The sequence below is a fragment of the Nothobranchius furzeri genome, chromosome 3, assembly GCF_043380555.1.
Source record: "Nothobranchius furzeri strain GRZ-AD chromosome 3, NfurGRZ-RIMD1, whole genome shotgun sequence".
Lineage (NCBI taxonomy): Eukaryota > Metazoa > Chordata > Actinopteri > Cyprinodontiformes > Nothobranchiidae > Nothobranchius > Nothobranchius furzeri.
In genome coordinates, this window is record NC_091743.1 from 73,350,979 (window position 1) to 73,920,978 (window position 570,000).

Consider the following 570,000-nt stretch of genomic DNA (forward strand, 5'->3'; position numbering starts at 1 on the left):
ACCTTCACACCAACTCACTTCATGTCCTCATTCACCATGTCCATAAATCTCCTTTTGTGGTCTTCCTCTTAGCCTCCTTGTCTGGTGGCCCCAACCTCAATCAATCAATGAAATGTTATTTGTGAAAGTTTGAGTTTTATGTTTACAACAACCAAAGATTGCATAAGTCGCTGAACAACATTAAATTCAGAGTTTGGAAAAAAATAAATGCAAAAACATAAAAGCGGCAAGTAAAACATCAAATTATCGCAAGACTCTTGACTGCTTGCCTCAACAACCTCTGCATCCTTCTACCTATGTCATCACTGTTTCTCCTCTGGACATGCCCAAACCATGCAGTCCGTCCTGTGTGTGCAGGTGAACGTGAACATCCTTGAGGCTCAGAAGCTTGTTGGTGTGAACATCAACCCTGCAGTTTTTGTCAGGGTTGGCGGTCAGAAAAAGAACACTGCGACGCAGAAATCCACCAACTGTCCGTTCTACAACGAGGTAAATCTGACATTTAGCAGTGTTATAACAGCGTTATAACATAATCTTAATAAGTCTGGAAGAGGAGTCAGAATCTGTCGGTTTCCAGGTGAAAAATGAAACCGAGTGCAATGAAACAAAAGAGTGTTAGACCTCAGCGCAGAACATCTGGAGTAAAGGTGCTTCATTCTCCCTGACATCAAACTCTTCCACAGAAAACAAGTTGTTTCTTTTCTCTTTTTCTGCTTCAGAATTTCCAGTTTGAGTTTCAGGAAGCTCCACAGATCTTCTTGGATAAAGTCATAGAAATAAAGGTTTGTTTGTTATTTTAACTCTTCCTATTGCTGTTGCCATGGTGAGTGTGTGTGTGTAGTCATCATCATCACCTGTGGTGTTTCACCACCACTCAGGTGTTCCACAGACGGACTCTGGCCTTCCTGATGACCCACATCGGGACCTTTAAAATCGACATCTCCACTGTCTATAATCAGCCAGGTAAGAGAGCTGCCCGTGCTGTCTGTACTCTGGTTCTCGCCGACTCAACGGCCTCTTTGCTGCTCCAGATCAGCGCTTTTACCAGAGGTGGGCTCCTCTCACCGACCCAGCAGACACCAGGTCGGGGGTAAAGGGTTACGTCAAGGCTAGCCTGAGTGTCCTGATGAAGGGAGAAGCTCTACGGATGCCCAGTCTGCCTCCGACCACCTCGTCAGTGGACAGCGAGGACATAGAAAAGTCAGTCATATTAACTGTTTGAGTTTAGTTTCGTTCACTCGATTCAACAAAGCCATCATTAAGTTACAAACATATACTTATGTTGACCCATAGATATACAATAAGTCAAATATGGAGTGAATGGATGAATAATATAAAATCTGGAGCATCGGCTGTTCTAAAACAGTTTTCACTTTATTTAAGAGTCTTTTACGTTAAATTCAAACATCTCACTAACCACATCTCCCTGTTTTGATGTCATTCCCTGTACAAAACATATCAACAAATAAAATAAATTAACATTTTAGAAACCTTTGGGCCCAGCACTTAACCCTGGGGGACATCATATTTATTCAGTAGAAGATCTCAGGTTATACTTTTAATAACAGAAGCAGACAAACACTTCTAACTCTGCATCATTTAACAAATGGTGACGGGTGAATGTTAGCTGAACTGAACTCTGGTTTACGTGGGAAAATAACTGGTCTGTGTTTTGTGGACTGAACACTTTTTATTTAATTTATGCTTTTTGTAGCAGCCTGAGAATTTGCGTGCATCAAAATATCTCTAAACTTTTAATGAAATATATGCAGTTCATGAGTTTTTGCATAAAGTCTAAATAAAAGAAATATAAAATCACACATCAGTGCATGGACATGTTACAGGCGTTTCTTCTGCTTCTGCTCTTAAATGTTGTTTTTCTAAGGCATTTGCTGCTTCCTCGCGGTATGCCTTCTGAGCGCCCGTGGGCTCGGTTTCGTATCCGTATTTACCGGGCCGAGGGTCTGCCAACGATGGAGGCGGGGCTAATGGCCAAGATGTCCGTCACTGATCGGGCAGTTTTCATTGACCCCTATGTACAGGTGACCTTCGCAGGACAACAGGTATGTACTAACGTGTGTCTTTGGTCTCAGAACTTCAGGGGTCTTTGGTTTTAGGTGAAAGTCTATTTTCTGACTGGTTTTAGGGTGAGACGTGTGTCGCCAGCTCCACCAACTGCCCAGTTTGGAATGAAGAGATCTCCTTCATTGAGCAGTTTCCTCCTCTGGCTCAGCGAATCAAAGTGCAGGTTCTTGATGATGCACGGATGGGCGACATAGCCTTGGCAACCCATTTCCTAGACCTTCAGCAGATTTCTGACCCGACGAGGAACGGTGAGTGTTGGGTAAAAAACTGATTTTCCCCTTCTCTTGTTAATAATGTTGTTCTTTCAAACAGAGTTCATTAGCCTTATTCACATTTAAAGCGGTAAATAGAGTATTAGATGCATGGAAGATGATTTTGTCTGGGTACCATCTGGTGTTATTATTCTGCTCCTGCTGCAGGGAAATTCGACCTTGTAAGTCTGCAGTTCTGTTATCACAAAAAGCTCCCTAGTGAAGTCCAGACGGAGCATTTCTCTGAACCTGGGAAAGTTTTGCTTTCTGTGAAGGGGATGGGTGTGGTCATCTTTAATGTGTGTGTGCTATGTCATTTTTGAATAAAACCTTTTGATGAGCTTCTGCTTGTTGAGAGAGTTAGCAGACCTCCCATTTGGTGTGCATCTTTTTTCTCTCCGGTTTTGCAAAATCTGATTGTTGATTATTGGTGTTTATTGGTAAATGATATAGATAAACCTAATATCTCTAAGCCCCCTTGTGTGTGTTGGACTTTCTTTGAGGTACGCCTGGATTGAATTAAATAAAATACCCAACATTGAGTCTCTGAATCGACATTTTCTCAAATATTATTTGTAAAAAATAAAAGATTGGACATAAACTTTAACCTGACTACAGAATTTTACGAGTGAAAATTTCCTGTCTGTTTTCTGCAGGATTCAATCCAACTTTTGGTCCAGGCTGGGTGAATCTTTATGGTTCTCCACAGAACTCCACCCTTGGAGACGTCCACCAAGTAAATCACACAACACCAAACAAAGCATTTGAAGCCTTCCTGCAGTGGTTTGCGATCACTTATCTCCATGTTAAACCAACTTTAGTTTTGTTGCCTTTGACTTTAAGATATCCAAAATAATCCCAGGTACCAAACCCACAGACCGTTTTATTGACTAAAACGAGATTCACTAAATAATCAGTTTTACAAACATTCAGTTAAAAAAAACTGTAAATTTGCAGAGTAATCACAAAAATGCTTATTTAAAAAAAATCATTTTTCTGCATAACTAGACTATAGTTACTCATATATTTATCTTCAGGCTTTGAACGAGGGATTGGGTGAAGGGATCTTCTATCGAGGGCGAATCCTCCTGGCTCTCTGCATGGATGTGTACTCTTCCCCCTCAGCCATCTCCACAGAGCCCCGGTCTGCAGCTGCAGCAAAGGTGACAGCTGCTCTGCTTTTTACCTGATAAACGCACCGGTAAGGAAGGAGCCACACCCATTTATCATTAAATGGCCTGAATTTGTAAAACACCTTCTTGGGGATCTAATACCCCCCCCAAAGCGCGGCACAACACAGTCATTCACACACACATTCACACTCTGATGGTGATGATGAGCTACGGTGTAGCCACAGCTGCCCTGGGGCGCACTGACAGAGGCGAGGCTGCCGAGCACTGGCGCCACCGGTCCCTCAGACCACCATTAGCAGGCAAGGATGGTTAGGTGTCTTGTCCAAGGACACAACAGCAGCATTCTCTGGTGGGAGCCAGGATTGAACCTGCAACCTTCTAATTACTGGACAACCTGCTCAACCTCCTGAGCTGCTGCTGTCCCATTTAGTTACTATCTGTGTGCATTCAGTATCCTTATCACTTCTCGTGTGGACTTTGTTGTCCCCGAAGGTCAAAGGAGCTCTGGGGAAATTTGGACTGAAGAAGAAAAAGAGCAGCAAGACAGAGAAGATGGAAGGTTTGTTTGTTATGAGGGTTCTGGTGTTGTTCATTAAAAGTCTCTGGGAATCTTCAATTCTTCACTCTTCAAACTCTTTAATCAAAATGCTGGTTTGCTGACTTGTTGCTGCAGCAGCATCTCCATCTGAGAGTGGATTGGCTGATGAGTCTGGAGAGGCTGGAGTTGAGGTGCCAGAGTCTGTTACCGTGGAAATCGAGGAGCTCCATCCTCTGCCTGAGGTCAGTGCCACTATAGCCTCTCAGTTCAGCCAGGCTACAGTAAACTTCATCTCATGGGACAATACAGCTCAATGTAAAAGCGCGTTGGCTGTATAGGGGACTTCTGCTTGTTCTCAATTCCTTCTTCCCCTCTCCCTTTTCCCAGGGTTACCTGGGTCAGAAGGAGGAGTTTCTGCTGTTTTCATCTCTGTTTGAAGTCACAATGATTGACCCATCCGTAGCAACAAAACCACTGACCTTTGAACTCTCAATAGGTAGCATCTTATATTGTGATTATGACACAAATCAAACACTCACAACACTTATTTTTTTACCTGTAGATCTTTTTTTTTGGAGATTAAATCAGATTTTATAAAATAACTAAAACCTGGGCTCGGGTTTTCATTTTCTACTCATTTACAGATATGGAGTGTAATTTTCCTCCTGAACAAAACCATCTGATGTTTCACATTTCATTTCTAACATCTGACCTAAAAATTCTTGTTTTTTCATGTATTTGATAGGAAATTATGGGAAGGCTGTGGGAGTTGGAAAATTCAAGAAAAGCCAGAACAGAGAGGAGCTGAGGAGGAGCAGGGAAGACCTGACAGAGGAGACTCATGGTCTGCTGGAGTCGGAGGATGAGCTAGACAGAGAGGAGATGGAGAACTCTGAACCTGAGAATAAGTCTGTGTCTGCCGCCATGCGACCTCAGTCCACTGACTACGACAGGGGAGTACCAGATTTTTGAAGTGCTCATTGATTTAGTTTCACCTGTTCTGCAAGAATAATCCTCTGCCAGGTAAATTCCTAAAGCTGTCCCTAAAATCCTCATGGACATTCCTTAGTTTTGCAAATCAAACAAATCTCCAGATGCAGGGATCACTGGGATTAGCCTGCTGGGTGACGTCTTCTCTAACTGGGAGAAGCTTCTTCTGATCTCACCTGTGGGGTGCCACAAGGTTCCCTCCTCGGCGCCTTATTGTTCTCCTTCCACCTGCTACCCCAGGGTGCGATAATTTAGAACCAAAAGCTAAGTTTTTATTTATATGCTGATGATTGTTAAATCTGACTGTTCCCTCATGAAAGAGGGTTGAAATGGTGCTTTTAAGAGTCCCCTGGTACACGTCTAGCTGGCTAACAGCTTCTTGAAACACAACAAAGAGAAAACAAAGGTCATTGTCTTTTTCTAAGTGCTTCAGGCCCAAATAAATGTTTCTGGCTTTGAGCAGCTGGCTCTATTCTAGGAGGACTGGTGGTTGACTTGGAGGTTAAACTTGACGGGTCTTGAGCTACAGAACCACACAAACGAAGTGGTATGCTTGTGTTTCTTTCATCTCTGTCGTCTGGCTAAAATTAAGCGGTTGGTATCACGAGCCTGCGTAGTGCTCTGTGCGTTTATCACTTCGTGCTTGGACTACTCCCCGTGCAGAGGTGCTAACCAGTCAGCAGGCCAGTGATTTTGATGAGCACCAAATGCCGTGAACATATTACAGCTGATCTGGTCTCCCTTCACGAGCCCCCCATCCTCTACAGAATTCAGCTTAAGCTCCTCGCCTTGGTCTTTAGTTGCCTACAGGTCAGTGTTCTTGACTGACTTTCCGGTTTGCCATGCTCCCTCTGGTGAGCTACGCCCACCACATCATGACCTGTCCATGGTCCTGAGGATTGGGGGGGTCGCATGTTTTCATACTTGGCCCCCAGTCTCTGGGACGAGCTTCCTCTCTTTGCACCAACGTCAGATTTTTACAGCCGTCTGGAGAATTACAGTTATACCTTTGCCAGCACTTGACCTGACTGTTTTCTTTTTAAGTTGCGTGCTTTTAGTTTTCACTCTCACCTTCTTGTGACTTTGTTTCTTATGAATGTTTTATCTACTGTGCTTGTTATTTCATGCAATGTTCAGCGGATGCCTTTTGATGCTGATGATGCTGATGTGAGAGTTGTGGACCGCCCAGTCACTGTGTTCCTTTAGGGCAGAGCTACACCTTTATTGTGAGATGTTGTTAAAGGATGATGCCTACATTACTACACACGTTGTTCCCATTTGTTATTGTTCTCATTGTTTATTTTCAGGTCTTTCCAGTGTCTTCAGCTCCAGCCTCCTTCAGTCAGACTCAAACCTTGTCTGTTTGTTTGGAGCCAGTTTGAAGATCACTGCTTTCGTCTCTATCAGGCTAACTGGCTTAGCAAGATGGCTGACAGGCTGGTAAGAGTCGGCTCCATTTATTTATTTAAGAAATGCCCCAAACCACTTGCTGGATGATCGTGTGTTGTTTAGGAGATCGGTCTGGACGAGGTGGAAATGCTGCTGAGGAGGCCCAAGAGTCGAGCAAAGGAGCGCTTGGTTCAGGTGCTACTGGAGCTGCTGGCAAGCTGCAAGTAAGAGCCCTCATGAAATGATTCTTGAGAGAGTGTTTAGCTGGATTTGACCTTGATTTTTCTTCACGACCTCTTCTTTTATTTTGCAGACAGTTCAGTGCTTTTTCAGATAGAAGATCTCAGTCTCGCCCCAACAGCCTGGACAAGTGCAGAAGAGGCTTCATCAAAAAGAATCTGGTGAGTTTGTTCTCAGCTGCGTTTTAAAACCTGCCTGTTTGTGTCTGTCTGTCTGTCTGTCTGTCTGTCTGACTGACTGTCTGTCTGACTGACTGACTGACTGATTGTCTACAGGTCCTGTTGGCCAGACAGGCAATCAGAGCCAGGCGGAGGATCAGCAGGAAAACAGCCAAACAGCGCTTGGTGGATAGCAGGAAAATCCTAAAGAAACTCCGCCTACTGGCTGTAGAGGTCAGAGGTCGTAGAGTAAATCACCCTGAAGGTCGTCAGAACAGTCCATGTTGAGTAAAATCTGATGTATTTCCCTCCAGCCTCAGAGCACCCTCCCAGATGCTTTTCTTTGGTTGCTTAGTGGAAGCAAGCGACTGGCCTACGTCAGGATTCCGGCTCACTCCATCCTCTTCTCATTGGTTGAGGAGCAGAAGGGGCGGGACTGCGGTCGCCTCACCACCCTCTACATGAAGGTGAGTCATCCACATCCTTGTAATAAACTCCACAAGCTTCTCAACGTTAAACGTTCTCTTTTCAATAAAGCTCTGTGTTTTTAGTCTCCAGGATGTGCAGCAAGTGAGATCTTTGCAAAGGTGGAGGTCTACCTGTGGCTTGGTTCAGTCAAGTACAGTAAAGAGGCCATTAACGGCCTGCCAGAGGAGTTCACACCTGTATACGAGGAAGAGGAGGAGGCGCAGAGGAGGCTGGTCCCAGTGGAGGCGCAAAGGATGTTACCTGTTAGCCTGTCCTGCGAGGGTGAGTCCACTGACGTCTTTAACAGGAGGACATCCAAATCGGAGGGTTTTCAGATGACCCGTTTAGGTTTTGGTGAATTCTGTATCTTCTGGCTGCAGACAGCAGATACTTCCAGCTACGATGTCACCTGTATCAGGGGCGTGGCCTGATGGCTGCAGATGATGATGGCCTATCAGATCCTTTTGCAAAGGTGGTCTTCTCCACACAGTGCCAGGTCACCAGGGTACGTCGTTTTACCGTTCCTTCAGTAAGTCGCCATGGTAACCTAAACTAATGGTGTGTGTGTGTGTGCGTGTGTGCGTGCGTGTGTGTGTGTGTGCGCGCGCAGGTGTTGTCGGACACCCTGTCCCCCTCCTGGTGTGAGTGCTTGTTGTTTGACAGAGTTCTGCTGGAAGGAACAAAGGAGCAGCTTCAACAGGACCCGCCCCTCATCATCATCAACATCTACGACCATGACGCCATGGTAACGCCTTTTTTAGGTTTGGTTCCCTTCTCAGCAGTGGTGGAAGAAGTGCTTGATTTCTTTTACTTAGGGTAAAGTACTTAATTTGAAGTGGAATTGTCCAAGTAGTTTAATACTTATGTAAAAGTATTAAAGTATGCATTTTTAAATGTACTTAAAAGTAGTTTAGTTTAGATTGTTGAAAGTAAAAGTAAACATTTAAAAATGCCTTCAGTGGTTGTAGAAGTGTGGTGGTGTGGGGCACAAATGATAGTACTAGTACCTTTGGAGTTGCAGTACGACACGGACAAAGGAGTATGCAGCTTGTCCCCATTGGACAGGGGGTGGGGCAGGGGTTGGACTAAACACAGAATACAGAAAGGTTGTACTCAAGTACGCAACTACGTATTTGTATTTGATTACACTCCGTCACTGCCTCTCAGCACATCTAAGAATCGACTTTAGTCATTTTGTGCATGTTTGTGTTTGTTCAGGGTCCTCCGAAGCCTTTGGGTCGAGCTTTTGCTGAGCCGGAGTTTAAAACTGTGGAGCAGCTCTACGAAAAGCCCCGCCTTCAATTTTATGACATCATCAGAGGACGAGTTCCTGCAGGAGAGCTGCTGGCCGCCTTTGAGCTCATTGAGCTCGACTACTCTGGGTTTGGAGAGGTGGAATATATCAATCCATATTTGCACCGTCTCTGTTTAGGTGGTGACCGTGGGGTTGGATGCTAATTCATCAGTAGATTCATGTTTACCTGCAAGTTTGCTGCTACTGTGAAGTTTTGGGTGTCTGACAACCTCAGTCCTAATAATATCTTAATAAAAAACAAAAACTTTATTTTTAAGTCATCGCTACGAGTAAAGCTAAACCAAATTCAAGCAGTTAAACGGAAGATGCTCTCTTCCCTTCTCAGCCCCACCTCCCCATCAGCGTGGACCCTCAGGAGCTGACATTCGATGAGGAGCAGAGATCCTACGTCATCCCAGAGGGAGTCCGGCCTGTTCTGAAAACCTTCAGAATCGAGGTGACGCTCACGCTCACCCTTTCAGGTTGTTAGGACAACGGCCCTTCAGTGCGTTTCTGTTGTGTCTGCAGGTGCTGTTCTGGGGTCTACGGGAGCTGAAGAGGGTCCATCTGTTCGAGGTAGAGCGTCCTCTCGTCAGGGTGGAGTGTGCGGGACAAACGCTGGAGTCTGAGGAGATCCAGAGCTTCAAGGCCAACCCAAACTTTAAAGAGGTGGTCCGGTACATCGACGTGGTCAGTTTGTATCATCAGTGAGCTAAATGCTTCAGGAACAGAGAAAAGCAGGGATAAAATGCACTGTTCTGTTTTGGTCGTCCTACATCTGACCAGGAGCTGCCGGAGCAGTCCTACCTCCACCCTCCTCTGACCGTGTTTGTGGTGGAGCATCGGGCATTTGGTCACCTGGCTTTGGTTGGCTCTCATGTGGTTCAGAACCTCATGGACTATGCCCCACATGATCTTGAGGGGGAAGAGGAGGAGGAGGAGGAAGAAGAGCTAAAACCTAAAGGTGAGATAATTAAAACAGAAGAAATTAGAAGACAACAACCAAAAAAATAGCTGGGGCTTCATCAAGAAAGCGATTAAAGTAAAACATGATATTTGAATCACAGATGTTTGAAACCAGATGTGGAAGCAAACTATAGCCCCTAGTACAGTCTGTTAGCAGTTCCCAGATGTTTCTGATCCCAAACGGTCTTGCAGACAGTATTCATGTGCTTCTCTCCAGTGAGGCAGAATTCAATGAAGATCAACCCGCTGGCGACGGTAAAGAGCATCGGACTCAGCGGCCTGTCAGTCACACAGTCAAAGATTCCCATAAAACCCATCAAGATGATGAACGTGAGTCCATTTAACCTCCTTCTGCAGACATCAAAACAAATCACAGTGCACTGCCATCACTGACTCTTTGTGGTGGGTCTGCATAAAGGCGCCCCTGAAGAAGCTGAATAAAATTAGAGGAGAGGAGCTGGAGGAGGAGGAGCCTGAGAAGGAGGAGTTGGACTGGTGGTCCAAGTACTACGCCTCCCTGGAGGAGCTGGAAAAAAAGGTGGGACACAGAAGAGCTGATTCAGGACAAGCGTCTTCACATGACTACGCTTATCTAAGACATTTTATAAAGATGTATTTTGAAAAGGCCGCCTTTTTGATTTTCATCCAGTCTTACACCAGACTTTATGCACAAATGTTGTTTTTATCTTATATGTATATTTTTTAAGTTTGTTTTCATTTATTCACAATTAAAAACAAAACACATAACAGGTTTGCGAAAACAAAAAATGAAAGAAGGAACAGAAAGAAGCAAAACTTATGTTACCTGTTCCCCTTAACCAAAATAAATACAAATGACAACAAAGTTATTATAGTTAAAAAATTCATGAGTGAGGTGCATCTGTACCCTGTCACAAAAACAGTGTGTTTTTGTTTCTTTGACCTCTTCTAAACCATGAAAGTGAAATTATTTTAGTGAAGTCATGTGTCAGCACAGTGCCTCAGAGTTCAATGAGACGCGACGACTGGAGGAGGAAAGAGAAAAACCAGCCCCAAACTCTCTCAAACAGCATCTTAAATGTACCCGTTGTAACATGCATGTCTACCTTCATGAGTTCATCACGTTAATGAGGTCACGACGTCAGGTGGTTTGTGCTTGACCACCATGTCGTCGCGAAAGGGGGGAATGTAACGTGAGGAAATATGGGTTTTCTGTGCCAAAGGTCATTTGACTCGGCTGGGTCGCTGAGAACTTTCACCCACAGATTAAGACCTGAACGCCAGCGAGTCTGGGAGAAACCATAACATCTGAACACCTGCAAAGCCAGAAGATGTGTTCCCATGGAAAAGCTAGTCATAATAGAGTCTTACGCTTCCGTTGTTTATTAATGTTAAAATAATCATTTTACCATTTTACTCATTATAAATGTGTTTTAATCAAATGAATGATTATTATGCTTTGGGTAATCATAATAACTAATGAATCAATGCTAAATTAAATAATGTTCTGAGGATGTTTAGTGGTGACCTTCACACACTCAAACATCCACACACACACACATTCTCACAGTAAACTCCAAAACACATCTGCTGACGCACACGTTTTGCTTTGAGAAGAGAAAGGTTTTTGGTCATTTTTTCAGTTCATGATTCAGTTCGTGCTTGACAACAAAAGAGAGAAGACCTGAATAAACGCTAAAGGGGTTCACGGAGCCTATCGGCTCACCCCCCCCCCCCAACCCCCCCCCCCGTTATTCCTGTCAGCCAGACAGGAATAGCAGAATTGCAACAACTAACGCGGACTCGCCTCGAGTCCTTTGATTTCTGAGTAAACTAAACTTAAGAAAGCGCATCTGAAAACGCTTTACCATCAACGTGTACCGAGGACAACTCTGGACCAGTTCGTGGCGCATCTTTGTCTTCTTTGCCAGCCAAGGTGACGTCCCGGGTCCAACAGAGGGTCCGAATACGGTGAGGCATTCCACGACAGATAGCGTTTTGATGCATCTTTTGCAACAAAACCTAAGTTTATTCAAACCATCACTTTTCACTCAGACACCTGTTTCTTCTTGAAGCAAAATCAGATGCACACACGCACTCAGCTCACCTCATGTTCAATCTTCACACATTCACCACAAGGTCTATTTGAGCAAGCATATCAACTGTTAAAGATTGTCCCACAAAGTTGCCAATGTTGATTGTCATTTCCATGTTTGTCATTTCAAAAATCATTAGTTTAGTTTGAAGAATTAAAACTTTTAACTTTCAAACTTGCTTCTTCATTGAACTGAAACACAGACACACGGATATTATCGTCAGTTTATCGATGAAAACAACCTTTGAGTCTTCTTAAAACTATACAATTTGGTTATTAATTTAATAAAATTGATATCACAAATTAATATGTAGAATGGTTCCTCTTTCATAAAAGAGCATAAACCATAACGCTACACCGTCTAAGAAAAGAGCAGACATAAAACTGTTAATAGTTTTAGATTGTGTTATTTTCTTCATGAAACACCTCAATGGTTCGCTGGGTTTGTTTGATGTGTTCATGTCTGCAGGCTGCTGAGGTAGAACAGATGGAGGAACAAGCAGAAACAGGTACAGTTCCACTCAGAACTGGAGTAAAAGCTAGTTTTCATTTATAATTTATATCTGAGTGTCAAAACTCTTCTGATTAAGATGTCGTTAGATGATGGGGTCAGACAAAGGATTGTTTCACATCTTGTTTAATTGACCCAAAAGCCACTGATGTGGTTGTCAAGGGTTCAAATGTGAGTTTAAAGGTCGATATTAAGTGTATATATATTTTTACCTTGAACAGACGGAGTGCATCTGACCATGGCGAACATCGAAGAGGAGGAGGAGGAAGCTGTGGTGGTGGAGATCGAGCCTCCAAAGAGGAAGAAGATCGCCACACTGAAGGTTTCAAAATCTCGTGAAGTTGTTAATTCAATTCAATTCAATTATTCAAATTCAATTATTTATATAGCGCCAAATCACGACAAGAGTCGTCTCAAGGCACTTCACATCATAAACATTCCAATCCAGGTCAGTTCATTAAGCCAATCAGAAAAAAATGTTTCCTATATAAGGAACCCAGCAAGTTGCATCAAGTCACTGACTAGTGTCAGTGACTTTACAGCAATCCTCATACTAAGCAAGCATAAAGTGACCGTGGAGAAGAAAACTCCCTTTTAGCAGGAAGAAACCTCCAGAGGATCCTGGCTCAGTATAAGCAGCCATCCTCCACGACTCACTGGGGATCGAGAAGACAGAGCAGACACACACACACTCACACACACACGCGCACACACACACACACACACACACACACACACACACACACACACACACACACACACACACACACACACACACACACACACACACACACACGCACGCACGCACACACCAAGCAATGTGTCCATGGTTACACAGTGATTGCTTAGTAAATATTCTATTTGGCGAGAGATAAACTTTATTGTATTTATCCTAGTGAATCTATTGTTAAATGGGTAAACTAGTAGTAGCAGCACATCCAACGTCAAGGAAACAAAAAGTTATTATCAGGAGAGGGAGAAAGTTTAAGTGGTTAGCAGCAGTGTGCTAGACGATGGCCCCCTCCATGAGGCCACCACAGCTCAGCAGAACATCATTGTAGCTTCTTCTGGGGAGAAAAACACTTACAGAAAAATAAAGCTAATAGCTGAAGTAGGAGGAAATAATACAGTTAAAGAGCAGATTGTAGAAGAAAGTAGTAGAGTGTGAAAAGTGGTCAGTGTATCCTCCAGCAGTCTAAGCCTATAGCAGCATAACTACAGAGATAATTCAGGATAATCTATCCTATTTAGATGGAGGCATGTTGGAGGCAGGGCAAGGGAGAGCCGTCTTTACCGACTGTACACTCCACCTCCCTGTAATCCCCCACTTGTCCAGATCTAAGCTAACATCAGATTTTAACCATAGGCCCTATCAAATAAAAAATGTTTTGAGCCTATTCTTAAAAGTAGACAGTCTGCCTCACGGACTAAGACTGGGAGTTGGTTCCACAGGAGAGGAGCCTGATAACTAAAAGATCTGCCTCCCATCCTAATTTTAGGTATTCTGGGAACCACCAGTAGACCTGCAGTCTGAGAGCGAAGTGCTCAGTTAGGAACGTATGGAACAGTCAGATCACTGATGTATGATGGAGCTTGATTATTAAGAGCTTTATATGTGAGAAGAAGGATCTTAAAATCTATTCAGAATTTAACAGGTAGCCAATGTAGGGAAGCTAAGACAGGAGAGATATGATCTCTCTTTTTAATTCTCATCAGAACTCTAGCTGCAGCATTTTGGACAAGCTGAAGACTTTTAACTACATTCTGTGAACTTCCTGAGAATAATGAATTACAGTAATCCAGTCTATATGCAATAAATGCATGAACTAGTTTTTCAGCATCACTCCTGGAAAGGATGCTTCTAATCTTAGCAATATTCCGAAGGTGGAAAAAGGAAATCCTACAAACCTGATTAACCTGGGATTTGAATGACATGTCCTGGTCAAAGATAACACCAAGGTTCCTTACTTTGTTCTCGGAGACTAATTTAATGCCATTCAGGTCAGGCGATTGACTAAGCAATTTCCTTTTCTGGATTTCTGGTCCAAAGATGAGAATTAATTTTTGCAAGGCAGCTATCTTTGTGTAACACATTTCATAAACAGAGGCTGTTTAATGTGCTTTCCATTAGCCAGAATAGCATGAACATTAAAATCAACGAGGCAGCACAATTAAAATGCACAAATAAATGTGGATCAAATTAACGTTTTCAATGTTGATGTAAAAGTTACCAGAGTTGAGCCAAGCTAGTAAAATACTGAAGATAAAAATGTTAGAAAGCATCACCTGTTGGAGAGTTCATCCCTCTAGAGAGGACAGAAAATGACCTCCGGGATGCACGTTGGAAATGCCTGGTCTAAGATGCTGACAGACTGATGAGCAAATATCCTACAGAGTAATTATGAGATAAAAACGAAGAGCGCTCTCTGTGTTTGTGCTCAGCTCTGTGACGGAGATCTGGAGTCGGAGTTCAGCCAGTTCCAGGACTGGCTGCGGATCTTTCCTCTGTTTAAAGGCAGATCCACCACTGAGGATGAAGATGAGGGTGACCAGGAGAGGCTGATGGGAAAATACAAGGTACAGGTGGCAGAGCTCGCTGTGTGTTTGTTAGAATGCATTCATCGTTTCCTGTTTTCCATTTCCAGGGTTCGTTCTTGGTCTATCCTATTGATCCAGAAGACAGGGAAGACACGACGTGTCAGATCACCAACGGAATTCCCAAAAACTCTCCAATCAAAGTCTTAGTCAGAGTTTACATCGTCAAGGTTTGTGCGTCCTTTACAATGTTCATTATGTCCTCTTTTTAAATATTAAACAAGGTTCTTTTTGCTTCGGACATGAAGGTGTTTCTAGTTACCTTTTTACATGTTTTGACCGTCGTCTGCGGTCTTCATCAGAAATGTCAAAGGTGTTTGTGTGACGCGTCTTTATCAGCTGTTCTTCTGGTGGGCGCGACCAACCCAGATCTGTCAGATCCGCCGGGTCGGTCACGCCCACCTCCGCTGGCTGGTCTTTGGAGAAGGGAATCCCAGGTGCGAGACAGCTGATAGGCCCCCTCGTCTCTGTTCCTGTTCCAATGTTCACGTTTCCTTATTTCTATTGCCTCCCTGACCCAACATTTGAACCGGTCGTTCTCCATGTTGATAATTTTCCCTTGATCCCAGTCCATGAAGACCACAGACGACAGTCAAAACATGTAAAAAGGTAACTAGAAACACCATGTCCGAAGCAAAAAGAACCTTGTTTAATAATAATAAAAGGTTTGTGCGTCCCTTAGATTGGCAGTTATGACTCTTAAACTTTTGGGCTAAAATGAACAAAGTCACAGCCTGCGTGTAGTGGTTTTATTTTATTTTAGTTTCCGCTGGGTCAGAGGTCAACAGCTGTTTGCTTGTGTCCTGCAGGCTACCAGCCTGTCTCCCACGGACCCAAATGGAAAGGCTGATCCATACCTAATTGTCAAAGTGGGAGATCAAAGTCTGGACTCCAAAGAGCGATACATCCCCAAACAGCTGAACCCAACGTTTGGAGAGTTAGTACCTGTCTGTCTCTCTCATCCACTTCTCTGTTTGTCTCTCATAGAGTCTGACTGCTTTTCAGGGTGTTCGAACTGACAGTGTCCTTCCCTCTGGAGACAGAGTTGGTCATCACAGTCATGGACCACGATCTCATTGGAGCTGATGATGTCATTGGAGAGACTCGAGTGGATCTAGAAAATCGGTTCTACAGTCGACATCGGGCCTCCTGTGGGCTCGCTCTTTACTACGACACGTTAGTAACACAACTTCAGCTGAAATGCTCAAAAAACTAAAAATGTCGCAAATCTTCTATTTTTTAAACCAAAACCACAAATCGGTCAAGTTTACTTCATCTGAGATGCGTTGGGACCGGTGACACGTACATCAGTTAGACAGTCAAAGTAACAAAGTGCCCTCTAGAGGCTGGCTGCAGAACAACGTTTAAGTCCCACGCCTTTCATGTAAACGAAACGAGACACTTTCCTGACTCAACTCTGAAAACAACCCAGAAATATTTCTCCAGGCCTTTTTTTATTCTTGCAGCTCCTATTTTCTTACTGCGTGTTTATGTGAAGCAAAAACAGATAAAAGCCATTTTTAATCAAAATCACTAAACTTGATTTTGACTTAAGTAAATTATTAAAAGATGCATTTTTGGAAAACCTGATCAGATTTAGCAAATTACAACTCTTCAAATATTAGTTTTATTTTGCATCTAGTTGTAATTAGCTATGTGATGCTTGTGTGTGTGTGTGTGTGTGTGTGTGTGGGGGGGGGGGGGGGGGTCTACATATTCATTCATCTCAATAATTCATACAATGTTTTATTACAAGACAATTTTTATTTTCTACAACTTGTTAATTGCCAAAATGCATGTTAATAATTAATTTGTAGTACTTTAAAGGCAATCAAGGTATAGTAATTGTATACTACCAGTATGAAAATGTGTTAGCATCACTATTTTATCACTATCACCATGTATCACTATGTTAGTGTCACTATTTAGCACCAATGCAATTACAGATGAGTAAAAATGCAAATATTTGGACCAAACTGACTGTGACTAATTAAAATAGATTTGATTGAGTGGCTGGAGGCGTCAGTGTTGGACAGCCTTGCTTCCATCAGGGCAGCTGTGGCTATACAGCTCATCACCACCAGTGTGTGAATGGGTGAATGACTGTTTGTGTTGTAAAGTGTCTTGGGGGGTAATAGAAACCTAGAAGGCTCTATATCAAATACAGGCCATTTACCACATAGATGCTAGAATGATTTATTGATGTCTGTTTCTTTAATAACTGTGTTTTTGAAGTGATGGTTACAATAAGTGGCGTGATGCGAAGAAGCCGTCAACCATCTTGGCTGAGCTCTGCAGGAAGAACGGCATACCGTCTCCAGAGTACAGAACATCTGAAGTGAAAGTCCTCAACAAGATCTTCAAAATACCTCCAGATGCTGTTCCAGAAGGTACGGAGGAAAACAAATGTTTTCTGTGTTAGATGTTCTCTAGTCATAAGTAAGGAGTTTTTCTCAGGGAAATCATTTAGTAATCACACTTGTTTGGGAAAAGGGTTGTTTCTTTACTCCAGTGATCTCCAGCTTTAGTTGTTGCTGTTCTTGCAGGTTTGTTGAAGAAGAACCAGCGGTCTCCTGAGGAGGAAGCAGAGATGGAGGAGCATGCAGCCCTGAGTGTGCTGCAGCGCTGGAGGGAGATGAGAGAGTTCCTCCCTGGAGCTGTTTCTCTGGTTCCGGAACACGTGGAGATCCGATCACTGCAGAACCAGGACAATCCCGGACTTCCACAGGTTCATTAATAATCAGTAGGAACAAACACGCCTTTCTTCCTTGTCTGCATCAATGTTTGTTTTTAGGGTTACCTTCATATGTGGGTGGACATGTTTCCCACTGACGTCCCTGCCCCGCCCGCTGTTGACATAAAGCCCCGCCTACCTGAACAGTACGTAGACACACAGCTGAGGATCAAACAGCTAAATAATTCTAAAAACAACAAAAGTTCTTCCTTGCTGATGTTTTATTGTGACAGATACGAGCTGCGCGTGATCATCTGGAACACCGACGACGTGTTTCTGGACGACATCAACCCGTTCACTGGCGACCCTTCCTCCGACATCTACGTCAAAGGGTTAGTTTCACAATTAATCCTGTCATCGTGTCCCATGTTCCCAGCTGTGAGAGCTAGTGGTTGTGTGGTGTTCTCCTGACAGCTGGATTAAAGGACTGGATGGAGAGAAGCAGGAGACAGATGTCCACTTCAACTCTCTGACAGGAGAAGGAAACTTTAACTGGAGATTTGTTTTCCGATTTGACTACCTTCCCACTGAGGTATGCTCACGTGCTGCTGACCCCAGCTCTGCTCTGGAGGTGTCAGAAAGCCTTTCGCTGCAAACGTGGGAACAATCATCTGAATTTAATCTAATCAAAATCCCAGATGTTTCCAGAACAACTGGTGTTTCCAGCAGCAAAACGAACAAGCAAATATGAGATCGTGTAGACGACGACTGATGAATATTTTCTCCTCTTGTACAGAAAGAGGTTGTGTATAAAAAGAAAGAGTCGATCTTTTCTCTGGAAGAGTCCGAGTTTCGCCAACCGGCAGTTCTGGCCCTCCAGGTCTGGGATTATGACCGCATTGCAGCCAACGACTTCCTGGGTGACGCGCGCACGCACACACACACACACACACACACACACACACACACACACACACACACACACACACACACGCTTACAAATGTATTAATGTCCCACTGGTTTTAGTGGTTCTGGACATGAGAAAAGACATCTGATGTCTGTGTGACCAAACGGCCTCTCTCTTTACACCATGATGTCCTTTAGGCTCCATAGAGCTTTATCTCAGCAACATGGTCCGACCAGCAAAAACATCCAGTAAGTGCACTGTTGACATGGCCAAGGACCTCGCTGGTCCTCGGTTCTCCATCTTTCGTGCCAAAAAGATGAAGGGCTGGTGGCCGCTAGTCCGCTTGAAGAGCACAGAGGACTTTGAAAGGGAGGAGAAGGAGAGAGAGGAGGCCAAGAAGAAGGGACGCAATAAAAAGAAGAGCAAAGACAAGAGAAGCAAACTGAGACAGGAGGACATCCAGTACACAGACAGCTTGGGCAACACTTTCTTGTTGATGGTATGAAACATTTCACTGTAAAAATGATGATCACATTGTATTAATTCAGATTTACTTGAGAACATTTGCTGAACTTGTTCATGAAGTTCCTGATATATCAGGCTGAACACGCCTAACGCTGACACTGTTCATGTGAAGGGGAAGGTGGAGGCGGAGCTTCAGCTGGTGGCTTTAGAGCAGGCAGAGGCCAACCCTGTCGGGCGAGGACGCAAAGAGCCGGAGCCTCTGGACAAACCAAAGTAACACACGCATGTGCACACACACACACACACACACACACACGCACTCACACATGCACACACATGCATTCACACACACACACAAACACGCGTATTCACACACATATTCACACACATGCACTCGCACGTGCACACACACACACACGCACTCACTCACACACACATGCCTACACATTCACACATGCACACACACACACACACACACACACACACACATACACACGTGTTCACATGCACGTTAACTCACACACATATTCACACACAAAAGCACTCGCACGTGCACACACACACACACGCCTACACATTCACGCACGCATTCACACATGCATTCACACACACATGCACACACACACACGTGTTCACATGCACGTTAACTCACACACAAGCACACGCACGTGCACACACACACAGACATCAGTGACTACCTGCTTCTTGTATGATTTTTTTTTTCACCAAAATGAAAAACGATTTTGTGAAAACCTGTTGGTGATTAAACAATTTCCCTCTCCAGTCGTCCCACCACCAGCTTCAACTGGTTTGTCAATCCCATGAAAACCTTCATCTTTCTCATATGGAAGAACTACAAGAAGTACATCATAGCTTTGTTCATCCTCGCCATCCTGACCCTGTTCCTGGTCCTCATCTTCTACACCTTACCGGGACAAATCAGCTCCCTCATCGTCAACGGATGAAACAACCCACAGAGAATCTGGTTTCAGGTTTCTGGGCCTTTTCCATCAGCTCCACCATTACGTCGAACAAAACAAAGTTTGTCTGGATTACATCCTGGTGGGTGTGGTTCAGTCCATCCTCTGTGGAGATGACTGACCTCAGATTTAAGATTAACAATTGATTCATGTTATTTGACACGAGGAAACAAATCATGATCTTATTTTAAATTGAAACACGATTATTTTCATATTAAGTTGTGCTTTTGTTCATATTTTTGTTATAAAAGTAGACTAAGTAAACATTATGGTGTTTAAAATACATTTTTGTTTGTTCGTTGCACTGATTCAGAACTCTGATCTGCACCAGAATCAAGTGGAGGGATCGGAACAACAAGTCTAACGAATAAATATTAATATCAGACACTTGTAATTATTTCACTCACTTTGCAGCTAATTTAAAACATTAATTACACAGTTACACAGATGATTGAGCTAAATAATAAGGCAGATAGTCTAGATTATTTTTTGTTTTTAGGGTTTTAAATGAAACGGACATAAAAAAGGTGAGAGGAGCTCAGTTATAAGCAGAACAGGCTTTGCCGCTGCCTCAGGAAGCTACAAATAGTTTGTTTACATGTTTGTTCTGATTGTTTCCTCTGGTGACGTTGAGACGAACTTCACCTCACATGCAGAAGAAATGATGAATGGAGTCTTTATTTATGGAAACCACTTAATTTATTGAACATTTCCAGTCTTTGGGTTTGTGCGGAACTTCATCTATAATAAAATGAATGATCAAAGACTATCGTATTCAAACAGATGTTTCTCTTAGGGTCTCCAAAGTTGAGGCTGGAATCCTTCTGTTGCTTGTTAGTCATTCAGTTTGGGAGGGGAAAGCTGTGCACTGTTTGGGGATGGTGTGCTGCTGACCTCGACTCACGACTCTGGACGCTGTGGATCGGTGGGTGGAGTACGTCAAAGTTCTTCTCAATCCCATCGGCATCTCTGAGGAAGCAGAGTCTGGGGACTTTGGGTTGGACTCTCTGGTGCCGAGGTCACTAAGGTGGTCAAAGAGGTCAATAGACGGATTGATGCTGCGTCTGCAGTGATGCGGGAGTTGTACCGGTCTGTCGTGGTGAAGCGAGAGAGCTGAGCTAGAAGCAAAGCTTTCGATTTACCGGTCGATCTACGTTCTATGGTCACAAGCTTTGGGTAGTGACCAAAAGAACGAGATCGTGGATAAAGATGGTTGAAATGAGTTTTCTCCGCAGGGCGGCTGGGCTCTCCCTTAGAGATAGGGTGACAAGCCTACATTTGGGAGGGGCTCAGAGTAGACCCGCTGCTCCTCCACACCTTCTCAGTGGTAGAGTGTCTGCTGGGACTGGGAGATCATACCAAGACTTTAACAATGGGACCCAATGCCTCCCTACTTGACACTCAGCTTTAAGGGGTTGGATTGTGGGTTAAACCACCAAATCCCAAGTGCATCCACCGCTCCTCACGGGGATGGGTCAAACAGAGAGAGAGAAGTCTGGGATCCCTGCTTAGGCCGCTGCCCCCGCAACCCCACCCCAGATGGATGGACATGAAACATTCACATTTTCTTACATTTTTTGCTATAAATAAAATCTGAGTATCAAATGATTTTTAACTTAAATTATTATGATGACGACATGTTTGCATTTAAAAAGAGGAGCTCTGAGGAACAGGTGAAAACGTTAAGTGTCATAAATGGTAAAAACACACATCTGTATCAGGTAAAAGTTTTATAAGCACGTCCCTGGTGTAACAATGGGACCGGAGACTCCCAGTTCTCCCAGTCTGCCCGCTAAGAGCTCGGTCAGTAGTGCGCGCTCCCGCGGCAGAGGGCTCCGCTCCGCCGCTGTTCCCCGTGAGCGCGCGTCTCCATGCGGGTTAATAAAGACGCTTTAAAGCAGCAAAAGCAGAATAAGCCTCCGGTGAAGCGTTATGACGCTGAGGCTGGACCGGAAAAAAAGAACTCGGTTTGATCCTCCAGCGTGATCCCGGTCCCGGTGTCGGAGGGGTTCCGAGCAGAACCTCCGCTCTTTGTCAGCCGGTTCCTCTCGCGGAGACCGGAACGCTTTGTGTTTTTTTTTTCTGAATGAAGACGCTCACCGTTAGTTCGTCACACCGGGGATCCGTAGTCCATCTTAGTTATTTTAGGGGTTCTGTGAAGTTTTTGCTGTTTGGGTTTTTATTCCCGTCCGGACCGAGTCACCTTTTGTTCAGAGGACAGAAAAAAAGAGGCGTCTGATGCTGCGGTTCATTCACACTGAGCAGCTCTTATTATCCGTTCATCCACCCCCTCTGGGTAAGTGTGCTGCTCCTCACCTGAATAACATTTTATTTTAGTGACTCGGTTCGGTGCTGCTGCGGTGTGTGGCTCTGATCCGTCAGTCCCCGAACTGCGCTTGGCGGTCCCGGTTCACCACTCTCCCATTCCCGGTCCCATTGAGCGCACCATGCCGGAGAACGTGTCGGTGTCGGAGTTCGTGCAGGAGGTTCGGGATGACTGGAGCTCCCCTACCACCTCCTCCTTCACCTCCAAGATGATCAGTTGCAGAAACACCGTCTACCTGCTGGAAGAGGTGAGTCCTGCAGAGGGAGGTGGTCCAGGAGGTATCAGAGCACCAGATCCTGGTGGTCCACCTCCACGGCTGTCCGGCTTCTCTGGTCTCTGCAGTTTGGTTCGGATGGATTAACTGCTACTTTAAACCATTTCCCTCCTCATGAATTATTTTCGTCTGCTGCACCTTCAAGGTCCAACCTGATGTCACACAACTGGTGTGTTTTATTCCATCAGTGCAGTTCAGGACTAATAAATCCCTGCACTGCTGTCATGAAGTCTGGTGGTGACATCATGTACCAGCTCAGCTCAGCAGCATGAATCTGAACTCAAACCCAATCAGTTCCTGCTGATAACATCTGTAGGAGCGCTGAGCTACTGAGAAACATCTGGAAATCAAAAGAAAACATTCACAGCCGCACACATTTTATAGAATCAGGAGCAAGCATCTCAGCATCACCATCAGAACTTCAGTTTATGCAGGTTTAAAGGACAATGTCTGGATTTTCAGAGCATTAATTGTGAAATCCACCAAAAACATTTTTCTGTTCATAATGAAATCATTGAAAAAATTAAAAAGAATTACTTTTAAATAGTAGGGTATTTTAATAATCCCCTTGTTTTTTAATTCTCAACTAAAACTGATTTTAGATCAAAATCTATGTATTTATTTTTAACCACACAACCTTTTGGGGCATTTCAGATGAAAACAGGTCATTCGTTTTCTAACACCCTGCCTACACTAACCTGGAGCACAACTCATAATTACATTTTTTAATTGAAAGAGTACATTTTTGAATAACTGAACCAGAAACTTGATAAGATTCTTGGTTTTTCTACTAAAGAAACTTGACTTTATTGTTTTTGGCCAGTAGAACAAAATTCCTTCCTCAATTTTCTGCCAGTTAACTAATTAATTACCGTAAACAATGTGTGGAGCTGCACTGCTGCTGTGAGGTCTGTGTGTGTTTGGATGTACTTTAAGGCAGCATGACCGACACCCCCCCCCCCCTCCCAACACACACACACACACACACACACACACACACCAGCTATTGACCTGGAGAGCAGCCTGAAAAACAGACCCAAGTCATCACCCCCACCCCCCCTTCAAATACCCCCAGCAGAATTGGCATATGTTGCCACGGCAACAGATTACTCCCCTCCATGACTTTTGTTGTTGTTATTTTATGGTCCTGAAGAGAAGCTGGGGGGATTAATTTTAATAAAGATGTTAGTTAATCTGCAAGCGGCTGTTTAAATTACAGCTTTAATGGAAACATTAGTTTAATGTGAGATCTGGAGTTTCTGCTGCAGGATGAACCAGTAAATATGTTTATTATGTGGAGGAGAGAAAAGAAATATTTTTCTGATCATTTATATACAAACAAAAGGCTGAAGCAGGATGTTACATGACCCAATGAGTTTGTTGTTTTATCTTTTAAACATTCGAACTGTAACAAACACCAGTCTTTGTGTTAGATGTAATAAAACATTCATTGGGACCTGGAATGTAATTTTCAACATGAATGCAGAAGTCTGTTTTATTATAAAATATTTAAAACCTTAAATATTCAATCACAAGTTTGAATTTGAGGCAGAGAAAAAACATGATTTATCTGTAAGAACATGAATCAAATACCATGGAGATGATGAAGATGAAGGTTTGAGATAAGCATCCGCAAAGACTCCAACTGAGTTATTTCATCATTATTTACGATAAAACACAAAGAAAAGCTTCAGTTTAGCACAGCAACATCCAAACACGGGGATGTAGCAGCATTGTCACGTGTGTGTGTGTGTGTGTGTGTGTGTGTGTGTGTGTGTGTGTGTGTGTGTGTGTGTGTGTGTGTGTGTGTGTTCAGGCTCTGGACAGCGACCGGTTGGTGCTGCAGAAGATGAAGAAAGCTGCTAAAGCCAAGTACACATCAGGACATGGTAGAGAAGCACACACATGTGGAACAGCACACGCGTGATTTCCCTAACTAACACGGTTTATTTGACCAGACCACGTGTCTCACGTGGAGCAGTACATCAACTCCATGGAGAAGCTCGCGGTGAACTGTCACTCAAATGGAGAGAACGAGGTCGGCTCGGCCTTCTGCCGCCTGGCGGACTTTTCCAAAGATCTCCTGTCTCCCATGAAAAACCTGGTGAGCACAGGACCTCAGAGGTCAAGGGTCACATCAGCTGTTCCTGATAAGATGTTTCACCTCTAAGTAGTCTAGAGTAGTTTACATTATGTAAACACACAATCTGTGCTAATATGAATCATTTAAAACTGAAAACAGGTCTGTGACAATGCCATTTGAGACAAACAAGATTTCAAACGGGACCTTTTGCAACATTTGTGCTGCCATGTGGTTCTCTATTGCCTCTATAAACGCTCCAAATGTGAACAAACCTGCCCACTCATTTTCTGTCAGTGTTGCTTTTAGGATTTATGTGCCTAAAATAGGCCGTTTCAAAAAGTCACAGTTTGTGACATCACAAAACTAGCATAGGACCACTTCTTAGGTAGAGAAAGCTGAAGGTGGGTAAGGGTTAGGAGGAGCAACAGCTCTATTCTGAGCCCCTCAGAGCTTCTCAGCTAATAGCATTAGCGTGAATGGGTGGGCGTGGCTAGCTTCAGCTTGTTTTCTTAAAGTGACAGAGCCCTGAAACGGCTCATTCTGGAAGGTACTGAAAATGGTAAGGATGAAACAGCTAATTTGCTTATGTGGGAGGGGTTTAGTGCAAAGAAGTTCATGAAAACATTTTGTATAGACCATATAACTATTGTAACTTAGGCATAATATGACTTTTTCTTCCTAACCACAAAGGAAAGTCTGTTTGAAATCTACTTGAGTCTTTGTGTTCAGCTTTGCTAATTTCATCCTTGATTGTATATTTTTGGTAAATGCAGAAGACAAATGAATATTTGTCTTTTGAATCCAAACCACATTGCTTTTAATGACCAGTGTTCTTGTGTTTGTGTGAAGTTAAAGAGCATGCTGCACAACATCAACTTCTTCCTGGACTCTCTGGTCAAAGGAGATCTGAGGGAGGTGAAGGGGGTGAGAACTTTTCTTATGTGCAAATAGGCCTAGTTTGAGTCATGCATGATGATTTTTAGGTATTTTCACACCTGATAAACTGGGAAAACAAACACCGACATATGCTGAGTAAAGAGTGGATTCTGAAGTCCTGTTTCCACCTCTGCCTCTTCGTAGGATCTGAAGAAGCCATTTGACCGAGCGTGGAGGGACTATGAAAGCAGATTGTGAGTTTCTACCACATTTTAAGATCAGAGAGTTTACATACACACCCGTTTCTGCAATTTTTAGGCTCTCCTTGTTACGTGGTAATGCATGTAAAAATCACACCCTGCATAATTCAGGAACACAGAAGCTCTCGACAGCAGACGTGAGCTGGTAAAACAGTCAGCAGTCATTTTAATAATTGACACTGTGTGTGTGTGTGTGTGTGTGTGTGTGTGTGTGTGTGTGTGTGTGTGTGTGTGTGTGTGTGTGTGTGTGTGTGTGTGTGTTTAGCAAGCAGGTGGAAAAGGAGAAGAGGGAGTTAGCACGACAGTACGGAATGGTGAGGAGTGAGGTGAGTGGAGGAGAAATCGCTGAGGAGCTTGAGAAGGAGAGGCGCTCCTTCCAACTGAGCATGTGCGAGGTAAGTGACTCACACCCTTTAGAGACTCCTTCTCCTGCTGAGCACATCTTTCTGGTCATCTCTGTCCACTGAATAGACCCCGCCCCTTCTCCTGTCTCAGTATCTCATTAAGGTAAACGAGATAAAGACAAAGAGAGGTGTGGACCTGCTGCAGAACCTCATCAAACACTACCACAGCCAAAACAAGTAGGACACACACACACAACAGCAAATCTCTAGCGGGCAGCCTCATATTTACTGTATGTGTGTGTGTGTGTGTGTGTGTGTGTGTGTGTGCGTGCGTGCGTGCGTGCGTGTGCATGTGTGTGTGTGTAGTTTTCTGCAGGAGTGTGCCTCGACCACTCAGAGGCTTAAACAGTACATGGAGGAGCTGAACGGCGTTCTGAACACGGTACAAAAAGCCAACACTGCTGTGGACTTGAGTTTTCATCGATTTTAGCCTGAAATGCAGAAACGCTGACTGTCATTTAAAAAAAAATCATTACTTGACTCCATGCTGCATTAGTCCAAAACTGCAAGGTCATGAAAATCTTGCAAAAACCTGAATTTCTAAAGATTTCTTGCCACAAGCTTTTAAATTGATTTAAGTGAAATGTCAGCAGGATTTGATTCTTTTAACAAACCTATTTGCTATGAAATCACATTAATGTTATGTAAACATATTTAGTTTGAATTGAAGCTTCCATAATCGTGCCTAATTTAGGCCAGGGATTTTTAATTTTCCTAAATAAAACAAAAACAGTCGTGCCCAACAGAAGATTTTGCTCGTTTCCTCATGTTCAAATACTTTGTCTTCCCCGGTGGAACCTTGGGTTATTTGTGATCAATATCCTAACCCCAACCCGTTTTATACACACAGAAAAGTAGTTTTTGACTCCATTACTCTGTCATGTCAGTCCCAAAGAGAGATGGACTTTTTTAGAGCAAGGGAATTGTAGCTGTATGTTTTTTACCCTTTAGTTTTCCATTTTAAAAACTTTTTATATTTTATTATGTGTGATTTGTGTTCCTTGAACCGTCACCTTATCGTGGTGGAGGAGTTTGAGTGCCCTAATGATCCTAGGAGCTATGTTGTCTGGGGCACTTAGTGCCCCTGGTAGGGTCTCCCATGACAAATTGGTCTTAGGTGAAGGGTGAGACAAAGAACGGTTCGAAGGATCTTTCATGGCGGTGAAAACGAAGAGTCGGAGTACCCGGCCCGGAGGGTTACCGGGGTCCCACCCTGGAGCCAGGCCTGGGGTTGGGGCCCGTGAGCGAGCGCCTGGTGGCCGGGCTTTCGCCCATGGGGCCCGGCCGGGCCCAGCCCGAACCGGATACATGGGCTCGTCCAACTGTGGACCCACCACCCGCAGGAGGAACATGAAGGGTCCGGTGCAATGTGAATCGGGTGGCAGACCAAGGCGGGAGCCTTGGCGGTCCAATCCCCGGACAAGAAAACTAGTTTTTGGGACATGGAACGTCACCTCGCTGGTGGGGAAGGAGCCGGAGCTTGTGGCAGAGGTTGAGCGGTACCGGCTAGATATAGTCGGACTCACCTCGACACATTGCATTGGCTCTGGAACCCGAGACCTGGAGAGGGGTTGGACACTCTACTTTGCTGGAGTTGCTCCGGGTGAGAGGCGGAGGGCTGGGGTTGGCTTTTTGTTAGCCCCGAGACTAACTGCCTGTGTGTTGGGGTTTACCCCGGGGGACAAGAGGGTAGCTTCCTTGCGCCTTCGGGTCGGGGAACGGGTCCTGACTGTTGTTTGTGCTTATGGGCCAAATATCAGTTCAGAGTACCCACCCTTTTTGGAGTCCCTGGGACGAGTGCTAGATAGTGCTCCATCAGGGGACTCCATTGTCCTGCTGGGGGACTTCAATGCTCACGTGGGCAATGACAGCTTGACCTGGAGGGGTGTGATTGGGAGGAACGGCCCACCTGATCAGAACTCGAGCGGTGCTTTGTTATTGGACTTCTGTGCAAGCCGCAGTTTGGCCATAACGAACACCATGTTCGAACATAAGGATGCCCACCGGTACACTTGGTACCAGGGCAGCCTAGGTCACAGGTCGATGATAGATTTTGTAGTCGTATCATCTGACCTGCGGCCGTATGTTTTGGACACCCGAGTGAAGAGAGGGGCGGAGCTGTCAACTGATCACCACCTGGTGGTGAGTTGGATCAGATGGCAAGGGAACATGCCGCGTAGACCTGGCAGACCCAAACGCATAGTGAGGGTCTGCTGGGAACGCCTGGCAGAAGAACCTGTCAAGACGGTCTTCAACTCCCACCTCCGGCAGAGCTTTGACCACGTCCCGAGAGCAGTGGGGGACATTGAGTCCGAGTGGGCCTTGTTCCACTCTGCGATTGTCGAGGCGGCTGTTGCTAGCTGTGGTCGTAAGGTGGCCGGTGCCAGTCGTGGTGGCAACCCCCGTACCCGCTGGTGGACACCAGAGGTTCGGGGAGCCGTCAGGCTGAAGAAGGAGGCCTACAGGGCGTGGCTGGTCTGTGGGTCTCCGGAGGCAGCAGACAGGTACCGGATAGCCAAGCGGGGTGCAGCAGTGGCAGTTGCCGAGGCAAAATCTCGGGCGTGGGAGGAGTTTGGTGAGGCCATGGAGAAAGACTATCGATCGGCTCCAAAGAGGTTCTGGCAAACTGTCCGGCGCCTCAGGAGAGGAAGGCAGCAACTCGCTCACACTGTTTACAGTGGGGAGGGGGAGCTGCTGACGTCAACTGAGGCTATAGTCGGACGGTGGAAGGAATACTTTGAGGAGCTCCTCAATCCCACCAATGCGCATTCCGAGGAGGAACCAGAGCTGGGAGGCCTGGGGATGGACTGTCCGATCTCGGGGGCAGAAGTTGCTGAGGTAGTCAAACAACTACACAGCGGCGGAGCCCCGGGGGCGGATGAGGTTCGTCCTGGGTATCTCAAGGCTATGGATGTTGTAGGGCTGTCATGGTTGACACGTCTCTACAACATTGCGTGGTCATCGGGGGCAGTTCCTAGGGAGTGGCAGACCGGGGTGGTGGTCCCCATCTTTAAGAAGGGTGACCTGAGGGTGTGTTCCAACTATAGGGGGATCACACTCCTCAGCCTCCCTGGAAAGGTCTACGCCAAGGTACTGGAGAGGAGGGTCCGATCGATAGTTGAATCTCAGATAGAGGAGGAGCAATGTGGTTTTCGTCCTGGCCGTGGAACTGTGGACCAGCTCTATACCCTTGCAAGGGTGATGGAGGGGGCATGGGAGTTTGCCCAACCAATCCACATGTGCTTTGTGGATTTGGAGAAGGCTTATGACCGTGTCCCCAGGGGCACCCTGTGGGGGACGCTCCAGGAGTATGGGGTGGGTGGCTTTCTGTTGAGGGCCATTCAGTCCCTTTACCAGAGGAGCGTGAGTTTGGTCCGCATAGCCGGTAGTAAGTCGGACCTGTTCCCAGTGAGGGTTGGACTCCGCCAGGGCTGCCCTTTGTCACCGGTTCTGTTCATCACTTTTATGGACAGAATTTCTAGACGCAGCCGTGGTGTGGAGTGTGTCGAGTTTGGTGGCAGGAGAATCTCGTCTCTGCTTTTTGCGGATGATGTGGTCCTCCTAGCTTCATCCAGCTCTGACCTTCAGCTCTTGCTGGGTAGGTTCGCGGCCGAATGTGAAGCGGCTGGGATGAGGATCAGCACCTCCAAATCTGAGACCATGGTTCTCGACCGGAAAAGGGTGGCTTGCCACCTCCGGGTCGGGGGAGAGGTCCTACCTCAAGTGGAGGAGTTTAAGTATCTCGGGGTCTTGTTCACGAGTGAGGGTAGGAGGGATCGGGAGATCGACAGGCGGATTGGTTCGGCGTCTGCAGTGATGCGGACGCTGAGCCGATCTGTCGTGGGGAAGAGGGAGCTGAGCCAGAAAGCCAGGCTCTCGATTTACCGGTCGATCTACGTCCCAATCCTCACCTATGGTCATGAGCTTTGGGTAATGACCGAAAGAACGAGATCGCGGATACAAGCGGCCGAAATGAGTTTCCTCCGTAGGGTGGCCGGGCTCAGCCTTAGAGATAGGGTGAGGAGCTCGGACATTCGGGAGGGACTCGGAGTAGAACCGCTGCTCCTCCGGATCGAAAGGAGCCAGTTGAGGTGGTTTGGGCATCTGGTCAGGATGCCTCCTGGACGCCTCCCCGGGGAGGTGTTTCGGGCATGTCCTGCCGGCAGAAGGCCCCCGGGTCGACCCAGGACACGTTGGAGAAGTTACATCTCCAATCTGGTCCGGGAACGCCTTGGGGTCCTGCCGGAGGAGCTGGTGGACAAGGCCGGGGAGAGGACGGCCTGGAGCTCCCTAGTTGGGATGCTGCCCCCGCGACCCGGACCCGGATAAGCGGAGGAAGACGACGACGACGACGACGACGTGATTTGTGTTTGTTCAGGCCTGCAGGGCAGCAGGTCCATGAACAAAGTTCCTGTTAAACCTGAACCAGGTTGGCTGTTGTGTGCAGGTGAAGCAGCGCCAGGAGGAGGAGAAGCGCCAGTTGAGTGCCCTGAGAGATCAGCTGAGGCCAGTCGTCTACACAGAGCAGGTCACACACACACACACACACACACACACACACACACACACACACACACACACACACACACACACACACACACACACACACACACACACACACACACACACACACACACACACACACACACACCGTGTTATGGTCCAGAGCTGAATTACGTGTTTTTGTGTTTGTTCAGGAGTCTTTGCCGAAGCAGGTTTACAGCATGCATCAGCTTCTGGGAGACAAACAGTACGGAACAGAGCGATCCGGATTTCTCTACAAGAAGAGTGACGGGTGCAGTTTACAAATGAATCTGTGCTGTCAGAGTTTATTTACACATCTGTGTCATGGGAAAGACTAAAAGTTAAAAGATGAGAATAAAAGAATAAAGAGATAGAGGAGAAAAAAAACACAAAATAAAAGCATGGGTTTGTATTTGTATTCAGTACTAACACCATGTAAGACTGTGTGTGTTTCAGGTTGAGGAAAATGTGGCAGAAGAGGAAATGTTCTGTGCACAACTGTTACCTGACCATCGCTCATGCCACTGTGAGTCTGAGCTGGAATTTCCTTTAGCCTCTGAACTACCAAGTAACACAGATTGACATATGTGGGATTACAGCTGTCCCATGTTGCATTTCTGCATCCACATTGCACTGTATGTGTGTGAGTGATAGCCATGTCACAGGTCCCGCTGTGTTCTCAGCCAGTAGTAAAGCAACACCAGTTTCCTGCTCCTCCATCCAACTGGTTGAAAGTGGAATTACAGCTGTTGTAAACAACCCTGCAGCAGCCTGCTATAGCTAGCGCTAACAACGAGCTAACATCAACATGAGCCAACTAATACTAAAATAAACCACAAAGTAAAAAGATCCACACAGAAGTAAAGTATCATTACTTACAAGTCCAGTAGCAACAAAGCCAGGTCACAATCAGTCTGTGATTTTGTAGACTCTTTTAGCTCCCTCAAACTGGGGTGGGCTATGTTGATGTTTCTTCTGGTTTTAGCTCTTTGCTTCACCTCCAAAGACATTACTCTCTTACTTTTACTTTCAGGCTTCACCATGATGCCAACAGAAAAAACAAACGTCTTCTTTTTCTACTTGTGCGACAAACTGGAAATGCTCACTGCTAGCATTATAGCTCACAGCTGTAAAGCAGTTAAAGAGCTCCCCCTATAGGACACCTACCTGCTCTACAAAACTATCTAGTGTAGTCTGTGGCCAGCAGAGGGCTGCAGAATGGTTTCAAATATGAAACTAGCCAAGTTTCTAACCCAAAAATCACCCAGATCAATGTTAAAGCTCTAGCTTAAAGCTTAAAAACTATCTGTTGTTACTTTAATATTTGCACAGCCAAGTTTTTCTATCTGGAATGATGCAAATGTTTTAGATGATAAAATGTCTAACAGTGAACTGAGGCAGTAGCATAATTAATGCATCTCTAAATAAACACATTAATCAGAAAATGCTTAATATCAGATAAATGATTTTATTTAAAAATTCTCCACATGATAAAAAACTGCTTCTGCTAAACAAGCCAGGGCTCTAATGTGTTTTTATTTATGGTTTCCTGTGTGTTTATCAGCCGAACAAACCTCCGACCAGACTGAACCTGCTCACCTGTCAGGTTAAACCCAACGTAGAGGACAAGAAGTGCTTTGACCTCATCTCACGTGAGACACGTTCACACACCTAAACGTGAACATGTTACCTGCTAGCACTCCAGACTAATGTGCATGAAGAACCTGTAAGAACAAGTTTCCATTTGAAATAAATTGCTGTCAAACACTTTTTCTTCCAGACAACCGAACGTACCATTTCCTGGCTGAGGATGAAGCTGAGTGTGTGGCGTAAGTCAGGAATCGACTTATTTGGACTGATTGTTAGAAAGAGCAACTCCTCAGAGAGTCGGTGTGAGTTTGGGTTTGCCAGACTTCTTCAGCTGCTCCTCATCGCGGCATCGGGCTGTTGGTCTGAAGCAACTTTAGCAGCTAATTGATTAACACTTCTGAGTTTTTGACATCTACTTATCATCAAATCTGCTCAAAACCATTTTCAGAATGGCTGAAATGTGATATTTTCCAGAAAAACAACTTTTATTTCAGAACTTTAAGAGTAAGAACTCCATGTTTAACGCAGAGGTGGAAAATATGCTCAATATTCCAGTCAAACATAAACCAGAGTTGTATGAAGGGGACAGGCACATCTGTCTGGGGTTCAGGTGGATTGTGGGTAATTGAGGCTCCTGATTTAGGACCGTGAATTTGTGCTTTTGTTGTTCAGGTGGATCTCAGTGCTCAGTAACAGCAAACAAGAGGCTCTGAGCATGGCTCTGGATGGTACCCAGAGACGGGGTGGAGGGGGTGAGAGCAGCGTGGATGATCTGACCCGCGCCATCACCGATGACATCCGGCGGATGCCAGGAAACAACAACTGCTGTGACTGCGGTGCTCCAGGTAATCTTCATCTATTCGTTCGTCCTGGTGGCTTTCTCACACATTCAGCTTCACCAGGATTTCGTGACTCATTTACAGAATGTTATATTTCATCCAGTAGGTCATTCCTTGTCAGGCTTTTAATTTGAAATTCTACAGAAAGTTTGCATCGCATTTCTTTCTCGCCAGATCCTGGATGGCTTTCAACAAACCTTGGCATCCTGACCTGTATCGAGTGCTCAGGGATCCACAGGGAGATGGGCGTCCACGTCTCCCGGATCAAGTCTTTGAGCCTGGACAGCCTGGGGACCTCCGACCTGCTGGTGAGTAAACTCTGTTGTTTAGTTTTTGTCTGACCTGAATCACGTCAATAAAAAAGTGAAGAGGAAAGAAAGAAATTGGTTCTGACTTGGAAAATGTGACAACCTATTATCTTCTTCTTGAAGAAGTCAAGTCATGTCAGCTTGAAAGATGGCAGACTACCAACAATCTTAATAACCTTCTACAACTCAAAGATTTACTGGCTAATGTTGATTCAACATCTATTTAATAAAGGTTTTTATTATCTAATGTGATTATGTAACAATACATTTGTGATTGAGAAAGATTGGCCCTGGCTACATGCAGACCCTCCACCAGGGGGCAGTAGACATGTGTAGTAGCCTACTGTATTTGGCAGGTTTCTGATGTAGGAACAAATCCCGATGCTCCATTTGGAAGCTTTAAGGCCAAAATAGTTTGATGAAAATTTGAGACAATGATATACACCAAAATGGGCTGACCTTTTAAAAATTAGGTCCTCCTACTATAAACTGTTGTTAAATCTTGGGATTAACCCGACCAGAAATAAACATTATTATTATTGTCTTTGTAATTTATATCTTGCAAGACCACAAAACTATGTCATTGTAAACTGTTGCTGCCTATTTCATTCAGCTGGCCAGGAATGTTGGGAACTCTGGTTTTAACGAAATATTGGAGGGGAATCTGCTGAGTCCATCGCAGAAGCCCTCCCAGCACAGCCACATGTAAGACACTCACTCACCTGTGACTTATCAAAGAGGAAAATGTCAATTTTAATATGTTTGATGGTAGTTTATCCAATGTCAATCCTTGCAGGACAGAGCGCAAGGACTTCATCCTGTCAAAGTACCAGGATGTTAACTTTGTGAGGCGGAGCAGCAATTCTGCCTCAACACTACGACTCGGCCTTCAGGAGGCAACCAAGAGCTGTGACATCTACTTGCTAATCCAGCTGTACGCTCAGAGGGCGGAGCTTAGCCAGTCACTGCACACACACATACAGGTATACACACACAGAGACACAAATACAGGCAAGTATACGTACAAATATATGTAAAGGTGTTTTATAAAAGTACACGTCTGTAACAAGCCAACACGCAGGATGTGTTCTCACCAACAGGAGAAGGGTGAGACGGCGCTCCATTTAGCCGTTCTATTGGCTGATAGAACGTCGCTGCACATCTTGGACTTCCTGGCTCAGAACTGGTGAGTCTGCTGCGATGGATGCATGTGTTAGTATTATTATTATTATTATTATTATTACAAATCAGAGTTTTATTATTAGTTTGAATGATGATGTTTTTCCAGCTCCAACGTAGATGCACAAACATCATCAGGAAACACGGCGCTGCACTATAGCTGCCTGCACAACAAGAGCGACTGTGTGAAGCTGCTGCTGAGAGCCCGGGCCAACACACACATAAGTATTACGCACGCACGCACGCACGCACGCACGCACGCACGCACACACACACACACACACACACACACACACACACAGTCATTTCCACCTTGGTGATGATGATGTTCTAATTGCAGAGAACGAGCTGGGGGAAACTCCTCTGGATGTGAGCCGTCGGCTGAAGCATAGCGACTGTGAGGCATTGGTGAGATTGTTGATCTGAATTGACATATTTTTATTTCATCAGTAAATAATAAATAAAACTCTAAACATGCCCGTTTCTAATAAATACAGCTAATGATGTGTTTGCAGCTGCAACAGATCCAGTCTGACCAGTTTGACCATCACGTCCATGTGGAATACGAGTGGAGGCTTCGCCAAGACGATCTGTATGACAGCGATGATGACTTCGATGACAAGGTAACCATGGTAACTAAGGGTCAGCGGTCCTTAGCCATCCTTTTCATGACTTGAGATTATTTTAACCTTTCTCTGTTAAAGTATAGAGATATGAATAAATATATTTTATTGTCATTAGAGACGTTCGGTATTTTCTTGCCTCCTTGGTGAATCTGAATCTCTTCTTGGTGTCATTGTTTTAGAACGGTCCCGTCAAGAAGGAGCGGTCTTCCTCTTCCTCATCGTCTTCTGTCTTCACCCCCTCGTTCTCTTTCTCCTCCCGTCCTTTCAGCTTTAGTCAGTCCTCCACCTCCTCCACCACCTCCCCCCCTGTCATTCTATCCTCCTCTGGAGGACCAGGTGGAGGTCTGCTCAGTGTGGGGAGGAGACTCGCCATGGCCATGGACCTTCACAGCCGCCCAGCTGGCTCCAACCCCAGCCCTCCCCCTCCTCCTCCATCCTCTCCCGCCCCCCCACTGCCACCACGGGTCAAAGGTGAGTGCATATCCATAATGATTATTTATAACATAAAAAAAAACATTTCTTATTCTAATGAAACACCTGAGACAGCTGGAGTTGCTCCACTCTGATGTACATTGGAATAAATCCACTAGCTGTAATTATTCATGTCAGATAAAATGAGGGCTGTTTTTATTCGCTCGTGAACTAAAATCACGCTTCACTCTTCACGCTGAGCTCTCCGTGTGATCGCAGGCGCTGAAGCATCTAAAGATAACTGTTAAAGGGTGGGAAAACCCACAGGAGGTGAAAAAGACTTTAATGGTGTTATCTCAGGATTACAAGTCAATTATTGTTTCATAGTCCTTTTCTTGTCATAAGTGTATTCACGCTAACACAGAACACACATAAATGACAGGTGGAATCTTAGAAACACAGTAAATCCATTATACTAACTTATGAATTGAAAGTAAAGCCGATTTTATCTATTAGCTCCCACTGTTCCCCCTCCTCCACCTCCTCCTGGAGGCGATGGAGTGAGGGAAGATGAGGAGGAAGAGGGTGAGGTTTTCTTAACCACCACAGGAAGCAGAAAGACTCCTCCTCCTATCACTGTCCGACACAAGAGGACCTGCTCTGAGTCTAATAAGCACGGTAACACCCGAGAGACGCACTGCATTTAATCTGTCAGAGTAACTCTGTTATTAACTCTCTCTCTCTGTGTGTGTTATTAACTCTCTCTCTCTCTCTCTCTGTGTGTGTGTGTGTGTGTGTGTGTGTGTGTGTGTGTGTGTACATAGATTATGGGTTGTCAACCAGTCCTAGGATCTACAGCGGTCCAGACTCCTCCTTCAAAAGGTGTGTGTGAGTATTTTAGACCTGATCACACACTCTTTTTATGCCTTAGCAGGATCTATGGTTGTGTTTTAAACTCTGCATGCTATTAGACGATTAACAACCTGATATTCTCACTACTACGGATGTGAGTCAACAGTCCAGTTCGCCATTCACTGTTGAAAAAAAAGCAAATACGTCCTTCTTATAAATAAAGGACTCAAGTACCTCAATCTGTTCTTTACTCAAATAAAACATTGATGTCAAAGCCATTTCAAACAAACTGTGACCATCGTAGTTTTGCTCAGTTGCAGTAACATCCCGCCCAACAAACATAGTGCACTGTGGTTCGCCCACCAAACCATACAAGTTTATTTATCAAGTGCTTTTAAAAACAGCATGTGAGCTGACATAAGCACCTCACAGGTTACAGTAATTATACTAGAACAACAAGCCATTACAACAAAGAAATAAGCATTAAAGATAAAACAAAGGACAGCCGATAGAAACCAGGTAAAATACTAAAAAGCAATAAAAAAGGCTAAAATATTGCATAGTGGAGATGCATGAGTCGATAAAACAGATAAAAACCCTAAAACTTTAAATGTTCATGATTTAAAAGTGAGATCATAAAAGTGGGCTTTAAACCTGGATTTAAAAACCGCAACTGTAGGTGATTGGCAGATTGTGATGGGCTGAACATGCCACAGTTCAGGGGCAGCATGCACAAAAGCCCGTTCCCCTGTAGATCATTGTGGGTTTAAAGAGCAGCAGGCGGTCAACCAACCGCAGCGGGTGCATTGGCACGTATGGCTTAAGCAACTCAGACAGATATCTGGGTGCCAGATCATTCAGTGCTTTAACCCACCAAACCAACAGGGTGCTGTGATTGGCCCACCAAACCGACAGAGCACTCTGATTGGCCCACCAAACCAACAGAGCACTGTGATTGGCCCACCAAACTGACAGAGCGCTGTGATTGGCCCACCAAACTGGCAGAGAGCTGTGATTGGCCCGCCAAACCAATAGAGTGCTGTGATTGGCCCATCAAAAAAACAGAGCACTGTGATTGGCCCACCAAACCAACAGAGTGCTGTGATTGGCCCACCAAACCGACAGAGCACTGTGATTGGCCCACCAAACCGACAGAGCACTGTGATTGGCCCACCATACCAACAGAGCACTGTGATTGGCCCACCAAACCGACAGAATGCTGTCATGGGCCCACCAAACCAATAGAGTGCTGTGATGGGCCCACCAAACCGACAGAGCACTGTGATTGGCCCACCAAACCGACAGAGCACTGTGATTGGCCCACCAAACCAATAGAGTGCTGTGATGGGCCCACCAAACCAATAGAGTGCTGTGATTGGCCCACCAAACCGACAGAGCACTGTGATTGGCCCACCAAACCGACAGAGCACTGTGACTGGCCCACCAAACCAATAGAGTGCTGTGATGGGCCCACCAAACCGACAGAGCACTGTGACTGGCCCACCAAACCAATAGAGTGCTGTGATTGGCCCACCAAACCGACAGAGCACTGTGATTGGCCCACCAAACCAATAGAGTGCTGTGATGGGCCCACCAAACCAATAGAGTGCTGTGATTGGCCCACCAAACCGACAGAGCACTGTGATTGGCCCACCAAACCAACAGAGCACTGTGACTGGCCCACCAAACCAATAGAGTGCTGTGATTGGCCCACCAAACCAACAGAGCACTGTGATTGGCCCACCAAACCGACAGAGCACTGTGATTGGCCCACCAAACTGACAGAATGCTGTCATGGGCCCACCAAACCGACAGAGCACTGTGACTGGCCCACCAAACCAATAGAGTGCTGTGATGGGCCCACCAAACCGACAGAGCACTGTGATTGGCCCACCAAACCGACAGAGCACTGTGATTGGCCCACCAAACCGACAGAGCACTGTGATTGGCCCACCATACCAACAGAGCACTGTGATTGGCCCACCAAACCGACAGAATGCTGTCATGGGCCCACCAAACCGACAGAGCACTGTGACTGGCCCACCAAACCAATAGAGTGCTGTGATGGGCCCACCAAACCGACAGAGCACTGTGATTGGCCCACCAAACCGACAGAGCACTGTGATTGGCCCACCAAACCAATAGAGTGCTGTGATGGGCCCACCAAACCAATAGAGTGCTGTGATTGGCCCACCAAACCGACAGAGCACTGTGATTGGCCCACCAAACCGACAGAGCACTGTGACTGGCCCACCAAACCAATAGAGTGCTGTGATAGGCCCACCAAACCGACAGAGCACTGTGACTGGCCCACCAAACCAATAGAGTGCTGTGATTGGCCCACCAAACTGACAGAGCACTGTGATTGGCCCACCAAACCAATAGAGTGCTGTGATGGGCCCACCAAACCAATAGAGTGCTGTGATTGGCCCACCAAACCGACAGAGCACTGTGATTGGCCCACCAAACCAACAGAGCACTGTGACTGGCCCACCAAACCAATAGAGTGCTGTGATTGGCCCACCAAACCAACAGAGCACTGTGATTGGCCCACCAAACCGACAGAGCACTGTGATTGGCCCACCAAACCGACAGAATGCTGTCATGGGCCCACCAAACCGACAGAGCACTGTGACTGGCCCACCAAACCAATAGAGTGCTGTGATGGGCCCACCAAACCGACAGAGCACTGTGATTGGCCCACCAAACCGACAGAGCACTGTGATTGGCCCACCAAACCAATAGAGTGCTGTGATGGGCCCACCAAACCAATAGAGTGCTGTGATTGGCCCACCAAACCGACAGAGCACTGTGATTGGCCCACCAAACCAACAGAGCACTGTGACTGGCCCACCAAACCAATAGAGTGCTGTGATTGGCCCACCAAACCAACAGAGCACTGTGATTGGCCCACCAAACCGACAGAGCACTGTGATTGGCCCACCAAACCAATAGAGTGCTGTGATGGGCCCACCAAACCAATAGAGTGCTGTGATTGGCCCACCAAACCGACAGAGCACTGTGATTGGCCCACCAAACCGACAGAGCACTGTGACTGGCCCACCAAACCAATAGAGTGCTGTGATGGGCCCACCAAACCAATAGAGTGCTGTGATGGGCCCACCAAACCAATAGAGTGCTGTGATTGGCCCACCAAACCGATAGAGCACTGTGATTGGCCCACCAAACCGACAGAGCTCTGTGATTGGCCCACCAAACCAATAGAGTGCTGTGATGGGCCCACCAAACCAATAGAGTGCTGTGATTGGCCCACCAAACCGATAGAGCACTGTGATTGGCCCACCAAACCGACAGAGCTCTGTGATTGGCCCACCAAACTGACAGAGCACTGTCATGGGCCCACCAAACTGATAGAGTGCTGTGATTAGGGTTAGGGTTAGTGCGGGGGTTCCAATGGAATGTGTCTAGACTGACATGCAGAGCAAAATCCGTTTGCTTCAGTAGCTGATGTTCTAGATTTGTAGGCTGAATCTGATTAGGACTAAAGGTTGAATATGGAACACGAATACCAAAGGGACATCTAGTGTGTGGAGGTTGTAGCTGCTTCCATCCGTCGGGATGCCAGGTTCGCTGCCTATTCGTGAACTTGTTTGAGTCCATCTGTTGCAGGCTTCACCTAAACCCAGCCTGGTTTTAGATCTTTTATGGTCACTCCTCTTCTGAGAAGGAACGACATTTTCTGGGCTCAGAAGCAGCTGCTTGACTTGTCGAGTCCTCCATTTTCCACAGGGACAGCCTCCCACTGTCGAGCGGACTGTTTGGCAAACCTCAATGATGTCCTCTAGTAGCTGGTAGATAACCCAGTGTTGAGCCCGTCAAAATAAACATTTGATTGTTTTGTAATTAAAACATAGCTTTTAAAGGAAATACTGTAGCTTCATTCTGAACAAACACCCTGTGGAATTATTCAACTAAAAATATAGCTTTTTATCTAATTGTTTCATATTCAAACTTTAACGTCACCTTTTAGCCTCCAAACACATCAAGGGAGATTGCACTGCCCTCTAGTGTTCAGATAGTAAATTGAACTCTTTCCTGTTCACTGCAGACCATCTTCTCCTCTGAGTTTGCTGCCTGAACGACCTGACAGAGGTACTTCTTGTCTGTTATCTTCTTACTGTCTGTGTTTTCATCGTCGTCTGGATGCTCACTTTATTCTACAATCAAGGAATAAGACCCAAGTCCACACTGCTGTGAATTTTCTAAGAAAACAATAACAAGTTTGAGTGCCTAAAATAAGGTTTTAGTTGTAGGATTCAGCTGTTTATCGTTTGAATGAGCAGCAGACGTTGCAGTAAAATGAAACAATCTTACGTGTCTGTGGTCTCCACACCTGTTTTAGTGCATTGAATATGTTTTTCCTGCTCTGAGGTTTTCGACGGACGGAAAGCGAAAATAGCTCCTCACACTTTCTCCATCCGGCCAGCAAAGCTCCGCAGAACGGATCTCCTATCAATCAGCGGTCTCAGAGCTTTGAGAGTGATAGCAGAGGCCCCGCCCCTCAGCCGCTTCCTCGCAGATCATTGGTGAGATCACAAACAAACAAACAAACAAAACAAACCAAGAGTTCGTCACAATTTTTCTCACAAATACCTCGTGGATTTGACCTTATTTAAATGTGTAAAATACATTTTTCTACAGTTTCCTTGTTTAAAGTTTGTTCGTTTAACAATAATTTATGTCAAATTTAAGCCTCGGGGGGCAGCCAGCTGCCGGGCTCAGGCGCTGTATGACTGCCAGGCGGACCACCATGATGAGCTGAGCTTCTCTGAGGGTCAGGTCCTGGTGGTCCTGGGACAGGAGGACAGTGATTGGTGGGTACGTATCACCATCCTCTCCTCTGATTGGTCCTCTCTGACAGTGAAGATGCCATGAACATGTTTGTTTTTGTGCTCTGGTGCTTTTTCAGCATGGTTACGTAGAAGATGAACCCGACCAGAAAGGTCTGTTCCCATCCTCCTTCGTCCAGCTGCTCTCTGATTGATGTCAACCAGGTCCAGATCTTCAGGTCAGCACAAACCCAGATCAGGTCAGAGGTTCCAGAAACAGAACCTGGTGCTAATGAGAACCAGACCAGATCACCACACCTGATAGGTGCTGCACCAGGGCTGCGAGGATCATCCAGCCACTGTTGTCACAACCACCACAGGTCTTTCTTTTTTGTTTGTTTGTTTGTTTTGGGTAACCATGGAGACGTAAAAGCCAGAGGACAGCATTGACTTGAAGCCTGCAGTTCGTCCCTGATGTCCTTATTTATCTATATCTATCTTATTTAACATAAAAAGTTAGTTTAAAATCTCTGAAGCAGCTGGCTTTTATTTTCAGGTTGAGATGACAACCTTTCTCCATTCAAGCTTATTTATTTTTCCTTATGTGTTGATTCTGTGAAAAAGTCGTAGAACCAGCAAACACTGTCAGATGTCAGACTCATTTTCCAAAGGAAACTTCAGACCAAAGGTCTAAATTCCTGTAAAATCTGTCTTTAGAACAGAATAAGTTAAAAAAGAAACCTGATGAGTTGAAGCCTGGAATTAAAATTCATCTGATGCCTCCAGCTGCCTTTGAGTCGCCATCACACCTCAGAGGAAACAGTTTTGCTGCAGAATTAGTTTAGAAATGGTCTTGTTAACATATGAATATTTGTCTCATAAGAAAACTGTCAAACAGTTCTACAGAAATGCTGGCATATCAGCCAGTGACAAGACAAGAACTGCATAAATCCTGGAGTACAAGTCCGTCTGAGCCAATGGAAATGTACTTCATGTAAAAACCATTGTATTTTTTGAACGAGGGAATGTGATTCGTGTTTAAGAGCACAAGTAAAGTGAAAATGATTCCTTTTGTTCAGCTATACATTAATTCATGGCAGTTTCTGTTTTCCCAAGTTATAAATGATTTGCAACATTTGGAATAAAACATCAACCAGATCATTCGGAACAAGAACTACGATGTTTGAAATGTGACAAACAGCAGACATGGTGCCCGTCTGATTGTATGTTTTGTAAGCCGAAGATTTTAGCGTATTTTGTTGTATTATTTATATTTTGTAAAAAAAAACAACAACCACATTTCTCTAATTATTAATTCTGTATAGCACTTACATGTTTGAAACAAATGAATTCAGCGAATGACACTGAGCATACGGTACGTGTTGAGATGCATAGATGTGTGTGCAGAAAAAAAAACCCTACAAGCAGTTTTCTCTAAATGAATGCAGCTCAACAACATGATGAAAGATCTGCTGTCAAATCATCTTTCTTACCTTCAGACAGAAAAAAGATTAAACTTGACTGAATATTATTCTGTACGTTTCTTCTGATTTTGTATTTGAACGTGTCACATCTCACCTTGTGTACATCGCCCGTCCTCTTTAGAGAAACTGAGATTAGATCAAAGGTAATTTCATTTACTTTTACATGAAATTCTTTGAGTTTGTAAAAAAGTAATCTCATAATAATTCATGAAATATGAAATTTATGGACAACTAAAGGTTACAAGAGTTTTTTGAGACTAGAATTGTTGAAAGACATTTTGAAACTGGGACCAGTTATTTGTTTTTCTGCTCGGTGGGGTCAACTCTCTGTTTCTCCACACTGAGGCCATTCACAGAGCTACCTATAATAGTTATTTAATCATATTTTTCTACTAAACCCCAGTCCCAAACATGTGAACTCTTACTTTAAACAAATTTAGCAAAAATCTAACACTCAACATTCAAGTTTTAATCTTTTATTCTACCCATCTACCTTCGGCCGCTTATCTGGGTTCGGGTCGCGGGGCAGCAGCCTAAGCAGGGAGGCCCAGACCACCCTCTCCCCAGCCACTTGGGCCAGTTCTTCCGAGGGAATTCCAAGGTGGCCATCCGAGATACATAGTCCCTCCAACGTGTCCTCCTTTAGGTCTCCTCCCAGTTGGACGTGCCCGGAAAACCTGACCAGGCGGCGTCTACGAGGTATCCTGACTAGATGCCAGAGCCACCTCAGCTGGCTCCTTTCGATGTGGAGGAGCAGCGAATCTACTCCAAACCCCTCCCGGATGACCGAACTTCTCACCCTATCTCTAAGGGAGAGCCCAGCCACTGTGGAGAAAATTCATTTCTGCTGCTTATATCCGCAATCTCGTTCTTTCGGTCACTACCTAAAGCTCGTGAACGTAGATTGACCGGTATATCGAGAGCTTCACTTTCTGGCTCAGCTCTCTCTTTACCACAACAGATCGGTACAATGCCCGCATCACTGCAGATGCAGTGCCAATCCGCCTGTCGATCTCTCGCTCCATCTTTCCCTCACTCAGGAACAAGACCTTGAGATGTTTAAACTCCTCCACTTGGGGCAGGACCTCATCCCTGACCCGGAGAAGGCATTCTACCCTTTTCCGACTCAAGACCATGGTCTCAGACTTAGAGGAACTGATTCTCATCCCAGCTGCTTCACACTCGGCTGCGAACCGCTCCCGTGAGAGCCGGAGATCTCGTTCCGATGAAGCCAACAGAACCACATCATCTGCAAAAAGCAGAGACCTGATCCTCAGGCCACCAAAACAGATGCCGTCCACACCTTGGCTGTATCTAGAAATCCTATCCATAAAAGTTATGAACAGAATTGGTGATACAGGGCAGCCTTGGCGGTGTCCAATTCGCACAGGGAACAAGCTCGACTTACTGCCGGCAATACGGACCAAGCTTTCATAAAAGTCATACAGGGACCTAACAGCCTGTATCAGAGGGCCTGGTACCCCATAATCCTAAAGTACCCCCTACAGGACGCGGTCAAACGCCTTCTCCAAATCCACAAAACACATGTAGACTGGTTGGGCAAACTCCCACGCACCCTCCAGGATCCCCTTAAGGGTATTGAGCTAGTCTAGTGTTCCACGGCCAGGACGAAAACCACATTGCTCCTCCTGAATCTGAGGTTCGACAATCTGCCAGACCCTTCTCTCCAGAACCCCTGGATAGACCTTACCTGGGAGGCTCAGAAGTGTGATCTCTCTGTAGTTGGAACACACCCTGCGATCCCCCATTTTTAATAGGGCACTGATCTGCCAATCCAGTGGATGTTCATGTGATATTGCCGCTTCAGCCAACACAACCCAACAACATACAGAGCCTTAAGGAGCTCCAGACGGATCTCATCCACCCCCGGAGCTTTGCCACGAGGAGCTTTTTGACCACCTCGGTGACCTCAGCACCAGACATAGGACAGCCCAACTCAAAGTCCTTGGACTCTTCTTTGTCACTGGAAGACGTGCCGGTGCGATTGAGAAGGTCTCCGAATATTCCGCCCACCGATCCACATCCTGAATCACAGTCAGCAGCACACCGTCCCCACTGCAAACAGTGTTGGCACACTTATTTTCCCACCTGAGACGCCAGATGTTGGACCTGAATCTCCTCGAAGCCGTACGGAAGTCTTGCTCCACGGTTTCACCAAACCACTCCTATGCCTGGGTTTTTGCCTCTATGACCACCTGGGCTGCATTCCGTTTACCCGCTGCCTCTAGAGTCCCAGAGGCCAGAAAAACCTGATAGGAATTTTTCTTCAGCTTGACAGCATTCCTAACAGTCGGTGTCCACTAGCGGGTTCAGGGATTGCTGCTACGACAGGCACCGACGACCCTGTGGCCACACCGCCTCCACAATGGAAGCACAGAACAGGGCCCACTCGGTCTCATTGTCTCCCGTCTCCCCCGAAACATTTAGGAAGCTCTGTCAGAGGTAGGAAATGAAACTTCTTCCGACAGGAATCTCCGTCAAACATTCGCAAACCCTCACAATACGTATCTTGACTGGCTTCCTCCCCCACTACCGAAGCCAACTCACCACCAGGCAGTGGTCAGGTGACAGCTCCTCCTCTTCAGGCTGTGCCCGGCCGGGCTCCATGGGTAAAAGGCCTGCCAGCAGGTGCTCACCACATGCCCCACCTCCAGGCCTGCCTCCAGAGGTGTGAAGTCTCAGATAACTTAGCTCTTAGGATCATTGGGACACTGAAACCCCTCCACCGCAGTCAGGTGGCAGCCCATGGAGGGGAACTTTTAATCTAATAAATAATTTAATCTCTCACTTTAATTAGTTAACTTCTTGTAAAGGTTCATCACCTTTAATAGTTTTACGACCTAAAACAAAATAAATGTTTCATGATTTGATTCACAAGCCAATGAATACATTTTAAACAGACTTTTATGCTGCTTAAACTGGAGCTTCTCAAACATCCCTTTTACAAGCCTGACTTATTTTACAGCAACAGCAGAGCAGCTCCGTTCTGACACGGAGCTGCTCTTTATTTGAAGATTTGTCTTTTCTTAATCGTTGGAAATAAAAAATGAATTTCACACACAAACAACTTGGTCTAAACGTGGCTTCCACTCCTGGTTTCAGTAGCATTTTGTCTTTTCCGTAAGAACAACATACATTTGTTTTGTTTCAATGTGGTTTTTATTTTATTCAAAGTAAGTGTTAAATACATGTTTTTGTTCTGGTAAAAGGTCACAGTGCTCTTCTCTGTTTGGCATCAACATTTTGTGAGTTGGTGTGTAAAAGGGCTAAGAGCTGAATTAAAGCTGAACACGTTGTCTGGGCAGCAGCTGTTGCTTCATACAGATGTTCACTAAGGGATTTCTGCACATCTGCTGATTATTTCCACCTGCACTCTCATGCATCCCTGATTCTCATACAATCTACTGCATGAAATTTGATGTAAAATCTGAAGAAACCACGTTTCAGCGAAAATGTGAAAAGCAAAGGGTTAAAGCAACAAAAAAAAAACCATATTAAACTTGTTCCTGCTCAGGTGAAGCGAGGTGATGACACAGCGGCAGCCTCCAGCAGGTAATCCAGCATTATGATCATTTATTAGTTTTTTTCTGGCAGGTCTAGCAGTATTTTGGAATATTATTAATCGCCATCTAATATTTATCAGGGACATCAACTGAACAGGGATGAGACAGTCGTGGGAAGCAGTAAATTCAATCATCTAAACCTGATTCTGCAAACAGATTTGTTGGATGTTGAAACCAAGAAAAGTGGAGCTTTTTACTCACATATTAGACTCCATCTGAATTGCTTTGATTTTTTTCTTCTGTGAAACAAATATCCTCATTGTTCTAACAAAATGCTGAAATACCACCATCCCGCCACTAGAGGGCACACATGTCCACAACAGTGATTTTAAATTCAAAGAACGGACATTTTTTTGAATGATATTTATGATTTCTGCTCCGCATCATTAGAATTTAATGTTGACCGGATTGGGATGAAGAGGGAAATGTTGGTTTTGTTTTTAAGGCACAAAGGAACAGTCGGTGTGAGTGAAGAAGGCTGTAGGTCAAACATCTTCTGAAAAAGGTACCTCCTGTTCACACACAGGTGTCAAACAGTTTGAAAAAGTTTGTTTTCCTCAATAAAACTCAAGTTTGTTAGACTAGAGGTGCAATCGCAGTGAGAAAGGGGTTAGGGTAAACCGGTCGTCCAAATTCACTAAATGCACGTTAAGTGATCTTTTACTAACCTGAGTAAGACTCTCAGCTCAGGATGTTCTAATATCTTCTTTCTTAATGGTAAAACAATCTAATCAAACCAACTTGATAGGTTTTCTGTTAGAAGAACAAAAAAAGGCACAACATTTCCAAATGAACACATTTAAATCTAAATAACTTATTCCCAATGGTCCCACAGTTAACCACCTTGTTCACATGCATTCATAAAAGGCACATTCCAACAGCTGAAAGCAGTCAGGCACTAAAGATTTCTTCAAAGAAAGCTGAAAACTCAAAAGTTTAAACTGTGACACAAACATAAAAGTGTGTTAGTCAGCAGAAATACATTCACGGTGCAGCAGCTGGCCTCCAGGCCTGCTCCTCTCGCTGGTGTCTCTGCATGCATGTTTTTCCTTTTGGTTGAACTGAAACTGCACTTTAGTTTTGTTACGACATGCTGAACACCGATGTGTCATGATCGTTACGCTCGTAGCTGAATAAATCTTTAAACTTGTGGTTGTCTCCTTCGTGTTTGTCGTTACGGACTGGGTTCATCATGTCCAGCCATCTTGAGCTTCCAGCTTTGGTCTAAAACTCTCTGAGCTCAGAACTTTTTCTCATTATGATGCTCATGTTGCTTATCACGACTGTTTATCGGTAAACAGAACTGCCCTGTGGCTCTGTCCCACTCAGCCCCTCACCTCCAGGCACAAACGTACAAACAGCATTTTCCTAAAAACCAGCAGACTCGGACGTCCTCACCATCTCTCTCTATGGAGAAGCATCAGGGTTGTGGATTTCTGGGCTTCATTTGTGCTCTAAAATAGAAAAACGGTGAACCGATCTTCCTAGGGTGCATGCTAAAGCAAGACGTGGCCGTCCAAGAGAATAATCAATGAAGTTTAGTTTATCCTGTTTCCTAAACTGAAGCAAAATATGAATAAATGTCTCTGTTGACTAAAGCTTGTGGCAGACCACAGTCACCAAGAATAGAGGCCGACTGATATTGGTTTCTATTGCTGATGCCGATGCAGATGTGTAAGAGACACGATCAGCCGATGTGTACTGCTGACTTTTATGGGCCCATCTCCATGGCTTATATGCAGACAATGTCGACCTTATTTCATGCTAAAATATCACTAATAACATCAGTTGATGCACAAAATTTCTGAATCAGAATCAGTTTTTTACTCTGAATTTAACAAACTGTTAAATCCTAACTTTGTGCACTGCTCAGTGTTAAAGTCAGACACCTAGAAAAAGTTAATTTAGAGTATTTATTATACAGATGTTATTAGTGAATGTAAAATTACATTTAAATTAAATTCTGCATCAGCACCGGGCTGCCCGAGGACATGCCTGACTTTAGATCAGCTTTACTGAGGACAAATATCATCTGATGCTGTTGCATAAAAACAGCAAATATCGGTCTACCCCTAACTGTGACATAATAATAAACACGGATGTCTGATTGTTCCAAGGAAAGATAAAAGTTTTGTATCACATAAAACCAAGAAACAATGAGCTTCCTGAAGCTAGCCACCTAGCAGGCTGTTGTTCAGCTAGCATTGTTGCAAGTTCCCACATGCCAAAACAGTGGCAAGAAACGGAGTCAACAGGTGGGCCACAGAGATAAGATTGGACCCACACTGTGGCACACTGAACTTGCTCATGCGAGTAAAATCAGCCAAAAGACAAGAAGGAGGGGCCCAACTGAACAACACGCACCCAAGCTGGGACAGAAGAAGACCAACTGAAGATAAAGCATCTCAGAAGAGGACAAGCCCTCCATGGAAAGTTCTGGACTTTGGGGGGAGCTGAAGACCAGTTTACAAATGTGACATCATATGGGTTTGGCTGTCTTGTGTTGAGCTAAGGTAAGAAACTGACAAATGATCACACTGTTTTGCTGTCTCATGACTGTTTGAGATATTGCTTGGCAGTTGTTTAGAATAGTATAAAAAGAGCAGCTAGAAGCAGAGCTGGAACAGTTGGGGCAGTCGACAGTGGAGAGACAAGTCGTTGGGGAGAGAAGGAGAGAGTCGTACCTAGAGTTAGAGAGTGACAGGTTGGTGTTGACACAAGTCAACCATTTATTCTCAGGAAGATTTTAGCATTAACATCCTCCACAGGGGATAGGTTAGTTTTATATTTACTTATTTTTTGTATTTTGCAATTTTTTAAATAAATTTTTGGAAAAAGAAACCTCATTCTTGATTCTTAAAGGTCCTTTTTATAGGTTTGAGTGGGGGGCCCTGACCATCATCTCCTCTTTTGGAGGTAAGCTACCTTGAATAGCTTGTTCCTGTACGGCAGGACTTGTTTACAGGTTGTGACAGATTAAGAAAAGAAAACCTTAACTGAGGGAGAAATCCCCCCCCCCCCCCCTTCTCGGTAGCGGGACATCCTAAGGACTATAGTTCATGACGGTTCGTTGGTTCAAACAGGCTATTTTTGCACTAAAAGTCTTTGTTTAGTGGGAAGGGTGGATTAATTAGATTAATTGATAAATGTATGTTAGTCTGGCCAACTAATAAGAATCATTTTCTAGTTACCACCGCCCACAAATGCTGACAGAGGCGCAAATTAATCCTGATAGGACCCAAATAATAATCACAAAGATGGCCTCATTGTGAACTTTGCCCTAGTATTTAAAACCAATAAATAACGGGAGAAACTAAAAAAAAAGTGGTGTTATCACGGAAGAACAAGTAGGACAAATTTCATTTCACCTTAAACTAGAAGGTGAGTCCTAATTAAAGGTGCGTGGTCCAAACCAGGGTCTAGTACAATAATACTCACCTGCGGCCCCAACTTCCCTGAGAAAGCAGCGTATTCTAAGGTTCTAACGGAACCAGGTTTTAAAGGAACCAACAAATAGGACACGCTCGCTACAGCATACCAGTGAATTTAACACATTAAGCTGATGAGCATCAACGATCTGGTCTTCAGTGATTTTCTCCATCAGACATGAGTGACATTTGATGAGTCTTCTCCTTTGTGATCTGAAGTTCCATGCCTCCTAGTCTGGCATTAGGTACATCTACGAGGCGTGGCCTCTGACAGTTCTGATGGCTCCTCAAAGACACCAGCTGTTGGAGCCTCCAAAGGTTTTCAACAGCTTCCCAAGGAATTGCTTCAGCACTGACTGCTCTCTGTTTAAACGTGCAGTTAGCGGTGGCGGCTTATCCGAATTAGCAACGGGAACTAAAGAGGGTGGGGCTTAGTGGGAACTGAGCCACGCATCATTTGTTATTGATTCAGGACTTCTTCTAAACACATCGTGCATAACGGAGTAAAGGTGAGATGAATATTTGCAGACAGATGAATCATGTAAACGGTGAACCACGGGACGAACCCAACACGGGCCTCTTCCACAGCTTATCAAGAAGAAATTATTGTCTCGCATTTCAAATACTTCGGTTCTGATCCCAGATCCAGTCCTTCTGGCACATGATGGGTTTAACAATTAAACACACTGGATGGAATAAACTGATCTTATGCAGTTGGTGGGCGAAACAACCGTATGGCCTCCTCCCACATCTCCTCATCAAATCAAAGTGCTTCAATAAAAAAGAAAAGTAACATAATGTCTATGAAACAGGATAAAAAACATTTTAAAACACCTGTGGTTGTTTCCAGCTCAGAGCAAAACTTGTGGTCAATCCCATTAATCACAGACTGCAGGACAGTCCGTCAAGCGCCCCCCTAACAAAGCCTTGGTAAACCTTCTTCATGACCCAAAAGGAGTCTCCACAGGACATCTGTATCTGATCTTGGATCAGCAGGTGTGTGAAGCTGCTCCACATTCACGCCTGTGTTCACAGATGATTAAGCTCAACAGCATGCTGAACCAAGCCTGGCTTCACCCAGCTCAAGGCAAGTGTGGTTTTAAAAGTTAAAAATAGAGTTTTTATTTCTGTGTGAAAACACCCAAAGACTGGCTCAGATTTGGTTGTTTGGGCTCTCCAGTCACCAGCTGAGTGGTCATGTTAAAGGTGGAGGCTAATCTTGCCTTCCTTGGCGAGCCGGTGGATGATTTCTGTCTCATAGTCGGCACTGTGGACTCCGGTCTTCCTGAAGGCTCCGGCGTAGCGGTTTTCCTCCCAGTAGTGATGCCAGTTCCCCTGCTGGTCAGCACCGTAACCAAACACCGACACCTGGAGGAAAAAAAAGTTGTGTAAAGGCCAGAGACGTGTTCGACATTAAAACAAACCAAACCGTCTCCTACCTGGTCACAGGTGTGCAGAGCAAAGATGATGGTCAGCATGCCAGTAGACGGGTAACGACCGTGATGCTCAGTCCAATTATCATGAACATACTTAAAAAACACAGGATTCACCACCAGAACCTACACACACACACACACACACACACACACACACACACACACACACACACACACACACACACACACACACACACACACACACACACACACACACACACACACACACACACACACACCATCTTAGTTGCTACGCTCCGTCGCATCATCCCATCCACCAAACCCACAGAGGGCTGTGATTGGCCTGACACAAGACTGTTCAGGCTAATGGAAGACCTGCTGAGGCTGCAGACCAAATACCATTGAGGCTTTATTTGTTCTTGACTGGAAAAATCTTTTTGTGGTTGTTTGACAGGATCCATTACATCCGGTGTTCTACTGTGGTTTCAGGGAAGGAGCCTGAACAAAGGGTGTTGGACATTGTGGCCATTCCTCAATATGCATACTTGTCTGTACTTATGTACTGCAGTCCTTGTGAAACGTCATAAACGATGGTCCAAGGACTGTTCCAATGCTAAGTATGCATCATGGTAGCTCAAAGTTCCCAGGTGTGTTCTTGCTCCTCCCACTGTATCGAGGATGCATCAATGCATCCTTCTGCGGACTTGGAACAGCAAAGTTTCCCATAATGCATTGTGTTGCAACCATTAAACTCTGAGTCGGAAGAGAAATCTAATAACTGTACAGTTTTATATCAGAAATACTATTAAAGAAATATTCAGTTGTCTGTTATTGTAAATAATTGTGAGCAACCTGTAAATTTTGCTGTTGCCGGGTTTTACTTTTCATACTTTTAAGCACTGACAAAAGACCCATGTCTTTAAAAATGTAGCTTGTTTAAAAAGCAGTTTCCAGGAAGTTTGACCCTACACTCTGCACCTGGCAGGAATCCGACCAAATTATTTAGAGCAATTTTCACTGAATGGAATGGAACGGTTGGTCAGTCGGTTGGTCATCACACTGGTGAAATGACATCTCCCATGGGGAGTGGTGAGCTAAAGCAGTGGCCACGCTCAGGAACTGTTTGGTTTAACCCACCAATCCAGCACCTTAAGGCTGAGCGTCAGGCGGGGAGGCATTGGGTCCCATTCCTAAAGTCTTTGGTATGACCCAACTGGATTTGAACCACAGTCACCCTGCACCATTTCAGACACTCTACTACTAGGCCACTGAGAAGGTGTTGCAGTGGTCCCTCGTAGGAATGAATGCCAAGTCAGCTGAAGGAGAAAGCAGCTTCAGATGACAGGATCTGGTCTCTTATTTCCTGAAATGTGGACATCTCTCTTCTGATTGGCTAACAGCAACACAACTCTACCGCTGACTCGGTTTGCTCTGCAACGTTGATGTTTTATCTCCTCCAATAACAACCCTGGAGGAGTTCTGCTGTGTGGTGGGGTTGATAATGCTAACGGTTAGCTTCTACTAACTGAAACGCTCTCTGCTGTTTCCTGGACGCTAAACCAACAACAGCCTTCCCCGTCTTGAGTGGAGATGGGTGAGTCCATGAAGCTTTTATATCGTGAAAATTCAACATTTCTGAGCTTTTAAATAATGCGATATTGTCGTTTCCTCATGAGAAATACCCTCAAACCCTTTTTTGGCTGCATTCCTGTATTTTCCTGCCTCAGCTTCAATTTGTTTTAATTTAATTTCAGGCCTGCATCCAGGAGAAAATAGCTCAAGTGTGTCAACAGGCATTGCTCATCCCCCTGAAGCTTGTGTTGGACCAGGAACCCACCTTCCCTGGAAGCAGGTCACTAATGCCAACTTTCTCCTAGTTTCTATCAGAAGCTAAAGCAGGAGATAGGTGTAGGAGACTATTTTCATGTTCAGCCTGCTTGAAAATGTCAGAGTGACCCATTAGAATCAGAAATACTCATTAAAAATCTTTTTTCAGTGAACCACCTCTTTAAGATTGTCAGGTTGAAGGTTTTGTCCATCTAAATAAATCAAAATAAATTAAATCATACAGGAAAAAAAGGTTTAAATGAAATGCTGTGAAATGTGCATTTCATAGGAAAAGAATAAAGGGTTTATTTACCTTGTCTTTATCGGCCTTCACTCTGTCTTTAACCCTCATGTAGGTCCTGTAAACACAATTATTCACTTTCAGAATTATTTTATGCAAACAGATCAACACTCCTATACTCCAATAGGTTCATATTCATGTTTTTCTACACCCAAAATATCAAACTGATGGATACCTCCTCATCTATGGATAACACTTAAAAATCTGTTTAGTTCAGGTTGATGCAGAATTTTAGTGATGTCTGTCATTATATGAAGCATTTATTTATTTACATATCTGGCAGATTGATTATTTTTGTACATTTTGACTTCGCCGGTGGACAGCGCACTGGTCAGCCACTCCAGGTCTCTCAGTTTGAACGGCAGCAGGATGAGGCTGACACCTGGAGCCACATCCACCGCGCTCTCCGGGTACAGAATGTGATGTGTGGTCCGATTCCCCACGTCTTTCTCAAAGCCTTGCGTCACTGCTTTGTTCATTCTGGAAGAAGAGAAAGATGAGAGTTTCTGGGCTTTTATGCATCTGCGTACATTAATGTGGACATACGCACCGGATCACAAAGCTGTGTGAGTCTATCAGTTTGCCGTGGCCAGACCTCCGCAGGTTGCCAGAGTTGCCGACCACGGCACATCTACGGCAGCGGGAGGGGTGGGGCGTGGTGTCCAGAGTGGGCGGGGGAATGATCTGGAACATTTTCGACACCACGCCCTCTAAAGTCTTATCTTTACCTGACTGCTGAAGACTCTGGAGCACAAGACAGGATTTAGTTAGAAGGACACCAGCTGACTTTAGAGACATCCTCTGATATGTTACAGATGATCACGTAAGCTCAATTCCTAACGGAAAGGATCCAGTAAAACAAAAACAAACACTCAGCCCTGCAGAGAAGCTCCTACAGTTTCTGCAAACCTTGAATCAGTGAAGATGTTTGCAGCATTTCCCCCTCCCCCTCTGTTTAATCTACTAATGGTTTCTACAGCCAGACACGATCCATAAATGCAGGAAAGAGACTAGAGATCATTTTCTCCTCGCGTAGACTGCTGGCAGCTTCCAAAGGAGAAAAATCAGACGTGTTTCCACGACACGTTGAGACCGCAGGCTGAATGTAGGACATTACACCAAATCCTCCTTAACCCTCTCAGGCTCAAAATAAGTTTTGATAAAAGGACGGACAACTAAGTCCTTCAGGGGTACTTCTGAGTTTAAAAAGTGCTCATGGAATACGTATGCGGAGTAACCAGGTAGGTAGGTTTTAACTGTTGCAAGTCTGCAGGGCCTGCCTCCAGAGGGTTAAGTCTGTCAAAGTAATTTCTGTTTGAGCGTTTGAACGCAGACCAGGAATCGGTTTTCAGTGATCTGCTTGAAACGATTTCCTGTAAGAGGACTCAGACTCTTGATGCTCTCCGTTTAATTTAAAATACTTAAAAAAAAAATAAATGTTTATTTGTGATTTACTTAACTGGTAAAAAATGAAACAGAAAGGCTGTTCTCTAATGTTTTACAAAATAAAATGATTTTTGATAAATCAGAGTTCACACTCATAACAATCCAATCAATCCAATCCAGTTTTTCATTAATTTATTTGATTAATTACAAAAAAAAAAGATTTATGGTGAAGCGAGTCGTTTTGGATATCAAACCCTGAGCTAACGGCTGAGTAAATAAAGATGCTTATGTTTCTCCTCACCAGCCACCACGCGAGTGCATCTGGGTCAAAGTTGTTGGTGGCACGGAGGATGGGTTGCTGTTTTAGGTCGTAGCGTTTGGTGAACCAGTCAGACCAGTCCAGGTCCGAAACACAGGACTCGGAGCAACCACATGACCTGGTGGAGGATGACGTGGGAGGAGTTAAGATAAGAACCACAGAGAAAATGATAGGATATGAATCCTAGAGCATTACCGTGGGTTGTTCTCCTCGTCAGCATCGATGGTGTTGACAGGAGGTGGGGTCGAAGCGGGAGGAGCCACCGTGGGTTCCACAGCTGCAGGAAAATGCATTTAAAAATCCCTGACTAGGGATGTAATGGTAAATGGTAAAAGGCCTGTACTTGTATAGCCCCTTCTTAGGGTTCTACAACCCCCCAAGGCACTTCACAACACAATCTGCTGCCTCTTGGCCAGATCGTCGTTGTAAATGAGAGTGAGTTCTCAATCCACTCATCTGGGTAAAACAGGGTTAAATAAATTAATCAGTCATTCACCCATTCACATGCTGGTGGTGATGAGCTACATTGTAGCTACAGCTGCCCTGGGGCACACTGACAGATGTGAGGCCGCCGGGCCCTCTGACCACCACCAGCAGGCAAGGCAGATTAAGTGTCTTGCCCAAGGACACAACAGAAGCATTCTCTGGTCGGAGCCGGCATCGAAGCTGCAAGATTCCGATTACGGGATAACCTGCTCTCCCTCCAGCTGCTGCTGTCCTGGTCAAATTTAGGGCAAACCTTCAGGTTTTATAATCCACCTCGCAGTCCATAATCCTGGTCCTCAAGACAAGGGCCAAAATCACCTTTATGGGCCACAAACATGCGTTTTCATTTATAACATGGAATGATTATGTTATAGCAATTTTTGTATTTGTCCTGTTAAAAAGAGCCTAAATTAGAACAGAACAGACTACAGATCCCACAGCGGGGAAATTCCCTCCGTGTCTGTTTTGGTTGTTCCCACAAACCCGGCTCTTTATCCGGTCTGAGTTCTTTAGTGCACCCCCTAGGAGAACACTACAGTACTGCACACAGTGCAGTGTCATGTAGCAGCAAGTATGTGAACAATAACACAGCCTGCTGCCAGCGCCAACGCGAGGTTAATCAGCAAGTGTATCATGGCTCTTAACGAGAGACCAACCAACTGCTTTAGAGTTTGAAACCAGCTTTAAAAGTGAAGTCCCGTTCAGTAAAAGTCACAATAGTCTTCCCCTCCAGCTGATCCGTTTGGTTTGTTACTAGTTAGGAGTTTTGTAAACATAATAATCATAATATTACCTCTATTTTTGTTCTTTTTCACATTTCTGCTCCTTACCTGCCTCCTTGCTGGTGGGCGCGGCCCGGCTGTTGAGCTGAGCCAATGACAGTGGCTGGAAGTGCTTCCTATGGATGCTTTGGCTGGCCAGCATGAGAAGGAAGACTGCAGCGATCCCCAAGATGACATACAGCTTCCTCTTAAACAACATGACTGAGATTGGCGACAGGAGGGGGGGCAGAAGGAGACAGGAAGTGAAGTCGATGAACTGAGGGTTTATCAGTTATATGGGCATAGCTGTTGTCATCTAGCCATTTTCCTCTGCTCTTCTGTAGCGCCTTTCAGATTTATCATCATCAAGCAGGAGTTCAGCACTGCTTTCTAACTGGCGGAGGCAGGATCTATGGTCAAAGGCAGAAGAGCAGCATCGTTAGGTCTATTAGGATTATGACACCCCACATCCGTTTTTAAACCAGCTGTGGAAGAAGAGTGAATGATGACATCATCAACAACAAATGCACACTTCCTTTAGCTTGTACAACACAGATTAAGTAGCAGAGCCAAGTTCCTGATCTTTAGTGAAGAATGGAGGCCCCCTGTTCCTTCTGCCCCCTCCTCCTCCTCTACATCACCTCCCTCTGCTCCTGCAGGAATGCCCAACAGCAGACAAACTCTGTCTTTGAATACCAATCAGATCTGGAATAGTTTCAGATTCTCACATTTCAGCTTTTGGCTCACTTCTGTCTACTGTGCTGTGTGCACATTCTTATGGTGTGTGAAGTGTGTTTTGTCTTTAGGATTGTGTGACATGAAGGTTCACCACATAACATGAGGTCTAGATGGCCAAGATGGTAAAAAGTTGGTTAAAAGCATCAAGTCGCTGACTAGTGTCAGAGTCTTTACAGCAATCCTCATACTAAGCAAGCATGCAGCGACAGTGGAGAGGAAAACTCCCTTTGAACAGGAAGAAACCTCCAACAGAACCTGGATCAGTATGAGCAGCCATCCGCCATCACTCACCGATGGCACTAACATGCGCGTTATTGTTTGTAGAGAGCTTTAGGAAGGACAATCCTGAACTCTTTAGTTGTTTGAACAATTTCACAAAAGATCAGCTAATGTTCCTTCCTCTGCGAGATCAAATTAAACCATCTCAAGTGACGAGAAACTCATCTTATCCATCAAGGAAATGCCAGAAAAACATGTTTTATAGAAACTCCTGAAATAAGAAGAACCAATAATTATTGTCTTCTGAGCAAAACAAAAAATCTAGCTCCATCACATAGTTTTGTTAAAAAAGGAACAACGCCCAAGCTAAAACCTAATGAGGCAAACGAGTACCAGATTTATAGTCGTACAGACGGAGTTATGAGCCCTAAAATCATCCAGTCACAGAGCTTCATGTTCTACATGTACATTGCTTATAAAAGGTTAAAGGTCAGGCTTTATCAAGCCTGCAGACACATCCAGGTCACTTTTTGATGTTAAAATATATCCAGAGTCAACCAGTCGGTGGAAAACCGAACTCGAAGATCGACAAGAAAACAGTCTGAAGAGCCGGAATAAAAAAGCAGCAGTAGAAACAAATTCTAAAAGCATAATAACAATAACAAATACTTTATTCTTCTTATTTTGCAGATCGTTTCACTGCAGTCTTAAAGCTTCTGAGGTGATATACGACCCCTCTTTATTGTGTGCTGTAAACATCACTGGTAAGTGAAAAAAACAAAAAACAATCCCTGTTCCTAAAAGTCTCTTTCTTTAACAGTAGCCTTGTGTTTACCATAATGAGCAAAAACAGGTGTAATGAGCTGAAAGTATTTGTTAATGATGGATTAGTGGATTTAAAGGTCCCATAGTAGCAGTAGAAACGTCCTCGTTGTAAATCAGCCACAAAATTAAACCTTAAAACTAAAACTAAGTAACTTGCATCATTCACACAAAGCAGGTTAGACAAAACACCTGCAGAAGCACCGCCACCCCAGAGGAGCTGAAAGGACGGTGGAAGTGTCCTGACTGTCGGCTGAGTCAGAGGCTGCATGTTGTTTTAAAATTAGGAGGGTCGGGGGTGGGGTGGGGTGGGGGTGACAGAGGCCACGTGGTTTCCTTGTATCAGCACTCCTTCCTCTGGTTCTCATGGCCTTTGCCTCCTGGGTAGAAACCAGAATAGAAAGCAGCTGCTCTGCTGATGGAGGACAAGGACCAGATGGTTACCAGCAGCATCACTGAGGTGGAGATGTTTACAGCAAACGACTTTTATCTAGGAGTTATATGACAAGAGAGGAAAACAACTAATTTATGATCAAGTATTCCAGAAAATCCTCATCATGTACCTTTTACTGCTGGGTTGACCCCAGTATGTACTTTTTTAAAGTATATTTTATTCTCCATTTATCCCGCTTCAGAGAAATCAGACTCATTTCTTTTGTTATCCAAGAAGCTTCAAAGACTAAGAACCAGGAAACAAGGACGAAGATCCGGCTCCAATTCTGGTTTTGGGGCCTGGTGCAGAATATTTGTGTTTATCTGTTTGAATTTGCAGTTTTAGCTATGGTTTTAGTGTTTTTTTTTTATCTTTGTTTGGTTTTTAGTTTGTTGTAATTGCCTGTGCAGCACTTTGGACAGCTCTCATGCTGTATTTTAAATGTGCTATACAAATAAAACAGTATAGTATGTAATGTCTGGTTCTTGCAAGGCTCTGGCCCGCAGAAGCAGATTTTATTAGGTAGTTTTGGCCATTTTTCCATGCACTGACAAAAATATTCAGATTTTATCTACCATTGGATGAAATTACAAACTGACTGAGCTCTAGTTAAGGCGCTTGCAATAGTTTGTGTATGTGTACGTGTGTGTGCGCGCGTGTGTGTGTGGTGCGTGTGTGTGTGTGTGTGTGTGTGTGTGTGTGTGTGTGTGTGTGTGTGTGTGTGTGTGCGCGTGTGTGTGTGTGTGTGTGTGTGTGTGTGTGTGTGTGTGTGTGTGTGTGTGTGTGTGTGTGTGTGTGTGTGTGTGTGTGTGGTGTGTGTGTGTGTGTGTGTGTTTGGGGGAGGGTACATTGGAACTTTGTGTCCCCCAGTTTGAAAATCCTATCTGCGCCCCTGCCTATGGGTAAAAATAAATAAATGAAAAAAGGAAAGATAAGGAGAGAAAGGGCTGGGGAAGTGCAGAACAAAAAGAACTGGCAGGCCTAAAACATATCTACAAAAAAATAACCAGTATCTGAAACGGACTTCCTGAAGAATGTTTGGAAAAACAAATCCAGCCAAAACCTGATGCAGAAGCCAAATAAAGTCTAAAAAAGATTTAAGTGGACCTCACTGGGTTTAAGTGGATCAGTGTGATGGTCGTCAGGCTATCATCAATTCAAAAGAGCATCCTCTTGTATTGTCTCCCAGCAGAGGCAGACTGGCCATGTATGCAGAAAGCGAGGCCTTAAGGTTGGTTTATGCTTGACGCGTCCGCGAGGTCCGCACGGCTCTGCGCGGAAAAGTTGCGTCATTTTGCGTCATTTTAACAACCCCGCCCCTCCACCGCGTCTCCGCACGGCCCAAGATTTCCGCAACGCGCACCTCGGAAAATTTCTAACCACGCGGACGGTCGGACGCGGAAAAACATGGCGGACCAGCACGGCAGAGGTTCGTAAATACAGACATTTGTATGATTCAGCTCTCAGAGATCACCGTGATCAACATGTTGTTAATAATTCTTGGAGAGAAATAGCTCGCACTGTCGGAAAAGACGAGAACGCTGTTAAAAATGCTGAAATACCATGTTGTAAACAGTGATTTCTACTTCTACTATGGTGTAGTGTTGGGTGCATGCCGTAGAGCTCCATGCTGCCCCGTTCAGTTTGGGAGAACATTGGCTCACCGCAGAGACGAGCCGCACAAACCATAAACGCTGCGAGTTGTGAAGCGCGTTCCAGCCGCGAGCCGCATCACCGTGCGGAAAGTGAATGCGTCAAGCATAAACCAAGCTTTACGCAGAACTTCTTGATTTGTTGAAGTTTGACCAACCGAAGCAGAATGTTCAGCATCACTACAATGTCGACTGTTGTTGTTTCTGTGTCACATACAGACCACCTTACTCTGTGTACTAATAACCCCCATGCCCTCACCCGCTATGATGAGCACACCCACCAGAGTGGAATAAAGTCAAGCTGCGCCAAGTAGGTACTGATGGAAATGCAGCTTCAGTGTCCGTGAAACAGACGTGGACCGGCCATCTGGTGTACCGGCTTATGCCTGGTTAGCTTTCATCTGATTCAAAAGCTGAAGGGTTACCCTTCAGCTGAGGCAAAACCTTCAACTATTGGCCCATAGGTCCCTCTACCACCACGTGTAGCTCAAACTCACTGTGGAGACAACAAAATCTCACATAACTAACCTCTCGTGGGTGCCTCGGTGGATCGCTGTGTCAGATAGCCTCAACACTGGCTGAGATCACTTTGAGTCCGACATCAAAGCAGGACCTGCGACGCGGCTATCTCACACACACACACACACACACACACACACACACACACACACACACACACACACACACACACACACACACACACACACACACACACACACACACACACACACACACACACACACACACACACACACACACACACACACACACACACACACACACACACACACACACACACACACACACACACACTGGATAATTGATGCAGAAATGTCACATTGGGCAGCTCTAATCCCACATTTGTCCAAGTATCCTTGGGCAACACATTGAACCTCATGGGAAGTTACCCTCCAGGTACTGTAAAAACTGCTACTCAGGGATGGGTTAAAAGCAGATATCAGTTTTTCCCAGGGGGTTAAGAAAGCATCCATTTTTATTATTATTATTATTATTATTATTATTATTATTATTATTATTATTATTATTATTAAAAGGCCTGTCAAACTGTGTTTATGCAAAAAGCTGCTGGTAGGAAAAGGCCAAATGACTGAATATAAAAGCTCATAACTGAGATATTTGTTGTTGGGTCCCAAAACACTAAAGAACCAAAAAAAAAAAAATATCCTAAATGATCAGGACCAAAATCTAAAGTGTTTAAAACAACGCTCACTGTTAAAGGAAAAACCCTTCTGAACGTATGGAAGTTGAATTTTAAAGACCATAGTAGCTAATCAGCCCAGAGAAAAACAGATAATTAAACTTTAGAGACTGATTAGAGACTTATTTACAGGAAAACCTTCCAGTCCCATTAGTGATTTAATTAAAAGAGCTAAAGATTGGTCATGTCAATGTGAGCTGAAATTTGACTCACAGAGCTGTAGGCCATTAGTAAAGTTAGCTGATAGCAATGACCTTTAATGGATGAGAGAGTCAGAGTCCAAAAATGCACAAATGGATTAGCTTAGCTGTGTGGCACCATCCTGTTTACATTAACCTGCTGTGTCAGGACAGAAACGGCTCCACCAGAAACATGCACGGCAATCTGAAGCAAGTGTGCAAAGTTCAGAATGGAGACCCTGAACATTTACCCCTAACAGCAAAATGTTTGAGTTGTATTCATCAGTTCACACAACTCCTCAGAAAGTTAAAAAAGGAATACAATAAAAATCTAAAAGGTATTTGTCCCACAGCGCTTCTTAAAGGCTAAATCAAGCAGACGTTTGGAAGTCGCTTGTGCTATTACGCTCTATTGATGACGTAAAGATCAAAAATTGCTTTAATCAGTAAAAATTGAAAAATGAGTAGAAAATCTTTGATAGTGTTGAGAGGAGACTCAGGGCAGACTCGCTGATAACAGGGTGCGAGCCTGAGCTGAGCTCCTCTCTGTGTGGAAACCTCTGACCTCCAGCCCTACCGACACCCCCTCTCATGCACCCAGTTCTGTGGAAGAGAGCAAGCTGACTGGGTTTGTCAGAACCAAGACTCTGAAAGTGTGCATGCCTGACTTCTCAGAAACAAGAGCATGGAATGTAAAAACAAGGTCAATTGGAGGGAACTGCATGTGTGAAAAAGGAAAGAAGAGGGGGGCCTCGACTGCTGCCTGGGCGAGGAGGCGTTAAGCTTGGTTTATGCTTGACGCATTCACTTTCACATCACTTTGGTGATGCGGCTCGCGGATGGAACACGCTTCACAAATCGCAGTGTTTATGGTTCATGCGGCTTGTCTCTGCGGTGAGCCAATATTCTCCCAAACTGAACGGGGCAGCATGGAGCTCTACGGCATGCATCCAACACTACACCATAGTAGAAGTAAAAATTACTGTTGTTTACAACATGGCATTCCAGCATTTTTTTACAGCATCCTCGTCTTTTCCGACAACGCGAGCTATTTCTCTCCAAGAATTATTAACAACATGTTGATCACGGCGATCTCTGACAGCTGAATCATACAAATGTCTGTATTTATGAACCTCTGCCATACTAGTTCTTGTCAGTGCGCCATGTTTTTCCGCGTCCGACCGTCCGTGTGGTTAGAAAATTTCCTAGGTGCGCGGTGCGGAAATTTTGGGCCGTGCGGAGGCGCAATGGAGGGGCGTGGTTGTTAAAATGACGCAATTTCGCCGCGCGGAGCCATGCGAACCTCGCGGACGCGTCAAGCATAAACCATCCTTAAAAGCACAAAGATTAAGGATGGGCCTGCAGAGGTGGAAGGGGGAGTTTTGTGCTGCAAAAATAAAATATGACTCTTCCTGTTAAGGCCCTGTCCACACGTAGCCGGGGATCTGCCAAAACGTAGATATTTTTCTACGTTTTGGCCTGTCATCCACACGAAAACTGATCTTTTTAAAAACTCCGGCCAAAGTGAAGATCTGCGTTTTCTCCGTTTTGGGTGTCTGCGTGTGGATGGACAAAACCGGAGTTTTAAGGTCCGCAACGTCACATTCCGTGACAAAAAAATGCTGACATCACGTGTGCGACCTGTGTTTACACTAGCCGACAGCATGGATGCCCTCAGAGCTGCGCTCACTTTATCAATTGTCCAAGCGCTTTTTGCTTGTTTGTTTTTGCAAGCGGAATTATTGCTCCTTGCGGAAGACCACAGACGAAGGACGAGGTTAAGAACGGGGGAAGTACTGCCGCCTACAGGTCTGGCATGTCCTTAACAACGTATTTATCCGGGTACGTGTGGACAGAGTTTGTTTTTAAACGAGGTGGTGTGGATGCAAGTTTTTGGAGGGGCGGATATTCGTTTTTACAAAACCCCGGCTACGTGTGGACTAGGCCTAAGAAGTTGATCTTTGATTTGAGACAGTAATAAACAAAAAAGAAATAGCCGGGAAGAATGAGAAAAAATTATGATGCATGAAGGTGGGAGGGGTGGAATAAAAAGTGATTGTTGGTTCTGGTCGGGGTAGTGGTTGCTGCTGGGTCTGAAAAGTGTATGTGTAAACACAGAGAGCTTGTTCTCCTCGGATCAGCTAGAATCTAGGTTTTTTGATAAGAACTTTTCCTATTTAGCCTAAGCTGTTCTTCCATGTGTTGGATTACCTTTTTTCCTTTTTGTGTGTGGAATAAACTTTTCCCTCCTTTGGGAAGGAATTAGAAGTAATTCGTGGGGGCGTCCCTTCCTTCTCTGGCACAGCAAAAGGTGAGTTTGCTGGTTGCTTCATTCCATCCCAGGTTGTTTACATCAGAGTTCACCTGATCAGAGGAGAAGCTGACGAGGGTCTGTTCTGAGCGTGATGAGCTCATGCAGTTTGTTCTGATACAGCACGAGTCTTCCTACATCAAAATAAAGGTGATTTTACCAGTAATAAAAGTCTAGGTTGCACAAGGTAAAATACCTCTCCACAGAGGAAGGGTGTTCGTCAGGAGGGGTCTGGGGTCAAGCCCACCATATTGTACTGTGAGCCAAGGAGATTTAACACCTAGAGTTAGCCCAGTGGCTTGGCTTGCAACAGATAGTAACTGAAACCAAAAGCGATCACAGTTCTGCTTAAAGTGTGAGAATGACAAGTGAATAAACACGCCTGTACCAAACCCCCAACGTGACTTCAGATTGTGACCTCAGCAACTTCTTACAATAAAAACAAACACTACACCACCCACTCACTTCCAGTTACACATGGACCAAAACACTCATTTTAAGACATCATTATTTTAAAGTCATGCTGACACACACAAAAAAAGGCCACAATTTCAATGAATATAATGATTATTCTCAAGGTTGTGCTGTCAAAACTAAATCTAATGCCTGTCCAGCTGGACCTCCTGTTGTCTCTCCTGAATCAGATCTTTGGTTGTGAGTCACGTAAACCACACTAAATTGATGCTGACTGAGTTATAACAATCTATTTCTGTAGTTTAGATCTGGCGTAAGGCCTCTATAATTTCATCTGCCTAAACAGTGACTCAGACCACACAACCTGCCTCTGTCTATAATTACGTTAAGCGTTTCAGTGTCCTGTTTCAATCACTCACTTTAAATGCAGAACCTTAAAACACGTGGAGAAGTTACAAAAGAGCACTGGAGACTCGCATCTAAAACTAAACACTGGAGAATAAAACATCATTCCCTCAATTCAAGATTCAAAGCTTTAATTGTTATTGGAGCAATGCCTGCAACAGAGTTTGAGTGCTGCGTCTTTGTCTGACGCATAAAAACATAAATAATCACAACTGTTTATGAAAAAATAACAAAGGGCACAAGATCTGACACATAACCTGTTAGGTTATAGGTACAAAACAATGTTACTTCTATGAGGGCCATCGATCTTGGCTTTAAGACACTTAAAGGGACTTTACGTAGTTTTGAATTTTTATGCTCGCAATTGCCCCCTCAGGCCAAAAGCGTAACGGCAGCTTCAATAGTAGTCTCGTGTACGAGGCGCGCATGCTGTACATGCACACTCCTTAATGAAAATAACAGCTGAGACGTGTGTGTGTGTGTGTGTGTGTGTGTGTGTGTGTGTGTGTGTGTGTGTGTGTGTGTGTGTGTGTGTGTGTGTGTGTGTGTGTGTGTGTGTGTGTGTGTGTGTGTGTGTGTGTGTGTGTGTGTGTGTGTGTGTGTGTGTGTGTGTGTGTGTGTGTCCCGGAGGACAGAGGACAGGAGAACGCGCAGCTAATTAAAGGTTTATGATGGGTCAGTCCTCCTGCATGCTCAGATCATGTCCTTCCCTTGCTTGAAAAATTGCTCCAAAATGAAAGTTGAACCCACATCTTTATCTGTGAATTCAATGCCATTCGGCGAGTCTGAAATAAAAATTTGGGCATCTTACTGTAAAAAAATATACCACTAATGTAAAAAAGAAACTCTAAATAAACTATGTTTACACCCAGAATCGATCCCAGGTCTCCTGCACGAGAGTCCGACGCCTAACTAGATAAGCTAATGCACCAATGACATCTTTTGTATCTGTAATATTTATATCCTTGATTACATCATTGGGCAGCAGTAGCTGAGCGGGTTGTCCAGTAATCGGAAGGTTGCAGGTTCGATCCCGGCTCTGACAGAGAATTCTGCTGTTGTGTCCTTGGGCAAGACACTTAACCCACGTTGCCTGCTGGTGGTGGTCGGAGGGACCGGTGGTGCCTGTGCTCGGCAGCCTCGCCTCTGTCAGTGCGCCCCAGGGCAGCTGTGGCTACATCGTAGCTCATCACCATCAGTGTGTGAATGTGTGTGTGAATGGATGAATGATACACTGTAGTGTAAAGCGCTTTGGAGTCCTTACTCTGAGAGGCGCTATACAAGTGCGGGTCATTTTTCATTTACAGCTAAAACAACGTTCAAAGAACGGTTCAGAGCGAAAATGGCTATTTTGTTGCTAATTTGCAGGAAATATCTAGAAGAAAGTAGCTAAGGGTCCTCAGAAATGTAGCTAGGTTCATCACTAGGCGTTAGGAACAGCGACAAAGTCGCTGAGTTGGCACTACCTCACTCTCTGCTGCTAAAGCTACTGATAGCAAATGCTACGGGCTATGCCTGAGCGTCAACGCGCATGAAGCAGCCTGCTCGACCCGAGCATCTCTCTTTTTCTGTGATTTTACAGCAAAACAGGCAATCACAGTAAAAATGCCAGGGCTCATTCTACAGGACCAGGACATTGCAGGAGAATGTATGAAGAAGAAATGTATTATTTCTATACATGTTTTGGCTGTCAAACTTCCATAATGCCCCTTTAAAGACAGTTTAGACAGACCAATTAACCTGACAGTCATGTTTTTGGACCTTGGAAAGAAGCCGGAGTACCCAGAGAGAACCCACGCATGCACAGGGAGAACATGCAAACTCCCTGCTGAGAAACCCCAGGTCGAGATGCGAACCCAGGACCTTCTTGCTGCAAGGCAACAACGCCACTGTTGGTTTCAAACATATAACCATAAAAATCAGGTCTAAAACACACGGGAGCCAGTCTAAGTCTCTGGGCGACGCCTACAGGAGCCCATGAGGACAAAACACATTTACTTATTTGTAACAAACAGTTACAAAACTTTCACCATTAATAAACATTGTTTTACACACTTAACTCTTCACTTGTTGCCAGTGATGAAAGGAAGTCAGATGCAATTGTCATTTTGCTGGAGGTTACACTCCCAGGGAAGTTTTGACCCTAATGGGCATCCGTTGGTAAGGTCTTCCTTGAACACAAAAATACTGCTTGCTTGTAATGATTTAGGTATCTACTGCTTTCTATTGCCAGGGAAAACACACAGTGTTCCTTCCGATGTCCACAAAAAGGCCAGGTGACCCAGTCAAAGGCAAGATGGCCATGGTCAAGGCCAGGTTAACCAGTTAAAGACCAGGTGACCAAGGACAGGGCTAGGTGAACATGTTAAAGGTCAGGTGACCCAGCAAAAGGACAGCTGATCTAATCCTTGAACCATATACTGTATATGTAAAACATTTTCTTTCCTCAAAGCAAAGCACCAATAGTTAGTTTGAGAAAAATCATTAAACAAGAAGAAAATATTTAAATAAATACATGACTCTGACATTATGGTGGCACTCTTACATCTGTTTATAACATAAATAACTCCCTCACCATTCCACCTCCAGGATGTGAAGTAGATGCCTTGTTTCAGCCTAATCAGACCATGAAGTCATTTTAGATGTCACTTAATCCAATGAGTTTCTCACTTAAAGAAACAATGTGTATTTTCCCTGTTGATAGGGGGCAGTACATACCTAAATCACTGCTTGCATGCAATATTTTTGTGTTCGAGTAAGATCTTACCAACAAATGGCCATTAGGGTCAAAAATCCTTGGGAGCGAAACCTCCAGCAAACTGACAAGTACATAAGACTCTCATTCATCACTGGCCATGAGCAAAGAGGTAAATGTACAAAATAACATTTATGAATAGTGAACGTTTTGTAACCGTTTCAACAACATTTTGGTAAAAACTAAACATTGTCACTTTAATAGTTTAATTGCAAAATAAAGTCAAAAACAAATATTTAATTATCTCAAAATTACATAAAAAGTATTGATTCTGGGACTCTTCTGTCTTTGATCAGTAATAAACTTTTATTTTGTGCTGCAGTGTTAAATTATGCACACAAAATCTTATTAGCTTGATCTCTTCTAAAGAGTTTCTGTGCCCATTAGAGAGTGAGTTTCTGAAGGATGATAAATAACTTTTATTCAGAAGAACATAAAAACCACAGGCTACTAATGGGGTATTATTACAAGAATAAAATACATAATGTGTGCTTTATAAACACAATCCTATCATTAAATCCTGCTGTAAACAATCTCTGAATATGAAAAATAGCATAGATAAAGGTGTCTATTAGATAGCAACGCTGTGGAACTCAAATTTTATGGGAGAAAATAATACAGTATGGCGCAAAAGGAGCAACAATATACAGAGTTAATTTTATTGAAGGTGGAGTGGATGACGATGTTTCTCTGGGGCCCTTTTTGCCATATTGCTAGAAATGCTCTTGCCATACTGAAGGTAACCAATAAATTAAATGTTTTGTCGAAATATTAATAATTGTAATGCCTTTTGAAACGTACAATCCTAGAAAAAAAACCATCCGATCATTGTGAACATCTTGTTCTTATTAATTGGATCCCGATCATCCATTATTCATCTGTTCCCCGACCCCCCCTACATACCCCTCTATGCTAGGCTAGTTACGCCAGCTAGCATTCTAAATTGTTATGATTACGTAGTCTTAGCAGAAGTCAAGGAGATTTCCAGTTTAATAAGCCCGATCCAACTTGGTCAAAAAGTTAAAAGAACTATGTTTGTATATATGTTTGATAGTATCGGTTACATCTGGCATTCTCCTGTACTCTGGGGGCGTGTCCAGTGGGCGGAGCAAAAAGAAGGGGGGGGGGGTCTTATAATTTGGTGTTTTCACAAATGTAGCTTACTGGAATGACTTCTTCCAGGATCATCGACCCTATCTTCTTTGAATATGTAATTAATGTAACGTGAAAACGCATCTTAATACTTAAAATGGTCTTTAGATTACCTCCAAGAAATGTGTTGTTTTAAATCAGATGTTTTGGAGTATTTCCAGAGTGCAGCTATGTCCTCTTAGCTCCAGATCTTAAACTTTAAACACGTGTCATCATCTTATTTTGAGCGACCAGATACACATCTATGTCACTTAGTGATTTTATTTGATGTAACAGTTAAACACAACAAATCTCGGCTTGTGTTTGGGCACCATGTAGTAAAACAAAGCTGCTGGCCAACGGGGGAGGATACCGGCTAAAGGATGTCACAATAAGTTGCTGAAGAAAGTGGAAACAAAAAGTCTGAACATGTCTTCCCTCTGAACAGAACACCCCTCCACCCTCCTGAACTTTCACATCGAGTTCTCCTTTTAGTCACACAGATACAAAACACACACACACACACCGACAGAGAACAGTCGCAGTGAACTAAAGTTTTGTTTAAACTTTTTCGAGAGGTTTTCTCGTTCGAGTTTTTTTTTTAACACGCTTCGACAGATTCACTCGGCTTCAGAAGCCCCAGAGCCGACAGAGACGCGGAGGGAGGAGACAAGCACAACGGCTAGCTGGACGGATAACTTACATGTGAGGAGGGCAGCAGGAGGAGCGGAAAGGGCAGATCTTTGTTGTCTTCTCTCTGGAAAACCGCTGAGCCGCAGCTATTACGGTGCCGAATTATAGGCTCCGCCCCAGGGGGGCGTGGCCAAAGATCAGTGCGGCCGTCTGCGTGAGCTGGTCTGTTTCAGGCACACAGCCATGCAAAAACAGTGAAATTGTTAACAGCATCACTTCCTGAACACTCGGTATGGGAGAGAAAAAGTTAAACCCATAAACATGTTGAACATTTCCGGGGGAGCGGGCTGCTGCCTGAACCTCCAACATCCACTGTGCAATATTCAAAGCATTGTGATGCACAAAATGTTAAATACTATGAAAGGAAATGATGATTACAAGGCAAAGCAAAGCAGCTGTCAGTGGCTCATTAAGCTCACCACAGTGACCACCCAGCATAAGACAGACAGGAATGTTAACCTAACAGTCAGCTTCCTGTGGAAAACTTATGACTCCCAACTACAAACTCCTGCTGTTTGCTATTTGAGGGGGAGCTGAAGAGGGAAAAAAGAAAAGATCTGAAAAGAAGTAGACTTTATCGTGGTACTTTATCCTGTTATGTAAAATAATGTTTTTGTAAATGTATGGCCATTTCTTCCTTTGTTAAATAGTGTCTAATGGGCTGGGCACGTGTTGTGCATGACACTTAAATAAAATCCATTCATTCATGAAGACCGTCTAAAAAATAGTGAATTGCCAATTTTATATTTTGTACAAAAGTTGTAAAAATGAACAAATGAGTCTAATGATCTCAGAAATTTCTGTGACAGCTTAAAACTGAATCCTGTGACCTTCAGAATAAGAAAACAGTTTCATTCTCACTTATGTTTCTAAAATTCCCACTGGTTTTACAAGTGCTTGGGATTTGAGGATTGTAATTTAAATTTGGTGCAATGGCTGCAGTGCAGCCCATCAGAATTTAGTCAGTTTTAGTTTTAGACTGTGAGTTCAAATGTAAGATTGGCCACACTTTAGTTTGAAGGATTCAGGAGTCAGTATGATCTTAAATCAAATCAAATATGATATTTAATGTGAAAGTATCTCTGTCCAGGTGATTAAAATCATCCATTTCCAGACGCTCATCTGGAGTCTGGTCGCGGGGGCAGCAGCCTGTAGAGGCCCAGACTCCCTTCTCCCCAGCCACTTGGGCCATCTCTTTCGGGGGAATCCCAAGGCATTCCCTGGCCAGCTGAGAGACATAGCCCCTCCAACATGTCCTGGGTCTTCCTGTTGGTCTCTTCCTGGCTGGACTTTTGCGGAAAACCTCACCAGAGAGGAGTTCAGGAGGCATCCTAACCAGACGCCCGAGCCACCTCAACTGGCTCCTCTCGATGTGGAGGAGCAGCGGGTCTACTGTCAGTCCCTCCCAGATGACTTCTCACCCTCTCTCTAAAGGAGAGCCCAGCCACCCTGCAGAAAAACCTTAATTCAGCTGCTTGCATTGGTGATCTCGTTCTTTGGGTCACTACCCAAAGCTCATGACCATATAGATCAACCAGTAAGTCAAGAGCTTCACCTTCCTGGCTCATCTCTCTTGTCACCATGACACATCGGTACAACGCCCACATCACTGCAGATGCAGCACCAATCCGCCTGTCGATCTCACGCTCCATCTTTCCCTCACTTGTGAACAAGACCCCGAGATACTTAAACTCCTCCGCTTGGGGCAGGACCTCATCTGGAGAAGGCATTCTACCCTTTTCCAATGAATATCAGCTAAAATTAATAATTATTTACAGACAACATCAATAGAAGTTCAGTTTTTTATTTCTATTTTCCTATTGTGTTTCAAGTTCTATAAAAGCAATTTTCTTGAAATGGCTCAAAAACAGGAGGCAGGCAAGGCGTTGGCAAACTTGACAAGACACACATAAACAAATCTGAATCAGGAAAAGAACCGTAGAAACAAGAACCACAAGGAGGATGACGAAGAACGATACAGAGAAGGTAGAAGAGGAACCAGGAGAACTGAACACAACAGGGAGCTACAAGAAATGACATGAAAGAATGCCAGGATGCTGAATTATAACGCAGTAAATCCAAATAAATTGCATTTATAATCAATTCCAAAACCCAAACAGAACTAGAAAGGCAAATCAAGTTTACAAATAACCTCATTTTATTCTACAGATATCAAAGCAGATGTGAGTCCTAGTGAGAAAGTTTCTGGTGAACACCAGTTCTAACAAGTTGCCCTTTCTTTATTTAGTGTTATTTTACAGAAACCTTCAGCCTGAGGGCTAACAGCAGCATGTCTGTAAATATTCTCAGGGATCCTGCATTTGTGGGAGTGCAGACTCCCAGAACTCAGTTGTGCTGAACTGAAAGTTGATGACTTGTCCAGGTTCGCTGGAACTTCTTAACCGAGATGGAAAACATGAATCAATTTAGCAGGTCTCTTCCTGCTTCCTCTTCTTCTGTGACTCAGTTTCCTTTCCAAAGCAGCTCTGTGCAGTTGGGTGTTTGCAACCTTACTACAGTCACTGGTTTGCAGAGGTGTCTCCATAACAACGGCAGAGCTGGCATCAGTTAAAACGTCCTCCTGAAGCTTCTGGACCAGATTTATGCAGTGTCGCAAGTTAATGGTTTAAACTCCTTTTCTGCACTGAATCAGGATGAAGTACCAAACGTCTTGCTACTTAAACCCAGATGACAGGAACTCTGGGTAAAGCTGGACTGTTTGTTTAATCTTTACGTTTCCTAATGTTTTCCTCTGTCCCAGATGTCCAGTTAACAAGTGAAATGAGGTCATGGAGATAACGAATCTGTCTTTGTTCACTGTGAAGTTTGATGTACGGAGTGTGCATGGTGATTAGTTAACCAGCTGATACGGGGCCAGTGTTTTTGTAACGGCACGAGGAAATGAGAAAACGCTGAAGCTGATTGGTCCGACTCACTTCCTTTTAGTGCATGGGCAAGCTTCTCCACAGGGTGTGATGATCAGTTAGGTTTTTTTCTAGGTAAACAGGCCTTGCTTATCTCAAAAACATCAACTCCTTTTTAAAAAGCTAATTTTTGCACAAACCTTTGTTGAAGCCGTTAAAACGAGACTGCTGTTCTTGCATGCAACTTCTCTTGATAATCTTCAGAAAATGAAATTAAAGTGTGCTTAAATGCCACATTTGCTTGTTTTTTAATGCTGGTATGACAGAAAACACGAACACACGAGTCTGATAGAGAATGTTGTCAAACATAGAAAGGATGAACAAGTGAACTGAACACTCACATACATTTAACTAAGCAAACAGGTATATTATATATTGGATAATTACTGCAGGGCGATTATCCTTTAGCTGCAACAAGCTATTTAACCCAACTGGTGCAACGAGCTGCTTCTCATTTCCTAAACAACCATGTGGAAAGACACCTCTGGTGGTCATGGAGAAGATGTTAGTCTGTGTGAGAAGGGTCAGATCATTGGCATCAAGCAGAGAAAACATCTGCATCTGCAGAAACTACTAAAACTGGGTTCTGAACTGTCCAACGCTTTATTAGAACTGGTCTGATGAGTCCAGATGGACCCTGTTCCAGAGTGATGGTGCATCAGGGTAAGAAGAGAGGCAGCAAAACAGAGACAGAGAAAGAGGAAATTCAAACCATCTCTTCCATCGATCATAATGGGCAATGTGAGATCACTGGCCAACAAGATGGAGGAACTTTAAGCCCTTTCAAGGACTCAGCCAGAGTTTCGTCAGTTTCTGAACCGCTGGAGGAGATGATGCAAAGAAGGATTCTCCAGAGAATCAAGAAAATTATGGACAACCCTGAGCTTTCTCTTCACAAGACTGTCCGACAACAGAAGAGTGTCTTCAGTCAGAGGCTTCTTCAGTTTTGCTGCAACACTGACCGCTACTGGAGATCTTTCCTGCCAACAGCCATTGTAATATACAACAACTCTTTGATGACTTGATTATTATTCTGAGCTACTACAGCAATCAATTTCCCTCTGGGATTAATAAAGTATTTTTGAATTGAATTGAATTGAGATGAAGTGATGTACCCATCATGCCTAGTGCCTACTGTACAAACCTGTGGGGGCAGTGCTATGATCTGGGCTTGCTGCAGTTGGTCAGGTCTAGGTTCAGCAACAGGATGTGCTCCAAGAATGAAGTCAGCTGACCACCTGAATATCCTGAATGACCAAGTTATTCCATCTCCCATATTCCAAGATGACAAAACCAGGATTTATCAGGCTCAGATAGTGAAAGAGTGGTTCAGAGTCCAGACCTTAACCCCACTGAGGATCACTGGGATGTGCTGGAGAAGGCTCTGTGCAGCGGTCAGACTCTACCATCATCAGTGCAAGATCTTGGTGAGACATTAATGCCACACTGGATGGAGATAAATCTGGTGACGTTGCAGAAGCTTATCGAAACAATGCCATGGCGAATGCGTGTCATGGTCAAAGATAAAGGCAGTCCAATGGAACAGTAGTGTGAGACTTATTTTTGGGTGTAGACTTTTTTTTTGGATGGGCGGTGTAAATCCCGTTCATGACAACAAATGACAGTCGATGAAAATAAGTTTGTCTTTCATCTTGTTTTCTTCTACGACTTAAAACTGTTCAATTCAAGTTTATTTATATAGCGCCAAATCAGGACAAGAGTCGTCTCAAGGACCTTCACACAGTAAACATTCCAATATAGGTCAGTTCATTAAGCCAGTCAGTAAAAAGTTTCCTATATAAGGAACCCAGCAGGTTGCATCGAGTCACTGACTAGTGTCAGAGCCTTAAATCCTCAAACTAAGCAAGCATGCAGTGACAGTGGAGAAGAAAACTCCCTTTTAACAGGAAGAAACCTCCAGAGGATCCTGGCTCAGTATAAGCAGCCATCTGCCATGACTCACTGGGGATGGAGGAGAGCGAGCAGACACACACACATGTTCTACAATGACTGAAGAGTTTCTCTCTTTCCTAATCTGCTAATAAACACATTTTTCTTTCTTAATAATCACCTCACATCATTTTCAATAAGAAACCTGCGTTCCACTTGCTAACTGACTGATTATGATGCAATTAATGTTCAGATGTTACTTTTTATTCCTACAGACAACATCTCAAAAGTTAGTAGGTGGGCAGGGCGTTTAGTCACAGTATACGGCTGCTAAAGGTACATTCTGCTATAAAATGGCTTCACACTTCAGCACTATTGCTTTAGTGTGAGATACTACCCGTAATTACACTCAAAGCTGCATTCAAGAACACTTCTGAGTATAAGGTGTTGCACAGGGAAGGTCAGGTAAAAGGCACACTTAGCGACAAATATATGGCAAACGACATGAGGTTGTCTCTTTTCTGTAGCATGCACATGAGATTTACTAAATCTAGACATGTCCAGATGTGGTTAAACATGAAAAAAAAATAATGGTTTAACAATAATAATAAAAAACTGAAGTGGCTTTGTCCTACAGAGATACACAGGTTTTAGTAAAATCGCCAAACTTCTGTGTAAGATCCATTTAACAGCTTGCTCTACTGTTGCATCTGTTTATTAGAATAAAAAGCTCTGAACTCTTGATAAAAACAACATGAAATATGAAATACGGTATTCAAAAAGCAAAGATACTTGAGGTTAACATTTCTAATAATGACAAATGATGATAGTGCCTTAAGTGACACCGTAATAACAGAACAGCCGTGGTTTTATCTGAGCTCAAAGGGTGGTCTGGACGGCTGATGTCATCTTACTTTTGAAATCGTTTGATGGAGAACACAAGGTTAAAGTAGGACACTAAAACACAATGAGATTGTGTGTGTGTGTGTGTGTGTGTGTGTGCGTGTGTGTGTGTCTCTGTCTGTCTGTCTGTCTACAGGATCACACAGCAGCAGGTGGCAGGGTAGTCTTCAGCGCTGACTTTGTTTTCATTCCCGTAGACGTAGAAGACATGCATGTTGGTTTTCCACTTGTAGTTGACCTTGGTGATGGGGACCAGGTCGACCACATGCCTCTGAGGGATACACACACCAGGTCAGATTAGTGAATTAGGCAAAAACCTTTCTGGAACTGCTCGTGTCTGAATTTAAATGAAAACAAACCCCAATATGTAACCCTGTGGGTAGAAGGAAAGTTTAAAAATAACGATCCCCAAAAATCAATGCTTCCACCAAATCCTGCTTGCATTTATTTATGCAGCATGAATACTTAATGCATAACCATGAAGAACTAATGCACAAGTGTTTAATGTGCAAAACCATCTAGCTCATTAGATGACCCAGATTGGTGCTGAACTTGGTCATCTAAAGTGAAAAAAAGATAGTAAATAAAACAGTATTAAGCAAGTTTTCAACAGAAGAACAAAAATGATTTTAGCATATTTGGTCACATTTCAGTCCAAAAATAAGATGTGAAATTTGATTTTTTTGTTTTGTTTTCTAAACTGAAATAAAAACTTTAGGAGATTTAAATTTAATCTTTTTCTCTTACCTGCTGCAGGATCCTGGAGGTCTGAGCGAACTTGGTCTGATGCTCTTTGATCAGACGGTCAGAGGCCTCGAAGATGGATGCATTAGGGAACCCATGCAGCGGGTACACCTGTGAGAACACACACCTGAAGATATAACAGCAGAGTCCTTTTATCATTCTCAGTCTCATAGCTGTGTGTGTGTGCGCGCGCGTGCGCGCGTGCGTGCGTGCGTGCGCGCGTGAGTGCGTGAGTGCGTGCGTGCGTGCGTGCGTGCGTGCGTGCGTGCGTGTGTGTGTGTGTGTGTGTACCAGGCATTGGCTGTACTTGAACAGCTCCTTGCCGCTCACAGAACTCAGATCATCAACCTTTAGACCAGAGTTCTGCTCCGCAAAAAAAGTATCCGTCTGAGTTTTCCTAAAAAGACAAAACATTCATGAAGCTGCCTCATCAACGTGCATGCGTGTATCCGACAATAGCAGAGAGCACCGAGCTCATATTAGATGTTTGGAGATGCAGAGAGGAGGGATACGTTGGTAGAAGGATGCTTAGAACTGTCAGGAAGAAGACCAAAAAAAGGCCAAAGAGGAGATTTATGGATGCAGTGAAAGAAAGCTGATTGGTGGGAGAGAGGTTTAGATGGAGCCAGATGATTCATTGTGACCACTCCTGAGGGGTAAAGCCAAAAACAAAAAGACAAAGAAAGTCATGCACCAACTACCAACTAGATCCATGATTGATTCTTCATCTATGGAGGTGTGTGTGAGCTCCTGCGCCTTTTGCTCAGGCAACAGGTGAAAATCCCACAACTTATTTCTGGTAGCAAGAGGCATTTAGTGAGGCTCTAGTCTGTGTATGTCTAGATAGTCTGACCAGTACAGTCAGGGAGGCCTTGGGATGTAATGCAAACACACATGGCTAGGGGCCAAAGGTCAGCATGCACAGAAGGCCAGAAATAAATCAGTAATACTGAGCAGCAGATAGACGGAGGTGATGACAGAAGTCACTTGGCTGTGTCTGGTTCAACCTAAACGCAGTGCTGTAAAAGCACCGGGGACGACAGCAGTGGTGAAAACACTCAAACGGGAATTAAATCACATCTTGATCCATTTTTATTTTGGGAATTAAAATTCTTCCCACATTCCTGAAACATCATAAATGAGCTATTTTTTTCTGGGTGTAGTCTAAACGATTCCATAATCTTCTCTTCAGTTGTGTCATCTGACTTCTGTAAAAATCATTTAAAAGACAACAACAACTTCTAGAATGCCCCAGTGACCTGTTAACCTTTATACGCCCCTTTAACATGGAGAGCATGTCTCCTCCTGGTGCACAAAATCAGACGAGGAGGATCAGACGGTTAAAGGTTTTTAAAGGCCTTTTTGTTGAAGCTAAAACAAATAAAGACTTCTTCATGATTCCCTTGGCAAACAAATACATACAAATAAAGTTCTTTTATACAATAATCTTGTAAAATAGTCATTTAAAATATTTCCTTAACCAAATTAAACCCCTTTTCACTTAAAAAAATCATCTAGAATAATATAGCTTTTCAAATGTCAGTATCAGTTTGTAAATTACTTCAAACACCCATCCCAAAAAGCACCTGCTGGATCTTGATCATCTCTCTGAGGGTTTCTACATCCTGAACTCTCTGGATCTCTAAATAATGAAAGTCTGTGCAGACATGTAAAAACCTGTTTAAGGGTTAGGGTCCCTGACACAAAACCCCGGTGCTCTTTATGAACACTCACCACTCCACTTTGAGTTTGACGTAGGTCAGTAGCTGTTTCTTTCCTTTACAGGTGTTACACTGAATCGTCCCACGGCCAGAACACGTAGAGCATCTAAACACACAAATGCAGACGTGCTCAGGTGTGACATGTCTTTGTATTCTGGTCTTGCAAACATAAAGGAGCAATAAAAGAGGTTTGTCATCAGTTATTTTTCCTAAAGTAGGAATCGTCATGGTATTATTTTTTCTACTTAAAGAGCAAGTCACCCCCTACCAACTTGCTGTTGCCTGGCAGACCAAGAGGGAGGAGCCGCAATCATATACACACACACACACTCACAATGACATTGTGACATCATAATGTACCAGCTAACATCATAGTGTACTTATTAGCCAACAGCGATGGCAGATTTAAATTCAAATGCAGTGCCGAGTTTTTACCTGATGAGGGCACAACACTGACATTTACATTTTAACAAAGATGCACTTAAGTGCCACATTATTGACTACACGTGTCTACAGCACGATAGTTTATCAGCAAAACTTGATTTGGAGAGGTCTTGCTCTTTAAGGTAAACATTTGAACACTTTATTTTGTTTTAGTACCTAAATGATTAAAGTTAACAGGCTTTAAACTAATTATTTAAATAGTTTAAAGGTTAAAAAAGCATTTCTGACCATTAGAAAAGCTTCTACACCAGTCTGCCTAGACGACACATTTGTGTCCACTGGGTGGCGAGAAATCTCCACTTTGATTTTTCAGCATTCTATGTATCTATTTTCTATCCAACGCAGCAGATTGGTGCTTTTTGAGTCTCCCTATCCCAGGCAATCGCTGATCGGCTGCCATTCCTCGTGACTCAAAGACACAACCCCTCAGCAAACCCAGATATAACAGTTTGCTGCCAGGGAACAGGAGCCTTTAGCTCTGCACTCGGATTGATCCAGTCCACAGGTGAAGACAACTTTACGATGAAGAAACTGGCATTTTTGACCAGTTGTACACTGCAAGAACTACAAAAAGACTTACAACCATCTGATTGAGCAAGCCTTTGGCACCAGGTCAGCATTACCTGTCTTTTCCAGTTGCATTGCAGGCACTGCAGTTTTGCTCCCCCTCCTTCCCTGAGCCGTTACACTTCAGACACGAATTCTGAAGACATAATATAAGCAACAACATCCTTTTAAATGCAGAAAGTACACCAGGGCTGATGGGTTTGTACGTTTAATAGTCCATGACAACAATGAACTTCACACACTCAAAAAACAAGTTGTCAATGTTTCCTTACATGTCCACTTCCAGTGCACTTTTCACAAGCCTTAGTCCCTTTGCTGTGACAGGAGTCGCATTCCTACACACACACACACGCACACACGCACGCACAAAGATTAAAAATAACATTACTCCCTGTCAGCATCTTAACCAGGTCCTGACTGATGGTTTTGAGTAAAAAAAAAAAACAGATAAAACTTGTTTATTATTAACTTCCAGAACATAATGGAGAGATTTTATAATTATGACACAATTTTAACCAAACTACGTGTTCCCTGACTCAGACAGCAGCTATCACCTTAATGGAGGAGGTGTAAGGCACTCTTTTCTCCTCGGTGTGGTTAGTGAAGAGTGCAGGGGCCTGGACCTCGACCTCCCAGGGTCGGGGGGCGGGCTGGGTGTAGAAGTCAGCCGTCTCCCCTGTTAAAAACATAAACAACCAACAAGTCCAGTAATACCATTGGCTTTGTTAAAAGATGAATTAAAAAAGTTCAAATGAAACTTTTTCACTTTTATTTCTTTATGTGATGCGTAATCAAGTGTCGGACGGTTTAACTCAACCACCTTGTCACAATGTTCAGCTCAGAAATCCATCGTAAATTCTGAATTTCACCGATTTTCTCTTCAACTCTTAGGGGAGGTGTTTACCTTCATGAGGTTTTTGAGCCATTTCAGTTGATCTGGACTCTGTGAAAGTCTCCAAACGATACTACCAAACAGAAAACACACTTCAGCCAAGCATTCAGTGTTAATCACATTATAGTATTAACATGTGAGCTCACAGAGAAATCTGACTTGAGAACGCGACGGTTGGTGAATAGACTTTGTAAGAAAAAGGCCAGAGTATTGCATAAAAAGTAAAGAAAAAATGCATCCTAAATAAGATGTTTAAGGTCACATAAACAGCAGATCTTAACAGGAAGAATATCAGTAAATCATGAATCATCATGGCGTGAATTCTAGAAAAAATTAAATGCGAGATATGGTGCTACATGAGTCCTGAGGTGAAAAGTTCATAGCCGTCAAGCCGTTAGCCTCCAACAGGTAATCTCGCTACATAGTTCATGATTTTGACCCAATGTTTTTATAGTTCATGATCTTTTTTTTTACCTTCATCTGAGAATGTTCTAGAACTTTTAAATGTTTTATTCTGACATTTTATGACTTATCCTTTTACGTTGTTTATGTGGTGTTCAGTAGAAAGTTTGAAATGAATAAAATTTGGTTTTGATTGAGTTAACAGAGCAAGAACGCAGGGCCAAGTGAGCGTAGATTCGGAGATGAAGAGGATTTTCTGGTCCATGATGAAACTGGCTAATGTCTCCAAGGAAGCTAAATAATTCCAGTTGCCTTTCATCTGGAACACCAAGGATTTAGCACGGCCTTGATGACTGAGAGCCTTCACCAGAATAGTAGATGCTAGGAGCTGTGCCGGGAGCTGTGTAACATGAACAGACATGTGTCTGACATCACAACCATTTGTTGAGTCTAATCCGTTCTGTTAACATGAAGCCATTCTCACAGCGTGGTTCCCAATGCATACCCAACACCTTCACACGCGATGCTTTAAAGCTTTGCTCTGATGAAAGAGAAAAAGCTATAAAACACGTTTTTACGTGCAGCTATCTTATTTTCTTTTCCACTTCTCTTAAAGTTTCTCTTCTTACCTGCGGTTTAGGCATGAATTCTGACCATGTAGAATCTGATCTCACAAATGACAATAAAATGAATAAAAGTGGTAAGTCGGATCACCCTGAAGGTGTTAAACGGCTCCATGTTTGTGATGACACCCTCCTCAGCTGGACCTGAACCATAGCAACACTTAGAGTTTGCAAAGTCCTTGAACGCTGCTCGAGCGACATCCTCCTGCAGAGCAGGGATGCTGAAAGACAAAAAGAAAGATAAAATAGAACATATCGGAGTGAGCAGCAGACGAGCCTTAAAGATATCAGGCCTTACACCCAGCTGTCAGGTGCAGCTCCAGGTTGGGGTGGAGCAACAGGCTCTGCAGGCATGGGAGGAGGCAGGAAACCTCCTGCAAGAATTGATGCAGATTTTTTTAATCAGCAGCAAAGCGCAGATGTTTAGAAAGAGCTGGACTGTTGTTACCTGCTGCTCCAATTCCCTCGTAACCTGGCATGTTGCCAAACATGTTCGCTGTTGGGGCAGAGAGAGGAGGATACACACCTACAAAAAAAACATACGACACAGTTCTGACACCGATTTAAGACCTCTTATAGTGATAGGTCTCGGGGCTGGACCGGACTTACCTGCTCCGACCCCACCAGGCATGTTACCGAGCATCATGGGTGGGGGGGCGGGTCCTGGGGGATACATGGCTGAAAGGAAAAACAAACTGCTCTGAAACCGGATCAAAGGGAAATGTTCACAAACTGCTGATGCTTAATTGGTTTCATTTTTTACTTTAAGCTGATCAGGAGTCAAAAGGAGAATTTTATTTATTTGTTTTATTATATGTATCAGTACACAGTCTTTATATACCCAGTAAATGTATAAAGTGCCCTTGCATACATACTACATAACCCACCCTCCCCACATCAATTCAAATGTACATATTAAATGTAAAATTTCAATTTCAACTTAATAATTTTAAGATAATAAAAAAAAGTAAAAATAAAGGCAAAAACATAAAAAAAACATAAAAACGATACAAAAATAATTAAATACATGCATACCAGTGCCTCCACACAGATGACTGGTAACGCACTGCACTAAAACTGGGATCCACCAGCATCCGGACAAGTCTGTTCTCAGAACTCTTCAACCGGAGGATAAACTTGTACATGTAATTTCCCATGATAGCCTGGAGGGTCCGGACATGAGCATTACAAATTAAAAGACTTGCACAACAGGACCGATGCTTCCCTAGCAGAGTCCTAAATGCATCATTATACACTACTTTAAGCTCCTTATACTTATGGATCGGATTGTTCCATACGTTCCTAACCGAGCACTTCACTCTCAGACTGCAGGTCTACTGGTGGTTCCCAGAATATCTAAAATTAGGATGGGAGGCAGATCTTTTAGTTATCAGGCTCTCCTCCTGTGGAACCAGCTCCCAGCCTTAGTCCGTGAGGCAGACACTTTGTCTACTTTTAAGACTAGGCTTAAAACATTTTTATTTGATAGGGCCTATGGTTAAAATCTGATGTTAGCCTAAATCTGGACAAGTGGGGGAGTAGAGGGAGGTGGAGTGTCCAGTCAGTAAAGACGGCTCTCCCTTGCCCTGCCTCCAACATGCCTCCATCTAAAAAGGCTAGGTTATCTAGAGTCATCTCTGTAGTTATGCTGCTATAGGCTTAGACTGCTGGAGGACACACTGACCACTTTTCACACTCTACTACTTTCTTCTACAATCTGCTCTTTAACTGTATTATTTTCTGCAATTTCAGCTGTTAACTTTATTTTCTCTCTAAGTGTTTTTCTCCCCAGAAGAAGCTACAATGATGTTCTGCTGAGCTGTGGTGGCCTCATGGAGGGGACCATCGTCTAGCACACTGCTGCTAACCACTTAAACATTCTCCCTCTCCTGATAATGGCTTTTTGCTTTCCTTGACGTTGGATGTGCAACTACTAGTTTATCCGTTTAATTATAGATCAACTAGGACAAATACAATAAAGTTTATTTCTCACCAAATTGAATATTTACCAAGACATCACAATATAACTATAGACACATTACTTGTCTTTGTGTGTGTGTGTGTGTGTGTGTGTGTGCCTGCTCTGTCTTCTCGATCCCCAGTGAGTCGTGGTGGATGGCTGCTTATACTGAGCCAGGATTCTCTGGAGGTTTCTTCCTGTTAAAAGGGAGTTTTCCTCTCCACTGTCGCTTTATGCTTGCTTAGTATGAGGATTGCTGTAAAGTCACTGACACTAGTCAGTGACTTGATGCAATTTGCTGGGTTCCTTATATAGGAAACATTATTTCTGATTGGCTTAATGAACTGACCTGAATTGGAATGTTTATTATGTGAAGTGCCTTGAGACGACTCTTGTCGTGATTTGGCGCTTTATAAATAAACTTGAATTGACTTGAACTTACACCACAAAGGTGCAGTATACAAAGGTGTGCAGTAGGTTCTAAAAAGGTGGATTTTTACATTATCAGAACACTTTCCTGGAATTTCCTGACCAAAATATTGGTCTGGGCAGACAAAGTGCAACATTGATGTCATCCTCATCACATCGCCAATCTGTGAGGAAGTGACCCAAATTTTTAGATTTGTCACAGACTCTTTATCTTCTTGTCAGCCAAGTAGAAGTCTGAGAAACGAAGATCTTTATCCCCTTTGGTACGCCAAATCAGCACAACACTATTTTTACATGAAATCACACTTCAGCGCATAATCAGAGCACGTGTTTAGCAGCTGCTGAAAGCTAGCACTGCTGGGCGACAGGATGGCCATTCAAACGTAATGTTGAACTGTAACAAACACCAATGGAAAAAACAATAACAGGAGAAGTTTTCAGGTAATTCTGGGATCTTTACAACAAGGAAATAATGAATTGTTTTTTGGGTGTATTGAGTTAAGAGTTTGCTGATATCGGTTTAAGCAGCCATAGATGGGTAACGCAGCTTAGAGTCAGAATCCATTAAGAAATTACAGAAATGCACCACCACAGTTTTCTAAGTGTCTGCATCAGGAAGTTAAACGAAGCAGAAGATGCTGCATCCTCATTCATCAGGCTGCTGAGGTTTCTGTCATCTTCACAAAACATTTTTGTTTATTTCAAATATCAAAAAGGATGACTTGACGCTAACGAATGTGCTGAAGCATTTCTGTAAAGTGCTTTTTTTTCTTAAAAATAACATTTCTAAGCTAGGCCACACCCCCATATGTGTTTACACACCCTGGCACTGCCTCAGTGAGAAAAAGACACGATGAATGAAATCCTAAAGGTTAGCGCCTCCGTGCACGCTCCCATTCAGCTCTCACAGGAAGTGTCAGGTGATCTCTGACATTATAGAGACACAAAAAAAGCCTAATTTCACAAGAAACATCACAATAAAGGTCAGTCTTCAGCAAGTGTTGTCACGGTGTGCTTCCAAATTCTTCCTGAATACAAAAAAACATGAATTTCCACTTTGACCTCATCATTTTTGCCTTCTAGTTTTTATGATCCAGACAACTTTCATTGTCACAGAACAGCAGCGAGAGAGCCATGTGAAGATAACCAAAGATCATTTTAACCCAAAGATGTCACGCATCTAGCTTCTGATTATTGGCTAACAGTACATGTTCAGTTGCAAAGTCACCATCACCAAGATGCTCTCCGCATTCGCTGCAATAAAAAAAGCTTTCCTGTGGGAGGGCGTGAGCCAAGCTGGGTGAAGCTGAGAATGCAGTTTCACAGTGTGACGTAGATCTGTGAAGATTTTCAAATCCTCGCATTTCACCGTCTACTTTCTACCAGATGCTAACGCAAGAGATCAGTGTAGGAGACTCTGCAGATTCAGTCTGCATGAAAAACTCAGAATGACCCATTTTAATCAGAAATAATCATTAAAACATTATTTTTCCATCAACCGCAACTTTAATAGAAACATTGAAATCTTAAATAAATTAAATAAAATCTTAAATAATTAAACCCTTTATTAACAAGCTCTTTTGTATTTGAGTAAAACAATAACATTAAATTAGACACGAGCAACTAGCACTGGGCCAAATCATTATTATCCATAAGAATTATAATGTGAGATAGAAATAAAGTAAATAAAATATCACAATGTTTTATTAGGGCAGGTAACATGCTTTAGCGCACATTCGATTGTAGAAGTGATAAAGATGTCGCTGTTTCCTTATTTGAACCATTAAATGATTAAATCTGTGAGCTGCAGCCACAGATTTGTTTGCTACATCATTACAAATATTGCAAATGTCTCGTTTTGATGTTAAATTGCTCACTTCGTCCAGAAACGTGCTCCGACTAATGCATTTAATCTCATTTTAGGGGTGTGAAGTCCAGACTGGAAACTAATTAACTATTAATGAACAATCTGGAGAATCAGTATTAAAGGCTGGAAAAGTTTGGGAATCTTTGCAGAACATGCTCTGACAAAATGTGTTTTAAAATGTTAAAATTGCAGAAAAATAGAGGAAACCCCATTCATAATGTTTGCATACAGCTGAGCATCCCTGAAGGGTTGGGCCCAGCAGATCCAATCATGCTGCTGATTAAAAAGACTGACTTTATTGATCAGTTCCCAACATCAGGCCTTTAGTTCCTGCTGAGTGAATCACTCTCAGGTAAGACATTAATACTGGCCAAAAGCTGTTTGATTAATTAATCGTTTTTAATAGTTCTCTACAAATAAACGAATAAAAAACTCTTACCTTCATTAAACGAGTCACTCTAACATAAGGTCACCGTGTAAAACAACAAATCATCACTAATGAGACAAACCCTAAAACACATGTTCAAGTTCATGTTTATGACACGCTTTGAATGACGTCATCGTCGCAGCTGTCTGTTTTTGCCCATTTTACGGTCTAAATTAAAGCATTTATTAATCCAGCTCAAACTGGATGGAAAGTGTTTTAACTTTAATCTGTCTTGAAAAAAATACATTTTAACACTTAAAAGGAATAAATTGCCTGGGGCACGTTCTGTTCCGTCTGTGGTTTGGTGGACTTAATTATTCTTCAAAAATCTGGATTAAAACGAGTCTCGTCATCGTCAAAGATTTCTTACCTGCGCTGTTCATCTTGTTGCCACTCAAAAACAAGGGATTTTTTCCAGTTTTGAGAAAACTATAATCTCCCGTGGACGCCGCTAGACGTCCTGTCCAACATCACCAATCAAACTATCTATTATCACCAAACTATCTATTTCCGGAATAAAAACTACAAAATAAAATCCCTCCTTCATAATGATAATGTAAAATTCAAAATCAAGGCTAAATAGCTGAACTGCAAGTCAAAGTTTATATTAGCCAAGTTAATTGTGTGTTTTTCATTTTAATTCAAACAGAAGCTATTCTCAATTATTAAAAGAAACTTGTTTCAAAATTTGATTAATGATAATTTCAGTATTGCAGTATTTGAAATAAGATTATTCAAGCAAAATGAACTCAATTTTTGAATAAACAAATTATGAGACTCTGGTGTTCTGTATGGAAGAATAAACAAACCACAAAATTTATTGTTCACAGATAACAGACAAATACACACATTATGATGGTCAAGTTTGAAAACTGGGTTTTACTTACTGTTTGCTTTTGAGCTTTGGAAATTTTCTTCCAAAAGGTGTGTCAACACGTGACCTTACTTGCTTTTATTTTGAAAAAACACGGAAGAAAACCATCACTCCCATCAGGAACTTTACTCTAAAATTTAGTAACATGATCTCTTGGAATGTCGGCCACGCCTGGGCTTTATAAAACACACACAAGAAGAAGAAGAAAATATCATTTCTATAGCGCCTCTCAAGATAAAAATCACGAGGCGCTTAAAACACACACACACACACACACACACACACACACACACACACACACACACACACACATTAACCCTCTGTCAGTATCCAAAATGGGCCATAGAAAAAGGAAAACAACAAGTCAAAAAAAATCAAAGAAACAGAGAGACCAAAAAAGTAAACAAAAACAAAGACCAGACCACACGCACACAGACACCACCACAATGCCATATATCCGGGGAGTCACAGAACTTATGCAAAGGGCCATGACAAAACATCAAATCAACACGACCGTCAAACCTCACATGAAACTCAGACAGCTACTAGTACACCTCAAGGACAAACCAGACAAGAAATGCAATGTAATCTACAAAATACCATGCATGTCGTGCAATAAAACATATATACGTAGGGGAAACCAGCAGAACATATGACACAAGAAGAAAAGAGCATTCGAAGGAATGTGAGAAGGAAACAACAGAAAGACTCACAAGAACAACAAAGCAAAAAAGCAGAGGAGCAAACCCTCTGTCAGCCATCTCAGACCATTGCAAACGAAATAATCCCATCATGGACTGGGATCAAGGGAAAATTATCAACACGGAGAACAACCGGTTCCAGTACAAATCAGAGACCTGTCATCTACAGAAATACTCAGATGACTCTGCAGTTGTCGGGTGTATCAGAGATGGACAGGAAGCTGAGTACAGAGAGCTGGTGCAGCACTTTGTGGCATGGTGTGGAAACAATCATCTGACCTTGAACGTGAACAAAACAAAGGAGATGATTTCAGACTTCAGAAGAAACAGGGTGGAGTCAAACACTGTTTCCATCATGGGAGAAGAAGTGGAGGTAGTTGAGGAATACAAATACCTTGGAGTTCACCTGGACAACAGACTGGACTGGAGAATGAACAGCGAAGCCGTTTACAAGAAGCGACACAGCAGACTGTACTTCTTGAGGATGCTTAGGTCCTTCAATGTCTGTAGCAAGATGCTGCAGATCTTCTACAAGTCTGTTGTTGAGAGTGTAATCTCTTCTGCCATCGTCTATTGGGGTAGTAGCATCAGAAGCAGGGACCTGAAAAGGCTCAACAGCCTAATAAAAAAGGCTGGTTCTGTTCTGGGGACGACTGTGGAACCACTGGAGGAGATAATGCAAAGAAGGATTCTCCAGAGAATCAAGAAAATTATGGACAACCCTGAGCATTCTCTTCACAAGACTGTCCGGCAACGGAAGAGTGTCTTCAGTCAGAGGCTTCTTCAGTTTCGCTGCAACACTGACCGCTACTGGAGATCCTTCCTGCCAACAGCCATTGTAATATACAATAACTCTTTGATGACTTGATTATTATTATTCTGAGCTACTGCAGCTATCAATTTCCCTCTGGGATTAATAAAGTATTTTTGAATTGAATTGAATTTAACTGAATGCTTCTGTGATGGCCTGGATGAAGAGGAGATGAATGATTGCAGGGAACCGTTCCTGTTCATGTTTAGTTTTCAATCAGACTATGAGGAGTTCTGCAAAGAAATTGTGGACAAAAGGAAGATGAAGGTGTTTTCTGGCTTTGAAATGCTATAGTACAGCGGTGTCAAACTCAGTTGTTGCATTCTGTTTCCTCATTACATTGTTTTTTTGGAGGTTCTCTTGTTTTTTGTGTGCATTTTGGTTCATTTGTTTGTACTTTTTTTATTCCTGTGTTGGCTGTTGTTTGCTCTATTAAATTTACCTTTTTGAAAAATTTTGTCTGCATTCTTGGGTGTCTCACACAATGTCTCACAACCCCTCCTCAAACCCTGGCGTGTTTTAAGAAGTATCAGCACAATTTAAGTCTCTGGTCCTCTTAATGTAGCTGATATAACTGAGTGTACAACAAATTTACCCGCGTCTGTCTATACAGTTTTACACTCACTTGGAAAATGACTATTAAAATAAAGGCAGCATTGATAAAATAAACTATTAAAATGGTTTTGACAGGTTCAAAGAATAGTCTATTAAATGCTTGAACCTTTTATATAGGTACCAAAAGTATAGCTAAAAGACACAAATACCTATGTGCTATAAATACACATACCATACACAAAAGTAGGAAAAAGAATAAAAATATCAGAACACATTGGATCAAAAATGGCGCCTGTTTCATTTAACTTAATTATCTGCTCTTTCTTTAAAATTATCATGGCATCCAGCAAACAAGTAATTTGATTACCAATGTTATGCTTTACATGGGTTTTGTGGGTTTTTAGGGCTTTTTAATCCTTAACTCAGGGGCTACTCGCGGTTTCCTGGTTCCATTGAAGAGGAGTCAAATAGTTGTCTCCGCCCACCTATAAACGTTTGATCCCGCCCACTTTTAGCCCCGCCCCGATCTCCGGGAGGCAGCCAGGGGCTACGGGCTAGAGCCCTGCACAGGCCTCAAATCTGAGCCCGTGTCTGGCCCGGCCCGAGGGGGTGGAGCCCCAGCCCGACCCGGCCCGAAAAGGTTTTCAGGATTCTCTGGCCCAACCCGAGCCCGACTTTTTTTTAACCAACTAAACGAAAACAAAGTGCGTCAATCCTGACCAATGTGTCAAAAGACGTGCAGGATCCGATCAATTTGTTTTTCCCTCATTTACCGTCACGGAGATGATGGCGCACTGGCTCTGGTGGTAATCAAGTTAAATTTATCTCTTTCCAACAATTTTCACAAGAAAACAGAACAGTTTAAAGCAGGGCTTGTGTTGACCGGACAGTTTCCGTATTTGACCGTTTATTTTGACAGAGAAATAATAGAAAGAATTACCCCGACGCATGCAGACGAACTGACATTTTATTCTACGCACATCGCAGATGCAGCTAAATCACCCAAGAAAAGATTCCCATCTGAACATCTGAGCTGGACACTGCTCAGCGCAGATGGGTTATGCTCAGCGCAGCTGGGTTATGCGCACAGCAGATCTGTTCCGTAACATAAGGAGCCATATGATTGGCTGAAAGCAAACAGCCCTGGCAGAATCATATATTTGATTGACAGATTCATTAGCCAATGGTGACGTTTGTTGATCTGCGATGTTAGGAGAGTCTCAAAATTCAGCGCACAGATTTCACTCACAAATGCAGAAAGGTTCACAAATGAGAAGCTGTTCGTAAATGCACGTTCAGCAATTCGTATGATCTGTGAGTTTATATTACAAGTGTTCTTACAAATAATATTTGTGAACCACAGAGTATGAACTTCAGAATTAGCATGTGCATTTGTGGAAAATGTTGCGTGACTTATTTTTTCACATTATATTTATGAGTCAAAGAGTGTGAATTTCCCAATGAGCGTGTGCATTTGTGTTCCCCCGAATTATATTTGTGAAACACAGAGTGTGGATTTCCGAATGAACGTGTGCATTTGTGGAAAACGTTGTGAGACTTAATTCTTATGTCACTGCTTCCGCTCCAGTCGGGGTTCTTCACCCCCCCCCCCCCTCTCTCTCTCTCCTCTTCCTGAGGAGGATCCACTCCCTCTTTCCTTTTCACTCTCTCTCTCTTTCTTTACATTTTTAATCACAATTGTCTATTTTTTGCTCATTTTAATTTAATCATTTTCTAAATTCTTTTTTCTATTTTACATGTTTTGTTTTTGTGAAGCGCCCTGTGATTTTTATCTTGAGAGACGCTATAGAAAAGATCTTTTCTTCTCTCTCTCTCTTAATTCATGCACTTAAATATTAATGTTCTGATTTTATTGAAAAACTTGTTCTGTAATAGTTCCTTTACTATTGTGATCAAAAACATTTAATCTCAACTCTGAGGCTGCTCTGTAAATAGTTTTCAAATAAACAATACACATAGCAACTTTTGATCAAACTTAAAATAACGTTTTTTATGTAAACCACACCCACTTCCGGTTAAATTACACCCACTTCTGGGTTAGGCCACGCCCACTCTGAGTACAGATACAGATAATTTAGATGGTTGAACAGATACAGATACAGATAGTGGTGTACTCGCTCATCCCTAATAGCCCCCCAAGGTGCTTCACATAACTATCTTTCGTTCATCCATTCACACGCTGGTGGTGATGATTAGCCACAGCTGGCCTGGGGCGCGCTGGCAGGCACCACCACCACCACCACTAGTAGGCAAGGTGGGTTTAGTGTCTTGCCCAAAGACATAACAGCAGTCTCTGGAGGGAACCGGTATTGAACCTGCAACCTTCTGATTACTGGACAACCCGCTCTACCTCCTGCTGCCGTCCACAAACCCTTCAGATTATTTTGGGTTCAAATCCCAGTAAACCAGCAGGTTCTGAAATACTCAACCAGTACTAAGTTACTGAAGTGTCACGTTTTTCTCCATCTGATGTTCAGTTTGGAGTCCAGTAAAGCACCTACCTAGACGACTAAGGGCATTGACTCGCTGCCCTGTGATTGGCTGAGCAGACATGCTCACCTGATCAGTATATTTAGACCTTTAACTAAAACTCTTGTTTTGTGTCTGTGTCTCTAAGCCAAGCAGTGGTGGTTGATCGGAGCGTGTATGTATCAGGACAGCTGGGGATGGATCCGGTTAGCTGCCAGCTGGTGGGAGGCGGTGTTCAGGCCCAAACCAGACAGGTGTCATCGTCCATCTGCTGATTTCACACCCGCACACCTGAGATGTGGCTATAGTTACTTTAGTATTCTGGAAAGTAGCTTTTTTAGCATGACTTTACTTTAATAATCAGTGTTAACCAGCAGCTGTGTGGGAAAACATTCTTTACAGTAAACCAATGAATGATGAGTGAATGAATGATCTAAAACAACACAACAGCTGCTCTGCACAGATGTAAAACTATCCAAACATTCAGCCGTATTAACAAAATAATCCGCTAAGTACGTAGCAGCTGCTCTGACTGTGCTTTGGCTTTAAAGTGTCACCAGGATCATGTTAGCTCTTCATGGGACAACGTTCAGGTCCATGTGTTGCAACAGTCTGTTGTGTTTTATTCCTAGGCTCTCGTGAACATGGGGGAGATCCTCCGAATGGCTGGATGCAGTTATAAGAACGGTGAGGCGATCCTCTGTGTAGAAGCCATTGTTCTGCAGATGTTCTTCATGCAGTTTACTTTTATTTCTGGCAGTTGTTAAAACCACCGTGCTTCTCGCTGACATCAATGATTTCTCAAATGTCAATGAAGTTTACAAGCAGTGTGAGTATGTTGGCTTCCCCTCTATAGATAAGAGCTGTTGTACAACCCTGACCGCTGGGTGTCAGCACAAACTAGCTATACCACAAGTCCCATTTATTTAGCATAAGGAGCCTTTAGATCTGCCCGCTTTGCCCATCTTTCCTTAGTTTACTCCATATATGTTTTTATATTCCCTACTTCTAAATAAAGTGATGTTCTGTCTGGAAGAGTTTTTATGGCTCCATGCTGATGTGAGGAGAGATCACCACGTGTTGCATAAGCCAGTTAAACACCGAAACCAGAGATGATTCAATGTTACTGTAGGGTTAATGACCTAAACATAGGAATTAAAGGCTGTTGCTATCAGCTTATATTTTAATTCCTAAGATCAAACAAATTGACAAATGAGATTATATATGGATATATAAATATAATAGATATAAATTCATACACCAACTTGCTTGGTCTATGTTTAATCAAAAGATTATAATATTTATTTTTAAAGATTTAATTTAATAGCAAAGATTATTTGTTAATTCAGAAGATCTAAAGATCTTTGCCTGTTCAGTGATCAATGTACACCCACTCTGTGTTTATTTCAAGAAAGAGTCAAGTTTAAGAAGGTTAAGAAATTTATTACTAAACAATTATAAAACATGACAATTTATAAAAGACTTTGATATTAATAATACTTTGGTATTAAAAAAGCAACCCTGTGTTTGGATGAATCTAATATGAAGTGTTTGTTTGCGGGTGAATGCAATGTCTCAGAACGTGTCTGGCGCAGGTGTGTTCTCTGGAGGGCCCTCGGTCAATGCTGTAGCGTAATGGTTTATTGCTCGTTACAACTCGCAGGTGCAGTCAGAGATCAGGGTCAGCCAGTGTGGTCACAGGGTGGCATTCAACCATCCCCCTGTGGTAGGCGAGTCACCAACGTCAGGTCTAGAGGTCACTAGCACCAGCTGTAGGAGTAGGGTCAGTGATGTTGTCAGCCCCCCCCCCCCCCCCCCCCCCCTTTGGCAGGTGGCATCCCCACCGCAAGGTACTGGGCTTCAGCTGGAGTCTCGGCGCCACCATCAACTCCCCCTTCGGCAGGTGGTGTTCCCACTCCAGTGTGCGGAGTCTCAGGTGCAGTGCCACTGCAAACTCCCCTAGGTTAATGTTGGTTTATGCTTGACGCATCCGCGAGGTTGCATCATTTTAACAACCACGCCCCTCCACAGCGCCTCCGCACGGCCCAAAATTTCCGCACCGCGCACCTAGGAAATTTTCTAACCACGCGGACGGTCGGACGCGGAAAAACATGGCGGACTGGCAAGAACTAGTATGGCAGAGGTTCGTAAATACAGACATTTGTATGATTCAGCTCTCAAAGATCACCGCGATCAACACGTTGTTAATAATTCTTGGAGAGAAATAGCTCGCACTGTCGGAAAAGATGAGGGCGCTGTTAAAACATGCTGGAATGACATGTTGTAAACAACAGTAATTTTTACTTCTACTATGGTGTAGTGTTGGATGCATGCCGTAGAGCTCTATGCTGCCCCCTACAGTTTGGGAGAATATTAGCTCACCGCAGAGACAAGCTGCATGAACCTATAAACGCTGCAAGTTGTGAAGCGCGTTCCATCCGCGAGCCGCATCACCAAGCGGAAAGTGAATGCGTCAAGCATAAACCAAGCTTTAGGTGGTTTTCCCACCCCCGAGTGAAGCAATCTTGCTGCAGAGATGACACAGACTCTGTGGGTGTCACTGACCTTGGAGGCTGTGGATCGACTGGTCACTCTAACAGCGCCGTTGTAGTTAACAACACCTAGAGAGGGAATGACACGAACACGAAAGAGAGCCCATAGCTCAGGAACGGAGTCAAGCTTGACAGGAGAAGGCAGATGAGCTGTCGGATCAGAAAGGTACAGGATCATCCTGCTAATATCAGAGTCCTGGGACTGAAGACTGACAAGGTTGTTTTCAGAAAAGACAGGAAGAACAGACTCAAAACCATCCGACGGTCGAGAGGTGGACGCGTTAACGGCCTGAGCTCAAGTCACGACACACACACGGGGTGGGTTTGCCCGAGAAGACACACTGTCAGGGAGCCACAAGGGGTTAAAGGACCATGGGGTACCAACAGCTGCACCTTGTTTGGCAAGAGAGTCTGCAATCAGATCCTTATCAGTTCCGGGTACACGAGAAAGACCTTTAACTTCACGCCAATAAATCTGCATGTCATGTGATGTCGCTAGGGTTATCACAAGCCATGAAGAGGTCTTGATGTTTAACGGGCTTCCGGTTAGAGGTTAAGAACCCGTTAATTTTCCAAGAAGGTAAGGGAGGTGGTGGAGGACCTAAACTTGGAGATGGCCACAGAAAAGGAACGCTCAGAAAGATAGGAGAACCACTCCAGAGCAGTTCCTGATAGAACTGCCCAGTCTCTCAGCCTCTCCAGTAGCAGATGATGGTCAGCAGTGTCAAAAGCTGCAGTCAGGTCCAGCAGGACCAGAACAGAACAGTCCCCTGCATCACTGAGTCAGAAGGTCAGTAGAGACCCTAAGAAGAGCTGTTTCAGTAGAATGAGCTCTACAAAAACCTGACTGGAAGCAATCATAGATGTTATGTTCATCAAGAGCAGCTGTGAATTGTTTAGCCACAACCTTTTCTAAGATCTTGGAGATGAACAGAAGTTTAGAGATGGGTCTGAAGCTGCTATGGAGAGAGGGGTCGAGACTCGTTTTTTTAAGAAGCGGGTGGATTACAGCGTTCTTAAAGTAAGCAGGAACCTGACCAGAAACCAGAGAAGCATTAATAATGGAGAGCACGCTGGGACTGATGGACTGAAAAGCATTTTTAAACAAAGATGAGGGTAAGATGTCAAGGGGGAATGCAGAGGTCTTCATAGAGTTAACTAGTTTGGTTAACTCTGGCAAAGAAACAGGAGCAACGCTATCTAGGATGATGGGACTGGTTGGAGTCGGGAGAGGCAGCGATAAGGCTGAAGGAGAGATGCTAGATCTAACCTTATTGACTTTGTCCACAAAGAAAGACAGAAAGTTCTCACAGTTTGCAACAGAGTGGATGGAGGCTGTAGGAGAGGCAGGAGAGACGATGCTGCTGATGGTGTTAAACAGCACCTTGGGGTTCCCTTTGCTCTGGGACATCAGGTTGGAAAAATAGGAAACCCTTGTGCCTCTGACTGCAGAGTTAAAGGATGACAGAAGATCCTTTAGGTGCAGCAGATGGACGTGGAGACGGGTTTTCTTCCACAAACGCTCAGTTTTTCTGCATTGGCGCTTCAGGCTGTCATGAAACCAGGGAGTAGGGCTCACTGCAGGAACTGATCTGGTTCTGACAAGACAGATATTGTCCAGAATGGAGAGGCAGTGATCGTTAGACTGAGAAGGTAAGGAATCTGGGTCGTTATCAGAAGAACAGGGTGGATCAAAAGCAGCAGAAAAATTTCTAGCTGTGCTTTCATTAAGAAAACGAGAACTAACCATACGGCGAGCAGGAGGTGGGGACGCAGAAACTGACAAGTTAAAGAAAATGCAGTGGTGATCAGAAGTAAAAACAAGGTCCAGAGTGTGCCCCCTGGTGTGTGTGGGGCCAGAAACATGATGGGTAAAGCTGAAGGAGTCCATAATACTGGAGAAATTCATGGCAAAGTGATGGGAGGGATCATCAACGTGGATGTTAAAGTCACCAACAATCACCAGCCTGGACAGCTTCACAGTGGATGATAGAAAGTTACTAAACTCCTGAAGGAAAGAACTGTTTGGACCAGGTGGACGATAGACCACAGCACAGTAGAACGGGTCCTTACGCCCGACTTTAATCAGCTGCAGTTCAAAGGAAGCAAAGTGACCAGAGGTTGTAGAACTACGTGGAAGATGGTCTCTGAAAACAACAGCTAGGCCTCCACCACGACCAGAACCCCGGGGCTGGCTAAGAAAAGAATAACCACTCGGGCAGAGTTCAATCAGACCAGAATATCGTGGGAGATCGTGAACAAACGGAAGGACAAAAGAGTCTGGCGATCATAGGAGATGGTAGCAGGGACACTACTGAAGCGTATCGCAGACAGGAGCAAGGTGGAAAAGAGGAGGTTAGTGACACCCACAGAGTCTGTGTCGTCTCTGCAGCAGGATTATTTCACCCAGGGGTGGGAAACCCACCTGCCCTAGGGGAGGGAGGTTGACAGTTGCAGTGGCACTGCACCTGAAGCCTGATTCATGCTTCTCCGTCTGCATCAGTGCGGAGACACGCAACGTCCTTGCGGGCCTGCCGGAGAGCTCCGCAAGGACGGACGGAGTCGAGCTCTCTTTTCTAAACATCCGTCAGTCGAGACGGACAACGCAAGCTTGTGATTGGTCAGGATGCCGCAGTTGTCTACACCGCTGCCATTGCACCCTCAAAAGCATAAACAGAGCCGAGGATAACTTGCGGCAGACACGGAAAAGCTTGAAGAATACATTGCGACTTAACTCTAAAACATGAACGTTTAATTCCCCCGTGACTGGAGGAGTGAAAAGATGCGCAGCAAGCGTATTATTTGTGGACGGAAATGACAGGAAACGTGGGTTTAGAGGTGGTGAGCGCATGAAGAGGTGGAGGAGGATGAGAGACAAATTTGTCTGTGTTAAAAAGTCTCTTATATACAAAAAAACACAATATAAACGCACTATCTTGGACCGGATACATGACAGGATACCACAGAACAGCGCTACGCCCTCTGTTGTCCTGCCGGGCAATTGCTTTGCAACACTCCCCAGGAGACGGAGAAGTATGAGGGCAAAACGCTTCCATCAATCCGTGCGCATCTGTCCCTTGCGGAGCTGACGGAGAAGCATGAATCAGGCTTGAGACTCCGCACCCTGGAGTGGGAACACCACCTGCCGAAGGGGAAGTTGATGGTGGCGCTGAGACTCCAGCCGAAGCCCAGTACCTTGCGGCGGGGACGCCACCCGCCGAAAGGGGGAGCCGACAACATCACCTACCCCACTCCACTACAGCCGGCGCCCGTGACCCCCAGCCGAGCCGGCGAGTCACCCACCGACGGGGTGGCCGAACGTCCCCCGCACCACCACCGGCCTACCCCGATCTCTATGACTGCACCTGCGCGTCGACTGAGGGCCCTCTGGAGCGCACATGTCGCCCTGAATCAGTTCTTCCTCTAAAAAAGCAGATGTGTCACTGTCTATTTCCTCTAATTCTTCATCAGTAGGAGACATTTCCTCCTTTTCTTCTAAAGAAAGTGATATTTCATCATTCTCCCCAAAGTTCTCCTCCATAATTGTGGAAAGACCAGCCTGATTCTCCCAAATATCCCTCTCTGTAGTCAGAGACAGGCCAGCGTCCTCCCCCCATTGAGTCAAACACATCCAAATCTGACGTAGTTACTTCATCTGATGAAAAACCAGAAAGATGCTCCACCTGAGACTAAATCTGTAAGGCTTGTTACCAGCATTCAGACATCAATTCTGTTTGCTTCACAGCCAGACAGGACATGGTAAATAAAATAAAATAAAAAGAAAGAAAAGAAAAAGAAAGATTTTTCAGTCAGTGGTTCTGCGTCTTCATGGGCCACAGAGAGACTTGTTTGGGATCCAGAATCCTCTTCATGGAAAACCGATTGTTCGACGTCTCTGAGTAGACTAGTTTCTATCTCCAGGCCAATCTTCCGCTGAAACCGGAGATGTTTTTGCTTCTCCTTCCATAAAGCCTCTAATTCTTTCAGCTCACTGGGAGCTTTAGAGCCAGAGTCTCTTAAGTGAAACACATCCAAATCTGACGTAGTTACTTCATCTGACGTAAAATCAGAAAGATGCTCCACCTGAGAGTAAATCTGTAAGGCTTGTTACCAGCATTCAGACATCAATTCTGTTTGCTTCACAGCCAGACAGGACACGGTAAAAAGAAAAAAGAAAAAAAGAAAAAGAAATATTTTTCAGTCAGTGGTTCTGCATCTTCATGGGCCACAGAGAGACTTGTTTGGGATCCAGAATCCTCTTCATAGAAAACCGATTGTTTGACATCTCTGAGTAGACTAGTTGCTATCTCCAGGCCAAAACCATCGCTGTTTTCATATTCTGGTTTTTGCAAAGTGGATAAACTGTCTTCTGTTTCTCCGTAAGAATGTTCAACATCAGTTCTGTCAGCTTTCAGAGAGAGACGATTCGTCCCTTCATCGTCTGTAACCGATGGGTCGATGTCTCTGTAAAGAAGAAGAAAGTATCATTTCTATAGTGCCTCTCAAGATAAAAATCATGAGGCGCTTCTCAAAAGCACAAAATGTAAAAATATAAAAAAGCATTTAGAAAATGTTTAAAATACATATTAAAAATGAGCAAAAATTGGCAATTGTGATTTAAAAATGTCAAGAAAGAGTGAACAGGAAAGAGGTAAATCAGCAGTGTTGGGCAAGTTACTTCAAAACTGTAATGCATTATTTATTACTTGTTACCCTCATTGTAATGTAATTGATTACATTACAATATTACTGATTTTAAAATGTAAGGCATTACACTACTTTGGCATTACTTTAAGTTACTTTCACCAAAACAACTTCAATATGAATCTGGTAATGTGACGCTCAGTGCTTTAAAATGATTGTTTATTAAATAAAAGCAACAACAATCTGTACTCTCAGCACGCTGCCATCTTAGATTAACTGAGCAGGGAGTGAGGTGGTGGGGGCTCCAAGCCTATTTTGCTTTGGTCCCCAAATGCCTTGATACGGCCCTGGATGTGGGACTGACTTCTGGGGTGATCTGATTCTATCACATGTATAAATATGAAATGCTTATATATTTTTGCTTTTCACTGGTAAAAATGTGTATTGGGGCTACATCTACCTTCTTTTTTTCTTTTCAAGCTCTTTGTTTTGTTTTCTTGACTTTATTTGAATAATTTCCGGCCCTTTCTCTCTCTAACCTTCCTGCATGCTGCATGTTTTCACCGTCTTCCAGAAAAAGTTTCCTAGATTTCTAATCAGCCAAAGGGATCTACCGAACACAAAACAAAAAGCTTAATATGCGCTGCGCTCCCGCAGCAATGAGTCGAAATCACTGAGCGAGGGCACAGATTATGAACTCAGCTGAAGCAAAGCACGTCAGAAATGTACAGAAAGTACAGAGAATATGAACGATCGCAAGTGAATGACTTTGTTTTGGTGGAGCGATTTTGTGAATATAACAGCGGCCGCGCGCAGGACACAGCTGGAGTATTTGAGCCATTACCGCTGCGTCCTCTCTGCTCATAGAATGCCCACAAAGCTGAGTCCATAAATGACGTAATATATGTAGATACCGGATCTTTATTTGGGCTTTCCGCAATTTTAATTTTTAAGAAACCCACATCTTGATTCTGGGTTTAAAAATGCATTGTAATTACTGCGTTACTGACAATTGTACTAAGTAAATATTACCATTTTCTTTCCCTGTAATGCCTTACATTACCACATTACAGCAAAAAGCAATGCATTACAGTAATTAATTACTTTTGTACCGCGTTACTCCCAACACTGGAAATCAGTGGATCAAGATAAAGACGTGTTGATTTTCCGGGTCCAAGGCTATTAAAATCAGACTCCGGTTGTTCTAAAGAGGATAAATCCTCTTTTTCTGCATCTCCATAAAAGTATTTATAAGCGTTTCTAACCGCTTTAATAATCAAAGCACCTGCTACCAACCCAGTAACGGCAAACATGGCCGTATTTCTTTGAGTTTTTGATTGTTTTATGCTCTGACATGTACTGTCAAGGATCGTCATGTCCAATCTGTCACACCCTGTCCTGTCTCCCCTTATGGTTTAGTCATGTGTCTCTGTTAATTGCTCCCACCTGCCTCTCATTTTCCAATCACTGTGTTTCGTATTAAAGCCTTTAAACCATTCCTGCTTGTCTGCCTGCCTGCCTTTGCACCCGCGTGTGGATCCTGCCTCAGCTTCACTCACCGGCACGCGTCTGACAGAAACAATGATCCAACACGAGACAAAGAACTGAAGGGGTTTAAATACAAGAGGTTGGGAACTTGGGTGACTGGAAAATGAGAGGCAGGTGGGAGCAATTAACAGAGACACATGACTAAACCATAAGGGGAGACAGGACAGGGTGTGACACAACCAACTGAATTTACCACAGGATGACTCCCGTTGAAGGAACACTTGGCAGTTTAGGCTTGTTTTAGCACCCCCTAGTGTCCGTTAGTGAAACCAAACGTAAAACTTATCTCCTCGCTGTGCGTTCGTATTTTTATTTTAACACCTTAATCTAACAGCTGAATTGTATTTTCATTAGTGTCTACAGGAGTGATTCATCACTAAATAAAACAAATCAGCTGTGTTCATGATCTACACCATGCAAGAAGCTGGAAGCAGACTGCAGCGCCAGGTATGTCAGCTCCTTTTTCTAAGTCCAGCAGGGAGTGGCCCAACACTCTAAAGTTGCAAGTGCTGTATTTTGGCCACAGAGGGCAATGGGAGTCTGAGTGGCATTTCATTAAACCTGTAAAGGGTCATTTTAGCACATACTGGGTCAAGAAAATGATTTAAAAATATGAAAAATTGGCAAAGTATGGCTTTAAACTTCAGAAACATCTGAAGGAGGATCAGTGGAAACAGGATGCAACAAGACAACATTTAGAGCTTGATGGCAAAGGCTGTGAATATTAATGTACACGATATTTCTCAGTGATCTTTATTTTAATAAATAAAAATATATTCAAATCATCATTATGGGTGTTGTGTGTGGAATTTAGACTATTTTGGTATAAGGCTGTAATATAACAAAATGAGAGAAAAGTGATGTTCTCTGAATATTTTCTGAATGTACTGTATTTTGGAGAAATTATCATGCTTTTAAAAGGGATATTCCACCCCTAAGTGAAGTTTGGTCTACTTTCATTTTCCCCACAGTTAGAAAAGTGAGAAAAAGCATTTAGTAACCAGCACAGAAATTCTCCTGATATGGCAGCAGTAGGTCTGCTTTTTAGCTTAGCATCAACAGTGAATGACAGATACTAGCATTTTGTGTGCAAAAGTGATTAAAAATAGTCAATGCAAATTGTTCTTGGTGAGCTCAATAATCGTGTCGACGGAAAATATAAAGTAAAAAGTAACACGAAGGATTTGCAGGAGCCGATATAGACTTGGAACTACATTACGACAAAGCACCACTGTAACCTGCCGCTGCATGGCGTATGGATACAACACAGCGGTCCAAAAAACCTCCGGCTTCTGTAAACAAACATCTGTGGGAATAACGTGAAATACGCTGCAGCTGTATGTCTTTGGCTCGTTTTCACATCCCTTTGCTACATAAGTAAGGCTTTTTCTTGTATTACACCTGTATAATAAACTACAAAAAGAAATACTGTACAAATCACACGTAATTTTTGACCGCTGTGTTATATCCATGCGCCATTCAACAGTGGTTACAGTGGTGCTTTGTCGAAAAGTAGTCCCAAGTCTAATTTGGCTCCTGCAAGTCCTTTGTGTTATTGCCTAGTTTTTATTTGCAGTCAACATGATTATTGAGGTCACCAAGAATAATTGGTATCATTATTGAGTAATTTTAATCTCATTTGCACACAAAATGCTAACTTTTGCTATTCACTTCCATTGTTTATGCTAAGCTAAAACAAATGGACTGCTTCCAGATCAGGAGAATTACTGCGTTGGTTACTAACTACTTTTTTCTTACTTATTCAACTGTGGGGAATATGGAAATAGACCAAATTTCACTTAGGGGTGGAACATCCCTTTAAATATATTGAAACCCCATCAACAAATTTGCCAACTTTTGATTATGACCAGATTGATAGTTTTGAAATCTTGGCATTGCTGTTTTTTTCTACAGCGCCGTGTTTTCAAAATAAATAATTTCACAGGATCATTTTACCGTTGCACAAACTCCAAAGTCTTTGCTGCCTCATCTTGATATTGCAGGTTGAAGATGTAAAATGTGGCAAACACCGCTGCAAGCCCTGTTGAAAATGTTGGCAGGACCCCCTCAAAGATGACATGGCCTTCAGCACTGACCATCCATCCACTCAGTTTTTGCTCATTGCCACCTGTGGTGGACAAAGATGAACGTTTTTGTTACATTTTCTCTCAAATTTTTATCCACACAATATTTTAAAACATCAGAACTTCATTTAAGGTCAGCAAGACAATTCTATTCTAGTAAAGGCTTTTTAACAATGTTAGGCAAGTACCTTTGGATCCCCTTTTTTACAAGTGTTTATATTCTTTTTACATACCGTAAGTCCTCTAATACAAGCCGGTATTCAATTAAAGGCCGGGTCTCCAATTTTGGCCGGTGCCGGAGTCAGCGGAGGTAAATAATGGCCGGTCTCTTATTGTGGCCGGATGGAATGTGGTAACAAGCAAGTACGAGCGTGCTAGCGGCAAGGTTGTAGTTCACAAATCAACCAGCAGGAGGCAGTAGGGGTTCACATAGACCTTTATTAGGCTTTTTCTTCAACGCTTTGTAACGCTACAGACACGATCCTCTATCACGCTCCTACCACACAGAGTCACGGTGTCAGTTAAGCATGCTAATTCAACCCACTCCATAGAACACACATCACCTTCCCTGTGGCTTACATAACACTCACACAACACGCAAATCAGCACATAGGAACTAGTAGAACGATAGGAAACACATATAACACAATACCCAGAATGCACCTGGCTTACAACCCCAGCCAGGTCATTACACTATCAAGTTCAAAGAGAACGTGCTGATTATGCTGCAGAACACTCTGGAGAGCAGCAGTAGGGGGTGTATGAACTACAGTAATCCCTCGTTTATCGCGGTAGATGCGTTCCAGACCTGGCCGCGATAGGTGAAAATCCGCGAAGTAGGGACTCCCAGCATGCCCCTCGCAAGGATTCCCTCCACGTCGCACCTACGTCACAAACCACGGCTATAAACGGAAGTCGCCTTTCCAGCTCACCACTCAGTCATCGTTTCTTCAGATTCATGATCAGAGTTTCCAACCTACCAATCAATCCAACGAACTATCAGCTCATAGTAAGTTATCTTACTTACTTCTGGAAAGCCCGGCATTTCCGTGTCACTTCGTTGACGCTCGAACGCTCGGGGGTTTCCTAGAGCAGCCGGCGTTTCACCGACGCTATCACTTCCGCGTCTGTGCTCCCTATTGAATTATCGTATGATCACATTCTCTGTGATCAGCAATGCGCTGTGCCAGACCGTAGGTACTGACACGCGATCGTTCATGTCGGTTCATTTCCTTTAATGTTTTCTGTCTTTTATTTGCGCCTGATGTGTATCGCTGCTGTGGAGCGGGGCGCATCAACTTGTCCACCGACGCACAGATCACTGATGCGGCCGGCAAGCAGGGAGCGCTCCGCTGTTTTCGCGGTCGGTAGATCTGCCTCCTGAGCACGGCCACAGTCACAATCAGGTGTCGCCTCCTCAAAAACTAATTTAACACGCGATCGTTCAGTGTCAGTTCATTTCCTTTAATGTTTTCTGTCTTTTATTTGCGCCTGATGCGTTTCGCTGCAGGCTGTGGAGCGGGGCGCTGCGGGCATCACCTTGTCCTCCGACGCACTGATCACTGATACGGCCGCCAAACAGCGAGCGCTCCGCTGTTTTTGCGGTCGGTAGATCTTTTAGAACTGCAGTTCAAAGGTAACTCATAAGGTGAATATATATGAACCCAGGCAGCAGTTTTTCTTTAGGATTGAGAGGAGATGCAGGAAGATAATAAACAGACAGAAAAATAGTCAAATAAAAACAAGTTAGTTTTTGTACCTGCTGTTGCAACAAACAGACACTATTGAAGGTCATCAGAAGTGAGGAACAGAAAATGAAATAATTATTTTAATGTTTAGAGCAGCAGGAACTCCGAGAGGCTGCAGGCGCATCAGTGAGTTTGCGGCCGCTGTGCAGGGGGAGGGGGGAGAGGGCTGAAGAAGGAACTACCGTTGTTAAAAGAAATGTGTTTAACTTTAAAAATGTGGGCGCAATTTTAATTGTCAAAAACTCCAGCGAACCATTAGTTCATTTTGCTCAAATAGAAATAGAGGCCTGCCTCTAATACTGGCCCTCCTTCCAATAAAGGCCTGGAGCTTGATGAGCTTGGGTCAAATACAGGCCCGGGCCTGTATTAGAGGATTTACGGTATATACATATTAAGCAACTTTAAGCGAAACATGTGAATAGTGCTAATCAGTTCTGAACTCACTCAAAATCAGATGAGGGCTGGCTGGCAAACTTAGGCTGGTTTCGACATCCGCTGCCGTTGCAAACTCCTGTAAATCATGGACAAGTGTACATTAGCAAGACAGTATGCATATACATACAAAAACGGACGAAGTTCATAATATTTATGTGCAATAAGCCTACATCAGTAGTCAGAATCAGCCCATCAGGGGACTCCTTGAAGTGAGCCATCAAAAGCTGGACAACAAGGAATGTTAGATCATCAGTTTCTTCTTGTGCCAGGATTGTCTGGACATTAGCAGTCTTGACTTTAGTGCGGAAGTACTCCACAATGGCATTAACAAACTCCTCAATTGACAGTTCCAAGGCACGGAGGATGGCAACATCAGTCAGCAACTCAAAGTGAGAAAAAAATTCCACATTGTGTAAACAGGTATGGCCAGCTGGTTTGCAGATCAGTTAAGGAGGGAGCAGGGATCCTGTTTATATGTTTGCGCTGAAGGCTAAATGCTAAAGGCTAAAACTCCTAAAATTACTATAGTGCAAGTGATGTTTCATTTCGTGTCATGTTTTGTAAGTATGCTAAACTTTGACAAGTGGGTTTCTGGTGATCTATATATTGACTTAATACTAACCAAAACCATGATTTACATTCTTAAGAGTGATAAACTCACCTTTCAGAAGCTTTCAAGTTGGAGGATGAAGAGTGATTGTCTTCTTTTTCTTCTTCTTCAACGTAACTGGCTGTTCAAGTTGACAACTTCAAAAATGTGCTTCAAAGGAAATACTGTATTAGACCAGACCGTTTTTTTGCCGTAATTTTCCAGCTGTCGTTATTCAACAGAAAAAACATCAGATTTAACATTATCCTACCATAATTTGGAAAAACGGTATGTTACTGTTGGAATTCTGCAGTAAATATACAGAAATCTCTGAGTGTACGAGTTGACAAGAGATCCCCGAATGCACTCATCCTTCCAGCTAAGCTTAGCTGACTGACTGACAAAGGGGTTTTAGCGCCCTATTTATAGGCTGGCAGGATGACGTCACAAAGCGACGTAATATAGCGTAAACAGGCAGCGTCACGTGCAGCGCCACGTGCGTTTTCAGCGTTTGTGAGATCATAATAAAGGTGTGTGTGTGTGCGCGCGCGCACACTCTTTGACTCATAAATATAATGTGAAAAAACAAGTCACGCAACATTTTCCACAAATGCACACGCTAATTCTGAAGTTCACACTCTGTGGTTCACAAATATAATTTGTAAGAACACTTGTAATATAAACTCACAGATCATACGAATTGCTGAACGTGCATTTACGAACAGCTTCTCATTTGTGAACCTTCCTGCGTTTGTGAGTGAAATCTGTGTGGTGCATTCACGAACAGCTTCTCATTTGTGAACCTTCCTGCATTCGTGAGAGAGCCAGATGCTCTTGGAATTTTGAGACACTCCTAACGTCGCAGATCAACAAACGTCACCATTGGCTAATGAATCTGTCAATCAAATATATGATTCTGCCAGGGCTGTTCGCTTTCAGCCAATCATATGGCTTCTTATATTACGGAACAGATCTGCTGTGCGCATGCGTATTGCAGTTCACACGGCAGAGCGGGATGGACCGGTCACAATCTGTGAGTAACAGTTTTATCTTATTCCCTCGTTGTAATTGATGCAATGTTATAGAATTATGAGTAGAAGCGTTCTTCATTGTCAAGTAAAATGTTTTATGTTCAATTCAGTCCAGACGTTACGTGAAGTCTGGTCCATTTTTCATCTAGTTTAACATCAAGCTAAACTCAAGCGAACATTTGTTTAGTTAGCGTGTCTAGGTACCATTTTTTTTAGGCCACAGTTGTCAAACTCAAGCCCTTGGTCTATTTTTATTTGCCCCGCGAAATCAAATATCAAATATATAATATTAAAACTGGCCCGCCGGGCGATTTTGCTGATAAGACTACTAATCCCACAGTGCTTTGCGGCGTCAGCGCGCGAGACGGACGAAGCAAGCCCTCTTTTATGTTTACGATCATTAGCATCCATGCTAGTAGAATCAGCGTGTGCAGCGTTACCCTCAGTCTTAAACAACTGAAGATACTCCTCTAAGCGCCCAGTTTACTCAGCGAGTTTCCGACTTTGAACGCCTAGAAAGAAGGTATCTGGCTGGAACAGGTGACCATCAGAGTGGAGAGAACTGAGCTTGAAACATTTAATTGTCCTGAACTTTTTCTGCTCCAAAGCATGAAAGTTAATAACTGAGATATTTTCATAGAAGATAATTGCTATTTTTGGTTTTTGTTGCCTGTAAAAAAAAGATTCAACTTACTCTAAAATGGGAACTGGACAGACTACAAACTGAAGAATAGAATAGAAAATACCTTTATTGTCCCTCAGTGGGGAAACTGTGATGTCACAGCAGCAATAACGTTCATTACAGAAGCCAAACAGGAGAGTAAAACATAATAATAAAGAGTAAACTAAAAGAAAACATAAAACCGACAAACTTAAAATATCCAAAAGGTAAAACAATCTAAATACTGAATATGTACACATTGTAAGGAGTAAAAAGAGTAAATAAAAATTGAGACATAAGTAACGAGTGATGTGTTTTATTTAAAATGTACTTGCTCGTGTGTAATTTGGTCATATCAGATTCTGTGTTCAGATGCAAAAATAAGTTTCTTTCCAATTGAATAACAAGACATCTGTAAATAAACTTTTCAACAAATATTGAGTTTGGCCCGCAATTTTGTCCCAGTTTTTAATTTTGTCCCATTGTGAATTTGAGTTTGAAACCCCTGCTTTAGGCTGTGCGTGCAGTAATAAGGAGACAGACACTGGCTGAGCCGGTGCATAAATGTTAGATTTTCTGGTGGTGTGCGATAGTTAAAGAAATATAATTTTTTTAAAAATAAAATACATCTTTAAATTTTGGCCAATGAGCTCTGGCACATAATAAACAGAAATACTGCTTCATCATTTCATGTACCTTTGAATCTACAGTTGGTCTTATTTTAAAATGTTTTTTTATTAAAACTATCATAGCTGGAGTGTTAAAAAAATAAAAGTGCCATAAGATATTTGGAAGTTGTTATTTTATTTCTATTACCCAACAGTTATCCAATTCATGTTTGTTCTGTTTTTGTTTTTTTTTTCCTCTAGGAATCATTGAGGCGTGACATCCTTCAGAGGTTTTACGATCGACTGTCAAGCATCTTGGAGAGGCAACCTGTTGATTGGGAAGGGCTATAGTTTGCTTGTCACCATTATTTAGTTTTATTAGGTGCTCTAGGTGACATTGATGTGGGAGGGAGAGGATATACTTTCTGCTCTTTCCGATCTGAATACTATTATCCAGCAGGAAAGAGATAATCAAAAGACATTAATAACAGTACACGTTGAAAGAGGTTCTCGTGGCCGTCAACGATTGGCGGTGTCGCGAGAGGCTCTCGAACACCTTGTGGAAATGGGTCTGCCAACAAGTGTCATTACCAAACTCCTTGGTGTATCCAGAGCAACTCTATTTAGACGGATGTCTGAAAATAATATATTTATTTATATATTTGTATCTGCCACATGCAGTAAATGCAGTGATGAGGAACTAGATTATTTTATCACAGTAATTAAGAGCAACATGCCAGATGCTGGGTACAGGGTAGTCCGAGGTGCTCTACTTGCCCAGGGACATAGAGTACAGTGGGACCGACTGTATGCATCCATGCATCGTGTGGACAGTGCGGGTGTACTTGCTCGAATGACACATCTCGGATGTGTAGTGAGAAGGACGTACACAGTTCCTTGCCCAAAGTATATGGTGCACATTGACACCAATCACAAGCTCATCAGGTAATGTCTGTGTGTAATTGGAGATGTTATTTTTTGTTTTGGGAGTTACATTTTTAATTGTCTGTGTTTTAACCGAGACACAGCCATAAAAACACCGTCCGCCACGTTCTTTCCACTGCTGGTGTCTGACATCATCTCACGTCGCCATTTGTAGTTCTCAAATGGACTACAAAACACATACGTACGCACAAGCAATAATACATTTTGTTTTTGAAAGTAAATGAGTACAATCTTAGTCATTACATTTTGAAATCTATTGCTAAAGGTATTTTTTCATTCATTCACTTTTTTCACTGTGAAAATGAGGAAAACAAAAAAAGGTCGATTAAGAACAAAATTGTGTTTAATATTTCAAGAGTGCAATTTAAAACTATAAAACACTGGAACCCCAGGAAACTGCAGGCTTGTTTAAAATAAATAAATAAATACAAAGTACAGCTCACCACTTAAACCAAAAAATTTAACATTTTTGATGCTTTTTATTATTATACTCACCTTGATGATATATTTTTAAAGCATTAAAGATGTTTATTATACATGAGGTTTAGTTAAACTCGTATCTAATGTATTTCAAATTTCTATATTTTGACCACAAACACTTGGTGCATCAAACTATAGCACTTAAAGGTTTTGACATTCAGCAGTTTCTTTTTGATTGAGAGAAAATTGGTAGTGTCATTAAGATAGTATAGAAACATATTTATCATTTCAGTAAATATGTATTTTAATGGTAATGGAACAAAACATTTCTGCATTTTAAATGACTTAAGTAGTTTCTTTGTATTGTTTAATCTTGACAAAGCAGAATGTTTTTGTTCTCTTCGATGATGGTTTATTTTATTTTCATTTCCATGATGTGACTTGAGTTGAAGTAGAAAAAATTTAGTATTTTACTTTATAATATATTATGAAAATTGAATTTGAAGAAGACATGTAGTAATAAAGTGACCCATTAGTATTACAGTAAGTTGAGGAATAGCGTTCGAACAAAGTGAAAGATTCATGTTGAATTAAAATGTTTGAAGAGCTCAAATTACTTAATGACAACATGTTTCTATCAATTTGTATTAACACAGAATATACATGTTTGTTTAAAGTGAAAAACTTGTTCATTCCACTCAAACGTTTTACTTGCAATTAAAGCAAAACAATTGTGTGCAACCACTTTCCATAATTGAATTAAGTAAATCATACAAGTAATTTTTTTTTTCAGTGTAGCTCCTTCGAGTCTCTGGGAGTAAAAGCAGAGCTATGGATGAAGACATTGGTCAACAGCCCATATCCTTTCCTTACTGAGAGAAGTAACTTTGGCTGTGAAGATCAGCTGGGGTTGCTTTTTGTTGTTTTTTTGTTTCTCATTCACAAACTTCCTCAATTGACAACTGGAAGCTTTAGAATTCATGCTTCCAGGAAACCGGTATTGGACGAGCGTGAAACTTTTCATCTTTTAGAGTAGAACTGAGGAAGCTTCTTAAATGAGACAGGACATGTATGTCTTTGTGACAGAACTGAATGTTTAGGTACCTCTGGTGGGTTGTAATCTGTTTGATCTGTGTCTTTAATCTGTATTTGGATCATCTGAACATGTTTTGGCCTTAACCTTTTCCACGTTTTGGGACCTGCTCAAGGTGCTTGTAATCCTTACCAGCATTGTGAGCGTGAGCCCCGGTGAGGAGCCCCTGCACCTGAAGGTACGTGCGAGCCCTGACATATTCCCCACATCTGTTTAAGCTGTTTTATTATAATCCTGCTGTTTTTAACCACGTCTCCTCAGGTCATCAACATCAGCTGCTTCACCTTCGTTTCTGACACGGTCCTGAAGGTGGCGTCGCTGGGCATCTGCAGGGAGCGGGGTCACCTTTGTAGCATCTGGAACCGGGTGGAGTTATCTGTCTTGATTATTGAGTGAGTTTACTTATTTACTATTTGCAGATGAAAAACATTGTTTAATTTTAGCTGAAGTGACAGATTTAAAACGTTTAATTTTTTTTTCCCTGTCAGGATCGTGGACTGCTTCCTGTTTCGGTTCCGGATGCACGTGAGGATCAGCTACCCGCTGAAGGGGGTCAGGCTGATAATCAGAGTGAGGGGTAAGTTGATGACGGAGCACAGAAGGACCTTTGCCACCATTCAAACACCAGCCTTCACTTTTATTACTAACAAATCTATTCATAATAAATGGATTTGTGTTTAGATCCATCCCTGGAAGTCTGGCATTTAATAAATTATTTATTAAATGCCAGACTTCCAGGAATGGATTTAAACACATGTAGATTCATGAAAACGTATTCCTAGTGACTCGTAAATAACACGACGTTTGTGAGGAGCCACAAGGCCAAGGTTTTTGTCAAACATCTACATCTGGTTGTTTATGCTATTATGTTTATTTATTTAGCAGACGCTTTTATCCAAAGCGACTTACAATTTATAACCTATAGGGCATGTTGTGATCTGTGGGGGAAACCGGAGTGCCCGGAGGAAACCCACGCATGCATGGGGAGAACACACAACTCCACGCAGAAAGGCCACAGCCGAGCTGAGTTTCGAACCTGCAACCTTCGTGCTGCGAGGCAACAGTGCTAGCCACTGCGCCACCATGCAGCACCATGGTTGTTTGTGTCTACATTCCTGTAGAACTGCGAAGGTGGATGAAGAAAATCATACCCATCATAGGACGGTACATTCTGGTGTACCTGTTTATGGTGTACACCTTCGGCACCATGGGGGCCCAGCTGTGGGCCGGCGACCTCCGCCATTGATGCTACACGAGCGACCTGGACCTTGTGTAAGGCGATGATTTTGTCTGCTCCTCTCATCTCTCTGTAGGACCACTTCATGTGTGTTAATGTTGCTGCTTTTCAAACACTCATCCTTCAGCCCAGCTCATTTGCTTCACCCTGAAGATTTTGTGCCTTAGCGACTTTGGGGCTTCTTTGTGGACGGCTTGGGCCTGCTGTACAGGATGAAGCTGTACTTGTGGGAGCATCGCTGCTGCAGGTACAGATGTTCACACAAACACTCATTTAGTCGAGTCTCTGGGAGCTGCTTTGGTCTCCAGCCGTCACCCTGGACTGGTCGCCACGTAGAGACAAAGATGACACAAAAGCAGTCACACATTCACTCACACCACAGCAAATCCCATCACTGCTGAAGCTGAACGTGCACGGATGCAGTGGGATCCACTCATTCTCTGTCTCTTGTGTCTCAGATTGTCCACGGTGAGCGACCGCTGGTGGAGCAGCCGGCGCCGCTCACGTTTGGTGAGACTAAAACACGTTCAGCTAATAAATTTTTTTTTGCTCATCCTCCAGCAACTCTGAACCCATGACCTGAAGGCAGCTGAGTGATCTCATGTTCATGATGTTCTTGACTCTGGATCTTTTCCTGAAGCCCGAGGCTCTGACTACAGCCCTGAACACATGCGTGTTCGTCGGGACGTACTCATCGGAGTTGGTGGTGGATCTCCTCCTGTACAGGGTACTTCACTGATTGGGGCAATCTCCAGGACTTCGCCATCATCATCATCATCGGGTAGAACAATCTCAGTCAACCTTTGCTTTTGAGAACTGATGGTTTATTTTTTTGCTGTTATAACTATTTTTGTTGTTTTCTCTCAGCATTGTGGAAATGGTGTGGCAAACAGAGACCAGACTCTACGTCCTCCGCATCACTCAGATCAGCATGCTGTACTTCTCGCCTGAGCCGAAGAGGCAGTTCGAGATCCTGAAGCGATCCATCAAGCAGTCGCTGCATCTCTTCAGGTTTTTTTTGCGCAGCTTCAGGCACGTACACACACATGCGCGCATACACACACGCACAGAATTTCCTCTAATAAGGATCTGGCTGACTCTCGCTGCAGCATGTGGGGCATGACGTTGTTCAGCCGTGAGAGCTTTCCACCGCCGGAGGTCAAGGGACTCTTTCATCCCCAGGCCAGCTTTGACTCGCTGTGGTGGTCCATGCTAACCGTCTTTCAGGTATTACTTCCTTCCATATATTCAGTCGTGACTCGACTCCGGTTTTTATAAACGTTTATTTTCATTTCAGATCATCACCGGGGACGGCTGGAATCTAATAATGTACAGTGCGATGCTCTACCACTCCCCATACATCGCACTGTCATAATCGTTGGGAAAGACCTCCTAAGCTTCCTGGTGTGCATGGTCGTGGTAGGCTTTGACCGTACGGTATGAATCTGCTTCTGCACACCACCACAGAGCGTTTTCTTAATTGTAGCACAAGGAGCCTGAAACGTTTTTGTTTTCCCCAGACATCACCTCTAGAAACCGACTCCTCCAGGTCAGTGTCCCAATCGGACCCTTAGTCGGCCTCTTCAGGGCCACCAACCAGCTCGCTGTCTGGACCTGTAAGTTACTCTGAAGCAACCTGTCCTTGAAATCCACTATTTGAGCAGCAACACCACTTTGAGACGGGTGCGTTCAAGTGCTGCTTTTTGAAATGTGTCACTTTTGTCACACACACTTTTGTTTATGTAGACACCCGAGTCCAGCGGAAGTAGCAGCAGCTAGCCCAGCGAGTTGAGGGTCAACAGAAGCCCAAGCAATGTAAGTCTGAGACGAGACTTTTGTCAAAGTTCAGATTTTTCACTTGTGTTTTGGTGACAGAGTTTGTCTTGTTTCTGTCCATGAGTACGAACAAAGTGTGGTTACTGGAAGTCTCTAAGATGATTTCAAGATCCTGTTAGTAAAGTGTGGTTACTTGTGTTTTTCTGCACAGGCACGGAGATGCTCCAGCCAGAGGAGTAGCGCCGGGTTCCAGAGCAGCTCAGAGGTTTAATGGAGTGCTGGGACCGTTTAGCTCATTTTCAAGTTTTAATTTTCAGGTTAACAAAATTTTAATGTTTTAATTTTGGTTATGAAGCAAAACTGTGCTTTAGTGCTTTTGCTCTTGGTGTCAAACTAAAAACTGTTTTTGTTTTTGACAAAGTTGTTGTGTTGTTTAGCAACAGTTTGGTATTTCTGGTTTTGTTTACCCAAAAACAGCAAATGTGAAGTCAAAGTAAACATGAGCTTTTGTTTACGTGGAACTAAGACCAAAGTGCATTTGTAATTTTCTGTCTTTATTTTAATGAAACATGATATTTTTTTTAATGGCTGACAGGTAAATATCATCACTTAAATGATAGAATTGTCAAATAATTTAAAACCAAGATAAAAAGACAAGCTACACGATTCATTATCTTGGATGTATTTGAACAACCATTCCTTTTTCTTCACTTGTTTAGTTTTGTGTCGAGTTAAAAAACAGAGTTAAATGATGCAAGTTTGTGATTTTGTTCAAAAGGAAAGTCATAATTTCAGAGATTTAATTAAAGGTTTGTAAGTGGCTCAAACATCAGGGTGTAAGCATCCTCCAGTCCAGAGGCTTGGAGTTATGCACCGTGTTTCAACAAGGCTGCAGCGTCACCACGGAAGATGAAGAGTCGTGTTTTTGGCCAGAATCATGCAGAGAGGACTGGCTGATCCCTTTAGGGCCCCTGAAGAAAAAGCTGCAGACACACTCGGATCTCCCAGCCTGTGGTCCTTCCAGCAGCAGAGGCATCTACTTCAGCTTGTCTTCTCAGCAGAGTGAAGATCTGAAGTTTAAAAATTTTGCCATAAAATGCGGAGACATTGAATTATGACTTAATAACTTTATTATGTTTAAGTGATGAGTAATTAAGACACGTAAAAACAGTATTTTAAGCTTTAAAATACATAATAGGTGCTACTTGGTGTGCCCTCTGGTGGAGGGCCTGTGTACTACAGGTTGCCAGTCACCTGTTATGCATTCCTTTGCCTCAGCTTTGATGGTCTTGCTCAGGGAAAAAGGCTAATTAAAGATGTGAAGAACGGTGAGCCCGACGTTCTTCACACAAACATCCACTCAACATTTGCCTCTAAAGCTAGTTAGGCGTAATATGTCCCTTTTAAATTAGATGACTGGTTTTAAAGAATGAAAATTACGTTTACAAAAAGTTTATATGCCAAGTTATTTAACTGCCTTCGTTCCTATAATTTAATAAAATCACATCTATTATATAAAGTGGAAACATACTGTAGTGAGAATATTTGTTTCTTGCAAAAATGGGGCCTGTAACTAGCTGAGATTAGGATTCTCATGTTTAGTTTGCTTTTGGGAAGCTTTCCGATTGTTTTCATAATTTATTTAATAAACACATTTGAGACATCTGGTGAGCATTGTTTTCTTATGAAAGCTACCAAGATGAAGTTTGTGCAAAATCTCAAGATTAAACACCTTCACGTGCAAGTTCAGAAACTTGTACTAAATAATTTTCTTACTGCTGGTGAAAAAGGACTTGAATTCTTAAAGATGCACAACAGGACCTGTTTTACAAAGAATTGATATTATTGATGAGCATTTGTTAGCCAACCCCATAATTTCTTGTTTCCTGATAAATGGATCATTAATCTTCATTTACAAGATACAGATACAATAAAAACCCAAAGTACGACTCATCTGGACCAAAGTGCATCTGGGTTGTTTCGTTGTTGCCCTCCAAAAATTCTGCACAAAGGCATGTTTAAGATATTTAATCAAATTTGAGTTGCTACATTTAATTACTTTGCTTCACGACTCAAACATCTGATAGATTTTTTTAAAGCGAAACAGGGATTAAATCATAATCTGTCAGTCCTATCAAAAATAAAGGTTTTCAGGTTTTTATGGTCCAAATTATTTCCAATGAGCCAAATTTCGTTTCAGAGGGCTAACTGTTGCTAATTATTATATCTTTAGAGCCAAGGTATTCACAGAGGCATTACTGGATTGTGTTATCTTTTAATGACCGTTTAAGCTCACATTATTTATGAGTACTTGTCAAAAGAATGTGGTGTGTGAAATTTCCTATCAGATAAATAATGAAAATAGGTGTTTTTCCCCACACTTAAATGGTACAAAATGAAGAAAAGAACCCAATTCAATGTTATTGCACCTAGCTTTAGATTAAAAGAGTACCACTTTTATCTTAAAACAGACTTTTACCAGCATCACAAACAGACTGATGGCAGAGAGACTGTGGCTTAATCCTCAGATTCTTCAAGATGCGCTGCTGTTTAAATCTTCCTTGCAGACCAAACTCCCACTCCTCCAGCTTGGGCCGTGTCTCTTCCTGCAGAGCAGCTGGGAGGGTGAAGGAATACAGGCAGCATCTGTGATGGGGGCCATGTGCCTGCCATGACGCTGAAGCCGTTCTCACCATCAGAGGAGTCATGGACAGACAATTTTCAAAGCTCTCGGTCTGATCGAACCAGTAAGTGACGGGGAAACCCAGTAAGACTCCAAACACTGTGCACAGGTTCCACTCCTCAGATTTCTTCTCAACATAAAGAGGTTTCTCAGCCTCTTCATGTTGTTTCAGAAGCAGGAGCAAATCCTCCATCACACCCTTCATTTCTCCTCTGTGTGAGTTAGAGACAGCAGGTTGGTCCAGCGAGTGGCAAACATCAATAAAAGCCACGCTGTCATCACAGAGCACCCGCCCTAGATTTGATCTGACCGCTCCTGTGTTGACGATGAGTTTCCATTTGAATCCAGAGTGAAAAGGGATTCATTTCAGACACGTGTCTCCTCAGCCGGTGACCTAATGTGTCAGAATTACGCTAGGACGATGGTGATAAAGCTTCCGCTTCCCCGTCACCACTGTGGACTCCTTCCGCTTCCTCGGAACCACCATCACACATGACCTTAGGTGGGAGCCATCCATCAGCTCCCTGATCAAAAAGGCCCAGCAGAGGATGTACTTTCTGCGGCAGTTGAAAAAGGCCAAGCTGCTGACCCAGATGATGGTGCAGTTTTACACGGCCATCATTGAGTCCATCCTCACCTCCTCCATCACTGTGTGGTACGCTGGAGCCACGGTGAGGGACAAAAATAGACTGCAGCGCATTGTGCGCTCCGCGGAGAAGGTGATTGGCTGCAGCCTTCCATCTCTCCAGGACCTGTACGTCTCCAGAACTCGGGGGCGTGCAGGCCGGATTGCAGCTGACCCTTCTCACCCGGGACACAGACTTTTCGAGCCGCTTCCCTCAGGCAGGAGGTTACGGTCCATCCAGACCAGAACCTCCCGCCATAAGAACAGCTTCTTTCCATCTGCCGTTAGACTTGTGAATAGCTTATAAACACACAACCATGCTCGTCTGCTGTACTTGACATAACGTCACGTTACCGGCCATATTACCATTACCTGCCTTTTTTATAGCTGAATGTTTTATGCTAGTTTTATTATATTTTATTCTACTTATTCTATTTCTGAAATTTATTATTCATGTTATATGTAGCACATTAGTACCGAAACAAGTTCCTAGTTTGTGAACTGCTTGTTCACTGACAATGGCAATAAACCTTTTCTGATTCTTATTCTGATAAAACAATCCAGTTACTGTAAAAGTCAAAAGCTGTATTTCTAACTGACATGTTTCTTGTCTTTTAGGCATCTTAAACCAACAAAGAAGAAACAAACAACTCCAGTAAATACAGAAATATTTCTTGTGCTACTTTGGAAACAAATCATCTTTACTTGTTTAGTTTTTATAAATGTCACCTCTGATTAAATGAAAATAATTACATTTAAATAGCATCTTTGTGATTGTGATCTTTTAGTCAGACTGACTGCTAGATGTTCAGCCATTAAGGACTTTAAACTTGTGATTTTATGCAGCCATGTCAGTTCAGGACCTTTATGTTGACGTAGCTCACAAATATCTGTCTGCTGGTAGAAAGTCCGTCTGTTCCTCAGAGTCTCGACCTTGCTGCGCATGTCTCGGCTGTGGAGGTGGGGTTGAAACCTGCTCTTCTTTATGACAGTAATGGCTTGTGCAGCATGGTCCAGCAGTATCTGAGCTCCTTGCAATCCCTCCAGCTTAATTATTAATTATCAGATTATAATCTGAGAGATTTCTTGCAACCCAAACGCCTGAAGCAAACAAGCCTACGTTGACCAGAAGATTCCTAAAAATGTAAACAAGACATTCAAAGATTGCACAGTAATTTAAAATAACCAACAACAATCAGTCCTTATTACACATTTAGGACAGCTAAAACTGCCTGAAGCTTGAGCAATTATTTTCTGGAACCGAAACTACAATTCAATGAGGTTTAAGAATGTTTTAAAACAGATGTTAGTTTTGTCTTAAATTATAACATAAAAAACTAAAAATATAACATGTTAGTTGATTTTAAAAATCCCTAATGACAAATAAACCCAGAGTAACAAATACGTATAGTTTACTTTTAGATTTTCATTTAAAACAGTAAACTCTTTGTACAAAGAATAAAAAAACATCATTAATAATTTAATTTAAAATCAAACTGTTATTTCTGAATGTTTTAGCTGAGGAGTTATATTAGTTTTTCTCAGTTGCTTTGGTGCATTTCTCACAACAGAATTGATCTCTGCACGCTCTTCTCAAAACAATTAGTGCAAACTGCAAAACATGGTGGATAACTTGCAAAGGTGAGTCATTTCATCAAAAAGAAAAGTCAGTTGTTCAAAAGCTCAGAATAAGTAGTCAATGCTTCAAAAGCAAGTCCCTTAATCAAAACAGGTAATATATTCATCAAAAGCAAGTACTTATATCAAAGTGTCAGGGCTGTCACAATTACAAGTCATTACACCGGCACCTTTGGTCACAAAATCAAATGGTTTGAACATGTTCTCATTGTGACGGATTTCTTTGTAGGTGCTTCCCAATGACATGTCAAGTCTGGACAGCCTGCATGGCATGTTGAAAAACATAAATTGTAAAGGAAAATCAAGACACTTCATATGCACTCTTGATAATATTTAATTGAAACTGTTCACGGCATTGTGCAACTGGGGAAATACAGTAAAACAAACATTTTACAGCAAACATAAACTAATTTAAGACCGTAAGCCTTACTGCAGTAGTTATGAAACAAAAACAGAAAATTGAACAGACACTGCTGCATATCAATCACTGACTGATTTTGAAGGAAAGGAACACACGCGAGATCCCAGCAGAAATTAAAGGGGGAACAGTTTAGATGTGACACAAGTTACGGTGTCCGAAAAGGCTCAAGCCGTGAACGTACTCGTTCGCGTAAATATTACATGACCAAAGATGTCTGCGACACGATATCGTCGGTTTTTAAAGCTATGCGAGGAATGGCCCCGAGACGAGACCAAAAAGGGCCGCGATTTGGGAACATTTCTGCGGCAGAGGGTCGCTTCTGCGTTCCGCGAGGGCGAAAACACGCAGGTAGGAGGTCACGCGGCGGCTGTTGAAGCTTTGGACAAACGCTTCCTGTCGACCTTGCAGCGTTTGTTGATGTGGAAAAGACGCAGCTGCAGAAATAACACCGCGCTAATATACTTTACTAAATTAATACAAAACTATATTATGATGTTGTATTATTTTAATAAATTGTATAATACGACAGTTAAAAATTAACAACTGAAAAGTGTTATTTTAGTTATTTTTCGCAAACATTTAACATTTACACGACTGAATTTTATACTCATGACTGAAAAATATTAAGGTTATTATTCTTTTATGACAGTTAAAATAGATAATGCATTGGCTAATATGAATATAAATTATGCTTTATATATGACTTACTGTGCTATTTTTATATATTCAGAGAATTTGTTTTAATCATTTGCAGTCAAATATGTTGCTTAAGTAATTTGTAAACCACTTCCTTCAGCTTTCATTTGCATCCAAACAAAATTAAAAGCTATTCTATTAACAGTTCCATCTTTTGTCACCTTTTCAGATTGCAGATCCAGAGAAATGTGACCAAATGTATGAAAGTTTGGCTCGTATAAATGGAAACGTGTACAGACAAAGAGTAAGTTGATTTTCACCATTGCTTTTTTATTTGTTGTGTGCTGCATTCAAGAACTGACAAAAATATACTTTTTTTTTGTGAAAATGACAGTAAAACATCTTACTTGATGTTAGTAAACCACGTTGGGTTAATTTGTAAAAAGTATGTGTTTGTAATTTGTAACCAAACATTCTCATGAAACTCAAATAATCTCCTTTTAATGCTGGAATTAAAAAGTGTAATGATAGACTTTATTATACTGAATCGTACAAATAATGTGTGTTTTGTCCAGTTTCCTCGTGTGAGAGACACAAGTTTTACCGGTGTTACAGCAGAGGAGTGCAGAGTCCTTCTGTCAGGTAGGAAACCTAAAGCATCTCATCTGTCGTATGTTTTTGACTCTTTTTCATCCGTCATGTAGAGCTGCCACAGATCCGCTGTTAGTTACACCACGTTTGTTTACAGGGAGTATTCAACAGAGCATGGATGAGGAAAAGAAGGGTTTGTGGAAATCTTTAATGAAGAAATTCTCCTCCAAATCACCGGAAGACGTTCCAGAAAAAGCTCCTGAAAAATAGCCCTTTTTTGCTTTTCATTTTGCTTGTATAGAAATAAAGCTCATTATTGTCATCTATGCATATAATGGTTTTTAATTAGGTTTGTTTCTTGAGACGCTCTAATATTCTAAGATGTTTTGTAAAAGTCAACTGAGAATCGAGAAAAGACAAAATCCGATCATTTTTTTTACTGCAAAAGTCTTCTGATTTTCTCTTTAGTTTCACTTCATGTTCGCTCTTCCTTCTTCTATCTCAGGAACATTGCTAAGCTGAGTCCCATTCTGTCCTGCTCTGAACTTGAGACTGTTCTCCACACCTTCATCTCCTCACGCTTAGACTACTGTAACTCTCTTTTCACGTGTCTGAGCAGAACCTCCCTGAACCGTCTGCAGGTGGTTCAGAATGCCTGTGCTCGGCTTCTGACCAAGTCCTCCAAATACACCCACATCACCCCGCTTCTCCTCCAGCTTCACTGGCTGCCAGTCAACTTCAGGGTTCATTTCAAGATCCTGGTTCTGGTCTTTAGCGCCTTACATGGACAAGCACCATCTTACATTGGTGATCTTCTCAGTCCCTACACCCCCAGCAGGTCCCTGAGGTCCAGTGATCAAAGCCTACTGGTTGTGCAGCGCCAGGCTAAAGACTAAAGGTGACAGATCATCTGCTGCTGTGGTCCCCAGACTCTGGAGCTCTCTACTCCTGAGATCAGTGGACTCCTTTAAAAGCAGAAAACTCACCTGTTCAAGCTGGTTTTGGTGTGACCTTCATCACCCTCTCCTTGTTCCCCACCTATTCCACCTTCCTCAGCATCCACTGATTTCCCTCTTTCCTATTCTTTCTCTTTCTTTACATTTTTTAATCACAATTGTCTATTTGTGCTAATTTTAAATATATTTTTAATGATTTTCTAAATTATTTATGTTTTTACATTTCTTGTTTTTGTGAAGCGCCTCGTGATTTTTATCTTGAGAGGCGCTTTAGAAAAGATCTTTTCTTCTTCTAAAGGTTTCAACAGGAAACCAAAACTGGAACAGTCAGACCAGCAATAAAGACCTCAGTGTTGATGAAAAACTGGTGACTTCCATTTTACAGAAAGTCAACCCGTACAAGTTTCCTGGCCCAGACAGACTCGGGGCCAGGGCGCTGCACAGCTGGGTGCAGTCATCACCAGACTTTCAGCTTCTTTTGAACTTTAGTTTTGTTCCCAGTCTGTGGAAGGAATCCTGCATCATTTCAGTTCCTAAAAAGGCTAATTCAAAAGACCCCAATGACTTCAGACCCTTTCATCGGTGCTGTTCAAATGCATGGAGAGAGTTGTGTGTGATTTCATGTCACACAATGTCTGGGAACCTGGATCCTCTAATTTGCCTACAGGGCAAAAGGAGGTGTTGAGGATGCAAGTCTGACTCTTAACTACCGCTGCTATACACAGTTTTCTCCATTTACGCTGATGACATCACCTGTAGCAGGGCAGGATTTCAGCTTTTAAAATATGCAGACGACATGGCGCTGGTGGACAGTGGGTCCTGACCACAACTTGTAAGGAACAATCCCTGGAACTCAACATCTCACAAACAAAGGAGTTGTGCTGTGCATGCGGAGACAGAGCCACTGCATCTCAGCTTTTTAAACCGGTGATCATTCAGGGAGAGCAGGTTGAACAGGTGGAGAGTTTAAAATATTTGGGCACACAGACAGATGTTCATCTGTCCTTTCAACGACACTCAGATTCCATTTACAATAAAGCACTCCAGCGCCTCCATCTCATCAGGACATGAAGGGATTTTAATGTCAGGAAAAACATCTTAACTACGGTCTACCGGTCAATCGTGGAATCCATTTTAACGTTTAACATTACATCCTGGTACAACTTTCTCACTTATAGGCACAAAAATAAACTCCAACGGATCACATATCAAGCCGGCAAAATAATGGGTTCATTACACCCCCCAGATCCTAGAGATAGGATCAGAAGCTCGGTCATCTGGGGAGGGGCTCAGACTTGCTCCTCCACATCCATAGGAGCCAGTTGGAGTGGCTCGGACATCTGGTCAGGATGCCTCCCTGGTGAGGTTTCCTGGGCACGTCCAACCTGGGAGACCTAAAGGGAGACTTAGGATATGCTGGAGGGACTATGTCTCTCAGCTGGCCAGGCACCGCCTTAGGATTTGGCTGGAGGAGCTGGTCCAAATGGCTGTGGAGAGGGAAGTCTGGGCTGACTCTGGATAAGCAGTGAAAATGGATAGATAGATAGATAGATAGATAGATAGATAGATAGATAGATAGATAGATAGATAGATAGATAGATAGATAGATGGATAGATGGATGGATGGATGGATTGAGGGACAGTCTATAAGTATGTAGACCAAATGCTACACCGTTCTTTTGACTAGTGTGCAGGTATACATTGAGCTCCTTAAGGCTGAAAAGTAAAACCAGTGGATGAAAAACTTGTTGGATTAAATGAAGAATGTGTTTGCTGAGTTGCACGATTTACAAAACTGGTTTGTGATGTTAAATCTGAAATTGAGTCGCGAGTGAGCTGACTGGAGGGAATCCAGGTCTACATCCCTCCCTTAAAGCTGATTCTTTTGGGTCAAACTTTCACTTGAGAAAGTGGTGACATGTTCTTCAGATAGCGTTTGGAGAATCTACATCTTCTGTTTTCAAACATGAAGTTATTTTTCTGTGAACTTGATGCATTTTGGAAGAAAAGTAACACAAAATGACACATTTATGATTCAAATCTGGAAATTTGTCCAAAAACGTGAAACCACTTTTATCCTGTTTCCACTTTGTTCTACCTCCGGTCCACTACCTGTTTGGGTTTGAGTGCTGCACAGATACTATTCATGCTGCTGGGGTCCAGCTGCCACTGGAGCAGAAACAGACCAAGAACACATTTCTAAATATTCTCCATTATCTTTTCATCACAAAGACACGTTTATTAAGACAATGAGCAAAAAATCACATCCAGGTCTGAAAATGGGTTCCAACAGAGAAATAAACCAACATCCAAAGATTAAATCTCAGTGATCTGAAATGTTGGTTTGATTGCAAGGAAAAACTTAAATAAAATAAAACATGTTTTAAATGGAACAAGTGTGTTAGAAACCAGAAACTCTGCCCAATAAAACAGAATAAAATCAGTAGAACAGCTTTTACTGTTAGACTCACTTATCTCCACATCTCTCTTTGAGGTATTTGTTTCCCTCTAGTGGCAGAGTACTGCAGAACATGTAAAGGAAACATCTGTCTCCCTCTGGACCAAATCACTAAAGTCATTGTTGTTCAATTTTATTCATATAAAAGCAAATTTGACACATAAATAGCAGATAACTAATCCCATCTGCAGTGCACTTGTGATTCCTTCTGCTGGTAAAGAAGCTCGAGTGAAATTTTGGTGTATATATCAGGAATAAAACTGAGCAAGGGAAAGGAAAGGAAGGAGAGAGCTGGATGTTCTAACCCACATGACCTGGTCTATTTCATCATTCTCATAAAAGTGCACGTGAACCCTCAGATCCTCGAGTAAAAAAACCTGAACTCAGATGACCTTTTAGCCACGAAGCTCTGCAACAACTGAAGCATCTGATCTGCTGCTTCTGCAGCCTTCTGCTGCTGAGAAGGTAGACGGTGTCTCAGCGGGTTGAATGATTACAGGAACGAGCACAACTAGACCAGAGATAATGGTTTAATCAGATAACGTGAGACAGAAATAACTGAGCAGCAGGTCTGAGCTGCTTCTAAAACCACCTTTTTGTTCCACTGCTTGTTGGTTTGATCAGATTTTGACAAGAGAGGAAGGCAACAAGAGTTGGGGACGAGGTGAGTGTTGGTGGACCAGTGAGACGAGAATAAAGGACAAACATTTACAATTCAAACTCAAGACAAAATCCAGCAGGCAGGATTTTTTATAACGCCTGCTGGTGGTCGGAGGGACCAGTGGCGCCTGTGCTCGGCTGCCCCGCCTCTGTCAGTGCGCACCAGGGCAGCTGTGGCTACATCGTAGCTCATCACCATCAGTGTGTGAATGTGTGTGTGAATGGATGAATGATACACTGTAGTGTAAAGCGCTTTGGAGTCCTTACTCTGAGAGGCGCTAAAATAAAATGGAAGCAGCAATGATGCTCTGCTGGTCACAGTAACAAACTGGTATGAGGTTACCCTCCACACAGGCACCTCCTTGCAGCCCCCCCCCCCCCCCTCCTCCTCCTCCTCCTCCACATCCTGGACAACAGCAGAAAGTGTTTCAGTGTCTCAGACGTCAGATCATCAGTGATTCTGTGTCGATAACCTTATAGTCTATGGTGAGTTGTACCCTTTTAATCCCAACATGGTAATGATTTATACAGAATAATATAAGATCCTTCTAAATGCTGCATGTTTGGTCGGCCAGATGTTTGACACAGAGGTGAGGAATATTTGATTCCCAAAGATAAGTGAAAATAAAACACTGATTTGACCTCTGAAACTGATGTTTGAACAGAAACATTTCAGCGAGTGACGCTGTCTCACCCCAGGAGCTGTTAGACAATAAAACATAACTATGGGCTGTAATAAGCTACGAGAACAACTGGTGATGTGTTGTTTATGAGACACAAGTCAAGTTAGAACACATGTAAACATCTGTAGAACAAAACAACCTGCAGCTGCTGAAGAAAGAAGGGAGAGGGAGAGAGAGATGGACTGATGCGCTGAAGGAGACAAAGGTGCGTGTTGAACAGGTCACGTGTAAAAGACGTGTAAATGTTTATGTGTGTGTGTGTGCGTACATGCGTGTGCGTGTTTAAACTAAGGTGGTTGCATTAAAAATTTATTCAACCAGAAATTTTGGGTGAAATAAGAATAGAATCTTTATTTTGTGCAGGTTGTACATTTCTGATCCGATCTTAAAAGTGTGGGTCACAGAAAAAAGATTTCTGATTATTATTTCTGATTCTAATGGGTCACTCTGAGTTTTTCATGCGGACTGAACATGAAAATAGTCTCCTACACCTATCTCCTGTATTATCTTCTGATAGAAAACAGACGGTGAAACTCTAGGATGAGAAAATCCTGACAGATCTACGTCACACTTCATGGACTCACCCATCTTGACTCACGACAGGGAAGGCTGTTGTTGGTTTAGGTCAAGGAAACAGCAGAGAACGTCACAGCTAGTAGAAGCTAACGTTAGCATTAGCTCCTCCACCACACAGCAGAACTCCTCAAGGCTTGTGTTATTTGTGGAGATAAAACATCAACAATGCAGAGCAAACAGAGTCGGTGGTAGAGTTGTGTTGCTGTTAGCCAGTCAGAGGTGAGATGTCCAAGTATCAGGAAACAAGATTTTAAATCCTGCAGTCTGATGCCAATGCAGAAGTGACAAAAATTGTTTTCCTCCCTCCAGCAGGGGCTGACTCCAGAAAGGAGAAAGCTCCCATAGACTCATGTTAAAAATGCCCATTTCACAGCAGAAATGAACATGTTAACATCCTGGTTCAAAAACCATTTTAGGTTAATTAGATCTAGTTTAGAGTCATGACCACTCTGAGGGGTTGACTTTTGTTGTATCTCATTCTGGCACGTGCAGAGGGGGCTGCGGAGGGTGCTTGAGACCCTGCCCCTTTTGTCTGAAGTGCCCAAAGTGCCCTTTTTCCGGTCGTTCGTCAGATTTTACGAGTAGGACCTGGCTGCAGACATCAGCTGGTGTGTCGAGAGCAAGATGGCGCGTCATTACTTTTACCGGAAAATCGACGAGCGAAAGACCTCGGCAGGAAGTTGGTCTTTTTTTTGGCGGCCGCTACTTTGTTTTTGTTTCAACCATACTCGGCGGGTTTCAATTGAGGAAAGGTAAGGATAAGCATGATAGATAAAGAAAGAAAGATAAGGATGAAATTAACTAATTGTTGCAACCGTTCTTAGTTCTTAAATGTAGGCACTGTAGCGTTTAAAGCTTTACCAGAGAATTATTGCAAAGGCACCGTGTTTCATAGCTAATTGTATCAATATTAACACGCAGTCTTAAAACGAAGGGAGATCACAAGCTAGCTAACACAAAAGCTACATAAATAAAGCTATCAGCAATTGTAGCTTAGCTTTAACTTAGCTATTTGATTTTTCTGGTCTCCCTGTTTGTTAAAACTGTTAAAGTAATAATATTAACTTTATATATAATTTAGATATGATATAAAGACCACGATTTCTAATACTGACTTGACTGAAACGTTATTAATACCCTTTTTTAATTAAAAAGCGTAGATTTTCAGAGATTTGTAAGTGGTTTCAATCACTAGTTTTCATATGAGGCTAAAGTTAGCTTCCGATTCGGGAAATGGCTAAAGGGCTAATACACCCAATTTTTCTCTACTCTGACCATTTTTATTCTGCTCTAGCTCAAAACCTACAATACATACACTCTTCAAACCTGTTTTAGATTATTCTGGGCTCGTAGGAATGCATAAAACATAGTTTGTGATTTGTGAAACCTTCCTCTGATTTGTGAAACTTCAAAAAGACAGATTTATGAATTTATTTTTCAGCATCTGGCCCACACTGGAACTGGTCCTGTGCACCCAGAAATAAAATGTATTTTCTGGACAAGCTTAGCTTTCAATATCTCTAAATATTTTTCAGTTATTGTGTGTGGTGTGCTTGGTCATTCTACTGTGGTTGCACAAATCAGGTGTCCTGCAACAGGTACAATAACTTTGAAATAGTAGCCGCTTCTCTAATTAATGCCGCCCTCCTTCTGATTCTGTTTCAGAATAATCCTATCCTTATAAAAAATAGATATTTTTGTCGACTGACTGCTTTGATCGGGTTTGGTTTATATTAATATTACCGGATTTAAGCACATGTAGCTGCAAATCATTCAGGAGTTACAGGCCTTAAATATAGATCTAAAATGAATATCGGACTTCTTCAAGTGACACTGACAAAACTCCTTACATGTGCTTGTATTCTTCATTTGCTAATAAGATGTATTTTTATCTAAATTACAGGACAATCGAGGCTTTGAAAAATGGAACCCAGGCAGTAATTTCAGATGGTGAAATCAAGGTAATGTTTAATTATAATAAATTAAGACTCTAAAATTGGACATAGGATAATGCAATCTCTTGTTATCTGTGGTAATGTTGCTTATTTTTAACTCTTGTCTCAGACTTTGTATAAGGATCTCTGCAGCGGTGGAGTGAAGTCTGGCCGCATGTATCTGTGGCACAATCCAGGTGTCTCGCTTAAATTAAAGCAAAGACTAAAGCCACTGATGTTCCACTTTGCTGATGCACAGGTAAATGTATACTGACTTACAATAAGCTGCATCACATTTATTTATGTGGATGCGTGGTCAGTGGGCCACCTGGGTCCGTTGTCTAATGCTGAGAGGAATGTTTTGTTCATTTTTATGTTAACGTGTTTTATAGGTTGACGAGCTGACAGAGCGGATTGGTTCATGCTCAGGAATATATAAACTAATAAAGAAGAGAGAGTTCCAGTTTCTGGACTTGGTGTTTGATGTCCTTGTTCCAGAGGTACAACGCAGTCTTCAGCAGTGATTGGTATAAAAGTTACTTTTCCAAAACATTTGACAGTGTATGAAGTAATCCTTAACAGAGTTTGGTGGCAGGAGAATCTCGTCTCTGCTTTTTGCGGATGATGTGGTCCTCCTAGCTTCACCCAGCTCTGACCTTCAGCTCTTGCTGGATAGGTTCGCGGCCGAGTGTGAAGCGGCTGGGATGAGGGTCAGCACCTCGAAATCCATGGTCCTCGACCGGAAAAGGGTGGCTTGCCAACTCCGGGTCGGGGGAGAGGTCCTACCTCAAGTGGAGGAGTTTAAGTATCTCGGGGTCTTGTTCACGAGTGACGGTAGGAGGGATCGGGAGATCGACAGGTGGATTGGTTCGGCGTCTGCAGTGATGCGGACGCTGAACCAATCTGTCGTGGTGAAGGGGGAGCTGATCCAGAAAGCCAGGCTCTCGATTTACCGGTCGATCTACGTCCCAATCCTCACCTATGGTCATGAGCTTTGGGTAATGACCGAAAGAACGAGATCGCGGATACAAGCGGCCAAAATGAGTTTCCTCCCTAGGGTGGCCGGGCTCAGCCTTAGAGATAGGGTGAGGAGCTCGGACATCCGGAAGGGACTCGGAGTAGAACCGCTGCTCCTCTGGATCGATAGGAGCCAGTTGAGGTGGCTTGGGCATCTGGTCAGGATGCCTCCTGGACGCCTCCCCGGGGAGGTGTTTCGGGCATGTCCTGCCGGCAGGAGGCCCCCGGGTCGACCCAGGACACGTTGGAGAGGTTACATCTCCAATCTGGTCCGGGAACGCCTTGGGGTCCTGCCGGAGGATCTGGTGGAGGTGGCCGGGGAGAGGACGGTCTGGAGCTCCCTAGTTGGGATGCTGCCCCCGCGACCTGGACCCGGACATGCGGAGGAAGACGACAACGTTGAAGTAATCCTGCATGTTTTTCAGGTAACAATAAAAGTGTTGGAAAAATGGGAGGGGATGAATCGATATGCAGCTGAGAAAGCCATGCTTCAGCAAATTCATTTGTACCGAAAATAAAATGGTTGTGAAATCAAGTGTTTCTTTGGTTTTATTGTCTTTCACTCAAAATAAATACCAACTAGCTAAATAGTTATCAGCTGTAGTAGTTAAATTCTGTTGCAATGAGCTGCTGTGATACACAGTAGGACAGTGTTGTGGATATTTAATAACTAATTTTTGTTGCTGGTGAGAGAGGAGTGTTGCTGAAATGTTTTTCACTGCTTCTGGGAGTCCTGTACTTTAGCAATTGGTGTAGGTCAAAAGTTCATCTTGGGCTTAACAATAAAACTGAATATTTAGCCAGTACTATTTTGTTTGCACATTTTGAAAAGTCTTAGTTTAACGTGTTCTCATTTTATCCATATGTTTTTTTAATTCACTTTACAGCCTTTTATTGTGTGTGTGTATATATACATATATGTGTGTGTGTGTGTGTATATATATATATATATATATATAATTTATATGTATGTATGTATGTGCTACTGTCATAAAAATTCCCTGTCTGAAGAACAAAGGGATTTAATATTCAATTTTCATGCAACGCAGGTAACAACATTACTTAAGTTTGCCAGTCCAGATCTGAAGAGAAAAAAAAATCCGAAATAAAAAGCTTTTTCCGGTAAGTTTTGTTTTTTAAAAAACTACTTCCAGTGAAAGTAATGACTTCTGGTTAAGGTAATGACCCACCGTGTAATTTTTCTCTTAAATGTGTACAAATCGAAGAGAAAAACGACACGGTATGGTTTTGACAAATCCAAACTACTTTTGTGCTTTGTCAATAAAGCGTATTCAAGAAAAAAAAACTACTTCCGGCAAAGGTAATGACCCGAAAAAACTACTTCCGGCAAAGGTAATGACTTCCGGCGAAGGTAATGACACTTGTTTTTCCGGATACGTCATTTCCTGTCACGGCAAAGACGCCAGCTGATGTCTGCAGCCAGATGCTCTTGGATTTTACCGTACAAAACTGTTATACTGTGATACAAATCGGGCACTAGGACCATGCGGAGGCAGCCGCCTCAAGCTGAAGGCTATTTTCCCTTAGACATGCCTACAAGCTCACTGATTGGCTCTGCCGCATCATACTAACGTGTGATTGGTTGTCCTTGCTGTCACTCTACCTTGTAGCCATGGAGACGACAGACCGGCGTTTTCCCTGCGGACAGGACTCTGCGTTCATCTACCTGTACAAGTTTTTTTTTCTGCCTGCTTCAAGTCAGCTGGATAGATTTTAATATTTGAGCTTTTGTTTACGTGCGTTTGAGTCCATGGTTAGTGTGTGTGGAGCAGAGTCAGGTAGCTGCATGTCTGGGACAGAAAATGAGACACGAGAGAGACTTCTCCTGAAGAGTTGCAGAAACTCAAAGAATCACGGATGTGTCTCACTCTAGATTCTCCGGGTCATAACTTCTGAATTACTAAACGAATAAAAATACTTCAAACGGGGTCTAAAAGTACATAAAACGAGCTTTCCAACGAGGTATTACATGATGTTATTCTTGTTACTCCAAAAATCGCTATTAGAAGGAAACCAGCTTTGCAGCATCACAGAAAGAAACGGAGGAACCGCGACGGGAGAGCGAGAACCGAAAAGAGATGATCTGATCATCTTCATCAGCAGCTTTTATAAAGTTATGGAAACGTCACAAATAAAATCCACCTGGTTGGTCAGGTGTCCCAGAAGGCTGTTTCTGTAGATGGTGACATGAGGAGGGACAGATTAAAGTCACACTGGTTTTTATTTGAACACTCAGCTGTTTACTAAATGATTCAGCTTCATTCCAGCATTATTTATACGTACAATAAATATCTATTTAGTTGAAAATATAATGTTATCAGTGCAGAATTTTATTAGTTTACTTTTTGTAATGAAATGTTTAGATTTAACCTTTTATCTGGCATATTGATCTTCGTAATGCTGGTAGAAATGCAGCTACAGTTGTGAAGTAGCCCATGAGTGTTATTTTATGATACCTAGTATTTATTTTACTGTATCCCGTTCTCTGGACCAGAGCGTAGACCTGTGGTCACAGACAGGCTGCAGTCATTAAACTGGTTAACGTGAGGTCAGGGGTCACACTTTTTTCTGAGTGTTTGCAGTTCTGAGTTTAAATACCAGTAGTTCTTTTGACATAGTTTGCTCAAGTCATTTTGAAGTTCCTGTTTAGTAATAAATGTAAAGAAAATTCAAATCAGTTTTTTTTCATTTAAGTTGCAGTTTTACAGACTTTAATAAACATAAACACTAAATACAAACCAGACACTGAAAGCTGAGGTTGTTCTGAAAAAAGGAGCGGTTACAAACATTTTACACTTTTATTACAATTTTAAAGCCATAAAACAAAAAAAAATACTTGTTATATTTATGCTCATAAGAGGGTTAAATGTGATAAATTTTCCACCTCCCACAAAGAGATGGTAAAAGTGAATGTGAGCATAATTATATACGTTTTATTACTTTATTAAGTATTTTTTATTATTGAATATTACTCCATAGAGTTCAGATGAAGGCAACTGGACTTCTTTGGTTTCTTTAAAACATTTCACTTCTCCTCTGAGGAGCTTTGTCAGTTCTAACTGGAATATGGGAGAGTCAAGCTCATAAGCTGTAGCTGTCTGTTGTTATTTAAAGAGCAGAAACTACTCTGAGTACCCCACCTCTCCATCTCCTGATGAGTCGTTAGCCTCTATTGATGGTGAGTCATCGTGTTGATTAGATGCAGGAAGATGTGACCTAGACTGAAACTGAATGAGATTAAAAAAAAAGTTCTAATCTTTTAAACAACGCTGTTGGTCCTCTTGGTCCTTGTTCTGGTTTTCTTAAAGCCTGTGTTAAAAACCTTGGTGTGTTTTTAGATGGTTCTTTTAATCTTTACAGACAGGTGAGTGCAGTGGTCCAATCAGGTTTTTATCATCTAAGGCAGATAGCAAAGGTGAAGCCATACCTTCCTGCTGTCCTCGAACATGTCATCCACCTGTTCGGTCTTGCCGATTGGACTACTGCAACTCCCTGTATTCTGGCCTGGACCAGTCCTCCCCACACCGACTTCAGCTGGTCCAAAATGCAGCGGCTCGCTTGCTGACTGGAACCAGCAAGTGGGATCACATAACCCCGGTTCTGGCCTCTCTCCATTGGCTTCCTGTCTCTTACAGGATCCGCTTCAAAATTATACTTTTTGTTTTTAAATCCCTTCATGGCCTGGCCCCAGTTTACATCTCTGAGCTGCTGTCCGCTTACGTCCCTGCCAGAACCATGAGGTCCAGCTCTCAAGCTCTTTTAACAGTTCCAAAAACCCGCCACAAGACTCGCAGCGACAGAGCGTTCTCTGTGGTTGGTCCCAAACTGTGGAAAAAGCTACCTCTCAACATCAGGACCACACAGAATCTAGAGCATTTTAAATCCCTTCTTAAGACGCAATTTTTTGATTTGGCTTTTAATGCAGGTTGACTTGAGCATCTTAATAGTTTTTAACAGTTTTTATCATAGATTGTGACTGTTGTGTGCTCATCTTATTTTAGGTTTTTATTGTTGATTTGTTGTATCTTGATTTGTTTTACCTTGTACAGCGCTGTGGTGGAGCTTTGCTGCTATAAATGCACTCTGTAAGTAAAAATTGACCTTGACCTTGACCTTGACCAAAGCTGCATTATTTGTTCTGGAAAGGTGAAATCTAAGCCCCGCCCCTATTTAAAGTGGGGTTTTCACGTTTTGACATAGATAGCTTATTTTACTCCTCTCTCAAATCATCTATCTTCTCTGTTCAGAATGTGGACTTTGTCATCGTCAAAGGTGTGTCCCTTGTCCTTCAGGTGAAGGTGGACTGCAGAGTTCTGACCTGAAGAGGCGGCTCTCCTGTGTTGTGTTATGTTCTTGTGTACTTGTTGTTTAGTTTCTCTAATGTAAACATCTGGACAGTGCTCCTACACTGGACTGCATAAACGACCCCACTGAGCTTCTGTTTGGGTATTTTGTCTTCTGGATGGACCAGGTTCTGTCTGAGGGTGCTGTTGGGTTAAAGTTTACCGGGATGTTGTGTTTGGAGAAGATTCTTCTAAGTTTCTCTGAGACTCCTGCCACGTATGTGATGATGGTGCCTTTGTGTAAAGGGTGTTGTTGTTAGGTTGGTAGCAGAGCTCTCATGTTTAGTGTTAAGTTCAGTGAGAACATGGAATGGGATCAAGAATTTTCTACTGACAGGAAAAAGATCTCAGCTAACGTAGCTGTAGATCACACTGGATAAGTATCTGTGGTTGCATTTATTTTACATTTATTTTACTACCTCTTACTAGAGCTGTCTTTAGTAAGCACAAAATATGTTTGGTTGTACACCTGTGCAATAGCAATAAAGTATCTTGATTCCTGTTAAATGTACTTCCTGAATGAGTGACCTTTACAGGCTAAAATAACAAAATACAAATACAGACAGAAGGACAACTTCTTTCTTTTTTTATAATGCGTTGCATCACCACCTGGTATCAGAACAGGACTCAGTATTGGAAGATAATCAAAAATCAAACAACTTGGACTCGGATCAGGGGCAGAAATGTGGTTGTAACATCTCTAGATATAAGTCAGCTTTAAAAACTAAAACTATTATTTATGAACTAACATTAACACTAATGACACTAATTTATATATTTTTATTATGTTGTTTGAACCCAAGGGTCTCGTTATCTGAATTTTCTAACTTATTGGATTGCTCTATAAGTGCCCCTTTTTTTACTTTGAGCACACGCCCCGTCAAAGGTCCCTGCACGGCCCTGATCTCATTCATTTAGATTTAATTATGAATTATCGACAGGTAGCAGAAGAGCCGTCAGAGCTAGTGGTTTGTCCCTCTGCTTGCTCCAGGGAAGGCCTCAGCCTCTGCTTCATTCTAAAAATGTTACAGCCTAGAAGGCAGGGAGTAGCAGAGTCGCTCAACCACAGTTTTCTGGCCAAAAGCTCCTGCTAACCTCCGTTAGCTTCAATTAGCTCAGTTAGCTCATAGCTGCATTGGCTCAGAGTTGGATGGGTGTGAATAATCTGCCCCCACCCTCACAGCCCCATTTTTATATTTTCAGAAAGTAATGAGATGTGTGATGCGGCCAAGATGGCGGTGGTGGGACCCGCAGACTGGACTTCTTCAGAAACCTCCAGGTGATGGCGCAGAGGGTTTGTCCATCTTTTATAAACAGTCGATGTTGTGAACCAGGGCTGTTGCTAGCTATTTTGGTGCCCTAAGCACAAAGGCTTCGTGGTGCCCCCCCCCCCACACACACACACACACACATACACATACAGAAAAAACAACACAATAACACAGTATGTGCAAGCGCTTCGCCTTAAATTTTCTTTAATTTTCTTGTATGCACAAACTGCTTATTATTTTCCAAAAAATAGGATTGATATTTAGTGTGTGTGTGTGTGTGTGTGTGGGGGGGGGGGGGGGGGGGGGGGGGGGTCATTTTGCCTTGGCCCCCAAAATGTCTTGAAACGGCCCTGGGTGTGTGACTGAGTTTTGAAGGTGATCTGAATTGTATCAGATGTATAAATATTGCATGTGTAAAACTTATTACTGTATACAGGTAAAAACGTGTAGTGGAGATAAATCTACCTAAATTTTACTTTTCAACACTTTGTTTTGCTTTCTTGCTTTTATTGAACTATTTTCCTGTCCTGTCTCTCATCTTCCTGCGTCTCCTCTAAACTCTCCAGAAAAACTGCTGCCTGGATTCTTACTTTTTCACCTCATCAGTTACTTTTGAGCAGATCAAAGGGATTTCCTGACCGCAAAGTGGAGTGCGCGATTCGATACTGCGTCAGTGAGGTGAAATCACCGCAGTGCAGGCGATGAGCTCTGCAGTAGCAGAGCGCCAGGCACAAATAAGACAGAAAGTAGAGAACATGTGCGGACATGAACGATCGTGTGTTAATTATAGTTTTTTGGTTGCGCCACTTTGAGAATGGACCGCGCGCTGGACGCAGCAGCCTGGAGCGCTGCGCAACAACGCAGCGCTGTGTCGCTCTCTGTGCTCTCTGCTCAAAAGAGTCCATAAATGAAGTAATATGGGTAGAAAACATTTTTCCGGCTCCCCTGGATGTGTAGGATATACAGCTCCCCCATAATTCGATCCCTGCTTCTGGATGAAAAGCCGGACATTTTCATCAATATAAGAACCCCCAGTCCGGACGCCCGGACAGAGTGAAAAGTGGACACGGTCCATCTCCTTTCCTTTTTGTATTGTTTTCTCTCGTATTCATGCTGTTAACTTGCTTTGCACATCTTCTAATTGAAATCTGTCTTTATCATATATATTGTCAGGGTGCGCTGGTGAGTGGAGCGGAGGTGAGGATCCAAATGCAGGGGAGAAAGCAGGCAGGCAGACAAACTGGACAACTGAAAGAGTTTTAATGATTCACGCACGCAGGACATGGAAACAATGAAGCAACAAGAGACAAAGGACTGGAGGGGTTTAAATACAGGAGGGCTGTGAGCTTGGGTGATTGGGAAACAAGAGGCAGGTGGGAGCAATCAACAGGGACACAGGCTGAACCAAATGGAGGGACAGGACAGGGTGTGACAGTACCCCCCCCTCAAAGGGCGGCTTCCAGAAGCCCACAGGAACACCGAACAGGGCCAGAGGAGGGGGACCCGGATGGAGGGCCGAGAGGGACAGAGGGCCCGATGATCAGGAGGCAGGGACCAGCAGAGTCCGGGGGCCTGCACCCAGGGCAGAGGAGGCAATAACGATGACGGGCTCTTGGGGGCCTGCGCCTGGGGCAGAGGAGGAGGCGACGACGGGCTCTTGGGGGCCTGCGCCCGGGGCAGAGGAGGAGGCGACGACGGGCTCTTGGGGGCCGGCGTCTATGGCAGAGGAGCTCTGTAGACTGGGCCGGGGACAGAGTCTCTGCAGGCTGGGCCGGGGACAGAGTCTCTGCAGGCTGGGCCGGGGACAGAGTCTCTGCAGGCTGGGCCGGGGACAGAGTCTCTGCAGGCTGGGCCGGGGACAGAGTCTCTGCAGGCTGGGCCGGGGACATAGTCTCTGCAGGCTGGGCCGGGGACATAGTCTCTGCAGGCTGGGCCGGGGACATAGTCTCTGCAGGCTGGGCCGGGGCCAAAGCCCCTTGGACGGGCTGGACCGGAGACTCGTAGAAGAGCTGGACCGGATACGGTATGACCTCCAGAACCACCGTTGGCACTGGAGACGGTGGAGACGTCGGACTAGAGGGAGCGCCGACCTCTGGACAGGAGAGAGCGCCGACCTCTGGACAGGAGAGAGGACCGACCTCTGGACAGGAGAGAGTAGGGTTGTCACGGTAACCGGTATAGCAGTAAAACCCGGTAAAAAAGTTGACAATAAAAATAACCGTCCAGTTTTTAAAAAACTAAATTATCTCGGTGGGTTTACCGTGGCCGCGGTTTCAGCGCGGTGACCCTTACCAGCCACCGTCGCTTCAGCTGAAGTTCCCGCGGCGCGCACACGCACTTTTTAGTTTGCAACGGCACCAAAACTTTGAAGCTGAAATAATGGCCGAAGGAGGAGACGGCAGCGCCCAGGACATCCATCAGCCCTCAAAGAAGACTAAATCGGAAGTATGGGCATATTTTGGATTTCTGAAAAACGCTGAGGGACAGTTAAAAGAAGACTGCTATCCCGTTTGCAGAACGTGCAGGAAACAAGTGTCTGCAAAAAGCAGCAACACTTCGAATCTAATGGCACATCTGCGTGACCATCACCCACGTCTCCACAGCCAGTGCAAGGTAAGTTAACATTAACATTTTAGCTTAAATGCATGACGTGAGGACTTTTGGTTGAGGGAGAATGCAACGAGTCACTATATACTGCAGCCGCAGCGTCCTCTGCCAGCATTTAAACCGTGTCACGGACACCCCGTTGCTGGATGAAGCATCTTATTTGTTGATGATTAAGAGAAATATACAATTAGTTCCTTGTCATTGATTTGTTTACTTATTCAATGCCATTTATACTTGAACATTTGGATTTGATTACATAGTGTAGTAGTTATTTTAGTAATTTGTTTAAAGTGGCTGTTTGTTTTAAATACATATTTTTTTAAGGTTGACTTGTACAGTGCTCAAGTCAAGTGTGGACTGGAGTTTTAGATTTTCATTTTGATAAAGAAGAAAACAAGTATATGAGAAAACAAGTGGTGTTTCTTTGATTTGTTTACATATTGTTTATGTTTTGAATGTTTGGATTTGTATAATTTAAACCTGCACTGACTACTGTAACATGTTCCAGAAAAATAAGCTATTTGTTCCTTTACTTGTGAAAAGTTGCACTTTTGCTAAGGCTTTGTGTTATTTTAGGTTTAATAAACACTGTTAAACCTTTTCAAAACTATTTCAGTTTGTGTAGAACAGGACTTTCAATGCTTTCTGAACATATGCAACACCGTTTAAAAAAATACCGCGATAATACCGAAAACCGTGATAATTTTGGTCACAATAACCGTGAGGTTAAATTTTCATACCGTGACAACCCTAGGAGAGAGCGCCGACCTCTGGACAGGAGAGAGCGCCGACCTCTGGACAGGAGAGAGCGCAGACCTCTGGACAGGAGAGAGCGTCGACCTCTGGACAGGAGAGAGCGTCGACCTCTGGACTGGAGAGAGCATCCTCAGACGAGGCAACTTCAGACGAGCCGACTTCGGAGGAGGAGGTGACGTTATCGGACGAGCCGACGTCAGAGGCGGCGACTTCAGAGGCGACGTCGTCAGACGAGCCGACTTCAGACGAGCCGACTTGGGAGGCGACGTCGTCAGACGAGCCGACTTCAGACGAGTCGACTTGGGAGGCGACGTCGTCAGACGAGCCGACTTCAGACGAGCCGACTTGGGAGGCGACGTCGTCAGACGAGCCGACTTCAGACGAGCCGACTTGGGAGGCGACGTCGTCAGACGAGCCGACTTCAGACGAGCCGACTTGGGAGGCGACGTCGTCAGGGGAGGCGACGTCAGACGAGCCGACTTGGGAGGCGACGTCGTCAGGGGAGGCGACGTCAGACGAGCCGACTTGGGAGGCGACGTCGTCAGGGGAGGCGACGTCGTCAGACGAGCCGACTTGGGAGGCGACGTCGTCAGACGAGCCGACTTGGGAGGCGACGTCGTCAGACGAGCAGACTTGGGAGGCGACATCGTCAGACGAGCAGACTTGGGAGGCGACGTCGTCAGACGAGCAGACTTGGGAGGCGACGTCGTCAGACGAGCAGACTTGGGAGGCGACGTCGTCAGACGAGCAGACTTGGGAGGCGGCGACGTCATCAGACGAGCCGACTTCAGAGGAGACGTCATCAGACGAGCCGACTTCAGAGGAGACGTCATCAGACGAGCCGACTTCAGAGGAGACGTCATCAGACGAGCCGACTTCAGAGGAGACGTCATCAGACGAGCCGACTTCAGAGGAGACGTCATCATCAGGACAGGAACGGGCGTCGACTTCAGGACAGGAACGGGCGTCGACTTCTGGACAGGAACGGGCGTCGACTTCTGGACAGGAACGGGCGTCGACTTCTGGCCCGGGGGCGTCGACCCTTGAACTGGAGGAGGCGTTGACCCCCATCGACTTCTGGTCCGGGGGCGTCGATTCCTGGTCTGGAGGCGTCGACTTCTGGTCCATCGACTTCCGAACCGTCAACCCCTGGACCGTTGACCCCTGGACCGTCAACCTCTGGTCCGGAACCGGAACCATCTGCTTCGGGGTCAGAACCGTCTGCTTCTGGGCCGGAACCGGAACCGTCTGCTTCTGGGCCAGAACCGGAACCATCTGCTTCTGGGCCCGAACCTTCTGCTTCTGGGCCGGGACCGCCTGCTTCTGGACCGGTATCATCAGCTTCTGGGCTGGAGGCAGAGCTGCTGCAGGAGGAGCTGCCTGGCCAGGCTGGACCAGAGGCGGTGCGACCTCCGGGACCACCGCTGGAGCTGGCTGCGACAGAGCAGGTGGTGCTGAGAACTGTGAAAGCAGGGAGGACAGACCGTCCAGCTGATGCTCCTTAAGGCTGAGGGTCCAATGGAGCTGGGCCAGCTTAGCCCGGAGATCGGCGAGCTCCGCTGGGTGAACACCGGGCTCGCTAGTCTGGTCCTGAGATGAGGAGGATAGAGCGTCCAGGCGGGATTCCTGGAAGCTGATGAGCTGGCGGAACTGGCCAAGCTCCGCCTGGAGACTGACGAGCTCAGTCAGCTGGGCTGCGGCCAACGCTCCTCCCTCAGCAGATGACGGAGGCGCTGATTGGGTCGGAGCCGGAACTGCTGGTCTGGCCGGGGGCTTGTCCAAACTGCTGCGCAGAGCAGGGGCAGCGGCGGGCACACAGCTCCGTCCCGGAACACAGGACTGCGGGGGAGCCCGGCGTCTCTCCCCATGCCGTGGACCAACGCCGGGGGAGCACACAGCCAGACGGGTGCCCACGTAACTGGAGTGATCCGAACGCGTCTCTCGATCCGGTCTCTCATCAGGCGCTGGGAGGGTGGAGAGGAAGGCCGAGGGTGCACGCCGGCGCCATTGTCCGCGGCGAGGCGGAGCTGGAGCTGGAGAAGCCGGGTGGTGGCTTGGAGCGTGCCACTGGAGCAGGTACTCCCTCGGGAGAATCTCCCCGCTGGTTCCTTCAATTGGTTGCTTCATTCTGTCAGGGTGCGCTGGTGAGTGGAGCGGAGGTGAGGATCCAAATGCAGGGGAGAAAGCAGGCAGGCAGACAAACTGGACAACTGAAAGGGTTTTAATGATTCACGCACGCAGGACATGGAAACAATGAAGCAACAAGAGACAAAGGACTGGAGGGGTTTAAATACAGGAGGGCTGTGAGCTTGGGTGATTGGGAAACAAGAGGCAGGTGGGAGCAATCAACAGGGACACAGGCTGAACCAAATGGAGGGACAGGACAGGGTGTGACATATATATTATTTTTCATAAGCTTGCATTTGGTGCCCCTTCCCCGGCGGGGTGCCCTACGCGCTGTGCGTGGTGTGCGTGTGCGGAGCGCCGGCGCTGTTGTGAACTTCCTGAATGGTGTTAGTGTTTTCTCCAGCTGCTGCTCAAACCTAAATCCTGCATTCCAGGTTAAAGCTGCAACACCAAATTTGCCTCTTAACAATTTTCTAACATAGAAAAGCAATAAATATTTAGCAATAAACATTATCTCACATGTGTCTAAAAACCTCAACCAACAACACGTTTTGGACTGAAAACCGTTGGACCATTCAATTGTTGGTCTCACAGAACCGCTGGACTTCCCTGGGTCCTCCACTCATCACACACTCATGTATTTAGCAACAGAACACCACTGGTGTGAGAGATTCTCCGCTCAATAATACCAGAGAAGGAGAAACTGCCAGCTGCTACCACTCCAACTTTAGGACAAACTACCAGAGTCCTAAAAAGAAAAACACTGTTTGAAGTCACGGACAACAAAAGACGTTTGGTCCTTGAAAATGGTGTTTAGCGCGTTCCCGTTTACTCTGCAGGTTTCCAGTTCTGGCAGAAGTGTCTCAGGTAAGATACCTGAGGGGAGGGGTGAGCGTTCCATGACCATGTTTGTGTTACAAACCTAGCTTGTTCTGCAGATTTGCTACAGCAGCTTTAAATGGAGACTCTAAATTGTCCCCAGGTGTGAGTCAACGGTCTGTCTCTTTGTGTCCAAGCAACAGACTGAAGACTTGTTGGGACAGCAGTAGCTCAGGAGGTTGAGCGGGTTGTCCAATAATCAGAAGGTTGCAGGTTCGATCCCGGCTCCAGACAGAGAATTCTGCTGTTGTGTCCTTGGGCAAGACACTTAACCCACCTTGCCTGCTGGTGGTGGTCGGCAGCCTCGCCTCTGTCAATGCGCCCCAGGGCAGCTGTGGCTACATCGTAGCTCATCACCATCAGTGTGTGAATGTGTGTGACTAGATGAATGATACATTGTAGTGTAAAGCGCTTTAGTCCTTACTCTGAGAGGCGCTATACAAGTGCAGGGCATTTATCATTTGTTCAGGGTGTCCCCCAGCTCTAAGCCATGTGGCTGCTGGAGTCAGACACCATCTCTCAGATACCCTACTCAGGAATAAGCTGCATGAAAAAAAAATCAATTATAAAACTTTTAATGACGTAAAAGTATTGATGTTATTCTTTTCTAGAATTCAAACTTCTTGAAGCTCAGTTTAGGTACTTAGGAACAACCTTCAACCCCTGTGTGTGTGTGTGTGTGTGTGTGTGTGTGTGTGTGTGTGTGTGTGTGTGTGTGTGTGTGTGTGTGTGTGTGTGTGTGTGTGTGTGTGTGTGTGTTTGTTTCGGGGGGGGGGGGGTGTGTTTGTGTGCATGTGTCGGGTGGTGTGTGTGTTGGCGTGTCCCATCATGTATGTGCTCTCTGTGTGTGTGTGTGTGTGTGTGTGTGTGTGTGTGTGTGTGTGTGTGTGTGTGTGTGTGTGTGTGTGTGTGTGTGTGTGTGTGTGTGTGTGTGTGTGTGTGTGTGTGTTGGCATGTCCCATCATGTATGTGCTCTAATCAGTAGTCAGGTTGGGATTGTGGTCCCAGCACAATAGACCCTGCTGCGCCTCAAGAGAGACAGCAGCGAGTCATGAATGAATGAAAACCACCAATGTTTACCGGAGGCGTGTTCATGAAAGAAGCGCACCTCCAGGGTCATCGACACTCAGTTGGAGCCGCGCGTAAAATCTAGAGAAAGAAAATGTTGTCAAGCGTGGTGGCTCCGATTGCGCTCCTCCAGATGTGGGTTTTGTGCGCGTTGGCCTTCTCCAACGTCTCACTGGACAACGAGGTGCGCTCCAGCTTCCTTCAGAGGCGACTGAGGAACCTGGAGCGCAGGGAGATCCAGCGGGAAATCCTCTCCATCCTGGGGTTGCCGCAGCGCCCGCGACCGCTCACCAAGCAGCCCGCTGCTCCGGTGTTCATGCTGGATCTGTACCACACCGTCTCCACGGACGCGGAGCCGCCCGGACACTCCTATTACAAGCCGGTGTTACAGACCCCGGTCTCGGCTGTGGTGTCCCTGCAGGACAGCCACTTCCTGGAAGACGCGGACACCGTGATGAGCTTTGCCAACCTCAGTAAGTTTCGTCTTGCTCATGTTCTGCAAATGAAAAAGAAACTCATCAAATGATGATGAGCGGGAGAAAGCATGAAAGTGGGAATTTTTTGGAGATAACTGAGGAACTAGAGATCTTAAGGAGAACTTTACTAATGCAGATGGTGGGCAGAAGCAGCAGTTAGTGTGAAAACCCCTAATTAAATGCAAACATCGGTTGTGCACTTCCAGAAATCTAATTCAACTCCAAAGTCAGATACGCAGAGAGGTGTTCTCAATTCCACCAGCAAATTATCCAATCAGGTGGAGTTTATCAGATAACCCAGAGTAAAGCCTACATCTTCAATCAAACAGAATAGCCAAGCAAAACAGGAACCAGGATAAAAACCTCAGAGGGACAAATACAGAGACAGGTGAGATGATCAGGTAATGATGTCCTCAGAGCTGCAGGAGACTTTGAAAGAGTGCTAATCTTTCAGATTTGACTGAATTAAAAATTGCCATTCTGTCTTTGTGAAAAGTCACAAAGTCAGATTATTGTGACTTTTCGGGTCCCTTTGGTCACAACAGGTCATGCATTATGCATTTGCAGTGGAGCTGTAAATGTTATGACAACATGCTTGTATCTGATTTCCTTGACATTCATTTAAAGCTCCTGGGAGGGGGGCTTTGTTTGGTAAAACCAGGAACTGAAAAGGCCCTTCTGGACCCCCCGGGGAGGCAGAGACATGACCAGGACAGACATGTTGTTGCTGCAGTGACATTTGCAGGTGCATTCTTATTTGTCTTCATGGCTGCAGCATGATGATGGTTGGGGACAACAGAGGCTCTAACACCAGGTGATATTTTGTTTTCGTTGCGTTCAGAGCCTTGCTGCGTGAGTTTGTTTCCTGTCTTTTATTTTAACTCGCTGGGATTTATCTGAAATCTGCAGCATTTCTGAGCATTTGGACTTTTTCCCTTCCAGTCAGCACGTAAACCTGCTGTTAATATGAAACATTTGGACTCTGTCAGAACATCTCATGTCACGTTGCCGCTCGTGAACTTTTCACCAACAGCCTTAATGAGAACTGGAAGCACGTTTTTAAAAATCAGAGGCAGATTTATGTGGTTTCATATTTGAGAAGTTTGAATACACAGAGGAGGAGAAAAAAGACCCAGAGTGTGTGCGCTCTTCCTCTTTCATCCCCACAATGGCTCACTGTGACTGGCAGAATTTTTCTGTTTTTATTTTTTCAGGGGTGTTGCTTCCACTTTTTGCCAGAGCGACTTTTTCTTGGTGGTCTTCTAACAATCGTGTCAAGACCAAACCGGACTGTAGCCTTTCCCTTCCGAGGACCACAGCTTCCACACTTGTTGGGTTTCATTTGACTGTTTTACTGAAAATAACTCTTGAGAAGCTTGAAGTCTGGCATCAAAGTGACTCTGAGACCTTGGACAGGAAGAGGAGTTACCTGCACCATCAGTTGCCAGTGTCTCATTAGGGTCCCCATCGTGGTGACCGTGGCAACTATCAAACTGATAACTGTGCACCTGTGAAACACAAACACACTTTTGTATCATATCTAAAATAAAAGCATCTAAAACATTTAAAAGCATTTAAGAAATTAATCAGAAACCTATTAAAATGTAGGCGGGACCAGCAGACAAGCAGCAACCGCCCCTTACCGCCTGTCAGTGTGAATAAAAGCCAGTGAATAAAAGTGTGTCTTCAGCTGGCTCTTAAAGGTCTTGGCCCCAACACTGAAACAGCACAACTCCGTGTTGATCTGTGTCTGTGCTTGGGCACCACCAACAATCCCTGCTCCGACGCCTGAAGGGACCTCGATGGGATGTAAAGGTGAATCATTCAGGTGAAAATGTTACTGAAAAGGTTTCCAAAAATCATAAAACTTACATTGCAAATGTGTAAAAGTCACAAAAGATCTGAAAATGTCAACTCAGTCATGCAAATGTCCAGATCAAACTCTGAATACTGCTAAGTCCGTGTGAGGCGTACAACTCCAAATGACCATCATTTCTGTTTGGTGTGGAAATTGAATTTCTTCTTCACCAAAAGTCACGGCGTACTATTCCAGATCAAACTGCATATTTATTTTTATGAGATTTTTTTTTAAAGCTGCAGGAGGAAATCTGCCTCAATGATCTTACGGTAGAGGGAGGGGCGATGTCATTGAAGAACAGAGGAATTTTTACATTTTGTGCCAAAGAAGAAAGAAAAGGGCTCTTCTTTTCTAAACCGATGATGCTGGAAAATCTCATTATCCCGCTTCTTTAGCCGCGCTTTCACGTGCAAAATAATTGCTGCTTTTGCCCTCTTCCATTTTATTTGTTTTGCTTTATTATTGTCGAGCTTGCCAGAACATTCAGATCGTCTCAGAGTTGTACTGACCTTAACAGAAACCAATCAGTTACGTTTTCACAATGACACAATTCAACAGCGGTGGCGTTTTGTGTTTTTAGTAACACAGCTTCTGACCCCCCACGTAGACCTTCTGGAAAAGAAACATTTACTATAAAACTGCTATAGGTTAATGAAAGCTGTGTGGTTGTGTGGCCCTGCAGCATCAGGAGCAGTCCTGAGTGTTGAAACTTCTCCCAGAGGGAAGTTTGCATATCTGAGGTCTGATCTCTGCAGCTAATGGTCCCTAACATAAACACTCCAAGTCCTTACAAGCAATTATTGCTTTCATAAAATCAGCCCTCGCTCTCTTCCAGCATTTAATTGCGGTCAAACAAATGACTTGCAGGGTCCAGAATGCAATGCTCTCAATGCTAGGGGCATGTGTGTGTGTTTATGTCGTTAAAAGTGTTTTTAGAGAACTGTGAGTCATTGTGCTTAAAGCTCCGTGGTGCCATAAAAACTTTCTGCATGTTAGCGTCAGGGCCCGTGAAGATGGGTGGCTATGCTCTGAAACATTTGTGATCTGTCGGGGTGATGTGGTGTGTGTGTGTGTGTGTGTGTGTGTGTGTGTGTGTGTGTGTGTGTGTGTGTGTGTGTGTGTGCACGCTAACAGGTTGGGTTTAAGGTGGCTAGTCAATGCACCTCTATGGGGTGCCGATTGTAACAGTATTATACTGAAAATGTATCTGTAACATTTTGCCACACACAGCATTCAATCTAAATATAGTTAAACCTAAATGTTAAACATCAATTAGAAATATTTAAACGTCTGTCTGAGTCGTTAAAATCATAGCTAAATATATCAGATTACATCAACATTTTGAAATCTTAACACGGAAGTTTTAAACCCAACTTTATGCTGAAACGTTTTTCAAATTATGATTTATTTTTATTGTGCTTGTGGAACACATTATTTTGATCTTGAAAGGTGCCATACAAAACAAAAAAATTTACTTTTACATGTGAATTCAGATTAAAAGTATGATACAGAGATCTCCCGTCCAAGGTCTCAGAGTCACTTTGATGGCATTTGTGTATAGAGCTCTGGACGTCACGTGACTCTCAGAGAGTAGACGCCATGTTGGCAGGCAAAAGTAAACAAAATTAACGGGATCGGCTTGGATTTTACTCCATCAGAGTTTACTTCACACTTTAGAACCAAAGAAATCATTTTATGTAGTCAGAAATTAAATAGACTAAACATCTCCGACCCTTACCACGCCCCTAAGATACTTTTTAAAACGCCAGAAGCTGTCGGAGCGGACCTCTTACTGAATTTGAGATATCCTGACATTTATAATTTCCTTGTTTATTTTCCTTCGTCCTACCCCGGAGCATCGCTAAGAGCATATAAAAGCCTGGAGGGATACAAATGGACTCAATCAGGGTTTGTTGTCAGTATCCAGATCTGGATTCTTCCTGCAAAGGACAACGCTGTTGTCACTGGGAGGGTAAGTGGAGATTTTTGTAACAAAAACAGCCTTGCAACACCGTCTGTGTGATCTGACAATTGATCAACCATTGCTTAAAAATGAAATACAGCTTAGCCGGTTAATTGCTGTCATCATAAAACACGTAAACGGCAGCACGCAGAACTCACGAGGCAACGTTTTACGTGATATTTACTTGTTGATAGGAGTAATAAGACAGAAAAAGCCACGCCAAAATAAGTTTAGGAAGCCCACCAAGAATCGTAATAAAAGCATTTAAAATAAACACCATACACAGTTGAGGAAACGTTGGTTTAAGTACCTGATATGAAGTGGTTGCTGTGTAAGCGAAAACCTTTACTCTCGGGATCCCACAGTTTCATTTCAGCCCGATCACTAGCACGTTTCATTGCGATGATCCAACGTTTGCGGCACTCCGGATCTTGGGGAATTCTGCAACAGACTCTACCCTTATCTCGTTCGCGTCTGTTCTGGCATCCTGGGGCACAACAGGAATCTACCATATTTCCCGTTTGATTGAGTTTTCTGACAATAACAAATAGCCTAGCAGTGGGCTTCTGCCTGCCAAGATGGCGCCGTTCGATTTGAACTGTTGCATGCCGGGAGAAGTGACGTCAACTCCAGGAGCTCTATTCCTATACAGTAATCATGAGTTATTTATTGACGTGCCATGAAAATCTAGACAAAAACATTGATAAATGTTTTTACGAATTCCTAATCTTCCCATTAAAATGACTTTGTTAGGGAATCTTTTAATCATGGATTTATTCAGGTGGATATGTCACTTCTACAGAAGTCTAAATTTACAAAGTAGCAAATTATTTATTTAGAAAATGACACATTCATATTTGGATTTCAACATTTTAGTGTAAGTTGAAATATTTAATTTTGATTTTAAATAGTTAGGATTATATTTAATACTATTGCTTTTTGAATATTCATTTCTAAAATTATTTGAACTTTAAACATTTCTAAAACAAATAAAGTGAAATAGTGACTTAAAAAAAGTTCTAGTCCATTTTTATTGCCACATAAACTTTTGCAGCTGTTCTTTTTTATCACAATTTTTTTATGTCTTACTTTACAATCAGCTCCTCGTATGATGCTTCTTCTTGGAGCGAGCAAGTTGAGCAGCGCCACAAAAATGGACATCTGGACAGAAATATTTGAAGTTTTTTCAACCAAAAATTTTCTGAAAATTCTGAGCTCCCGGTGTCACCACCAGTTTCATGTTGGAGATCACAGGATGGTGATGCATTGCAACATTATCATGGAGCTGTTGTGGATGCAGACTCATAAAGACACTCATAAATGTGTGTATTTTTTATACTCTGTGTGTTTGCTTAAGTGCACTTGCTGCTGTGGTTTTGCAGGCTGTGCCCCTTACTGGCATTTTTTGTGGTCATCACATGTGTGCAGTTTGAAACAGTAGCCAATGTAAACCAGCCAGGAGCGTTTAAACTTTCATACGTTGCAGACTTGACTTAAATAATAAATAGATTTTTTTTTCTATTTCTAACAAAGTTATTAATCTGGGTGGCGGAACACACTTCTGATAAAAGCTACAGCTACTACAGTATTCTCAGATAATGCAGCAAGTTTGATAGATTTTTGTCATCTGAATTATCTTAGAAATGGTCTCTAAAAACGTCTCCTATTTCTGGGGTTGGATCAGTAACATCTTATCATCTTCCTTCTAGTTGATCGGGATCAGGATTTTCTGTTCCAGCCGCACTCACAAGAGTTTCAGTTTGATATTTCCCGTATTCCAGAGGGGGGAGCTATCACAGCAGCAGAGTTCAGGATCTACAAGGTTTTCATTCAGGAGCGGATCCAGAATGAAACCTTCAGAGTCTGCGTCTGTCAGGTCCTTCAGAAGACCTCAAACAGGTAAACATATCTTCCATACTGTGTCTTGTTTATTTTGATGCTCACCAAGTTTTTCTTTTGTTGATCTGACCCCTAATAATTTTCCAAGTCACTATCCAAGTCATGTGAATCCCTGCTTGTTTCCCTGCTTAGTGTGATTACTATCTAGACTGGTGTGGTTGAGCTGCGCACATTTTCCCCCATATGACATTTTATGTTTCGTGACTGTCAGCCCTGGTGCTGTTTTCACAGACGTTTGAGTTAATTGCAGAAACACCAACGTCTCGCTGAGCTGTTGACTCTGACACATTCAGAACCGATCTGTTCTCAGGAGACCTGCAATTTTATCGCACAGCCCACAGCTCACATACCCCAGACCCCCCGCTATGTCACGCTAACATTTACACATGTGGTTTTACGTCTGTGGGGTTTTCAGATCGTCTCAAGCTGTGTTTTGTTTGCCAACTTTGATTTTCCTTTCTCGCTGTTTTTGTATAATTACAACTTAACTGAGACTTCTTTTGTTTTGGGGTTGTTGCTTCATTTCCCACAAACAGACAAAGTCAACCGAAGTTAAAGTTTTCGTTGTTCAGATTTGTGTTGACATGGATGTAAAAGGAAATGTTTCTAACAAAGCTTCCATCTTTATCCTCTTAGCTGAAGGAATCAGTAAAAGCTAATGTAATAAAAAGGTGTTTGCTTCAGTAAACAAACAAAAATTACTGCTGACGAAAGGCAAAGATTGAGCTGTGGAAATTAACAATTAATATCTGCTGCAGAAAGCACTTTGGAAAAGCTCCATTTGGAGAAACAGATATGAGTGACAGGCTAATGGCTAGTTACACTGGAAACACCCAAAGGTGAATTTCTGCTGTCTTACCTGGGCTTTCAACCAGATACATAAGTGGCACAAAATGTTGTAGATACATTTTCCTTGCAAGCTCAAAGGTGCTTCCCTCTCCACCGGAAGCCTTTCAGACACAAATCACCAGCTGGTCCCATGAGGTCACAAAATCACCCGTGAGGTCGTGAGGTCAGAAAATCACCCATGAGATCACAAAATCACCCGTGAGGTCAGTTCATTAAGCCAATCAGTAAAAAGTTTCTTATATAAGGAACCCAGCAGGTTGCATCGAGTCACTGACTAGTGTCAAGAGTCTTTACAGCAATCTTCATACTAAGCAAGCATGCAGCGACAGTGGAGAGGAAAACTCCCTTTTAACAGGAAGAAGAAACCTGCAGAGGTTCCTGGCTCAGTATAAGCAGCCTTCTGCCATGACTCACACACACACACACACACACACACACACACACACACACACACACACACACACACACACACACACACACACACACACACACACACACACACACACACACACACACACACTGTTCCCATAGTTACATTGTGATTTCTCAGTAAATATTCTATTTGGCGAGAGATAAACTTTATTGTATTTATCCTGGTGAATCTATAATTAAACGGGTAAACTAGTAGTAGCACATTCAATGTTACAGAGTGTAAAATGTTATTATCAGGAGAGGGAGAATGTTTAAGTGGTTAGCAGCGGTGTGCTAGCCAATCAATGATGTGTTATGGGTAATGGTGTATTTTTTTTAGTTAAGAAGTGTTTTTTATATCACTTTTTACAGACACAAGTCATAAAGTGCTTCATAAACCAAGTTAATTTAAGCAACTGGAAAACTGCATGTGTCTTTTATTTTGAAAGTTACCAAATATTTACACTGCTCTAGTACTGGGCTTCCTGTCTGTTCCAATCTGAAGTGGTGAGCTTGATGCGTTCTGGAAGCGTGCATATAAATAGACCTGAAACATACATTTAGTGGAGCAACGCAAACAGCAGCCACTTATCTGAGCATCATTAGTAAACCTTTAGTAACACGTCACATTTGCAAATCTGCACGTGTGGCTAAAAATGCAGTCAGGGCAGAACTAACCTTCTCTAGGGTTGCAAATGGCCTTCGGGCCACAGTTTGGACACCCTTGGAATGTCTCTTCTGTTTGGGAAAAGAGAGCTCTAACCAGATTAGGGAGCTACCAGCATGTCACAGCAGGATCTGAGACTAAGTAGAATACTGCTTCTTTGCTCCTAAACTGTTCGTAGCAGCTTAATTTCACGCTATTAATGAAATTAAAATAGTTAACCAGGTATAAACCTCATGAAACTCCGAACATGCACTCAGAACTGCAGGTGGTACAGAACGCTAGCTCAGATGCTAATTTTAAACTGAAACCACGTTATTTAGGATTAAACCGATTAATGCAATAAATGTTTTACTGGATAACTTTAGGAACATTTTACTATTAAGAATTTATTTGTTTCTGTTTTTGTTTAATGGTAATTTGTACAAAGCTCCATTGGTCCTAACCCACTGCTGTTGCTGATTTTTGAGCATTATCCAATAAACTTAACAAAGCACAGCAAACAAACAAGTTAGTGTGTCAATTTTAGCAAAGATTCAAAGATTCTTTTCTACTAAAAATAGTTACTTTCATTAATTTGTTGTGCTTCGTGTATTACTGAGTAGGTAAAATAATAAAAGAAAATTCACAGCAAAATCATTTTAACCCTCTCAGGCTCAAAATGAGTTTTGATAAAAGGACGAACAACTAAGTCCTTCAGGGGTACTTCTGAGTTAAAAGATCCTCATGAAACATGGATGTGGTGTAACCAGGTAGGTAGGTTTTAACGTTGCAAATCTGCAACGCCTGCCTCCAGAGGGTTAAGAAGTATTTAAAAGTCTTTTGTCTCTTTACTAATTTCAAAGTCAAAACAACTGATTTAACCTTAATTTTTTACATCGTAAATAAAGTTTAGAAAAGACACGTATTAGGTTCCGATGGTTCAGGGGCTCTGATTTCTGGTTTAAACTCTCAGCGTGAATCTTGAAAAGATTCATTTGCACACTAAAAGGAACCGTGTGGTGCCAGCAGCTCTGGATGCTGGTGTCTGATGTGGAGCAGCGAGGCTGACGACGGCGGTAAAGATAAGACCATTGTAATGCACAGGCCATAGACGATCAGGCAGCAGGGCCAGACGCAGAGGCCTTGGATGTCTAATGGGGCCATTGTTTTTAAATTCAGCTGCAAAAGGCAATGGGTGCTTCTTCAGAACTTCACAGCAGCATGAAGGGTCAGAGGATTAACCATCAGATAGAAAATACCTTTAGCAGAGATTTTTAAATTAATAAAAATGTGGTTTAATCAGCGTTAAACCTTTCAAATATGAGTCAGTTGTCCCACAAAACCTCTAATCTGTAATAAACTCAATGCTCAGAGAGGACTCAGTTTCATCTTCATTCCCACATTTGCTCAGTATTTCTCTTTCTGCTTATTGAAATTATTTTATAATTTTAAAATGGATCAAACATCGATCTAGAGTTCCCTGGAGCCCCAGACAGAAGTGGTGCAAAGATCCAAAGCAAGATAAAACAATCTGCTGTAATAATACTTTATCAAGACCACGCATTTGGAGCTGACCAAACGTTTCATCCATTTACCCACCAGACAAATATTTCCCTGAACATTCCTCATTCATTTTTATTCTGCTCAGACTTTTCAAAGTGACATTTACGTTCCCTCTTCACAAACACAAGTAACCCATCACGGTGGAGACTTGGTTGGTGTGTAAAACTGCTTTAGTGATCAGTCCAACATGCATATATCCCTAAATGCTGCTTTGACACGCCTTGAAATTCACTGTGCCTGTTAACATTTGGTCCTCTCCAGTGAAGTGGGGATGTTGCTGCTGGACCAGCGAGACGTTTGGGCTTCAGAAGAAGGATGGCTGGTTTTTGACCTGACCGCTACCAGCACCCTCTGGCTGGTTCGGCCTGAGCAGAACCTGGGTCTGCGCCTGATCCTGGAGGACAGCCACGGTTAGCATCAACCACATGTTGAGCCCAGTTTTATGGTCTCTTCCTTGAGTTATTACTTATCATCCATCAGCTCTTGTAACATAAGTGATGAAAAAAAGCACATCTTAGCCTAATATCTGCTAAACAGATTTAGTTACAGCGGCTATGAATCTGAAGGCTCATCAACTGTAGAACTTTTAAGGACTTTGTGAGAGCTTCAGAGGTTTCTGTTTCTCTGGCTCCCTCTGCAGGCCAGAGGAGGAACCCCCGACTGGCTGGCCTGGTGACAGGCAGAGAACCAAATGACAAGCAGCCCTTTCTTGTCATCTTCTTCAAATCCAAAGAGGTGCGATTTAGAAGCACCCGATCAGCCCACGGCCAAAAGGGGCGCCAGTCGAATCGCTCCAAAGCGCAGAGGTCATCCCAGGATGCTCTGAGGTCAGCGGAGGCTGCAGCAGGTACCTAAAACTGTCGGCATCATCTCGACAAGTCCGGTAGGCTTACCAACTAATCTGCTGTGTGTGAATGATCTGTTTCAGATAACCTTCGGTTCTCTAAAGAGGGCTGCAATAAGCATGAGCTGTATGTCAGTTTTAGAGATTTGGGATGGCAGGTAAAATAAATTTCATTTAGTTGAATGTTTGTTCCAAAGTGACTTTTAACTGTTTTGTTCCTGGTTTTCCTCTGAAAAGGACTGGATTATTGCACCAGAAGGCTACGCTGCATATTACTGCGAGGGAGAGTGTGCGTTCCCTTTAAACTCGTACATGAATGCTACCAATCATGCTATCGTGCAAACTCTGGTAAGCCCCAAACAGTCCCTGGCACTTTCACTGCAGCCCCCACATTTCTTTGAAGAGTTCTCTGTACTTCCTTCTTCCTCCAGGTGCACTTTATCAACCCAGAGACGGTCCCTAAGCCCTGCTGCGCCCCCACGCAGCTCCATGGCATCTCGGTTCTGTACTTCGATGACAGTTCCAACGTCATCCTCAAAAAGTACCGGAACATGGTGGTCCGAGCCTGTGGCTGTCACTAGCTGCTCACTCTTTTGTTGTTACAGGAGTCATGCAAATCTGAAGAGACACTCTAAAGAAAAAGAAGAGAAGAAAATGTGCTTTAACCTGGGGTTGTGTTTTATGATCAGGAGCTAAACGGACCTAAACCACTACTGCAGCCCTGTACGGACTGGGGAAATCTGAGAAGATTTAGCATGGAGGTTAATCCACATGAATGTGTGGGATTATTCCTGGAATTAGCTGCTGGACTCAGATTTGTTTAGACTGATCTCGCTACAAGTGAGATCTTCAGGAGCACCGACACCTCCACAGCAGGGTCCCTACGCTGCAAACCCTCATTTGAGTTACTTTGTTCGATTTTTTAAACACGGATAAAGGTTAAATGGAACATGTGAGGCTTCAGCAGTGGATCATAGATGTGTGTTTTAGATATGTTTATTTTGTAGATGTAACGAGCTGAAGGCAGTATTTACAGTCACTCTTTATTCCTTACATGGTTGCATTTCAGACTAAAAAGTGAATTTATACTTGCATTCACCCACTTGTTATATAATATATTATGTGTTTCATTCAGGGGTTGATTTATTAAATTAATGCTGTGAAGCAAAAGAATCGTTGCATATAGGAACTGAATGAAGATCATGTTAATGGAGCTCACATATGACATTGGAAGCAGCTTGTATTGTAGACCTTTACGTCCAACGTCTCTAAACATGTTCACACAGTCATAGAGCCGCGGGGAAAGTATATCAAATTGTGAGATTTTTTTCCTTCCCATTATTTTTATTCTTTTTTCAATTTTTGAAAAATGTGGGAAATTTTTGAATTTGAGGAGAAAAAGAATGTTTTGAAGAAAGATTTCAAATTGAAAGTTTTCTTTAAGCCCAAAGTGTTCTCGTGTGTGTGTGTGTGTGTGTGTGTGTGTGTGTGTGTGTATGTGTGTGTGTGTGTGTGTGTGTGTGTGTGTGTGTGCGTGCGTGCGTGCGTGTGTGTGTGTGTGTTTGGGGGGTGCTGTGTGGTAGTTGGTGGCTTATCGCCTTCACCAGCCTTCCTTCCTGCTCATAGTCCTTTGCACCAAGACACCCCTCTCTTATCAATTAGCTGCCCGCTGCACTGGTATCAGATTTATATTCTGCTACAAAAATGCCATAAACTGAATTTCCTACTTTATTATGACTTGTTTTTCAACAATATTAGCTAAAAATGACAAAAAGGATAACAAAACTTTGTTTTGACTTTTGGTTTTGGTGCCACCTCAGAGCTATCAGTGACCCCGATCTGGACGCCTCCAGTGTAGAAAGAAAATATGAAAAAAATCAAGCTTGTGTGGTTTGAAGTGAGAAAACAAATTAACATGAAAACAATGCATCACTGAGTAAAGTACGCTGTGCATTTGGGCCAAGAAATTATGTACAAATTCTGTCACAACCACAAAATTGTCTAACGTCTGTCATGTTGGAAGGAAGGTTACATTGAAACAGGTTCTCAGCCTGTTTTTGGGTTTTTCAGATTTTCTCCTTTCAAAAAGGCAGAAGAGGGACTGAGTCTTCGTTTACGATCTGTGAGGTTGCCAGGTCTGCACCAGCTAATGCTGCACTTGTAATTTGGCAACAGCCGGCAAAACGCTGCAGGATTTTCTTAAGAACCGAAGCCACGCTTGGGGCATCAGCGGCATGGAACAGCAGCAGTACGGGTTTTCGATGCGCGCCATTCCACACTGCGAGACGCGCGGCATCTCTGCAGTCCTCCTTGCCGGACTCGCAAAATCACCAAATTCTTTGAGACTTCATCCACCCACAAAAAGAAGAAAAAAGATCACGTCAGTGAAGAAAAACACATGGTTGCACTTCTCTAAAGATACTGGTAGTAAAAAAAAAGCCTTGAGGTCACATGAATAGATGATATCTAAATAGACTAGACCTTTGCAATAGACTTTTATTTTGAAAATTACTGGATGTTTTAAACTGATATCTGGTTTGATTATCTGTCTGGGCCTGTGGTGATTGCAGAAATTGACACATCCCAGTAGCGACTTGTGGCAAAAATAGAACTCAACCCTTTCTTTGGCGGCGCGGCCAGTTTGGATCAACCCAATAGATTATAATGGATTCTATTTGAAGCAGCAATGTTCCGTGCTGCTGACCTGGACATGTGGACCTGGGGTCAGAAGCCTTGCCATCCTTTTGTTTAACTCAGTCTCAGGTAAGATTCAACATAGAGGCTAACATTGAGCTAACAATGCTAATAGTGAATTGGAAATGGAGTTGGCTCAAAAAATTTCTCAAGCTTCTTTTTTACTCACCCACAACTGGACTGAAATGTATTTATCTACTCAGTGTGTATGGCTCGCCTTTGCTTGTCACCTGGCGTTTCTCCATGGCAACAGAAACTGATGGAACAGGAGAGAGAGAGTCCCTCAATTGTTTTGAAAACAGACTGCAGTACCTAAATATGACCACAGGATGTCATTCTTGTTTCATTCTCACATAATGCACCTTTAATTATGAAGCTTCTATGTTTGTTGCTGCGTGACACAATCTGCTGCAAGGTATTTTGCCTGACAAGCTAAGGCCTGGTTAGCTGTTGTTTGCTGAACTTTTTGCTAAATTCAAATTTCTGTTTTGGAATGTAGATTGTAAAACTGTTAACATCACAAATGCTTGAGGTAGAAGAGAAACTCACCTTAGAACCCCCTCTCACTAAAAGATTCATCTTCCATCATGAAAACCTTGTATACAGCAAAAGAGCACTAATGTTTAAATGCAGTGAGAAGACCTGAGGCAGGATTTTAATGTGCTTTTTAAGAAACATAAACCGATACAATCACAACTGCTAGAAGCCACAAGAGCGTTTTCAAGCTACAATGCAAATGTAAATCGCTAAAGCTAAAATATTTCCTTTGAATATCAACTGAGCAGCTCCCTTTTGCAACACGAGTTTACACTTTGGTTCTCTACTCTCTCACTAAACGGTTTTACCATCAGTGACCCTGAGGAGGAAGCTTGGAGCTTTTCTCTTAATGTTTTAAAAGTACAAATCAAGACAACAGTGTAGCACATAGAGCATGATTCAAGAGGTAGAATAACAGCATTCATAAGGTGATTACAGCACAGTTTTAAACTACAGGGGCTGTGCGAAGACTTCTCAGCTTAGGGGGCCGAGTAGTGCCTCCTGCGGACTTCCCCTGACCCCAGTGTCTGTCCCTGGGTGTTCTTCTGGGCCTCATGTTCTCCCTGTGACTTCTTGGGCCAGGTTTTAAGTTCCCGGGAGACCAAAAGTGGACATTGTGGAGCTGAGAATGGCGTTAGGGCCAAGCAAATGTCTCCCACTGTAAGCTGACGGCACTGCAGACCACAGAGACGAGCTGTCCTCTGAGGGCTGCAGGAGGACCAGCCCTGTCCACGAACGAAGAATGGGTACTCCGCATAGACGTCCACCAACTCCTGGAGGATAGAAACACACCACACAGGCATGACGACCAAGGTAATCACTGTAGTTGCATTTTTTTTTACAGTTTTGAGTGAAAAGGATTTAAAATAGTTTGGTTTTGTAAACACTATGAGTACATAAATATGATTTTCAACTTTTTGTCATATTTAAAATGGCTCATCTTTGAATAAAAAAACCCCGAAGCATCTGAAGGCAGCAAGCACTCACGGCTGTCGCTGACTCACTCTGTAAAAAGGATCATTAACAGCTACTTGTGTGAGGGCTGCTGTGAAAAATAGTGGCACAGAGTGATTTCCCTTCACCTGCAACTGCTGATCGTGGAGCAGGATGAGGAGGCGGGAGACAGCGGAGGAGGAGGAGGAGGAGGAGGGTGAGATGTTCTGCACTGTGCAGCAGCTCAGGCGCAGGTCTGGACAGGCCAGTGTGCCCAGCAGAAAGTCCTCTGTCTGCAGGTGCTCTACCCGCCTGAGCCGCCCATCTCCGAGCTCGATCAGAGAGCCTGCCACAAAGTGGGGAAGCAACCAGGGGAAGGAGTTAGGAGGAGTAGAAGGAGAAACTTTTTCAGAGGAAAGGAGTGAAGGGCATCTTGAAGAGCTGCTCAGGTTATCAGGGGAAGCTTTGATGAGGGAATGTCCAGACACAGAGACAGCTTTTATTGATTTGGGTAAATGCTGTGCTGTATGAGGTAGGTATGTGTGTCCATTCTCAGCCCTGTCTCCTCTTCTCGCATATGGACCGTTATGCATGCTAAAAACATGCCTGTCTGGATTCAAACTCTTTTCTTTTAGCATCATAGGCCTCTCCAAACTTCCGCTCCCTCTGTGGAAAGCGCCTGGGACCGAGTAGCCTGCGCTGAATCTGGAGGGGTTGTGGCCTGAGTGGAGCGTCTCAGATAAGTGGGTTAGACGTTGGTAGGGGTGAGGAAAGTCCCATCCTGGTGGCAGGGCATCGAATTCTCTCCACTCTGTCCAACCAGGATGCTCCCTGAAAGCCGAGGCGATGTGCTGTTTGGGTCTGGAGGGCGTTTGTGTCTGCATCCAGGGCTGGTACAGTGCAGGGACCCGTCTTGGTACAGGCCGGAACAAACCTGTGTGTTTGGGCCTGAAATCGCCATGGCTCTTGTAGGGGAATGGAGCCTTGAAATTTGCAGCATCACACAGCTGCTGCTGCTGCTTCTGGTACTGGTGCTGATGCTGGTTCTGCCTTGGTGAGCTCCCTCGTTGGTCTCTCTTTTTAAATGGGAGGTTGTCCCTGTCAAGGACGAGAGCTGGGTTTGCCGTGAAGCTCATTGCCTCACACTGACGGTCATTCACGCTTGCACCGCATGATCTCCCACAGAAGTTGAGCTGGTTTTGAGATCATGTGTCACAGACTCCCTTAGTCTCTTGGCAACCGTAGCAGGTCCAAGGTCATCCTGATCTGAGCAGCAGACAGAAAAAACAACAACAAATTATAATTCCTTTCACCATAATGTCCCTGCAGAGGTTCATCGTAAAACTGTTCTGATTTCTAAGGGTTAACATTTCAGGGTCTCGTTACCGTCATATTCTTTTCAGCAAATGCACAACATATTAAATCTGTGGCACCCCATTTCTGTCCTGCTTTTTTCGGTTATTTCTCTGCTTCAACACAACTGAGTCAGTGGTTGAACGATCTCGTCAGCATGTCTTCATTCTGCAGAGGTCTGATTCAGATCAACCGTGTTGGAGCAGAAAAACTTTAAAAACACAGAGACTAGTTGCCCTTGACAGCCAGGATTGGACTGCACTAAACTGTTAGTCAGCATTTCAGTCCAAAATGCAAAAGGAAACAGGAAAATTAAAATGCAACCTTGCTAGGACATAAAAGAGTGAGCAGCATCCAGGTGCTACTGATCAAATATGAGGATTAAAGCTGGGGTTTTGGTATTTTGTGTGTCTGGAGCCTGTCAATTTGGGAGGGGTTAAATGTTCTTTTGTACATTTATTCCATGTTTATCTTCATTATCCATTTGCTAGTTCTAATTTTTAGAGGATGATCCTCTGCTGCCCGCTGATTAAAGGAAGTGATGCCACCAACACCGGCAATCTCTGATGATGGCTAGATTGACTAGCTGAAATATGTCAGGTAAAAAAAGTCTTTTTACTAAACTGTGTAAAGAAAATGGGCTTAAATGTTGTTTCCCAAGAAGCAGGAGAGAAAGATCATTTACAGTAGACATTGCAACAAGTTCAGCCCAAGTTCAGACGGTAAAATGTTGAGAGAAACCGTTAAAATCCTCCAGATCTGAGGCTCTTTGTGCTTCAGGAAGCAGGTTAAAGGTTAAAAACAGGAGTAACCTGTGAGGAATGCAGGAGGAAACTATTATCAGAAATATAAAGGGCAGCAAAATTTCTTCTGAACGAACCACAAAACTTCTGGAAAAATGTCCTTTGGACACACCAAACCAAAGGGTAGAGGTTTGCATGGCGGTGGAAGGCTGATGGTTGGGGCACGTTGCAGCGATAGAGCTGAAGGATTTTCTGGTCAAACGCGAGTCCATCTGTCTGAACGCTGAAGCTTAGCCTTAACCAGGTCACAAACCCAGAACCAGATCTACCACAGGTCCTGTCTAGACCTCCACTTGAATGAAACAGTATCACTGGACTTTCAAAAAGACGTGCACAATGCAAGCATTAATGAACTGAAGCAACATTAAGATGAGATGATAAAACGTTTAGAAAAGAATTAACTAAAAGTGACATTCATAAATTATTCTGTGCATTACATAAACACAATGCTAAATAATCTGTGGTTTTTCTGAGGCTTGTAGAGCCGATGAAGACCAAATCATCGTAGAACTCATTGAACTCATGAATCAATTTCCCTCTGGGATTAATAAAGTATTTTTGAACTGAATTGGATTGAACTAGGATTCACAGCAGACTATTAGCTGTATTTTCCCTCTCATCAGAGTTTTTGAAGATTTTTCTGTTCCCGTCACAAAGTGCCACATGGTTAGATCGCTGCCTTCGTATCCCCCCGACATCTGAACAATAACTTCACCATCAGCACCAAATTACTGCTTTCCGACCACCGTTCGTTGTACTGACTTTTTTTTTGATGGGCATCTACTAACTCCTTTGTAAGTTGCCATGGTAACAAAGTGCTACGCAGTGTGGTTGTTGAAGGAATGAGTGTGGTGAGAACAAGGCAGAGTAATATGTTGGTGGTGGGTGTGAAGTTAGAGGTCAGATTTGAACATTTTTCGCATCTCTTGAGGTCAGTGAGGACTTTCAGTGAAGTTTTTGTAGCAACAGTTTCCATTAGGGAAGCACAAAAAAGGTGTGTTGCATGAACACACGTCAGTAAACACACACACACACACACACACACACACACACACACACACACACACACACACACACACACACACACACACACACACACACACACACACACACACACATACACACACACACACTGAAACCCCCATCATCTCTCTGCTCGGAGCTGGATGCACGTTGCCACCTTGTGGCTGGATCCACGGCAGCGGCTGAATACTGAGTTATGTAAAGCTGATGGACCCTCTGACTGGACCTCTTTCACTACCAGGACTCAGATATGAGCTCCTCCAGAGATATTTCACATACGAGTGTTTGTCAGCGTCCAGTTTGGATGTAAATGCATTCAAATGATGCAGCTGTACAGAGACCTGCTCAGGAATGGTCAGGTCAGAACTTGGACTTGTGATGTCACACGCTCCCTCAGCCTTGGTGACCATAAGAGGTGTTCTCAGCCACAACAGGTTACTTATCTAAGGAAATGACGAGAACACAGCAGTGTTTGGTGTGTTTGATGCAGTGATATTAATATAATCTGGATTATTTGCATATGTTTCCTGTTTTAGCATGTAGGGATAAAAACCATTGAAGTTTAAGATCTAGGTCTGAATAGCAGAACAGAAAGTATGACGAGCGTTTGTTAAAGGTAAAAAGAAATAAAACAAAAATTAATTTGATTTTACTCACACAGTCCTCCTGTCATACATCGGCTCCTCTGTTCACATCCATCTTTAGTCAGTGTATCCATCAGCATGAAGCCAGATGCCGCACACACACGCACACACACACCTGAGTGGCTTGTTTCATCCTCTCAGGCTGCAGGTGAAAAAGCAGAGCAGCCAGGCTCAGCACACTGCCTATCACACACACACACACACACACACAGACACATACTCCTTCTCCTCTCTCCTCTCCTCACTCTCTTTTCCTCCCACTCACTTTTACATTTTAACACTCCCACTCTTCTTCAGTCAGTCCTGTTAACCTTTCTCAGACAGATTCTCCTCCTCTACATCTTTTTTTTTTTTTTTGCTCTCTCTCTACGTCAGATCTGAACTTGTTCACCTTGCATTTGCGGCCGAGAGCCACTCTCAAGCCTCTCTTGGATTTGTAATCAACCTCCTGTTCCTCAGCCTGTGCTCCACACTCCACGGCTCTCTGCTGCTGGGTGTACAATTAGAGATGAGAGCGCTGTGCAACTCCTCAGCTGATGGTAGGCGTATGACTGCCTGATGGCTTGGCATTGTGCCCTGTTCACACAACTCGGACACACACACACACGCACACACACACACACACACACACACGCACGCACGCACGCACACACACACACACACACACTAGCTAACTAAAATAGAGACAATTCAATGCTTCTACAATCTAACAGCATGCTGTCTTAATCTGCTGTTTCCTGCTTCTCTGGCCCTCGTGGGCAGGTGAATTAATAATGTCATGATGCTGATTGAGAGAGAAGCTGAACTCAAAGTCTGCTTTGAACAAGAATACTCAAAGGTCAGCACCAAGCAGCCCAACCTGCTGCAGAGTAAATAAAACCGGGTGGTTGTGTAAGACACGTCCTTTGTCGTTTTATCTCACAGAAGAAAGAGGACAAATCTTTTGCTCCAGCACAGCATCCTTGGTCTCAGCTATTGATTTTGCAGGGCCTCAGCAGGTGAACCCCCAGTCATGAGAAAGCCTACGCATGATTTATTATATGGTGAAGAGGATCTCTCACTTTGACTCACATCATGCTTCCCCAGCCCACTCTCTCTTTCTGCGTAACTCGTGAATTCTCTGTTTTCTCTCCCTCTCTCACCCTCTGTCTGTCTGCTGATAAACACATGCTGGTGAGGGTTCACGGCTTGGTACGGCAAAAGGCTGAGTTGCATGCCTTTGCTACGATTAGCATATTCGGGCTAAACCACAGCAACCAGTGACATTTACAAAGAAAGGTTGTTTTAATTGATAGAAATTGCCGGTCACTCCCACCACTTTCCAACTGCTGCTGCACTGTTTGTATTTTCAGTTTCACTTCATGGCTTTTTGGCACAGATGCCACCTGAGAGTTTCACTGGTGATTCTTTTCCCATGCACATGTTTTAAAGGTTTACCGTTCTCCCTTTGCTTTGAGAAATTTGCTCTCGTGTAAAAAAAAACTAAAAGAAAGACAAAGAAAAGAAACAGATTCTTGTTTCCACCTCTGTCCTCCTCTGCTTGTAACAGACGTGATCGTTTAGAAACCCTCTTTGAGGATTTGTTTGTTTGGGGCAATTACTTTTTCACACAGGGCAATGTAGGTTTGGATTTTGTTCTCTCCCTGAATAATAAAAACCATCATTTCAAAACTGCATTTTGTGTTTACTTGTGTTATCTTTGACTAATGGTTAAATGTGTTTAATGATCAGAAACATTTTGTGTGACAAACATGCAAAAGAATAAGAAATCAGGAAGGGGGCAAATAGATTTTGACACCACTGTAGATGTCGAAGACAAGGTTTCAGTTTGATCTATTGAGGTTTCATTTCCTGATTGATTTAAGTTTGACTTTTCATCATGAAAAATAATAAGTAGCTCTGAGAACAAACAAGATAAACAGTTAGGCATAAAATACATAAAATGTCCTCGTATACAATATGTGTAAGGAATCAAAAGACTTAAAACAATCAGAAGCAGGCACGTTGATCAGAAACCATTGACCGTAATGAGTTATTGAAGGTAGATAATGGAAGGTAGGTAGTGAGCTTCAGTGCACCCCCCCCCCCCCCCATTCGAGTCCTGTTTTTAAAAATCTGCATAATTTAACCTTTGTTTCTGCTACACCTGGCGTACCTAGTTTCATCATCAATCGAATATTCAAGGCTCAATAATACTGATAATACACATTTTTACAGAATATTACATTTTATTGAATACCTTTATTTTCACTATAATGGGGACGGTGTGCTGCTGACCTCTACTCGGGACGTTGTGGATCGGTGGGCAGAATACTTCAAAGACCTCCTCAATCCCATCAGCACGTCTTCCAGAGAGGAAGAAGAGTCTGGGGACTTTAGGTTGGGCTCTCAAATCTCTGGTGCTGAGGTCACTGAGGTGATCAAAAGCTCCTCTATGGCAAGGCTCTGGAGGTGGATGAGATCCGCCTGGAGTTTCTTAAGGCTCTGGATGTTGTGGGGCTGTGTTGGCTGATGCGACTCTGCAATATTGCATGGAAATTAGGGGCAGTTCCACCAGACTGGCAGACCGGGGTGGTGGTCCCCCTATTTAAAAAGGGGGCCCGCAGGGTGTGTTCCAACTACAGGGGGATCACACTCCTGAGCCTTCCTGGTAAGGTATTCTCAGGGGTTCTGGAGAGGAGGGTCCGTCTGATTGTTGAACCTCAGATTCAGGAGGAGCAATGTGGTTTTCGTCCTGGCCGTGGAACACTGGACCCTTTAGAATTGGTGGAGTGTTGTTTCCACCAGGATCACCGCTTTTCCGTTTGTTCCCCTTCCTTGCCTTCATATATCGGTCCCTCATGTTTTACCAGTATTTTTAACAGCATCCTCGTCTTTTCTGACTGTGCGAGCTATTTCTCTCCAAGAATTATTAACCACATGTTGATCACGGTGATCTTTGAGAGCTGAATCATACAAATGTCTGTATTTACGAACTCTGCCATAACAAGTTCTTCCGCCATGTTTTTCCGTGTTCGACCATCCACAGGGTTAGAAAATTTCCTAGGTGTGCGGTGCGGAAAGTTTGGGCCATGCGGAGGCCAGGTGGAGGTGCATGGTTATTAAAATGACGCAATTTTGCTGCGCAGAGCTGTGCGAACCTCGCGGACGCGTCAAGCATAAACCAACCTTTAGGGGGGTCCTGGAGGGTGTGTGGGAGTTCACCCAACCAATTTACATGTGTTCAGTGGATTTGGAGAAGGCGTTTGACCGCATCCCTTGGGGGGTACTTCAGGAGTATGGGCTACCAGGCCCTCTGATAGGGCTGTTAGGTCCTTGTATGACCGGTATCAGAGCTTGGTCCGCATTGCTGGAAGTAAGTCGGGCTCTTTCCCAGTGAGAGTTGGACTCTGCCAAGACTGCCCTTTCTAGGTGCAGCCCAGGTGTTGAGGGCATCCGTTTTGGTGGCCTGAGGATCAGGTCTCTGCTTTTTGCAGATGATGTGGTCCTGTTTGCTTCATCAGACCGTGATCTCCGGCTCTAACAGGAGCGGTTGGCAGCCGAGTGTGAAGCAGCTGGGATGAGAATCAGTTCCTCTAAATCTGAGACCATGGTCTTGAGTTGGAAAAGGGAATAATGCCTTCTCTGGGTCAGGGATGAGGTCCTGCCCCAAGTGGAGGAGTTTAAATATCTCAGGGTCTTGTTCCTGAGTGAGGGAAAGCTGGAGCGTGAGATCAATAGGTGGATTGGTGCTGCATCTGCCGTGATGCGGGTGTTGTACCGGCCTGTCGTGGTCAAGAGAGAGCTGAGCCAGAAGGCAAAAATCTTGATTTAATGGACGATCTACGTTCCTATCCTCACCTATGGTCACGAGCTTTGGGTAGTGACCGAAAGAACGAGATTGCGAATATAAGCTGCCGAAATGAGTTTTCTCCGCAGGGTGGCTGGGCTCTTTTAGAGATAGGGTGAGAAGCGTGGTCATGCGGGAGGGGTTTGGAGTGGATTTGCTGCTCCTCCACATCGAAAGGAGCCAGCTGAGGTGGCTCGGGTATCTGGTCAGGACGACTCCCTGGTGAGGTTTTCCGGGCATGTCCAACCGGGAGGAGACCTAAAGGGAGACCCAGGACACGCTGGAGGGACTATGTCTCTCAGCTGACCAGGGAACACCTTGGGATTCCCCCAGAAGAGCTGGCTCAAGTGGCTGGTGAGAGGGAAGTCTAGGCCTCTCGACTTAGGCTGCTGCCCCCGCGACCTGACTCGGGATAACCGGAAGAAAATGTTGGTTGGACGTCATCGGAGTAAAAACGCAGCAGTCTGTAAAACGTTAAGTAATCTGCAGTCTCTGCAGCATGTTTGTGAGGGTGTCCACTGTTCTACGGTGAGCAGGTGTAAGGTCATGAGGTCAGGCTCATCAGCATAACGACACAAAAACACACGAGGATATAGAGGTAGGTATCTGTAGAGGTGGCCCAGGTTGTGTTTAGTTTGATGGGATATGAAAGTACATTGATCAGGATAGAAACAGATTTTAGATCAGTGGCCATAGTTATACAGATGGATGTTGTAGATGGTGGTGGATCTGATGGTGTTCAGCCAGTCAAGAGGGCTTCTGCTTGTTCCCAGGGATGAGGGTTTGGTGGGACTCTGCAGAGTGAACATCCCAAGACGAATGTTTGAGCCTAGAGGAAACTTTCATATCAGCTGGAAATTGTGGAAATGGTTGAGCCGTTTTTTCTTCAGGAGCAGAACACTTCTGCACTCATTTATAAATCAATTTATTTCTGTGACAAACACATTTCATTAACACTTTAGGAAGTCACTATAACTCTCCATTAATACTGTTAAATTCACGTTTTTTAAATAGTTATGAAAGCACATCTTCACTGCTTTTTTCATCCTTCATATTTCAGAAAGGTTCTGAGATTGTGGGCCTGTTCCTGCTGAACAAGAATCGGGTTGTGTGTGTTCACATCCTGCACTTTGGCACCTGTCAGAAAATCTGGAGCTCATCAGAGTCTCAGAAATTTTTTACACTGTAAACATTCATCCTGATTCTGGTAGAAACGGGAAACACTTTGGGTCCGCCTGTGTCAGGAAGGTTCCTGCTGAGAGCTGAGGAGTCTGTCTGCTGATGAAGAAGAGTATCGTCCTTCATCTTCTTCTTTCTCCTCGCCCTCCTCTCTGTCTATCTGGCTGGGTTCTTCCAACAGGAGTTTCAGACGGTTCAGGTGATGCAGAGCTCTGAGAAAGAAATGTTTCAACATCATTAAGTAACATCGGTTTGAGATGAAGTCACAACAGAATGATGGGATTTTTCAGCATTCAACAACAGAACTTTTGAACCCGTTCAGGAATTCAGGCTGTTGATTCACAACAACGCTTAGAAAAAAGGCCCAAATGTTGTTTTACTGGAAAAATATTTCACCATTATTTTTGGCCCAATGTTCATAAATTTGGACTGAGAGTATGACCCGGCTGTGGTCTGATTGGCAGTTATGTAGCTGCCCAGTGGAATGGTGCTGCCTACTGGAGCTGCCGTACTGGCCGGCCGCCATTTTAGATGGGTCTCCATTCGCCCCCAGTGTATTCATTTTTACTGGGGAGGTGTTTAGCCAACTAAAAACACATTTTATCAAGCTTTCTCACAAAATCACTTATGGTATGGTGTGATAATTAAAATATAAATATAACAAAATAAACAAAAATAAATAAAAAATCCTATCAGGTAGGCTAGAAAAGTCACCAATAATCTCACGTGACCTGTTTTAAATTGCTGTTGTAACCGTAGGCTGCACAAATAACAGACATATTTGCTTGCTCTGCATTGACTTTGGAGAATGAAGAGACCCATCCAATATGGCGGAGATGCTGTTACACTCTCCAGCACCCAATGGGGCGTCTACCTTTTTTATGTCTATTCGTGCATTCCAGTTGTCCTCAGAACTCAGAGTTTGCGAGCAGGAAATGACGGGCTCGTTTTGCGTTCCAGCTTCCAACTCAGAAAAAATGGATGCCACTAGTGTTGTTGAGTACTAAACCAAAACAATTATACTGTATAACCAAGTATTCTCTGCATCTAAATAATAGTGACAACAGTTGCCACACACAACCAGAAAAACATTACAAATCAAATGTAAATATAAATGCCAGGAAAAGTAAAAAACATAAACACCGCTCAATTTTGGTGGCAATGTTAAAAATTTCTACAACGTAACTAGTGATAACAACAATAAACAACTTACCGGTGCTGTTAAATAGCAAAGAGAAAGAAAACAGAACATTTAAATGAGAATAAAAATAAAGAAGATAACTACTTCCTGGTAGCACTGGTAGCCATTTTTAAACTTGGGATCTCGGGGTCCTGTTGAACCTACGAGTTTGCAGCTTGAAATTTCGAGTTCCGAGGACAACTGGAACACACCATATGGACTGAAGCCCCAGGCTGTGATCTGATTGGCTGAAGCCCAAGGCTTTGTCCTGATTGTTTTTTTTAAAATAAATCCTGAGGTGTTCAGAGCGAGTTACCTCTGTAGGGATGGTGGCCCATGAAAACTCTGAAACTCGGAGTCATGATGAAGCAACTGCAACACAAATAATTTCATGTTTTATTAACAAAACGTACAAAAGAAAAGTCTGTTTAAAATCTCAACTAAATGTTGATTTTTAAGTTTTATCCCATTGATGGAATTTTATCTATTATATGTGATAAGAATCCAAACATATTTAGGCCAGAATGTTGTCTGTCATGTGTCCAGTCTGAGCGACTCTACCTGTTTCTCAGGTGTCTTCAGACTATCAGTGAATGGTGGCGGATCTGCTGGCTCTTTTTGTCTCTGAAGCTCCGCCTCCACCGACTGGAGTCTGAACAACATCTGTTTCATGGCCTCCACTGGTCCAGGTTGCTTGCAGATGTTGTTTCTGTGGAAACCACAGCCCCGAACCTGGAAGAGGAACCAGACAGAGGTGTGGATCAGCTCATTTGGAAACTCAGTAATAACATGAACGTTTTTCCCTCTTCAGGATGTTCGGAACACCTACCTCCACATCTCCGTCAGCTGGAGCAGCTTCCAACCCTCCAGCTGCTGAGTCTCTGCAGGTTCAACACAAGTCAGTGAGGGACGCAGCATCAGAGCGAAATACAAGATTAAATGAGACTTACAGGAGTAATGGAGGGAAGCGTGGGGGAGGCGAGGGCAGCAAGTCCTCAGTGTGAATTGAACTGGCTGGGAACATCAAACAGCAACTGTTTAGTGACTCAGCCTTACTGCGGGAACCAAAAGTTCAATTCAATAGTTTTCAGGTATTTCACAGTAAGAGCCTTCCTTTTTCTTAGTTTTTTAAAACTAAACAGTGAATGTGTACAAATCCTTCAGCTGTTTCACAGTAAGTCTTCCTGTCACATCACAACAAAAGCTCACAGGAAATGTTTTAGTAAAATGCTCCTTTCCATTAAAGAAAGACTTTTTAAAGCTTCTAACTTCATTCTGTTCCTTCAGAAAAAAAAAAACACTTCTAGCCAAAAAGCATATCCAGCTACTTCATTGTTTATATAAAACATCACAGACCTGATTTTTGACATAACAGGAAATAAACCCAGTTATGTAATTACTGCTTTATCGATGCAACAACGGAAGAAAAACCAACTAAACAATTATTCCAGTTTCTTTATGTGTCTGACGCTCCGCTGAACAGTTTGTTTTGGGGACAGAAAGACCTAAAATCATTTGTGCTTTCGGACGTGTGATTCAAGCTGTTGCTTCTTCTGGTTTTCTCCGAAGCCTTGACTCACTTGGATCAGCAGGACACTCAGTTCTTCCAGAAAGCGAGTTCAGCACCTGATCCGCCTTCTGGATCAGAGATTCGATCCTGTTCTCTAGCAGAAGGAAAATCACATGAAATGTCGTCAGGGGTCACATGAAAATCGTGATGAATTAGTGATTTTACCTCTGAACAGAGCTGCCAGGGAGTCGGAACCTGTTCTTTCTGCTGCGAGAACAGAAATCTGTTCGGCCAGCTGAAGCCTCAGAAATCTGAGTGTCTGCTGGTTTTCAGCCTGAAAGCAGCTTATTTCAGACTTCTGTCCCACCTGTGCAGGTTTATCATTAGGATCATTGTCTTTTTCCAGGTCAGATATCCAGGATGAAGCTACGGTTCTGGGCGCTCCAGTCGGAGGAGAAACTAGAAAACAAACAGCTACAGCTGTTGACGCTATTTTATTTAAGACACCATTCTTTAACAGGAAGTGATGAAAACAGGCTTTTCACTGGGAACCAAACTAGAAACTAGCAGTCTCTCTATCTGACAGCAGTTATCTGTAAAACGTCTGGTACTCTGCATCTGTCTCATTTCTTTAAATGACAAGTTGTAAAATAAAGCTTTAATCAAAATGGGTTTAAAAAGTGAACAATTATGACAAATTTGATCCCAAACCCTAAATTTACAGCTAATAGTTTCCAAACAAAATGGTAGCATCCTTACCAGCTGAGCATATCCATCAAAAACAAAATCACAAACAGCGTTTTGAGACATTTTAAAATATCAGAGATGCAATAATGTTTTCATCAGACTGTTAGTTATTCAGTCACATTGTTCTTCGAGCTTCCTCCGATCACCAGTGAGAAGTGAGTGGTGTCGTACCGCGCTCGTCCCACAGGTCCGGTTCGCTGACATCACAGCGTCGGATCCAGGCCGGGTACTTCAAATCAGGCAGGCTGCTGATCTCAGAACAGTTCAGCTCAGCTTTGTTACTGGTGAGCCAGTGAGGGATGTGGAGGTCTGCAGCTCTGTGTGCAGACTGACAGAAAGAGGAGCTAATGAGGTTTATTACATTAACTAATCATGAGCCCAGCTGATAACAACAACATACAGATGAGGCAACAGCAGCTGGGTTCAACATGGCTGCTCTCCCTCTGCACCTGAAGAGGAGAAAAGTTCATTTTAAATACTAAACATAGGATTCCACCACATGAGAATATAAGAAAACTACAGAAACATAAACTCCATTTTAATGTCTACAGAAACAATTCGGAGACTTTCTGTTTGCTAAGTTAAAGGTGGAACTACTATTAGATGGTACATATCAGTCATAAAGCAATTTAGAGTGTGGTAAAACTTTCTTAAACGAGTCATCTGATCAACTAAATAAATCTATTACTCAGTCTTTTCTCTCTTTATTCCTTAAAATGAACACTCGCCAGTTCTACAGCTCTTAATTCATGTGGAAACATGAGTGAATAAGTAGACATAATAAATACACCTTACTCATAACAGAGGAATCATGTTTCATCAACAGAAAAAACAAACCTGGAGCTGCTGGGAGGTCTGATGGGATCAGAGGTCTGGTTCAGGTGGAAGGGAGCAGCCCGGTTATCGAGTCCTGCGCTGGTTCTGTGTGCAGGTCTGAAGGTAGGGGAGAAGGACCGAGGGGCTTCAGACCAAGATGGGAGGCCTGAAATTAGAGAAACAAAGATGCACAAACAGAAATTAAGGCTTTTACTGCTTTCATTAGCTTTTTGTCTTTTGTTTCAAGTAACATCAAATATTTATAGAAAAAAAGGTTCATAAATCAAACTGATGTGGTTCACCATTTAATCAATACATCTGCAGTGGTCTCTAGTAGGAATGAATGCCTTGTAAGTTTTACTCTGGGGAAACAAAGCTCCAGTGCGCCTGTTTGAGGAAGTAGATATCAGCCACATCAGAGCTGTGCTTCAGATGACAGGATTTAGAGTGTTATTTCCTGAAATCTCTCCTCTGATTGGCTAACAGCAACGCAACTCTACCACTGACTCTGTTTGCTCTGCAGCGTTGATGTTTTATCTCCACAAACACAAGACTGGAGGAGTTCTGCTGAGTGGTAGAGTTGCTAATGCTAACGGTAAAAAAATAATAAAATGTCCTGTATAGCACCTTCTTGGGGTTCTACAACCCCCAAGGCGCCTCACAACACAATCAGTCATTCATCGATTCACACACACACTCACACACTGGTGGGGATGAGCTACGTTGTAGCTAAAGATGCCCTGGAGCACACTGACAGGGGTGAGGCTGCTGAACACAGGCGCCACCGGTCCCTCCGACCACCACCAGCAGGCAAGGAGGGTTAAGTGTCTTGCCCAAGGACACAGCAGCAGCAGTCTCTGGTCGGAGCCGGGATCGAACCTGCAACTTTCTGATTACTGGACAACACACTCTACCTCCTGAGCTACAGCTGTCCCCGTTAGCTTCTACTAGCTGAGACGTTCTCTGTTGTTTCCTGGACGCTAAACCAAAAACAGCCTTCCCCTTCGTAAGTCAAGATGGGTGAGTCCATGAATGTTAGGTGACAGTGTGACGTAGATCTGTCAGGATTTTCTAATCCTAGAGTTTCACAGTCTGTTTTCTATCAGAAGCTAATGCAGGAGATAAGTGTAGGAGACTATTTTCATGTTCAGCCTGCATGAAAAACTGTTAGAATCAGAAATAATCACTAAAACATTTTTTTCAGTGTTCCCCACCTTTAAGATTTAGATGAATAACAAGAATAAAGAACCACAATTTATTTTAAATAAAAACTATAAAGTTTAACCATCAGCATTTATTTATGTGTCAAAGATGAATGTAAGAAAATGTTAAAGATACGTTTTTCATTCCTCAGACAGAAAAAATGAAGAGGATGTTATCACCTTGTACGAAGGCAGATGTGTGAGTAACAGGCATGGACCCATCGTAAGGGATGGACAACAGTTCGTTAGTTGTCATGGAGTATCTGTCACGGTTACTACGGTGATGGAGGGAGCTCACAGGGAGGTTCAGGAAGTCCAGCTCCCTGTCTGTCAAACGCTCTCTGAGAACTGCAGATAAAAACAAAAACTTTATCCAAATTTAACAACAAAACAAGAAGAACATGAATTCTGTGTGGCACAAGCTACTACGAGGACCTCACTTTGTATAAAGTGATCTGTGACCTTAAATAAGACATTGTGCATTTTTATTATTTAATATCAAACCGCTTAGAATGGCTCTAAGCTGTGTCCTACCGTCTCGGTTTCTGAGTGAACCCACTCTGGGTTTGGTTGGTGTGTAGGGCCCATTGTGAAGAACCAGACTTCCTGTTAGCGACCTGCATTTCTGACAACTCCTGTCAAAGTCTGAGATGTAGGCGTCCAGTGCTGCTGAGGCTGAGTCATAGTCCTGCCAACAATCGATCAATAATTATCAATGTTAAGGTTTCCCTTTTCCCAACAACATCAGAATACTTGCATATATTACAAAACTAGAGTGAATACAATGTTACTAACATGACAAGAATTACTTTAAAAAAATCAAGAAGAAAAAATAATTCCTGCTTTTATTTAAGTTAAGTGAAATAGAATTCCAAATGGGCTGAATATAACAATTAGTAATGAATTGTGATTTTATCAGAATTTAATTTTCCACATGGAAAGGAGCCAGCTAAGATGGCTCGGGTTAGCCTTGCCTAACCCTAACCCTGGATGCCTCACTGGTGAGGTCCAACCAAGAGGAGACCTAAAGAGAGATCCAGGACATGCTAGAGGGACTAAGTTTCTCAGATGGCCAGGGAACGCCTTGGGATTTCCTCAAAGGAGCAGGCCAAAGTGGCTGGAAAGAGGGAAGTCTGTGCCTCTCTGCTTAAGCTGCTGCCCCGTGACCCAATCCTGGATATGTGGACAAAAATAGATGGATGGATGGATTTTCAAACTTGTATAAAGAATAAAGTCATTGTTTATTAGAATACCAGCTTGGCTGCTGCAACAAAACCAACACAGAAGACTCTGTGAGAGGCAATAAGAGCAGAACATGAACCTTGTCTCGATATCTGATGGTTGTGTCGTGTTCAGGAGGCCTCAGGCTGCTCCTCAGGTGACCTGAGCTCGACAGAAGGGAGGTCACGGTTGACTCAGGAGATAAACAGTCATCTACCAAGCTGCTCAACTCCATGCTGGTGAAAATAAAAACATTTCAAGGTTACAGTTTTGGTAAAAACAACATTTTTTTTCTAAGATAAGTTTTAACATCAGAACAAAAGGTTTTGAAAAAGCCTTTGATCCTCAGCAGATCTTAAAAATAAATCCAAGATGGGTCTAAGCTTCAGCTTTCAGACAGATTGATATTCATAGCTACAGAATGAGCCCAAACCATCAACCCTCCACCACCGTGCTGACAGCTGGTATGTGGCTTTCTCCCACCGGCTCCTGTGACAGGTTTTTATACTATTTATAAGTTGGTCTTGTCTGTTCCACTGTGATTTTGTTCAGATGAAACTAAAAACTTCGTCATCCTGCAACCATTCCAAACAAGTTATATTCTATCAAAAGTTATTTAGCTTTAAACTGCAAATTAAGATGTCTTTTTTTTGCTGAATATTATCCATCTGTTAACTTTACTCATCGCCTAATGTCATTATATCAACACAACTGACACATATGGTGGCTAGCAAATAACTAGGCGGTTTCAACACGATTATACAGACAAAAAAGCTTGTTAGCTGTGATTTAGTAAGAGGAAAAGAGCTAACAAACTTAATTTCAAAAGTTAGCTAAACTTACGACTAAATAGCACCGGCTAAACGGAAGTTTCAAAACAAGCTAACCATCAAACGGAGCTACGAGACGATTTACTGTCCTAAATGTCTTCGTGTGTGTTCATGTAAAACGAAGAGCGTTTAAGAGACATTCAAGGATCCCGGGTGAAGGTAAACGGTTAGCTGGTCCGAAATCAGTTCATCATGTACAGTCTATGGTTCATCCTGATGGAACTGGCACGATGACGTCACTAGCATCCAGGCGGAAGTTCATAAGAATTTCTTATCTTTGTTTTGTTTTGTCAGCATTTTTATGTAATGGATTTTAGTAAAACAAAATCTTAAAGAACAAACAAGCTTCCGTTTTATTTTCTTGTTTTTAACCTGGCTGGACACGTTTGGACTGCCCCCTTCCCTTTCCTAAGTAATGGTACAATCCACCGCAGGATTTTTTTTTAATGAGAACTTTATTGAAACACAATTGTAGAGTTCAGAAGATAAGACGATCGCTCTTACAGATTTCTAGAAAATCATACATAATTCCTGAAGGGGGAAAACTCCATATTAAAGCTTTAATAGTCTGGGTGGGTAAATGAGGGACAACAACTCTTTGAACAGTTGATATTTACATTTTATTTTACAAAACTGAACAGTTTATAGAAACACCTTGATGTTCAAGTTCTGAGAAGATTCAGACATTAGTACACGCTTTTGATTCAATTTCAGTTTACACAAAAGTGTGTTTTAACCTACTTTACAAGGTACCAAAGCTGATAATCAAGTGTTCAAATGGTTCGTTTTCACCAGCGATGTTATTACAAGAATCAGAAAAGCCTCAACAGTGATTCTGTTAATCAGAACAAATGCTGTAAAATTTTTGATTTGTTATAAAATGTGTGTAGATACCACACACACACACACACACACACACACACACAGTAAATTTATAGTTAGCATTAAGAATATTTTCTGACAGCATTCCACAACATTTATGGTTTAAAACCGCGTTTAGAACATATAAAACACAATAACACTGAACTATTTAACAAACTAAATAACAAAAGTAAAACTCCATAAAACACTTCACATGTTTGTGGACCTTTCAAATAAACCTGATATCGTTCATTCCTTTTAATAAACCAAGAGGTGAATATTCTCTTTGACACCGTTCTTTGTTTTTAACAAACACATCAGAAATGCTGCAGAAAAATCAGGAAGGTTCAAAAGCATGTGGAGTTTTACTGTTCTGGGCTGCGAGGAGATTAAAAAAACATAAAACTGTATTAAAAAAACAATAAAAGAGTAAAAATGAGCATATATCAGTTTTTAGGATGGATTAAATGTTCTGGTGACTGCTCTGACTTGTGGTTTCTGTGATCATGCTCCTGGTAACAGTCAGAACTTTGAAGTCATGGTTAAATTAAAATCTGCTTTGTGTTATATAGAAACCTAAACCACACCACCTGGTCTCTAAGGACCTGCAGGTTGCAGCAGAAAGTCGTGTCAGGATTAGATCGGCTCGCGGCTTCCCTCTGAGTATTTCAGTTTGTTGGTTTCATCAGTGACTCTGCCGCTCGGACACGACGTCCTGCAGACGCTTCAGCAGAACGTCTGGACTGCTGCCGTTCTCCGGACACGCCCGCTTACTGGGCGAGTCGCACATTGGTGACATCATCACATCCCCTTCCATGTTGAACGCCCTTTTCCTGTTCACACATCCCTGTCGGATCATCCGGTTAATGTCTGACAGGTCCTACAGAGGAGACAACAGTTAGGCTTTCCCAGTTTTTCTAAAATTTATGAAATAAGTGTTTTTTTTTTAATGCCTTAATCTTACTGGGCTGCAAATGTCGGCAACAATCTTTGGTTTTCTTGCTCGAGTTACAGAACCTCACAGTCATGCTGCTGGGATTTTCTAAATATTAAAAATAAATCATTTACTAAATTTCCCCTTAAAATAGTTCAGAATTGTTGCAAGGATTGGAAAACTCCAACGCTTTTCAGTTCAGTCACGTCAGAAACTGGGCCATAAATGGGATTTACTGTTTAGTATTATTACCGATTCAGCGCGAGTCCAACTAAAATAAGCTTCCAGTTTTTTCCCCTAATTTGTGTCTCCAGCTGGTTGTTGACAGAGGTTTATAGCAGAAATAATCTTAATTTCTTTCAATTTAAAGGAGTGGTTCACTCATTTAATCAATACATTTACAGATTATGTTTATGTTTATTCATTTAGCAGATGCTTTTATCCAAAGCGACTTACAATTTCAAACCTATAGGGCATGTTGTGATCTGTGGGGGAAACCGGAGTACCCGGAGGAAACCCACGCATGCATGGGGAGAACACGCAACTCCACGCAGAAAGGCCGCAGCGGAGTTTCGAACCTGCAACCTTCGTGCTGCGAGGCAACAGTGCTAACCACTGCGTCACCATGCAGCCCACAATGGTCTCTGGTAGGAATTAATGCCTTGCAAGCCGTACTCCGGGCAAAAAAAGCCCAGAAATGCTTGGATCAGCACCAAGTCTGCTGCAGCAGAGAGTTGCTAATGCTAACGAAATGGCAGAAATGCGTCTACCAGCCAAGATGCGCTCTGCTGATTCCTGGACGTTAAACCAACAACAGCCTTTCCCGTTATGAGTCAAGATCATCGACATAAATATACGGTCAAGATGGGTGAGTCCACGAAGGTTAGTGACAGTGTGGCGTAGATCTGTCAGGATTTTCTAATCCTAGAGTTTCACCGTCTGTTTTCCATCAGAAGCTAATGCAGGAGATAGGTGTAGGAGACTATTTTCATGTTCAGCCTGCATGAAAAACTCAGAGTGACCCATTAGAATCAGAGATAATTATTAAAAATGGTTTTTCAGAGTTCCACACCTTTAAGGAATTTAACTTTTTTCTTCAAATGAACTGAAATTCTAGATTTTATTTTAATAATGTGCTGTTTAAAAAAATCATTAATCAGCTTGAAACAAGACGTAAGCTTTAAGTAGCTCACAGTGTGTGTGTGTGTGTGTGTGTTTATACTTGCCTTGGAGGGGCTGCTGTTGATCCTGTAGGTGAAGGAGCTCGGTGTGAGACAACCAGAGGAATTCTTGTGAGGGGACACGTACAGCGAGTGTCTCTGACTGACTCGGCGAGGAGACAGAGGCTGAGCTCGGACCGACGGGAACGGAGACAGAGGAGGAGCGTCTGCCTGGAGGATCCAACAAAGTCACACCAAGAATGAATTAGAGACACCGCAGCCTCAGCCCAGAGGCACATTGTTAGAGCAGAACGAACGCTGTGACGATGTTGTACCCGATTATCGTTGGTGGCGTATCTCAGAGCGAAGCTCTTCATCTTCAGGATGAAAGTGGTGTTATAAAACTGAATGAGGTCACCGCGTTCCTCCTCTTGTGATTGGCTGGAGTTGGTGTCACCTCCAGCCTGACTGGTTTTCTCTGCAGCTGAAAAAACAAATAAACTCATTTAGGGAAAATAAAACTTTAACTTTGATGGTGGTTCTTATAAATGCTGGAATTAACTTTATACTCAAAAATGTATTTTTTAAATGCATTTTTATTTATTTAATTTTCATCTTACTCAAACTAAAGTGAATACATAATATACAGCCACAGTCTAAGCCAGGGGTCGGCAACCCGCGGCTCTTCCATCCATCTGATGCGGCTCTCTGTGCTTGTAAAATAATGAATGGATATTTAAATAAAAAGCTTTATATTTTACTGCATTAATTTTACATCTGTATGCCAATTATAAATGTAAAGATTGTCTGCGTAAACCTGAACAGGTCCAACCCGGTCTTACTGTGAGACCGGGTTGACGGGTCACGCTTGTGCGTAATCATATAGGCGCATTCTGAGCTGAAGACAATGTGAGATTCTGGGCTTCTCCTCAGACGGCCCCTGGATGTGTCGCCACACTGGAGACAGGAACAAACGCTATTCAGCCAAAGTTTCATCATCAGGGAACATTTTCTAAGAGTCCAGCTCAGATGTTCAGATGGGAATCTTTTCTTGAGTGATTTAGCTACATCTGTGATGTGCCTAACGAATAAAATGTCAGTTCGTCTGCATGCGTTGGGGTAATTCTTTCTATTCTTTCTCCGTCAAACAAACGGCCAAATACGGAAACTGTCCGGTCAACACAACACAAGCCCTGCTTTTAACTGTTCTGTTTTCTGGTGAAAATTGTTACAAATTTAACTTGATTAACACCAGAGCCAGGCGCACTGCGCCGTTATCTCCGTCACTGTAAATGAGGGGAAAACAAATTGATCGGATCCTTTTCTGACCTTCCCCACCTACAAAGTTTAATTACAACAATCAAACGTGACAGAGCCTGGATTTGTATTCTGAACAGTCTAAACATGTTTTAAAAAGAAACGTACAACAAAAGTGGCACCTGCTCAGTAAAACCACCAACAGGGTGAAAAATATCAAAATACTGTAGGCAGAGACGGGCTACAACTTCTGGATCCATTTTATATAAATCATTTTATTGATTATCTTCTTATGAAAGACAGCTTTTATGTACACGAGCGACCGGTACTGGCTGCTGTCACCTGTTGTGATTGGTTAAAGCAGCTCTCTGCTGTCTGAGGGTAGGCCCCGCCCACAACGTCGCGGCTGCTGTGGCTCCGTGTTTTCTTTACTGTGGGAAACGGGTAATAATGGCTCTTTGATGGGAACAGGTTGCCGACCCCTGGTCTAATCAGTCATCTATGTATTATTTTATGCGACGTTCATGATGAACCCTGATGAACTTTGCTGGCCAAACCTGGAAAATCATTTGTTAATGTTTATGTATTTAGTCTGAAGAGGCAAACATCAGTTTTCTAGCTAAATAAAAAAAAAAAAAAAATTGACCTATATTTTTGGCTAAAATGCCTTTAGAGGAGATCTAAATGTGTTTGTATGGAAGCGTGTGTCTGATCTTACATTCTCCACCCGACACAGCATCCACCTCCATGTTCTCGTCAGCTGGCTGCGCTTTGGGAGTCCGCCGTAACAAGACGCTGCGGTAAACCTGATCACACAGACAGCGTAAGCCTCCAGCAGATGCGAGGTGTAACTTAGATTTCAGCGGTTTTTGTGTTTCTCACATGGCTGCTGGCTTGGGGCTGGCTGCGGTAACACTTCATGATGTCCTGGAAGGTGTGAGTCTCTTTGGTGATCTGAGAGGAGAGCATTAAAGCCGTGCTTAAAGGAACATAAGTTACACCAGCTGATCCAATAACCGACCTGCCAGGATTTTTAGCATAACCACAGAGAGCAGAATCCTTTTAATTCATAAAATCTATAAAACGAGCAGCTTTTCTATGTTTGATAACAGGAAGTTGCACCCAGGGCATCAAGGACAGCTCGCTTTTATTAACCAATACACATTTTTGGTCTGTAATATTTTAGTGGAGGCTTTTAAACTGACAGCAGAAACTCACTGGCAAAAAGGAGCCCAGACTGGCTGATGTTGTTCGTCATATAACCACTGTTTGGATCTCCTCATCATTAAAGTGAATCCCAGAGTCCTCAGTCTGACTAGTTGTGTGTTCGGCTGACTTCATTCAGCCTGAGAAGACGTTTGGTTCTTGGTTCGTTAACGTGTTGCAAATAGTTTCTCTACGATCGCGCAGAAGCTGCTGTTCAGTGAAACACTCTGCTGGCTGGCATTTTCCTACACAGCTGCTTCGTTAACTCTTAGTTATCGTTCTTACTTTGGATATTATATAAATGCTGCACAGCAGCAGCTGGTCGAGATGTCGATCCTTCATCAGCTCAGTGCAGTGAACCAGCGCGTGCTCAAAACATGTCCAGATTTTTCCTCGCAGCTCTGAGGAGATTTCCAACTTCAGGCACAAATCCCTCAGGCGTACACTGGCCAGGTGATACACCTGGAGGGAGGGGGAGACAGAGAGAGAGAGTTAGTCAGAGGAAAGACAAATGTCCAGCAGAAGATAAACAATCATCGTTTATTTTTTTAAATAAACAAGTGAAAATCTTTCTCACCTTCCTGAAGAACAGAGCGATTGACCCGGTGCATCGAGGCCGCCCGTTCCCCATCTGAGGGTCAGAGGTCGAGGCAGCAGTGAAGTTCCGGCTCGGAGAGGCGGTCAGCAGAAACTGAGCTGTGACGACGCCAGAAGAGTCACACGGCTGGACTGGGATCAGTGTAATGGTACGGTCGCTGCTCACGCCTGAAAATATTCACACAAGAACAGATGCTGCAATCAAATTCACATTTTATTAACCTCCCAGGAGCTTAGCTGTTGTAACCTTTGATTTATATATACTGTATATATATATTAGGGGTGGTACTTTAACGTTAATTATGATCAATTAATTAGAAAACAATTATGTGTTAAAAAAATTCACACATTTAATCACAACTTGTATTTCAAGCAAGGCGGAACCTTTGTCCTTGCATGATTTCCTCGTAGAGCGAATATCACTGACACACAACACAGTGCTCTGATATAACGGGTACTAAAACAGAAAGAAATCGTCTCGCTTGGACCAATGCAGTATTTGGGAAACACGTCACCCTCTTCTCTTAACTTGTTAAAAACAAAACCTTCCTGACAACTACGGAGTCCGTGTCGCGGGCAGAGATCGTCTCTGCTGCTGCTGCTGCTGCCCGGTGGCACCGGAAACTTTACAAAAGGTGAGATAAGCTATATTTTTAACATTTATGTAACATTTGTGCAGCTTTGAGGGCACTTTTTCCCGAACGATTAAAATGCGACTAATTAGAAAGCCTCTAATTAACTAGATTAATTATATATATATTATATATATTATTATTATATTATATTTTTATATATATATATTTTTTTACTGAGAAGCAAAACATTTTTTGTGAAGATAATCAAGTTTTGAATCAATAATCCTAAAAATAGCAAAAAGAATGATTAAAAATAACAAATCCTAAGTCAGATGTTCAGAGCTTTATGCTGAGGGTCAGTTACTATCATTTAATTACAATAAAACAAAATTCAGGAGTTTCATTATATGTTAAACACATTTCTGCAAAGAAAAAAGACTCATTTAGGTGAAATTAGTAACTTGATCCGTCTGCTGGTTAGGGTTCTCAGTCATCCAGGTTATGGTAATTCAAAGGATTCAAATGAAGGCGACTGGACTGGAGTTGCCTGTCCTGAAACAGAGAACTGTACTGTAAGATGGACAGGTGTGCTCACCTTGCAGTGGGATGCTCAGGATGGTGGTCGGGGCTCCCTGACCTCCGCTCTTCAGGGTGCTGCTCGACCCGAAGGTCAGCCTTTTTGCCGGAGAAGGCAGAGGGCTCATTCTGGTGTTCAGGCTGACTGAAGGTCCTGGAGCGTCATCGCCAAAAAGTCGCCGCTTGGCACTGCCGGCTGCAGGAGAGCTGTACCGGTCATGGACTGACAGTGGAGAAGGAGGGACTTCTGTAGGAGAAGAGGAGACAGCCCTGTTGGCTTGAGGCTGAACTTCTGGGTGCGACATACTAGTAGAAATGTGAGATTGCCCATTCACCTTTACGTGCACTCCCCAGGCCTGATCTGAACTCCCTGATGCGTGGGTGGATGATGGGGGAGTGAGCCACCAGAGGTAGGTGAGACTGACCATTGGTGGAACCAGAACCCGAGTCGAGACAGGAGGAAAAGTTCACCTGAACAGGGACGTACAGATCCCTGTGAGGTGTCTCCTCCAGACAGAAAACTTGTGTTTCCTTCTTGTCATAAAAGAAGTTTTTCTAACAAAAGTCTGGTTTTATAAATCTGCAGAGAGCTCGTGCTTCAGACTTGTGTATAAAAGCTGATTATACCTTCAGACACCACAGAAAGTCTCTGTAAATAATATTTTTGTGTGTTCCTGTGTTGGATGTAGGGCTGGGCGATATGACGATTTTAGACCGTTTTACGTTCTACACATCTGACGGTCTGTCATTTTTGAGAGACCTTTTTATCACGATTCACAGCTCTGCTGTTGAATTTCTGCCTCTGAATGAAAAGGGAACTTACCTCAGGCGAATGACACGCCTTTGTTTGACCCTTAACCAATCAGAGTGAGTCATAGTAATATATTAGTGCCCCGCTTTTTTTCACCTCTGTGTGAACAAACATGGCTTCGGCCGCGGCTGAGAGCGACAACGAGGTTTTTGTTCCGAAGAGGAACGCCTCGTCCATTATATGGAACTGGTTTGGTTTTTCACCAGATGACAAAGAGCAGCGGAACGTCATTTGCAAGGAGAGCGTCAAGGCAAGTGATGGCAACACCACAAACTTGTTTAATCACTTGAAAAGAAGGCATCCCAAACAATACAATGAGAGCCAGCTGGCAGCTAAAGCTAAAAAGCCTGCGGCTACAGAGGCTAGTGCTTCTTCCAGGCAACAAACGCTAACAAAACTCACTCCCTACGGCAGAGACAGCAGACGATGGAACAGCGTGACAGATGCAGTGACGTACCACTTGGTTAAAGATTTGCGTCCCGTGCGAACAGTAGGAACATGATAAAAACATTGGATCCACGCTACGAGTTTTCCAGCCGCAAGTATTTTTCGAACACCACCATTCCACACATGTACGCTGAATGCAAAGTGAGCGTTGCAGAAAATATTCAGAATGCGCAGTTTTTTGCTACCACAAGCGATCTCTGATCCAGCCGCACATCAGAGCCGTATTTGAGCTTAACTATCCACTACATGAGCAACTGGGAGCTACATAGTATTTTGAACAAGTTAATGTTTGCACAATACGTTTGCAATTGATATGTTTGCACTTTAATTATGTTTACGATTTTAATTTATGTTAAGTTACTTGAAAAACGAGGAAAACTGATTTTTGTAATTGTTTCTCTCAGGGCTTTTATCATCTCTGGTGTGAGTTTAAAATATAAGTGTGTTAGCACTGTGCTGATTATCCCTAATATGAATAAATGTTTGTTTATTCAATGTTTCTCTTCTTTAATACGCAATTGAAGTTATGCTATTCATGGATAAAAAAATCGTGATAAAATCGAAATCGTGATAAAATATTGGAAAAATCGTGATATTCTATTTTTGCCATATCGCCCAGCCCTAGTTGGTTGCGTCACTGACCTCCTCCACGGTGGGGACTTTGTTCCCAGCAGCCTCCAGGGCACTCCATAGAGCAGAATCTGACACCCACGCTCTGCTTTCCAGAACCTGCTCCTCAATGGAGTTCAGATGCTTGACCATGTCTCTGGATAGGCCCTCCTCTGAGCGAATAAACACCTCAATCACCTGAACACACAACCATCACAGACAACTTAGATCTGAACAGGTCAGGGAGTTTCATCGTCACTAATCACCTGAATGTTTCATTGTGAATAATAAACTGAGTTTGTTGAGTTTAGTTACCTTAAAAAAGTAAAATGGGGCCAGTTTGAAGATGTTGATGATCCAGGGGAACGTCCTTTGGGAGCTGTAGGAGAACAGCACCACCTCCAAACAACATGCCATCATGGAGCAGTGGAAGATGTCCTGTTCCAGCAAAACCTGACAGCAAACACACATTTAAATGAATACAAACGCAGAGTTACCCCTACATATGCTCAGGCACGGCACTGCGCCTGAAATTCTAGCACCACGGCTATGAAATCAAACCCCCCCCCCCCCCCCACGTCCCGACGCACGGCACCGAAACGTTCCGTGCGCTATCACCCCCCTTCCTCGCTCTCATGGCAGCAAAACTGTCCGCGAATGCATCAGAAGATTTCACTGTAGTCGGTGTTCAAAATGGATTAAAGACAGGACAGAATATATAATCAATCAAATATAATATTATAATGCTGTGTACATGTATAGATACTTTATCGTACATTCTCACCGGCATGTAACTCTACTTTTTTCTCTAAATGCACCAGACTGAAAATGACCTAAATTTTCTAGGGGAAACACTGAAACGAGCACTAAAACACATTTTAATCAGACTCAGAATCAGACAGTCCTTGAGATAATTTTAGTTTTGCTTAAGATCTTCAAAAGAAAACTAAGTGTTTTAGCTAAATAATAACTTGTGATGCTCACATTTGTTCAGGAAGTCTCCCAAAATAAAAACACAGAAAGAACGTTTGTTTGAAACTGGCCGCCTGCAGCTAAAAGGCCAAAGCACCTTTTTCTGAACAAAGAGTGCTGCTTACGCTCATGTCTCTGCCCTGCAGCCGTTTGGTCTCCTGAACCAGAACGTTCTCCAGAACCTTGTAGTACAGGATTTTTGCCAGCTTCAAACGGTTTTCTGCAAAGTCTGAAACAACACAACAAACATGTCAGACAAGCCGACAGGCTTACCACTCCTAAAGGGTGTGTGTGTGTGTGTGCTGTACCTATATGAGAGCCCGGTGTGTCCTCAGAATCTTTGGTATAATGCTCTTTAAAGGTTTGTCCGAGAGTTTTCACCTGAGCCAGTAAGGACTCAGTGGGATCTCTGGAGCAGGACCTGCAACACGAACAGAAAATAAACAATAAACAAAACTTTCAAAACAATCTTTATGAATTTATTTATTTTATCCATTACTTGATAATCTTCTAACCTCCTGCTATAAAACACCTCCACGCTCTCTTGTTTAGTTTATGTTCCTCTGATTTGTTCAACAGAAACATACAAACAAAAAAAGGTTAAATAAGGAGACTGACTTGAAGATCTGGACCAGGTTCTCACTGGGGGACGTTCTTAAACCGGCCACCATGCTCTGCAGCCGGCTGACGCTCTGCGTGGCCAAGGAGACAGGAGTTACGAGCAGGTCCTTCTCCTTCAGGTAGACCCGCCCGGTCAGAGGGGTGGACGGGGCCAGAGAGCTGGACTGCACACAAGGGAGGAGATATTATTTAGTCTTTGGTCCTGTAAGAGCTCCTTAAACCACAACATTCACGCCGTTTCTTGTTCGTTAGCTGAAGAAAGCTACAGAACAAAATGCTGAAAACCATTCCTAGAGATTAGGCTCCAAACGGGTGTGATTTAAACATCAGTCCTGCAGATCTGGAACAGCAACTCACCCCCTGTTCTACACATGCTAAAGGCAGCTAAACATGCTAATTTGGACTCCATAACCCGTAACAGAAGTCCACAAAGTCAAAGAGCCTTTCAGCAACAAGAACTTTTAGCTTGTAGCATAAAGAGAAGATTAACGGAAAACAGATGTGACTGTTTTTGTCCCACTCATCAACGACTTTCCTTTCAGAATGTTAAACAGCTGCAGTCGGCTGATTTGTTTCATCCAAGCTTTTAGCATTAAGAGAGAAAAATTTTAAAGTTTCTAAAGTGCCGGCGATATATAAAGAGAGATCTTCGGAAAGCGAACAGAACTTCAACTCAACACCACCTAACAATAAAGGAAGTATAATAAACGAGGGCCGAACATCTCCATCAGGTGATGGTGGGACCTCAGGGATCAGCAGTTCCATGTTAGTGTCTGCACCTTCTCCACGTGTTGTTGCAGCTGGTTCTGAGCAACCGTTTGGCTTGCAGTGCATTCCTGAACAATCTTCCTCGGCGTTCCGATTTCCTCATCAGCATCCGCTCCCAGGAACACACGCTCATCAAAATCTCCCACCGTCAGCACATACTCCTCGTACTCCCTGTTCAGGGCCTTGCTGCAGACGACAGCACACAGACAAAACAATCATTCACTAAAATAATTTATTTACTGCAGAAAAAACAAACACCAGAAGAAACTTCACAAGGAGACGGAACAATACGTATCTTGTTGCTTACTTGTTGTCTATGAAGTTCTGAGGATCTAACATTTCAGTCAGAAGGTCCTTGTTTCCTTTCAAAATCTGATTTACGCACAAAGAAAACAAAAAAAAAAATTTTAAACTATTTTTCAAAAACAACACAAATCCTGAGTATCAGCCGATATTTTAAAGTGAGGAAGATGTGCACCTGTTTCTGGAACAGTTTCTGCACGAACGGTTTGAAGTAGTGCTGCTTGATGCCTTTGGCCTCCACCACCAGCCCATCATGCAGCTCACACAACTTCTCCAACACACAAGGAGGAGGCTCGCCTCGAGAAACGTGGCTCTCGGCACGAAAAGAGGGGGGCAAACCTGCAGGAAGTCATGTGATCATGCCAACACTCATCAAGCAGTGTAACTGTTCTGCTGTAGCGAAAGGAAACAGCTTCTGCAAGAGGAGGAGCTTCATCCAACACAAATACTAAATCTGGCATCAAGAGTTGAAAGAGTTTAGAAGCTTCATCTGTGGCTTCATGCACAAAGATCTGGATGCATTTTAAAGATCTCCTAATGTGGAAAAGGTGGAAACTGAAAGAGGAGCTCAAAGTTTTACCTCTGAACACGGGGTTGATGAGATCCTTTCTGTTTGCACACAGAAGAGTGTTACCAAACACCAAGTCCAGGCAGCACAGCAGCAGGTGGTACGAGTTCACCAGGTCGTCTCCGATCATACGAAAGTTACCTTCAGAGACGCAAAACGCATAAATCAAACAACAGCAAAAATAAAATCCCACCTTTCTACAACAAGCTGATTCATTGATGTTTAGATATAACAAATTAGCTGTTTGTGAAGTTAAAGTGTCAAACTCAGCAGTAAGATTCTATAAACATGAGATATTTTGCAGATACATCAGCTGATTTGCTGACTCCAAGCAGAAAAGTTAAAGCTACGACTCTAAACGTGCAGCCCGAGTCAGTCAGCTGTTAGGTTTTATTCTTGGTACCTTTAGTGTAGACAAACAGGGTCCAGCAGAACTTGAACACATCACTGATGTGGCAGGGCAGTCGCCTGCAGTCAGAGGTAGGAGACAAATATGCCGTTGTTTAGTGACTCTGTGTTCCACTTTTAAAATTAAGGCACTGTTTGTGATTTCAGTCTGACCGGTGTGTGAAATATAATCCCCAGTTTAAGCTCATCCTTGTTCAGAATCAGAAAAGTTTCATTCAATGTTTAAAAATAGAATAAAGTTGAAAGAAAAGGCTTAGGCAGGGAGTAGCTAGGGGAACTTTCCACGTGAAGAAAATACATAGTTCTTGGGAATGTAGGGTCTAAAAAACCGTGCGTGCGCGTGTGTCATGCCTGTGCTTCCTGCTGCGCGGCTGACGTGGCGGATCACATCCCTGTGGATTCTGAAACAAGTCCATGAAGATGGGCTCAAACTTGCGAAAGATCACAGTGGAAACCTCAAAGTTTCGCTCCAGTCGGTCCATTCGCAGCCTGAAGTCCTGCGAGAGGTTGGACATGTCGGTCCACTTCCTCATCTTTGAGAAGAACTGGATCAGACTGTAAACAAGACAGAAAAAAGAAACATTAGGGAGCCTTTCAATGTATTTTACTAAGTGTAAAATGAGGGCTGTTCCGATCACCCCCCCAATCCAAGTCCGAGATTTTGAGTATCTGTCGATTCCGAGTCCCGATCTAATTCTTCGGCAATGCATTAGAAAGGAGAAAGAAAGAGAACACATCCAAGTTGTCTAATGTGTGGCTGTAATAAGCAATGCATGTTCCTGTGACTGGGCAGTTACGTCCCAATGGCAGGTTTGGTCTTTTCTGCAAAACACCAGAGAGATGCGTTTGTAATGATGAGAAGGAAACATACCGCACCTCCAGGAGACGCTAAAACCAGACGTTCGCAACTACAGACTGCTTTTTTATGTTTTGCTGAGACCTTTTACTCTTCATAAACAATTCTCTTTGCTTTTTACTACACACTTTGATGTTTGCTGGCTTCGTGTTTTGTCCGACGCATTGCTGTGAACTCCGAGTAATGAGCTCCATTTGGGGTGTTTGTCTTTAAGCTGGCAGAATAGAACTAAATGCAGACAGGTGATTAACTGCTGGGAACCCTGAAGAAAAAGACGGTTGTTTTTTTAAGAAGCTGTATCAGATTCACAGTGTTGAATGCAGTTCTGTCACTGTCTGAGCTGCACACACAACTCTTATGTTCCTGTCACGCTTTGCAGCTGATTTTCAGAATTTATTTATGATTGTTTTTGAACGCTGACAAATCGATATTGAATTGGCATGTGTCGTGTCGCGATGCATCGATTAAATGGTGAGTCAGCACATCACTACTTTTCCACCACATGAAATACCTGGTTTGCACATGTTACAAGTGTCTGTTGCATTGCCTCCACTGTCCGGTAGAAAAAAAATGTCCAAACTGCAGACGCTTTCACTCTCCTGAGGCGACACGTTAGCTTGGACCGGATAAGAGCATCCCTATTTAAAACTGCATTTGTTTTCTAGAAACCCCTAAGAACAAACCAGAACACAGAGATACCAGAATAAGGATCGTAGAGACAAAACATGTGTTTATAGCGCTGAACCTGAGTTTGGAGCAGCGAAGGATCCTGGTGAGCGAGACACAGTTTCCCTCCATCAGCCCTTTTCCCACAGTGGGAATGGACCCCTTCCTGCAGGCAGCGTACAGCGAGCAGGCCAGCCAGTGGACCACATCCCCCTGCAGACAAACAGCAAATCACTTTAATTGTCTTCACTCAGCATAAACAGCAAACTGGGAAACTAATACTCCACTATTTCCAGTACACAGAGCGACTCAGCAGATACAAGAATAGCTGCAGAAACAGCAAACAGAACTACACGGAACATGACTGAAAACCTATGTGCACATTTTAATTACTATGTTTGATTTTTGCACGCAAAATTCTGCCATCTTTAATTAATGAGACAGCTGAATGGTCCAATTATTTATAATTCAGAAGAGTTTAACGACTAGCATTTTATCATCTATTGGAGATATGTTTTTATAATACAGACAGACTATTAGTATTTTTGAAGGTCAATTTCTCAAACAAATATTTTTCATTAATAAATCAGAGAAGCAACCATTTCTGAATGACAGATAAACTCAAAGATAAACGGAGCATCTGTTTGGTTAGAGGCCTTATGTTTAAAAGCATAACTGAATCATTTGAGGTTAATTCAGTTTCCCCCTCTCCCCAGGTCAAGAGTCTGGGTGTCATCCTAGACAGCACACTATCCTTCCAATCTCATATCAATAGCATCACACGGTCAGCTTATTTCCATCTTCGTAACATTAATCGTCTTCGCCCCTCCCTTGATGTCCACTCTACTTCTATTCTTGTCCATAGTCTGGTTACATCGCGTATCGATTATTGCAACTCTCTTCTCTCAGGCCTCCCTCAGAAAATCCTCCGTAAGCTCCAGTTGGTCCAGAACGCAGCAGCACGCATCGTCACTAAAACTCCCATCTCTCATCACATCACCCCCATCCTCAAACAACTCCATTGGCTACCAGTGCACACCAGGATTAACTACAAGATTCTCCTTCTCACCTTCAAGGCCATCCAAAACCTCGCCCCTCACTACCTCACAGATCTCGTTCACATCGTCACCTCGTCCCGTTCCCTCAGGTCCTCCTCCTCCATTCATCTCTCTGTGCCCTCCTTCCGTATCAGCACCATGGGGAGTAGAGCCTTCAGCGGCACCACTCCCAAACTCTGGAACTCCCTTCCCCCTCTCATCAAGAACATTAACTCATTCACAGAATTCAAAAAACAACTCAAAACCCACCTCTTCATTACCACATATCAACTTTGAATTTTAGAGAGCCTTGTTTGTTGATGTTTACGTATGTTTACTTATTGAATGATTTGTGTTTTTATTCTGTACAGTGTCCTTGAGTGACCAGAAAGGCGCTTTTAAATAAAATGCATTATTATTAATAGGTAACGATGTAAACAAAGCCAACTAGCATCATTAGCTGTAGGAGGTTAAATTGTCAGGTACAAACTAATCTTTCATAATCTGTACCTAGATTAGGATTAGAATCGTTTTGAATAAAATAACCTTGTAACACCTCTCTGTGTGAACGTTTCTTTCCGTGAATCACCTTTGACCCCTGAGGATATAATCAGTGTTTACACCCATCCCTCAGACAGAAGTCTTCTAACAAACACTGCACAACTTTTGTTGATGTCCCGTCATTTTAGACGATGCTTCAAACTGACTGCACTACAGTTGTCTATGTTCCTGTCACACGGATTCAAAGGCAAAAACAAACAAACAAACAATTCTGATACTAATCAGGGTGAACAACAAAAATCAGGATTATATAGTGATTTCTGATACGATGTTAAAAGGAAACTGCTTTTAATTAAGATGTCAATAGTATGTATGAACAATAAAACTGATATTAATTGAAAAAGAACATCTGCTGCTTTGTTATCAGACTAAAGAAATCTTAAACATTGTTATTATTGGTCAGACCTTAAATAAAGCCGATCCATTTAAATAAAACGGATTTATTATTCACTCAGATGTCACTACCATGTTCTACCCATGGTTTTACCACAAATAAAAGACAGTCATAGTTGTTTTACGGTAAAATATATTTTACCTGGAAAAAATATTTCAATTTGATTATTTTTTATTATTCTTATGTAATTTCAGGAGGATTTTAATATTTGTTAATAATCAGTCAGTCATAAACTAAAAATAATTGTTTTGTTTTGTCCGGTTTTGTCTGACGTTTGCAAATGCCGTCGATCGACTGCTCGACAATATGTTTCTGTTCCTGGATGGAAGATTAAAAACAGGTCAGTTGTTGAATCCCTTTAATCTCAGTGTGTGTCAGCACTGAAATCCAGTTCTATGTAGGATGAAAGTTGTGGCTGATTAATTCGACAGTAACTTGTTATTAAAGAACATTATTCACCTCCAGAGTGTATGTGTTCCATATGGCTGTGAAGTTGTCCATAGCTTCAGTAGCGGTCTGTTCGTCCATGTTCAGCTCCTGACACAATGTCTCCAAACTCCTTCGGACTGAACTTTCCTCCATCCTGCCCGACTCGGAGTCCGACGACTCGTCACCCCGCATTCGTTCCAATGTACAGCTACAGCATCAAGTTTTAAACAACCCCCAGAGCCAGACGTTAACCAGCAAAACGCTGCCCTCTCCCAAACACCAACAAACAGGCTCCACGAGCATCCCACTTCCGCCTACAGTTCCCACAATGCAGTGCGTTGGCGCGAAAACCCTGCTGCTCTGACCAATCAAAGTCAAGACATGCGAAGCCCTCTCGCCCTCTTGCCCTACCCCTCTCGGTCTCCTTCAGGAGGTCGCTCCTAATTAAAACCACCTTTTTATGGAGTTACAGCTGTCTGAAATAATTAACTTTAAAAAGTAAAATTACAAAATATGCCGAGAAGTCGAGAAAAGAAGTATGCAATAACAATTTGGTAGCAATTCGTTAACTAACGTGCAGAGGGCAGTGTTCTGTTATTATAGAATTCCTGCTCATCTAATCAAAGGTTTAAAAAAGTGATTTTTTTTTTACAAAATACAATCCACAAAATCGGATTGAGTCTTAGAATAAAACGAATGTTACAAGGTGACCTTTTAAGTGTTCTTATTCCTATTGTTGTCTACAAAGGGAATGAGTTAACATATTATGTAGTATACCCTATAAAATACAATTTTTAGAACGATGCAGACTGCAGAGCCTGCCAAGAATTATTGTCTTTAATACTCTAAAATGTTAATGAAATAGCTGTTTAATAAAAAAAAAACAGCAATGCTCAAAACACTGTTAAAAAAACTTTGTTAAAAACACCAACAACATATCTATTTTTCTCTCCATGTCCAATTTGCAGGTTGGGGGCTATTTGTAGCTCTTGAAGTGCTTTTGTTTGGCCCCCACTTGCATTTCTAGAATCATGTGGCTCCAGATCCACCGGTTGCAAAACCTCTAAAAACCCATAAATATAACACAAGCTATCTTAATTTAAAGTAAAATAATTATTTATATAAGACATGTTTGGTTGTTTTATAGTAAATGGAACATTGTCCATTTAAAAGAATGAATGAACACAAACTCAAAACATTTTTGCTCAGATTCAGTTTATTGATGAATTAAGAGACAATAAAGTCAAACCCATAACCACATCTTTTTAAAAATATAGTGTAATAACAGCATAAAGGATGTTCACAGCAACACCACCAAATTTGTGATAGTCTTCATTATAAAAACAAACCTCTAACCGATGGTCTAAAGTAGCATTCTGCTAAACCCAACATACGTAGAAAGTTACCAGACTTGATTATTACAAGACTAAACACACCCTTAAAACCAGCTTTAAACTATTTTATTTCTAACTTCAAATGATTTATTGTTTAAATATTACAGTTAGTTTAAAGAGAAAGTCACCCCCAAATCAACTTTTTTTCTGATAAACTATATAAATGTGTGTCTAATCATGCTGTAGACACGTGTAGTCAGTAATTTTGCACTTTAGTGCATTTTAGTAAAAATTTAAATTTTCTGCCTAAAACTGTCAGTGTTGTGCCGTTGTCAGGTAAAAACTGTGCAGTGCAGTTAAACTTAAATCTGCCATCGCTATTGATTAAGAGGTACCCTAGAATGTTAGCTGGTACCATATGATGTCACAATGTCGTTGTGAGTCTGTGTGTGTGTGTATTTGTTAGCGGCTCTGCCCTCTCGGTCTGCTAGGCAACAGCATTTGTTGCAATTTTCAAACAGGAAGTGGGAGTGGAGTGATGCTCTGGTAGGGGGTGACTTGCTCTTTAAAGCTCTTCATGCAGCATGAATCACTAAGAGACAAACAAACCAAAAGACCAACATAGAACATGTGTTTGCATTTAGAGAGTGCTGTATCTGGAGTTATCTCTGGTCTCGATGGTCTTTATCAGCAGTTTGGGGGCAGGAGAGCTGCTGCTGCTGCTGTTGCTGTGGTAACCATTAGTACTCTTAGGACCTGGAGAGAAACAAGAACAAAAACTTGGACGAAGAAAAACAATTAACCAATTTACGAAAACAAACCAACAATATGATCTTTAAATGGACAGTTCTGGTCATAGGATAGTACAGTTTTAGGTTACTTACTGTAGTTGGAGATGGCCTGAATGTTGAGGATGGACTGTTGTCCAATTCTGAATAGGAAGAGAAATAAAAGACAAGGTAGCTATTTTTATTGGCTCCTACAAAAAATTAAATTAAATTAAATTAAATTAAATTTGGAACCAGAGTCAGTAAACAAAGTAATAACACATCTATTCTGTTTGGAATAAACTCCAACGCAAAAGTAAAGACCTTTAAAAAATATTTTCAAAGTTTTCCTCTAAAAGCTCATCACCAATCAAATGTACAATGTCCAATCAGGTTTTTATTGTACTGGTCTTTCTGCATCATTTTGTGTTCCAGTCTGTTTTCTACGTCCTCATTTCCTGTCCTACCTGTCCTCTTCTCCCTCCAGCAGTTTCCTGTAGGTGGCGATCTCAATGTCCAGAGCCAGTTTGAGATTCATCAGGTCCTTTAGTAGAAGAGAAGGTCCTTTATCTGTTACAAATCACTGTATGTTAATATTTCCACCCATAACCTTTCCTTCCTGACCTGATACTCTCTCAGCTGTCTGGCCATGTCCTGCTTGGCTCTCTGCAGAGCATCCTCCAGGTCTCTGGTCCGTGCTTTGGCTTCTTTCACAGCCATCTCTCCTCGTTCCTCAGCCTCAGCCAGCTGGTTCTCCAGACCGGCGCGCTAACGAGACAAGAAACAGTCAGTGCTGGATCTGAACAACGTTCCACCTGGACACATGTTTGCATGTGACTGCACCTGTGCTTTCACAGCCTCAATCTCGCTCTGCAGGCGGCTGATAAGCCGGTTGACCTCGGCCACCTCTCCCTTTACAATACGAAGCTCGTCTCCAAACTGGCTGGCTTGCACCGACATTTGGTCAAACTAGCAAATAAATGACAACAGAAATGTGCATAGCTTCAGATAAATGATATATCATCATCAAGCGCTTGCATTTTGTTAGAAGAGTGTCATTGCTGAGCATCTTTGGCCTTAGTTTGGACACTCTTTTGTACCTTGTTCTTGTACCAGGCCTCTGCCTCCTCCCGGCTGCGAGCTGCGATCTCCTCATACTGAGCTTTGACTTCAGCTACAATCTGCTCCATGTTGAGGCTGCGACTGTTGTCCATCTGCACCACTACTGAGGTGTCCTTGATGCTGGCCGCCAGCTCGCGCAGCTCCTGGTGCAGAAAAGAGGACACAAAAGGTTCTGCAACAAATGTGCGGTAAATTATGTCAGAAGCCCATCTGAGTCCACCTTGGACAGGCCAGAAGTCTGTCGCAGATGAACAACCATGCAGACAAAGGCTGTTTAGAATCTCCAGTTCATGCAACATACATGCTTTTGGACCACAGGAGGTGTTTCCATTACTCTGACCTGATGAAGCTTAAATGAACCATAGAAAACATTAACCAACATGTTGTTAGTTCATTTTCTCTACAGCTGTTTGATGGTTGAAATAAACTCTTTGATGAGTCACAAAATGAAAACGGAATAATGATGAAAAACAAACCCCAAAACCTCCGTAAGAAACAGAAAGAGTGGGATACCTCCTCATAGATGTTGCGCAGGAAGTTGATTTCATCAGTCAAAGCACCAACCTTGTCCTCAAGGTCCGCTTTGACCAGGTAGGCCGAGTCTACATCCTGGAAACACACAGACCCAGAGTCACAGCTTCTTAAAAGCTGTCTGTTTAATTGGATGCAATTAGCTGGAGAGTTTTGGTAGATGACAAAGTGTTTTAGTGCAATTTGTAGAAGTTAATCTGAAAATATTTTTACTACTTGATTCACAGTAAGGGTGAGAATTAATGAGGAAACAGATGCTCATCCGTTGTTTTCTGTGGGAAAACAACGGATGATTAATTCCTCAAGTGCTTCCAGATTAGAGGAAATGTTCCTGGTTGACTCATCGTGAAAAACAATAAACAGGATTCAGTTCCTCATTAGAAAGACGATAAAATGTTTGATGTTTTCAACACAGCAGCAGCTTCTATAAAACAATAATGTTTTAAGAATTTGCACCACTGCAAGAAAAACTGTTTATTCTATTAAAACGCACAGCCTGGCCAAAATAAAAGGTCACACACTCTACTATTCTATTGGACGCCTTTAGCTTTGATTACGACACACATTCGCTGTGGCGCTGTTTCGATAAGCTTCTGCAATGTCACCAGATTTATCTTCATCCAGTGTTGCATTAATGTTCCACCAAGATCTTGCACTGATGATGGTAGAGTCTGACCGCAGCACAAAGCCTTCTCCAGCACATCCCAAAGATTCACCATGGGGTTAAGGTCTGGACTCTGAACCACTCTTTCACTATCTGAGCCCAATAAATCCTGGCTTTGTTATCTTGGAACATGGCCGTGTCATCAGCGAGATGGAACAACCTGGTCATTCAGGATATTCAGGTGGTCAGCTGACCTCATTCTTGGAGCACATCCTGTTGCTGAACCTAGACCTGACCACCTGCAGCAAGCCCAGATCATAGCCCTGCCCCCACAGGCTTGTAGAGTAAGCACTAGGCATGATGGGTGCATCACTTCATCTGCCTCTCTTCTTACCCTGATGCACCATCACTCTGGAACAGGGTCCATCTGGACTCATCAGACCAGTTCTGATTAAGCGTTGGACAGTTCTTGACCCAGTTTTAGTCGTTTCTGCATCTCCATAGATGTTTTCTCTGCTTGATGCCAATGATCTGACCCTTCTCACACAGACTAACATCTTCTCCACGACCACCAGAGGTGTCTTTCCACATGGTTGTTTAAAAAATGAGAAGCAGCTCGTTGCACCAGTTGGGTTAAATAAATTGTTGCAGCTGAAGGATAATCGCCCTGCAGTAATTATCCAATAGGAGGCTCCTACCTGTTTGCTTAGTTAGATCCAGGTGGAGACTTTTTTGGCCAGGCGGTGCATATTAACAGTAAAAAACAGCGATTTCTGAACAGTTAATCGTTTCTATTTAATATAACATGAGAAATTCCCAAGTGTCTATTGGTTTTGTTGTTTTGGGAATGAGGGCGCAGTAAGGACAATGAGATGGGACAATAGAGCGGTTCATTTTACCCGCCATATCCATAGGGCGGAATATGAAAGGATGTGTTTGTGTCCTGACCTTCTTCAGGATAACAAAGTCGTTCTCCAGGTTGTTTCTTTTGTTAATCTCCTCCTCATATCTGTGACAGAAAGAGGTCAGAGAGGAGGGTTTAACGACAGAAATGCTACAGAACTCATCATCATCATCATTTACTTGTGTTTGTAGTCCTCCACCAGGCCCTGCATGTTCCTCAGCTCCCCGTCCAGTTTGGTCTTGTCGTTGTTCACCAGGTCCATCTGACGCCTCAGGCCCGCCATGTAAGCCTCGAACAAAGGCTCCACGTTTGATCGGGTCACACCCTGACCCTGAAGCAGCTCCAGCTTTGTCTCAAGCATTTTGTTCTGCTGTTCCAGAAAACGTACCTGAGGCAAGAAAGGATGAAAGAAAACCACAAGTTTAAACTTTTTGGACATTTTGACAACTTGTGTTTCATAAATAACTAAATACACAAAGACAAACCTAAATGTATGTTAAAATTAGGATTCACACAGAGATATTCAACTTTTTTTATTTCATAAACCCTATTTTCCTGCATAAATTTGTCTGTGCTGCAATTTAAACTTCTTTGTTTATGACAAATCAACCCAAGTAGCTTTCAATAACTTCATAGTAGATCAAAATATTGGCGCTATTTAGTGAAATTAAGTCTTGTCTTGGAGAAAGACGTGTCTGCATTAGGACAAAAGTAGTGAGTTTGTGTTTAAAACACTATAATATTAGTTTCTGATTAAATTTGAACAGTTCCCTGATAATTTATCTATTAATTCTGTTTAAACAGAAGTGAAAGGTGCATCATTCCAGCAGATAGGCCTCACTGTCAGCAGCGGATAGCAACCCATTTCTGCACAGCTCATGTTTCCTGCCTGCAGCCAAGGTTACAAAGCATGCATTCTGTTCCGAGCAGAATAAAGTCCCTCTGAGGCACCTGCACCCCATTCCTAACCGGATTCATCAGGTTACAGTCCAACTCAATGGGATGGAAATGGAACAGATAGCTTGAATATCCAGCACCATCGACTCAGGATGTAGGATGGTGTTTAAATCCCAGAGGAATTCTCTACTTTCAAGGGTTTAAATTATTTTTTTCTTTTAAAAAGTCAGACTGGGGATTGCATTTGTAATAAGAAGAGTTAATAAATGCCGCTACACTCGCTAATGGTGTTTACTTTCACCCAGATCAAATCCGGGTCCTCATCCTGTGTCAAGTAAAACTCTGTCCTCCTCTAACTGAGGACTAATTGCTTCTCTGCATGAGAGAGTCTGGTCTTTAAAGTTTCATTAGGACGGACTGAGTGGCGTCGAGTTACTCCAGCAGGTCGAGTTATATGTTGTGCAACCAACTTTGTGCATGATAATCATAATAAAATAATAAAAAAATAACTTGCTACTGATCATTTTTAAAGGTTTAACAATATGAACACATTCACCAAAAGCATTAAAAGCAGAACAAAATTGGCTTTATATAATTTGACAAACTGTCTCTTTTCCAGCTTATCCTGGTTTTTGTGTCCAACGTGAATCTCTGCCGGTGTGACACGTCAACAAAGCTGTTATTGTCAGCGTGTCACCCACTCCGTGAGAAAGCAGACGTGTTCCCTGAGAAGGGTATCGATGTCAAGCGATATCACTGAGCTGCTTCCTCCATCTGTGGAAATCTGGTCCAATCTGCATTCCTCAGGAACCTCAACAAGCCAACATTTACCGCTTCATAACCAGGAAGAACAGTCAGACTAATATTTATGTTAAATAAGTTTAGAGTTTACACATTCGCGGTATGACCAGTACAGTTACAGGTGACACTGGATAGGTAGCGCAAAAGCCCGTTTATGTCAAAAATCCGGCTCAGACTGAGAGACCATCTAAAGGCTCAGATACCCTCTGCAGATGTTCTGGATTCATTAGTTGATTAGAATGGGACATGTTGAGTCTAGAATGTTGAAACTTTGACTGTCTGAGATTTTGAATGCAGGGATTTATCAGCTGTAAGCCATAATCATCACAATCATAACAAATAAAGGCAGAAATTTCTGGCTTTGCGTGGAATGTCTTATGTGTTAGTTTAACCTTTGAAGTTAATTTACTGAAATAAATCAACTTTTGCACCATATTCTAAGATTTTCACCTTTAGAGTTGATTTAAATCTTCTCCACAGATTCTGAATATAATACCTGAAACTTTTACTTTTGTGATGTGATACAACACAAGTATTTAATGTTTGCTGTTTTCTCTGATTGCTAACTAATCTCCCTCCAACTGGAAAGCACACGTTTGCTGCGATCAGCATGAGCACCTGTAAAAGAACCGCCTCCACCGACCTGCTCCATACTCCAAACTTTAAAGGATTCAAAACTTGCATTTTTGTAACCGACTGTGGTCTGGTCACAACGCTCAAAATGAGAAATATGATCAAACATATAAAATCCAAAAAGACCTGGAATTTTTTTGAACAAGGAGTAAACATTTAACTTTTGCTTGAATAAAAAGTGTGAGAAAACAGTAAATTCTGACTTTATTTATCTTTAGTCATTGTCACTGTGTATTAGATAGATAGATAGATAGATAGATAGATAGATAGATAGATGATAGATAGATAGATAGATAGATAGATAGATAGATAGATAGATAGATAGATAGATAGATGATAGATAGATAGATAGATAGATAGATAGATAGATAGATAGATAGATAGATAGATAGATAGATAGATAGATAGATAGATAGATAGATAGATAGATAGATGATAGATAGATGATAGATGATAGATAGATAGATAGATAGATAGATAGATAGATAGATAGATAGATAGATAGATAGATAGATGATAGATAGATGATAGATGATAGATAGATAGATAGATAGATAGATAGATAGATAGATAGATAGATAGATAGATAGATAGATAGATAGATAGATAGATAGATAGATAGATAGATAGATAGATAGATAGATGATAGATAGATGATAGATAGATAGATAGATAGATAGATAGATAGATAGATAGATAGATAGATAGATAGATAGATAGATGATAGATAGATAGATAGATAGATAGATAGATAGATAGATAGATAGATAGATAGATAGATAGATAGATAGATAGATAGATAGATAGATAGATAGATAGATAGATAGATAGATAGATAGATAGATAGATTGTGTGATCGGTCTCAGCTCCAGGTTCTCTACCTTATCGATGAAGCTTGCAAAGCGGTTGTTGAGGCTCTTGATCTGCTCCTTCTCATGGGCTCGGCTCATGGACAGGTTGGGGTCGATCTCCAGGTTCAGAGGGGCCAGCAGGCTCTTGTTGACAGACAGAGAGGTCAGTGAGGCCCCCAGACCCTGATGGTGCCCGTTGGTGCCAGCGTACAAGGAGCTGCTGCTCAGGGAGACCCCACTGAACCCCCCCTGTGCCGGAATGAAGCTGCTCAGCCTCCTGGAGCCGCCACTGCTCCGGACCGTGCTGCTGGAGCTGATTCGTTTGTTACGACTCAGACTCATGGTGAAGGAGGAGGCAGGAAAGAAGGGTTGAAATGAAAGGATGAAATAATGCCGTAAAATACTGAAAATAAGTAACTGAATGACAATATTTTTTAAAAAGAAGCTGAGGCGAAAATTTGGAGGCTGACAGAGAAGCAAAGAGTGAAACAGGTGAGTGCAGGATGTCCTCCCACAATGGAACTTCTCAGGTGTCTTCTGACCCTATAAAGCTTCCCCAGGGGGAGTCACGAGAGGAGGGAAGAAAGTGGATCACCACAGAACCTCAGAGGTTGTTTCTGATGTTCTAGGTCTGATGTAAAATCGAACATCTTGATGGTAGTTGTTGACATTTTTGTCACCATTTCCTGTAAAATTCATAAACTCTAATTGGAAAATAAAACCTCTGATGCACTTGTGTTGATATTCTGTCTTTACTTTCCTTGAATGTCTTCAGGCGGTTGAACCGGATCTGTCAGGCCAAACAGATGTTTGTCTTTTTGCATTTAGGAACTCAATATCCTTGATTTTTCATGGAGATCGGCGGAGGAATCCTCTTCTGGTCGGCATACGAGGAGGAATCGAAATAAAAAACTTCGAACGATTCTGGGAAAAACATTAGAACGGTTGGTCCCGGTTCCAATCGATGCTCGATGCCCAACCCTATTCTGGAATTGGGCTGAAACGTAAAATGTGGGGAAAGTGATGCACTGTGCACTTTCTGGATGCACTTTAGTTTCCCTTCAACATTATAATGTTCCTCACATTTTGATGTGACTTATAAAAGAGAAGAAGCAGCTGCATCAATCCAACCACACCTCTTTTATTTAAAGTCCATCGAGAGCATCTGGGTCCTGTTTGAAATGGAAAAATAAAGTAATGAGGTGAATTAAAAAAAAAATTATATCCATCCACTCATTCCTCACTAGTGTCACGGGAGCTGGTGCATTACCAGCAGACAGGCTGAGAGGTGGGGGACACCTGGGACAGGTCTCCAGTCCATCACAGAGACAACCACTGAATCACACCAGGAGAAGTTCAGCAATTAACCTAACATGCATGTTTTTAATTCCATGTTGTCGTTCTTTTTTAAAACACAGAAACGGTTTTGTTACCTGTTATTGACGCTACAGTTTCGCCGTCGGCCCGTTTCTGTGTTTTAAAAAAGAACGACAACATGGAATTAGAAATAACTCACAGCAAGAACACTCCTAAGATGCATGTTTTTGGTCTGTGGGAGGAAACCAGAGAACCAGGAGAAACCCCACAAGAGGAGAACACACAACACAAGGAAGTCATAGTCTGAGAAATAATGAACTATGAAACATCATTATGACTAAACTTCAGCGATGTGTATTTTCAATTTGTGGAATAATGCTAAGATGTGTCTGGACATGTCCATGGAGGTCTGTGCTCTTGTGTGCTGCTCTGGAACAGCTGGACTCCAGTGAAGGATGTGAATTTAACTGTCTGGTTTACATACATAACATGTTTTGGTATAAATTTTATTATTGATTTTAAAAATATGCTTGTGTTTTTCTTATATTTGTTTTGTCTACTTTGTTGTAAATCAATCTAATTTGTGTTCATAATGAATTGAAAAAATACCCATGCCAACTCGATGCAGAAAAACCACAGGCAGGATTTGAGCCTGCAACCCTCTTGCTGCAAAGACACTGCTACCAGCTGGTGCCATACAGCCCTACACGTAATCTTCCAACCGGTATTTATTTTTTAGAGTTTGTTAGGGGGCCCACTCAGATCCACTCAGGTAAACTTTTACCTGAATCAGTTAAACTAAGACAAGATTTAGTAGGAAGAACAGAAATACTGAAACAGTTTCCTTTTATTCTCCAACAAATAGTTGTTTTTTACAGTACGTGGTCAGAGGCAAACAAGATAAATATCAAATATGTATCATGTCATTTAGGTCACTGGTTGTTTTTGTATTTAAAAATAATTCAGTTAAAAACAAATGCATTTTGAGAGCGTTTACTGCTTCTTTATAAAATCACAAGTTGATGTGAAATTAAAAAATGAGATGTGATCGTTAAACCTAACGTTTCTTCTTCGCTGGTACTTTGGTTTCGGCCGGTTGTCCGTCCTTCTTAGCTCCTTTAGTCTGCTTTACTTCTTCTGGCTTCTTCTGTGGTCCTGTTGGTTTAAGAACACAAACCGATATGTGAACTCAGCCTCCTGTAAAACATTTATGTTCAGAAAATTGTTCATTTCTGTTCTTAGGGTTTTTCAGCATTTATTTTACCAGATAAAGTGAATTTCTCAAACTTCATCTGGTTAAAAGGGCCAGATAAAGGTACATGGGCTTTATTCTGTTAAATGACTTCACATTGGGGAAATTAAGGGAACCTTTCTTTGGAGTGGAATCAGCCTGCAGCTCCACCTCCACAGGATAATGGTCACTGATGCTGAGAGCCTTGCAGAGCAAAGAATGTCACAGAATGAATCTCAACACCGGTTCTGTTCTTTAAAATGTCACTAATGTTTAAAATGAATGGATGTTATAACTAAATAAATAAATCTTACTTCTTCATCCGTCAGTCCGAACTCTTTTTGAAAGTTGAAGGGTGCGGCTGAGTCGGGGACGATGGCGTCCAGCATGGCCTGTCCATACACCACAATCCTGTTTATAAAAGTTTCACAAAAATCAAACAGGTTGGTCCTAAATCCTTATTTAAATTTATTTAACTTTACTCATATTTTAATACAATTGCAGTAGTCTCTGGTTAGAATGAATGCCTTGTACGTGATTTGGGGGGGCGTCTGTTTCAGGGAACTAGAAGTGAGCCAGATCAGGGTTGAGCTTCAGATGACAAGAGTCTTATTTCCTGATATAAGGACATCTGTCTTCTCATTGGCTAACAGCAACATGACCTTACTGCTGACTGTTTGCTCTGCAGCGTTGATGTTTTATCTCCACAAATAACACAAGCCTGGAGGAGTTCTGCCGTGTGGTGGAGTTGCTAATGGTTAGCTTCTATTAGCCAAGATATTCTCTGCTGTTTCTTGGATACCAAACCAACAACAGCCTTCCCCGTTGTGGGCCAAGATGGGTGAGTCCATGAATGTTAAGTGACAGTGTGACATAGATCTGTCAGGATTTTCTAATCCTCGAGTTTCACCATCTGTTTTCCATCAGAAGCTAATGCAGGAGATAGGTGTAGGAGACTATTTTGATGTTCATACTGCATGAAACACTCAGAGTGACCCATCATAATCAGAAATAATCATTAAAAAACGTTTTTCATTAAAGTTGACCTTTCAAATCTTCCAGTGCGGAAAAAAATGGAGCAGATGCCTTCAGTCACCAGGTCAAGAACATTACAATTCCAGTCCTAACTGGTCTGTGGAAAAATTGTCTTGCAGGAAAAGTGGTCCTAGCATCAAGACATACCCGGTAAACGTCTAGTCTGAACCAGGAGCCGATACCATCAAGCAATGTCCCACAGAGTCTTCCTTCTTGTGTCAAAGATGAGGACGACAGCTCTCACCTGTCGTAGGTGTTGTCGTTCTTGTTACTGGCTGTGGTGTCGACGCTGTCGTCTATCAGCCAGTGAAAGGGCTCAGAGGAGATACGAATGGACTTTTTCTTCTTCTGGGACAGATATCGACCGTCTGCGTTGAAGTCTCCTAACAGCATAATGTTCTGGAAATTAAAATGAGAACAGTGAAATAGATGCATGACCAAAGCAAGCTAATTTTACACGAATACTAAACAAGTGACTGTTGTTTACCTTACTTTAAAAAGCTAAATCACGTTTTTCAATCTACAAAACTTACATCAGTGTTCCACTTCTCCCTGACAGCCATGACAACATCATAGAGCTCGTCCAGTTCCTTTGTGGAGTCTTCTGGTTTGGTGTGGACTGGGATCAGAACCAGGTCTTTCACAACTGGAGAAAAAGGCAGGAACAGAGACAGTCACAATAAAAAGAGGTGCTCTCGTCCATGCACCGACACAGATCCTTTCTGCTATCTATTATTTTTCAGGACTGGAGTTTTGATACACTGTAAAAACAGATTTTTATAGCCTGGGGCACTCCAGAGGTGGACACGCCCGTGCCGCGCCATCAATTTAAATAGAAGCCATAATAGTTAATGAGAGTGGGCACACGGGGGGCGCCGCGCCGAAGCGATGAAGATGGACGCCAGTCCTTTCTCAGGTGCCACGGCTGTTTACAACATTGTGGAGTACTTTACAACAGTCATTACAACGTAGAACGGCTTTACGGCACAAACCCAGCCGCAGTTTTAATAAAGTACTACTGATCTTAAAAATGGGTAAGTACACTATTTATTAGAATATTTTAACAAATTAGAGTCTCACAAAACAAGACAAGGCAAGTCTGATCACGTATAAACAATAGAGTCACTTCTTGCTTCCTGTTCAAGTCCCGTGTGATGTTGTGACTATCGCGCGACATTCCAAGAAGTGCTCAGTGGCGCGGCACGTCCTGTGTGACTACTTCACCTCTCAAAATCGTGGGCGCGGCACTGCGCATCTGCCTCCGGTGTGCCCCAGGCTTAAGAATATATAAAAATAAATAAATAAATAAATAAATAAAGCCAATTTTTAGACTTATTAATCAGATTTTTAGTCAAAACACAAAAGAAAACACTTTTCTCTAGAAAATAGCATTGCATAAAATAAGGTCAATATTCTTAAAAATTATCCAATTTTTCCCCCCCCCCCGAGTTAAAAAAAAACCTGCCAATGGGGAAGGCAACATTAGTTTATTTTGCTAGTTTTAAGAAGTCTAGCCAAGCAAGTTTGTTTACCCAACTGGCAGAATGTTTTCACTCTAAGAATTAGATCAGATTGCATCATATTTAAGAATATTTACCTTAATTTAGGTGATGCAATATTTTTTTGTTTTTGACTAAAAATAGGATTAAAGGTCTACAAATTAGGCTTAAAAATTTATTTCATAGAAATCAGTTTTTACAGGGTACAAGTGTATTTTAAGTGTTATTGGCTTGTTCTCAGGTGCATCAACTCTTGTATGGCTCGCAAAACAGTCACCTGCCATGAATAATGCTTAGAGTTTGTAGAAGGACCCAAATTCAAGCACTCAGAAAATATCTTGCAGGATTCATTAAGCAAGAATCAAAATATTAAAAAAAAAAACAGAGACCCAAAAGACCCAGAGAAAATCCGAAGATCTGGGAGAACTGAGACCTGAATGACTATGAGAGATTATAGATGGAGCCAGATGAGCTCAAAGCAAGGACAACTGAGGACATCTGGTGGCTGTGATGAAAACAAAATAGTAAAAAAAATGCTGTGGAGTTTTATTTGGAGACTTTAATAAAGCAATGAGAAGAACTCTCTAAGCAGGAAGTCTCTTTGCTGGCCCCCTTTAAGAAGGAGCTAGTCACAGATCTGGGTGTGAAGTTGGATGTGTCACTAAGCCAGAGACTCATATTAATGGAGTGGTGCGCTCTTGCCTTTTCCATCTTTGTCACCTATCCAGGATTAAGCGGCTAGTGTCGTGGGCTCACCTGGAGACTGTAGTCCACGCTTTTATTACTTCTTGGATAGACTACTGTGCAGGGTGAGAGCTGGGTCAAAGCACACCAAGATTCCTGACAGGTTTGGTGTGAGAAGCAAGCTGACCAAGAGAGTCTCTGGGAACCAGCTTGTCTGGGGCACAGATGAGGATCTCAGTCTTATCTTCATTCAGCTGAAGAAAGCTCCCAGCCATCCAGGTTTTGATAGTCTAAGCAGGTGTGTAACAGCTGCAGCTTAGACATCTCATGGGGCTTAAAGGAGATGTACAGTTGGATGTCATCTGCATAAAGATGGTAGGAGATTCCTTTGAAGGAGCTCAGGATGTGCTGAAGAGGAAGCAGATAGAGGAGGAAGAGCAGAGGCCCCAGCACAGAACCTTGTGGGACACCATGGGTAAGGGAGGTGGTGGAGGACCTAAACTTGGAGACACACAAGACACACAAGTCTCCAGGTGCTCTCCATGTCCAAAATGTGCGTAAGCAAGGTCCTTAGTCAACTTAAAGTTGTGTACATTTGTCCACTACTTTTTCTTTCATGAATCCCAAAGTTTGCGTGGACAGTTGCTTACGCAGTTTTCCGACCCTGTTTCGTGCATAAGCAAGCTTGATAAATGAGGCCCCTGGTTATTCCATCTCCCTGATGGCACGGCCATGTTCCAAGATGACAAAGGCAGGATTCATCGGCTCAGATAGTGAAAGAATGGTTCAGAGTCGAGACCTTAACCCCATGGTGAATCTTTGGGATGTGCTGGAGAAGGCTTTGTGCAGCGGTCAGACTCTACCATCATCAGTGCAAGATCTTGGTGGAACATTAATGCAACACTGGATGGAGATAAATCTGGTGACATTGCAGAAGCTTATCGAAACAACGCCTCAGCGAATGTGTGTCGTAATCAAAGCTTAAGGAAGTATTAGGGTGTGTGTGACTTTTTTTGGTGGCGACTTTCTTTGGCCAGGCAATATTACGCATTAAAAAAAAAAAGAATGAAACAAACAATACCAGGACAATACTAAAAATGTCCATCATTTTTATGACTAGGCCATATGTGCATCTTTATGACCGAGGGCCCCTTTTCTCCTTTACAGCCTCATAAGTCAGAGTTTTTGTGGATTTGCTTCAGGAATAATTGTAATCATCTTAATTGGGTTAAATGCAGGTGTTTTTATTCTATATGAGGATGATTTGTTTCTGGAAACAAACTTCCAGTGGTGCTGCAGAAGATTTATGCTCAGAAATGAATCTTTCTTTTCTCATCCAGTCATTTTCAGTATTTCCCCATCAAGAGTCGGCCACTCAACACCTCAGACAGACATCTAACCTGCAGATCCTGGTTGCATCTCAAAATTCATGATTGTACAAAAAACCACCTGCCTCTTATCTAAGTCACAGTGGAGTACTGGAACTTCCCCTGATTCCATATCTCGACTCTGGCCTTGAAATAATCAGAATCCACCATGTGAGCGAGTGAACATGGATCCAATTAAAGAAAATACATTAATCACCCATTCCACCACAACTCTGGGATCTGGTTTATAATGTGTCGCTGAAGCAGCAAACCTGTGTTGGGACAGCTGAAGCGCAGGACGAAGGGCTCTCTGGCAAACGCATCTTCATCTCCGGCTTGGTTGTCTTCATACTGATACTTGTCCTCCAGGGTCACCTCGTCCGGTCTGAGACACATGACAGTGAGAGACGTTTGTTTGTGACGCTGCAGGAGAACAGCAGCTGTAAAGGTGTCAGAATCAGCTGATTTACGTGATGCTGAATTAGCTCCCACCTGTAGAAGCACACAAACTGCTCCTTGTAGGTGCTTCTGCCCAGACTGTGGCTGAAGACCATCTCATATTTATGTTCTCTAATGAAGGGAGAAAAGAAAAGCACAACAAACATCAAAATCTGAATTTTAATGATTGGTAATAAGAATGATCCTAATGAATAATTTGAACTTTTCACCCACGTGGACTTGTTGAGCTTTTGAAGCAACAGATCTTTGGCTTTTCCACTTTTATCCACCACCTCCAGGATCACCACCACGCTGTACTGAGACATAATCTGAGAGAAACACGACCTTATATCACCTCTGTCATATTTCTGATTTTCCTATTTGTTTGGTGAACAAGTACTGAAGCATGTTGCATTCACTGGAATAAAACAAAAAGACTCTGTCTGTCTGAAGTAACATTAAAAAATGAAACCTTTAGGATTTTTCTTCAAGTGAATGCAATAAGCTTCTATAAATATGCTGCTGTTAAAAAACAATCATCACCTTGGTGAGATGGCTGGAGACAGTGCTGTTTGAGACTTTTTGATATCCCAGGTTCTTTCCATTGAAGGATGCGACTTTCATTTTAACTTAATTGAAAAAAGATAATAAAAACAGCATTTAGAAGGATGTAATTAAAGATAACATGACCAACACTACCACACAGGTTGACCTTCAACAGCATGAGAGGGTATAGATCTGACACACACTAAAAATTATTACTGAAATGATGAATAACATTTTGAAAATTGTGTTTTTGTTCCTGATTACTGAGAGCTCAGTCATTCAGTCCAACCCAAAACAAGAGTGAGGAGCAACATGAGAACCTTGAGGGGGTTGCCTCCTTACTGGTTAATGAAGGTGACGACAGAAAATAAGACACAAGGGAAGAAATGATCGACCAAAACGTTTTGTTTTCTTAAACTGAGTCTGAAATGTCTGAAAAACTTGTTTTTTCCCCAGAAGGAGCCGTTTTTAAGGGATAGTGAAAGCTGACAGGTTGGGGCAGGTGTTGGGTGTGTGTTTAGGTGTGACAAGAGGAGGCTTGCCCAGGGTGGCATTTATGCAGAAACTTAAAATATTTACAAATATATGTAAAATATAACTTTTCTCCTCTTTTTTTTAAAGCACCAAGCTGTGATTTTGTGCTTTTTGATATTATTCTGATTTTTCAGGTTAAAGACCAAAGCCAGAGCCACATCCTAGACCAGAGCCCAGGGCAGCTACTTTTCCTTACGTCTGTCAGCATGCATTCCCAGAAAAAGGAATGGGTGAATATTCCTAGAAAGGAAAGAAGAAAGGAAAACAAAAACATTCCTAGAAACTCTAGGCTGGTTGTGTGTGGCATGAAGAACCTCGTGTGGAATCGTTGCACAACCTTAGAAAAACATTTTAAGTTCTTGATTTTCATTAACTTTAAAATAAAGTGTGATCAAAGCTTCATTTGGATGAAGGGTGCTGTTGATGGTGTGTGTGTGTGAAATGACTCATTGTTCAACTGTCAAACTTGTTTTGCAACAAAAGATGTTATCTGTTACAAGTATTTGTTTCACTTGGCAAAATTTAAGGTGGTATGACACAAAAGCCTTAAATTGCATCAAAACTGTACAAAAATACAAAGTAAAACCCAAAATTCAAACTAAATGATATTTCTGGCTCCAATATAGAGTCATGAACAAAGAAAAGTACTGGAATGTAATAGAGCTGGAGTAAAATATTACTTACTGGTGCAGTTGGAGCTTTGCTCTTGGCTCGGTTCAACAACTAGTGACTACAACAGCTGTCAAACATTAGGAAGTGTTTCTGTTGGCCACGACCACACAGAGATGCAAACACGCCCAGCAGCATGTTATCAGCTAGAGACCCTACTTCCTGTCTCTAAACGCAGCCATAGCTTTCCGGATCTGAGAATCTTCCCGCGACACATCAAGTTCCTCTCATCATCTTAGGAATGTTTTTATTCATTCATTATGTCGTTTTATCAAATAGACTTCAAACCTTTGAACAACAATCTCTGATTTTCATGTTAGTAAAGAAATGATGAGGCAGCAGAGAGGGCAAGAGGAAGTGAAGCAAATTAATAAACACATCCAAACGTACTTTCATTTTTACCGAGGAGATTCATGCATTTGTTTAAATTTTCGCAGAACATACACTTTAATCTGCTGCAGACTCTTGATGGGGAAATACTGAAAATGACTGGATGAGAAAAGAATGATTCATTTCTGAACATAAATCTTCTGCAGCACCACTGGAAGTTTTTGTTTCCAGAAACAAATCATCCTCAAACATATAGAATAAAAACACCTGCATTTAATCCAATTAAGATAATTACAATTATTCCTGAAGCAAATCCACAAAAACTCTGACTTATGAGGCTGTAAAGGAGAAAAGACGCCCTCGGTCATAAAGATGCACATATGGCATTCCTTTGTTAACTTCCTGCAAATGCACCCCCAGCATCATATTACACTTCCTGTCTGAGATGAACAGAAAAACAACAACAAAGCAGCTAAACTCCCACCAAACCTCTCACCGTGTGGCTGGAGATCAAACAGCTTTAACTGCTGCAAATAAAAATATCAAACATAAAAATACTGACTGGGAATGTCTGTGCCAGCTCACCAATGATTCATTATTAGATGAATAACAAACAGAACAACAGCATAACATTTAATCATTAACAATTTAATTTAATCAAGAAAAATGCTTTCCTGCTTAGTTAAGTTCAGTGTGAAGCTGATTAAAGCAGGTTTTTGCTTTACACTTAGAAACGTGACAATAAATCACTTTTAAAGTTTAACCTGGCAGCCAAGTGTTTTCTCCTCTGATTTACGTCACTCACAGATTGAAGGCTTCAGCTGGATCTAATGTGCAGAAATACTAAATAAAATGTAAAATTAGGACACTGCTTTGTATGATTCAGGCCAGCGTTGTTTTCCACTGGTGGAGGCAGAATGTTTACAGAGCACCACAGAGAGGAAAAGCAGGTGTGTGTGTGTGTGTGAGAGACCATTTGGACCAGTAATAATAAGGAAGTGAATACTTTCAAATGTGTAGAACAAAAGCAGAAACACAGGACTGGACTTTACAAAATCTAATACTAATTATGTTTCTAAACAGCAAAATGAGCATAAAGTTTATTTTTCATGTGGGATTAAGCAGACGTCCAACTCAGACTACAGATTACAGACTGAGCTCCATCACTCTGGACAACATGCTCTCATCAGTCCAAATGTCTAGCATGTTTGTTATTATTAAGGCTGTGGTCATTGTTTTAGGGTCAAGGGTCACTGACAGGTGGGTGCATCCGTCCAGGTCACTGCTCATTCTGCTGTGTGTCTGCGATGGTGGAGACGGCGCTCTGGCCTTTGCTGACATCACTAATACACGCCCACTGACCGTCCATCGATTCCTTCCACAGCGTCACCTACAGGTAAGGCGATAAAATAAAAAAAAACTTCAAATAATTAACAAAACACACCTGGAAGTTTTAATTTACTAATTTTAGAAGGTCAAACATGGAAGGTTGTGATAGGTTGCACCTTGTTGTCTCCACCAGAAACAGCCAGTATATTTCCAGTGATGGACCAGCTGACGTGCCAGACCACGTCGTTAAACTTGTGCAGCAGTTTGGCCGTCCATGTGTTACCTGCGGGGTCGTCGCACGTCCATATAAACACACGCCCGTCCTGAAAGAGATGCAGAGACAAATAGTTTAGTTTTCTAAGAGAAACTTTAATTCGTACTAAAACCTAATCTGACATTTTATAAAGCAGAGACAAGCTTCTAAACAAACGTTTAACTTAAAGGTGGCATATGGAACAGTTTAAATAAAAAGCTATATTTACAAAAACAATACCGCCACAGGTCGTTGAGAGGTGTGCAGAATGAATGTAGTTTCTCCTTTAAAAGCTATATTTAAAAAAAATATGTATCACATTTTTATTCTGTCGGGCACAACGCCGGGTTTATGTTTACATCTACCAGCCACTGGGCACCATTAAGCTAAAGCACCCGCTGAGCAAGGCGAGGCTGGGACTGTGTAAAATGGCTGACTTGACAAGTCAAGCAGCTGATTCTGAGTCCAGAAGATGTTCTAATGATGAATAATAAACTCATTAGTAGAAATTAGTCTATATTCTGTACGATTTGTCTCTAAACACGGTGCTGGAACATGTCAGCAGTGAACCAACATCCCAACGGCTGGAAAATTAGTCCTGTTGTTGCAATACCACCAGAGTGTCCCTATTCCATATTTAACATTTAATTTCTCTAAATATTTTCTGAAACATGTCATCTATGGCTCCACCTGGTGATGAGGTGAAAAATTCAACATGAGATTTCTTTAGAAATACAACCTGCCCCCCCTCTCTTCCTTTTGTATCTTTCTTTCTCTTTCACCTCTGACTCCGTGTCTGGTCGGAATTACAAAGCATTCAAAAACAATAACAATAAAGTTTTAAGTACCAGGTGTGACATTAAAAGCAGACGCTTTGATGCTCCACCTGAGAGTAAATCTGTAAGGCTTGTCACCAGCATTCAGACATCAATTCTGTTTGCTTCACAGCCAGACAGGACACGGGGGGGAAAAAAAAGAAAAAAAAAGAAATCGGACCTGGGAGCAGCTGGCGATGGTGCTGGTGGGAAGACCAATAGAAGGAGCCCAGCCGACGTCTCTGACCCAATCACTGTGCGCCTCCAACTTCTGGTCCTCTTTCCACTGACCGTCTTCCTCTCTGCAGGCAGAACATTATTCAGGCCACAGAATATTAGCTACATCTGACGTTCACTGTTGAAAGTGTTCTTTTTTTTATCCATACAGGATGACAGATTTTCAACAGCAACTTACTTCCAGAGTTTCACCAGGTTGTCACATCCGCCAGAGACGAAGCGTTTGACGTAGTTTGGTTTCTGACCTGATGGCTGATTGATCAGGCTGCCTGGAACTACAGCAGGAGCCCAGCTCACTGCATTACAGCCAATCTGAAGCAAAAAATAAAGCTTTTAATTATTCTAAAGATACACTTCACGCCCCAAAAGACACAGAAACACTAAATTAGAAAAGGTGAGACAGAATAAAGTTTAAAAGATTGGTGACAACTTAGGAAAACCATTTCATTTTTAACTCACGGTGTGTGCGTTGCTGATCTTCTTGACGTCCCACTGCTGATCACCAGTAAATGTGAGGAGGGAAATTGCTCCATCTGAACTGCCACAGGCTAGGATTAGACCAAATTCATACGGACCCCAGCAGACTGAATTCACTGCAAACACAGAGACAGAGTTAAGGACGAGATCAAGTTGTGTGGAAAACTATTCAGTCAAACTGATCTCTCAGCCCCAATATATGAACATGAATTTCTTTGTAATTTCTTAAAAAGGAAGGATCAATTAGAAAGGGAAAAAGAAATGTACTCAAACAAAAGAGAATGTTGTAGAAACAGAACTTAATCTGAATATTTCATTTTTCTAAAGGTGTTGGCAAAAAAAAAGAGAACATATCTGAAACAAGACGTGTACTTTGGTGCATTACACTGACCTGTCGGGCAGAAGAAGAAATAAAATTACAACATTAAGATCAAAACATTTGTTATCTGTAAGAAAAACGGAACTTCTTCCAGCATTACTAGCACCTGAACTTCTTTCAAGAAGGCCACATGGATTAGCAGAATGAGGAGGAGGAGCACATTTAAACCACTAGAGGGATATTCAATTCCGGTCCTGGAGGGCCGGTATCCAGCACATTTTAGTAGTTTCTCTGCTCTAACACACCTGATTCAATGGTTGAATCACCTGTGCAGCAGCTCATCTGGCTCTGCAGAAGCCTGTTAATCACCTGCTGATTGAAATCAGGTGTGTTGAAACAGTTAAAACTAAAACATAATGGATACTGGCCCTCCAGGCTTGGAAATGAACACCCCGGCACTAGAATAATGGAGAACTCTACCTGATGACTCGTGTCCAGTGTACTCATACATCTTGTCCCAGGTGCCGTTCTCCTCCTTCCAGATGACGACTTTGCGGTCGTATGAACAGGATGCTAGAATGTTGCCGAACATTGGATGAGCCCACGCCACCTGCCACACAGGGCCCTCGTGGCTACATGATGCAGGACACACACACACACAAATAAATAAATAAAAATACATTACAGAACAGGTGAAGATTAAATCTTTAGGAAATAAATGGAAGTGTATTGACATTCACTTGACAACTCTACTTACGTAAATTTCTGTGCATATTCCAAAGCTTAGATCTCTTACCCTCTGAGGTCTGCCACCAGGATCTGTCCACCATTGCGGACGTCAAAGATCTTAACGGTGCGGTCAGAAGAACACGTGGCGAGTCGAGTCCCGTAATAGTCCATTTGGGCATCATGCTGAAACAGACAACAAAGCAACACCAGGAATGTTGGTGGGGATTTCTATGGGGCAGCAAAAGCACCAAACAATGGAAGCATGACACCTGGTTTATTCATAAATGAACTGATGGTGCTAAACTGAAACCCATTCCTTAAATCTTTCACCATCACATAACAAATGTGCGGCATAAACTGCATCATTTGAATGTTTGTTTTGGTTTTGATTTCCTTAAATTGAAACATTGAGAACATGATTAATCTTATCTTTTTAGGGAGAATGTGAATACGTGAATGATTTCGGCTAGATTTTCCCTACAACTAAAACGAAAATGCAAAACACGCCGATTAAGTGAAGTTTAAAGACTATTTAACAAATTTTCACAGTCAACACTACAGAATAATCCACATAGCACTGTTTCTGTAATTATTACACTATAGCATCTGGTACAGTTAAGACAAACATTTTGACTGAACGATCTAAAAGCACTAAACTAATTAAAACAATGTGCTACTCCTTTCTCAAAACACACATCCCAACAGTATTACATATTTAAATTAAAAACTGCTGCTTTACACAGAACACTTACACTTGTGGTACTGAATGAAGATAAAAGCTACAGCCGCTAACTGTTAGCTTTTAGCATCAGAGATAAAAATAAAACTGGATAAAACATAAACACTTACGATCATATCCTCGTGTGAAGTGTCCACCGTGTTTATAACGGAAACCTGCAATTGACAAACAAATAAGAACAAAATCAAGCAAATATAAAACTATATCCAGACAGATTAGCCTCCTGCCGTTAGCGATCGTGCTAATGGATTGACAGCTACCAAGACTAGCCAGCAAAATGTAAACATAAAATCAACATCCTAGAATATTTTGAGCTGAAACTAAAACAAAAAGTGACGAAATTCACCATGGCTGTGGCTAAACCGTGTAAACAAGAAGCCCCTGTTCTCTATCGACTAACTTCACAAGGTTCACAATTCCGACGTGGCAACAAGTACAGAAGCCGTTTCCTCCACCGAGTCCCACCTCACTTCCTACCGGGTAAAACAAAACGCCAAATGATAGTTCTGCGTGAATTAAAAAAGAAGAATAATAAAAACTTTAAAAACGCTTCATTTAACAAACAAACAAACAAAAAATAATCAAACAATAAAAAGGAAACAGTTTATTTGAGCTAAAAGCTAAAATTATTGATGGAAACTTAAATGTACAAAGACCCTCTATACATAGAATAGAATAGAATAGAATACCTTTATTGTCACCATACAGGTGTAAAGTGAGATACAGAGCATCTCCTACTCAGTGTAAAACAAACATACTTGGGACACACACACACACACACACACACACACACACACACACACACACACACACACACACACACACACACACACACACACACACACACACACACACACACACACACACACGCACACACACACAGTACATTTACACCTGTCTGTAATCATATTATAATTACTAATAAAATAGTAACATGAATTCACGTAAACAAATAGAAAAAGACAGAAAACAGAACACATCGATACATTACATTCCCTTTATCATTTCAATACAACATTAAAACAAAAAAAAAACATTATTTTAAGAGGAACAAGTGCTTCTTTTTCAGGTCTCCTAAATATCAACTGGTAATAATAGTCAATTTTTGAAGATGTCTCTCAGATTGTGATTTTTGGACAGCAAATTATCACGTCGTTACCCCAGATGACCACAAGGTGACGCCATAAACCCACAATAGTCTGACCTGACAGCTGTTTTTATCCTAACCCACCAAGGACCAGGTTCGGCCTTTTACTGAGGTCCTTGCTGCTGCAGATGAGGGCTCAAGCAATTCTGTATGACCCTCGCTACATAGCTGCAATAAACACGTTCGTCTTCCTTAGCGAGGCGCTGATGGGTGTGGATATGAGGCACCAGACCACGGTAACACACACACACACACACACACACACACACACACACACACACACACACACACACACACACACACACACACACACACACACACACACACACACACACACACACACACACACACACACACACACACACACACACACACACACAAATTATTCCATATAAATATGAAATATCAACCTGACTGATCTTTGAATGTTTAATCAGAAGAATATAGTTACTTTTACTTGTTCAGGGACCATAAACACACTTTGTATTACTGTAATTCAGACAGAGTCAGGTATATAGTTTATGAAATTAATTTAATTCTTTTACAAAATTAATATTTATACATGACAAGATATGAATAACGAGATGCGATATTGTGGATGTGAGGTGATGTAATGTGATGTGTGAGGTGGTAGGATGGAAGCTAGATGTTTTATCAAGCCCACTGATAAAACATCTTATAGCCCCAAATTGCAATTTTATATGAAATAAATGGTTTATTGACAAGCAGCACACTTACATATTTATCTAGTTAAAAAAAAGTAAATAAATTCCCACTTGCAGCACTTGGATCCTCCACCAGAGAGTAGAAGATAAACAAGATGTTCTTTTTGGGTTATTTACATGAATCACATTTTTGGTTTATGTTTTTTCTCCTCACAGTAAAACATCATTTTTTTCTTTTCCTTCAGCTGTTTTATTTTCCCATTTCCTTATTTTCCCTTCATCTTTCTTCCTCTTCATCCCTCACCCTTTCCTCTAGGCATCATCTTCTCCCTGACAGACAAGTCCACCTCCTCCACCATGAGGATCGATGCTCTCTCCTTTAACGTCCTCCTCCTCTCACACCCTCCATGAACCTTTTAGCCACACATGCAGGTTCTTCTATGTGGTTCCCTTCAGAACACGTTGAAGCTGAATCTACGTAAAATAAAAGCCTGGCTAGTGTCACGGTCTGCTTCTGCGTCTCCCCTCATGTGTCTCCTTGTGTTCTCCCCCATCTCTAGGTTCTCCTATTGTGTCTCCTAGCGCCCTCATGTTGTCCTTGTCTGCATCTTCCTCACGTGTCTTCTTGTGTTCCTCATTTGTCCCCAGATCTGCAGCCCTCTAGGTTTCCCTCCCCAGGTATCCCCCTCCCAGGTCCAGTGCTCCCGTGGTCCCCCTTAGTCACGCCCCTGTAGTTTTTCTTTCTGTAGTGTTTTCCTTTAGTTTCAGCTGTTCATTTTATTAGTCTCTTTAATGCGTTTTTCCCACAGGTGTTTGTGGTTTTCCTCCCCATTAGAATATTAGTTATGTTTGCTGCTCTTCTTGTCTTTAGGTTTTACTCTTAGGTTATGTTAGTTTCCTCCCTGATTAGTTAATTGCTTTCACTTGGTTTCTCTCCCCACACACCTGCAGCTCATCTCCCTCTCATCCTCCCCAGTGTATAAAACTCTGTCCTTGTCTCATAGTTTTGTCGGTCCATTGTTTGTTTCAGCGTTGTTTTGTCCCCCTCCACTTGGTCTCTAGGTTTGTGCTCTTTAAGTGAGCTTTGGTCTCCAGGATTTTAGCACAATGGTTTTTTGGCTTCCTTGCCCCTTTGGATTTTGAGCTTTGGTCTCCAGGATTTTAGGACATTGGTTTGTTTTTGGCTTCCTGTCCTTTTGGATGTTTTGTTCCCATCCAAATAAAGGGATTTTACTTTACAAATCGCTCCTGCCTCGTGTCGTCTAGTGTTTCTGCATTTTGGGTCCTACTCCTCCTGCACTCATTGTGACAGTTAGAGGCCACTGAAGACCAAACTTCTGATTGGGTGTCATCTGGTTACGTCTCCTGCAGGTTCTGCTTCCTTCTGTCCTTGCGTGTGTGGAGGACAGCTTTTATAAGATAAGGCCCCAGGCAAGTTTTCATCAGGAGTTTAAAACAAATTCCCTTTGACAATTCTTGATTTAATTTGTTTCCAGGAAACTACTTTGCTTCACCTTATTTTAATGTGTGTTGGTTTCATAAACAGGTTTGGCAGAACCTGTGAGTCGAGAAGGAGTCGGGCTCCTTCAGAAAATCAATTAAAGCAAAGAAAAAAAGTTTTATTCTTGCAGACTTTGTTTTGTCTTTTGTTGACTTCATTTTATTTGTTCCTGTTTTCATCCTTCTGTGTATTTGCTTTGGATCAGCTGTTGCTTGAGTCCAGATGTGTTTTATTTGGTCACCTGTTCTCCATAAAACTCTTACTGAAGGTGTTTTCGGGAATGGTGAAGTGGTTCAAAGCAGCAGACATTGACCAGGAAGTGAAGGAAAGAGCCATTTCCTGCATGGGTCACCTGGTGTGTCACCTTGGAGACCACCTGGGATCGGAGCTTCAGGGAGTCCTGGCCATCTTTCTGGAGAGATTAAAGAATGAGGTAACAAGGCTAACTACCGTTTGAACCATCACCCTCATTTCTGCTTCCCCGTTAAAGGTTCAGCACACAGATTACTCAACAAAAGACAAACTAGAGACCTGAAAATAACTTCCCATCCTCTTCAGGTTGACCTGTCCCCCATCCTGCCAGGGGCTCTTTCTCTGTTGGGCTCCTTCCTGAGGAAGAACCAGCCACCTCTGAACCTCGCCATCAGTCTGCCAGCATCAAACTGGCAGCTCTGGAGCCTGTCCTGAATGAGATTTCCCCTCTGGTGGATGAGTGACATGAACGTATCACAGGTACTCGCTCTTAAATCACAGTTTGTTTTGAATGTGGAGTACCTGTGAGTAGTCAAATATCTGCACATGTGACAATGAAAGTGATGCAGCCAGTGTTTCCAGCTCAGCAACTTTGTTTTTATATAGCAAGATTTTAGACCCAATTTTCATTGAAGCAAATAGCAACAAATCTAGCCATTTTTTTGTTTTGATTGGAGAATTATACTGAATGCTATGAAGGCAAGTCTCACCATCATTGCCCTGACTGCAGTACGATCTGCTGGTGGCGGCTTAGCGCTGGCGCAATTTACCTGTAAGCATCTCCTCTGACAGCAGATGGGCTGCAGCACGATACATGCTTCATGTCAGAGTCAAAGCTAAATTCTCCTCATTTTGGCCCATTAGGTTAATGTAGATTTTATCCAAATAAACATGTTTAAAGGAGTTCACTGTTTATGGGACCTTTAGCTGGGCGTACACTGAGCGACTTTTTCACTTTTTTGAGCCGATTTTCACCGTGCGAGAATCCACAAGATCGGGGCGAGCTTTGTGCTGAGCATTGTGTAGTTTACAGGGGGTAACGAGAGACGATTAACTCCAATCAGCAATCCTGAGCTCGCACGGACTTCTGGCGTGTTTGATATTTTTCTCATCCCTCATGGGGTTGGAGTGGCGCTGTGAGCGTCTGTGACCCAAAAAGTACTACAATATGGTGTCAGATGGGGGCCAAAACCCACGACGCATGCGCAATCGTGTCAACAGAGCACGCCAGTGTTTTCTCAATAGAGCTCCAGCAGTTGACGTCACTTCTCCCGGCATGCAACAGTTCAAATTGAAACGGCGCCATATTGGCAGGCAGAAGCCCACAGCTGGACTATGTGTTGTTGTCAGAAAACTCAAATCAAACGGGAAATTTGGTAGATTCCTAATGTGCCCCAGGATGCAGAACAGACACGGACGACATAAGGAATGAGCCATCTACAGGATTCCCCAAGATCCGGAATGCCGCAAACGTTGGATCATTGTAATAAAACGCGCTAGTGACCGGGCTAAAATGAAACTGTGGGATCCCGAGAGTAAAGGTTTTTGCTTATGCAGCGACCACTTCATATCAGGTACTTAAACCAACGTTTCCTCAACTGTGTATGGTATTTATTTTAAATGCTTTTATTACGATTCTTAGTGGGCTTCTTAAACTTATTTTGGCGTGGCTTTTTCTGTCTTATTACTCATAGCAGCAAGTAAACATCACGTAAAACGTTGCCTCGTGATTTCTGCATGCTGCTGTTTACGTGTCTCATGATCACAGCAATTAACCGGCTAAGCTGTATTTAATTTTTAAGCAATGGTTGATCAATTGTCAGATCACACATAAAAAGCACTTTGGATTGCTATTATCTGTCTCACCAAGACAGATCCTGAGACGCTCCTGCCTGACATTATTATTTTATTCATGGAAAAAAATCAAACTAGTGATTTCTCTTGGCGTTCAGTTTGTACATTCAAATAGCACAGCACTCTATTTAAACTACTTACATGTAAATCTATGTTATTTGTCCATCCATTTTCATCCACTTATCCAGAGTCGGGTTGCGGGGGCAGTAGCCTAAGTCAAGAGGCCCAGACTTCCCTCTCCCCAGCCACTTGGGCCAGCTCCTCCGGGGGAATCCCAAGGCGTTCCCTGGCCAGGTCCGGTAAGACGTCTGCTCCGACAGCTTCTGGTGCTTTTCAAAAGTATCCCAGGGGCACGGTAAGGGTCGGAGATGTTTAGTATATTTAATTTCTGACTATATAAAACAATTTCTTTGGTTTTAAAGTGTGAAGTAAACTCAGACGAAGTAAAATCCAAGCCGATCCCATTCATTTTGTTTACCTTTGTTTCCTGCCAACATGGCGTCTACTCTCTGAGAGTCACGTGACGTCCGGAGCTCTATTAACGCATGTCGTTTGTTTTTATTTCTACATTATTTTTACGCAGACAATGACGAGGGTTGTCAAGAAAGCATGCTTGCTTGTTTGTCAAATAAAACTTATCATAAAACATTGATTTACATTCCATTTGTTTTCCTCCTCCAACCCCCATAAATCCCTGTGTGTCCTCCTACAGCACTCCCGATGGACAGCAGACATTAACAATACAAACAGTCTGACGTGTTGCTACCAGACGTACAGTGTGAGCACGTGACTCGTGAGACTTTAACTGCGAGGAAGTTGTACAGTTTGAGCTGTGGCTGAATGCTACAAGTGAAAAAGTTGCACAGTGTACACCCAGCTTTAGGCAAAGTAACAAACAAATTCCCATTTCCAAGCCCAGATAAAGGACAAGGGCTGGAACTGTAAAAAACAAAACAAAACAAAAAAAACAAAACAAAGCATAATGCAGGAATCATCAGAAGAAAGCTCATTTGTTGTTATTAATGCAGTAGCTCAGGAGGTAGAGCCAGAGGTTTTCCAGTAATTGGATGGTTGCCGGTTCAATCCCAGCTCCGGACAGAGAATGCTGCTGTTGTGTTCTTGGGCAAGACACTTAACCCACCTTGCCTGTTGGTGGTGGTCGGAGGGACTGGTGGTGCCTGTGCTCGACAGGCCTCACCTCTGTCAGTGAACCCCAGGGCAGCTGTAGCTACATTGTAGCTCATCTCCACCAGCGTGTGAATGTGTGAATGACTGTGTTGTGCACCTTGAGGGTTGTAGTTACCAATGTATTTAAGGTGTTTTAAACCACATTTTGTTCCTCCCATGATAGTATTCCCACCTCCTAAAGCCTCCATTTCAATTGCATGTTATGTAAATGAGGCAATGACATCATTCAGTGACTTGTGGTAACAGCCAATGGATAAATGCCCTAACCTATAATTTAAAAAATAATTTAATTAATCTGAGGCTTTGTAATTAATTCATTTTCATTAATTGCATTTTAGTAATTCTAGACAATTTACACGCAAGCATTGCTTTATAAAAAATGTTAGTGAGGCACAGATGACACACCCATATTTTAATAAGTATATTTTTGTCACCATAAGGTCTACTTGATTACTTTTATTTATTTTTTTGATTATTTCCTTTCAGTCATTTAGATTTATACACATGTACATGCATCTGCATAGATATGAAAAATAACTGATTTGCTAATGAACATGTATATTGTTGCCTGAAAGGGAGTGGGAAGAAGAAAACCTATCTTATCCCACCCCCATTTACTCATAACACTTTCGATATGCTTCTTTGCTGTTTTCCATAAATGAGCGATGCTAAAAATTCACCTTTTATATTAACTCACATTGTGTTCCATCTATCACCGTAACGATACATATTGTAAAGATTAACCATTGGTGACATAATTATTGTAAGTTTATTATTAAATGCCAACAATGGTAACAAAAAACAATACCAACAATATAAAAAGTAAAGTATCAACATGTAAAACGACCATACTGAGCACGACTATGGGTGCACATTTAAGACCCTTTCTCCACATATGGTGACCAGACCTTATGTTTATATAACTGTTTAAATTGTTGGACATTTTGGGATTGCTTGTGGTGTGCAGAGCACTGCTAATATATATAGAGGTGTAGCGTAAAGTTCAGGGGAAGTTCTGCTGAGGGTTAAAGGATGAATGCTGTGTGTGTGCTTGTTCCTTCTGCTGTAATAAAGTTCATATGGATAAAGTTACTGCTTGCCTGCTTTCTACCAATTATTGAAGATAACAGTAAAAGTAGATTTTTCTTTTCATTTCTTTCCTTTGTGAAGAGCGATTTGTCACGATTCATTTAATTGTAGTTTTAGTCATGTTTGGAGCATGTAAAAAGGTTTCTATGCTCTTGTAGCCCATGCTCTGTGGTTTTTGCTGCTTGATATTTAGGATATGTAGGGCATAAATTGCGATGCTAGACTTTTCTGCCCCCAATTGGGGGGTTCGGGCTCAAGTAGAAAAATTTTTATGCATTGTTTTCTGATTAATCGTAATAAACACATAAAATTCCCACCCCTAGCATTAATATCAGACATCATTATTGTCCCACATTTTCATTTGGGTGCATCCCTATTTGAGTTGTAACTCTGTCTAGGTGTCCATAACCATGCTGTCATGCATGGCCAAAGCCTGCCCCTCCTCTCTGGCTAAGATGAGCTCATCTGTGCTGCCAGGAGTCTTCTGAGTCATCCACTTGTCGCTGCTGTTAGCGGCCATCCTGGACTTCCTTCAGGCTCTGGTTCTCTCCAAAGCCACTAACCTGGGTTTCAGGTGAGATGGTGTGAGGCGGTGACCTCAGCTGTTCTCTGGTCAGCAGATATCTGATGGGAAAAATAGTTTCTGAGGCTGATCGTCTTTTTGTTGACCCACGTACTGCTGATAATAACAGTGCTGTTTTAAAGCTGACGTTGCAAATAATAACCCCGTCTCTTTGCCAACACTTTACATAAACAATCTTTTACAAATGTGGTGTTTCCCTCAGGCTCCTAAACAGTTGTTATTTCATCAGGAGATGTGAAAACCTGCCAAAACTCACAATGCTGGAGTCTCTTTAGGTCATTAAAGTTATTATATAATCTCAGAGAACATAAAAACAGCATAGTGAGACCTGATCAGAGCTCCCCTCGCATCACGTTCCAGATTAAATCACGTCCCCAGTGTCTGTGAACGTCACGTCAGCGTGGCCTTGTTATTTTAAGAAATCAATAATGACATGATTGCAGTTCTTAGGGGGAACTCCACAAACTATTGATAAAAATTAGTTCTCTAATCAGAGGCTGCTATACTCAGTCTGGTAAAGCCGCTGTAATGTCTGCCGCCCTTCTCCAGGAGTTAAGTCAAGAAGTAATTAGTTTCCAGCTGATGTGTGGAGAATTAAACCAAAGCTGGTGTTTGAGATGGGATCTCCCCAAACAACTAACATTACTTCTTGGCCTCATATGGTGGCATGAAAGCTGGTTCTAACCTTTCCTGTGGAACGTTCTCTGTGACATGTAGATGATATTGTCAGATGACATCAGACTTTTTGGGCCTCTGTAGGACATTTATCTGTGCTTGAGTCAGGACAAGACGGCAACCATTTCTGTTTTTAAAACACCAAAAATAGAACCCATCCGATCAAGTCTGAATGAAATCATCCCATCTAGACCTGTGATGCAAATGAAAACCGATGGTTTGGACTCTGTGTAAACACTGTTTCATCGGTTTAGGAAACATTTGTGATCAGATCTTTCATCTAAACCAGATGACGTGTCAGAATGATGTTCAGGTGCATCATTCCTTCAGCTTTATATAGCTAATAGTCACATGAGGATCAGAGGAAGATCCTACTAAAGCACAAACAGCTGTTGCAGAAAAACCTTCAACAGCTTAAAGATTTGTGTTTTTATTCTTAATAAGATGAAGTTTTTAGTTAGATTTTATTCTTTTAGCATCTTTTCTGAAGATGTAGAACACTTGTTTAATCAAAACATTAGCAGTGGTCTCCAGCAGGAATGAATGCCTTATAAGTCTTACTCTGGGGAAAATAAGCTCTGGTGCACCAGTTTCAGAAACTAGAAGTGAGCCAGATCTGAGCTGAGCTTCAGACGACACAATTTGGAGTGTTACTTCCTGATATTTGGACATCTCTCCTCTCACTGGCTAACAGCAACACGACTCTACCCCTGACTGGGTTTGTTCTGCAACACTGATGTTTTATCTCCACCAATAACACAAGCCTGGAGGAGTTCTGCTGTATGGTGGAGTTGCTAATGTTAACGGTTAGCTTTTACTAGCTGAGGCGTTCTCTGCTGTTTCCTGGACACTAAACCAACAACAGCCTTCCCCATTGTGAGTTAAGATGGGTGAGTTTATGAATGTTAAGTGACAGTGTGACGTAGATCTGTCAGGATTTTCTAATCCTAGAGTTTCACCGTCTATTTTCTATCAGAAGCTAATGCAGGAGATAGGTGTAGGAGACTATTTTCATGTTCAGCTTGCACTCAGAGTGACCCGTTAGAATCATTTCAATCATTTCAGTGGTCTCCTCCTTCAAAATATTTTAAGAAGGACTATTTGAGGTCTGGGACGTCCTTTACCTACAGCAGTGCCTTTGTGCTCCAGTCAGTTGCTGAAGTCTCTCATGGAGCCGTTTCAAAGCAGACTGCAGCATCCTGCACAGATAGTCCTACCACTCCGTTGCTTGCTATGTAGCAGCTTTGTCCCCAGCTTCACCCGAAGATGGACCTGGAACCATGTCTGGACCAGGGGCGGCGTGAGGCCCGGCTACTTGGGCTGAAGCCCCGGATGTTTCTTGGAAAGCCCCGGATCTAAAACGTGGAAGTAACATGCAGTACCAAAGTCCAACGGAGAGGGAGCAGCTGGCAGTAGTTTGTATACAGCCTGCCTGAGCCTCCACCACTGAAGAAGAAGCCCTTCAGCAGCCGGCTTCTTCTACAGTCTCTGCATGAGTGAAGATTGACATAAGGACGTTTTTAGACCAAAAGTACGGTGACAGAACCCCAGCTTTGATGAGACTGGTGTTGACTCAGGTTTGTGAGTCTTATTTGAAAATATTTGTTATGCTGCTGGTTTGCCTAAAGTTAGCTTACTATCAGGTAACGTTGTTGGAGAAAGAAAGGGAATATTTACTATCATCTCACACTAAACACTAACAGGAACAATACTCTGCCCTGAAAATGCTTAATATCACAGCAGTGGGAGTGATGAGGAGTACTTTGAATGGACCTCTGGCTGCCCCATCCGTTTCACTTTAGCACCTTCATCAAAACCCAGTTTCCTGGTTTCACAACCTGTGGCGAAAAAGCACAAGGAAATTCTGGGAGATCACCATTGATTTTGAATTGTTTTCAGCAACAATTCTTATCTAATATTTAAAGTAATTCTATCCAGGCAGTGTAATACTGTGAGGAAATAGTTATCAGCCTTCCCTCCTCTTGAGGCATGAGGCAACTCAGGGCTACAGAAACGAAGCATAAACAAAAACGGGTCCGATACCGGCAAGCATTGCACCAGCACGACGTTAAAATTGGACCTCACATAACATGTGAAAAAACACCTGTTGGGTAAAAACAGTATTGGATAAAAACAGTATTGAAATGATTTTGATTGGGTAACATCTGGTGTTTTTAATTTAAACAAAGGTTCATCCTCGTTATATTTTTTATTATTACTCTGTAAGTTCCAACAGGGAGGTTTTTGACCAGGGCCTTGCTGCCAGGACTGGTGCAACTTTTGTTATCAGTAGAATTCCCTTGAGAAGTCCAGACTACAGCCTCTCTGTTATACCAAGCACCTGGGAATGTTTTCTCCCTGGGTGAGAGTCTGAGAACGATGTGTGTGCGTTTATCTTTTAATGTGTGTGTGCTGTGTAATTTCAATAAAACCTTTCTGAAGGCATCTGCCAGACGAGAGAGCGAACCGACTACCGACTGGTGTGTATCTTCATTCTCTCCGACTTTGCAAAGTCTGATTGTTGATTGGTGTTTGATTATTAGTATTTAGTATTGATAATCTAAAACCTGGGAACTCTAACCCCCTTGTGTGTGTTGGATTTTCTTTGAGGTAATCCTGGATTGAATAATAAAAATTATCCAACAACACCCACCCCCAGGAACTTGCAATTACTAGTTCACGTCAGCAAGGGGCAGAGTTGTGCAACACAGTGTGCATAAAACAAACAAACAAACAAACAAACAAAAAAAAAAACAAAACAAAAAAGAAAGGAAGAAAAAGCCATAATCAGTGTAAAGAAAATTGAAAATAAACACAAAGTGATTCACATAACCTGAGGGTAACAGTAGAAATTGTAGTAAAAGAGCTATAGCAAAAACTGTAATCCAAAGAAATCAAAAAGAATCAACCCATCTGGGAAAAAGGGTAAAAAATTAAAATATCATAGACTCTACATGTTTGCTCACATTATGCCGGAAACTTTCACCTCTAGTGACTTCTTAATTTAATCTCTTTGCTTCTAACACTGGAGTTAACTAACAATGAAACCAGTCCTAGTTATAGAAATAATATTTCAACTCCACATAGTAGATAACCTTTGATTTTTTTATAACTGAGTTCTCGAGACATGAAAGTAAATTTCACTATAGTTGGTCTTTATCTGTCAACGCTGTTGCATCTTTTAAATTAACTGTTCCATCTTTACTGTCCTCAGCATCTCAGAGGCATGTAGCATAGGGCAATATTTTCATTTCTAGCCCCTCACAAATTGATGCCTTAGTTCATAATGTTACTTCCTCTTTACGTGTGGCATTACATGATGTTGCCCCTTTAAAAAAGAAGGTAATTAGAGGCAAGAAGTTGGCTCCCTGGTTTAATTCTCATTTACAAGCTTTAAAACAAAACTCTAGAAAATTGGAGAGAACATGGCGCTCTATGTACCATGAGGAGGCCTACTTATCCTGGAAAAATAGTCTTGTGCTTTATAAAAATAAGCTTAGACAAACTAGAACTGCTTGTTTCTCAGCATTAATTGAGGAGAATAAGCATAATCCTAAATTTCTCTTCAGTACAGTTGCTAAACTTACACAGAATCATAGCTCTGAGCCATCTATTCCCTTAGCCCTCAGCAGCAACGCCTTTATGGGATTTCTTACAAGTAAAAGTAATTATATTAGAAACAAAATCTTTAGCATCCTCCTTAATGCGATTTCTTCTTCCTCAGTAAGTGAGGCATCATAACAAACCAGCTCTTGTAGAACCTCATCTGTGTTTGAACCGTTTTGATCCAGTTGAGCTTTCAGATTTATCAAAAATATTAGCTTCATCTAAACCTTCAACTTGCATTTTGGATCCAATCCCAACCAAATTATTTAAAGATGCATTTCCTTTGGTTACTGCCCCCATTCTAAATATAATCAATCTATCCTTAGTAAATGGGTATGTACCACAGGATTTTAAGGTTGATGTAGTCAAAGCTTCACTTAAGAAACCTCCTCTGGATCCAGATGACCCAATGAATTATAGACCAATATCTAACCTTCCATTTTTATCCAAAGTCCTGGAGAAAATAGTGGCCATCCAAGTATGTGAGCATTTAAACACTAATGATCTGTTTGAGGAATTTCAGTCTGGTTTTAGAGAGTATCACAGCACTGAAACTGCGTTAGTGAGAGTTACAAATGATATTCTCATGGCCTCAGATAAGAATCTTGTCTGTTCTAGTCTTGTTAGATCTCAGTGCTGCCTTTGACACAGTTGATCACAATGTTCTTTTAGAAAGACTTGAACATGTTGTAGGGATCAAAGAAACAGAGCTAGGCTGGTTTAGATCCTACCTGTCTGACAGATTTAATTTAGTAAATGTACATGACAAATCTTCATACACCAGAGTTACTTGCGGAGTACCACAGGGTTCAGTGCTTGGACCAATTCTTTTTACTATATATATATATATATGTTCCCAATTGGTAAAATCATTAGACAGCATGGGATAAACTTTCACTGTTGTGCTGATGATACTCAGTTATATTTATCCATTAACCCTGATGAACCTAATCGGTTGGGTAGATTACAGGCTGTCTTGAGGGCATAAAAAATTGGATGACTCTAAACCTTTTTGCTTTTAAATCAAGACAAGACGGAAGTTCTCATCTTTGGACCAGAAATCAAGAAAAGGAAATTGCTTAGTCAATCACCTGACCTGAATGGCATTACATTAATCTCCGAGAACAAAGTAAGGAACCTTGGTGTTATCTTCGACCAGGACATGTCATTCAAATCCCAGGTTAAACAGGTTTGTAGGATTTCCTTTTTCCACCATCAAAATATTGCTAAGATTAGAAGCATCCTTTCCAGAAGTGATGCTGAAAAACTAGTTCATGCACTTATTACATCAAGACTGGATTACTGTAATTCATTACTCTCAGGAAGTCCACAGAATGTAGTTAAAAGTCTTTTGCTTGTCCAAAATGCTGCAGCTAGAGTTCTGATGAGAATTAAAAAGAGAGATCATATCTCTCCTGTCTTAGCTTCCCTACAATGGCTACCTGTGAAATTCAGAATAGATTTTAAGATCCTTCTTCTCACATATAAAACGCTTAATAATCAAGCTCCATCATACATCTGATTGTTCCATACGTTCCTAACCGAGCACTTCACTCTCAGACTGCAGGTCTACTGGTGGTTCCCAGAATATCTAAAATTAGGATGGGAGGCAGATCTTTTAGTTATCAGGCTCCTCTCCTGTGGAACCAACTCCCAGCTTTAGTCCGTGAGGCAGACACTTTGTCTACTTTTAAGACTAGGCTTAAAACATTTTTATTTGATAGGGCCTATGATTAAAATCTGATGTTAGCCTAGATCTGGACAAGTGGGGGAGTAGAGGTAGGTGGAGTGTACAGTCGGTAAAGACGGCTCTCCCTTGCCCTGCCTCCAACATGCCTCTATCTGAAAAGGCTAGGTTATCCAGAGTTATCTCTGTAGTTATGCTGCTATAGGCTTAGACTGCTGGAGGATACACTGGCCACTTTTCACACTCTACTACTTTCTTGTACAATCTGCTCTTTAACTGTATTATTTTCTGCAATTTCAGCTGCTGACTTTATTTGTTCTCTTAAGTGTTTTTCTCCCCAGAAGAAGCTACAATGATGTTCTGCTGAGCTGTGGTGTTACTTTACCTTACCTAAGGTAAAGAAACATCTAATTACTTCACTGTGTTCAGTAAGAAAAAAGATGATCATCAGAATCCTCTGATTGTGTTATGAACCACAGTTTTTACCTCTCGGGGTATTTTGGCTCTTTAAACTGGAAAGGACACCCGCTTTATTTCACAGAGCGCTAACGACTTTGGCTGATGTTAACATACACAGTCTGCTCCAAATGAAACATGGAACAATGGTTTCATGCTGTGATTATTCTTTATGGCTGTGTTTGCCATCAGCAGGACTGCCAGCTAAGATTTACTAAGAAAACACAGATAAGAGAAATATTTCACTCAGTTTGGGGTTTATAGCGCAAATCCAAACGCTGATTCGTGTTTATAAGACTAAGGCTGGGATTTATTAGTTATTTTACAACCTGCTGGTGAGAAGAACTTCTATGAAACACGGTCTGTAAAGACTTAAGATTCTGGTAAAGTCAAGTTGGTCTTTTAAAGACACACTCCTGAACTTTACGGATATGTGCTCTCTGTCTGGACTCATTGGAGAATGAGACCCATCCAATATGGAGGCAACACTGTTATGCTGTCCAGCACCCGATAATGCATCTATGTATTTTTGTCTATGGGTTCTACATGATACTGCCATAAAGCAACACCCAGTCAGTACTTCTGGTGGCGGACCGCGGGTCAAAAACTGTATAGTGTGGTATACAGACAAGGGACCCCGTAACACTATCACATCTATCATAATAGATGATAATGTGGCATCAAAATGTATATATATATATATATATATATATATATATATATATATATATATATATATATACACACATTTTTGCACCACATTATCATCTATTATGATGTCTGATCATTATCCAATCATTAGGAAACGGACGTGCACAGTGATTGGAAGATAGCTCTTCAGGATTGTATGGTTCAGTGGTGATTACAATTATTATAAATTTTTTAAACATCTGATTTATTTGTTGCCATCAGAATGTGAAAAGTATTTCAAGCAATATGGCAACAACCTCTCCAGAATCACACCTGAACCTCCACCTTTACAGGCATGTTTGTGAAGTTATTTTTCTTTTGAATGTGCCGCTCTAACAGAGCAGTTGGCCCCAGCCTGGCTCCCTCTACCACTGCCCTGATCTGTTCTCCGTCTGATCTAGTAAATCAGAAAACATCTCTCTTTCTCTTTTTGCTCACATCAAGTGAATCTTATTTAATATTTCCAGTAACTTTTTTGAACCGAAATGTGTTTTAAACTTTAACATCTGGCAGGAGTACTAATGGACCAACAGGATTTCTTTAACAGTTGAGTTTGACTCCTGTTGAATTTGAAGCCGGCTGCATTTGTGTGACGTGTCACAGTGGTGAGCTTTGATTGATGAGGGTTAATGTTAGCCTGCAGTTAGGGGAGCTGTAGCATGTTTACTCTGGGATTTAAAAGCCTGTCAGATTCTGACGGCTGCAGGTTGACCTCCGACAAACTTCCATCTGTAACTGTCAAACACCCACAGATCTAAATCCTGATTGGTTCATAACAAACCTACAACTAAACTAAGTCTCATATAACTGAAAGAGGATGTCATGCATCATTTATAAATAACCATGTGTATCAATATTTCTGTGTGTTTCATCCACTTTGTCCTGTTATCAGGTGGAAGATTTTATGATGCATGAAGCATAATTTAGAATACACAGAACTAACTTACTTTGCTGCTGAAACCCTTAAAAAGTCTTATGAACAAGTGGGGACTTTACAGGGAAAATACTTAATATTAAAATAAAATAAATTAAACACAGCTGATGGAAATGACATTTAATATTTATATTATTTAAATGGAAGAATATTCTTTGTTTTATGCCTGTAACATTAAATTTCCAACAGATAAAAGTGGAATCAGTAAATAATTAATTAAAAGTCACTGAATCACTTGTTCCTGTCAACAAAAGGTGGATTTGTTTTTCGTCGTCGTCGTTGTCTTCCTCCGCTTATCCGGGTCCGGGTCGCGGGGGCAGCATCCCAACTAGGCAGCTCCAGATCGTCCTCTCCCCGGCATTCTCCACCAGCTCCTCTGGCAGGAACCCAAGGCGTTCCCGGACCAGATTGGAGGTGTAACCTCTGTTTTAAAACTAATTTATGACTTTGTGTGGTGGCAAAAGTACCGATGAGACTCTGTTTATAATATGAAACCAAATGGACCATTTTAAAACCATAATAGAGCAAACTGTTGTTACTGGCATGAGGTCATGCAGACGTTTACTGCTTTTTATTACTTAATTGGGTTGAACTGGAAGAAGTGTTCAACAGAACTGATCCATCTACTAAATGCTGCCCTCCAGTGGCTAAACGTGTCATATGCAGAGGAGTTAACTCCTAGTTTCATCTGCTTTTTAATTTCAAATAACCTTCAGCGGATTAAAAAAAGAACAACAATGTTTGAAAATAGAAGTTTTTTTTAAAGTCTTGTTTTTAAATGAGTTATGGTCATTTGCTCAGAGCTATTCAATCTGTTTCAGGCACTCAGTTCATTTTTGAAATGTCTTAAAAACCACTCAGTCGTGTCTTTGATCTTTTTTAAAATAAGGATCTTCTTCCTTGAGTTGAGAAACTTCCACAACAAAACACAGATGTTAGTTTTTTGTAATGAGCTACCACCCATCCAGTCAGAAGTCACAAAGAATTATTTTATCCCCAAACATCATTTAGACACATCACAGATCACAGTAAGGTGTAAGGAAATCAGAAATACCTAAGGTTGTAGCGGCTGCATGAGACACATTTTAATGGCTTTATGCTCATTTTAAAGAGAACAATGTAAAGTTATATTTCCAGGAAGTGAAAACAACTCTGAAGGAAAACAACATAGTACTGTTTTTCTTCTAACAACAGTTCAGTTACTCAGTCACCGTTTCTACTGCGTTTTTATTTGTTGACAATTAAAATCTAGTGAAAATGAATCTTCAACCTGGGATGCCAGGAGGAGGAGATGTTGAAATAAAAACACAACAGCTGTATCAATCCCAGTAGAGATGACACATCCTGCAACATCTGGTGTGACGATGCCACCAAAAGCTGCAGAAACAACTGGCTGAATAAATAAAAGACCAGCATGTTTTAGATTTTATTTGATGTGTTGGGGTTTTGGTGGCTAACTGCCACTTCTCTACAAGAAAGCGAAAAAAGCTCCTTTTGTTGTTTGGAGTTTGCCTGATCTGTAATCCTCTTTCCCGAAAATTCCCACCAGCTTTCCCCTTCAAGGTGAGAGTCAGGATTATTTGCTGCACAGTAGTCTATGAAGTGGTGACACGTCGAACCTGTTCACTCTTTTCTTTCCATCTTCAGAATTTATTTTTTTGTAAATCTTAAAATTTGCAGCAAGAAAAAAGCTCCACAGCTGTGCTTAAGTGACTTGTCTCAGCTAATAATAAAGTAATGTTTAGTTTTATTCTGAAATATCTTTGCTCAACAGGCCTGAAATAGCCATTAATCCTGTCATCTCCTCACTTGTTCATCCATTTATTCAGTGTGTGTAAATAAAAGCCTCTCGGGTTTCATGTGTTTTTGCAGGTGTTGAGTATTAAAACGTGGAAGAAAGGTCGTGACCTCGTCCATCAGGACTGCGCCACAACGTCAGATTTGAGTTTTGTTTACATAAAGTGTTTATGATCCTCCATCTGCGCAACACACACACACACACACACACACACACACACACACACACACACCCTAATTTAGCACAGCACCTAAATTAGCACACAGCTATCATATCTAATAAAAACCCAGAATAAAGGCCCTTTTAGACGCGACACAAACAAGTGCAGGATTTGAAATACAGAAAGAGCCAAACAGGCGACCTTTAATCAGAATAAACAGCTCTTTACAGACGCTGTTCACTGGGACCCCGTCCAGCCCCATTTTGTTTTAATTTTCACGCATGTATGGTCTGTAGATATTTCAGAGCACTCAGCACAATGCCTGTGTGTGTGTGTTTGCGTGTGTGTGTGTGTGTGTGTGGTAAATCTCCCCATTAGCATGCTATTATTAGTTAAGATTCTATTCAAAGAGCCTGGCTCAGACAGAAAGTTGCTGGTTGCTAGAGGCCTCGTTTGCTTTCATTCAGTGTGTCGTGTTTGCGCAGCGCCCTAACAACCGAAGCCATCTGGACCGTTTTTATTTTGTGAAACTTAGAGACTTTGGATGTGCACCATTTGGTCACGCCATCCAACTTACATAACATTTAACTAAAGACACTTCTACGGGCTGCAGGCGGCGTGAGGTGGCGGATCCTCCATCCGCAGGTCGTCAGAGAGCTGACTCAGTGAGCTGGAGCCGAGGTTTCCTCAGATTTAAACATTCTGATGCAGGTAAGAGAATGAATGGTGTGATTTACGATCATGTGAAATCAGGTCAACATGAGCAGCTCATGCCCTTTTCTCTGCTGGCTGCTCTAGTTTTGCACAGTGCTCTACAGATAATACAGTGTAGGTTCAAACTTGTGTTTTTTGGCTTTTATGAATATTAGTTGAGATTAAAAAATGCAAACATGAACAACGAAACCACTCAAATGTCTTTTTTTCCCCATCTACAGGGATTAGATTATTTCTGCAGACTCATTTCAAACAAAGGGCCAAATGGCTTTTTTTCTGCTTCAGGCTTGAGACAGGAAATCCTCCTGTGTCTTTTTTATTTCTTTGTTTTGATTGGTTTTTTATTTAATCTATTTTGTCTCCATAATAATTTTAATAAGAGTTTTAATTTGTCTCTCTAATCTCATTCTGCTTCTTTATCTGAAGTAATCATTTCAGGAAGGAAACCAACATACATGGATCCTTTTACATTTAAATGTTGGAAAAACACCAACATCAAATTCATCATGTGAACGAGTTTATTGTGAGGAAATCAAACTAAAAACACTCGTCAGTTTATCTTTTCTCACATGCAAACATCATAATAACTTCCCAGTATGGATTAAAGATATAAACCCTCAGTTTAGTCTGAAAAACAAAAGTCCTAAATGAATTCACCAAACACTGATGTGATAAACGAGCCACCAAGATAGAGAGCGATAGTGAGAGCAAGAGCGAGAGAGGGACAGAGAGAGAGAGAGAGAGAGAGAGAGAGAGAGAGGGAGAGAGGGAGAGAGAGAGAGGGAGAGAGAGAGAGAGCAAGAGAGAGAGAGAAAGAGAGAGAGAGAGAAAGAGAGAGAGACGGAGTGAGAGGGTGGGGGAGAGAGAACAGAAAAAAGGCGAGAATTAAGTTTAGAAAAGGGACAACAAAAAGAAACATGGCTGAAATTAAATCCTGGAATAAAAAAAACACATCCTCATCCGTTCCCACAGAGATGGGGGGTGAAAGGTCTGGTTCATGACTCACATACCCTCCGTTTCTCCTGGTGTCAGCCTGAATTACAGACATAAAAAACAAAACTCACAACTGATGAGGACAGACTTCAGGTCAGTCTGAACTTATTGGGCTTCCTGGGCTCCATGAAGTTACCTTTTAGCAAAAAAAAAAAAAAAAAAAAACAGAAATAAATATATTTATAAAATCTAAATTTGAAGCTTTTATAGTGAATCTGCAAACAAGCTAAGCTTGGAATGGTCCCTACGACCTTCCCTGAATCCACGTCCACTGGAACTGGAAACCCACATTTCCAGAGGAAACCGGATAGCACTAAACACCAGTCGCAGTTTTCTAGGTCCAAACATATTCTGTTGTCCGTGACTTCAGATGGTGTTTTTCTTTTCTGGACTCTGATTTGTCCTAAAGTTGAAGTGGTAGCAGCCGGCTGTTTCTCCTTCTCTGATATTTGAGTTAATTGAGGCTTAAAATGTTTGTTTTAGGGCTGAGAAAGTTTGAGCAGCTGGATGATTTATGAGGGAAGGTCTGTCCATCTTTTCACTAAATCCGTGGTGTTTTCACCCTCATCCTGACCTGGAAAGCAAGCAGGCCGATCTGACAGATGGAAATGACTTTAACACAACTTCTTTATGCCTCAAGCCGAGTATTTTACAGTCACTTTAACGTCCAGCATTAAAGAGTTGGGCCTATTTCATTCTTTTTGCAGCGGTCTGGTTTGGAAACCACTAATCGTTGTAGGAATTACCTACATGCCTCATCCAGGCAGCCTGCTGCCTCATCATGTTTTTACGTTTATGAGGAACACGCTGTATTTTACACCACACTCAGATTGTTTCCATTTTCTAATAAAGTTCTGAGTGTGTGATGCTGTGAGGAAGCCTTGGTTCAGATTAAAGGTGGAGATAAGGAAGGGTCCAAGATGGTTAACGTTTCTGGTTCATGAGGTGTCATTGCTGACGGAGACGAGGACTGATGCATCTCTTCTCCAGTCGTTACATGAATTCAACATTTTAATAACTTCCAGTTCTCTGGTTTTCTGTTTTTAAATCATCATCCTTATTAAGTGTAAACTTTAAGTTTCACTAAAGCATCCTCTTACATGAAAATCTCTTCCAGTTGGATCTCATGTTGATCGCTTTCCCCTCTCATTGTCCTGGAGACCCACTGCCCTGCATGGCTCAGACTTCTGATTAGAAGAAACGGGTCATTAACAGGCTTCTGTTAGATGTGATAACAAGGCCATTCATTTGTTTCAATCAGGGAAAAGGCAGCAGAAAGCATCTAAAACACATCGTCTATTGATTACGCTTCAGTTTTAAGATGATTGACATAAACAAGATCATTGCCAACAATCACTACCTGAGAGGTATCAACAAGATGTTTCCTATTGATTCTTTCATAATTTTATATTTCCTCATTTCTCTAAATAATACATTCAATTTAACGATGCACTGGTATGAAATATTTTGGGCGATATTGACCTCCGATAGTAATATCACTGTTATGTCCCATAACCGATATACTGACTTGCTTCTAAAATCTGCAGATTTTCTGTAGAGTGAAAACGATTAAAGCTGAATTGACATTATTGTGTACCTGCACCACACACATTTACGCTTCTGAGATGATTACATCACTAAACAAACACACCGCCCCTTTCACACTCTGAAACAGATAAACAAATAGAAACAAGATGGAAAAAATATCGGTTGTTAACATCGGCCCAGTTTATTTATCAAACCGATTCCGACATTGATGACGACATGTTGTGCATCCCTGATCCAGTTGCATTATTTGGTTCTTTTTTAACACAGGAACGGTTGTTTTACCTTTTTGCAGATAGTTTTGACCTCTCCTGAGGTCTTTTACAGAGCTAGCCACTAATGGTGCCACCATTAGTGGCTAGCTCTGTAGAAGACCTCACCTCAGTGGTGGTGTGCGACTTCACAGGAGTTAGGTGACCAAGTGTGCGTTGTCCTGAAGTAGTCCCAAATCTAAAATGGTGCCTCTGATTCCTTTATATTACTAATTATTTTCACTTGCAGTCAGTTGGATTATTTAGGTCACCAAGCAGAATTTGGATCACATCTGAGTGATTTTAAGGACGTTTTTACTCACAATGTTGGATCCATTCACTGACTGTGTTTTATGCTAGGCTAAAGCAAAAAGAGTACATCTGGGTCAGGAGAATGACTGGGCTGATTAAAATGGATTTTTCTTACTTAACACTGGGAAATATGTCAATAGACAAATGTTCTATTTTTGGTGGAATATCCCTTTAAGTGCTGCATCGCCTTGATGAAAAAAGTCAGGAAAGTCTCACTCTTCCTTCCAGTGATAAGAGTCAGACTTTATTAAACTACAAATAAACAATCCAAACACAGCATTCTGTTTTGTATACTTCCATTAAAACAAATGATCATGTGGGACAATATCTCTCTCTCTCTCTCTCTCTCTCTCTCTCTCTCTCTCTCTCTCTCTCTCTCTCTCTCTCTCAGCTGCTCAGAGATGCAGAGCTAGCAGGAACATCAGCTCTCTGTTCATCCTGTTCCCATGAGAATGATTCTGGTTGGGGCAGAAGCCACTCGCTGTGTAACCTCTCTGCTTTCTCCCAAAGGTCCAATTGGCTAACATTAAGAGAGTGACCCGGCCTGGCAGAAAAGAAGATGTATGCAGCAGCAGTAACAGTAGATGGAGGCCAGGCCAGACCAAAAATAAAAAATAAAAATAAAAAAACGCTTTTTGTCACAATGAATAAAAGGAGATGACAAGAGCAGCTTTTTATCTGTGAGTCATGTGACTGATGGATGATGGTGAAGCAACAGCATCCTTTAAAAATGAAACACAAAACTTGCTTTGACTTAATCTAAAATGTCATTTTAGACACGTTTTGGGATTCGATCTTCTCGTGCAGATCTGATCCCTTCACTCGTGGCTTTTATCTAACGTTTTTATTTCTGTGTTTGTGTCGGTTAACATTTGCAGAATAGTTTATCACTGTGCAAACAAACTATCTCTCCACGTGTAAAGCTTACATTTCACAAGGCTGGGCCAGAGCCATCTATCTGGAACTAATCTCTGTATGTATTTTCATGTAGAGTGAAGCACAGCAGGATGGAGGACAAGCAGCGAGGACGCTGCATCCAGAGTCGGCCCGTTTTCATCTTGAAATATGTGGTCTGCCTCGACCGCTGATGCCCCGCGAAGCCCCAGAGCAAGGCTGTGTTTAGAGGACAGAATCTCCAGATTCGGCTCAGTGTGAATGACCATACAAGGAGTTGGCATTTACTTCAGATGTGAAAGATCAGTCAGAAAGAAGATTACAGCAACTACAGGACCTCTCACTCTCTGTCTGTCTTTCCTCTGTGTCCGAAGTTAAAGCTCTTTCTCTCTTTCTGTTATCAGCCCGCTGCTCTGTACTTCTCTCTCTCTCATCTCTTTTCTGTCCTTTAATCTCCCACTTTTCCTTTTTCTGGCTCCGTCCTTTTTTTCCTCTCAGCTCACATTTAGAGAGGGCACTCTAATAGACCTCCCTCATGTCTCCCATCGCTCCACTCCTCCCTTTTCGTCTTTTGGGTCTTTCCTCCCTCCTCCCCTTACCTCCCCTCTTCTGTCCCTCGCTCCTTCCCTCTTTTCTCAGCCGGTCCCAGATAAGAAAGAGGCAGAAGTGATTCTCTACAGCCATTTCTGAAGCTGGAGCCACCAGAGAAGGGTGGGAGGACTAATTAACTTTTCTCTTTGTTTAAATTTTTGAATATTTACTGGCAAAATAATGAATCTTGTTTCATTTTATCTAAGTTTATCTTTTATTATCTAACCTTGCATTACGCAGATTTGTATGTTTCTCCTCACATTCGCTGCCTTTCTTTGGCTCATTTGGTGTTTTCCCATCTCTGTTTTATCCTGGGTGGATCTGAACTGAATTTAACATGAGACATTTCAACAAAGACATGAAGAACCTGCTTTATGTCAAACCAGTGGACTTGTCTGTTTGAGAGAAAGCGGACCACAAGATTCAAGATCCAGGTTGGAGAAGTGAGGAGACACTTCTTGCCACTAGTGAGTGGATCAGGAGGCAGCTTGCATAAACGGGTGTTGCTCTTTAAAAGTGTAATTCGCAAGAGAATAGAAGAGGACATCGGAGCAGGATCGGACCTCATGGGTTGCTTGCTGAGACTTGTGCATGAATCCTGCACACAGATGTTTTCTTAAGGTGAACTGAGGTCAAAGTGCAAACAGTCTTCTCTTGACCTTCTCAACGCTGGGGCTTTATTACAGGTAAAGTACTGTCATGAAAGGCTTGAATCTCACCTGGGGGTTTCTGCTGCTGCTGCTGCTTTGGACCTGGTCAGCTGTTGCTGATGCAGCTGGCGTTGGAAGCACGGAGCGAGCCGGAGCTGGAAGAGCCCAGAGGAAAGGAGGAAGTGGCGGCAGTGGAGGAGGAGGCGCAGAAAAACGAAAGAGGTTTCACCGCATCCAGCACGGTCAGTGCAGCTACACCTTCATCCTGCCAGAGGCGGATGGGTGTCAGGGTGGAGGACCGCCATCACAGACGGAACAACACGGAGGCTCTCACAGCGGGGCAAGCGTTGTTCAGAGGGACTCTCCTCCCATGGATGGAGAATGGTCGGCGCAGAAACTGCAGCACCTGGAGAGCATAATGGAGAACAACACGCTGTGGCTGCAGAAGGTAAGAGATAAATGAGCTTTTCTCACACGCACGGCTTTAACGTGATGTTTAAACAACTTGGTCAATAGTTGCTTTCTACTTTTCACACATGTTCATGTTCACCCAGAGAAGGTAAAGAGTGGTTCAGGTAGAGGGGGCCGTCCAATAATGGGAGGGTTGAAGGTTCAAATCCAGCTCTTCTGTGGTGGTCCAAGGGCCAAAACTGCACCATCACTTCTGTGAGACCGCCCCTTCAATACTCACTAGAGCGATTAGTGATGCCTTGAAGAGTGGCATTTATAAATCTGTAGAAAATCTGGTTCCAGATTTGCTCTTAAGCCTTTAAAAATTGATGTCCCCACTAAAGGACAAGCATGGCGACCGCGTGTGTGAAACACCACATGCTGCTGAGGTTCGCCTCATTCTGTTTAACTCTTGGATGGACACAAATGCAGACATGGGAAATGTGTTTCTGCAGCTGCACACACTGTCTGCATCAGGTTCTCTGTGTGTGTTGGTGCGAAAAACCGGCTCTGCTCTGATAGCACTCTCTATTTCACTGATTCATAGGATGAGGATCACGGTTTCAGGTTCAGGTTCTGGTGCTGGTTGAGTGGCAGCTGGTTTCAATCAGGAGAAAAGTCCTGTGCGTTCCCTGCTGTTGTCCTAACAAACTGTTATTCTTTCTAAAGTCATCTGTCATCTGACTGAAGCAGTGACTGTGTGGTGTGTAATGAAATCCAGCATGAAACCTCCTTTTCACACATGTACGCTTGAAACAGTCCTGCTGAACAAAGTAATACATGTTTGACTCTGTTACTGTGAGGGCCCACTTTACATGTTTCCAAGTCTCCCTGCAGTTTAAAATGCTGAGGTCTTCCTACCTGGCATGAAGCACGGCTTCAACAGCCAGTTCTTTTCACCTGCCAGACATGAGGTTTTGGGGGAGTTAACAGGGAGGTCCCCACCATCAGGAGCTGGAGAGCAACTATTGTAGAACAGATTTATTGGGTTTGCCTGCGAGGTGTAGAAGTGGTGGGTTTTTTGTAAGTTTTTTTCTTTATGAGAAGTGTTTGATGAAACCTGCACAGTTTATGTAACACCCCACCACCTTTCTGTAATGTCTTCCACACATATAAAGTCAAAGGCATTAAACTCTTCATCAATGCACCACTGATTCCTCCACAGTCACACAGCAAGTAGCTCATCAGCAGCCAAGTCATTGGCGTAAAGGGTCATTCCCTTTGGTTCTTTATAGGCACCTTTCTAATTAATGATCACTGGAACAAACTGAAATGCAAACCCCAAGTGCTGAGAGCTTCCCACTCACCCTGAAGGTTCCAGATCATTTCCAAAATTACTTTTCTGGGGTTTCTTTCTACCCTGGAAATCTGTTCTGGCTCTTGTTGCTGTACTGGAAACACTTGTAGGTAAATAATGACTCCAACACACACACACACACACACACACACACACACACACACACACACACACACACACACACACACACACACACTCTCTCTCTCTCTCTCTCTCTCTCTCTCTCTCTCTCTCTCTCTCTCTCTCTCTCTCTCTCTCTCTCTCTCTCTCTCTCTCTCTCTCTCTCTCTCTCTCTCTCTCTCTCTCTCTCTCTCTCTCTCTCTCTCTCTCTCTCTCTCTCTCTCTCTCTCTCTCTCTCTCTCTCTCTCTCTCTCTCTCTAGGACTGTGACTGTCACCAAATACTCAAATTCATCAAATAGAACCATAATAAATTTGTTACTTGAAGGTTTGGAACACTGAGAAACCATGTTTTATAGATTATTTCTGATTCTAATGGGTTTTTCATGCAGGCTGAACATGAAAAATAGTCTCCTACACCTATCTCCTGCATTAGCTTCTGATAGAAAACAGACGGTGAAACTCTAGGATTAGCAAATCCTGACAGATCTATGTCACACTGTCACTTAACATTCATGGACCCACCCATCTGGACTCACGGCAGGGAAGGCTGTTGTTGGTTTAGCGTCCAGGAAACAGCAGAGAATGTCTCTGCTAGCAGAAGCTAACCGTTAACATTAGCAACTCCACCACACAGCAGAACTCCTCCAGGCTTGTGTTATTTGTGGAGATAAAACATCAATGCTGCAGAGCAAACAGAGTCAGTGGTAGAGTCGTGATGCTGTTAGCCAATCAGAGGAGAGATGTCCAAGGATCAGGAAATAAGACTTCACATCCTGCCGTGTTCTGCCGCTCCCTCCTCCTGCTGAATTCTCCGTGTTGATACAGATGCACAGTTCTAATCAGTCATCACTTTATTTTTTAGATCAGCATTTGTTGATTTTTGACTGACTGAAACTAAACTGAATTGATCTCCAGATGTGTTCCAGCAGTGGCAGATTTAGCAATTTGGGGGCCCAAGGCAAACACAGACATGGGGCCCCTTACACAAAATTTTCGACAATCTTACCTTTAACTGGATTTGCAAAATTCTCCCCTCTTCTGACATGAGTTACTTTCCCTTTTTATTAGTCCTCCTCTTTTTTCCTGTATTTGCCTCCTTTTGAGCGCTTTCAATATTTGCTCTGCTTTCTTTTTCCTGACAGTGCTCCTGTGCTTTTGCCTTTGTTTTTTTTCTATTTTCCATTTTGTTCTGTTTTCCTCCCTTTAAACATTTTCCAATGTCTTTCCTTTTCTGCTTCCTGTTTACATCGAAAAACGACGTCACTTTCAGAAGTGAAAATGAAAGCTTTTTTAAAGCAAGCTGCTGCTTTCTCTTATTGGAGCCACAAGGATAACTCCATTTCATGCTTCATGTTTTGACTATCGCTTTGAGTTTTTTACGAACGCTCCCACCTCTCTTCTTCTTATTATTTCTGGTCTTATGACACTTGGCAAACAATAATTTGGTGCATTACCACCACCAACTGGATTGGAGTGGAATGACTACCAATCACTTCCTGTTTGTGCATCGCCGTCTTAATAACCCTCTTATGACCATAATTATAACAGGGCCGGCTTGTATTTTTTTATATGGCTGTAAAATTGTACTAAAAAGTGCAACGTGTGTGTAACTCTTCTCCTTTTTTCAGAACAACCTCAGCTTTCAGTGTATGGTTTGTATTTAGAATTTATTTCTATGAAAGCCTTTAAAAAATCCGCCTAAAAGTGAAAAAAGCAAAAAATGGATTTTTGTTTTTTACATTTATTACTGAACAGGAACTTCAAAATCATATGGGCAAACAGTTTGGAATGAACAATTTAAGCTTTGAACTGCAATGCATCTATTCTTGAAAAAGTTTGAACCTTGGTATCTTTTTTTAGCAGTTTTAAGACCATTTATTTTTGTAAACTTTCAGACATTTTTATTTGATGTGGTAGGCCTTGAAGCAGTTTCTCTCCATCTGCAGGCAGAGTCTCACTCTGCACACCTCACACTGCCATGGGGTGTTTCTCTTGCACACCGTGCACTGCTATACCAAAAACTTTTGTTTTAGCAAAAATAATTATTTATTGTAAAAAGATAAATAATGCTGGAATGAAGCTGAATCTTACAATTAGCAAATAGTTGAGGGTTGTTCAAATAAAAAAATAAAGACTGAACAAACAGTCATACCCTGGTTCACTGGAGATCTGTCCTTCTTCGTGGTCACTGTCTTCAGATATAACCCTTCTGGGACACCTAATAGATCGTGTTGATTTTCTTTGAGGCATTTCCATAATTTTATGCTGGCTTTTTGTGCTAATTAGCTTCCCGTTCCGTTATCCGCTTTCACCGCAGCGCTGTGCTCCGCTGTGCTCTGTTTCAATTAGGCTGTACAGCAGGATTTCCATAACTCTGATTGCTTCATGCTATAGATCGTTGGAAAGCTGCTTTTATGTACTTTTATGAACCGTTGGGATTTTTGAATCTGATCAGCCATTCAAAAGTTATAAAACGGAGCATTTTGAATGACAAACTCAGCACGTCTCTGAATCTGTGTTGTGATTCGTTGCGCTCTTGACAGGAAATCCTGGAGGCTACCGTAATGTATTGTATATGCACGACAAGACCCATTTTTAACCTTTTCAGCACTGTTGGAATTTTACAGATATCTTGAACGTTTCAGGAATTATGGTAATGAGAAGTGCGCGTGTCCAATCCCGTCGGTGGTGACGGGATTGGACATAAGAATATTGTGGCATTAACAGAGGGGTGCTGGCGGTCAGGGCTAGGGGGCTCCCCAACACAAGGGGGCCCCAGGTGGCCGCCGACCTATGCCTAATGGTAAAACCGCCACTGTGTTCCAGACTGCTTTGAGAGAGAATCGGTTTGTGTGTCGTGTGTAGTGGTTGCCATGTTGCTGCACTCCTCACAACCTAGTACAAAAACCATTACAACTTCTATGTCTTTTAAAATGTTATGCATGGGAAGTCGCATGTCGTTAAAACCTTCTGACAATGCAAAAGCTGCTTTGTAAACAGGCCCATGTTCTCATGCTGATAGCCGCTAATTAGCATCTCACCGCTTGTGACCACGCTGATTCAGATTAAACTTCTACGAGCAACTTTCTGTCCGTCTAGACACTGAAACGTTGTTGTGGTACGGCAGTGGAGTGTAAACACGGCTTCATAAATGGCTGTCAGTTTGGGTTAGGGTTAGAAAAACAAGAAACACAACAAGAGGCAAACTTTTCTGTTGTGGTTTCAGTGGCCAAACCTTTGATCCCGATTCTGTGTAACATTTATAACATTATTTTGTATTTTAAAGAAATCGCTTCAAAACTGTTCTAAATCCAAAACAGAAACCTCCTCTTTGGTCGGCTCGCGCTGCAGGGGGCAGTGATGCGTTCAAACACTTTCATGTGGAAAGGAGTTGCAAAATCCAACTGGAAAACGATAAAACGTGTGTTTGACTCCAAACATGTTCTAAAATGGAATCAGCTCCAAGTAAACATGCTATCCATGCAGCAGAGAGCCGTGCGCATGTGTGGAGCCGTTTTAGTGTAACAATAGTGAACACACATAATGTCGTCTGCACAGTAGGGATGCTCCTGTAAAAGAATCTCAGACCACATGAATAAAACCTCTCGAGTGTGTAGTCATAACTCTGACATGCCTGACTACATTTCCATCTCACAAACTCTGAGCAGCTGAGTTTGGTGAATTTACAGCAGGACCTTTTTACAGCTTCACTCTGAGGTTACAGCAAACATCTGCTGGGGTGATTGCCGTACTAATACTAACAATTTACAGGAAAAATACTACATCCCTATATACCCTACCCAGAGCCGTGGAGTAGGAGCCCAGGGTTTCAGATTAGGTGCCAGTGATTAAAGCTTGCTCAAAGAGTGACAGGTAGACCCGGTCCTATCTGAACTTCTGACATCAAGGTTCTACCTTTATCTCTGCTTCCAAGGGCCGTGGCACAGTAAGACCAGGATCTGAAGACGGTATCAAAGTGGAATGTAAATGCCTACAACTGTAGGCCGGCTCAGGAGATTGCAGAGAGAAAATCTTTAGGAAGTCTTTAAATAACAAAATAAAAGAGTAAAAACAAAATGTTTTCTCTTGCAACAGAAATCAAAGTCCAAACCAGAATTTAAACACAGAAATCTGAGAAAATGAGCAGAGATTTAGAAACAATCACTAACAGGTTTTTGCTGGGAGAAGTGAGATTTTTTATCTTGGCTGTGACTGTTAGTTAGCCTGGCAAGCCATGCTATGTGAATAAATAGTCTGGCCACGACCCACTGACAGCTCTCAGTCAAGGGGCAAGATCTACGATTGTCTTTCAAACTGTCTCCTGCATGCTATTGGATAGCAAACAACATGATAGTCTCATCGCTATGGATGTCCTTCAACAAGGCAGTCTGTAATGCACCATCAGAGAACATGCAAATGCATCCCTTTTCTAAATAAACGTAAATACCTCTATCTGCTCTTGAGTCAAAGTAAAGCCCAAGTCTAAATAGTCCAAGTCTGCCATTGTGTTGTTGAAGAAGACACAAACCAAGCTGATAGAGTGCTGTGATTGGCCAGCCATCAGACTGGCTGAAGTATAGCTAGACCATCAATTTGCTCCAGCAAACTGACAGGCTAGATTACTTGGCTAACTGTTAGAAAATGAGCAAAACTTGGACCAATACTGACAACCAAAGTTTATAGTTACAATAACAACCGGTGCAAGGATGCTCTTTTTTTGTTGTATTTGCATTGTTTTTGTCTCCAATCAGTCACAACTTGGCTTCCTACATCACTAGTCCCTCCCACCACGGACGTAGTTTTGGGTTGGTTGTGTGTCTCCCACTTCTAAAGTCAAATCTACGTCCATGCCTCCCACAGTTGTTTTATGTTTATTTCCCTCTCTGACTCATGGAATTCCGGTGGCATTCCAAACACCTGCGACGTCAACTCTTGTGACCAATTTTGAGACAAACGCTCTCTCACAAATTAAAAATCCTGAGACACTAGAGCAAGGACCTGCAGTTCATGCAAAGAAATTGATAACCTCTGTTAATGTTTCAAAACACTTTGTGAACCCCCTCGGGAATGCCATTAACAAGTTGTCTCCAACAGTTTGCAGCTCGGCGAGAGACGGAATGTAGATGAAACTTCAGCCCCCCAAAAAGCTTTGGTCCACCAGGTCCCTCAGCATAAGTGTGAGCAGCCATGATGTTTGACTCAACTGTGCATGCTGCTTTACAGTGAATTCGAGGACACAAACATAGAGTTGACTTAACCCTCTCAGGCTCTAAATAAGTTTTGATAAAAGGACGAACAACTAAGTCTTTCAGGGGTACTTCTGAGTTAAAAAATGCTCATGAAATATGTATGTGGAGTAACCAGGTAGGTAGGTTTTAACATTGCAAATCTGCAACGCCTGCATACAGAGGGTTAATGATGAAAATTACACAAATGTTCTTTTTGCATTTTACCTTCATGATGTTTTGGTGAAAACTGCGTAACCTACTGAAGAGCATCTGATGCAGAAAAAGGCACATGGGAACCAACACAGAGCTAAAATGCTACCAGCAGGGCTAAATCAATTTCAATAGAAATTTTAATCAAACTCTAAACCAGTTCTAGGATATTTTTTATATGTTTCTAAGCCTGAGAATCTGGCAGTCATTTCTTGATTTATAGCATTATTTCATCCATTATGAAGAAAAATATCCACTAAAAAAACACATTTCTAATAATCCACTCAACTAAATTTACAATAATCGCCAAAATATTTCAACAAATTCTCCAGGTTAAGATCTGCGCAGCAAATCAGTTTAAGGTCTTCCATCAGAGATGAACTTTTTAGAGTAGCGACCCCGAGCAAACAAATCAGCGAGAGCTGGCTCGGTATCCCGTAATGAAAGATTGTGCGGAATTCTCCATAAAGCCCAGAACTGAATATTTTTGAAATGTCAAGGGCGAGTAAACCAAGCATATAATGAAAATCTCTCAAATAAAGAAGGATTAATGCTGCGGATGGTTATGTCCAATAAAAACAGGAATTTATTTCTGCTGAGAGGGAAGGATTTAGCTTCTGAGATCAGTTTCCCCAGAAAAATCAGACTCCTGTTTTAAACACTCTGGTGTTGTTTAACTACATCATGAAGGCTCCGTTAAAGTTTTAGCATCTCCGTGAGCACCAACACCAGTGGTACTGAACCAGACTTTAACAGACCACACAACATCTTTATAGGGCCCGTTCCTCCACCGGCAGTAAAAACTTCCCCGAGTCGCCTGCTGGTTTACAGATTGAACTGATTTGTGTGCAGCAGGTGATGTTGATCCAATAAACGAGATTATCTACAGAAAGCATTTAGAAAAGGAATCTGTACAGGTGGGGGTCCTCGTTTGTCATCATTAGAGTCGTTTAGGTGTTGCAGATAAGAGGTGCAGCATGAATGATGCTTCTGCTTCAGAATCGTAACTCATCTGAGTCAACAGCAGATTTATTCAGCTGCCTGGGGGTGCGGGCTGCACCTGCTACCACTGGTGTTCTGTGGTAATTCTGTGAAGAGAGAAAACAGCAACTTCCTAAAGTCATCGCTAGTTAAATCACTTTCAGTTAGCTTAATTACCTGACTCTTTGGGAAGAAAATTAAATTTTGAGATTAAAAATTGTTTCTCTTTATTGAACATAGAACTAAAGAAAGCTTGCTGGCTCCAGAAAGCTAATTGAAGTCACTTATGACTTCTGGGTCTGCCCCCTGTTATCTAAATTGAGCTCCAGGAATGCTATCTCCTACCATAATCCCAACATACCAGGGAATCTCACCCCAGATTGTTCTCATTGGTTTCAGTCCTCCGTTTCTACCTCTAAAACTCATCACTCACCCCAACTCTTTTTTTATTCTACCATTTTCTTCCTGCAGATGTTATCACCAAAAGGTGTGTGTGCATGTGTGTGTTCACTGGGAAAATATCTCTTGAAGCACTGTAGAAATGTTTTATAGAAGTCCTACATAATTATTAGACAATATTCCAAAAGCCAAGGCAGTTACCGCACATTTTATACACAGAATAAATTTAATGTGCTTTTCCGGAGAAAGAACGTCAAGAATATAAAACATTAAAATTAACAGGACTACATAAAACAGCAGATTTTAAAATCAAATTTTAAAATATATAAATTCAATTTAATGTCAGAATCAGATTAAAAAGGCAAAGTTTAAGAGTGAGTAGTTACAGTGCAGAAGGTGCAGCATAGGAAAAATCCATTCAAAGGCTCTTCAAGACAAGATTTGAGGTCAGGAGAAAGCTGATTCCATCTGTGTGCAGCATGGTAGCTAAAAACAGTTTCACCCTGTTTGGTTCTGACCTGGTTCTACCAGCTGGCCTCTTTCTAAGGACCTCAGAGCCCTGCTGGGTGTAGATACTGCAAGGAGGTCCGACATGAATTTTGCCCCCATGTCAGTGAGTGATTTATAAACTAGTAGAAGCATTTCATCCCAGTACAGATAGCTGCCAAATGACAACATTACCAAACACACAAACAGGCTAGTTTATCAGCTAATCATGTAGAGACTGAGCCCAGGTGTGGTGTCATGGTAACTGAGAGCTCAGATTATTTACAAGTAAACCCATTATGGTTGCTGCTGATATAATGTCATTTCTTCATGTAAAGCAGTTTCTTAAATACCATTGTTTGTTTTGTCTCTAATTTTGGGACACAGATCTCCTACTTCACAATTTTAAATACTGCATAAAGGATCAAAGGTCCTAACCTGCAAAATCTCTAAAAACATTAAACTAGATCTGTGTTTGATTCAGATTTCTTTCTTGCTACAGCTTTGATGAGGATCAATGGAGAGCGACGCTGGTTTAGATACATTCCAGAGTAAATGGAGTGTGCACGATTCTCATTATTTCTGCTGCCACCACGGCTGATTCCTTTATTGTAGAGGCTGAAGGACTCAGCTACTCTCTGGAAAGATGTTAATCTGTCAGAGTGCTTCTTTGGATTAACCCACTGAGATTTTACTGGCAGTTTTAACAATCCATGTGGGAGTGTGTGTGTGTGTGTGTGTGTGTGTGTGTGTGTGTGTGTGTTGGGCTGACGTGTGTATGAATGTTTGTGCGTTTGAGAGTCAGGGTGTTGTTACCACCCACACAGTTAAATCTCAGAGGAGATGTGGATCAGATCCAGAGCTGGAGTCTGGAGCATCCAGACAGGAGACAGAGGATGACCTTTCACCTTTGGCATTTAGCCAGGGTCATTTATGACTAGATAATTGTCTTTCTTCAGAGCATCAGTTCATGTTAAAAGCTAAAATTCACTTTAGATCAAAGTTAAATCTTTTTATTTTCTTTGTCTTGTTGAGTTAGACGTAATTTATTTTCTCATAAACAGTTATTGTGTTTATTTATGCAATGAAATGTTTCCTTTCCTCTTTAGGGGAAGCCAGGCCACAAACGCATCATAAAAACAGAATTACAACAATAAATGTGAGAAACAGAAACAGGTCAACTGTCACTGACCATTAAAAACAAACACATCAGGATGGGAGTCAGGGATGTAATCAGTTAACTGGATACAAAGGCTTTCAGTGCTTTTGTTTGTTAGGTGAGGGCAAACGTAAAACAGAACCAACAGAATGACCAAAGCACCACAACGGGCCGGACGACGGTCGTAGGAGTGGGAATTTACTGCATTAAAAATGAAGAATTAACTATAAAAATATAATAAGTTTAAAAAATTCATGCTTGAGCCCAAGCACACATTCCCATTCACTATTTATGTCCTATAAATGAGTAAATATCAGGAAGTGGTAGCTCTAACTGCAGTGCCTGAACTGCAAGACCTTGTGGTTATAGAAAAATACTCATTAATGTGTGGTTATGTCATCTGTGCCTCTCTAACATTACCTTTAACAACAATAACAGCTTGGGGCAAATTGTTTTGAAGGATTAAAATGTGATTAATCAAAATTAATTGACTACAAAGCCTCTGATTATTTTGATTATTTTTTAATTGAGTCCCACCACTAGAAGGTAGATAAACTTTATTTAAATTAGGATTGAAGTCACTGTAGGGATACGTAACCCAGGAAATAAATATAAAACCTGGATTCAGACGGAGGAAAGGAGCCAGGATTACTTCCTGGTTTTTGAATTTCAAACAGTCATTGAAAGCAGCACAGCTTCGTAATCATGCTCAATGATTTTGTGATAGTAAATTTAAATAATATTTTGATAATGACAGACCTAATAGTTTCCAATAAGAGAGGAATGACTTTTACAAGGTTTTAACATCCTGGTTCTCAATGGCCACCATCTGCATGTTTTCTTTGCTTTTCTGTTTCATCACACCTGGTTTTATTCAGCAGGTGCTTCTGCGGAGCTTGATGACCACTGATTAAGGTGTGTTGGAGCAGGAAAATAACTTAAACATGCTGGATTGGGGTTCTTGAGGACAAGGGTTGGACACCCCTGGGTTAATGAGTCAGTATGAGGTCATTAGTAAACTCAGCTCAGGTGTGTGAGGAGAGAAGGATGCATTCTAAGCCTGGCTACATTAGTTTTACCGAACCAATGCTTCGTTTACACAGAGTAGAAAGCAGATGTGTTCCTGACTCCATACAGCTTCCACAGCGATCAATAATCAGTCAGTCCAATCAGAACATTCTTACCAGCTGTGGTGCGGTAGGGTATGGATCCAGATGTGGAGCTCCAGAAAGTCTCCTCATGGAATGCTCAAGTAATTTTTATGAAGTGAAAAAAATAAAATAAAATTACATGAGCCAGACAGGAAGTGAGACATTGGCTAGCATGGTGGATCTGGTATTTTTCAAAATAAAACATGGGTTGCATTTTTATTCCCAGCTTTATTTATTATTATTGAGGGCTGACATCAGTTCACAGTGTATGTCTTTATAATATGTCAAATATGGTGCTCTAGTTGGAGCAAATTTCTATAGACGTTCTACACAAACCGCAGTCGACGTGAATGGCAGTCCCTCTGGAAGTAGCACGGATACCGGACCACATCAGATGTGTAAATGAGGATTAATCAAGAATCAAAAAATTAAAGAGGGAGAAGAAAGGAGAAAAAACAAGAAAACGAAAAATCTGTGATTAATAGTCAGAGTTCATGTGACTGAGACTCAAAAATAATCAGACTTAAGCTGAAAATGTATAACTCATAACGTTTTATTCTGCTAACAAGCATCAATGTCCTGTAAAATTATTCATAAAGAACATTGTGCATAAATACCGTTAAAACACAGACTCTGTAAATGGCAGATGGAATAATTGAGTCCCAGCTCTGCAGCTGTCTCATGTCTAAGTCGCTGCAGAAAAATCCTCATTTGTTCAAAGTCTTTTCATTATTTTTGTTTCTCGTGCGAGTGCTTGTGACATGTGTTCGCTCTCGGGGGCTCAGGAAATCACAAATCACAAAAATTAAGCTGGGGTCACAACTTTGGTCGGGCCGAGGCTGCGAACGAGAGGGCCATGCAGATTTCACTGCTGCTTCACACTGATTTTTAGCTTCAAGAGGGAAAATAAACAGCAACAGGATGAAAAGCACTGAACTCTACAACCTGCTCAGGAAGGAAAACAAAAGTGGCATCGATGTTCGACGTTTACACAGACTATTAAATTAGCCTCATAATTGAGTTTCCAGTTGTTTCAACTGTCCAAATTAATGACAGATTACACCGTTTTATTATTGATAAAAAGTATTTATACATAATTAAAGTAATTCATGTATATTTATTGTACCAGCAGCAGTAAAGTGCAAATGTGTCTCAGGTTTTAGCGCCCACTCAGACTCTGTTTGGCTTCTTGGGGCTCCACAGCCTCAGCAGCAGTTTGTGGTTTTCAAGAGAGACGATCTGTAAACAGCAGTAAGTGAGGTAGTTAACAGGGGGCCTGTTTAGCTTTCTGCCAAATGACTGACTTCAAATGGAGCTGCGCCTGAGAGACGGAGAGCGAGCAACAGGAAAGCCACTGTGGTTTAGATCAGAGCCGGCCTATCAACCACGATACGGTGCTTTGATGTGGTCAAAGGTTGTGTTGATGATAACCTCCTGAAGAAGAAAGAAGGAAAGACAGCTGCAGCTTTGGAAAATCTGATGGGATGAAATGAAGATAATATTTATTTAAAGCACAAGACGCTCAGCGAGAGTTAGGGTCAGGCTGCTTATTTCTTTGGTTTTATTCTGAAGACTAAAACAACATTTTTTAAATCAGAAAAAAAGGTTCAAAACATCAAAAAAATTCAGAAATGACTTCTTGCAAATGTGTAAAGTTTGTGTTTACCTCAGATTTGAGTTAATATTAAAGTAAATACCTTTTTACATCTGTTCTAACAGACCTAAAAGCATTAACTAAAGCTCAGGTACCCTAAGTACAGCCAAGTTTTCCCAGTTTTCTTCTCTAAAATATGAAACATGAAGTGTATAAGACAACATAAAGTACTTTATATAAAATATGTATAATAGAAACCACACAGAATTAGATTTGGTGTGTTTTTGTCCTAAGACCCTTAATATAAAGCACAATAAAATCAAGAATTCTTCTGATATATTTATGATGCAAATCAAACCCACAACACATTTGGGAAGTTATGAGTGAGATCTCCAGGACCAGAACCTGTTAGAAGTTCTGAGTTTGGAGTGGGTGGAACAGAAACAGCTGGTTGGTGAGCTGCTCCGGCTGTGTGCTCCATCATCCTTCACAGCCATACATCAAACAGATCTGACAGCACTAATAACAGACTAATGACAGCTATTATCTACCAGCCAGCCTCTGCTGACACAACTGCTGACAATTCAGCTGCTATGGAGCCACAAGTGGCTTTAAAATAAACCTGAAAACTTGTTAATAAAGAGGAAAGTAGAATATTCAGTAGTTAGAGTGACCCGTTCTGTCAAAATTAAAAAACGTATTTGGTGCAAATAAATGAACTAACGTTTCGATGTTGCTGTCTTCATCAGATTCAATAAGATCAGCTTAGATTTTAGGCCTATTCTAAAAACAATTAATTAAAAAAGCTCTAAATGTTGGTTTAATTTGAGCAAAAGACTCCCGTTTTTAACAGCAGAGCGACTTTAATTAGCCACGGAAGAGCTGTAAACTCTCTGCAGTCTTTAAGTGATATTTAAAACAAACAGGTGTGGATTTTTGTTTCTAGGTTTTCTCTTAGTTTACTCTCCAGTTGGGAATAATCCTGACATGAATATTAAAAAGTGGAGACAGCGATGGCAATGTTTTTCCGATACATCTGTGTGTGTTTTATTGTGTTTCATGGAGATATGAAGCAAGGATCTGGGAGTCTGTCGAGTCGGGTTAAACAAACGAGTCGGACTGCCAGCTGGAAGATGTGCTGCTGGTTTGTGACCTGACAACATGGCCAAAAATTAGCTCCTTTACTATTTGTGACACTTACACACGCATGAAGACTTTGAGATAAATGAACACGCTAAGCAAAAACAAAACACAGTAGTCGTCCTAAAGGTGGTTACACCGAGTCTGCTTCTAATGCGACACTAATGCAAATAAAAAAGAAATTAGAAACATGTGAAGTAAATCACAGAGGATGTGGCTGATCACGTGTTTCCAGTAGAGCATGTTCCTGCATCATTTAGACAAATAAACACGGGCTCCATTAATGAAGTGCCCTTCCATTCTGCTTTCTGCAAAAATAAAGTCAGAGAATAAAACTAAATGTTTAATCAACAAACGGCTCAATCTATCACATGACTGATTTCAGCAGCTCTTTGGGCACATTTGCAGACAGGTTTTCTGCATAGCAACAGCTGAAACATCTGATCAGGAACATCAACGCTGTTGGAGCGGAAGAAACACACCAAACAACACTAGAACCCGGTTGACCATGGGAGATGGTGTCAAAGATCTAAATGTGGCGTTACAGGAAATCTACAGCACCCTCTACCATAAAAACACCACCAGATTGCAAGAATGACCCAAGATGAGTCATCTGCAGGAAACATGTAACTCAGTGGAACTGAAAAGTTTCAGCTTATCTGTTTCACTGCTTAACGTTTAAGAAGCTTTTGAAGTTTCTGCAACATCTGAAATCATTTTTCCTTCTTGGAAAATTTCTGTTGTATTGATGCAATAGAAACAAAGCAGCTGCAGCTCTTCCTGCACAACTCACAGAGCAAGATGCAAAGATCAAGATGTGTAATGACAACGAAGCCACCAGCAGGTGCTGTAATTGTTAGTTTTGTTGTGACGTTTTGTCCGTGAGGCTAAACGCATGAATCAGGCTCAACCCACCTCCACAGACTCACCTGAGAAAATGTTTCTGTGCTTCTGGTTGAAGAAGGGAAGGCTGGGTTCTAACCCACCTTTAGCTCAGATGTTTCAAAGACTCATGATACCTGATGACCTCCAGTTAGCGCAGCATTACAGCCATTTGCTTTCAGGCACCAATAAAGTGTTTTGTTCCATCATGTTGGTCGTTAAACGTTTTCCAAACTGCACTGAAGAATCACACAAAGGTGCTCATAAACAGGCTCATAAAAGCTTCTGAAGGCCAGCGAACCACTCAGCACAGGTATTTGTAGCTGGTCTTCTTTCGCCCAATCAGTGAGTCTTTCCTCACTCCAAAACACACAAACTATCAGCTGATAAAACCAGTGAATATAATAAAAAAAAAACACCAAACTAGAAACAGATTTGTGTGTTTGTGCATATATTTACATTGGCTGAGCCGAGGGGACAGAATCTGTTGATCTTCTGTTGTAATTAGAATGAAAATTAAGGTGATTACATAAAAAAATAAACTGTTTGGTGATTAAATGTGTGAAATCAGATCAAATCTACAGATCTGCAGCTACAGAAACTCTCTGAGCAGCTTCTTTGCCAGAAGGACAAAAACATCTGTTTACAGTTCGACCAACAGCAACGCACATGGTTTTAATGAGGACCTCGGTCAATTATATTAGCAAATGTAATCTGATTTCATGCTGCATGAAACTGAATTTGGAGGAAAAAGTTGGTAAACTTTCAAAGAGGCTAGGAGTCTAAAAGTAGACTTCCTAGATACAGAATTAAAGATCTAAGGAAATCTTTCAATTAGGATGTGATGTGAACAAATGGAGGGAATTTGATGCAGCATAAATGAAAAATAAAAATACATCAAAACTCATTTTTGCAAAGTCAGTTTCACTTGCAGCCATGTTGTTTTGTGCATCTCCTGATGAGTTTCCAGCAGGAAAAAACCCTCTGTGCTCATTTTCAGACCACATGTGGGTTGTTTTCAGATCTGATTACCAAATGGGTTTTTTTCTCGTAGTGGAGAATGAAATAGAGACACTCTTGTTTCTCCTTCATCCTTTCTGAGGGTTTCTTTTTACTTTGAGCCAGGTCGGACATCTGAATGGCTGCAGCTGATTACTGGACAGATATCATCACAGTTAATCCGCCAGAGAAATGCTTCAAACAGGCTGGCAGCTCCACAGAGGGGAGGAAAGGAAGGAACCCAGAGAAGGAAGGGAATCAGTAATTCACATTCAAATTTATTTAAATGTTACTTTTGATAAAAAAAATATATAACAGCTTAAAGAAGAAGCAAAAAGAAAAATAATAAAACAAACTAACTGGAAACTCAGGAACAGCAGTAGCTCAGGAGGTAGAGCAGGTTATCCAGTAATCAGAGTGCTGTTTGACCAATTCCAGCTCCTGGCAGAGAATGCTGCTGTCATGTCCTTGGGCAAGACACTTAACCCACCTTGCCTGCTGGTGGTGGTCGGTGGGACTGGTGGTGCCGGTACCCAATAGCCTCGCCTCTGTCAGTGCGCCCCAGAGCGGCTGCATTGTAGCATCACCACCAAGGTTGACTGTTGTGTTATAAAGAGCCTTGGGGGGTTCTAGGACTCTAGACGGCGCTTTCTTAAGAACATTTTTATTGTCATGATAAAAAAAGACAAAAAAGTGAAATATTAGACAACAATGTAAAAATTCCAGGAAGATGGAATAAAGAGGAAGTCATAGTTCAACACATCAGACCAAGTGGACGTTAAGTCATAAATCAGTTCAGTGAAGCAACGCCAGCAGGATGGAGAGGAAGAAAAGAGCGTGAAAGAGAGACGTTCACTCACAGAAATGGATGCTGAAAGGAAACATAAACCAGAAACCATCACAGAGCAGAAGAAAGAGCCAACGAGGAAGAAAAGAACTTTTTCTGACCCAAAAATGACAAACTGCTTGGTTCTTTTTTAACTCAAAGTTTGAATGGGATTTCGTGTTTGACTTTACACTTATGTCCTGCTGATATCAGGTCTTTTGGGTGAACTGGTCTTATTCTGACTGTTGTGTATGGTTTTGTTGGTGTGTTTTTGTTGTCTTTTTTCATCCCATGCAAGCTATGCTATAAAATATACACGGGGAAACCGGACGCCAACTCAACACATGAACAATAAAACGTAGAAGCGAGTATGAGAAAGAAACAAGTCGAAGACACAGAGCAGCAAAACAAGAAGCAGAAAGTACAATAAAGAAATCAGCCGTAACAGACCACTGCACAAGGGAAAGCCATAAAATAGACCAGGACGGGATAAACGCTGAACAACAAAAATACAAAAGATGGATTAAGGAAGCCATGGAAATATGGAGACTTGGTGTGGAACCATGAAAAGAGACGATGGGGTTCACACATTAGATCAAGCATGGAACTGTGTCATCTCTTAGGAGAGGGCGACACTGTCCGCTGCAGAGAAGGAAGTGATGCCGCCATTAGCGGCTAGCTCTGAAGAAGATCGCAGGAGTGACTGAAACTGTCAGCAGGGTAAACAAACCTTTTCTGTGCTTAAAAAATAACAAAAAAGCGTTTAAAAAGTTAAACCAAAGTCTGAACAAAGTAACAAATTATATAAAATATTCAGTAAATGTCCCATATTTGTAAAACACCTTATTAGGGTTCTACAACCCCCCAAGGTGCTTTACAACACAATCAGTCATGAACCCATTCACACAGTGAGGATGATCTATGATGTAGCCACAGCTGCCCTGGGGCACACTGACAGAGGTGAGGTCTGCCGAACAAAGGCGCCACCAGTCCTTCCGACCACCACCAGCAGGCAAGGTGGCTAAAGTGTCTTGCCCAAGGACACAACAGCAGCCAGACACATTCTCTGGTTGGAGCCGGGATTGAAACTGCAACCTTTTGATTACTGGACAACCCGCTCTACCTCCTGAGCTACTTCTGCCTTAAGTTGCTGTTAAAGAGAGGAAACCTGAAGTTGAACAAACCCGGACATCTTTTTGCTTCAGGAGGAAATAAGGTGACTATGTCTCTCCGCTGCCTTGGGATTCCCCCGGAGGAGCTGGTCCAAGTGAGCTGGGGTGAGGGAAGTCGGGGCCTCCCCGCTTAGGCTGCTGCCCCCACGACCTGATTCCAGATAAAAGGGCAAGGATGGATGGATGGATGGAAAAAATAAAAACGTTTTTAAACTAACTTCTAGCAAGAAAATTTGCTCCTTGGGCAAGACTTTTAACCCACCTTTCCTGCTGGTGGTGTTCAGAGGGACCGGTGGCGCCTGTGAACGGCAGACTCGCCTCTGTCAGTGAGCCCGAGGGCAGCTGTGGCTACAATGTAGCTCACCCTATCAGGGTGTGGATGTGTGAATGACTGGTTGTGTTGTAAAATGCCTTGGGGGGTTCCAGGACTCTAGAAGGAGTTTTGTCAAATACAGGCCCTTTACATGCAGAAGGGATGTTTGTGCATTTGATCACATCCATTGTGTCTCCATCTGTCACAGCTCTGTGAGACACGGTTTAAACTAATAACTACAGATGTCTCAGAGAATTAGCTTAATAAACATTTCAGAGTGGGAGAAAATCTCCCTGAGCTCCAAGAGCCAAAATACACTAATCTGGGTTTAAGATACAGAGTTTCTGAACCACTCGACTCATGATGTAATACAGAAACACGGGATCATAAAGTAACTGTATCTTTATCAAATTATCCAGCTCCTAAACAGATGTTCAGCCATATCAGAACCTGTAAGGTGTATCAAATGTAATAAATTATGGAGGCTGAGGAGAGAACAAACTCTAAATGTCCTCAGCAGTCAGAAAGCAAACTAATATGGAGGCTTTCTGCCTCTCTATCAGCGTGTCTGACAGCTCCGATGATTGCAGCACTTTACTGCAAGACATCACATCAACCACAGCCTCTTTATCTGCAGAGCAACAGCTGCTTAACATCTCAGCTGTGACACACACACACACACACACACACACACACACACACACACACACACACACACACACACACACACACACACACGCGGCTCCGTATCTAAAGAGGTGAGATGGAGCCTTTTATTGCTCAGGAGTCTGCAAATATCACATTTTATTTATGGGAATTTGGCCATTTTTGTCTGCACCATAACTTCAACTAGACTGTGTCACCGCGAGGCAGAGTCAGAACATTTGTGTTCCTCATAATGCTCCGGGAACTGTTTCAGAATGGGTGAAAGCCAAATCTGCTAAAGTAGTTTAGCAAAACCCCACAGTTACCAACCACAAAGGTGCTCTCATCATGTCAGATACAGGATTTGGTCCACAAGTCTAGAAAAAGTCATTTCTGTCTGTTAGTGAAGAGAATGAATCCGTATGTTTCTGTTTGTGGTGTCAAAGTCAGCAGATCCAATATCTATAAAACTGGTGATCTATTCAATAAATCAACCCAGAATTTCTGCCTTTGGGTTTGTGTATGTTCATGTTAAATGTGGAGTTCAATATCAACCCAGTCAGGAAGCGGGAGGGAAACATTAAAGTCAAGAAAAAACAAATACAATGCATGAAAACAATTTCCTTTTATCGTTGTCTCAGATTCAACAACAACTCTACACCTGATAAACACCTGACATGTGCAGCACCAATATACACACCACATGGCCCAAAAAAGTCTCCACCTGGATCTAACTAAGCAAACAGGTAGGAGCCTCTTATTGGATAATTACTGCAGGGCGATTATCCTTCAGCTGCAAACAGTTATTTAACCCAACTAGTGCAATGAGCTGCTTCTCATTTCCTAAACAACCATGTGGAAAGACACCTCTGGTGGTCGTGGAGAAGATGTTAGTCTTTGTGAGAAGGGTCAGGGGTCTCATTTATCAAACATTGTGTAGAATCCTTACTAAAACCATACTTAAGCTCAGCAAAAAAAATGTACTTACACCAAGTAGGTTTGTGATCTATCAAACATGGAGTACGCTCAGCTGCACGCAGTCTCCGCTTCATAAATCAGAAACTATCTAGAAAGGTTCTCAGCTGCTTTTTAGTCACATCCCGCCCTCACCATGCCCACTTACTGCCATAAATAGTCAATGCAAAGCACCTTGTGGATCTCATGCATATACATAAGCTGACTGTTACAGCGCTCCGCCAATGACAATGGCGACCGTAGATCAAGGCAGATGAAGGAAGCGCAATTTCACAGAAGCAGAAATTGAGGTACTTGTGGGTGAGGTGGAGAAATGAAAGGAAGTGCTTTTGCAAAACAAATAAGAGAAAATCCACGGAGTGGCACAGCGTTGCTGAAGCCGTCAATGTTGTGAGTTCTTCAGAGAGATCTGTGGCGGATATGAAAAAAATGGTCCAATCGGGATTTGATCCCCAGACTCCCGGGTGAAGGTCACGTATGCTAACCAGCCAGCCAAACGGAGATCTCCCATGTACAAGTAGCCAGGGCGCATCATCAATTGAGTCTCAGTGACAGGACACACACAATGTCACAGACGCATGGCATTCTGTCTCAGTGTGTCCCCCTGTCCGTATTCTGCGCTTCAGGCTGTGTGTGTGTGCGCACGCGCATGTGCGTGTGTGTGTGCACGCGCATGTGCGTGTGTGTGTGCACGCGCATGTGTGTGCGTGTGGGGGGTCTTGTTCTGTATGAAAACAAAGCAGTACAAGTGATAATGCTGCAGGATTTCATAATTTTATCCTTCTCAGCAGCAGCACTGCAGGTGCTCTCATGTCCAAAATGTGCATAAGCCAGGTCCTTAGTCAACTTAAAGTTGTGCACATTTTTCCACTAAGTTTTCTTTCATAAATCCCAAAGTTTGAGTGGAAATTGCTTACGCAGTTTTCCGACCCCGTTCTGTGCGTAAGCAAGCTTGATAAATGAGGCCCCTGGTTATTCCATTTCCCTGATGACACGGCCATGTTCCAAGATGACAAAGCCAGGATTCATCTGCTCAGACAGTGAGAGAGTGGTTCAGAGTCCAGACCTTAACCCCATGGAGAATCTTTGGGATGTGCTGGAGAAGGCTTTGTGCAGCAGTCAGACTCTACCATCATCAGTGCAAGATCTTGGTGGAACATTAATGCAACACTGGATGGAGATAAATCTGGTGAAGTTGCAGAAGCTTATCGAAACAACGCCACAGCGAATGTGTGTCGTAGTCAAAGTTAAAGGAAGTATTAGGGTGTGTGTGACTTTTTTTGGTGGCGAGTATTAGGGTGTGTGTGACTTTTTTTGGTGGCGACTTTCTTTGGCCCGGCAGTATTACGCTTTTTTTTTAAAGAATGAAACAAACAATACCAGGACAATACTAAAAATGTCCATCGTTTTTATGGCTACTAGTGAGGTCTATAAGGTTTTGAAAATCAACAACTTTTAAATCTAGCTGTGTGACCTACCTGGGCCTAAAACAGACATGATGGGAGTCCTGGTGTTTTATGATCTGTATTGTGTGAGTTACACGCATCTTTTTGCTCATTTGGCTCTGGCGAGGAACCATATTTTAATTTTGATGAAACATCAAGTGTAAACTTACATGACAGTGTTTTGACCGTCATTCACTGAGAGTGTAGTTTCTCTCACACTCTCCTAAAGCTCTTCTCACAGACAGAACACTCCTCTGCCCATCCAGAGATAACAAACGACAAATGACTTGGCTCGGAGGAAAAACAGCTCGGGATTTATCATCTGGCAGGGATTCTGTTTTTGTGAGGAAGATGTTGAGCAAATTTAGGTTGCTGTAAAACACGCCTAGTCACACCAGATTGAATAATGTTTTCATCTGTGCAAGCGTCTTAAGTGAATCCACATCATAGCAAATTAATACTTTAACTCTAAAAAAGTATTATAATGGGTCACTCTGAGTGTTTCACGCAGGCTGAACATGAAAATAGTCTCCTACACCTATCTCCTGCATTAGCTTCTGATAGAAAACACTGTTAAAGTTAAAGTCCAATTAGTTGTGCGTGACAACACTGGTGTCTGTGTGAAATTTGTTCTTCACATTTGACCCATCCCTTGGATGGGGAGCGGTGAGCTGCAGACACAACCCATTTGGTAGTTTAGCCCCCCAATCCAACCCCTTATTGCTGAGTGTCAAGCAGGGAGGCATTGGGTCCTAGTTTTTTTTCAAAGTCTTTGGTGTGACCCGATCAGGATTTGAACCCTGATTTCCCAGTCTCAGGGCGGACACGTCACCACTTGGCCACTGTAGCGATAAATATGAATTTACATCTATATTTATCAAATGTGGTGGGGACTTAGCTTGTCTTCGTTTTAAATTAAATAACTCGGGGCGCCACCCAGTTTTGTCTGTGTGAACTGGGACGTTGGATTTAATATTTATCTTCTTCTCAATGTAACCAGTCTCAAAGTTAACACCACATTTTAATCCAAAGGATGAATTCTTGAAAGAATGCGCCGATTATTCCCGAGAATTGCTAGACAATGATCAGGCGTTATTTACGTTTTGTGAATTTATTACAAAATCAGTTAATACATTGGCAAAAGGGCCAAACACAGCTTATAGTTTCATGCATGGAATTAAGAAAAGTGTTAACCCAAAGCTTTATGGCAGTGATAGGAAATAACTGATCCGTAATGAAGGTGGAAATTCGGTGACACCAGGATTATAGACAATATTAGGAATAACTTCACTAAAGCTGGGCGGTCACTGTGCGACTTTTTCACTCGTAGCACTCAGCTTCAGCTCAAACTGTACGACTTCCTTGCTGGGCAGATCTCACGAGTCATGTGCTCACACTGTACGACCCATTTCTCGGATGCGACCTGACTGCTCACACTGTACGTCTGGTAGCAACACGTCAGACCTAAAAATATGCTAAAAATAGCAGTTTTTACTCAACACGTCAGACTTCTTTGTCTTGTTTTGCCTGTTGTCCTTCGGGAGTGCTGCAGGAGGACACACAGGGATTTATGGGGATTGGATGAGGAAAACAAAATAAAGAAAGTAAATCTGTGTTTTGTGATCAGTTTAATTTGACATGAACACGACAAACATGCTTTCTTGACAATCTTTGTGAGTAAAAAAAACATTTAGACATTAAAACGAACAATGTGTGTTATTAGGGAAATAGCGGGCGAGCGGAGTTGATGCATGATTGCGCATGTGCTGTGAGCGGTTCTGGTACTTTCTGGGTCGCAGCAGCTCGCAGTGCCGCTTCAACAGTGTGATACCCTCATGAGGGACGAGCAAAATATCAAAGACGCCAGAAGTTTGTGCGAGCTCACGACTGCTGATCGGTAGCTGGTCACGTGGTGTTAATCGCCTCTCGTAACCCACTGTATACTACAAGACGCTTGGTGCAAAACTCGCCCCAATCTTGTGGATTCTCGCACGAGTGGAAAATCGGCTCAAAGAAGTGAAAAAGTTGCACAGTGTACGCCCGGCTTAAGGAGAACAAGTGTGTGTGTGTGTGTGTGTGTGTGTGTGTGTGTGTGTGTGTGTGTGTGTGTGTGTGTGTGTGTGTGTGTGTGTGTGTGTGTGTGTGTGTGAATAAGGATTCATGTGCAGCAGAGAAAGAAGATAAATCTTGAGAGATAAATGAGAATTTGGATCGAAAATAACAAGTAATAAAAGTTTAAGTCTGAATTCACTAATCGGGCTTAGCAGGAAAAGTCAGCCAGATGAAAATGATTCACAGACCTGCTTTCCGTCGCCGGGAGGGTGGCCAGTGGCTCCAAAAGCCTTGGGTTCCTGGCTCGTGGCCTTTTTGGATTAAATGTTACTGGCTCCCTGTTCGGTCAACGTTGGTCTTGAAAGGAGAGGATGTGGTAATCCTCGATAGTGGCTTGACTTTTCGGTTCCTTCACCTCTGCAGCCTCGAAACGTGGAATTCAGATTGCAGGCCAAAATTATTCCAAAATGGAGCCCAATCATCAAACCGTGTTCCAAATTGCTTTTACTTTTAATGACTCGAGAACACGCAGACTTCCGGTTTCACGTAGGAAGTCAAAACAAAACAAACGGAGTTGCTTCTAAGTTTTACCGTAACTTTTGAGAGCTTATTACTTTAAAGCGCCGGGTTCTGCTGGGCCAGATGGAAAACAGCCTGCAGGGAATGAGCTTAAGGCATTCTTTGTTCTTACACTGCCGCCACGAAGTTCGGATGGGTGCTTATATAACCTTTTGGGCACGCCCACCTGTATCTCACTCAAACACCACTGGAAGGCACAGTGGCTCTTCCAAATAAACTACCTTTTCCAAGAGGGAAAGTACATGATCACAATTTAACACAGTTATTCATATAAAGCCTAAAAAAGTATTACTGTAGCATCAAAATATTACTTTAAACGGGAAAGAATAAAATTCATGTCTTAAAACTGAACAGTTTTACCATGAGCATGAATTTTAACTGGAGAAACACCAAATGACAGAGGTTTAACATAAAAGGAACCACAAAACAAACAGTTTAGGTCTGTGGCTGATAAGATTTTAACTTAGAGCACCTTGATTTCTATTTTAAGGGTGAACAACCTAAACACCTTCTTTGATTATAGATAAACAGAAAAATACCAGGGTTTTGATAAAAGCGAGATCCTGGAATCTTCCAGAATGAACCTTGAGAAGTTTTACGAGCACCCGGCCTGGGGGGAAGAGTCAGTTATTGGCAGGTTGAGGTAAGACAGACCAAGTCCTGATAATGTCCGGCTTAACCAGTCACTTGGTAAAATTTACGTTCCTGGGAGAAAAATGTAGGAGTTAACCAGAATGCTCAACTGCGGGCCAGTTTCAAATTCCCCTTTTTATTTCCTTCTGCTGAATGTGAAAGAACCCTTTGTGTGACAATGTTATTGTTCTTTTCCATGTAAATCCATACAAAGTTAACCTGAGGATATAAAATGTGGATTTCCGCTACACCACAGACGAAAGCCTGACAGATCTACGTTACACCGTCACTTAACATTCATGGACTCACCCATCTTAACTCACAACGGGGAAGGCTGTTGTTGGTTTAGCGTACAGGAAACAGCAGAGCAAATCTCTACTAGTAGAAGTTGTTAGCGTTAGCAACTTCACCACACAGCAGAACTCCTCCAGTCTTGTGTTATTAGTGAAGATAAAACAAAAACGTTGCAGAGCAAACAGAGTCAGTGTAGAGTTGTGTTGCTGTTATTCAATCTGAGTCAAGATGTCCAAACATCAGGAAATAAAACTCCAAATCCTGCCACGCTGAGCCACTTTCTGCAGCAGGCTAGTTGGTGCTGATACAAGCGATTTAGGTTTTTATTGCCTTGAGTACGGCTTGCAAGGCATTCATTCCCACCAGAGACCACTGCATATTAATTGATTAAACAAGTATACAACATATTTAAGGGTTAAATATTAACCTGCATTTTTTAGAGAATTTCTAAAGTGTAACGAAATGTTTTCAAAGTTCCTCTAATTCCTCTTGTCAGTCACAAAAAAGGCCTCACACTTGCTCTGCAGGATTTTTTAGTACCTACAAGTCACAGAATCATGAATATCTGATCCTCCCCAATTAGATATATGAGAATCAGACTGAGATGAAAACATGAGACAACTCTGGGAGGGGCTGGCTAACAAACCACACAGAAAACTACCATAAATCACCAAATAAAACCTAACTGAGACATTTCTCAACTACAGAAGTTCAACCATGCAGGAATACTGATAATATATCACATTAAAACTTCTTGCAGAGACATTTTGAGCTTCAATTCAGTGTGGTTCCAGATGAGCATCTTCCGATTCTTGCACTTTTCTTTCTGCAGATATTCACCACCAGTCTTAACCCAAAGATATTCTGTTTTCTGCAATGTGCATCAATGTGTATTCATTGTATTAATCATTAATGGTTTTGTTGAATCTAATCCTGAGATAAAAACACAAAGTCAGTCATGTATAACCAGATATGTCTGGATATCTGTGAACAGAAACCTGTACTTTACACAGTTTTAAAAGCCCTTTTCGAGTTTGTTTGCAACGTACAAATTATTGTTGCATTGAATTCTTTTAAAGTTGTAGAAAGAAAACTAAACAGCAGCCAGAAGCGAAATCAGACTCTGAGAATAACTACATTTAACAAGAATCCAACAGTGTGGAGTGTTTTAGGCATCACAGGCATGGATTTCAAATTAAAACAATGATTCAGAGCAGATGTTTAAACATTATGAGACATGTTGTGTATTACGATAAAGCCCCCAAATATCACAGCATTCATTTTAGCCAATGTTGTCCAACCCACAGGCAAGAAAAATGAATGAAAACACATGAAAACTGCATTTTTATTGTTCTTCAGCACCAACGGTAAAAAAAACAATAAACTAACCTTTTATTCTGAAATCACAACTTACATTTTTTTAATTTTCCTAAAACCTGCAAGATAATTTTTGTGTCATCATTTAAAAACAGAACAAATTCCATCTGGAACAAAAAGAGTCCTGAGTAGGAATCTTCTTGCACTCGTAAAAACATTTTGATTTTATGTCAGGATCAAATTTCTGCAGTTGAACCTCAAATTAGATAAAGAAACGGTTGGAAACAAACGTCTTTCTGCTGCTGAGTCAAGTGGCCAAACCAAACAAAGACATTAAGCCATTTTATCATGATTTAGAGCTGTGCCACGGGTCAAATGGGTTTTAATTGGTGCCGTGGGCCAAATATGAGCCTAAACACGGGAAAATCCATCACAGAATGTAATAATCTCGTCTCGTCTCGTCTCGTCTTCCTCTGCTTATCCGGGTCCGGGTCGCGGGGGCAGCATCCCAACCAGGGAGCTCCAGGCCGTCCTCTCCCCGGCCTTGTCCACCAGCTCCTCCGGCAGGACCCCAAGGTGTTCCCGGACCAGATTGGAGATGTAACCTCTCCAACGTGTCCTGGGTCGACCCGGGGGCCTTCTGCCGGCAGGACATGCCCGAAACACCTCCCCGGGGAGGCGTCCAGGAGGCATCCTGACCAGATGCCCAAACCACCTCAACTGGCTCCTTTCGATCCGGAGGAGCAGCGGTTCTACTCCGAGTCCCTCCCGAATGTCCGAGCTCCTCACCCTATCTCTAAGGCTGAGCCCGGCCACCCTACGGAGGAAACTCATTTCGGCCGCTTGTATCCGCGATCTCGTTCTTTCGGTCATTACCCAAAGCTCATGACCATAGGTGAGGATTGGGACGTAGATCGACCGGTAAATCGAGAGCCTGGCTTTCTGGCTCAGCTCCCTCTTCCCCACGACAGATCGGCTCAGCGTCCGCATCACTGCAGACGCCGAACCAATCCGCCTGTCGATCTCCCGATCCCTCCTACCCTCACTCGTGAACAAGACCCCGAGATACTTAAACTCCTCCACTTGAGGTAGGACCTCTCCCCCGACCCGGAGGTGGCAAGCCACCCTTTTCCGGTCGAGAACCATGGTCTCAGATTTGGAGGTGCTGATCCTCATCCCAGCCGCTTCACATTCGGCCGCGAACCTACCCAGCAAGAGCTGAAGGTCAGAGCTGGATGAAGCTAGGAGGACCACATCATCCGCAAAAAGCAGAGACGAGATTCTCCTGTCACCAAACTCGACACACTCCACACCACGGCTGCGTCTAGAAATTCTGTCCATAAAAGTGATGAACAGAACCGGTGACAAAGGGCAGCCCTGGCGGAGTCCAACCCTCACTGGGAACAGGTCCGACTTACTACCGGCTATGCGGACCAAACTCACGCTCCTCTGGTAAAGGGACTGAATGGCCCTTAACAGAAAGCCACCCACCCCATACTCCTGGAGCGTCCCCCACAGGGTGCCCCTGGGGACACGGTCATAAGCCTTCTCCAAATCCACAAAGCACATGTGGATTGGTTGGGCAAACTCCCATGCCCCCTCCATCACCCTTGCAAGGGTATAGAGCTGGTCCACAGTTCCACGGCCAGGACGAAAACCACATTGCTCCTCCTCTATCTGAGATTCAACTATCGATCGGACCCTCCTCTCCAGTACCTTGGAGTAGACCTTTCCAGGGAGGCTGAGTAGTGTGATCCCCCTATAGTTTGAACACACCCTCAGGTCACCCTTCTTAAAGATGGGGACCACCACCCCGGTCTGCCACTCCCTAGGAACTGCCCCCCGATGACCACGCAATGTTGTATAGACGTGTCAAACATGACAGCCCTACAACATCCATAGCCTTGAGATACCCAGGACGAACCTCATCCGCCCCCGGGGCTCCGCCGCTGTGTAGTTGTTTGACTACCTCAGCAACTTCTGCCCCCGAGATCGGACAGTCCATCCCCAGGCCTCCCAGCTCTGGTTCCTCCTCGGAATACGCATTGGTGGGATTGAGGAGCTCCTCAAAGTATTCCTTCCACCGTCCGACTATAGCCTCAGTTGACGTCAGCAGCTCCCCATCCCCACTGTAAACAGTGTGAGCGAGTTGCTGCCTTCCTCTCCTGAGGCGCCGGACAGTTTGCCAGAACCTCTTTGGAGCCGATCGATAGTCTTTCTCCATGGCCTCACCAAACTCCTCCCACGCCCGAGATTTTGCCTCGGCAACTGCCACTGCTGCACCCCGCTTGGCTATCCGGTACCTGTCTGCTGCCTCCGGAGACCCACAGACCAGCCACGCCCTGTAGGCCTCCTTCTTCAGCCTGACGGCTCCCCGAACCTCTGGTGTCTGGTGCACCGGCCACCTTACAACCACAGCTAGCAACAGCCGCCTCGACAATCGCAGAGTGGAACAAGGCCCACTCGGACTCAATGTCCCCCACTGCTCTCGGGACGTGGTCAAAGCTCTGCCGGAGGTGGGAGTTGAAGACCGTCTTGACAGGTTCTTCTGCCAGGTGTTCCCAGCAGACCCTCACTATGCGTTTGGGTCTGCCAGGTCTACGCGGCATGTTCCCTTGCCATCTGATCCAACTCACCACCAGGTGGTGATCAGTTGACAGCTCCGCCCCTCTCTTCACTCGGGTGTCCAAAACATACGGCCGCAGGTCAGATGATACGACTACAAAATCTATCATCGACCTGTGACCTAGGCTGCCCTGGTACCAAGTGTACCGGTGGGCATCCTTATGTTCGAACATGGTGTTCGTTATGGCCAAACTGTGGCTTGCACAGAAGTCCAATAACAAAACACCGCTTGAGTTCAGATTAGGTGGGCCGTTCCTCCCAATCACACCCCTCCAGGTCAAGCTGTCATTGCCCACGTGAGCATTGAAGTCCCCCAGCAGGACAATGGAGTCCCCTGATGGAGCACTATCTAGCACTCGTCCCAGGGACTCCAAAAAGGGTGGGTACTCTGAACTGATATTTGGCCCATAAGCACAAACAACAGTCAGGACCCGTTCCCCTACCCGAAGGCGCAAGGAAGCTACCCTCTTGTCCCCCGGGGTAAACCCCAACACACAGGCAGAGAGTCTCGGGGCTAACAAAAAGCCAACCCCAGCCCTCCGCCTCTCACCCGGAGCAACTCCAGCAAAGTAGAGTGTCCAACCCCTCTCCAGGTCTCGGGTTCCAGAGCCAATGCAATGTGTCGAGGTGAGTCCGACTATATCTAGCCGGTACCGCTCAACCTCTGCCACAAGCTCCGGCTCCTTCCCCGCAAGCGAGGTGACGTTCCATGTCCCAAAAACTAGTTTTCTTGTCCGGGGATTGGACCGCCAAGGCTCCCGCCTTGGTCTGCCACCCGATTCGCATTGCACCGGACCCTTCATGTTCCTCCTGCGGGTGGTGGGTCCACAGTTGGACGAGCCCATGTATCCGGTTCGGGCTGGGCCCGGCCGGGCCCCATGGGCGAAAGCCCGGCCACCAGGCGCTCGCTCACGGGCCCCAACCCCAGGCCTGGCTCCAGGGTGGGACCCCGGTAACCCTCCGGGCCGGGTACTCCGACTCTTCGTTTTAACCGCCATGAAAGATCCTTCGAACCGTTCTTTGTCTCACCCTTCACCTAAGACCAATTTGTCATGGGAGACCCTACCAGCACTAAGTGCCCCAGACAACATAGCTCCTAGGATCATTAGGGCACTCAAACTCCTCCACCACGATAAGGTGACGGTTCAACATTTTGATTTTATGTCAGGATCAAATTTCTGCAGTTGAACCTCAAATTAGATAAAGAAACGGTTGGAAACAAACGTCTTTCTGCTGCTGAGTCAGGTGGCCAAACCAAACAAAGACATTAAGCCATTTTATCATGATTTAGAGCTGTGCCACGGGTCAAATGGGTTTTAATTGGTGCCGTGGGCCAAATATGAGCCTAAACACGGGAAAATCCATCACAGAATGTAATAATCTACAAATGAAATGGTATCAAACCACACCGCCTGCCAACTCTGGAGATGGACACTGATATCTCATCAGTGGGGTCTTTTTGGAGAGCTGGAGTAAAACATAACAAGTCATTTATGCCTTTAATGATAATTCAAGCCGTCACGGCTCCTGCCATAGGCTGAGTCCACTCGCCGCTACGTGCTGTGTGACAGTGCCAGCTGCTGAAAACCTCTGCCTTTTCTCCACTTTCTAGTGGTCCAATGGTCAATAATGATGTTGAAAAAAGAGATAAGTCTAGTTTTCTGTATTCTCTAGAGGCCGACACAGACTTTACAGCAGAGGTGGAGGCTGGTGACTGCAGCAAAATGATGATTGAATGAATAAACATGCAGCAAAGCTCTTTTTTGCTGACCATTGCCTTCGTGATGAAAACATTATTTGCTTGGAAAAACTTAAAGTAATTTGGCTGAAGTCAAAAAGAACTCTCTAACTCAAATGTAAGGATTTAATGATTAACACAATAATTAATCAAAACTTATTTTATCCTCTTTAACCTGGCGTCCACTTACGTGGACATTGGCATCTTGCCCTGTTATGTTTCATTATTTTAATTTTAGACTGGCATTACTCAGGGAAACTATGTTGTTATGTAGTTTCTAGGAATGTATTGAATTGTTATTAGAAAGTAATCAGATATTTTATATTTATTTAATTAACTATCTTTATTATGTCATTTTTACAATTATTATTTGGTCAAATATTGCTTTGTGTTTAATATTTCTGCGGTCCCTCTAATCCAGAAGAGCTAGGTGAAATAAAAAATGCACACCAAATAAAATCTCAGGCCAAAAAGGTCTCACCGTTTTTGTTTTTGTGTGAATGTGAAAATTATTGTGTTTAAATCTATTTAATCAATTCATTTCATTTGAACGTCACCTCAAAGGGCTATTAAATCCAACAAATCAGAATCGTATCCTCACATCCATGACAACTGATTGCAGTAAATTCAATGAAGTTGTAAAAATATCAGAATAATTATAAAACAACAGTTAGTCAAGTTGTGCTGATTTATAGGAACCAGCAGGTTAGACTGGAGGGCAACAGTGGAAAGAAAAACCTCTAGTAGACACACACACACACACACACACACACACACACACACACACACACACACACACACACACACACACACACACACACACACACACACACACACACACACACACACACACACACACACACACACACACACACCTTCACCCAAGCCAACCCTAGTTAGAAGATTCATTAACAATGAAAGTCTGTGTAGAGGCCTTGAGGAAGTGTTGGCAGCAGTAGCTCAGGAGGTAGGTTGTCCAGTAATCGAAGGGTTGTAGGATTAATCCTGGTTCCCAGCAAAGAATGCTGCTGTTGTGTCCTTGGGCAAGACACTTGACCCGCTTTGCCTGCTGGTGGTGGTCAGAGGGACCGGTGGCACCAGTGTACGGCAGTACGTCCTCAAGGTAGCTGTGGCTACATTGAAGCTCATCACCATCAGTGTGAATGTGTGTGTGTGCATGGGTAAATGACTGATTGTGTTGTAAAGTGCCTTGGGGGGGGGTCTAGGACTCTAGAAGGCCCTATATAAAATACATTCACCATTCTTCTCTGGTGGACAACCGAACCCTACATCTCAATCCCGGAATTGCTCCGATCTGATCTGGAACCAGTTTTGCTGCTGTCTTTCATCCACATCTTGTACTTATGTTTTCATAATCCCTGTTAAATGTAGTCTGTGGCAGGGTGGTGTTCCTCATAACCAGTGTGATTTTTAAGTGTTAGCATGTTGAGCAATAAAGAGGATTTTTTTTTCTTCTGGGACAATGACCATGAGAGCAAAGAAGACAAGTGAGGTGTAAGGAAGGGAAAGCAGAACGTTTCAATGTCTGCTGGACATGCTGCACCACATAAATCTGCAACCAGGTGCATAAAAGTCAAGAGATTGTTACTTACAGTATAAGCTCCTATCGACCATTGACATCATCATGCAGCAAATTTCACACAGGGACCTGATGTATCCAACTAGAGAAAATTTTAAAGGCAGCAATTATTCTGATCCTCTAGTTTCTGTCTCATCTCCTCTAGTTTGTTGTGTTTTAGAGGAAAGAGATGCCGCTGGAGACCAAAACATCCCAGTATTTGTTTACTGAAGGACTGAAGTCTACATATCATTGAGCAGAAACATGTGAATCATAGTTTCTTTAGTCTGAGCCCCTTGTTCAGAAGCTAAACATTTACAGCAACAGTTTGTTAAATCTGCTGAACACTCGTTTAATCTTTACATTTACGGTGGTCCTGAATCAGGAAGTATAAGTCAGCTGGAGGAGAAAGTAGCTTCAGACTGCCGGATCTGAAGTCTTATTTCCTGATATCTCATCTCTCCTCTGATTAGCTAACAGCAACATGATTCTACTACTGACTCTGTTTGCTCTGCAACGGTGATGTTTTATCAACAAATAACACAAGCCTGGAGAAGTTCTGCTGTGTGGTGGATTTGCTTATGCTAATGGTTAGCTTCTACTACCTGAGACATTCTCTGCTGTTTCCTGGACGCTAAACCTTCCCCATCGTGAGTGAAGATGGGTGAGTCCATAGCCCTTTTTACAAGACCCACTGTGCCGGCAAATCGGAGAAACATTCCCAAAACTGTGTCTTATAAATGTATTGTGCCGGCATGGCAATGCATGGATTTTGCGGCATTTGTTCCACCTTGCTTGGTAGTAATATAGTAATATTGCAGTAATTGTCTGTCTTATAAACGGCAGTGGCGCCTTGACACAACAGAGAGAGTTGTGACACGATGACGTGGGGAATTACTGCCAAGCTCCGGCTGGCAAATATATTGAAAAGGAAAGTGAACACGTACGTTTTACCTTTTGAACAAAATCTGTTGAGACGGCAAAGTGGAGCGATGCAGCGCTCCTGGAGCTTCTGTCTGTTGGAGCTGGAGGTCAGCTCACCAGAGGCTGCGCGGGAATGGATGGGGACAGACACCTTTAGGAGTGGCTTGTTAAAAACTGTACCAATTGTGGATTCAATTGCAATAAAAAGCAAGTCATGTCTAAGATAAACGGAGGGCCGCAGCAGCACAGGCACCACCCTTATACCCTCTTCATGATGCCATCGCCTAACCTTTGGTAAAAATGACATGACTGCACCGCATTACCATCACGGTCTGACCACCTTTACTTCCTGGAACCCCCCAAGGTGCTTTACAACACAGTCATTCACCCATTCACACACACATTCACACGCTGGTGAGGATGAGCTACGATGTAGCCCTGGGGCACACTGACAGAGGCGAGGCTGCCGAGAACACGACAGCAACACACTGAGCGGGGCTCGAACCTGCAATCTGATTACGGGGCAAACACTTAACTCCTGTGCCACCGTCATCCCCCCCCGTGTGTGTGTGTGTGTGTGTGTGTGTGTGTGTGTGTGTGTGTGTGTGTGTGTGTGTGTGTGTGTGTGTGTGTGTGTGTGTGTGCTTGGATAAATGTTCTCCGGCAGAGCGACTTGTGTGTGTAGGGTTGTTGCCTTGTTACACGATGCAGTTAAGAAGCTTTACTTTTTCTCCTTGTGATTTGGAAGATTAGACACCATAACTGCTGTTTTTCTTTCATTTGTCATGTTGGCCATGATAATCCCATCTTCTGCTCCTTGGTTCTGGACCATCAAGGAGTTTGTTTCTGCTCTAGAACCAGTTTAAGGGTCAATTCTTTGGCTTCCAAACAAAGAATTGATTCCAGGTAATACTCTGGCCTCGGACCAACCATGGGAACAGACTTGTTACAAACATCTTAACTACGTCCATAACGACAATAAAACTGAACGTTTGAAAAACACAAGTTTGGTTTTGTGTCTCCAGAGGGACATTAGTGTGCAGGGCTGCTAAAGTTGCACTAAAAGGTTTGAATATGGAAAAGAATTCATGGAATTAAAAAACAAGACATTTATGTTTTGCGTTTCTTGGCTTTGAAACGTTGTTTTCCTTTTTTCACAATCAATCGTGAATCTATCATTGCATGTGTGGAGCATGAAATCTGAGCTTCACGCTGCGTCCAGTATGAACATGTCCCCAGTAATGAGAAATGAACACACACACACACACACACGCACACACACGGCCAACTGCTCACTCATAATCACACAACCATCCAAACAAACTCTGGTGGGATGTAAAATGCATTATTTTGCCATTACTCTGCTTTTCTCAGGGGGTCTTGTGATAAACATTTGCTGCTTTCAAAATATCTTCACCTCTCTGATCCAAAGAAAATGTTATGTTGACTTGAAAAGAGGCAGAGTGCAAACAGCACTCCACATTTAATCTCCTGTACACGCATTTAGGTTTGTAGGCGTTTAAAACGTGAGTCACAGTTCAGTTTTCTCAAAAATTTACACAGAAGATTTTTAGTAAATGGATGAGTTGGGTTAACGTGCTAATGACTTGGAGTGGTGTAACGTTTCCAGGAACAGGCGTTTTCTTTCTGCTGGAGCTCTCTCGTGCAGCTTTGATCGTGTTTAATCAAAGAGAAATTACAGTTAGACAGGGGTGTGTGTTTATCACACGGCAAACATACCAGCACTTTATATTTAGTTTTACCATCCTCTACTTTGATGTTCTCCACCCAACCACGTTTATTCACCTCATTCATAGTGCTTTATGGGAAATGTCCCTCCTTCCTGGTTTCAGTGGTTCTTCCCACACAACCAAAGATGGTCTATGCAATAAAGTCAAACTATAATAGAGGAGTTACCAGAGGCCAAGGTGTTGAGGAGATCCTTTTGGTAGCCCAAGGATCCCTTCTCTGCATTTTGCAGATGATGCGGTCCTGTTGGCTTCATCAGAACGTGATTCCCAGTTTTCGCTGGAGAGGTTCGCCGCCAAGTGTGAAGCAGCTGGGATGAGAATCAGCTCCTCTAAATCTGAGGCCATGGACTCGAAAAGGGAAAGGGCAGAAGGCCTTCTCCAGGTCAGGGATGAGGTCCTGCCTCAAGTGGAGGAGTTTAAGCAACTCAGGGTCTTGTTCTTGAGTGAGGGAAAAAAAGATCATGAGATCAATAGGTGGATTGGTGCTGCGTCTGCAGTGATGCAGGCGTCATAGTGATCTGTCGTGGTGAAGAGAGATCTGAGCAGGAAACAAAGTTCTCAATTTACCGGCCAATCTACGTTCCTACCCTCACCTATGGACACAAGCTTTGGGTAGTGACTGAAAGAATGACCACAGGGTGGCTGGGCTCTCCCTTAGAGATAGGGTGAGAAGCTCGGTCATCCGGGAGGAGCTCGGAGTAGACCCACTGCTCCTCCACATCGAGAGAAGCCGGTTGAGGTGGCATCTAGTTAGGATGCCTCCCTGGTGAGGTTTTCTGGGCACATCCAATTGGGAGGAGACCCAAAAGCAGACCCAGGACACGGTGGAAGGACTATGTCTCCCAGCTGGCCTGGGAACACCTTGGGATTCCCCAGGAGGAGCTGGCCCAAGTGGCTGGGGAGAGGGAAGTCTGGGCCTCTCTGCTTAGGCTGCTGCCACCACAACCCAACCCCAGATAAGTGGATGAAATAGATGGACTAATGGTGAACCATAATGAAAAATACATTTTTAAGAATCAGTGGTGACCCAGTTTGTCTCTGAGACCTGAGAGTCATGAAGGCCTTGCCTGCTGGTGGTTTTCGGACGGACCGGTGGCGCCAGAGTTCGGCAGTCTCACCTCTGTCAGTGCACCCCAGGACAGCTGTGGCTACATCGTAACTCATCCCCACCAGCGTGTGAATGTGTGTGTGAATGGGTGAATGACTTGCTGTGTTGTAAAGCACCTTGGGGGGTTGTAGAACCCTAACAAGGCGTTATACAATCACAGGCCATTTTACTATTTAAAGCAGTGATTCAGTCCCATTAATAAACACCAGCTAATAAATTAACACACCACAATTATTGGCGCTCCTTCAATATTCATGAATGCCAGACATCTGGATTTATCCAACTAATAAAATACAATTCATTATTATTATTTTAGCTGGAGATTTTAATAACCTTTTAGACCCTTTAGTCACAGATTTTTTAAAGATCTTGAATTATATGGATTTTACCCAACATGTCACGCACCAACTCAGAACAGAGGACACACCCTGGACTTGGTCATCACATGGCCTGTCCACTGGTGTGTCCTCTGTTGTCGACTTGGCAGTGTCCGATCACTATTGCGTATTTTTTTAACATCACCAGCGTTAACCCCTGAAGTGGCTGCTGGTATTCTTGAAACTTTTAACAATATCCCTCCAAGTAACGTCTCCGCCCCTTGTGATGCCATTATCAATGATTTTAACAGAAGACTAGAGTCAGCTCTTAACTTGCTCCACTCAAAACCAAAAAATTACAGTCAAATCATTCATCACCTTGGAGAATTGAAAGCCTAAGAAAACTAAAGAGAAACTGCAGAGTGGCGGAGAGGAGATGGAGGAAAAACAAATTAACAATAAATCACCAGATATATTTGGAACTGCTTAAAACATATAATAATGCCATAAGAAATTCAAGAAATGCATATTTTTCCAAAATCCTCTCAGACAATTAAAATAACCTTAAAATTATTTTCTCCACAACCAATAATATTCTCAACTCCAACCAAAACTCAACTCAGAAAACCCCCTCAAACACTCTTTGTGAGGAGTTTGCAGCCCACTTCAGAGGGAAGGTAGACACCATCAGATGCAACATTTTATCCTCTCAACGTAACACGGTTTTAGACGCTGAGAGTGTGTGTCTACCTGAGCAAACACTGGACAGTTTTGTCCTGGTGGAAGCTGAGACTCTTGATAAAGTTTTCTCCTCAGTGAGACCCGCCACATGTGTCCTGGACCCTAATCCCACTAGGTTTTTTAAACAATTTTATTATTCTTTTAAAGATGAGGTTTTAACTATGATGAATTGCTCTCTTCAGACGGGGGTCTGTCCTGCCGCTTTTAAACGGGTGATGGTGAGGCCCCTGTTGAAGAAGAGCAATTTAGATTTTAATGATTTAAACAATTATCGACCGGTATCCAACTTACCATTTTTAAGCAAAATTTTAGAAAAGCTTGTTTTATCCAACTCAATAATTTTATCAACACCCATAATGTTTTAGAAAATTTTCAGTCTGGTTTTAGGGTGAACCACAGCACAGAGACAGCCCTTCTGAAGATTTTAAATGATTTTAGAGTAAATTATGATAAACGGAAGGTGACTGTGTTGGTTCTACTGGATCTAAGTGCTGCCTTGACACAGTAGACCACAATATTCTTTTAATTTGTTTGAAACGGATCAACCTCTCTGGTGCTGGTCACCAATGGTTCACATCCTACCTCACAGACAGGACTTTTATGGTGAGTTTGGATACCTGTTCCTCTAGGGTTCATGGGATTACATGTGGTGTGCCCCAGGGTTCAATTTTAGGCCCAGTGCTTTTTAACCTTTATATGCTCCCTCTTGGCAATGTCATCAGGAGACACGGGGTGAATTTCCACAGTTACGCTGATGATACACATCTGTACATCTCTGTGTCTCCTGATGACTCACGGCCAATGGACACACTTTTTAATAGCATTTTTTATATCAAATCCAGGATGGCAGAAAACTTTCTCCAGCTCAACCAGGACTGGGTGCTTTCCATGTGTGCCTGGGTGGTGGTGAGGGTCTCTGCCCTCCCTGCCCTGGGCGCCCGGTGTCAGTGCCTCGGCTGCTGCTGTGGATCTGCTGCTGTCGGGGTGGATAGCTCCCCTGACGGCGTTTCCTTATCCTTAGCTGGTCTGGCTCATCTGATCTCAGCCAATCATGTTTTTTTTTTACCATGGGGAAGGGGGCATGTACGTGTATGTGTGTATGTGTGTGTGTGTGTGTGTGTGTGTGTGTGTGTGTGTGTGTGTGTGTGTGTGTGTGTGTGTGTGTGTGTGTGTGTGTGTGTGTGTGTGTGTGTCTGTGTGTCTGTGTGTCTGTGTGTCTGTGTGTGTGTGTCGGTGGAGGAGTGTTGTTAAGGGTTTTTTCTTGTCAGACTGTTTTTAAAATTCTGGGGATGGGAGGGAATGTGGGTATATGGGGCCTTTTTAATTTGTTAAGCACTTTGAGTTGCATGTATTGTAGGATTAAGTGCTATATAAATAAAGTTGATTGATTGATTGATCCAAAATTGTTTGTTCTATTTCAAAATGATGAGGAGATAAAATGGTTATTTCTCGCATTGAAGCACATTTTCACAGTTTTTGTCTCATCCAGCTTGGGTTATTTGTTTTTTTTTTTTTTTCATCTGCAGCTGCTACAGATTTCTGCAGCCTAACTGATTCCAGAACAAGAGCAAATATTACTTCTGCATCTCTCACTGCCTTTCCATCAAATATGGAACTTTTTGTTTCACACGCTTTGGTGCTTGAGATCATTTTTCTTCTCGTAATCCAACAACAGAATTATTATTTTGTTTAACATCAATGGAATCCCGGTTGGATATTTTGAGGACTCCCATGATGATGTTTTTCATTGATCACCAAAGTAATGGTTGTTAGTAAAAGTAGCCCGTTAGCATGAACTCTGCCATAATTGCATGTTTTTGCCCTGCAGACCCAGTCTTTAAATGTCAGCTCACACCATAAACCTCCACGTTTGTGCTTTTGTTTCTGCCTCTGTGTTTCTGGACTGATAATCTGCAGCAGTTTAACTCCTGGACAGTGTCACTTGGGATCAGATCCAGACCTTCACCACACATACTAAGTGCTTTAAAGAATTAGTAACAGTCACTGTGAGACACTCTTTCTCCAGTCGCTGTGATGTTTTAACTTAACTGGGCTGAAGCTGCTCTTTCGAAGAGTAATTTCTGCTTCCTTTCATACACTTTCAACTCTAAGTGGTTTGATCCACTTTTTGAAAATACTTAAATAAAATGTCCGTATTCTGCCGACACCTTTACGTTTTTGTGACCCACAAACTTGACTCTGTGACACTGAATATTTTGCATGATTGTGATTCAATGATTGTGCTACAAGGATTTGGAAAAGTGATTTTAATGCACATCCAGAGGGTACACATCAGTTTTAAGAAACTAAACATAAAATCATGTAGTCCTCCATGGAGCTTGGTGGAGGAGAGAGGAAGATCATCTCCAGTTTGAGATTATCCATGGCTCCTGTTGATTTATAGATGATGATGTTGCAGAGTAGAAATAAAAACAGTTTGTCTTCAGACTTAGTTTTAGATTTTTCCCTTGTGACTCATTATAGAGAATAAAGGTCACTTGCAATATTTAGATTTCATTAGAGTTCATTTGCATAAAGGTGAAATGAAAAAAACTGCACCTTATCAGCTATAGCATGTTTACTTTTACATTAGGATCAAAAGGTTTATTTATTTATTTTTTACATTTAGATCTTATTAATGATGCAATGAAAGAACGCAGCAGAAGTGAATTGATTTCATTATTAAACATTTACTTGTAACATTTGAAAGTTTTCATCGCATTTAATGATCATACAACAGATTTTAGCAAAACTTGTATTTTAATGACCCTTGTTGTGTTCAATATTTACATTCATTAATGAATTTACATGTACTGAGGCTTCAACAAGTCCCAGAGTCATCATTCTTCTCTTAATAAAATCTTTAGTTGAAGCTTCTGTGAGCACATTTCTGGCAACCGTTGACGGATTTAACTTGGTTGAAATTGTTCTATTTCCCAAACACTAAAATGTATGGAAAAGTAGGACAAGTTATCACATTTATGACCACAGATCATCAGCATCTTCAACTTTCAGCATATTCAACACAACTTCAAACATTACAAATGGTCAAAATTAGTGCAAATGGAAAGATGCACCACCAGCACAATACAACAGATTTTACTAATGCTTTACTACACTTCAGTACTCCTTAGCCCACGGTTGGCCAGCCGCTGTTTGTTTGTATGAACTCGAGAGAGGAATCTTTCCTCTTGGCCTGCTGCTGCTCTTTCCCTCCGAGCAGCCGGGTTAGAGCACTCAGGCCTAGTGTGGGGGAAGCCAGCACCAATCTGAATTGCAAAGAAAACAGAAAGTCCACTTCAGGCTGCTGCCTAACTCTATGATGACACATAATTAATCGGTTGGAATCTGCTGGCGCAATCAGCTGTAGCCTTAACCCCGCACCTCCAATGTAATTACTAGTTAAGGACAGAGAAATTGAAATGTGATTTTTTAGGGGGGGGTTCAGCTGCACATGAACAAACAACTGAGAGGAAGTGTTTACAGCATGTCTAGAGAGAGAGGATTGTGTATCAGATGTGTGAGTGTTCTGAAGGATGCGGGGTTTGTTGATGTGCTTGTGGCACTTTCTGTAATAAAAGCGAATGTCTGGAGAGGAAACAAACACTGCAGAGAGGATTGGTGTCTGTGTTTTACTGGGGGAGCTTCTCTAGGGAGGTTTGTGTCTGGACATCGAGTGTCAGGTTCAAGTGGAAGTTCAGTCTGCAGGAAAGCTTCAGTACAGAGACAACTGGGATGCTAGGCACAGTTACTAGGGCATCAGTCAAGAAAAGGTATTTTTCCAGTTGCTTTAGCAACTTGTAATAATCATTCATTAATGTAAATATTAGAAAAACATTTAATGCCATAATAACAAGCTGCTGCTTACTGGGCAAAAGATGCAGACTATCTTTTATTATCTGGGTTATCAGTGGACCATTGTAAGTGAATATTTATCCCAGAGCTTCCTTCCTGTGTTTTTAGTGAGCTCATTGAGTCTTCAGATGACTGCATCGATTGGTTTTCTGATCTTATCAGCATCCTCGGAGCAGGTGAAGGTTCAGGAGTTTTATCTTTGGCGGCGGTGATAAAGAAAACAAAGCTTTTCCTCCACAGGCTGGAGGACCACCAACATCTGAGGAGTAAACTGTCATGACTCCCAGGCTGACACCTTCCCCTGCTGTCATGGATTTTATCAATATGTTTATCAATAACCCATTTCCTGTAATGAAGAGAGAAGGAGACAATGAACAACAAGTCAAACAGTTATAACTGTGGCAAGATGCCTGAGGCAAATGCCCCGAACATCCGGTCGCAGAATTTATTTATTTATTTATTTATTTATTTATATAGATAGATAGATAGATAGATAGATAGATAGATAGATAGATAGATAGATAGAGAGAGAGAGAGAGAGAGAGATTGTGTGTGTGTGTGTGTGTGTGTGTGTGTGTGTGTGTGTGTGTGTGTGTGTGTGTGTGTGTGTGTGTGTGTGTGTGTGTGTGTGTGTGTGTGTGTGTGTGTGTGTGTGTGTGTGTGTGTGTGTGTGTGTGTGTGTGTGTGAGTGGCTTGTGTGGGTGTGTCTGAATGAGAGAGCATGCAGATAGGCATAGAGCAATACATTTACATTCAGTTGACTGAGTCAATGATCAAGAATTAATAAACATAAATTTTCCATAACATTCCCTCCTGTTTATCCGAATAGGATAAACCAAACAAAGGAAGCAACAAAACAAAACCAAAGGAGGGTAATAAAAATAAGTAAAACACTAAGAAACATTATCCACTTCCATAACTCGTCACCATTAACTACGAAAGCTACATCAATCACGAATCAAGACCAAAAATGATAAGCATCAAAAATAGAAAAATAATAAGTAAAGTATCAGATATAAAAGGGTCAGAATCAGCAAGATAAGGCAAACACACATGAGGTGCTGCAATCATATATCTATTGCGGATCGTAATCTCAATCCTGTTAACTTGTCCAAAGAATCATTCCATACATAGTATAATACAAAAATCTGCAAAATAAGAAGAACAAATAAAATGATAAACACAATGTCGAACACAACTGACAATAACATCTTACAGCAGTTCACAGTGATGGAGAATAGAATCAGCTAAATCAACACAATTATAACCTTAAGAAAAACTATTTCATACATATTGAAATGAATTTACTGTGATGCACAATTCTACGACTTATGGCAGTTCCTGTAAGGAGATTGGGAAGGGTTAGCAAAACCATATAATACACAGAAAACATCAGTACAGTGTATTGAAACATCAGGTGAAAGCTCCAAGGTGCAGATGACTCTACAGTGAAGGAGAAAAAATGAGGGTGTAATGTTAATTTACACAGCTCTAACTAAGGCAGAGCTGAGGCAAACCAGGCGTTCTTCATCAAGGGCTTGTCCGTGGACTGAGAGTCCTGGTTGGAGAATAGGTTTGAAAGTCAGAGTCCTCTTCCGTTGGTCAACAAAATAAGGAGATAAAATGCAACTTGACAGTAGTCATTGGTTTTAGTTGGTCTGGGATTACTGTATTCCAATCCAATCCAATTTTATTTATAAAGCGCATTCACAAGGCATTACAAGCAAACAAGGCGCTGTACACTAAAAATGTTAGTTAATTAAACCGGCGTTATACAAACATGTCGAACACAGATAAAAGATAAAAAGGAAATACAACAAAATTCCCAAAAATAACAGCTAAAAATCAACAAGACACAGGGTGAATAAAAAATTAGAAAAACATTTTAAAAAAGAACCTCATAATATTGACCAAAATATACTTTTTATTTTTATTTGGGCACTCATTTTACTACCAAGTACTGATAGACAGTTGATGTCTCAAATTGAGGGGTTCCACTAAAACCCCTTCCCTTTCAGCCACTAAAAGTGACACATTTTATAGTTCAATTATTTTAATCACCAGATACCAGAAATCAAATATTTGGTACGTGCTGAACCTTTTGATGCATGAATTATAAAATCTTCAACCATGATTATTTAACAATGTCTTTCATTTATCTTTAGGTGTGAATGAAACAAATTTCAACAAATATTGTTTGTAACATTCAATCATTTGCATATAATTTTACTACCTGTCCACCTCTGTGGACAGCGTGCACTCTGAACATGGAATATATTGACTGGACTTACTGAAGTCCACACGGAGGGTCTCAAATGCAATAAAGTACTCAACAGCTGTGCTTAATAGCAAAAACAAATAAGTAAATTACAATTTTGAGAAACTGTCCACTGTAGTGACCATTTTGCAACAAGGAGTTAACTTTTTATCATTATGTTCTAGTTAAGTAGCCTCAGGTCTCAATTGACCTTGGTGAGCACAGAGAAACAGAGCACAGCTGCGGCTGTTTTGATTATTTTCTTTTTTTTTTAGGCAGGCCTTGCCTCCTCTCTGTTAACATTTTCAACCCTTTTTCTCTACACCGCTCTGTGCTTTCTCGTAAGCATGATACATTTGTGACACGTCAGCGGTTGTCAAAATCACATTTTCCATCAACCCTCTGATAATTTTCAGACCAGTTCCACATTTCCTGGATCTACATTGTCATCCATATTTACTCAAAAATAAAAAAGGTATTTTGTGTGTTCTTATTTCCCCCATACATAGACACCACACGAACAAAGCTTTCCATACACTCTCTCATTTTTCCAAACAACAATTTAAACAGACAACATCTAAGACAACAAATAACAGCAGAATAACTAGAGTAAAGTTTCTTATTCAAGGCTAAACGCCCAAAGGCCAGGTCAAATCAAAACTCGATCAGCGTTTATACTTCTGGCCAAAATGCCCAAAAACCAATTTAAACTCTTAGTTATCACACCGGCTTATTTATAACTTCATCACACCAGGGCAGCATTTATATTTCGGCAAAAATGCCCAAAAAACCAAGCCAATAGAGCATTTCTGAAATCTGTTTATCTTCCTCTCTGACTCTACCACAACAGCATTCCAGGAATCTGTCAGCGTTTATATTTTCCGGCTAAAACGCCCAAAAACCAATTTAACCCCTGGTCACCTAGGATTTCTCTCGGTACCACAAAACAACAACAAACAACAAACTTGTCTCACCGAATCTCTCCAATCGGACTTGAGTAGTTCGTGGACCCGCATCCCTCCTAACGACGTCAAGACCCTCACACCGAACCCCAGCGAAAGCATAGCGCCGGAGGAGATCTAGGTTGTCGACAGTTTTCCGGCGTCAGCTCCTGGCGCCACGAGGTGATGGGACCCCGGCATTTGAAGGACCAAATAATGTCATGGATTTTATCAATATGTTTACCAATAACCCATTTTCTGTAGCGAAGAGAGGAGACAATGAACAACAAGTCAAACAGTTATAACTGTGGCAAGATGCCTGAGGCAAATGCCCCGAACATCCGGTCGCAGAATTTATTTATAGAGAGGGGGAGTGAGAGAGAGAGAGAGAGAGAGAGAGAGAGAGAGAGAGAGAGAGATTGTGTGTGTGTGTGTGTGTGGCTTGTGTGGGTGTGTCTGAATGAGTGAGCATGAACAAAGAGGCATAGAGCAATACAATTACATTTAACGTTTCGCTGATCACAGTCATTTGTTGCCTCCCTTGTGTCGAGCCCATGAGAAACATTCAAAGGCTAAAGAATGCATGAAAGTTTTTAATTTTAACTTAAAAGTTACTAGAGTTGGGGCACATTTGAGGTCATGAGGATGCTGATTTCATCTGTGAGCAGCATAGTAGCTAAAAGCTGCTAAAACCTGTTTGGTTCTGACCAGAGGCGGAGCTGGCCTAAATGGCGCCCTGTGCGAGATACTCCGTGACACCCCCCCCCCCCCCCCCCCCACACACACACACACACACACACAAACACACACACACACAAGAAAAAAAATTACACCTACAACTTTGTTTCAAATTGCGTGGAGTGTATTATATATAACAACATTTGCTAACTGAATACAACATCCAGCTCCTGGCCACCTTCTCACCACTTGTCAAAGTTCTACTGAAATAGTGATGATGACAACACCTGCCATCGCCTTCATTCCTGGGAAATATGAAAGTAGTTGGCACCTTAGTAGGTCCTCTTCGAACTAGCTCTGTGCGTATGTTGTCGGTTATTGGTGATGACCACTTGGCTGGGTCTGAAGAAAGAGGCTCATCATCACCTTCAATGGGACTCATTGGTTGATCGTTCAGGCTTCTCTATTGACAGAAAACAGAAGAGTAACTCAACACATTACTATGTGGACCATTTCACATATTCTATTAAAATACAATATGTGACATTCAAATTTCTCTAATGTTTGCAGGACACACACACACACACACACACACTTGTGCAAAACTTACCTGACATATCTTGTTGGGGAGACGTGGCAGCTGGCTGTCCCTCATCAAGTTCACATATACTGGTAGGTCTCTCTATTGACAGAAAATGGAAGCATAACTCACCACATGCTATATGGAACAATTCCCATATTCTTTGAAAATACTATTTAAATGTCTATAGCTAAATGTTTGCTGGACACACACACGTGTCCAAAACACACCTAAAGTATCTTCCTGGGGAGATGTGGTGCCAGCAGACTGTCCCTCCTCGAGTTCAAATACTGGCCTACTGGTATGAGCCGTGGAGGTAGATGGCTGGTCCTCAGTGGCAGCTGATGTCATCCCAAAATATCTGTGTAGGGCTCCTGATGTTGCATAAAACAAACAATACAATCTTCATGTCACGTCTGTTGCTTCAGCATTTTAATTAACATGTTACAATGAGCATTTACAGTTTTCAGCAGTGGTGGAAAGAATTCTGAAAATCTGTACTCAAGTACAAGTACTGTTACATTGCTAAAATATTACTCATTTACAAGTAAAAGTACTGGTGTTAGAGAAATACTCAAGTAAAAGTACAAATTATTCATAAAAACCTCAGAGTATTATTTATTTTTAACGGCTGATGTCACCATCACTTCTCCAGACTGGGGCTGCCTGGAAAATGTGTGTTTTCCTTTACCAAAAGTTAAAACACCAACAATCTATTAATCATTAATAATTGATAAAATACAAAACAAGTGTTTTTCCCTAATTTTTTTTGTCATTTAAAGTTTTTATTTCCTTATTCAGCAAATGTCTACGGCAGACAAAGAACTAAATGACCAGAGGAGCCACAACTATTGATTAAATATCCATGAATCCATTTTAACTGGTTAAATTCTTCAACTCTCCCACTCTGCTTCAAGGTCACTGTGAGTAAACATAGCCACAGTGTGCAGCACACAACACAACACGATGACATCATCGACTTGTACAGTGCTGAAAGGCGAGACAGTCTCAACTTTCAGCTAAAAAAAAGACCGCTCTAGCTATTATAGTTTTTATGTTATGGCAGTTTACAGTATAAACGGGATCTTAGCAGGGCACCTCCAGCGGCCCGCTGCCGCTCCGTTTTTCGTGGGGTAAATAATACGTAGCTCATTTCCCGAGTCCAAATAGAAAGGCGAATGGCGCCGGCGCGAGACCTGCCGCCCGCCGTCAATGTATTTCAGCAAAATTCTCAAAGACTCATTTTAATTTGATAGCGTTTGGTTATCAGCCTTTCGGTTTTCCCACTCTTAGCTTTTCATAAAAGCTCATTTGACAAAGAAAAAGCTAGCGGTTGGAAGTAGTTCTAAATACATGCAATGTAAGAAGCTAGCAAAAGACATTTGAAGGGATCATCATAGCACCATGCAAAACGTTCAGATTAGAGAGGTTAGTTAATCAATAAGTTGGGGGACAGGCGGGAAAAATACCAACTAAATAATAAAGAGATGCATACCTGCATCTTTTCCTCGTTTCTCCTCCTCTTCTTTTCTTTTTTTCCGAAATTGGGCACCAGATGGCTTCGACCGCTTCTTCTCCATTATGTTTGTGAGTGGTGATATGTCAAACAGTACCTGTATCCCTCCATCATCACTCTCCGAGATCCCTCCGCCCCCCACCTGATGAAGGGCGCTATAGAGCGCACTACAGAGGCGCGGCGGACACAAGGGGGCGCAATAAAATCCCAATATAAACGCAAACAATGACTTTGTTGTGCTTTTATTACAGAAATATTATTATTATCATCACTCATCACTATTATTATTATGAAGAACATGTGATTTCTATGTTTTGTTGATGTATCGGTTGATGGAAGAAAAAAAAAGAAAAAAAAAGAAAAAAAAAAAAAGAAATTAAATGCCGCCCCCTCCAGACTGCCGCCCTGTTCGGCCGCACATGTTGCACATATCAAGCTCCGCCACTGGTTCTGACCCGAGGTTCTACCAGCTGACTGCTTGCTAAGGATCTCAGGGCCTTGCTGGGCGTTTATACAGGAAGTAAACTCAACATGTATTTTGGTCCCATGCCATTGAGTGATTTATAAACTAGTTGAAGCACTTTGAAATTGATTCTTTACTGGTAACCAGTAATGATACAAGAACCCGAGTAATGTGCTGGAATCGTATTGTGCACTACTGAAGACCAGGATCCTCTACTTGAGATAAAAACTCAATTCCAACCAGGATGGAGCATTCCACTACTTTCCAGTCAAGATCTTTGGATCTGGAGAATCTGGCTGCTTCACATTCGGCTGAAACGGGGTTGTGGATCAGTCCGAACTATTTCCAACATGACTTTCTTTGATGCACAAAATGTTTGATGAAAAGTGTCTTATTTATGAGTAAGAAATGTCATAATATTAGGAAGTAAAATGACTGATGGTGGAACAGAAGTCATTAACAAAATGATGAATGAGAAAATGATTTTCAGCGGCCAGTGGTTAAATACTCGGGCTTCAGAAACATTCAGCCAGCAGTTTGTTTTTTCCTTTTCAGTCTAAAGTCTGAGTAAAGCACCACAGGTTCCTACTGTATTCCTGATTCATCTTCCAATCTCTTTGTCAGACATGCTGAGGTTTGTTTGCCAGAAACCCTCAAAAAGAAAAGATGGTTTCTCCTTCCTGGCATCTCATCTAAACCTTTTCTACAAACTGCAAAACAAATGTTTTATTCTAGACTTTAGTTTCCTTAAAGGTGCAGAAAAGTTGTTTAATCAAAGTCTTTGCAGTGGTCTAGTGGGAATGAATGTCGTACTCTGAGTAACAAAAGCTTCGGTGAGCTTGTTTGAGGAACTAGCAGTGAGCCTCATCACAGCTGAGCTTCTGACAGCAGGTCTTATTTACTGATGTTTGGACATCTTGCCTCTGACTGGATAACTGCAGCGTTGATGTTTTATCTTCACAAATAACACACGCCTGGAGGAGTTTTGCTGTGTGGTGGAGTAGCTAAAAGCTAACAGTTAGCTTCTACTAGTCGAGATGTTCTCTGCTGTTTCCTGGACGCTAAACCAACAACAGCCTCCCTCGTCGTGAGTCAAGATGGGTGAGTCCATGAATGTTAGGTCACAGTGTGACGTAGATCTGTCAGGATTTTCTAATCCTAGACTTTCACGTCTGTTTTCTATCAGAAGCTGATGCAGGAGATAGGTGTGGGAGACTATTTTCATGCCCAGCCTGCATGAAACACTCAGAGTGACCCGTTAGAATCAGAGACAATTGTTAAAAAGTGTTTTTTAGTTGTTTCACACCTTTTAACAAGATATAGTTGGCCTAAATTGATGTAAACATTTCACTGAGGTTCTTTTCTACAGTGTAAGAAAATTTTCATCTCACATTGGTCTTAATTTTTTCTCCTTAAATTCCTTCATCCCAGTTAAAGACCTTGACCGCCTGCTTCTACCTGAACTCTGATCTCCTCTTTAATCATTTGGTTCGTCTGATTCTGTCACAGCAATAAATCACAGCACAGCTGTAGCTGCAGCAAATTCGATTCTCCACAGTCTCTATCCGTCCTGCAGGAAATCTTTCTTCGTGTGGTTCATCATAAATTATTTGGTCCTGTTTTACATCCAGACTGGATCAACATGTGTCCATGTTTAATGCTAACAGTTAAACGCAGATCAGGTTCCGAAATGGTGCAATGAGGCCGCTGCTAGTCTTAATAAAGAGTTTGATGAGTGAGGTTTATGGCTGTTAGTTAGACTCATATAACTCCTATTAAAGAAACATGCACAGAGGCAGCGCTGCAGGTCGTGGACCGCTCCCAAAAAGTTTTGTATCTCATATAAAATATATGTACAGCTGTCGACAAGATTTGCAGGATTTTGTTTAAAATATCATAAAAAGAGAAGTAAAAATGATTTAACACAAAGGAGAACTTGCTCAAGACGCTTGATCTGGAAGGTCCAAAGGTGTTTTTCTTTCCTGAGCTTGGAAAAAGAAATCTGACGCAGCTGGACGTCGACTTGTGGCAAAACCATCAGTCAGAGATGTGTGGTCGCAGCAGATGAACCCTAGTTTCACATTTTCTTCTGTAATACATAACAAATTATTTCTATTTATGTCGGAAAAAATCACTGAATAAAGACAAGAAAAGTGGACGTTCGGTGACTCATAACGCTGGACAGCTCAGTCTCCTGCACAGATTTGACCCCTCAGTGAAAAATGCCCCCTTTTAGTATCTTGGATCCATGTTTGAAGTCCAGAATCGAACAGCTGGCATCAGATGACAAATAGACAACAAGAGGAAGCCGAGAAAAAAGCCTGTAAGTGAGATTTATCTCTTATTCAAAAGGCCACCAAATTTGTTAATGGAGCAGACAGGCTTTTATCAGCTGGACAGGGATAAAGTACTTCACTGAAACAACTCAGCAGGCGTGTGTGTGTGTGTGTGTGTGTGTGTGTGTGTGTGTGTGTGTGTGGGAGTCACTAGTAGAATGAGAGTGAATAGTGGCTCATTTTGTTTTTAAATCCAGGTTTAAAGAACCATTTGTTACTCTGCAACTGTGAGTTTGGGATTTTAGTTGCCATGGAAGTTGACAGGCGAAGGGTAAAGGGAGGACAGGCTGAGAGGGGCAGAAGAGATGAAGACAAGAGTAGAGGAGGAGGAGGGGGAGGTGAGAAGGAGAAGCTTCAGACATACTTTAGGAAGATAGAATGAGAGGAGAGAGGATGATGTAGAGACAGACTGATAGAAGGCAACAGAGGTGTTAGGGATTATGAAAACATGAGCGGCTTTAGATTAATAACAGGTGAAAGTTGGTGTGAGCTGTGGTCTGGATGATGAAGAGGAAGATAGAGGAAGAGTGAAGTCTAAATGGTTTCCTGTGAGTCGTAGTTGAGTGGAAACATGGCAAAAAGCCTTTTATTTCTCCTAAACTCATATGATGCATAACAAGAGCCTCTCTCTAAAACAGTTAATAAATTCATGTTTATGCTTCCATGTTCCGTACTTTTCTTTCAGTTCCCAAATTAACAGGCTTGTTCTCACCAGAGGCTCCAGCACGGCTTCGACCTAATCCAAAAACATTGCTGAAGAACAACATTGGCACAATTTAATGCAGTGTTTGAGATGATTAAACAAGGAAAAAAATCTCAGTATTTTTCCTTCTTTCACATATTTATTTTATTTGGACTAAATAAAACAAAATAAATGCCAAAGCAGAGAGCCACAGAAGGTTTATGCGTGGCATTTTCCTCTTTCTCCTCAAACCCAGCTCAATGTTTCGTCTTTTGGACCATTTTCCAGGAATCACTCTAAGTCTGTGCAAAATGAAAGCAAAAGTGTTGCTAAATAAACTTCATAACTCATGTTTTGGGACATAAACGTCAGCTGTTGCAACATTGTGGCTCGCTGATGTGTTTTTAATAGTTTCTGACACCAGTTCAGCTGCGTGCTACGAAGGAATTCAGTGCCCAGAGCAAACCTGAGGCTCTTTGTTTAGTTTTGTGCAACATATGAGGCTCTATACTCACATAAGATATTTTCCTGGTAGTATTTAGCTCTTGTTCATGTATTTTGGATTTTACAAACAATGTCAGCTATCAGCTTTATACTCATTTAACCATCACAACTAAACATCCAATCCCAGCACTCCTTTGGAGTTGAATTGAACAAAGCTGTGGTGTCAAACCGAATCTGCCAAACTGTCCTTTGAGGATCAGCCAAAGTCTTCTGTTTTCATTCCCAAAGTCTGGAAGTCGTCCTCACACCAGTAGATGGATAAGTGCACAGAGACCTGCTCTTCGTGGCCCGCCGCCATCGAGGGGCTCAGACATTCCCGTTTTATTGCTCAGACAATGACTGAGCTCTACTCTCATCTTCGGGGACAGCAAGAGCAAAACCCTGATTTTAATAAGACATATTGAATAAAACTCATTGTTAACGACGTTTGGGAGTACATTTAGCAGGAAAAGGGATAGATGGGAGGACAAAAGAAAGCACCTGATCTAAATCAGCTAGTGACGTTTTTTAATTAGTTTATTATCCCGGGACGTCTGCAGAATATTTCTTCTTTCAACATCAAGGTCACTTGTTATAATGCAGTCCTGTCAAAAGTAAGCTTAGACTCTGGCCTCGTGGTTGCTTCCATGAGTGATGACTTCCTGCTGACGGTTTGGAAATCACCCATTTTTTTTAACTTTAACTGCCAAAAGTTTTCAATTTGAAACGTTTCAGGGTTTGCCAGGAACACTTCCACATATCAGAGACCAAACACGATGGGTTTGGAGGTGACACACCAGAACACATCAGCACGTCAGCGTTTCTATCGTCACTCAGCTACCTGTGGTGGCCGTCTTAAATGGAGTTGACTCCAAAGTGTAATCAGATGTAGATGCCCGTCAACTGAAGGTTTTCTGAGAGTTTATCTTATATTGGATTTAGCTTCAGGAGATATTTTGCTAAAACTTCAGGCAAATGAGCACTGTCACTCGTATCAAAGGAAAAAACATTACAACATAAAAGTCACAATAAGGAAACTCGTGGAGGAATCAAACTGTAGAGTTTGTCAAGAAAGAAAGGGGTATAAAGACAGGAAGGAATGATTGTTGAATGAAGAGCAGCTGCAAACATTAAAGAACAGAATACACTGAAACCAAGAAAGAAAGATTCAGTCTAAATCCTGGAAAACTGCTTTACCATCACCACACCAGCTGAAACCTGCAGGTCGCTGATCCAGAACGAGAAACGTCTGGAGTCAGAGTTCACCTCAGCAAAGAACTTAAAGAGGGCAGCGGTTTCTTTTCTACCAGTGGGAATGAGAACACAATCAGACTTTTATTAGTTTTCTCTGAATGAAAGAAAAAGCTGAAGGGATTTAAAAGTTGATCTTTTGTACCAAAACTGCTTCAAACAGAGAGATCCTCTAGTCCTGTTTAAAGCTGAAGCTCTTTCAGTCACTTTTAGTTTCACGCAGATAGTCTGTCAGGGATCATCATGCTGCATCCATCCTGCAACATCTGTTCAGACAGCTGACTTTAAGAACATTAAAATAAATGTACGACTTTTGTTTGATCTCATCAGAAATAGATTAGTCAGCATTGACTTTGAGGAGGTCCTTCACTCATGTTTCTAATACATGTGCAGTGGTCTCAAGTAGAAATGATTGCCTTGTAAGTCGTATTTTGGGAAAAAGCTAAGAAATTTCAGCCAGAAATGAAAGTAGCTTCAGACGAGAGGATTTGGAGTCTTATTTCCTGATATGTGGACATCTCTCCTCTGATTGGCTGACAACCGCACAACTCTACCACTGACTCTGTTTGCTCTACAACGTTGATGTTTTATCTCCACAAATAATACAAGCTTGGAGGAGTTCTGCTGTGTGGTGGAGTTGCTAATGCTAATAGTTAGCTTAAACTAGTCTAGACTTTCTCTGTGGTTTCCTGGACGCTAAACCAACAACAGCCTTCCCCGTCGTGAGCCAAGATGGGTGAGTCCATGAATGTTAAGGGACAGTGTGACGTAGATCTGTCAGAATTTTCTAATCCTAAAGTTTCACCATCTGTTTTCTATCAGAAGCTAATGCAGGAGATAGGTGTAGGAGACTATTTTCATGGTCAGCCTGCATGAAACACTCAGAGTGACCGGTTAGAATAAAAAAATAATAATTAGAATTATTTTTTTTCAGTGAAGGACCTCTTTAATGTCAGATTTACTTTGCTGGGTCCTAAGTACAAAAAAACTCACTTTAATTATTTGTTTATTTGTTTGTTTGTTTATTCATTCATTCATTTATTTATTTATCTGACACCTTCCATCTCATGACTTTCATAAAGACACAGCTCTAACACCTTATAAAAAACTTCTATCCGCAAGCCTTTACAGCACACACACACACACACACACACACACACACACACACACACACACACACACACACACACACACACACACACACACACACACACACACACACAGCAGTGTGTTGATTTAGCCCATCTGGTCTTGATTGCGGTAAGATGATTGAGATATTTGTTGTGGCTCATTTGAGGGGGTGTAGCGGTGACCCAGCAGACTAACACAGACACAGAACCAGATATTGTGGATAGATTTAGTGACATGCACTCATTCACTCGCTCATTTACACACACACTCACACACACACGTGCAGCACAGCAGACAGCCACAAGGTCATAAGACACGTGATATTTAGTTTAGTGACACGGCAGAGAAATGACACATGGAGCTGTGAAGCACGGTTTGTTAAATGGATTCAGGAAGCTCTTCTTTTCCCTTGTTTTCTTTTCTTATCTGTTCCTGTTATGTGTGTATCTATCTGACTGCTGTTTTCTTAGCTGTGACTTCATCTGAATTTACAAGAAATTTAAGTGAATTGTGACAAAACTACAAACTGGAAAAGTTTATTTTGTCAAGTTAACAATTTGTCTTTGTGACAGCACAATTGGCTGTTTTCCAGCACCACTAACAGATTAAAATTGTGTTCTGCTGACGTGTAAACTATGTCTAAAAGCGTTTCTGTAAGGGTTAAGGAAGTTTTAGGAAGTGTCATAAATAATTAGCCTTAGCTCTTAAACAGCAGGAGTTCATCTAAAGTGTGTCGCAATTCCTGACAGAGAAACAAAGTGCTTCCACTGCTTTCTGCTGCTGAAAAATGCAGTCAGAATACCACATTTATGGGAGCGGCCATGTTGTATTTTTGGAGTCACAGTGATGTGGTGCTGAAGGTCCCGCCTTCTCCCCAACACACAAAGCTTCAAATAACTTTAAGAAAAAAGAATGTGTGAACATGCAACAGCCAGGTAAAGGTGATGAGAAGGAACAACACTTGGAACATTTTTCTCAGGAATATTTTCACATTTTTAAAGGTGCATTATGTAAGAAGGAATTAAGAAGAACATCCTGTGGTCAAATGCAGGTACTGCAGCCCATTTACAAAACTAAACAAGACTCTTTCTCACTCTTGTTTCATGACTTTTAAATGAAACAGTTGTGTGTCTCAGACTCTCACATTAGCCAGGTGGTTAGATCCTGCTTTTTCCAGCTTCGCCGGCTATCAAAGATGAAGTCCCTCCTGACTAGACACACTGCACACAGTGATCCATGCATTTGTGATCTCTCACTTGGATTATGCGAATTCCCTTTTTCATGGATCTACATCTTCCTCAGTTGCGCGCCTACAGCTGGTGCAGAATGCAGCAGCCTGCCTTTTGATGGACACCAGACGGAGGGAGCACATTACTCCTGTTCTGACCCAGCTGCACTGGCCCCCGGTGCCCGACCGCATCCAGTTTAAAATTTTACTTCTTGTTTTTAAGTCACTCTTTCTTTATGCGCCTCTGTACATGACTCAGCTGGTTCAGCCCTACATACCTGGCCGAATTCGTCGATCAGCAGACCACCGCCTGTCACAGGTCCCAAGTGTTCGGGTGAGGACACAAGGAGAATGTGCGTTCTCGGTCTATGCGCCGTGTCTCTGGAACCAACTCCCTCTAGCAGTGAGAATGGCCCCCTCTCTCTCAAATTTTAAATCACGCCTGAAGGCTAATTTTTATTCCTTGGCTTTTATTTCAGCCTAGTTAGTATTTTACTATGTCTCTGTTTTATTTTTATTGTTGATTTTATATTAGTTACTGTACTACTTTTATTACTTCCTTCCCGTGTGTTGATTTTTATGCTCTTTTACTGCGCAGCACTTTGGTTGGCCTCGGCCGTGTAGGAATATGCTTTACAAATAAAATGGAATGGAACGAATGTCATGAAGTTTTTTAGTTTAGATTTAAAAACACTGAACAAAATTAACTAATTTTCCATTTGGCTTGCAATTTGTTCCAAGCCGAGGGTGCTAAGTGGACAAAACTCTTGCTAATTTCTGTGCTTGTAAATGGAACAGAAAGCAACAAATTTTCTTGCAGACAAAGGGGACTGTGGTTTGAGGTGCAAGAAAAAACTTCTTTGTCACTCCTGTTTACTGGCTTTGGTTCTTTAAACTGCAGTTTTTTGGTGGCCATCGAAAGACAAATGCCAGCACTCTTGTGTTAGCGTTAGCACAGCAAAGCCTCTGCAACCTCATGTGTTCACAGATCGTAAACTGTTCATCCTCTTTTTTGAAAGTATAAAAACGGACGACTCCCACGACCCCCCCCCCCCCCCTCTCCAGCTGACTGAGAAGGAAATCTGTTTCAATGCAGCCTTCCTTTCAACGTGACAGAGACAGCTTTGGTATTTCACAGTAAGATAATTACATTTAGTACTATAAAGGTGCAGCATGTAAGAATGTAGTGAGAAAATCCCAAAACAGTCTGTTTCAGTCCTTTTGGAAGGAAGGTTATACTGAAACATATTTCATATCCAGCTGGCTGTGGGGATTGTCGGTTTTTCTCCTTTCTAAACAAAGGAAAGAGGGACGTAACGACTGTTTACCATCAGTGAGTGTGGGGGTGCTGTGTGTCTCCTGCGAGCCAAAACTGCAGCACCGACAATTTTAATTTGACAACGGCTGGCAAAAAGCTCCAGAGCAGTGGTTGCAGTAACCACAGTTAACCGCAGGGTACCATTTTTACCTCATTTCTACATAATGCATCTTTGAATTACAAACATAAAATTTTGCTGAGGGGGTGTGGCTTAAAACTCATTCAGGGACCAGCCACCAAGGTTCATTTCATTTCTAGTTATCTTTAACAACCCCCAAAGAAAGCTATATTTCCTACATCATACTGCATTACATGATAAGACAATCTCTTATATGGATTTCTAAAAAATCTTACATGACTCCTGAAAGGGGGAACTCCATATTACAGCTTTACTGCTTTTAGTAACTTTACACGCATTTCTAAAGAAAATAATGTGCCTGTAAAAAGCACCTAACCTTTCACTGATCTTGTGTATCTTGCTGATGTTCACATCTTTTTGCTCTCACCAACCACCTGAATTAGAAGAATATTAAAGAAAGATATGATTTATGTTGTAATCTTAGCTTCTCTGATGTGGCAGCACGTTTATCCTGCTTGTGCACAACATCTTCTGTATGCTAGTTCGGTTTTTGTTGCACGGGGAAAACAACATGTCAGATTCCTGCTCGGAGTCTTCGGCTGGAGGTCACCTTCCTGATTGTCCTACACTGAAGGACCTCTGTTCCTCAGCCCAAGAGCCTTCACACAAAGAGAAGGATGAGACAAGAGTTAACATACATTTCTGTTTGGATTCTGTTTGTTTTGGCCTGAAATTCTGGAGATCCAGAGCCAAATCCAGCGGTTCTGAATATTATTCATTTAGGAAACCCCCATTTGCTCGATGAAAGCTGGGTGTGTGTTCTCAGTGTGTGTTTGAGGGATTATCAAACCCTGTCCATTTTAATGGGAACTGTTTGTGTTTATCCCATTCCTGATGCAGAGTCTTGGCATCCTGTGGGAACAAGACTGAAAATAACAAGACTAACCCGGGTTCTCCCCACTAGATTCCCACTCCTACTTTTGTTAGGATTTTGGTTTTCCCATAAAAAGAATTAAAAAGACTTTTCAAGATTAAGTATTAACTCTGGATTTTTTATTTTACAAAATCATAAAAACAAACATTGGAGCAAGATCTTCTTATTCAATCCAAACCATAAATAGATCTTCTTGAAGAGGCACCCCTTATTAACCCTCTAAGGCTCAAAATAAGTTTTGATAAAAGGATGAACAACTAAGTCCTTCAGGGGTTCTTCTGAGTTAAAAAAAATACTCATAAAATACGTATGTGGAGTAACCAGGTAGGTAGATTTTAACTGTTGTAAATCTGCAACGCCTGCCTCCAGAGGGTTAAACACATTTATGATCCACAAAAACTGACTTACAGACATTTTGGTAACAAGAATTCTTGACCCATGTTACCAAAAAGCCTCCATGACTAAGAGTTTACACAACATTAGAGAGAAAGTTTTTATACAAATGCACAAGCAGAGCTTCAGACCTCATCATTACACACACATTTAGACAGACACACACTCTTGTGGCTGACATGGATTCCCTCTAGGGGATTTGTGAAGGCATGACAGGTTTCTGGAGATTGCCAACATAAACACATTACAGTCTGTAAAAAACAACAAAAAAAGGGACATTTTTGCTGATGAAGATTTTCTGTTGTGTTACTGAAACAAGCATCTAAAGCCCCTCTCACACTAGCATCGGCTCTCTGGATAGCATAGAGAGTTTCTACATTAGCATAGCCTGCCCTTTTCAGGGTGCAACCAGACAGTTTTTCAGCCTTCTTCCTGAGGTGGTCTGATCCGGCTGACCAGGGCCAACACACCCCTCTGCTGACTGATAAGCCAGCTCAAATCCACACCTTCCATTAGAGGAAGCCTCCGATAGGTGGGTAGAATCAGCCAACGTGGGCTCACAGCATCATGCTGACCATGGAGCTGAGAACTTCTCTGACTGCATTCCTTGTATTCCTAAGCAAGGATGTGTGGAAGGAACTGGGCCAGGCTGGGGCTGGCTGGGGCTGACTGGGGCTGTCCGGGCGGTGTGGAGCCAATGCTAGTGTGAAAGGGGCATAAATCAGACAGATGACCACTAAAACAAACAAAAACACATCAGATTCTCCGGGTATTGTAGGATGTTTAGATGATTACTGTGCTTCACATGCATTATGCTATTGTTGTGTTTGTTGTTTATGTTCTCTTTAAGCACATCTTAAACTCACTAACCTGAAACGTGCGCTCCAGAGCCGTGCATGGCTGCTCAGACACAATTCTACTTGTCTCGGTTGTCTGTGGGGACGTCCCGTCCTCACGGAGACGTTTGTGTTTGCTATTGTGACATTTTGCCCAGCCTGGGTGACTCATGGTTAAAAGAGTTTTTGGGCTGCTCATCATCTTCGATGTTCTGGTCAATCATTTGGAAAAAGACATTTTGGTCCTGATGACTCATTAACACACAATTAAACAAAACAAAATACAAGAAAAAATTAGATTAGCTGCACAAAAAGTTAATGACTGTTGCTGTTAAAGCTCCACAAGAATATGAATTAAAACATTCAAAGGTTAAAGAACATTATTCATAATTATTTTATCTCTTTGGGTGTTTTTTTTCCAATCTGGAAGTTTTACTTTTGTTTTTGTGTTTTAAGTAATTTAACTGTTTTGATACGTATTTATTTATTTATTTATTTATTTATTTATTTATTTTGTGGTTGAATCTGGAAAATGTCCAGGTACCTTGATATGCTATTAATGCTTGTCTCACAACTGTTTTTATTTTTCACACACTTTTGTGGTTATCATGTGGTTGATCACCTATGTGTCAGGACGTCTGCGGTTTCCCGCTTTGCCCTCCTACTTATTAAAAGCAAAACTACATCTGTCGTAAACAAACCTGCTGCAATAGTCAGCGCTAACAGTGAGCTATGACCAACATGACCCAAGTGGTACTACTAAAGCCACAAAGTTAAAAGATCCACACTGTTGGACAAAATATATTACTTACAAGTCCAGTAGCAACAAAGTCAGGTCACCATCAGTCCATGATTTTGTAGCCTCCTTTAGCGCCCTCAAACTAGTGTAGGCCACGCAGATGTTCACTCTGGTTTTAGCTCTTTGCTTCACCTCCAAAGACTCTTATTTGTACTTCAAGGCTCCACCATGATGCCAACACAAAAATCTAATTTCTTCTTCTTGTGCTTTTTATTTATTGTTGACAAACTGAAAACGCTAACTGCTAGCCTTTAAATGAGCTACCAACTAAAGCTGTAAAGCAGGTAGAGACCTCCCACTAGTGTTCCTACACACCTTGCACAAACAGTAAGGTGCAGTTTCTGGTCAGCAGAGGGCGACAAATTCCTGTCCAGTGTGAAGTAGCTCAAGTTTATGACTCAAAAACCACTGAAACCAGTTTGAAAGCAGTAGCTTAAAGTGTTAAAAAGCGTTACTGTTCCTCTAAAAGTTAATTATATAAGACAGAATTAATAAATCAAATATTTGGTTCATTTTACCTGAAATAACAAAGATGTGATATAAAATATCACATGTAACCTTTAAGTTACATAATCCAGATATTCCAGAGAAAATTTTGATGCAGTGTTTTATTTTTTGAACATGTGCAAATCATCACTGCGGTGAACTTTTATGAATCACCTGACAGCAGCTGGAGCCAATGGGACTGCAGAAATGAAAACATCAACTCAATGAATTCAGTTAGCAAAGGAACGTTGAAGTTCACGGGTGAGAAAACATGGCAGCACTTCCACATAAGTATCTGAGAGTGGAGTTTGTTCAATCTAAAAATGTGCGGTTTAGAGCGCATGTGGGAGATAGAACATATGGAAGTGTACGTGTCGATTCTATATGGAAAGTTCAAGTGTAAAACGCTGAGATTTCTGCCAAGGTCAACAGGACAGTGTTGATAAAAGGGGAAAGGGAGCGATACCTGCACATCTACTCCTCACCACAAAGATTATTTGCTGACTTACAATGTTTCCGTCCCAGCTGAATCTTTTTCAGCTCATGAATGTTGAATCAAGGCAGTAAAGCTAATATTTTTACATCACTCATCTCAGTAGGACAGCCTTCCCTCAGCCAAATGTGGTTCAAGATTTAGAACATTTTTTAATAATTACATTCATTTCTTAAAACTCAAACCTGTCATAGTGCTATCTTTTAACTAGTTCAATACAATTTAATTCAATCAAACCCATATTAAGTCTAGAAATAAATCTAATGCCGTTTCATTTCCAAGAATTTCAGATTTAATGTTTGAGTTTGAATTTAACACAGATTTGCATGATGACATTTTCTTCTTGATTCAAAAATTGTCTGCTTTCAAAGAGTTTTGAGGAATGTGATTTTTGGGAATGTGTACAAAATATTGTTAAATAAACACTGAGTAGTTTCCGCTCCTCCGCCCTACTGGTTGAAATTGGTTTAATTTGGCTACTACAAAGTAGAAGGTGCAATAGAAATAAATGATGATGATGATGATGATGATGATGATGATGATGATGATGATGATTAAACAACCAGCATCTGTTGTGGTTTGGAGGCTGGTATGCTGGTTTAGCATGTGATGCTAGTCCAGCATGGGAAGCTGTTAACTGGATTCTGGACATGCATGCTAGACTAGCATCCAATCCTGGAACAGCATGCTGGAACAGAATTCAATTAACAGAACCCCACGGTGGACTAGCAACACACGCTAAACCAGCATATTAACATCGAAAACATAACAGATGCTGGTTGGTTCAGCAGAGCGATGGCAACAATGCCAGGCCACCATCAGTCCATGATTATGGAGCCTCCTTTAGCTCCTTCAAACTAGTGTAGGCCACGCTGATTTTGACTCTGGTTTTAGCTCTTTGCTTCACCTTCAAATACATTACTCTCTTAATTTTACTTCTGGGATCCACCATGATGCCAACAGACAAAGCAAACCTCTTCTTCTTCTTGTGTTTTTAGTGATGGTCAGCAAACTGAAAAAGTTAACTGATAGCCTCTTATTAGCTATTGGCACAGAAAATAGCTAACAGCCATTTGGCAGGTAAAGAGCGCCCCCTAGGACAACTAACCACTCCTCAGTTTCTGGTCAGCAGAAGGCAGCAGAGTGATGTCCCATGTAAAGTTGGTAAAATTTATACCAACACCATCTCTGAACCCCAATTAGGATTTGGTTAAAATGTGAAAAAAATAATACAGCTTAGTGTCACTAGATGCTTCCGTGTGTCTAAAAACTGTCAGTAAAAGTGCAATTTTCTCAAAAAAATTAAAAGTAATCAGTTTTATCTATATCTGTAAAATATCTTCTTATAACTAGAGTTTTATCAACATCCAAATTTATGCAGAAAACCAAAATATTTTGGAGAAATTTCAATTTTCACATTTCAAAACTCATAATTTTTATATATTACTGTGAGTCTTTAGTAAATTCTCCTGTTTTGCCCTGCGGTTAATTCCAAATCCTGATTTTTTTTCTCTCCTTATCGTCACCCTGGCTCCATGAGGATGTTCATACGACTCTTTAAGGAAATGAAATCCATCCAGAGAACCTTTGGAGGTTCATGTCTGTGTCAGAGAGGCAGAAGTTCAGCAGGTGTCAAAACCCAGACGCACACAGAGAAAAAGAGCTTCACTCATCAGCTCATCAACTTCACAGACCTTCATAAATATACGGAAGGCTTTATCCAAATACACACATTAGCCGGAGTTATCTAAACTAAAGACGGAACATTTTAGTATCCAGGTTGTGATCCTCTGCACGAACGGCGCTCCAGATGAGTTCATACATGAGGCAGAGAGGTTAAAGGTCAGGCACCATGCAGGCAGACATTTCTCCTCAGGTCATAAAGCACAGAAGTCTCAGAAATAAACCCGAGGTTGTCAGATTGTTCTACACTCGTTTTTAAACAAAACATCTGGACGCTCCTATACTAAATGAGCTGCATTAATCGAAATGCTTCTCATGCATTTTTGCCATCTGTGTTCTATTCAACAATGAAATTCACTGACTTTTCTAAAGTCAAACTACTGTCAGTAACACTCGAGGTATAAATGCTTTTATGACAGGACAGCAAAAGATGAGTGGTGGTGTCAATGAGGCAGCAAGAAATAGAAAATCATGTCAAAGTAAAAAGTTGTAAAAGAATGTTTTAGTAAAGTGCTCCACCACACAGCAGAACTCCTCCAGGCTTGTGTTATTAGTGAAGAATAAGCATCAATGCAGAACAAAGAGAGTCAGTAGTAGAGTCATTTTGCTGCTATCCGGTCAGGGGCAAGATGTCCAAATATCAGGAAATAAGACTCCAAATCCGCCGTCTGAAGCTCAGCTGGATGTGGGTCACTGCTAGTACCTAGACCGGGGGTTGGCAACCCGCGGCTCTGGAGCCGCATGCGGCTCTTCCATCCATCTGATGCGGCTCTCTGTGCTTGTAAAATAATGAATGGATATTTAATTTAAGTAATTTATATTTTACTGCATTAATTTTACATCTGTATGTCAATTCTAAACGTAAAGATTGTCTGCGTAAACCTGAACAGTTCCAACCCGGTCTTACTGTGAGACCGGGTTAACGGGTCACGCTTGTGCGTAATCATAGGCGCTTTCTGAGCTGAAGAGGATGTGAGATTCTGGGACTCTCCTCAGACAGGCTCCTGGATGTGTCGCCACACTGGAGACAGGAACAAGCACTATTCAGCCAAAGTTTCATAATCAGGGAACATTTTCTAAGTGACAAGTCTCGCTTCAGTCGGAGGAATCTTCCTGCATGCGCTCTGGTTCTGCGACGCGCTCCAAGCCCCTCTCCACATCTTCAGCTCGCTGTGCACCTTATGTAGTACACGCTGACATTGAGCTGCGCTGAGCTCAGTGTCCAGCTCAGATGTTCAGATGGGAATCTTTTCTTGAGTGATTTAGCTACATCTGCGATGTACGTAGAATAAAATGTCAGTTCGTCTGAATGCGTCGGGGTAATTCTTTCTACTCTTTCTCCGTGAAAATAAACGGCCAAATACGGGAACTGTCCAGTCAACACAAGCCCTGCTTTTAACTGTTCTGTTTTCTTGTGAAATTGTTGCAAAGAGATATAATTTAACTTGATTAACACCAGAGCCAGGCACACTGCGCCGTTATCTCCGTCACTGTAAATGAGGGAAAAACAAAATTATCGGATCCTTTTCTGACCTTCCCCACCTACAAAGTTTAATTACAACAATCAAACGTGACAGAGCCTGGATTTGTATTCTGAACAGTCTAAACATGTTTTAAAAAGAAACGTATGACAAAAGTGGCACCTGCTCAGTAAAACCACCAACAGGGTGAAAAATATCAAAATATTGTAGGCAGAGACGGGCTACAACTTCTGGATCCATTTTATATAAATCGTTTTATTGATTATTTTCTTATGAAAGATAACTTTGACGTACACGAGTGACCGGTACTGGCTGCTGTCACCTGTTGTGATTGGTTAAAGCAGCTCTCTGCTGTCTGAGGATAGGCCCCGCCCACAACGTTGCGGCTGCTGTGGCTCCCAGTGTTTTCTTTACTGTGGGAAACGGGTAATAATGGCTCTTTGATGGGAACAGGTTGCCGACCCCTGACCTAGACAGTATGCACTGGTATGTTTTTTCCCAAAAAATACTTAGAAGGCTTTCATTCCTACAACAGACCACTGCATTGCTTAAAAGAGTGTTCCACACCTTTGAAACATAGAGGTCTCCAGTGAGTTCTTGGTCTTCTCCAAGTGAGATGATCCTAGAAAACCTCCAGATGTTGGAGATCAGGAGGTGTAGTAAACAGAAGCCCAAACCACCTCAGGTTTTACTCAGAGCTCCTCTCAGAAGATGGCCCACCTAAGGAAGAAGTTCATTTGGTCGTGATCCAAATCTCGTTTCCAGAGGTGAGGGTTGGAATGTAATCGGACAATTTTGCCTTTTAGCTCAGCAGCAGTTATTTGTAGGATTTAGTTGTTGGGAATAATTCAGACTCATGAAGCCTATTGAAGAGAAAATGTAATGTTTTCCTAATATGGTCGTGTTGTGTATTTATTAAAACTTACAGGAAGTTTCTTACCTGAAGGGAATAAAATAACTGCAATAGCTCATATTAAACAGCTTATTTTACGCTTCTCTGCAGTCTGACATTACACCACTTCTACCCTTAACACACTACATAAACATGGGCTGTTTTTGGCTGTTTGTAGAAAAAAAGCATTCTTATGAGTTCAGCTGCTCCGTCTCAGTGAACCTTGAAGTCCACAGCTCAGATTCTGACACACTCAGCGACACCCACTGCACTTGTTACCCCAGATCGCTATCGGTGCTACTTGCCTGTGCGTCAGCCTTGTTATCAGGGGGGAGGAGGTGGTGGTGGTTTGGTGCGCCTACCCCTCCTCTCTCCCTACGGCTCATCTGATGTCACCCAGAGGGCCAGATCACAGTAAAAAAGACATGTGGTTTGAGTTAGCGTCTCTGAAATAAAAGCCTTTATACATGAGTTTGTGAGTGTATCACCGAAGCTCGATGGTCTGACTCAGTCCTGCAGTTTAGAAGTGGAAGCTGGCCCGTGTGGTGCTAATTGGCTCTTTGTGTGTGCTGGTACCGGCTTGTGTGTGTCTGAGTGGAGATGTCATAAAAAGGCCAAAACATGAACCTTAAATAGAAACACCACCAACAACATCTCAGTGTTTTCTAATTAAATTTACTCACAAAGTCCCTTTTGGATCTCTGATTGCTAAAAAAAAAAAAAAAAAAAAAAAAAATCAGAGATGCTGGTTAAATGTAAATCCGACTTAAAGCAGACTAATTATGAAATCACTTAAGTAGATTTAAAAGTGTTGAACACATGTTTAATCAATACATTTGCAGTGGTCTCATGTAGGAATGAATGCCTTGTAAATTGTACTCTGGGGGAGCACAGAAGCGCCTGGATCAGCACATGATGAGTCTACTGGAGGAGAGTGTCAGAACACGGCAGGATTTGAGTCCTATTTCCTGATATGTGGACATCTCTCCTCTGATTGGCTAACTGTACCACCGACTCTGTTTGCTCTGCAATGCTGATGTTTTATCTCCACAAATAACACAAGCCTGAAGGAGTTCTGCTGTGTGGTGCAGTTGCTAATGCTAACAGTTAGCTTATACAATTCGAGATATTCTCTGCTGTTTCCTGGATGCCGAACCAACAACAGCCTTCCCCGTCGTGAGTCAAGACGGGTGAGTCCATGAATGTTAGTTGATGGTGACGTAGATCTGTCAGGATTTTCTAATCCTAGAGTTTCACCATCTGTTTTCTGTCAGAAGCTAATGCAGGAGATAGGTGTAGGAGACTATTTTCATGTTCAGCCTCAGTGAACCACTCAGAGGGACTCATTAGAATCAGAAACATTCATTAAAAATGTTTTCTCAGTGTTCTACACCTTCAAATGGTAACTAGGGAGTTAACATGCAGACGAGCATGATGAAATCGGTAAAGCAAAATAAGTAAAAACCATCATTTCTGTGTGGATTTCAGTTTTTAAACTTGCAAACATTTACTGTAAATAATCACCAGCTAGTAAAAAAAACTTTTGTCATGTTTGTGGAGGTACGGTATGGCAAGCAAAAAGAAAAATTGTGTTTTTTATAGTTCTAGAATCAAAAATTAAAACCTTGTTACAGATTTTTTCAACTAACTTTAAACACTTTAAAACTAGATTTTTAATATTTATAAAAGATTCCTTTAAAAATCTTTACTTTCAGAAGAAATATTTATTATTCTTGAAGCATAAACTTTATTTGTTCCATTTTAGAAATCTGTTGTTATGAATTACAATCTTTGTTTTATTCTTTTACAACGGCAGATGGAAAAATATGTAATGATTGATAAAAGCTGCAAAAAAGTTCATTTCATGAAAATATATAAAACTGAAAGTAAAAAACAGAAGTTTAAATAAACCACTAAATACATAATGTCTGATGAGGATTTCATGTTGTTTGTTTTTAAGTAAAAAGATTTTAAGAGAAACACAAACAGTTAATAACAATAATACAATATTGACCCTCATGGGGAAACTCTTCTCTACGTTTGACCCCTCTCCGGGGACAAGTGGGCAGAAGTACAGCTTTCAGGACCTCGCCCAAGGGTGCTTGGTCACATGACCTCCCAGAGTTTGAACCGCCACAGCCGTCCCACACGTGTCTGAAAATAATTTGGCTGAAAAGTGAATTTTTAAATTAAAAAACAGGAACAACTTTAACAAATAACTTTAGAGATTATTAGAATCACATTTCCTTTTAGTAATTTTCTAGCTTAAGCTAGCTAAATGCTAATATTGCAGCGATCTGTGTTTATCATTAACAGGCAGATGGTTACATGAAAGGATTATGGGTAACTTCCTTCCTTCTACACACGAGTAGACGCTAAACCGCAGAATCTACCCTAATTTAAGCTCACGTGTTTGTTCCCACTCTGTGCACCAAAACATATGTGATAAAATGTGATAATCACTGAAAAATAAACAGACATGTCTGAACTGTAAAGACAACAGCCACCTCCAATATGAACTTCATCTTGGTAAAACAAAGTCCCTGTGCAGTTTTAGCGATGGGATCCCTGACACCAGAAAATGAGGCCTGGGCGTCATGACCTGAACTTTGCCTCGTTGGTTAACTGGCTCTCCCAGTGGGACCCGTCTATTTGTTGGTGCAGCAGTATATTTATCAACTCCCCGTGCTTCTCAGTGGCACTGATATCCTGAGGATGTGGAGTCCGAGGCATGAATAGATGGCCGTATGGACAGATTGTTTATTTGTCAGCAGCTGAAGGTCACGGCGTGGCAGGATACGCTGGCATGACTCGATGTTCCCAGAGATGGAACGACCTGCTTCTTTATAGACGAGACCCCTTGACACGTTTCATTAGACGTGTTTGATTTGGTGGACTTTATGTTCTGAGTGGGTGGTTTCAGTCATCAGGAACTCGCTGCCAAGGCCGGATTATGATATGGGCAAACTGGGCTCAGGCCAAGGGGCCCACAGCCACAAGGGGGCCCACGCAAGCAGCAGTCTTTTTTTGTGCAGCAGTCTTAACGTTGGGGAAAAATGTTGACAAGTAATTAAAATTGCACCCACGTTTTCTAAGTTAACACACATTTCTTTTAACAACGGTAGTTTTTGCATCTTTACTGCCTGCTTCAGCTCTCTCCCCCTCCCCCTGCCCAGCGGCCGCAAACTCACTGATGCGTCTGCAGCTTCTCAGAGTTCCTGCTGATCTAAACATTGAAAGAATCACTTCATTTTCTGTTCCTCACTTCTGATTACCTTCAGTGGTGTGTGTTTGTTGCAACCACCAGGTACACCAGGTACAAAACGAACTTGTTTTTATTTGACTGAATGTTTCTGTTTATTATCTTCCTGCATCTCCTCTCAGTCCTAAAGAAAAACTGCTACATGGCTTCATATATATTCATCTTATGAGTTACCTTTGAACTGCAGTTAAAAATATCTACCGACCGCAAATATAGCGGAGTGCGCATCGCTCGCCCGCCACACCGATGAGGTGAATTCACCGGAGGATGAAACAGGTTATGCGCTCCGCTCCGCAGCAGTAAAACACATCAGGCACAAATAAAAGACAGAAAACATAAAAGGACATGAGCCGACATAAACGATCGCGTGTTAAATTTGTTTTTGAGGTGGCGACACTTTGAGAAGGTTACTGTGGCCGTGCTCAGGACGCATCAACAATCAGAGCTCTACGCCTCTCAGCTCTAAATAATCCCCGGAGCACTTCTTATATGTACCTCTCACCGTTCATAAGGGTATCGCACCATCAGCTACATCAGCCCAGACAAGAGCAGAGAAAATAGAGAAAGAATAGAGGATAATTCTGTCTGGAGGTGGATGGAGATTACATTTTACAGCAGCCTGATCATCATTTAAATACATAAACCATCACCTGTCTTCTAGTCCACGCTATCAGCATTATTTTAATTGGTGTGTGTGTGTGTGTGTGTGTGTGTGTGTGTGTGTGTGTGTGTGTGTGTGTGTGTGTGTGTGTGTGTGTGTGTGTGTGTGTGTGTGTGTGTGTGTGTGTGTGAGAGAGAGAGAGTGTGTGTTTGTGTGTGTGTGTGTTTTCCACTTCAAACACTGGTCTAACCAACCAGACCAGCGTGTCCAGTAACATATTCATGTTACAATTAAACAGTTTCACTTCATGTAGGCTAGGAACATTTCACCTGCCGTGGCCCGACCGCTTCTGCTCCACATAAACTTTGTGCGTAATCAAATGTCTCTACAGGTGCTTTCTGAGCTGAAGAGGCTATTCTGTCTCAGACAGACTGGATGCGTCATGCGTCTCCATATTAGAGACGGGAACAAGCGCTATTCAGCCTAAGTTTCATAATCAGAGAACTTTTTTCCAAGTGACACATCCCTCAGAAAGACCGGGTTTCCAGACCGCTTCAGTGGGAGGAAATTTTACCGCATGCGCAGTGGTTCTGTGCTGCGCTGCAAACCCCTCTACAAATCTTCAGCCCACTGTCCACCGTGTGCGCTGCGAGCTGCGCTGAGCACAGTGTCCAGTATAAAGCTCTGATGTTCTGATAGGAATCTTTTCTTGATTGATTTCGTTACCTCCACGATGTGCGTAACGATTTAAATGTCAGCTCATCTGTGTGCGCATCAGTGTGCGTCGGGGTAATTCTTTCATAACAACCAGCATCCTTAAGTTTATCCATCAAAATAAACAGTCAAATGGAAATATCTCTAACCCTGCCATTTAACTGTTTTGCCTTCTTGTGAAGATTGTTGCAAAGAGAAACAATTAAACTTGATTAACCCAAGAACCATGCGCACTGCGCTGTACTCCGTGACTGTAAATGAGGGGAAAAACGACTTAATTGTATCCTTTTCTTACGTTTTCAACATGGTTTAATGTAAAGTTTCATTCAGTACAAACTTTAGTCGCACCAATCTAACGAGACAGAGCCTGGATTTGTATTCTGAACAGTTTAAACATGTTTAAAATGGAGACATGCGCGACACGTCTAAAGTTTGCACCTGCTCCGTTATTATGGAAATTAAACTAACAAGATGAATAACATAATTATTTTAGGCACAGACAACATCCCCCACACTTTTGAAAAGCTTGCAACACACCTGCTACCTGTTACAGATTGAGAAGGAGAACGATTTTCAAAAATGGCAAGAATAAAAAATGAACTGAGAACAACACAAACTCAACAGTGCCTCAGTGCACTGTCACTGATGGTTGTTGAATCTCAGCTTGTCAGGAATGTGGACTTTGATGACATTGTAAATGAATTTACTAACAGAAAGGCCAGAAAGCAGTTTTTCTGAAGGCAAGAGAGGAGGCCAACAAGAGGAAAACAAAAAGAAGAGGAAGAAGACAGGTAACAAGATGAGGAAGGAGACAGGAGACAAGATGAGGAAGGAGAAAGGAGACAAGATGAGAAAGGAAACAGGAGACAAGAGGAGGAAGGAGACAAGATGAGAAAGGAAACAGGAGACAAGAGGAGGAAGGAGACAGGAGACAAGAGGAGAAAGGAAACAGGAGACAAGAGGAGAAAGGAAACAGGAGACAAGAAGAGGAAGGAGACAGGAGACAAACAAAAAACATGCAGATATTTCATCTTTGCAAACTTTTCAATAACTGTATAATCGTTTAAATAATCTGCATTACTTTCTGTTGCAGTGTGACAGTGGGATCTCTTTTTCAGCAGACTCATGCCCCCACTGTCCCACAGATTGACAACATTTTTGTTAGTACAGATAGAAGAGAAGACAGGAGCGCTGTGAGGAAGAGAGAGAGAGAGAAAAAGGAGAAAAGAGAGAGGACAGAGGAAGAAAGACATAAGTGAGGCACAACAGGAAAATCATCAGGTATGAGTGTTTGTGATTAGGTTATAAAACTATTTTGACCTGGAGGTAAATGCTTTTGTATCAACATAAGTAAGCGAGTTTTACTATTGACAATGTTATGAAATGTCTAAAAAGTACTTCTGGGTGACAGTAATGTTGGGAGAGGCCGGGTGGGGTGGGGGTGGGGGGCCCTAAGCACATTGTGCCCAGGGGCCCCTGCAATGATAATCCAGCCCTGCTCGCTGCTGAACTTCAGGAAAGTCAACTTTTTGATTGAAAGAGCAAATTTGGGTGTTTAAACTCAAATCAAGATGAAATTCTTCGACAGGATTTTTGTGTCATAGAGGATATTTTGTTTACTGAAAACTTTTTAAAATGACACCATCAAATTCACGTTTTAATTGCTCCAGTATTTTGTTTTATGGTCTTGTTTTATGTTCTCTTGATATCAGATGTCGGCTTGGTAACTCACCAAGTCGGGATGGGGTTTGTTGTAAACACTGCTGTCACGCTGGTATTCTTATTGATGGCCGCATCATAAAACATTCACATGGTGTGATTTTACTGCTGTCCAGCATGCAAATCAACATTTGTGAGAGAAACGAATCCAAAAAACGAAAACATCACTCAAAATCTTTGGAAGGCCTGCAACAAGATTCTTGTGCAGAGCCAAAATCTAACCGTTTAACTTTTTCTGCTTTCCAAAAATACAAAACAAGCAATCAGCATCATGAAAAGTGTCGTAAAAATGAGCGAAGGACCCCGATGTAGGCTCACAGGCAGGCAGGTGATGAATTCTGGAAAATCTGAAGCCAAAACTCTGCTACAATAGCAATCTGACAGGAAAACCAAGTACGGTGAAGAAAAGGACAAGTGAAAACAGGACCAGTTGTGCAGAAAAAAGAACAGAGAGATGTAACAAGAAACATAACCAACAACCCAACTGAAACACAAAGCCATGATAAACTAAACAAACTCAGAAACCATCGACCACAGCAGCCTAGAATGGGTCAGGAAGTCGTTTCACCAGAACAAAACACACTATTTCTCCTCTTCTGTCTGCAGTTGGAGAACTTCATACAGAAGAGTTTAAGAAGGGATGTCACCAGCATTCAGACGCACGCCGTTCACAACCAAACTGCCACCATGCTGCAGATCGGAACGAACCTCCTCTCGCAGACGGCAGAGCAGACGCGTAAACTCAACGTGGTGGAAGCCAAGGTAACAAGTCTCTGATCTGGTCTTCTATCAGTGCAGCCTCCTGGGTAACCTCAAATGTTGTCTCCCTGCCAGGTCCTGAACCAAACCTCTAGGATAGAGATCCAGCTTCTGGAGAATTCTCTGTCCACCAACAAACTGGAAAAGGAGCTCCTAGTGCAAACCAGTGAGATCAGTCAGCTGAGAGACAAGAACAGGTTTGTGTCCTCTGCTGCAGTCTCTGATCATAAAAGCTGTAAATCACCTTTAAAAAAGTCACTTTTAGTTTGAAAAGATGCTGATGACAGAAGCAACGCTTGTTGCTGCTGTAGAGGTTGAGCTGGAGAGTGACATATTGGTGTTAAAGTTGTGATGATTTGAATCTAGTGGGTCCAATCCAATTGAGTCTTTTGCAGCAACGCAAAACAGTAACTCTGAAGACGGAGAACAAATACAAGGCTGGCTCAGAAGACTTTTGACGTTTTAATTCTGTAAAACAAAAGAAAATTCAAATCATTCTTGATTTTCTCATTCTTCAGTAATTATTAAACACAAAAGTATGATTCATGGTGATTACTTGTAGCCACCGAGTCTCTTTCATGTTATCAATATCTTCAGTTATCTGTCTAAAGGGCTCAAAACCACATCAAAAGTGTCTCCAAGTTAAAATGATGCTGATACACACACACTCACACACACACACACACACACACACAGAGAGACTCACAAAATATCAGCTCAACAGTCACAGCATTGTCTGACTTATCAGTGGGATTATTTGAAACATCTGTCAGCTCAGACTGTAAGAAACATGACCAGCTGTTGCTGTGAGACGCGTCGATGTTTGGAATCACAATATTTTTACAACTTTTCATTTTGAGGTGAATTTGGACGCCGCAGCGGGTTTAGAAACCTGCAGAGTGATGATGGAGTGTGTTGTGTTTACAGGAAACTATTTAATACAATCTGGGACTGTGTGTGTGTGTGTGTGTGTGTGTGTGTGTGTGTGTGTGTGTGTGTGTGTGTGTGTGTGTGTGTGTGTGTGTGTGTGTGTGTGTGTGTGTGTGTGTGTGTGTGTGTGTGTATGTGCGAGCATGTGTGTGTGTGGTAAATATCAACTTTTATTCTTTTGCACCTTGATCCACAGAAATTCTAGATTCCTATTGGTCAGCTACAGCTAGTTTACTTCTGAACAGCTGCTCGGTTTACATGAATGCTGCTTCTTTTGATCAGCATCATCTTTCCTTGCTTGGTTCTCTGAAAACACAGAAAAAAAGGGTTGTTCTTCCCTTGCTTTGCTAATGTTAATGCTAATGTTAATTACTATAGCCATCCTCGGACCAGCAAGACAAAATACACAGAACCAACGCACAGAACGTGTTTATAGAGGAACATCATCTTAGTTTTTTGGTGTGCATTTGTTGAAATTTCTCACTTTTCTACCACAGGTAATACATTTGTTTAACTCCTTGACTACTAGTCTGCTGTGTTTGTGTTTGATGCTATTCTAAGCGGCATCAGGTTTAACTTAAAAATCCATTCTTGACATCAACAATGTTGAAAACCAATCCAAATCATTTTAAAATCTTACCTTTGTGTTGATGGAAAAACTCAAATCAGCGAGTCCCCTGATTGGTAGGGAATAGAAACTTGAACATTTGACTAATGAAGGATAAATGTGCTGCCACACTTTGTGAGAAAGGGCAGTGATGCTTGTTTGAATGTTAATTGAAGGACATGTTTTTCTACTCAGACAATAATCTGCCGTTGTGTAAACATGTTTGTCCACAAACCAAATGATGATGGAATGCCGTGAGCTTTGTGTGGTCTCAGTTAGGGTTCAAGATTCTACAAGCTCAGTCAGAAGAACTAAAATCTCTGCAGGACATTCAGCATAAAAGTGCACACACACACACACACACACACACACACACACACACACACACACACACATGTATGCATGCATATATAAATTCTTGCATAAGTTCACAAGCTTGTGACTTGAAACTCAAACACATCTTTACATGCGCGCACACACACACACACACACACACACACACACACACACACACACACACGCGCGCGCGCACACACACACACACACAGCTCCCAGACCGCAGCGCCCCAACAATCAGTGGCTCCCCATCCGTCTACATCAGAGAGAAAATTGTTCTCGTGTTCATGAGCAGGTCAGCACGTTGAAGCAGTCACAGCCAGGAGCTGATGAACGGATTCAGCTCTGTTAATGTGGCCAACGTCTCACTAAAAGGCATGAATGAGCCACATTTCACCCACACTTCAGCAGAAACTGGACTTCTGTTTGGTTTAAATTAAAATGGTTGAACGTTTCATTTTACTTTCTTAGACTTGACTTATGAGCTGCATGTGTAGATTTTACTGAGTTAAGTGGAAATGTCGGGACTTCCTAATGCATCTGAAGTGGTTTTATGGGATTCATGCTTGCAAAAAGATGGTAACATTTCTTATTTTGAAGGTGAAAATGTTGTGCCTCCTTACCTTTTTGCCTCCACTTACTTATTTTCTAAACTGCTTTTTTCTGAGTAGAGTCTCAGGGAATCACTGGGTGAGAGGCGAGACCTCTGGACAGGTCCTTCAGCGTTGCCATGGAGAGCACTAACGTTACTGTGACCCGCAGATGGTTCAGCTGGCTAAAAAGTCAAGAACTGTCAAACTGGAGGCCTGTGAAATATCGCTTATTTAGAACCTAAACAAAATGTGCTTCCCCCTAGTGGCGGGCTGCAGTATGACCTTTAAGCCCTGCCCACTCTCTATTAAGGACAGACTCAATGAACTTCTGTAATGTGTGTATTTCTTACATTGATGCTTTATATTAAAAAAATTACTTTTGAAACTTCTTTAATTGTGATTACCTGTTTAACATTTATCTTTGGATGTTTGAAACCAACAACATGATGTAAGTTGGTGAGACTTCAGAACCACATCCAGAGTGCAAAATAAGACATGGCGGAGCCTTTAAATAAAAATGTTTTAGCTTAACTTTTGAAAAACTGAAATGAAGAGAAAAACTTGGCTTGGCTGCAACTTGGCTGAAAGTTCTCATCAGATTGAGCTGACTGCTGCTTTTTAATAATATCAACTTTAAATCCTAAAATGACTTTCGACTTTAAAATGGTACTTTAAGGGTTAGGGTTTGGGTTAAACGGTAACTTTACACCAACAACACGTTCCACTTTCTCTTGCTGCTCCTTCATCAGGTTTCCTTCATTTGGCTTGAATGTTGTTTTAACTGCAGCCCAGGTCTATTTTCAACAGCTGTGCTGCTGGTTCAGCTGCAGAGATAACAAGAGCTTGAGTTATTCATCTTTATTTAGCTTGTTAATGACAGGGAGTAATTCAGGAGTTAGAACATCAGTCTGCTATAAACAGATTTAGTGTGTTAACAGTTTGGGTTTTCAAGCATTTAATGGTATTTGTCTAATTTTACAGGAAACACATCCTCCTTCCTTTCTTTGTGATTTAGAGTTTTATGTTTATTTTTGGGTGTAAAATGACATGTTTAATGTCAAACTATTAAAAATCTGCAGTTATGGACTGATTATTAGGCTTTTACTCAATGATTAAAAAATACAATGAACAAACTTTTAAAACAACTCCATTTACCTCTCAGACAATACTTCCTAAACTGAATTTTAGGGAACGATGAACTCTAAGGAGTGTAAAAAACTTGCAGGCTTAACCCTCTCAGGCTCAAAATAAGTTGTGATAAAAGGACAAAACACCAAGCCCTTCAGGGGGACTTCTGAGTTAAAAAATGCTCATAAAATACGTAAGTGGAGTAACCAGGTAGGTAGGTTTTAACATTGATAATCTGCAAAACTTGCCTCCAGAGGGTTAAATGAATCAGTAGGAAGTGATATGAATAGTGTTAAGTGAGTTTTTATTCTGTTTCTTTCAGTTATCTGGAGAGCAAAGTTCAGATGTTGGAGTCTCAGCAGAAAGGAGAGCTGGAGGACATGAGAGTGGAGAAGAACAGGCTACAGGTACAGCTACTAACCGTCACATCTGTGTGTTATTAGATCAGTGATGGGAGGCTGTTTGGACAGCTGTCTGAGTATGTTTTAAAATTAATCTTGTCAGGACTGACGGTCAGGTTTGGTGCTCAACAATTTCACTAAAGGTTTTGACATATTTTTATCTCTATAAGCTCAGGTTATTGGTGCACGTGAGAAACACAGATGAGAACTCGTATCTGCTAAAGACTCTACAACCTTAAAGAACTTTATTCATGCTCCAAAATATGAATAAAAACTGACCATGTATTAAATAAACTGCTGAGAGAAAATGCATACCGCATGCAAAGAAAAAGGGTCAAAGGGAGTTCCTTCATGTAAAGAACAATGTGTGCAGATGGTTAGATAAAGAGATGCAGCAGCAGGGATTAAAGATGAGCGAACCTTTTCTCTCAGTCTGTGGTCAGGACTCAGATGGTGGCCATCGAGTCTCTGGAGAGGCAGCTGAAGGTCGCCACCAGCAACAACACCGCTCTGCAGAAGCAGCAGGCTCAGCTGATGGAGTCAGTTCACACACTCATCAACATGGTGGCCACGACTACAGGTATACACACCTAAACACAGAGCTGATACTAGAGATGCTTAATATTGGCTTTTTACCAATATCTAATATACCAATAAAGTTAAAGTCCCATTAGATTTGACATACTGGTGAAGTTACATCTCCACATTTGACCCACCCCCATTTGGAGTGGTGAGCTGCAGCTTTGGTTATGCTCGGGAACAATTTGGTGGTTTAACACCCAAAAACAGCCAGGGGAAGCATAAGCTCCCATTTTTCTTTAAGGCCTTTGGTACGACCCGACCTAATTTGAACCCTGATATCCCAGTCCCTTGGTGGACTCTACCACTAGGCCACTGGGAAGGTATTGCTCTAAATTGACTGACTGGATATTGCTGACTCTTTATTTCTGATGTCGATATAAACCGATAGCAACATTTGCTGTGTCCCCCGTCATAAAAAAGACAAAACATTTATGAAGCTCTTCAGATAAGAGAAGCAAGCCTTGGGTGAAGATTGTTGTTTTATGTTTTAGTGGTTTGTTAGCTGGCTAGCTACACATAGCTATGTGACAGCAAACGTTCGCGAAACAGGGCAAATTTCTACTTCACAAGTTGTGCCAAATAAACTAAAATATCTCAAAAACTGAACCTCAAATCTGTCATATTTTGACATTTGAGAGAGAAGAGAAGTAGCTGAGGAGTTTGATGCATAATAAGAATAGGTGTAAAAGTTGTCTCATGAAAAGACAGAAAATCTGTTCCGATATTTCCCGATTTTACATTTTAAAGCCGATATTAATGTTAGACATTCCTTGTTAGTACTTTATATTCCTACAGCTTATTGTGTGTTTGTTAACAGGGTCGCCTCCTCGGAGCCACATGTGGAAGGACTGTGCAGATGCTTATAAGGATGGTCACTCTGTCAGTGGTGTGTATCACATCTACATCGGGAACAGGACTGAACCTGTGCAGGTAAAAAAATAAATGACTAACCAATTAGTTGTTTTCAAGCTATTCAAGCTCCAATCAGACGTGTTTTTCCATTTCCTCCCAGCCCTGCTGTCCATTCAAATCCATCTTTGTCTTCCTTTGGTTTCTATTCTGATTCTTCTACTTTTGTTACTTCTTAAGTTTTATTATTGTCTGCAGCCAAACGGTGAAAACGCTGTTGTCTGAATGTTTATTAGCAAAATATCTCATAGACCACTGGCTTTAATGGAGCTCTGATAAAATTATCATCGTAAATACAACTACATCAGACGCTTACCCTGATTTATGAGGACATCACAGATAATGCATAAAAACCAAATCTGGCTGCAACTCTTTAGAAGGTTTAGAGCTAAACTTTGATTTGGTATTCTCTTTTGTCACTAACTGGGTTGAAAACAACCCAGTGTGTTTTAGTGTGTACAAACTGATAGTTATTCATGACACACATGAAAGGATCCTGCTAGATCTTGCAGCACTTCTAGTGCCCGCAGCATTGTCATCAACATTTGACCAAAGTGGACTCTCAACCGATGTGGATTTAAATCTCTGATATTAAGCAAGATTTGTTTTTGGATGTTTAAATATATTTTGTTATGTCGGTTTTTGCACATAAACATCTCATTCTGTGTCTTTATTGTCTGTCCCACTGGTCTGTCCGCCCCCTGAAGGTGTACTGTGACATGGAGACGAGCGGTGGAGGCTGGACAGTCTTCCAGCGGCGTTTTAACGGCAGTGTGGATTTCCAGAGGAGCTGGAGAGAATACAAACTGGTCAGCACACAGAACGAAGAACCAAATAATAATAAAGTTTAAAATAATGAGCGTTGAGTTGAATCTACTCTTGGCCCAAACCCGCTTACTATTTTTGCCTCCTTCAGGGATTTGGAGACGTGCTGGGAGAGCATTGGCTGGGTAATGAAGTTTTATACCTGCTGACCAATCAAGGCCAGTACTCTCTGAGGGTGGAGCTTCAAGACTGGGAGGGAACCTCTGCATTCTCCCAGTATGACCGGTTTACTCTGACCAGTGAGAGGCAGCAGTACAGGTAACACCACACGCTCTAAAGGCAGAGATCAGATAAGTGTGTCCTCGTGCTGCATCAGGATTAATCAGGCCATCCCATGCCTTACACAGCTCATGTATGACAACTTCTGTTCAGACATGAAGAGAAAAAGTTCCCCTCCATGTAGACAAGATAATTGTTAAGGTGTCATCATTGGTCTCCATTAGAATCAAGAATTTACAGCTGTGGTCCATCTGTGGTGCTGTCAGGCTTCACCAACACCACGAGGGTGGAGCACATTCCACCACTTCTTAAATTACTGCACTGGCTCCCCGAGTGTCAAAAGGTCCCATTAAAGCCCCGTCACCCGTCTGAAGAGCCCTGAATGGCCTCGGGACTAAATACATGTCTGATTTACTCTTAGATTACAAAAACATCCCGACTCCTCAGATTGTCTGGAACAGGTCTACAAAGTGCTGACAAGATCAGTACGAAATAATGTGGAGCCACTTTAGTTTTATCCTCCCACCTGAGAAATAAAACCTGCCAGCACATTTCAGTCAGGGTTTAAATTATCTGAATAATCTGGTTTAGTCATGATTTTATAGAGCTTTTCAGAAGACGTCTTTATAAATAAATGGTGCTGCTGTCAATGTGAACTTGTCAGGCCATGCCTTGCTTGTACGTGACCAGAGTTGTTTATCCCTCTGGTCACTTTTCACTGTCCTGTTGCAGAAAAAAACTGGAGTTCCTCAAGTGTTATGTCATCTGATGGATCAGAGGCTTCCAAGCTATCTCTACAGAGCTGGATATACATTTTAAAATGCACCAAAAACGCACAAACTGTGCTGTAACCATCACCGGGATTAAAAGGCTTAATGGTGGACTTGCTCCAGTAGATGCAGTTGATCATCTTGTCTCATGTCCCTCAGGTTGTATCTGAGGGGTCACAGTGGTACGGCAGGAAGGCAAAGTAGCCTGATAACACACGGGGCTGGCTTCAGCACCAGAGATCATGACAACGACAACTGTGACCACTGCAAGTGTGCGCTGATGCTCACTGGAGGTATGCCTTTTATTTTGCTTTCTTTTCAGGACCAGCAAACTCAAAAAGAAATGTGGATTTTAAACTCATTCACTGCCAGCCGTTTCCTGATCGCTAACGGCCTTCACTGCCAGCGTTACTCACCGTTTTTACTGTTTTTTTAAGAGTCACAGAACGTTGCGCGCTAGCATGATGTCGATGCCAAAACAACCAAAACAAAGAGGAGACTCACCTCTTACATCAGGAAGAATCTGTGTGTTTCGAGCGTTATCCGTTCTTTCATAATCCGTTGTTGAATTGTGATCGGCAGATGCTTTTCTGGTTCGCACCTCACTTTTTTTACAGGAACGGCCCAAAACGATCTCCTAATACATGGATGGTCTGCTTCCTGATCATGTGACGTGTGACATATGCGGATGAAGATCGGCTTCAGGGCTGAGATGTTTGTTCTCTCAGCGCGGGGCTCGTTCCAATGCTCAAACAGTAAAAAAACGCAAATGACGACCTTAGTCGTCATTGGCAGTGAACGGTTGGATCTAAAATAACGACTTTAGACGTCAATGGCAGTGAATGAGGATGAGGATAGGACACTGCCCTGAGTTTGGGAGTGGTTCTCTACCTAAAACAGAGCAGTTTTGGTGTTTGTTTATGATTGGTGGTGGGCGGGAACAGAAGAAAACTGGACTTTTCCTGTTTTCCTTAGAGCCATTTCATCTCTCATGTAAGAAGCTTCTTTGTTTCTAAAACTTGGGTCGGGAGTAGAAGGCTAACAATGTGTGGTCTGAAACAAACACGGTAATAGAGCAAAAGGAGTTGCTGGTGAGACCACTGGTGTTACTATTACTAGACCTGAAATGGATGGATGGATGGATGGATGGATGGATAAACGAATGGATGCATGAGGTATAAAGAAGGTTTAAAAACAACAACAATAATATTTTTGCTTATTAAGAAAATAAATGTTGGTATTTTCTGTCAAACATCTGTCTCTGTCACCTTTTTGTGCTCTTTTATGTTGAACCGATGCCAACCCTAACATCTCCATGATTCTCCTCAGCCATGGGTTTGTAATCGCAGATTAACTTAATCACTTCGACAAAAAAAATATAAAAGCCTGGAGATCTCAAAGAAAAAAGCTTGGATGCTTGGGATCATTTGTCAGTGAGTCATTTAAAATCACAGCAATTTAAGTTAAAGTGAGAAGGAACGACAGAGACGGAGTGACAGGAAAACGATAACTCCTTCAGTTTTCCCAAGAGGCAGAAAAAAGTCAAGCCTAGCGAAAAAAACTGTGGTTGAGATTTGGAAATAATGAGCTTCAATTAAACAACAATTTCTGTTTAGAAATGTCAGCGAGACTTTCTGACATGTGTCACAAAGCAAAGCCTCTCTCTGGATCTCTTAAGTCCATCTTTGACCTGATTCTATAGGTCACGATTCTCCAGTGTTTACATGGGTTTATAATTGTTTGCAGAGTCAAAAGAAATATTAAAACAGGTTTTTTAGAATGTATAAACAGGCTCCAGATGTCGTTGATAAAGCATGCAGCAATGATAAAACTCTACAGTAACGAATAAAAAAAACAGGTTTTAGATGAAAATGGTATTTCTATGGTAGATATTGGGATAACTTTATTACTGAATTTTAACGCAGAGTTTTTGAACAGCAAAAAAGGAAGTCAAAGGCATTTTATTTAATTCCAATGAGATTTATTAGAGATTCCCATTGGCTGTTTATGTTTTGTAACAATACTCTTTCCTTGGTTGTTTTAATGGTTGACTTCGCTGAAAAAAACATATATAAATGATGTTTCCTGATTCTAATGGGTCACTCTGAGTTTTTATGCAGGCTGAACATGAAAATAGTCTCCTACACCTATCTCCTGCATTAGTTTCTGATAGAAAACAGACAGTTTCGTTTGCGGCTTCAAACTTCCTCAGAGCTGACGCTTGGCTGTCACTTCCTACTCCGTTTATCATCGGGCAGCGGAGGACGTTGTCGCCCTCTGCTGCCTGCTCTCCCCTCTCCGATGATGCAGTCCCATGCATGATCCAATGTGTAGACCCCATCGTCTCTGTTCATAGTCCCACATCCACATCATGCAAATTCTGCAATAAAACGTACATTAGGAGAAACCGGAAGCCAACTCAACACACAAACAATAGAACATAGAAAGGAGTGCGAGGGAGAAACAAGTGGAAGACACACAAGAGCAGCGAAACAAGAAGCAGAAAGCACAATAAAGAAGTCAGCCGTAACGGATCACTGCACAAGAGAAAACCATATAATGGACTGGGACAACACAAGTATCATAAACACCAAACAACAGAAATACAAAAGATGAATAAAAGAAGCTATAGAGATGAGGAGACGTGGATGTGGGACCATGAACAGGGACGATGGGGTTTACTCATTGGACCGCACATGGGACTACATCATCGGAGAGGGGAGAGTGGGCAGCAGAGGGTGACAACGTCCTCTGCTGCCCGATGATAAACGGAGTAGGAAGTGACGCCACCATCAGCGTCAGCTCTGAGGATGTTTGCAGCCGCGAACGAAACTGTCAGCAAGGTAAAGAGAAACTTTTCCTGAGTTTTTAAAAAGAACCAAAAATGGAATTAGGAATCAGACACAGCAAGAACGTACCAAAGGTGAAAATGGTCTCCTACACCTATCTCCTGCATTAGCTTCCGGTAGAAAATAGAAGCTCTAGGATTAGAAAGGCCTGACAGATCTACGTCACACTGTCACCTAACAATCATGACTCACCCATCTTGACATACGACGGGGAAGGCTGTTGTTTGTTTAGCATCCAGGAAAGAGCAGAGAATATCTCTGCTAATAGAAGCTAAACGTTAGCATTAACAACTCCACCACACAGCAGAACTCCTCCAGACTTGTGTTATTTGTGGAGATAAAACATCAACGTTGTAGAGCAAACTGTCAGTGGTAAAGTCATGCTGCTGTCAGCCAATCAAAGAAGAGATATCCAAATATCGGGAAATAAGCCTCCAATCCCTCCATCTGAAGCTCAGCTGTGATGTGGCTCACTTCTAGTTCCTGAAACAGGTGCACCAGAGCTTTATTTCCACAGAGTATGACTTACAAGACATTCATTCCTACTAGAGGCCGCTGCAGATGTATTAAACATATGTGTAAAGTGGATCTTTAAGGGTTTATCTTTAACCCCATCAAGCCTTTTATTAATTTACTTCAGAATGAAACACTGATCTAGACCAGAGAGTCTGCAGCCTGCAGCTCTGATTAGTCGTAACTTTGGCTGAAAAGGATTTTTAAAAAAACTATTAAATTTTTAATTTCTTTTTTGTCGTTTTGTGGAACATTTGCATTGAATTTACTCAACACGGCAATACAAGTTTCACACTTTTTCTTAATTTTAAAATCTAATCATGAAAAAATATGTTTTTTTTTAATATAATCCCATTTCTCTTGTAGAGAAAATTCTGACCATAATCCCAGAATTCTCACGTTATTCTCAGAATTCTGAGGTGAAAAAAAGAGAACTTTTCCCAGCGACCCTAGTCCTATCTGTAGATATTCCTATAAAACAATAAAAGCTCCCGTAACAGCTGCAGCTCTAAACAAGTTTCATTTCTGGAGGACTGAGAGGGAAAACAGGGCTTTGGTTTGCAGACTGAAGATTCCTCAATAACAGGATGTTGATTAAAGCAAAATAAAAGCAGCTGAGTCATCAAAATAAACTTGATGCAGACAGAAAACAATAAAACGAGGATTGTGAAGCGAGAACGGCCTCAACCTCAACCCGTTGATTTAGTGAACCACTTTCTGCGTGTTCTTTCACCTCAGTATGACTAATTATGGGACATGACGGTGAGCTAGCCAGTGACTCGTAGCCAGTTGAAGGTTTTGAAAACCTCATAACAACAATGACATCATTCTGTGTAACCAATAAGATGTTGCGTGGTGTTCATCTCATGCAACCATGACCTTGATTTACACACACGTAAAGTAGTGAACAACCTAAGTTGACAATAACAAACTTTTTTGTATTTTATAGGATAATCGTGTCATTTGGGACCTTAAAATGTTTTTAGTTTCAGATTTAAGTGTTTGTGGCTCAGGTGGGAGGATGGAACGACCGGAATGGATTTAAGAAATTCTTCTTCTTTATCTTTTTTATATTGTAACTGAAGTAGTTTTAAATAGTTTGTAATAAAATTTTACAAAAAAATGAAAAATAGTAATTGAATTAGATGGGCTGCACAGTGAAACAGCGGTTATCACTGTTAGAAGGTCCTGGGTTCGAATCCCAGCTTAGGGTCTTTCTGTATGGAGTTTGCATGTTCTCCCTGTGCATGCAAGGGTTGTCTCCAGGTATTCCTGCTTCAGCTTCCTACCACAGTCCAAAAACAAGACTGTCAGGTTAATTGGTCTGTCTAAATTCTCCTGTGTGTGAGCGTTTGTTTGTCCTATGGGTCTCTGTCCAGGGTGTGTCCCACCTGTTTGCCCAGAGACAGTTGGAGACAGGCACCAGCCTCCCGTGACCCTGCATGGAAAAGCGGGTATAGAAATTAGATGGATGGATTTAATTGGACTGAACAGCAAATTTTCTCAGTAAGGAGCTGCTGTCTAACTCCAGCCATCATTGGAGGTTGAGGACACCTTGGGCAGGTCTCCTGTCCATCATAGGGACACCAAAAGACCAACAACCCTTCACACAGTTCGAATAATTTCTGACATGACTGCTCTTGGTCTGTGGGGGGAAACCAGGGTGCCTGCATGAGGAGAACATTCAAACTCTGCAGATGGGAATCGAACCTTCAACCTTAACAGTGCTACCACATTATGTGAATATCTACAGATCTACACCTCAGTGGGTTCTGTCTGTGTTTGTGGTCTCCCTGCTCATGTAAAAGCTCCAACTAGCAGCCTAACAGGCTCAGTCCTCGTACCCCACTGGGTTTAACCGATGATGCTAATGGTGGCTAATGGAGCGTTGTAATTCCGGATCCACATTCCCAGGGTCTGTCTCCATCCTGCACTTGGCCAAAGTTAAACCCGAGGGCAGCACCGGCTTCATAAATGAGTCAATCACTAAAAACACTCATAAGGTTTGTCTTTTGTTTATAAAATTGTAGAACTGAGCCCGATTCCCTCCCCACCCTAAGCGTTTGTGTTCAGAAAGCCGAAGAACAAAACACTTCCATGCTGCCAAATATGAATTACTCAAAATTGCTGCTAATTGCTTTTGGTTTTAAGTGTTCATTTGACCAGGGTGGTCCTCGGTTAGAGGTTTGGAAAATTTTAATTTGCCTTGCTTTCTTTCTCTTTTCGGCTGCTCTGAATGATCTTTTGTTTCCCTCCATCCAGGTTGGTGGTTCGATGCCTGCGGTTTCTCAAACCTAAATGGGATCTACTACACAGTCGGCCACAACATCAGGAAGCTCAATGGCATTAAGTGGCACCACTTCAGAGGCCCCAGCTACTCCCTGCGCTCCACCTCCATGATGGTCCGGCCGTACGACTTCTAACAGCACCCATCCATCTCCGCGGAGGCTCGGCTTCTAACAACAATCCTTCAGAGCTCATTCTCATCCAAAAACAACTTCCTGATCATCTCCAAACTATAACAACACCGCTCAGGTTCAGCCACACGATGGTTCAACTCCGAGACACCCTCTGGATCCATCATGGTGAAGCCCTCACCTCAGTCATAACATTAAGGAAGGAGCTCCAACTGATCCACCTTCAGAGACCAGAATAGCTGTCTGGAATATTCCAGCTCTGGAAAATCCCACCAGTTTTTCCATCTGAGATTAAAATCTAGGGATCACAGTAACTCCTATTTAGGTTGTTTTTGTAGGGTAGGAGTGACGTTGCTCTTGTTTGTACTCATCCAAACGACAAGAAGATGGAAATAAATGTGACATTTAGAGATCGAAAGCCAAGCCAAATCAGTTGCTTCACTTTGATAAGAATGCCTGCTTGTTGTTTAGATCTTTTAACTTGGAGTCAATCAGGAACCTTCACAGCTGCTGCATCAGAAAAGGGGAGGCAGATGTGTGTGTTTACTGGTCTGTTATGATATCAGAGCAGGTCTTCTGTTAGGAATTATGAGCTCCATTAACATACGCAAAACACTTCCTGAGAGCCTTTTCCTGAAGGATTCCAGTGACAGAAAGTTGTTGTTTTTTTCTAAATCAAGAGGTCTGATGTTTAGAAGGAAGGAACCTTTGAAATAATCCTCTGGATTTTACAGAAAAACTAGCGATGAGACCAGGATGTGAAGTTTAGAGATGATGCAAAAGTTCTTTGATGAAGAAAATGAGAATAGTTTGTTAAAAGATGGTAGAATGTGAAATATCTGCAGGCTTTGCTTTGGTCAAAACTCAAAAAACGTTTACAGGACATAAACGTGTTCATAACATAAACATTGGAATAATTAGCCTTTACGTTTGCAGTGGTCTGTAGTAGGAATGAACGCCTTGTAAGACGTACTCTAGAGGCATAAAACACCGATGCACCATTTCCTGGAACTATAGTGTGCCACATCAGAGCTGAGCTTCAGACGGCAGGATTTGGAGTCTTGCTTCCTGATATTTGGACATCTCATCTCTGAAAACAGCATTGTTGATGTTTTATCTCCACAAGCCTGGAGGAGTTCTGCTGTGTGGTGGAGTTGCTAATGCTAACAGTTAGCTTCTACTAGCTGAGGCGTTCTCTGCTATTTCCTGGAAGCTAAACCAACAACAGCCTTCCCCATCATCAGTCCAGATGGGTGAGTCCATGAATGTTGAGAGACAGTGTGACGTAGATCTGTCAGAATTTTCTAATCCTAGAGTTTTACCATCTGTTTTCTATCAAGCTAATGCAGGAGATAGGTGTAGGAGACTATTTTCATGTTCAGCCTGCATGAAACACTCAGAGTGACTCATTAGAATCAGAAATGAGATTATAAAAAATGTCTTTAGTGCTCCACACCTTTAAAAACATCAGTACGACCTGCTTTGTATGAAAATAAAAAGCTACAAGAAAGAGAGAGAAGGAGTTACAGCAACTAAACAGCTTCAGAGGTGGTGAAAACTTCTGCCTCAGGGTTTTCAAATGTGACCTTTTCTACATTTTCTGCTCTTGAGCCAGTCTGTAGATGGGTAACTGTGTAAATGCAATGGCACCAAAGACAAAACAGAGGCTGGCATTGTGCATAATGGAGGTTAAACACACTTTAATGCATTAGGAACAAAGAAGAGGAAGCAGATCAACGTTGTGACGAGTTGAAGCCGCATGGAATCAATCTGATTTCATGTGAGAACATGAGGAGCCGCAGCTGGTGATCTTGAGCAGAAGGAAGTGATTCCACCCTGATGGGCTCCTTCTGGGCTCTGGAGATGGAGCCAAAACCATCTTCTCGTGCAGCAAGCTGGGCTGCATCTGAGCTGCCAGAGCAGAAGACGGACAAATATTTCTGCATCTAAAGCTCTGATTACCAGAGGACGATGCCAGGAGAGGAAACATTTCAAAGACTCGCTGATAACAAAAACTTGTAAATGACTAAAGAACATGAGACTCTGTAGCAGAGACACTGGGTGTTGTGGTTTCACTGTCACTGAAGAAATAAGAGCACGCGAACGCAATTCTTTTCTGTAAGTTTTGATGGATTGCATTTTTACATGGCAACACTTACTGCACCCTAATAGAAGGACGGAAACGATTCATCTGGAGGGAAACAAATAATTGGACATCCATAAAAAGCCAAATAAATCTTTTTGTTCTCTTGTTTCTGCTTTTCTGGACAAAGATGGAAGACAAAAAACATGCAGATGTTGTAATTTAAAGAAGTTCAGATTCAGAAATAAATGTTGCTTTGATTATTTTCCCAATTTGAACAATCTGGGATTTTCTTGTTTCTTGCTGGTCTCTGCATTTTGTTATTCCGGCCTAAAGCAGATCAACGCTCCGATGGCACTCGATCAAATAATTAATAAGTTACAGAACATATTTATTCTATTCAGTTCATCAGTTTCATAACTGGGTTTTTATTTATTTTTAACACTCGTTCGTGTGGCAAGAGTTTGGATTTATGATTAAAAGAAACGTTGTAAAGACGTTACTGTAGCTGCTTTCTGCTGAAGCTCACCTGGAAAATTCTTACGTCCGTTTATTTGAGTACTCATTTATGGCAGTCAGAAACACGAAGCCATCCTGGTCAGTAGAGACAGATTTAGAGTCATTATGAAACGCTAAATAAAACAAATCAAATATTTTCTGTTGGAAGAAGCCTGTCCCTCATCCTGAGTGTGCAGGATGCAGCAGGTGATGCTGAAGAGGAACGTCTCCCTCCAGTAGAACCAGGATGGGCGGCCATGTTTGGAAGGACAGGAGAGGGAATGGCTATTGTTGGGAAAATAGATGAGAAGTACAAAGCTGCAAGTTTTCCCTTTTCAGGAATTATGCCGATTTGTCAGAAATCCATTAAAGTGATTGTTGTGTACTGTGATATAATGTGGGCTATAGGGCTTGGGATTGTGTCGTCATCACCTACGCAGCCGCCATGTTGGCGGCCTCAGAGTCCTTACTTGTCGCTTGTTACTACCGACAACAACGTGCTCATTCTTGCGGCTTCATTTAATCACTTATTCATTTGATCGGTTATATTATGCAGCCATGGTAAATTGTTGCTGTGTGGTGGAAAATAGATGAAAAACGGGTGGAAAACGGAAAAAAAACTGCAAATTTTTTCTGCTTGGAGGCATAACCACACACATTGTTTCTTTCCTCCAACTGCAACATGCACACACACACAGCTACACACACATACCGGTAGGCGGGCGCACCAACACACAACACAACTTCTCCTTCTCTTCATCTTCTATGGGATGAAGATTTTGACCGTTTTACTAGAAAACCCAGGAAAGGAAACGTTTACCTCTCATCCGGACGTTTACATCCGCTCACATCACAAACAAGAAAGCCGAAAATGTCCGTTATGCAGAACTGCGACAGCAACAAGTTGTCATCAGTGCTCTACTTGGGTCTTTCATGTGGATCCTAACCGTTTATAATGCTGATTATTTCCACATACCGGTCCCTGGCTTCCCTGTTTAACTTACTCTTGATGTAAGCCATCAACATGTCTGCCACATCCCAGAATGCAAAGCAAAATTACATGTGATCCCAAGATTTATGCGTCTCTTTTTTTTTGCTAAGCCCACCCCCCGTTCCATAGAGCTTCGTGCAATATGAGCTGAGCACCGGTCAGCAACAACCAATAGCGTTACAGACTACCGCTTACAAACAGACATTAATCACAGAGCGTGCTTGAGCGTTTAAGGCGTACCTCGTTTGATGCAGAGTTGCTGACCTTTCTCATGGACAAGTAAATATTGTAAGTATAAATATATGAAAACACAACATGTGCATAATGATTGTAAAACAAGTGTTTTAACTCTGTTTTGTCAGCTAGAGGAGCGTGTTCATCAATGAGAGGCGTGGCTTTCGGCCATAAATACAGAAGTGAAAACAACATCTTGGTGTGATACGCTTGTCAGCCACTAGATGGTACCATCAGATTAAAAAAATATATCTGGACATCACCTTTAAGGACAAAAAAACCCCAAAATAAATAAATAAATGTCTTTAAGACCTGTTGTATTTTCACTCAGAAGCCCATCGAAGCCTCTGAGGAGGATGTGATTGCATCACAGCAGTGCTGAAAGATAAAACCACGCGTGTAGACCTAGCTCCTCCGTCTTGGGGCATGAGAACATCGCTGTCAGGGTTCTTATTTATGATCTGCTGATGTGCAGCAACACATCTGTAAGCAGCGTCTCACTGAACAACATATGAAAAGAAAAATGTTGATGTGATCGTTCATGTCTCATTAAAGCAAATATCACTGCATTCCTAATATTCCCTCCTGAGTCTTTAACAGTGTTCCAAGCTGCTTCCTTCTGTTTGCCAGCATGTTTCCCAGGAAAAGTGAGGAAGACTTTGTATGACCCCCTCCTGATATTCTCTTATTCCTCAAATGATTTTTAAATGATTAATTTTTTACAGAAAAAAAAAATTTTTTCATCACAAATAACATTTTGATGATTTGAATTCAGTTTACTTTTCTGAAGTGGCCAAAACAAAATCAGGCCCTAAGATTTTTAAAGTCATGATAACCTTCAATAATTAATAAAATATTATTGTTTACTATTTAGTTTTAAAACACACAATAGTAAAAAATTAAAACTGTCTGTTGGTCCTTTAACTGTTTATTTTTATTTTTTAATTATGTCCCATTCAACGCGATTGTAGGAACTTTACTGCCCTCGTGTGGCCACAATCTGGTATTGCAGTATTTTTTTAATGAGTCGTGGATGTCGGCTCCTGCAGCTCATCCAGCTCTTGTGAGCACTTACATTTATTCTAGAGGGTGGGATGAAGATGAACCAGGTAACGAGAAGACACAGTTTTAGTCATTTTGGGTTAATTAGGGTGGCATAAAGGCCCCAGTGTGCTGTGATGTGTAGAATGAATTATATCAGAGAGGGAAAAGTGATAAAAAGGAATATTTCATATTTTGGAGTTAGAATAGATGCATTTCTGCTATATATAAAAATCACAATGTTTATTAGCTACAAGCAAAGCATATAAAAATAAACTGATACATCTGTGGGGAATCAGTTTATTTTCACGTTTTGTGTTCCATATTTTGAGTTAGAAAGGTTTGGTTGGTCAGTTCATATGTTTGTTTCAGGCTTAAATACAGTCAGCATTTGTGTCAGATTAGCCTGGCCTGCCAGACTCACCCTCGGTTTAATTCTACACAGAAGACAAATGGGGCTGGCTGGCTAGTGCTGGATTGCTTTAACATTAATTCATTATCTACGGAAATTTCTAGAGCGTACTGTGAAAAGGAGTAATTTGGAACGTGTTTCTTCCACTTTCATTTGCACTTTTATTACTCAGTTATTTGTTTTAACTTATTTTCTATTTTGTTCTTGAAACACACACATTTCCACCCAAATTACTTATTTTGATTATCTGATTAGATAAGTCTAACAAATGAAATCAGCTGATTTTCCTAAGAGCCAAACATACAAAACAAAGCAGTTCACGAGTGTTCATCTTTTGGTTGAGATTTTACAGATAAAAACCTTTTTCACTACTGGAAGGTTGACATTATGTTGAGGGTGCTGAACCAAAAATGCTCTGTAACAAATGCTGGAATTCCCTTAGTACCACAGCATTTGACAGTATAAGACCATTAGAGTGAGTTTCCCTGTTGCTAACACTAAAACGCCATATTGTTTTATTTTAAAACTATTTATGCCCCCTCCCTCCTAGTTTTTGTCTTTAATATTTTATTCACAAGATTAAAACAACTAAGATTAGAATAAGGAGGCTAAATTTTTCTCTTTTAAATGGTTAACCAGAACCAATGTGTAGTTTCAATTTCTCACCACTGGAGGGCGTTATCCCTCCACATTCATAAGAAGTCAATTAAAAGCACCTTGTGGCGCCGCTGTATTTAGCTGTTTACCTATTTGTCACCATACAACCTTTTAACAATGTTTTAAAAAACTAATTGTGTTTTAACTAATAAATGAGAGTAAAAGACTGTAAGAGAGACTTTTTGCGTTGCTAACTTCCGTGACATTTTATTTTGAAAGACATATGCTTTTTAGGCCATTGAATGGGTCAGTGATGTTTTAAATTGTCTATGTACAGTGCAACTACTGGCAGATGGAAAGTGCTATCTAAATAAAGATGATGATGATGATGATGATGATGATGATGACGTGTTATTAAATATTGTACCTTTATCAATTTATTAAACTCCTCCTCCATCATATTTTATTCTGACCTACTGTTGTTATTCAGATGGACATATTTTTATTTACATTTTTAATTATTTGTTTAAAGGGTTAAAGAATTGATGAAAATCTGAATTATTCATTTTGAATGGTTGATTCTTTAAAGGAAATTGGTTTGTTTCTGTTTATGCGGTTCTAAAATCTCAAATATCTTGCTGAAAGTAAAAATGTTCACCTTCGTCTTTTTGTGACATCGACTGTTCACAGCCTTAGTTTTTTTTTAATTATTTTTTATTTTTATTTTTTGCTTGCTGATTTTTGTCCCTCTGTGGCACCAGTAGAAACACTTCCGGTGAACGCAGCTGGCGTGTTAGCGCTTTTTGTGAAGGTCGTCTTCTCACTTGTAAGTTTATTGAGTAGTTTGCACAATTAAAGTTTGTGCGTTCAGTTGTGTTTTTAAGCGCCGCATTTTAATTCAAACCTGACGTATTTACTTTTAAGTTTGACGTATTTGTCCCCACTCTTCTTTCCTAGCGTTAGCATTTAGCCAACTCTGACCTAGCTTACATTAACAACGACCGCTGTTTTTCAGTGCTGATCAAAATCTGGTCCTATCTGTTGACTGTATAGTTGTGTTCACCAGTGTGAGGGGTATTTAATGTCAGATGCTGCGCTAGCCAGCAGTAATGTGACCCTGCGTCAGGAAGTTGATTTATTATTTTGATTCCTGACATGACTAGGCCGTTAAGTCTTTATTTGGTGTTTTGTGCTTAAAATAACGTTGTCGGTTTATAAAGGAAGACACTCGAAACCAGCCAGTTTCAGGTATGCGAGTGTTGAGCTGACTTGGCAAATGTGCGTTATGGCGATTTGCGTGTCGTTTAGATACGTAAATCTTACGTTTTTAAGATCAATCAACTGAATGTACACCTGATGGATTATTATTATTACGGTCAGGTGTGTGTTGTTTTTGTGGCTAGTTGCATTTTTAAATAGCCATTAAAACAAAATGTTGACCTGAAAGTGATAGTCGTCAATAATTATACAATTCAAAAGTAATTATTCTATAGGATTTTCTTTGTGTATCTATTTTTCAAAGTTACAGACCCCATCACATACAAACTGCATCTTTACACTGATAGATGCAATCAAAACATTCAGTTAGAAACATGGATATCGATTATAGTCGTGTGTAGAATAAAGGAGAAATAAGGAGTCTTTAATAGTGAAGGAGACGTTTATTGAGTGTCAAATATTCACAAGTAAAATGTTCTCTACAAGGTGATAAGCCATGTCTCTGCCGAAGCCAGTGATGAGAGGGTTGTTGGCCAAGCGCCTGAGGTTTCATCTGCCCATCGCATTCTCTCTCGCCATCGTAGCTGCAGTTGCATTCAAGGTGAGAGTTTTGCCCTTCTAGACCTTCAGCCCTGACTTTAATACGTGCTCACAGTAATCTTTTAGGAGGAAGTGCTGTGCATTAACCAGTGGAGCTTTCATGCTGCTCAGGAAACCAAAATATTCTTTATGATGTTGTGATGTATTTATATTTTAACTCTGAAAAAATCCACACATTGTAAAAGAGTGACTATGACATTGTAAGAAAAACAGATTTGTTGCCTCATTAAACCTTATTCTGAATGGAGCAACTGTGTATTCATGCTAAACTCCACTGAATGTTGTCACTTATCATTGCATCTATGCAGTATTTGCTGATTGGCAAAACATCTCCAAGAGTGCATAACCCTTAAGGCATGAATCTTTCAGGTAGATCATATATCTGTGAGAGAGTCGTGTCAAATAAATTGGGTTTAAACTGTAGGTTTATGTTTCAGATCAGACACCAACATGAATGTTTTAACAGTAGGAGCATTGAATTGTACTTTTTTTTTCTGTAGCACTTGTCTAGCCCCAAAGTGACACTCGTGAGATGTCAGGTTCTATTTTTTAGTTTTGGTAGAATAAAAATAAAGATTACTGATTTGTTTCCAACAGTTTGGAGTAACGGAGCCCAGGAAGAAGGCCTATGCTGACTTCTACAAGAATTACGACTCGGTCAAAGAGTTCAATGCTATGAGGGAGGCGGGCATCTTTGAGAGTGTGAGGCCCTCTGTGAAGTGAAGCTGCTGTGAGTTTTTCTATATGCCATCATAAGATTTATTACAATTTCTGTGTCACATAAACATGTTTTACATAATTCTGAAATCAGCGTTTTTGTCTAACTTTAACATTTCTCCTCCTGTAGCTCTGCTACCCTGTCTTTCATTCCTGTCTTGAAGATGGTTCCCATTTGATGTTTGCTAATCAGATGTGAACACCGTTCTGCTGTTTGTTCAACTGAAAAATAAAACATTCTATAAATGACTCCTTTTATCTCTGTTGTTAAGTTTCACTTCTCACAACATTTAACAATCAGCAGTCAGTTATTCTTTAGCTACGATGTTTTGGGTTACATCTTATGAAATCCATAGGACAGAAGAATGTTGCATCAAGAGTATTATAACAGATGGAAAATAGTAATGTTTTATTGAACAAGTCACTTGGTTATTAAATGTTGAAAATTAGACATGTTTGTATGTGTTAAGTCTTCCCAGTTGTCTTTATGGTACGTTAAGCAAAATGGTAAAACTAGGACACCTGTTGGGTTTGAATGTCCGTGAATTTGGCGTCTTCTGCTGGTGGTTCCGCGAACTGCACCCTTTGTTTGCGCCGCCTTCCTGCCCGCCTCTCGCTTCACTTCCTGGTTCTCAGGTGGATGTCACAGCGGCTGCCAAACGCTCTGTCAAACAAGTCCGAAGTTGTCCAGACACGGAGGAACGATGTACCTAAAGGCCAGGATACCGCAGCCTGGCGAAGCTTCGTTGGTGTGCGGGTTCTGTTACGCAGAATGATGAACTTACGTAGAGTTTTCTACCAAGCAGCAGCGGGATCATCAGCCGGGACGTTTCAGTGAGCGGGTTAGCCGCGGCTAGTCCGATAGCCGCTAGCTTTTGGGCTGTCTGCTACTCCTAGCATTTTCTTGACTTTGACCAGCTCGGTTCAAGTTTGACTCAGAACCTTATTCCGAAGCGTCCGAGCGAACTGAGGAGGACGGGATGGAGAAAGTACAGATGAGGCACAACCCTCGCAGGTAAAACCGCTAATGTCAAACCACCATGTAGGTTTTTATTTAATGTTAGCCTGATTATAGTGACGTTACTGTAGGGTTTAAAAATGACCAAATATCCGCCCATGGCTGTTAAGTATGTTGTGAGTAAGACGTGTTACACAACTGTGAATTATTACAAACTGAATTCAAAAGTAAAACTATGAACAGGAAATGCTTAGGTCCTGGTGCCACTTCAAACTAATTTAAAGTAGATTAAAAAGTAAACATGTAGGTGTTTTCATGGAAGCTGTTAAGTTTTCAGTAATTTTCTCCAGTGGATCTTTTAATGAGCTAATTCCCCTCTAGCCATCCGTAAAATCAGCTCAAACTGAACAATAATCTTTTGCTGCAAAGCGTCAGATAATCTTTAAGTATTAAATTAAGTCACTCGTGCATACCTGGATTATCCTGAACAATCGCGTTGATCTTGGTGTAAATCATTGGCTTTTAGCGATCAAAGACCCAGTGGTCTAAATTAATGCCTAAACTTTGGTTTAGCTGCCTTAATCCAGGGTGGATTAGTAAAAATAGTTCAGATTAGACCGGTTTATATATTCAGTGTTTTAGAGAGTGACTGATCTGGCTCGTGCATGTGGGCAGAACAAGAACATGCGTAGCCTAGCAGCTGCTTCCTTGTCTCACTTTGTTGTGTGCTATTGGTCTGGAGAATATTCTCTACCTTGAGCAGCAGCCATGCTCACATTCATAGATTTTTTTATGTTGTCTCATTTATATGACTTTGGTAGTCCTTTGGTGAATTTGGGATTAACTGATGCAGATGAGAGATGCCTGGAGGCAGCAGGTGTGAGACGAGTGAAAGGTTAATGACTTTATTCTCATGATCAACACAAGTTCAAGATGTTGCTCACCTGGTGACCCCCCCCCCCCCCCCCCGAATAAACAAACAAGCAAATAAAATATTTACTAGGCAAATCAGCCTCGTCATTTTAATCTCCACTTTACTTCAATATTAAATCCTTCGTCATGGGAACTTTTTACTTAACGTTTAACTTCTGAATTATGTCAGATGAGCAGTGATGCTCTCTGCCTGGACCTTTGTTATTTAGCCGTGTTTGCTGGTGTGACCTGTATGTGTTTGTTTTCAGGGCCTATCAAGAATAACTGATGCATTTTTACTTCACAGATGTTACTAACAGGTGGTTCTCTCTGTCATCTGTTCTTATGTGTAATGGTTAGTAAAGGATGTGAGGCTTTAAACCTTTTCTGTGACTTCAGCGCTGAACTGGAACAGGAACTAGGTTTTAGCTGAGTGTTTGTGTTGGACAGCAGGAACCGATGAGTTCCTATTCTGTCCGTTTATCAGGATGAAACCCGTAAAACACGCTGCTCTCTTCTTACCATGGACGTTCAGTCTGCTGCTCTTTCCTCATCCATAAAGAGCGGTTTAAGGCTGATTTAATTTAATGCAACTGATGAAGCTTTGTGTTTACAGATACATTAGTACATTTGGAAAGTTGTGTGGCCATTTTCTCTGATACGTGTGGCTCCGTTTTTAACATTTAATATAAAAAATTAGGGGTGGGCACACACAACAGCACCATCATCTGCTCTTCTATAGAGAGCACCATCATCTGCTCTTCTATAGAGAGTTGGCAGATTATTTAAAATCATAAGTAGATTCAAAACTTTATTTTTTCAAGCCTCCGAAGAGTTGAGAGCTGCTGCAGCTCTGGCACAGTCCCCGGCTCTGGTCATGGTTCAGGCATGAATGAAAAAGTCAGTTCAGGAAAAACATTTTAAATGTGCTGTTTGGTCTTAGTTTCCACTACTATTGTTCACTAGGTTCATTCAGAGGATTATCATCAAGTAGAAGGCCACTCAATTTTATAAATATGCTCCCATCTTTGAAAAAGTACAGTCACACAAGCTTAAACACACACACACACACACACACGCTCAGATAAAATCTGATGTTTCCTCCGAACCAGCTTGTCGCTGTCTTCATCAAAAGTTGTTTAGATCTATTTTTATCAGTGAACTATTTTTATTCTCCTGACTCCAAAAGCAGATGTTTTATAGACGTAACCTATCTCTGATTTCTGAATTACACATACCATACCATACCAATTTTATTTATATAGCACATTTAAACACGGCATGAGAGCCGACCAAAGTGCTGAACAAAACACACAATAAAAACAATCAAAAATAAAAACTAAATCCATTAAAATCAAGTAATCCAACCCTAAAAGGAAAGGTAGAAAGGGAATAAGTTAGACAGAATTAAAAGCCAGAGAATAAAAGTGAGTTTTTAAACGAGACTTAAAAAGGGAAAGAGAGGAAGAGAGTCTGATCGGGAGGGGCAAGTGGTTCCAGAGCTTCGGTGCACAAACTGAAAAGGCGCGCTCCCCGCGGGACTTACAGCGAGAGCTAGGGACATGTAGGAGGTGTTGGTCAGCTGATCGGAGGGATCTTGTAGGGACATATGGGTGAATGAGCTCAGACAAGTAGCCAGGTGCTAAGTTATTTAGGGATTTAAACACAAAAACCAGGATCTTAAACTCTATCCGGAGATGGATGGGGAGCCAATGAAGATTTGCTAAAACCGGTGTGATGTGTTCCCGCTGCCTGGTGCCAGTCAAGAAGCGAGCTGCTGCGTTCTGCACTAGCTGAAGTCGAGCGAGAGTGGAGGAGGAGATACCGTATAGCACTGAGTTAGAGTAGTCGAGACGGGAAGTAATAAATGCATGGACAACTGAATGAAGATGATGCCTTTTTAAAATGGGCTTAACTTTAGAGAGACGCCTCAGGTGGTAATAACAGGTCTTAACTACCTGGTTGACATGAATGTCCATTTTTAGTTTAGCGTCCATCACAACCCCTAAGTTTGTGACACGGTTTTTCAACCCACTTGTGATAAATGGAAGGGTCAGTTGGGGACTTTGAGAAGTACCAGGGCTGAAAATGATGGCCTCTGTCTTAGCGTCGTTCAACAAAAGAAAGTTTTCTGACAGCCAGCTCTTCACATCATTACAGCATTCAACAAGGGGCAGTAAGGAGTCATTAGGCTTCACAGAGGCATATAATTGGCAATCGTCTGCATAAAAATGGTAATCAATGTGGTGTTTTTTAAAAATGTCACCCAGGGGCAAAATATATAAATTAAATAAAAGGGGTCCAAGAATAGAGCCCTGAGGAACACCACAAGTCAAAGCCGCAGAGGGGGAGGCAGCACTACCCATCATAACATTAAAGGTGCGGTCACAGAAGTAGGACCTAAACCAGTCTAAGGCAGTCCCCTGGATGCCGACCAGCTGGTTCAGCCGAGTCAGCAGAATAGCATGATCAACCGTATCGAAAGCAGCCGACAGATCCAATAAAACCAGCAATACATTAGAACCAGAGTCAAGGGTTAATAAAATGTCATTAAAAACACGAAGATGAGCTGACTCGGTGCTATGGAGGGATCGGAAGCCTGACTGGAAGGGATCCATTAAACCATGATCATCTAGATGAGACATAATTTGGTTAAAAACAGCACGCTCTAACAGTTTTGATAAAAATGGAAGCTTGGAGATCGGGCGAAAATTACTCATAACAGAGGTGTCAAGGCCAGGCTTCTTCAGAACGGGTTGAACTACTGCATGTTTAAAAGCACGGGGTACAACACCAGTGGATAGGCTGTTGTTAATAATGCTCAGCATAAGGGGGCCAGTGACAGAATATGTCTCTTTAAGGAGGTGTGGAGGAACAGGGTCAACCGGAGAACCTGACGGCTTCAAGGCAGACAGGAGGTTCTCAAGAGAGGACAAAGAAAGCAAGTCAAAGTTATCCAGAGACCGAAGCCGAATGGGTTCAGGACGACTAGTGACATAGGGAGAACTAATCTGAGCCCGGATACTAGCAATTTTTCCAAGAAAAAATTTCAAAAATTGAGTGCATTGAGCATCCGAGGTAGTAAGAGAGTGGTGGTCACTGGCTGAAAGAACAGCATTGAGGGTCTGATACAGGACACGCTGGTTGCCAAAGGATGCAGTAATAATATTTGAAAAGAATTTATTACGGGCATCTTTAACTACTTTCTGGTAACGAGCCCAGGTATCTATCATTATTTGGTATGAAATCTGAAGCTTATCCTTTTTCCATCTACGCTCGGCTCTTCTGCACTCACGCCTGACAGATCTGGTAGTTGCACTGATCCAGGGATCCGACCGAACTTTAGAGCGTCTAGTTCTCATAGGGGCTATCTGATCTGTCTAGATTGTGTTTATTGTTTCATCCTGTTGTTACTAATCTAGAATGTTGGTAAAAAAAGCAACAATCTGAACCATGGCTCCGCCCACCTGAGCTTGGGACATTTAGCTTTTCTTATTTTTGCTAAAATAAAACCGAAAACTTGAACGATGAGCTACTCCACAGATAATGGATTCATACCCCTTATTTACCTTAGATGTTACATAATTGATGGGATTCATAATAATAAAATAAATCACGGAATAAATGTTGATTTACTTTGACACAAAACTATCAGTAGCTATGAGTAACTTCTTATTGTTTTTAGAGACTTTTGACCCAGAGAAAGTGAAAAAAACTTTCTTCTTTTAGAGAGGAAACCTGCTTTTATCTGTTCTGGCCTTACTCATCGGTCCTTTCCCACTAACAGCTCTTTATCTGTCGTTCTTCATGTCAGACAGCTGAAGAAGTTGAGTGAGGACAGTCTCACCAAGCAGCCAGAGGAGGTCTTTGATGTCCTGGAGAAGCTGGGTGAAGGGTGAGTCATTAAATCAGACGATAACAGTCCTGGTGGGTGACACCACCGGACGTCTGGGCAGGAAACAACACTTTCTTCTCCCTACTTTTCAATTTGGCTCATTATGACTCCTTTAACGTCGGCCTTTATTACTGCTGCATTTATTTCTGTCTCCCTCTCAACCATGAAGCTCCTCCCCTCTGTTGTCTTTCAGCATAAACAGCCTCCTCATTTCCTGTTTCTCAGTGCTCTTCCTGTTCTCAGCTGCTGTTCGTGCATGTGCATCACCACAGCTCTGTCATAATAAAAGCATCTTAAATGTCCCCAATTTATCATCTGATAACGTGTGTGACTCCAGACTGTAAAACGCTCCCGTGTCTGCAGGTCGTACGGTTCTGTGTTCAAGGCCAATTACAAAGAAACAGGAGAGATTGTGGCCATCAAGCAGGTTCCTGTTGAGTCTGATCTTCAAGAGATTATTAAGGAAATCTCTATCATGCAGCAATGTAACAGGTATTTATGTCTGAGATGGTGTTTATCTGTCTCTGTTTTTGTTTAACCTCCTGAGACCCAAATTTGTCTTTGGTGTGATTTATAAAAGAAAAATCAATTCTAGCGGTTAGAGGTGCTGAAAAAAATCGATTCGAGTCTGAATCGGGATTCTTATTTATAAAGATTCAGAATAGATTCACAAAGGTTCAGAATCGATTCCAAGAACTCAAATATTTGGCATGTTACAGGTTTGAGATGAACTTTTTTGATCTTTGTTAGGAGAGTCAGTACTCCGATTACTTTTGTGGTCCCATAAATTGAGATGGTTTATGTCTGAATCTGTTGATAAGAGTGAATGTAATTTTTTCCATACTCAGAAATTTGAGATATTGTCATGTTTATTTTCTAAGTTGATAAATGAGTACTCGAGTTGGGATTACTCATGTAACTTGTTTCTGCACATACTTGAAAAGTATTTGACCGTATTACTTTCAAAGCTACTGTTAGGTAACTACAGATCTGTTATATTTTACAAGGAAAGCAAAAATAAATGTTGCCTTTTGGTCAAAAGATTGCTTCTGTTTACAATTTTAGAATCACTTTAGTTTACATTGTAAATTTGCATTTTTGGAGCATGACCAGTTTAAAGTCAGATAAAAATGTCCCATAGCTTTAACTAACTTGTACAACAAAGTAGTTAATCCTGGAGCTGACACTCTTTGTTAATACTGATTGTGAATTGATTTAAATCAAGAATCGATTTTGAATCGAATCAGCACCCCAAGAATCGGAATCGAATCAAACCGTGAGTTGTTCTAAGATTCACATCCCTACTAGCGATTACATATTAGTAACAAACGTGACTCATAAACGTGAACAAAATATTAAATAAGGAAGGCAAAAGTGGACAAGAAAAAGGTAATGCAGGATCCTGAGAAAGGCAGAATTGGTAGAAATAGCAGCATGAAAAGAAGGTAGTGATGAAGAATCAATAGAAGGTCCCACCAAAGCCTGAACAGGTGAGTGTAAAGGAGACCACTGAGTCCACTGATCTCAGGCTCAGGAGGAGAGAGCTCCAGAGTCTTTGGGCCACAGCAGGAGATGATCTGTCACCTTTGGTCTTTAGCCTGGTGCTGCACAACCAGTAGGCTTTGGTCACTGGACCTCAGGGACCTGCTGGGGGTGTAGGGACTGAGAAGATCACCAATGTATGATGGTGCTTGTCCATGTAAGGCCCTATAGACCAGAACCAGGATCTTGAAATGAACCCTGAAGTTGACTGGCAGCCAGTGAAGCTGGAGGAGAAGCGGGGTGATGTGGGTGTGTTTGGAGGACTTGGTCAGAAGCCGAGCACAGGCATTCTGAACCACCTGTAGCCGGTTCAGGGAGGTTCTGCTCAGACACGTGAAAAGAGAGTTACAGTAGTCTAAGCGTGAGGAGATGAAGGTGTGGATAACTGTCTCAAGTTCAGTGTGGGGCAGGATGGGACTCAGCTTAGCAATGTTCCTGAGATGGAAGAAGGAAGAGCGAACAAGAGAACTGACATGAGAATCCAGGGTGAGAGCTGGGTCAAAGGTCACACCAAGATTCCTGACAGGGTTTGGTGTGAGAAGCAAGCTGACCAAGAGAGTCTCTGACTTTGGGAACCAGCTTGTCTGGGGCACAGATGAGGATCTCTGCCCTCCTTTCATTTAGCTGTAGAAAGTTCCCACCATCCAGGTTTTGATAGTCTAAGCAGATGTGTAACAGCTGCAGCTTAGACATCTCATGGGGTTTAAAGGAGATGTACAGTTGGATGTCATCTGCATAACGATTGTAGGCGATTCCTTTAAAGGAGCTCAGGATGTGCTGAAGAGGAAGCAGATAGAGGAGAAAGAGCAGAGGCCCCAGCGCAGAACCTTGTGGGACATCATGGGTGAGGGAGTTGGTGGAGGACCTAAACTTGGAGACGGCCACAGAGAAGGATCCCTCAGATAGATAAGAGGAGAACCATTCCAGAGCAGTTCCTGATAGGCAAGTTTCTCTAAATAATAACAAAAAAAGATCTAATTTGAAGAGAACAAAGTTTTAAAGGGCAAGAATGGTCTCAGGAGGTTCAAAACAAAAATCTAAATGTTATCAAATACAGGCCAGTTACCAATGAATAAGATTATCAGTCAGTTATTTCAGGAGCTTGTATTTGGTAAACCTGTTGGAACATCATGAAACAAGTTTGTATAAATAAACAAACAAAATGATCCTTGTGATTAGACTCCTGTCTCTGTTCAGTCCTCATGTGGTCAGGTATTATGGCAGCTATTTCAAAAACAGCGACCTGTGGATCGTCATGGAATATTGTGGCGGAGGATCTGTGTCTGACATCATCCGAATACGTAACAAGACGGTAACTTAACACTCACACACACACTCACCTGCATGTGTTTGTGCAGCAGACTGTGTCAGGTGTCAAAGAGGGAAAGGCTGATGCTTTACCCATAATGCACGGGGAAGAATCAGCATGTAAATCTGACTTTCACCAGTTTGCTCAGCCATTTCTAATGTTTTGCTGTTGTTTTTGTATTTTATGGTTTAAATCCAGACTTGGCACTGATTTGTGACAATAACAAAGGTAGTTTTCACAATTTTAACATCCAAATAAACTTGGGATGCACCGAAAATTCAGCCACTGAAATTTTCGGCTTTCGGCCGAAACATCAAAACCACAGGAGACAACAGAGCCGAAACACCCATTTTGTTTCTTTCTTTCTCACTAAAAGTGAAATATGAACTGAAGCTGTTTTTGTTGTCTGTATGCACCAAGGTTGAGTGTTATAGGTTGTTGCTGTGGGTCACATCCCATAATAACCACATGTTTGTGTTTTGGCTTTATAGCTGACAGAGGAGGAGATCGCCACCGTCCTACAGTCGACCCTGAAGGGTTTGGAGTACCTCCACTTCATGAGGAAGATCCACAGAGACATCAAGGCAGGCAACATCCTGCTGAACACTGAAGGTCAAGCTAAACTGGCTGATTTTGGGGTTGCTGGACAGCTCACAGTAAGAAGAACCTCTGAGTTTAAACTCTGTGTTAAAATGCTATTTTTTAAAGGGAGAAAGTGGAATCTGTTGTCGCTTCTTACACTAATACAAATATAATGCATCTGACGTTAAAAAATCTTCTCTGGAGCTGAATTGAAAACGTTACCAGCTGCGTTTGTTCCCTTGGATTTTTTCTTGACCTTCTCAGGACACCATGGCAAAGAGAAACACCGTCATCGGCACACCATTCTGGATGGCTCCGGAGGTCATACAGGAAATTGGCTACAACTGCGTGGCTGATATCTGGTCCCTGGGAATAACCGGGATCGAGATGGCTGAAGGCAAGCCGCCTTACGCCGACATACACCCGATGAGGGTGAGGAAGGGGCAGTGGGTTTGTCTGAGCTCACACAAGTCAGTCGGTTAATGAAATGTTTTTGTTTCATTTGTTTCTAAAGGCGATCTTCATGATTCCCACCAACCCTCCTCCAACGTTTCGAAGCCCAGATCTGTGGTCGGCAAACTTTCAAGACTTTATCAGCCAATGTTTGGTGAAAAACCCAGAAAACAGAGCGACAGCCACTCAGTTGTTACAGGTAACAAATAAAAACTGGGAATAAGCAGTCGGTGTTGGGCTGGAAAACATTATTACACTTTCTGCTACCTATCTCTAACGGACATTTCTTTTGGTTACGACTGCATTTTAAAGGCATCAGACATTAGAAATTTCAGAGCCACTTTTGTTTTTTCCCACCTGCAGCATCCTTTTATCAAATCAGCAAAGCCCAACTCCATCCTGCGAGCTTTGATCCAGGACGCCATAGAGATAAAACTGAAAATACAAGAGGAGGCAGAACAACGAGAACAAGATGAAGAAGAGAATTCGGTACAGACATAAGAGTCTGATCCAATCTATAGAGAATAAATCAAATGTTTTACTTCCAGATTACAATCAGTCATTCAAGCTCAAGAGATAGGAGTGCTAACTCAGCTAAAATCTTCTCCCATCTTTGCGTCTGTCAGGATGAAGATGAGGTCGACCAGGGGACGATGGTTCGGGCACCAAGTGAGTCCGGAACGATCCGGGCTGCTGGTTCTTTAGCAGGTTCACTTAGCGGTACTATGATTGAACGTGCGGACACGGGAACCATGCAGTCACAGCTTGGCACCATGGTCATCAACTCTGACGATGAAGATGAGCAAGAGGCTGGTACTATGAAAAGTGAGTTCACCCATCCACATTCATCAGTGATTCATCGTCAGTGAACTTAAATAACTCTAGATACATTTAAACGTTTATGTCGCCCACCTGACAAAAACTGCAGAGAAAACTGAGTCAGTCAGTCAATCAATCAATCAAAGCTTTATTTATAAAGCGCCTTCCGCAACCCTGTCAGGAAGCCCAAAGCGCTGAACATGGTACAGTTGTAAGTAATTATACTGAATAAATCAACAATAAAAGAAATTCAAATTACAAAATACAAATTACAAAATACAAAATGGAAATTACAAAATAGATGAAACATTCCAGTAAAATACAAATGTGTGAAACACAATTGGATTGAGTGGATGGATTGAGAGTACCAATGTAAACTGTGGAATGGATTCAACATAATAGAGGGCCATAATTAAGCATGTTCTGGAAACGCCAAGCGGAGGAGGTGTGTTTTTAGGTGATTCTTAAAGACTGGCAGAGAAGGGGACAGCCTAACTGAGGGTGGCAACTGGTTCCAGAGTAACGGTGCTAGGACTGAGAAAGCCCGGTCCCCACGGGTACGACACCTAGACCGAGGGACAGCGAGCAGGCCTTGGTCAGAGGAGCGCAGAGCGCGTGATGGGGAATGTCTGTTCAGGAGTGTGGCCAGATAGGGGGGAGCCCCACCCTGGAAGAAATGATAAACAAAGACGAGTCAGGACGAGGAAGTGGTCAAAACACGGCTTTCGTTTCTGTTTTTAAGTTTAGAACATCTGAACTGTTTATGAGAATTATTTAGTAAAACGTTATGGAACAAAAGAGTTTTGAACAACAGATCCTAGATAACAACCTGGTTTAGCTTCAGAGCAGGAGTCTCAGGCTCGCGGCCCGTGGGCCAGTTGCGGCCCGCAGGACAATGATTTGTGGTCCCCTGCCTTAATATGAAAATGTAATATTAGTGCTGCCTACCGGTTTGATATGTTGGGCACTTTACAGTTTTGTGTGGGGAGCTGAATGAACAGACCAATCACGGTGAGGTGGGGGCGGGACATCGGCCACACTTGATGCTAGCAAACATTTCTCTGAATGAAAGTTACAGCAGTGTTGCCTTGGACTGGTCAGTGTTTTCTCACTGCCTGGCGGGCTGAGATTCGTCCCAGCACACTGCGTTCTCAAAACTTAAATAAATAAATAAATAAATAAAAACCTCTGAGGAAATAGAACCGCTTCATGTTGAGTGTACACGTCTTTTTTTTTTTCCGCAGTTTAAACAGTTTACCTGTCTAACCTACACGATCAGGAAGCAGAGCGAACCGTAAACTGTGGGAATGTGGCGTCTGAGTTTTCTAAGCAGTCTAAAAAAAATAAAGCAGCTAAAAACAGTCAGAAATCAGTTCAGTGTCACGGTGGGAAAATGGATTACATGAGCCAAGCGGATATTTTTTTTTACTAAAACACACATTATCAAGATAAACCAGCAAAGGTAAGACTGAATTCATGCTTCTGCCATAATGAGACGAGCTGTTTTTTGCTGCTTTGCTTGAAGCTCCGTGAGTTTTGCACATAGTACTTGTATTGTTTGAAAGATGAGAGTCAGTGCTTTAATTTAATGGTTGCTTTTGTGGATAGGTTCATTTAGCATTGTCATTACTGCATGTTTTTCTCTAAATGAATTTAGTGTCTTTTTGTGTTCTTTTCATTTAGCAGCTTTTATTGTTGGAATTGGGTGTTGTTGAGAAAATTATTAGATGAGCTTCTTCTCGTTAAGAAGATGTAACCTTGTTTTTGGAATGACTTTGTAACCGGAAGTGCATGCGGACCCGGGTTCATCTAAGTAGCACAGTATTGTTTCCGCTTTTTTCCTTTAACAACAGCACGGCGGGTAACAGTGAGACATTCAACGTGCGTCGGCCAAGCGCTCGCTAATAAAACACTGACGCCAAGTGGAGTTATATATTTTAGCACCAAACATGTCTTTTTCAAAGCCTGCAGTGAAGAGAAAGGTTGGTGATGATGAGCAGAGACAGTTTCAGGAAAAGTGGGAAATGCAATACTTTGCTGAGCACCGGGGCACCCCTATGTGTCTTATCTGCACAGAGAAAGTAGCGGTGAACAAGGAGTACAATTTGAAACATCATTACACAACTAAACATGCTGAGGAGTATGCAAAATACCTAGGAGATGAGAGAGCCAAACGGATTGCCAATCTTAAAACATCTGTTCTGAGGCGACAAGATTTCTTCAAGAAAGCAACCAAGGAGAGTAATGCAGCAGTTGAAGCTAGCTACATGGTTGGCGAGATGATTGCTAAAGCAGGAAAGCCATTCACTGATGGTGAATTTGTCAAAAAGTGCATATTACAGGCTGCAAATATAGTCTGTCCAGAAAAGAAAAATCAGTTTAGCAACATCAGCCTTTCTGCCAACACAGTAGCAGATCGTATTTCTGATCTGTCAAGTGACATTTATGACCAACTGTGTGAGAAAGCCAAATCTTTCAGCGTATACTCAGTCGCTCTTGATGAGACCACAGACATCACTGACACTGCCCAGCTCGCAATGTATGTCCGCGGTGTTGTTGACGATTTTGAAGTGTTGGAGGAGTTGCTCACAGTAACTCCAATGCATGGCCAGACCACCGCTCAGGAGTTATTTTGGCAGCTCTGTGATGCCATTGAGAATGTCAGTCTGCCATGGAAGAAGTTTGTTGGAATAACAACTGATGGAGCCCCATCAATGACAGGGAGGAAAAATGGACTGGTGGCACTTGTTAAAAAAAACTGGAAGAGGAGGGTGTGGAGGAGGCCATTGCTCTACACTGCATTTGAAAACGTGATGTCTGTCGTTGTGAAATGCATCAACCAAATCAGATCCAGGGGCTTAAAGCACCGACTGTTCCGTGCCTTTTTAGAAGGAATAGAGTCAGAATATGGGGATATGCTCTACTTTACCGAGGTACGTTGGCTCAGCAGGGGAAACGTACTGAAGAGATTTTTTGAGTTGAGAGCAGAGGTGAAAGCCTTCGTGGCTGTTCCTGTGCTAAGTGATCCCAAATGGCTCATGGACTTAGTTTTTCTTGTTAGTATCACACATGAGCTGAATTTACTGAACAAAAAGTTACAAGGCCTGGGGCAACTTGTCAGTTCTGCCTATGACAGCGTGAGAGCATTCTCCACAAAACTTGTGATATGGAAAGCCCAGCTCTCTCAGACAAACCTTTGCCATTTTTTCTGCCTGCAAGACACTCACGGATGTGGGCTCACCATTCAGTGCCGAGAAGAATGTTGGTGTCATTTTGAGGCTACATGAGGAATTTGATCACAGATTTGCTGACTTCAAGAATCACAGAGCCACTTTTCAAATTTTTGCTGATCCCTTCTCAGTTGATATGCAAGATGCTCCTCCTGTGCTTCAGTTGGAGCTTATTGAGCTGCAGTGCAGCTCTGAACTCAAAGCGAAGTTCAGGGAGGTGAATGGAAAAGCAGACAAGCTTGGACAGTTTCTCAGAGAGTTGACCCCTAGGTTCCCTGAACTTTCCCGGATGTTAAAGCAGATGATGTGCCTTTTTGCGAGCACATACTTGTGCGAAAAGCTCTTCTCCATCTTGAACTTCAACAAGTCCAAGTACAGGTCCAGACTTACTGATGACCTTCGAGCCCTACTGAGGGTCTCAACTTCTTCCTCCCTTAGGCCAATTGTCGCTCAGCTATGTAAGGAGGCGCTGCCAGGTCTCTAGCAGCAAGGATTAGGCAAGAGAAACTATGTTCAGAAGAACAGTTCATGTTCCTCTAATGTTCAGAAGAAGGTTAAAGAACTGTTAATACAGACATTTAAATCTGAATACAGCCAATATAGGTTTCTAAAGAAACCAAATAGTCGCTGAGAAATCAAATAATTTTATTTATTCATTACTGATTACTTTTCTTATTCATTACTAATTTGTTGCATATTTTTCCATCTTATTTAGTGTTAAATGAAAATAAATAGATTTGAGAAGATGGTTTTTTTTTTTTTACATTGCTTTTCTTGTGGAAAACCTAATGTGGCCCAGCCTCACCTAGAATCTGCCTTCAGCGGCCCTCAGCGAAATTGAGTTTGAGACCCCTTTAGAGCTAAGGGATTTCATCCACCAGGGGGCAGTGTGACCTTAGGCTTGTTGTCTGGTGCTCATCTTCACAGAACAATGACTTCTGGATTTCTGACTATTGTTGGGGTTGTTTTAATTGCAAAAGTGTTTTCAACATTTTTAACTCCGGCCTTCAGAACACGAGCTCTGCTGTACTCTACGTTTTTATACTTGTCATTAACACGAGGCTTGTTTTGTCTAAAGTGCTACACCAACAAAAATGTTTTATTCATGATCCTGAAGCTGTTTTGCGTTTCTGCAGTCAGAAACCTATAAATGAGTACATAAGTGGTTAAAACGGCCCGTTTCTGTTCTAAGCAGCAGAATGTTTGCCTTTAACAATTGATGATTGTATGCGCGTGAATGTATGATTTAACATAATTAAATCAAGACTTATTATGAGACCAAAAGAGTAGAGAGAAAGAAAAAGAAGAGCTTGACAAACACAACTCACCACTGTGGTCTCTCAGGTGTTGTATACGACAAGTTCTGGTTTGTTATTTAATGAGCATCGATCTGTTAAGTCTGCCGTGTGGGAGAAGAAAACTTTAGATCTGCTGTGTGCTTTTGGAAACGAGTCTCACTAAGAGTTGGACTCTGTTCATCTGCTCTCTGTGGGTGGGTTTTATATTTGTTTTATAAGCATAGAATTAACCCCAATGAGAATCGCTGAGTTTGAGTGTAAATCTGCCTGTACACCGTGTGATTGGAATGATGCACACTCCTGAGTGTCTGAAAAGATCCCAGATGAAAACAAAAGTTCTTGTGGAAGTTTATGATGTAATGCCACAACTCCTACACCGTTTCTGGAGAAGTTTCTGTTTGTCTGCATGTCTGTGAGCAGTCAAGGCATTATGGTGGAATTAACTATGAGCTGAGAAATGGATAAAGGTTTACTTTAAAGGTCTGGTTCACTGTTGTTCTTTCTGAGCTATGATTGGTCACTCTGACTGAAAGTCAGATGATGGTTGGAGTCACTCTGACTCGGACCATCATCGCCTGCATCAGCCGCAGAAAGGAAACGGGCAGGAATTAAATAAATAAGGATTTTGTCCAACGACAGTTTGGTCAAACGCTACAATATTCTGAGTTTTGTCAACAAAGACAGTATAAGAGTTATGTGGCTGTTGGCGAATCAGAGTTAAGACGTTTGCAGATTAGGAATATTAATGAACTAGGGCTTAGATTCTTAATCCCGCTGTCCTATTCCTCCCCAAACATCTACCCCCGAAACAAGAGTATAAGCCTTTTCCCAAATCAAACAAAGCACAAGATAATCATTCATTCATCATTTATTCATTCATTCATTCATACTTAATGCCACAACAGATTTACTGAAATAATGAATGAATGAATGAATGACCTTTAATTTCGTAGAAGATACTGATGGAAGACATTTTTAAACTGTAAATACAGCACAGGATTCACATTCACCTTTTCCACTGATTGAGATGAGGCTCATGTTCATAAATGCGTACACACACACACACACACACACACACACACACACACACACACACACACACACACACACACACACACACACACACACACGTCTGATCGAATTTTCTACCACTGAGTTAGAATGGATCCCCTGAGCCCACAATTCAAACTGCTTTGCTAAAGTGTGTGTGTGTGTGTGTGTGTGTGTGTGTGTGTGTGTGTGTGTGTGTGTGTGTGTGTGTGTGTGTGTGTGTGTGTGCACGCACAAACTGATGATGGTTCTTTGATGCTGCAGGGGCATCGAGGATTAGGACAGGATGTTGGATCAGATATTGATCCTCCCTAATGGATCTAAACAATAAAAAGCATTTTTATTTACACTTCCTTTAATCCGTATTAAAACATCAACCTCCACACCACTGTTGCTATTTATCGTCTACTTTATTGTCTAGTTACAAACTTTGGTCATTTTTTAAATGCAGAGTCTGGGACATTTGGACCTCTGGTTCCTAAAGAGTCACTTAGGTTCAGTTCCTCAATAAGCAGGAAGATTCATAAAAGGTGAACTCTGAACGAACAGACTTAAAGGAGGAATTAACCTTTTTTTTTACTATGAACGTTCTGATGGATTCAGCTCGTCGTGCTTATAGTCATCTCAGTGTGCTGTTCAGAAAAAGAAAACATTTATTTCATATCCATTTGCACACAAATGAAAGAAATCCAGTTTATCTCAACACATCAGAGATGATTCAGTTTAATTAGAATCCAGTTTAGTCAGATTCAGATTCTAATCCTGATCTGAAGAGTTGGATCAAGGCTTGATCGGGTGAGGAGAGCCCTGATTCGGTTAGTTTTGGATTAATTCATTAGCATAGGTTCAGATATTTGGAAGCTAACATCAAATGGGTTCAAGTTTATTTATATAGCGCCAAATCACGACTAGAGTCGTCTCAAGGGACTTCATAACTTTATCATTCCAATACAGGTCAATTCATTAATCCAATCAGTAAAAGGTTTCATATGAGGAACCCAGCAGGTTGCATCAAGTCACTACAGCAATCCTCATACTAAGCAAGCATGTAGCGACAGTGGAGAGGAAAACTTTGTTGTATTTTATTGTATCATGTAAAACCATGCTTCATTCCATTTTAGTTTTACCCTTGTTTTGAACACAAGTCTCCAGGCTCCTAAGGCTTCTCAGCTTCACTCACAAACCACTAGCCCTATTTGATTTACTACCCAACACTCATTTAACTATGATATGAAATTTGCCTCTCAAAATTAAAAGTAAACAGTTGAACTGTATTAGTGACCTCATTAGTGACTTGTGTAAACTTGTCTGTTCTGAAAAACACAATTTTCCTTATTATGTTTAAAATTCAGCAACATTTTGGACTCTGATCATGTTTTCATTGTAGTTCGTTTTCCTCATTAAACTGACAAATTGTGCAGCTTGCACGTCTGCCGTATGAATTTGCATATGTGAATGACGATGAGGCCGAGGAGGAAATGCAGAACGTCACATCAGAAAGACCCAAAGAAGATTTTACCTTCCCTCAATGTTTTAAAGGAAATGATGATCCTGCTAACTTTGATTTAGTTTTAATGTCATTTTATTTCCTACATTTAAGGCTGGGCGATATGGAAACAATTCCTATCATGATATACATTTTCACATTAGTTGATATTGATATAAATCAAATCATATTTTGTCAATCTGTAATGTTTTCTGGTACTTTTAAATGGCATATGAAGCTATCAAAAGGTTATTTGACCCCTATGCTCAACACTATGCTCAGACCTAATGCAGCATAGTGTTGACCCTAACAGTAACCTATAAACTTTGAATTTAATGAAGTAAAACAGCCAGTTAGTTAATGGTACCACTTAACTGCAGCTCCCTGTGTAGAAACTCTGCACAACTTGCCACAAATACATGCACTCTGCTCCATTGAGGGGTCCTCATTAAAGCCTGAAAAGCATTTCGTGCTGCTCATCTCTGCAGCTCTTTACGTTATTAAAGTTTAATGTTTTTTGTGAGCGTGAGACGGCTCTCTAAAGTTCACTGTGGTTTGGCTTCAACTTAGACGACTGATTTAGTTATGGCGTCTCTGCTGTCGGGAGGCTTTTGGTCTGACGAGACTCGGCACGTGGTGAATAAACTAATAATGCTAATATCTGACCCTTTTTCATGTGCATGATTCCCTCAGCTTCTCTGTTTTTCTAACCTGTTTCTAACATTTACAATCAAACCAATGAGTAAATAAATGCAGGAATGTACCTTTTCTCCAGCACTAATAGGTTTCTTTAGTTCCAACAAAGCTCTCAGATGCAAAGTGAATGTTTGTGCTTATAGTGTGTTTAATGGATGCTATAAAAAATTAAAACACAACTTCATTCAAGTTGGATCTTAACTTTGTTAACAAATCAATTGATAGCATCTCGTTGGTACATGCCAGGGGTGGGGAACCCTGGTCCATCGAGGGCCGCTATCCAGCATATTTTAGTTTCAACTCTGCTTCAACACACCTGGTTTCAATCAGCAGGTGATTAACAGGCTTCTGCAGAGCCTGATGAGCTGCTGCTCACGTCACTGAATCAGACGTGCAGGATACCGGCCCCCGAGGACCAGGGTTCTTCACGCCTGCCTTTTATCCCAGGATGTCTCGGCCCAACTATGTTTTCTAAACCCCGCTCCTGTGGGCTAGATGCTTGTTTGAGGAAATTACACATCTGTAATTAGTGGATTTTCTATTTTTAAAATCGTTTTGACTTCAGTCATGTCCTCGTTAATCCAGCATATGGTTCACATAAGGACAGAACACCGAAGCTTTCGCGAAAGAAGCTTTACAGCAAGAAGCATTGCTGTAACACTGCAAACCAACTTGCTTGTCTCTGCCCTGAGTTGTCATGGAGACCAACAAAGCACAACAGGTCACAATTTACTGGGATATGCTGGGATAACGCTCGCTAGGAGGATGTCTGTGACCAGTCAGATAATTGCTAAAGTTACCAAACAATAAACACCGGATAATTGTGTGTGTGTGTGTGTGTGTGTGTGTGTGTGTGTGTGTGTGTGTGTGTGTGTGTGTGTGTGTGTGTGTGTGTGTGTGTGTGTGTGTGTGTGTGTGTGTGTGTGTGTGTGTGTGTGTGTGTGTGTGTGTGTGTGTGTGTGTGTGTGTGTGTGTGTGTGTGTGTGTGTGTGGTCAGTAGAATCTGACATGATTTGGTGTATACAGACACTGTAACTTTTGTTAGAAAGGTGCGATCTAAACCAATCTAGAACAGTTCCAGAGATCCCCACCGAGTCACCAAGTCTGTTAATTAAGGAACTGTGATCAACAGTGTCAAAAACTGCAGAAAGGTCCAACAGTACTAACACTGTGAACTCCCCGTTGTCTGCAGCCATCATGATGTCACAGGAAACTTTAAGCAAAGCTGTTTCTGTTTAATGCTTTTTACTAAAACCAGACTGGAATTAATCAAAACTGTTGTGTAGTTCCAGAAAAGCAATCAGTTGATCTGCCACAACCTTTTCCAATATTTTAGAGATAAAGGACAATTTAGAAATGGGTCTGTAAATTTTAGGCTGAGATGAGTCCAAACTTGGTTTTTTAAGGATAGGTTCAATAACTACATGTTTGAAAAAAGAGTGTACAGAGCCAGAATTTAGAGATAAATTAATAAAATCTACAATGCATGGGCCAATTTGGTCAAACATCCTGACGAACAAGGTAGTAGGAATAAAATCAGCAGGGCATGAGGTTGGTTTCATGTGTTTCTGAATGAGGCAAATGTCTGCTAGTAGATGGGGTGAAAAACTTGCCCGGCTGATATTTCTGATTTTATTCTCAAAGAATGCTAGAAAGTTGTTACAGTCAGACCTTGAGTAAACCGGCATAAGAGGTGAGGTGAAACAGTCTGGTTTATGGTGTCAAACAGGACTTTAGAGTTATTTTTGTTTACAGCAATCAGCTGAGCAAAGTAAGTGGCCCTGGAAGTTTTCACCGTCTCATTCAGTGATGTTATCAGTTCTTTAAAGTGCAGCCTGTGACTTTCTAATCTAGTTGACTTCCAACGTCTCTCGGCTCTGCGGCATGTCTTTCTGAGACTGGACTGTGTGTGTGTGTGTGTGTGTGTGTGTGTGTGTGTGTGTGTGTGTGTGTGTGTGTGTGTGTGTGTGTGTGTGTGTGTGTGTGTGTGCGCGCGCATGCGCGTGTGTGTGTGCGCATGTGTGTGCGCGCGCGTGTGTGTGTGTGTGAGACATTCTGTAGGGGTGAGGTCCTTTTTGGGAAAGGCTTTTTCAAGTTTAATAGAAAGACGATTTTACCATTTGAGAGGAAACGATTATTCTTCTTTTTAAATTGATAACGCAGAGATTAACGGTGACCCCAGATCATCATGTCAGATCAACATTAATGGACATTAATCATTATTACCAACTAAGGACTTTATGTATTCATTCAAAGACACACATATTAATCCACATCTGGTGGTTCAGTGGTTTATTGCTGGTGTAATGGAGCTTAATGGAGTTGTCAGAGAGCAGCTGTAACACTGTGCTACCTTCTAATGTTGCTATTTCTGGTAATTATATGACTTCATGTGTGTTAATAAATGGACCTTTGTAGTTTAAAGGTGTTCAGTTTCCAGGTTCATGAGTCATCAGCTCCCTTCATCCTTTATAACTAAATAAGATAATAGAGACTTCTTTTTTCCACACAAAAGCTGAACATCGTTCTGGGTCATGATCTAAATGAGTCGTCAGTCATTGCAACCTGAATCAACTGAGTCAACTGAGTCATGATTGCGGCATTTGGGTTTTCACTTAGTAATTTCTGCACATTATTGGTCATAAATCTGTTTAAGTACAGTCATAAAGCAGCTCTCATTTCCTTACGGTGCTGCATTTTGCTGCGTTTGTTGGTTAAGAAGAAACCGACGTAGAGAATATACTTTTTTTTTTTCACCATTCAGGATTATTTGTGTACTCACCATGATACGCTGTGGGGCGTTTTCATGTTGTAACACCATAGCTTATTAAAGCCATGAATCCAGCCCTGAACCACACTAACACTGTATTTGTCACAGTAACAACAATACCCTGACACACTCGTGCATGCATGCTGTTTCACACTGTTAATAATCACACATGTGATTACTCTGCAACAGTAACTAATGCACACACATGCAGTCTACTTCAATTAATCTGTTGATCTTTATGTCCTTAAATGCAGGAAATATTTGTTGCACATGTTTTATTGATGCTAAAGGCCCTTTTTATCATGCAGGTGTGAACTTGACCACAAGTGTTGTTGAAAAAGACTAGTAGTAAAATAATCATTTCCTCCTTTAATTCAGTTGGAGGGACACTTGTATAATTCTTGCATCAGCTATCTGAACTGTATTAAATAGAATAATTGCTTTTCTATTGGACCTGAGCTCACTACACATTTAGAAGCCCCCTTTTGGCATTGCCTTGATATCTTTAAATGCTTTTATTCTGTTTTCCTGCTAAAACAACGTAACTCAATGACTCTTAAAGGTAAATTATTTCTGCAAAACTTCCAGTTTGTTGTGCAATAATCTGCAGCTGCACAGTTTATTAAACACAATAGCAATCGAATCTTAAGTGCAACTAATGACCTGCTTTTCAACGCCTATATGTTTTAGATTTGGTAACCGTTTTATGGAACACAGAGGAAAGTGTTAAGGATCTAGGATCGGTTAATATTTTACAGATGGAATATTTTCCTTGTCTAGGAGGAAGAAAGCACTAAAATATTTACTTTAGAAGCTAACTGTGGGCTTTTTACCGTTGTGAAAAAGTTATAAATTATAAAGTTAACGGGTCATCCCCAGGTCTTTGAATATAAAAGCAAGTTTCACTTTAATCACAAAATGGTTAAAGAATACCAGTGTCTTCATTTGTGAAGTGATTCAAAATAAGTAATCATTAAAGAGAATATTATTAGAAGAAAGCATTAAATAGACTATGCAACTTAAAATGTGTTCACGAACATCCATTCTCCTGTTGCTGCCATAGCATTTAAACCAGAATATTTGTTTCCTACGTCACTGATCATTTTTAGTGTCAACCCTTTTTCAGACCTTCAGTATTATTATTATTATTATTATTATTATTATTATTATTATTATTATCATCATCATCATCAGCTTTTTAAACCCCGAAGCTTTGCTGAAAACACTGCAACATCTTTACTTTATTTTTCATCTCCCTTTGGAAACTATTTGAATAAAAAAAATTAAAGATGTGTATTCCTGTTCTCTACGTTCAGTCTGTGTATTTAGTCATCTTGCATAGCTTGGTTCTTTTAAAACACAGAAAAAAGGCGTTGTTCTTCACTTGTTTTGCTAACATTTTGGCTAATTACTATAGCCATCATCAGTTGTGCCGATGTTGTCAATAACTCCTTTTTCTGTGTTTTTAAAACAACCAAGCAATGCAAAATGTGTATTCCTGACTGTTTAAATGTGGTTTTGGTTGTGTGTCACACAGGGAGAGATGAGACCATGCAACCAGCCAAACCGTCCTTCCTGGAGTACTTTGAGCAGAAGGAAAAGGAGGCGAACGATCACAACGATGGACGCAAAGAAAACAATGCAGACAACCGTAAACTCCCTCCTGAAGGAGATCTGGAAGTGGTGAGTTGGAGGTGCTAGTTTCACTCCTGGGGCGCTGCTCCTGAACTGCAGCTGAACAGTTAATAGCATTTGGTTGCTAGGGAGAACTGGAGAATTTTGGGCCAATCAGCATCTGTGAATGTAATGTCTGTGGATCAGAGCTATGACTTACTGCAGTAACACCTATTGGTAAAAAATAAAAATAAAACATCAAAGACTTCTGGTGTTTTTACTGTTGAGTCGAAGTTATGAGCATTAAAACTCCAGTATTAAACAAATAAAAAATGTCATTTGATTAAGATACTATGTGTTCAACAGTTTTGATAATACCAAATTTAGCAGCATCTGTTTATATATATTTAATATTTCTGGATTTCTGTTGATGTAATGATGCTATCAGACATGAGGTGTGTTTTTAAGCTAAACCTGCTTCTTCGGAGGTCTTATTAGTGTGAAAAGCAGCTGGTGTTTGCGTTGCTCTGAGACATTTACACAGAACCAACAGCTGCCACATGAATTAAATATTAAACATGTGACCTTTAGTATGTAACCAGCTCACACTGCTGCCTTTTACCTTTGGACATACACCGAAAGGCTGTTTGCTCGTCATGAAAACGTAGCAAAATATTTATATTTATGGATATTTTTACCTGTTACAAGTGAAATTCCTCTATAGTTACTCTACCATGTTTTCACTGAGGTTGTCAGGATTGTGGAGTTTTAGTTGACAGGTAAATATGTGGAGTAGCTTAATCATTTATTTCAGCCTATGTGGAGTAATGGTTTGATAAATCACGTAGTATCCAGATAAAGAAACAAAAACTTTACTAACACAAACAGAGGATGCTGATAAATATGCACAACGTGGAAAAAAACTCTTGCTTTTGTAAATGATGATTATTCAGATATGATTATCTTAAGTAACCGCAAAGTGATGGATAGCTTTGGGCCTGGTTAATGTCTAAGTGTTTCTAAAAACAGAACAAAAGCCCGTGTGCTCGAGTAAAAACACACACCAGTGTTTCTATTTGAGCTCAGATCTTTGCCTTTGTGGATTTGAAGTTGCTCCACTTTCACACACTGACAGGTAGCTGCTGCTTGACTCACATTTGACTCTTCAGATCGTTTTTAATTCACCACTTCTTGAACCCTCAGGTGTTGGGGTTGGATGATTATCCCCATGAATACATCACATCTAAGAATTTTAAGTATAAAACAATTATACTCTAATAATACACACACTTTGTACATAAATGATGCAATAGTTTAATGCTTCATGAGAAAAACAGCCTTTCCAACTGTGTGGTTTGATATTCTGAAATGTTCCAGAGTGGACCAGAATTTTAGTCCTGCTGTTGGACTGTTTTTATTTATTTTGCTTGTATAAAAATATCTGATCATCAGTTAAAATGCTGATTTAACAGTTTCAGTATAATTAGTCAGTTTTTTAGACTCATGTTACCCGTCAGCCTATGGAAGTCTGAGGGTAAGTGATAGTTAACGTCTCAATGTGTGGTGCTATAACAGAAAAGATGAGACACACACGCTGAGCTTCTATTAGCATTCAACATGAAGGTTTATTCTCCTTCTGTGTACTCACATAACTGAATAAACATGCAAGACCATATCACAGTCAGGATTTCACAGATAGCTTTTTCCATTTAAGTCATATTACTCTGATTCCTAGTCTAAGAACTCTTGCATTTTTAGTTGTATCAAAAAGATATTTACTTTTAGCTCTCTTTAACAGCTTTTACAGTTTTATTCTGAACACATGAAATATACATCGATATTTAAGCATTTTAACCTCTAAATATGCCCATAGCTTTAACAAGACACAACTATATTTATTCCTTACTGGAAGATGACAAAAAATAGTGTAATGTTTCTTACTCAACTTTACTTAAAAGCGGTTTATTTTTTTACTTCCTCATTAATCACATTGCAATATTTATTTCCTATATTCTTGCCTCAAACCATAAAATAAACATCAATGTTGTGAACAATACTGACATGTCCTTCAGCATAAAAACGATCAAACATTGTATTTAGTAAAAGTTTCACTGTAACTTTACCAGATCTTCAGTTGTTCCACAGTTAGCTACGTATCTCTAACCAAAGTCCGCTAGCATTAGCATGAGTTAGCATACTAACCAGCCCCGTTTTCTATTACAAAATACTCATTTCAACCACATCATTTGACACACCAGTTGACTCTCAACTGTGTAATCTGTTCAACTCTTGAATGTTATCACATATATTTACATCAGATCACACATTTACTGACCTGTAACAGAGAAAAGATGAGACACGCACGTTGAACTTCTATTAGCATTCAACATGAAGGTTTACAGTCAGGTCTGTAAATATTGGGACATTGACACAATGCTAACACAGTGTTTCCCATAGGAATATTTCCAGCTGTGGTGGTGGTGGGCGGGTGGATTATGACACGTCTCACCTTTATGTTAATATTGTTTTATTTGATACACTCCACTCTGAACTGCACTAATCCAGCAACTGCTGCATTTTATTAACTAGTATTAAAGGTGAATACACCAATATTTGCACAAAAAGAATTTTTGTTTTAAACTCTCAGTGACACACGTTGCAGGGGGGATTTGGCATTTAATCATTCGTGGCGTCTGGAAAAACATCTCCTTCTGCCCCCCTTTATTTGACTTTCTGCCCCCTTTATTTTGGTCCAAGATCATTACTGGGCTGGCCCTATTAAAAACATTCTACACCCCTGCTTAGTAGACTTAATGAAGTATTTTTAAGCCAGTATAAAAATGACTGAAACACAAATTTACATATTTGGCATTACTGACCAATATCTTTGATTTGATTTATTTGTTTAGAACATCAAGATGCATTACAGAGAACATTATAATAAAGTACATTTTTCTAGTGCAGAGGGGAGACAACCCATAGAAGCACTGATTTGATCTCATTTCAGAGAAAACTAGAACAGATCAGATGCACCTAATAAATAAAATTACTAACAAACTCAGGAATCGGTTTCTTTGCTTCACTGTTCTGGTGTTGAAAACATCACTAATGCGGATCAAAGGAGATACACAGATGAATGCACCTCTTATTTATTATTTGGAAATTAGTGGGTGTGGTTTACATCAATTCATTATTTTAAATCTGAAATTGATATGGATTGATCAGAAGTCGCTGTGTGTATTGTTTATTTGAAAATTATTTACAGAGCAGCCTCAGAATTGAGATTTAATATTTTTGATCACAATAGTAAAGGAACTATTACAGAACGAGTTTTTTCAATCAGAACATTATTATTTAAGTGCATGAATTAATGCATCTGAACTCATGCAGTAGGAACTAGGAAATATGAAATACTAGAACCATTTTATTTTAATTTGATTAAACAGATTTTTTCCTAACGTTGTTGGCATTTTTCCCACACACAGTTAAACAAAACAATGTTGATTGAGGTGTGTGTGTGTGAGAGAGAGAGAGTTAAAATAATTTTTTTTTAAACGACCGGAGCGCAGGCAGTGACCGATGCATGCATGAGCCGTTTTCAGCTCTGTCTTGTCAAATGCACCTCGTGCGTTACGAAAAAAGTAACTTTAAATATTCAACCGAAAAAGAGGCGAGCCTTAAGAAAACCTAGGGAGCACTGAAGAAACGTGAGCAACAGTGAAGCAAGCACCGAGTGTTCCGTTACTGTGTGTGTGTGTGTGTGTGTGTGTGTGTGTGTGTGTGTGTGTGTGTGTGTGTGTGTGTGTGTGTGTGTGTGTGTGTGTGTGTGTGTGTGTGTGTGTGTGTGCGTGCGTGCGTGCGTGCGTGTGTGCGTGTGCGTGTGTGTGTGTGCCGGACGGACTGAGCTCCCGGCTGCAGTTTTGTGTGTAGGGAGGGGTGGGCGCTCTATGTGACTGGCCAATCACAGAGCGTGAAGACAGTCAGTTACCCAATGAGGATTTTCCTTCAGCACGATTACAGATATTTTCGAGTTTTACTCGTTTCATGCTCATATTCCTCAAAAATGCTTTATCCGTACCGGATACTAGTCTGAAATGTGTATCCAGCTCATCCCTAGCTGTAACCACCCTGCCCTGCCTCCTCCTCCTTGCTGCCTGCCGGCTGTGATCACAAGCAACAACAGAGTAGTTCCCGCTGCTTCTTCGGCAAACGGCGCAAAAAATAAAAAATCAATAAAACTTGGGATCTTGTAGGCTTGGCGCTGGGATTTCAGCTGTGGCGGGCCGCCACGGCTACGCCTATGTAAGGGAAACACTAAAATTTTTTGGCTCTATACACCACCACAATGGATATCAAATGAAACGAACAAGATGTGTTTTAACTGCAGACTGTCAGCTTTTATTTGAGTGTATTTACATCCAAATCAGGTGAACGGTGTAGGAATTACACGTTTGCATATGTGCCTCCCACTGTTAAGGGACCAAAAGTAATGGGACAGAATAAGAACCATAAATCAAACTCATACATTTCAATACTTGGTTGCAAATCATTTGCAGTCAATTACAGCCTGAAGTCTGGAACACACAGACATCACCAGACGTTGGGTTTCATCCCTGGTGATGCTCTGCCAGGCGTCTACTGCAACAGTCTTCAGTTCCTGCTTGTTCCTGGGACAGTTTCCCTTCAGTTTTGTCTTCAGCAAGTGAAATGCATGCTCAGATTCAGGTCAGGTGACTGACTTGGCCATTGCAAAACAGTCCACTTCTTTCCCTTCAAAAACTATTTGGTTGCTTTTGCAGTATGCTTTGGATCATTGTCCATCTGCTCTGTGAAGCGCCGTCCAATGAGTTCTGAGGCATTTGGCTGAATATGAGCAGATAATATTGCCCGAAACACTTCAGAATTCATCGTGCTGCTTTTTTCAGCAGTCACATCATCAATAAATACAAGAGAACCAGTTCCACTGGCAGCCATACATGCCCACGCCATGACACTTCCAGCACCATGCTTCACTGATGAGGTGGTATGCTTAGGATCATGAGCAGTTCCTTTCTGTCTCCATACTCTTCTCTTCCCATCACTCTGGTACAAGTTGATCTTGGTCTCATCTGTCCATAGGATGTTGTTCCAGAACTGTGAAGGCTTTTTTAGATGTTGTTTGGCAAACTCTAATCTGGCCTTCCTGTTTTGGGGGCTCACCAATGGTTTACATCTTGTGGTGAACCCTCTGTATTCACACTGGTGGAGTCTTCTCTTGATTGTTGACTTTGACACAGATACACCTACCTCCTGGAGAGTGTTCTTGATCTGGCCAGCTGTTGTGAAGGGTGTTTTCTTCACCAGGGAAAGGATTCTTCAGTCATCCTCCACAGCTGTTTTCCGTGGTCTTCCGGGTCTTTTGGTGTTGCTGAGCTCACTGGTGCATTCCTTCTTTTTGAGAATGTTCCAAACTGTTGTTTTGGCCACGCCTAATGTTTTTGCTTTCTCTCTGATAGGTTTCTTTTGTTTTTTCAGCCTAATGATGGCTTGCTTCACTGATAGTGACAGCTCTTTGGATCTCATCTTGACAGTTGACAGCAACCGATTCCAAATGCAAATAGCACACTTGAAATTAACTCTGGACCTTTTATCTGATCATTGTAATTGGGATAATGAGGGAAGCCAATTGTCCCATTACTTTTGGTCCCTTAACAAGTGGGAGGCACATATGCAAACTGTTGTAATTCCTACACCATTCACCTGATTTGGATGTAAATACCCTCAAATAAAAGCTGACAGTCTGCAGTTAAAGCACATCTTGTTCATCTTAGGTGTGTTCTTGCTGTGTATTAGTTCTAATTCCATGCTGTCGTTCCTTTTTTAAAACACAGAAACGGTTTCGTTACCTGGTTTGCTGCTACGTTTTGCCGGCGGCTGCAGGCTTCCTCAGGCTGACGCTGATGGTGGCGCATCACTTCCTGCTCCGTCTGACATCTTGTTCGTTTCATTTGATATCCATTGTGGTGGTGTATAGAGCCAAAGATGTTAGCATTGTGTCGATGTCCCAATATTTATGGACCTGACTGTATTCTCCTTCTGTGTAGTCATCACCGTACTCTGTCACCAAAATGATGGGTGCTCCCCCTAGCGGTTGGATGTGGAATAGCACTGAAACAACTGAAATTACACTGTGGACTTAAACAGAAGTTACAGATATAATTACAAAAAAAATAATGATGGGGTCTCTATTTCTCTAGTTTTACTAAAATATTACTGTATTTTAGTTTTACTAAAATATTGTCATTTATTATAACTTGTGTTTCACCCCACTACACTCACATACAGGAACATTTCAAATAGAAAGCCATACAGTCTATATGGAAGCCCATTCACGCCACTCTGATTAAAATATTGTAATTTGTATTCCATAATTATGGCTTGGCTGTCTCAGTTATCAGATGGTATCCCATCTCTGAGATAGCCAAGTCATAGTTTGAGAAACGATTTATTATTTTTTTAATCAGGGTGGCGTGAATTGGCTTCCAGAGTCCAGCCACTCAGTTTATCCAATAAAAATGAATAAAAACAAAGTTTGTTTTATTTTTGGAAGAAGAATCTATTTCTAGTCGAGTCTGAATCATTTCTCTTTACTGAGAATAGTAATATATTTATAAATGCAGCTAAATTTAGATCATCAATAGCAGATTTTCTTGGTAAACTGACATTTTAGAATTTGTTTTAGTGATTTATATTTTTATCATCTCTCGTTGCAGGAACATACCCAGATCATGAGCTTTTCTCTGCCGTCCTAACGGCGTAATCAGATTGATTTAATTTGACACCATACATCCCATAATGTGTGCTTTAGAATAAAACCCATCTTTCCTTTGGGACCGGTGAAACATGAAAGCTGTTTGTTGGCGGCTTCATGCTGACAGTGTTAATTTTAGAACCGTCCTCTGCTATTTTTAGCTTTAGCTGACGTGTGGGTTAATGTACGAAGCGGTTGTTTTTGCTGCTTAAAAACTTCCCTCTGTGGTTAAAGACTTAATGTTTACTTGAGCATTCTATGGTGTTTCTGGTGATTTACATCTTTAAAATGCCTAAATTATACCAAACATTACCTTCCATCCTTTAAGCCTTTTGGTTTTAGTGCGTTTGATCATGTGGCGATGCAGCACAGAACATGTCGCTTGGATGCACGACCCTAAATAATTTATTAGAGGCAAATGTGGAAGAAATGGTCTTCTGCTTTTCTTTATAAAATTCTTACTTCTGTTTTTATCCTACACTTTGCCTTTTATTTAACTTTATTTTCCATTGAATCCCATCCCTGCTGCTCAGACCTTCCATCACAATCAAACTCAGTGTTCTGTTAACGGGCCTAGACAGATTACGTTTCAGAATAAAGGATCAGCAGCTGATGATCCCACATGTTTCATCAGGGCTCAGGAACCACCAGCAGGCCAACCGAGGCTGGGATTCATACACTTAGATGAAAACCAATTAGATATTTGATAAAATTTTAAAGTAAGGCTTGAGTTTTGTTTACAGTGAGTGGAGGTTATAAATGTAAGCTCCAGCCAGAGGGAGGACTACTGAGGAGTGGAGCTTGTATTTCCTGTTTGGGATTATTGACTTTAGGATAACAAAAGCATTAAACCAGATCCCATGAAGCAGAAATGACTTGTGACCCCAAACATGGCTGAACTCCACTAACCTTGGTAAAAACCTGAATAAATAAAGTGAAACGCTAATAGCTACCGTTTTTACAGATTACTTCAATAACGTGAAAACCTCCTATCAGGAATTATGTCATCTCAGGACCCCAGTCTTAGTTTTTCATGACTCATGCAGTTTCAGAACCAGTGACCCAAACAAACTTGTTGTTTTGTTTTTGCCAATGCTTTAAATAAAATAATCTCATGTCTGATAGAAGATGAATCCGTTCGTAGCTTCAAAAGGATCAGTTTCCACTTCCTGTACGTTGAATGTATCTGATTATATTTCTATTAATAGTACTCATGATTTTATTACTTTTTGGGAAAAAAGTTGATTTGTTGTCATTTTGCCAGACGACACATTTGAGAATTCCCGACCCTCTGACTGTTTTCCATGGATCCTCACGTGTTCCAGTTGAGGGACCTTTCTCCTTGGGCCCGTGGTTTTCTGTGTAGTGGACTAGGACATCCGTGTTATTTTAGCTTTATTGATTGTGGTAATGAATAGCGTAAGAGGATTGTGCTGCTGGTAAAAACAAAGATGGGAAACCTCCAGGGGAAAGCTAAAGGAGGCTCCAGGTCCTGATCGCTGACCTTCAACAGGGCGGGACTCTGAATAAAAAGTCAACACCTGACCTTGGGTCCTGTTTTCATGTGGAAGACGTTTTTAGGAGGTGGAGTTTTTAAGTGTGTATGGATTTAAAAGTAGACCTTTAAGCTTCACGACACACTACGTACAATGTAATGAAGAGGTGTGATCAGTGAAAACAACACACACCTTTAAACTCGGACACACGTGAAGTCACCGGGCCTTATTTAATTCTATTATGTTATAATTGTCTAAAATGGTAATGTTAGAATGTAACATGGCATTAAAGCTTTTCTCTCATACCTTCATTAAGCTACTTAAAAACAGCAGTAAAGCACCAGGTGTGCTGTGGTGTATATGTCTTTGAATTAGTACATATATTCCTTAGTGAGTATTAGTTTTAATGCCCAATAATGTAGATCTAACTTCAGGATCTGGGGTCACAACATAATCAGATAACAGAATACACACACACACACACACACACACACACACACACACACACACACACACACACACACACACACACACACACACACACACACACACACACACACACACACACACACACACACACACACACACACACACACACACACACACACACACACACACACACACACACACACACACACACACACACACACACACACACACACACACACACACACACACACACACACACACACACACACACACACACACACACACACACACACACACACACACACACACACACACACACACACACACACACACACACACACACACACACACACACACACACACACACACACACACACACACACACACACACACACACACACACACACACACACACACACACACACACACACACACACACACACACACACACACACACACACACACACACACACACACACACACACACACACACACACACACACACACACACACACACACACACACACACACACACACACACACACACACACACACACACACACACACACACACACACACACACACACACACACACACAAATAACCAGGAAAGAACAGGTGAAAGGTAGCTGGATATTTCGGTCATATAACAAGAACGAGGTATTAAAATGTTTATATTAAAGGTGTTGAACACTGAAATCCCATTTTAATTATTATTTCTGATTCTAACGGGTCACTCTGAGTTTTTCCTGCAGGCTGAACATGAAAATGGTCCCATTTTTGGTTCCTTTTTAAAACACAGAAAAGGTTTATCTTTGCCTTGCTTGCTGACAGTTTCGTTCGCGGCTTCAAACTTCCTCAGAGCTGACGCTTGGCTGTCACTTCCTACTCTGTTTATCATCGGGCAGCGGAGGACGCTGTTGCCCTCTGCTGCCCGCTGCCCGCTCTCCCCTCTCCAATGATGCAGTCCCATGCATGATACAATGTGTAGACCCCATCGTCTCTGTTCATAGTCCCACATCCACGTCATGCAAATTCTGCAATAAAACGTACATTAGGAGAAACCGGAAGCCAACTCAACACACAAACAATAGAACATAGAAAGGAGTGCGAGGGAGAAACAAGTGGAAGACACACAAGAGCAGCGAAACAAGAAGCAGAAAGCACAATAAAGAAGTCAGCCGTAACGGATCACTGCACAAGAGAAAACCATATAATGGACTGGGACAACACAAGGATCATAAACACCGAACAACAGAAATACAAAAGATGAATAAAAGAAGCTATAGAGATGAGGAGACGTGGATGTGGGACCATGAACAGAGATGATGGGGTTTACACATTGGATCGCGCATGGGACTACATCATCGGAGAGGGGAGAGTGGGCAGCAGAGGGTGACAACGTCCTCTGCTGCCCGATGATAAACGGAGTAGGAAGTGACGCCATCATCAGCGTCAGCTCTGAGGATGTTTGCAGCCGCGAACGAAACTGTAAGCAAGGTAAAGAGAAACTTTTCCTGAGTTTTTAAAAAAGAACCAAAAATGGAATTAGGAATCAGACACAGCAAGAATGTACCAAAGATGAAAATGGTCTCCTACACCTATCTCCTGCATTAGCTTCCGATAGAAAATAAAGCTCTAGGATTAGAAAGGCCTGACAGATCTACGTCACACTGTCACCTAACATTCATGACTCGCCCATCTTGACTCACGACGGGGAAGGCTGTTGTTGGTTTAGAGTCCAGGAAACAGCAGAGAACATCTCGGCTAGTAGAAGCTAACTGTTAGCATTTGTAACACCACCACACAGCAGAACTCCTCCAGGCTTGTGTAGATTAAACATCAATGCTGCAAGTCAGTGCATCATGGATGTTAGCCAATAAGAGACGAGTTGTTCAAAAATCAGGAAATAAGACTCCAAAACCTGCCGACTGAAGCTCAGCTGTGACACATGTAGAGGTGTGAATCTTCACTTGTCCTTCAATTCGATTACGATTATTGGGTCAACGATTCAATTTGATTCAATATCCCGATGCATAAGACAGAGAAGACATTATCTCTGTTTGGCCCCAAAACAATTTCTTATCTGAATCTGGTGCCCTTGAGCCTGTGAGGCTGAAATGAATACTTTTTTTAAATCAAAAATGTAATTGACACAACCTGCCATCCCTGAAAAGCTCTCAATTCACAACAGGTTAGGACAAAACATTTTAAACAGTTTAAAGTAAAAACAATCTGTTTCCTAATTCAACACCACGCCTCAGGCTGAGAAAAACACGCTTTGCAAAAGCTCACAAAATCTGAAAAAGTACTGAAAACCCATAGGACACATATTGTAATAATAAAATACATAATGGGTTCATATATGAGTGTTTCCTGTCTCTGAGCAGCTTTAGAGTCAAATATTTATGCCACAGTTCAAGGGTGTCAGAAATAACACCAAAAGAAATGTTTGACTGTTTGTTTTTTTTATTTTGAACCCAGTGGTTCATTTCTGAAATGTTGGAGAATGAATCAAGTTCTGTTTGATGCAGAAAATAATAAAGCCTAAAACAAATTCTAAACTTCCAATAATATTTAAGATGTGTGTTTTATTCTTTCTAAAAATAACACCAGCAGAAGGCTGTGCTGGATTAGGATTAAATTACCCAGCTGATGGATCTCCTTCACTAACCAGCTAACTACAAACCTTTCCACTAGCCTGTCCTGTGTGACCCTCGCCATGTAACCCTCATGTCCGTGCTGTCTCTGGAGGAGCAGATAGGAAACAAGATCTCCTGTAACCTAAAATGAACCAAAGCTTCCTAGTTTTTTAAGCTGAATTTAGCATCAGTTTATCATCATGAAGCAAAAGAATAAAGTGGAACAAACTTCTATCTTCTATTCCTCTCTCCTTTTAACTTCTCCGTGCCCCTAAATCAAAGAGACTATGCTGCAGCAGCCGCCACCTCCTCAAGACCGGATCTCCCGACATCACAACACTCGGTCTGACTGAGCGCTTCGAGGAGAAATAATTAAATAATGAAAATAATAATGCGTGTTTGGAGGAGCGTCCTCCGATCCTCTCTCTCTCTCTCTCTCTCTTTATATCTCTATCTCTCCGTGAGAGCGAGCGGAGCGGGCCACGTGACAACCCGCTCAATGAACATAATTCACGGCCCAAATCCAACAGAACTGGTTGGGCTGATTGGGTTCACACCATTTAATGAAATGGTGTCTGATCTTCATCAGAAGCACCTCTAACCAGTTCATGTCTGGATGAGTGAGAGACCTCTCAGGACCATAACTTCTATTCCACAGTCTTTATATGAAGACAAACTTTAGGAACATTGATAGGAGGTGTCCTTTGTTCGGATCGGAACCTGCTGGGATCATTGAGAACCTTCATGAGCATCTTCCATAAGAATTACCTCAAGGTCACATGATCTTCTGTTTTTAACGAACACTTAGGGGCTGCAGCATTTTTAAATTTTAAACCATCAGACTGAAGCTGATGAACTAGAAAGGAGTCTCAGCGTGGTTTGCTGTTTGTCTGTAGGTAAGGACGTGGTCGGTGGAGGAGCTGCGGGTGAGACTCGCCTCTCTGGACCCTCAGATGGAGCAGGAGATCGAGGAGATCCGTCAGCGTTACCAGGCAAAGCGGAAACCCATCCTCGACGCCATTGAAGCCAAAAAGCGACTGCAGCAGAACTTCTGATGGGATCTGCAGAGCTCCTCTAAGACTGGACCAGTAGATGGTTCTCCGTGTAACCTGGACACGAGGTGATGCTGTATGACGGGACATTTAGAACTTAATGTGGGAAGAACCTCCGAAGAAAGAGCTGTCCTCTGATGGAATGTTGAGCGGAGGTTCGCATCAGGTTCAACTACATTCTTTAACTATAGAGACGACAGCTGAAGAAAGTTTTTCATCATCAGCCTTGTTTTCATGCTTGCACACCTCCGTCAAAAACCACAGTGACCTTTTTCAGACGTTGTTGTCCTAAAAGGTGTTTTCTAAATATTCGTTGGGTACTTTTTCCTTTTGCTGGAGTGTTTCCGCTCATTGCTGAAAGATGTGATGCTGCTAAATGTTTCAGTGTTCCCCTACCAGACTGTGAAAATCCAGAAAAGGGAGAAACTCTCACAAAGAACAAAAATATTCCATAAAAGGCAGAAAGTGGTTGAGCTCTCCTGCCTTGCAGGAACGTGCCTTGTGCTTCATTTAGGATGAACGTTGAAGTTGTGAAGACTGAATTCTGATGCAGATGAAAAGAGAAGATCTCCTTAAATCTTCATTTGTTCTCGTTTAACTTCATGTGGGAGATCTTGGGCACTGTGTGTGTATTTCCACATCAGTGATTTTAAATGACACACACTCCCATCTTCTACACACCACACTGTAGGTGCAGCTGGGTGAAGCAGGTTTATAGGAAGGCCTTCGATAATATGACCACTACTTTGTGCCTCATAACTAAATATTCTTTAGATTTTTATTTTTTGGGTTTGGGAATAAAGAGTTTTTTCATAATATAGTACAACCTGCAGATATAAGATGGATATGATGTGTAGCTTTGACCGTTTTTACGACTTGGACCCACCGGAGTTGAGCGGTGAGTGGAAAAAAGGCAGCTGGTGGAGAAAATTATTCCTTTTCTAGATTATATTGATGTCTTTAACACCTCGGGTTTAACTGGATGTTTGAGTTTTGGTGTGAAGAAAATCAAACTCCTGCTGGGACTAATTTCAGAGAAACCGTCTTCAACAGCTTTCCGATCAGGTAAAGTTTTACTTATTTTTGAGCGTAAAGCCGTCCTTTGTGGGTCCACAAATTAGCCCAAGGGCTCATTTAATGATCCGTAATTGAAAGAGCAAACTTGTTTCTAAACTGGTTTTAACAGAAAATGAACAGATTTAAGGACTTTTTTAATCCCTCCACCAGTTTAGCTCTATTTCACAGCAGGCACAAGCATAGATGTATTAATAGGGGCTCCTGCACTGCTGTGTAAAACTAAGGAGTCAATCGCCCCCTTAGGAAGTGTAATAATAATAATAAAAAACCAATAATAGTCATTTACAAGGAGACTTCTTTATATTGCCACAGTTTATTAGAACGGGTTTATTACGTTTTAAACTCAAAGAACCGATCTGTGCTTCCCCGTAAGCGTCCCTCTTACGTTTTGGACTATTTTGTTATAAATATGTGGCTGAAGGTAAATTTAACTTTATTTGTGATGAATCAGAAGGTTTAAGCTGAAATGGCCTTAAACTGCTGAATGTTTAATTAGATTTCAGTGTCTTTTTAACGTTGAATGTACCAAATGTTTTTGCATTCTTTTAACCACCAGTGTCCTTTTTACAGTTGATGTGAAAACTTTTTGGGGTGTTTCTGATCTTCTCCACCTTAAAAAAAAAAGGGCCTGTACTGAAAAATGTGACCCGGCACACCTGACTGCATGAAAACCTCCACAGACGACCGCCGACGGGTCTGAGACTGGATCTGGTGTTGGTCCAGGTCTGATCCATCTTCACTTCAAACATTCCTCTATCGCTAATCATCCAGCGCTTGTGACATTTCTGGTTTTCATCCAGCACAGAAGGGACCATATCTATTTTTTTTTACATAGGTTTAGATGTGAAGACAGTTGTCAAAAGAGGAAAAATGAGCTTCTCAGGTCACGAAACTCCTCAGGGGTGTGAAATAATGACTGCGATGATGAGAAACTACTGTAGCTCCTCCACTGTGTCGCCCTGCTCACATGAGCAACACTCTGCTGTTGGTGCATGCTGGAACTCGGTTAATGTGCATAAACGCGTGTCTGGTGCTGGAAATCCTGCTGATGACAGAAGCTTGTTCTGTGGTGTAAAACGACTCACAAGCACAAATGATTTTCTGTTTGTTACAAGCTGAAGGAAAACAAGCGTGTGTAGATATTCTCTTCAGTTTTATGATCAAAAAGAGCGGACTGGTCACGTTTCTTTGCTCATTTATCGTCAGAAATTGGGAAAACAAAAAAGATGCATGGTTGGCTGGGTGCCAGCGGCATCTTTGTTCTGCTGTTTGAACCAAAGGTCGAAATCACTGGAGAACAAAACCAGAAGAGACATTTTTCTGATGTGAAACTTTGCTTTCTGTTTTTTTATTCATGGGATGTTTTCCTAAACTTTTGAAACTGCTCGTTTTCTGAAGCCGGTTACACCTCAGCAGGAATCTGCAGCTCCACGTTCAAACACAGTCATCTCTTCTAAACTCGCCTCGGTCGGTGAGCGCAGCTGAAATTGTTCTCATTTCTCCAGCTGGAGTTTTGCTTTAATTTAATTAATGTTCTAAATGAGGAATCTGGTGTTGATCACGATAAGTTACACAGAAACACATGGAGTTCCCAGATTCATCTCAGTGGTTACCGCTCTTCTACAGGACATTTTTTATTTCCTAGTGAACACATTTTCTTTGTTTGGTTGTATTTTTATAAAACCCTTTCAGCTCAGTTTAAACAAACACAGAAACTATAAAAGGCTAAATTGTGGAAAGTGGCTACACCAAAAGCGGTTCACAGCACCATCGGTGCAGCTTTCACAGATTTAGCTGTAATTTAGGAGTTATTGCTGGTTCCTTTTTGGCATTTTGTCTGTTTAAAGCTAATCTGGATGTAGTCGTCACCCTCTGAGTTTGCCTGAAGCACAACATGCAGTGGATGGTGGGCTGCCGTTGCTGGGTTTCGGTTTCTGTATTTCTTATTTTTGTTTGTTTTCTTTAATAAAGACAACACTGTAAGAGTTGCATTGGTCCTTTTTTGGTCTGTTCCCATTGTTCTGCGTGTTCGAGCTGTGGACACTGACGGAGCTCGCTGGTTCTGATGGTTTTTCTAAAAGCCTTTTCTTGTCCCATCAGATGCATCACAAGCTTTTTCCCCTTTCATGTCGATGGTTCCGTCTGCAAAAATAGCTGATATTAATATTTAATCAGGCAACAACTAATCTGATCTCACTCTCCTTTAAAAGTCTGCTGCTGCTTTAATCCCGAATTAGAGAAAGCTGCATGTGAGAGGTTGTTTGTGTGTCAAGTTTCTAAGTTATCCTGACTTTCTAGTCTTATTTTACATTAAGATCAGAGCCCAAAACTCAATTCTCAAGAACAAAAATGCATTTTAAAAATGCAAAGATTAAAAAAATAGCTAAAATGGCTGCTCTGAATAAACGGTTATCTTCTTAAACAAATTCACAAAGCTGCATTTGTTTCTATTGTATCAGCTCAGTGCATTCATTCCACTGCTGTTCGTTAATAATGAAGCCCAACAGCAGTCCTCTTAAGAAGGGCCATCACTCTGGATCCATCAGGAGCTGCTAAATGATGCATTACAGATAACATAAAAACTTTATTGGATACCAAATGAAAACAAGCAAAAGAATCCAAAACGTTTCTGGATGAGAAGGAAAATCTGATGATTCTATTTGATGTTTCTCTAGAAAATGAAAGAGATTTCCTCTATCTGCTCAACCTTCTCAGACCTTAACACTGTCCATGAAGGAGGCTTATTAGTGTGTGTGTGTGTGTCTCATGGCGGATGGCTGCTTATACTGAGCCAGGATCCTCTCGAGGTTTCTTTCTGTTAAAAGGGAGTTTTCCTCTCCACTGTCGCTGCATGCTCACTTAGTATGAGGATTGCTGTAAAGACTCTGGCAAAAGTCAGTGACTCGATGCAACCTGCTGGGTTCCTTATATAGGATTTTTACTGATTGGCATAATGACCTGACCTGTATTGGAATGTTTACTGTGTGAAGAGCCCTGAAACGACTCTTGTTGTGATTTACTGAATTGAAATAGAATTATTTCACACTGGGAAACGTTTTGCGTCTATGAAGCATATAAACATTTGTTTAGGCTAACAATGGAATCCTCTAAAGTGCAAAGCATCATGGGTAATTGCTACAAGACTCATTTCCTGTTTGAATCCCTCTCCCTTGAATAGTGTACCACAGTTAGTTGTTTTTTTTTTTTGTTTTTTTTTTTGTACTTTTGCTGCCGTTTATCTTCTACTCTCTACGTTTTGCCGTGACGATGCAAATTCCCCACTTGTGGGACTAGTGAAGGATTCCCTTCATTCTCTTGGCTGTTGTGACAGCTGGTGAGGCGTGTGTGCGTGCTGGTGTATGGGTGGATGCAGAGGCTTCCCTCAGGTGCTTCGGTGATGACGCGTTGGGTCTCCCTCATAAAGACACACCCCTGCTGTGAAGCTTCCCCACTAGAAGCCTTTACTCTGATGTAACTCAGCGTGTTTATAGAGATTTGAAACTGGCAAAGCAGAAATTGTGTTTTCAGGAATAAAAAACTTTCCTGAATTCTATTTTGAATTTATTTATTTATTTATTTTTACATATTTAATGAAGTCTAATGCTTCAAATGATTGGACTTTTGTCAACATCCAAAAAGTCTGTAGCAGTTTTGTCTTCTAGGAAGTAATATTTCAGTCTGGGTGCAGCCAAAGATAATTAAGTTTAATTATTAGAAAAATGAAGCAGGAGCATAAAACCTAAGTTGAACTTTAGTTTTTCTCCGTAATCTAAGACTGAAGCTTCCCTCTTATACGTCGCTACGGCCTTGGAATAATCTTTTAATGCTCTCACATAGGAAGGAAACCTGCTGGAAGATGTACTCTCCTCAAGCATCCATTAAGTGAAACATGAGCTGCAGTTTAAGTTCATTTCTCCAGTTCCGACAACGTGGAGCTTACGTTCTCCTTGTCCTTCAGAGCAAGTCTTTGTCTTTCATAGCCTCATCATTGGGCTTAAGTTTCATTATTCTGAACAAGAACAAAATACTTTACTATAAACCAGATGTAGCACAGGTTTAAATGTTTATTATTATATCCCTATGACGGGGGCAGCCATTGTCTCAAATATGTGAATGTGAAGCCCATCCACTAGGGGCTGGCTCCTAAACAGAGAAAGCTGTGTGTATTTGTGTTTGGATGGTAAAAATTGAAATATTTGGAGAAAGAGGGAAAACTGTGGTATTGATTGGGCTTTCTCTTAGAAATCCTCTCCTTTACGATGCCATACAGTTTTGAAACCATCAGCTCCAAAAACAGTGATCTTTGTCTCATTACTCCAGAGTCTAGAGTCCCAGTAGTCTCCATCTTTCAGCATGGACCCTAGAAAATCCTAGGCATGGTTTGTGTGCACTGGCTTTAGAAGAGACTTCCTTCGGGGATGACACCCATGTATGCATTTCCTCTGCAGTGTGCGCCGTAGGGTATCGAGGGCAACGGTCACTCCAGTTTGGCTTTCCACTGCTTTAGCCAACTGCAGTGAACTTGCACGGTGATTTTCTTCAACCCTTCTCATCAGAAGATGCTCCTGTCCAGATGTTAACCTCTGTGGATGGCCTGGACGTCTCTGTAAGATGGTTGCACTTCCATCTTTAAATATTTGGATCACTGTTGCTACAGTATTCTGACAGATATGTAAAGCTTTGCTGATCATCGTGCAGCCCTCACCTTTTTTGTGTAAAGACATTATTTTCTTTCTCAGATTTTGTGACATTTCTCTTCCAGAAGGAGGCATTGCTGACAGCATGAAATGGGAAGAACTTTTCTTTGTTAAGTAATGTCCTTTTATAGTAACATATCTGCTGGACGCCTCTTAAATGAATCATTGGACTCACCTGTGGTTGAGTGCCTGTTAATTAGAATTTGTTGGCGTTTCTTCCAAGACTAGCAATTGGGTTGTACTTGTTTTTACAATATTAGCTTGAATGGATTTGTTCGGGGGCTACACAGTCGTGCAGTGGTTAGCGCTGTTGCCTTGCAGCAGGGAGGTCCTGGGTTCGCATCCTAACCTGGGGGGGGTCTCACCCGGGTCACGGACTTTTTGAGCCGCTTCCCTCAGGCAGGAGGTTACGGTCCATCCGGACCAGAACCTCACACCATAACAACAGCTTCTTTCCATCTGCCGTTAGACTTGTGAATAGATTATAAACACACAACCTTGCTCGTCTTCTGTACTCGACACAACGTCACGTTATCGGCCATGTTACCATTACCTGCCATTTTTTATCGCTGAAAGTTTTATTCTATTTTTTTTATTATATTTTATTCTATTTTTAATCTTGTTATTCATGTTATATGTAGCACATTAGTACCGAAGCAAGTTCCTAGTTTGTGAATTGTTTGTTCACTGACAATGGCAATAAACCTACTCTGATTCTGATTCTCTCTGCAAGGAGCCTGCATGTTCTCTCTGTGCATGCATGGGTTATCTCCAGGGTCTCCTGCTTCCTCCCAGTCCAAAACCAGGACTGTCAGGTTGACTGGTTTCTCTAAATTGTCCTTATATTTGAGTGTGTGTGCTTGGTTGTTTGTCCTGTGTGTCTTTGTGTTGCCCTGCAATAGACTGGCAACTTGTCCAGGGTGTACCCCGCCTGCATGCCCAAAGACAGCTGGAGATAGGCACCAGTCCCCCGCGGCCCTGCGTGGAAAAGCGGGTCAAGAAAGTGGATGGATTTGTTAGCAAAATCACTTTTGTGTAACAATGAACGAATCTTGTTTGCAGTCACTGACCCACATTTGTGGGAGTATTTTGTAGTAATGGTATCGCATAGGAAATGTAGATTCTTAAAGTAAACTAAAGGTTTTCTGATGGATGTAGTGGGGTGTACTAATATATGCTGTACCTTCATTTTCTGGTTCCAGTTTAGCTTTAAGAGTTTGTGTGTATTTTCCCAGTTAAGGGTTACTCTGCTGCTGTAGGTATTATGGGGTTGCTGCTGGATCTCATCTGTACCTTTGGAACATCTGCTGACATCTAATCAGAACAACAGAGTCCTATATCTTTATCTTCTTCTGCAAAAGCAGCATTCACAGTTGTTATGGTATATTTTATTGTTTTTTTAACATGCTTTCTACATCTTTCTATGTCGTTTGTTGACTTTTGTGTCAGATTTGATTCAGTCAGCTTCTGTGTTCTGATTTTCACGTCCACCCTGGAATGGCCCACATGCACAGCGAATGACAGCAAAAAAACACCAAATTAAAATATGTTTTTCATGGAAGCCCGGAAATGTTTCAGTGTTCTTAAATAACAAGCTAGACATCCAAACTTCCCAAACTCTCGTCATGTATTGTTCTTGTAGTTTGTTCGGTTCCCGGAGTTGCAGCTCATCAGTCGGGCAGAAGGTGGCGTGGATGAAGATTAGCTGATCTTTACAGCTGATAAAACTCCTTTTTTCTAATAACTGACGAGCAGGTCGGATGCTCCACATAACTGTAGTTTATCACGCCTCCTTCATCCTCATAATCTATGTCGTCCTTCTCAATATCATCAATATCATCGTCGTCCAGGCAACAGCTGTCCCCGTCAGATTCTTCATCCTCCTCTGGCTCGCTCATCCTCACATTCTTCTGGTTGTTGTTCCTCACCGAGGCCTCCAGAGCTTTCTGCCGGCGGTAGAAGTGAGAGAACTTGTTGAAGATGATGGTGATGGGCAGAGCCACCACCAGAGTGCCCCCCAGGATGCAGCCGCTTGCCGCCAGCTTCCCGGCCACCGTAACGGGAACGACATCGCCGTAACCCACCGTGGTCATGCTCACCGTCCCCCACCACCAGCAGGCTGGGATGGTGTCCAGACCCACGTCCTGAAAACAGATATGGATGAGACTCTTCCACTCACCTGGCATGCAGGAGTGTGCGTTAAACACTAAAGTCTAAATTGTAACCAAACCTTACCTCCTCACATTCAGCAGTGTAGGCGATTCCTGAGAAGACCGACACTCCGACACCCAGGTAGAGCAGCAGTATCCCGACTTCCCGGTAACTGTGCTGCAGACGCGGCATGAAGGGGTGATTAATAATAAGCATTACTGGGAATGCTGTGACTGCTGTTTAGTCAACTTCTTTCTACATGTGTGTATTTAGTTTCATCGATTAGTGATTGGTGTATTAGTAACAGAAAGTCATCTCCATCAAATACTCTGAGGGCTGGCAGTTTAAAGGTGTAATATGTAAGCATGACATCCTGTGGTCAAATGTGGTTACTGCAGTCAGTTCTTAAGCAAAAATATGACTCTCACTCCTGTGACTTTCATGGCTGTTACCAGTTACGGATCAGCACCAGCACTCCTGGGTGTTTTACGGTATAGAGCATTTACTACACTTATTATGGTAATATCTCTCCAGCATTAGAGGAAGTGTGGTTGTTTACCTTCTTGCTGTTAGCTTGCTGTTATAGTTCTGAACGACTCATTTTCACTTCACACACACACGCTTCACTGTAATATTGACTTGTTGGTGACTGAAAAAGTAGCTTGAGATTTTTTTATCCTGGTTACTGGCTTTAGTTCTTTAAACGACTCTTGAGGTTTTTGCAGCGTTAGCTCGGCGCAGATTTGGCAACCTCACCAAATCAGATTGTAAACAGTAACTGTGCCACAGTTTTGTTTAGTTTTGTTGTTTTTATGGAGAAAAACTGACAACCCCCTCAGCAGGCTGAGAATTAAATCTGTTTCCGTATAAACTTTCTTCCAACATGGCCGAGAAAAGTAGAATGTTTTGTGATTATTTCCCTGTAGAACTCTTGCATGTTGCACCTTTAAAGATGAACTGAGTCTTTGGATAGTCAGGTTTTAAACATGTAGGAGCAAACAGCACCATAAGAGCTGTTTCATGGAGAGTGATTATGAAATAGTTCATGGTGGGAGTCGATATTTTAAGAGGAGAAAGACTAAGATTCTTCCAACTTGTCCTGTAATCCTCCTCCCTCCTGGGACTCTCCAAAGACAGTGGACAAGAAAACAAAACACCCTCAGAAAATGCAGTCAACTAAAAATAAAACACAGCCTGGACGCTCTGCTGCTAGAGTGCCTTGTTCTAAATATAACCGCTGATTTTCCAGTTCTTCTGCTGAGTTTATAGTTTCTCTCAAGTTCAACTCCTTTATGTTCGTTCTTCTGCAGAAGCGTCCAGGTGAACACTTACTGCTCGCAGAAAGGTGCACTTAGTGAAATCACTTTAGCAGTTTAAAAGGAAAAGTAATACAATAAACCATCTAAACTCTGCTGCAGTTTTAGAGGAATTACATTATCAGTTTAGATTACAGATGATGTACAATGATGTCTTCTGTAAAAAACATAACACTCTTTATCCATCAGCTGGACTGTAACACGAACTGCAGATGTAACAGGAACCAGGAGGAGCAGGTTGTGGCCACAGATCCTTCATCTATCTATAGATCGTTTCCAAGAGGCTGAGATGAGATCAGATATAACCACACAGTTAAAAAAATAAATACATAAAATTAACGGCTCTTGCTAGTATGAATAAGTACAATTCCATGAATTTTACTTACATTGAACTAAACCTGGTGTAATAGTAGTTAATGCTCATCTCAAACATATTCGCAGGGCTGCACGTTGGTTAAGGGCTTAACGATAAAGCTCTAACTGATACTTCAGCCTGAATCCTCTCCCATCCTTAAAGCAGCAACCCAGAGCTTTCCCCCTTTCAGGCATTAGGTGGTAGTAGGTCTTACGTAGGCAACATGTCAGGTTTTGTCTTTGCTAAGCTCGTCCCTTGTCCTGTACAGCACCATGCAATGTGAACTGCGCACCGTTCAGCATTAGCCAATAGCATCAGACATCCACAGATTTCAATCACAGAGCGAGCACATGTTTGTGGAAGTAAGGACAGATGCAGAGTTGGCGATGTTTCTTAGGTCTTTAAAATAAACATATGAATAAACAGCACAATGTGAGAATAATAAGTAAAACAACATGTTTTACCTCTGTTGGCTGGCTACAGGTGTGCGTTCATGGACGACAGGCTTCCAGCCCTAATCAGCATGGAGACAATCCGGAGTTTTACTCCTTTCAGGATTTATGCATGATTCTCTCAGAAATCTGTGATAGTCTTACCATATACTGTGATACAATGCCGGCAGAAGGCCCTCGGGTCGACCCAGGACACGTTGGAGAGGTTACATCTCCAATCTGGTCCGGGAACGCCTTGGGGTACTGCCGGAGGAGCTGGTGGACAAGGCCGGGGAGAGGACGGCCTGGAGCTCCCTAATTGGGATGCTGCCACCGCGACCCGGACCCGGATAAGCGGAGGAAGACGAAGACGAAGACAATGTAGACAATACTTCTTTTGTTTTCTTGCTAAGCCCGCCTCTTGTCCTGTAGAATGGTCCGGTGCAATGTGGATCGGGTGGCAGACCGAGGCGGGAGCCTTGGCGGTCCGATCCCCGGACAAGGAAACTGGTTACTGGGACATGGAATGTCACCTCGCTGGCGGGGAAGGAGAAGGAGCTTGTGGCAGAGGTTGAGCGGTACTGGCTAGATATAGTCGGACTCACCTCGACACATAGCAGTGGCTCTGGAACCCAAGTCCTTGAGAGGGGTTGGACACTCTCCTTTGCTGGAGTTGCTCCGGGTGAGAGGCGGAGGGCTGGGGTTGGTTTTTTGTTAGCCCCAAGACTCTCTGCCTGTGTGTTGGGGTTTTCCCCGGGGGACGAGAGGGTAGCTTCCCTGCGCCTTTGGGTCGGGGAACGGGTCCTGACTTTTGTTTGTGCTTATGAGCCAAATATCAGTTCAGATTTCCCACCCTTTTTGGAGTCCCTGGGACGAATGCTAGATAGTGCTCCATCAGGGGACTCCATTGTCCTGCTGGGGGACTTCAATGCTCACGTGGGCAATGACAGCTTGACCTGGAGGGGTGTGATTGGGAGGAATGGCCTGCCTGATCTGAACTCGAGTGGTGTTTCGTTATTGGACTTCTGTGCAAGCCGCAGTTTGGCCATAACGAACACCATGTTTGAACATAACGATGCCCATCGGTACACTTGGTACCAGGGCAGCCTAGGTTGCAGGTCGATGATAGACTTTGTAGTCGTATCATCTGACCTGCAGCTGTATGTTTTGGACACCCGAGTGAAGAGAGGAGCGGAGCTGTCAACTGATCACCACCTGGTGGTGAGTTGGATCAGATGGCAGGGGAAGATGCCGTGTAGACCTGGCAGACCCAAACGCATCGATCTGCGCCAAAGAGGTTCTGGCAAACTGTCCGGCGCCTCAGGAGAGGGAGACCGCAACTCGCTCACACTGTTTACAGTGGGGATGGGGAGCTGCTGATGTCAACTGAGGCTATAGTTGGACGGTGGAAGGAATACTTTGAGAAGCTCCTCAATCCCACCTACTGTATGCACATTCCAAGGAGGAACCAGAGCCGGGAGACCTGGGGATGGACTGTCCAATCTCAGGGAAAGAAGTTGCTGAGGTAGTCAAACAACTACACAGCGGCAGAGCCCCGGGGGCAGATGAGATTCGTCCTGGGTATCTCAAGGCTATGGATGTTGTAAGGCTGTCATGGTTGACACGTCTCTGCAACATTGCGTGATCATTGGGGGCCGTTCCTGAGGAGCGGCAGACCGGGGTGGTGGTCCCCATCTTTAAGAAGGGTGACCTGAGAGTGTGTTCCAACCATAGGGGGATCACACTCCTCAGCCTCCCTGGAAAGGTCTACTCCAAGGTACTGGAGAGGAGGGTCCGGTTGATAGTTGAATCTCAGATTGAGGAGGAGCAATGTGGTTTTCGTCCTTGCCGTGGAACTGTGGACCAGCTCTATACCCTTGCAAGGGTTATGGAGGGGGCATGGGGGTTTGCCCAACCAATCCACAAGTGCTTTGTGGATTTGGAGAAGGCTTATGACCGTGTCCCCTGGGGTACCCTGTGGGGGACTTTCCAGGACAATGGGGTGGGTGGCCTTTTGTTAAGGGCCATTCAGTCCCTTTACCAGAGGAGCATGAGTTTGGTCCGCATAGCCGGTAGTAAGTCGGACCTGTTCCTAGTGAGGGTTGGACTCCACCAGGGCTGCCCTTTGTCACCGGTTCTGTTCATAATCTTTATGGACAGAATTTCTTGGTGCAGCCGTGGTGTGCAGTGTGTTGAGTTTGGTGGCAGGAGAATCTCATCTCTGCTTTTGGCGGATGATGTGGTCCTCCTAGTTTCATCCAGCTCTGACCTTCAGCTCTTGCTGGGTAGGTTTGCGGCAGAGTGTTAGGCGGCTGGGGTGAGGATCAGCACCTCCAAATCTGAGACCATGGTTCTCGACCGGGAAAGGGTGGCTTTCCAACTCCGGGTCGGGAGAGAGGTCCTACCTCAAGTTGAGGAGTTTTAAGTATCTCAGGGTCTTGTTCACGAGTGAGGGTAGGAGGGATCGGGAGATTGACAGGTGGATTGGTTTGGCTTCTGCAGTGATGCGGACGCTGAGCCGATCTGTCGTGGTGAAGAGGGAGCTGAGCCAGAAAGCCAGGCTCTCGATTTACTGGTTGATCTACATCCCAATCCTCACCTATGGTCATGAGCTTTGGGTAATGACCGAAAGAACGAGATCACAGATACAAGCGGCCGAAATGAGTTTCCTCCATAGGGTGACCGGGCTCAGCCTTAGAGATAGGGTGAGGAGCTCAGACATTCGGGAGGGACTTGGAGTAGAACCGCTGCTCCTCCAGATCGAAAGGAGTCAGTTGAGGTGGTTTAGGCATCTGATCAGCATGCCTCCCTGGGGAGGTGTTTCAGGCATGTTCTGCTGGCAGGAGGTCCCCGGGTTGACCCAGGACACGTTGGGAGAGGTTACATCTCCAATCTGATCCGGGAACGCCTTGGGGTCCTGCCGGAGGAACTGGTGGAGGTGGCTGGGGAGAGGACAGTCTGGAGCTCCCTAGTTGGGATGCTGCCCCCGCGACCCGGACCCAGATAAGCGTAGGAAGACGACGAAGACGACAACGACGAACTATGAATTTGAGTAAAAACTTTCCTAACGCTTTTGTGTGACGGTCTGCAATTGATCAAACTTTTTCCGGTTGCATTTTTACAGAAATGTCGACTCAAACATCACAAACCAACAGATAAGATTCATTAGCATTATTTCTGGGGTTGGTTCACATTTGTCACATACAGGATAATGTTGTGGAGTCCCGACTCACCCGAAGCGTGGCTCCCAGCGAACGCAGACCGGTCGAGTGTCGGGCCAACTTCAACACTCTGAAGATCCTCATTAACCTGAACACCTGACAGAAAAACCAAGTGAGTCTGAGTAACTGGAGTTGCTATGAGGGCTAGCTGGAGTTTAAAGATCCCAGTACGAGAATTCAAAGTGGGATTCACAGTCAGCTGCAACATGATATCCGAAATTTAGCAACAATGATTTATGTGTGAGTAACTAACCTGTTCTGTTATCATTTATTTTCACAGTCCTCCAGCCAATCCTGGCCTTTTGGGGCCCACAAACATGGCCAAAGGGTTAACACTAAACGTCATAGCTCCAGTGATCAGATCAAACACCTGTATAAGTCGTCCCAGGTCTCCCAGTTCAGACTCCGATCCCACAAACAAGTCGAAGACGAGGGTGATGTAGATGGGAACCACAGATACCATGTCGATGATGTTCAGAGGGTGGCGAAAGAATTTCTTTCTGTTTGGCGTAAGCAGCAGCCGCGTCACAACCTGAGGTAACAGACGCGTGCAAATGTCCATCATAATCATCAACATCATCACTCAGATTTAGCATACAGAGCAAAACACACTTTGGTTTTTAATCTCCTCACCTCAAAAGTGAACCAGCAGCTGCAGAAGACCTCCAGAGTCTGCGTGGTTGGGTCTTCGATCAACTTCCCATCAGAGTCAAAAGTCTGTTTGAAATCAGAGGAGGAAGGTCTGTGGACCCTCTGCTGGAGCTTAGGTAGTTTTATTCCTATACTTTTACTTTTCTGTATCTATGCCGCTCCAGCAGCTCTTCCTGTTTTAACTCTTCTCCTTTTAACCAGTTTTATGTTTCAAATCCCACATGCATGCCAAAATCCACACCAACCTGATACTCTGGGATGCTGTTGATGCACATCGTGGTGATGGATGTGATCACGACTCCAATGGAGAGCAGGCTGAAGAGCTTGCTGGGGATGGAGTAACCTGGGTTCTCCAGCGTCAGCCACAAACACTTCTTGATGTTCCCATAACGCACCTCCTGGAAGTGCTGCATGTCTCTGAAGCAGGAGGAAGAGAATGGTCAACCCTGGTGTGCAGTTCACTATTTACTAAAAAAGCACCACAATGTCTGACTTGTTTAAGTCGGATATTTCATCCACCGAAGTGTCGATGCTGCTGACGTCGCTCTCGTCGTCCCAGCTGCGGTGTTTGCTGCTCTCCAGCTTGCGGTCGTGATATCGGTAACTGCAGCAGGTGTCCAGGAAGAACTCATTGATGCCCCAGTACTCAATCTCCTGACTTTATGAAAAATAACAGAAATAAAGCTGAATTAGGCTCCATCTATCTATCCATCCATTTTCAGCTGCTTATCTGGGCTTGCGTCGTGGGGGCTACTTGGGCCAGCTCCTCCGGGAAATGCCAGCCGAGATACATAGTCCCCCCAGCATGTCCTGGGTCTTCCCTTGGGTCTCCTCCCAGTTGGATGTGCCCAGAAAACCCCACCAGGAAGGCGTCCAGGAGGCATCCTAACCAGATGCCTGAGCCACCTCAACTGGCTTCTCTCGATGTGGAGCAGCAGCGGGTCTACTCAGAGTCCCATTCGGACGAATGAGCTTCGAACCCTATCTCTAAGGGAGAGCCCAGTCACCCTGCTGAGAAAACTCATTTTGACCGCTTGCATCTGCAATCTCGTTCTTTCGGTCACTACCCAAAGCTCGTGACCATAGGTGAGGGCAGGAACGTAGATCGACCAGTAAATCGAGAGCTTGTTCCTACCTTTGAGTCAGGACCTCGTCCTAGACCTGGAGATGGCCTCCTACCCTTTTCCGATTCAAGACCATGGTCTCGGATTTAGAGGAGCTGATTCTCATCCCAGTTGCTTCACAGTTGGCTGCAAACTGCTCCAGAGAAAGCTGGAGATCAAGTTCTGAAGAAGCCAACAGGACCACATCATCTGCAAAAAGCAGAGACCTGATCTTCAGGCCACCAAAACAGATCTTGGCTGCACCTAGAAATCTTGTCAATAAGTTACGAACAGATCGGTGACCAGGTAGTGGTCAGTTGACACCTCGGCCCCTCTCTTCACCCGAGACAAAATGACAACAAGTCGATCATCAAGCTGCTGCCTAAGGTATTCTGGCGCCAAGAGCACATATGGACACCTTTATGTCTGAACATGGTGTTCATTATGGACATTCCATGATGAGCGCAGAAGTCCAATAACAAAACACTGCTCGAATTCAGATCGGGGGGGCATTTACTGAATTTGAAGATGAAGATGAATAAAGTATTTTTGAATCGAATTGAATTGAATTGTTCCTCCCAACCACACCTCTCCAGGTCTCACTGTCGTTGCCCACAAGAGCATTAAAGTCCCCCAGCAGAGCAAGGGAGTCACCGGAGGGAGCACTCTGCAGCACCTCCTCCAAGGTCTCCAAAAAGGGTGGGTAGTGTGAACTGTAGTGTGGATCTGTAACCCCACACGTAGGCACAGGGAGGCTACCCTCTCGTTCACCGGGGTAAACCAACTATGACGCTCACCCCTGCTCGGCGCCTCTCACTCGGAACCACTCCAGAGTGGTAGAGTGCCCAACCCCTCTCACGGAAGCTGGTTCCGTGGCCAGAGCCATGCGTTGAGGTGAGTCCGACTATATCAAATCAGAACCTCACACACCAACTTAGGTTCCTTCCCCACCAGAGAATGTTCCATGTACCAAGAGCCAGCTTCTGTAGCCGAGGCTCAGACCGCCAAGGTCTCCGCTCTCGGCTACCATGGGTGTTGAGCCCATGCAAAGGGAGACCCACGTTTCCTCTTCAGGTTGTGCCCGGCCGGGCTCTATGGGTAAAAGCCACCAGGCACTCGCCAATGTGGTCCACCTCCAGATGACCCACGTCAAGGCAAGGGAACGCTGTTGTTTTCATGTATATTTGTCTTCCTAAGCTGAATTAGCAAAAACAGAAAATATTTTTGAATTTCTTCTTAAAGTCTATTTCTGAAGTATTTCTCTTATCCGATGGCACCATCTAGTGGCTGACATGCATATCACACAAAAAGTCTGTCGCTCTGTTTTTTTAAGATGGCGACTTCACGTTTCTGTTTATAAATGTGCTTCTGTAGCCAACAAACCGAGCTAAAACACGTTGTTTGACAAGTATTATTCTCATGCCATGCTGTGTTCTCTTATATTTATATTTTAAAGACTTGCTTGTCCGTGAAAAGTTCATCAACTCTGCATCAGCCGAGGTATTCCTTAAATTTGAAGCATCTAAGCGGTAGTCTAACGCTGTTGGTTAGTTCTGGTCAGCGCTCAGTTTCCTATTGCACGGAGCTCTGCGGGGCAGGGGGCGTGTGTAGCAAAAAATAAAAGAAGTATTGCTTGCATTATATCACAGTACATGATAAGATCATCACTTTTATGGATTTCTGAAAACCCATACATAATTTCTGAAAGGGAAAACTCCGGAAAGATTCTTTATTGAAGACGTGTAAAAAAATAAATTTTTTTTTTAGTTCAGTTTTCCACAGATGATGGGTTTTATGGAAAAAGAAACATCAGTCACAAATCATCAAATGTCTATTTTAGTGGAGACAACAATCTGCTGCATCTGCTTCCAGTTCAACATAAACCACATCTGCTGTAAGCGCAAGAAGATCTGAACTAATGCAGCTCAGAGCTGACGAAGCAACCACTCAGCTCCTAAAACAAACAGGTAGGATGTGTGAGTAAATCAACGTAATCAGGCTGTTGTGTGCAACAGGAAGATGGGTCAGCAGAGCGAGATCAAACAGACCTGAAGGAGAAAACACAGAGCTCCTCCATCACGTGAAGTTTCCCAGTCTGGTAAAAGTGGAGGACATAAGGGAAGAGGCCGGGATTCCTGTCAAAATAAAACTCCTTCTGCTGCACGTCATAATCATCACACACCTGCAAAATTAAACGAACACACGTCAGGGCGGTCGGCGTTTAATCTCGTCCCAAACATCAGAGACAGACCTGCAGAATGTCCTCCTCTGAGTCACACGCCAACAGTTTTCCCAGTCTGGTGTCTGGGAATTTCTTCAGCGTGCTGGAACAGAGGCTCCTCTTCAGACCACCAACGTTCACGTGGACAAGACCTTCATCAGAGTCCTGGTGGACCCAGTTGGGTAGGCTCTCCTTCACCATGGTGATTTCTGCTGAGGCAAAAGTGATTCAGCAGAGATGAGAAGGAAACCACCGGAGATCCCAAAATTGGTCGGGCTACTTTAGAACTTTATTTTGTTTACAGTGAGAATTCCCAGGAAAGACGCAGTGGAAAGCATTGGGAAACATCTAAGACCAACAGCAAAAAACACAGAACCAACTTCACTCCAGACTCCACGTGGGATCTCCGTCTCTCCACCTCCTATTTCAGCTTTAACTGACAGAAGCATGGATTTGTCTTGGGCAGATGTGGACGCATTCAGGAAATCAAGAAATTCCTCAACTCGATCAAATAGAAAAGAAATAGCGCTGTCTTTCCACATGTCCAAAGTTTTGCAGAAACTTTGAAGGATTCAGACCCCAAAACCATCAGTGACAGAGATCGGTTCATACTGAGGAGGAAACCCCCAAACGTAAGTGTCATGTCAACAGTTTGGTTCTATGAGTAACCTTCTGACCTTCGCTAAACTGAGCCGCAGCTAGCCGATGTCTGTTTCTGGGTTTTAGGAGGGGTAAACACTTTAACCTTCCCACTGTCTTCATGGGTGACCCCACCAGGAAACTTGACCATTGAGCAGGATTGATGGTTTATCCCTTGAGGTCCACATGGCAGGGGTGAGGTGGTGCTCTCTCCTCACCCCAGCCGCGTGGACCTCAAGGGATAAACCAGCAATCCTGCTCAATGGTCAACTTTCCTGTCGGGGTCACCCAATAGGACAATGGGAGGGTTAAAAGTATTTTCGATCTTAGTGAAGCCTGATTTGAATTCTTAGATCTTTATTTAGAAATAAACTATCTTGGAGGAAAGTGTCTATGATTTCTGATGGCCAAAACACCTGCAACGTTCTCAGCTGCATGCATAAACCCACAAAAACAGTCAAAGAGCATCACATGAATTATTACTAGTAAAGGTGAAAATGATCAAACAAGTGTTACAGTAAAGTCCTGCTCTGACTTCTCAAATTAAACATGAATGTTAGATTTATTGAAAGGAGGTTTTAGCTGAACTTGAAGTTAACATTTTGCAGGTTATCTGTGAAAACGTTCTTCCTCTGACTGTCTCCATTTGGTGCAAACGTCTCAGAACAAGCGAGAGAGAGAGATGTGAGAACGGCCTCCTGCTGGATTTGTGGACGCTGCAGCTCACGATCAATGATGAGAAGTTAGTACGAGTTTCTTCTAGCTTTAAAAAATAATGAGGCACCCATGAAAGAGTTTTACTTGTAATCGTTGCTTCTTTTCATGCGGGCGATTTAATGATGTCCTGATGCCTTCCCACTGGAAGTGACAGGGAACAGTGTGGTGGACAAATGAAAGACCTGCTTTTGTTGTGTTTGTTTCTGTTTCTGTGTCTCAGGTGGAAACTGAAGAAAAACTGAACTTTTGTTGTAGAACATCCATAAATCTGAGAGAAATCAACCACTTATTTCCCTCTGAAGACCACTGAGACCTCAAGGAGCCTTTTTTTTTCCATGACTGGAAGCAAGATTTGTGTTTACGGTCATGCCTGAAAAGTGGTGAATGTTTTGAGTCTAACAGCACAAAGAGTAAAAAAAACTACATCATCAACATGGGTGTGTTGGTGTCTTCAAGCCATGACCTTGAGCATGCACTCAGGCAGTGTGAGAGGTTCTCTGGTTCTCAACCAGAATTTATCTTTAAAGAAACAATGTCTATTTTTGACAGCTAATCTCTGAAAATATCCATCAAAAGGTTGCTGAAAAAGAATGAAATGATGCCTATTGTTGAAAAATACTGGCAACTTTGTAACATATAACCATAAAAATTGGGTCTAAGGTACATGGTAGTGGGTCTAGGGCCCAATCCCAAAACTCGGACTGCTCTCTACAGTCTTTAGTAAGGTTTCTAGTGTGTAGTACACAAATGTGCAGATAATTGCCCAAATGGAACAGTAAGCATTGTGTCATCAACCACGACGCATGCCAGGATGCAGTCACTGTTTGTGCTACTTCTTAAACAAACTTTTTAGAGCATGAATAAATATAATTAATTGTCTTAAATAAATTTATTTAGTTAGAAAATACATATTTTCAGAAAAGGCACTTGAGCCATTGCTCCCTCTTTCTCAAAATTCCCACTCTGCAATGGATGGTGGGTAATCCGGAAAGTGCGCATCAACGGTGCCAAAGGGGCACGGTCAACTTCCTTACTTGAGAATCGAGATACCTTACTCCAGGGGTACTGGCAGATCAAATGCACACAGACCAATACAATATAACCAAACACCAATACACACCAGCCTATCCTACCCCTTCGATGCAAATGTGACTGCCGGTCCAGGGGAGATAGTTGCTGGCGGTTCGGGGCCACAAAGAAGGGCCCTGCGGGCTGGACCTGGCCCGCAGGCCACCTACTGAGTATCGCTTCCCTATGCACTCGCACCCCTGGACTGGAATGCCTAAGTGAAGGATGGTGCAAGGGTGGGAATGCGAGTATTGCGATTGGGCCTACGTCTCTGGGCGATTTCATATTAGATGTCATGTATCCTTCTATGGGAGCCCATGTGGAACAACTGGTTACAAAAACTTTCTCTAGTTACCTCGTCACTCATTGCTAGTGATGAAAGGGAGTCTGATGTGCTTGTTATTTTGCTGAATGTTACGCTCCCAGGGATTTTTGACCCCAATGGCCATCCATTGGTAAAGTCTTAATTCGCACGCACAATTTACCGCCTGCTTGCAACGATTTTTGTATGTACTGCCCACTATCGGCGGGGAAAATACACAGTCACTTTAAAGGAGAAAAACTGACGAACCCCCAGTCGTCTGTTTCAGTATAACTTACCTTCATTAGACTTTTGTGATCATTTCACTTTAGGATTCTTGCATATTGCTCCTTTAACACATGAAATCCCACACAGCTTCCTTTATGAAACCAAAAATACAAAAGACGCATCAACAGAAATGCGCTTGTTTTAGTCACTTTAGAACATTCTTCACATCATCCGAAGGCGTGTTTATCCATGTTTGACTTGTTAATGCGACCATTTTCATACAGATTTAGTTACACGAGGATTTATTAATGAACACGAAACACATTCCTCTTGGGAAAGTTCACGTAACACTGAAATGAAACCAATCTGTTCTCATGTAAACTTTCTGCTGTAGAGAATTATACATCTTCTATAGTCTTGTGAAGGTTTTCTTTACATGTTGCAGCTTTTTAAAGCATTTACTGGATTGTTGTTCTGAAATCCAAACTTTGCCCATATAAGATAACAGGTTTAGTAGGTTTAATATAGATTCAATGTTTGAGCTTTTTTTTTTAGCAACATTGGACTTTCATTGTATTTTAGATGAAGCCACGACTGAATAAAGCTCCTGTTAAACTTTAACTTCTGCTCTGAAACTCGTGATTTAGACTCTTTGAATCGGTGTAGCTGACACGTTCCTCCAGGTGACCAAGTTGCAGGAAAATAAATTTATTACAATTTAGAAAAAATACAGTGAATGCACAAATACCTCCCACACACCATGCTGATTTAATAATGCACTCCCAGTCTCAACACCCACATAGTGAACACACTGACAGTAAAATCTACACCGTCAAGTCTCTCAGCAGATGAATTAATAACAAAGTTCACATGAAACTTTAAAAATGTTGTTGTGGCTTTTTAGGTCGTTCTCAGAGGCTGCTGCTGTTTTCTGAGATACTTTTACACTAAGCACCGTTAAAATGTGACTGCAGAGAGTCAGAATTAGACCCAGCTTAGTTTGTAAATGTTTTTTTATATCGCTTAGCAACAAGTGAAGTTTGAATGATTATATCTGGATCACTGCTTCAGCAGAAAACGAGGTTTTATCATAAATAACAATGATAAACCACATGAGGATGTGCTGTCTGAATCTTTATCAACTCTTGTTTTTACTTAGAAATCCGATGTTTTATTTTAGACGTTTTTCTGAGCCCACCTTGATGAACTGCCTCACTAACAGGACAGGGGCTGCAGTAAGATCTACAGATCCAGCTAAAGTGCTGCTTCGTTCTAATGTTATAAAGTCTCTAATTGCAGAAATGGCCCGAGGATTCAGGTGTTAAGCGAACGGAAGCCCAATGAAGCTTTAACCACAGCAATCTGACTTCATTCGCCCTCTTCCTGCAGGTATTTAATCAGACTTTTTCTTTGGACACATGACCTGGGTGGAGAAGACTGCAGCAGCGGAAAACCATCTGAAAGCAGCATGGTGAGTTAGCAGGAAACATCTTTCGGTTTCAGAATGTCACCAACTGAGACTCTTCACATAATTTAATCTCAGTTTTTAAAATGTCTTTCTAGATTATTTCAGGTATTTTTGTTGGTTTTGTACTTTTTCACTCGTTGAGGCCACTTTTAATCCTTTAAATGTTATTTCTGATCATTTTACATCATTCTGGTGATTTTACCTTCAACCATTAAACTTTTAATGCCAGAAAGGTCATATTGAGACAACAAATCATCTATATTTAATGAAACACATGATGAAGGAAGGTGGGATTACACCAGCAACCCTCAAAGTGGGAAACTTCCTTGTTACAATATTAATAAAAAAAAGGTACACATTTGGAAGTTTATCTCGTTAATCCCTTATTTGTGTGCAGAGGTTTACTGTATTAACTGTTATTTTAATCCTGAGCTGAGGTAATAATAAAAATGTGCAATGACTCTGTTGGAGGTCTACTTGGAGTTTGTTTAAGCTGGTCACTCATTGTTGTCCTTATTTATTATAAAAACCTGAATTATGCTTATCAGAAAAAAATGAACTTGTGATGATGTGATCGTTCCACAGCAGACAACGTTTCCTCATATTTATGTATTGACTTTATTTTGATTTGGATATTTGGACTTCCAATCATATATCTTTATTTTAAATGATAAATGACCCTTTCATAGTCAGAGGACTCCAAAGCGCTTATACTCAGTCATATCAGTCACCAATTCACACGTTTATCTGAATTTAAACCCTGCTGTAGTTAGTTTGATGGTTATTTTTTTAATAAGAAACAAACAATAAAAGTTTATTGTGATGTTTTTAATTTAAATTTTACCACTGGGAAGCCGAGTTGGGACTGTGTGTGTGTGTGTGTGTGTGTGTGTGTGTGTGTGTGTGTGTGTGTGTGTGTGTGTGTGTGTGTGTGTGTGTGTGTGTGTGTGTGTGTGTGTGTGTGTGTGTGTGTGTGTGTGTGTGTGATTAGATGATGAACCCACGCTGGGATGCACATGGTGCACACAGAAATAAAACTGATTTATAATTCAGAACTTGCCTGAAAACAGCGAAGCAGAAACGCTTCGATAGAAAATTATTCAATCATGTTTTTAAACCAGATAAAGAATCAGGAACCTGAAACTAGAAGAAAACCATTAAACTCCTGAAAAAAAACCATCAGATTTAATGATTTCATAAAAAGAGTTTCATTCCGACACCAACCTTGAGTTTTGTCACTTTCTTCATCACCGGAATAAAATCCACATCTTCAGATTCACCCCATGCTGCTGTCACAAGTTCCACACTTCCGGTCTCTCCAAAACACCAAAAACAAGAAAAAACACCACAAAGTGATTCAAACCAGAATGAGGAAGCGGAGAAGAACAGAAGATGTTTTGTTCCCGGTGACTGAAGTCCAGACCTATTCCAACTGAGAGGAAAAAACGGTCAGCTGTGAGCAGCCGCGACGTCTCAGGGAAAATATTCGGCTTTTTCCGGCAAATTCCGGAACAGGACCACAGCCTTCGGCGGAAGAAGGATCAGATTTGTAGTATTTTTGCGACACCTAACGCGTTCATATTTTATTTTACTGAATGTTTTAGGTTCCTCGGTTTTTTTGGTATTTAGTAGATTTTTATGGTATGCATTTGTAAGGTCAGTCATAATTTAACAGCAGGGTAATTTGGTCTCAAGAGAAAAAAAGGGAATTCATTTCCCAAAGTCTTATTTTCACCATGTTGTTCATACGTAAATGTTAAAACTCCCAAATTAAATAAATTAAAGCTCAATATTTATTTTGGTTTGAAAAATCAATATTTAGGTTTAAATCCAAAATCAACATTTAGCTGGGATTAATAAATTTATTTTGGGGAATGAATATTTAATTTGGAGCTAAATATTTAGTTTGTAAACTAAATGTTTAGCTCCTAAATAAATATTTAGTTAGTGAATTAAATACGTATGTTGCAAACTAAATGTACAGGTCTGACCTAAATATTTAGTTTTAAAAATAAATATTTAACTCTAAATTGAACATTTAATTTCCTCTAAATCTGAGACCATTGCCTTGAATCGGAAAATGGTAAAATGCCTTCTCCAGGTCAGGGACAAGGTCCTGCTTCAAGAGATGGAGTTTAAGTATCTCGGGGTCTTGCTCACAAATGAGGGAAAGCTGGAGCGCAATATCGATAGTTGGATTGGTTCTGCATAGCGATGCGAGAGTTGTACCGATCTGTCGTGGTGAAGACGGAGCTGAGCTGGAAGGCAAAGTCTCGATTTACCGGTCGATCTACGTTCCTACCCTCACCTATCGGTCACAGGCTTTGGGTAGTGACCAAGAAAACAGCTCTTGGATACAAGTGGCTGAAATGAGTTTTCTTCACAGGGTGGCTGGGCTCTCCCTTAGAGAGAGGATGAGAAGCTCGGTCATCCAGGAGGCGCTTAGAGTAGATCTGCCGCTCCTCCACTTCGAGAGGAGCCAGTTGAGATAGCTCTGAAATCCTGAACGCTGCCCAGGTGAGATTTGTAGGGTACATCCAACCAGGAGGGGACATAAAAGAAGACCCAGGACACACTGAAGGGACTATATCTCTCGGCTGGCCAGGGAACATAGGATTCCCCCAGAGGAGCTGGCCCAAGTGGCTGGGGAGAGGATAGTCTAGGCCTCTTGGCTTAGGCTGCTGCCCCTGCGACCCGGCTGATAATAGCTGGATGGATGGACTTCCCAACAAAATATTCAGTTGGGAACTTTGACATATATAAATGTATATATAACAGTGAAAATATGAATAAAAAAACTCCCGTTTTTTTTTCTTTTATAAGCAAAATCAGTGTTTCCCAACCCTGGTCCGCAGGGACCACTGTCCTACATGTTTTCCATGTCTCTGCTTCAGCACACCTGATTTACACTGGCTCCTCAGGACGACATCAAGTGCTGCACCTGCCACAAATCATGTGTTCTGGTCAAATAAACAATTTCAAAACATGTGAATCATAAAAACAAACATGACTATAAGCCAATGACTATTGCAATTTTGTCATTTTAAAAGATTTTGACTCAAGAAACTTCATCAAGTATTTAAAGTATTTTGATTTTCAAATGTTTTGGGCAGCTTTTGTTGGACGACTGCTACCCTCTTGTGTCCATACATTGACATTACAAACACATTGTTTTTGATTATAAACAGCCTATCCAATAGCGTGCAAGTTTTAAAACAAATAAGATCAAAATAATTTTCGAAAGAAACGATATGTTTTTATTTAAGTTAAAAAACAAAAATTAAAAGTAGTGATCATAATTGTACAAAACAATGGTGTGATTTATTAAGATACCTATTTAAAAATAAAGTTAATTAAAATAAACCATCCAACAATCATAATCTGTCAAGACGTGTTAAAGTGCTGTAGATTCAAAAATTTAATTTAAAAATTGTTGAATGTAACAATTGTTCATATATTAAATGTGTTATGGCTACTGACTGGTTCAGTTTTCACTGGACAACCTCTGCCCTCTTCTGGTCATTAAGCAACATTACGAGTAACTCCTTCTGAAACATACTGGCACTTTTAAATGAGCCCTTTCCTCCAATAGCGTTTGACTTTTAACACAAATGCATTGACCACTAATTCCCTTCTAAACACTGATAACTCCTTATTTAACTTATTGTACTGAAATCTCGGGATCAACTCATAAAACCTACATAGCCCGTTTTAGTTAGACAAAAAAGGAACATCGTGAACAACTGACAATAGTCATCATGATGCCCCTCTAAGCCTCTTTTCCTTAAATATAGAGCACCTAAATTTAATGATTCACTCAACTGGAAGTTAATAAAACTTGTGTGCAAGCCCAGTATAAATATATTACCGACCAAGGTTCAGATTTTTATTGTGAGAAGATGTTACACCTCTGCCTATAGCTTGTAGGTTGGTCCAGAAAGGAGTAGCACAGATAAGATAGGACTTAACAGGATTAAAAGAAGAGGAGGAGGAGGAGGAGGAGGAGGAGGGTGTGGCCACTACTCAACAAAAGTATTTATTTGATAGAAATATTCCTCAACAAAAGAGATTTATACACAAATGACCATAAAGTAGCAACAGGTTTAAGGAAAATAACTAAACGAGGTTGTTATAAAACACAACATCACTAGAGCCGGTGAGTAAGGTAACCAGTGAAGTGATCTCAAAAATGATCAATAAAATAAAGTGAAATCAGCAAACTGTACCAACACCAGAAGACTTAACTAAAACCAACAGCAAGCTATATGCTCTCTACGTTTATCACAAATGTGTCAGAAAATATCTCAGTCCCAAAGTCTCATCAAGTCTCTCTTGAGCCAAAGCTACCCAGCAGCTGTGGAGGACAACAGACTATGAATCTCAGTACCCCTGAAGACGTGACAAACGCAAGTCTTAAAAGACTGCATCATCATGGCCCAATAGGTTCCAGCTGGGGTTCTGGTAGGAAGCCTCTTGCTAGAGTGCCACTGTCCATGGTGCTGAAACTTCAGTTGGGGGATCTGGTAGGTACTCTGTGTTGAAGTGTGCCGCTTTCCGTTGGTACTGGACCTTCAGTTGGGGATCTGGTAGGTAGACTCTGTTGGAGTGTCACTCTAAATTGGTGCTGAACATTCAGCCGTAGGAAACCTTCCTGAAATGGCCCAGTGGGACGCTGGACTTCTCATATAGGGACCACACCTCACAGGGCTTGAAACAAAAGAGAACATACTTACAGAATAATTTGAAAGGAACTCAGTTTAGAACTAGAATTAACAAGTACGGCATTGTAGTTAATGTTATCATACATGTTGGAATAACTTAGACATGAAAAATAAAGCTGCAGGGTCATTAAATATTCCTTAGAAAATGCATTAAATATTTTGCTTTTTTACTTAAACAGATTCAAAAGGAAATATTAGTTGCATTGGCTATGAATACCTTCTGTAAGTGCTCTGTTATATACTTACTTGATGTTTTATATGTTGCTTAAGACTTCTCACCTTAGAAAAGGGGTGGTGACTATCAAGAGTTTCTGCTCCGTTTCATTCTATTATTGGACTGAATTCTTGTTCATGGTTTATAGGTTTTTGTTATGAATGAAACACACACACACACACACACACACACACACACACACACACACACACACACACACACACACACACGCCTAATTATGTTACCACCACAAATTAATCATAAGTCATCCTATTACATTTACACCACTCATCTTTTATTCAAGAACTGAAATATACCACTTCACATCCTCAATCACCACCTCCAATACAACTGATGTGTTCATTAAAGAAAAATGAAATAAAATTAAAGATGACATCTGGAATTTGACACTTGGACCTGGATCTCGTACACAGCAGACTGAGGGATGAGTTTCTGGTTCCTGAGGAATTTCAACCTGATTTCATCACAACAGGTCTGATCCTTCTGATCCACTGACAAAACAGATAACGGATCCAGTACTTCCTGAACAGTTTGTCCCGAAAGCCGTAGATAACTGGGCTAAGGAAGCGAGGAATGATGTAGACGAGCAGGAAGAAGATGTAGCGGATCTCCAGGCTGAGCTGGGGGAAGATGGAGATGAGAGCAGCCTGGAGGGAGGGAACCACAAAGGCCAGCATGCACAGCAGCAGCTGAAACATGAGCACAGAACAATTCAGGATTCTGGATGAAATACATGAATGATAAATTTTTAGTGGCACAAAAAGTAATAAAACCACAATAGTTTTGCTCAGATTTTTCATCTTTTGCTCTTTGATCATTTGTGATAGATTTCTTTTAAACCAAAGTTATTTCTTATTGTTAAACAGGCGTTCTCGCCCACCTGCACCCCGTGAAGAAGCACTGTGTTCCTGGCTCTCTTCACCGATGCCAGACTTGTGGATGCGGCTTGAGCTGCCAGCATAATCCTACAGTAGGTGTAGAGCAGCATCAGCACCACGAAGGACAGGTACAAACCATCAAACACACAGTTCTTGTAGTAAATGGACTGGTCACGGAAGAGAAGCGAATGGTCGCAAAAGATGGCATTGTGGAAGAAGCTCTGAGGCTCCTTGACGATGGTAATCAAGAGGTCTGTGATTGGAGGGGTGGCGGCGAGGACGAGGATGACACCGATGAGGGCGAGGGTGCGGTGGACGGTGCACGTCTGGCAGTAGTAGAGAGGGAAGCAGATGGAGATGAAGCGCTCCACAGCCATGCCGGCCAGGATGAGAGGGGTGGAGCGCGTGGTCAGGATGGCTGTCATAATCTGAGGATGGAGAAGATCTACTCTGTTAGAAAATCTAGAACTCAAATGAACACATGAATACCCATTCATTCTCTATAGTCATTCTTATCGTGTCATTAATAAACTGGAAAAGATTTTCATCCTTGTTTCAATCTGTTTTTACATGAATTTTACTTCCTGTTGAACGCTGCAACCCAGGAGCAACAGCTGACGCAACACATGAAACATCATAAAGTGATTCACCAGCAGGCAGCAGACAGAGGTGTGGATCTTCCTGAAGATGTAGCTGACCACATACAGAGCTGTCACCAGCGTGAGCTGCAGAGCGTCGTTGACCACCATGTAGATGAACATGATGTAGCGCGGGTTCTCGTAGAACAGACTGGAAGGTAAAAACCATTGACATATACATGGTAAAACACACCTGTGTCTTTAAATATTTTACAATAAAAATTTTAACTGAAATGTACAAATAAGGAATCACATTTTAGACATCTGATTGCTGTAATTAGACATTTTTGGGTTTATATGCTGGAATTCTGATCCGTTAGGGTTAAAGATGGCACCTATGCCGCAGGAAGGTGTGCACCATGCTGCTGTTGATGGCACTGAGGGCAAGCCAAACCAACATAGCCACTGTGTTTTTAGTCAGAGCACTAGAGAAGCTGTCTTTGGGTGAAACCACAGCGCCCTCTGTTGATTCAGAACTGGTATTACTCAAGAAGAAGACCTGTTACTCAAGAAGAAGACCTGAGGTCTGGAGTAGGTAGAGTTCATCACCAGCATCTCCCTCTCAATATCTAAGGGGGAAAAGATACAATCTCATGTATGTAGAGTCATGATGGTTTTTATGCTTTAGAAGTGTTAAAATGCAAAGGAGATTTTCAGTATATTGTAAAATAACAGTAACTGAAATCCTAAAAAAAGACAATGTAAGATGAGGGTAAGAAAATGAAGCAAACACATTTATATCTAATATTTAAACTGTTGGCAGATTCACAGCACAACTATCCTGACATTTTTCATCAAAATACATTTTCTCCATCATGAACAGAAGAACACATTTATGGTCACAGTTAATAATTTACTATCTGGTCCTGGTCAGAGTTGTATGGAAGGTCTGGAGATGCTTCCTGCAGTCATCTGATGAGAACACCTGTCCGAGTCTCACAAGTTCATCACATCAGGTCTAATTATGAGTAAAATTACTTTCAAAACACAAGTAAAGGACATAGTTTGAAAACAAATGCTTGCAAATAAATCACGTGTGAAACTTCAAACCTTGTTTAGCATCTTCTAATGATCATGTTGGACTTTCGTTAAAAAAATGCACTAGATGTCTTATAAAATACACATAGTGGCATTTTCTACACATGTTCACAGAGTCAAATAGGTTCATAACATCTGTTCAACAAATAAAAGAACATATAAACTGATGTAAACTAAAACCTTTACGAATTACTGTTTATTCCTCCCAACCAACTGATGTCCCACTTGATGAGCCTCTGAAACCTTCTCCAGCTGGGTCACTAATAAGAGAGCTGCAGACTGTTGGGTTGGGTTTGGATCAGGCCAAAATGATTGGCTGAGAGTGGTGATGTCATAAGTTGTTAAAACAATGTAGTCAATTAACACTAAAGCATTTATGGAAACAGAATGAAATGTTTACTGGAGGTTCTGTTGAACTTATGTCACATAAAAATATTTAACTTCACTCTTGTAATAAAACTAAACCTGAAAACACAAGTCAGATTGAAGTTTGGTCACTACTGTTTTCAGATTTGATGATGTTATGTTTTCTCTTCACATTGAGCTCATTTATGCTGCTTAAAGGAGACTAAACACAGCTAGTCAAAATGACACATAACCCTAGTGCCTATGGGTGAGCTAGTTGCCACAGATGAGTAACAAAAAGATTCAGCCACCCTCAGAATTGTCATGACTATAAACTAGATCCATTAAACCTAAAATGTTTTTGTACCAAGCTTTAAAGATGTTTATTCCTGCTGTGAAGTTTGTGTTTTAAAATGGTTGTGAACATGTTGTAGGGATCAAAGGAACAGCACTGGGCTGGTTTAAATCCTACCTGTCTGATAGATTTCATTTTGTAAATGTACATGACAAATCTTCTTCATACTCCAGGGTTACTTGTGGAGTACCACAGGGTTCAGTGCTTGGACCAATTCTTTTTACTATATATATGCTCCCAATTGGTAAAATCATTAGACAGCATGGGATAAACTTCCACTGTTATGCTGACGATACTCAGCTATATTTATCCATTAACCCTGATGAACCTAATCGGTTGGGTAGAGTACAGGCTTGTCTTGAGGACATAAAACATTGGATGGCTCTAAACTTTTTGCTTTTAAATCAAGACAAGACGGAAGTTCTCGTCTTTGGACCAGAAATCCAGAAAAGGAAATTGCTTAGCCAGTCGCCTGACCTGAATGGCATTACATTAATCTCTGAGAACAAAGTAAGGAACCCTGGTGTTATCTTTGACCAGGACATGTCATTCAGATCCCAGGTTAAACAGGTTTGTAGGATTTCCTTTTTCCACCTTCGGAATATTGCTAAGATTAGAAGCATACTTTCCAGGAGTGATGCTGAAAAACTAGTTCATGCATTTATTACATCAAGACTGGATTACTGTAATTCATTACTCTCAGGAAGTCCACAGAATGTAGTTAAAAGTCTTCAGCTTGTCCAAAATGCTGCAGCTAGAGTTCTGATGAGAATTAAAGAGAGATCATATCTCTCCTGTCCTAGCTTCCCTACATTGGCTACCTGTTAAATTCAGAATAGATTTTAAGATCCTCCTTCTCACATGTAAGCTCCTAATAATCAAGCTCCATCATACATCAGTGATCTGATTTTTCCATATGTTCCTAACCGAGCACTTCGCTCTCAGACTGCAGGTCTACTGGTGGTTCCCAGAATATCTAAAATTAGGATGGGAGGCAGATCTTTTAGTTATCAGGCTCCTCTCCTGTGGAACCAGCTCCCAGCCTTAGTCCGTGAGGCAGACACTTTGTCTACATTTAAAACTAGGCTTAAAACATTTTTATTTGATAGGGCCTATGGTTGAAATCTGACGTTAGCCTAAATCTGGACAAGTGGGGGAGTAGAGGGAGGTGGAGTATACAGTCGGTAAAGACGGCTCTCCCTTGCCCTGCCTCATGGAGGGGGTCATCGTCTAGCACACTGCTGCTAATCACTTAAACATTCTCCCTCTCCTGATAATAACTTTTTGCTTTCCTTGACATTGGATGTGTTACTGCTAGTTTACCCATTTAATTAGAGATCCACTAGGAAAAATACAATAAAGTTTATCTCACCAAATAGAATATTTACTAAGACATCACAATAGAACTGTAGACACATTATTGTGTGTGTGTGTGTGTGTGTGTGTGTGTGTGTGTGTGTCTGCTCTGTCTTCTCGATCCCCAGTGAGTCGTGGAGGATGGCTGCTTATGCTGAGCCAGGATTCTCTGGAGGTTTCTTCCTGTTAAAAGGGAGTTTTCCTCTCCACTGTCGCTGCATGCTTGCTTAGTATGAGCATTGCTGTATAGTCACTGACACTAGTCAGTGACTTGATGCAATTTGCTGGGTTCCTTATATAGGACACATTATTTCTGATTGGCTTAATGAACTGTGAATTGGAATGTTCATTATGTGAAGTGCCTTGAGACGACTCTTGTCGTGATTTGGCGCTATTTAAATAAACTTGAATTGAATTGAATTGAAAGAGATTTTGCTCTGTTTTGGAGCCAGCCCCTAGTGATGTAGGGGGAACTGTAATTGTTGTCACTTTCACATTGGCTTCGCCTTCAGGCCTATGCAGCCTGCACATTGTGCAAATTCTCCCACTCAAAAAACGAGAAAGGACTGTGACTTTCATCATAAATTTACCTCAACTATGAGAGACAAAACGAGAAATAAAATCCAGAAATATCCCACTGTCTGATGGAAAATACGTATTTGGTCAATAACAAAAGTCCATCTCAGAGCTCTGAAAAGCCAGCCTCTTTAGCAATAACCTTTTGTGTCTTGCCCTCCTTGTGCAAGGTGTCAATGGTCGTCTTTGGGACAACTCTCAAGTCAGCAGTGTTCCCCATGATTGAGTGACCACAGAACTAGACAAAGAGACCATTAAAGGCTTTTGCAGGTGTTTTGAGTTAATTAGCTATTGGAGAGTGACACCAGGGGTCTTCAACATTGAACCTTTACACAATATTCTAATATTTTGAGATACTGCATTTGTGAATTTCATTAGTTTTCAGTTATAATCATCCAAATTAAAGAAATTAACATTTGACATATGTCAGTCTATCTGTAAAAATACCCAGTCTGTGCAGGTCTACAGTTGGTAGTTGACTAAATACTTTTTTGCTCAACTGTATAGGATCCCACCTTTATATGCTGGCTGGGATTGTTGCACTTAGTTATACTAACCTCCAGGGGGCTCATCATTTATAAAGCTTGCTTACGCACAAAACGGGTCGGACAACTGCGTAACTTTCCAGCAAAATTTGGGATTTATAAAAGAAAACTTAGCGGGAAAATGTGCGCAACATTAAGTTGACTAAGGACCTGGCTTATGCACATTTTGGACATAGAGAGCACCTGCAGTGCTGCTGAGGATAAAATTATGAAATCCAGCATCGTCATCACTTGTACCGCTTCGTGCGCACACAAAACCAGCACCCCCAATGTTTCACATAATTTTTTTTTCTTTTAATAACGTCACTTACTTCTGCAGTGCGCTGTGTTACTGATGATGTCTCCCCTTTGCCCGAGTGATCTGAGCTCCACCAGTGTACTCTAAATGCTAATGGTCTAAAACCAGCTGAGTCTTTATTAGTTAGGATCTACAGGCAGGTAAACATCAGATCTGGATCACCGATAGAGGCATCCTTTAGTGATACAGGCATCCTGACAGACAGCTGATTAAATCTAGATTGCCTGTTGAACTGCTGTATCACTGGACGATTTCTTACTCGGTACTTTATCATTTTAGATCATGTTTAATTTGTTGTTAATGATAACATTGGGCTCAAAGGCATTCACAGCAGATTTGTACAAAGTTGCAAACTTTGTTCCTTTCAATCAGAAGCTTCATAATTTATAATTCACTTGTTCGCAGTATTTATTTTTTTTAATTTTGTAATCAGGCATCGATGCAGCCACCTGCGCACGCATCGGTCCAGAGCAAAAGCATCTGGCTGCAGACATCAGCTGGCATCTTTGCCGTGACAGGAAATGACGTATCCGGAAAAACAAGTGTCATTACCTTCGCCGGAAGTCATTACCTTTGCCGGAAGTAGTTTTTTTTCGGGCCATTACCTTTGCCGGAAGTAGTTTTTTTTATTGAATACGCTTTATTGACAAAGCACAAAAGTAGTTTGGATTTGTCAAAACCATACCGTGTCGTTTTTCTCTTCGATTTGTACACATTTAAGAGAAAAATTACATGGTGGTTCATTACCTTAACCAGAAGTCATTACTTTCACTGGAAGTAGTTTTTTAAAAAACAAAACTTACCGGAAAAAGCTTTTAATTTCGGATTTTTTTTTTCTCTTCATATCTGGACTGGCAAACTTAAGTAACGTTGTTACCTGCGTTGCATGAAAATTGAATATTAAATCCCTTTGTTCTTCAGACAGGGAATTTTTATGACAGTAGCACATATATATATATATATATATATATATATATATATATATACACACAAACACACACACACACACACATATATGTATATATACACACACACAATAAAAGGCTGTAAAGTGAATTAAAAAAACATATGGATAAAATGAGAACACGTTAAACTAAGACTTTTCAAAATGTGCAAACAAAATAGTACTGGCTAAATATTCAGTTTTATTGTTAAGCCCAAGATGAACTTTTGACCTACACCAATTGCTAAAGTACAGGACTCCCAGAAGCAGTGAAAAACATTTCAGCAACACTCCTCTCTCACCAGCAACAAAATTTAGTTATTAAATATCCATAACACTGTCCTATTGTGTATCACAGCAGCTCATTGCAACAGAATTTAACTACTACAGCTGATGACTATTTAGCTAGTTGGTATTTATTTTGAGTGAAAGACAATAAAACCAAAGAAACACTTGATTTCACAACCATTTTATTTTGGGTACAAATGAATTTGCTGAAGCATGGCTTTCTCAGCTGCATATCGATTCATCCCCTCCCATTTTTCCAACAATTTTATTGTTACCTGAAAAACATGCAGGATTACTTCAACGTCGTCGTCTTCCTCCGCTTGTCCGGGTCCAGGTCGTGGGGGCAGCATCCCAACTAGGGAGCTCCAGGCCGTCCTCTCCCCGGCCACCTCCACCAGCTCCTCCGGCAGGACCCCAAGGCATTCCCGGACCAGATTGGAGATGTAACCTCTCCAACGTGTCCTGGGTCAACCCGGGGGCCTCCTGCCGGCAGGACATGCCCGAAACACCTCCCCGGGGAGGCGTCCAGGAGGCATCCTGACCAGATGCCCAAACCACCTCAACTAGCTCCTTTCGATCCAGAGGAGCAGCGGTTCTACTCCGAGTCCCTCCCGGATGTCCGAGCTCCTCACCCTATCTCTAAGGCTGAGCCCGGCCACCCTACGGAGGAAACTCATTTTGGCCGCTTGTATCCGCGATCTCGTTCTTTCGGTCGTTACCCAAAGCTCATGACCATAGATGAGGATTGGGACGCAGATCGACCGGTAAATCGAGAGCCTGGCTTTCCGGCTCAGCTCCCTCTTCACCACGACAGATTGGTTCAGCGTCCGCATCACTGCAGACGCTGAACCAATCCGCCTGTCGATCTCCCGATCCCTCCTACCGTCACTCGTGAACAAGACCCCGAGATACTTAAACTCCTCCACTTGAGGTAGGACCTCTCCCCCGACCCGGAGTTGGCAAGCCACCCTTTTCCGGTCGAGAACCATGGATTTGGAGGTGCTGACCCTCATCCCAGCCGCTTCACACTTGGCCACAAACCTACCCAGCAAGAGCTGAAGGTCAGAGCTGGGTGAAGCTAGGAGGACCACATCATCCGCAAAAAGCAGAGACGAGATTCTCCTGCCACCAAACTCTGTTAAGGATTACTTCATACACTGTCAAATGTTTTCGAAAAGTAACTTTTATACCAATCACTGCTGAAGACTGCGTTGTACCTCTGGAACAAGGACATCAAACACCAAGTCCAGAAACTGGAACTCTCTCTTCTTTATTAGTTTATCTATTCCTGAGCATGAACCAATCCGCTCTGTCAGCTCGTCAACCTATAAAACACGTTAACATAAAAATGAACAAAACGTTCCTCTCAGCATTAGACAACGGACCCAGGTGGCCCACTGACCATGCATCCACATAAATAAATGTGATGCAGCTTATTGTAAGTCAGTATACATTTACCTGTGCATCAGCAAAGTGGAACATCAGTGGCTTTAGTCTTTGCTTTAATTTAAGCGAGACACCTGGATTGTGCCACAGATACATGAGGCCAGACTTCACTCCACCGCTGCAGAGATCCTTATACAAAGTCTGAGACAAGAGTTAAAAATAAGCAACATTACCACAGATAACAAGAGATTGCATTATCCTATGTCCAATTTTAGAGTCTTAATTTATTATAATTAAACATTACCTTGATTTCACCATCTGAAATCACTGCCTGGGTTCCATTTTTCAAAGCCTCGATTGTCCTGTAATTTAGATAAAAATACATCTTATTAGCAAATGAAGAATACAAGCACATGTAAGGAGTTTTGTCAGTGTCACTTGAAGAAGTCCGATATTCATTTTAGATCTATATTTAAGGCCTGTAACTCCTGAATGATTTGCAGCTACATGTGCTTAAATCCGGTAATATTAATATAAACAAAACCCGATCAAAGCAGTCAGTCGACAAAAATATCTATTTTTTATAAGGATAGGATTATTCTGAAACAGAATCAGAAGGAGGGCGGCATTAATTAGAGAAGCGGCTACTATTTCAAAGTTATTGTACCTGTTGCTGGACACCTGATTTGTGCAACCGTAGAAAGACATCGCCTCAGTAGAATGACCCAGCACACCACACACAATAACTGAAAAATATTTAGAGATATTGAAAGCTAAGCTTGTCCAGAAAATACATTTTATTTCTGGGTGCACAGGACCAGTTCCAGTGTGGGCCAGATGCTGAAAAATAAATTCATAAATCTGTCTTTTTGAAGTTTCACAAATCAGAGGAAGGTTTCACAAATCACAAACTATGTTTTATGCATTCCTACGAGCCCAGAATAATCTAAAACAGGTTTGAAGAGTGTATGTATTGTAGGTTTTGAGCTAGAGCAGAATAAAAATGGTCAGAGTAGAGAAAAATTGGGTGTATTAGCCCTTTAGCCATTTCCCGAATCGGAAGCTAACTTTAGCCTCGTATGAAAAATAGTGATTGAAACCACTTACAAATCTCTGAAAATCTACGCTTTTTAATTAAAAAAGGGTATTAATAACGTTTCAGTCAAGTCAGTATTAGAAATCGTGGTCTTTATATCATATCTAAATTATATATAAAGTTAATATTATTACTTTAACTGTTTTAACAAACAGGGAGACCAGAAAAATCAAATAGCTAAGTTAAAGCTAAGCTACAATTGCTGATAGCTTTATTTATGTAGCTTTTGTGTTAGCTAGCTTGTGATCTCCCTGCATTTGTTTTAAGACTGCGTGTTAATATTGACACAATTAGCTATGAAACACGGTGCCTTTGCAATAATTCTCTGGTAAAGCTTTAAAGGCTACAGTGCCTACATTTAAGAACTAAGAACGGTTGCAACAATTAGTTAATTTCATCCTTATCTTTCTTTATCTATCATCCTTATCCTTACCTTTCCTCAATTGAAACCCGCCGAGTATGGTTGAAACAAAAACAACGTAGCAACCGCCAAAAAAGACCAACTTCCTGCCGAGGTCTTTCGCTCGTCGATTTTCCGGTAAAAGTAATGACACGCCATCTTGCTCTCGACACACCAGCTGATGTCTGCAGCCAGGTCCTAGTCGTCTAGAGCGCCACGCTGCAAACTTCTGGGGTTGCCTGAGAAACCATTGTCGTGTCAGCATCAGCGTAGGAAGCATTCTTTCTTTTTTTTCTTTTTCCTTTTTTTTTTATTATTATTGTTATTATTATTTGCGTGGTAAGCATTCGACACCGTGGGTATTTCATTTGATGACGTCACTACCTCACGTGACCGCCTTGTCTTTATGAGGCACGTCACGTGATCGTCTGGTCTTTATGAGGTGGACACCAGCGGTAGATCATTTACTCTAAGCACACAGAAGAGACGAGTCACTGCACATCGAGTCTTGTAGCAAGATGCCTTTTTTAACCGCAGGCTTCCTTTTGGGAAACTTTGTTACTAAAACTGTTAGAAAAACCTTTGATTATTTATTTGAAAAGCAAGAAAACGAAGAATTTGATGAAGATTCAGAAAAATTATTTCAGTCAGTTTCTGGTGATAATTTTAACGTCAGACCTGAACCCAGAACCAACTCTGACAGAGAAACTAATCCATTTTTTTCTCACGGTGAGGGGAGGATTTCTAAATCTCCAGAGACACCTTACAGCCATGGAAACAGAGATTTACAAGAAATCTCAGTCGCTTATCTTGGGAGAGATGAATCTCAGATTTCAGAGCTACATTTCCCTGAGGAAATGGGAGGTTGCCTGTATGAATCCCTAGTCAGCCCCACAGAAAAACCGGATGCCCAGAAAAATGACCAACATTCACTTATTGACTCAGAAAGAGAATTCTCTTCTCTGCTGGACTACGGTGCATCAGGTAAAGCCAGCTGTAAGACTGCAGAGGCGTCCAACCATGAAAATATCAGAAACTTAGAAGGAACAGCTGTCACTTTAACGGGATGTCTCTGGAAACATGAATCCCAAGTTACAGCAGATGTTGTTGAGATGTTGCCGTTTGATGAAAGCAGAATTCAAATTTTTCGCTTTTCAAACTCAAATTTAGGTCAAACTGAAGACGAGATACCAGCTTCACAAAATAGTGATGGGGAAATGAATTTATTCGATCAAGAAGATGACTTTATTCAGTTTTTCTTTTCTTTTCTTTATTTTATATTTTTCTTATTTTATTTCTTTTTTTTTGCCTTGTCCTCTCTGTAAATCTGTAAGGCTTGTTACCAGCATTCAGACATCAATGCTGTTTGCTTCACAGCCAGACAGTTTTTATTTTCTGAAGAAATTACCTCTAAAACAAGAAACACCTTTCTGGCTTCACAGGAAATCTTTGATGACAAATCTGTCTCTTATGAAGACGTCAACGTGGATTTGTTTGGTCAGAATCATCACAATCTTGAGCTGTCTTTAGATAAAAGCGACCCTCAAGTTTTATTCCATTTAAAAGAAAATTTTACACTAAAAGAAGCAGAACTCGTAATTCTGGATGGATTAGGTCAGGATGAAGCATCCTTCGTTCCACACATGCTAGAACATTTAGGGGCCACAGAAACTGAATATTTAGTTTCAAAGGATGAATTTAGTGAGGAGGAAACATCAGCTTCAGGCAACGTTGATAGTAAAGAAAATATTTTTGACGATTTATTATCTTCAGAGGAAACTGAAGCTGAATGTTTAGTTTCAGAGGGTGAATTTAGTGAGGATGAACTCAATCAAGATGAAGATGCTTTGGATGAAGGAGATGTTGAAACAAATGTGTTGGATCTGGGTGATGAGACACTTCAGATCGGGCCTCTTGATAAGGACAGGACAACGACTCAAAGGGCCCTAGCTTTACAAGAGAGTTCAGTTGAAAGAGCGTCGGTAACTGCAGAGGACAATGAACCTTCTTACAAGCCTGCAGATGAAGGCACAGACTTAAGTGGATATGAACTCGATCCTTCTGTGCTGCAGAAGTTAGGTGTTTTTACACCTGATGATGTGTCACTTATAAAGGAGAAATTTGGTAAATTTAATGCTAACCTTCCATCTTCAGACGAAAGTGATTTTGATTCTTCTAGCTCTTGTTCTGAAAGTGAAGACAACGATGATTTGTCTTCAGAAAAGAGTGAAGATCAAGAATCTGTCACATCAGAACATTCCCTGTTGCCCCAAAACAGCAAGAGGAAATCGTTTAGATGGGCGGATAATTTTGGACTTCCCTTGTGTAAAAATAAGTTAGGAAAAAATGATGAAACTACTCTTCCCAGCATGCCACCCAGTAAAATTCCAATCAGTATTCTCAGGCAGGATAAACTGTTCTTCCCAGGATGTTCTGCTTTAAGACCCTATCCAGTTTTCCTGAATCAATTCCACCAGAAAAAAGACACACATTGGTCCCATCTGGAATAAACGTTAAACTGAAGCTGAAATGGCAGCAATTTAAGAACAGAATGAAGCTTAAATTTGGGTGACTTCTGAAAAAAAATCGAACTTAGCCCGGTGTTTATTTGAATGCTGTAAGCGTTCAGTGTTAGTTTTTAGATAAATTAGAAAAGCATTTCCATCAAGGGTGACTATCAATCACGTCCCTTCCCTGGCACACAGCACCACTACGTGTACCCAATAATCTGTAATAAAAAAAAAGCAACACAAGGATTATGTCACAGAAAGTATTCGTCCAAATAATATTTGTGTCTCTTTGTGCTGCATGGGGGTTTTCTCTGGGAGCTCCAGTTCCTCCTCCCCCCCACAATCCTGATGGATCTACTCAGATATTTTACGAGGATAAAGCCCCTTGAGATGAAACATCTGGTTTTTTGACAGGGACCTTAACATACAACAGAAAATAGAAAACCAGTAGAACAGATAAGTGAGAAAAATATATAAACTTTGATAAATAATACAGATAAAAACTTAAATAAATAAAGTTATGATAAACTCAAAGTTTATCAAAAAATGGTCACACAGGACTGGATTGTGTGGAAATCTGGCAAAAATCAAGCCAATGTTGTCTAGGACATATCTGGAGTTCGTCCTGTATGCATTTGCTTTATCACCACTTGATTACTACACTGTATTTTGCGCTGAGTCAGGCTGCATTGAAGCGGTTGCAGTTGGTTCAGAACGTTGGTTACGTATTGTAACCCCAGATTCTATGAGTCTAGTCGCAGCCCTTAAGCTAGCTGCTATTGGAAGGATGATCTCCGCATCAGCCAATCATGAAGAGCTTAAATGTACGCCCACCAATAGTGGGCCCCCTCGTGGTATATAACCGCAGTGACCCCACTGCTCACCTCCAATGGCTCTTATTCCCATCATAACCAGTGGGGCCAGTGGTTTAAGGGCTGCGACTAGACTCATAGAATCTGGGGTTACAATACGTAACCAACGTTCTATTTCGTCTAGTCTTAGCCCTTAAGCGAGCTGCTATTGGAATAAAGCGCAGCTGGATGGGTTTACGCCCCACTGGTTAACACAACCAATGGACACACCCAATCAAATCTCCTCTAGTGGGGGACGTTCAGCCTCAGACCAGGCTTAAAGACTGAGGCAGGCACGATAAGAGAGGGGCCCCCACTAAAAACATCATCCACAAGAGGATGAAATCCATCTCAGCAAGGCCAATGAGGTGCCATAAGCATTCATTTAGCCTGCTGGGGTCCAAGCACTGAACGAGTGATGGATCCTGAAGACACATCTCGTAAATAATAACGAGTAAAGGAACAGGGTGAAGCCCATGAAGCAGCCTGACAAATGTCTTCCATTGACACACCACTGAGAAGCGCCATCGAAGAGGAAATCCCTCTGGCTGAGTGAGCCCTGAGTGCCTCAGGGGGATCCTACCCTGATGATGTGTAAGCGAGGGAAATGGCGTCACACAGCCAGCGTGAAGGCGCTGGGCCGACATCGCCTGACCAAGGGAAGACTCCCTGTAGTGCACAAACAGGTTTTGTGAGCGACGAACCCCTGAAGTGCGTGACACATATCGTGCAAGCGCGCGCACCGGGCAGAGAAGGTGAGAAGCCGCCTCCTCCTCAGAATTATGGGGAGGAGGAAAAAGTCCAGCCAATGAAATTGACCTGGATTTGAAGGAAGCATTAATGCTTTTCGGCACAAAGGCTGGGTTGGGGCATAAAACAGCAGACCCGCCATCCTCCCGGATCCTGAGGCATGCGGGAGCCACTGAGAGGGCGAGTAGGTCACTCACTCTCTTAACTGATGCTAGCGCCAGCAGCAATGCAGTTTTAAGTGACAGGAACTTGAGTGAGACCTGGTCCAAGGGTTCAAATGGAGCTTCAGATAAGCCACGCAGAACCACCGTTAGATCCCATTGGGGAAAAAGCGGGCGGGACACAGGTCTGTTCCTCCTGACACCTTTTAGAAAACGTTTTGTGAGGGGATGATTGAAAACAGATCTATCTCCAAAACCCTGATGACATGATGAGATAGCTGCAGCATATGTCTTAACAGTGCTGAATGCGAGGCCCCTGTCCATCAGTATCTGCAGAAACGATAGGACATCCGCCAGCTGGCAGGAGAGCGCTTGAACATTCCGTTCTGCGCACCAGTTCTGGAAAGCTGCCCATTTAGCAGCGTAAGACGCAATGGTAGAGGGCGCCCGCGCACTCTGAATCGTGGCGACCACATCATGCGGCAGCCCAGAAGCCTCTAAGCGTGACCGCTCAGCGGCCAGACCCACAGCCGTTGGCCTATTTCCGGAGGATGTTTGATTATCCCATCCGCCTGGAGAAGGGCGTCCGCCCTCCACGGGAGCCTCCACGGGGAGCCGGACACTAGCGCTTGCAGGTCCGGAAACCATGACGCGGACACGCGTCTGGGAGCCACCAGAATCACCGAGAGCTGTTCCGACCGAATTCGGTCCAGGAGACGGGGAATCAGAGGGACTGGTGGAAACGCATAAAGGAGCGTTCGAGGCCAGGGCTGGTGTGAGAAGGCGTCCGCCCCGAGCGGGGGTCCGTCCCAGGGACTCAGGGAAAACCACAGGCGACACTGAGCGTTTTCGCGAGCCGCGAACAGATCCACAGACGGTTCCCCGAACCTGATCCAGATCTGTGATATCAGTGCAGGATGTAGACGCCAGTCGGAGTCGCGGGGTCCCCCTCTCGACAGGATGTCTGCCGCTACATTCAGTACCCCCGGAATGTAGATGGCTCTGATGGACAGCAGGTGGACATGTGTCCAACACAGTAAATCTGTGGCGACACGCAACAGTGGGAGGGATCGAACTCCCCCTTGGTGATTTATGTAGGCTGCCGCTACCCGGTTGTCTGTGTGAACTTCGACATGACGGCCCTCTAGAAGGGCAGCGAAGTGTCTGATCACATTCCTCACTGTCATAAGCTCCAACACATTTATGTGCTCGTGCGTGTGGGAGGGCCAGCGATCTGCCACCGTATGGGACAAGCACGTGCCCCCCCACACCGACAGTGACGCATCCGTAAACACAGATACGTGTGACGCAGGACGTCCGATGGGAACCCCGCGTGAGAGGATGCAGGGGTTCCCCCAGTGAGCGAGGTCCCCGCCCACTGAAGGGGGAATCCTCAACATACGTCTCTTCTGACGTATCGGGTGTACCCGGAGGCGGACGAACCAGCATTGCAAGCGCCTCGTGCGCAGCAAACCTAGCGGCACCACTGAATGGGCTGCGGACATCATGCCCAGGAGTTTCATGACTAACCGGGCTCTCACGATCTTGCGGGGTTGAACAGGGGAGATCACCGTGGAGAGATCTGCCGCTCTTGCAGGCGACAAACATGCTCTCATTAGGGAGGCGTCCAACTCCACCCCGAGATACACAATCGACTGGGATGGAAGGATGGAGCTCTTTTCCCAGTTTATAGAAAACCCTAGGGTTGACAGATGCCCTGTCAACCTCCTGGTTTGCTGTGACGCCTCGTCCTTAGACCGAGCGCACAGGAGAAGATCGTCCAGGTAAAATAAGACCCTCATTCCCTCCGTGCGCAGTGGCTGCAGCGCGGTCTCCAGACATTTGGAGAAGGTGCGCGGGGCTAGCGAGTAGCCGAATGGGAGGCGATTGAACTGATATTGAACTCCCTTGAACGAAAAACGCAGAAACTTCCGGTGGTTTGGAACTACTGGTATGTGGAAGTATGCGTCTTTTAGGTCGATTGACGTGAACCAATCCCCGGGGCGCACATATTCCAGGACTTGTCTCATCGTTAACATGCGGAAATGAATTACTGCTATGGAGCAGTTGAACAGGGACAGGTCGAGAATCGGCCTCATTCCTCCCGACTTCTTCGGTACTACGAAGTAGCGGGAGTAGAAACCCGAGAGTTCTTGTCCGCGAGGGACTCGGGAAATAGCGTCCTTGGACAGAAGTTCCCGCAGCTCCAGCTCTAGCGCCTGAGACTGTACTTGCGATGTGGACGTCGTCTCCACGATCCCGTTGAAGGGAGGTGGAGTGGCCTGAAAATGAAGTGTGTGACCGCAATGAATGGTGTCCGAAATCCATTTGCTCATGATGCAAAGGCGGCGCCACTCGTGCGCGCGTTCCGACAGTGGACGCGTGTGCGCGGTCACGTGAACAACGTCTGAGGGTTGTGCATGCGCCCTTACCGCCGTCGCCCGTACCAGAGAACTGGGGGCGACCCATGGAGGGCTGCGCTCGAAAGGGCGAGTGCGAAACAGCTGGAACAGGCTGGTCCACACCGCGGAGCGTGGAGTCCGAGAGTGAAGGACGAGTGGGAGCCGGGCCTGTGCACTGGGGCGACAGAGTGCTAGCGGATGGAGCCGCGCACTGTGCCGCCGCGCGTGGTCGAGACAGCGACATGACATCCCGCCCCACCCAACGGCGTGGGGAGAGCGGGAAGAGTTGGGCCTGGCCGGATGCTGGGGCCAGAGCGCAAATGGAGCGCACCCTTACGGCTGGCCGTGTATTATGACTACCTGCAGGAACATGTGTGCGTGCAGCAGTGCTTGGTGTGGGGAACATGTGTGAAAACTCGGCAGAAGATTCTGCGGAGGACTGTAGGATTGTGCTCTTTGAGTGACGTTTTTTGGGTTTTATTTCAAAACCAACAACATCAGAACAATCAGTAACACACACATTCCCCCCAAAGAGTCACTTCCGTGGCTGCTTTCGGCGAGGCTCCTGCACCTGGGACTGCCAAGACGGCGTCTGCTGGCCCCGTCGGAACCGTTGTCCGCCATCTCGCTGGTCCCGCTGATGTGGAGCCGAAGCGGGAGGCCGGCTCCGTGGAGCGGGCGGTGCAGCTGGACGTCTGAAGCTTCCGCGCCGTTCGTCCCATCCTCTGGCTGAACGGCTGGAGTGCGAGGCTGACCGAGGGTGGACCAGGTCTCGCACCGTAGCCGATAGTTCGGCCGTCTTCTGAGCCCTCTCAATGACGCCCCTAAGATGGAGACCAAACAGAACATCGGTGGTGATGGGGCCATCCAGCATCTCCCTTTGCAGATGTTCCGGAATGGAGGGCAGGGCCTTCAGCCAGATCGCTCGCTGGATGAGGGTCTGCCAGGCAGCGATGCGAGCAGAACCGGTGAGCACAGCAGCACACAGATTGAGGATAGCATCAGCAGTCTTAGTTATGACGGCTTTCGACTCCTCGGGAGCTTCCAGCTCCTCCATCATCTTGGAGACGCCGAAGGCAAGAAGGGCGATGTTATTCCCTGCAGCGCCGGTCTGAAAGGCACACTGATGTGCGCGGTCGGTGAGCCGCGTCAGCAGCTGGTCATGTTTTGAAGCGGGAACAGCTCGCGGGCCAGCGAGGTGGTTCTTGGCGCCGAACAGCGAGGCCAAATCCGGCTCTAGTGGAGGAACGGACGGCCAGCCTTGGTCGGAAAACTCCTCGACCTTGGTGATGGGCGCATACGTGGAGACTGGCGCCTTGAGCTTGGCAGGCTCGGAGAAGGCGGCAGACCAGCAGCTCATAGCAGCGGGGAAGCGCGGCCAGACAGGGTCTGGACAGTGCGTCTGAGTTGCCCCAAAAATTCCCGCCAAATCATCCGCTTCAGGCAGGGCCGGTTCTGGCACAGCTAGCCCCTTGCGGGCTGCTGCCGCAGAAATGATGGCGGGCAGCTCCTGGAGCAGTGCTCTTACTGCTGGCAGGGAGGAGCGAGAAGCCACTGGGGCAGAAGGACCCGCTGAGCGAAGCTCGTCGACCTCCGTTATGTCTAGGAGGGATGCCGCCTCATCGTAGTTTTCGCTGTCGGTGACGTCATCCAGCCGGTTGAAGCCAGCCGGCTCCTGACCGGCGTCGAAGAAAACCAAAGCCTTGTCCAGCGGGTAGGAGTCAGCCACCGGAAATTCTTCGTCGGCGGCGGGAGTGAAGTACTCGACCCGGCGAATCTTCTCCGCCACGGGCAGAGCGGCACAGAACGGGCACGAGGCCTGCGGGGTCAAGGCCAGGCCAGTGTGGTGAGCCCCGAGACAGACCTCACACTTAGCGTGCAGGTCGCCGCTGGAAATGGAGCCCGTCTGGCAGGTCGGGCAGGGTCTGGCGTCGCTGGACATGGCTGGTAAGTCGTCTTCGGATAATTTTGCTCTTTTGAGATAATATTTGCTCTTTAATAAAGCTCTCAAGCTTGGCATGAAGAGAAAAAGGAGGTGAGCAGTGGGGTCACTGCGATTATATACCACGAGGGGGCCCACTATTGGTGGGCGTACATTTAAGCTCTTCATGATTGGCTGATGCGGAGATCATCCTTCCAATAGCAGCTAGCTTAAGGCCTAAGACTAGACGAAATAGAACTTGGCAGCTAGATTCCTGACAGGCTTGAACAAAACAACACGCATTACTCCTGTCATGGCTCCCCTACACTGGCTCCCTGTGGATTGCCAGGCAAAGTTTAAGGTCTTGTTGTTCGTCTTCCGCTCCCTCAATGGTGGTACCCCACCCGGGCTGGGCTGCTTCAGGTGCATGCCCCTATGCACTCTCTTCGCTCAGCTAACCAAAATTTGCTCGTCGTCCCAAAAACATGAATGAAAACAAGAGGTGATAGGGCCTTTTCTGTCCTAGCTCCGAAACAATGGAGCAAACTCCCACTTGTTGTCAAACAGTCCCCAATCACTGCAGGTCTTTGAGTCGTTTGAAGACTTATTTTTATCGCTTAGCTTTTATGTAATATGGATTTTTAGAATTTTAGTCTTTTATCATATCTGTTTTGTTATTTTAGTTACTCTTTTATGCAGTTTTGATTTGTCTTGTAGTCTCTTTGCTCTTTTGTTGTTTTGATGTTATGTTCAGCACCTTGGGCTTCTGTAAAGGCAGTGGAAGGTGCTATACAAATTAAATTTGATTGATTGAATGATTGATTGAAATATTGTTATTCCTCACACCCTATGCCATAAGTAGGCACAAGGTCTAATGTATGATGGCAGGAGTGGGTGAAGCTGTATTCTTTGAGTAAAACCAATAGAGTCTAAGGCCCAGTCTCAATACTCGCACCGTGCCCTGCGGACTTCAGCTAAGTGCACTTGGGAAAAGTGCGCAGTAATGGGCTCGACACACGGGAGGCGACAAACGACCGCGGTCAGCGAAATTTGTCGCTGTCACTTTTATTACCTGACACACGGGAGGCGATCCGCGGCAGCAGCCAGCGGCAAAGCCGTCTACGCGTTCTGTTCCATGGCGAAATCTAAACTTCCGTTGTTTTGTTTGGCTGTGTCAGGTTGGAGGGAATTAAGGTTATTTAAGCGGTTCAGAGTTTTACAAAAAGTAGTAGATATGATGTTTCACAAGGTGCTGCTAGAGTTATGTGAACTCTTACTTGTGATTTTACTATATAAAACATAATAATAACCAACTTCTCCTCCATGTTTGCTCGGAGGTGTACGGAGCATCCTGTCCGCTCATTGGTCAGTGAATGAAACCTCCGTTGATTGGTCCTCGTCCGAGCGACAGCGATGAAAAGTTGAAAATGTTTCAACTTTCTGGGATCGCTGGGTCGCCTGTGCACGACACGTGCACGAGCGCAAAATTTCACACGCACGTTTTTCGCGTTTCGCTTGGTAGGAGGGAGACCCGCGATTATCGCATTGTCGCACATGTCTCATTGAAAATGAATGGAGGAGAGGCGATGTCGCCTCCCGTGTGTCGAACCCATAAGGCTTCAAGTGCGTAGTACACAAGTGTGCAAATTCAATTCAAAAATACTTTATTAATCCCAGAGGGAAATTGATTAATAATTGCACAATTGAGACAGGGAGCATTGCGTTATCGATCGTGTAAGAATTTAATATACATATCATTTAATGAGCCACAAGACATGAGATTCCATAGTAAATATGAAATCAATCTTTTCTGGAACTGCGCTGCTCTGGGCGGCTGCATGTTGGAGTAGCTCTGTTGACTATATGTAAGTTTTGCCTTTTCTTGGGCATTTTTTCTTCTAGTTTTTCAAGAAAAATGGTATTTTTTTTTTGGACACTTTACTTTTCTGTTTCTGGTGCTGTGAAGCTTGGAGGATTTTTACTGCTTTTTTTTATAGCTTTTTTCACTTTTTGAGCATTTGTTATGATGCGTAACCATGGCAACAAGCTGGTTTACAATCGGGAGCAGCTGATTAACATCGGAAAGGCTGAAATACTACCTCAACTAAAGCCACAAATCCCACATGAGCTAAAACGCAAGAAGCATGGGTGCAGAGCGGGAGCAAAACGGAGACCGAGAAAGAGGAAATTCAAACCATCTCTTCCATCGATCATAATGGGCAATGTGAGATCACTGGCCAACAAGATGGAGGAACTCCAAGCCCTTTCAAGGACTCAGCCAGAGTTTCGGCAGTTTCGGAACCGCTGGAGGAGATGATGCAAAGAAGGATTCTCCAGAGAATCAAGAAAATTATGGACAACCCTGAGCATTCTCTTCACAAGACTGTCCGACAACGGAAGAGTGTCTTCAGTCAGAGGCTTCTTCAGTTTCGCTGCAACACTGACCGCTACTGGAGATCCTTCCTGCCAACAGCCATTGTAATTTACAACAACTCTTTGATGACTTGATTATTATTATTATTCTGAGCTACTACAGCAATCAATTTCCCTCTGGGATTAATAAAGTATGTTTGAATTAAATTGAATTATGGATCTTTGGGTACTTTTAACCAGAAGATTGGAACTTTTTATTGCAGGCATTATGTAATAACTTCGTATTAACTCAGAGACAAAAGAAAGAGAGTCAAGTTTTCAAAGTTTAAAGATTTATTACTAAACAAATTAAAACTAACTTTAAACACTAAATGTATGGTGTAACTAAGGTGGAGTGAGACGAGAATGGTGTAGTGTGGAATGTTGTTCAGAACCAGCAAATCCGGATCAACGATTAGTTCTGATGGGAGTGAAGGTGATGTCTCTGCGCTAAGTTTTGATTTGGAGATTCATAAACACATTGCGACGCCATTCTGTCGGTCTACGTACCCTTGGTGGAAGTCCCCGTCTAGATCAGGAGGTGTAGAGGTCCAGCTTGGACCTTTCTGGAGCCGGAGACTGTAGAACAGCCGCGGCCGCTGACCAGTCCAGCCTTGAGATACTTCCAGTTCAGACAGTTTATTGGCATCTAGCAAGACCCAAAATGGGGTCGTGATGGTTCAGCTTTTATTCTGAAAGGAACCGTTGCGTGGTTGGAACAGCAACAGATTTCATCCAGCTTGTCGTTGGTTCTTTCGGCTGAAGAGGAAAGTTACGGAATGGCCACTCCGACAACTTCTCTAGAACGCTTTGAACTGGCGTTAAAGATCACGTGGGCATAGTTTTATAATTCGGATGTTATGATTTACGGTCGAATGAAAACATGACAGATTTACCAAGCACCACCAAAACCACACCTCCGTCAGATCTGGAAGATTCTGATTGGATCAGTAAAAGCAATGTGTGACGTGGCTTAACCTTTCGTGTAATCAGTCTCTAGTGGAAACATTTAAAGTCTGTAGGATTATAATATCAAGTAATTAATATTTTCATTTCACAAATTGGTTCACATTTTATTGTTGACTAACACTTTGATTAGCTTATTAAAAATAGAGTTCTTTGATTTATTAAAAAGAAAGAGTACTTTGTCTTCATTCTTCTCTTGTGCTGGAAAGGAAAACAGTTTAGAAGCAGATGCATGAGACCTTGAACAATACCCATGCAGATTAGTTCTTGCTGAGGAGAGGGGGGGAAATTACTTTTAGGTGGAAAACAGTCATTTCATTCCGTTACAATCGCAACACATGCCAGGATGCTGGTTGCTGTGATAATATTTTAAAAAACCTTTATTAACAACTTTTAAACAAACAGCCAAACAGTTTTTTTTAATGAATTTCAGCAGAGGCTTACATTTGGGCTTTGTCATAAAGTAGTCCCGTCTGAAATGATGCCTGTCATAGTTTCACTTGCAGTCAGTCTGAATATTTAGGTCACCAAGCAGAATTGGGATCACTACTGAACTTTTTTACTCACAATGCTAGTTGGATCCATTCACTTACTGTGTTTGATGCTAAGCTAAAGCTAAAGGAGTACAGCCAGGTTAGGAGAATGACTGGGCTGGTTAAATTTGTAATTTTTTCCCCTTATCAAACTCTGGGAAATATGTCAACAGACAAAAACTCAATTTTAATATCCCTTTAAATATATATATATATATATATATATATATATATATATATATATATATATATATATATATATATATATATATATATATATATAGATAGTTATGCCCTGATGTGGGGGTTGGGGGTTGCGTCGACATGGTCGGGACATAGAAGGGGGTGCACGGCTAAATAAGTTTGGGAACCACTGCACTAAGAGATCATCCAATAAGCCTCTGCTTCATTTTAATCAGTAAGTAAAATTATATTTCTGCACTTTATTTCACTGGTTGAATGGGGTACAATGCTGTGCAGTTAACACTTCTCTGGTCCACCGCAGTCAAAATTCTGTGAGGTCTCCGCTGCAGAAGGGAGGTTTGCTGAGTTTCTTAACTATATCTCCCTTTAGCAGAGTAAGCCCTGCAATCAGGGATTCACAAATCTACCCACATCCTCTGAGAGGCAGCCTAGCCACACAGCCACCTGGCTGCCATACGAGGCTGTAGCTGTGTTGGCCACCGGTGGAGCTCACTGAGGGAGACCACAGAAACACAGCTCTTTGAGGTGATGCTGCTTCACTTTTGAGTCACTCAACTAGAAACACGTTGATTTTTCCTGATGTAAGAAGTGAGCCTACTCCTTGTTTTGGTCATTTTGGCATCTATATCAGTGGTTCCCACTCTTTTTTTCAGATGACCCACATTTTGAAAAAGACAAAACATCATGACCCCATTAAAAAAATTTACTCATTGTAAATATAACTGTTCTTTAAACAAAATCCTATGCATTTACTATCCTTCACATTTGTTCTTTTTTTAACTTAAAAATGTCTCAAATTTGAACATAAAAATGAAAAACCGTATTTTAAACATTATGTACATTTTTTATGTGTTTAGAAACAATCTGAAAAACAAAACATTTTCATAATAAGGATAATGTTTTTATCTTTGGACATTAAACGGAGTATTGCACAGAACTTTTAGATGAAACATTCAGAACACGCAAATATCCAAAAACTGTTTTAAGCATAGAAAATATTTTTCACATATGCTTAGTGATGAAAGTCATAAATATGGCTTTTACCAAAATGTTTTATTTATATATGTATATATATATATATATATATATATATATATATATATATATATATATATTTTTTTTTTTTTTTTTGCCTTGCTAATGTGATGGATGGGCTTGCTTGTTTTTCAGTATTGCATTCTAGTCTGGTTTACAAGAGGATAATGCAACTCTCATATTTGGTGCAGCATTCAGTCTACTATTGAATTTTGTCTTTATTTTTGTTAGAACTGAGAACCCTACTTCACATTTGTATGTTGTTGTGAAGGGAATGAGAGGCTGAAAACTGGCCTTACGTAAGGCAGGATATTCAGATGAGATGCTTATCCAAAATGAGGACAACTGCATGCATTCATGTCTTTTCTTTAGCAAAGGATCACTGCTCAGTTGTAACATCTCTGTTTCTTCTCCAGGAGTCAATCCTAACTCAAGCAGAGATTCTGGACTTTCATAAGCGAAGGGATTTTGAATCCACCTTTTGCCATTCATCTTATCAAATCTCTTTTGGAAAATAGCAGTCAAAACTATTATTAAGAGCTACAATGTGTGTTACAATGAGTTCAGTAAGATGTTTTACTTGTGTGTCAGTGACATCATTTTCTTCTATGTGTTTTAACACATTTGGAAACATGTAAAGACATGGTTTTGGTCCTTTGAGGCGTGCAAGCCACAATTTTAGAGACTTCTGAAAAGTGAGAACATGTTTACAGTTGTGGAAAACGTCATCATGCTCTCCCTGCAGTTTCAAATTCAGCTCATTCAGCCATGAAAATATATCTGCCAGATATGACAATGTAAAAACCCACTCATCAGTAAACAGATCAGCAAGAGGGGACTTCTTCTCCAAGAATTTCATTTCATTTCTCAGTTCATATACTCTGGTCAGAACTCATCCTGGAAAGCCAGCGCACCTCTGTATGAAACAGTAGGTGCGTGTGCTCCGCTCCCATGTCGCAGCACAGCTGATCAAAAAGCCGGCAGTTCAGGGAACTGCTCTTAATGAAGTTCACAACACGGATAACTTCTTTTAGAGTTTTGTCGAGATCAGCAGGCATTCCTTTGCATGCCAACGTGTGCCGATGAATAAAACAGTGGTTCCACACCATGTCCTCGCCGGCTGCGTCTTTAACTTTTTTTACAACTCCGCTGTTTTTGCCCGTTATGTTTGCAGCTCTGTCAGTTGTTATGCCTTTACAGCGCCTCCAGTCCAGGCCGGACTTTGTAACCACGTAGTCATTCAACACGCTAAATATCTGCTCACCTGTAGTCCTGGTCGGAATATTCAAACAGCATAACAAGTCCTCTACAAACTCTTTTTTCCCAGACATATCTCACATAGACCAATAAAGTTGCACAGTCGGAAACATCTGAGCTTTCATCCAGCTGGATGGAAAAGTCCCCTGCCGTCTTCAGTTTGAAATAAGCTGCTCCTCAAGGTTGCTTGAAATATCAATAATCCTTCTGGAAACTGTGTTGTCACTCAGTGGAATGCATTTTAGTTTCTCTGCAGCCTTTTCATCAACAACTGCACTATCCATGTCTTCACATGTAAGGTTCGCAGGTCCTGCTGGACCACATGTTGGTGGTGAGCGCCGCGCGTAGTCAGACGCTTTTGCAAGCCGGGCAGCAAGACTGGCTCTGACATCCGTGTACAGTTTGGGTAGCGCCTCTCTTGCGAAATAATTGCGACTGGGCAATTTGTATCTCGAGTCCAAGGTTTTTAGCAGCTGCACAAAGCCGGTCTGCTCCACCGTTGATGCGGAAGCCATGTCTTTGGCGATATGGAAAGCCACCGCTTTGGTAATTTCACACCACTTGTTACTCGTTCTTTCGTATGGCGCACTATGACTGAATGAAGCCCGCAACAGGGTTTGTTTCGGGACAACAGGTTGGGGAGACGTTGTGGCCTGTCGCAGCACGTAATTTGATGCTCTCCTCATACTCCACTTAATCGCGCTGTTTTAAGTGGTGGAAGAGGTTTGTTGTGCTTGAACCCTTCGTTGCAACAGGTTTTCGACATTCTTTACAGAAAACATTTAGCTGCTGGTGACCTGGTCATCTGACAATTTAAAGCCAAACCATTTCCAGATTATTGAGCCATTGTTCTTTTTTTTTTACTGACCAACTCCTCTTCTGCTAAGCCCAAGCCCCCACAATGCGGGCGAAAAATTGAAGCAAACGCAGAAATGAAATAAATTGCAGTTCCACCCTCATCCACTGGGGGCTGGTGTCAGAAGCGAGCAAATCCTCATTGACTCCCATGTTAAAAATACCAATTTCACAGCAGAAATAAACATGTTTACACCCTGGTTCCAAAATATGTTTTTTGTTTAAATTATCTAGTTTACACTCATGACAACTCTGAGGGGGGTGAATTTTTTTCTCACTCTTCTTTTTAAGTGTATTAAAAGCCTAACATTCTGAATAATTAATGAACATCAGACCCACGTGACCACAGAGCTAGCTCCGGGGAAAGGCCTCAGCCTGAAAACTGTTCCGTCATTTTCAGTCTCTCAACTTAGACCATTAGTTGTAGCATTTGCTCATCCTTTTTGGATATTGTTTGTGCAATTGTTGGACAAAATCACTTGCTGTGGCATTAATTGCACTAATAGAGCGTCCAAGGAGTCTCCACTTCATTTATTTCGGTAAGTAAAATTATATTTATGTATTTTAGGTCACTGCCGCTCTTGCACTAGCTGAGCTTAGATTTGACAATGTACTGTTTAACCATGAAATTTAAATGTAATAGGGTAAAACCCAGTGCATTTAACATAATGCTGCACTTTAGAAAATGGGTTGAAATATAACATGTTGGTGGAGCTGGGTTCCGACTATCGGCTTGTGGAGCTCTCGGGAGACCTCTGTTTTCCACCCGGTTCTCCCCTCCCCGCAGCTCGGCACACCTTTGTCTGATCGCGGCTTCTGTCTGCTGCATGGGCTGCCGGCTGGTTCTCCCCGCAGCTCGGCACACCTTTGTCTGATCGCGGCTTCTGTCTGCTGCATGGGCTGCCGGCTTGTGAAGCTCTGGATGGAAACCGATGTTTTCCACCCGGTTCTCCCCTCCCCGCAGCTCGGCGCATCTCTGTCTGATCGCGGCTCCTGTCTGCTGCGCAGGCTGCCGGCTTGTGGAGCTCTGGGATGGAAAACTTTCCAACCGGTTCTCCCAAGCGGCAGCTCTGCACATCTCAGATCGCAGCGGCGCTTGTCTGCTGTGTGGCTGCCGGCTTGTGGAGCTCTCGGGAGACCTCTGTGTTCCACCCGGTTTTACCCAGCGGTCAGCCCGGCGTATCTCTGACTCAGAAGCTCTGGTGTTGTGCACACCTCCGGTTGTGGCTAGGTTGCTACCTCCGTTAGCTTAGCTCCCACCTCAGCGTTAGCTTTGGGTTAGCTTGTAGCTAGTTCGACCGGGTGTCGTCAGTTGATCCCAGCCTTACAGCCCCACCCTCAGCTCCACCTCTCTTCCCTTTTGTGGAATTGTCTGGGCTTGACGGAACCTGTGACACGGTCAAAATGGCGGTGGTGGCCACCTCCATTTGGCCTCAAAAACGTGTTATTGGAGCCTATGGAAATGAATTGTCCAGTATCGATGGGCGGAACAGACAGGTTGTGTTTAGGGACACTGGGAGAGGAGAAATACATGTGAGTTGCGGCCCATTTATTGTAATTTAAATGGAAATTTTACTACATCGAAATTAGAGATACTGTCCCGTGTTATATCTTGTTTAGAATTATATTGACATATATTATAATATCGAGATATCGCCCAGCCCTAGTACTGTGTACAGTGCCTTGGGCTCCCTGAAGGGGTCGCGGAAGGCGCTTTATAAATAAAGCTTTGATTGATTGATTGATTGATTGATAGCATATAACCATGCTAGCTAGCAGTAGCTAAACATCATCTAGTTAAGATTAGGTAGCAGCGAGTGTGAGTTCATGGTGTTTGCTGTCTGGATAAAACATGTTCTTCTACCACATATAAAGAGCTGCTGGTCAGCCTGCAGGAGACTGAGAAGAAGTTTATGTTTATATTTATTTATTTAGCAGACGCTTTTATCCAAAGCGACTTACAATTTATAACCTATAGGGTATGTTGTGATCTGTGGGGGAAACCGGAGCACCCAGAGGAAACCCACGCATGCATGGGGAGAACACGTAACTCCACACAGAAAGGCTGCAGCCGAGTTTCGAACCTGCAACCTTCGTGCTGCGAGGCAACAGTGCTAACAACTGCGCCACCATGCAGCAAGTTTCTTCTGGCATATTGGAACTATATTCAGCACTCTGAATCATCTTATGTTCTTTCTGTTAAATGTTTGATTGTGTCTAGCTTTATTATTTAAAAGTAAAAATTATTATTGGTAAAGAAGGATTTTAGTAGCTTTAACAGATGTAAACACTCTTTGCATCCAGGTTATTTCTCCAGATTTTCCCTGTTTATTAGTGAAATATAGATTTATATCTAATTGCAGTGGAAACTTCAGGTCAAACTTAAATTAACTTTTGCTCTGCTTTATAATTTTTTAATGTCATTAATTCAGCTTAAAACGTAAAACTAATATAAGTGACAGACTCATGCAAAGCCTGGTGTTTCAGCATTTATTTGTTATAATTCTGATAATAATGGTTCACAGCTGATAAAAACCCCAAATTCAACATCTCAGACAATTAGACTATTACGTGAAATCAATAAAACAAGGATTTTAAATAGAGAAATGTCGGGCCCCTGAAAAGTATAATCATGTATGTGTACTTGGGGCCCCTTTTGCTTTTACTGAAATTAACTTTTGCACCATTTTGGCAATAACTTTAAGATTTGCATATTTTGCAACTGCTTTTGCATATTCCTAATGCTTCCTCCCTTGATGAAATATCTACTTTGCAATAATTGCAAGTTACCCTGTTTTCATGCTCTCTTGTACAATATAACAAAACTTTCTCACGTTTGTGCCGCTTAGATGCCATGTTTCCTGCTTCTGTAAGCGACGCAACATGTGCGGTGACGTCATTCGCGTCAGCTGGAATTGATAAGGGGAATAGTTAGCAAAAGTGTCGAACGATTCCTAGGAATTGAATCAATGGTAACCGGTTCTCAACAAGAACCGATTTTTGAATCCCAACAAGTAGTGATGGGTCCAGCAACACAGACGCACTGGCGCATGTATCTGGCTCATTAGAGCGACACCCGTGTCGGTGTGCGTATCGTTTAAGAAAGTCACATGAAATGATACAGCTGCTGTGTCGCTTGTTAGTGAAGCATCAAACTGGGATTAAATGGATTAATGATCATAAAAGATATCCAGATTTTATAGGGAGTTTTTCAAACGAGGAGCAGTCTTTTGCATTGAAACACAAAAGAAAATATCTTCATGATGGCCTATTTTCCATCTTTTTTGGCTGAGTGTTGGTGAAAAACAGGTATCGCTTCAGATACTCTCTAAACATTTTATCTCTTACCCCATAGACCATGGGGCTGATAAGTCTTGGCATTACCTGGATCAGTAGAGAAACCACATAGCGAATAACCAGAACATCTTTTGGGAACAAATTTGTGAGGCCTTGTATTGTTATATTATATAAATAGCTCAGCATACACAACAGCAACTGGAAGCTGTGCAGCAGGACGGTGTTTCTTGCCTTCTTGGCATTTGCTGAAGCTGCTTGTGCAGTGAAAAGGATTCTGAAGTAGCAATAGAAAAGAATCAGCCAAACAGAAACTAAGTACAAAATGTTGAGTGCATCCCTCTTCTGTTGTAGTTGTGGGATTGTGAAAATATTTGTCCACAAGCAGAAAATGTTGGAACTAAAAAATTCTGCAGGTCTTGTTGCCAGCACTACAAAGAGATCTGGTATGACTGCAATTGAGCTCAGGAACCAGATTACAGCAATTACGACATATGCTTTCTTAACCGTGCAGATCTGTGGGTGGCGGAGAGGGAAGCATATTGCTAGGTAACACTCCAGAGCCATTGCAGCGAGGGTTAAAGGGTTATTTAGACTAGAAGAAACACCTGTCATATTCATAATGGCACAGAATGAGACGTTAAGGGTGAATGAAATATAACTAAGGACCTGCAGAAGGATTGTCACAGTTAACGTGATGATATCATTAAATACGAGGTGGATGTAGAGGATGTAGCGAGGGTTCATGTGGAATACCTGAAACAAAGAAAAGAAGCGCTTATAATAAGGTGTGTTTGAATAATTGTTTTTTATCAACTAAAGTTGATTCATAATTTTTATGGTAACAGCAACAAGAAAATATGCACCAAATGATTAAAATGCCAACATGATTTTTATTTAAAATAGCTAATAAAGATGTATTAAATTTCCAGGACTTCAAGACAGGCTAAAATAATTGCTTCTTATCCCTCTGAGCCTGGAAACAAACTTTTAGAGCTGCTCTATTCTGATCGCAGGCAAAAGTCTTTCAAAATGATCACCTCATGATACAAGAACCAATCTCTCCAATTGGATGTTGTACTTTAAACATTCACCAGGATAGAACATGTCAACATTTCTTGTAAATGTTAATTTTTCATCATCAATTATATTTAAAATGTTCTGTCTCAAGCCACCCAGACAATGCATAAACATTTTATCATGCCGGTCTGCATCAACAACCATAATTGCTTCAGGTAAAATACAATATGTGGCCATTATTAGAAACATATTTTTAAGTCTTCAAAATGACAGTAAATCTGCTCAGGCCTGTGCAAGCTATTGCAAAGAAAACTGGACATAAAACAAAACAAAAAATAAAATAAAAATCACACCTGATGTTTTCTGAATATGTGGACCAGAATCCCGTTGATATAGATGATGGCAAGAGCGAGAACAACAGTGATCACATTTTTGGCTATTGCTACACTCACAGGGTCCCGAATGATGGGAGTTGTGACATTCATGTCAAAGATCAGAGTTCAGGAGTCATCTGAAAACATGTTCTGCAAAAGTAGATTCAAATTGCAGTAGGAGAATATGTAGTTAAATGTATTAAGTCAGATCTCAACAACAGGTTAGTATTTTCCACACCTACAATTACTGTTTTCATAACATGCTTCTAATCAACGGTGAAATAATATATACATTTTATGGATAAGTATACTCCATTTTAGTTGTAAATGATAGATAACAGTAAACAGAGATAAATCAAATAATACATATTTATCATCACATTATGGCATATATATCAGAGACATTTTACACATTTCTTTTTCTTTCTTTTATTTGGCAACGTTTGGTGCGATATGGAATTATTTTGTGATGGATCTCCAAACCTGAAACAGATGTAAAGTGCACCAAACTAAATTAATGGAAAAATTTAGCAGTCTCCTAACCCACAATGTAAAAATGTAAAAATGTAAAAATGTTCACACAGTACAGGTAAAAGTTCAAAATTTTCCATTTAAACATAGACAAACACACACAAACACACACACTGATATTACATATGTTTCACCCACAGTTGTCAAATATAAGATTGTAAACATAAAAGACTCACCTGGTGATGATTGTTATAAACAATGAGTCGAGCACCTCACTAATATCTCTATATAGAGTTGTGCAGGGTCTTGGGATGTAAATAGCCAAGGGTTTACTACGTGTGTGTGTGTGTGTGTGTGTGTGTGTGTGTGTGTGTGTGCGTGTGTGCGTGTGTGTGTGTGTGTGTGTGTGTAGGTGTCTGTATCTGTTTGGATTGCACATGTATGAGATACTTTTAGACATCAACAAAAAGTGAACATAACTAAAACTGAAACATCGAACAAGCGCTTTAAGCCCCTGTCCTTACGTAGCCGGGTATCTCCCAAACAAAGATATTTTTCTACAATTAGGCCTGTCATCTAAAAGAAAATGCAGATGTACTCACCAAAACAAATCTTTTTAGAAACTCTGGCCAAAGTGAAGATTTGCGTTTTCTCCATTACAAAAATTTCTGTGTGGACTTAAATGACTGGAGTTTTAGGTTTCACAATGTCTGCAATCAAAAAGCTGACGGTGGATAAACGGTTTTGATCCATATGAAAGATCCAAGACCGGACCACCGACGACAAATTGTTGCTGCTGCAGCTCTGCGTTACGGACATTTTCGTCTTTCTTGATTGTGGTGTGAGTGGATGTAAAGGTCCAGATGAGAAGTAAACATTTTAATTGCTAGTTTTTCTAGTAAAACAATTCAAATTGTCATCCCATAGAAGGAGTGTAGCAGAAGTTGTGTTGTGTGTCAGCGCACCCGCATTAGCCTACTGGTGTGTGTGTGTGTGCACATTCATGTTGCAGTTGAAGGAAAGAAACGATGTATAAAAAAACATACACCATCTGTAACCAGAATGAAATTTCTCTGAAAGGTGATGTTTGGTCGACTTACAGTGTAACGTCCAGCAATGGTCAGTTTTTAGGTACAGTTTGACCATTCAACAACTGGTCAACACGTGACTGCATGTGTTCCCTTTAAATCAGCCTATAAGAATATTATAATGAAAATGCAGCAATGAATAAAACGTAACACTTGTGCTTTGTAACAAAGCAACACTCTGTGGAAGTTAACTTGGTGAACTTATTCACCCTGGACATGAAATAATTGCACATAAGTAACCTAAATAAGAATAAATAAATAAAAAAGTTCCAAAACAATAATTTGTGTTCAAAGTTCAAAGGAGTCGAGCCACACAACATGAGTTCATAAAGCTGGCACCAGCTGCTGGATAGGTGGCGCAATATCGGCTATCTTTTTGGCCAATCACCGATACTGTTTAATGACCCTAATATCAGCCGATATAGTAGTCGGGCCCTACTTATAACGGAATTAACCAGGGAGGCCAGAAATGACCAGAAATAGCGCTTATTGCCCGTTGCTTTGATTAGCTCAAGAAAGCTAATCTTAAGCCCATGCCGGAAGAGCGTAGCAATATATATATATATATATATATATATATATATATATATATATATATATATATATATATATATACATATATATTGTTGTGACCCCAAGCGTCTCAGCGGCAGTCCCCAACTCAACCTGCAGGAGGCAGTAGTGGTTCACACCAGACCTTTATTAGGCTTCTTCTTCAACCCTTTGTAACACTACAGACACAGAACTTCTATCACGCTCCTACCACACAGAGTCACGGTGTCAGTTAACCATGCTAATTCAACCCGCTCCACAGAACACACATCACCTTCCCTGTGGCTTACATTAACATAACACTCAAATCAACACATATAAACTAGCAGAGGGATAGGAAACACATATAACACAATACCCAGAATGCACCTGGCTTACAACCCCAGCCAGGTCATTACACTGCCCCCCCCCCCCCAAGAGGTTTAGTGTCCCCACAACCTTAACCGTCCACTCTGTAGTCCTGTAAATATCCGGGCCGGCGTCGAGTACGCTTTGGCCTTGACTGGGGTTCCATGGCACCCCCAGCTGAGCCAGGCGTAGGAAGCAAGGAATCCCCAGGCTGCCCACCAGTCTGCGGGTTCGGGGCAAGCGGATGGCATGGCGCCAGCCGATCCTTATGCAGCACCACCCGCCTTCCCCGCCCTGGCATCCGGACTCGGAAAACCACCTCTGATAGCTGTTCCAGGATCTCGGCCGGGCCTTGCCAGTGACTCATGAGCTTGGGGGCCAATCGGAGACCCGATCTCCGGCCCCCAGCATAGGACCGTGCGCACAGGTATCGTACGCTCGTTTCTGGCGGGCCCCGGCCCCCTCCATTGTCTGTCTCGCCAGCTGATGCACCGTGTGCAACCGCTCCTTGAGCCGCCGGAAGTAATCCATCTCTGGTCCCCCAGCAATTTCCGGCTCAGGGGGTGCCCCGAACACCAAATCCACCGGAGTTCGGATCTCCCTTCCGAACATTAAGGCTGTAGGGGTACACTGACTTGACTCCTGCACTGCAGTTCGATACGCCAGCAAAACAAGGGGCAGGTGTTCGTCCCAGTCCCTGTGATGCTGGCTGGTCAGGATGGCCAGCTGGGTGGCCAACGTGCGGTTGAACCGCTCAACCAGACCATCGCTTTGAGGATGAAAGGGGGTGGTCCTCGTTTTTTTTACCCCCAGCCTCCGACACACTTCTCCCAGCACTTGGCTCTCAAAATTCCTCCCTTGGTCGCTGTGGAGCTCCTCCGGTACACCAAACCGCGTGAACATCTCATCCACCAGAGTGTGCGCAGTCGTCACTGCACTCTGATCTGGCACCACATACGCCTCTGGCCACTTCGAGAAATAATCCATCGCGACCATGACTTACCGGTTGCCGGCATCAGTAACAGGGAACGGACCCAAGATGTCCACTCCGATCCGCTCCATTGGCGCCCCAACTAGGTATTGCTGCAATGGGGCATGGGAGCGCAGGCTGGGACCTTTCTGTGCTGTGCAGTCGTCACAGCAGTGAACATGGATCTCCACGTCCTGACGACAGCCCGGCCAATAGAACCGCTGTCTCAACCGCCGCACCGTCTTCCCATTCCCAAAATGGCCAGTACCTGCAGCCCCGTGAACCCAGCGGAGGACCTCAGGCCGCAAGGCCCGTGGAACCAAGAGCTGGAGTCTGTCGCCTCCCCCATCTGGCGCTCGCCACCGCCGGTAAAGTACACTGCCATGGAGCTCCAGGTTATTCCACTGGGAGTACAGCGACTTAGTCTCAGGCCCCTGGGAAGACACGGCGGACCAGTCTGGCCGTGTCCCAGCCTCCATCCAGTCCCTCACCATTCCCAGCACTGGATCGCTCACCTGGTGCTGCTGCAGCTCTGCCGCGGTGAAAGGCTCCCGCCCTTCACCCTTGCCCTCGGGTTCTGCTGCTGCTGATGTGGGACCCCGGTCCAACTCCTCCAGGCGTCTGCAGTACCGACACTCCTCCGCAGAACAGGGGCGCCTGGACAGGGCGTCGGCGTTGGCGTGTTGCCGCCCTGGTCGGTGCTGGGCCTCAAAATCGAACTCTTGTAGTATTTCCAGCCATCGGGCCACCTGACCCTCTGGCTGGCGCAAGTTCAGCATCCAGGTTAGGCTGGCGTGGTCGGTCCTGAGCAGGAACTTAGTGCCCAAGAGGTAAGGTCGGAAGTGACGAACCGCCAGGACCACAGCCAACAGCTCACGCCGGGTAACACAATAATTCCTCTCGGCCCGGCTGAGACTGCAGCTGTAGTATGCCACTACTCGCTCCTCCGCCTCTCCCCCTTGGGAGAGCACAGCTCCGACCCCCACGTTGCTGGCATCGGTGTCTGACAGAAAAGGCTGGCTGGGGTCAGTCCCCCACAGCAACCACCTTCTCCGGATCAGTAGCCACCCCTTTTTCGCTCACCACATGTCCCAGGAACTTCACCTGGCGAGCCAAGAGGTTGCACTTAGCCGGGTTCAGCTTTAGTCCGGCCCCACGGATAGCAGTCAGGACCTCTCGCAGGGTAGCAACAGCCTGTTCAAAGTCCTTGGCATGAGTCAGCAAATCATCCAAGTAGACCACGCAGCGGCCGCGGGGAATGTCTTTGAGGACCCTTTCCATTAACCTCTCGAACGTGGCTGGTGCGTTGCATAGTCCAAAAGGCATCACCCTAAACTGCCACAGTCCTTGCCCAATGGTGAAGGCAGTCTTGGGTCGTGCCTCATCAGCAAGCTCCACCTGCCAGTACCCACTGCGGAGGTCTAGCGAGCTGAACCAACTGGACACAACGATGTAATCCAGTGCGTCATCGATGCGAGGTAGCGGGTAAGAGTCCTTGCGGGTTACCGCGTTCAGGCGCCTGTAGTCCAAACAAGGGCGCCAACCCCCCGTTTCCTTCCACACCATAACTACAGGTGCAGCCCATGGACTATCCGAGGGTTCAATGACGCCATTATCTGCCATCTCTTTTATCAGTTCCTCTGCAGCTTTGCGTTTGGCGAGGGGCAGGCGGTGGGGCCGCAGCCGGATTGGGGCAGCTGCTCCAGTGTCGATGGTGTGCTGCACCAGGTCCGTCCTTGTACAGTCTTCTTCCCTGGCGGCGAAAGTATCCACAAACTCTGCCAGGAGGCTCTGCAGCTGCCGCTGCTGCATCACACTGAGGTGCACCCCACTCCGCCGCCCAAGCTCCTCTACATGGACACTCTGGGATTGAAATGGGAGAGACTGTCAGGTGTCACAACAGACGGTTGTCCAAATCTTACAGGGCAAAATGTCGGACTTTTGAAACGTATGCAAGATAAAGTGACAGAAATCGATGCCGATCAAAAATTGGTGTTTTGGCATTGTATTATACACCAACATGTGTTGTGCAAGTCAGTGCTAAAAATCAACCATGTTACTGATGTTGTTACTAAAATAATAAACTTCATCAGGGCACGGGCAATTGATCACAGACAGTTTGTCGCTCTTTTGGAGGACTCCACACAGCTGTCAGATGGCTCAGCCTGGGGAAAGTGCTGAAGAGGGTTTGGGACTTGAAAGCAGAGATTCGAGAGTTTTGCTAGAGGAAAGACAAAGACATTCCAGAGCTCTCAGATGAGGATTGGATGGCATATTTTGCATTTGCTGTTGATGTGACTGCACTGATGAATGAACTGAACACCAAACTGCAAGACAAGGGTCTTTTTGTTCATGAAATGCACAGCCTCATGAAGGCCTTCATGAGAAAGCTGCAGTTTCTTTCAAGTCAACTGGAGAGCAACACTCTCACTCACATGCAAACCCTGAACAAAGTCACACCATCAGCTGATCACCTCAGCAGGTACTCATCCATGTTAGGAGCATTACATGGTGAGTTTTCAAGGCGTTTTGAAGATCTCAGAACAATCGAGGATGAAATGCACATGATTTCCTCTCCCTTTACCTGCAGTGTGGATAATGCACCCAGTGATGTGCAGCTGGAACTCATTGACCTGCAGTCTGATGCAGTACTGGCAGAGCACTTTAAGTCAGGATCTCTGCTGGATTTCTACTCTTCTCTTAAGGAGGAGAACTTTCCAAACCTGAGGAGACATGCTCAGAAGATGTTGGTTCTCTTCGGCTCTACCTACATTTGTGGACAAACATTTTCAATGATGAAGTTTACAAAGTCCAGGTAGATCCTCTCTCACTGATGATCATTTGTCAGCTGTGCTTCGCATCTCCACCTCAGACATTCAACCTGACTTTGATGCACTCGTTAAAGCCCAGCAGAGACTAGATTTCTCTCACTGAATAAGAAAAAAGTCGCTTAAAAACACAAAATAAGGTGTTTGGACCAAAAATGTAGGCAACTAGCAGTGAAATGGGACACTTTTTTTTTAAAACCTCTTTCTCAAGATCACAGTTAAGTGATTTTATTTTACAGACAATACTGTGTGTCTGTAGAATGCTAAGAACCTCTTTCCAACAATATTTGAAACTCAAAATGTGTTTTGGAGTGAATGTGACTGAAACTGTAAACTAATATAAGTCACAAATGTTTAACAAAAACCAAATGTGCGCACTTTGTTTACCAAGGCCTTGGGAAATTTGAATAAATCACATTTTTGTAAGCCAACCTCACTTTTTCCTTTTTGCTCATTTATAACATACAGTCTAATCTATGGGGTTAGACCCGTCCACATCGCGCGTGTGAACGGGACTCGCGAGTGAAAATATACATGGCGAGAGGTCATTTGTGCACTGAGAGGGAGCAAACTGTGTCTGTGAGCGCACAAGAATGTGCACAAGTGACAAACCTGCGTGCGCGCGTTGCCAACGAGCACACGGCAGAGGAAAACGTGCGCATGCGGCAGCCTCTCTGCACGCTCGGCAGCCTCTCTGTGCGCTCGGTTTCTGACTCCGCTCACTCGGCTGTTAAAGAGCAAGTAACGTCTAAATTAACTTTTTTTTGCTGATGAACTGTATAAATGAGTGTCTAATAGTGTTTTAAATGTGTGTATTCATTATTTTAGCATTTTGGTGCATTTTCTTAAAAAATTAAAAATTCTGCCTAAATACCACAGTATAGCTCCACCTTCAGCTTAAAACATAGAATTTGACTCATTTTGAATAAATTTTAGCCAATGGCTAAAGAGTAAGATACTACGTAATCCAGTAGAGTACTACGTAGCAGCTCTGTGTCAACGTTATAAAAGCATCGGGAGTCTCGGCCACGCCTTGTGGCGAATTGGGAGTTGGATTTGCATGAGAGTGTAGGAGGCTAGCCGTAGTTCAGCATTAGCATATAGCATTAGCATATCCTAGTCTTTAGCATAGCTTTTAGTGTTATACATACTTATTTAGTGTTAGCTTGGCTGTTGGATGTTGTAGTTTAGTTACTGTTTGGCTGTTAGTGTAATTAGGAAAGTAGTTCGGGTTTAGTGCTCCATATCGTGTTAGCATGGTGAGATGGTGTAGTGTAGTATGGTTGCGGAGCTCTGTCGGGTTGCACTCCTTTCCGCTGGACTTAGAAATTAGGCGCCAGTGGTTGCGTGTCTGGAAAAGATTCAGCTCCCGCCTGGTGCTGTAGTTTGCAACCAGCATTTTACCCGCGATTCTGCACGTCTCCGTTCCAAGAGGGAGGCTGTGCCCACCGTGGCTCTTCCGCGATTTAGATGCAGCCCACCGACTCTGCTCCCCCACCATGACGGGCTACAGTCTGAGGTGAGTAAGCTAAATAAAAGTTTTAACATCTTCTAAAGACAATTTCCTACCTAAATGCAAAGTTTGAGAGACGTGGTTCACTCCATTTAGCTAATATCAGTCTGCACTGCCTTCGGGCTATTTTGTCAAGTTCACAAAATGTGGAACGGGATGTAAGGTTAGAATCAGCGGCGAATCGGAACATATCTCGAAGCCCTGGCCGACAAAACGGTCCACATGACTGTCAGGCTCAGAGAAAATTCGGGTTGTTTTTGTGTCAGTCGGTAATTCAGCAACAGTGACTCTAAACTGACGCAGCACTAGTTGACAGACAGCATTACAGCGTGAAATCTAGCACAGCGTGACCCGGTTCCGTGAGGAATTCTGTTCAGGAGGTCGCATTTCAGGGTCTCCACATCATATGTGACTGACTTTTACTTTATAATAACATCACACACTAGGAATGTTATAAAGCGCCTATATGGGACAGTTTCTTTTGTATTTTATCTGACTTTATAAACATCAATGTGCTTCTATTTTTTTTCAGGCTAAATCTACCCAAGACACTGGCTGTCAGACTGATTTAGTAATCTGCAAGAATGCACTTGTCCAGGCTGACGTGGTGTTACCCGTAGCAAAGGTGAATTATTTTTAATAATCTTCTATGTAAACATTTTATTACCTTCTAGTTTTAATTTGTTTTACAGATTGTTACAAGTGATTTTATGCTCTTTTAAACATTTATAAATGTGCTGCTTCTTTGTTTTTATAGAGCTCACAGCCTCAGTGTCTTGTGACACAGGGACCATGACAGAAATTCATCTTCCAGAAGGTCCCAGAGCATCCACACCTCCTGAAAAGACCACGGTGTGAGGTGTCTGCTGTTGATTCCAGCTTCCACCTCAGTGACAGTGCAAGCTCAGTGAACTGTTCAAGGTAAAAAAAAATTAAAACATTTCTGAATTTTTAAGATATTAACAATTAAATTAGTATGTGATTACATCATGAAGGAGGCTACTGATTCTGGCACTGTGACACTTGGTGGTCACCACCAGGTGGTGACGTGTGAGCTGATTCACCTGGTAAATAACTTTTAAATTAAATATTTTGTTTTTGCTATCAAAAGTAAATTAACTAATAACCTGCATTACTGCAGGACACTCAGCAAAATATGGACTCTACACCATGAGGCAGGCACACGTTAATAACTCTATAAGAGCACATAAGGTAAGCAACACCACATATTATTTTTATTACTGTACACTGTCCAGGATTTGTTTTCTTTCTGCATGATTTGTTTTCTTTCTGCATCTCATCATTAGCCTGGCTGATCACCTGATAACTCCTGTCATCTGGTTATGACAGCATGAGGATGTCCTCACACACCTGTAACCTATCAGCTCATCTGGCAGAATAGAGAGAGAAGAGACAACACCACATCTCCTGTTCCTGGAAAGCCTTCAGCCAACCTTCGATGACTGAGAACCTCCATCAGCTCTGTCTCCTGTCTGCCTACAATTATTATAATAAATATTGTGTTTGACAAGTTTTTTGTGCTGCCAAATATCTCATTTTGATTCCAGTTTTGATATTTTAATGGATATTTATAAATTACATTAATTGAATTATCACATTGTCGCATGTTTAACTAGCTCTATTGTGATTAACTAAACTAGCACCTCACTGTTAAAAGCTCGTTTTAATTTCAAGCATGTTTAAGTATTTATGGACATGAACAAAAACAGGAAATATATAAATTGAGATTTATTTAATTAATATAACAAATAAGGGGGAAAGAGTCATTGAAAGGCACATTCTTCTGGAAGTTCCTGATCCCGACGACATCAGCAGGAGACCAGCTGCAGACACCAGAGGATCACCTGCAACCAAGAGCAGCTAGTATCAGTAAATAAATAATGAAATCAGGGCAGTTTTAATGGGCTGAACACATTACAGAATAATTTTCTCATGGTATATTTTCATAACTTTATGCAGCAGACTAGCTTGAGCCCAGATCTCCTGGAGAGCTGCTATCCAGCACGTTTCAGTGGATTTTCCTGCTTTAACAGGTTAGATAAGCTGTTAAGCAGCTCAGCTGTTTGTTGCTGATTAAAACCAGGTGTGTTGATGCAGATAAATCTCTAAAACATGCTGAATACTAGCTTTTTAGGGCCATGGAGACAAACCCTGCAGCTAATCCAATGCTATGGCTAACGGCTACTTACGTTCAGAGATGGGTCTGTTGGGTCGGTTCCAGTAATTTCAGGCAACTCACAAGCTCAAAACAATAAGGCTCATGTCCGGTTGCTCCTCCAAATAGACTTGGTCCCTTTCTTCTCGAGTGTCTGGGTAAGGAGGGGGAGAAACGTCCTCCACTTCTAATGACTGCTCAGAGTGAAGGGAGCTAGCTTCGTCTAGTTAGCCGTCTCCTCGTCACTGCCACGGCTCCGCCCTCTCGGTCCTCCAGGCAACGCCTACTAATGTTGCAGTTTTCAAAATTGATACGTGGGTGGGGTAAGACTCTGAGGCACACTTGACATGCACTTTAAGGGGTTTTGGCACTCTGGAGGCGTGGCCTGTGGCAGATCTTCTCTGTCTTCTGATTGGTTAGTTTTGCCCGCACTTTACCCTCTACCTCATTGGCCCATTAGCTTCCTGTCGGACCAAAATGATGGTAGCTATATAAAAATATCTGATATTCAGTAGTTGTTGTCATAGCTCAGCTGGTAGAGCGGGTGACTCTCCCCCTGGAGGATCCAGGTTCGAGTCCGGGCAAGGAAAATAGAGTAGGTGTTATGCAATTTTTTCCTAATTCCTGTGATATTATTTTACAGTTGTGACCGTTCAACTGTCATTAAACGTCCGAATGTTTGCTGGGCAGTGTTTTAAAAAGTGCACATACGCTAGATGGTTTTAACCATATAAAATTATATTTTTTGTGATACTGGAAAAATACATACTGAAATAAAACTATTGATTGAAAACTTTATGACTGTGGGTGTACAATATATGAGTCACTAATACACTGCAAAGGCCCTTAGAGTGGGGCTTCCAGAGAGAGAGAGAGAGAGAGAGAGAGAGAGAGAGAGAGAGAGAGAGAGAGAGAGAGAGAGAGAGAGAGAGAGAGAGAGAGAGAGAGAGAGAATTTGTATTCTGTCAAAGTTGTAATATTACTTCAGCCACTCTTGAGAGGAGGTAAAAATAGACTTGTGGGTGTAGGTGTGTTCAAGTTTAAAAAGTTCTTGCCTCATTAATGTATTGTTTATTTTTTTCAGCATTTAATTGACAAATTATCCTTTCAAATAATTAATTGATGAGTTACATAATTGTCCATTTAGAATTGTTGAATGGACTGAGTCAAGTTTGGTGCACTTTATATATATATATAAAGGCCAGTGAGGGCTCTCCACCACACAGGAGAGACCCAGTGAAAGCAGAAAAACAGTAGGCTTTATAGGCAGCACCACACCCTGAGCCCAGGTGCCTCCAAGGCTGCTTAACGAGCTGCCTACAACAGAAGAAAAACCTTTGACGTCTTGTTTTCTCCTGGCTGGGCTAAAAGGTACAGAGAAAGGTAGAAAATATGACCAATCAGAGGACAGAGAAGATTGGCCAATGAGGTAGAGGGTAAAGTGTGGGCAAAACTAACCAATCAGAGGACAGAGAAGATCTGCCACAGGCCACGCCTCCAGAGTGCCAAAACCCCTTAACAGCCGAGCGAGCGGAGTCAGAAACCGAGCGTGCAGAGAGGCTGCCGAGCGCGCAGAGAGGCTGCCGCGCGCGCACGTTTTCCTCTGCCGTGTGCTCGTTGGCAACGCGCGCACGCAGGTTTGTCACTTGTGCACATCCTTGTGCGCTCACAGACACAGTTTGCTCCCTCTCCTTGTGCGCTCACAGACACAGTTTGCTCCCTCTCAGTGCACAAATGACCTCTCGCCATGTATATTTTCACTCGCGAGTCCCGTTCACATGCGCGATGTGGACCCATGCACGCGTCTAACCCCATACTACTCTTACCAGCTTGAAAAAACAATGGTATTTACTGCTTTGGAAATACCATTAATATTATGCATAATTGACTTCAGCCTTTTGGCCTGGCCCTCCACAATATTTTCTGTTTCTCATGTGGCCCCATGGAAAAAATAATTGCCCACCCCTGGTCTAGCCTGTCTCGCTACACAGGATAAACAGAACTCTGGTGGGCAGCCATGATGACAAGGCTTGCTGAAACATGAACAGTCCTCAAATAATTAAAAATAACAAAGCCAAATGCAAATTTTAAAGCAAAACATTCACCCAGAGGTTTCCTGATCGAGGAGACGAGTGAGAAAACGTAATGGCTGCTTAGAGATGGAGCAAGCTAGCCGTTAGCATTAGCAGCTACCTCTAGCTGCTATGCGAGCGACTTGACAAGCTATACTGATTTAAAGTCATCTTGTTTGAATTTTTGTTGATATTTTAAAAATATCGATATACTGTTCAGCCCTAGGCTGTAGTCATTTTTATGGGCATTTCATTAATGGGCATTTCATTCCTGACATATTTGGATGTTTGAGTGGAAAAAGGCACATGTCACATTGTTGTGTTTCAAATCCTTCATGCATATGAGACCTCTGTTGACTGTGGAGGTCTGTCATTTCTAAAATGTGGTGCAGGGGCCATTGTTGGCCCTCAGTGGGATTTTGTGTGATTTTTGTCCAGTCTTTTATTAGAATGACTTTTATTTAAATGAGGTCAATTTTCAGCAGTACAAAGTACCATTATACAATCAATTCTGCATTTTCTTTATTGAAACAAAAATGGAAAATCTAGTTTTTGTGGTCTGCTGGGACTTCTAACTTAGTATTTTCCAATCTGGTCTTGATATGAAGGTGACCTTTAAACAATGTATATTTGGTTTTGTGTTCGAGTAAGGCAAGTATGGCCATTAGAGTCAAAAATCCCTGGGAGTGCAACCTCCAACAAAATGACATGCACATCAGACTCCCTTTCACTACTGGCAACGAGCGAAGAGGTAAATGTGTAGAAAAAGAATGGCGAAAGTTTTGTAACCGCTTGTTATAAATCATTAAGTACATTTTGTCCTTACTAGACGGAGACTTAAACCCACTCCCAGGTATTTTAGACTATTTTTATGGAGATATGTTACAAAGCTGCCAATATTTTTCAAAAACTCTACATCATCTATTTCATTTTCAGCAACATTTTGATGGATACTTCCAGAGAATAATTGTAAAAACTACACATTATCACTTAAAGCCACACACACACACACACACACACACACACACACACACACACACACACACACACACACGCACACACACACACACACATACACACACACACACACACCTCTAACCCTAATAAAAATATATCGCTTTAAAGTGGGTACATAATCCTTGGCCTCAGCAGAACTAAAGGAACTGCAGCAAAAATACTTGCTTTCTTTTTTGCTGGATAGCAAACTTTTCCCCACAGGTAAGTAGGCAGATAAGAAAAAAAAAATAACTTGTGAATAAGGTCTTTAAACATGAAAAGTGGCAGATTTTGTAAATGATATGAACCCTCAGATGCAAGCAAATGTATTTTCTAATAGCAGGATGCTAATTTTGCAGCAGTATACAGTTATTGAGAAAACATGCAAATAATTTGAATTGTGTTAAAATATTTAACTATTATATAAAACAAGCTGAAGTTTCCCTGAAGGATACAATTTATTGCCTGCTCTGATGTTACACAGCAGATATTTTTTTAGATGCCATCTAAAAGTCTTGTCTCTTAGCCCATACACCATTGGACTGATAAACCTGGGGAGAATGTGGACAAAGACGTACCAGAAATAGGTTAAATGAGGTAAAATTTCAGGGGAAGTAACCACAAAAGATGATTTTATCATAGGGTCTAGATATGTTATGCACATGAGGAGCTGGAAGCCATGAAGCAGGATGGTATTTTTGGCCTTGTTTTCGTTTCCATCCACTGAATTAGCTTTTTGAGCAGCAAAGAAAATTTTAAAATAGGTGATAAAAAGAGTGAGCCAAACTCCAGTCAAATAAATTACATAGGAAATATCCCTCTTCTGTATGCTAACTGGTTGTCAAAACAATTTATCCTTATCACAGAATGCTAAGGAAAAAAATAACCATAAAGGATCCGTTGCCAGATGAATAAATATATCAGGCACAACTGCCAGAGAGCTCAAGGCCCAAATACAACCGATCAGAATATATGTTCGTTTGATGGTGCAGAGCTCAGCGTGTCTCAGAGGGAAACATACAGCAACGTAGCACTCCACAGCCATTGCAGCTAAATTTAATGGGGTGTTGTGGGTGGTAAAAACAGCAACAACAACAATGGGTAAACAGAGAGATGAGTTGATATTGTGTAACACATAGCTAAAGACAAGAAGGGTGATTGTTGTAGTCAGCTGGATCATATCATTCACCACCAGATGGATGTACAGGATGTAACGAGGTTTCATGTAAAATATCTGAAAAAGAGGAAAAGTGTCATCTTCACTGACTAATGATGATTTATTTTGTAAACATGAGCTGATAATTCACAAACATCCCAAAACAACAACAAAATCAGACCTGATTTTTTCTGAAGGTGTGAACCAGTGTCCCATTGATGAAAATGATGATGAGGCCAAGCACAACGGCGATCACATTTCTGACTGCAGATGTGGTCGCGTTGCTCCGAAAGTTCAGATTGTTCAACACATTGTAGATATATGATGAGGAATTCATGGGTTTGAAGAGAAATTGCTGTCAGGCTATGGTAGAAGCCTGGGTGTGCAAATCCCAGGAATCAGAAATCCGGATCTACAGAGAAAATGTCTAAATGAAAAAAAAAAAATCAATTGCTTACTTCTCATAAGTAATGACAGATAATTTTATGAAGAAGTTTTGGAGTCTACACACTTCTGTTGAAGAAAATGTAATTTCATGATGATGACATTAAATAAAAATCATAAATAACTATTGAAGATAATTAAAGCATCTTCCAAATGAAAACAGTTTATGAACACATTTAAAACAAACTCATCTTATTGAGCTCATCTAATTGAAATAGAGATTTTAAAATAATAAAAATATTTTTTTCTGAACAAAGTAGATGTTGAAGTCAAGAGTAGTGAGTCGAAATTGTTGTTAGTTCATTGTTAGTAATTTTCTGAGAGTATTGTTAGCACTGTATAACAAAGATAAAACAAATATCTATTTGTTGTTAAAAACATGGTATATTTCCGGTATATAACGGGTATATTTTCCTAACCTTTTCTAAAGTGGGTTTCAAACATGATTTCACAACACAATTAAAAAATAAGTGTTTTTCTATACAATTGTCTATTCTAAAACATTTTGACTGTGATTGTGAATAAAAGGAAATAAATGTTAATTGATCTTATTAAAAATGTTGATGATGGTTCTAAATTATTTTGTTCTACTGTTTACATTTTACCATTTCGTGATTTATTAACAAACTAGGTCACTAGGATGACAATTCAAAGAAAGAAATATCTTTTTAATAAATAAATAACACCTAACAGCTTAACATCTGATAACATAAATAACACCTAACAGCTTAACATCTGATAACATGTACTAAAAAATGTATATCACTTTTAGTGAATTACTGCAAATTGTGATGTTTTGACATGACTGGTTCAGCCGCCAGACACAAGTGCTACGGAATATATCTTTCTTGTGCAGATTCTTCAAAGTGTGTAATTAGAATGAAGCATGTAAGCAAGTACAACACTGTCATGAACCAACAAAATACAAACGTTAAAATATGAACGTAAAGAAGATATAAACCAAAGGAGTTGTTACCTCAAAGTGATCTCTTCAAACCCCACTTCGACCTTCAAGAAATGAGAGCTAAACATGGGTGATGTTTTTATATTCAATCTTCATGTTAAAACCCTGCCAAAGTGCGATGTAAAGCAGGGCTGTACAATGCTACTTAAATGTAACAAGCAGAGCCGGATTAACGCAAAGGCAAAGTAGGCACGTGCCTAGGGCCTGATTGGCTGGATGGGGCCCAGACAGAGGAACAAAATTAAAAATAAATAAATTAAAAATTAAATGTACAAATGCCCTATGATAGAATTTGTAGATAGGACTCCTATCTACAATTTATTTAAATATTTATTAATTAAGTAAAAATAGTGACGTTTATCTTAACCATAGACCGTTTTATTGGCTACGTCACATTAAGGCGCCACCCAGTTAAGGATGTCAGAGAAGCGGTCAGAGCGGGACACAACAAAGCTAGCAGGTGTTTTTGAGTGGGCTAACTTTCACGATGCTTTCGGGTGCGGCAAAACGTAAAAAAAGAAGAGACAGCGGGGGGCTTTACAGAAGTTTCTGTCGGGCTGCTCGGGCAGCCGTCCGACAGCTGTGAACCTGCTCGAGTCAGCAGAGCCAGAGGCCAGACCCAAGCCAGACCCGGAGGAGACACGGCCCGAAGACGCGGTGGAAGATGCAACGGGAAATGCGGCGGAAGACGCTGTAGCGCCAACGCAGTCAACATCAACGCCGTCACAGAAGGACAAACTGGAAGAACAGCAGCCAGCCAGAAGTGAGCCCATTATAATCTTACAGGAGCCTCTAGACCCAGAAAGGGTATTAACAACTAGCTACCCATCTGATCCTGCAAAGTGGTACCAAACTGATGACAGGATGAGTGAGTACTTTGCACTAAAACATCCCTCTCAAAATATTGGATATTCTTCGGCATCATAGAGGAAATCTGGAGAAATAAACCGAAGTTTAACCAAGGAACATTTCTTCAGACGTGTTTCTGTGACTGAGGCCTGTGATGCTGGAAGGCTGAATGGTTTCCTTGGTAAGTGTTGCTGGTTTTATTAATTATTTTTCAAATATTTTTATTAATGTTCAAATAGCAAAACAATAAGTTTACACTCAGAAAATTGACACAGAATTTCTGATTCAGCAGAGGCAAAAACAGCCTGAATGAGCATAAAGCAAGATCAAAACTTAAGATAACGTTTTCATTTTATTAAAACACTTTCTTTTAAGATTATAGATTGTATTAAATCTATACTGTAATAATTTAGGCTGCGTGTTTATAGTTTGTTTTTGCGCCTTTAAAACATGCTTCAGTCCATTCAAATTAATCTATTTATTCTTGAATGTCTTTCCACCATCATGTGATTAATTTGTCAACATTTATAAATGTTGTAAGCTATTGTATTTAGCAGAAAATCGTTTTAATTAAATGTAGTGATTAAATATAAACAGAGCAAATAAGAGACACATATTTGCTCTGTTTACATAGTTTAATGACACCTAGTGGTTATTTACTGGTACTACCGCCTTGACAATGGCACTCCCAATCGATGAGGATAATTTATTAGCATTTAATACAGCTGTGTAATGACGTATAAGTTATTATCAAAAAATTGTCTGATAGGATGTTTAACATGCAACACATGACTTATTTTGGCACACAAACAACCAATTTGTAACCAAAAACTAGGCTATATAAAATGTGAATGAACTTTTATAAGTAAATATGGTAAGTTTCAGATTTCAATTCATTAAATAACGTCGATGGAGGGGGGGCCCAAAGAATGCAGCCTGCCTAGTGTAGTCCATTTATTTAATCCAGCTCTGGTAACAAGTGCAATGAAAAAAACTCTCTGTGCGATACGCTATTTTTAGACATAGCACTCGTGCAACATCTTTTCAAGTTACACAATCCTGTGTTATGGATCCCACTGAACCTGGTGGCAAGGGATATCGTATAATCCTGATGTGTAGCAGGGCGGGCAGATTCAGATCCAGAGATGCTGCATGAGCCTTGTTGATTCCAGCTGGGTTCTGGGGTTAGGGGTAAAGGGTTAGACCTGAGCTAGGCCCTTATGAGAAAGAAGCTATCATCAATGTAATTACCTAAGAAATTTAGATGAGTAAAATAATTCGCCGGAGACATTTCAACACAGTCAGAAGGCTGCGGTATAAATGATCAAGAAAAACAGCAAATCCATATAAAATATGTTTTTTGGGTTTTGTTATTTTGTAATTTTTTTGTTAGTAAGGTAAAACAAGTAAAATCATTACACTTCTACTAAAACATTAGCATATGTCTATTGAACTAAAGTTAAATGCAATTCAAACTAAAGCATAAAATCAAAATATGAGATTATTTAATCAAGAAGTATCAAACTGAAAGAATGTTAAATTAAAATATGATTCAAAATCAAGCAATTAAAATGTTGAGCATTATAACATTAAATTACAAAGAATAAAACTAAGTAAAATTAAAATCAAAGGTTAATATAAAAGAAATATTAAGCAATTAAGGTTAGCAAGTAAAAAGGATGTAAAATCAAGAGTAATTAAGTTCCTTTACAATTAGGTAAAAGTATTGATTAAGCTTGGACTAATTTTAGCAATTTGCATCCCCTATAGTTGGATCAGGGGTGTCAAACTCATTTTAACTCAGGGGCCACATGGAGGGAAATCTAGTCCCAAGTGGGCCGAACCGGTAAATTAAAAACAACTTCAGATTGTTTTCTTTGTTTTAATACAATCAATATAAAACAAGGCTGGAGCCTGAGGACAGTTTAGTACAAGTACAACACCTGAAGTGTACTTGAAAATTTGAAATAAATAAATAAATCAATACATAAAAAATACATTCCTTAGTGATTCAAAGAGCTTACAGATCACATGGCTAGATCAGTTTCATGCAGCACTTAAAGTATATTTGACTCATTTTACTTAACATCTTTTAGCTTTCACCAGCACATCAATATCAGAAGTCACATCCTGAGTGGCGGCCAACTTCAGGATGTGATTCAAGTTCTTGTGTGAGCCTTGAGCACAGCTTTGTTTTATTTATACTCATTACAGAGAAAACTTGCTCACAAAGATAATTTTATTTTCACTCTACATTGTAAAGTATGAAAATAAAGTTTACACAACCATTTTGCGGGCCGGATTTAACCCGCTTGCGGGCCGGATACGGCCCGCGGGCTGCATATTGACACCCCTGAGTTAGATGGATAAAATACTTGCCAGTATCGGACCCTTTTGTTTATGTTTTGTTTCTGGTGAGCCCTGAGTTGCCTCATGCCTCAAGAGGAGGGAAGTCTGATAACGATTTCCTCACATTATTACACAGCCTGGATGGAATTACCTTAAATATTAGATGATAAGGATTGTTGCTGAAAACAATTCAAAATCAACAGTGATCTCCCAGAATTTTCTTGTGCTTTTTCACCACAGGTCGTGAAACCAGGAAATTGGGTTTTGATGAAGGTGCTGAAGTGAAACAGATGGGGCAGCCAGAGGTCCATTCGAAGTACTTCTCCTCATTCCCACTGCTGTGAAGATTGCTGAGAGGCCATCTTGGATTCATCTTTCCCACTGCAAGCTTATCAACCAACCGCTTTAGCGTGGCAACGAAGTCCGGCTACAAAGGGGTGGGCCACCACTAGGGTGCCATCTCTCAAACCAGTGAAGATAAGATCAAGATAAAATAAGATAAAGATCTGCTTCACCACATTGTTGATGTTGGTGGTTGCCCTCATGGCCCTGTACTTGGGCTGCCTCTCAGCACCTGATGGAACAACTGAAACCGCAGCGTTTGAGGGGGTACTAGAACTGGAACTGAAATGACGGATTGGGGCTCCTCCCTGACTGCACACCTACATGACAATGTAACCTGCATCCACCTCGGCTGACGACCCCCTGATTGTAACTACAACAGGACACAGCGAAGAAGAGACGCTGAAAAAGGATCAACTACTTCAAGCACCTGCACCCAAATCTCCAGACTGGTTTCATGGTCAATGACCTGAAGGACTTTTCGGGGACAAGTTCAGCTCCCTGACAATGGGACAACTGCCTCGACACGCCACGGAAGGACCCTGAAGTCTTCCTATTGAGAAGTTGAACTGTGCGCTTCATGTTCTGGACTATGTTATTACGCTCCGGACCTGAACTTCAAGGTACTCATCAACGTAAGACTGAAACCATCCTGATCAACGGAAGAGGACTCTGACTTTCAAACCTATTCTCCAACTGGGACTCTCAGTCCAGGGACAAGCCCTTGATGAAGAACGCCTGGTTTGCCTCAGCTCTGCCATAGTTAGAGCTGTGTATATTAATGCTACACCTTCATTTTTCCTCCGTCACAGAAAGATTTGTCTGCAACTTGGAGCTTTAATCTAAATTCACCTGATGTTTCAGTACACTGAACTGATGTTTTCTGTGTATTGTATGGTTTTGCGAACCCTTCCCAATCTCCTTACAGGAACTGCCATAACATTGTAGAATTGTGCATCACAGTAAATTCAGTGATGGGAATAATGCCGTTTAAAATAACGGAGTTACTAATGGCGTTCTTTTTTTGGGTAACGGAATAATCTAATTACTTTTCCCACTATTGCAACGCCGTTACCATTACTGGGGACGGAAGGTTGTGCGTTACTATGTGCTTGTCGAACGTTGAGCAACAGTGTGAGGCTTTCTGACCGCCACACTTCAGCTGCAGCCAGGGAGAGAGAGGTGTCGGAAACGCACTTACAAACACGATGATGATTGGCCGGGTTGGCGGAGACCCTCACTGTCTCAGTCACTGCATGCTATAGACACAACAGAGCAGTGATGGGAATAACGCTGTTTAAAATAAACGCGTTACTAAAAAAATATTTCTTTCAGTAATGAGCAAACTAAATAATTACCGTCTTCTTTTATCAAAACGTTGTTTCTGTTACTGAGAAGAAAATGCGTGCATTAAGCTGCGCGGTTTGTTGAAGCTGTCATCAGCTCATCAGGAGCTAAAGAGGCAGATGTTTTCATCCAAGTGCATCACGGCCCGTGAAGAACGAGGAAGATGTGATGAATAGTCTACGGCTGCAGGTGTGGATCTGCAGCCGTGCCCTTCTTAGCATGACAGGGGGATGTTCTGAAGGTCCGCTCACCTGTTCACCGCTCAGACACCACGATCTTCTACCTTCCTAGATCATCCAGCTGTAACCTGTTTCTGATCATGTCTTTAGTCCCGCTGTAACACTGATGCATCAGTCATCCAACGTCATGGAGCTCAGGTATTATTAGAACTACCTGTGTGTGTACCACCCAGCTTCAGCTCTTCTGTGGTTGGGTCTGACCCATCTTAGTACATGTAAGTCCTCCATCAGATTTGTGCCTCTTCTAGTGTCATTTTAAAGGATTTTATTTATTTATTTAACCATTACTAGATTACCAGCAACAGAAATGCTACTAATAACACACAATTATGTGAAGCTGGAAAAATTAAAATACTGTGCAAAATTACATTCATTTATGTAATTTAACTAGAATGAGAGACCATTTAAAGGCTCGGGAACCTTTACAGGTGTTTCTATTTGCAATTTTAAATTTTAGCTGATTGGGGTCTTGTTAAATATCACAAGTCACCTTTTAATAGTCTAGATAAGTGTAATGTTCCTGTTAGTAGTTCCTCCTGTTAAGTGCTTATTTATTTAAATTATTCAGGTTTCTAAAAAACATTTTGACATACATTTTATTATGTTCCAGTCATTAGTCATTTATATATCACTATTGTAGTAATTTATAGTAAATTAAGTAAGTTCAGTTAACCCATTTTTCTTGCATTCTTTAATGAAAAAGTAACTAAGTAGTTATTTTTCTCGGTAATTAGTTACTTTTATAATCTCGTAACTCAGTTAGTAACTGAGTTACTTTTTGACAAAGTAATTAGTAACTGTAACTAATTACTTTTTAAAAGTAACTTTCCCAACACTGTAACAGAATGACATGACTATTTTCCACCCTTAAGTCATTTTCCCCCTCTCCTCTGACACAGAACTAATCTGCATGAGATATTGCCTCAAGGTCTCATGCATCTGCTCCTAAACTGTTTTCCTTTCCAGCCCAAGAGAAGAATGAAGACACCTCTAAGATCATTGATGTCCACAGAGCCTGTGTTGTCCCAGCAGCAGAACCACTCCTACCTGAGTTGGGAAAGCCACCTGACCCAGAGGAGGCTGACGCTTGCAGTGACGCTCTGCCTGAGACTCCACACCCTGCAGTGGGGACGCCATCTGCCACAGGGAGAGTTGATGGTGGCACTGAGACTCCAGCTGAAGCCCAGTACTCTGCAGTGGGAACACCACCCACCAGAAGGGGGGCCGACGCCACTGACCTTACTCCACTACAGCTGGTACTGATGACATTTAAACCTCAGGTGGGTGACTTACCTACCAAAGGGGGGTCGGATGTCGCCCTGTATCTTTACTGGCTAACCCTGGTCTCTCTAATCGCACCTGTGTGTCGACCGGGGCCCCTCCAGAGAGCACATCTGCTCCAGACCCTCGTAAGGCTGCGCCTGCACCTGTCTATAGACTAAATCATCCGTGGTTTCAGTCTTTAGGACAGACAATGTGTCTCTTGCTAGTCACATGCTTCTGTCTGATCCTAAACGTGGCTGTGCTTCCTCCACAGCCTCCTCTAATACGACCAGATCTCTTGATGTTTAACCATCGCCTGCAGTTCCAGCCAGTTCAGTCTGGTGGCGCTGTGGCTCACATGAGCAAACAATATTTGCAGGACCTGAAGAACCATCTGCCTGCAGCGTTCTTGTTTGCACAGACAAATCTGGAGAAATTAGCTGAGGGCAGGAAGGCTTATTATGATCAGAAGGCCTCACATACTGAAATCAACATAGGTGATGAGGCCCGACATTTTCACTCCTAAAACTGGTAACACCAAGAACATCTTTGGGAAGCTGGCTAAGAAACTTTTGCCGAAGTGGTCAGGCACATACCTGATAACTGATAAGCTCTCTCCAGTCGTGTATCAGATCAAGATTACCCAAACAAACAAGGAGCCCGTCTATAAATGGGTCCACAGGGACCAAATCAAACTGCACAAGGGTTCCACTAATTTGGTCAATGCTACCACCAACAACTTACCGACTTCGAAAGGGGGGTGATTTCGCGCCTCGTCGGTTCCATAGCTCTATCTTGAGTTACACAAGTTTGTCTATGTTTGTGTGTGTGCGTGGTTGTCTTTCCTGTTTGTACATGACGTGCAGACTTGGGTGATTTGAGATGAACATGCTGTGGGTTCCTGAAGTCAGGTAATCAGGTAGTTAACAGTAGATGGGTTTAGTCCACATATTACTGTTGTCCAAAAATAATTTTTTTATATATTTTCACTAATCGTAATTCCTTATGGGTACATTCACATGTAGGTTGATTACCAACTTCACTGATTTACAATTTTAGTGCTCTTTGACACTCATGTATCTATCTTTTTATTGAATTTTACTGCAGTGATTAAGTTTTGGAAACAATATGATTAACTTTGTTAATTTACCTTTATGGGCTACAACCATTTTTTCCCTTCGTGTTGATTATATTTTTACTGAGTGCAGTGATTTCTCCCATACGCAGTATAGGGTTTTATTAATTTTATTCTTTTTGCACCACTTTTTCCAGTACACAAATTGTATTGCATCCATTTCTTCACTTAAAATGCTAATTTCACATAATTGCTACACATAGTACATGCAGGTACTCACAGTGCTAGTTTTTTTGTTTTTGTTTATCAATTTGCATTAGACACCATTTTGTTGTGTCTACATTGAAATGCCCTGTGCTGTGCTCTCTCTCCTCTTCTGAGTTTCGTCAACGATCCTCGCTTCATGGGGGTGGACCTATGCTTCGTCATCGGATTCTGCTCCTCCTGATGGGTGTTCCAGCTCGTAGGACCTGGACGTTCGTGGATTCCGGCATGGCTGCTGGGATACTTCGCTCGCTGGGACCTGACCTACCTGCTGCTCTTTCCCGCACTGAATCACGATAAGTGCAATTACAAAGATCAATTAACTATTTTGGAAGTATTCCCTGCCCATGGATATATAAAGTTGCTCCTGCTTCAAATTATTACCTCAAGGTGGATACCTTAAATATCTGCTGACTTGTGTGCTTCCAAAGGGATCATGTGAGACTGATGAAACAATGTACTGTTCTTCGGAGTGGGGTTCGTACCTCACCACTTTTGGCCTCTTCCTGGGGAACTGCACCTTCCTCTATCGTCTGAGTCCCTTTAGGACTCTGGTTTGTTGAACGCCAGGTGGTCTCTGTACGGACCACCGTACCATTGAAAAGGGGGGATATGTAATGGAATGAAATGACTGTTTTCCACCCAAAAGTCATTTTCCCCCTCTCCTCAGCAAGAACTAATCTGGCAGCCCGCGCAGCAGACAGAAGCCGCAATCAGACAGAGATGCACCGAGCTGCGGGGAGGGGAGAACCACAAGCTGGCAGCCCGTGCAGCAGACAGAAGCCGCAATCAGACAGAGATGCGCCACGTTGCGGGGAGGGGAGAACCACAAGCCGGCAGCCCACGCAGCAGACAGAAGCCGCGATCAGACAGATGCGCCGAGCTGCGGGGAGGAGAGAACAAGGTGGAAAACAGAGGTCTCCCGAGAGCTCCACAAGCCGATAGTCGGAACCTAGCTCCACCAACATGTTATATTTCAACGCATTTTCTAAAGTGCAGCATTATGTTAAATGCACTGGGTTTTACCCTATTACATTTAAATTTCATGGTTAAACAGTACATGTTAAAATCTAAGCTCAGATCGGCAGTGACCTAAAATACATTACTCACCGAAAAAAAAATGAAGTGGAGACTCCTTGGACGCTCTATTAGTGCAATTAATGCCACAGCAAGTCATTTTGTCCAACAATTGCACAAAAAATATCCAAAAAAGAATACACAAACACAGAGACTCAAAATCCCGGAACAGTTTCCAAGCCAGACCGAGGCTCTACTGAGGCCTTTCCACGGAGCTAGCTCTGTGGTCACGTGGGTCTGATGCTATTAATTATACAGAATTTTAGGCTTTTAATACACTTAAACAGAAGACTGAGAAAAAAATTAACCCCCCTCAGAATTGTCATGAGTGTAAACTAGATAATTTAAACCAAAAACATGTTTTGGTACCAGGCTGTAAACATGTTTATTTCTGCTGTGAAATTGTTATTTTTAACATGGGAGTCAATGAGGATTTGCTCGCTTCTGACACCAGCCCCCAGCGGATGAGGGTGGAACTGCAATTTGTGGTACTTCCGGGATTGCTTCAATTTTTGAGCCACATTGTGGGGGCCTGTGTGTCGCCAGGAGCTTCCACTATCCAGGGTGCATAGACTAAACAATGGCGTCAGAGTGGCTGATATTAATTTGATAATTTGTCAAATTACATCCAACAAACAGCCACATTTATTTTATAAACCCAGACATTACACCTTTCTGAGTCACTTGGAAAACTCTTAAACATACAAGGTCATGTTTCATCAGAGTCCATTCATTGTCTCATTTGATATTGCAGTGAATCACCATTCATAATCTTTGCTTTTCATCATCATTATAATAAATTGATTTTATAAAAAGTACACTTTTGTGTCATCCAAATTATTATAAAGTGTTGTTTCCCTGGATTAACCAAAGTATCTTGTTCAATCAGCGATCGAATTTTGAAGGCTGAATGAAATTGATAATCCATATTTTTATGGAATAGAACTTGTTATTGAATACCTTTGTATTGTATTGACATTTTTTGAAAGTAACCACTTACAAATCTTTACAATTTTAATTGACCTTTTAATAAAGCCTTAGTAAGGATTTTACTTTTGTCAGTTTTTACAAAAAAGGCATAAAATTAGCAAATACAGCATTTAAACAAAATAAGATACTTTTTTACAAAATAATTGCATGTTTAATTTATTGTTAATCAATGAAATAAAATGTCATTCCAAAGTTCCATTTACAGAAATAATTCCTATGTGATGAAAGTATAAACTGACAGAAATATGAGCAAAATTAAGCATATAAAAATGTTAATATGCATTATTCTACAGTTAATGACATGAAAAAATGCAAACAATTTGGTTTTGTTAATGCATCTAATATTCAAAAATTTTGCTAAAGTTCCTGTCCAGGATACAGCTTGTTCCCTGCTCTGATGTTACACAGCAGGTAATTTTTTAAATACTGTTTAAAAATCTTGTCTCTCAGCCCGTACACAATGGGACTGATAAACCTGGGAAGAATGTGGGCTAAGATGTACCAAAAAAAGCGTAATTCAGCTATGTATTGTGGTAGAACAATTATAGAATTTTTTACTATGGGGTCCACGTACGTTAGCATGCACAACAGGAGCTGAAAACCATGAAGCAGGATAGTATTTCTGGCCTTTGCATTTCCATCAACTGACTTAACTGCTTGAGCTGCAAAGAAGATTTTAAAATAGGTAAATAAGAGGGTAAACCAAACTATAGTTAAATACGTTATGTAAGTAAGGGCCCTCTTTTGTAAACTTACCGGATGTCGTAACAGAATGTCTTTATCACAAAACGCTATGGAATAAGAGAACCATAATGGATCTGCTGCAAGATGAATAAATACATCCGGTACAATTGACACTGAGCTCAAAACCCATATACAGCCAATTAGAATATATGTTCGATTAATGGTACAGAGCTCAGTGTGTCGCAGAGGGAAACACACAGCAATGTAGCACTCTACAGCCATTACAGCTAGATTTAAAGGAGTGTTCATAGTGGTGAAGCTAGCAACAACGATAAGTAGACAACAAAAAGAGGCATTCATTTTGTAGAAAATGTAACTAAATACATGCAGGCTTATTGTTGTTGTAAGCTGGATCATATCATTCACCACGAGATGGATAAACAGGATGTAACGAGGATTCACGTAAAATACCTGGAAATAAAAAAAGGGCAGTATTTTAATTTCACATTTATATTTTCTACTTTCTTTCTCTGATCATATGGAAACATCTAAGTTAAATTCTGACCTGGTGTTTTCTGAAGGTGTGAACCAGTGTGCCATTGATGTAGTTGATGACGAGGCCAAGAACAACAACAATCACATTTCTAGTTACGATTGTTTCCGTGGTGCCTCGATAAATCACACTATTGGAAACACTGACATTGGATGAAGAATTCATGAATTTGGTGGAATGTCTTGTCCTCGAAACAAAATAAAAAATATGTGAAACACCACATACTCCTTTTAACTTAGGTACACTGAGCTACATTGATAATAAAGGCATTTAATTATGTTGTATGTATTGTATTTTATTATCTTTATCATCTGGTTGAGGGCTGAATTAGAAAAGGTAAAAAAAATCAACAAAAAGGACAATGATTTTCTAAATCAAATACAAGATGTTTTCATATGATCATGCATTAAAGTTTAAAGTTATCAAAAACACATTTTAAACTCAGCATCTTCAATGATGTGGTGTTTCAACTGTTAAACAATCTTCAAGGATAAATCAATTTTAGGTTAAAAAATATTCAAAGACAGAATGTTTAAATTTATTTTTTATTTTTGGAGGGCTCTCCTAATTTCTTCAGAACACAATAAAAATCATGCAATGCTTTACAACACTACCCTTAATCAATCTACCCTTAATGTAGTTTTGCTGTGATCCTAAATATAAAAAGGCTCCATGACTGTTCTTTACTCCTGATCTATTCTACTTAAATTATTATTATTATTACTACTATTTTGCAATTACTGCTAATTCTTAATCAGTGAGATCAAAGGCAAACAACAACAACAAGAAAATCTTTACAATTCTTAAATGGTATGCCAAATTAACAAACATGTTTTAAACACATTAAATTAATCACAGCAACTTGTGATGTTTTGAAATAGCTGATTCAGCCTTCCAGCTGGAGCACTACTACGTATGCCTAATTTATAGGTTTAAGATAAAAAATAGTCACAATAAAAAGCAATGCTACACTTTGTTAGGAGAAAAAGCAATAAATAAGTTGAGCAATGGTAATATAGAATAGACACACCCAAGGAGTTCTCACCTCAAAAAAAACTTTGATTCCAGTTTGACCTTCAGAAAAGGAGTAAATTATGTCTGATGTCTTCTTGTTTGAATTTTATAATAATAGGCCAGCTTAAATGTGACGTGTGGGTAATATCCTCCTATGTATTAATTAGTTGACTGGGAGCAACATATTGTAGCACCAATGTTTGTGTATCACTAATATTGCTTGGTGGCATTAGAGAGGACCCATTTAAACTTCAATAAAATACCCATTCCAGAGATGAAAAACAAATAAAGCAAAAAAAATAAAAAAGACCTTGTTCAATGATAGTATTAATGTTAAATTCAACACGTTAAGACATTGAATGTGGACTTGTGTTCCAACAATTCATCTCATATATTTTGGAGCAGAATACAATCTAATTATTAGATCTCATGCACCATAAAAAGATTTTGGGATCAAATTTTGCAAATGATAAAATATTATTTTTTTCTGTCAAAGGTTTATTTAAAGACTTCACAAACAAAGACTGTTTGCAGTGAGTTATGGAAAAGATGACAATAGCCAACTCTGAAAAGATTTAGCTAATAACTATAGACATCTATGAGCAATTGATTTGAGTTTAAGCTTTAAACATACTACTTTCCCTGCTATCTTTCTGCTAAGTAGTTTAATGTACCCCACATCCAAGAGGTGGCACCTTAAGTGGAGGGAGGCAATTCCTCTCAGGTCCAAATAAAAACCATTTAAGCCATTTAAGAACATTGACTTTCACACCAACTGAAAGCTAGAAGTTGCCTTGAGAATAAGGTTTGTTTCCTACTCTGTTAAACAGCAGATTTTTTTTTAAATACAGTTTAAATGTCTTGTCTCTAAGCCCGTATACAATAGGACTGATAAATCTGGGAAGAATGTAGACAAAGATGTACCAAAAAAAACGTACTTCTGATACATACTTGGGGAGAAACGAAATATAATTTTTTACCTCAGGTGCCACATACGTTAGCATACACAACAGAAGCTGAAAACCATGAAGCAGGATAGTATTTCTGGCCTTCTTTGCATTTCCATCAACTGAATTAGCTGCTTGAGCAGCAAAGAAAATCTTAAAATACGTAAATAAGAGGGTGAACCAAACTATAGTTAAAAATGTTATATATGTTATTGTCCTCTTTTGTAAACTTACTGTATGTTGGAACATATTATCCCTTTCACAAGTTGCTATAGAATAAAAGAACCAGAGGGGATCTGCTGCAAGATAAAAAAATATATCAGGCACAATTGTCACTGAGCTCAAAGCCCAAATACAGCCAATTAGAATATTTGTTCGTTTGATGGTGCAGAGCTCAGCATGTCGTAAAGGGAAACATACAGCAATGTAGCACTCCACAGCCATTACAGCTAAATTTAATGGAGTGTTCATGGTAGTAATAACAGCAGCAACAATAATGGGTAAACAGAGAGATGCATTCATTTTATAGAAAATATTGTTTAAAACAAGCAGGGTGATTGATGTGGTTAGTTGGATCATATCATTCACTACCAGATGGATGAACAGGATGTAACGAGGATTTGTGTAAAATATCTGAAAAAGAAGAGAAGGTTTTAAAAAAATTCAAACAATCACTTTAAAACTTGTTTCTACAGAAACATGATCAAATGACAAATGCAAACCCTGTGTTTTCTGAAGGTATGAATCAGTGTGCCATTGATGTAGTTGATGATGAAGCCCAGAGTCACAGCGATCACACTTCCGGTTGCAGTTTGGCTCGAATTGACTCGATAAATCTGACTGCTTGACACATTGTAGTTATAAGATGAGGAATTCATGGAGTTGATGGAAAATCTTGGCGTTGAAACAAGACTAGAGCATGTTGAAACACCATATTTTAGTCATGACAATTCTGTGTATTTGATTAAGGTTCTTTTTATAAATGGTTATCAAATAGTTAATAGACATGTTATTACAGGGCTTGTTTCCACGGGGCAGCAGTAGCTCAGAAGGTAGAGTGGGTTCCTTTTCATTGTTAGACTGATGACACTCAGGCCTACATTCCTGTTAGTAGCTCGGGAATTGGCCAACTTAAAGACTGTTTATTTGAACTGAGATTCTGGATGGCTGAAAATTTTCTAGATCTGAACCAACGTAAGACAGAGCTGTTAGTGATTAGTTCTTAAGCTAATGCAAAAAGAAGCCATGCGCTCCTTGGTTGTCTTGCTGATTTGAGTAAATCACATCTGAAATCTTGGGGTCATTTTTGATGGTGACCTCTCATTTGAGAAACGGATAGTTTTTTTTTTTTGTTAAAAGCTGTTTTTTCCCACTTTGGCTTTTGCCCAAGGTCAAACCTTTTATTTTTATCGCGGAGGATCGATCTTGAGATAGCAACTCATGCTTTTATCCTCTCACGTCTTGATTTTTGTAACTCCATATTTTGGTATCAACAATTTTTTAATACGGAGGTTGCAGTTGGTCCAGAATGCCGCAGCTAGATTCTTGGCCGGTGCAAGGAAATATGACTCAGTGTCTCCGATTTTAGCTTCTCTGCACTGGCTGCCAGTCAACTTTAGAACTGAGCTTAAAATTGTATTGTTAGTTTTTAAATCTTTGCATGGGAAGGCGCCTAACTACTTATCTGGCCTGTGTGTTCCCTATTGCCCTTCCAGGGTGTTAAGGTCCTCTGGTCAATTGGCCGTGTTCGTTCCCAGCACAAGATGCAAAACTAGAGGAGACGGGGCTTTTCCACCTCGTCTGTGGAACTCTTTACCACAACTTATTAAGGAGTCTCCATCAACTGACCCATTTAAGTCTAGGCTTAAGGCCTATTTTAATTCCCTTGCTTTTAGTGATTGTTAATTTAGTATTGTAATTAAATGTTTGGTTTTTTTTATCATGCTATAATTTAATTCCATTTTTAGTATTTCAGGATTTATTTTGCATCGTTTTTAATAGTTTTCTGTGTATTTTAAGCACTTTGGCTTCAGCTATTTGCTGCTGTAAACATGCTATGTACATAAATTGATATTGACGTTGACATTGTCCAGTAATCGGAGGGATGCAGGATCGATCCCAGATTCCGGTGGAGGATTCCGCTATTTTGTCCTTGGGCAAAACACTTAACCCACCTTGCCTGTTGGTGGTGGTCAGAGGAACCGGTGGTGCCTTTGCTTGGTAGCCTGCTGCCGAGGCAGCAAAGGCAGGTTCTGGTACTTTTGGGTTGCTGCGCAGCAACCCAAAAGTACCAGAACCGCACACAAAGTGCATGCGCCCACCCTTCTTCACAGATATTTTCGGGTCAATACACATTGTTTTTCTGTTTTTGTTTTTTTTACACTTTTCTTCACATACAATGACAAGGATTGTTTATGTCAAATTAAACAGATCACAAAACATTATTTACGTCCTTTCTTTCGTTTTGCTTCTCCAACCCATAAACCCCTTCATGCCCTTCTACGGCAGGCTTGAAGGACAACAGACATCAATAACCACATGTCAATAACAACACAACCGCCTCTGGGACCTCTGCGTTTTCAGACGTAAAGGTCTGATGTGTTGTGTAAAAACTATTTATTTTTTTAGCATATTTTTAGTTCCAAAGTGTTGCTACCTCTTGTACAATGTGAGCATTGGGTCTTACAGTGTGAGATGGAGCTGAATGCTATGATTTAAAAAGTCACACAGTGTATGCCTGGCTAAAACGTTATTTATTATGTATTGATTGAAGTAAAAAAAAAGATTCAATTTACCTGTTTTCTGCTAAATAGTAAACCATACATGTATTTAATCTAAACCTTACTCTCTTATCTGTTGTAATAAGTGAATTTATCCACTGTGGGATCAGTACAGTTTATTCTATTTTATTCTATTCTATTCCAAACATTTCAGATTAAAATACAAGCTTGTAAGCACAATGAGCATTTGTAAACATAATATTCTAGCATATAATATGCTATTGTATACCGGTATGTTTTATAAGCATCTACAACTGCCAAAGGGAGTTATGTTGTAAAACTTTACACTACTATGCTTAATAAACATTAATAAATGCCAAAAGGGTGTCTTTTCATAAAGTGTGAAACATGCCACCTTTTATGATCAATTAACATGTATACCAGAAGGACAGAGCCTTACTACAATCAGTATGTGACACAAACTTTTATTTAGCATTTCTAAAGATTTAAACAAGCTTTGTAACAATAATTACATGTATATGGTTCTTTTATTTGGCAAGAAACTGGTCAGATTTTGTATCTTTTTATCCTTAATTAATACTTAATAAACAATTATTGATTAATAAAGTGTTACAGATTAAATGATAACTTATCAATAAATTATTTATTAGCCATTTGTTTAATATCTGTATATTATTTAAAATGTAACCCTATTGTAAATTGGTACATATTTTTTTTAATCTACTATAACAACTCAACCCAAACTTATCATTTGAAATGCTTAATTCAGCCGTTAAACATAAGCAGTATTTAAGACAATTGTCTGATTCAGAAGTATCAAGTGTATACCAATAAAAGCACAAAAATTAGTTTAACACAGTCAGAAATGAGCATAATTATAAAAGCTGACACATGGAACTAGAGAAGAGATGTGCCACAGGGGTTCTTACCTCAGAAAGATCACTTCAGACTTTACCTTCACCTTCAGGAAACGAGAGTGAAACATGTCTGATATTTTATGTTGGGTCTTGATGTTTTAAATCCAACCAGGGTGTGACGTAAAGAGTAAATTCTCCCATGTAGTAATTAGTTATCTGAAAGTAACGACTGTGACTTCATGAAAAGAAGGTATTTTAAACAAATATTAAACATAAACTTAATGAGCATAATTCTACAGTAGGTATATGTTGTTTTTAATATTTTTACTCTTAGGTCTACAGTCAGTCACCACAGACAAAATAAAGGTGATGTGATGACAAACAAATGACATGTATACATTTATAATACCTTAACCTCCTGAGACCCAAAGTACTATTTGGTGTGATTTAAAAGAAAAAAAGAGGAAGACATGTAAATAATATTCAACTTAAAGTCACTATTAAGTGTCTCCAAATAATAAAAAGAATGTTTAAGTTGAAGAGATGAAAATATTATAGTGCAGGGAGCCAATGTCTTCATATGTGGACACAGCATCTTAGCAGGTTAATATGTTACATCATGGGTCTGGGCCTCTCTGCTTAGGCTGCTGCCCCCGCAACCAGACTCTGGGAATGCAGATGAAGACTCTGGGAATGCAGATGAAGATATGTATGTATGTATGTATGTATCTATGTATGAATGTATGGATGGATGGATTGATGTACGGATGGATGTATGTATGGTCTGGGAATGCAGCTGAAGATATGTATGTACCGTAAATCCTCTAATACAGGCCCGGGCCTGTATTTGACTCAAGCTCATCAAGCTCCAGGCCTTTATTGGAAGGAGGGCCAGTATAAGAGGCAGGCCTCTATTTCTGTTTGAGCAAAATGAACTAATGGTTTGCTGGAGTTTTTGACAATTAAAATTGCGCCCACATTTTCAAAGTTAAACACATTTCTTTTAACAACGGTAGTTTCTGCTTCAGCCCTCTCCCCCCTCCCCCTGCGCAGCGGCGCAAACTCACTGATGCACCTGCAGCCTCTCAGTGTTCCTGCTGCTCTAAACATTAAAATAATTATTTCATTTTCTGTTCCTCACTTCTGATTACCTTCAATGGTGTCTGTTTGTTGCAACCACCAGGTACAAAAACTAACTTGTTTTTATTTGACTATTTTTCTGTCCTGTCTGTTTATTATCTTCCTGCATCTCCTCTCAATCCTAAAGAGAAACTGCTACCTGGGTTCATATATATTCACCTTATGAGTTACCTTTGAACTGCAGTTCTAAAAGATCTACCGACCGCAAAAACAGCGGAGTGCTCGCTGCTCACCGGCCGCATCAGTGAGGTGCGTCACCGGAGGACAAGGTGATGCGCCCCGCTCCACAGCGAAACGCATCAGGCGCAAATAAAAGACAGAAAACATCAAAGGAAATGAACCGACATGAACGATCGCGTGTTAAATTAGTTTTTGAGGCGGCGACACCTGATTGTTACTCTTTCATCCATCTGATGCGGCTCTCTGTGCTTGTAAAATAATGAATGGATATTTAAATAAAATGCTTTATATTTTACTGCATTAATTTTACATCTGTAAGCCAATTCTAAATGTAAAGATTTTCTGCGTAAACCTGAACAGGTCCAACCCGGTCTTACTGTGAGACCGGGTTGACGCGTCACGCTTGTGCGTAATCATATCGGCGCATTCTGAGCTGAAGATGAGATTCTGGGATTCTCCTCAGCTCCTGGATGTGTCGCCACATTGGAGACAGGAACAAGCGCTGTTCAGCCAAAGTTTCATAATCAGGGAACATTTTCTAAGTGACAAGTCTCGCTTCAGTCGGAGGAATCTTCCTGCATGCGATCTGGTTGTGCGACGTGTTCCAAGCCCCTCTCCACATCTTCAGCTCACTGTGTGCTGTACGTACGCGCTGACAGCGAGCTGCGCTGAGCTCAGTGTCCAGCTCAGATGGGAATCATTTCATGAGTGATTTAGCTACATCTGCGCGAAACGAATAAAGTGTCAGTTCGTCTGCATGCGTTGGGGTAATTCTTTCTATTCTTTCTCCGTCAAAATAAATAGTCAAATACGGGAACTATCCGGTCAACACAACACAAGCCCTGCTTTTAACTGTTCTGTTTTCTTGTGAAAATTGTTGCAAAGAGATAAAATTAAACTTGATTAACACCAGAGCCAGGCACACTGCGCCGTTGTCTCCGTCACTGTAAATGAGGGAAAAACAAACTGATCGGATCCTTTTCTGACCTTCCCTGCCTACAAAGTTTAATTACAACAATCAAACGTGACAGAGCCTGGATTTGTATTCTGAACAGTCTAAACATGTTTTAAAAAGAAACGTATGACAAAAGTGGCACCTGCTCAGTAAAACCATCAACAGGGTGAAAAATATCAAAATATTGTCGGCAGAGACGGGCTACAACTTCTGGATCCATTTTATATAAATCGTTTTATTGATTATCTTCTTATGAAAGATAACTTTGATGTACACGAGCGACCGGTACCGGCTGCTGTCACCTGTTGTGAGCAGCTCTCTGCTGTCTGATGGTAGGCCCCGCCCACAACGCCGCGGCTGCTGCGGTGTTTTCTTTATTGTGGGAAATGGGTAATAATGGCTCTTTGATGGGAACAGGTTGCTGACCCCTGCACTATAGTGAAGTTGACTAGTTCATACAACCCCTGCTACTGCTCCCCAGAGTGTTCTGCAGCATAATCAGCACGTTTTCTTTGAACTTGATATCAAATTTTCGCCTCCTCTTCGTCTCCGCACGGTTAAAGTTACCCTCGCGGTCTATCACTGGCAAATCAAAAGTGAGACGATGACACAACCGCCCCCCGTACTTGCTTATTACCACATTCCACCCGGCCACAATACGAGACCGGCCATTATTCACCTCCTCTGACTCAGACACCGGCCAAAATTGGAGACCCGACCTTTAATTGAATACCGGCCTGTATTTGAGGATTTACGGTATGTATGCAGGGGCGTAGCACCAAATTCTGGGCCCTAGGTACAAGTCTTCTAGGTGGGCCCCCATGCTCAATTACTTAATATCTCTCTTACACATTTTTTGTCATGCTATAAGACAAGATAATAAATATGATCTTAGTTTAACCTCTATATTGAGCAAATACAAATGCCAGCATAATAAAAGTGAAATGCCCAGACTTCACATATAATTATTTTTATTTGCCAACAATGTGTTCAAACAAAAATCCTGGAATTTATTTTCCAGTAAATGCCCACTGACGGGTCTTCATGTTAGCAAAATCACTTATGAGATCTTTAAAGTCCAATCCTTTGGCTAATTGGCTTTCAATAGAAAGAAGAGCTAGGCTGTTCAGTCTATCCTGGGACATTGTTGATCTCAAATAATTTTTCACCAGTTTCAGTTTGCTAAAAGCCCGTTCACCCCCAGCAACAGACACAGGTAGTGTGCAAAATATCCTCAGTCCAATACAAACTTCTCCAAAAATGCTCTGTAATTGCATCCTGTAGATGGGATTAAGCAGCTCAAGAGGAGACCGAATGTGTGGAAATGTGGCACCATATATTGTTCTCAGGTGTAGCATCTCATTCTCAAATTCAGCTGTGAGATCCTTGTAATATTTTCTCATCAGTGCCTGGCATGATATCTTCATCTGCTCTTCAGTCATGTCTGTCATGGTTCATGATGTTAAGCTTTGCTGATATGTATTGATATATTAAATACATATGACATGAAATAAACCAGGTTCTCTCTGTGAATGTAATGTACTCTAAATTTTATAATCCCTGCATTATCAGCCAAATTATAAGATTGTCCGTTTTCAAGATCAAATATAAAGAAATTTAAAATAGGCTTAAAATATCTAACCAAGTCAATAACAATCCTCTAACACCAGTGTCATCATGCTATACGAAAAACAGTGACAGCTTCTCATTCCTGAGATTACCACGAATCCATCGATACCAAGTTTGTCCTGGTCCATGACTGGGAAGGAGCTGAAATATCCACACAGAGTGAACCTGTTTTTACTGCGAGGTCCGCAAATTAATTGGCGGCAGCCGCCCGCGATAATAATTCTGATTAATATATATATATTAATTAGTGTTTTCACTGATAACACTAATTAATTTATATTTGATCTTGATGGTGAAACTAAAGGCGTTTAACACTGAACACCTAACATGAATGCAGCTTCTGAGAGCTAGCTAATATCAGCTAAAACTGTGTTCTGCTGCTGCTGCTCACCGTCCTTCTACTTGCTTCTGTTCAATTTACTTTTTCTCCTTCTCCTCCTTTTCTTTTCTTTTCTGGAAGCCAGATTTCCCTTTCTTGGGAAAATGACATGACTGACTCTCCTGCCTCCAGCTCTGGCTGTCGGCATCTGCGATGTCTCATAGCTGTACATGCGGCAGTGCAGCCCCTGGCTGCAGGTGTGGACTAAACCACTTTGCACATTTTTAAGGGGTGATAGATGCCTCAGAGATTATTCAGTTATTATTTTTAAGGCGAAATTCTGTTTCTTAACCTCTTTATCCAGGTAAAGGGAAGTTTATTAAGACATTAAGTAAGTTGGGGGGAAAAACAACAACAATAAAACATTTTTATTCAAAGCTGTCTCAGGGCCCCTCCCTGCAGTGGGCCCTGGGTAAACGGTACCCTTACCCCCCCCAGTCCGACGCCCCTGTATGTATGTATGTATGTATGGATGGATGGATGAATGGATGGATGTATGTATGTATGAATGGATGGATGGATGGATTTTTTTATAGCTGTACTATGTTAGAACGTTGTTAACTCATTCACTGCCAGCCATTTCCTGATCACTAACGGCCTTCGCTGCCAGCGTTTCTCACCATTTTTACTGTTTTTTTAAGAGTCACAGAACGTTGCGCGCTAGCATGAGTTCGATGCCAAAACAACCAAAACAAAGAGGAGACTCACCTCTTACATCAGGAAGAAGCCCTGTGTTTCGAGCGTTATCCGTTCTTTCATAATCCGTTGTCGAATTGTGATCGGCAGACGCTTTTCCGGTTCGCGCCTCACTTTTTTTACAGGAACAGCCCAAAACGATCTCCAAACACATGGATGTGTTGCTTCCTGATCATGTGATCTGTGACGTATGCGGATGAAGATCGGCTTCAGGGCTGAGATGTGTGTTCTCTCAGCGCAGGGGCTCGTTCCGATGCTCAAACAGCAGAAAAATGCAAATGACGACTTTAGTCGTCATTGGCGGTGAACGGTTGGATCTAAAATGACGACTTTAGTCATCAATGGCAGTGAATGAGTTAAGAGGCAGGAAAACGTTTTTTTAAGCTAACTTGTTTTTCCAAATTTGCTACTGCAGCTTTAACAGAGACAAACAATGACGCCTAAGGAAACAACCCAAAGAGAACTATACGTTGAATGATGCTGATTTTTGATATGAGTGGTACTGACGTCCTTCTGAGCAGACCAAAATGCTCTTAACACATCAAACACCACTGCTGGAAAACCCAGCATAGACCAGCATAGTTGGTTACCAGCATATGTTGTGGAATTCTAGTCCAGCAAGGTAAACAGGTGATTGGATGCTGGAACTGCAAGTTTGACCAGCATTCCACATATGACCAGCATATGGTCCACAAGCCACCAGCTAAAACAGCACCAAAACAAAACGTATGCTGGTAACCAGCTACGCTGGTCTATGACGGTTTTTCCAGCAGGGATGGCAGCTTTATCAGTTAAAAATATTTTTACAGACTTAGTTAATCAGGCATGTCCCTAAGATTGTCAGAAGGCATGAATCATTTCAAAATGCTAGAATTTTATTTTGCCACGTGAACCTGGTTCAGACGCTGAATCTGTGTCACTGCTCCAGAACATCATCTCATATATTTTGCATCTGAATAATGTCGATTTTTTTTTATTTTCATGATCCTTAAATAAGATTTCAAATGAGCTATTAAAAAGAAAAAAAGTGCTTCTGTTTTATTTCTTACAGAATTTTATTTTTAAGTGATAGCTAGGCTTTTACACACACCGTTTTAACTTGATTTTTTTTTTGTGTGAAAAAGTTAATGTTTCACTGGTTGCATACAGCTGTTTAAATTAGCCAACTTTGGAAAAAAAAACACTTTTTGAGTCTGTCTAAAATCTGTTAAAGTTTTAATTTTCATTCACCCAAACAAAAAAGTCTCATTAGTTTGCAAAACAAAGTGACAAATGGTAAATGGCCTTTGCCTTCTTAGGGTTTTACAACCCGCCCAGTGCGCTTCGTAACGCAGTCAGTCATTCACCCTTTCACAAATTTACGTCAAATTTATGTCAATACATTTTTTACACAATTTAAAGGAGCAAATACAATAAAATGTATTAACTACAGTAATTGCATTTCTATTTCGAATTTGTGAACAAAGGGTCTTTGCACAAGTAAAATTTTAAATTTTCATGTGCAATTTCACTGATTAGGAGAAGATGCAAACATCATGGTTTTGCATTGCTTGGTTCTTTTCAAACACAGGGAAAAAAAGAGATGTTCTTTACTTTATTTTGCTAACATTTAGACTAATTACTATAGCCAGCATGGTTTTGGTTTATCTTTCTGATGAGACTCTAGCATTTCCCTCCAGGATACAATTTGTTTCCTGCTCTGATGTTACACAGCAAATAGTTTTTTAAATACTGTTTAAATGTCTTGTCTCGCAGGCCATACACAATGGGACTGATAAACCTGGGGAGAATGTGAGCAAAGATGTACCATACAAAACGTAATTCAGAAGCCAAGTAATTGGGCCAAGTAATTATCATATTTTTTACTATGGGATCGACATACGTAAGCATACAGAACAAGAGCTGAAAACCATGAAGCAGGATAGTATTTCTGGCTTTCTTTGCATTTCCATCAACTAAATTAACTGCTTGAGCTGTAAAGAAGATCTTTAGATAGATAAATAAGAGGGTGAACCAAACTATAGTTAAACTCATTATATAAGTAATGACCCTCTTTTGTAAACTTACTGGATGTCGAAACAGAATGTCTTTATCACAGTATGCTATGTAATAAAAGAACCATAATGGATCTGCTGCAAGATGAATAAATATATCAGGCACAATTGACATTGAGCTTAAAACCCAAATACAGCTGATCAAAATATATGTCCGTTTAACCGTGCAGAGCTCTGCATGCCGCAGTGGGAAACATACAGCAATGTAGCATTCCGCAGCCATGACAGCTAAATTTAATGGAGTGTTCTGGGTGGTGAAATTGGCTACAACGATAAAAAAACAACAGATGGAGGCATTCATATTGTAGAAAATGTAGCTAAATACATGCAGACTGATTGATGTAGTAAGTTGGATCATATCATTCACCACCAGATGGATGAACAGGATGTAACGAGGATTTGTGTAAAATATCTGAAAAAGGAAGAGAAGTTTTTTAAATGTAACTTTTATGTCTTTAACTTTGACTACTATTGGTGACATCTTATACATGATTTGTCTGATAACACAGAAAAAAATAAAAACAATTACAAACTGACCTGGTGTTTTCTGAAGGTGTGAAGTAGTGTGCCATTGATGTAGTTGATGACGAGGCCGAGAGCGATAACAATCACATTTCTAGTTACAGTTGTTTCCGTGGCGCCTCGATAAGTCAGACTACTGGAAACACTGACATTAACTGAAGAATTCATGAATTTGATGGGTTATCTTGTCCTTTGAATAAGGGAAAAATATGTGAAACACCACATAAGCTTTTTGACTTCACGGCTCTAAGCTATGTTGACAATTAAGGCATTAATAGCACACCCCTATAAACCAATCTTAAATTTGATCAAAATAAAATATAAATAAATAAAACGAATCAATTAATACCACAAAACAGATAAACCAATTTTGATATATCCAACTGTTATCCCAATGAAATATAAGCCATGTGAATTGGATTAGTTCTCTTTGCATTCGTAAACTGTCCTAAAAATCGAACCAAATCCAAGAAAAATTAATGTTCTGCAAAATAACAGATCGTTTTTTCCTTCCCTTTGTTCTTCTTCTGAGCAAAAATAGGATTTTTCCTACACACTTGTCTTCTTGATTTAGTTTATATATTGTAAATGTGAAAAAAAAATCACGACTCATCTTTACTCCTGTATAATTCCATGTCTACTCTTTTATTAACTGTATTTTCAACTTAAGTTACTAATTTACTATTTCAGTGACCACTAAACAATCCCAAAGATTATATAAACAATAAAAACATTATTTAATTTTTCTATTACTAAAATTATTTTCCTAATTGACAATTTTAATGGTAGATTTTCTGTAAAGAGGAGAAAACTCTAATGTGTTCAAAACATTTTCAATAAATTACAGCAACTAGGAATATTTTTAAATACTTGATTCAGCCTCTCAATATAGGCACTCCAATATATGCATAATTAAGAAATTTAACACAACTAATAGTCAGAAGAAACATAAACAGTTATTTCGCAAGTCAAGCCAAGCTGTAAAACCGAACAATGGAATTATGGAGCAGTTCTCACCTCAGAAAACTTCAGACTCCACTTGCCTTCAGAACACGAAGGTTAACGACGTGTGACGTTTTTCTTGTTTGATCTTGATCTTAAAGGTCCTGCCAAATTACAGCGTGAGAATAATATTCTCCTATGTATCAATTATGTGACCGGAAAAAACACTGGAAGTAATGTTACTTTTTTTCATCTTCAGTTATTCAGCACTAGTAATGCCTGATGACATCATATTGAGTCCATGCAGACATCATTAAAAATAATATCTGGTCCAGGGCTGAAATACAAATAACAGAAACGAAAAGACTGTTTTGAATGACAGGATTACTGTTAGTTACAGGTGAGTATTCACAGCCCCCCCCCCCCCCCCATTTTGGACCAATCCTAATACTTGCACTGCACCCTACAGTCTTCAGCAAAGTGCACTTGGAGGATGTGCAGAGTAAGGCTTATAGTGCGTAGTCGACTTGAACTTTATTTATATATCACTTTACAGACAAAAACATGCCACCAAAATGCTTCACAGATACAGGCAAAAACACTTAAAATCTACCTTAAAATCAGTAAAACTACACAAGCAAATAAATCCATGAAATAAAAATAAAAATAGCATCACTATTAATCACCCCACAGATTTAACAGCCATTTCGTAAAAATGGGTCTTCAGCTTGGATTTAAAAACTGCTACAGAAGAGGCCTGCTGAATATGTAATGGAAGCCCATTCCAGAGTTTTGGAGCTGCCGCTGAAAAAGCTCTGTCCCCCTGCATCTTCAACCATTTCCTTGGGACCATGAGCAAAGACAGGTCCTCTGAACATAGTGCCCGAGAGGGAACATACAACTGCAGCATGTCTGCCAAATATGCTGGAGCCAAACCATTAAGAGCTTTAAAAGCGAATAAAAGAACTTTAAAACAGATCCTTACCCATGTATGTCTGATCTCTGAATTGTGTGTACTGAAACTCAATTTCATTTCTCTGAATGTCTTGCACAGGCAGACAGTGTAGACCTGCCAACATTGGTGCAGCATGTTCAATCTTTTGTCTGCCGTCCAGAAATGTCCCAGCAGCAGTCTAGACAAGGCACAGACGATCTAAGGCACTCTGACTCACTTCAGATGGGACAGAGTTACAAAGTCAAAGTCAGTTTTATTGTCAATTCTACCACCTGTGCAAGACATTCAGAGAAATGAAATTGAGTTTCAGCACACAATTCAGAGATCAGACATACATGGGTAAGACACATGACAAGAATTCGTGACTGTGGTCCTTCGCAGCATGAGTCGCGCTACCTTAAAAGATGAAAAGTGAATTACATGAGGATAAATTGAGGGTAGGGAAAAAAGGGCATACCAGAGTTACTCCCGGTAGGGAGTAGCTTTACTTTGCAAAAAAATGGCTCAAACATACAAGCACGAACATCACAGTTCACAACATGAGACTCCGATAGGGAGGCGGGGGGGGGGGGGGGGGGCTGGGATCCTGTTTCCCCAGCGGGAGCAGCCCTGTGTGGCGCTCAGCCAGCTGTATCCACAGGAGGGAGGGAGATCTTGGGAGGAGTGCAGAGCACATTTGAGTTCCTGCAGGTTGATGACCTGGTTTTCACATCATCTGTCTGCGTTCCTTCCTTCGTGGGGGTTGTTGTTAGCAGCTCAAGGCTGCCTTGGCGTCAGATTCGGATAACAAGACTTTGTTTGGGTCAGGCAGAGATAATTTTCCTCTCTGCCTTGAAGTCTGTATTGATCATTCAAGTCCTCCAGTGAAGCCAATTTAGGTTCTAATCATCCCCACACCGTCCCGTGACCCTCTCCGAGATGACATCCATTTTGTGCCCTAATACCAGTAACGCAGCAAGGACATTGTCCAGCTTACGATTCACCTTGAGTAACGCCCCAGTCTGTGAGATCACCGCCCGGGCGGTGCCTTCCGTGGGTGAGGGTCACCCTCCAATCACTCCCGTCTTCCCAAATTTCCAGAAAACCAGATATCCTCCCACTCCAATCAGAAGAAATCCAGTGATCATCAAGCCAAATATCCACATGTCTTCGACATCCTCAATGGACAACTGAGAGAGGCGTACGATCCTCCAGACCTTCCAGGAATCGCCCCTGGAGGGCAAGTGGGAGCCCCCTCCTTCTCATCGTAGAAAAGATCTTATCAATCGCGTTGAATGACCAATTAATTAAATCCATTTCCAAAAAAATAGGGATTTCCAGAAGAAATGCAGAGAAGCGCTCTGTAGACAGGACAAAGAGCCTTGGGAAAAAAAGATAAGGGAGCAAAAGCAGAAGCGTCTGTACTCTGCGAGTGCCGGAAGTACGGAGCAGTTCTCGCTTCTCACCAGTGGTCCAGGCGTGAAGTTATGCATGCATTCACAACTGTTTCCCGATCATGTCTAGATGAGTGGTTTAACCTTAGCCAAGCATCTTAGATGAAAGATTTCTAAATTATAATTTTCATTTTAAAAGGCATTCAACTGGCCATAGACACATCTTTCCATTACTTCACTTAAAAAGGACGCTTAGAGATTGACCTAAGATGCATCTAACCCAGGTTTCTTTGAGAGTGGATGAGTGACCACTCTTAAAAGCATTGGCACAACATGAGAAACCAGAATGGTATTGATTATAGCAACATAAGTGTGGTGGGAGCAAAAGAGAGGACTGGTTATTATATTTCAAGGTTTTTATTGACAAGTTATCCCTAAACATATCTACGAAAGGGTTTTTGTTCCCAATCCTAACATAATAAAGAAGTAAGTCTTTTAATAGGCTGGTCTTCACTCATATAATATAAATACCTAACCCAGGGAGTAGGTATGGTTAAGCTTCTTGTGGTGTCCCTTTTTCAGTACTCAGAAGCTCAAAACAGATTTAGAGTCTCGCTCTCCCCCTTTTAATGGCTCTAGGTCAGTGGTTCCCAACCTTTTCCCAAGGGACCCCTTTTTTACCAGTAAAATTTTTGACGACCCCCTCCCATTCTCTCTTCCAGTACAAACAGTGTTAAGAAATGATAGAATTGTTCAAGCACATTTTAATATGCTTTGATTCAATAGATAACAGTAATAGTAGGCTCCAGTACAGAACAAAGTCATTAACAAAACCAAACTGAGCATAATGTGCTTGACAGTTTGTATTACTTTTCTGAACACATTGTTTCTTGTAAACACTGATAAATCAATCATTCCTTTCAATAAACGTTTGACACATAAAAAATACACTGAGCAAAATGTACTTATATGTGTATATTACTGTTTATACTAGATTATTTACTGTAAACGCTGTGATTAATCAACCAGTCCTATCTTTAATGAACTTTTGACACTTGAAAATAAAACAGTGAGCTGAGCAAAATGTTCTAGTGTGTTACTTTTTTCTGTACTAATTATTTCCTGTCTTAATATCAGTAAACTTTGCACTCATGAAAAAAAATGTGAGCAAAATGTAGGCAATAAACAAGTAATAAATGAAGTTTTAACCCCTTAAAGTGGAGAGGTCCTGGCGACCAACTGAGAGGCTTTGGCGCCCCCTTGTGGGGGTTGGGACCCCCAGATTAGGAACCACTGCTCTAGGTCATCATCTCCTGGCAGCATGGAACCTCGTCTCAGTCCGCGGCTAGTTGAAGGAAGTAGAGAGGAAATCTTCTCCCTCAGGCTGCCTTTTGGTAGCGGCTTCTCTCCATTCTGTGTCTGTCTCCTTTACTTGGCTGTCTGTCTCGACCATATCCTCCTCTGCACTGCCGCTAGGGGGTGTGCGAGGTGAAAAGTGTAATGGCTGCGGAGCTTAGAGAAGTCTGTCACATGTTACCATTAGCATAGCCAGAAACTCATTTGTGGGTGTGTCGCGTGCCCGTCCCATTTACTGGTTCCGTTAAAACCCAGTTCCGTTAGAACTTATGAGACGGTGCATCCATCAGGGTTCGAGGGGATGTCGGCGAGTATAATTGTTCTAGATCCTGGTTTGGACCATCTAATTAGAATCTTGTCTTTTATTTTAAAGGTGAAATGACTTGCACGAATAGCCAGCCCCAGAGTACTACACTTCTTTTAAACTCGTTACCTTTTGGTTAAGATACTAGAGAGAAGTCTGGAGGCAAGCCAAGCCTCTCAGCAATTGTTTGGGCTACCCGGAATTAATTGCGCCTCTAACAGTTTATGTGGGAGGTTGGTAACTATAAAATGATTTATGCTAGTTGATCAGGCTATCATAAGTTTATCAATTTATTTATTAATCCAACCTTCCAGCTGATTAGAGACTTTTTCAACCTGCAATCAGAGCCAAAATAACCTCGAATATTTTACTTTTATCGCCCTTAAGACAACTCGTTACTCGCAAGGAGGGGGAAGTTAAAACTTCCCTTATCTTAAGGTTTCTTTATATGATTCTATTATAAACTGTAAAGTAAGTCCCGATAATTCAGAGACCGATCATCGATATGCTTACCTCTGTGCAATTTATGGCCAGGGCCCCAAACGTGAAGCTTTAGAGAAAACCTGAAAGAATCAGGATAATGTTTCTTTTTCAAAAAAGGTTTATTACAAAATCAAAATACAAAAATGGGTAAAGTGAAAAACAACTGCTATCCCCCACGGAGGAATTAGTTCAAAATGATTAAATAAGAGTTAGTTTACACTAGCTCTTTTCTTCTCAGAATCTCCCCAAGAACTCTCTCAAAAACTCCCCTTCCAAAAAAGTCTGTCATCCCCCATCCAGGTTTGGATGGGGGATGACCCCTCCAAATCTGCTCTGTCTCTTCTTGTCCTCTGCCCCAGCTGCTGTCGAATCTCCGAATCTATTTCTGCTGTTCAGAGCTGTTCTTATATACCCTTCCTGGACCAGCTTAAGGTCATGGGGTAATTTACCAGATACACACTTTGTAGCTCAACACAAAACATTTGGTGTCATTTTCACTACATGCAGCATTCTTCTTAACACAGGTCATTACATCATCTTTTGCAGCATTCTTCAGTTTCTCTCCAATGTTCCCGAGAGGGCTTCTGGATCTGATGGGCTTGTCTTCACTCTGTTCTCCTCCAATCCCATCTTTCCAAGCCAGGGGTGGGGCAAAGAGGTTGGGTCAGTCAACCTGACCTTTTGCCCAGTTCTGTCCTCTCGTCCCTGTGACCCTTGTGCGACCCTTGTTTCTGACCACAGTTTTTTTGACCTGCAGCCCAGCTCCTGTCGGCTGGCTGATTTTGCTCGCACAAGCCAGTCCAGTGTGGCTCACCTTTTGACCCTGTACTTGCCACTGTCTTTGGCATGTGGGGACTCGCAACAGGTGGGCCTAAGAAAAAGTAAGTGGGACCAATAAATGTAATTGAAAACAAGTATATTTTGTGTGTGTGTGTGTGTGTGTGTGTGTGTGTGTGTGTGTGTGTGTGTGTGTGTGTGTGAATGTGTGTGTGTGTGTGTGTGTGTGTGTGTGTGTGTGTGTGTGTGTGTGTGTGTGTGTGAATGTGTGTGTGAATGTGTGTGTGTATTTCTGTACTTTCTCCGCTAGACGTTCCTCGAACTGGTCCATATCTACTTCTTTACCACACACGACTCCTGCACTGTTGACAAATTTAAAGGAAATGGCATCATGACGGAAGTGATCTCAGGTTTCTGGACCAACCAATCACAAGCTTGCATAATCCGTCTCCTTCGACGGATGTTTAAAAAAGTGGGCTAGACTCCATACGTACTTGCGTGCCTGCCGGGGCCCTACGCAAGGACGGATAATGGCATTGCGTGTCTCCGCACTGACGCAGACGGAGAAGCATGACTCAGGCTTGAGGCTTTCAGCCTGAGACATGTCCTGTTTGACCACTTTCTTAGAGAACAAAGGCCTGCTGTGTTGAGTGGCTGATCCCAAACTTCTCACAAAATACAGCAACCCACAAATTTTGACCATTTTCAGTCCGGATCCTTCTTGCCTTGACCTGACCTTCCTTTGTCTGTGGCTCAGACCTTGGATGGCCTAGTTAGAGCCTTTCACCATTTTTGGCTGTGGTCCTGCTGGTTTCTGTCTGGCCCTTCCTGGAATCAGCTGGTTTCTGCCTTGTTTTATCTGCTTCTGTTAGCCTGAACTGGGCTTTCCATCATTTTCAGACTAGATTGCTAGTCCAGCCAAATTTGCTTGAGACTGCTGACCCTGCTTGGATCATGACACCTTCCTCTTTTGCACCATGGCGCAATAGCCGGTTACTACCAAGTGAAGTGAAACAAATGCCGCAAAATTCTCGTAACGCCATGCCGGCATGGTGCGTTTTTAAGACACAGCATTGCGGTAACATTACGCCGATGTGCCAGCACGGTATGTCTTGTAAAAAGGGCTAGGTGTTATAGTTTTTTACAGATGCTAGGACTCATTTCTCAATACTTAGGCAACTTTTGCAAAACTTCACACAATTCTCCTAACCGACATTCAGGCAAATAAGTTAATTTCACATTCAATATGCACTCCAACTACCAAAACACTTTATTCAGGTCTCAAATAAACACTTTCTTCCAGAACACTAGCAAAGGTTGACAGCTGACAAGCACACTTTGCCACTCTCAAAACATGTAGCATCACACAATGTTTTCTTGTGTAGAACAAGGACACATCTTTGTTCCAAATTGCAATACATATTGTAAATAACTGCAATATATGTTAACGGAATGAATTAGGCATGATGCAGAATTCGTCAATATGTTATGTTCGTTACGCTGAGGATTGGACCCAAAGTGCAGGAAACCCAGAACGACACTGAGAGCTTGAGTTCAGAAACAATAATCCTTTATTCAGGAGGAGTTGCGAAAAGTCCAAAGGGCTTGAATCTAAGCCTTGCATACAAAAACGCTAGAAGCCAAAACGAAAGCTCAAACCTATGAGCAGGAGCCTAGAGAGCACAAGAGGAGTAATGCTGACTGGGTACGGTGGCCAGGGTACACCATATGATTCTTTCAGCTTCGCTGTTTGACGCGCCTGAAACCGGTGTTGAAACAGTCTCACTTGGAATCTGTAATTTTTGCATTCATTACATCACGGTTTTTAACCAGCAGGCATAATCATATCACACCGGTTTTATCTCATCTCCATCGGCTTGCTGAATGATCTGGCACCCAGATGTCTGTCTGAGCTGCTTAAGCTATATGTGCCAATGCACCCGCTGTGGTCAATCCCATCTAGTGGACAACTGATCTAATTGCGCATATGTAGTCATCATCCATTTGTTGTTATCGAGTTGAACTTGTCAATATACAGTGATATTAATTTTAACCCTTTGATGCATGAATTATGAAATATTCAACCATGATTTTTTGAACAATTTTTTTCATTCATCTTTAGCTGTGAATGAAACAAATTTAATATTTACATATTTTTTGTAACATTTAATTTACAAATTATTTATTACATGTCCATTCTGAACATGAAAAATCTTGGCTTGACTTACTGAAGTCCAAATGGAGAGGCTCAAATGCAATAAAGTTTTCAACAGCTGTGCTTAATAGTAAAGATAAATAAATTACAATTCTGAGTACCTGTCCACTGTAGTGACCATTATGCATCAAAGGGTTAAGCCATATCGCCTAGCCCTATGTCTATCAAAGTCGTTTCCTTGGCCAAGACAGTTCACCTGACTTTCCTGCTGGTGGTCAAAGGGACCGGTGGTCCTGGATACAGCAGCCTTGCTTCTATCAATATGCACCAGGGCAGCTGTGGCTACATTGTAAGACAGGAGTGTCAAACTCAAATTCACACTGGGCCGAAATAAAAATCTGGGACGAAGTCGCGGGCCAAACTTAATATTTTTTGAAAAAGTGACAGCAAATTTGTACATTTTCTTTATCAACATATATGCAATTTTGAACCTTTTAATTTGGAAACAAACTTTTTTTTGCATTAACACTGAATGTGGAATAACCAAATTACACAAGAAAGTCAGTTTTAAATGAAACGCATCAGCAGCATTCATTACTTGTGGTATATTCAGCCTTTTTTAAATCTATTCAGGATTTATGTTTTCTTGTTGTTTAATCATTTTTCTCATTTTTTTATTCTCCTTTTTTTCTCCTGTAAGAACTGTCATCTCTACTGTGACATCTAGCTTTCCCCACTGAGGAACAATAAAGGGATTTTCTATTCTATTCATCTATCTGCAGTGGTTCAGTTCCGTTTTTACTGTAGGTTAAATATTTTCTCACGGGCCAACAACAAAATAAAAATATAAATTTATCTTAAATGAAATACAATATCTCACCTGTTAACTTTCATGTTTTGGAGCAGAAAAAGAGCATAAAACCAAAATATTTAAAGCTCAGTTTGCTCCACTGATTTACTGTGATGCTCACCTGTTCCAGCCAGATACCTGCATCATGGGGTTGATCTGAGCTGAGGAGGAGACTCCTGTTGTTTTGTTCATCTTCATCATTATAATGACAACATTAGATGACAACAGGTGCTCACATAGGTTTGTGCTGCTGAACATGGAGAGCGTCTGAGCAGCTTGAACACGTTGTTGTGTTTCGGGGAGGAAAAATAAAAACTACAGCAGCCACAGAGTCATGCTGATTTGAGTGTGTTGCTGCTCGCTGGAGTTATATCAGCTCTGTCTGGAAGTTGGTTGGAAAACTTTCTCTTTCAGTCGTGAACACATTACTGAGCGGTTAAAATCTCAGTTTCTGGGCTTCAACGTCGGCAAAGAGCTGAATAATACTCGGCGCTGAGTGAGAGGAGTGTTTAGTTTGTCCGAGACAGCGGAGCTGCAGACACCGGCAGCAGACGCTGGAAAAAACACAAAGGAGGGGGCGCTTTGGCGCTGCGCTAACGCCGCAAATCATCATGGGATTTGTAGTCTTTGCGGTAAAATCGGCAAGCAGGTCAGTTTTAATCAATTTTATATTTATCTCGCGGGCCACATAAAAATGCTCCACGGGCCAGATGTGGCCTTGTGTCTGACATATATGTTGTAGGATGTCATTGCCTGTGTGTGAATGTGCATATGTGAATGACTGGTTAGTTGTAAAGTGCCTTGGGGGGTTTAGAACCATAGAAGACTTTATATAAACAAAGGCCATTTACTATTTATCAGTGTATGTTTATTCTTTTGGAGTCATATGCTGCATTCCTAGTCTAGTCTTTCTTTGCGTTTGTATTTTTAACACCTTAATCTAACTGGTGATGAAGGAGGAGTGATTAATCACTAAATGAAACTGTGTTCCTAGTTGCTTTCCCTGCCTTCCAGAGAACAAATGCTGATGTTCCAGACAGGTCACTATATTTTAAATATAAAGCCCACTCCTCTTTATAACTTATGATAAATCTTCACCTTAAACCTGCTTTAAATAGGCATGATTACCTTCTTATTCACCAGAGTTTAAGAAACAAGCATGATAGCTGACAATTAGTGTATCGCAGTGTCAGAAATGTCACATGTCAACATCTGCTTTTTTCTTTCAAATTTATCACTGTGGATGCTCAACAGTATGTACACAGCATTAGAAAAATAATGCAAAAATGACAGATTTGGTTGATATTCAATTCAATTCAGTTTATTTATATAACACCAAATCACAACAAGTCATCTCAAGGCACTTTACACAGCAAACATTCCAATTGAACCTTTTTATCAGTGCATTGAGTTAAATTCACTTAAATTTTTAGTTACGTTTCCAATGGAAGGAAACCCAGCTGAATGTGTTGGGTCACTGACGTGTGTCACTGACTTTACAGCAATCCCCATACTAAGCAAACATGTAGCAACAGTAGAGAGGATCATTAGAGCACTAGCTGGGGTTTCCTTCTGTGATACAGTTTATTGCTTGCTCTGATGTTACAGAACAGATAGTTTTTCAAACACTGCCTAAACGTCCTGTCTCGTAACCCGTACACAATGGGACTGACAACCCTGGGAAGAATATGGACAAAGATGAACCAGAAACATTGTAATTCTATAAAATATTGAGGAACATTGACAAAGTGTTTTTTAATCATAGGATCCACATACGTTAGCATGCTCAACAGAAGCTGAAAACCGTGAAGCAGGATTGTATTTCTGGCCTTCTGTTCTGAATTAGCTGAATTAGCTGCTTGAGCTGCAAAGTAGATCTTCAAGTAAGTAAAGATCAGAGTGAACCAGACTATTGTTAAATACAATAAATAAATTATCTCTTCTTTTTGTACACTGACTGGGTGACTGAACAGTTTATCCTTGTTACATATTGGTATTGAATTAAACAGCCAGAATGGATCCTTTGCCAAATAAAAAAACATGTCCGTCATAAATGACAGTGAGCTAAAAACCCAAACACAACCAATCACAATATATATTCGTTTATTGGTGCAGAATTCAGCATATCGGAGAGGAAAGCATACAGCAATGTAGCACTCCACAGCCATTAAAGCTAAGTTTAATGGAGTGTTGTGTGAGGTAAACAAAGCAACAACAATAAAAAGACAACAGAGGGAAACACTCATATTGTACAAAGTGTAGCTAAAGACAAACATGCTAACTGATGTAAAAAGATATATCGTATCATTCAGCACCAGATGGATGTACAGGATGTAACGAGGATTCATGTAGAATATCTGAAAAAGACGAGAAGTTGCTTATTTTATTACTTTGAACCTTAAACTTGATCTTAATCCATTGCCAATGACATTTCATAAATTATTCCACTAATAAACATGAAACAAAAAATATGCTGACCTGGTGTTTTCTGAATGTGTGAACCAGTGTGCCATTGATGTAGTTGATGATGATGCCAAGAGCAACAACAATCACAGTTACAATTGTGCTCGTGGTGCCTCGATAAAGCAGACTGCTGGAAACACTGTGGTTATAAAATGAAGAATTCATGGAGGTGATGAAATCTTCTGGCCTTCAAATAGGAGAATATGTTAAAATGTTGCATTTAATTGTGAAACGTTAACACTGTTCTATTTCTATTCCAAGATCACAAAATCACAGGAACACGCTGTATTTTTTTCAGTTCATGCGATATCTGTATCCTACGGATAGTATACCAAACGGTCTGTGGTTTAATTTCGGTTCTGTTACTGGAAAAAAACATACTTTTTTTCTTTTCAAGCAACTGGAAATCTGCACATGACTTCTTTTTTTAAGTTTCGAGATGCTTTACACTGCTTTCGTTTTTGACTTCCTGTCTGGCCCTATCTTAACTGTGGAGCGTTCTGGAAGCGTAGTGTGTAAAAAATAGACTCAAAGCGTAAGTAATGTGTCAAGTAGGGGTGTGCGGATTTACAATGAAATATTGAATTTGATTGATTGCGTATAACATTTTTTTTTGAGGTGGTGACACTTTGTGAATGGTATTGCGGTTGTGCTTAGGACGCAGCTGTCTGGAGGGCATCAACGATCTACGCCTTTCCGTTCAAATTAATCCAGATGAAACCACAGTTTGCATGACAAAAGCATCTGGGACTGCTTCCAGCCCTGACACATCCTTAAGAAAAATAAAAGTCATTATTGAATAAAACTACAGAATAAATGTGGATAAGAAGAGAAACATATTGAGCTCATAGTTTTGAATGATGTTAAAGCCAAAATAAACAGATTCCTTTTTCTTTGCATACTGGCCCAGCTCCTTGTGAATTGATGTGGTTAAAACAGCAATGTTGTAACTTCTAACTTATTAAATCCTGTTAAACAAACATCTGTTTGTTTGCAGTATTAACAACTCAAACACTTTCATTGAATTATAGCAACTTGTGGTCTTTTGAATTAGAATTAGAATTGGTTCAACACTTCAATGGGAGAACTAAAATAAATACCTAATTTAAAAGTTTAATATATCTAATAATCACAGCAAACATAAAAGTCATTTCACTTGTCATGAAGCTTTTCAGAGTGAAAGTTGAAACAAGGAACTATAAAAAGAGCTCTTACCGCAGACCTTTTCAGTCTCCACTTCGACCTTCAAAAAAGTGAGAGAAAATCATATCTGATGCTTTATGTTTGGTCTTGATCCTAAAGGTCCTGCCAAATTATGACGTGCAGATAAAATCCTCTCAGGTCTTAATAAGTTGACAGTGAGCAACTGAATCAAGCAGCAATGCTTTTTTTAGTATTGCCTGGCAACATTATAGTAGGTCCATACAGACATCAGTAATACCTGGTCCAGGGATGAAACACAAATAATTAGAGCATTCAAGAAGTTCAGACTCCAAAAAAATTCTAGTTTTAGATTTCGTTGACCATAAATATTTTATTGAAAAATTGCAAAATAAGAAAAAGTATGTTTTTTTTGTTTTTATATCAAAAGTTGATCAGTGATTACAAGGCTTTAAAGAACAAACACTTCTCCAGTTGTACATACTTTTAAGTGAGAATTTGCAAAAAACTGAGATTATCTTTGGTTTGTTCTTACTGTGTTTATTTTCTAACTGCATTGTTGGTTCTTTTTTAAAACACAGAAAAGGTTTCTTTTTTTTTTTACCTTGCTGCTGATAGTTTCGTTTGCAGCTGCGAACTTCCTCAGAGCTGACGCTGATGGTGGCGTCACGTCCTACGTCGTTTATCCACGGGCAGCAGAGGATGTTGTTGCCCTCTGCTGCCTGCTCTCCCTCTCCGAGGATGCAGTCCCATGCATGATCCAAGTAGGAAGTGACGCCATCATCAGCGTCAGCTCTGAGGACGTTCGCAGCCTCGATGGAAACTGTCAGCAGCAAGGTAAAAAAGAAACATTTTCTGTGTTTTAGAAAGACAACCAACAATGCAACTGAGATTAGTCTTGGGCCTCCATTAATATTTTTATTAAATGTTGCATTTTGCATATAGTACTTTATCTTCTATTTTTTGCATAGTTGTTTAATGTACCCCACTTCCAAGAGGGGGCTCAGAGGAAGACTTTTCTTGATGGACTGTGAATGTTGTGTCTGATAGGTATGATGGTAAATGGCCTGTATTTGATATAGCACCTTCTAGAGTCCTGGTATCCCCCAAGGCACTTTATAACACAACCAGTCATTCACCCATTCACACACACATTCACACACTGGTAGGGATGAGCTACGATGTAGTCACAGCTACCCTGGGGTGCACTGACAGAGGCAAGGCCACCGAGCACTGGCGTCACCAGTCCCTCTTAACCCACCAGCAGGCAACGTGGGTTAAGTGTCTTGCCCAAGAACACACTGACAGCGACAAACTGAGCAGGGATCAAACATGCAACCTTCCAATTACGGGGCAAGCACTTAACTCCTGTGCCACCATCACCCTAATATGACTACAAACATGTACAGACCAACTTGTTTTTTCAATACAGGGGTCTTTAGTATAAATGAATGCCTATTGAGTCGATTTCTGTGGTAAAACAGCTCGTGCTCCTGTTGCAGGAAGAAGAGGTGAGTAAGAGCCGACTCACTGACCCACTATGCTAAATTAACAACATCCTTCCTTTTTGCTGGTCATGTAAGTCCATAAAAGTCTAATTTGACAATATGACATGTCTCTTGAGTTTCTAAGTGGAGTTTTCTAGTCTATTTTCTATTAATGCTTAATACAGGAAATAGCAAGGGCGTCAATTGCTTTTTGAATCTAGTAGGGACAATATACATAGACATGAGTGTGGCTTGAAGAGTGGCAACATTTGATGGCTCAGATTATCATTTCTAATTATTTATATATAAATGTTAGTTTGATGTTTAATTACAATATGCACAGTGGTGAATTGATGGTGATAAAAATCTGAGCTTAATTCTATGAAACAGGGACAGCAGTAGCTCAGGAGGTGGTTTGTCCAACAAGTTTGATCCCAGCTCCAACCAGAGAATGCTGCTGGTGTGTCCTTGGGCAAGACACTTAATCCTATCCCCGGTCTGAGGGAGCGGTGGCACCAGTGTTCGGCAGGCCTCGCCTCTGTCAGTGTGTGCTAGGGCAGCTGTGGCTACATCGTAGCTCATCCCCACCAGCATGTGAATGGGTGGATGACTAATTGTGTTGTGAACTGCCTTGGGGGGTTGCAGAAGCCTAAGAAGGCCCTAGACTGGGGTAGGCAACCCTGGTCCTAGGGAGCCGCAGTCCTGCTTGTTTTCCAACTATCTTTGTTGTTCCTACTTTTGATTACCTGGATCAGGTGTGGCGTGGATCAAGTCCAGATTGCCTCTCTCCTGGGTTACGACATGCCTCTTGCCTTCTGGCCAGTAACCAGTCGGCCTGAACTGGTTGATCTGCTCACTCGGGTTCCGTAGTCAGTCTACGTCATGGGGCAATCTTGCCGTCCATGCCCAGGGGGGAGTTGGTTCAGTGCCAGAAGCCGTCACCTGCTGACTGTGGTCCTGCTGCGCCATCGTCCTTTCGGGGTTCTCTCCAGCATAGGAGAGGTTGCAGTCGCCGTGGTGCTGGGGTTGGCAAACCTGTCCTTTTCTCCCATCCTTGGGCCGCTAGGTGGTCCTCAGCCAGGGTCACCGCAGCTGTCACATCCATAGGCCAGTGACACTGGATCCACTTCCTGATCCCGCTCAGCATCACCTCGATGAACTGTTCAACGATCAGCATGTCCAGTATGTCCTGCTCCCCTTCAGACTTTAGACTGCCCCGAGGTGGAACCATCGGCACGCTACATCCTAGAGCAGCTGCACAAAGGCAGACAGTCTGTCTCCCATTCCCAGCCTGGCCTCTCTGAATCTGTGTCGGTCCTCCACCATGTATCCAGCCCGGTCCAGTATGTCACACTTGACGTCCCTGTAGCCGTGGGACATGGTAGGTAGGCTTGCTGCCGCAGCCTGCGCTTCTCCTGTCAGCAAGGAAGTAGGCGAAGACCTCACCCTTTTGCCGGCCACCGGTATGAGTCTGCAACAGCCTCAAAGGTGCCCCCTGCCCCCCCTCTAAAACTATGTCTATGCCAACATTATCTGACCCAACACTGTGACCGGCACTGGCGTTGTGTTGCGTCCCGGCTGCTGCATGGACGGAGTTGGTTGGCACCGATTTCTGGGCTTGTGGGTGCCAAATGTAGCAGTCTTAGCTACTCCGTGGCACGCGCGCGCACACACACACACACACACACACACACACACACACACACACACACACACACACACACACACACACACACACACACACACACACACACACACACAACCCAACACAGTGTTCACTGCCACACAACTTTATTAACCTGCTCAGGGAATAGCGAAGTTGTCACGCTCCTCAGCAGACTCTGAGCTACACAGGCTCCTCACTTCTGCTTCTTCTCTCTCCTTCCCTCTGCAGACCTAACCCTTATAATCATCCTCCGGCTAATTGTCAATTGGCACCTGGTGCGCATTGTTGGGCTGCCAATGGCCCCTACCTCCAGCTCTTTGTCACACACATTTCGGCCGTTTGTGTCCACGATCTCGTTCTTTTGGTGACTTCTCAGAACTCATGACCATAGATAAGAGTTAGAACATAAATTGACCGGTAAATTCAGAGCTTTACCTTCCAACTTAGCTCTTTATTTACCACAACAGACTGGTACAACGGCTGCGTTACTGTAGACGTAGCACCAATACGCCTATTGGTCTTGTGCTCAATCTTTCCTTTGCTTTTGAACAAGACCCCGAGATACACAAAAAAAAAACCTTAACTCCTCCACTTGAGGCAGGACCTCATCCCTGACCTGGAGAAAGCATTCTACCCTTTTCCGACTGAAGACCATGGTCTTGGATTGTTTAAAATTCTTGTATTGTTAATACTGCAAACAGCTGTTTAACAGAATTTAGGAATTAAAATGAAGTTACAACGTTGCCATTTTTACCACCTCAGTTCACAAGAAGCCAGGCCAGTATGCAAAGAAAGAGAAATTTGATCAGTTTGGCTTCATCATTGAAAACAATGAATTTAGTACGTGTCTTTTCTCATCCGCATTTGTCTTCAAGACAGGTCAGGGCGAGAAGCTGTTGAGCTCACAGATGTTTTTCTATGCATACCTGCCTTTGTATTGTGCACAGTGTGGTTCTGCTCTTGTGTTCCTTCTTGTGTCTGTAAAATACTTCATCCTAAAGATGTCTGATGCTCTAAATTGTAAATATATTTAATCTGCATAAAAACTGCTTTCACAACATTTGAATTGACTTCACATCACAACTCCACACAGACACATGGACCATACTAAAACAACCCACAGATTACCGTGAGATGTGGCAGCTTTTATTTTGAAAGTGACACAGAAAATGAACCAGTCACGTGACTCAGACAAACCGAGGATTCATTTGTGATCAGTCACATGGTTTTCTGCAAAATTAAGCAAGCCTCGAAGCGAGGCTTCATGGTCACACTTCATGGGCACACCTCCTTCCTGCTCGATACAAGCCTCGAAGCCTTGCTTCGTTTGTCCCATCATTACCCAGAGTCCCCTGATCCCTGCTCCATCATCGCCGGCCTCCCAGATGACTCTGCTGGCACCTGCCTCCATATCACCAGCTTCTGTGGGCTGGAAGTTTTCATTTCAGTTTGTTTAGTTCTTGTTTTCTGGTGTTTTTTAGTTACCTCTTCTGCCCGCCTTGCCCACCTTGATGGGTCATTTTTCTTTACTCCCTCCTTGCCCACCCTTGTGTTTCCTTGTCTCGTGTCTCTGTTTGCCTTTTGTTTTGTGCGTCTGGTTGGTTGGTTTCCCGGTTCCAGCTTAGTTTATTTATATGTTCATCAGCTCATCAGATTTTGCAGAAGCCAGTTAATCACTTGATTGAAATCAGGTGTGTTGAAACAGGGAAAACACTAAAACATGTAGGATAGCGGTCCTCGAGGACCCCTGCTTTAGGCCATCCACAACTCTTACTGCAGCTCAAAAGCCTGCTCTGGTTCCAGGTCATCTCCCAAATAACCAAGCCAAGGTTATGTCCAGTCAGGTCTGCTTCAGCAAGTCAAGTCAGTCGGAAGCCACGCCTATCCTTCTTTTCTCTGCAATAAACTTTAATTATGTGCCACAGAAATTAAAGATACATCATTGCAAAAACATACAAATTGCACTTTTACTGACAAATAACACAATAAATGAGAGGCTGACATAACATAATCAATTATTTTTACTCATTTCATTGTGAAGTAAAATAAAAATAAGCTAATTCCAAATGAAAATATTCAATGCAATTGTATTAATGACATTTCCAAAGTCAAGCATTCTTCCTCATATGCTTACAGAGGCTGATTAAAGAGGATTAGGGTTAGGAGTATGCTTAAACCAGATGTATGAATTGTAGAATCACAGCAGTTTACCCAAAGGATACAGATCATTGTTTGCTGTTACACAGCAGATATTTTTTAAAATACTGTTTAAACATTTTGTCTCGCAGCCCGTACACAATGGGACAGACAAACCTGGGGAAAATGTGAACAATAACATACCAAACAAAGCGTAAGTGAACAAAATACTGAGGAAACAGAAGCATCAAGGAACCTTTTATGATAGGGTCAACAAATGTTAGCATGGACAACAGTAGCTGGAAGCCATGAAGCAGGATCGTGTTTCTGGCCCTCTTTGTATTTCCATCAGCAGAATTTGCTGCTTGAGCTGCAAAGAAGATCCTGAAGTAGGTAAAGAAGAGAGTGAGCCAAACTACGGTTAAACAAACGAGATATGGCATGTCCCTCTTTTGTAAACTTACAGGATGTCGGAACAGAGTGTCTCTGTCACAAAAAATTGTGGAAAAAAATAAACACATGGGCTCTGTTGCCATAATTATAAAGATGTCTTGAATGATGGATAAAGCACTAAAACCCCAAATACAACCAATAATAATGTAAGTTCGTTTGATGGTGCAGAGCTCAGCGTGTCGCAGAGGCAAACATACAGCGATGTAGCATTCCACAGCCATCACCGCTAAATTTAACGGAGTGTTCATAGTGGTGAAAACAGAAAACGTAATAATGAGGCAGCAGAAGGAAGCATTTAATTTGTTTAAAACATAACCGAAAAAAAACAAAACACGCAGATTGAAGTTATAAGCTGGATCACATCGTTCACCACGAGATGGATGAAGAGGATATAGCGAGGATTTGTGTTGAATATCTGAAAGACAAAATGCAGGTAGAATACTTTTTCAATCACTTATTCATTTTCTGTAAGACTGATGAAAAGAAACCAGCAAAAGCAGACCTGGTGTTTTCTGAAGAAGTGAATCAATAAGCCATTCATGTAGTTGATGATGAGGCCGAGAGCGATGGCGGTCCCAGTTTTAGTTGAGGCTCCGATTATGTCCTGATTACTCAGACTGCTTGAAATATTTTTAAAGGAAGTTGAGGAATTCATGGACTTGATCGAGTGTCTCTTACGAGCGAGGGAGAACAAGCAAAATTTCAAGTTTTAATTCCCTAAATTTACCAGCACATTTAAACTTTAAAAGATTATTAGAATATAAAAAAACATTATGCCTAAGCTGTAACAGCATTCATCCATCGAAAGCTGGAAGCTAGGTGTGGAATGGAAGTAGTTAATTGTTAATTAAATTCAGTTTACTTGTGCCAAACTCAATATTTGGTAAAAAAAAAAAAAAAAGAAAATAAAATAAAAAACACATAATAAACAACTACGCTTTATTCTAGAGGAAACAAAAAACTAACATAACTGGTAAAAACAGTAAATGTGTGAGATTGTAAAAGAAATGTGATTCATGTGTTGTCCTCCAACAGCATAGAACCCAGGAGCAACATGCATAAAAAAATTAGTTAAAAATGTGACTTTAGGAAGAATAAATCTTACTTCATACATTTATCTGAAATTGTAACGAATATAAAAATAATCCATCTAGATCACAACAGTTACAAAGTCTGTGTATGGAAAGAAATTGTTTTTTATCAGTGCCCTTTGGAAAGCAAAACTCATGTCCATTTTCCCGATTGCAGTAAAGTAAGATGCTGCAGCATTTCTGCTAAACATACAATGACAGGAGAAAACAAAATCCAATGGGCCAACGTCGTGTCATGATCTGTGTCTGCTTCTCCCCTCATGTGTCTCCTTCTGTCCTCCATTCGTTCTCTAGGTGCTCCTTTTATGTCCTAGCGCCCTCATGTGTCATGTCTGCATCTTCCTCATGTGTCTTCTGGTTTTCCCCATTTGCCCCTAGATCTCCAGCCCTCTAGGTTTCTCAAGTCATTTCCTTTAGTTACAGCCTTTCATGATTTAGTATGTTTTTTCCCTTCAGTGTTTATTATTTTTCTCCCCCCTCCATTTGAATTGTAGTTATGTGTCCTGCTCTTTTGTATTAGGTTTTATTCTTAGGTCAAGTTAGTTTCTCCCCGATTAGTCATTGCTTTCACTTGGTCCTCCTCCCTCACCCCACACACCTGCAGCTCATCTCCCTCTCATCCTCCCTGTGTATTTAAGCCCTGTCTTGTCTCAGTGTCTGGGCGGTCCATTGTTTGTATTCTGTCAGTCTTGTCTTGTCTCGTCTCCAGTGTTTTTGATCTCAGCCTTCTCTAGCCTCTAGCTGTCACGTGGCTCTGATGCTCATTAATTATACAGAATTTTAGGCTTTTAATACACTTAAACAGAAGAGTGAGAAAAAAATTCACCCCCTAAGAGTTGTCATGAGTGTAAACTAGATCATTTAAACAAAAAACATGTTTTGGAACCAGGCTGTAAACATGTTTATTTCTTCTGTGAAATTAGTATATTTAACACGGGAGTCAATGAGGATTTGCTCGCTTCTGACACCAGCCCCCAGCGGATGAGGGTGGAACTGCAATTTATTTAATTTCCGCGTTAGCTTCAATTTTTCACCAGCATTGTGGGGGCTTGGTGTACCCCAGGGATCTGTCCTGGGCCCTATTCTGTTCAGCATCTACATAAATGACCTGCCATCAGTGTGCACTGGATGTGAGGTGCAGATGTATGCTGATGACAGTCATATATGTTCATGCAAAAACTAAAGCCCAAGCTGCTGCTAAGCTCAGTGATACCATGGTACATGTACATTAATGGCTTTCTTGCTCACAGCTGTATCTCAATGTAAAAAAGACAGTTTGCAAGTTTTTTAGCAACAGGAACATTTCATCCAACTGTGAACCCACTGTGTGTGTGTGTGTGTGTGTGTCTGGGGAGGTCATCCAAACAGTTACACAGTTTAAATATCTAGGCATTATTATTGACAATACGTTATCATTTAAACATCAAGTGAGAAAGGTAGTGCAAATTACCAAATATAATCTAGCAAACTTTAGGTATATAAGAAACTGCTTGACAACACCTGTAGCTATGCTATACATGAACACTATGATATTCCCTCATCTAACATATTGTATTACAAGCTGGACCCAGGTGTGTGGTACAACATTAAGACCCATCCTATCACTTCACAAACAGGCCCTTAAAGTCTTAGACAAAAAAAATCCAACCTCTATCATCACTGTAGGGTCCTTAGGTCCTTACCAAATATGATCTACTTAGTTGGGAAAATATTTTAAAACGCAGTGATGCATGTTTAATCTTTAAGATTATCAATGGGAAGGCCCCCCTACCACTTTGTACTTTTATTCAGCAGAAGCTATCAAGCAGCAGAACCACAAGGTCTGCACTAAGAGGGGACTGTGTAGTTCCTCATAGGTCTTGCTCTTTTGGACAGTTATGTTTTTCTGTGAGAGCCTCAAAACTGTGGAATACGATACCATTGGACACAGGCATGCAGATAGGGTGGGGGACGGGGGGAATCTGTCCCCCCCAGATTCAGATTGACCCAGATCTGTCCCCCCAACTAAGGCCAGAAAGAAAACAAAATCGGAGGTTAAGCGCTTGATGCACCTTTTTCCAATTTCTAGACCCTATATTAAAATTATTGTTGGATAAAAATTGTGGTAATCAAACAGAGTTTATCATCGTTATTTACATTTAAATTAGTAATGCCTCCCTCCTGCAGCTAATCAAGGCCAGACTGGATGTCTCCATGGTCCTGCTGTGAAACCTCTTTGAAGTATTCCCTTTTGTCTTCCGTGATAAGTAGGTGTGGTTATCTCTGGTGATGTGATTCCTAATAAAAGCTCTCAACAGCTTTACCTCTGTGTGAGAACAAACCGCCTCTGACTCTGGTGTGTATGTTTCACCCTTTGCAAAGTTGAATTTGTTGATTGATTATATACTGATTATAATTAACCAAATTATTAATCTAATCCCTCTGTGTATGCTCTGACTTTCTTTGAGGTAATTTTGGGAGTAATATAAAAGTATCCAACAATTATCCATCCATTTTTCTTTATTATTCACATCACCACTGGAAGTTACAATAATAGAGAAAAACAAAAATGTGGGGTTTTTTAAATTATAAATGACCGGCGCTTGTATAGCACCTCTCAGAGTAAGGACTCCAAAGCGCTTTACACTACAGTGTAGCATTCATCCATTCACACACTGATGGTGATGAGCTACGATGTAGCCACAGCTGCCCTGGGGCACACTGACAGAGGCGAGGCTGCCGAGCACAGGCGCCACTGGTCCCTCCGACCACCACCAGCAGGCAAGGTGGGTTAAGTGTCTTGCCCAAGGAAACAACAGCAGAATTCTCTGTCCAGAGCCGGGATCGAGCCTGCAACCTTCCGATTACTGGACAACCCGCTCAACCTGTTGAGCTACTGCTGCCCCAATTATTTAAAATTATGACATATTGTTTTAATTCGAACCTGACATGAGAACAAAAGTCCAAAAAAGCAAACATTTTTACAAACAATGTGAACATGTGAGTACAAACTTGAAACATGAAATGAGTTAATAAGGATAAAAACTAAATATTTTTCCTCAGATGCCAGCAAGGAGCAATGAAATCACAAATTGGTCATTGTGAATTATTCCATTGTTGTAGAGTAAATGCAAGCATAATTTCAGTGGATTGGCCTAAAATAGCATTTAGTACATCAACAGAAGTTATTTTGAAGGATACAGTTTGCTTCCTGCTCTGATGTCACACAGCAGATGGTTTTTTAAATACTGTCTAAAAGTCTTGTCTCGCAGCCCGTATACAATGGGACTGACAAACCTGGGCAGAATGTGAATCAAGATGTACAAAAAATAGGTTATATAAGATAAGATCTGAGGAGTGGCTACGATGGAATTTTTGATGATAAAGTCTGCATATGTTAGCATACACAACAGGAGCTGAAAGCCATGAAGCAGGATGGTGTTCCGAGCCTTCTTTGCACTTCCATCAGTTGACTTAGCTTTTTGGGCCACAAAGAAGATTTTTAAGTAGGTAATGACGAGAGTGAGCCAGATTAAAGTTAAATATATGATAAAAATAATGGTCCTTTTTGGTTTACTTACCGGATGTTGGAACAGATTATCCTTTTCACAGATTGCTAAAGAACAAAATAACCATAGAGGATCTGTTGCCAGATGAAGAAATATATCAGGCACAATCGTCAATGAGCTCAAAACCCAAATACCACCGATCAGAATATATGTTCGTTTTACGGTGCAGAGCTCAGCGTGTCGGAGAGGGAAACATACAGCGATGTAGCACTCCAGAGCCATTACAGCTAAATTTATCGGAGTGTTCATAGTGGTAAAAATAGCAACAACAATAATGAGTAAACAGAGATAGGAGCTCATATTGTAGAAAACATAGCTGAAGGCAAGCAAGCTGATTGATGTTGTCAGTTGGATCATATCATTCACCACCAGATGGATGAACAGGATGTAACGAGGATTCATGTAAAATATCTGAAAAACAAGAGAAACATTTCAACGACTTAAGAAACCAAGATGACCAGTATGAAGATTGCTTTAAAGACTCTGACACTAGTCAGTGAATCAATGCAACCTGCTGGGTTCCTCATGTAGGAAACATTTTACTGATTTACTTAATGAGCTGAACTGCATTGGAATGTTTACTTTGTGAAGTGCCTTGAGAAGACTGAATTGATTTTTTTATATTGATTACCCTTGATAAAAATAGAAATCTTCACTGTTATATCAGAGACATCCAGAAACAACAACGCTGACCTGGTGTTTTCTGAAGGTGTGAACCAGTGTCCCGTTGATGTAGTTGATGATGAAGCCGAGAGTGATAGCAATCACGCTTCTGGTAGCAGCTGTGCTCGAGCTGCTTCGATATATAAAACTGCTCGAACTGTTGTTACAAGATGAGGAATTCATCAAGTTGATAGAAAATCTTGTCCTTGAAACAAGATAAATACTTGTTAATTTCTAAAATATGACATTCAAATTTAATAATTATTTTACTGTCATTTAACAGAAAATCTTCTCAATTAAGGTTCTAATAACAAAAAAGAGAGTCACAGAAAACTAAAACACAAAGCTAGTTTATATAAGTGGCGTAAATATTGATTTCTTTTGAGGGATTACATATTTTTTACTTTAAAGATGATCTGAAAAGTATTTTTGTTTTGTCCCATTTAATTAATACTTGTAATAATACTGTTATGAATTATACCTCAAGCTGTCAAAACAAAATAGACAATTCCATACCATATCAATTTATTTATAAAGCACCATTTCAAAATAGCATGGCAGCTAACCAAAGTGCTGTACATAAAAGAGCCAAATGCTCGAACATATTAGCAAAACACAATGAAAGCATGAAAATCTGGTAAAATAAATAAAAACATAGTACAAATAATCAAGGATAAGAATTCCTACTAAAAACAATAGAATAAGAGAACAGTTAACAGCACTATCAAAAATAAAAATAATGCGACGCATGATAAAAACCATTTGAAATGGCAGAAACAAAACCAAAAATGCTACAAGATGGTGTGAGGTATTAAAAGTGAGCTACTGAATCATTAAAACTAAATTAAGAAAAATAAACCCGGTGCTGGATTTTCATGTAAAGTGTCACGGAGAGAAGGCAATACTGAAAAAATGTGTTTTCAGGGCCGACTTGAATCTGCTGACAGAGGGAGCCAAACGCACATGGAGGGGCAGAGTGTTCCAGGGTTTTGGGGCTGCATGAGAAGGCACGCTCCCTCTGTGATTTGTACCGAACCTTCGGAACAACAAGCAGCAGATGATCTGCCAAACAAAGGGGATGAGTGGGAACATACGGAGTCAGCAGGTCCATCAGATAGGATGGGGATGGGAAGTTCAAAGCCTTGTATACATATAAGACCTGGAAATGACCTTGAAATGAATCCTAAATTTGACTGGGAGCCAGTGTAAATCTGTGAGAAATGGTGTGATGTGCATGCGTCTGTCAGTGTTGGTTAAAAATCTGGCCGCAGCATTTTGAACCTTCTGCAGTCTGCTTAGGGCTGAAGCATTAATCCCAATCAGGACAGAATTCGCATAATCCAGACGTGAAGTAATGGAAGCCTGAATGACTGACTCAAGATGCGTGCGTTTGAGGATTGATTTAAGACGTGTGATGCAGCGGAGTTGGAAAAAGCAGGACCTGACAGTGGAGTTGACTTGTGAAGTCACTGAAAGGTCAGAGTCCAGTTTCACACTGTAGTGTCATGAAGGAACTGTTTTCCACCTAAAGGTCATTTTCCTCTCTCCTCAGGAAGAACTAATCTCCTTGAGATATTGCTCAATGCCTTTGATGCCTCTGCATCAAAACTGTCTTAACTAGCTATTTGCCTCCCCCTACAGCTCAGGAGAAGATCAGAAGAACTCTATTAAATAATAATCAAATAACTCTGTTAGTCCAAATAATCATGTGAAGTCAATGTTAAATCAATCTGTAAAATGAGAATGTTAATTACTTGATATTATAATCATATGATAGTATATAATAAGTAATATAACTTTAAACTAGACAATAGACTGATCACACGTAATGCTAAAATGACATGACATTCCTTTGTCTCTCCAATCAGAGCTTTCCTTTCTGACGTGTGGTGTGTTATGTGCGGTGTTTATTTTTGTGGCAAATTCTGATATAAAACAAATTCCCACGCCACCCTTAACTCAGTTCAAACGTTCTAGAATTTCGAGCCGGCCACTCGTAACTTTTAACCACAAAGAACCTTGACCAGCTGGAAAATAAAACCTGTTGCAAGCTACACCTGACGCAACGCTCCTTCAGAGTAAAAGCTGAACTCACTGACCCTTCAGGGTCCCGCTGATGCTGTCAATCATCTGTTGCTCACCTGGAGGCAATCACAAGACTAGTCTGTCTCTTAAAGCACTCGATTTACCAACTCCTACATATGTGATGAATGAACAAGATGTTTAAATCAAATGTTTGAATAACCTGGGGTTAAATAAATGAATTAGAAATGAATATTGTTCTTACAATGATCCATTTATATCACAAATCGCTATGTGTTTGATTTAACAAGTTCATCATTGTTACACACATTACAATAAGATTCATATTTAGGTTAAAAACACCTCGTATCTGAAGGAAGGCGTGGCTTTCTGATGGATGTTGGTAAATAGTCAGAAACGTGTAAAATTCTGATTTGCCAAACTTGGCCAGAAATCATAACAAAGTAGTTTAATAAAATAAGAATTGCTTCCCGATTATAATTCAGTTTACAGCTGAGCCCCGATTCAGCCAAATCGGGAAAGAAGCCTCTTTTAAAACAAGCTCCTTTGACCTAAAGTCAAAACCTTTCTGCGACGCTGCAAGTGATTACAGACACAACAGCTCTTTTCAGAGCTACTTCAACTCAGACGTCCACCTTGGACACCTAATCTGCAGACCCCGGGTTGCATCTCATGGCCGGGGAAGCCAAACTCAGAGGAAGCTACTAATCTCTGAGTATTGTGGTTTCAACGTGCGGTGACCTCACCACTCTGACCGCAACCCTCTGGACCGCCGGGAGCAACTTGTACCAGGGTATCGTAAGCCTGCATACTGGTGTCTGATGAGGTTTATAAATAAACAACTCTCTAGTTTATAACAAACAACAAATTCTTTTACACCCAGATTTCACATTTTCTCTCTGATACAAAGAACGGTTGCTACAACATCTAGCTTTCATCACAACACCTCTCATTATTCATATCTTATTATGTGTCAATAGTTTAGGAAAAATAATTAAATTCATTTATAAACTATATACTGACTCTGTCTGAATTAATGCAAAGTGTGTTTATGGTCCCTGAATAAGCAAAGAACCCCAGAATCTTCTGATTAAATATTCAAAAATTAATCAGATTGATATTTCATATTTGTACGGAATCACCACATCTTATTGGTCATAATTAAAAATGTATTTTACTACAACCATGTGAGCTTTAAAGTCCCCCAGCAGAATGATAATTTCAATAAAATATAGCTAGTTAAATATAAATAAATCCTAACTGAATCTGTGAGGAACTAGCAACTCAAATGGGCATTAATTCTGTGAAGAAACAAAAAGATTTAAATGAACATTTCCAATTCAAATCTTTTTAACAAAGCACTAATAAAAAAGCTGTGACATGTACCGATGTGATGTACAATTAAAACATGCACAAAAGAAGGAAACAATACAGTGGCAACGAGATTATACAAGTCACAGTAAAACCGACCATTTCAATCAAAGGCCAGAGAGAAAAGGTGAGTCTTCAGGTGAGATTTAAACACAATAAGTGTGTCAGCCTGTTTTACATTTATAGGCAGCTCATTCCAAAACCTGTGACCGATCACCGAAAAAGCTCTGTCTCCTCTGCTTTTGCGTTGGGTCTTGGGAACCACTAGCAGCCCACGATCAGCTGATCGAAGAGACTGCAGAGGTACGTGAGATGTCAACAGTTCCTACAGGTAGTGCGGGGCATGGCCATTTTGACAATTAAAAAAAAAAAACACAAATTTTAAATTTGTTTGGTACCTGACCTGGAGCCAATGAAGGGCCGATGCGACTGGGGAAATATGGTTGCGCTTGTGAGTACCAGTTAAAGACATGCTGCAGAATTCTGAAGCAGCTGCAGGCATGAAATCACATACTGGCTGATGCCCACAAACAGGGCGTTCCAGTAGTCCAGTCTAGTCATCACAAAGGCATGGATAAGGATTTCAAAATGTCATGATAAAGATATTTTAAAATAATATTAACATTAAATAATATAACTTGTAAACAACCAATAAAAACAAACCTGGAAAGTCAACATTTATGAACAAAAACAAAGAAAAATTACAGGACTGATCACATCTCAATTAAAATAGGATTTATGCAACAATCTGTAATGAAAATTTTCAGTAAATATGTTAATTTACAGATTAACTCTTTCAGGGAAGTATAAAAGCACACTTAGCATGACTGTAGAAAATGAGCACCTGGGCTGTGATCAGCTTCCAGTCCTGAACCTGCCCTCAGTGCAGATTTCTGCAACCCAGAACTTCTACCTCACCTGGTTTCCTCATAGCATCAAAGTATGAGATGTTATTACAAAACTGCTAAGTGGTAAAACCCTCAACCTCTGCTTTTCTCTTGTTATCTTTATTGTCATGAAATGCTTAAATAAAAGCACATTATCAAAAAAGAATGATGAGATGATGATTGTATGATTGTATGATTTTGAATAAAAATATTTTTTAAATATTCATACTGTTTAAAACTCTAATGCATAGGTTTGCCAAGTGCTGTTTGAAAATTCGCCCAATAAATACTTTTAAATATAGCTTGAAATTGATCATTAAAGCAGTTAAAGATGTGTTAAACACAGTCAGTAGATTAGAGAAGCCTGTGATCGTTTGAAATGCTTGATTCAGCCATTAAACACAAGTTGCATTGAAGACAAATTTATAATTCAGAGCTGTAAAATATATACTGACAGAGTAAATATTAAAAACACATGAATGAGTCTAACAGTCATGAATCAAAACAATGTGAAACCTGAAACTTGGAACAATAAGAGACGGTCTAAATGAGTTCTTACCTCAGAAAAACTCCTCTTTAACCTTCAGTGATGAAGGTAAAATAAGTCAGATGTTTTCGAGTTTAATATCGATGTTGAAAGTCCTGCACAAACGTGACGTGAAGACTAAATCCTCCCATGTACTAATTAGTTATCTGGAGATTATAGAGAAATGGTCTTGTAACGATCTACTTTTCTCTAATCGCAGCATTACCCGTTACCTTTACAATAAGTCATTCATTCGTGATGGTGCATTTGTGGTTGGAGGAACTGGAATAACATACCTCCAAACATCAGATCTGCTCAGAACTTTCTTACTATGAAAGATGCACTTCTGGCCTTTCAGTTTAACTGATTATTTTGGTTTTGCTAAAATAAATGACATAATGTTGCTCATTATGCAGTATAAGAATGTCTTTACACATAAGATCACATTTTGAATTTTTTGTGTTGAAATCATTTTTGAAAAGTCACATTTTAATTATGTATCTTTACATAAGTAGTGTCTACCTTTCATAACTGCTGTAACTATGAAACTATATAAACATGAAACATTCAGGTTAGCAGAAACATTTTACAACAAATCACTGTGCAAAAGGCATAAAGTCCCATGAATGTATTGCTTTTTGGTCAAAATACCGAATATACAAACAATGACTCGACAAGACATGCAGATGTAAATTAGTTAATTTGAGCATGCATTTCAATTTCAAAGCAAATTTGTATTAGATTCACACTTTTACTCAGCGCAGCATACATCTTGCTAACAAAAAATGATTTATCACCTGCAGAGAAATGGCCCCAACCGATTTATTAATTATTACGTAACTCAGGCCGGTCATGGTCTCCCGGGTTTTAGCGGCGTTCCTTATTTATACGGGCGTGGCTTTGGCTCGATATTTTCAAGACTTCAGATTTATATCACCTTTTGTTCAAAAAAGGATTTGCTTTGGCGAAGCCGCATCTCAAAAAGGCTGCGACCGGGATTGCGTCAGATGTGTTGATGCGAGCCGTCAGTAAAATCACTGAGCCAAACGATCAGGAGGGGTCAGGGCTCATGGTTCTGTCAAGGCGAGTCCGGAAAAGACCCCCTGGCAGGCGTGAAAAGGGATCTACTTCACGAAACGACCAGTGCTTCAAAGCCCCAGTTACAAAACGCAAGCAAAAGAGGAAGAAGTAGCGAGGCTCTGACATTTTCTAATCATGTCACTGCTTCACAGTAAATCTTCAGAATGCACACTGAGCGAATTGGACCTCTTCACCTTGCCCATGAGCAGCTGTCTTTCGAGGATAAGATCTACAGTGACATTTTACCCATAGCAGCGCTGACGGATAACGGACCTGTAGAATTTTTTGTCCCAGGGGATGGCGGAAAATATTTAGATTTAAAAGACACGCTTCTGTTTTTACATGTGAAAATTACAAATGATGATGGAACTCCCCTGGCTGATGGACTGGCCACTGCTCTGGTTAATTATCCTATAAACACAATTTTCTCACAATGCGACGTGATCCATGGCGACCGCCTGATTTCACAATCCAGCGCCACACATCCCTACCGTGTAATTATTTAAACTCTGCTGAACTTTTCTGAAGCAAGTTTGACATCTCAGTTTGGCGCCGGCTTACTTTTCAAAGACATGGCAGGCGCGCATGATTCCATCATTATAAATATTGGGCCAAATACAGGTCTTAATCAGCGAGCAATTTTTACTGAAAACTCCAGACAGGTGGACCTAATAGGGCCCCTGCATTCCGATATATATTTCTGTGAAAGATTTCTTTTAAACTCGGTTGATCTCAGAATTAAGCTGACAAGAGCCAGCGATGCTTTCTGCCTGATGGGGGTGCGTGACTCCACCTACAAGCTGAAACTACTGGGTGCTTTGCTTTATGTGAAAAAGTTAATATTTCACCCACCGTGCATTTGGTCACGAATCTGCTTTACTAAAAGCAAACGCCTTGTATCCCCTTCCACGCATTACCGTCAAAACTTACTCGATTCCACAAAATTTGAGGATATGTAATCTGGAGAACCTCTTTCTCGGAGCTATCCCTAAATATATAGTACTGGGATCAGTGGATCATGAGGCCTATACGGGCAGAAGAGACCTTTCTCAGTTTAATTTTCGCCACATGAATGTGGAATATCTTGCGCAGCGCAAGTTGCGCTGTGCAGAGACAGCAAAGAGATACCTTCAAAAGCATTTCAGCCAACTTTTGATCAGAGAACATTCGTTAGAGAATTTTATAATCTGTTTACAGCCACCTCCAGACATTTGAAAGATTTGCCTCTTGCGTTTAACGGGTTAGATTATCAACAAGGCTATACGTTGTTTGCCTTCAATCTGAACTCTGCGGATGATGTAGAGGCATTGTCTCCTGTTGCTAATGGCAACTTGAGAATAGAGATGCGCTTCGGCTCATTGTGTATGCATGCTACGAATTCATTCTCGAGATAAACTCAAAGAAAGAGGTTCTGGTTGATTATTATTGATGGATAATCACAAACTGCACAGAATATCATCGAGCCTGCTGGGAGATCTTTTTTGTGGCGTGTTTGCCTCTGATCAGCTGTCTACATTCCCTAAAAACATACAGCTCCCAGCCTATTTTGTGGTGAACGCCCACCCGGCTCATTTACCTGGTGAACATTGGTTAGCATTAGCTGTGGTGCAAGATGGCATCAGGACATCTTTAGATTCTTACGGATTTTCACTAGAGTTTGAATATTACCCCAAAACCATCCTGAATTTTCTAAAAGGACACTGCTCGGAAATATATTATCAGGATGACCAGCTGCAGAGTTTAACATGCGACCGCTGCGCGCATCGCTGCGTATTATTCCTGTGTCATAAAACAAGCGGAGTTTCTCTCAAACAAATTCTGTCTAAATATCATAAAAATGTGTCGATGAATGATGCTATGGTTTATAATTTTGTTAAAAAAATATAGAAATTGTATAAAATGTCATGATTTGTATTTTTCACAGATGAATTGTACTCTCAAAATGTTTAAAGAATGTCACAGACTATGAAATTAGTTTTCAGTAAATGTTTTATTGAACAAACAAAAAAGTTGAACATGTGATTCATTTTAGGGGAAAAGGAGATCCATTTCTTCAAAGCGGGTTGATCGCTCCAATTTGGAGATAAAATTATCTCTCTCTTTTGTCTCTTCTTCAAAATACTGGCCATTTCATAACCGGGCTGCTTCTTTTTTTCACCCGCAGCCGGAAGTAACCCCCCTTCGCTCATGAGTTGCGTCATCTGCTGACGCGCTAGTGGGTTTGTCACCGCTAATAAGGGTACATTTTTCTCCACCAGAGAGTTTAGGAAATGAATCCACCCTGTTGGTTGTTGTTTCTTTTTAACAGGCTGGTGATGTTTTTAACCAAATCAAGAACGTGAGATCCATTTTGCACATTCCCTTTATATATAAATTCACCTGTTGATCCCCAATTAAATCATATCATCTTCAGCAGGCACTCTGCATTTCTCCTGCTGTGTGCCGGCAAATTCTGCAGCGTGTCTCGAATGACAGCTTCAGATGGATCAGCTGGCACAGCAGCGGCAGCGGCATCAGCTGATTCAGTGTTCTGTTCAGTGGGGGGACAATCTGTAAATCCTGTTGTAATCCGGCTCTCGCCAGAGCGAGATAACACTGTAGCAGTGCGTTGTATATATGCAGAAGCGTTTTGTTTTTAGACAATTTCTTATATTGAAGTGGTGAAAGCCGAATGTTCCCTTTCAGCACGTTTAAAGCAATCTTGCACAGAGCGTGCACAACATCCGGCGAGCAGCCTCTTAAAAACTCGTGACGTTTCCGTGGGTTCATGCGATACAAAGCCTTGAGAATCCTGGCGTTCGTTTTATCCTGGACGACATTGTTCTATTTTAGGCAAATATACCACCGTCATTTGACCTGGAAGTACTCCGCTGCGCAGCCTTAGACGTTCTGGTGTTTCCTGTTTCAAATCCACTATTAAATAACCGTGAGGGTCCTGTGTTGTGTCTTGGAAACTCTCGAGAAAATATCTTTTTTTGAGTAGGGTAGATTTGATTTGCTAAAACGTTTATTCAATTCTTTTAATAATTTGAGACGTGTGTGCGTGGTTGTAAAGGCAGTGAGTGAAACATTGTTACTCCTGCCAGGAGGTGACACGCATCTCTCACTCACACAGTGCTGCACCAGGACCACTTCAGAGGTGATAAAGTGGAAGAATTTAAGTGTTTGCTAAATGGTTATAAATTATCAACTAGCCTTAAAAGGGGGACTTCTTTCTTTCATTGTAAACTGATACCCCCAGCATTTTCTAGCAGAGCTTTGTCAGATGCCTTCATGTGAAGCCAGCCTAAATGGAATGGAATGGGCCCTGTCCACCCAAATACCTCCTGCTTAGAATGAGCTGTAACCGGGCGTACACTGTGCGACTTATTCACTGTTTTGAGCCGATTTTCCAGTCGTGCGAGAATCCACGACATGGGGGCGAGTTTTGCGCCGAGCGGTCGTGTAGTGTGGGTTACGAGAGGCGATTAACACCACGTGACCAGCTGCCGATCAGCAGTCGCGAGGTCGCACGGACTTTTGGCGTGTTTAATATTTCACTCGTCCCTCGTGAGGGTATCGCACTGTTGAAGCGGCGCTGCGAGCAGCTGCGACCCAAAATGTATCAGAAACGCTCACGGCGCATGCGCAATCCTGCATCAACGCCGCTCCCCGCTATTTCCCTAATAACACACGCTGTTCGTTTTTATTTCTACACGTTTTTTTTACTCACAAAGATTGTCAAGAAAGCGTGTTTGTCGTGTTCATGTCAAATTAAACTGATCACAAAACACAGATTTACTTTCTTTATTTCGTTTTCCTAATCCAACCCCCATAAATCCCTGTGTGTCCTCCTGCAGCATTCCCGAAGGACAACAGGCAAAACAAGACCAAAAAGTGTTGTGTAAAAACTGCTATTTTTAGCATATTTTTAGGGCCGACGTGTTGCTACCAGACGTACAGTGTGAGCAGTCAGGTCGCATCCGAGAACTGGGTCGTACAGTGTGAGCGCCTGGCTCGTGAGATCTGCTCTGCGAGGAAGTCGTACAGTTTGAGCTGAAGCTGAGTGCTATGAGTGAAAAAGTCGCACAGTGTCCGCCCGGCTTTAGTTGTATGGAAACAACCCCCACCAATGATTCCATGTATTGGATGCATTTACAGAACAAAGGTAAGTCGATGCTTTGTCTAGGTAAGTGAAATGACTGAGCTGAAGTGACAGTTGTCTCTATGGTGACTTCCTTTGTTGTAAATTTAACACTAGGATTAGGAGAGGCTGAGACAAATGTCTGTGTGGATGGTGAATGTTTTAGAGTCAGTAACCCTAAATTCTTTACTTGTCTTAGAGAGAGTCAGGCATTGTGTGAAAGGGGGAAGTGCTTTAAATGTGTGTGTGTGTGTGTGTGTGTGTGTGTGTGTGTGTGTGTGTGTGTGTGTGTGTGTGTGTGTGTGTGTGTGTGTGTGTGTGTGTGTGTGTGTGTGTGTGTGTGTGTGTGTGTGTGTGTGTGTGTGTGCAGGGATGTGGGGTCTCACATATGAAAGGGGGCTGTGGGAACTGAGGGGCTAACACAAAAGAGTTATCAATCCTAACTTGACATAAAGTGGTGCAGATCAAAGCAGATCATCAATATACATCTTGACAAAAGGGGACTACAAACAATAACTTCATGCATCATTACACAACAGTCATCAATTCATTTCTTGACATATAGGGTCATTAAAGATCATATAACAAAAGGTCATAAAACAATACACCTGACAAGTTTGACGGAAGGTGGTTTGGGGGGGGGGGCATAAAGGTCAAAGAACAATACACCTGTCAAGTTTGACGAAGGGTGGTTTGGGGGGGAAAGGGCATAAAGGTCTAAGAACAATAGACCTGTCAAAAAGCTTGACGAAAGGTGGTTCCTTATATCTCTCTTTGGTTGATGCTCATCCAGGATTGTATCTTTCAGAAGCTACTTGACAAAACATTCATTTTATTGGTTGCCATCGTTATGGGAAGAGCATTCCAATCAATATGGCAATAAAAGCTCCAGAAAAACATCTCCCCATCGCTAATGGTTTTCTATACAGAACCATCAAAACAGCATAAATTATGAAACATAAACATATACAAAATATTTGAAAAAATTCTGTCAATTGTTTAATTGTTTTTTTAACAAATGGGTTTTTGGTTTTGGTTTTGGAAACATAAACACATTAATCTGTGGTGCCCTGGTCCCTGAGGGCCACCATCATGCATTTTTCTTGAACACACCTGATCTTAACAAGCAGCTGAATGAATAATTCAATCATTTGTAGGGTTTGGTAAATTGAGTGCTTTAAGAGATAAAAAAAAAAAAAATATATATATATATATATATATATATATATATATATATATATTACCTCTACTTATGACCAATAAGCTGTGATACTTGATCTAAATATAGAATATCAACCCTGCTTGGTCTTTACTGTGTTTATCAGAAGATTCTAGGATTCTTTATTTATTAAGGGATTGTACACGCTCCATTTTGATTCAGAAAAGAGTCAGGTTTATAAAAGTAAGAATTTATTTTACAAACAATTAAACATGACAGGTTAACTAACATTTACTGTGAGTGGATGGAACTAGATGTGATGTATGAACCTATGTGTAAATGCAGTGTTATTCAGAACTTCCGTATCTAGGAGAGCTGAGTTCTGGATGTAAAAGATTTTGGTTTGCGCTAAGCTACGAAGTTGATCATGATCAAAAGCACATCAGACACTATCTGTGTGTCTACTTCACCCGTTCTGGAGACCCTCTTGGTTGATCCGAAGGTCAGAGAGGTCGAATGACCTCTGGCACCAAAGGGCTGTAGAATACCGTGGCACAGACTCTTGCGTCCAGAGATGTCTCGGGTCATGACGGATGGATGGAACCGCATGTCTGGGACTCTTAAGGAGTCTAAACAATATCAGCTCATTCTGCAGGAACTGTTGCGGTATCAGCTTCGCAGGTGCAAAAAGGTTTTGACGACGTGTCAAAAGCATTGATGGGTTAAAGAGGGTTTTGCTTCAGATGGCCGGTCTGAAGCTTTCTCTAGAACTGACGAATCACCAGAGTGATCTGGTTTTAATGTTCTCATGTTATGATTTGTGTAGCCAACCAGAGGTTGACAAGTTTGAGGAATATTACCAAGAGTCTCAGAAACACGCTTTCTTTGATACGGAGGCTCTGGTAAAGGGCTATTTATGTGTCACAAGTTTAACTTAACCTTACTTTGTTCTTGTGTGAGTGCAAATGGTGATGACCTTGTCATATCAACATGCTGAAACATATTTCAATCACTGTAATCATAACATAACATTAATTTCCAACTTCAGTCATTGAGCACAGATTAATGAAACATTTCATTGTATTATAATTATTATAAGTAGCAATAAACAAACGTTTATTTAATGATTATCTAGCTTATAAGTTTTAGAAGTTCATATTTAATTTAGGAAATCATTCTTTGATTTGGCAACTGATCCGAGCTGCTAGTGTTAGGCATGAAGAATCCTGTAGGACGATAAGGACGGACCTTGAGGAGAGAACATTATCGTTGACAATTTGTTATCATGTGCTCAGAGCTGCAGAGAGGCTCTGAGCTCCAGCTGATGGGATGAAGGCAGGCCAATTTAAAGGGGACACATGCAGTCTCGTGTCTCCTTTTTGACCAGATGTTGAATGGTCAAACTGTACCTAAAAACTGACCATTGCTAGACATTATACATTGAAGCAGGTGTGTTGGAGGAGAGAACCCCTCGATGACCTGGGTTGGACCCCTCTCTTATCTGTGAAATCTAGGGGAGCCTAACATTTTGTTTCATGCTCTGATGCCGCACAGCAGATACCGTTTCAAATACTGTTTAAACACCTTGTCTCGCAGCCCGTACACAATGGGACTGACAAACCGGGGGAAAATCTGTATGATGATGTATGAAACAAACTGTATATGCGTATAATTATTGGGGAACCAGTAGATCAGTGAGTTACTTAATATAGGGGAAACATAGGTTAGCATGCACAACGAGAGCTGGAAGCCATGAAGCAGGATTGTGTTTCTGGCCTTGTTTGCATTTCCATCAGCTGAATTTGCTGCTCGAGCTGCAAAAAAGATTTTGAAGTAGGTAAAGAAGATAGTGAGCCAAACTAGAGCTAAATAAACAAGAGAGGAAATGTTCCTTTTTTGTAAACTGACTGGATGTTGAAACAGATTATCTCTTTCACAAAATATCGACGAAAAAAGCAAACGTACGGGCTCTGTTGCCAGGACGATGAAGATGTCTGGCATAACGGCAACCGAGCTCAAAACCCAAATGCAACCGATCAGGATATATATTCGTTTGATGTTGCAGAGCTCAGCGTGTCTCAGTGGGAAACACACGGCGATGTAGCACTCCACAGCCATCAGAGCTAGATTTAACGGCGTGTTCTGGGTGGTGAAAATGGCAAACGTAAGAATTAAACAACAGACGGAAGCGTTGACTCTGTAGAAGATGTAACTGATGACAAACAGGCTGACTGTTGTGGTGAGCTGGATCAAGTCATTCACCACCAGATGAATGTACAAGATGTAACGAGGATTCATGTAAAATATCTGGAAGACAGATAAAAACGTCACATCAGAATGTTTTTTTATGACAGCTTTTAAAGGACAAAAAAGGATCTTCACTTATTTAATTCTTTTTTTTTCTTTCAGCTGGATGGATGAGTGACAACTTGAATTAAATTCGTAGACACAACTGTTATACTAAGAGCAGCTGTGATCTGGGATTCTCTAGGAATTATTTTATTGACAGTTGATCTTCACGCTCAAAGGAAGTGTTTCTAGTTCTCAATAAGCTGGCAGAGAAATCCATCCTGCACCTAACAAAATTAGACAACATCAAAAGCTGCCGGCACATTTAAACTCCTGTTTTTGGATTAGGAATGCAGAGAATAAAATGTCGATCTTGGACCAACTTTGGCCAGTTTTAGTGAAATTGTTTTATGCAAAATCCAATTCACTTTACAGCAATGTGTTGCAGAAATTACAAAGGTGATTTTGAAAGGTCTTCAGGGAGAATGCTAGGGAATGTTTAGACGTTTTAAGTATCCAAAGCTGTTTAGGATGAACACAGGTTAATTCAATTCAATTCAATTCAATTCAAGTTTATTTATAAAGCTCCAAATCACGACAATAGTCGTCTCAAGGCACTTCACATAATAAACATTCCAATACAGGTCGGTTCATTAGGCCAGTCAGTAAAGTTACCTATATAAGGAACCCAGCTAATTGCATCAAGTTACTGACTAGTGTCAGAGACTTTACAGCAATCCTCATACTAAGCAAGCATATAGCGACAGTGGAGAGAAAAACTCCCTTTTAACAGGAAGAAACCTCCAGAGAATCCTGGCTCAGTATAAGCAGCCATTCACCACGACTCTCTGGGGATTGAGAAGACAGAGCAGACACACACACACACCAACACCAGCCGACCCCCACACAAACAACATATATACCAAGTAATGTGTCTATGGTTACATTGTGATTTCTTAGTAAATATTCTATTTGGTGAGAGATAAACTTTATTGTATTTATCCTTGTGAATCTATAATTAAACGGGTAAACTAGTAGTAGTACATTCAGGTTAGGCGTAAAGGCAGGAACAACAAAGGATGACAGAGAAAGGCTGACCTGCTGTTTCCTGAAGCAGTGAACCAGTAAACAGTTGATGTAGTTGATGGTGATGCCGAGAGCCAGGATGATGATATTTTTGACCATGACTGTGCTCGCAGAGTCCCGATAACCGCTCGACACGTTGTTATAAGAGGACAAATTCATGAAGGTGATTTCCTGTGAGTTTCTTTAACAGAAGAAAATCTTAAGTTTAAACGTTGAAATCTGTTTTCTTTTGCACCAAAATGTATCTTTTTTTTCTTCTTGACATGTTTTTCAAGTTTACATTTTATGCACTTGAAAATAATCAATTATATATTCAAAATATCTTAAATTTCCATTGCATAAACACTTTTAGCCTAAAACAATTCTCTCCATGATTCAGAAGTGTTATTTCCAACATCAGTCACTAAATTAGCTTCACTTTGATGCAAAGCATTAATGCTACATTTTAACAACCACCCAGTGTTGTTTTGATTGGAAAAAGCATTCTAAATGTTCATCTTTATATGAAACTTAGATTAAAAAAAGTGTTGGATGGAAAAAAAGGGACAAACTTAACCAAACTTTATTCTTAAAACTAATCAGATATTTGTAAGGTTAGTCCTTAAATGTTTGTGCTTATTTTAATTATGAGTTATTTGTTTAAAAAGTAAATAAGTTACATGAAAACATCTGTTATTAAGGAACAAAAGGATGAGAGAATATTATACTTACTTAACTCAAAACACTGAGGAGGATTTCAGACCTCTGCAGCTCACGCAGGACTCCAGCTGAGCCAGCTGGGAATGAACCTCTTGCATGGCTGATGTGTTTATATTAATCATCTTTATTCATAAGTTCGGACAAACGTGATGTAATTATGGTCTAACTCTGCATTGGCTCAAAGTTTGTTGGATAACAAAGTAATGTGTCTTTACTGCCAATAAACGCTCACTACTGTGGGCAAAACTCAGACATTTAAGCCAACGGTGGAAATCTTTCAAGTTTAAAAAACTGTTTCTGTGATTTTAGCAGGATTTCCCTACAAATTGTATTTATTCCAGTAGTATTCGATTGCATCTCTGCAACATGACAGGTTCAAAGGCAGACAATCAAAACATTATCAAAATGCCATTTCAGGAGGAAATCCGAGTTACACGCGTCTTTTTATTTGAATGTTCTTATTTTGATATGAAAGATGTAGAACACTGAAAAATCATTTTTAATGATCATTTTCGATTCTAATGGGTCACTTTGAGCTTTTCATGCAGTCTAAACATGAAATAGTCTCCTACACCTATCTCCTGCATTAGCTTGATAGAAAATAGATGGTGAAACTCTAGGATTAGAAAATCCTGACAGATCTACGTCACGCTGTCACTAACATTCATGAACTCACCCATCTTGACTCACGACGGGGAAGGCTGTTGTTGGTTTTGTGTCCAGGAAACAGCAGAGAACGTCTCAGTGAGTAGAAGCTAACCATTAGCATTAGCAACTCCACCACACAGCAGAACTCCTCCAAACTTGTGTTATTTGTGGAGGTAAAATGAAGTTGCAAGTCAGTGGTAAAGTCACATTGTTGTTAGCAAATAAGAGGTGTGATGGTTCTAATCCTAGAGTTTCACGTCTATTTTCTATCAGAAGCTAATGCAGGAGATATGTGTAGGAGATATTTTCATGAAGCAGGATTGTCTGTTTCGCTTTTGTGGCATCTGCTTTTGCAGCACTGGCATGTTTGTGCAAACTAACTCAAAAATGTGAACTGTTGTTTTAGAACTTTTTATTTTCACAAAAGACCAAAGTCACGTTTTTTTTACATCTGCAATGGTCTCTAGTATAAATGAAGGCCTTGTGAGTCGATCTCTGCGGGAAAGAAAGCTCTGGCGCTCCTGTTTCAGGAACTAGAAATGAGCCAGAGGAGTAGGGAGCTGAACACCACAGGATTTTGACTCTTATTTCCTGATATTTGGACATCTCGTATCTGACTGGCTAGCATCAATATCTCTAATGTTTAAGATAGCATTTGCGGCCTGTCCAAAATAAGCACTTTCTTTGCATCAGAACGTCTTTAAAATTCACGGATATCAACACATCTCTCCTGTTTTAGCTTCCCTACGTTGGCTACCTATTGAATTCAGAATATACTTTAAGATCCTCCTTCTCACCTATAAAGCTCTTAATAATCAAACTCCATCATACATCAGTCATCTGATTGTTCCATATGTTCCTAACCAGTGTTGGGCAAGTTACTTCAAAACTGTAATGCATTATTTATTACTTGTTACCCTCATTTTAATGTAATTCATTACATTACAGTATTACTGATTTTAAAATGTAAGGCATTACACTACTTTTGCAATACTTTAAGTTACTTTCACCAAAACAACTTCAATATGAATCTGGTAATCTGACGCTCAGTGAGCTCATGACATATATGTGATGTGGTGTCTGAGCTAGGATTGCTGTTAAAAACAGTCAGATATAATAACAGTGCTTTAAAATGATTGTTTATTAAATAAAAGCAACAACAATCTGTACTCTCAGCACGCTGCCATCTTATATTAACTGATCAGGGAGTGAGGTGGTGGGGGCTCCAAGCCTATATTTGCCTTGGTCCCCAAATGCCTTGATACGGCCCTGGATGTGGGACTGACTTCTGGTGTGATCTGATTCTATCACATGTATAAATATTAAATGCTTATATATTATTGCTTTTCACTGGTAAAAATGTGTATTGGGGATAAATCTACCTACTTTTTTTCTTTTCAAGCACTTTGTTTAGTTTTCTTGATTTTATTTGAATAATTTCCGGCCCTTTCTCTCTCTAACCGTCCTGCATGCTGCATGTTTTCTCCGTCTTCCAGAAAAACTGTTTCCTAGACTTCCTACTTTCTAACGATCAGCCAAAGGGATCTTCACATGCGCGGCGCTCCAGCAGCAATGAGTTGAAATCACCGGGGCACAGATTATGAACTCAGCTGAGGCAAAGCACATCAGAAAAGCACACAATACCAGAGAATATGCGCCGATATGAACGATCGCAAGTGAATTATTTGGTTTTAGTGGAGCGATTTTGTGAATGTTGCAGCGGCCGCGTGCAGGACGCAGCTGGAGTAGTTGAGCCGTTACCGCTGCGTCCTCTCTGCCCGCAAAGCTGAGTCCATAAATGACGTCATATATGCAGATACTGGATCTTTCTTCGGGTTTCCCGCAATTTGAATTTTTAAGGAACACATCTTGATTCTGGGTTTAAAAATGCATTGTAATTACCGCGTTACTGACAATTGTACCGAGTAAATATTACCATTTTCTTTCCCTGTAATGCCTTACATTACCACATTACAGCAAAAAGCAATGCATTACAGTAATTAATTACTTTTGTACCGCATTACTCCCAACACTGTTCCTAACAGAGCACTTCACTCTCAGACTGCAGGTTTACTGGTGGTTCCACATCTAAAAATAGGATGGGAGGCAGATCTGTAGTTATACTGCTGTAGGCGAATATGGCTGAGGAGGACATACTGACAACACTCTACTACTTTCTTCTACCACTTCTCTCTAATTGTATTATTTCCTGCTATTTCAGCTTTATTTTCTCTCTGAGTGATTTTCTCCTCAGAAGAAGCTGCTGAGCTGTGGTGGCCTCATGGAGGTGCTAACCACGTAACATTCTCCCTCTCTGGATGATAACATTTTACTTTCTTTGACATGAAATGTGCTACTACTAGTTTACCTGTTGAATTAATTATAGATTCGCTAAGATAAATACAATAAAGATGATCTCTTACTGTTACGCCCCCTACTGTCTAGGAGACTGGAAATAGATAGGTGTAACTTAGGGGCAGCAGTAGCTCAGGAGGTAGAGCGAGTTGCCTCATGATCAGGGAGGGTCATGGGTTTGATTCCAGCTCCTGCCAGGGGTATTCAGCTGTTGTGTCATTGGGCAAGACATGTCACCCAACTTGCCTGTGTTGGTGGTGGTCAGAGGGGCCGATGGCACCAAATGGCAGCCTCGCCTCTGTCAGACCGCCCCAGGGCGGCTGTGGCTACAAGTAGCTTATCATCACTTGCAGTGTGTGAATGTGAGAGTGCATGAAAGCATCTTTGAGTGTCCTAAACAAGCGCTATATAAGTTTGATGTATTATTATTAGGCTTCTCACATTGAGAATATTACATGTAATAAAAAAAAAATCCACTGAAATCTTTGCAGCTAACACTGCAGTAAGTTCTGTTCGGTCTTTTTTATTCCTTTTTTCCCCCAAAGACCTGAGGATTTGATTTATTTTATGCTATGGTTTTCCCTTTCAAGTCTCAATCATCTTTGGTGAGTCATTTGTTGTAAAATATCTGCATCTATGGAAGTTTAAAGTGTCTGATTACAAGCAAGCATCAGCCTTCAGAACCAAATATTACTACATGAGAAATAAGGTTAGAACCCAGCACACACAGTCATAACTTTCTGGTTTTATAGCAAATTGAGCCAAAAAATAGAAAAAAACAAGCACTCTACTCTGATCCAGAGGAAGGACATCTGCAGCTCAAGAATACGAATAAAATTTACAACACAGGATGAAAAAGGATCATGATTAAAATGAGCTAACATTCTCACAGAACTCTGACTTTACACAACAGATACCTTCTCAAGTATTTCCTAAAAGTATTGTCTTGTACTCCATAAATAATAGGACTAATGGACCGTGGCAGTACCTGTACGACGGTATAAACAATGAAAAGGAAATTGTTAAAGTTTAAGGGGAACGATCGCTGCAGAACATTTACGATCATGGGTGCTATGTATGTTGTTATACACAAGAACACCTGGAAGCTGTGCAGGAGGACGGTGTTCCTTGCTTTCTTTGCATCTCTGCTTGCAGTTTTTGCAGTGAACAGGATCTTGAAGTAGGAGAAAAATATAGTAAACCAAACAAAAACCATAAAGAGCGAGTATGTGATTTCTCTTTTCTTGCGAGGATCGGACTTGAGAAGACGTTTTGTCTGACGCAAAATATTTGAGAATGAAAAAAATCTGGTGGTTCTGTTGCCAAGGTGATGAATAGATCTGGAAGAACCGACAGCGTGGTGGTGGCCCAGATCAGCCCGATCAGCATGAATGTCCTGTTGATGGTGCAGATTTGAACATGGCGAAGAGGCATGCAGATGGCGATGTAGCACTCCATGCTCATGCAGGCCAGATTGAGAGGGGTGTTCTCAGTTGTGATAAGGGCCATCAGGACCAGTAGGCAGCAGACAGAAACATTCAGTTTGTAGACGGTGTCGCTTATAATAAATTGGCTGATGCTAAGAGTCACCTGGATCATGTAGTTGATCACCATGTGGATGAAAAGGATATACTGGGGATTCATATTGAAAATCTGGAGGACAGAACAACAATAAATAAATAAATAACATTATTTCTGTGTGTGAATCGTGACAGCTTCAAGAACTAACAGAACTAGCTTGCTTCCTTCAGAACTGGTAGGTTGATAAACAGTCATAAATATAAATGTTTTTTTAAGTGGTTGAGTAGCTTGTTTTAAGCTCTGTGTGGGTTAGTCTAGACAGGTTGGAAATTGATTAAACAGTCAAACTCATGAGTGAGTCACCGTAGATGCATTACTTTCTCAGAACTGCATGGCGCTAAAGAGTCACATTTTTTCATCATGATTTCAATAGATTTCACACATTGGGCCTTTAAGTACATTTTCAGGAAGGTATTTTTTGTTAGCATTATACATATATTTGAAATTTTCACTGATATGTAATGCTTTGCTGATCATCGTGCAGCCCTCACCTTTTTTGTGTAAAGAAATTATTTTCTTTCTCAGATTTTGTGACATTTCTCTTCCATGTGGAGCCGTTGCTGACAGCATGAAACAGGAAGACATTTTCTTTGTTAAGTAATGCCCTTTTATAGTCGCCTGTCTGCTGGACACCTCTTACACAAAGCCTTAGACTCACCTGTGGCTGAATGCGTGTTAATTTGAATTTTGTAGTCGTAGGCGTGGCTTTTCTCCTAAGACTCTAATGAGGGTGTACTCATTTTTGCAACATGGGCTTGAATGGATTTATTAGGAAAATCACTGTTTTGTGTGCTGACCCACGTTTATGAGTACTTAGTAGTTTGGTACCTCATAGAAAATGTTGATTCTGAAAGGAAACTAAAAGTTTTCTGACAGATAGTGAGATGTACTCAATCATGCTGAGCACTGTATGTGTAACAGCATCTTGTGTCGTAACCCAATGTCCGTTTATTCATTTATTTTCTCATGTTTTTGTGCTAAAAACAGACTGGCCTGAAGCTCAAAGCAACTCTTTAAGTTTAAAGTCTTTAACATTGGAGCACCTGGAGATTATTGATGTGCTGTTTTAGGCCTAGTCCACACGTAGCCGGGTTTTTTTTTTAAACGAATATTCGCCCCTCCAAAAACTTGCATCCACACCACCTCATTTAAAAAAAACTCTGTCCACACGTACCCGGATAAATACGTTGTTAAGGACATGCCAGACCTGTAGGCGGCAGTACTTCCCCCGTGCTTAACCTCGTCCTTCGTCTGTGGTCTTCCGCAAGGAGCAGTAATTCCGCTTGCAAAAACAAACAAGCAAAAAGCGCTTGGACAATTGATAAAGCGAGTGCAGCTCTGAGGGCATCCATGCTGTCGGCTAGTGTAAACACAGGTCGCACACGTGATGTCAGCATTTTTTTGTCGCGGAAAGTGACGTTGCGGACCTTAAAACTCCGGTTTTGTCTGTCCACACGCAGACACCCAAAACGGAGAAAACGCAGATCTTCACTTTGGCCGGAGTTTTTAAAAAGATCCGTTTTCGTGTGGATGACAGGCCAAAATGTAGAAAAATATCTACGTTTTGGCAGATCCCCGTCTACGTGTGGACAGGGCCTTAGTTACGCTTTAATGGTCACTTTCATCATTAACTCAGGTTAACCAGTTCACTAAAAGGACCTTTTAACAGACCTCCAGCCACTATTTCTGCTTCTCCTCTTAGTGTCATGAACTCCAGCCCCTGACTCACTCTCTCCCCCCCCCGAATCAGCCTGAGAACTCCATTACTCAGCAGTCCTATCACCGGCACAGCCGAACTCTACATACGGAAGGGCTTCCCGCCAGATCATCGCTCAGTCATCGGTTGTTTCAAACCTGTCTCTGAGCTCACAGGCCCACCAGCCATCTACCACAATCCATGCTGTTTACTCACAGTAAGTCAGCCTTTCCATCTTTCCGGAACAGCTATACCGTCTCGGCACTCCCTAGCACGGTGTCACGGTTCCTAGATCAAACTGCGCTCTGTCCAACCCAGCGTCAGCGACTCCACGCTTGGGTCATACAGCCACGCCACAAGCGAACTCCCGAACAAGCCCACCTAAAGAAAACCCCACTGTAGAGTTACTGCCTAAACATGCAGGTGAAACCTGAGACGAAGCCCACAAATGCATGGGGAAGACATGCAAACTCAACACAGGGAGGCCTCAGCAGGGTTTGGAACCTGCAGCTTCCGCATTATGCTGCCCAGGAGCTACAGCCCTATGAAACATTGGGATTAAACATGTACTGACCTGGATTTAGAACGTTTTGTGCAGCTGTTTGAGATTTCTAACTTCTTAGCTCCTGTAGGTTTACTGTGAGGAAAACGTTTGGGACACGCTGACATTTCCGGTATTCCCTGGTGAATCCAGGACGTTCCTCATTATGAAGCACCTCATTAGTCCTCTTTCAGAGTAAAGGTCAAACACACACAGGGGTGTTTGCATGGATCTATTAGAGAGGTTTTCTGAGACCATCTGTTATTAAAGCCATTAAGACGGTTTACAATGAGGATTTTCTGTTGTGATTAAAAACAAGATGATGCATGATCCCGGGAGGATTTCTGATTAATGTCAATTAAAAATGTTTGAAAACAAACAATCTCCAAGGACAAATCCACCAGGATCATTATCACACAGCTAAATAGTTTTCGCTTTGTTTTGTTTATCAAATTAAGTAACCATCACTTTAGTCAGGAGCTTATACTGGAGAAAACTTTCTATGATCAGTAAAAGTTTAAACTTTCACTAAATGGATCAGTTCAAAGAAAGATGCTCCAAGAGTATTTAAGGACATTTTGAAATGTGTTTTTGTCATAAATATTGACTTTTGTACTCATTCAGCTTCCTAAATAGCTTCTGGTTGCAGAAATACCACATTTGTCTTAAACTGAGAAGTGAATATCTATAATCTGATCTATGATTTGTCAGCCAAACCCTAACACTTACTCTGAGAAAAATATGAGATGATGGCCCAATCCCAGTACTCGTACTTCAATTCTTGCACTCTTCAATTGCGCAATCCCGACCACAAGTGCGAATGCGTAGGGTGTCCCGATTCTCAAGTGCGGAAGTTGACCACGCCCTTTTTACACCCTTGATCCGCACTTCACTCAAGTCTACCATCAATGCGGACTTGGGTGAAGTGTGTTACCCACAATCCATTGCTGCAGGAGAACAGGCTCAAGTTCCTTTTCTGAAAATATGTATTTTCTAATGAAATTATTTCATTTAGGATGATTCGCTGTTGCTCTGAATGTTTTAGAGAAGTCAGGAATAAATGTAAATTTATTTGTTTGAAAGTTGTAAATAAAGGTTTTTGGAAAAAGTATCACAGCAACCAGCATCTCGGCATGCGTTGCGATCGATGACGCAATGCTCCCTGTCTCAATTCAGCAATTATTTGCACACTTGTGTACTACGCACTCGAACCCTTCACGTGCACTTCCTCCAAGTGCACTTAGCTGAAGACCGCAGGGCGAGTATCAAGACTGAGCCAATGTCACCTTAAAAGAGCCCCAGCCTCCAAAACGTCAGCTCCATTTATTCAATGTCCTTTAATAAACCTCTACACCAATGTCCTTTTAGCATGTCATTGTTGTTTATATGGAATCTTCGGTTTATTTACAAGTGCAAACATCACCAGCTGCAGCTAAACATTCTTCTGATGATTCCAGATCTAAAGTCAGACAGAATTTTTTTTTAGTCAAAATATTTGAGTAAAGCAACAAAAAACAAGAAAACTAAGTGCACTTGGAGAAAGTGTGCAGTAGGGTTTGAGTGCGTAGTACACAAGTGTGCAAATAATTGCAGAATTGAGACAGGGAGCATTGCGTGATCGATCGCAACGCGTGCCAGGATGCTGGTCGCTGTGAAACTTTTTCCAAAAACCTTTATTTACAACTTTCAAACAAACAAAGTAATTTATTGAAATTAATTTTACTTAATTGTTGCTTTGTCTAAAACATTCAGGGCATCAACTAATCATCCTAAAATGAACTAATTTAATTAGAAAATACATATTTTCAGAAAAGGAACTTAAGCCTTTTCTCCTGCTGCAATGACTTGTGGGTAATACCCTTATCCGAGGTCTGCATTGCTGCGGACTTGGGTGAAGTGCAGATTAAGGGTGCAATGGGGTCAACATCCGCACTTGAAAATCGGGACACCCTACGCACTCGCACCCCTGGCTGGGAACGCACAAATGAAGGGCGCAAGGGTGCAAGGGCGAGTACTGAGAGTGGGCCTAAGTCCAACAGGGACTGGACCGGCACTCTAATGTTGCAAGTGCAGTATTTTGGCCACAGAGGGCTGTGGGGGTCTGAGTGACATTTTATTTCTGTAAAGGGTCATTTCAGCTCATACTGGCTCAAGAAAAGTATTTGCTTTAAGAAAAGTTCCACAACTATATCCTGAATTGGGATTTGTGTGATTTATCTTATTTCTTAGTGATGCAACTGAGTTTCTTCTAGATCAAATTTGAGATTTGCTACTTAAAATTCTAAATCTTTAAACATTATTGCATGTATTGATATTAATGAAGCACATTAGTTTTATTCTGAATATTTTAATCCGATTAGGGAATTTTTCACAAATCTAAGATTTGTCTGTAGAATTCATTATAAAAATATCCAAAAGTCTTCCTAAATCAGACCTGATCGTTGTTGGTGTTTGTGGAAAAGAGAGAAACTTCAGGAACAAACATGTCTGACATCACGGTCTGTAGAGAAAACAAATTAAAGGTCACCATCAGTAATGATGCGGTGGCGGTGAGTGATCCCTGCAGAGCTGCTCTTTAAACGCGGCCTGCAGGGAATCAGCTGCAGCTAAAACATCAACGACGACGTTCCTCTGAGATCTAACTTCTGCTTGTTGCCCGTGAGCAACATTAACGGAAAGTGAAGTTTGAAGCCCCAACCACTTGTTAGGTCTTTGAACTTTATTAACGAACTTTTAGTGACAAAACTAAGTTGTGATGCTGTTTTTAGCGTTTGAAGTTGCAAAAGCCTAAAGTTGTTATGAAACTTTCTCTTTGGTCCTTCTGCTGTTTTTGCAGCAACACTTAAACACAGATGCATCATTTTCTAATGACATTTAAACTATTTATGAATAATTTCTGGAACTGATCATTTAATTATGACAGGAAATATAAAGAAGCATGTACATTTAATCACTGTGGTTAGATTACAGCAGATCACCTTAACATGTGAAACATTCATTTGTGTTTGTTCTTTATTGTTTTGTAATTTCAGCAAAGCCAACCATCACAGTAAAAAACAAACACACATGAACTGATTTCTTGCTAAATTAGTCTCATACAAAATAAATATTAGGATAATAATTGAACATTTTAATTTCGAAATGAATGACTGCTGCTGACATGACCTCAACCCTTTAGCCTCTCACTCAGACACGCTTGGTTTTAATGGTTCAGACAGAAAAGTGTCCTCTTATTTTCCTCCCACAGTTACATTAGGCTGGCTGGTAACTCAAGGTCAGGGGTCACCAACCTGGTGAATGCCAGGAGCCTCAGGCCTGTTCTGAAAACAGCCACCACTACACTGCATTTAAAATTATAGCATTTTTTTCTGTTCCGATCCCTCTGCACATAATCCCAAAACAACTCTTATTAAATCTAGAATCTTATCTCTTATAATCTATTAAATCTGTAATCTTAGTATAAAGGAATAACTGATCAGAGTGCTACAGCCTTGTTATAATTTCCTCTGTTGCTTTTCTTTTGTAGATTCTCTTGTATTGATATGCATATTAAAATGAAAAAAATGTTGGGTTTTTTTCATTAAAGATTAAGTTTGGGTAAGTTTAGTTAAACTCTGATCTATTCTAGTTCAAAGGTCCGTTTAGTGCGACTGACAAAACTCACTGAAGCTGCTCTGAGCTTCTAAAGGTGTGGTGACCCCAATCTAGATTAAGTTCATGTGTGAGCGTGAACGGTGTTCGTCCCTGTGATGGACAGGTGCCTGTCTAGGGTGTAGCCCCGCCTCTGACCCAGTGACCCCTGGTGATCGGCTCCAGCTCCTCGTGAGCTTGAACAGGAACATGGTATTACAACAAAATAATGATGGCTGCTATTTTAAATAATAACTTCATAAATAAAGTACAATTCACTGATATCAAGGATTGTAGAAATGTCAGTAATTGGAACCCTGAAGTCAGGTTCAGTAATCCAGTTTCAGATTATTTATTCATTTTATCTGTATTTGTTTGGCAGATGCTTTCATTCAAAATGACGTGCAATTTTTAACCTGTAGGGCATATTATGATGTGTGGGGGGAACTCGAGTACCCGGAGGAAACCAATGCATGCATGGGGAGAACATGAACCTCCACGCAGCAAGGCCGCAGCCGAGTTTCAAACCTGCAACCTTCTTGCTGCGAGGCAACAGTGCTAGCAACTGCTCCACCACACAGCCCGCATCAACTCAGAAACACGTGGACACCGATTTTCTTGGCAAAACCTCCAAGTAACTCAAACAGTTTTATCGTCTCATAAATATTAGATCATCTCACTGGTTTCCTGTTGAAGGGATGGAAAAAACATCTCAGAAGTAAAAAGCTCACTTCTTTATTAACCTTCTGTCTTTTAATACAACACTTTAAAAATACAAAAACTTGAGTTATCAGAAAATATACAAAACATAAAATAAGAAGCTGTATAGATTTATTCTTTTAAACACAAATCTGTGTAGAATCAGGCTGAAGCTGATAAAATGGCAGATTACACTTTGGTTTGTAGATTATGAAGCAGCAGGTGAATTAATCTTCCACCACCTGATGTCATTTATCATGTATGTAAACACATACAAAAACATTTAGAAAATCCAAACTGACAATGACATTATTCAGAGTAAATTTAAAAAATCACATTCTGATGACAGACCAAACCTTTAATTAAATCATTTTAAATCCCTTTTTTACAATTAAAACTTAGTTTTTTTTCTTCTTCCGTGATTCTGAACAAAGGCCACAGGATTATGGCCCAGAGGGGACAGAGAATCTGGTTCAGTTTGGAAAATAAGTGGTAATAAAAATATTTTCTCCAGATTTCATCATGTCATCATTTTTCTGTTCTGCTGTTGGTTAGAAGCAACAATCTGACATAAATACATCCAGTAAAAGTGTTTAAATCAGACGGAGCATAAGAAAGGGCACAAGGAGACAACTATCCCATCAGAGGAAACCTGTTTGTGATTATTCACTAATATCTACAGGACACCTGGTTAAAAACAGCCACCAGGCCTGGAGGTATAATTCATCACACTGTACTTTAATGTCCATTTCTTTATTACATTTGATGTTGTTTCTAATAAAAATGATTCTCGAATAAAACCTGCAGATAAAAACATCTTTTTATGCTTTTATAAATGGATCTGGTTTTTATTATTTCATTTCCTCTGCATCCATTTAAACCCACCACACTTTAGTGCAGATGCACTCTGATCTTTATGGGTTGGTCACTTTGTCGGGGTGCTCCCTCCTCTGATCACCGTGATGACTGGATCACTTCCTGGACAGGAGCTGGTTCTCCAGCTGCTCCAGGCGGGCGGCCATGGAAGTCAGTGGATTGTGGGTTAAGGAGAGGTTGCTTCGGCTGAGTGAGCATTACATTTGTGCATCTTTTAGAGATGTGACAGCAGAAAAGGGAATAAAAAGGATATGTTTCTGCGTGAGCTGCTGCAGGCTGCTCATGGTGGCCTGCTGGAACTCCACCAGGTTCTCACAGGCACATGGGTCCTTCACCTCGATCTCCCCCTGACTCTCAGCTGCAGACAGGAAACAGAACATGTTTATATTTTATCAGTCGAGATTTTAATTGCTGCATATTTTTAAGCAGTTCTTCAGCTTTAATGTCCCTCTGGACCTCCTAGAACTGTGATTCCTCCAGGTGGGGTTGGGACCGCTCAGCAGGAAGCTGCATGTTTATTCCAAGTTTCTAATTACTGTGCAAAAAATACTCAAGTTTCAAATGAAAACATGCTAGTTTGAACATTTTTACACATAGGATTTAACATTCTGCCACGGTTTTAAACTGTAATGAGTGCTCTGTATGTGCCATGTTTTATTTTGGGCAGCAGGTGGCGCCAAAGAGCATGAACTCTCAGTTGGGCCCATAGGTTGGGCCCATCACCTTTACCCCAGGAACAAAGACCCAGTCCTTCTAAAATATGCTTTTAGATCTGTGTGTGTTTTATTGTGTTAGTGTAAGTGAAAAGGATGAATAAACAAATCCTGCATCTGAAACTGTTGGATTTTCTAATCCTAGAGTTTCACCGTCTATTTTCTATCAGAAGCTATTGCAGGAGCTAGGTGTACAGTAGGAGACTATTTTCATGTTCAGCCTGCATAAAACACTCAGAGTGACTTGTTAAAATCAGAAATTATCCTTAAAAATGGGTTTTCAGTCAACCACACATAAATAAAACTTGCAAAATTGTCTAGATATTGTTTTCTGATGTTGATGTTTGAGGAAAATGATGTAAAAAAAAACCCTCTAAAGTATCTAAAAGTGTTGCTGGTACTTTTAGCGTCAGGCTGCTGTGGAATAGCTTAAATCTGAATTTATTTTTACTGCATTAGTATTTAAAAACACAAGTTCATCTTTATCATCTTTAGCCAAAGTTCTGAAGAACGTTTGTTGAAGGTCCAAAGAGCAGCGTAAGCCTTGACTCCTGTGTGAGACGTTTTAACTTCCTCTCCAGTCCTAACAAGAAGATATTTCACTGGTGAACTATTTTTCCACTGCAGTGAGGTCCGGTGGATTTTTTTTTTTTACCTGGGCAGACATTAAGTTTGAGGTTCTCAGCAATTGTGCTGATGGCGCTGAAGTCAGTGGTGTAATAGAAATGTTTCTCCACAGGTTCAGATGCAATCTCACGAAGCTCTTCCTCCACAGCTTTTCCTACGCCCACAGCATACATGGTGATTCCTGCATGAATGCATGAGTCATAAATCAAAATGAAGGTCACACAGAAAAATGAGGAGACTGGTTCACTGGGATGAAAATGGACCAACCTGCTTCTTTAGCCTTTTTGGCGTACTCGCTGATGTCATCCTGGGACCGTCCATCTGTGAAAACCAATCCCACCCGGGGGATATTACGGCTGGCTGGACGGGCTCCTTCCGCCTCGGAGAAGCTGTTCTCCAGCATGTGCTTCAGTGCCAGGCCTGTCATCGTCCCCTTCTCCATGTATTCTACCTGAAAGACAGAAACGGTTAAGCCTTGCAGGACATATGATACGTCACAGGTTCAAACATCATGCATACATCATTTATGGACCACTCCAAGCCTCTCTGAGTCTGTGTACTGTACCTGAATAACCTCGATTAGCTCTGTTTGTTTAAGATATCCTTTTTAACGTTGTCAAGTGCAAAAAGTCTAGATTTATAAATGTTTTTTTGCCTTCATAACTGCAGCTTTGATCTCTTCAGCAGTGTGGTACTTGTTCAGCGGGAACTCTGTTCTGACCCGGCTGGAGTACTGAACCAGGCCCACTCTAGTACCATGAGCAGACAGATCCAAGGTGTCCACAACCTGGAGAAGGGGAAGACAAACGTAAGACAAACCTTTTTGTTCTAGACTTGCACTTAAAAGTGTCTCACTCAGACAAAGGCTGACTGCTCGGATGTGTTTTAATGTGATTAATTCATTCATAATTAAATAGGAAAACCTCCTCGACCTGGTTAACAAACTTTTTGACAAGCTCAAAGTTCTGAGGCCGGACGCTTTTGGAGCCGTCGATCAGAAGCACCAGGTCGATGACTGCAGACTTGCAGGCTGAAAAGAAAAAAGACACAATCAAACTTTTCTGCCTCTGAAAATCCTGTGAAAGCGGTTCGGTTCCCACCAAGTATAGCTTCCTCAACATCCTCCCCTCAGGGACGAAAAATAATAAAAAATAAATCAAGACAAAAGTCGCATAGAAATCCAGACGGTTTTATTCCAGACAACACTCCTCTGTTTTTAGCATCAGAGCAAATATCACAAAGACTGACTGGACCTCACATTTATTTGGTGTCATCGAATATTTTACTGAGTTTTCTGCGTGAACATTATAAATTTCCACCTGTTTTCTGAGAATCGGGGTAAAAAGGACAGAACTATTTGTGGTGAGTTGTCACGGGAATTTATTTAGTAGTTAGAAAATATAAACGTGGCTCATTTCTGATCGTGATTTATGATCTCTGGTGTAGTACATGAGAATTCTTAGGTCAGAAATGTAGTGCCTTTTATACATTCAGCTGTTTTCATGTGTATTTTATTATGAAATCTTATGAAAGATTTTCTAATTAAAATCAAAAAGTTATTTATTATTTCATGCATCCATAAGGAGTAAATTTTTCACTTTAACAAAACAAAATGGAAATGTGTCAAGTGCATAAAAAGCAGTTAAAGCTGTTCTAATGATATTCATTTTCATTTCTATCACTTTTGTTTAAACAAATTAATCATAAAATTAAAACTCTGGTTTTCAGCTAAAAAGCTGAGCAGTGGGTTCACCTGGGCTCGTGTGCTCCAGCGAGGACTTCTGGTTGGAGTTTAGGTAATTCTTACAGAAAACGACTGTGTGTAAAGTATCAGAATCAGTGCAGCTATTACCTCCAGTATTCTAAAAAGGGTCCAGACTTTATCTGCTCTGTTTTATTGGCATCAAGCCGCTGAAGCTTCTGATCAAGCAGCTGAAATCTTATGAAAGTGGAAGTGAAGCTTACTGCCACAGCTTTTGCCGTCATCCTGCAGCGGCTGCCCTTCAGGACAGATGCAGTGGAAGGATCCTGGAGTGTTCACACACTGGTGCTCACAGCCGTGCGCCACCGTGTTACACATGTCCATGTCTGAGAATACACACACAACTTTACAGGAAGACAGAGACATGCAGAAACCAAAACCATGAACCAAAACGAAACCCGAGGGAGGAATGTTCTCATTGCACCAGACGTGTTGGATGGTTACTGCTGTTGTTTTTGATTTGAGCTGTTTCTGTTTCTAACAGAGCTGTTTCTATTTCTAACAGGAGGATTTGATTTCCTCCTGTTTATATTCTACACCCTGAGCACTGAAGCCTTTTTCTCTGTTCACTAGGGGTTGTATCAACTAGTCGACTTCACTGCTCTGTAGTGACTTTTTATGCCTTTCATCGACTAGTCGCTGTCACGTGATAATGACCGACAAGATGCAGTCCTCGGAAAAGACAGCAGGTGACGAGCCCCTGCGCGTCAGGAGGCAACGCGCTGTACCAGAGCGTCGGCACTGACGCCCGCCGTAAAATGGACATTTAATCAAATTGTGACCTTTATCCTCTTGCAATTTAACATTCCCCTCACCCCATCCTAACCTTAACCAGCTTGCGCATGCAAAGCTCTGATTGTTAACGCGCTCCAGACATCTGCGTCCTGAGCACGGCCACAGTAACATTATCGAATCAGGTGTCGCTACCTCAAAAACGAATTTAACATGTGATCGTTCATGTCGGCTCATTTCCTTTAATGTTTTCTGTCTTTTACTTGTGCCTGATGTGCTTTACTGCAGTGGAGTGGAGCGCATCACCTGTTTTGTCCTCCGGTGATGCACCTTACCAGTGCGCAGTGCGCACTCCACTGTTTTTGTGGTCGATAGATCTTTGAGAACTGCAGTTCAAAGGTAACTCATAAGGTGAACATATATGAACCCAGGTAGCAGTTTTTCTTTAGGATTGAGAGGAGATGCAGGAAGATAATAAACAGACAGGACAGAAAAATAGTCAAATAAAAACAAGCTAGTTTTTGTACCTGGTGGTTGCAACAAACAGACACCATTGAAGGTAATCAGAAGTGAGGTACAGAAAATGAAATAATTATTTTAATGTTTAGAGCAGCAGGAACACTGAGAGGCTGCAGGCGCATCAGTGAGTTTGCAGCCGCTGCGCAGGGGGAGGGGGGAGAGGGCTGAAGCAGAAACTACAGTTGTTAAAAGAGATGTGTTAACTTAGAAAATGTGGGCGCAATTTCAATTGTCAAAAACTCCAGCGAACCAACCCGCTTCAGGTGCATTACGTCATCAACGACTAGTCAAAGTCGACTCGATTTTCATTACTTGACTGTCGACTTGAAAAAAAAAATAAAGTCATGCAGCCTCTTCTGTTCACTAATACTTTAGAAATGATGTTGTGATATAAGCTAGATGAATAAACGTTTCAATCAGGAGCAAAGGCAACTTATCGATGAAGAGCGACTGACTTGTGCAGGTCTTCTTGTCGTCGTTGAGTTTAAAACCTTTGTTACAGTCGCAGGTGAACGCGCCCGGTGTGCTGATGCACATCTGCTCACAGTCGTGTTTCCCCTCAGCACACAGGTCAATGGCTGCAAAACACAATTATACTCAATATTATTCTTATTTTCAGCACAACAGTTTAGAGTATCTGCTCAGATGTTGGCAGCAGCTCATGTGTCGTGTTAGGAAACAGACAGTGGAAGGAGAAACACATGAATCTTTTGTAATTGATATAAATGTTTATATTTCTGTGTATCTTCCTGGTTGTCTCACCTGAGCAGGTCTTCTCGTCCTCGTTGAGCCGGTAGCCCTCGCTGCAGTCGCAGGTGAAGATGCCAGGTCCCATGTTGACACACACTTGTCCACAGTCATGTTTCCCCTCAGCACACACGTCTATGGCTAAAACACACACATAATATGTGTTAAATCTTTGTTTCTGGAATCAGTTTTTGTTTCTTTCGTCAGAGGAAATAAAACATGAACCACCAGAACAATCCTGTTTTAGTTGTGCACAGAAGGGCAGAACACGTGAGGAGAGCCAAACAGCAAAATAGAAGAAACCTACAAGTTCCAGTCGGTTAGTGGAGAGAAAGTTATAATAAAAACATTTATTACTTCTAATATTCTTATTATTCACAGGGCTCCTGTTTGGGCATTTTCAAGAATTAAATTATTCTCTAATTATTTCAATTATTTAACTTCAAACTTTCTCAAAATGACATATGTCAGGACTTTAGCTCATTAGGAGCATTTAAAGTTCTTTATGTTCAGTCTGATGTGTGTTTCAGTAAATAATCTACGGTTATAAGGTGAATGTGTCCCACTCTGCCCTAGGGTGTAAAGTGTTGATCTTTCTGATGTACAGCAGCTTTATCCAATGAAAAAGAGAATTATTTACTTTCACAAAACACCACTAGCGTCTATATGTTTGTGTGTTCCTGGTTGTCTCACCTGAGCAGGTCTTCTCGTCCTCGTTGAGCCGGTAGCCCTCGCTGCAGTCGCAGGTGAAGATAGCCGGTCCCATGTTGACACACACTTGTCCACAGTCATGTTTCCCCTCAGCACACAGGTTAATGGCTAAAATATATAGAGTCACTCACTGAAACCTTTTATTTTAAAAAATATTTATGAATCACTGAAAGAACTGATCTCCAACCCAGCTGGTTACAGTTGTTTCTAACCTCCAAACCATCCCATAATAAATTCTAGTTATAAATCACAACAGTGTTATTAAAAACTCACTTTTGAATTTGACTTCAGTAGAGAAGCAAGTTTGATGTTTTTGTTTGTTTTTAAAGGTTTGTGATGGTTTTAGTTTCCTCCCAGCAGCGTCCTGCAGGTGTTGCTGTGACTGCTGCTACAGACGCTGTTGGGGGTGGGGGGTGGGGGGTTGGGGGTGGGGGGGTGGGATATTGTTGCTTTGAAGCTTAATATATTACCTTTACTTATGACCAATAAGATGTGATATTCTATATAAATATAGAATATCAACCTGCTTGGTCTTTACTTGGCCAATCGGGACGTGCCATGTTAGGAGGTGTTAACAACAACCCTCAGAACATCACACCTTCTTTCAGATACAGGATGCTTTGATTTGTGGCTAATAAAATATCTATGTGCAGAAATTACTTTAACTTTAATTTATCTCTAATGAGCATTGTCTGAGTGTAGATAATGATTCACTTGCTAAACCAAACATTAACATCAAAATGTTTGATTGTAATAATAAAAATTGATTTGAACCTTATTAACTTAGGCACAGATTAATCAACCTTATTAATTTAAGCAATGATTAATCAAAACATTGTTATTATTCATCAGCCATTATTGTTATCAAATAATTATTTAACTTATGAGTTGTAAAAGTGTTCCCTTCATTCAGAGGCATGAGGAGTCCTGTAGAAGCGATAAGGGAAGCGTAGGCCTTGAAACGGGAACAGTTTGATGACAATATGTTATCATGTGTCCAGAGCTGCAGAATCTTCTGGGCTTGGTGGAAGGCAGAATATAAAATCCACCTTAGAGAATGGAATTTATGTCTGCAGATGACCAGTGGCATGTAGGTCAATCTGTGGGTGAAAACTGACCTTTCCTGGACTTTACAACACTTATCCACCACTCGCATCAAGTTACAGGAAAATGTGCATGGCCTGGTGGATGTTTCTGATTTATTTAGCTGTTCTGTTGCTGCTTCGTGTTATTTTATTCAGTTTCTAAGTCATGAGTGAAAGTTTGAATCCCCCAGTGAGCCGAGGCAGACGGCTGCTTCGCAGGTTCTGCTGCATGTTTCTTCCGCTACACTACGCTCCTCCTCACTGCTCGCTATGTTGAGCCAAGGTGAGGCCTGACACAAAACATCAAAATTCATGAATCTAACAAACAAAAATCCTGTAATCCCTGTTATAACTATTTGCTCATCATTATTAGCAGATAATTCAGCTTGTGGCACATGAGCAGTGATGTCGATAATGAATTTGTGTTGGATGAGGCTCACCAGAGCAGGTCTTCTTGTCTTCGTTCAGGTGGTATCCTTGGTTACAGTCACAGGTCAAGGAACCAGGTGAGCTGATGCAGATTTGCTCACAGTTGTGTTTTCCCTCAGCACACAGGTCGATGGCTGTCACAAACACACACGCGCAGCATCATTGTTCATTTTATTTCCATGTTTGTGGTGACTCAGAAAACTTTTTAAAGAAAGAAATCTAATTGGGATCGTCACAGTTGCTTTATGAAAGGAAGTAACATAATTTTTGCTTAGATACCTGTGCACGTCTTCCCGTCATCGTTCAGCGTGTATCCGGGCAGGCAGAGGCAGTGGTAGGAGCCTGGGGAGCTCTCACACAGATGCTCACATCCATGATCTGACTCCACACACAGATCGAGTCCTGCAGTAGAGTTAAGAACACAAAAGCACAACTTATCAAATAAAAATAATGCTGCTGTTTCTATGAGGTTTGTATCTGTGGTAAGTAGGATTACTTGTATAAAAATAGGCATCGCTGTTTACTGTATTTAATGTCCTCTGCATCTTGCTGCACGAGAAAAGCAGCTCATGAGATGTTTGAGAGTAGCAGTCCATTTCAGAGGAACTTCAGCTTAAGCCTCCCACTGTCCTAATGGGTGTGACCCCGCAAGGAAAGTTGACCATTGAGCAGGATTGATGGTTTATCCCTTGGGTCCGTGTGGCAGAGGTGAGGGGTGAGCACCACCTCACCGCTGCCACATGGACCTCAAGGGATAAACCAACAACCCTGCTCAATGGTCAACTTTCCTCGTTGGGTCACCCATAAAGACAGTAGGAGGGTTAAAAAAATGTCTTGTTTTGAAGGACTTTCTTTAAAAAGTGTCCCAGTTCTTTTTATCACTCCAGGCTAGACATGAAATGTTTTTAAATGCCATAAAATGTTTGATCGGCCCGTCTGGCATCAAAAACATGATCACTGAACCAAAATGAAGCTGGTCTTAAAACAGAAAAGGGTAGAAGGCCGTCTCCGGGTCAGGGACGAGGTCCTGCCCCCGCTGGAGGAGTTTAAGTATCTCGGGGTCTTGTTCACGAGTGAGGGAAAGATGGAGCGTGAGATCGACAAGCGGATTGGTGCTGCGTCTGCAGTGATGCGGGCGTTGTACTGGTCTGTCGTGGTGAACAGAGAGCTGAGCATCGAGAGGAACCAATCGAGGTGGCTCGGGCATCTGGTTAGGATGCCTCCTGGTTAGGTTTTCCGGGCACGTCCAACCGGGAGATGGCCTAAAGAAAGACCCAGGACACGCTGGAGGGGCAATGTCTCTCGCTTGGCCAGGGAACACTTTGGGATTCCCCGGAGGAGCTGGCCCAAGTGGCTGGGGAGAGGGAAGTCTGGGCCTCCCTGCTTAGGCTGCCACCACCACGACCAGACTCCGGAGAAGCGGCTGAAACTGGATGGATGGATGATTTAGGTTTTTGTGTCTAGTGTTAAAATGAATAGAAGTCCAGGATTACGAGGATTTAGGCAAGAAGGCCGACTAATGAGAAAACCATCTCTAGTCCAGAAAGAATGACTCATCAGTGTTCAGGTGGTTTATGAGCTTCAGCTTGATGTTCTGGTGGTTTTGTTCTGGTTTTCACTTCCCTGTTGATTTAATTTACAAGATATATATATATATATATATATATGTACAGGTGCTGGCCAGTAAATTAGAATATCATCAAAAGGTTGAAAATATTTCAGTAATTCCATTCAAAACGTGAAACTTGTACATTATATTCATGCAATGCACACAGACCAATGTATTTCCGATGTTTATTACGTTTAATTTTGATATTTATAGGTGACAACCAATGAAAACATCAAATCTGGTATCTCAGAAAATTAGAATATTCTAAAGGCCAATGAAAAAATGTTTGTTTCTCTAATGTTGGCCAACTGAAAAGAATGAACATGAAAAGAATGTGCATGTATAGTACTCAATACTTAGTCGGGGCTCCTTTTGCCTCAATAACTGCAGTAATGCGGCGTGGCATGGACTCGATCAGTCTGTGGCACTGCTCAGGTGTTATGAGAGCCCAGGCTGCTCTGATAGTCGTCTTCAGCTCCTCTGCATTGTTGGGTCTAGCGTATTGCATCCTCCGCTTCACAATACCCCATAGATTTTCTATGGGGTTAAGGTCAGGCGAGTTTGCTGGCCAATCAAGGACAGGGATACCATGGTCCTTGAACCAGGTGCTGGTGGTTTTGGCACTGTGTGCAGGTGCCAAGTCCTGTTGAAAGGTGAAGTCTGCATCCCCATAAAGTTGGTCAGCAGCAGGAAGCATGAAGTGCTCTAAAACTTCCTGGTAGACGGCTGCATTGACCCTGGACCTCAGGAAACAGAGTGGGCCAACACCGGCAGATGACATGGCACCCCACACCATCACTGACGGTGGAAACTTTACACTGGACCTCATGCAACGTGGATTCTGTGCTTCTCCGCTCTTCCTCCAGACTCTGGGTCCTTGATTTCCAAAGGAAATGCAGAACTTGCTTTCATCAGAAAGCATAACTTTGGACCACTCAGCATCAGTCCAGTCCTTTTTGTCCTTGGCCCAGGCGAGACGCTTCTTGCGCTGTTTCTTGTTCAAGAGTGGCTTGACACACGGAATGCGACACCTGAATCCCATGTCTTTCATGAGTCTCCTCGTGGTGGTTCTTGAAGCGCTGACTCCAGCTGCAGTCCACTCTTTGTGGATCTCCCCCACATTTTTGAATGGGTTTGTCGTCACAATTCTCTGCAGGGTGCGGTTATCCCTAGAGCTTGTACACTTTTTTCTACCACATTTTTTCCGTCCCTTCGCCTGTCTGTTAATGTGCTTGGACACAGAGCTCTGCGAACAGCCAGCTTCTTTAGCAATCACCTTTTGTGTCTTGCCCTCCTTGTGCAAGGTGTCAATGATTGTCTTTTGGACAGCTGTTAAGTCAGAAGTCTTCCCCATGATTGTGGTGCCTTCAAAACAAGACTGAGGGACCTTTTAAAGGCCTTTGCAGGTGTTTTGAGTAAATCAGCTGATTAGAGTGGCAGCAGGTGTCTTCTATATTCAGCCTTTTCAGAATATTCTAATTTTTTGAGATACCAAATTTGGAGTTTTCATTAGTTGTCACTTATGACTATCAAATTTAAATGTAATGAACATTGGAAATACATTGGTCTGTGTGCATTGCATGAATATAATGTACAAGTTTCACGTTTTGAATGGAATTACTGAAATATTTTCAACCTTTTGATGATATTCTAATTTACTGGCCAGCACCTGTATATATATCTTAATGTGAAGCAATTTTCTGGTCCAGTGTTCTTACCACAGAGTTTGTTCTGGAACTGGAGTCCAAACTGGTAGATGAGATCAAACCTCTCAACCAGGAACACGTGATCTTCGAACGGCGGCGAAGCCATGGCCCTCAGTGATGTCATGTCGGCTCTGGCCACTCCCACAGCAAAGATCTCAATCCCCTTTTCTCTGGCCTCAGCCGCCACCTCCGCCACGCGGTCCTGAGGACGCCCATCCGTCACAATCACCGCCACGTTGGGAACCTTTGGTGAGGGGAAATCCCCAGATCAGAGATGTGTGAGGGAGATTATGGCAAAATGAAATTACCATCCAGCCAGCATGCATAGCTGGGCCCCATATGGATATATATGGGCAAACCATATGAGTGCCATCAGGGTTTGTCTGCCATTTCCACGGTGGCCCCACATGGGGTAAATCTTAGCAGGCTATATATGAACCGCATGCTGGCTGGGTATTAACAATAATTATAAAATATATATAAAAAAACTTCAGGCATTCCACAAAATAAAGACAAATTTACAAAACAAAGTAAATGAAGGCATTTTTTCTACTCGGTACAAAACCTGGTCCAGCAGAATGATGCATTCGTGATTTTACCAAATGAGCCCGTTAGACTGGAAAAGGTGAGTTTTGGACAGATTTTTGGAACATGAGACACGTAATGAACTAATGACTGGTACCTCTGGTCGGTCTCCCTGCTCTGGGCTGAAAGCTTCATTCATCAGATACCTGATGGCGAGGCCGGTCATAGTGCCCTGAGCCAGGGGGATAATCTCGTTGATGGCTTTCACCATGTTCTCCAGTTTACTGTGGGTCTTCAGGCTGAACTCACTTCGAACCTGAAAACAAAGCCGTTGACTCTAAGAAACTGCTCAGCTTTTCCATCATTCATCCTTTAGAGAGGAGGAGAGGATCTGCAGCAGCACCTGGCTGGAGTACTGAACAACTCCCACTCTGGTGGTGTCCAGTCCAATATCCAGAGTGTCCAGGATGTCGATCATGAACTTCCTCATGGTCTCAAACTCATGTGGTCTAACGCTGCGGGAACTGTCGATCAGGAAGACCAGGTCCACCGGGCCGGACTTACATTTCTGCTCCGCACCTGGAAAACCAGTCATACCAGTAAAAGGTGGTTGTTTTTATTGAACAGAAATGAATAAGTGTCAGTCATGTTTTAGGTCAAACTTTTAAAAGAGTAAAACCCAACAAATTATCCTTAAAATGCTTTTATTTTGTATTTTTAAAGTAAAAATATTTTACCAAAGAAAGGATTATTTCTGAAGTTGGCAATAAAGAGAAGGGTGTGTGTGTGTGTGTGTGTGTGTGTGTGTGTGTGTGTGTGTGTGTGTGTGTGTGTGTGTGTGTGTGTGTGTGTGTGAGAGAGAGAGTTTTGGACTTCCTTTTGCCTCAAACCCATCAGCAGGCCCCATGGGGTGTAATATCCAACACTTTTACCACCTGACGCTACGTTTCCGTGGTTTTCAGCTGCCACACAGCGCCTGCTTCATCTTACTCACTTTCATGTTGGAACGCCATCACATTTGAGAAACCAGCCGCCATGACGGAGGTTTAGCAGCAGTTTTATTAGCTGGGAAAGTACTTTTGTGAATAATGGACATCCAGAGCTTCGACTGGAATCCATCACCCCAGAGACACGAGGGACTGTGGACAGATCTGTCTTTAGTTTCTACCAGATATGAGTATTAGCAGGTTTACCATTTAAAAAGCAAGTCCATGACTTTACTGTGTGGCTGCAGACATGAAGTCATGAACAAATAAAAAGTACACCATGAACATGTGAATAATAGAAAGACAAGCTTTTGTCTTTTATTCCTAAATGTCCAACAGCGCCAAACTACTTTCTATAAATCAGATCTGAAACAATCGACACTGACCAGCTTTGGGTCTGGCGGTGGTGAGGACCGCCAACGTCAGCAGAACCAAGACACTTAATGTTCTCATCTTCATCCAGATGATCCGGAGACAAGAAAAGGCCGGCTCACAGCTGGACGGGAATCAGCTGGCAGAAGAATCCAACTGTACAGGAGAGCAGACAGAAATGTTTCCAGATTAACATCCAGGTGCACATCTGTACCCATGTGTAGAAGGAACTGTGAGAAGTAACTTTTGGATCATTTTATGGCTTCTTACTGAGTGAAGAATATTTAAATCTTAATTTATTCTGATGTGATAATTTTATTTGGTCTCATTTGATTTGTTGAAACTCAGCAGAGAGATTAGAGCGAGCAGAGAAACCTGCAGACTCTGCCCTCGTGTTTCTAAAGCGATATTATTGAACGTGAACGTTTTGGGACATTCCAGTTCAACCCAATCGTAAAACGCACCTGGTTAAGGTGCGCTGCGATCCCAGCTAATAGAAGGCTGTGGATGCAGCGGCTGTGGGTCTGCTGGGATCCCCGTAGGCTATCAGCTCAGTAGCAGCAACGGGGCAATGATAACGTCTGGAATGTGTTTATGTTCAGGGCACCCAGTCAAATCAAACAGGCAGCATGAAAGCTGCCTCCCTTCGTCCAGGTCCACAGAGACACCCTGCAGGAGTTAATCACTGTCAGACTGGAGGCCAGAGATTGTGGTCGACACAGACTCAGATCTGAGTCAGGAGTCAGCAGATGAAGCTGAGCACAAAGGCTCTTTTCTCTGTTTGTCTTGTTGACTTTTTCCTGCAGCATCTGTTCCTTCTCTCTCTGCCTACTCCCTCTCTTCGTCTCTCTCTCTCTCCTGCTGAAATCAGATCCAAGTGTTTCAGAAGCATCACTTCGATTAGAGGACGGTCTAAAGAACATCTGAAGCACATTTTTCATGCTTTAGTGTCTGCCCTCCGTAGGTCAGGCCCGTGGCGTAGTTTGTGTTTGCATTAAATGCTTGCAGGAATACTTTTCTTGTGTTATTTCTGAGCATTCTTCACTGAGTTGGGTGGTAAGACTGATCTGTCAGTTTACAGGTCTTGTTGTTTTGTTTTTCAGGATGCTGCAGTAGCATTCATTTCATTACTTTTACCTGTCAATGGGTTTAATGACGTCAGACATAAAGCTCTTGATATCGGTCAGAAGTTGAAACCAGTTTGATTCTGATCAAGAAACTGAATGAATGAATTAGTGTTCTGAAAAAAAGACAAAGTTCAAAAACAGACAAAAAACTCTTAATGCTCGTAATACTTTGCATTAGTCATTATCGGTTCGACTTCCATCGGTTCGACTTCCATTATAAATTATATAAAATATACCTATTACATACAGTAAAAACTAAAGATTTGCAGTTAAACTGCACACAGAGCATGAAAAGGAGTTTCAGACAAAAGGTGTAGAAAAACAGAGAGCAGGATTTGTAATTAGCTGCACTACCAGTAGTGTCCACCCAGTGGCAGCACAATCAGCCTGTCGGGTTAAAAGTCAGCACAGGTGTGCTGCTTGTGTAGGGGGCAGCTATTTGAACAGTCACTCAGTAAGCAGCTGTGAGACGAGAACAGCTAACCTGCAAGGTTAAAGGTTACAGGGGAAACAAAAGAGGAAGTGACATATGACATTTTCAGTTTTAATAACTACTGCTTTTACGCGTGTGCGGTGTTGAGCTGTGCTGAAAGAAAACACAGAAACACACGTAAATGCTTCAGATGCCATCAAAGGATGCTAATGATTAAATATCAGTCACCTTCATAACTTTAAAACCAGTAAAGTTTGATAAAACTGAGATACAAAAGACCAGCTCTATAAAATATAATTCATGAATGCATTGTTTCAATTATCCTAATTAGAGGATAAGCCTTCTGTTCTGGAGGATCATCTCCTCTTATAGGTGCTGAACACACGTGTAATCTATACATCTGCAGCGGTCTTTGGTAGGAACTGGTAGCGGCCTTGTAACTCATTGTCTGGGGCGGGGTGTGGAACCGCCTGTATCAACACGAAGAGGTCAGCTGGAGGAGAAAGTGGCAGAACATGACAGAACTTGGAGCCTTATTTCCTGATATTTGGACATCTCTCCCTGATTGGATAACAGCAACACGACTCGACAAATAACACAAGTCTGGAGGAGTTCTGCTGTGTCGTGGGGTTGCTAATGTTAGAAGTTAGCTTCTACTGGCCGAGACATTCTCTGCTGTTTCCTGGACGCTAAACCAACAACAGCCTTCCCCGTCGTGAGTCCAGATGGGTGAGACCATGAATGTTAGGTGACAGTGTGACGTAGATCTGTCAGGATTTTATAATCCTAGAGTTTCACCGTCTGTTTTCTATCAGAAGCTAATGCAGGAGATAGGTGTAGGAGACTATTTTCATGTTCAGCCTGCATGAAACACTCAGAGTGACCCGTTGGAATCAAAATGGGTTTTCAGTGAACCACACTAGAAAGATGTGGGTCACACCTCATTCACAGGCAGCTGTTTTCCAGGAAAGACAAAAGTCAGGAGTTCATGACTGATCCTGATGGTGAAGATAATTTAAACTTTCTTCAAACTCAAATGTCTTGTGTTTCGAAAAGTTATATTTTAAAAAGCTCACAAAAAACAACCCTCACAATTACTCAAATTAGACATTTAACCTTCTAACTTTCTGCCCGTTAAGAGTCAGTACTCCCCCGTTCATGAGACTTCATGTCTCCGTCACCAAATAATATTCAACTACAATCCAGCTGTTACGCACACGCACACACACACACACACACACACACACACACACACACACACACACACACACACACACACACACACACACACACACACACACACACACACACACACACACACACACACACACACACACACACACACACACACACACACACACACACACACACACACACACACACACGCGCACACACACACACACACACACACACACACACACATTCTATAATTTTCCACAAAGAGAATCATTCATCTCTGACCAAATGTTTTATTTTCAAACATTTCATTGACTGGGTGACGGTGGAAGCTGCTGGTCGTGGCGACTCTCAGACAGTTATCAGTGTATTTCACTAAGCTGCAAATATGGAAGTGGAGATCCTGTTTCCTGCATCACCACCTTACACAAACCTCAACTGTCTGCCCCTTGCTGCCTTTGGAAGAACGTTTATCCCTCCTGTCGTAAATGTTTTATTCACTGAGACTCATATGAAGCTGTTTAAGCAAAGCGTGATTAATGCACCATCTGATCTGAAACAAATGAGCTTTAATATGAAATGAGAACAATGCCAACAGCTAAATATGTTTTAGAGTGTTTTCATGCTACGTGCTGGAGTTTAAACCAACCGTTCAAAGTTTACAGAGCAGCTTCTGAAGAGAAGCAGGAGCTCATGTTGGTGTTGGCATCCAAGTGAGATTACAGCAGTTAAAACAGAAGGTTAGGAATAAAAGTTTAACTTTGGGCTTCTGAAAGCCTGAAAGTTCCCATAATTATCCAACTCATGCACAGAAAAAAGTTTAAAAGACTTGTTATCGTAAAGCTGATGACATTTGGGCTAAACTGATTCAGAGGCTCTCCGGGTGTTGTGGGAATCAGGACCTTCCAGAAGCTTGAAGTAACTCCAGGAGCTTTTTTATTTTTGTGGTTAAATTTGCCCCAGCGATGGGAATGTAGAAGTGATGTAATGACCTGTTAGCATTTGGAGGATGAGTCATAATCTCATCCCTAGTCCTGCTGCAGATACAGGATTTAGGCGGATTGACTCTAAGCCGTACCTGTGCGGACTTACACGGGACAGAGCTGAGAAAAGCGCGAGTTTTTCAGGTTTTGCTTGAGCTCCCTGATGTCCATTGAACCTACAGACAGGAGAAGCTCTCAGCTGACCCAGGATCAGTTTCTAGCTTATGCAAAATGAATCATAAACAGGGTCGGAGCTGCTTCAGACCTGATGTAATCAGAGTCATACAGCTCTGCGTGTAGGAGAAACACCTCATCAACATGAAAATCTCCTTTTTCCAAATGTTACACGTGTAAATGTAAAAAAGTAGTTTTGAAGTAAAATATTAAAAGTCTGTTGAAACTTCTTAAAGAAGCTTGTTGACATCTGAATTTCTGTTATGAGAGTTTTATCAAGTTATTGAGTTAAATCCTCAGGTCTTCGTTTAAAATAGCATTTTATAAAAATAGCTTTTGGTCACAAAAACATTGATGATTTTAATTTAGACCAACTGGATAAACAACTACCTTTGGTGTTGCTTAGGATAAAGGTGTGTGTGAGAATCTACCAGGTGATTATCTCCTTACCCACACAAATGGAGAGATACAGCACACACACACACACACACACACACACACACACACACACACACACACACACACACACACACACGATGAAGGGCAAACAGAAACACTCTTACAGTTGTCCCTCTAACTGTAGACCAGCTTTAGGGAGTAGTCTCATCACATTTTCGGCCTCAGCTGATCTGCTGACTGACTGAAGGACCTCTGCTGGTTTATCTAAAGAAAATCTTCACCTGCTGATGAAGCTGTGTCCCTGCAGTGTTTTAAACATCTGGAAGAACCAAAACGGAATCTGGATTGCTCTAAAAGTTAAATGTGAGAGGTAAGAGAACTTCCTCAGAGATCAGTTCAGTAACAACAGTTAAATGGATGTTAATGTGGTTTATGGTTTACCTGGAGTATCTTATAGTTAATTAGTGTGGACAGGTTGACTCATGAAACCTTTAAAGTCAACAGACCATCAGATAAACCCAAAACTAAAAGAACCTTTAATCAAACACAGCTTGAGTGAACACTGCACAGAGAAGACTTTGTTTTTCCACCTGAATAATAATGATGACGTTTGTCTCTGAAGAAACAGCTGGCCCTGAACCTGAAGAAGGTCCGACCCTAAACAGAGCAAAGGTCATGAATGAGGCGAACGTCTGGGATGGGGCGAGGGATGGTGAGTGACGATTTTACATAACACTGAACTATGACGTGTTGGTGAGGCTGCTGGCTGGGTACCGAAACTCGAGCTAGGTGCTGGCTGAGGCTAGCCGAGGGTTACGGGCTTCACTGGTCCACCACAGTCAAAGATCTGCAAGGTCGCTTCTGCACAAAGAAGGTTTGGTAATGTGTCTCTCCCTTTAACAATGGTGGGCCTGCACTCAGAGATCTGGGATTCTGCCACTCCATCCTCCCAGAAGCAACTGGGCGAGGCGGGTGCCCGGCTTCTCCCGTCTCATGGGTGGGAACAGCTGTACATGCAAGCGGCCGCCCAGTCCCGTCTCCCAGGGTAGCCGAGCCGTGCGGCCACCTGACTTTCATGTGAGGCTGTAGTCGTCCTGGCTGCCTGTAGAGCTGTCTGAGGAAGACCACAGAAACACCGCAGCTCTTTGAGTTGATGCGTGCTTCACTTCTGAGTCGCTAAAAGAGCCTGAAAACCTCCGTTAGCTTATGGCTAGCTCCAGGTTTGCTCAGGTAGTTTGTAGCTACCCCTGTCTTCTCCAGGCTCTGCGAAGCTTTGGGTTAGCTCGTAACTACATTGATTCAGAGCTTATTGGGGTCTATCATTTGCTCCCACCCTCACAGCCCCAATTCACCTTTTTCCCATTTTTGGATTGCCCGGGCGTGACGAGACTTGTGACAGGGCCAAGACGGCGGCAACTGGAACCGCCCAATTGCCTTCAAACCCCCCCCCCCCCCCCCCCCCCCCCCCCCAATAAATCAACATTGATTCGATGGTTGCTTTAGAATTTAATCAATGTTCAAGCAGTGGTCTCACCCTCCTGTTGAGGTTGTGACCCTGAAGTAATGAACGGCTGATGACACGTGTTCAACCCTGTTTATTTTCTGCAGGAATGTTTTTGAACATAATAATAATAAGATATGACATCACTAATGATGGACATTTAGGCTGCATGGTGGCGCAGTGGTTAGCACTGTTGCCTCGCAGCACGAAGGTCGCAGGTTCGAAACTCGGCTGTGGCCTTTCTGCGTGGAGTTGCGTGTTCTCCCCATGCATGCGTGGGTTTCCTCTGGGTACTCCGGTTTCCCCCACAGATCACAACATGCCCTATAGGTTATAAATTGTAAAGCCTGATTCATGCTTCTCCGTCTGCGTCAGTGCGGAGGCACGCAACGCCATTATCCGTCCTTGCGTGCCTGCCGGAGAGCTCCGCAAGGACGGACGGAGTCGAGCTCTCTTTTCTAAACATCCGTCAGTCGAGACGGACAACGCAAGCTTGTGATTGGTCAGGACGCCGCTGTTGTTTACAGCACCGCCATTGCGCCCTCAAAAACATAAAGAGAGCCGAGGATAACAAGCGGCAGACACGGAGAAGCTTGAAGAATACCTCGCCAAAAAACTCTAAAAATTTGAACGTTTAATTCCCCGTGACTGGAGGAGTGAAAAGATACGCAGCAAGCATTTTATTTGTGGACGGAAATGACAGGAAACCGGGGTTTAGAGGTGGCAAGCGCATGAAGAGGTGGAGGAGAATGAGAGACAAATTTGTCTGTGTTAAAAAGTCTCTTATATACAAAAAAACACAATATAAACGCACTATCTTGGACCGGATACACGACAGGATACCACAGAACAGCGCTACGCCCTCTGTTGTCCTGCCGGGCAATTGCTTTGCAACACTCTCCAGGAGACAGAGAAGTATGAGAGCAAAACGCTTCCGTCAATCCGTGCGTGTCTGTCCCTTGCGGAGCTGACGGAGAAGCATGAATCAGGCTTAAGTCGCTTTGGATAAAAGCGTCTGCTAAATAAATAAATATAAATAAATAAATACATTTTTATTCCTACTCATCGGTAAAGTTTCCATGAGTCAGGGAGAGAAACGTGAGACCGAGAAGGGAGGAGTTGGCAGCCAGATTGTGAATGATGTTGTTGCTCCCTGACCTTTCTGGTTTCAGTCATTTGTGTGTGTGTGTGTGTGGGGGGGGGGGGGGGGGGGGGGGGGTTTAGATGACCTGTGTGGTTTTAGTCTAAAATGGTGACCTGAGTGGACCAGGTATGTTGAGAAGGGCCCCACCTGGCTGTATCCATGGTGACAACAGGTGATAAAGTGTGAGGAACAGAATAATAACCCTTATAGAGTTCCTTCATCCATGGAAAACACGTTTGGCCAAGTTACCAGGAGTTAGACAGAGCCTCGGTGCTGTCCCAGACTGTAGGCACGGTGCATCTTTTTGTCCTGTAATCTAAGACAAACATGACTTTAATCTGTGGCTTTGGACTGATGTCTGTAATCCCTGGCTTTCCCTTGTTTACCTTCTGAATGTCAGGTAAGATGATCAGATTCTAAAGCTGAGAGGAAATTAAAAAAAGGTCAGAAGGGCATTTAAAGAAAGCCCTAACAGACACATGTAGTCTGAAGGCACACACATTTTCTCAACTGACTGGATTGGTGCTGATATTAAAACTGAAACGTGGACCACATGTTGTGACTCATGAGCAGGCATGAGAGGATGAGTGTGTATGGTGAGAGGCTGAGATGACCATCCTTTAGTGATCCAGGACCTGAGTGACAGCTGGAGCCCAAGCTGAGACGAAGACACAGCTTTTCTTGTTAGTGGCTTTAGATTAGAAACAGATGTTGACTCTGCTACTGTTAGCAGTTTCCCTGACTGGCTTCCTGTTTTACTGGAGGTCTACCTGCCCACCTGCCTGCTTCACTCAACTACTTCCTGTTCAGCAGACTTACTGTACTTCAACCCGAGGCTGTCTTTGTACCGCAGCTAAACGTCTAACTATAGACATAAGTATTATGGTTCATTAGGATTATATTATAAATTATTATGATTTGAATCAACAACATGGCAACTCATTAAAATCATATCTCTGAAAATTACGATATTCCAAGGGTTTAATCTCAGTGGAATGCAGGCCTGGATTAAGGCTGAGCTTCTCTGTCTTTGTCGAGAAAAACAAAAAATGTGTAACTTCTGCCTTTTTTTCACTTCACTCTTTCAAAATCTCTCCACGAGCTGTTTAGTGCGAGCCTTTGTTCGCTCCAGCTGATAAACAAATTGAAATTATAGTTAAAACGAACCTTTTTCATGTTTACTTCCATACTAACGGCTTTGTCTTCAGCTCTACTTCATAACAAACACTGGTCTTTGAGTTCAGAAGCCACTTTTCTGCATTCAAATAGTGTTTAAACTAGAGAACCACGGCACATCGGCATCTATGTTGGGACTGGCCGATGTCAGCCATTTTTAATATACCTTATCGGTCCGATTAATAAAACTAAGCTGACATTAACGACTGATATTTTTCTATCTAGTTGTCATATGTCGTGAACCTCCACCTATAGGTTTCAGACCCAAAGTAAACATTGGACCATCTGGTTGTTGGTCTCACCAAACCATCACACTTCCCTGGGTCCTCCACTCATCACACACACGTATTCAGCAGCAGAACACCACTGGTGTGAGATGTTCTTCGCTCAGTCACATCCGAGAAGGAGAAACAGCTGCTACCACTTCAACTTTAGGACAAACTACTAGAGTCCCAAAAAGAAAAAAACACCATTTGAAGTCATGGACAAAAAAAGACGTTTGGACCTAGAAAACTGTGACTGGTGTTTAGCGCTATCTCGTTTCGTCCGGCATGGCAGGTTCCTGGCTCCAGCAGAAGCGTCTCAGGGAAGACAACTGAGGGGAGGGGTCTGTGATTGCGTTTGCGTTAAAAACCTAGCTTATTCTGTAGATTCACTATAACAGCTTTATTGTTGGTTATCGGATATTAGAGTGATATTGAGATCAGATATCGATAATAGCCCATATTTCCATAGTGGTGCATTTCTAGTTTAAACCACAGACTGTACATACGGTTTAAACCCATCACAGGTTGTTGTAATAAATGAAAACTCATTCATGAAGGGCTTCCAAAAACCTTCGCATCCACCACTATGGCTGGACATTAAAAATTTCAATTCAATTCAAATTTATTTGTATAGCGCCAAATCACTACAAGAATCGTCTCAAGGCACTTCACATAGTTAACATTCCAATACAGGTCAGTTCAATAAGCCAATCAGAATAAAGTTTCCTATATAAGGAACCCAGCAAATTGTATCAAGTCACTGACTGATGTCAGTGTAAAAAGTCTCTTTAACAGCTGGATCTAATGAAAGGCAGCTTGAACAAACACCTCAGGTCCCAGGTTTCTTTGACCATGTGATGTGGGTGTTTATCCACAGACCAACTAGCTCTTTCTCTTCATGACCATGACTCTGAGCCCAGGCAGGCTGATGCTTGTGCAGCATCACCTCCAGGCAGCCGTGTGAACCTAGAGCTTTACTCACTCAGCTTCATTCATCTAGATTTACATATTTAAGAGTGGAAACTTCTTTATCTGGTTTCATTCTCTTAAAACGTGGATCTCACCGTTTTAGCCTCCTAACAGGTTTTCTCTCTTAGATCTCTCAGTTGGATTATGTTTTGGTTTAAAATGAGCCTCACACAGATTAAATAATTCTCTTTGTCATCAGTGATTCATTTTTCCTTTTAGGTTTTCCAGTTTTCATCTCCATCTTATTCTCACTGCTGCCGCTCACACCTTCCTACCGGCACAGGTGTTTATTAGATGTTTTAATTATCTTCCTTTAAAACCTTAAATTGAATCTGCCTGCGTGTTTGGGTTTGGACCCTCTAATCCATCAAAGATCAAAAGCCACACGTGCACAACTGCACATTTGTTGTCCATCTCAACCAAACGGTGTTAAAGCATGTGACGTATTTCCGTATCATGAGTCTCGAGCCTGGTCCATGCATGTTGGGATAATGAGCATCAGCCAATTTCCAAAGAGTCTCATTTGTCTCATTCTGTCAGAAACACCAGCATCAGAGCCAGGTTTCCCTCACCTCTTCCCTCTGTCCCCCACGACCCCGCTCACTCACCTGGGAACGCTGCAGCCCGGACACGACGCACCGAGGGCCACCGACGGATGGGACAGGTAAGGCTGAGGTTCTGACTCAGACTCGGCTCCCGGTTAGAAGAGGTGAGGTCACGTGTTGTCGTGTCCCGAACCCTCGGAGTCTTGTGAGAATGAGCGCCTGGACGTGAAATGCGCTCCGAGCCTAACTTCTGTTTTACGCACGGGTGGAACGTGGAGGTGGAGGGACTGTGTGGAGGTATTAGCGTGGCACGAGAAGATTTATTAGGGGAGGGGGAGACCGCACCCCCTCCTACTGGAGTCTGACCATCAGGAGAGCTGGGGGAGACGTCAGGAGAAGTGGAGAGCGCCGAGGCTCGGGGAATTCTGTTTAATCCTGACTTTATGGAGGACCTGTTGTATTTTTTTCCACATTGATCAGTTTGCAGAAATACTTAAAGTTATTATAAATCTATTCAGTAGCAGCAGGATACATCAGCACAGAAATAAGGATCTGCGTGATGAGTGGATGCTTTTTTTACAAATGACTAAAAACCGCGTCGGTCTTACTGAGTTACTAAATAACTTTCAGGTGAACTGGAACCGTTTCTTTATTAAGACCTTGCTTTGATGAGTTCTGTTAGCTCCAGAACCATCTGTGGACCAGGAAATTGACTTTCCTTATGGTGAAAGTGCATTCTCCTCCCTCCTCCTCATCCTGCTGCTCTCAGTCCATTCAGAGTTCCCAGTGTGAAATACCAAAGGTCAGGGCTCGCTGCCCTTTGACCTTTGAACAGAAGGTCTGACCCTGGCTGCTGATGTCACCTTGGTGACTAACCACAGAGTCAAACACAAACATAAAACTATTCAAGTTTAAAGATGTCAATGTGACCCTCTAGAACACGTGTTTACAGCTCAGAGTGGCTAAAACTCACATTCACTGGAAAATTAAACAAATGCAAGTTTGTATTTTCATCAGCACCAAACCTATTAGATCCTCCTAAAGCTCAGCTCTCACTTCTGTAAAAACAGAAGCTTGAAACTCTGAGTCAAACGATCGATGGGCCACATTCAGACTGTAAGCAAGATAAATACAGAAAACTTAACCTGATCTTTTTCTAGTCAGAAATCAGAGGAACGAGTCCCTCTGGGTCTGAGCCTCGTAACACACAAACCTTTCTTCTATCCACCCACTTACTTTGGGACAGCTCAGGACCTGAGCAGGTTAGGAAGGATGCAGGTTGGATCCCGGCTCTGACCAGAGAATGCTGCTGCTATGTCCTTGGGCAATACACTTAACCCGCCTTGCCTGCTGGTGGTAGTCCAACACATTCTGCCTTCACAACAGTAAACCAGAGCTGCACTGGTTCATTTCTTTGGCCTTCCTCGTCTCTTGGGGCAGCAGTAACTCAACAGGTTGAGCGGGTTGTCCAGTAATCGGAAGGTTGCAGGTTCGATCCCGGCTCCGGACAGAGAATTCTGCTGTTGTGTCCTTGGGCAAGACACTTAACCCACCTTGCCTGCTGGTGGTGGCCGGAGGGACCGGTGGCGCCTGTGCTCAGCAGCCTCGCGTCAGTGTGCCCCAGGGCAGCTGTGGCTACATCGTAGCTCATCACCATCAGTGTGTGAATGTGTGTGTGAATGGATGAATCATACACTGTAGTGTAAAGCGCTTTGGAGTCCTTACTCTGAGCGGCACTACAAGTGCAGGTCATTTATCATTCTCTCTTTATTAAGGGTAAAATCCCAGACTTCATGCTCTGGCTGCTCCGTTCGTCGTCTCAGCAGAGATCATAATGACACTACGGGTCTTCTTAACACAGCGTTTCTGTTTCTTACCAGCACGTGACTCTGACTCTGCAACATCACAATTCATATCTAACCAACCTAATGAGATCCATCATTTCTCAGCTTCTCTGTGACTGACGGCGTTCTCATCCAATTAGGAGACTCGATCCTGGGTTACAACACTATCAGCTTCAGGGAGCAACAAGGGAATTAAAACGTGAAGCTCACGCTGACCAGAACATCACCATGCTGCACGCCAAGGTGGCCCAGAAGTCCTACGGCAATGAGAAAAGGTCAGATGATTCGTCTTTGAAGACAAATGTTTCCAGAAGTAAAAATAAACAGGATGCAGTTAATAAGTTAAAGAGAATATCGTCTTCGTCTTCGTCTTCCTCCGCTTATCCGGGTCCGGGTCGCGGGGGCAGCATCCCAACTAGTGAGCTCCAGGCCGTCCTCTCCCCGGCCTTGTCCACCAGCTCCTCCGGCAGGACCCCAAGGCGTTCCCGGACCAGATTGGAGATGTAACCTCTCCAACGTGTCCTGGGTCGACCCGGGGGCCTTCTGCCGGCAGGACATGCCCGAAACACCTCCCCGGGGAGGCGTCCAGGAGGCATCCTGACCAGATGCCCAAACCACCTCAACTGGCTCCTTTCGATCCGGAGGAGCAACGGTTCTACTCCGAGTCCCTCCCGAATGTCCGAGCTCCTCACCCTATCTCTAAGGCTGAGCCCGGCCACCCTACGGAGGAAACTCATTTCGGCCGCTTGTATCCGCGATCTCGTTCTTTCGGTCATTACCCAAAGCTCATGACCATAGGTGAGGATTGGGACGTAGATCGACCGGTAAATCGAGAGCCTGGCTTTCTGGCTCAGCTCCCTCTTCCCCACGACAGATCGGCTCAGCGTCCGCATCACTGCAGACGCCGAACCAATCCGCCTGTCGATCTCCCGATCCCTCCTACCCTCACTCGTGAACAAGACCCCGAGATACTTAAACTCCTCCACTTGAGGTAGGACCTCTCCCCCGACCCGGAGGTGGCAAGCCACCCTTTTCCGGTCGAGAACCATGGTCTCAGATTTGGAGGTGCTGATCCTCATCCCAGCCGCTTCACATTCGGCCGCGAACCTACCCAGCAAGAGCTGAAGGTCAGAGCTGGATGAAGCTAGGAGGACCACATCATCCGCAAAAAGCAGAGACGAGATTCTCCTGCCACCAAACTCGACACACTCCACACCACGGCTGCGTCTAGAAATTCTGTCCATAAAAGTGATGAACAGAATCGGTGACAAAGGGCAGCCCTGGCGGAGTCCAACCCTCACTGGGAACAGGTCCGACTTACTACCGGCTATGCGGACCAAACTCACGCTCCTCTGGTAAAGGGACTGAATGGCCCTTAACAGAAAGCCACCCACCCCATACTCCTGGAGCGTCCCCCACAGGGTGCCCCTGGGGACACGGTCATAAGCCTTCTCCAAATCCACAAAGCACATGTGAATTGGTTGGGCAAACTCCCATGCCCCCTCCATCACCCTTGCAAGGGTATAGAGCTGGTCCACAGTTCCACGGCCAGGACGAAAACCACATTGCTCCTCCTCTATCTGAGATTCAACTATCGATCGGACCCTCCTCTCCAGTACCTTGGAGTAGACCTTTCCAGGGAGGCTGAGGAGTGTGATCCCCCTATAGTTGGAACACACCTTCAGGTCACCCTTCTTAAAGATGGGGACCACCACCCCGGTCTGCCACTCCCTAGGAACTGCCCCCGATGACCACGCAATGTTGTAGAGACGTGTCAACCATGACAGCCCTACAACATCCATAGCCTTGAGATACCCAGGACGAACCTCATCCGCCCCCGGGGCTCCGCCGCTGTGTAGTTGTTTGACTACCTCAGCAACTTCTGCCCCCGAGATCGGACAGTCCATCCCCAGGCCTCCCAGCTCTGGTTCCTCCTCGGAATGCGCATTGGTGGGATTGAGGAGCTCCTCAAAGTATTCCTTCCACCGTCCGACTATAGCCTCAGTTGACGTCAGCAGCTCCCCATCCCCACTGTAAACAGTGTGAGCGAGTTGCTGCCTTCCTCTCCTGAGGCGCCGGACAGTTTGCCAGAACCTCTTTGGAGCCGATCGATAGTCTTTCTCCATGGCCTCACCAAACTCCTCCCACGCCCGAGATTTTGCCTCGGCAACTGCCACTGCTGCACCCCGCTTGGCTATCCGGTACCTGTCTGCTGCCTCCGGAGACTCACAGACCAGCCACGCCCTGTAGGCCTCCTTCTTCAGCCTGACGGCTCCCCGAACCTCTGGTGTCCACCAGCGGGTACGGGGGTTGCCACCACGACTGGCACCGGCCACCTTACAACCACAGCTAGCAACAGCCGCCTCGACAATCGCAGAGTGGAACAAGGCCCACTCGGACTCAATGTCCCCCACTGCTCTCGGGACGTGGTCAAAGCTCTGCCGGAGGTGGGAGTTGAAGACCGTCTTGACAGGTTCTTCTGCCAGGCGTTCCCAGCAGACCCTCACTATGCGTTTGAGTCTGCCAGGTCTACACGGCATGTTCCCTTGCCATCTGATCCAACTCACCACCAGGTGGTGAGCAGTTGACAGCTCCGCCCCTCTCTTCACTCGGGTGTCCAAAACATACGGCCGCAGGTCAGATGATACGACTACAAAATCTATCATCGACCTGTGACCTAGGCTGCCCTGGTACCAAGTGTACCGGTGGGCATCCTTATGTTCGAACATGGTGTTCGTTATGGCCAAACTGCGGCTTGCACAGAAGTCCAATAACAAAACACCGCTCGAGTTCTGATTAGGTGGGCCGTTCCTCCCAATCACACCCCTCCAGGTCAAGCTGTCATTGCCCACGTGAGCATTGAAGTCCCCCAGCAGGACAATGGAGTCCCCTGATGGAGCACTATCTAGCACTCGTCCCAGGGACTCCAAAAAGGGTGGGTACTCTGAACTGATATTTGGCCCATAAGCACAAACAACAGTCAGGACCCGTTCCCCGACCCGAAGGCGCAAGGAAGCTACCCTCTTGTCCCCCGGGGTAAACTCCAACACACAGGCAGAGAGTCTCGGGGCTAACAAAAAGCCAACCCCAGCCCTCCGCCTCTCACCCGGAGCAACTCCAGCAAAGTAGAGTGTCCAACCCCTCTCCAGGTCTCGGGTTCCAGAGCCAATGCAATGTGTCGAGGTGAGTCCGACTATATCTAGCCGGTACCGCTCAACCTCTGCCACAAGCTCCGGCTCCTTCCCCGCCAGCGAGGTGACGTTCCATGTCCCAAAAACTAGTTTTCTTGTCCGGGGATTGGACCGCCAAGGCTCCCGCCTTGGTCTGCCACCCGATTCGCATTGCACCGGACCCTTCATGTTCCTCCTGCGGGTGGTGGGTCCACAGTTGGACGAGCCCATGTATCCGGTTCGGGCTGGGCCCGGCCGGGCCCCATGGGCGAAAGCCCGACCACCAGGCGCTCGCTCACGGGCCCCAACCCCAGGCCTGGCTCCAGGGTGGGACCCCGGTAACCCTCCGGGCCGGGTACTCCGACTCTTCGTTTTAACCGCCATGAAAGATCCTTCGAACCGTTCTTTGTCTCACCCTTCACCTAAGACCAATTTGTCATGGGAGACCCTACGAGGGGCACTAAGTGCCCCAGACAACATAGCTCCTAGGATCATTAGGGCACTCAAACTCCTCCACCACGATAAGGTGATGGTTCAAGGAGGAGTAAAAGAGAATATGTTATTATTTATTTAAAGTTTATTTATTTTACATTTTTTGCACTAAATCCCTCTCGCATGAAATGATTTCAGCAGTTGTATTCTTGATCATTTCAGTACCATCCAGAATTAGCAGTTTCAGGGCTCTGTCACCTTATGACAGTGGTACTCACTCCTGGTCCTGCAGAGCTGCTATCCAGCATGTTTCTGTTAGAACTCTGCTTCAACATGCCTGATTTCAATCGGCAGGTGATTAACAGGCTTCTCGGAGCTTGGTGAGCTGCTGAACGGGCGAATAAACCACTGAATTAGGTGTGTTGGAGTAGAACCAGAAGTGAGTACCACTGCTTTATGAAAACAAGCTAGAGCTGGCCCCACCCACCCTCACACAGGCTGCTGTAAGCTGAGAAGCTCAGATATCCAGGAGGGGCACAGAGTAAAGCCTCTGTATCAGCTGTCTCTGAAACTTTAGAGGTGGTTCTATTCGAAAGCCCCCATTTGTGACATCACAAACGGGGGCTTTTGTAACAGCTTGTTTTAGGCACATAAATCCTAAAACCAGACAGAAAACATGTGGAAGGTGTTTTTTTTTTCATGATTGGAGTGTTTAAAGAGGCAGTAGAGACCCACATGGCAGCACAAATAGATGCAAAAGGTGAGATTTTTAGAAACTGCAAAAATATGTACAGAAATTATTTTCTTTTTCTAAATAGGTTTACGTGATCTGATAACATTTTTAATAAAACTCCAAAACTATATTTAAGTTGTTTAATTTCCCCATAAAGTATTCATTAATAAGTGATACTGCAAAAAAATACATAAAATTACTGTTAAATTTGTGATCAAATAAGTCATGTTTAACCTCATAAATCTGCATTCAGTGTAATTAATTCCAATAACTCATTAGATAATTATCTGCACTTAATATAAAGTGATGTTTACTTGAGTGACGATATGAAAAGTCAAACATAGTGGTGATTCAGGGGAGCTCATTTTTCCTTCTGCTGTTGAACCATCCGTAGGTTCTTCTGTCCTCCTCCATGTGTTTATATCAGCGGTCATGGATGGAAAGTCATGCAGGATCATTTAAAAGGTAAAGTGACACAAATGGGTTTCATTAAGATTCTATATACAGTTTATTGACTTATTATTATTATTATTATTATTATTATTATAGTTATTTTTACATATTTCTCTCCCTTGTCGTATAAATATCTCCTTCTTCTCCAGCTGCTGGTTATGGAGATGCTGTGTACAGGATGTGTGGCTACATGTGTTTGGACAGTGTCAGTCAGTCTCAGGCAGATGCATTCAAGCTGATCTTTGATGAACAACCAAACTCAAGGGTGAGACTAAATTGTCCCACACACTGATTAAATTATAAACATGGAATTCAGCACCATGTTGTCTCTTTGTCCCTGCAGAAGCTGTTTGCTTGTGCCAAGTCCCTCTTCATCTCCGATCAGGACAAGAGGAAGCACTTCTGCCTGCTGCTGAGACTTTTTCTGGGTAACAGACAGGATGTGGGTTCCTTCCAGAGCCGGATGATCAAAGTCATCTCCAAACCCTCCCAGAAGAGACAGTCGATGAAGAACGCTGACTGTGAGTCGAAAATTTCTTTTCATTAAATGAAGTTTCGAATAACTTTATATTTTACACAACATATCCAGTCAGTGGCACCAGGTTGTCCTTAAAGATCAACTTTACTCATATGCAGCGGTGTCTAGTAGGAACGAATGCCTTGTTGGTCATACTCTGGGGGGGAAAGCTCTAGTGCGCCTGTTTGAGGGACTAGAAGTGAGTCAGATGAGAGCTGAGCTGGAACGGCAGGATTTGGAGTTTTATTTCCTGATATTTGGACATCTCACCTCTGATTGGCTAACAGCAACACAACTCTACCACTAACTCTGGTTGTTCTGAAACATTGATGCTTTATCTCCACAAATAACACAAGTGTGGAGGAGTTATGCAGTGTGGTGAAGTTGCTAATGCTAACGGTTAGCTTCTACTAGCCGAGACGTTCTCTGCTGTTTCCTGGACGCTTAACCAACAACAGCCTTCCTCGTTGTGAGTCAAGATGGGTGAGCTCATGAATGTTAAGTGACAGTGTGGCGTAGATCTGTCAGGCGTTTCTAATCCTAGAGTTTCACCGTCTGTTTTCTATCAGAAGCTAATGCAGGAGATAGGTGTAGGAGACTATTTTCATGTTCAGCCTGCATGAAACACTCAGAGTGACTCGTTAGAATAAGAAAGGATCTTTTTTTTCTGTGAAGTTGACCTTCAAACCCCAAATGTAACTGAGTCACTAACATCAACACCCTGACGGGACCTTATACTTTTACCTGAGATTGTGAATAATGTTATTTTTAAGATCAGAGAAATCCCAAAACTCCATCATGAGCTGCTCTCAGTTAAGACTCTGGAATAAAAGGCTCTGAGCTTTAAACGTCCTTCAAAGGGAAAGGTTCCTGGGTTCATGATCAAGTTAGCATTTAAGGTCAGTTTATGGTTCACAGGCTGAGCCAATAAACCGAGGGATGAAATTAAGCCACTACTGTAGTTATGAGCAGGAAGGCTTCTTTTATTCGGATACCTAAGATTCATAAACACTGATTATCTGAGCATCTTCTCCTCAGAGGGGTCAGGGGGAGTTGGTGCCTAACTCAGATCCTGGACAGGTCTCCTGTCCACCAGAGCTACCAACGACTCCACTGTGCAGCTCCTGCAATAAAACTCTAAACCATGCAGATCCTCTTAGACCTAAACCAGTCTTTATTCCTGGTGGCTGATGAAAAACATCCATCCTGCTCATGAAGGTCTCTCAGATTTTAAATGACGCACACTCCCACATAGAAAAGTCCCCGTGTCTGAATAAGTAGTGTGTTATTTACAGTGTGTCTTCATGCATTTCCAGTGTGTATATCATCCTGCTCCAGAGTGGCTTTGTTCAACCGTTTACGCTCCCAGACGGTCAGCACGCGTTACCTTTCTGTGGACAGAGGAGCTTTCATAGCCAGCGCCAGACATTGGACAGCCTTCACCATAATCATGGGTAAATGTGTGTGTGTGTGTGTGTGTGTGTGTGTGTGTGTGTGTGTGTGTGTGTGTGTGTGTGTGTGTGTGTGTGTGTGTGTGTGTGTGTGTGTGTGTGTGTGTGTGTGTGTGTGTGTGTGTGTGTGTGTGTGACAGCGTGTTTGTTCACTGGACAGTAACTTAACAGATTTTTATTCATCCACAGACAGGAGCCTTGTATTCAGCAAAGGTCACTCAAGTCAGATTATGTTTCAACTGAACATTTATTAGGCAAAAGGCAAAATAATTATTTTCATATGAATGCTGTTTGTTCAAAACAAGCACACTTTGTTTGTAAGCTCATTATATGGTGCACTATGCTTTTGTAGAAAACATTTTGTGTTTGAGAAGTTCAAAGCTGTAATGGGAATTCTGCAATTTGAGCTACACCACCGGCCCAAAAATCAGTCACCAAAGAAAAGTCACACTCTACTATTCCGTTGGACCGCCTTCAGCTGTAAAATTCTATTTTACATTTACATAAACATCAGTTTGGCTGATTTACCTTTAAACTAGCTGTATCAAAGACCAGAGATTATCTCTGACCCTTAAAGAATCGGGCTTCCAGCTATTAGATGGCCCCTCTCAGCCCCGGCCACCCTGCATTAATGCCGTCCCTGTGTGAGCAGTAATTCACAGATACTTTTCCTTCACACGTCTGGATGAACCCGTGCAAAGGTCTGTGAGGTCATTTATGTCTCACAGTGCTCAGTGTGTACGGACCTCCCACCAACAAAACCTCAACTTTACCCAATCATCCATCAGCCCTCTGTCCTCACACGCTCACCTTCTGCCTGCCGTTGCAAACGTTAAATATCAGAGGTCAAATTATTTTAGGAAGAGAAGATTTATTTACTTTAGGTGAAAACATGAAACTATTAGAGCCTTACATAAACCAAAAAAATTATCTGTGTATTAATGTCGACCTGTCTGTGTGTGTTTGTAGTGGACGACCACCGCGCCAACCAGGGCGGCTTTGTGCTGAGTGAAGCCTTCATCTGCTACGGTTCTGTGGTCCAGTTAATTTGTACTGAGTCAGGAGTAGCTCTGCCACCCATGGTAACACACACACACTCGCACACACACACACATACACACACACACACACACACACACACGCACACACGCGCACACGCACACGCACACACACACACACACACACACACACACACACACACACACACACACACACACACAAGAAACTCTGAGACATTTACTTTATTTCTCTACTTTTGGCTGCTCATGTAGAGAGTTTCAGAGCAGAGTCTGCGATGTGCACGTGTACGTGATGCTGTTTCAGCCGTACGCTGCTGTGTAGCTTTCTGTCACATTCTTTGCATTTTCATCCTGTTTCTGCAGGATCAAAACAGAAATAAGTAAAAAGCACTCACAGCAAATAAAAACACAAGGGATTGTTGCAATCTAGCAAAAAAGTGTCACTGAACTTTAGAGATTTTGTTCTAATTTACCAACAAAGTCAAACACAGATTTGAGTTTCTGAAAAGCATAACTGAGTGAAAATGAGCCGTTGGTCCACAGTTAGGACGTATTTTCTACTTCAAACAGGTGTCATGTGACCTGCTAATCTTCCACTTAAACAAACACCTGAGCTGAGTTCTTGTTGTTCTGCTGAGCTGAACTTTTCTCTTTACCTCCTACGCTGCTCATATAACCCCTCAGCTGTGGGTCTGCTCATTAGATGGTCAGATTTAACCTCTCGCTACACCTCTATATATTATTGTAGTTGGGCCGAAGGCTGCACTGTTTGTTTAATGACAGAGAAATCTTTCCTCCTGAAGTGTTCGCGTGACACAGGCTCTGGCTCTGATTTCTCTCGTGGTCTGAGTTTGGAGACTCGAAAAGGGGAGCTGGATGTACAGAACAAAACGTTCTGCTTCATCAGCAGACTTAAATATAAAAACAACATGTTTAATTTCCTGTGTGCCGCAGAGGCAGGGGTGTTTTAATCCTGGAGTGTTAATAGTCAGGTTTGAGATTGAGGACCTGGAGAGGTGGTTTACTGAGCTGGAAGACCACCTGGTTTGAACACTGAGCTGCCTGCCTTCTGGCAGCCTGGTGAACGTGGAGCTTTATGGTGAAGGATCTCAGTTTCACCTGGAATCCAAAGACCTTCCTCAAACGTATCTGTAGTTGAGATGTTTCCACCAGAGTGTGTATAAATAGATCCCTGCTGATGCTGGATTCAATCTTCATATTTTATACAATTCTGTGTTTCAATTGCCAAAGAGTCACCTTCTTTTGGAAACATTCCTCAGATATTCCCGTCTGCATCTGAATGATAACATCACACTGCAGAGGCAGACTTCTGTCGCGTGATGAAGTGGCTGATGAGAGTACATCACCTGTATGTTCAACACCTGGCCGTGAAAGCTCAGCAGATGATGTAATCTGTCAGAAGAATGAAGCACGAGATGCTCGTAGCGTTCTCACTGCGGTTTACTGGGGCACTAGGAGCACCATGATCAGCTGCATCACTTCCTGGAGATAGCGAAGGCCCGGTTCACAATCCTCTCATTCTGCCTGATTTCTGTAACGACTCTAAAAATAACTTCATCAGAGATTCTTGCAGTGTGTGGTGTGTTAAGTGCTCTCTGGTCTGCTTGGAAGGCCGTCAGGACCGCTCTGTTCCTTAATCTGGCAAATTAGGTGTGTTTACTCCGAAGTCCTGGTTGATCTGGGAATGCTCATGTGTGAAATCAGTTCTTATGTAGTGTGTAGTGTTTACAGTGTGTTCACACACTGTAGGACCAAAACTGTTAACTCTATCATTTTTTATCGTCACATGTTGGGTCTGTCGTGATTTTAAACCTTCCATTAATATGAAAATCAGTTTGAGCTGAGCCTTTAAAGTTCATCATTAATGAGAGATGCAGAAAAAAACCTGGGTGAAATGTTCCTCACACAATATCTAGCACCATCTCTTCCAAAGCAATGTCTTCATTTCTCAGGCAATGAGATCATTTTGGTAGGAAATGAAAACCATGTTTGAAGTTTTGAAAATATTCCTCAGATTTTGTTGATTTCAGGTGATTCGAAAAGTCAACAAGCAGCACGCCATCTTAGACGTGGATGAACCGGTTTCTCAGCTCCATAAATGTGCTTTCCAGTTCCGAGACGATCCCGATGTGTATCTGTGTCTTTCAAATGACACCATCATCCAGTACCAAGTAAGCTCTCAGCATCTTTATGTTTATGTATTTTTTACTGGCTGTTAATAGTAATAATTACGTCTTCATCATTCCTCTTTTCTCCATCTTTCCCATCCTGCGAGGCTCCATCCAGCGCCAGGGACTCCAGCAGGGTGGTGCTGAATGACGGATCCTGTTGGACCATCATTGGTGTGGAAGTGGTGGAATTCACCTTTAATCAGGGTTTGGCCCTCATTCAGTCTCCAGTCAGCCCTTTTCCGGTCATCTTTGGGTTAGAGGTGAGGTTTAAAGTACCGCCTTTTTCAGAAGTACACACACACACACACACACACACACAATATATATATATATATATATATATATATATATATATATATATATATATATATATATATATATATATATATATATATATATATATGTATAACATGTTGTTGGTGTGCTAAAGTTAAAAACAGTGGGAAATGTCAGAAACTTCCCAAGACTGGTCTGTGTGTTTTTGTAGGTGAACGGTGGAGGACATGTCGCCATGTTGGAGATCCATGGAGAAAACTTCAGTCCTCACCTCAAAATCCTATTTGGCAACAGCGAAGCTGAGACGATGTTCAAGTGAGTTAAGGGAGCAACATGTAAGAATTGTTCTCTGAAATAATCACCAAACAGAAGGAAGGTTACACTGAAGCAGATTTACTTCTCATCCGGCTGGGGGGTTGTCAGTTTTTCTCAGTTAAAAAAAACTAAAGAGTGACGTGCTCTTTGTTTACAATCTGAGCCCACAAGGTTCCCGAATCTGCGCCAAGCTAATGTGCATTTGTAATTTCACACCAGCAGGCAAAAATCTCCAGAGATGTTTGAAGAACTGAAGCCAGTTAGCGGGTCTGACACAGAAGTTGTTTCTTGTACACCTAAGAAGCAATGGCATCTTTTTGTTTTACTCTAATATTGGGTAAAACAGGCTAGAGGCTAACATTGAGCTAACAATGCTAACGGCAGATAAGAAGTGAAAAGTTGGCTTTAAAAATATCTCAAGCCACTTTGTTAATGACCAACAAGAATAATGAGTCATTTGGGGGCGATGGTGGCACAGGAGTTAAGTGCTCACCCCGTAATCGTAAGGTTGCAGGTTCAAGCCCCGCTCAGTCTGTCGCTGTTGTTGTGTCCTTGGGCAAGACACTTCACCCACTTTGTCTGCTGGTGGTGGTCGGAGGTACCAGTGGCGTCTGTGTACGGCAGCCTCGCCTCTGTCAATGTGCTCCAGCTGTGGCTACATTGTAGTTCATCACCACCAGGGTGTGAATGTGTGTGTGTGAATGGCTGATTGTGTTGTAAAGCACCTTGGGGGGTTCCAGGACTCTAGAAGGTGCAATATCAAATACAGGACATTTATCATTTGAAGCATTTTACTTCCTTTAATTGGAACTATAACAGCAAGCCAACAGCAAGACAGTAAACAACAAGACTTCCTGTAAGTTTGGAGAAATATTACCGTAGTAAGCGTAGTAAGTGCTCCCTACTGTAAAACACCCAAGAGTGCTAGCATCATATATGACAACATATGTAACTACTTATCAACTCATATCTTTGTTTAGAAAAAAAGGCTGCCGTATCGAAATTTAACGACAGGATGTCTTTCTAACATCATTCTTTACAACTCTACATAAATGATGCTTTTTACAGGAGGAGACGGGTTCTGTTGAGCTGAACAGACCATAAAACTAGTCTAATGCCATAAAACATGATGACTGACAAAAATTATCCTTAAAAGCTGTTATTTTACAGTTAGTTGAGGAATTTCAATAGAACACAACAGGAAGAAACATCTTATTTTCAGGTGGAATGTGCTGTCCACATAAATCAGCTTAAAATATGCTGCTCAGTTAAAACTGGACACGGACTTGTGTTTATGTTTTTGTGTTTAAGAGAAAATCAGACTTTACTGATGAACAAGGACCAAGTTTTCTGGGACAACTTTGTCTAGAAGTTTTCATGACGTTAATCACACAATAGTCATCTGATCCGAGGGACCAGAGATGCTCAGAAGGTCTTTAGTCACCATCCTTAAACCAGCTCGGCTCCTGGGCCGCAGTACTCCTGTGTGGGAGTCCCAGGAAGGCTCTGCAGAAACCTGACAGCCATAGCTCATAGAATGTCATATGATGTGTTTTGGATCAAAGCAGCCTCTCTGATGTAGGAACTCACCTCAGATCCCACAGCTTAAGTGCTGAGACATCACATCTTAGCGTCTCTGGCAGGGAACAGCTCACCATGTGTTTCTGTAAATGTTCCTCCCAGCAGCTCAGGAGCATGTGAGAAAGCCTTGTCTTAATAACGGACCCATCCACAAAGTGGTGTCTGTAGAAGAAGCTGCAGCCAGTGAGGAACACGATCCTTCAGAACCACGAGTCTGAGGGGTCATCTCAGAAAATGAACATTTCACTGTCAGTTTGGGTGTTATTCTTTAGATCTTTTATAACCATCTTTTAAATCTAAAGCACGACTAAATTTAACCCTCCCACTGTCGTCCTTATGGGTGACCCCGCGAGGAAAGTTGACCATTCAGCAGGATTGATGGTTTATCCCTTGAGGTCCACGTGGCAGGGGTGAGGTGGTGCTCACTCCTCACCCTGCATGGACCCAAGGGATAAACCATCAATCCTGCTGAATGGTCAACCTTCCTCGCGGGGTCACCCATAAAGACAGTTGGAGGGTTGTAAAAATAGAGAAAAAAGTCGATTTGACAAATTTTTCTGTTTAGAGATAAAATCCCGTTAGTTGCCACACTAGTGTGTGAAATTTGTTTGGTGAGCTGCAGACATGGTGGTTTAACCCCCAATCCAACCCCTTAATGCTGAGTGTCAAGCAGGGAGGTACTGGGTGCCATTTTAAAGGTATGACCCGACTGTGCATTTGAAACCTCGACCTCATGAGGGCGGACACTCATACCATTAGGCCACTGAGCCGGTTTCGTTTGTAAATAAATGAACATTCACAGACAGTCTGCTGTGTTTAGGTCTGAGCCCCATCGCATAAGCGAATTAAATCTGTTTTTTCTCTCTTCAGGTCATCTAAATCGCTGCTCTGCGTCATTCCTGATGTGTCTGTTTTCAGCGATAGCTGGCGCTGCCTGCGGCGCGTCATCACCATTCCTCTGTCTCTCATCAGAACGGACGGACTCATTTACCGTACATCCTACAGTTTCACCTACACCCCCGAGCTCCACCTGCCTCCACCTGGCCGAGGAGCAGCAGGAGGCAGGGGGAGAGGAACGGATGCAGGTCAGGGGGACGATGAGGACGTCCTGTTAGAGACGATCCACCAGGAGTTTACCAGAGCTAATTTTCACCTCTTCACTCAGAGTTAACCCATCTGTCCTCAGATCACTTTGATTATTAATTCAATTCAGCTGAATTCAATTCAAAAATACTTTTTTAATCCCAGAGAGAAATTGATTACTGACATTAAAGGATTGTGCGGGTTATTATTAAATCTGGTTTTGATGACAGACTTCATGACAGTCACAGCTAACATGAGCAAAATCCCCAAACTGTAAATAATACCTCCTCCTGAAAAGGTCTCCATGATTATTGTATTTGTTGCAGCATATATTTTGTCAACCTCTAAAAATGCCAATTTTTCAAATCCAACTTGTGACAAAGGGGCACTTTTACAATTTAAGATTCTGAATTAAACCTTTTATCAAATTTAAGGTCAAGAACTCTGCAAAGATTATTTCCCATCATTCCTGGTTCAGCAAGTTCACCTTGACTATCAGAGAAAACAAAAAGCCAGGAGTCCACAGGCCTCACTTACACTAAAGAGTTTTAACGCTGTAGGCCAGGGGTATTCCATTCTGGGCCTGGAGGGCCGCTATCCAGCACGTTTTAGTTTTAACTCAGTTTCAGCACACCTGATTTCAATCAGCAGGTGATTAACAGGCTTCTGCAAAGCCTGATGAGCTGCTGCACAGGTGATTCAACCACTGAATCAAGTGTGTTGGAGCAGAGAAACCATTTAAAGGTGCTGGATACCGGCCCTCTGGGACTAGAATTGAATACCCCATCTAGGCCATTGCTTTCAAACTGGTTTCAGTGATTCCTGAAGCATAAACTAGACCCATTTTACACTGGACAGCCCTCTGCAGCCCTCTGCTGACCAGAAGATGCACTTGCTTTGCTCTGGGGGAGCTCTATTCATATGTCCCGCCTGTTAGCTGTTTGCTGTGTTACTAGCTTACATAAAGGCTAGCAGTTAGCTTTTTCAGTTCGCCAACAGTCAATTAAACACAAGAAAAAGAAAAATAAGGTTGCTAGTTCTGTTGGCATCATGGCGGAGCCTGGAAGTAAAAGTAAGTGAGTAATGGCTTTGGAAACAAAGCAAAGAGCTAAAATCAGAGTGAACATCAGCGTAACCTACGCAAGACTGAGGGAGCTAAAGGAGGCTACTAAATCACGGACTGATGGTGACCTGGCTTTGTTGCTACTAGACTTGTAAGTAAATTTTTTGTCTAACCGTGCAGATCTTTTTACTTATTAGCCTATTTTGTATCAGTTGAGTCGTATTAGCATTGGCTCATTGTTGGTGCTAACAATAGTAGGAGGGAGAAGCAGGAAACTTAGCTCTGCAACAATGCAACCAAACAAACTTTTAAAATGTAAACAGACATTTAACCCAGTTGACTGAAAGCAATCATAAATACTGTTGTGTCCTTGGGCAAGACACGTAACCCACCTTTCCTGCTGGTGTTGGTCGGAGGGATCAGTGGTGCCAGTGTTCTGTCGGTGGGTGCTTAAATTTCACCACGGTTGTCCTGTTGGGTCACCTTTTTGTGCCTTAGATCCTGAGTGAGCACAATGACCGATTCTCTGGCCTTCAGACTTGACTTTATATGTAATAAGTGTGTCTTTGTCAGGAAAGTCAAGCAGCCAACTGTGAATGCCTCATAGGAAAAACAGGAGGAAAGATAAAGGAGGTGACTGCCGAGTCAGAGGATGTTGTTTCTAGAGGATCAACTCTCCAGCCGAGGGCAGCGTCTGGAGAAAGAAAACTGCTGTTTAAACTCTGCTTCTTTGATCCACTGAGACCCAGATTTCTTCCTAATATTCAGTCGAGAGACAGAAGCTGGACTGTAAACTGCTGATGATTCATCATCAGGACTAAACCTTTCTCAGATGTCGCTAATAATTCAGCTTAAGCAACAACATGGTCTCCTAAAAATAAATCATATTTCTTTGTGTCACATTTTTTTCCCTTTGTTCCTTTTTTTTCCATTTTTAGGCTCAGCACCAATGTCAATGGAATTCCATTTTTCTTTGGTTTTCATCAGAAGTTTAATAAATAAAGACAGAAATTAATGCTAGAAATGTCACACAACCTGCTAAACCCAAGCTGCAAAAGAAAGACATTCAGTCATTTATATGAAGCTCTGATTGTAAACAAGTGGATGAATGTGTCTGATTTTTTTACTTCATAAATATTACAGCTTTACAGTCAGTTTTTATGAGGTTTACTCACAAGGTCATCTCTGTTTCTGTAAGATAATTATGCCAGAGGTGATTCACAAATTAGAAATATATGTCCATCATCCTCTACTTCTCCAGAGTTGGGTCATGGGGGCAGCAGCCTAAGCAGGGAGGCCCAGACTTCCCTCTCCACAGCCACTTGGACCAGCTCCTCTGGGGGAATCCTAAGGTGTTCCTTGGCCAGGTGAGAGGCATAGTCCCTCCAACGTGTCCTGCGTCTTCCTTTAGGCCTCCTTCCAGTTGGACGTGCTCAGAAAACCTAACCAGGGAGGCGTCAAAGAGGTATGCCAATCAGATGCACGAGCCACCTCAACTGACTTCTCCTGATGTGGAGGAGCAGCAGTTCTACTCCAAACCCCTCCCAGATGGCTGAGCTTCTCACCCTATCTCTAAGGGAGAGCTCAGCCACCCTGCAGAGAAAACTCATTTCTTGTATCCGCAATCTCGTTCTTTCGGTCACTACCCATAGCTCGTGACCATAGGTGAGGGTAGTAACGTAGATCGACTGGCAAATCGAGAGCTTTGCCTTCCGGCTCAGCTTTCTCTTCACCATGCCAGGTACAATGCCCGCATCACTGCAGACACAGCACCAATCCACCTGTCAATCTCACGCTCCATCTTTCACCAACTCTTGAACAAGACCCCGAGATACTTAAACTCCTCCACCTGGAGCAGTACCTCATCCCTGACCTGGAGAAGGCTTTCTACCCTTTTCCGACTCAGGGCCATGGTCTCGGATTTGGGTGATGAACAGGCTTCTGCACAACTTCAAGAGCTGCTAAACATGATTAAACCACTGAATGGAGCAGGAAAACGTGCTGTACATAGCGGTCCTCGAGGACCAGGATTCCCCTCTTCTGCTGTAAAGGACCATCTTACTGCAGTTTTTTGTGTTTGGAGTTCCATCTTTGGTTTAAAGCATATTAGAGAAAAATGTTGGCAGCAGAGTAAAGCTGTGTCAGAATTCCTCTGGATCGCATCCAACTTGTATCTCCCTCTAAGAGAACTACCTGGTCCATCATTAATCCAGATTATAAAGATTCAGATTGCAGCAAAAATAAAACACCACCAAGGCTGATTTGATTCAACCCGTGTTCCTGCTGTAGGAACTTTAAACGTTATGCCTGATTAACGTTTTTGTCTAAAAGCTCTTTTGTTCAAACCGAGTGAAGCAGAGCCACTCAGACCGCCCACCTAGGCCAATAACTCTGTAATAAACCCTTTGATATCCTCTGCATACTTGTCATTTTTACTGTAACAGCTCAGACTTGGACCAAGACAAAGGGTCTAGTCACAAATTCTGACTTCTTCATGAAAAATCTAAATCCCACCAAAAACAGGAGAAGCTAACAGAGGTATTTTTTTAAGTTTACTGGAGCAGAATAAAGGATTGATGATCCAACATTTGGTCAGGTATCAGGAACCGTCACCTTATCCTTCCTACGTCCTCAGAAGAAAGCGGAAATGGCGAGGCATGTGTCTTTCTTCCTGCTCGTTCTCTCCCTTCCTCTCCTCCTCTTCCTCATCATTAGCAGAACAAACGTGTGTGTGAGGAAAGAGGAAGGAGAGCAGCTCAAACCCTCGTCTGCACAGCTAATCTGGATCAGGATTCACGTGGACCAAAAACGCTGACAGCCGACACGTTTCTCCTTCATCCTGCTGCATGAAAGAATCCATTCTCAGGCTCCTTCTATGGTAACACACACATTCTTTAGCTTAACCTTTGACCTTTTCCTCTCTGTTACATTAAGATATTTTAGGTTACGTGAAGCCTCAGAGGAGCGCCTTTAAACCCAGGAAGGACAAAATCTGACTACGTTATTACAGTTCATGTGTTTATTATTAGTAGTAATAAACTTTTGAAGATTCTATTTATTTAATAAAACAGGAATTTGACTTTAGCAACGATGATGGAGAGAAATTCATTTAATCAAATTTTATGACTTTTATTCAGTTTTTACTTTTTGAGAAGTTATGAAAAAATGTTCAAGTTCAATTCAAGTTTATTTACATAGCGCCAAATCACAACAAGTGTCATCTCATGGACCTTCACACAGTAAACATTCCAAAACAGGTTAGTTCATTAAGCCAATCGGTAAAAAGTTTTCTATATAAGGAACCCAGCAGGTTGCATAGAGTCACTGACGAGTGTCAGAGTCTTTAAAGCAATCCTCGTACTGTCCCTGCAAACAGTCAACGTCGCATGGACGTGCAGCTCACATCTACATTAGGTCTGTCGGTCCAGATCACATCTGTTGAACGTCCAAACTAGATCTTTGCACAGCAAGCATTTAGTGACAGTGGAGAGGAAAAGTCCCATGGTGAAAATATGGTTTTACCATGACATAGAAATGTTGTGTCTCTAAAATGAACTTTAAATGTAAAACATTTTAGTTTCCAGTTTTGTGCACCTGTGACAGCACGTTGTTAAAGCAGTAAAAGGTAATCTGAACAGCCTTAAAGAGCCCTGCAAACAGTCAACGTCGCATGGATGTGCAGATCACATCTATATCGAGTCTGTCGGTCCAGACAACGTCTGTAAGGCGTCCAAACTATTGGTCTTTGCGCAGTGTCAAAAACGGCCTCTGCTTAGAGAAATAGAGTTTATTTAACATTCCACTTTCTGCGTATTCATAGGCTGATAAACTAATAAAGGGATCATATAGAACACCAATTCCCAGGACTTTGCATTGGCTTCCATTTCAGTATAGAATCGATGTCAAAGCTCTACTAATTCTGCACAAGTCATTAAATGGGCGGAGCCCTAGTTACATCTGTTTGAAGTACAGTGCTCAGCATAAATGAGTTCAGGTCCCCTTTAAAAAGTTTGAATTTAATCAGCAGCTCAGTGAACAAAAGAACAATTTACAGAATTTAACAAGGCTGGGTTTGATTGAGCACTTGTTTAACTCCATAATGTGAAATTAATGTTAATAATATGAGTTAGATCACAAAATTTTCAGTTTTACTAAAATTGGTTGAAGCAAAATTGACTAAATACAACCCACAACAAAAACTACCACATCTAGTATTTTGTATGACCACTTTGATTTTCAAGGACGGCACCAAGTCTTCGAGGCATGGAATGAACAAGTTGGCGACATTTTACAACATCAATCTTCTTCCACTCTTCCAGAAAAACCTCTTTGCTGGATGCTGGATGGAGAGTAGAGCTGGGTGATATGGCCTAAAATCAATATCACGATATATATTGAGGATTTTTACCTCAATAGCGATAAATGGACGATAACTACTAGATGGGCTGCCACGTGTATTACGCTGAATAACATTTTTACATGACTGAAGGTGATACAGCTTCTTAAAGGGGCATGAATGTTGCCACCCTACACACATCTTTTTATTTTCATTAGCAAATTTCATTCAGAGTCAGAAATTTTGATAACAATACATTTTTGATTTGTTGCCCAGCCCTGGAGAGTGACGCCTGGGACACGCCGGCCGCCGAAGCGCCTCAAAACAGGGACTGCCTTCATTCGCGCCCTTGTTATCCTATTCTATAGGCCACATGGGCTGCCGAAGCGCCACGTGCAGCGATCGTTTCGGCGTCTGCTCTATTTTTTCCGCGAGCTGCGGTTGAACCGTGTCAATTCTGGCAGGAAGTCAAACCTAGACATAAGAGGCAGGCTGGTAAATTTAACAAAATAAAGCATTTCAAAGTTAAATTCCGCGATAGTCAAATGTGTTCATAAACAGACACTGCATAAAAACCACACGAACACACACACACACAGCGAACTTGTGTGTGTGTGACCACGTAAAGGGGGTGTGGCTTTGGGTGTCTTTCAACCGGAGCAAACAGGACAGAGAGGCAGAAAGTCATAGGCCAGCTATTAACAACTGGTTCACACCATAGGTTCACACACATGCGGACAAACACACATAAACATGCTGCTTCAGAATTCCCCACCGGTGTTGGAATGGGTTCAGATTAGGAGACAGACTTGGCCGTTCCATCACCTTCACCCTGTTCTTCTTCACAAATGGAACAGCAGCTTTAGATTTGTGTTCTGGATCATTGTCGTGTTGCAAAAGTACACGACGACCATGTGCATGGAGTGATGGCAGCATCTCAGTATAAAGCAGAACATTGTTGAGTTCATGATACCATCAATGAAATGCAGTTCCCCAACACCAGCAGCATGCATGCAGCCCTACATAAGGACTCAGTGTTGCAGTGGTTTAAGTCCTACCTGTCAGACAGGACTTTTACAGTAAATATGGGGCAGTGTTGTTCGTCTCCAGTGAAACTTAGTTGTGGTGTCCCTCAAGGTTCAGTTTTGGGCCCGCTCTTGTTCTAGCTGTATATGTTGCCTCTTGGTGCAATCTTTCATAAGCATGGCATCGCGTATCACTTCTTTGCAGACGATGTGCAGATACGTGTCCCACTACATTCTCGATGGCCATCGTTTGACAAATTACTGAATTGTCTAAAAGATGTTAAAAACTGGCTACAATTGAACCTTCTCACTTTAAATGACAAAAAGACAGAATTTGTTGTTTTTGGGGACCCTGGGCTGTTGCACGGGGTAAACAGTGTATTTGGCCCTTTAGAATCCTTTTGTGTGTCTCAGGCAAGAAATCTGGGTTCTTTCATTGATGGCCATTTTAAACTTGATAAACAGATAAGTTCTGTGGTCCAGAGCGTGTTCTTTCATTTGCGTGTTCTTAGTAAAGTCAAGCCCTACTTACCACTCAAAGACTTTGAAAAGGTTATACACCTGCTAATCGTGTCGAGACTCGACTACTGCAACTCTCTTTATCATGGACTGGAGCAGTCGTCAATTCACCACTTGCAGGTGGCTCAGAATGCGGCAGCCCGCTTGCTGATAGGTAGGAGGCGCATGGATCACATAACACCAGTCTTACAAGCTCTTCACTGGCTCCCGATCACTTGCAGGATTCAATTTAAAATGCTTCTGATCTGTTTTAAGGCACAACACAATTTGGCCCCTCCCTATCTGTCGGAACTTTTAAACACTCATGTCCCCAAACGAAACCTCTGATCATCCTCTCTACATCTTTTATCTGTTCCCAAGTCTAGGCTGAAGTCCAGAGGCGACAGAGCCTTTTCTGTGGTCGCTCCCAAGCTCTGGAACAGCCTTCCCTACAGATTAGGTCTGCTGACAGTCTTTCTGCTTTTAAGTCTCTTTTAAAAACCTACCTTTTTACCCTTGCTTTTAATTGATTTTATAGTTAAGTAATTTTAGGATCTACTGGATGGTTCTCAATGTTTTATCATTTTATTTTTACTGCTTGTCTGTGTACAGCACTTTGTGCAGTCTCTGATTGTTGGAAATGTGCTATATAAATAAATTTGACATTGACATTGACAGCCACCACCCTGCTTCATTGTAGCCACCATGCATTTCTTTTTGAAATCCTCACTCTTTCGACACCATACAGTTTTGAAACAGTTAGTTCCAAAAACAGTGATATTTGTCTCATCACTGTCTAGAGTCCCAGTAGACTTCATCTCTTTTAGCATGAGCCCTAGCAAATGCATGTTTTTTTTTTGTATATGTACTTTAGGAGAGGCTTTCTTTGTGGACAACACCCATGCATGGAATTCCTCTACTGTTTGTGCTGTATGGTGTCATGGGAAACAGTCACTCCAGTTGGGTTTTCTACTGCATTAGCTAACTGCAGTGAACTTGCATGGTGATTTTCTTCAACCCTTCTCATCAGAAGATGCTCCTGTCCAGATGTTAACTCCTGTGAAAGAACTTTTCTTCGTTAAGAAATGCCCTTTTATAGTCACCTGTCTGCTGGACACCTCTTAAATTAATCATTAGTCTCACCTGTGACTGAATGCTGGCTAATTCCAATTTTATAGTCTTAAGTGTGGCTTTCCTCCAAGACTATAATTGGGGTGTACTCATTTTTCCAACAGGGGTTATAATAAATTTGTTTGGAAAATCACTTGTTTGTGTGCAAATGAACAAATCTTGTTTCTAATCAATGATCCACATTCTTGAGTATTTTGTAGTTTGGTATCTGATAGAAAATGTTCATTCTGAAAGGAAACTAAAGGTTTTCCGCATATAACTAGGACCATTCACACACACCTCTCCCCTGTGTTCACATGTCTATGAGTATTTTTATACTTTTGGTACTTTTTATGTATTTTCTACATACACATTGTAGCGTGAAATAACTACAGTCAGGTCCATAAATATTGGGACATCGACACAATGCTAACATCTTTGGCTCTATACACCACCACAATGGATATCAAATGAAACGAACAAGATGTGCTTTAACTGCAGACTGTCAGCTTTTATTTGAGGGTATTTACATCCAAATCAGGTGAACGGTGTAGGAATTACAAGAGTTTGCATATGTGCCTCCCAATTGTTAAGGGACCAAAAGTAATGGGACAGAATAAGAACCATAAATCAAACTCATTCATTTCAATACTTGGTTGCAAATCATTTGCAGTCAATTACAGCCTGAAGTCTGGAACACATAGATATCACCAGACATTGGGTTTCATCCCTGGTGATGCTCTGCCTGGCCTCTACTGCAACAGTCTTCAGTTCCTGCTTGTTCCTGGGACAGTTTCCCTTCAGTGTTGTCTTCAGCAAGTGAAATGCATGCTCAATCGGATTCAGGTCAGGTGACTGACTTGGCCATTGCAAAACAGTCCACTTCTTTCCCTTCAAAAACTCTTTGGTTGCTTTTGTAGTTTGCTTTGGATCATTGTCCATCTGCACATACCTTCTGCAGCAGTAATTATTTAACTATTTTACTCTCAAACTGGCAAAAACACCATTTCTGTTTTATGATTTTAGACCCATGAGGCAGTGATACTGCTGCTAGTGAAATGAGAGAAAATGATGAGGGTTTTATGGGCTAGCATGCAACAAAATCCCTAAAATCACAGATTCATGTACACCAATCAGCCTTTTCATAGTGATGTTCAGAAGATCCTGCATGAACACCTCAGACTCATCCTCATGTTCTTCCTAAACAGTCTCTGATTCCCTTCCTGGTCGATATGTTCCCATCTGTGAGCGGGCCACATTCCTCCACAGTTCCACGGCTTTTATAAACAAAGAGGTTTTATGTCTTGTCTCACAGTTTCACACAGATCTTCACAAATCCAGCTGATCCCAGCTGGTGACACTACAACAGAAACACCTGGAGCAGGATGAGTGACAGTTGGGCTGGTGTCTGGAAATATCTCATAAATAAAACGAGACGTCTGAGACAAAGATGAAAATTAGAGTCAAACACAAACCCTCTCAGGGCAACACATGCACATCTGTGTGAGCGCATACAGGAGCAGCATTATGGAGGGGGCCCTCGACCTTCTCCCTACAGTTCCAGCTCTCATATCCTTCACCATGTGGATGAGGGGCCCCCAGCTCTCTGGCCTCTCTTTGTTTATTACGGTGGAATAAAGGAGTCCACTGTCCAGCCATGCCGTGCTTCACCGTAGACCTCCACCTGTACTTCATCACCTCAGCATCACCGTGATGGACAGGCAGCAGGGTGAAAAACACATGGAAAGGCCAAGTGAAAGAAGAAACTAGACAAACCAAAGCACAACTCCGCGTTCTGATGTAAGGACCTGCTGCTGATGTTTGTATCGGAGGAAGAAGACAGATCCCGGGTATGTTTAGCTGCAGGTAGTGACAGAAACCATCTACGAGGATTCCTCCTGTCAGGACATTTGGAGAAATATGAGCAGAATGCTAATTGCTGGAAGCTAACTGAGCATGGGAACTATGGGAGGAATGGTAATGGCAGCTAATAGAGATTAGAGCAGGTGGGAATGTTTGTTGCACCTTAGAAACAAAGCAGGATTCAGGTCAGATGATGGAGACAGTTGATTAGTCCATGAATGATGGAGAAAATGTGATCCTTATGAAAGGCTTGTAAATTATTAATCCAACCATTTCTGGTGACTTTTCAGAGCTAACAGAGATGGCGCCAGACCCCAGATTCATTTTTCTTTTAGCTTTAGGCAGAACAGAAAACTCCACTAATGTTACAGGTTAGAACAAAAGTCTCTATAAAAGCAGAACAACAATAAACATGTTCCAGGTTTATGAGCTCCACTTTTAGTTTGTTTCTGCTCATCTGCTCACCCAGCAGACAAATGTCCGCCTCAGTCCACAGATGGTCATTCCTCCTGTTCACTTGCTGTGTTTCAGTGGCTACATTTGGATTTGTGGAGTTATTCTGGACCATTAAGATGGTATGAAACCCATGAGGATGTGGAGATGGATAGTTGCTCAAAAGACAGCAGATTTAACTAAATTCATGAATCTCTCATACATGTGGAAAAAATAGGTTATGGGATGGATAGGAAAAAAATAGTTGGAAAATGGTTTAAGCTAAACTGCTGTCAAATAATAAACAGCAATATAATAACAATGTTTTATATAGCAGTACTGTACAACAGTATTGGACAAATAAAACGGCCCTTTGCCGCCTGTGGGTCCTCCAACAGAGGGCAGCAGACATGTTTAGGACTAGAAAAGACAGGTTTGTGATGAAGTTACTAATCATGAAACTCCATTAGGGCCAGAAGTTGTTAAAAGATAATTTGCAAAACAGAGTTAAAAATTACTCATGTGGTCAAAGATGTTAAGTCAGGGTTTGGTTTGGGCTAAAATACGGTTAGGCAACGTTTGGCTTCAAGAGAATAAAGTGATGTTTGTGCTAGTGCACTTCATTCTGTGTATGTGTGTGTGTGTGTGTGTGTGTGTGTGTGTGTGTGTGTGTGTGTGTGTGTGTGTGTGTGTGTGTGTGTCTGTGTGTGCGCGTGTGTGTTTTCTGTAACTGGTGCACGTCAGAGGAAGTTACCCCAGACAGATCAGGGTCAAGTGCAGAGCGAGACTGTGAGCTGTAACAATTTACAAGCCTCTGCAGACATGAACCACTGTGTGTGTGTGCACGTGTGTGTGCACGTGTGTGTGTGTGTGTGTGTGTGTGTGTGTGTGTGTGTGTGTGTGTGTACCATACCATACCATGTTTATTTAAATAGCACATTTAAAAACAGCATGACAGCTGACCAAAGTGCTGTACAGTAAAAAGGACAAACCCCAAGATAAAAACAGATAAAAGTCATATAGGAGGGCAGAGGGTAAAATCTAAAAAATTGTAAAAGAAACATACAACAATAAAATGTAAAAACACTAAAAGCTAGATCATTGAATAAAAGCTAACTGATAGAAGAAGGCTTTCAGTACCGTGTGTGTGTGTGTGTGTGTGTGTGTGTGTGTGTGTGTGTGTGTGTAAGTGTGTGTGTTTTCTGTAACTGGTGCACATCAGAGGACATTACCTCAGACAGATCAGGGTCAAGTGCAGAGCGAGACTGTGAGCTGTAAGGATTTACAAGCCTCTGCAGACATGAACCACTGGGTACTGTATGTGTGCGTGTGCGTGTGCGTGTGTGTGTACCTTGCATCAGGGTGTGAAACATGTTTTACGAGCTCACAGTAAATCTTGAGTCCTTTGACAGTCGAACACGTCTAGAAGACGATGTTGTGAAAATCTCCTGGATGTGAGATTGAAGCTGAAGCCACAGGTCCAGGATGTCATCCAGCTGTTTACAAGTTTAGAAAGAAGTCATTTTTAATCAAGTTCTGTTTGTTTCTACCCCGTGGGAAGTGTGGCTGCTAGTTTAGGGATTGCTCCTCACACTGACGAATGTTTTACCTGAAAAGTTTCCTTTGTTCAGACAGGAAGCGTAAATGTCAGCTGGAGAGCAGATGTGTCAGAACAACACGTGTTTATAACAGGAATCTAAAGTTTCAGCCTCTTATCAGGAGCACTGACAGCTGCCAGTCTTAACTAACAACTTATTATAGTGTTTCATCCACTGGTTTAGAAATCAATCCTTCCATTTTACCACTTTGACTTTTCGACCACCTGTCCTTGAATCTCCTCCAGACATGACCAGAGTTGCCTATAGTACGTGATTTATTATTTATTCATTTTGTTTGTTTGCAGAATTATTCAAACAGTCACAGATTTGTGGCCAAAAGCACCAGTATATGGTTTTGCTGCTACAAATGACTAAATGTGGTTTTCACTAAAGTTTTGTTCTTCATGCTTTGGTGAATCAGAGACTTGATGCTTTAACAGACAGTGGTGTGACGTTGTGTGTTTTTATGACTGCTGACCTGCAGTCAGCCTGGCTGAACCTCACATCCTCCAGTCAGCGTTTGAAGTTATGCACACACACACACACACACACACACACACACACACACACACACACACACACACACACACACACACACACACACACACACACACACACACATAAACATTTACACGTCTTTCACATGTCTGTTCAACATGCAACTTTGTCTCCTTCAGCACATCAGTTCATCTCTCTCTCCCTCTCTCTCTCCCTCCCTCTCTCTTTCTCTCTCTCAATTCCTCTCTCTCCCTCTCTCTCTCTCTCGCTCTCTCTCTCTCTCTCTCTCTCTCTCTCTCTCTCTCTCTCTCTCTCTCTCTCTCAAAACCTTCAGCAGTGCGTTCCCTTCTTTCTTCAGCAGCTGCAGGTTGTTTTGTTCTACAGATGTTCGCATGTGTTCTAACTTGACTTGTGTCTCATAAACAACACATCACCAGTTGTTCTCGTAGCTTATTACAGCCCATAGTTATGTTTTATTGTCTAACAGCTCCTGGGGTGAGACAGTGTCACTCGCTGAAATGTTTCTGTTCAAACATCAGTTTCAGAGGTCAAATCAGTGTTTTATTTTCACTTATCTTTGGGAATCAAATATTCCTCACCTCTGTGTCAAACATCTGGCCGACCAAACATGCAGCATTTAGAAGGATTTTATATTTTTTGTGTATACATCATCACCTTTATCATCACCATTATGTGAAGTGCCTTGAGACGACTCTTGTCGTGATTTGGCGCTATATCAATAAAATTGAATTGAATTGAACTGAATTGAATCACCATGTTGGGATTAAAAGGGTACAACTCACCATAGACTATAAGGCTATCGACACAGAATCACTCACTGAGACACTGAAACAATTTCTGCTGTTGTCCAGGAGGTGGAGAGCTGGAGTCAGAGTTCAGCTGAGAGATGGGTGGAGGATGGGGGGGGGGGGGGGGGGGGGGGCTGCCAGGAGGTGCCTGTGTGGAGGGTAACCTCATACCAGTTTGTTACTGGGACCAGCAGAGCATCATTGCTGCTTTCATTTTATTTTCTGCTAAATGATTCGGGCAACAATGTCAAATTTGTTTTGACGTCATCAAAATAAATATTTACATGACCATAAAAAATCCTGCCTGCTGGATTTTGTCTTGAGTTTGAATTGTAAATGTTTGTCCTTTATTCTCGTCTCACTGGTCCACCAACACTCACCTCGTCCCCAACTCTTGTTGCCTTCCTCTCTTGTCAAAATCTGATCAAACCAACAAGCAGTGGAACAAAAAGTTGGTTTTAGAAGCAGCTCAGACCTGCTGCTCAGTTATTTCTGTCTCACGTTATCTGATTAAACCATTATCTCTGGTCTAGTTGTGCTCGTTCCTGTAATCATTCAACCCGCTGAGACACCGTCTACCTTCTCAGCAGCAGAGGGCTGCAGAAACAGCAGATCAGATGCTTCAGTTGTTGCAGAGCTTCGTGGCTAAAAGGTCGTCTGAGTTCAGGTTTTTTTTACTCGAGGATCTGAGGGTTCACGTGCACTTTTATGATAATGATGATAGAATAGACCAGGTTAGAACATCCAACTCTCTCCTTCCTTTCCTTTCCTTTGCTCAGTTTTATTCCTGATATATACACCAAAATTTCACTCTAACTTCTTTACCAGCAGAAGGAATCACAAGTGCACTGCAGATGGGATTAGTTATCTGCTATTTATGTGTCAAATTTGCTTTTATATGAATAAAATTGAACAACAATGACTTTAGTGATTTGGTCCAGAGGGAGACAGATGTTTCCTTTACATGTTCTGCAGTACTCTGCCACTAGAGGGAAACAACTACCTCAAAGAGAGATGTGGAGATAAGTGAGTCTAACAGTAAAAGCTGTTCTACTGATTTTATTCTGTTTAATTGGGCAGAGTTTCTGGTTTCTAACACACTTGTTCCATTTAAAACATGTTTTATTTTATTTAAGTTTTTCCTTGCAATCAAACCAACATTTCAGATCACTGAGATTTAATCTTTGGATGTTGGTTTATTTCTCTGTTGGAACCCATTTTCAGACCTGGATGTGATTTTTTGCTCAATGTCTTAATAAAAGTGTCTTTGTGATGAAAAGATAATGGAGAATATTTAGAAATGTGTTCTTGGTCTGTTTCTGATCCAGTGGCAGCTGGACCCCAGCAGCATGAATAGTATCTGTGCAGCACTCAAACCCGAACAAAGTGTCTTCCTTTAGGTCTTCTCCTGGTTGGACGTGCCTGGAAAACCTCATCAGGGAGACGTCCATGAGGCATCCAAATCAAATGTCCGAGTCACCTCAACTGGCTCCTCTTGATGTGGAGGAGCAGCAGGTCTACTCTGAGCCCCTTCCGGATGACCAAGCTTCTCAACTTATCTCTTAAGGGAAAGCCCAGACACCCTGTAGAGAAAACTCATTTCGGCCCCTTGTATCCACGATCTCGTTCTTTCAGTCACTGCCCAAAGCTTGTGACCATAGGTGAGGGTAGGAACGTAGATCCACCGGTAAATTGAGAGCTTTGCCTTCTAGCTCAGCTCTCTCTTCACCACGGCAGACTGGTACAATGCCCGCATCACTGCAGACGCAGCACCAATCTGCTGTAGCGTAGACAATCTGCATAACTAGGATTTAACGCTGTTTGCTATTCAGCTCTGATGAAGATGTTAAAATTTTTATTTAGCGTACTCACCTCAGACTGGAGTCCGCCATGGTGGGGGAGCAGAGTCGGTGGGCTGCATCTAAATCGCGGAAGAGCCACGGTGGGCACGGCCTCCCTCTTCAAACGGAGACGTGCAGAATAATCCAGTTCAAACTCCATCATGTTGGCGAAAGAATCGTGGGTAAAATGCTGGTTGCAAACTACAGCACCATGCAGGAGCTGACTGTTTTCCAGTACACCGATTGCGCGCAATCACTGGCACCTAATTTCTAAGTCCAGTGGAAAGGAGTGCAACCGCACTACACTACACCTTCTCACCATACTAACACGACATGGAGCACTAAACCTGAACTACTTTCCTTATAACACTAACAGCCAAACACTAACTAAACTACAATATCCAACAGCCAAGCTAACACTAAATAAGCATGTGTAACACTTAAAGCTATGCTAAAGATTAGGATATGCTAATGCTATGTGCTAATGAACTACCGCTAACCATCCTACACTCGCTTGCAAATCCAACTCCTAACTCGACAAGGCGTGGCCGAGACTCTCGATGCTTTATAACTTTGACACAGAGCTGCTACGTAGTACTCTACTGGTTTACGTAGTTTCTTTCTCTTTAGCCATTGGCTAAAGTGTATTCAAAATGACTCAAACTCTATGTTTTAAGCTGAAGGTGGTGCTATGCTGTGGTATTTAGGCAGAATTTTTAATTTTTAAAGAAAATGCACCAAAATGCTAAAATAATGAAAAAGTTTAAAGCAAAAAAAAAAGTTAATTTAGACGTTACTTGCTCTTTAAATCCTGATAAAGAACAAACAATTTGGCTTATGAACTTATATTTACATAGATATCCACGGATATTTATATAATCGATAGAAGTTCATACACCAGCTGGCTTGGTCTATATTTAATCCAAAGATTAATATTTAATTTAAGCGATTTAATAAATAGCAAAAGTTTATTTATTAAATCAGAAGAGAAATCTCTGCTCGTTCAATGACCAAATATACACCACTCTGAGTTTCATGTCAAAGAAGAGTCAGGTGTAAAAAGTTAAGAATTTATTACTAACAATTTAAAGATGACAATTTAAAAGAAAATTCATAAATGACAATTTATAAATGACAATTTATAAAGGCTTTGATATTAAAACTTGGTATTGAAGCAACCTGTGTCTGGATGAAAACTAAAATGAAACATGTGTGTTGGATGTGTGAATGCAATCTCAGAAGATTTCTATCAGAGAGAGAAAATGCATTCTGGGTGAAAAAGTTGTTTTGCAGCTGAGCTAAGTTATTTCTTAAAGAAACAGGCATAGGGACGCAATCTGTCGGAAGTGTCTACCTCACCCAGTTAGGAGACCCCCTTCTTGGATCCGAGATGTCAGGAGGAGATGATGACATCCGAGCACGAGGTGGGTAGAAGAACCGTGGTGCGACCAAATTGGTCCTGAGATGTCTCCGGGTCACAACGACTGATGAAACTGGTTGTGTCTCAAAAATCAATAAATCTGAAGGAGTTTTGCGTCAGCTGGTTGCAGATGGCTTTTTGTTGGAGCAATTCTATCAGCATGACAGAACAGCTTAGTAGAGGTCGAGCGGCCAACCCGATCATCTGGGACTCTCGTGCCACGGAGAGATTTTTGGTGAGCTCAAGAACTGAACTTGAACTGAGGAGTTTAGGTTTTAACACACCTCAGGACACGCCCTCTCAGAGACAGAAAGATTTGCTTGTTATGGAACAAAGACATGTGAGGTGCAGTTACCTTTACCCTGATGTCTGTGTCCTGCATGGTGTGTATAAGTGCACATGACCTTCTTTACACTGTTAAACATTACTGATTATCATAAATGATAATTATTATTAACCAAAGAATAATAGTTCATTTTAGTAATTAAATCCATTTATAATGAACCATGATGATTATTTATGAACCTTGTAATAGGACAGTGAAAAGAGTTTATTAAAAATTATTCTTTTAAATCTTGAAGTGTCCTTCATCTTGCGGACGGAACAGCAGTCAGATAAAGGCAGTCAGATTAAAGATGGTGTACAGCAGACTTTGTGTCTCCTGTGACGGATAATCTGTAAATAGAAGTACAGCGAGAACAGCTCGACCCAGCTGAGGAAGTGTGACCTTTGGGTCACAAATGAGGCCATTCATGTCGCTACACTGCCTATTGATCTCCGGATCCATCTTTGCCTCATTCATGAACAAGACCCCGAGATACTTAAACTCCTCCACTTGGAGCAGGACCTCGCTCCTGACCCGGAGAAGGTATTCTACCCTTTACTAACTCAAGACCAATTATCTAATCAACCTATCACACAAGCTTTTTATACGTAAAATATTTAAAGGGATTATGCAACTCAAGCCGTTTTCGCATGTGAACTATAAAGTGTCGCAATGAGCAGAGTCTACTTAAGAGGCTGCAACAAGATGCATCTATAATGAAAATACAAAGTTTAATAATCTTCATGATTAAAATTGTCTCTTAAAATTGATTTGAATAGATGAGTTCTTAGATTTATGATGAATAATAGATCATGATTTAGACCCAGATACTGTGATTGAAGTTATTGTTTAATATTCTTTACCTTCTAAAGTGCAGGAAACACACAGGTGAAACTAATATTTTCATGGTAAAACACGCAGATCCATTACTCCAGAAAAAATGAAAACAAAACATGTCAGCGTAAAACTTAATTGAGTAACTGAGTACTTTCATCAGTGAGATGGTGTGGAGGTAAAAACAGACCATAAAGTCTCATCTTTCTGCAACGAAAACTCAAATTTCTTCAAAAACATGAAGAAAACCTAAAATCCTGACAGAAACCAGGAGTTTGTTCACATTTCATTTAAATCTGAGAAATAATTGCAGTCTGATCCGAAGTTTAAAACCTTGTTACACTAAAATAAAACATGAATTCCTTCACATTTATCATTTATGAGCAAATGTTCAAAATAAAACATCTGTTGACCCAAATGTTCTCTTCTCTTATACCAGAGGACATCAGAGCACAGTTCGGTTTTACTTCAGTGTTCCCAGTTTGAGCTTCCAAAAAATAAACATGCATAAAAACAAGACCCTGGTTAAAAATGTTCAGTGGTTACAGCTCATTCATACAAAATAACAGAGTTTATTTATCATAGTTAATGTTCTCTATAAACATTGTCCCTGCACCGTGACGGTTTCACTCCTGATTACATCAGATAAAAACAGTAAAACATCATTTCAGTGTCGTTATCTCCAAAGCTCACCTGTTGCATCATTAAACCCTTTCAGTGTTTGAGTGGAAGGAATGGCATCATTGTCTCCAAGAAGAATGACATCATCCTAATCCAAACAAGAAGAATGACATCATCCTAATCCAAACAAGAATGACATCATCATCTCCAAACAACAGCACATCCTCCAGCAGCAAATCCCGACTCAGGAAGTCGTCATCTTGCATATTGCTACACCTTCAGTCCAAATAAACTGTTGAATATAAATTATGTTTATAAACCTTTATTTACTGTTTAACATTTATCTACACAAGACTATAAAACACTTCTGAGCTCCATGAAGGCTGCTTGTTATTGATGATCTAATGGATTTATTTATTTATCCAGCTGGACGATTCAATTTTATACTTGATGCGTTTCAGGTAAATTACTGAGTTCTGGAAACCCTGGTTTTGTTCCTTTCTTATAATACTGATACAAATATTAGAGGGCAGATTGATTACTTCTACGTGTTTTGGTGCTCTGTTGCTTTAATAAAGTGCCGTTTGTTTTAAATGTTCAGAGCGAGGTATCAAAAGATTTTAATTCCTGTGCAAACCTTTAAAGAGGATCCCTTCTCAGGTTTCAGATCTGAGCAAGTCAGAGTAAAAATACACAACTGTTAGTCTGTCATGATGAATTTAGAAAAAAAGCGGCAACATTTCTGATTCTAACTCAGGAAGTGGAGGTTTAGGTCCATTCTGTGACGTGGTACCAGGAGGAGAGACATCTCCAGATGTTGGGGTCGCATCTGGCTCTAAACTGATGATCTGAACCTTTAACTTTGCAGCTTTTCCCTTCTGAATCTGAATGTTTCTGTTTATGCTTGTAGTTTTTTCTCCTCAGACAGACGTTTGTTTCTGCTCCTCAAATCCAGCAGCCATCCTCCTTTCACTCCTCGCCGATGCCGTGCTCCCACGCCACTTTCGCCTGCTCGTCCTTGGCTGCAGCGATGATGGGCTGTGAGATCTTACGCGGCATTGGTCGAGGAGCGGGAGGCGTTGGTCCAGACTGGGAGGTCAGGGGGTCCTCCTCAGGGATGCAGCCCTCTCTGAGGTAGGGTTTAGGTGGCAGGGCTGGGGGGGGCTCGTGGAGGTGGTAGAGAGGTGGATTGTGGGGGATGTAGTGCGGGTGGAAGTGGTGGTGGTAGAAGAGGTGCTGCTGGTGCTGCAGCCCAACTGGCTGCTGGGACTGAGGAGGTGGAGCCTGGGACACCACCTGGGCTGGCCCCACCCCTCCAGGGGCGGAGTGGCTGCGGCAGGGCGGGGGTTTTACTCCATCCAGGACGTCGGGCTCTGACATGCTGTACCTGATGGGCTGATAGGGAGAGTCCAGGTCTTCCTGGTCGGTAGTCCAGGCCTGGCTGCTCGGGACCGACTCCAGGGTGTCCGTCCGGCTGGCTGAGGGGTCAGAGGAGGAGGCAGGGCCACTAAAGTTACTCTCACTGAGAGAGGAGACCCCAGAGCTGGCGCTGCCCGACAGGTTGGAGTTACTGCCATCCAGGATGGACTGAGGACTGGTGGGCGAGGCAGGTATAGGGTGCAGGGGAGACTGGGGGAGAGGGGAGACAGTTGCTCATTATTTATTATTCAGCTCCATGTGAAACAATCTAAAAAATCTTAATGAAAAACTAAAATCTAAAAAAAATCTTACAAGACCAGTCAGAATAATTCTGTTTTTTGTTTATAACATCAGATAAAAATGACAGAAGACACTTTTTCTACTAGTTTGATCAAAAATTATGAATTAGTCAACATAAAAAAGGAACCTGAGGGAAAAAATAGTTTAATATTAAAAAATGTGGAAATGGACACAAAGACTGAAACTAAACACAAAACAGTTGTAGAGGGAAGAGAAGGTGTTAATTCCTCAGATTGGGTCTTTGTTATTAGTTTATGTGTTTCAGCTGTGAACCATGACTCAGCACATTTACAGAATGATGACGAGTGTTTCAGGTGTAAAACCTCAGATGCCTCAGTTACTTCCTGAGAAGTAACTTTTATTTATCTAAAACACAGCAATGGGATTTAGAAACGAACCTGGAACAAACACAGATGGAATCAGAGTAAAGGGAGTTTCCTGAGGAGCGTAGACGGACACACAGACACTCAGGCATCCACACTAACAGCAGGAGGAGGAGGAGGAGGGTACCTTTCTTAAGGAGCGCGTAGGGAGAGCTGGAGGGAAGTCGCTGACCTGGTTGTGGAAAGCATCAAAGTGCATCGACAGGTGTTGTCCTACAGGGGGAGACACAGCAGGTCCGACTGAGATTCACACTCATTCTCAGACAGGGGGGGTGGGGGATAGGGGTGTAGTGAGGAAGAAAAACAGTAGAAAAAGGAGGAAAGAGAGAGAGAAAGAGCACAGATGACAAAGTAAAAGAGGAGAAAGACAAAACGTTTGGATCAGAAAGGAGGATGGGTGGGGTGGGAGTTTGAAGCTACTTTGGGGAAAGTTGATCAAATTTAATATTTTCAAATTGAGATTTCTACCAAACATTATGACCCAAACTACCAAACCAGATGACCCACTTTTTTCTTGATCCATATAAATAGTTTGGATTCTCTTAATTGATAAAGCCTCGTGTGGTAATCTCAGCAGCCAGCCCCATGCTTCCTTATGGGAAAGCTCATAGTTCTGTGTGGAATTAAACAGAGTCTGGCAGGCCAGGCTAATAATGGGCACTGACCAGAATGTTGATTAAATTGATCCAAATCTCCCCTCCCCCTGCCACACCTGGTGTGGAGTGCAGTGCCTTGGTCTGCCTGAGCGTTCGTGGCTCCCGGGTCAGGGGGTTTAAGATTTTTGGCGTCTGCCTGATCAATCCCGGTGGCGACCTGGTGGGGTCTGGGTCCCTGGGCTCTGCTGGGTACCCGGCAGGGGTGGTCGCCCCTAGGTCGCGGGCTCGGCCGGCTGGGGGGTGGGAGGCTGCAGGCGGGTCTGTGGGCTTGCCGCTGATATCTCCCGAGACTCTGCCGGCTGCTGGTTGTGGCCCCCCAGGTTAATCCTCTGTGCCTCTCGAGGGGGGCAGGGGCTTTTCTGGTCGCGGTCTCCTTGGGGTCCCTGTGCTCTGGGGAAGCTCCTGCATCTCTGGGACTTAGAGCTCCGTCCATCTCCTATTCATCTTTGGGGGGCAGATCTGTGGCCCCTCACACTCTCTGGACGCTTTTATAGAGAAACCTTACATATACAAGCGCATGCACACACACAGGTGCTCACATGGTGCTCTCATAAGTATGGACTTGGGCACGTTCAACACATGTCTTATGGCTGTGGTTGACACTAAATGCACTGTGTTTTATTATTGTGTGATTGTTCAGTAAAACAATGTTGATTTTATATTTCCTCATCAAGTTGACACAGTGATAGCTTGCTCCTGTTGTATTGTTGTGTGTCCCTTTTCTGCAGGTCTAGAAGCAGACTCGTTTTATTTTTGTGCCCCACCACCACCACCACCTTTTGTTCGCTCCTTTCTCTTTCACTTCTGTCTCCGTGTCTGGATGGAATTACAAAGCATTCAAAAAACAATAACAATAAAGTTTTAAGTATCAGGCGTGACATTAAAAGAAGATGCTTTGATGCTCCATCTGAGAGTAAAATCTGTACGGCTTGTCACCAGCATTCAGACATTAATTCTGTTTGCTTCACAGCCAGAAAGGACACGGAAAAAAAAAGATCCAAACTTTAAAGTTTGTGTTTTTAAAGCAGGCTCTTGAATTTGAAGTTGACTTTGACGCATGGGCAATGACCAGAGGATGTTCCTTCACTCAATTGTTGTCCTGAAGCTTCTAAAATGAAAAGAAAAACCTGATTCTGTATTTTCAGCTGCAGACAAATAAACCAAATCAATAAAATAAAATAAATACACGTTTTCATACAAAATCTATAAAACTTGTAAAATAAATGTAGTGGCGAAGGAACTCCTTTGATGTGTTTGTTGTCATCCATGATTTTCCTGCTCTTGTCTGCAGCCACTGTTGTTTTTAGGTTTGGTGCTGCAGGACGATGCTCTGACTCGTTCAACTTTAATGTGCACAAGAAACATTTCAACTGCAGCAGTAATCAGACGTTATCCCATCACTCTAACGTGCAGACACCGACACCTGCAGCTGCTGCTTCCTACCACGG

The 570,000-nt window shown here is 42.2% G+C and overlaps 29 protein-coding genes, 2 long non-coding RNA genes and 5 pseudogenes across 60 annotated transcripts in view; 10 read left to right on the forward strand and 26 right to left on the reverse strand.

Moving 5' to 3' along the window:
- Positions 1 to 20,486, forward strand: part of fer1l4 (fer-1 like family member 4) — a 25,449-nt gene extending 4,963 nt beyond the window's left edge. Inside the window, exons 9-49 of the mRNA XM_054732158.2 lie at positions 358 to 489; positions 720 to 782; positions 879 to 963; positions 1,032 to 1,200; positions 1,886 to 2,063; positions 2,147 to 2,333; positions 2,993 to 3,072; positions 3,374 to 3,499; positions 3,962 to 4,028; positions 4,146 to 4,249; positions 4,395 to 4,503; positions 4,753 to 4,957; positions 6,302 to 6,437; positions 6,510 to 6,610; positions 6,700 to 6,787; positions 6,902 to 7,018; positions 7,099 to 7,251; positions 7,336 to 7,534; positions 7,633 to 7,757; positions 7,863 to 7,997; positions 8,471 to 8,644; positions 8,893 to 9,003; positions 9,075 to 9,236; positions 9,333 to 9,510; positions 9,730 to 9,842; positions 9,931 to 10,050; positions 12,056 to 12,095; positions 12,319 to 12,419; positions 14,540 to 14,674; positions 14,743 to 14,862; positions 15,502 to 15,629; positions 15,698 to 15,868; positions 16,928 to 17,082; positions 17,239 to 17,420; positions 17,487 to 17,572; positions 17,660 to 17,758; positions 17,841 to 17,958; positions 18,163 to 18,286; positions 18,472 to 18,773; positions 18,912 to 19,012; positions 19,524 to 20,486. Coding sequence (XP_054588133.1) covers positions 358 to 489; positions 720 to 782; positions 879 to 963; positions 1,032 to 1,200; positions 1,886 to 2,063; positions 2,147 to 2,333; positions 2,993 to 3,072; positions 3,374 to 3,499; positions 3,962 to 4,028; positions 4,146 to 4,249; positions 4,395 to 4,503; positions 4,753 to 4,957; positions 6,302 to 6,437; positions 6,510 to 6,610; positions 6,700 to 6,787; positions 6,902 to 7,018; positions 7,099 to 7,251; positions 7,336 to 7,534; positions 7,633 to 7,757; positions 7,863 to 7,997; positions 8,471 to 8,644; positions 8,893 to 9,003; positions 9,075 to 9,236; positions 9,333 to 9,510; positions 9,730 to 9,842; positions 9,931 to 10,050; positions 12,056 to 12,095; positions 12,319 to 12,419; positions 14,540 to 14,674; positions 14,743 to 14,862; positions 15,502 to 15,629; positions 15,698 to 15,868; positions 16,928 to 17,082; positions 17,239 to 17,420; positions 17,487 to 17,572; positions 17,660 to 17,758; positions 17,841 to 17,958; positions 18,163 to 18,286; positions 18,472 to 18,773; positions 18,912 to 19,012; positions 19,524 to 19,704 — 5,460 coding nt within the window. The 3' untranslated portion in view covers positions 19,705 to 20,486. The remainder of the gene's footprint in view (positions 1 to 357; positions 490 to 719; positions 783 to 878; positions 964 to 1,031; positions 1,201 to 1,885; positions 2,064 to 2,146; positions 2,334 to 2,992; positions 3,073 to 3,373; positions 3,500 to 3,961; positions 4,029 to 4,145; positions 4,250 to 4,394; positions 4,504 to 4,752; positions 4,958 to 6,301; positions 6,438 to 6,509; positions 6,611 to 6,699; positions 6,788 to 6,901; positions 7,019 to 7,098; positions 7,252 to 7,335; positions 7,535 to 7,632; positions 7,758 to 7,862; positions 7,998 to 8,470; positions 8,645 to 8,892; positions 9,004 to 9,074; positions 9,237 to 9,332; positions 9,511 to 9,729; positions 9,843 to 9,930; positions 10,051 to 12,055; positions 12,096 to 12,318; positions 12,420 to 14,539; positions 14,675 to 14,742; positions 14,863 to 15,501; positions 15,630 to 15,697; positions 15,869 to 16,927; positions 17,083 to 17,238; positions 17,421 to 17,486; positions 17,573 to 17,659; positions 17,759 to 17,840; positions 17,959 to 18,162; positions 18,287 to 18,471; positions 18,774 to 18,911; positions 19,013 to 19,523) is intronic.
- A 1,167-nt stretch (positions 20,487 to 21,653) lies between these two features.
- Positions 21,654 to 41,871, forward strand: unm_sa1614 (un-named sa1614). 2 transcript variants are annotated; one of them, XM_015958517.3, is made up of 28 exons: positions 21,654 to 22,292; positions 24,136 to 24,208; positions 24,278 to 24,423; positions 25,252 to 25,326; positions 25,483 to 25,532; positions 25,804 to 25,933; positions 26,034 to 26,119; positions 26,249 to 26,324; positions 30,390 to 30,470; positions 30,640 to 30,737; positions 30,923 to 30,992; positions 32,031 to 32,118; positions 32,247 to 32,295; positions 32,729 to 32,901; positions 33,070 to 33,203; positions 33,817 to 33,908; positions 34,000 to 34,186; positions 34,304 to 34,389; positions 34,492 to 34,607; positions 34,723 to 34,790; positions 34,898 to 35,005; positions 35,188 to 35,479; positions 35,936 to 36,097; positions 36,244 to 36,301; positions 40,341 to 40,384; positions 40,664 to 40,818; positions 40,985 to 41,110; positions 41,202 to 41,871. In XM_015958517.3, exons 1-28 carry the CDS (start codon positions 22,167 to 22,169, stop codon positions 41,274 to 41,276), a joined length of 3,024 nt encoding a protein of 1,007 aa, XP_015814003.1. In that variant the 5' UTR covers positions 21,654 to 22,166; the 3' UTR covers positions 41,277 to 41,871. The 2 variants fall into 2 exon arrangements, with proteins under 2 accessions (XP_015814003.1, XP_015814004.1); XM_015958518.3 differs by lacking the exon at positions 35,936 to 36,097.
- A 3,835-nt stretch (positions 41,872 to 45,706) lies between these two features.
- st3gal8 (ST3 beta-galactoside alpha-2,3-sialyltransferase 8) lies at positions 45,707 to 69,265 on the reverse strand. 3 transcript variants are annotated; one of them, XM_015958516.3, is made up of 9 exons: positions 69,016 to 69,261; positions 56,104 to 56,444; positions 54,983 to 55,064; positions 54,770 to 54,905; positions 53,633 to 53,826; positions 53,383 to 53,562; positions 53,095 to 53,140; positions 50,997 to 51,116; positions 45,707 to 50,925 (listed from the first exon to the last, which is right to left on the reverse strand). In XM_015958516.3, exons 2-9 carry the CDS (start codon positions 56,252 to 56,254, stop codon positions 50,758 to 50,760), a joined length of 1,077 nt encoding a protein of 358 aa, XP_015814002.1. In that variant the 5' UTR covers positions 56,255 to 56,444; positions 69,016 to 69,261; the 3' UTR covers positions 45,707 to 50,757. The 3 variants fall into 3 exon arrangements, with proteins under 3 accessions (XP_015814002.1, XP_070405628.1, XP_070405627.1); XM_070549527.1 differs by lacking the exon at positions 69,016 to 69,261 and adding exons at positions 60,427 to 60,522; positions 63,508 to 66,616 and having other exon boundaries at positions 45,707 to 51,116; XM_070549526.1 differs by having other exon boundaries at positions 45,707 to 51,116; positions 69,016 to 69,265.
- Positions 69,266 to 72,153: 2,888 nt separating this feature from the next.
- Positions 72,154 to 85,304, reverse strand: LOC107384972 (protein SSUH2 homolog). Of its 2 annotated transcripts, XM_015958515.3 has the most exons (14): positions 85,169 to 85,294; positions 81,151 to 81,278; positions 80,725 to 80,793; positions 80,564 to 80,641; positions 80,414 to 80,489; positions 80,207 to 80,336; positions 79,103 to 79,163; positions 78,753 to 78,874; positions 78,471 to 78,533; positions 78,255 to 78,334; positions 77,201 to 77,293; positions 75,758 to 75,863; positions 75,470 to 75,577; positions 72,154 to 74,993 (listed from the first exon to the last, which is right to left on the reverse strand). In XM_015958515.3, exons 3-14 carry the CDS (start codon positions 80,789 to 80,791, stop codon positions 74,853 to 74,855), a joined length of 1,125 nt encoding a protein of 374 aa, XP_015814001.1. In that variant the 5' UTR covers positions 80,792 to 80,793; positions 81,151 to 81,278; positions 85,169 to 85,294; the 3' UTR covers positions 72,154 to 74,852. The 2 variants fall into 2 exon arrangements, with proteins under 2 accessions (XP_015814001.1, XP_015814000.1); XM_015958514.3 differs by lacking the exon at positions 81,151 to 81,278 and having other exon boundaries at positions 85,169 to 85,304.
- Positions 85,305 to 95,993: 10,689 nt separating this feature from the next.
- LOC129153142 (uncharacterized) lies at positions 95,994 to 103,685 on the reverse strand. The gene is made up of 4 exons (XM_054732220.2): positions 103,411 to 103,685; positions 103,250 to 103,316; positions 100,930 to 101,101; positions 95,994 to 97,245 (listed from the first exon to the last, which is right to left on the reverse strand). Exons 1-4 carry the CDS (start codon positions 103,456 to 103,458, stop codon positions 96,921 to 96,923), a joined length of 612 nt encoding a protein of 203 aa, XP_054588195.2. The 5' UTR covers positions 103,459 to 103,685; the 3' UTR covers positions 95,994 to 96,920.
- A 4,742-nt stretch (positions 103,686 to 108,427) lies between these two features.
- LOC107373146 (muscle calcium channel subunit alpha-1-like) lies at positions 108,428 to 113,430 on the forward strand. 4 transcript variants are annotated; one of them, XM_070549530.1, is made up of 12 exons: positions 108,428 to 108,765; positions 108,849 to 108,979; positions 109,076 to 109,164; positions 109,513 to 109,859; positions 109,952 to 110,071; positions 110,386 to 110,605; positions 110,692 to 110,835; positions 110,934 to 111,051; positions 111,122 to 111,261; positions 111,345 to 111,440; positions 111,571 to 111,639; positions 111,812 to 113,430. In XM_070549530.1, the coding sequence occupies exons 3-5, from the start codon at positions 109,107 to 109,109 to the stop codon at positions 109,973 to 109,975; spliced, it is 429 nt and encodes a 142-aa protein (XP_070405631.1). In that variant the 5' UTR covers positions 108,428 to 108,765; positions 108,849 to 108,979; positions 109,076 to 109,106; the 3' UTR covers positions 109,976 to 110,071; positions 110,386 to 110,605; positions 110,692 to 110,835; positions 110,934 to 111,051; positions 111,122 to 111,261; positions 111,345 to 111,440; positions 111,571 to 111,639; positions 111,812 to 113,430. The 4 variants fall into 4 exon arrangements, with proteins under 4 accessions (XP_070405631.1, XP_070405630.1, XP_070405634.1 ...); XM_070549529.1 differs by having other exon boundaries at positions 110,692 to 110,856; positions 111,812 to 113,429; XM_070549533.1 differs by lacking the exons at positions 108,428 to 108,765; positions 108,849 to 108,979; positions 109,076 to 109,164 and having other exon boundaries at positions 109,842 to 109,859; positions 109,952 to 110,605.
- A 429-nt stretch (positions 113,431 to 113,859) lies between these two features.
- LOC107373145 (UPF0739 protein C1orf74 homolog) lies at positions 113,860 to 115,853 on the reverse strand (annotated as a pseudogene).
- A 1,093-nt stretch (positions 115,854 to 116,946) lies between these two features.
- uqcc2 (ubiquinol-cytochrome c reductase complex assembly factor 2) lies at positions 116,947 to 118,516 on the forward strand. The gene is made up of 4 exons (XM_015941320.3): positions 116,947 to 117,315; positions 117,833 to 117,907; positions 118,179 to 118,245; positions 118,352 to 118,516. Exons 1-4 carry the CDS (start codon positions 117,178 to 117,180, stop codon positions 118,462 to 118,464), a joined length of 393 nt encoding a protein of 130 aa, XP_015796806.1. The 5' UTR covers positions 116,947 to 117,177; the 3' UTR covers positions 118,465 to 118,516.
- Positions 118,517 to 128,108: 9,592 nt separating this feature from the next.
- Positions 128,109 to 151,510, forward strand: LOC107384971 (bone morphogenetic protein 7). Of its 4 annotated transcripts, XM_070549535.1 has the most exons (8): positions 128,109 to 128,167; positions 132,046 to 132,121; positions 145,557 to 145,746; positions 149,477 to 149,625; positions 149,856 to 150,062; positions 150,144 to 150,217; positions 150,297 to 150,407; positions 150,491 to 151,510. In XM_070549535.1, exons 2-8 carry the CDS (start codon positions 132,052 to 132,054, stop codon positions 150,638 to 150,640), a joined length of 951 nt encoding a protein of 316 aa, XP_070405636.1. In that variant the 5' UTR covers positions 128,109 to 128,167; positions 132,046 to 132,051; the 3' UTR covers positions 150,641 to 151,510. The 4 variants fall into 4 exon arrangements, with proteins under 4 accessions (XP_070405636.1, XP_015813997.1, XP_015813998.1 ...); XM_015958511.3 differs by lacking the exons at positions 128,109 to 128,167; positions 132,046 to 132,121 and adding an exon at positions 139,318 to 140,023; XM_015958512.3 differs by lacking the exons at positions 128,109 to 128,167; positions 132,046 to 132,121 and adding an exon at positions 139,318 to 140,023 and having other exon boundaries at positions 145,629 to 145,746.
- Positions 151,511 to 151,933: 423 nt separating this feature from the next.
- On the reverse strand, positions 151,934 to 158,648 carry LOC107384970 (ataxin-1-like). 2 transcript variants are annotated; one of them, XM_054732237.2, is made up of 3 exons: positions 158,060 to 158,648; positions 154,373 to 155,484; positions 151,934 to 154,063 (listed from the first exon to the last, which is right to left on the reverse strand). In XM_054732237.2, the coding sequence occupies exons 2-3, from the start codon at positions 155,357 to 155,359 to the stop codon at positions 153,770 to 153,772; spliced, it is 1,281 nt and encodes a 426-aa protein (XP_054588212.1). In that variant the 5' UTR covers positions 155,360 to 155,484; positions 158,060 to 158,648; the 3' UTR covers positions 151,934 to 153,769. The 2 variants fall into 2 exon arrangements, with proteins under 2 accessions (XP_054588212.1, XP_015813996.1); XM_015958510.3 differs by having other exon boundaries at positions 154,373 to 155,489.
- A 4,136-nt stretch (positions 158,649 to 162,784) lies between these two features.
- c3h18orf54 (chromosome 3 C18orf54 homolog) lies at positions 162,785 to 170,774 on the reverse strand. 2 transcript variants are annotated; one of them, XM_015958507.3, is made up of 14 exons: positions 170,618 to 170,774; positions 169,831 to 169,966; positions 169,044 to 169,197; positions 168,690 to 168,857; positions 167,329 to 167,473; positions 166,892 to 166,940; positions 166,663 to 166,819; positions 165,970 to 166,203; positions 165,815 to 165,898; positions 165,185 to 165,248; positions 165,064 to 165,115; positions 164,796 to 164,966; positions 164,551 to 164,606; positions 162,785 to 163,266 (listed from the first exon to the last, which is right to left on the reverse strand). In XM_015958507.3, the coding sequence occupies exons 2-14, from the start codon at positions 169,963 to 169,965 to the stop codon at positions 163,116 to 163,118; spliced, it is 1,620 nt and encodes a 539-aa protein (XP_015813993.1). In that variant the 5' UTR covers position 169,966; positions 170,618 to 170,774; the 3' UTR covers positions 162,785 to 163,115. The 2 variants fall into 2 exon arrangements, with proteins under 2 accessions (XP_015813993.1, XP_015813994.1); XM_015958508.3 differs by having other exon boundaries at positions 170,574 to 170,670.
- A 1,124-nt stretch (positions 170,775 to 171,898) lies between these two features.
- rbl1 (retinoblastoma-like 1 (p107)) lies at positions 171,899 to 187,491 on the reverse strand. Of its 2 annotated transcripts, none has more exons than XM_015958506.3 (22): positions 187,207 to 187,491; positions 184,835 to 184,968; positions 183,585 to 183,788; positions 183,229 to 183,293; positions 182,838 to 182,966; positions 182,433 to 182,596; positions 182,262 to 182,326; positions 181,966 to 182,140; positions 181,184 to 181,350; positions 180,874 to 180,986; positions 180,691 to 180,794; positions 179,909 to 180,046; positions 179,627 to 179,791; positions 178,062 to 178,197; positions 177,746 to 177,973; positions 176,556 to 176,743; positions 176,264 to 176,440; positions 175,655 to 175,726; positions 175,491 to 175,578; positions 173,851 to 173,999; positions 173,582 to 173,746; positions 171,899 to 172,301 (listed from the first exon to the last, which is right to left on the reverse strand). In XM_015958506.3, exons 1-22 carry the CDS (start codon positions 187,366 to 187,368, stop codon positions 172,107 to 172,109), a joined length of 3,183 nt encoding a protein of 1,060 aa, XP_015813992.1. In that variant the 5' UTR covers positions 187,369 to 187,491; the 3' UTR covers positions 171,899 to 172,106. The 2 variants fall into 2 exon arrangements, with proteins under 2 accessions (XP_015813992.1, XP_070405637.1); XM_070549536.1 differs by lacking the exon at positions 171,899 to 172,301 and adding an exon at positions 172,378 to 172,463.
- An 881-nt stretch (positions 187,492 to 188,372) lies between these two features.
- Positions 188,373 to 196,233, reverse strand: LOC107384966 (keratin, type II cytoskeletal 8). The gene is made up of 10 exons (XM_015958505.3): positions 195,651 to 196,233; positions 192,618 to 192,826; positions 192,483 to 192,543; positions 190,913 to 191,008; positions 190,378 to 190,542; positions 190,121 to 190,246; positions 189,902 to 190,045; positions 189,745 to 189,821; positions 189,395 to 189,441; positions 188,373 to 189,266 (listed from the first exon to the last, which is right to left on the reverse strand). The coding sequence occupies exons 1-10, from the start codon at positions 195,960 to 195,962 to the stop codon at positions 189,151 to 189,153; spliced, it is 1,353 nt and encodes a 450-aa protein (XP_015813991.1). The 5' UTR covers positions 195,963 to 196,233; the 3' UTR covers positions 188,373 to 189,150.
- A 1,533-nt stretch (positions 196,234 to 197,766) lies between these two features.
- On the reverse strand, positions 197,767 to 205,069 carry LOC107384965 (deoxyribonuclease-1). The gene is made up of 10 exons (XM_015958504.3): positions 204,956 to 205,069; positions 203,735 to 203,820; positions 203,426 to 203,520; positions 203,246 to 203,323; positions 203,026 to 203,138; positions 199,737 to 199,849; positions 199,448 to 199,602; positions 198,483 to 198,579; positions 198,306 to 198,372; positions 197,767 to 198,092 (listed from the first exon to the last, which is right to left on the reverse strand). Exons 2-10 carry the CDS (start codon positions 203,813 to 203,815, stop codon positions 197,995 to 197,997), a joined length of 897 nt encoding a protein of 298 aa, XP_015813990.1. The 5' UTR covers positions 203,816 to 203,820; positions 204,956 to 205,069; the 3' UTR covers positions 197,767 to 197,994.
- An 828-nt stretch (positions 205,070 to 205,897) lies between these two features.
- sec13 (SEC13 homolog, nuclear pore and COPII coat complex component) lies at positions 205,898 to 210,647 on the reverse strand. Its single transcript, XM_015958503.3, has 9 exons — positions 210,515 to 210,647; positions 210,279 to 210,323; positions 209,497 to 209,612; positions 209,181 to 209,332; positions 208,364 to 208,497; positions 208,083 to 208,216; positions 207,849 to 207,969; positions 206,776 to 206,922; positions 205,898 to 206,660 (listed from the first exon to the last, which is right to left on the reverse strand). Exons 1-9 carry the CDS (start codon positions 210,515 to 210,517, stop codon positions 206,550 to 206,552), a joined length of 963 nt encoding a protein of 320 aa, XP_015813989.1. The 5' UTR covers positions 210,518 to 210,647; the 3' UTR covers positions 205,898 to 206,549.
- An 18,232-nt stretch (positions 210,648 to 228,879) lies between these two features.
- Positions 228,880 to 320,827, forward strand: angpt4 (angiopoietin 4). The gene is made up of 12 exons (XM_015958502.3): positions 228,880 to 229,164; positions 233,260 to 234,220; positions 234,440 to 234,851; positions 305,232 to 305,387; positions 305,460 to 305,581; positions 309,301 to 309,385; positions 309,812 to 309,959; positions 310,779 to 310,891; positions 311,578 to 311,679; positions 311,787 to 311,953; positions 312,844 to 312,977; positions 318,309 to 320,827. Exons 3-12 carry the CDS (start codon positions 234,453 to 234,455, stop codon positions 318,467 to 318,469), a joined length of 1,587 nt encoding a protein of 528 aa, XP_015813988.1. The 5' UTR covers positions 228,880 to 229,164; positions 233,260 to 234,220; positions 234,440 to 234,452; the 3' UTR covers positions 318,470 to 320,827.
- A 4,221-nt stretch (positions 320,828 to 325,048) lies between these two features.
- Positions 325,049 to 327,103, forward strand: cox6c (cytochrome c oxidase subunit 6C). Its single transcript, XM_015958499.2, has 4 exons — positions 325,049 to 325,145; positions 326,024 to 326,138; positions 326,735 to 326,867; positions 326,985 to 327,103. Exons 2-3 carry the CDS (start codon positions 326,034 to 326,036, stop codon positions 326,858 to 326,860), a joined length of 231 nt encoding a protein of 76 aa, XP_015813985.1. The 5' UTR covers positions 325,049 to 325,145; positions 326,024 to 326,033; the 3' UTR covers positions 326,861 to 326,867; positions 326,985 to 327,103.
- Positions 327,104 to 327,252: 149 nt separating this feature from the next.
- LOC107384961 (serine/threonine-protein kinase 4) lies at positions 327,253 to 364,938 on the forward strand. Its single transcript, XM_015958498.3, has 11 exons — positions 327,253 to 327,869; positions 332,539 to 332,619; positions 332,983 to 333,111; positions 335,359 to 335,473; positions 335,962 to 336,126; positions 336,317 to 336,484; positions 336,567 to 336,704; positions 336,869 to 336,994; positions 337,132 to 337,330; positions 349,392 to 349,537; positions 361,721 to 364,938. Exons 1-11 carry the CDS (start codon positions 327,835 to 327,837, stop codon positions 361,877 to 361,879), a joined length of 1,461 nt encoding a protein of 486 aa, XP_015813984.1. The 5' UTR covers positions 327,253 to 327,834; the 3' UTR covers positions 361,880 to 364,938.
- A 4,085-nt stretch (positions 364,939 to 369,023) lies between these two features.
- On the reverse strand, positions 369,024 to 385,264 carry si:dkey-43k4.5 (delayed-rectifier potassium channel regulatory subunit KCNS2). 6 transcript variants are annotated; one of them, XM_015958497.3, is made up of 11 exons: positions 384,745 to 385,264; positions 379,130 to 379,308; positions 378,927 to 379,060; positions 376,269 to 376,433; positions 376,021 to 376,192; positions 375,758 to 375,841; positions 375,495 to 375,656; positions 375,137 to 375,220; positions 369,886 to 369,978; positions 369,735 to 369,794; positions 369,024 to 369,596 (listed from the first exon to the last, which is right to left on the reverse strand). In XM_015958497.3, exons 2-11 carry the CDS (start codon positions 379,298 to 379,300, stop codon positions 369,363 to 369,365), a joined length of 1,359 nt encoding a protein of 452 aa, XP_015813983.1. In that variant the 5' UTR covers positions 379,301 to 379,308; positions 384,745 to 385,264; the 3' UTR covers positions 369,024 to 369,362. The 6 variants fall into 6 exon arrangements, with proteins under 6 accessions (XP_015813983.1, XP_054588279.1, XP_054588290.1 ...); XM_054732304.2 differs by adding an exon at positions 382,124 to 382,203 and having other exon boundaries at positions 369,024 to 369,794; XM_054732315.2 differs by adding an exon at positions 382,124 to 382,203 and having other exon boundaries at positions 369,024 to 369,794; positions 379,130 to 379,311.
- A 3,464-nt stretch (positions 385,265 to 388,728) lies between these two features.
- Positions 388,729 to 395,009, reverse strand: LOC107385895 (odorant receptor 131-2). Its single transcript, XM_015960056.3, has 6 exons — positions 394,955 to 395,009; positions 391,256 to 391,395; positions 390,328 to 390,491; positions 390,005 to 390,143; positions 389,357 to 389,782; positions 388,729 to 389,165 (listed from the first exon to the last, which is right to left on the reverse strand). Exons 1-6 carry the CDS (start codon positions 395,007 to 395,009, stop codon positions 388,926 to 388,928), a joined length of 1,164 nt encoding a protein of 387 aa, XP_015815542.3. The 3' UTR covers positions 388,729 to 388,925.
- Positions 395,010 to 412,465: 17,456 nt separating this feature from the next.
- On the reverse strand, positions 412,466 to 414,306 carry LOC129153184 (protein FAM200A-like; annotated as a pseudogene).
- A 3,233-nt stretch (positions 414,307 to 417,539) lies between these two features.
- LOC107385894 (odorant receptor 131-2) lies at positions 417,540 to 418,721 on the reverse strand. The gene has a single exon (XM_015960055.3). It carries the CDS (start codon positions 418,514 to 418,516, stop codon positions 417,734 to 417,736), a length of 783 nt encoding a protein of 260 aa, XP_015815541.2. The 5' UTR covers positions 418,517 to 418,721; the 3' UTR covers positions 417,540 to 417,733.
- A 7,984-nt stretch (positions 418,722 to 426,705) lies between these two features.
- On the forward strand, positions 426,706 to 428,466 carry LOC129153185 (uncharacterized). Of its 2 annotated transcripts, none has more exons than XR_008559378.2 (6): positions 426,706 to 426,939; positions 427,466 to 427,558; positions 427,691 to 427,854; positions 427,929 to 428,000; positions 428,075 to 428,145; positions 428,241 to 428,466. It is a non-coding gene; the product is annotated as an uncharacterized lncRNA (long non-coding RNA). The 2 variants fall into 2 exon arrangements; XR_008559379.2 differs by having other exon boundaries at positions 428,284 to 428,466.
- Positions 428,467 to 428,669: 203 nt separating this feature from the next.
- LOC129153186 (uncharacterized) lies at positions 428,670 to 429,221 on the reverse strand. Its single transcript, XR_008559381.2, has 2 exons — positions 429,144 to 429,221; positions 428,670 to 428,798 (listed from the first exon to the last, which is right to left on the reverse strand). It is a non-coding gene; the product is annotated as an uncharacterized lncRNA (long non-coding RNA).
- A 3,368-nt stretch (positions 429,222 to 432,589) lies between these two features.
- On the reverse strand, positions 432,590 to 433,662 carry LOC107385933 (odorant receptor 131-2-like; annotated as a pseudogene).
- Positions 433,663 to 444,893: 11,231 nt separating this feature from the next.
- Positions 444,894 to 445,938, reverse strand: LOC107385892 (odorant receptor 131-2-like). The gene is made up of 2 exons (XM_054735946.2): positions 445,818 to 445,938; positions 444,894 to 445,750 (listed from the first exon to the last, which is right to left on the reverse strand). Exons 1-2 carry the CDS (start codon positions 445,936 to 445,938, stop codon positions 444,894 to 444,896), a joined length of 978 nt encoding a protein of 325 aa, XP_054591921.1.
- A 1,495-nt stretch (positions 445,939 to 447,433) lies between these two features.
- LOC107385891 (odorant receptor 131-2-like) lies at positions 447,434 to 448,612 on the reverse strand. The gene is made up of 2 exons (XM_015960053.3): positions 448,457 to 448,612; positions 447,434 to 448,367 (listed from the first exon to the last, which is right to left on the reverse strand). The coding sequence occupies exons 1-2, from the start codon at positions 448,610 to 448,612 to the stop codon at positions 447,570 to 447,572; spliced, it is 954 nt and encodes a 317-aa protein (XP_015815539.3). The 3' UTR covers positions 447,434 to 447,569.
- Positions 448,613 to 456,920: 8,308 nt separating this feature from the next.
- LOC107385890 (odorant receptor 131-2-like) lies at positions 456,921 to 459,055 on the reverse strand. Its single transcript, XM_015960052.3, has 3 exons — positions 458,903 to 459,055; positions 457,996 to 458,777; positions 456,921 to 457,014 (listed from the first exon to the last, which is right to left on the reverse strand). The coding sequence occupies exons 1-3, from the start codon at positions 459,053 to 459,055 to the stop codon at positions 456,921 to 456,923; spliced, it is 1,029 nt and encodes a 342-aa protein (XP_015815538.2).
- A 10,574-nt stretch (positions 459,056 to 469,629) lies between these two features.
- On the reverse strand, positions 469,630 to 474,424 carry LOC107385889 (odorant receptor 131-2). Its single transcript, XM_054747482.2, has 7 exons — positions 474,229 to 474,424; positions 472,870 to 472,957; positions 472,696 to 472,802; positions 472,311 to 472,529; positions 470,994 to 471,045; positions 470,561 to 470,732; positions 469,630 to 470,439 (listed from the first exon to the last, which is right to left on the reverse strand). The coding sequence occupies exons 1-7, from the start codon at positions 474,422 to 474,424 to the stop codon at positions 469,630 to 469,632; spliced, it is 1,644 nt and encodes a 547-aa protein (XP_054603457.2).
- A 1,727-nt stretch (positions 474,425 to 476,151) lies between these two features.
- LOC107385888 (odorant receptor 131-2-like) lies at positions 476,152 to 480,734 on the reverse strand (annotated as a pseudogene).
- A 548-nt stretch (positions 480,735 to 481,282) lies between these two features.
- On the reverse strand, positions 481,283 to 482,498 carry LOC107385887 (odorant receptor 131-2). Its single transcript, XM_015960049.3, has one exon. It carries the CDS (start codon positions 482,487 to 482,489, stop codon positions 481,704 to 481,706), a length of 786 nt encoding a protein of 261 aa, XP_015815535.2. The 5' UTR covers positions 482,490 to 482,498; the 3' UTR covers positions 481,283 to 481,703.
- A 12,974-nt stretch (positions 482,499 to 495,472) lies between these two features.
- On the reverse strand, positions 495,473 to 497,732 carry LOC107385886 (odorant receptor 131-2-like). The gene is made up of 2 exons (XM_015960048.2): positions 497,327 to 497,732; positions 495,473 to 496,246 (listed from the first exon to the last, which is right to left on the reverse strand). Exons 1-2 carry the CDS (start codon positions 497,471 to 497,473, stop codon positions 495,473 to 495,475), a joined length of 921 nt encoding a protein of 306 aa, XP_015815534.1. The 5' UTR covers positions 497,474 to 497,732.
- A 4,170-nt stretch (positions 497,733 to 501,902) lies between these two features.
- Positions 501,903 to 502,666, reverse strand: LOC139068937 (odorant receptor 131-2-like; annotated as a pseudogene).
- A 6,517-nt stretch (positions 502,667 to 509,183) lies between these two features.
- matn4 (matrilin 4) lies at positions 509,184 to 532,716 on the reverse strand. The gene is made up of 17 exons (XM_015958492.3): positions 532,519 to 532,716; positions 522,577 to 522,718; positions 521,608 to 521,783; positions 521,362 to 521,520; positions 520,692 to 520,923; positions 517,644 to 517,766; positions 517,376 to 517,498; positions 515,833 to 515,958; positions 515,155 to 515,280; positions 514,848 to 514,970; positions 513,345 to 513,467; positions 512,312 to 512,409; positions 512,035 to 512,166; positions 511,647 to 511,830; positions 511,408 to 511,560; positions 510,293 to 510,397; positions 509,184 to 510,193 (listed from the first exon to the last, which is right to left on the reverse strand). Exons 2-17 carry the CDS (start codon positions 522,647 to 522,649, stop codon positions 510,135 to 510,137), a joined length of 2,115 nt encoding a protein of 704 aa, XP_015813978.1. The 5' UTR covers positions 522,650 to 522,718; positions 532,519 to 532,716; the 3' UTR covers positions 509,184 to 510,134.
- Positions 526,988 to 547,954, forward strand: rbpjl (recombination signal binding protein for immunoglobulin kappa J region-like). 3 transcript variants are annotated; one of them, XM_015958494.3, is made up of 13 exons: positions 526,988 to 527,224; positions 527,477 to 527,566; positions 532,451 to 532,574; positions 534,440 to 534,574; positions 539,029 to 539,099; positions 539,237 to 539,352; positions 539,431 to 539,608; positions 540,921 to 541,058; positions 542,025 to 542,137; positions 544,126 to 544,266; positions 544,371 to 544,526; positions 544,754 to 544,857; positions 547,309 to 547,954. In XM_015958494.3, exons 2-13 carry the CDS (start codon positions 527,530 to 527,532, stop codon positions 547,607 to 547,609), a joined length of 1,614 nt encoding a protein of 537 aa, XP_015813980.1. In that variant the 5' UTR covers positions 526,988 to 527,224; positions 527,477 to 527,529; the 3' UTR covers positions 547,610 to 547,954. The 3 variants fall into 3 exon arrangements, with proteins under 3 accessions (XP_015813980.1, XP_054588357.1, XP_054588361.1); XM_054732382.2 differs by having other exon boundaries at positions 527,483 to 527,566; XM_054732386.2 differs by lacking the exons at positions 526,988 to 527,224; positions 532,451 to 532,574 and having other exon boundaries at positions 527,475 to 527,566.
- Positions 547,955 to 565,170: 17,216 nt separating this feature from the next.
- Positions 565,171 to 570,000, reverse strand: part of LOC107385885 (dedicator of cytokinesis protein 3) — a 200,199-nt gene continuing 195,369 nt past the window's right edge. For 8 of the 9 annotated variants that reach the window (XM_070549540.1, XM_070549539.1, XM_070549538.1 and 5 more), the window contains 3 exons: positions 569,996 to 570,000; positions 568,024 to 568,109; positions 565,171 to 567,423 (listed from right to left, as the gene is read on the reverse strand). The exon at positions 569,996 to 570,000 is cut by the window's right edge and continues 115 nt beyond it. In XM_070549540.1, the coding sequence (XP_070405641.1) occupies positions 566,764 to 567,423; positions 568,024 to 568,109; positions 569,996 to 570,000 (751 nt within the window). In that variant the 3' untranslated portion in view covers positions 565,171 to 566,763. The remainder of the gene's footprint in view (positions 567,424 to 568,023; positions 568,110 to 569,995) is intronic. The other variant, XM_070549542.1, reaches the window with a different exon arrangement.

Bases quoted from the DNA above. Each gene is read 5' to 3' on its own strand.
- unm_sa1614 (XM_015958517.3), top strand. From the start codon at position 22,167: ATGCCGGAGAACGTGTCGGTGTCGGAGTTCGTGCAGGAGGTTCGGGAT. The intron at 26,325-30,389 runs GTACAAAAAGCC...TGTTGTGTGCAG, and splicing joins TGAACGGCGTTCTGAACACG to GTGAAGCAGCGCCAGGAGGA. The intron at 36,302-40,340 runs GTGTGTGTGAGT...TGTTCACTGCAG, and splicing joins CCAGACTCCTCCTTCAAAAG to ACCATCTTCTCCTCTGAGTT.
- st3gal8 (XM_070549526.1), bottom strand. From the start codon at position 56,254: ATGTTGTTTAAGAGGAAGCTGTATGTCATCTTGGGGATCGCTGCAGTC. The intron at 54,906-54,982 runs GTAATGCTCTAG...ATCCTCCACCAG, and splicing joins GACGAGGAGAACAACCCACG to GTCATGTGGTTGCTCCGAGT. The intron at 53,563-53,632 runs GTGCGTATGTCC...CTCTTCTTCCAG, and splicing joins TCACACAGCTTTGTGATCCG to AATGAACAAAGCAGTGACGC.
- LOC107384972 (XM_015958514.3), bottom strand. The intron at 80,642-80,724 runs GTAAGTCCGGTC...TTTTTTTTGTAG, and splicing joins GCCTGGTGGGGTCGGAGCAG to GTGTGTATCCTCCTCTCTCT. The intron at 78,335-78,470 runs GTAAGGAAACAT...TTATGTCTTCAG, and splicing joins AGTGCACTGGAAGTGGACAT to AATTCGTGTCTGAAGTGTAA.
- LOC129153142 (XM_054732220.2), bottom strand. From the start codon at position 103,458: ATGGCTCACTTCAAGGAGTCCCCTGATGGGCTGATTCTGACTACTGAT. The intron at 101,102-103,249 runs GTGAGTTCAGAA...TGTCCACCACAG, and splicing joins CAGCCCTCATCTGATTTTGA to GTGGCAATGAGCAAAAACTG. The intron at 97,246-100,929 runs GTAAAATGATCC...TCTTCTTTACAG, and splicing joins ACTTTGGAGTTTGTGCAACG to AGACATCGACCCATCGGTTA.
- LOC107373146 (XM_070549530.1), top strand. From the start codon at position 109,107: ATGCACGTGAGGATCAGCTACCCGCTGAAGGGGGTCAGGCTGATAATC. The intron at 109,165-109,512 runs GTAAGTTGATGA...TATAACCTATAG, and splicing joins GCTGATAATCAGAGTGAGGG to GGCATGTTGTGATCTGTGGG. The intron at 109,860-109,951 runs GTAAGGCGATGA...CTCATCCTTCAG, and splicing joins ACGAGCGACCTGGACCTTGT to CCCAGCTCATTTGCTTCACC.
- uqcc2 (XM_015941320.3), top strand. From the start codon at position 117,178: ATGTCTGCGACACGATATCGTCGGTTTTTAAAGCTATGCGAGGAATGG. The intron at 117,908-118,178 runs GTAAGTTGATTT...TGTTTTGTCCAG, and splicing joins GAAACGTGTACAGACAAAGA to TTTCCTCGTGTGAGAGACAC. The intron at 118,246-118,351 runs GTAGGAAACCTA...GTTTGTTTACAG, and splicing joins GTGCAGAGTCCTTCTGTCAG to GGAGTATTCAACAGAGCATG.
- LOC107384971 (XM_015958511.3), top strand. From the start codon at position 139,645: ATGTTGTCAAGCGTGGTGGCTCCGATTGCGCTCCTCCAGATGTGGGTT. The intron at 140,024-145,556 runs GTAAGTTTCGTC...TCTTCCTTCTAG, and splicing joins GATGAGCTTTGCCAACCTCA to TTGATCGGGATCAGGATTTT. The intron at 149,626-149,855 runs GTTAGCATCAAC...CTCCCTCTGCAG, and splicing joins GATCCTGGAGGACAGCCACG to GCCAGAGGAGGAACCCCCGA.
- LOC107384970 (XM_054732237.2), bottom strand. From the start codon at position 155,359: ATGAGCTTCACGGCAAACCCAGCTCTCGTCCTTGACAGGGACAACCTC. The intron at 154,064-154,372 runs GTGAAGGGAAAT...TCTATCCTCCAG, and splicing joins TCCACGATCAGCAGTTGCAG to GAGTTGGTGGACGTCTATGC.
- c3h18orf54 (XM_015958507.3), bottom strand. From the start codon at position 169,965: ATGGAGTTGAGCAGCTTGGTAGATGACTGTTTATCTCCTGAGTCAACC. The intron at 167,474-168,689 runs GTGATAACATCC...CTCTAATTTCAG, and splicing joins CACATCTGCCTTCGTACAAG to GCCTCCCATCTTGGTCTGAA. The intron at 165,249-165,814 runs GTGAGTCAAGGC...TGATGTTCCCAG, and splicing joins TGAGTGTCCTGCTGATCCAA to CCAGTTCAATTCACACTGAG.
- rbl1 (XM_015958506.3), bottom strand. From the start codon at position 187,368: ATGCGGGGTGACGAGTCGTCGGACTCCGAGTCGGGCAGGATGGAGGAA. The intron at 182,141-182,261 runs GTAAGCAACAAG...TGTCGTCTGCAG, and splicing joins CAGAACTTCATAGACAACAA to CAAGGCCCTGAACAGGGAGT. The intron at 172,302-173,581 runs GCAAGTATAAAC...TCTCCTCTGTAG, and splicing joins TCAACAGCAGCCCCTCCAAG to GACCTGTCAGACATTAACCG.
- LOC107384966 (XM_015958505.3), bottom strand. From the start codon at position 195,962: ATGAGTCTGAGTCGTAACAAACGAATCAGCTCCAGCAGCACGGTCCGG. The intron at 192,827-195,650 runs GTAGAGAACCTG...TTCTTGCCTCAG, and splicing joins TTGCAAGCTTCATCGATAAG to GTACGTTTTCTGGAACAGCA. The intron at 192,544-192,617 runs GTAAATGATGAT...TTTCTGTCACAG, and splicing joins GTGGAGGACTACAAACACAA to ATATGAGGAGGAGATTAACA.
- LOC107384965 (XM_015958504.3), bottom strand. From the start codon at position 203,815: ATGAAAGTCGCATCCTTCAATGGAAAGAACCTGGGATATCAAAAAGTC. The intron at 203,324-203,425 runs GTGGGTGAAAAG...TCCCTTCATTAG, and splicing joins CAAAAGCTCAACAAGTCCAC to AGAACATAAATATGAGATGG. The intron at 198,580-199,447 runs GTGAGAGCTGTC...TTTTATAAACAG, and splicing joins AACGACAACACCTACGACAG to GATTGTGGTGTATGGACAGG.
- sec13 (XM_015958503.3), bottom strand. The intron at 209,613-210,278 runs GTAAGTGTTTAT...TGTCTGTTTCAG, and splicing joins CTTCACACGAGGATATGATC to CATGATGCCCAAATGGACTA. The intron at 206,923-207,848 runs GTCCGATTTCTT...CATCTCTTTCAG, and splicing joins CCATCGCCAGCTGCTCCCAG to GACGGGCGTGTGTTTATATG.
- angpt4 (XM_015958502.3), top strand. From the start codon at position 234,453: ATGAAAGGCTTGAATCTCACCTGGGGGTTTCTGCTGCTGCTGCTGCTT. The intron at 305,388-305,459 runs GTAACAAGTCTC...TCTCCCTGCCAG, and splicing joins TCAACGTGGTGGAAGCCAAG to GTCCTGAACCAAACCTCTAG. The intron at 312,978-318,308 runs GTATGCCTTTTA...CCCTCCATCCAG, and splicing joins TGCGCTGATGCTCACTGGAG to GTTGGTGGTTCGATGCCTGC.
- cox6c (XM_015958499.2), top strand. From the start codon at position 326,034: ATGTCTCTGCCGAAGCCAGTGATGAGAGGGTTGTTGGCCAAGCGCCTG. The intron at 326,139-326,734 runs GTGAGAGTTTTG...TGTTTCCAACAG, and splicing joins TAGCTGCAGTTGCATTCAAG to TTTGGAGTAACGGAGCCCAG.
- LOC107384961 (XM_015958498.3), top strand. From the start codon at position 327,835: ATGGAGAAAGTACAGATGAGGCACAACCCTCGCAG. The intron at 336,705-336,868 runs GTAACAAATAAA...TCCCACCTGCAG, and splicing joins CAGCCACTCAGTTGTTACAG to CATCCTTTTATCAAATCAGC. The intron at 337,331-349,391 runs GTGAGTTCACCC...TGTGTCACACAG, and splicing joins AGAGGCTGGTACTATGAAAA to GGAGAGATGAGACCATGCAA.
- si:dkey-43k4.5 (XM_015958495.3), bottom strand. From the start codon at position 379,300: ATGGTGAAGGAGAGCCTACCCAACTGGGTCCACCAGGACTCTGATGAA. The intron at 376,193-376,268 runs GTCAGACATTGT...CTCCTGCTTCAG, and splicing joins GAAATATCCGACTTAAACAA to AGACATGCAGCACTTCCAGG. The intron at 369,795-369,885 runs GTAAGGTTTGGT...ATCTGTTTTCAG, and splicing joins ACACTGCTGAATGTGAGGAG to GACGTGGGTCTGGACACCAT.
- LOC107385895 (XM_015960056.3), bottom strand. From the start codon at position 395,009: ATGCCAGCTGATGTCTGCAGCCAGATGCTTTTGCTCTGGACCGATGCG. The intron at 389,783-390,004 runs GTGAATCACTTT...CTCCATCCTCAG, and splicing joins CCTCTGTCTGCTGCCTGCTG to ATTATGACAGCCATCCTGAC. The intron at 389,166-389,356 runs GTGGGCGAGAAC...CTCATGTTTCAG, and splicing joins TGCTTCTTCACGGGGTGCAG to CTGCTGCTGTGCATGCTGGC.
- LOC107385894 (XM_015960055.3), bottom strand. From the start codon at position 418,516: ATGAACCCTCGCTACATCCTCTACATCCACCTCGTATTTAATGATATC.
- LOC107385892 (XM_054735946.2), bottom strand. From the start codon at position 445,938: ATGAATTCTTCATCCAATGTCAGTGTTTCCAATAGTGTGATTTATCGA. The intron at 445,751-445,817 runs GCACACTGGTTC...CCATATGATCAG, and splicing joins CGTCATCAACTACATCAATG to AGAAAGAAAGTAGAAAATAT.
- LOC107385891 (XM_015960053.3), bottom strand. From the start codon at position 448,612: ATGAATTCCTCATCTTATAACTACAATGTGTCAAGCAGTCAGATTTAT. The intron at 448,368-448,456 runs GTTTGCATTTGT...CTTCTTTTTCAG, and splicing joins ATACCTTCAGAAAACACAGG to ATATTTTACACAAATCCTCG.
- LOC107385890 (XM_015960052.3), bottom strand. From the start codon at position 459,055: ATGAATTCTTCAGTTAATGTCAGTGTTTCCAGTAGTCTGACTTATCGA. The intron at 458,778-458,902 runs GTCAGTTTGTAA...TTCCTTTTTCAG, and splicing joins ACACCTTCAGAAAACACCAG to ATATTTTACACAAATCCTCG. The intron at 457,015-457,995 runs GTATCCTGGAGG...GTGCTGTTTTAG, and splicing joins ATCAGAGCAGGAAACAAATT to CTGGTGGCTTGTGGACCATA.
- LOC107385889 (XM_054747482.2), bottom strand. From the start codon at position 474,424: ATGGTTCCACCTCGGGGCAGTCTAAAGTCTGAAGGGGAGCAGGACATA. The intron at 472,958-474,228 runs GTTTGCCAACCC...TGGTGGGTTAAG, and splicing joins AGGATGGGAGAAAAGGACAG to AGGGACTGGTGACGCCAGTG. The intron at 470,440-470,560 runs GTCAGCATATTT...CGTCTTTTTCAG, and splicing joins ACACATTCAGAAAACACCAG to ATATTCTACATGAATCCTCG.
- LOC107385887 (XM_015960049.3), bottom strand. From the start codon at position 482,489: ATGAATCCTCGTTACATCCTGTTCATCCATCTGGTGGTGAATGATATG.
- LOC107385886 (XM_015960048.2), bottom strand. From the start codon at position 497,473: ATGAATTTGTCCTCTTATAACAACGTGTCGAGCGGTTATCGGGACTCT. The intron at 496,247-497,326 runs GTCAGCCTTTCT...TCTGTCTTCCAG, and splicing joins ACTGCTTCAGGAAACAGCAG to ATATTTTACATGAATCCTCG.
- matn4 (XM_015958492.3), bottom strand. From the start codon at position 522,649: ATGAAGATGAGAACATTAAGTGTCTTGGTTCTGCTGACGTTGGCGGTC. The intron at 511,561-511,646 runs GTTGGTCCATTT...GCATTCATGCAG, and splicing joins CAAAAAGGCTAAAGAAGCAG to GAATCACCATGTATGCTGTG. The intron at 510,194-510,292 runs ATATCCTTTTTA...CCCACAATCCAC, and splicing joins GCAGCAGCTCACGCAGAAAC to TGACTTCCATGGCCGCCCGC.
- rbpjl (XM_015958494.3), top strand. From the start codon at position 527,530: ATGAATGAGGCGAACGTCTGGGATGGGGCGAGGGATG. The intron at 539,609-540,920 runs GTGAGTCGAAAA...ATGCATTTCCAG, and splicing joins GTCGATGAAGAACGCTGACT to TGTGTATATCATCCTGCTCC. The intron at 542,138-544,125 runs GTAACACACACA...TGTTGATTTCAG, and splicing joins GAGTAGCTCTGCCACCCATG to GTGATTCGAAAAGTCAACAA.